Source organism: Homo sapiens, chromosome 7 (genome assembly GCF_000001405.40).
Source record: "Homo sapiens chromosome 7, GRCh38.p14 Primary Assembly".
NCBI classification, from domain to species: Eukaryota; Metazoa; Chordata; class Mammalia; order Primates; family Hominidae; genus Homo; species Homo sapiens.
The window spans coordinates 10,919,949-11,367,779 of NC_000007.14; the positions used below are offsets into that span (position 1 = coordinate 10,919,949).

General features: G+C 36.7%; 2 protein-coding genes, 2 long non-coding RNA genes and 2 pseudogenes across 7 annotated transcripts, besides 16 other annotated features; 2 read left to right on the top strand and 4 right to left on the bottom strand.

Moving 5' to 3' along the window:
* Nucleotides 11,995-20,205, bottom strand: COXFA4 (cytochrome c oxidase associated subunit FA4). The gene is made up of 4 exons (NM_002489.4): nucleotides 20,068-20,205; nucleotides 18,860-18,948; nucleotides 18,142-18,199; nucleotides 11,995-13,744 (listed from the first exon to the last, which is right to left on the bottom strand). The coding sequence occupies exons 1-4, from the start codon at nucleotides 20,107-20,109 to the stop codon at nucleotides 13,688-13,690; spliced, it is 246 nt and encodes an 81-aa protein (NP_002480.1). The 5' UTR covers nucleotides 20,110-20,205; the 3' UTR covers nucleotides 11,995-13,687.
* Nucleotides 20,188-20,457: an enhancer, noted in NCBI's record as "active region_25659". NCBI's record gives its function as "activates an Ori minimal core promoter by ATAC-STARR-seq in GM12878 lymphoblastoid cells {active_cell/tissue: GM12878}" and the evidence as "EXISTENCE:reporter gene assay evidence [ECO:0000049][PMID:35858748]".
* Nucleotides 20,188-21,262: a biological region, named in NCBI's record as "NANOG-H3K27ac-H3K4me1 hESC enhancer GRCh37_chr7:10979917-10980837".
* Nucleotides 20,308-48,486, top strand: LOC107986767 (uncharacterized). The gene is made up of 3 exons (XR_001745091.3): nucleotides 20,308-20,783; nucleotides 38,939-39,006; nucleotides 48,406-48,486. It is a non-coding gene; the product is annotated as an uncharacterized LOC107986767 (long non-coding RNA).
* Nucleotides 20,342-21,262: an enhancer, noted in NCBI's record as "NANOG-H3K27ac-H3K4me1 hESC enhancer chr7:10979917-10980837 (GRCh37/hg19 assembly coordinates)". NCBI's record gives its function as "activates a minimal SCP1, AML or CMV promoter by ChIP-STARR-seq in naive H9 embryonic stem cells {active_cell/tissue: H9 hESC(naive)}" and the evidence as "EXISTENCE:reporter gene assay evidence [ECO:0000049][PMID:30033119]".
* Nucleotides 20,488-20,737: a silencer, noted in NCBI's record as "silent region_17972". NCBI's record gives its function as "represses an Ori minimal core promoter by ATAC-STARR-seq in GM12878 lymphoblastoid cells {active_cell/tissue: GM12878}" and the evidence as "EXISTENCE:reporter gene assay evidence [ECO:0000049][PMID:35858748]".
* Nucleotides 53,119-53,168: a silencer, noted in NCBI's record as "silent region_17973". NCBI's record gives its function as "represses an Ori minimal core promoter by ATAC-STARR-seq in GM12878 lymphoblastoid cells {active_cell/tissue: GM12878}" and the evidence as "EXISTENCE:reporter gene assay evidence [ECO:0000049][PMID:35858748]".
* Nucleotides 53,679-53,738: a silencer, noted in NCBI's record as "silent region_17974". NCBI's record gives its function as "represses an Ori minimal core promoter by ATAC-STARR-seq in GM12878 lymphoblastoid cells {active_cell/tissue: GM12878}" and the evidence as "EXISTENCE:reporter gene assay evidence [ECO:0000049][PMID:35858748]".
* Nucleotides 53,679-53,988: a biological region, named in NCBI's record as "Sharpr-MPRA regulatory region 7861".
* Nucleotides 53,694-53,988: an enhancer, noted in NCBI's record as "tiled region #7861; HepG2 Activating DNase unmatched - State 1:Tss, and K562 Activating DNase unmatched - State 1:Tss". NCBI's record gives its function as "activates a minimal TATA promoter and a strong SV40 promoter by Sharpr-MPRA in HepG2 and K562 cells {active_cell/tissue: HepG2 | K562}" and the evidence as "EXISTENCE:reporter gene assay evidence [ECO:0000049][PMID:27701403]".
* On the top strand, nucleotides 53,924-249,670 carry PHF14 (PHD finger protein 14). 4 transcript variants are annotated; one of them, NM_001007157.2, is made up of 18 exons: nucleotides 53,924-54,376; nucleotides 54,887-54,997; nucleotides 62,424-63,211; nucleotides 70,755-70,899; nucleotides 93,799-93,958; nucleotides 102,920-103,031; nucleotides 108,733-108,870; nucleotides 115,692-115,838; nucleotides 116,470-116,740; nucleotides 117,037-117,143; nucleotides 118,812-118,907; nucleotides 120,724-120,827; nucleotides 122,735-122,866; nucleotides 131,664-131,832; nucleotides 141,843-141,893; nucleotides 142,016-142,137; nucleotides 191,402-191,519; nucleotides 249,468-249,670. In NM_001007157.2, coding segments are annotated over exons 1-18 (2,847 nt in total). In that variant the 5' UTR covers nucleotides 53,924-54,375; the 3' UTR covers nucleotides 249,543-249,670. The 4 variants fall into 4 exon arrangements, 2 of the variants coding, with proteins under 2 accessions (NP_001007158.1, NP_055475.2); NR_033436.2 differs by lacking the exon at nucleotides 62,424-63,211; NM_014660.4 differs by lacking the exons at nucleotides 191,402-191,519; nucleotides 249,468-249,670 and adding an exon at nucleotides 182,538-190,373.
* Nucleotides 54,719-54,768: a silencer, noted in NCBI's record as "silent region_17975". NCBI's record gives its function as "represses an Ori minimal core promoter by ATAC-STARR-seq in GM12878 lymphoblastoid cells {active_cell/tissue: GM12878}" and the evidence as "EXISTENCE:reporter gene assay evidence [ECO:0000049][PMID:35858748]".
* Nucleotides 62,763-62,939: a silencer, noted in NCBI's record as "fragment chr7:11022338-11022514 (GRCh37/hg19 assembly coordinates)". NCBI's record gives its function as "represses an EF-1alpha promoter that drives an FKBP-Casp9 reporter gene in an ReSE screen in HepG2 liver carcinoma cells {active_cell/tissue: HepG2}" and the evidence as "EXISTENCE:reporter gene assay evidence [ECO:0000049][PMID:32094911]".
* On the bottom strand, nucleotides 86,404-86,930 carry RPL23AP52 (ribosomal protein L23a pseudogene 52; annotated as a pseudogene).
* Nucleotides 203,111-203,311: a silencer, noted in NCBI's record as "peak6386 fragment used in MPRA reporter construct". NCBI's record gives its function as "represses an SCP1 promoter by STARR-seq MPRAs in K562 erythroleukemia cells {active_cell/tissue: K562}" and the evidence as "EXISTENCE:reporter gene assay evidence [ECO:0000049][PMID:32103011]".
* Nucleotides 265,165-265,708: an enhancer, noted in NCBI's record as "OCT4-NANOG-H3K27ac hESC enhancer chr7:11224740-11225283 (GRCh37/hg19 assembly coordinates)". NCBI's record gives its function as "activates a minimal SCP1, AML or CMV promoter by ChIP-STARR-seq in primed H9 embryonic stem cells {active_cell/tissue: H9 hESC(primed)}" and the evidence as "EXISTENCE:reporter gene assay evidence [ECO:0000049][PMID:30033119]".
* Nucleotides 272,758-273,505: an enhancer, noted in NCBI's record as "OCT4-NANOG-H3K27ac-H3K4me1 hESC enhancer chr7:11232333-11233080 (GRCh37/hg19 assembly coordinates)". NCBI's record gives its function as "activates a minimal SCP1, AML or CMV promoter by ChIP-STARR-seq in naive H9 embryonic stem cells {active_cell/tissue: H9 hESC(naive)}" and the evidence as "EXISTENCE:reporter gene assay evidence [ECO:0000049][PMID:30033119]".
* Nucleotides 273,506-274,252: an enhancer, noted in NCBI's record as "OCT4-NANOG-H3K27ac-H3K4me1 hESC enhancer chr7:11233081-11233827 (GRCh37/hg19 assembly coordinates)". NCBI's record gives its function as "activates a minimal SCP1, AML or CMV promoter by ChIP-STARR-seq in naive H9 embryonic stem cells {active_cell/tissue: H9 hESC(naive)}" and the evidence as "EXISTENCE:reporter gene assay evidence [ECO:0000049][PMID:30033119]".
* Nucleotides 292,228-292,277: an enhancer, noted in NCBI's record as "active region_25660". NCBI's record gives its function as "activates an Ori minimal core promoter by ATAC-STARR-seq in GM12878 lymphoblastoid cells {active_cell/tissue: GM12878}" and the evidence as "EXISTENCE:reporter gene assay evidence [ECO:0000049][PMID:35858748]".
* Nucleotides 292,368-292,417: an enhancer, noted in NCBI's record as "active region_25661". NCBI's record gives its function as "activates an Ori minimal core promoter by ATAC-STARR-seq in GM12878 lymphoblastoid cells {active_cell/tissue: GM12878}" and the evidence as "EXISTENCE:reporter gene assay evidence [ECO:0000049][PMID:35858748]".
* NPM1P11 (nucleophosmin 1 pseudogene 11) lies at nucleotides 337,427-338,615 on the bottom strand (annotated as a pseudogene).
* LOC124901590 (uncharacterized) lies at nucleotides 414,825-421,494 on the bottom strand. Its single transcript, XR_007060212.1, has 3 exons — nucleotides 421,400-421,494; nucleotides 420,318-420,451; nucleotides 414,825-420,233 (listed from the first exon to the last, which is right to left on the bottom strand). It is a non-coding gene; the product is annotated as an uncharacterized LOC124901590 (long non-coding RNA).
* Nucleotides 421,495-447,831: the final 26,337 nt, after the last annotated feature.

The following is a 447,831-nucleotide window of genomic DNA, read 5'->3' on the forward strand; positions in this document are numbered from 1 at the left end:
ACTTCTAAACATTCATTCAAAATTCAGTTACCAACTACAAATTAAATTATACTATCACTGAGAAAATGTCTATATATCAAAGCCTCTGCAATTGCTTTATGTTCAATATACTCAATCACTGAATACTTGTAGGCCTATTACATACCAGGTACTGTCAGGCCCTGGTGATACAGTGATAAGCAAAATAGAAACAGACCTTGTCTACATGTATATATAGAAAACCTAAGTGCTGCACTCAAGATGTGTGTAATAGAGAAATAGGAATTTTTTTTTTTTTAAGACAGGGTCTCACTCTGTCATCCAGGCTGGAGTGCAGTGGCACAATCCTGGATCACTGCAACCTCGACTTCCCGGGCTCAGGTGATCTTTCCACCTCAGCCTACAGAGTAGCTAAGACTACAGGCAAGCACCACCACGCCTGGTTAATTTTTGTATTTTTTGTAGAGATGGGGTTTCACTTTGTTGGCCAGGCTGGTCTCAAACTCCTGCACTCCAAGAAATCCACCCCCCTCAGCCTCCCAAAGTGTTGGGATTACAGGCATGAGCCACCACGCCTGGCCAGGGAAATAGGATTTACACGTAACGTTTTTGGAGACATCATAAACAGTAAATCCATGGCCATGTGTTGTGGGAGGTGCAAGGGAAAAAGGAGTTTGTAGATTGTCTGGAAGTCACACTCCAGATGTTAAAATAGAAACAGAACTACAAATAGATAAAGCACTCCCCCCATAAAAGCAAAGAATAAATTCATAAAATATTACCCACTTTATATATTCCCCTCTCCCTGCCACCCCTTCTATGTTTTCACAACACTTGTGAAATTTCTGAGTTGAGAGTAGCAATCATTTTCCTCTCTCCTCTGGCCAGATGTCCCAAGATTTGTGTCTTTCTGCCTAAGTACTACTTCTAATCCGAATGGTCTGATGTATCAGTTGATTATGCCTAACATGGCAGCATGCTTATTCAGATGTACCTTTTTTTGATAGAAATTTTTTTATTTATGAAATACGTATGCAAGAATTGTATCATATCTTTTAAAATGGCAATTTTAGCTGAGATTGAATATCTAGCAAATATATTAGAATAATATCTTATTAACATATTTTAGAATGCTTAAGGAAATTTCAAGATTACAGATTTGCAACAGGATGTAAGAAAAATTTGGAATTCTTGGAGGTTGAAATTATAGGAAACAATCTGTTTTCTCACAGAAAGACAGTATTTGTGAGTTAAACTAAGAATAAATTGGACAATTGGTGTGGCAAAACATGGCCAGTCTTATGTTATAATATCAGAAAACACACACATACACCCACATACTCATAATATAGACCAGTGAAATTAAGGAAAAGATGAAGGAAAAATCATTCACTGATTACTCACTTTTATGTGCTTTTTGTCATTTATTAATTCTATCAGAAAACAATTATTGAGTGACCATGCAAGGCAAAATAGAAAATGAGTGTGTCCCCCAGGACAATGGAAAAACAAGGAACAAAGTGCCACAGAATCCAGGACAAGCACCTTTGAGGAAAAAAAAAAGAGAGCTCTATAGTACCAAATGCAGTGGAGACATTACATAAGACAGGATCCAAAAAATTAGTAATGACCATTCGATTTAGCAATAAGGAGATCAATAACGACCTCAGGGAGGGCAGTATCAGCAGGGTGATGGAGACATAAGCCACATGAGTAGTGAGGAAGAAGAGAAAATAAAGGCAACTCTTTCAAGTTTTGCATATATTAATTTACTCAATATTGCCACCACAAATCCGTGAGACAGATATCATTGTACAGATGTAGAGTGAGTCTCAAAACTGTGTAAAATGGTTATATCAGATACCTCTAGCATGCCACTTCAAATTCTCTCAGCTTCATCTCTTATTCCAGCCACTGCTACAGCAACCAGTTCTAGGCAGGCTTCAACCAGCTTCATGCAAGTGCAACCTGACAGCATCTTGTGCATCTCACCTTGGGCAGGTGCTAAGCACCCCTCACTTCTCTGACTCTGTGATGCACTTGGCACTCATACATGTACAACTCCCAAGTCCAGGGGAATTAATGCCTGTGACACCATCCTTGACCAATGGAAGACAGGAGCCAAAAGATAAAGATTCCCATCCCCTTCATTCTTTAGGCAGAGAGTTCTGTGATGCATTTCATAAGGTTTCTCAGAAGTCTTACAACACGAAACCCCAGTCACCCATTGTGATGGACAACACAACAAACCATCTTTGTGCTGGCTTGTCTTTCTTCCTTGTTTCACCACTCCTCTTCACCACTCCTGATCCCAAATGAACTACCATGCCTGCAAGACTTTGTCTTAGGCTCTGTGTTCTAGAGAGCTCTGAGTAAGACACTGCCAGGGACAAACACCTAATGAGTGACTGTACAGGGACTCAAACCAAAGTATATGATTCCAAACCCCATGTCCTTTTTTCTACATGATTTTTACTTTTTGATTAAGAAAATTACTCTAGTTCCTGGCCAAAACTTTTTAATCTTATGGGAGCTAAATAACGTGTACACACAGAAGCAGAGTGTGGAATAATAGACAGTGGAGACTCACGGGGGTGGTAGGTGGAGAAGGGGTAGATGATGGGAGGTTGATCGGTGGGTACAATGTGCACTGCTCCAGTGATGGATGCACTGAGGGCCCTGACTTCACCATAATGCAATGTATCAATGCAGCAAAATTGCACTTGTACTCCACAAATATATAGAATTTTTTAAAAAATTAAAACAGAAAAAAGGTCAAAACAGCTTAAACAGAAAAGAAGAAATAAATGTGAAGTTGAGTAGAAAAAGGACAAAGTGGAACCTGAGAAGACAAACCAGAACGCACAAGGATGAAGGTGAACCTGTGTGGGACTCTCAATACCTTCAAGCTTCAAAATGTGATGGGATGTGTAGGTGATCTGCAGGAGAAGCTGGTGCACTCTGTTACGGGAAGCTTGAGAAGCTTAAGAAAGAGGGCTGAAAGGAGATGAAGGAGCTACGGGGCTGCTGCTGCCCCAGGCCACAAGGTAAACTAGGAGATAAGGAACAACGTGGATTATCTGTGGCTTTCTTCAAAGCCAAACTCATCTGTCTCAGGAAAAATTTTCCTGGTGCCCTCCACAGACCTTCCAAGTTTAAACAGATCATGGTTGCTGTCACATTTCTTTTTTTTTTTCAAATCTCATGTGAAATACCTCTTGTGGCCCACAGTATTCCTGAATATGCAGAATAGGGAATCCTCAGAAAGCCAGTACCTGCTTAACTAAATTGACACAATACAAACCCACCATACTAACTCTTTTGTTGTGTTGCCCTTCTCCATAGTAGCACCTGCAAACCTGTGTCCACGATATACCCATATACACACACCATAATCTAACAAGACCCCAAACACATGCCTCTATGCTTTTGTATAGACTACTTCTTCGGTCTGGAATTTCTTACCCTTAACCAGGGCCAACTTGATCGGCATGAGATTTGCGTGTAGGCTCTTGTGTTTGCAAGACCCCAAACTTGGTTTAATGTTGTGCTGTCACTGTCTTGTAATTCTTAATATTACAAGGTACTCCAAGTTGCCATTTTGCACTGGGGCCCATAAATTCAACATCTGATGTTGTCCCAGTCTAGCCCTCATCTTTCTGGCAGATTTGCTTCTTCAAAGCCAAATTTACCTGTCATTTGCTCAGGGAAAATTTTCCTGCCCAACAACTCTATCACTCTACACACACAGAAACACACACACACATACACACACACACACACCAGTTAAACAAAAAATCCTTCCTCTGAACTGTGGCTTTTAACTACTGCTTTGAACTTATCACTATGAAAGATCATTGTTTATTTTCCCAACTTAACTGTAAGTTCTTAAAGTGGCTCTCATCTTTGTATTCCTGTGCCCAGCACAAAACTCAGCACATTATGTCAGTTGAGTTAAAAAAAAAAAAAAAGTAAAAACTTTAAAAATAAAAATTTATTAAAAAACAGCAGCTTTCTTATTTGTGCAAAAATCTTAAACCATCTTTTGAGGGGATAGGTGTGGTGGCTCATACCTACAATTCCAGCACTTTGGGAGGCCACACCTGGAGGATCGTTTCAGGCCAAGAGTTCAAGACAAAACCTAGTCAACATAGTAAGACCTCTGTATCTACAAAAATAAATAAATAAATAATTTAAAAAATTGCTGTAGTCCCAGCTACTTGGGAGGCTGAGTTAGGAGGATCACTTGAGTTGAGGCTGCAGTGAGCTATGATTATGCCACTGCACTCCAGCCTGGGCAACAGAGTGAGACATGGACTCCAAAATAAAAATAAAAATAAAAATAAAAATAAACTCATTTTTTCATATTTGTGAAAAGTCTTAAAGCTGTGATATTATGGCATGTACACACATTGGTTTTTGTCCATTGTTCCTGGCTAATAATTCCCATAGCCCTTGTTACAGTCCTTTGTTATGACGTTGGGGCACTTTAAGCCTCAGAAGCAGGCCTCAGAAAACAGAAACTCTCTCTCTCTTAACTTCCCTGGCCCTTCTTTCACCAGCTCAAGGCAGGACTCTAATCTGATCGCAGGTCATAAGACCCTCATTTCAGAAGGGGTTATGCCCCATCCCCTGAAGGAAGGAAAGCTGCACAGAGAAGCCAGTAAGAATGTGAACAGACAGGACTTGCTGGGTTTCCCCACTCAGCCCATTAATATTAGATCATATCTTTTTTGTCCAATCACATTTCTACATGGTTGTCAATCATGCCTATCAAATGAAGTCTCCATAAAAGGTCTCAGAGGACTGGTTTCAGGGAGCTTCTGGATAACTGAATACCTGGAGGTTCCTGGAGGATGTCTGCACTTAGCCAAGCCTTAAAGTATTTACAGAACCAGGAAGGAACCATCTATACCAATTCTAAGTTAAGTTGGACTAAACAAGGTCTTATTAATAGCAAACGATAATTGAAATCCCAAACTTACAAGGTTTTCAACAAAAGTAAAGTTTGCTAAAAGTTAACAGTGTAACATGTATTATCCTAACCTCTAATCTTGTGGCCTTAGACACTCTAGACCGCAGACATGAAGGAAGTTTGTTTTGGAAAAGAATGGTTATCATCTTTGAAAAAAAAAAAGTGGGGGTAGGGAGAATTTATGTAAAAAGAATGTTATATGGTAAATTCTTGTCCTGAAGTAAAGTAACTGGTTGTTTAAAGAAAGGGATGTTCGCAACAAGTCAGAAAGTTGAGGCCTGTCAAAGAATTGTCTGTGAAAGTCATGAAAAAAAAAGTGTGTTATAAAAGGGAATTTATGCAAGAAATGTTGTATAATTTAAAAGTAATCAGGCCTCCAGAATGTAAAACTATTGAAGAAACAGTTTATGTGCAAAGTGTATAAGGAAAGTAAAATATACTTTTGGTAAAAGGATTATAAGGAGGCATAAGAATGTATGGATTTTTACCTACATTAAAGGGTTAAAAAAATTTTTTTTGTTTTGAAGGTTTAAGCAAGTTTTGAAATGTTAATTATAAAGGAAATTCTCTGTGTAAACATATTGCTTTAAGTTAGGGTATCATCCAGTTTTTCTGTGAACTGGACATTAAAATAAAAGCATAACGGGTTTTTCTTAAAGCACTAACCTGCTTTTTAACAAAAATTATAAAAAGTTAAAAAGAGTCTATAAAAATCTTACCTTATGGTCAGACGTTAAAATTGGATAAATATGTCTATAAGGTTTTATTAAAATTGAGTTTAATATTAATAACACACTAATATGGCCGGGCGCAGTGACTCACCCCTGTAATCCCAGCACTTTGGGAGGCTGAGGTGGGTGGATCATGAGGTCAGGAGATCGAGACCATCCCAGCTAACACGGTGAAACCCCGTCTCTACTAAAAATACAAAAAATTAGCCAGGCGTAGTGGCGGGCGCCTGTAGTCCCAGCTACTCGGGAGGCTGAGGCAGGAGAATGGCGTGAACCTGGGAGGCGGAGCTTGCAGTGAGCCAAGATAGCGCCACTGCACTCCAGCCTGGGCGACAGAGCAAGACTCCGTCTCAAAAAATAAAAAATAAAATAAAATAAACCACACTAATATAAAGGTGACATTTAGCTTATCTGGTATAAAAATCATACAGGAAGCATTGTGAAATATAAAATGGTGTTTGGCTTTCTTTGGTCTAAAAACTAATAAAAATAGGTGCTAAAGGAAATTTCTCAGTAAGAAGGCACCAAGAACTATAAAGTCCACTGCTGATGTCCCCACATTTAAAACAAAATATCAATTTCTTAGAAATTATATACTTGGTTTATCTTCCACTTTCCTTTCCCTCAAAACTAAAAGTCTTTTAGCACATGTACCACCCCTAGAATTTCTGGTAAACGAGCACCAGCCTGAGGATCACGTTCTCATCAAAGGATGGAAAGAAGGAAAACTCGAGCCAGCCTGGGAAGGACCCTACCTTGTGCTGCTAACCACCAAGACTACTGTTTGTACAGTGGAAAGGGGATGGACTCATCACACCTGAGTCAAGAAAGCGCCACCCCCTCCAGAGTCGTGGGCCATGGTCCCTGGGGAAAACCCTACCAAACTAAAGCTAAGAAAAATTTAACTCTCTTTCATCTATTCTATTACTCTTTCTTCTTCCCTCGCTCTATTGCTGACCATCTAGTTATAACATAACCAAGTCAATTTCTCCTCAAACTATTACATTTGATGCTTGCCTTGTTATACCCTGTGGGGACTTGCCAAGTCAAAGACAGCTCTCTACTTCAGAAAAGTACCGCTGTCCCTCCTGACTCTCCTCAGACTGGGCCTTAGTAAATTGGGACCATTTAATCTGGGGAGATTTCGATAAAGACTCCAGTGTCAACCAGGAGTCTTGCCCCCCCGATGTAGAGCTTTTATGCTGTAGTTGGTCCAGCAATCAGTGGGCAAGGATGGACTGCCCCAACCAGTTTTTGTAATTTCCTAAAACCATACATTCATTTCCCTAGAGGATCGTAGAAGTTAAAGACTTAAAACAAACTTTGGCAATTAAGACAGGATACCAAGATTCAAATGCCTGGTTGGAATGGATCAAATATTCCATCCACACGTTAAACAAAAGCAATTGTTATGCTTGTGTGCACAGCAGGCCAGAGGCCCAGACTGTCCCCTTTCCACCAGGGTGGTCCTCCAGTCGATCACATGTGGATTTCCAGGATTCTACGGCCTGGAGTAACAAGTTGTGCCAAGCTCTCTCTCTGCTATATCCCAAAGTCCAGCACCCTGTGGGTCAGCCCCTGAGGGTCATCCAGCTTCTGTCTCCCAACACTCAGTTCACTTTGTGTCTCTCACAACAAGGAGGAAACTTAGCGTTCCTTGGAGACCTGAAGGGATGCAGTGAGCTTAAGAATTTTCAAGAGCTTATCAATCAGTCAGCCCTTGTTCATCCCTGAGTGGATGTCTGGTGGTATTGTGGTGGACCTTTACTGGACACTCTGCCAAATAACTGGAGTGGCACTTGTGCTTTAGTCCAGCTGGCCATCCCTTTCACCCTGGCATTTCATCAACCAGAGGAAAGAAAAATAAGACATCATAAGGCAAGAGAAGCCCCTTAAGGGTCTCTCGACTCTCACGTCTATTTAGACACAATTAGAGTCCCACGGGGAATACCAGGTCAATTTAAAGCCCAAAATCAAATAGCTGCAGGATTTGAGTCAATATTTTGGTGGATGACAATTAATAAAAATGTAAATGGATAAACTGCATCTACTACAACCAACAGTGATTTATTAACTACACTAGAGATGCTGTTAAAGGAATAGCTGAGCAATTAGGGGCTACAAGCCAGATGGCTTGGGAAAATAGGACAGCCTTAGACATGATATTAGCAGAAAGAGGAGATGTTTGCATCATGATTAAAACTCAATGTTGTACCTTCATCCCAAACACCGCCACCCCTGATGGAAGTATAACAAAGACATTGGAAGGTCTGACTGCTCTGTCCAATGAGTTAACCAACAACTCAGGGGTAAATGACCCCTTTACAGGCTAGAAAAGTGGTTCAATAAATGAAAAAGAATAATAGCCTCAATTCTTACTCCCCTCATAGCTGTAATGGGTGTACTTATTCTTGTCAGGTGCTGTGTCACACCATGCATCTGTGGGTTGGTGCAGAGGCTCATAAAAATGGCAGCTACTAAAACCTCCCTCAGCTATCCTCCGCCTTATCCAGAGCTTCTTCTTTTGGAAAATCAAGCAAAACAACTAAGCCAAGACATGTTAAAAAAAAGTTTGAAAAGAAAGAGCTGTAAGAAAATGCAAGAGGAAGGGTTGTTAGATATGAGTTCTAAATTCTTTTCAAAGAATCAATATGTCAGTATGTTCAATTCTTTGCCTTCTAGTTTTAAACTTAACTTCCTCATAAAGCAACTTTTTTGATTACCTGCTCCACCCTGGTTCATTCTAATTACCTGTTCCACCCTCATTCTGATTACCTGCTACCTGCCCCACCCTAACTCATTCTCCACCCTGCATAACCATTTTTCCTGCCAAACCACTCACCCCATCACTCTCTTTAAGTTAGCCAATCGGAATTAGTTTAGCCTGTGTGGTCTAACCCTAGCCAGTAGGGGAACGACACAGCAGCAGGGTCCATGTGCCTCAGGGATAAGAACCGCTCCCACTCCCTTGTCCAAGTGTGCGCTCACCATTGCTCCATCTGTAAGGGCACACTCTTCTGTAGAAGTACCTTGCCTTGCTGAGAATTAAAAAGAAATTTTTTTTAAAAAAAGGAAATTAAAAAAAAAGAAAATGCATTTAATACATCTAACCTACCAAACATCATAGTTGAGCCTAAAAACATTTTCAGAACAATTACATTAGCCTACAGTTGGGCAAAATCATCTAACACATCTATATTATAAAATATAGAAGCATATTTTATAATAAAGTGTTGAATATCTCATGTAATTTATTCAATAAATGATCATGTCATAATATGCATATCACTTTTGCACCATTGTAATGTCAAAAAATCATAAGAAGAGCTAACATAAGTTGGGACTGTCTGCATATAACAGGGAAGATTAAATGACTCTTTAGCAAAGTTTTAAAAAGAAGCTTGCAATGTATCTTCACTTAGGATGGAGGTCTGAAAATCTTGTAGAATTAATTCCTTTCTTTTTCTGCTTAGGAACAAACAGAAAAAGGTTATTATAGAGTATACAAGCTGCTGCATTTTACGATTTAAAAACAACAGCAGGGGAAGAGACCTGAGATACATTTTTCCAGATGCTGTTTGTCATTCACATAGCATAAAATAATTCTTTGAACATCAGGCATGGTTTAACTCAGTATCATTTCCAACCTAGGAGAGATGACCTGCATATCAAGATTTTAATTCATTGAGTCACAATGCAAATCAGAGAGGGTAGAACATTATGGCACGCTATGTGGACAGGCATTGCTTTAGCAAACCTAGGGAGAAATAAAATCATCCCACTTCTTAAGACTTACAGCTCTGGTGTAAAAGCCAGTCACCTTGTTCATGTGTTGAAATCAATGATATTTGCAATAAAAAGATTATTTAATCAGATTGTTAACAGCTGAATAAGCTTTTACCAAATAGTCCTTTTCTTTCCAAGTTTTATATAATATGGCTTTTAGAATTTTCCCCGCCAGGCATGGTGGCTCACGCCTGTAATCCCAGTACTTCAGGAGGTCAAGGCAGGAAGATCACGACGTGAAGAGACTGAGACCATCCTGGCCAATATGGTGAAAACTCGTCTCTACCAAAAATACAAAAAATTACCCCAGTGTGGTGGCATGCACCTGTAGTCCCAGCTACTCGGGAGGCTGAGGCAGGAGAATTGCTTGAACCCGGGAGACAGAGGTTGCAGTGAGCCGAGATGGTGCCACTGCACTCCAGCCTGGCAACAGAGCAAGACTCCATCTCAAAAAAAAAAAAAAAAAAAAAAAAAAATTCCAGTTAAAGTTTCTAAAGGAAAAGGATAAATGAATTCCAATGTTTATAATAACTAAGTAACATGTATTCTGCCATGACATATACTAATCCCCTTACCTAAAAAAGCTCATTTAGCCAGATGTGGTGGCTCACACCTGTAATCCCAACACTTTGGGAGGCCAAGGCAGGAGGATTGCTTGAGGCTGAGAGTTCCAGATCAACTTGGGCAACATAGTGAGATGCTGCCTCTACAAAAAAATTAACAACTAGCTGGGTGTGGTGGCACACATCTGTAGTCCCAGCTACCTGGGAGGCTGAAGTGGGAGGATGACTTGAGCCTGGGAGGTGGAGGCTGCAGTGAGCCATGAATGTGCCACTGCACTGCAGCCTGGGTGAGAGAGACCCTTTCTAAATAAATAAATGGAACAGAAAATAGCTCAGGAAACAAAGGGGCATGAGCAAGAGACTGACTAGAAAAGCCAGTGATGTAGGTTAACAAAAACAGTATGGTGTTCTAGGGACCCAGGAAGAGTGTTTCAAGGAGCTGTATCAACTGTTAGGTCAAAGTGATACTGATGATCAACTTGAATTCACAAACAGAGGTCACTGATAAAACCTTAACAGAAGCGTTTTTAGTGGAGTGGTGAGGATAAAATCTGACCAGAGTTGGGTAATAAACTTGAAAGAAGTAAAATTTAGTATAATTATTTTTAGCTTTTTTGGGGGGGAACTGCTCTAGTTTGAATGTATGTCCCCCGCAAACCTCATGAAATTTAATCCCCACTGGGCACAGAGGCATGTCTGTAATCCCAGCTACTAGGAAGGCTCAACGGGGAGGATTACTTGAGGCCAGGAGGCTGCAGTGCACTGTTTGTGCCTTTGAATAGCCACTGCACTACAGCCTGGGCAACATAGCAGGACTCAGTGTCTAAAAGCGGATTAAAAAAAAAGGAAAAAGAAATTTGATCCCTAATGTTGGAGGTGGTGCTTAATGGGAGGTGTTTGGGTAATAAAACAGATTCCTCATGAATGGTTTCATGTAGTCCTCTCAGTAATGAGTGAGTTCTCACTCTATTTGCTCCCAAAAGAGCTGGTCATTAAAAAGAACCTACCACTTCCCCCTTCTCTCTTGCTTCTTGTCTATGTGATCTCTGCACACACCAGCTACCCTTCGCCTTCTATCATGAGTGGAAGCAGCCTGAGGCTTTCACCAGATGTCCAATCTTCCAGCCAACAGAATCACGAGCAAAATAACCCTTTTTTTAATGTATAAATTACGCAGTTTCAGGTATTCATTTATAGCAACAGAGTAAGACAAGTACCTACTGGGAAGCATATATAAATTATGAAAACTGCAAATTTTTAAATACATGTAAATACTACCCAAGGATATCTGTATTTAAATGCAGCTTTGCCTGCAGACTTCATTAACATGAGAAACAAAGGCAGCAGTCTGTTTTCTGAATGAAGCATAGTAGGGCCAGGAGTAGTGACTCTCGCCTGTAATCCCAACACTTGGAGAGGCCAAGGCAGGCGGATCGCCTGTGGTCGGCAGTTTGAGACCAGCCTGGCCAACATGGCGAAACTGTCTACCAAAAATACAAAAATTAGCCAGGCATTGTGGTGGGCACCTGTAATCCCAGCTATTCAGGAGGCTGAGGCAGAATAGCTTGAACTCAGGAGGCAGAGGTTGCAGTGAGCAGTGAGCCAAGATCACGCCACGGCACTCCAGCCTGGGTGACAGAACAAGACTCAGTCTCAAAAAAAAAAAAAAAAAAAAAAAAAAAAGCACAAGCACAATTCTAAACATTCAAAGAAAAAAAGTGTGTTATCTTTCGTGGCAGCATTGGTATCTGATGCATTTGTAAATGACAATTTCTTTAGATTGCCATTGAAGTTTCTTAAATAGCAGTAATAGTTTCTTCATTAAGACATATCCTATTTCATGCCAAACTTCATATGTATTCTTACATTGCAAAGTCCAAGGATAGACACAAAGTAGAAAGATACTACTCAAAGAATTTTTAAGGATGCATAAAATGATCCTCAATTCTAGAAAACGTTATTACTAATTTCTTAATGTAGCATTTATTTGGAGTTGCTTAATGTTTTTCAATTACATGACACACTGTTTGTTTACACAATTTTAAACTTTGAGGTAATTTGTGCCAAAGGATCTAGAGTAATTCTCAACAGAGGTAGGAATGAAGCAATTTTGCCCACCAATGGACATTTGGTAATGTCTCCATTCTTCTCATAGCCTGTGGGAATTGGAGGGAAAGAGTGCTTTTTGTCTGTAGTGGCAGAGCCCAAGTTAGCTACTAAACAAGCTAAAGCGCATGGGATGGTCTGCTAAACCAAACTGTCTTTCAGAAATAGTCAACAGTGGCAAGGTTGAGAAACCCTGTTCTTAGAGGTTCAAATTATACCTGACACATAGGAGGTAAAAGCATGGAGTCTGGTAACTGAAAACACTCTACACACTCTAAATTCAAAACTACATGGGTGTAAATATCCACCATTTGACTAACAGAATGAATTCAAGTAATTCAACTCGTTTAACAATTTCAAAATTTTTGAGATAATCCACGTAATTCAAATACTTAGTTCAGTTCCTGACATTTAAAATGTGCTTCTACTACCCTGTAAACATTTAATTGTATACTTACGTATGAAAATCCAAAATTAATGTCACTGAATTCCTCAAGTTTCTATGATGTGATGACTTACACACACCTATGTGAAAACTTGCTATATTCCCCATCTTAAAATTATGAATATACTTCCTGGCCTTTGAAAACCTGCACCATGGCTAAGCGCAATGGCTCACGCCTGTAATCCCAGCACCCTGGGAGGCTGAGGAGAATGGATCGCTTGAGCTCAAGAGTTTGAGACCAGCCTGGGCAACATGGCAAAACCCTGTCTCTAAAAAAAATTACAAAAATTAACTGGGCATGGTGGCACATACCTGTAGTCCCGGCTACTTAGGGGCTGAGGCAGGAGGATCACTTAAGCCCGGGAGGTAGAGGCTGCAGTGATCCATGTTTGTACCACTGCACTCCAGCCTGGGTGACAGAGACTATCTCAAAAAAAAAAAAAAGAAAAAAGAAAAGAAAACCTGCACCCTGCACCAAGACTCAGCAGCCAAAATTCTCAAGATCTCTTGACTACTAGCACCATGGTTAGCACTGATAAACTCAGATTTCAACTTCAATCCTAGGACCAAAGCAACTTATAACCTTGAAAATCACAACAAAGAGATGCCAAGTAAAAACCATTGTTAAAAACTGCACACACTTCAACAGCCAGTAAGAGAAACTCAAAGGTTTCCATTTTGCCAGTGTCAGATGCTGGAGTATCCTTCCCAATTTACTTTTGTATAATTTCCAGTTCCAGTTGTTATGTATGCTCTAGTGAAGTTACCAACAGTCTATACACAAAATGGAAGTGTTTTACTAAAGCAGCTTAAAGTCGTATTTTCAAACTACAGAAATTCAAGAAATTCTTTAAATTCTAATAGTTAATTTCCTATACTCTAAAGTTCAGAGCATACTTTCAGCATAAAAAAGTGACACATATCAAGTTTCAGTTATTTATTGATTTAATCATTGTAATCTCCAATAGAGATTACAATAGAGATCTCCAACATGATTTCATGCATTTAGAGGAGAAATATTTCCTGGTTAAGTGGAAAATTGTGCGGATGTGGCTTCTGGAAGACCTTCATTCTAAAGCAGCGTTATAGTGAAACATTTCATTTAGAAATCTGGACGTTCCTTCTTCAGCTTGCTGTAATCCACATTCACTGAGTAGAACTTGGAACAGAAAAAAAGATATTTTAAGTAATCTCAAATACACAGAGACGGTACAAAGGTTTTAGAATTCTTTGTATTTGGTTTTCTACAGTAACAATTACAGATATGAATTTTTAAAAGAATATTTAACAACATAAAATCATTCACAGAAAAATACTGTACCTAAAATTCCAGCCTTCAATGATAGTTTTGGCAAGGTAAAAATATTCAATTTATTTCAGAAGAGCAGTATTATAGTACAGTCTACTACTTGGAACCTATAAGGAAAATTCTTTTATTTCAAAGTGAATAATTAAGAATTCCTTCTGATACATACTTCCAATTCGGTAAGTTTTTGCCTTAACTCTACTAAGTACGTGGAAGAATCGCCAACAGAATAGAGGATTAACAAGAATTACCTTCCCTACTTGCTGAATGAACTGCTGTAATTTAGAGGGAGAGATCCTGCAACAAAAAGAGGCTAGTAATATAAGGTACTGCTTTGTTTTGTGGTTTACATAACTTCTAAGATATTTTCTCTCTCTCACTAATTTCCTAATCCAGACTATATTCAATATCAAACTGACACTTCAACTCTGGTAATGGCTTTTAAATAATACGGTATTTTTGCTGTTTACATTTCCAACATTTCTTTATAATCAATTAATATTAATTTTTAGAAATAAATCTTACTGTGATTGCTTTAAAAAAAAAAAAAAAAAACTCCCTCTCTCAGTAACTTAAAAAAAAATGACATATTTGAAACTGGTCCAGAGTTTCTACTAAGGACATATTAATGCTTGTACACAAGCCCAAATAAGGCTAAAATCTTGGGTTTACTCATTCTTGTGCCAAAGAATGCTAAAGAGGTTGTGCTATAATTACTTGAAGACTATGTTATTTATCTCCAAAAGAACCACAATTTCAGAATGATAAACATTTTCTTCAGGGTTTTTAAGCATGAAGTTCACAAATCTATATTCATTCTTTCTTCAAACCCCTTTTATTTCTTCAAATATACCCGAACTTATTTATTTCTGAAAAACTCTTAAGTATTTTACTGACAAAAAAAATCCTCAGGTTGTAAAGCTTATTACCAAGTTATCGTTGAGATACAGACAGATACAGACTTTTATGGACAGAAAATTATAAATAATCCATAAAGCAGTATTCTTTGTTCTGACAGTGTTCTTTTAAGAAACAATTAACCTAGACAATAAGGTTAAAAAAAGAAAAAGAAACTACTTGTGCTATCCTCTAACATATTAACAAAATATCAGAAATAATTTACAGAAGGGTCTGCAGGTATATATTAAGGACAGGAAAATAAACACTTGTTGGGCTCCTGCCCAGGCACCGGGCTAGATGCTTTATGTATATCTTAGTTAATCATCACAATAACCCTTCTGATTCTTAATTTATAAAAGAGGTAATTGAGATCAAGTTCTACGATTTGCAGGATCAAGGCCCTACACCCACGCAGAGTCAAAAGCACATTCATGGCATTGTTGCCAATTTTCTTAAAACTAAGCAGGCTCCTGATTTACTTGCTTCATATCCAAAATTCTCTCTAGAATTTTAAAACCTGCTTTCAACTTCCCTACCTCTATTCTTTTTCTCAGTTTAATGCTGGCTACTTTTAGAGTCTCTGAAACAATAGTTGGGAAGGCACAACATATTCTGATCTTAGCTTTGGGGAGCTTCAACTGTTATTCAGTTGAGAAGTATTGCTGGGCCTTTAATGCTCAAATCTTATTTTGGTCCTGTCTCTTGCTGTTTTATTCATAGCTTTTGCTAGATTATAGCATGGCAACAAATAATCCTCTGCTACGGACTGAATGTTTATGTCCTCCCAAAATTCATGTTGTAACCTCAAACGCCAATGGTGATGGTATTTGGAGGCTGGGCCTTTGAGAGGTAATTAGGTCATGAGGGTGGAACACTCTAACTAGTGCCTTTACAGGAGGGCTCACTCCTCTCCTTCCATATTGTGAGGACACAACTGGATTGGGCCCTCATGAGGAACAGAATTGGTTGGCACCTTGATCTGGACTTCCCAGCCTCCGGACTGAGGAATAAATTTGTTGTTTAAGCCACCTGGTCTACAGTATCTTGTTACGGCAGCCCAAATTAACACATTCAAATCTTAGCGGCTTACAACGACAAAAGTTCACTTTTCACTCACATTATATGCCATCTGTATGCTGATTGCTCCATATTTGTTTCATTCCAATTCTAAGGTGAATAAGTAGCCCTTACTTGTCAATTTTGGTCTCATGAGAGAAGCAAAAGAACGGAGGGACCACATAATGGTCCAAGAGTGGCAGGTATCATTTCCTCCAACTCATAATTTCCCACAGCAAGTCACAAATCAAATCTGATGTCAGTGGGCCAGAAAAACATATTCTCTTAGGTGAGAGATTGTGAATGATGGAGATAATAATCTAGTCTACCTGAATGGGTTTAGAAAAAGTATTAAGTAGGTTTCATTTACTCCAGCTTCTCAAGTTTCTGGATTTGGTTCCTTTTCATTTCTGTCATTTCATAACATGACACTCTTCATCTTTCCAGACTCTGCTATCAGTGTCATAGCTATTAACAGCTATGTTGTTACAGCAACATTTCATTTTCGGTTCCCAAGGCCTCATATTGGCATGTGTTGTGATATTTCAGAACATTAGTAGACTGGCTGCATTATCGGAATCATCTGTTACACTTTTTGAACTACACATACCCATAGATTCCAATACGCTCTTTGGTGGAAGAATCAAAGCCTGCTAGTTTTTTTGTTTGTTTGTTTACTTTTTAAAAGTTTCTTGTATGTGGAATTATTTTCTCTGGAATGGACTTAGTTTAAACAAATTCATAAACAATGTCATAAGACATAAAAACAAATCAGGATGCCCGTTTATCTTTTTAGAGGCAAAATATAACACAGATGAGATCGATGTTTCAGCTTAGCCATTGCATTTTTATTTTCTTCTTGTAAGGAGATTTACTGAAGGATTTAGAAGCCAAATTATAATCAGGTTAAGGGGAAAACGTGAAATCCACAAAGGGTGATGTTAAAAGTTGCTATCAGGCTGCGGGCACAGTGGCTCACGTCTGTAATACCAGCACTGGGGGGTTGAGACAGACGGATCAACTTGAAGCCAGGGGTTCAAGACCAGCCTGGCCAACACGGCAAAACCCCATCTCTACTAAAAACACAAAAAATCAGCTGGGTGTGGTTGTGCGTGCCATAGTTCCAGCTACTCAGGAGAGTGAGGCAAGAGAATCACTTGAGCCTGGGAAGTGGAGGCTGTAGTGAGCCAAGATAATGGCACTGCACTCCAGCCTGGGCGACAGAGTGAGACTCTGTCTCCAACAACAACAACAAAAAAACGTTGCTATGAGTAATAATCCATCATAGATGTACACCTGTCAAGCAGTGCTGGACACACACTGATCGGGGACCCTGTTCTTCAGAGTGATAAATCAAACAGCCAGTTACTCTCTTTTGATGAAATGGCTTGATATTATGGAAAGTGCATTGAGTGAGTTATAAACTTTAAACACGTCAACTGTATGGTATGTGAATGGTATGGTATCTTAATGAAGCCGCCCTTGGTTTTTTGGGTTTTTTTTTTTAGACAGAGTCTGGTTCTGTTGCCCAGGTTGGAGTGCAGTGGCGTGATCCTGGCTCACTGCAACCTCCACCTCCCAGGTTCAAGCGATTCTCCTGCCTCAGCCTCCCGAGCAGCTGTGATTACAGGTACCTACTACCATGCCCAGCTAATTTTTGTATTTTTAGTAGAGATGGGGTTTCACCATATTGGCCAGGCTGATTTCCAGCTCCTGATCTCAAGTGATCTGCCCGCCTCAGCCTCCCAAAGTGCTGGGATTACAGGCATAAGCCACCGTGCCTGGCCTGCCCTTGGTTTTGATGCTGTGCAGGGTCTTTGTATGCAAAATTTTTTACACATAAGGAAGGTTATGTTTGGGGAATCAATAAATGGTCTCAGTCCATGAAATCATTCTCTAGAAGAGTAGTTCCACAGACTACTCTAAATTCTCATGCCCCACAAAAGACCAGCTGAATCAGAATCTCTGGGGATAAGGCTGAAGAATCTGTGTTTCAACAAGCTCTATGTATAATGAAGTTTGAGAACACTGTGTTAGACTACCTAAGAACTAAGAAAATGGTAAATGATAGCTATACTATTTTTCCTTCTTTTCTTATACTAGCAATTAAATACCTAGCAAAAAATATTTATTAGAGCAATATACCATTTTCATTTCACAGAACTACCTAACAGCTCTTTAAAGTTCAATATAATGGAATTTTACTCGTATATCCAGTTTCAAGAAAACCCACCCCATGACAAAACTTATTACAACACAATTTCTAACAACTTTAAAACAATTTTGTAGTTTACCTTGTATTGATCATTGGGACCCAGTTTGTTCCAGGGCTCTGGGTTATTTCTGTCCCAACTAAAAGAAATAAAACATTACGACTGTTATAATAATAAAGCACTATTTAGTGTTTTGTACTAAGAATACATTTTTGAACAGATCAATCTTATTTTCTATTAGATGAGGTATGGTGTTATTTCATTATGAAGTTGAAACAGGTAGAGGATCTATAATAAGCAATCTCATGTAATCAATTAGAAAAAAGGTAGAACACAGAATCCCTATCACAAGATACTTTTTATCTGGCTTTCACAAAACCTTTCCATTTAATTAATAAAGTGATATACAGAAAAGTGCATAGAATAATGATGAATCAATCTTTTGATTGTCTATTGTTTTTCAACTGCAAATGTGCAAGTGAAGGCAAAAAACATTTACATGTGCCGAGAACCATGATTATTTTATAAAAACAATTATTTTTATGTCAATCCTCAAAACATTACAAGATTTGGTATTAGCAGTTCTACTTTACCAAAGAGAAAACGAGACTCAGAGAAATTAGATAATTTCATGAACCAAAAAAAGTAAATGAAAACAGCAGATTTGAGATCTGAACTTATTGTATGACTGTAAATGTAACATTCTTTCTACTACCCTAATGTTATCGCCCTACAGAGACTGTGGCTCCTAAACTGCCTTGATCAGCTATCAAAGTTTTAAACATTTTTAAGTACTTACCAAACATCTGGATTGAACAATGCCAGACGCAAGAGATACAGTGTTGCTCCAGTAGCTCCAGTTCCAATAAATACAAAGAGGGGGATCAACTAAACCAAACACAAAATAGAATAACCATCTTCAAATACTTAAAACACTGGCCAACGAGAGATTACAGTAGTTTCTGCACATTGATTTCCAAGTCTCAAACTGTTATTGGACTGTTTTGTCTTAAAATTTAAATAAAGTAGATCTTACATTGAGGTAAGATTTCTTATAACTGTGTTCTAAAGAAAGAAATGGAATTTGGAAAGGATGTTAAGATGACTCTGGTTTAAGTGTCTTACTTTTTAATGTGGAGCAAATTATAGGTACATTTTTAAATTTCCAAGAAAATGTATCGAGTCTTCTTCACCTCTCTAATATTTACATGTCATTCCCATTAAATTTTCTGGCTTCCTTTATCCTGGGGCTTGAAAAACAAATTCTTTGCAAATTATTTAAGGGTGCCTCTATAAAGATGTATGAAAAATAGAATCTGAATAAGTAAACGTATCTATTACAAATACTGGCTTTAAGCATTATCTCTGAAAACGTAATGCTACCAATGCTTGCTGCGTATTTAGGGAACCGGATTTAAGACAGATTAAAGATTGCATAGACTTTTAGCTCTACAGCACATTGATGTGCTGAGGAAAAATGAGATGCCAAAGAACTTAACTGCAATTTCCACACTTCGAAATTTTCCCAAAAGCAACGACGTCCAGACAAAGTGAGGATTCCAAGATCACGGACCCCTCTTATTTACCAAAAGGCCTGGTGGTGCAATGCGGCGAATACAAGAACCTCCAGAGATGGTATAACACATAGGGAACCTGACCTATGCTAGTCTCTGACCCACACAGCGCACATCTATCCCTCCTGGACCGCACAACCTGCAAAAGAGAGCGGCCACCAGACTGTTCCAATATTCACTAACTAGAAAAAACTAGGTTTTTTTTCCGAGCAGTGTCCGTCTCCTTCCTCCTGTCAGACAAAACCCCACAATGCATGGCGTAGAGGGTCACAGAGGCCTGGGACAACTAAGATGACAAACACTAGGCGAGGCAGGGTCTGGTCTGACGGACGGTAAGTGGCTGTAAATGAGGACGTTCCCAGGGAACAGAAAGAGGCGCACCCCGACGCAAGAAGGACAAGGGAAAACATTAGGAGAGCGGTCACGAACTTACGCTCGGATGCTTCTTGGCCTGACCGATGATCTGGCGGAGCATGTTTGCGGCAGAGGTCTCCGACTGGAAAGGAGAGAACCGACCTAGCCACCAGGCCCTAAGCTAAAAATTATCTGCAATGAGACACTACGGACTTCCAAAGTCACCCAGGACCTCCTACCTGAAGGACCCTTGGCTGGGAGGGCAGCTTGCGGCAGGAGGGCCCGGATGCGACTGTCTTTAATAGTGCCTGCTTAGATCTAACCCCTCATATGTTCGTCCTGACCTGGTCGGACCATCATCATTCCACTTCATAGTGAAATGCCTTCATTGCCGTGCCATGCATATTTCTGAGGGGAATTTTTTTGGTCGAAACGAGGACTCTTCGATTGACCAGACAGGCACTTTCCAAGGGTGCCACGTACTGAGGAATGCGGTCGGAGCGTGGGCGCACGGGCCGCGCGCTCCGTGAGTAGGGGGCCTCTCCCGCGGCGCCTGAGAGCCGGGTCCGCGCGCAGAGGCCCTGGGGGCGCGCGTGCCGGGTGCGCGCTGGCCAGCTGTGACTGCCGCTGAGGGAGCTGCGCGGCGCCTCTGGGAGCCGAGCGCCGGGCGCCTGGAGGGCAGGTCGGGCCTCTTGCCGCTAAGGTCAGCGGCTGCGGTTTGAGAAGACTGCAGCTGCTTCCTGTGTTACGCTGTCGCAGACAAGCAGAAGTTAAAAACTAGTAAATGACTTAAAGGTGATAATAGTCCTGGCAGTGTATTTCTGAACCCTCAGATCCTGGCCCTCGGTTGAAAGTTCGTCGCCACAAAGACCTTTCCAACACGCCACTATCCCCCGTCCCTGGTCCCAAATTGCATCTTTAAAATGTGTTTTCAATGGTCGTGTAGCTACAGATAATCTTTCCCACTACCCCAGTCGAATTTTCATTTGTCTTTTGTTTTGTTTTCTTCGTTGTTTTTTTTACCCGAAGGACTTCCATAGGACAGGCTTTGCGGGGGAGGGTGGGGGGATTGGGATAAAATGTACACTCTGAACCCTCTCCAATCTCATACGTAGCTTAAAGCATTAATCAAATGATCAAGCAAGTATTAATAATTGGGACTAGAAATCATAGGAGAAGGCTCCACCGGAAGTTACACTAGCTCTGAAGGAGGAGCGGACATTAACCAGGTGAAAACGGAGGATGCAGGTGTACAGGGCGGAGGTAATAACACGTGAAGGTCTGAAGCTATTGAAAACCCGAGGGAGCTGTATGAGGTCTAGTGTGGCTGGAAAGTAAAAGGGAGAGCAAGGTGGGGATCAGATCTGCTGGGCCAATAACCGCTTAAACATCATGGGTTTTATGTTGAGAGCTTGGGAAGGTTGTGTTTTTAAATGATTGCTTTGTGAATAATTGATTAGAAGGGATAAGCGTGAGAGGGGAAAGACCTATCAAGGGGCCATTGCAATAGTCCATAATCTGTGTGACAGATAATGGTAGCTTGAACTAGTGTAGAGAATGTAATGATGAGAAAAAAAGATTCCAGAGATGTTTAGAAGGTGGCACCAACAGGACTTGGTGGTTGGCTCTCCAGGAGTGAGGAGAGAGAAGTTAAGAATAATTTCAGAGGTTCAGTTTTGAGCAGCTCTGTGGTTGTTGATGCCAGTTATTGAAATAAGCCGTAGAGAATGATGTATAAGTGCCTATGTAAAATTCAAGTGGATCTCTATGGGGCAGAAGAGAACTACACTATAAGTATAAATTTAGGACTCAGTTTACTGATAAGAAATGAACCCATGTGACTGAATGAGATTACTTAGGGAGAGAAAGTTGACTGAGAATTTAGACAGAGGACACAGAGCCGAGGAATTCCAACATGCAATGCTTAGAAGAGGAGGTATGGCCAGTAGGTAGGAAAAAAAAAATAGATGGTAACTGTTAAGGTGATATGTCATGAAGCTTATCAAGACTGGTGTCTTTTTTCATTCATTCAGCAAATCTTTCTTAAGTACCTACTCTCCACTAGGCACTGTTCTAGCCACTAGAGTTATAGCAGTGAACAAGAAAATTACTCTGCGTTGCTAATGGAGCTTACATACTAATTGAGGAAGACAAACAATAAACAAATGAGATAATTTTTAGACAGTGACAAGCCAATAAAATAGAATAATGAGACAGACAATGACATGGAAGAGGTGGAGGAGAGGAGGTTACTTTAAGTAGACAGGACAGGGAAGGTCCGTCTGAGGATTTCTGAGTTGAAACCTAAATGAAAGGAAGGAAGTAACCTGGTAAAGATGTGGGAAGAACACTAAATTAGTAAGAGAAATGGCTTTGAGATTTAAAAAAAGAAGAAGAAGAAGAAGAGTGCTTAAAAAAGTATCAGTGTGGTTGATCCATAACTAAGGAGAAAAAGAGGAAAATGAGAGCAAACAGTGGAGTCTGTAAAGTCTATGTCCAATTCTCTGACATGGACCTTATAGGCTATGGTAAGGAGCATGGCTGTGTTAAAAGATCAGCACAAAAACATGGAAAATACTTAGAAGTGAACAAAGAAACCTTAGTGAGTGTAGATAGGCTTTCAGCAAATAAATTAGAAGAAGGGAGACCTCTTCTTCCAATATTTTATTTTGAATAATAACAGTTGATAATAAGTAGGTATGTAGAAATGCCATTATTAAAAAGAAACTAAAATCCAGTGACTTAACTTTTTTTCTTTTTGAGACGGAGTCTCACTCTGTCGCCCAGGCTGGAATGCAGTGGCGCGAGACTTAACTTTTTTTTGTCATTGACCTAGCTTCTAGAGACAACAATAATATAGATAGCTAAGTGATGCCTTTATTTATTTATTTTTGTTTGTTTATTTTTTTGAGATGGAGTCTCGCTCTGTGGCCCAACCTGGAGTGTGGTGGCACGATCTCGGCTCACTGCAACCTCTGCCTCCCAGGTTCAAGCGATTCTCCTGCCTCAGCCTCCCCAATAGCTGGGACTACAGGCACATGCCACCACACCCGGTTAATTTTTTGTATTTTTAGTAGAGATGGGGTTTCACCGTGTTAGTCAGGATGGTCTCGATCTCTGGACCTCGTGATCTGCCCACCTCGGCCTCCCAAAGTGCTGGGATTACAGGTGTGAGCCACCGCACCTGGCCTAAGTGATGCCTTTAGAGATGTTAACAAAGCAAGGTTACAAATATAAATTTCATTAAATATTAACCAAAATGTCAAATTGTGAAAGTTTAAATTTTGCACATTGAAGTTAGTGGAAAGAGTATGTCACCTATATTTTAAGTAGGGACAGGTAGAGGTGACAGTCTGGAAAAAGAAGCCATGGTAGAAGAAACAACGCAAAATTCCTGAGCTGCAGAAGTGGAATTGGTATGTGTTGTAGATTAAATTGTATGCAGATAGCTTCAGCCTCTACCTAGAAGGAGATATCACTTGCCTCATGAGGGTCAAGCTTAATAAGAAGACTTGCCTTATTAGCAAATGCGAAGTGAGAAGTAGCACATGCCATGCACAAGCAAAAACTTTAAGAGCCAACATGTGCCATGTTGTCAGTTTTCCCTCTGCCACAAGACTAGCAATATTCTAGATACAGCCTGCTTATCAGCTTAGGTGTCAGGGTAAGAACTACCTGGAACAGAGCCACTACTGACCTGCAGTGTACATGTATTAAGAATGAGAAATAGGCTGGGCCTGGTGGCTCATGCCCGTAATCCCAGCACTTTGGGAGGCTGAGGCAGGTGGATCACCTGAAGTCAGGAGTGCAAGACCAGCCTGGCCAACATGGTAAAACTCTGTCTCAACTAAAAATACAGAAAAATTAGCTGGGCATGGTGGCGGGTGTCTGTAATCCTAGCTACTTCGGGAGGCTGAGGCAGGAGGATCGCTTGAACCGGGAGGCGGAGGTTGCAGTGAGCCGAGATCATGCCGTTGCACTCCAGCCTGGGCAACAAGAGTGAAACTCTGTCTTGAAAAAAAAAATAGAGAAATAAACCTCTATTGTTGCAAGTGACTGGATTTGGGAGTAGTTTCTTAATGTGGCATAACCTAGCCTACCCTGACAAGTAAATAATTTGACACTGAAAGTGTGGTGACATGTTACCATAATAAAAATCCTAAAATATGTGGCATAGGATTTAGGTCCTGGCAGTAGGTGACAAAGTAACTGTTACCAGGGACTAGAAGGATGGCTATCTATATGTAATGCAGTATTGGAACATTTGGTGAAACACTTATTTCAATTAATTGGAAGGCAGTTAATGTTCCCAGTGAGCTGGTAGCTTTCAGTGAAACAGCAGGCAAAGAGTATATTAGCATGTATCAGTTACTATTGGCTACAGTTGACAAGGTAGTACAATAAAGATATGGACTCAAAATAATTGGTCAGTTTGCAAACTGTAATGACAGGGAGTAAAACATTCAGAAATTTAGAGACATGCAGAGTTGGAAGATCTGATTGATTCTCATATCTAGCTGTCTAAAATAAAGATGGGAAGGCATTTGGGCTACAAAGATGAATTGATAGGAAGATAATGGCCCAATCAAGAATGTGGCCATCATACCTTTGTTAAAACATTTCAGTAAATTAAGATGCCTTCAGTAAATCCTTTCAGCTGAACAATTTTAAAGTCTGGACAAACAGGTAAGGATGTAGCTCTCCAACCAAAGCGTGATAGGATTAAGGTGACTGACATTAAGTCTAAAGAAAGACAGAGGTATGTCTCAAAAAGAATTGTGGCTGTGGCATTGGCGCATGGAGTTGACTGAAATCAAATAGAAGTAGAGTAAGTACTGTGAAAAGAATGATCAGCATTGGATTAAAGAAACTTCATGGTTTGAAATATGAAAAGACACTTGAGCTCCTCCATCTTTTGCAGGTAGGAAGCCGGTAGAGAGACATACTCATATTCCGAGGAGGGTCTGTTCTCTAATGGCTTTCTTAAACAGCTCTAAGACAAGACTTGCCAGAGTGTGAGGCAAGAGCCACAGAGAAAATTCGACTGGAACTAATCCCGAAAAAAAATCCCAAAATGGCAAAATCAGGGCCTAAACAAGGACTGTTCCCCACTTTAAGTTAGCAGCAACTTCAAGACAGTGAAATTTCAGGACCATTCTTTACTTTCTGAGTAGTATCATTCATTGTAGTTATCCAGTTCCCATTTCACCATTGTATTTTGGGTGTTGTGGGCAAATAACTTGTCTTTGTTCTTCATAGATCTCCAGATCAAGAGGAGATATATCAAGAACAAACATAAAGACTATAGCATTATTCATAGATTGTCGACTTTGAGCAGGAAATAATGACAGTATAGGGCTTTTAAGTTATCTCCAACTTGGTGAGTGTATTTTGAGGGAGGAAAAAGACCTGAATGATTGTAATCAGAAGGACAGACTGTGGTAGATTTTCTTTTGCTTGCAAATATTTAATATTTTTACTGGTAAAAGATTATATTTTCTCTCTCTTTTGACACCAGGCTTAACCAAAGTGATTTGATTTGAGTAACGAAGAAAACAAAAGTAAAAATATTGATAATACAGAGGCCGGGTGCTGTGACTCCTGCCTGTAATCCCAGCACTTAGGGAGGCCAAAGTGGGTGGATCACCTGAGGTCAAGGGTTCAAGACCAGCCTGGCCAACATAGTGAAATCCAATCTCTACTAAAAATACAAAAATTAGCCAAGCATGGTGGTGCATGCCTATAGTCCCAGCTACTTGGGAGGCTGAGGCAGAAGAATCACTTGAACCTGGGAGGGGGAGGTTGCAGTGAGCCGAGATCATACCACTGCACTCCAGCCTAGGCAACAGACCAAGACTTTGCCTCAAACAACAACAACAACAACAAAAATTGATAATACAGAAAGAATTAAGACTGTGGGGCCTGTGAAGAGTTTAATGAAGACTGTGACGTTGTACTGGGCTGTGCAGAATGATCAGGCCAAAAAAGAAGGGGAATTGAATTTCATAGGATGAAACAGTCTGAACAAGGCAGAGAAATGAAGTTCATAATATAAGTGCATAGTGTGTGGAAGAAATTGAGATGAGTTCAGTGTGATGGGGGTGTGGATTGCATAGGAAGTAGTTGTAAGAAATGAAACTGAAGCCAGGCACAATGGCTCACACCTGTAATCCCAGCACTTTGGGAGGCTGAGGCAGGTGGATCACTTGAGGTCAGGAGTTTGAGACCAGCCTGGCCAACATAGTGAATCCCTGTCTCTACTAAAAATACAAAAATTAGCCAGGTGTGGTGGCATGCGACTGTAGTCCCAGCTACTCAGGAGGCTGAGGGAGGAGAGTCGCTTGAACTCGGGAGGCAGAGGTTGCGGTGAGCCAAGATCGTGCCAATGCACCCTAGCTCTGAGCAACAGAGCAAGACTCGGTCTCAAAAAAAATAGATTTGGGGCTTTATCCATTAGGCAGCAAAGACTTATAAAACATTTTGCATCTAAGCACAGAATAAAACAACTGCAGGACATAAATTGGAGATATCTTTGCCCCATCTCCTCTGAGACTTGGACTTGTGCTCTCTGGATTTCTTCTTCTTGTGTTTGATTTAATTTTGTGAATAATTTTAAAATACAAAAAATATATAAATATTAGTTGTCCAAATTAAATGTAAGACATGGCAAATAGCTCTAAAAATCCTATGCAGTATATCAGTAGCACCCAAGGTAAAGTATTTGTCTTGCATACTTTTCCTGATGTTTCAGGCCTAGAAAATTCTACAAGGTATGGTGATTATGTGTTACTATCAGTGTGTGACAGTGAAGAATTAGTTTCTGTAGAGAGAAGTCATTTGATAAGTGAGTCATGGAGTATAATTATATTAATGCAAATTGAAGACAGTATCTTATATTTTTTATTCTGTTTGCATTTAAGCACTTAATTATTTTTCTAGTAGATAAATTGACAACTGGTTGTTTTACTGATAACACAAATACAAATTATACCTTCACTTGTTAATAAAGATTCTACAGCTATCCTTAATCTAAAAACAAATATGTTCTTCCACTAGTATTGTGGTTATTTGGCATAAACTGTATTTAATTATAAAATTTCTATTAGAAAAATGAAAACATTTTTTGGTCCGTGGAAGTTTACTTCTACCATCATAAATCTCAAAGCTTCACACATTGTCATGAATTTAAATTAAATACCTGAAGCACTTGATGTACAAAATTCAATGAATACTAAAAAGCGTAGAGACTCTAGCAATTTTAAGTAGTGGTACTTCTTTTCACTGAAACCTTCTGGTTAAATAGTATTTTAGGAAAACTCTGTCTATGAATTTTGGAATATTATACCAAAGACCTAGGTCTTCAGTTTATAGGCTTTTTAGATTACCTATGTTCTATTCCTCTTCTATGATGCCACTTATTATTTCTCTGCAATTTTTATCTTTTTAAAAAAAATCCATCCATTCATTCAGTCATTTGTTCACTTATCTTATTCACTTATTAAACATATATTGAGTGCCTACTATATACTGTTCATTATGTTGAGTGCTCAGGATAAGGAGATTAACTCACTGGTGTCTTCCTTCAACACTTTTAGTCTAGTGGGGAGGTACATAAATATTACAAAGGTTTAGGATAAGCCGTGCAATAGGCACTTGTATATGACTTAGGTTATGGGTATATAGTGGTGCTACTTACCAAGATCAGGAATATGAAGTCATTTTTGGAAATGTTGAGTCTAGGATAGCTGTGGAATATCCTCAATTAGAGATACTCTGAAGGCAGGCAGAAACATCACTCAAGCTCGTGAGAGAAGTTTAGGCTGGGGTTACAATTTAAACATAAATAGCATGTAAGTGAGAGTTAATACAATGGAAATTCATGAGCATGTTTGTAAAGAATGTGTAAAATGGAAAGTGTAAGAAGAGAAGAGGCTGAATGCTCAAACCCTAGAGAGAACATGAACAAATGAGGACCAGGCTAGGAAGAGTAAGTAAAGAAAAGTTAGAACAAGTCAGAAATGTAAGCACTTATATTAGTCAGGGCTCAACCAGAGAAGCAGAGCTCCTAGGATGTATACATATATAATTAGAGATTTATTATAAAGAATTGACATTATGCAATTGTGGGAGATATGTTTCCTTTACAGCCTGCAGTCATTAGGGGACACAGTCAAAAAGGGAAGCAGCACATAAAACAGAGGAGCAAAAACACATCAGAACCTGTGGGGATAGTGGGATCCATGAGGACACAAAGACCCCATTGGTCTCTTGTTACTTTCAAACTCCCAACCTCAGTGATGTGGGTGTCCTTCAGGAGAAGCTACAGCTCCTTGTTACAGAACTAAATACAAACCAGGTCCAGAAGTATAGAAATTAAAAGAAGAATTTGGCAAGAACAGGAGTCCTAAGAGGTGTCAAAGGATTTCATGCATTCCAGACATACTCTTTTGAAACCCCATTAAGTTGTATACCCCAAATTCTCCTTAATAATCAGGATCAGTCACCCAAGTTAATGGAATAACCTCTTATTTGCCTATTGATTGAGTGACTTGAGGACCCCAAAGTGACCAGTCTCAACTTCTAGTGTAATGGAATCATTGCCATATCTCCTAATAAAAGGATTTATTCCTTAAAACTAAGATTTCTAGACCAGCAAAGCCCAAAGTTGCTAGGTTGGGAATTTCACCAGTGAATCACTAGAAGTAATAGTAAGAAGTGCACTGCCATATATACTCCTTGATTCTCCTGCTATTTTCATTGAAAATAGCAGCATATATTGCTCATGAATTTAGAGTATACACCATATACTAGAAGATATTATTGCAGCTCTCCAAGGTGTTGCTCTCAACTGGCCCTGTAACTGAGCCTAATAATTCTGTTAGGTCAATTGTTCCAGAGTGATGGAGCATGTAATAAGACCAGTGAATGACTATGAGTCCATCACCATATTACATTTGCTAGAAATTGAGTTTGTTAGAAGCAATACTATGTAGAATATTATTATAGTAAAGCATTTTATAAGTCCATGGATGCACTGCAGGCAAGGAAGGCAAATTCATGCCCACAGTGTCTATGCCAATGACAACAAAACATTTTCCCTTCCATGATTATTCATATCCTCCTCTACTGCAACAGCTCTTTGATTAGCATCCATTTGGAATACAAATATCTTCACATGCTGTGCCAACTCAGAAACATCTATCCATATATCTCTTTCTCAGATCTTGTTACCAATTTTCCAATTATATTCCTTCCAAATCCCTGGTCATCCAATGGAAATATTAGCCACACCCACTAGTAAACGTAGAGCCATACCTCTGGCCATCCTTCCTTCCAAACAAACTGAATATCAAGGAGAACTGCTAAAAGTTCCACCTTCTGGGATGATTATCTTTTACTACTGTCTTTCAGGGCCAATCCAGAGTGGGACTATAGTGCTACAACTGTCTACTTTGGGGTATTGATAACATTTCATATAAAACCATCTGTAAACCAACTTCACATATTGGTTCTTCAATTAAATGGGAATGGAGAACACTCCATGGAATCATACATGCATGTTGAGAGGGGAGGAGGCACTATTGCAGGAATCTGGACCGTAGGCATTTGTGACACTTACTCCTGCAACTTACTTATGCCTTCAGGACCTGCTCAAATCCTAGTTTCTGCTATTTCCAATTGGTGATGTAATGTGGCTGTTCACGTACAATCTTATGGCTTTGTTTGTCAGAAAAGACCCAGTTCATGATGAACTTGCTTCAAGCACCAACAGATATGCTGTGTTATGTATCTCAGCTGAAAAGCAATTTGCATGGCAGCCTAGACTTGTTGCAGATCTTTGTTTTGTTCTGGGTCCCACCCAAAACTAGCAGCTTTTCAGGTTGCTCAGTAAATGCATAAGAGTAGCACACTCAATGAAGTAAATGTTGCCTCCCAAATCCAAAGAGGCCTAAATGGTATTATGCCCCTTCAAGGTTGAGAGAAGCCAGATGCAGTAACTTGTCCTTCACTTTAAAAAGGACGTATTGGGCCAGGCACAGTGGCTCATGCCTGCAATCCCAGCACTTTGGGAGAACAAGGCAGGCGAATCACTTGAGGTCAGGAGTTAAAGACCAGCCTGGCCAACATGGTGAAACCCTGTCTCTACTAAAAACACAAAAATTAGTCAGGCGTGGTGGCACATACCTATGATCCCAGTTACTCAGGAGGCTGAAACAGGAAAATCACTTGAACCTGGGAGGTGGAGGTTGCAGTGAGCCAAGATCATGCCACTGCACCAGCCTGGGTGACAGAGTGAGACTCTGTCTCAAAAATAAATAAATAAAAATAAAAAGGACATACTGACATGTCCCAGTGAAACAGGTCAGCGTCACTGGTCTCGTCTAAGGTGTTATCTGAGCTGGTCATTACATGACCAAGAGAATTAAGGAGCATGGACACAAATGGTGAGGCTGGAGCAAAAGTTTAATAAGCAAAAGAAGAAAGCTCTCCATAGCAGAGAGGGGAGCCCAAGTGGGTTGCTGTTTTTACAGTCAAATTCAAAAGCTTTTAAAAGAAACTCCTCTCTGTAGCTGTCTGAGTAACTTCTCTTATCTGAAAAGCTATCTGCACAACTCCTCCTCATCTATATAGTTGTGCATATGACTCTAGGCAAGCACAAAGTGCTGCTTCACTTGTTTGTATAACTGCTGGTTTGTTTTAGGTAAGTGCCCCCGATCCCTGTGCAAGTTCCCATTGGAGCCCATGGTGTATATGCCTGAGAAGGGGAGGAAGCTTTTCCTGGGAACCTGCTAATCACACAAAGAACAAAAGGCCTCTGTGTTGGAACTCGTCTGCCTTGCCTGCTTATCTGTGCAGGTGCATTCTGAGTTTTCCTCAGGCTGCTCTATTTTTGCCTGTAGCTGTGATTTTTCAGGCAGGCTGCTTCTCCAAGGAACAGCCTTAACTGATGTTTCCTTTTCTTCTCCCTCATCAGACCAATGGGACCTAGACATTTCCCTGAGATGGTAGAAACCTGATTATTTGTCAGATTTGCTTCCCACCACCTGTCCTACATGTATCTTACCAACACGTCTAGAGTAGTTGTTAACTTCCTTCTTACTAGGTCCAATTAACATCATAAAGGCATACCCAAGAGTGGGCAATTTACAAAACAAAGAGGTTTAATGGACTTACAGTTCCAGATGGCTGGGGAGGCCTCACAATCATGGTGGAAGGCAAGGAGGAGCAAGTCATGTCTTACATGGATGGCAGCAGGCAAAGAGAGAGAACTTGTGCAGGGAAACTCCCTCGTATAAAACCATCAGATCTCGTAAGACTTATTTACTATCATGAGAACACCATGGGAAAGACCTGCCCCCATGGTTCAATTACCTTCCACCGGGTCCCTTCCACAACATGTGGAAATTCAAGATGAGATTTGGGTGGAGACACAGCCAAACCATATCAATGACATCATCCATGTAACTGGCCAGCATGATTTTCTGTGAAATAAAGACACAGTGAAGGCTCTGCAAAAGAGCCTGACTGGCATAGTCCTGAGACTAGACAGTCAAGGTGTGTTACTAACTAACAGAAAGCAAACTACTTTTGATGGTCCTTAATGACAGCTATAGATAAAAGCCTTTGCCAGTGCAATTATTGAACACCAGAAGCCATGGTATGTGTTGATTTTCTCCAGCAACGAAACCACATCTAGAATTGCAGCTGCAGGGCTGGGTGCAGTGGCTCATGCCTGTAATCCCACATTTTGGGAAGCCAAGGCGGGTAGATCACCTGAAGTCAGGAGTTTGAGACCAGCCTGACCAAGACGGTGAAACCCCGTCTCTATTAAAAATACAAAAATTAGCTGGGCTTGGTGGCAGGTGCCTGTAATCCTAGTTACTTGGGAAGCTGAGGCAGGAGAATTGCTTGAAACTGGGAGGTGGAGGTTGCAGTGAGCTGAGATTGCACCATTGCACTCCAGTCTGGATGACAGAGCGAGATGTTGTCTCAAAATTAAAAAAAAAAGAATTGCAGCTGCAATGAAAATTGTCACCTGATTAAGTTTACAGTAATTCACTGTCATTCTCCAAGATCCGTGTTTCTTTTTCACAGCCCCAGTAAGAAAGTTAAATGTGGTCGACCTAAGAATTGCTACCCTGTGTCTTTTAAATTCATGATGGCAGCATTAATCCTTTCAGTCTTCCAGTCCTAAAACTTTCTGCTTATACATCAAGATTTTAGTAGGTTTACCATCTATTTTGGTTCTAGAAACTCCACAATCAACTAGCCAATGCTGTACATTTTGCAGCTACTATTCTTATTACTGCTTTGGCTCTGTGGCCTAATACAATAACCATGCCTACCTTGTATTTAATAATTTATATGTCACCACATGGTGCCTACCACCATCTGATCTCATCAACAGGAGTGATTCCTCCACTGAATTCAGAGAGCCTAGTCCAGGGCTTCTCTCACAAATCATATTTCTTAAAACTTTGAGTGCCCTCTGGACCCTCACAGGGGAAATATTCAGTGAATGGGCAAGCAAGTGTTACATGTCTTACATGGTAAATCCACTTTATCATTCTAATGTTCCTGAGTCTTTTGGTTGCTTTGTTTGTTCTTGAAGATTGAAGGGGTACAAGTGCAGTTTTGTTATGTAATAGCAAAGTTTGGGCTTCTAGTGTACCCATCACCCAAATAGTGAACATTGTACTCAATAGGTAATTTTTTAACCTTCATGCCCCCCTCAACTTTACCTTCCCATCCTTCTGAGTCTCCAGAGTCTATTATTTCACTCTCCATGTCCATGTATACACTTATTTAGCTCCCACTTATAAGTGAAAGCATGTGATATTTGACTTTCTGTTTCTGAGTTATTTACTTAAGATAGTGGCCTCTAGTTCCATCCATGTTGCTGCAAAATATTAATACCTGTGCTCATTTTTTTTAGGGCTGAGTGGAATTACATGGAGATATATATATATATAATCTCACATTTTCTTTATCCAAGTATCTTTTGATGGACACTTAGGTTGTTTCCATATCTTTGCTGTTATAAATAGTGCTGCAATAAACATGTAAGTGCAGGTATCTTTTTTTTTCCTTTTGAGACAGAGTTTCACTCTCGTCTCCCAGGCTGGAGTGCAATAGCACAATCTCAGCTCACTGCAAGCTCCACCTCTTGGGTTCCAGTGATTCTCCTACCTCAGCCTCCTGAGGAGCTGGGATTACAGGCACCTGCCACCATGCCTGGCTAATTTTTGTATTTTTAGTACAGAAGGGGTTTCACTATATTGGCCAGGTTGGTCTCACACTCCTGACCTCAGGTGATTGCCTGCCTTGGCCTCTCATGAGCCACCATGACCGGCTGCAGGTATCATTTTCATGTAATGATTTCTTTTCCTTTGGGTAAATACCCCATAGTGGGACTACTAGATTGAATTGTAATTCTATGTTTAGTTCTTTGAGAAATCTCCATACTGTTTTCCATAGAGGTTATACTGATTTATATTCCCACTAACAGTGTATAAGTGTTCCCTTTTCTCCTCTTTGCCAATGTATGTTATTTTTTTACTTTCTAATAATAGCCATTCTGACTGGTGTAAGATGATATCTCATTGTGGTTTTAATTTGCATTTCTTTGATGATCAGTGGTGTTGAGTATTTTTTCCTATGCTTGTTAGCCATTTGTATGTCTTCTTTTGAAAAATGTCTGTTCGTGTTTATTGCCCACTTTTTTTTTTTTTTTGAGACAGAATCTCGCTCTGTCACCCAGGCTGGAATGCAGTAGTGTGATCTCTGCTCACTGCAAGCTCCACCTCCCGGGTTCATGCCATTCTTCTGCCTCCTGAGTAGCCTCCCGAGTAGCTGGGACTACAGGCGCCCGCCACCATGCCTGGCTAATTTTTTTGTATTTTTAGTAGAGACGGGGTTTCACCGTGTTAGCCAGGATGGTCTCGATCTCCTGACCTTGTGATCCGCCTGCCTCGGCCTCCCAAGGTGCTGGGATTACAGGCATGAGCCACTGCACCTGGCCTATTGCCCACTTTTTAATGGGGCTGTTTGTTTCTTTTGTTGTTGAGTTGTTGAGTTCCTTGTAGATTCTAGGTAATATTCCTGAGTCATTTGATACCATCCTTTCTGTGGCACCAGGAAAGTTTTGGCAATTTAACTCCCTTAAGTGTAGGCTACCTTTTAGCCCAGGTTTTAGTTAATCAACAAATAAACTGTTAGAGTCACTCCCAACCCCTCAGACAAACACACTAAATCTGGAATCTCTGCTAGTGAAGCCATGTTAATAAACTGAGTTTAATGCAAGTTTATATTCCCTCCACCCTGATACCACACTCTTTTTTTTTTTTTGAGACAGGGTCTCGCTCTGTCACCCAGGCTGGAGTGCAGTGGCATGATCTCGGCTCACTGCAAGCTCCACCTCCCGGGTACCTCAGCCTCCTGAGTAGCTGGGATTACAGGTGCCCGCCACCTCGCCTGGCTAATTTTTTGTATTTTTAGTAGAGATGGGGTTTCACCATGTTAGCCAGGATGGTCTCGATCTCCTGACCTCGTGATCCGCCCACCTCGGCCTCCCAAAGTGCTGGGATTACAGGCTTGAGCCACTGCGCCCAGCTGATATCACACTCTTAAGATCCATCCCCATACAGTTTCACCAGTATCTGTGAAAATTGACAAAATCAGCCAATTCTTTTGGTGTGTATTGTTCGTCCTAAGTTTGTGTCTCACACATTGGAGTCTACTTTCACCTGAGTCTGATTACAGATTTGGAAGCAATGAGAGGTGGTAAAGGTAGATTGTCAGAAGGAATAGTAGTCCCTTGTAAGGCAACTATCTCAGGGGAAGCTAATACAGTTCTTCAGGCAGGGGTAGACTGACAACTTGCCCAGAATTTCAGGCTCAAAATTATCGCCTTCATCAGAATCTACTCATATGTCCCCATCCCAATTTTCAGGGATGTCTTAATTTTATTAGGTTGGTGCAAAAGTAATGGCAGTTTTTGCCATTAAAAGCAAACTCTAGGCCAGGCGTGGTGGCTTGTGCCTGTAATCCCAGCACTTTGGGAGGCCAAGGCAGGTGGATCACCTGAGGTCAGGAGTTTGAGACCAACCTGGTCAACAGGGTGAAACCCCGTCTCTACTAAAAATACAAAAAAAATTTGCCGGGCATGGTGGTGGGTGCCTGTAATCCCAGCTACTCGGGAGGCCAAGTCAGGAGAATCGCTTGAACCTAGGAGGCAGAGGTTGCAGTGAGCTGAGATCATGCCATTGCACTCCAGCCTGGGTGACAAGAGTGAAACTCCATCTTAAAAAAAAAAAAGTAAACTCTACAAGGCTGGAAATTTAATTTGCAATGTTTCAGCCATCCATAGAGTTTAGATTTTGGTTTGGTTAGATTTTGAGTTTGGTTTTCTATAATACAATTTCTATGGCTATAAGATATAAAGATTTCTTTTAGAAAAGTCTAAGAAGATTTCAGGTCATTTATAGGGCCTTTGAGCCCATTCTTTCTTACTTCTGAGTGCTGGAGAACACTTATAAGCAACTCCATTATAGCCTTTTATCCACTAAAATGTTCTGTGACAGCAAATAGTCATTCAATTAAGGCTAAGGAAGACAACTTACAATAAGGTAAAGGTAATAAAAAATAAAGCTACAGATAAATCTTAATAAAAACTGAGTGTCTGGGCATGGTGGCACATGCCTGTAGCCCAGTTACTGAGGAGGCTGAGGTGGAAGGGTTGCCTAAGCCCAGGAATTCAAATCCAGCCTGGGCAACATAGCAAGACCCCGTCTTAAAAAAACAAACAAATAAATAAGTAAATGAGTTTAATTAACTCATCTATTAAAAAAAACTAAGGATGGTATAATAAAAGGCACAGAAGAAATTTTTAAAAGTTATGATGCATCTAATGACATTTTTATAAAATAACACTTTTATAAGAAAATACACGTAAACATAGTTGGCCCATGGTGAGGTTAAATAAATTAAATCAATAATGGAAGAAATTGAGAACACTCAAATAATGTTTAAGAGTATTTGTCAAAATGGTTTCATAAGCAAAGTGCTGTATCTTCAAGGTATAGATAATTCCTATGCTATTAAATCTATCTCAAAACATTGAAAAAGTAACTTTCCAAATTCACATTACAAAGGTCATAACAAAACTTGACAAGAATAGACAAACTATGCTTTCTTTAATCTCAACCAGATTAGTTGCAGCAGTTTTATCAAATAAATATCAGATCTCTCAAAATGTGAGGCCCTATGAAATATTGTGAGTTAAAATTACTTGATTTTCCGTCTGGGAAGTGGGGAGCGCCTCGGCCCAGCTGCTGGCTGCCGTGCAACCCTCTAGGTGTGAAGTGGCAGCTCTGTGTGGGATCTTTCTGCCCTCCCTAAGTTTGCATTTTCGACAGTAAAGTTTACTTTTAAATTAAAAGATTTAATTTGAGGAAGATTTTAAAAAATTACTTGATTTTAAAACTGTGCACGGACTTTCACTTTCAGAATTGACAGGCTAGGTTATTCAAATGGTTCAGACCATGGTTTTTTGTTCAAAGACATTGGGAAAGTGTAATGAGTTGAATAGTGTCCTTCCAAAATTCATGAACACCTAGAACCTCAGAATGTGAACTTATTTGGAAATAGGGTCTTTGCATACGTAATTAATCCGGTGAGTTCATACTGGATTGGGGTGGGCCCTGAATCAAATGACTTGGTATCCTTATAAGAAGAGGGAGGGACACACAGACACAGACACACACAGAGAAAGCCAAGTGAAGACAGAGGCCGAGACTGGAGTTATGCTACCACAAGCCCAGGAACACCAGAAGCCAGTAGGAACTGGAAGATAGAAAGAAGAATTCCCCTCTAGAGCCTTTGGAGGGAGTGTGGTCCTGTTCACGCCTTTGTTTCAGATTTCTGACTTCCAAAACTGTGAGAAAATAAATTCCTGTTGTTTTAAGCCACCCAGTTTGTAATGATTTTTACAGCAGTCCTAGAAAACAAATGTAGATTTCGGTATCAGAAGTGATTTGCTGCTGTTAACAGATACCTAAACATGAGTTGGTAGAAATATAAATGTTAACGTGCATCTGGGAAGGTCTCAGAAATAAATGAACATGTTGTTGGACACAAATTTGAAAATAGGCTTAGATTCAAGATAATGACTACCCTTAGGTAAGCAAGAGGGGCTCAAGAGAGGCTTCTTTGGTGTTGATGTGGATGGTGTTTATAAGGGTGTTTACTTCATGATGATTATTTGATCTATACATTTACTTATTTGTTTTTCATTTTTTTCTGTTATATTTTCCAATAAATTTTTAAAAACTGTTGTATAGATTTAGAACAATGTTAAGGAGTTTGCTTATGATTTGTCACTTAGAGATCTGATTGATTTAAAAGAGCAGAAGGTATCACTGTGCATTTTTGTTTGTTTGAAAGCTTCTCCACCTTTTCAGTTGATGACATGAAACCTCCTGTTCCTAACTAACCTTATTTGTCTGTCTAATATATAATATTGTATGCTTTACGACGTTGCTCTACTGATGCTGTCTTTGCCCATCTGTTTTGCTTTCTTGGGACTTGCCCCTTGTGAAAAACGTCTCCAAAGCCTGCCATTCATATGCACTGAAACATGAGTAAATACCTCAGCTTGTCTAGGAGATCTGTCTAATAAACTGCTATTGTAGCAAAAATTGAAGTACTCACTTGCCACTTTTGTCTTTTCTCCATGCAGAACAAATACTGATGGCATCTCACAGTATTGTGTTTATTTAAAAACAAGTTGTATTACAACATGGATGAGCCATGGAAACATTATGCTAAGTGAAAGAAACCAGACGCATAAGACCACTTATTTTTTATTTCATTTAAATGAAATATCTACAATACGAAAATTCCTCAAGACAGAACATAGATTAGTGATTATCAAGGTCTACGTGTAGGGGAAATGAGGAGTAACTGCGAATGGATATGGGGTTTCTTTTGAGGTTGATGTAAGTGTTCTGGAATTAGATAGTGGTGATGGTTGTACATTTTTTATATACTAAAAATCACTGAATTGTAAACCATGAAAGGGTAAATTTTATGGTATGTGAATTATATCTCAATAAAGCTGTTATAAAAACTCAGCCCTGAGCCAATCACTTTAAAAAAAAAAAGCTCATCTTGTTGCTATGTCTAGAGAGATGACTGACTGGCTAGGGCACAAAGGTAGAATGAAAATTTCGCTTTCATGGTACTCTTTTGTGCATTTAAACATTTTATACCATGTATACATATTATCTATAAAAATTAATTAACTTAAAACAATTTTTAATATTATCCATTTGCTAAATATGTGGAAAGTTTTTACTCATGTAATACCAAAGTCAATCCATGCTACCTAAATATTGAAGAAAATTCTGTAGTCAGTATTTTAACATAATTTGAAAACAGATTATCAATGAACTCTTTATTAGAAAATATTGAAATGATTTTAGAAGTTGCCAGCCATCCAGAGTTGTAGTTGAGAATTCTGATTCCTATTCCTTTGTAAATATCCTGACTTTTCTTTCTGGGAGTACTTATGATTTTCCTGAAGTTCAGAAATTTCAGCACAATGTTTTCTTGCTTTATCAATACTCTTTTCTCTTGGATATCTCTGAAAATATGAACTACAGCAAGATAAAATGAGCCATTCTCCATAACAAAGGATTTATGATCTCTTTAAGTGATCATAAATGTTAGCTGTTTGGCCAACTGCTTACTTCTGTAGTTTTATTTTATTTTCTAGAGACAGGGTCTCATTTTGTCACCCAGGCTGGAGTACAGTGGTACCATTGCATCTCACTGTGTCCTCAAACACCTGGGCTCAAGTGACCTTCTCACCTCAGTCTCCCTAGTAGCTGGGACTTCAGGTGAGCATCACCATGCCCTGCTAACTGATTTTTTTTCTTTTTTTGTAGAGATGGGGTCTCACTATGTTGCCCAGGGTTACTGCCATACTTGTGGATTGCCAGGTTAACTCTGCAAGGTAAGAAGGAATTCCTTTGGACGATGTAGGAGTCTTTTTAAAACGCGTATCAGTCAAAGTACAGTATAGTAGAAACCAAAACCACTCTTTTTTTGAGCAGAAAAAATTTAGTAGATGGAGTTAGATATAAACTCAATGTCTAACCTGGAGAAGAAGTTAGGGAGCTGCTTCCTGAATTTTGGCTCTGAGGCTACACAACTGTATTTGCAATCCAAATGTCAGAAAGCTGATGCTGTTAATGTTTTTGTGGCTGCCCAAACCATAACCACCTAACAGCCACAACACTCATATCTAGACACTGGAACAAGTCAGCTAGTCATTCCATATTGGAACTCATGCCTATTGGAGTTTGTTTGTCCACATCTACACCTGCAGAAAGTTTGCTATTACCTCCCTCCTATTTTCTAAATATCACAGGATCCCTTGTGTGTTGCCTCACCAGCTGGAAACCTCTATGGGCAGCGGCGATGCAACTCTGCTTGAGTTTTGTTCATGCCTGCTGGGCTCATTCTGCCCATTCAGCCTGTCAGGCTGCACTCAGCTCATGCTACTGGCTCAGATCCCATGCCCACTGAGGATGAGCCAAGCAGAGTGGTGAGAGGTATGTGAGTGAGTGAGTGTGGGGTCTGGCCACTGCGCATAGCCAGGCGCACCAACTGCTGCATGTGGGGTGGGCAGTTCCAGGTGCCAGCATAGGCACCGGCTCTCTGTGAGGCTGTAGCTGGACCAGGCGTACTGCAAGTGGTTTATGCTGTGGGTACCGGCATCTGGATGAGGGGAACACGATGGTGCCCCAAAACTTGGAGATGCCAGCAATGGCAGAGCCCCAAGAGTTGGGGAGGGGATATTACAGATCTCTTGTTCCTGCCATCCATGGCACAGCGAGCCAGCCAGGAAAGTGGTGTTTCAGCCATTCAGTGAGTCCTGAGTTCTTGTCCCACATCCAGGAAGAATGAGGTTATGTGGACAACTGGAGGGTGAGCAAGGCAGAGAAGAGCTTTATTTATTTTTTTTAATTTTTATTTTTTAATATACATAGAAAGTTTATCTGGGCCAAGCTTGCAGATTGCAATGCAGGAGCACAGATTCAAGTTGCCCTGAATATACTCCAACAAGCAGTAGTTACAAGTGGATTTTAAAAAAATTATTATTATACTTAAAGTTCTAGGGTACATGTACACAACGTGCAGGTTTGTTACATAGGTATACATGTGCCATGTTGGTTTGCTGCACCCATCAACTCGTCATTTACATTAGGTATTTCTCCCAACACTATCCCTTCTCCAGCACCCCACCCCCCTACAGGCCTCAGTGTGAGATGTTCCCCATCCTGTGTCCATGTGTTCTCCTTGTTCAACTCCCACTTATGACTGAGAACAGGTGGTGTTTGGTTTTCTGTCCTTGTGATAGTTTGCTGAGAATGATGGTTCCAACTTCATCCATGTCCCTGCAAAGGACATGAACTCATCCTTTTTTATGACTGCATAGTATTCCACGGTGTATATGTGCCACATTTTCTTTATCCAGTCTATTATTGATGGACATTTGGGTTGGCTCCAAGTCTTTGCTATTGTGAATAGTGCTGCAATAAACACACATGTGCATGTGTCTTTATAGAATGATTTATAATCCTTTGGGTATATACCCAGTAATGGGATTGCTGTGTCAAATGGTATTTCTAGTTCTAGATCCTTGAAGAATCGCCACACTGTCTTCCACAATGGTTGAACTAGTTTACAGTCTCACCAACAGTATAAAAGCGTTCCTATTTCTCCACATCCTCTCCAGCATCTGTTGTTTCCTGACTTTTTTAATGATTGCCATTGTAACTGGCATGAGGTTGTATCTCCTTGTGGTTTTGATTTTCATTTCTCTGATGACCAGTGATGATGAGCATTTTTTCATGTGTCTGTTGGCTGCATAAATGTCTTCTTTTGAGAAGTGTCTGTTCATATCCTTTGCCCACTTTTTGATGGGTTTTTTTTTTCTTGTAAATTTAAGTTCTTTGTAGATTCTGGATATTTGCCCATTGTCAGATGGAAAGATTGAAAAATTTTCTCCCATTTTGTAGATTGCCTGTTCACTCTGATGATAGTTTCTTTTTCTGTGCAGAAGTTCTTTAGTTTAATTATATCCCATTTGTCAATTTTGGCTTTTGTTGCCATTGCTTTTGGTGTTTTAGTCATGAAGTCTTTGCCCATGCCTGGGTCCTGAATGGTATTGCCCATGTTTTCTTCTAAGGTTTTTATGGTTTTAGGTGTTACATTTAAGTCTTTAATCCATCTTGAGTTAATTTTTGTGTAAGTGTAAGGACAGGGTCCAGTATCAGCTTTCTACATATGGCTAGCCAGTTTTCCCAGCAACATTTATTAAATAGGGAATCCTTTTCCCATTGCTTGTTTTTGTCAGGTTTGTCAAAGATCAGATGGTTGTAGATGTATGGTGTTATTTCTGAGGCTTCTGTTCTGTTCCATTTGTCTATTTATCTGTTTTGGTACCAGTACCAAGCTGTTTTGGTTACTGTAGGCTTGTGGTATAGTCTGAAGTCAGGTATGCCTCCATGTTTGTTCTTTTTGCTTAGGATTGTCTTGGCTATGCGGGCTGTTTTTGGTGCCATATGAAATTTAAAGTAGCTTTTTCCAATTCTGTGAAAAAAATCAGTGGTAGCTTTATGGGGATAGCATTGAATCTATAAATTACTTTGGGCAGTATGGCCATTTTCACAATATTGATTCTTCCTATCCATGAGCATGGAATGTTCTTCCATTTGTTTGTGTCCTCTTTTATTTTGTTGAGCAGTGGTTTGTAGTTCTCCATGAAGAGGTCCTTCACATCCCTTGTAAGTTGCATTCCTAGGTATTTTATTCTCTTTGTAGTAATTGTGAACGGGAGTTCACTTGTGATTTGGATCTCTGTTTTTCTGTTCTTGGTGTATAGGAATGCTTGTCATTTTTGCACCTTGATTTTGTATCCTGAGACTTTGCTGAAGTTGCTTGTCAGCAAACTTCAGCCCAAAAGGAGATTTTGGGCTGAGATGATGGGGTTTTCTAAATATACAATCATGTCATCTGCAAACAGGGGCAATTTGACTTCCTCTTTTCCTAATTGAATACCTTTTATTGCTTTCTCTTGCCTGATTGCCCTGGCCAGAACTTTCAATACTATGTTGAATAGGAGAGGTGAGAGAGGGCATCCTTGTGTTGTGCAGCTTTTCAAAGGGAATGCTTCCAGTTTTTGCCTATTCAGTATGATATTGGGTGTGAGTTTGTCATAAATGGCTTTTATTATTTTGAGATATGTTCCATCAATACCTAGTTTACTGAGAATTTTTAGCATGAAAGGCTGTTGAATTTTGTCAGCCTTTTCTGCATCTATTGAGATAATCATGTGGTTTTTGCCATTGGTTCTGTTTATGTGATGGATTATGTTTATTGATTTGTGTATGTTGAACCAGCCTTGCATCCCAGGGATGAAGCCAACTTGATCATGGTGGATAAGCTTTTCAATGTGCTGCTGGATTCAGTTTGCCAGTATATTATTGAGGATTTTTGCATCAATGTTCATTGGGGATATTGGCCTGCAATTCTTTTTGTTGTATCTCTGCCAGGCTTTGGTATCAGGATGATGCTGGCCTCATAAAATGAGTTAGGGAGGATTCCCTCTTTTTCTATTGATTGGAATAGTTTCAGAAGGAATGGTACCAGCTCCTCTTTGTACCTCTGGTAGAATTTGGCTGTGAATCTGTCTGGTCCTGGACTTTTTTTTGGTTGGTAGCTTATTAATTATTGTGTCAATTTCAGAACCTGTTATTGGTCTATTCAGAGATTCAACTTCTTCCTGGTTTAGTCTTGGGAGGGGTATGTTTCCAGGAATGTATCCATTTCTTCTAGATTTTCTAGTTTATTTGCACAGAGGTGTTTATAGTATTCTCTGATGGTAGTTTATATTTCTGTGGGATCAGCGGTGATATCCCCTTTATAATTTTTTATTGCATCTATTTGATTCTTCCCTCTTTTCTTCTTTATTAATCTTGCTAGCAGTCTATCTATTTTGTTGATCTTTTAAAAAAACAGCTCCTGGATTCATTGATTTTTTTCTTGAAGAGTTTTTTGTGTCTCTATCTTCTTCAGTTCTGCTCTGATCTTAGTTATTTCTTGTCTTCTGCTAGCTTTTGAGTTTGTTTGCTCTTGCTTCTCTAGTTCTTTTAATTGTGATGTTAGGGTGTCGATATTAGATCTTTTCTGCTTTCTCTTGTGGGCATTTAGGGTTACAAATTTCCCTCTACACACTGCTTTAAATGTGTCCCAGAGATTCTGGTACATTGTGTCTTTGTTCTTATTGGTTTCAAAGAACATCTTTATTTCTGCCTTCATTTTGTTATTTACCCAGTAGTCATTCAGGGGCAAGTTGTTCAGTCTCCATGTAGTTGTTTTGAGTGAGTTTCTTAATCCTGAGTTCTAATTTGATTGCAGTGTGGTCTGAGAGACAGTTTGTTGTGATTTCTATTCTTTTACATTTGCTGAGGAGTGTTTTACTTGCAATTATGTGGTCAATTTAGAATAAGTGCAATGTGGTGCTGAGAAGAATGTATATTCTGTTGATTTGGGGTGGGGAGTTCTGTAGATGTGTTTTAGGTTTGCTTGGTGCAGAGCTGAGTCCAAGTCCTGGTTATCCTTGTTAATTTTCTGTCTCCTTGATCTGTTTAATATTGACAGTGCGGTGTTAAAGTCTTGCATTATTATTGTGTAGGACTCTAAGTCTCTTTGTAGGTCTCTAAGGACTTGCTTTATGAATCTGGGTGCTCCTGTATTGTGTGCATATATATTTAGGACAGTTAGCTCTTCTTGTTGAATTGATCCCTTTACCGTTATGTAATGGCCTTCTTTGTCTCTTTTGATCTTTGTTGGTTTAAAGTCTGTCTTATGAGAGACAAGGATTGCAACCCCTGCTTTTTTTTTTCTTTCCATTTGCTTGGTAGATCTTCCTCCATCCCTTTATTTTGAGCCTATGTGTGTCTTTGCAAATGAGATGGGTCTCCTGAATACAGCACACTGATAGGTCTTGACTCTTTATCCAATTTTCCAGTCTGTGTTTTTTAATTGGGGCATTTAGCCCATTTACATGTTGGCTAATATTGTTATGTGTGAATGTGATCCTGTCATTATGATGCTAGCTGGTTATTTCACCTGTTAGTTGATGCAGTTTCTTCATACTGTCGATGGTGTTTACCATTTGGCATGTTTTTGCAGTGGCTTGTATCAGTTATTCCTTTCCATGTTTAGTGCTTCCTTCAGGAGCTCTGGTAATGCAGGCCTGGTGGTGACAAAATCTCTCAGCATTTGCTTCTCTGTAAATAATTTTATTTCTCCTTCACTTATGAAGCTTAGTTTGGCTGGATATGAAATTCTGGGTTGAAAATTCTTTTCTTTAAGAATGTTGACTATTGGCCCCCACTATCTTCTGGCTTGTAGTGTTTCTGTTGAGAGATCCACTCTTGGTCTGATGGGCTTCCCTTTGTGGGTAACCAGACCTTTCTCTCTGGCTGCCCTTAACATTTTTTTCCTTTATTTCAACCTTGGTGAATCTGACAATTATGTGTCTTGGGGTTGCTCTTCTCAAGGAGTATCTTTGTGGTGTTCTCTGTATTTCCTGAATTTGAATGTTGGCCTGTCTTGCCAGGTTGGGGAAGATCTCCTGAATAAAATTCTGAAGAGTGTTTTCTAACTTGGTTCCATTCTCCCCATCACTCTCAAATACACCAATCAAACATAGATTTGGTCTTTTCACATAGTTCTTGGAGGCTTTGTTCATTTCTTTTCACTCTTTTTTCTCTAATCTTGTCTTCTCTATTTTAACCATTTGATCTACAATCGCTGATATCCTTCCTTCTGCTTGATCGAATTGGTTATTGAAGCTTGTGTATGCTTCACGCAGTTCTTGTGCTGTGGTTTTCAGCTCCATTAGGTCATTTAAGCTCTTCTCTACACTGGTTATTCTAGTTAGCCATTCATCTAACCTTTTTTCTAGGTTTCTACCTTCTTTGCGATGGGTTAGAACATGCTCCTTTAGCTCGGAGAAGTTTGTTATTACCGACCTTCTGAAGCCTTTTTCTGTCAACTCTCAAACTCATTCTCCATCCAGTTTTATACCCTTGCTGGAGAGGAGCTGTGTTCCTTTGGAGGAGAAGAGGTGTTCTGGCTTTTGGAATTTTCAGCCTTTTTGCTGTGGTTTCTCCTCATCTTAGTGGTTTTATCTTCCTTTGTCTTTGATGTTGGTGACCTACGGATGTGGTTTTGGTGTGGATGTCCTTTTTGTTGATGTTGATGCTATTCCTTTCTGTTCTTATTTTACCTTCTAACAGACAGGCCCCTCAGCTGCAGGTCTGCTGGAGTTTGCTGGAGGTCCTCTCCAGACCTTGTTTGCCTGGGTATCACCAGCGGAGGCTGCAGAACAGCAAATATTGCTGACTGATCTTTCCTCTAGAAGCTTTGTCCCAGAGGGGCACCCACCTGTATGAGGTGTCTATCGGCCCCTACTGGGAGATGTCTCCCAGTCAGGCTACTGGGGGGTCAGGGACCCACTTGAGGAGGCCGTCTGTCTGTTAATGGATCTCTAACACCATGCTGGGGGAACCACTGCTCTCTTCAGAGCTGTCAGGCAGGATGTTTAAGTCTGTAGAAGTTGTCTGCTGCTGCCTTTTGTTCAGATATGCCCTGCCCTAAGAGGTGGAATCTAGAGAGGTAGTAGGCATTGTTGAGCTGTGGTGGGCTCTGCCTAGTTCGAGCCTCCCTGCCTCTTTGTTTACACTGTGAGCATAGAACTGCCTACTCAAGTCTCAGCAATGGTGGACTCCCTTCCCCCCACCATGCTCCAGCGTCCCAGGTTGATCTCAGACTGCTGCACTAGCAACGAGCAAGGCTCTGTGTGTGTTGGCCTTGCCGAGCCAGGCACGGGAGGGAATCCCCTGGTCTGCCTGCTGTGAAGACTGTGGGAAAAGTGCAGTATTTGGGCAGGAGTGTACAGTTCCTCCAGGTACAGTCATTCACAGCTTCCCTTGTTTAGAAAAGGGAAATCCTCTGACCCCTTGAGCTTTCTGGGTGAGGTGACACCCCACCCTGCTTTGGCTTGTCCTCCATGGGCTGCACCCACTGTCCAACCAGTTCCAGTGGGATGAACCAGGTACCTCAGTTGGAAATGCAGAAATCACCCATCTTCTGCATCGATCTTGCAGGGAGCTGTAGACCGGAGCTGTTTCTATTGGGCCATCTTGGAAGTGCCCCCCAAGGAGCTTTATTGAGAGACAGAACAGCTCTCAGTGAAGAGGAGACCCAAAATACCTAGCTCCCATCCTCAGGCAGGTAGTCCTGAAATGTGTCTGAGTCTGGCTGAGTCTGAGGTTTTTATGGGCTCAGAATGTAGAAAGTGCATGCTGATTGGTCTATGGGTGGGCCCAGAAAAAGCACCATCTGATTGGCCAAAAGGCATCAAAGAACTTCTCACTCCTGGTCATGGACTCTACCCAGAACAGGTAGCCTGGCCCACAGGCTTCAGGCCATCCCTGGCTTGAAGGTTGGTCCTCACTGGGGACCTACCCTTTCCCGCGTAGGAACCTGTCTGCCTCCCACCACCATCAAAACCTTGAAAGCCCATCTAATTGGTGGAATCTAAATCATATCTATAATCCTAGTTTTAAGTGAGTCTGAGAAACGTAGTTTTTATTCTAACATGATCTGTAATACAGAGGAAGAGGTGAGAATGAAAGTCACCTGCTAGTGGACAATATCTAGCCCAATTTTATGCTTTGTCTACTCAGCAACCAGATACACCCTTCTATCCGTAAACCTCCCCACAATCACAATAGCAATAAAACCACTACCACCAAACATAAGGTAACTCTTCCTAATATAGATGAAAACACTGTCTCCTTCAGGGTCAGAATTTGTCCTTGCCCCTTCGAACATACTGGGATCTGATTCCATTTATAGGGATGCAGTGAGAGAGATGGGCATGAGGAGAATCAGCATCCCTTTGCAAAGTAATGAACTCAGTTGAGTCCATTCATTACAGTGTCTTCAACAAGGCAGGTAGCTTCACCAAGAAAGAAGGGTCTAATTCTACTAAGAAAATGATGCTCTGAGATTTTGAGGCTTGGTTTTCAATTCTCAAGGTACCATTCTATCCCAATAAATATCCTAAATTCTTACAAAGTTGCCTAAAACCTGCAACTTGTGTATTCAGATTTATCAATTGTTAATGATATCAGTCCTATGATGACATGGGATGAAATTAATTTAGAGTAGTAGTTTTCATTGGAGGGCTGAGTGATGGTGGTGCCACTGTTGTTGGTAGTGATTTGGCTCCCCAGTGGATATTTGGCAATGTATGTCCATTTTGAGTTGTCACAATTTGGGTTAGGGAGAGCTGTTAGTGGCATCTAGTGGATAGAGTCCAGAGGTACTGAGATATCCTACAATGCATAGGACAGCCTTCCTCAGCCTTTTGCCACAGGGCCAAAGAATTATCTGGCCCATCAATAAGGACAAAGATAAGAAATCACAGAAGCTCTCTGTGTGTTGGAACAAGTTTTGAGTCAAGCAGTTAACGTCAGCTGGATGTAGTCACTCACACCTGTACCCCCAGCACTTTGAGAGGCTGAGGCAGGAGGATCAGTTGAGCTCAGGAGTTCAAGCCCAGCCTTGGCAACGTAGCGAGGTCCCATGTCACATTTAGAAATTTTTTTAAAAAGTTAAAACCCTGGGCTTGTCATCATTGTTCTCTAATTTTTCAAAGGCTGTCAGAACTGCCACCTCAGCCCACCCCAGTCCATTTATTGCTTATTTGCATTTTAGTGTTCTATCATAACAAACAATTGCTAACAGATCTTGTGTTCAACAGGCACCTTATTTCAGTTGATGACATATGATAATTTAAGTAAATGTATTACCACTGCATGTCTTGGACTACCAATATCTTATTTTCCACTGGTAATCAAGATATCATTGCCTTTAAATCCAAACTGGGTCAAATAATAAATATCAAATTCCCAGTGTTGAAGTTTTATTTCTTTATTTTTTGAACATCTTTATATACCAACTATTGTATCAGACAAAATTAGTATAGCAAATAGAAAACACTACATATATTTCATGTAGAAAAATATTTTGGTATGTATAAAATCATTTAAAAGACTGAAGGAGTGAAAGTCAGAGATTCAAGGAAATTTTCAGTTTCAAGATCATATAACTGTAGCTATGATCTGGAGGTCAGAAAACTAGTGCAGCTGTTGCTGCTAACCCTCTCCACAACTGCTCCTCCATCTTGCCCTTATACCTTTGAATTAAGCTAGTGAATATGGATTCTATTCTTATAGATGATTGAGCTTCTTTTCTGCTGTTACAGCTACACGAACATGGCCTCTGCCTCCCTTACATTTTCTACATATCAAGATGCCCATGGGATACCTAATACATCTGAGTTAAGTAATTGTTTAAAGTTTTTAAAAATTTGGTTTCTCCAATGTTGTTAGTTTTATTTAAATATTTAATGATTCTTGGTTGTCTATATATATTTGTGTTCATAGTATATAATACGTAGTGTTGATGGCCAGAATTGATGTACTTTGTCCAAATAAGAAGCCCTATTCACCTGGCAGAGAATAAATGCAAGTTTTCATTATAGGTATACTGGTTCTGATGGTTGTGTGTTTGTTTGTAGGGTTGAGGAAGTTGGTGGTATAGGGAGGTTACATGTGAGTAGGCTCTTCTTTATGATTTATGAGTAGTTTCTATGCTGGATCTTCCTATTTCAGCTATTAAGACAACTGAAAGTCAGTGAGGTTACTATCAGTCTCCTTCCTATAAACCTGTTTTCCATTCTGGTAATCTCTGAAGTTAGACTTCCCCCTTAGTAGAGCTGTATTTGAAGTTTTATTCAGGAGAGAAATGCTATTTTCAGCTCCTCTGACAACAGAATTACTATGTGGCTCTTTTCCTTCTAATGAATTATCCAGTCTATTGTCCAAGTCTCAGCCCTTCTCACAACCCTCATTGTCTCTTACCTAAGCGTTATGCAGAGAATGTATTGGAAAAACTCACTTTAGTGATTCTTCTCTTTGATGATTCATCACCTGGATGAATTTATTAGCTCCTTAGTCTGTTGGATTTTGTTGGCAATGTGGACCTACTTCCAGAACTGTCAAAATTCCTCCATAGCCCTCAAAAGTCTGCTGGTGACATTACTCTCAGGTTTATAGCAATGCTATGATTTTATGGATTTATTTCTATTTGTATATTTCTTCTGTGATTTCTGTGTATTTTGGGGAGGGTAGTGAGGTAATTCACAAGTTCAATTAGTTTAATTAGTTGTGAACCAGCACTATTATCCTTAGATTTACAGCAAACTAATTTTACTTTCTTGGTTTCTTAAAAAATTAATCAGGATCTGCAGTTTCTCTCTCAACAAAATAAGACAATTCATTTTTTTCTTCATTTATCTTATTTTACTTTCCCTAGGCACTTCATCTCTTTACCCCCTACATCTTGGATTTGGTTACCGTAATTTAGAATTATGACCCCTCTAGTTTGCATATCCTTGCTTAATAAAACTGTATTAAATCCCACAATCTCAGTGTTGACAATTATTCACAATTAATTCTAACTTATTTTCTTTTTCTCTTACATCATTTTTTCATTGCATGTCCTCTAATTTCTTGGATTTAAAAGACTTTTTTCTTAGAGTAATTTTGGAAATAGGGTACACTGTTATCTGCTTCTCAAAACTTTAAGTAACCAGACAGGTTATTAATATTATTTCCAGATTCTGGGTGATGAATCAGAGGCTCAATGTTGCCTTTTTTTAGGGTAACACAAATTCAGTGGCCAAGCCTAGACCAAAATTCGGATCTCCAGACTCTTAAGTTTGCTGTCTTTTGTATACATATTTGTTTCTTTTTCTTACAGTAGGTGTCCACAACAAGCTATTTATTTTACTATCTTTTGTTGGAGTAGTTTGAAAGACCATTTCTGAATATAGAACTCTGCTTTTCATAATTATTACTGATGCTTGTGCAGTCATATTTAGTTTGCTTAATTAGACAGAATTGTGGACATTAAGAATATTATTTGGCAAAATCCTACATTGAGGCAGTTTGTGCTCGCTGTTTTTTGGAAATGATAATTATTATATAATTCTTCTTCTTTGTGTAGTCATGCATAAATATCTTGAATTTGAATACCTGGCAACTAGAATAAAAGAGAAACATGATGGATTACATAACATAAATATTCTACCAAGAAGATGGCAGAGCATTAGGAGACTCAAAATTTTCTGAGTTAAGGCTGGGTGCAGTGGCTCACACTTGTAATCCCAGTACTTTGAGAGGCTGAGGTGGGCGATCAGTTGAGGTCAGGAGTTGAAGGCCAGCCTGGCCAACATGGTGAAACCCTGTCTCTACTAAAATTATAAAACTTAGCCAGGGATGGTAGCAGGCATCTGTAATCCCAGTTACCAGGGAGGCTGAGGCAGGAGAATCACTTGAACCTGGGAGGCGGAGGTTGCAGTGAGCTGAGATTGCTGCCACTACACACTCCAGCCGGGGCAACAAAGCAATACTCCATCCCCCTACAGCTCCCCCAAAAAATTCTGAGTTAAGAATGCCAAGAGTAATTTATCACATACGCCTTAAAGATGTTCAGCAGAATATTATTGGAGATGCTATTATAGCCAGTTTACAACCAATAAAGACAAATTCTTTATATGACATCAAAATGTAATTTCCTTTATAAATATGGGTGCAAAAATCAACAAAATACTAGCAAACTGAATCTAGCATCTATAAAAAGATTTATACAACATGACTAAGTAGAATTTATACTAGAAGTGCAAGGTTGATTAAACAAATAAAAATCAAGCAATATAGTAATATACTATATTGAAAAAATAAAGTACAAAAATCACATGATCATCTCAATAGACAGAGAAAGAGTATTTAATAAAATTCGAAGCTCTTTCATGATAAAAACAGTTGGCAAACTAGGAACAGGAAAGTTCCTCCACCTGAAAAAGGGCATCTTTGAAAAACTATAGATAACATAAGACTAAGTGGAAGACTGAAAGTTTTCTTCCTAAAGTCAGAAACAAGACAAAGAAGTCTTTCCCTCACCACATTTATTCAACAATGTTCTGCAGGTTCTAGGCAGAGCAATTAGGCAAGAAAAAGCAATAACAAGCATTCACAAAAGGGAGGGAAAAGTTCAAGCCCCTTCATTTAATATCATTTCCTGGAAGTTGCACGTACTGTTTCTGCTGACATGCAATTGGCCAGAACTTAACTGCATAACTCCAAGCAACATCAAGAAAGTTGGTATATTATGTCTTTATTCTTTGAAAACTTATGCCCAGTTAAAATTTGGAGCTTCCATTTTTGAAGAAAAAGGAGATAATGGGTATTGGGAAACAACCAGCAGTTCTTTCCATGTTTATTGAATGCAGGTCAAAAAAAGGAATTAGGTAATTTTTTTCTTTTCTTTTTACCCTACTTTTCTTCTTCCTTTTTCCCTCCCTCTCTTCCTTCCCTCCTTTTCTCCTTCTTTCCTTCTCTTACTTTCTTTCAATACATGAATTGCAAAAGATTAATAACCTAAATGCAATATTGTCTTCTGGATTGGATCTTGGAACAGAAAAAAGGACATTAGTAGGAAAATTAGTGAAATATAAATAAAGTGTTTAGTCAACAAAACTGTACTCATGTTAGTTTCTTAGTTTTGATAAATGTATTATGGTTATATAAGATACTGATATTAGTGGTAGCTAGGTGAAGGATGTACAAAAACTCAGTATTATTATTGCACTTTTTGGTAAATCTGAAATTACTTCAAAATTAAAAGTTAAAAAAAAATGATTGCTGATATCCAATGGCCACAGGTTTGGAAAACTAGAAAGAATTCTTATCCACTCTTGGTGGTATATATATTAGTACAGACTTTTTTTTTTTTTTTTTTGAGACGGAGTTTCACTCTTGTCACCCAGGCTGGAATGCAGTGGCGTGATCTCTGCTCACTGCAACCTCTGCCTCCCAGGTTCAAGTGATTCTCCTGCCTCAGCCTCCCAAGTAGCTGGAATTACAGGTATGTGCCACCACGCCCAGCTAATTTTTGTATTTTTAGTAGACACGGGGTTTCATCATGTTGGGCAGGCTGGTCTCGAACTCCCAACCTCAAGTGATCCACCCGCCTCAGCCTCCCAAAGTGTTGGGATTACAGGCGTGAGCCACCGCACCCGGCAGTACAGTTTTTCTAGAGCAACTAGGTGTTATTTATTAAAGTAAATGAATTAATACATTTTGATTCTGAAAATCTCCTTCTAGAAATTAGTTTTACATAAACACGAATGCCAGATTTTGAATTTCTCTTTTAGATGATTCAGCATAATTGCTCCAAATAAATCTAAAAGGCTATTGTCAAACAGTGGAATATTTGGATTTATAATTTCATAGATAAGACTATCAGTCCATGATATGGTTGGTGTTTAAAGTAGAATGGAAGTGAAATTCCCAGAGTGGAGTTTTTAAAATAACCAAGTTCCTAGGATTTTAACTGGAAGAATAAATATCTGAAAGGCAATGAGGAGTATTAAGCATGGGATGCCACTTCTGCACCTTGAGAAAATGAAGTATGGAAGGATGAGTGGTTTTCATTTGAGAGGGCTGCAGGGTAACTGTTTCTATTTCAGATGAGGAGGTAAAAAGAATGGGCATTGAAAAGGAAAAATGTTTACTAAGTAGGTTATACATTTTGGAATAGAAGTTTCTATAGCACAATAGAAAAGTTTGAGAGGTCACATGGCAATGATAGTTTGGGTGAGAGTGAGGCAGGAGAATAGGGTGTGGAGGCAGGGAACCTAAGGATGTGTCACTCCGACTTCCTAAGAACTAAATTGAAAGGAAACCCCTAACTTTCCATGCCTAAGTAACAAAAGGACCAGAGGCTACTCCCTTTGCAAACCCCCACTTTTTCTGCAGGGCAGATGGGAAATTGGCTGTGGGCAGCAAATCAGACTGATTGCAGGAGAGTCTTCCTTTGCATAGAAGTATCACTTTGTAACTTCACCATCTGCAAGAAATCAAACTGATTGCAGGGGAAATCTTCCTTTGCATAGAGGTATACCACTTTGTAACTTCACCCTAGCCTCTGATTGATTGCTTTTTGCACCAATGTTTGCACAGGAGCATGACCTTTGTAACTTCACTTCAGCCTCTGGTTGGCTGCTTTCTGCAACCAATCAGACTGATTGCGCGTTACTTCATTTACATGAGGTGAGCATTAGGTGGCCAATAGGAAGCTTCTAGAGGGTATTTGGACTCAAGATTCTGTATCCGGGCCCTTGAGCCGCTGCTCAGGTCGCTTCCGTACAGAGCGTGCTTTAATTTTCAATAAGTCCCTGCTTTTGTTGTTTTGTTGCTTCATTCTTTCTTTGCTTTGCTGGGCGTTTTGTCCAATTCTTTGTTAAAAACGCCAAGAACCTGGACAACTTGCAGTCACGATCCTCTACCGGTGACAATATCATTTAAATATTGGTAGTGGCTTAAGGTAGCAAACATCCCTTTGTGGAACGTTTACTCAGTAAATCCTTAAAAAACAGATCAGAAACAAAAACTGGCCTCCCAGGGATTTGGACTCAGGAGGTGAATTAGGCGCGGAGAGGGCGGAGCCTTTGGGGTTTATGGGCGGAATTGCACAGGGTTTGGCGGGGATCTCTGCTCCGCCTTGGCACTACTCGGCTCCGCTCGCCTCCGCGCGGCTCCCTGGGCTTTCACTCGGCTCTGTTCGGCTCCTGCTCGGGAAGGGTGCGCGGGGGCGAGTCCTGCGCATGCGCCCTCAATTCCTGCTGCTCTCAGGGCTGCGCTCAGCCTCGTGTTTTCACTTCCTTTTCAGAGCTGTATCCGGGTCGCTGCTTTCCCTATTGTCTGAGGCAGCCGCCCTCGCGCTGTGCAATTTCTGGTCTTTCGTTGCTTCTGGTCCAGGCTAATAAAGTTTTTCTTTCTTTAATTTTTTTTCTTCTAGTTTTAACGGGAGAAATTAACTCCCCGGGGCCGCCGGGTTGACTGCGCTGCCTGGGCCGGAGGTCTTCTCCGGCCAGGGAGCGCTGTGGGAAGGGGCTCGAGCGGCCAGGGCCAGGCGAGGCCGGGGGGGCGGGGGGTTAGGGGACCGCGGGGCTACTCTTGGGAGCGCCCCTGTCCGGCTGGCTGCGCGCCGGTTTTAAATAGCATCTTTCGGACTTGTCTTCGCGGCCCCAGTCCCCGACCTCGGCGCTGCCTGGGCTCCTGCAGCCTCTCCCTAAGTCTTCTCCAAACGACCACCTCACGGATTCCTTAGTAAGTGTATCCGAGGCCTCTGCGGCGAGAGGTCCATTTCAGCCATTCTAGAAGTCAGGGCCGGTGGGAGCAGGGCAGGGGTGGGAGAGTCCTGCGGGAAAGCAGGATTGGTGGACCCTCGCCCTCCATGGTCCGCGGGAATGAAGCCCGCTTGTTTTATTCCCTGATTTTTGCCGTTTTTATTGACTGTTACGATGTCTAAGTGGGGGATTACGAGGAAGGTGCAGAAACATCTCGAAAAGATGAGCAAGAGGGTCAGCTTCGATTTTAGCTGGTCTGAGTTGGCGTTGGCAGCATCAGGGCTGGAGCTGCCTTTGAAACTGCCCGTGGAGCTGTCCAGCCCTCCCCACCCTGCTTCTGCACCCCAACCTTCTCCTGACCCCTTTTGCTGAGAACTCAGTTAGACAAAAATTCCTTGTGCGAGGTCATCTTTATGTTCTCTTAGCACCACAACTCTCCCCTGTGTTTGGTGTGATTATGAATGACAATGTAATTTTTTTCTCTTCACAGTGGATCGCAGCTCCAAGAGGAGGCAGGTGAAGCCTTTGGCAGCTTCTCTGCTGGAAGCTCTTGATTATGATAGTTCAGATGACAGTGATTTTAAAGTTGGAGATGCCTCAGGTAAATATTTCCTTCTCTCTTCCCCTTTCCCAGCTTTCTGGAGTTAGGCTTATTTTTAGACTTTTTAAATCGGTTTTGATTAAAATGCCAATTTTAAGTGAAAGCACGTAAACTTCATTTATTTTGTCCATTTGATTTCCCATTTTGCCTTTAGATCCTGTCACTAGACCTATAATTGCTTCTGTTTTCCTCAGAGATAATTAGCAGTCAGGGGAAGGACTTTTTCCAAAGATGCAAAAGGATTTCTCTGTTTTACACCTTAAAATATATTTATGCTTATATTATAGAGGAAAAAACTGAAAGATATCCCGAAGTAGAAAAGTATCCTGAGAGGTGTGTGGACCATTAATAGTCCCTGAGCAGGGTTCTTCTTTTTTCAGATCACTTGACAATCTCTTAGGGGAGTTTTGCTTTTTTTGTGTATTAGCTCTTTTACTAGAATAAAATTGACCAGAGTAAGAGTTGCACTTCAAATTATAGTAGGTGCTGGACCTTGTGGATTGGGCCTTTCAGATGTCTCTGAAGTATAAGTCATGCATGCTTGCTCACTATATTTAGTAATTTTAAAAACTTTTTTTAAAGGTCGTATATTCACATTGTACTAAACTGGAAAACAGAAAAGTATGATTTTCCTTTGTATTTTCTGTTCAGTGTACCTTATGTATATATACAGTTTCAATTGAAGGAATCTGAGAAACAAAAATTATGTTTAATTTAAATGTTTTATGGGAAAAATACTGATAAACATGAACAATGAAAATTATGTGTAATTCCACCTCTTTTGAAAATTTTAATAAAGTGAGATGAAAATTTAAATAAAATGAGAAGTAAAAGCCTTTCCAGTTTCATCTCTTCAACAGTTTTTAAATATACTTCCAGAGAGTTTGCCGTGGTTAGTCACATCTCTCCTTCTTCTGGTTTTCCCTTGTCTTTTTCCTGCTAGGGATAGTAGGAAGGGATGAACGAAATTATATTACTGTTGCTACTTTTAGTAGCATCAACAGCAGAATTTGCATTGTGATTTACTGATAACTTTTTGTTTGCATAATCTCACTTAATTTTCACAGTAACTTAGTGAAGGAGATACCATTTTACAGGTAACAGGGGTATTGAGTTTAAAGAACTGGCATGAGGTCACTCAGGCAGTAACGGATCCAATGGATTTGACTTCAGAATTTAGTCTGTTTATCTGCTTGGATCCCAAGAGTTGATGGACGGAATCTTAAACAGAAACTGACTATTTGGTTACTAATTGAATTCATCCGCAGCAATCAAAAATTGATAAGTTTATCTTGATTAACTGTTTTTTTATCCTTTGCTTCTCAGCTCTTTATCTCCCATTTAGTTGGTTTGCTGATATTTGGTATTTCCAAAGAAGGGAAGGGGAAGGGAAAGGAGGTAAAATTTAAATCTTAGTTCTCTTGGTAAAGACCTTGGCAGATAAGAATATTCCTGGCTAGGATGTAGTTTTGGTTTGTTATGGTTGTGGTTGTAAACTTTGACAAACATAGTTGGGTCGTGGAAGTTACGAATTCTTTGAATATGGGAACAATTCTAAAACTTACATTAAGTATTACATTATTATGTGACAATAAATCTTGACTTTATGGACAATTTGTTTCCAAGGTTTGTTCATTGAGATGGAATATTCACAGGTATCACTTCTTTTTCAAGTGGTAAAACAATCTGATACAAACATAAAGTACTTTCTCAAAATATTTTATGATATCGAGCTAAGTAGAGATTTCTGACCTTGTTAAATCCTAATTATAGTTGAAGAGAACTGTTATTTGTGAAAAATGATAGGATGAGTTTTGTTAGGTTGATATATCTATATATCCCTTAAACACACTAAAAATATTTACTTTCTGTTCCCTCTTGTAATATAATATCTAGTATGCTGCACTCATAATTTACCTTCCTGGCCCCCTGGGGAGCTTAAATTTGTGATCTGTGGTCTCAGGTCACAAATTTGTATGTATAGTTCTTGGTATTTATTGTAAAAGGGAATTTAGAAGAAAATGATTGTATTTAAAATGATTAGTAGTCAACAGAAATTGAATCATATTTTTGACTCTTGTTTTAGGTGCATTGATGCTCTGCATAGCTGAGATATTCGCTTACTCTAGATTACCATTGTTTTCCATTTGAATCTTTTCTGTGCCTGAGATAGTATATATTTAGTTGGAGTCTTGTAGAGAATAAGACATTAGTCCTATCACTGGTTTCCAAACATGTTGAAGTTGTGGATTCCCAGCCCTACTTACGAATAGGAGATTAAATTGGAAGTAGAGAAATGGTAGCTAAACATCTGTCTGATCATATCTTCTTTCAAAACAACTTCTAGAAATGACTCATTGAATGAACTACGGACTTCCTTAGAACTTAATATTAAAGTGGTTAGATTCGTTGGCCTTAATTTTGGCTAACTGGATTCCGTGGATCAATTTCTTCTTACCTTCATCTTGAAATCTGAAATTCTGACTATAAAACTTTTTATATTTCTGTTTGGTTTTAAGAATAAATATAGAAAACATTTGCAGATAAACATAATTTAACTCTATCATAAAATAGAAACAAATCAACATTGGTAAAGAATGACCCACCCATAAGATTGGCAAGTGATTACGAGCCTGTACCTTTAGAAAATTATGAAACTGAAGATAGTTTATATTTTATTTTTAATGCAAAAGCAAAAGTAAGCTTCTCATTTTTGATTGAAAGCAGTCAATAAAGTTTGAAATGAGTAAGTCCTAAAATAGGATATATATGCATTATTAGAATTATGGTGATAACCACCAGAAGAACCATATGTAGAAATGTTAGGTTGAACTATATGGAATTACCAGTTTTGTAGGTCCAAAACACACAGTCAAATATTAGCAATTTCATGGTTTTACCTAGTTAAAGTGTTGATATTTGAGACTTGGGCATAGGGTTGGGTGTATGATAGGAGACTTATTTACATTTGGTTATCTGCTACATTAATTGAATGTTTTAAAGAATGTTTACATCTTTTTAAAGATGCAGACATGTATTACTTCTATTAACCAGACAGATTAGCCATGCTCTCTACCCCTATCCCCCACCAGGCAAAGTAAAATGGGGTTAACTTTAGATCTTGATCAAAAGTTAGTTTAGTTAGGCCATATTGCCAGGAAATAATTTAATGAGAAGTGTCAGCCTGAGACTTTGGTGGTATTTTGTGCTTAATCTGACTTTGAATAAGTGGACCAAGATGTGTTCATTGATTGTCCGTAGTTTAGCCCTTTGCTAGATGTTATGGTGAATTTACAAAACAGTAGTAATAATATTAGAATAAGTAAGTAAAATAACATGTAAGTAAAATAAAAATTAGAATAATTAAATAAAATAGTTGATACAAAGGATGGTTGATCACTTGTGTAGTTCAAGTCTTTAATAGGAAATGAGATTAGATTGATGTAGAACAATTTCATTGAGGAGAGGAGGTAAGAGTGGAACTATGAACAGAAGGATTTAGATAAACAGCAATCTTGGTGAGGCAAAAATTAAAAGTGTTGAGACTTGGAATTGTTTTTTTATATTTGGGGATCAGTGTTGAGTAAAAGTAGAAGAGATAAGCCTGGAAAAATAGAATAAGGTCAAATTGTGGCTGTATATACGAGTTAATGGTTTCTCAACCTTGGCGCTATTGGCATTTTGTGTTGGATAATTTTTTGTTGTGGAGGCTTGTCCTGTACCCAGTAGGATGTTTAGCAACAACAACCTTTTCCTCTACTAGATGCCAGTAGCATCTTTCCTACCTGCCCCAGCCTCACCTCCACCTCCACTTCCACTGTTGTGGCAACTATTGTTTCCAGACATTGCCAGTTGTCCTCTGGGGGAAAAAAATGTTCCCGTTTGAGTACCACTGGCTCATACAAACCAAGATGACATAGCTGGAACTAGAATCGGAAGTGGAGGATGAGTTGTGTTGACTGATTGGCTGTCTTCAAGACATATACGGTTTTGGTCAAACATAGCCCTGGGATAGCTGTAAATAACTAGTAGAATAGTGATTGATCTGTTATCTATTGTGTATATTTATAGTACTAACACTGTTGTACCAGATCAATGAACAGAATTAGATTGATGAAATTGATGAACAAATTTATATTGCATATATTGTATATTAGCATAAAACTAAATTAAATCATATTGATTTTGTTATGGGGAGAACATTGGATATAATGGTATTGATGGTTGATATTAATTAAATTAATTTTTATTTTATTATTTGATATTGTAAAGGGATTCTTGAAGGTTGGTGTTTTAAATTCTAATTTTAAAATTTATTTTATTTTTTTGTCTGGCCATTACCACTCAGAGGAGTTTTTAAAAATTCTGTAATGGTAAAAAATTTCTTAACTGTCTGTTAGTTGAAATAGCTGTTGCTTGGAGAGATTCTGATATATTGTATGTTTGAGAAAGGTTATCTTTTATTTAACCAAATGGGAAGTAGGATTTCAATTTTAAAGATATATTTTTTTCAAACGTAAGAAAGGTTTATTGTAGACTTGAAATTAACTCTTTCTGCCTAAGATAATTTCTCCAGTATATTTCTTTTTTTCCTTTCCTTTCTCTCTCTTTTTTTTTTTTTTTTGGAACATAGCACAGAGTCATTCTTTGATGACTAGGAAATTTTGTCTTTGCAGCCTATGGAAAAAATAGCCAAGGGCCTTGATTTTTCTCATTGTCATTATTACCCAGCTATGGTTGTAAATAAATATGGTTTATCTCCATTCCTCCAGTGCATATGTACAAAAAAGAAATAGTGACTAATTAGATGAAGAAGTTATTTTTCAGATATCAGAGAAAGATAAGATTTGATGTATTGCTGATCCCTATAGAAAGATAAAATTTGATATATTGCTGATCCCTGTAGTTGGAGTCTGACTAATGTACTATATTTGGAGAATGAGGGGTTGGGTAAGCTATTAGGAGTTGGTTTTGTGGAAAAATGTCCATTCTTCTAATAATAGTTAACAAACATAAAACATTAAAAATTTTTTAAAAAATTGCTTTCTATTCAGGCATGGTTATAAATCAAAAACAGAATCAAGGAGTCTCAATTTACCTCTCATTTGAAAAAATAATTAATTAATTGGCATTGGCAACTACCAAAACAAAATCACAAAAATCTCTGACATTTTGTAAAATTTACCAAGTAATAGCAAAGTTGGATTGGTCTCAATTTTGATCAGCTACCCACACTTCTGCCCCAGTTAATCTTACTTTTGCGTCTATCGTGAAGTTTTGATTGATAAAAAGCCTTCTAGAAGGTTGATCCAGAAGAAAAGTACCTTTTCTTTCATCTTCATCTCCTAGCTCTCTTAATTATGGCATTGCTTCCCTTCTAGAGCCTAAGGTGTTTCAGTTTTCTTTAGTCAGTGTGCATAAAAAATCTTTCTGTGTCTTAGAAGTGTTGAGTCAACTCTGGTTATTATTTATTAAATCATAATTTTAAAATGTCAAGAGATTACTATTATTGTTATTTTTACCAGATGTGATTTTTCTTGGTAGGTTGGGTTTAATTGCTGTGAGTGGTTTACAAAATCATAATTTTCTTAATGCTTTAGAGACTGAAAAGAAGTCACTTGTTTGTGAGTAATATTGGGTCCACACTCTTGAAATCCAAGAAGCTTAAAAATCCAAGTGTTTTGTAAGGTTCACACAAACTTACTTGATGGCAAAGCCTAACGGAACTGGTAGGAGTTTATTTGTAGTATTTATTTCTCATACTCTGTAAATAGGATTTATACTTTTCTCCGCAGAAATAATGTTTGATTATAGGATAATACCATGGACTTCACTGGGGGTATTAGTGTAATATATGGTGCATGTTCCATGTTACCCTTGAAAATCTGAGAAATTATGAATTCTGAAACACATCTGGTTCTTAAAGTTTCAGATAGGGAATTGCTGACCCGTATGATATTGCTCTTGTATCCTATGCAAGGTTGTTTAGGATAAGAGTGTTTTTTTCAGAACAGTCCCAAGTAAGCTATGGATACCTACATGACAGTTGTGAGATTGATAATGATTTCATAGGGTCAGTCAGTATCTGTTAAATGTTAGTGTTTATTTTTTATGCAATTTTGCTTGCAGGATGTTTTTGTTAGCAGTCATTTGTATGTGACTTGTGGGGTTCACTAGATACCAGATACTAATTACAGACAGCTTCCTTCAATTTTAGTGCTTAGTTAATTACAGAGGTTAAGCCTAGTTGAGTTAATAGAAATTAAAATGATGTGGAAACACTTTACTTTTTCCACCATTTTATCATTACCTTTTTCTTGGCTATAGGTGCAAAAAAATTCATCATCCTGTGGATTTTACTGGCTAAGACTTAACTGGTTTCTTCCCCATCTCCTACTGCTCCCTGTCCTCTTTCCCTCCTCCCATTTATTTCTCGCTTCAAAGATTTTAGATTGTTATTTACTTAATTGGGTACAAAAAGAATGATTACTGAGTACTTACTGAGTAATGATTACTGAGTTACTAAGTAGTGTTGGGTTGAGAGGGACTGGGCTGCCCTAGGCAGGAGTGGAAGAAACCTGCTAGAAAGCTTACAGTCCTGTGAGCTCTTTAATGTCTTCAGCCTAACTTTTTAGTAACCTCTGTGACTGCTCATTTTCAGGATGGACTGCTTTATTCATCAATTTCTTCCATTCTAGAGCATATAGTAGTTACTGCGTAGAAGTTTTGAAAGTGTAGTGACTCTTCTTTTATTGATACGAACAGTATCCTAATAAACAGGAAGATTGATAATTTCTCTTGCAACTTCCTTTTTCTGTGCCATTGCTGTTGTCTCTTTTCACCTGTGTTCTTGGTATTCCTAAAATTTGTTTGGTATATTAGAGTTGTAGTATAAGTTGACTATCATAAATATCTATGCTTATTTTACTGGGTAAAGAGTAAAATAAATGAAGCAGTTTTATGGGTTAGATTTATCTTGTTTTGGTTTTGACTCAATACTTACAAGTCCATATAGTTTATAAAAGATGTTTAAGGGAGGAAGAATTTTGTCTGTATTATCAGTAAAATTAAAATCAAGTGCCCAATCTTAAAAGAAGCACATTTACTTTAAAAAATAATTGCCTTTTCAGTACCAAATATTGCCATATGACACAAATTAGTGCTTCTCTTTTTAAAGCATATTTTAATTTAGGGTTATCTATATTCATCTTCATTAGCACTATACTGAACTAAAACCATTGTATCAACTTCATTGATTTATTATTTGATCAGGTTGGGAATGTCTACCATTCTTTGACTTAAATTTGTTTATATTGTTTTGCAAGTTATTCACAAATTTTGGTGGTTTCATTTGTGTCAGCGTTGTGTGTGTGTGTGTGTATGTATATACATATGTGTGGTTTTTTTTTTCTCATATTTTCAACAGATTCTGAAGGGAGTGGTAATGGAAGTGAAGATGCTTCAAAGGACAGTGGAGAAGGTTCCTGTAGTGATTCTGAAGAAAATATTTTAGAAGAAGAACTGAATGAAGATATTAAAGTAAAAGAAGAACAACTTAAAAATTCTGCAGAGGAAGAAGTACTATCATCAGAAAAACAATTAATTAAAATGGAAAAGAAGGAAGAAGAAGAAAATGGAGAAAGACCTAGAAAGAAAAAGGAGAAAGAGAAGGAAAAAGAAAAGGAAAAGGAGAAAGAGAAGGAAAGAGAGAAGGAAAAAGAAAAAGCAACAGTATCTGAGAATGTGGCTGCTTCTGCTGCTGCCACCACACCAGCCACAAGTCCTCCTGCTGTTAACACATCCCCTTCTGTTCCCACTACGACAACCGCTACAGAGGAACAAGTCAGCGAGCCAAAAAAATGGAACCTTCGACGAAACCGACCACTTCTGGATTTTGTGTCCATGGAAGAGCTGAATGACATGGATGACTATGACAGTGAGGATGACAATGATTGGCGACCTACTGTAGTAAAGAGAAAAGGGAGATCTGCGTCTCAGAAAGAGGGAAGTGATGGAGACAATGAGGATGATGAAGATGAGGGAAGCGGGAGTGATGAAGACGAGAATGATGAAGGCAATGATGAAGATCATAGTAGCCCTGCCAGTGAAGGGGGTTGCAAGAAGAAGAAGAGTAAAGTTCTTAGCAGAAACAGTGCTGATGATGAGGAACTGACCAATGATAGCCTGACCCTATCTCAAAGCAAGAGTAATGAGGTAGATCAACCCAATTTTTATATCTGTCTGTCTGGGGAAAAGGGAATTCTTCTCTAAATCACTCTACACATTGTATTAAGTGGCTTCCTTGAAATCCTATTTATAGACGGCTGTGGGATGAATGAGCACCCTAACTGTAACATTTTTTCATTTGGCCAACAGACTTTTATTAAATATCTACTATTTGTCACCGTTCTCAAGGAGCTCACAATCTCTGTCCTCAAGGAGAAATATTTAGAGAAATATTTTTATATCCATAGACTTGGGAAATGACAAAGTTTTCCATTCTCCTTTTTATCCCTTTACTCCTTTGTTCACAGGACTGCTGAATGGTGCTGAGTGCATTATGAAAACAAAGGTCACCTTTCTTTCAACTTAGTTGTGTCCATATCCATATTAAAATATAGGCCTTTAGAATACCTTAGAGCAGGGCAACAGTCTAATGATTTTCTGAAACCTTTAGAGATTCGTTTTAAATATTAATTCCTTTACCAGTTGTAGCACTCATCATCTTTTTAGTCACCAAATCTTTGCTTTATGTGTATGGGACATACACATAAGTATGAACTATTTTTACATATATTTAGTAAATAAATTCTCTCTACAAAGAAATGGAATAAAAACCCAAACATTTCCATCATAAAACAGACATTTTTGTCACAAAACTGCAGTAATGGCTCAGTGCTTCTACTTGAAGTTCTACTACTGAAAGTTAGGTTTATTCATTGATCTCAGAGATGCATCATTCAAGACTCTTCAGTCAAACACATTTGTGTCTCTTTGTCTGTGTGTTTTTGTATATGTTTTTCTTCAAAAGAAAGATTGAGTTGTTGTCTTACATGTAGATGTATCTGTTACATCACATGTAGAACTGTAATAATTCTGTGATTTCTGTTAATGTGTTTATATTCACCAAAATTTATTTCTTTACCAAACACTTATTTTTTTCCATATCACTGAAGTAAGTTAAACGGGTAGAAAGATTTTTCCTCTTATGCTTTATTTGTTCTTTCACATTTTTCTGCCTACAAGTTTTACATAGCAGTGATTATCTATTTTAATTGCTTTGCTTAAAAATTTGGTGATTTCGTTACCAAAATAATCTATAGCAGGCTGTGAGGTTATCAGTGGAGATGAGACAGCAGTTTATATTTGGATTATAAACATTGGTTAACTTCTGAAACCAATATTTTATATGAAAAAATATTGCCTGCCTTCAATGTCATTCTAATTCTTACCTTTAAAGGAAAGTTGTCATTTGGGAAATAGTGTAATATTTTTAATGATATAGCACAGGCAGTTCCATATTATCAATGCTATCTTAAACAGGCATGGAAAAATCTAATTGTTTGTATTTAATTGAGGCATGCATGCAGTTTACGTTATAGCAGTTAATACTCTATATATAATGAATAAGTTTACTTTTGACCACATCACTTTCTTCATTTTTATTAGGTTGATATTCTTAGAAGTAGTCTAGCTAATGATAGAGGCAGTGTCGATTAGATTTATGCTAAAATGTGGGGGACACCTGCATGTGTTTAGGAATTTGCCACGTAAAGTGTGTGTAGTATCTGTTTATTAAACCTGTACTTCATAAATACTGCCTAAGAGGTTGTAGACTAACATTTATGATGCATTTAAAGTCCATGTGTTGGTTGTTTAGTTTTTTTTCCCCACTAGAAGACACTTTAGTAAATAAAGGGACCTTTTATGTTTAGGTTAATAGTCCCAAACACAAACACATTCCAGGAATGAGATTCCAAAGTGCTTCTTCGAAAAGTGCCCATGTAGAAGAGATTATAAAAAGGTACTTTTTCTCCAGAATAATTCTCCTTAAAAGCTTGAGTCATTTTCCCCTCAATTCTATTATTCAAGCTCTACAGTAGTTTTTTGATGATTTTAGTTTATTTAAATTATGTCCCTCAAATTAGATAATTACATTTTAATTAAAAAACTAATCAATTGTGATTATTAGTTATATTTCTAGTTTTCTTATTTGTATGATCTTAATTTTGTGAAAAGATGATTAAAGCTAGTCCTTGTTGCCTGTGGCCAATGTTTGGGTCTTAATCTTCCTGGTTATTTTAGCTAGTGATAATTTCTGTGTCCAATACATAGTTAAGTATATATTTGATTATATTTGAAGTTTGATTTTCCCTGCTTTTACTTTGTTTTCAGAAACTACTTTGTAGTAGAGTTAGGTGAAAATGTAGCTTTAGAAATACATAATAGAAATATATAATTATACCATATTTAGTTTATAAGCAGGCAGACATTTTTCTTAGCTGCTAAGTTCATTTGTAGCAAAATAATGACCTGAAACTTTCATAATTTTGAAGTTTCTTAAGGGAACTTGATATTTATTTTAGCAGGGCCCTTTTATAATTACTGCTCTTAATGGCCTTAACATATGCTTAATGGCCTTAACAACATGCTGCAGACCCTGAAATACTCTCTAGCAGTGATTCTCAAACTGTTTTTTTTTTTTTTTTTTTTTTTTTTTTTTTGGAGACAGGGTCTCACTCTGTTGCCTAGGCTGGAGTACAGTGGCATGATCTCGGCTCACTGCAACCTCCGCCTCATGGGTTCAAGCAATTCTTCTGCCTCAGTCTCCCAAGTAGCTGGGACTACAGGTGCATGCCACCATGCCCAGCACATTTTTGTATTTTTAGTAGAGGTGGGGTTTCACCATGTTGGCCAGGCTGTTCTCCAACTCCTGACCTCAAGTGATCCACCTGCCTTGGCCTCCCAAAGTGCTGGGATTACAGGCATGAGCCACCACACCTGGTCTCATTTTAAAATTTTTTAAATGTTTATTTTTTTTGAGACAGATTCTCGCTTTGTTTCCTGGACTGGGGTGCAGTGGTGTGATCATGGCTAACTGCAGCTTTGATCTCCCAGGCTCAGGCAATTCTCCCACCTCAGCCTTTGGAGTAGCTGAGACTACAGGTGTACGACAACGACTGGCTAATGCTTTTATTTTTGATTTTTTTTTTTTTTTTGTAGAGATGGTATATCACTATGTTGCCCAGGTTGGTGTCAAATTCTTGACCACAAGCAGTCCTCCTGCTTCTGCCTTCCAAAGTGTTGGGATTACAGGTGTGAGCCACCACACATAGCCCCTTTACAGTTTTAAAAATTATTGAGGACAACCATTAATATTTGTGTAGATTATATCTGTTGATATTTACCACTTCAAATTAAAACTGAGGAAGCACACAAGTTATCAGATCCCATTTCATGTAGTGTCTGGAAAACTTCATGGTACTCCCATGAGAGAAAGAGTGAAAAAGAGAAATAATGTCTTAGTATCATTATGAAAACTGCCTTTACCTTTTATACCTACTGAAAGAGAGTTCACTGGACCACACCTTGAGAACTGCTGCTCTAGAACTGGGCATTAGATAAACTGCATTTTCCGCAAACGGACACCTGTTTTTGTCAATAACCTTATGGCATTTTTTAAATTTAGTGCAGCCTGAAGAATCCCCTTGAAATGTGGTTGTATGTCTTTTTCAGCCGTTAATCTTGCAGCTTTGAGATTCCTTAAGATTATCTTGCCCTTTAGTTTTCTGAGGTAAGTTTTTTGGGGACGGCAGTGTACTATTTTCAGAAATGGTTCCCATTTTCAAGATTTTGAAACTAAAGTTTTGCATGAGAATTAATCCATGACCGTAAATTATATCAATAGAATTGGCATTTTTGTTTTGTAAAAGAAAGAAGAGCTCTGTTCTCACAGAAAATATTTAAAATTAGAGACAGTTTGGATTTTGGATTACTGCTTTATAAATGTAACTTTATGTTCTTTGCTGAGTAGAATTTTTTTTCCATAAAAGTCTCCGTTAAGTACATTAGATGTCATGTTGAGAAATGGCAATTGTCACCTGATTTTTGTGAATTAAAATGTAAATGTTTTGCCAAAATTTATAAATATCCACTTCTATTTGGGACTTCTAACTTATTAATCAGTTGTCTTTTTACACATTGCAAAATGAAACAAATTGCTCTGAGTCCTAAAAAAAGGTTAGTTCTGTAACATTTATAAATATCGAGATTCATGAGAATTTAACCTTTTCTAAAAATGTAGAGGAAGTATGATTGGTCAAGCTTTTTGTTATAATAATTTTTTCTTATCTTCAGGGCAGTAGGATTCTTTTAATTCTAATTTTACAGGAAATGTGCTGGAATTTCCTTGTATTAAACACATGTGATTTAGATAAAATTTAGCCTATTGTATATATCATTTACAGTCATATGTGGAATATATATATATAAATGAACAGTAAGTATATTTTAGAGCCTGTGGAGAACATTGATCAGTATTATCATTTTGGGGGTAAGTTTTAAATCCTGATGGAAAGAATGCAATAATTTACTATAAGTAGTGATTGATTTATTCATATACTGTCATTTATTCTTCCTATAATTACATTGGATTCCATTAAATTATTCCATCATAATAAAGTTATTTTCTAGGTGGTACTTTTTTGCCATTCAAAACCTATTTTCCTGATGTCTATTTTTATGTAAAACCATATTTTAGAAATTTTATGTTAAAAGCTTCAGCTTAACTACTTTCTCTGAAACCTTGAAAGATGATATACGTCTTCAGAAATATACTAACAACAGTTGATAATAAATCAGGTTTTGTATTGATCTAATCATAAGTGTGCTTAAACTTGTGTTTGATCTGTTAAAACAGATCTAGCTGGGCGTGGTGGTACATACCTGTAATCCCAGCTACTCGGGAGGCTGAGGCAGGAGAATCGCTTGAACCCGGGAGGTGGAGGTTGCGGTGAGCCGAGATCCCACCATTGCACTCCAGCCTGGGCAACAAGAGCGAAACTCCTTCTCAAAAAAAAAAAAAAAAGAAAAAGAAAAAAAAGAAAACTGAGATCCTAATTTTTTTTAAGGAGGATGTGTTACTTAGATTTTCCAGTTGAAACATTGTCTGCTAGCCATTTAGTTAGGGAAATATTTTATCTCTAGTTTTCCCTATTTCCCTCTTTGCGTTACATTTCTATTAAGAGCCTCAAGTCATGAGGATCAGAGGGCCAGAAACATTAGTTAATGTTGTTTTCTCTGCCTCTAAATGATAATAGATGTGGAGAGAAATTGGCGTAGAGATATGATTTAGGCATTTATGGTTTTTCTGAGCAAAATGGAAAAATAGGAAAATAGAGGAATTAGAACTGCATTTTGATACAACTTTTTCTGACCTTTAGAAATTTACTTGTTTCCCATATGGGTAAACCTTTTTTCCAGGGCTGAATAATTTTAATTCCACCAGAGAAATTACCACACAGTCCATAAAGACATGTAGCATCCTAATTTTCAAACTGTGATTGTTTGCTAAATTAGTTTCTAGTCTGTTTTTTTTTTTTTTTTTTTTAACCTAGATGTGGTATTCCAAGGAAAGTCTTTTTTGGACTTACCGTGGGGATGATATTTAAAGTAGTAGTGCTCATTGGAGCTTGCAACTTTTCTTTTGGGGGTACAAGGAAGATCCTCAGTGTAATAAATTATCAGTTCATGTTCCTCTTTTTGAACCACCTTAACAAGAGATACAGCGGAAAGGAAAAGGCATTGACCATTTATTGAGTGTCTAGTTTGTGCCAGGAACATTCTTGCCATATATTGTTAATTCTTATAACCTCCTGAAGTAGATATTATTTTTATCGCCATTTTGCAGATAAAGAAATTACAGCTTCGAGGTTCAGTAGGGAATAAGCGAGAGGTGAGAAAGAAACTTAGGAATGTTTGATTTCAAGTCAACTTTGAAGCATGGCTAGTAGTATGAAAATCTGGGCAGATTTTTGTTTGCTTACTCTGGTACTGTAAAACCAGATGAGTTTTCTTTAGGATGTTTTCAGTTTTATTTGCCAGCCATTTGTCAGCCCCAGACCTATTTTATTTGGTTTTATAACACAGAGAAGCAAAATACAGAACTTAGAAATACTAGAATTCTAAAGAGAAATGATACTATATTCTTGTTGATGTTTGCATTCTTTTCTGATTGTTTTACAAATCTGCCGCAATTTTAGATGTTATACACAAAGTATATTGGAAGAATTATTAATTGTGACCTTCAAGTGTATTCAAGTGTCAGTTACAAATTGCTGTTGAAATGATGGCTCCAAATGTTACTTTTGGATATTGGTTGAGTTTAAAAGAATATAAAAATATAAAAAATAATAAAACATATTTATGAAAAATATATATTGTGTATTGTATGAAACTAATTTATTAAATTTATTTCTGAATATTGTTAGGTTCATAAATAAAAATGTATGGACCCAAGTGCCATCTTTTATTATATGTAATGTTAAGCACAATCTATTAAATATGCAAGAATCATTTTCTTAACTTACTTAAAGTTTAAATCTATAATGCAGAAGGTTTAAATGCAAACAAGCAGACCCTCTTCTGAAATTTTATCTTTTAAATATTAGTTTATTAATACGTCTTCCTATACTTTTTCTTTTTGAGACAGGGTCTTGTGCTGTCCCCCAGGCTGAAGTGCAGTGGCGAGATAATAGCTTGCTGCAGCATTGAATTCCTGGGCTCAAGTGATCTTCCCGCCTTAGCCACCTGAGTACCTGGGACTAAGGGCATGCATCACCACGCCCAGCTAATTTTAAAATATTTTGTAGAGACAGGATCTCACTGTGTTGCCCAGGCTGGTCTCAAACTCCTGGCCTCAAGTGATCCTCCTGCTTCAACCTCCCACTGTATTTGGGATTACCGGTGTGAGCCACTGTGCCCATCCTCTCTTTTTATAGTATCACTAGCTAGATGTATTTATTACCAGTTTACACTGGATATTTCTTGATAGAGACCTACTTAATAGAGTTCTCTGACCCTTCTAGCAGCTAGTCAATCTGGATCCTTTTTTAGATTATTTTCTGTATCTCTGTGTATTCATATACCTACGCAGGCTCTCATGGATCTGTCTTACAGTAGTTTGATAATGCTGGAATTTCTGAATTTCCCGGTACTTAAGGAGTATAGAGTCCTTAAGTGTGCCATCACATACATACTTGCTTATATGTTATTTTGAATTGATTTTTTCCTATTTTGTATATGTGCGTCTTGTCTTCTCTAGGTAGGATTATAAGCTCCTAAAGTGTAAGAATCATGTCTTGTGCTTTTAAAACACATGTATAGGATCAATGATTACTTTGATTACTTGTGGATTCATTTTTCGTTTTTCCTAGTTTAAGGGGCAAAGCAGAATAGCAAAGCAGATCAACAGTAGTTAGTTGCATGCGTGCTTTTTCATATCCTAGAGGAGAGAGAATACGAAGCTTGCAGAGAAGTGAAAAATTAAATAAGAGGGTGCTTACAGGGTTCTTTGATAAAGAGGTCAAGTATATATTTCTCAAATATAATGTACTTTGAAGTTAATAAAAGAATGGAAAATGGGGCATACATTTGGAAATGCATATAATAATGTTTAAGTAATAAAGAATTTTAGTGATTAAGTTTTTTTTTTACTTTAAATGTGATTTTCTGATATATGTTAATATTTTAATATTAGGACTCGCTGATTCTTGAGAAGAGTCAAAACTGGAGCTCTCAAAAAATGGACCATATTCTGATTTGCTGTGTTTGTCTGGGAGATAATAGTGAGGACGCTGATGAAATAATTCAGTGTGACAATTGTGGCATTACAGTCCATGAAGGTAATGTTGCTTTCTTTTCTCTCTTTTTAGAAATGGCTGACTGTGGCTCTTTTACATTTGTACTAAGGTGGTTCTACAATATTTCATGGTGTTTCGGTTGAAATAATGCTAAATCATCAAAGTATGGATGCTATTTTTCAGGTTATCTTTTCTTTTATTTTGAGATGGAGTCTCACTGTGTCGCCCAGGCTGGAGTGCAGTGGCACAATCTCGGTTCACTGCAACCTCCACCTCCCAGGTTCAAGCGATTCTGCTGCCTCAGCCTCCTGGGTAGCTGGGACTACAGGCGCCCACCACCACACCTAATTTTTGTGTTCTTTTTTATTTTATTTTTATTTATTTATTATTTTTGAGATGATGTCTCGCACTGTTGCCCAGGCTGGAGTGCAGTGGTGCTATCTTAGCTCACTTCATCCTCCGCCTCCTGGGTTCAAACTATTCTGCCTCAGCCTCTTAAGTAGCTGGGATTACAGGCACGAGCCACCATGCCTGGCTAATTTTTGTATTTTTAGTAGAGATGGAGTTTCACCATATTGGTCAGGCTGGTCTTGAACTCCTGACCTCGTGATCCACCCGCCTTGGCCACCCAAGGTGTTGGATTACAGGCGTGAACTACCGCGCCCGGCCAATTTTTGTGTTCTTAGTAGAGATGGGGTTTCACCATATTGGCCAGGCTGGTCTCAAACTCCTGACTTTAAGTGATCCGCCTGCCTCAGCCTCCCAAAGTGCTGGGATTACAGGCGTAAGCCACCGCACCTGGTCCCCCAGTCATCTTAATTAAAAAAAAAATTTTAAATAATGAAAATAGAAATGCTATATGAAAATCAGTGTTTCTTTAAAGGTCGGTGTTCTGGTATTGTATTTTATGGTACTGTTTCTTGTTTGTTTTTTTTTAATTTTTTAATTTTTTAATTTTTTTTTTTTTTTTTTGGTAGAGACAGGGTTTTGCTATGTTGCCCAGGCTGATCTTGAACTCCTGGCCTCAAGCAATCTGCCTGCCTCGGCCTCTCAAAGTGCTGAGATTACAGGCATGAACCAGTGTGCCAGGCCTTATTTCCAGTTTTTTTTTTTTAATTTTAAATTTTTAAAAATTATTTCTAGTTTTTAAATAAAATTCAGAAGTAGGAAAAAGTTGACTATTTTAGTCTGATAGAAAACATTCTTAAAAAATTTATATTCTATCAATTTTTTGTAGCTTCTTCTTTCATAGTTGTATTTTTATTTTTGAGACAGAGTCTTGCTCTTGTCCAGGCTGGAGTGCAGCGACACAATCTCAGGTCACTGCAACCTCTGCCTCCCAGGTTCAAGCGATTCTCCTGCCTCAGCCTCCCGAGTAGCTGGGATTACAGGTGCCTGCCACCATGCCTGGCTAATTTTTGTATTTTTAGTAGAGATGGGGTTTCACCATGTTGGCCAGGCTGGTCTCGATTTCCTGGCCTCAAGTGATCCACCCGACTCAGCTTCCCAAAGTGCTGGGATTACAGGCATGAGCCACCGTGCCTGGCTGACAGTATGTATTTGTTAAGAGCAAAGGGCCGGGTGCAGTGGCTCACGCCTGTAATCCCAGCACTTTGGGAGGCCGAGGCGGGCGGATCACCTGAGGTCAGGAGTTTGAGACCAGCCTGGCCAACATGGCGAAACCCCATCTCTACTAAAAATACAAAAATTAGCCGGGCGTGGTGGCTTATACCTGTAATCCCAGTTACTCGAGAGGCTGAGGCAGGAGAATCACTGGAACCCAGGAGGTGGAGGTTGCAGTGAGCCGAGATGGTGCCACTGTACTCCAGCCTGGGCGACAGAGGAAGACTGTCTCAAAATTTAAACAAACAAACAAAAAAAGGCATTCTCTTACATAACCACATAATTATCAAAGTCAGGAAGTTAGCATTGATGAAATGCTGTTTTATCTAATTTATATAGATTGTATTCAGATGTTGCCAATTGTCCCAACAATGTCATTTCTAACAAAATCAAAGCCAGGATCATGTATTGCATTTAATCGTCATGTCTGTTTAGTCACCTTTAATGTAGAACAGTCCTTGAGTTTCTGTCTCATAGACATTTTTAAATATATAGTCCAGTTTTTTTTATTTTGGTTTGTTTTTACAGAATGTTCCTAATATGATTAGATTTGGGTTATATGCTTTTGGCCGGAATACCACGGAAGTTATATAGTGTTCTTAGTGCATCGTATTAGGAAGCATATGATATTTATTTGTGCAGTTACTGGTGATATTACTATTACTTTTTTTCTCATTTTTATTGCATAAGCCTACCAATTTAGAATACTGGTGATATTTTGATCACTTGGTTGAGAGGGTGTCTTTCTGGTTTATCTGTGGTAAAGTTATTTTTTCTTACCAATTAATTATTATTATTATTATTATTTTTTAATCAGGGCTGTGACTACCACAAAACAGTATTTCTATGGCCTTTCTCTTACCTGCTTTTCTGGTATTACAGCCCTTGTCCCAAGTAATTCTGGGAGTCTGCTGGACTTGTGGGACTTTGCATGATCTGTGATTCTCTAGCTAATGCTCTGATCTTCATGTGGAGCTGCCCTTTTTTTGCTGCTAACACTCACTGTGGGAATATCTCCAGTTACTGTTATTCATTTATATTTTTAGTAATGTTTGTTGAGTACCTTCTATGTGCTTGGTATTCTGTAAATTTTAGGCATATGAAATAGAATGTACACATTGTTGACCTGGTGGAACTTAATGTCTGGACAGACAGGCAGTAAACAAACCAATAAATATCTCTTAGTTGGTGGCCCAGATTCTGAAGAAAAATGAAGTAGGACAAGGAGTATAGGAATGCTGTGTGTGAGGGTGGTTGGGTGAGTTGCAGAAGTTTGTATTTGTAAAAATTGATAAGGGGCTGGGTACGGTGGCTCATGCCTGTAAATCCCAGCACTTTGGGAGGCCAAGGCAAGCGGATCACCTGAGGTCAGGAGTTTGATATCAGCCTGGCCAAAATGGTGAAACGACGTCTCTGCTAAAAGTACAAAAATTAATCCGGCATGGTGGCACGTGCCTGTAATCCCAGCTACTCTGGAGGCTAAGGCAGGAGATTTGCTGGAACCTAGGAGGTGGAGGCTGCAGTGAGCCAAGATTGCGCCAGTGCACTTTGGCCTGGGTGACAGAGGGTGACTCTGTCTCAAAAAAAAAAAAAAAAAAGTTGTTAAGGGAAATCCACTCTGATAAGAGGATATTTGAGCAGTGACCTGAAGGAAGTAAAGGAGCAAGTCACTTAAATATATTGGGAACGAGCACTGCAAGTGGAGGGAGTAGTGAATGTAAAGATCTCAGCCAAGCACAATGGCCCACGCCTGTAATCCCAGCACTTTGGGAGGCCGAGGCAGTGAATCACTTGAGGTCAGAAGTTCAAGGCCAGCCTGTCCAACATGGTGAAACCCCATCTCTACTAAAAATACAAAAAATTAGCTGGGCATGGTGGCATGTGCCTGTAGTCCTAGTTACTCAGGAGTCTGAGGCAGGAGAATGGCTTGAACCCAGGAGGCAGAGGTTGCAGTGAGCTGAGGTCGAGCCACTGCACTCCAGTCTGGGCAACAGAGTGAGACTCCGTCTCAAAAAAAAAGATCTTGAAGTGGTAGCATGCTTAAGAGTGTTTGTATAATGGCACAGAAGTTTGTATGGCTAGAACTGGGTGAGCAAGCTGGTTAGTGGTGGGAGTAGAGATGGGAGTAATCCAGCTGGGGTCTTGCAGATTCCGGTACTGATTTTAGATTTTATTATTGTGTCCGGAATTGGTGGGTTCTTGGTTTCACTAACTTCAAGAATGAAGCTGTGGATCCTCGCGGTGAGTGTTAACAGTTTTTAAAGGCGGCGTGTCCGGAGTTTGCTCCTTCTGATGTTCGGATGTGTTCGGAGTTTCTTCTTTCTGGTGGGTTCGTGGTCTCGCTGGCTCAGGAGTGAAGCTGCAGACCTTCGCGGTGAGTGTTACAGCTCATAAAGGCAGCGCGTACCCGAAGAGTGAGCAGCAGCAAGATTTATTGCAAAGAGCGAAAGAACAAAGCTTCCACAGTGTGGAAGGGGACCCGAGCGGGTTGCCATTGCTGGCTGGGGCAGCTTGCTCTTATCCCCTTCTCTGGCCCCACCCACATCCTGCTGATAGGTCCATTTTACAGAGAGCTGATTGGTCTGTTTTGACAGGGTGCTGATTGGTGTGTTTACAATCCCTGAGATAGACACAAAAGTTCTCCAAGTCCGCACAGAGCACTGATTGGTGCATTTACAAACCTTGAGCTAGACACAGGGTGCAGATTGGTGTGTTACAAACCTTGAGCTAGACACAGAGTGCTGATTGGTGTATTTACAATCCCTTAGCTAGACATAAAGGTTCTCCAAGTCCCCACCAGATTAGCTAGATACAGAGTGCTGATTGGTATATTTACAATCCCTTAGCTAGACATAAAGGTTCTCCAAGTCCCCACCAGATTAGCTAGATACAGAGTGCTGATTGGTGCATTTACAAGCCTTGCGCTAGACACAGAGTGCTGATTGGTGTATTTACAAACCTTGAGCTAGACACAGAGTGCTGATTGGTGTATTTACAATCCCTTAGCTAGACATAAAGGTTCTCCAAGTCCCCACTAGACTCGGGAGCCTAGCTGGCTTCACCCAGTGGATCCCGCACCAGGGCCACATGTGGAGCTGCCCGCCAGTCCCATGCCGTGTGCCCGCATTCCTCAGCCCTTGGGTGGTCGATGGGACCGCGCCACAGAGCGGGGGCAGCACTCATAAGGGAGGCTCAGGCCACGCAGGAGCCCATGGCGGGGTGGGTAAGGCTCAGGCATGGTGGGCTGCAGGTTCCGAGCCCTGCCCCGCAGGGAGGCAGCTGAGGCCCGGCGAGAATTTGAGAGCAGCGCCGGCGGGCCAGCACTGCTGGGGGACCCGGTGCACCCTCCACAGCTGCTGGCCCAGGTGCTAAGCCCCTCACTGCCCGGGGCTGGCAGTGCCCGCCAAGCCCATGCCCACCCGGAACTCGCGCTGGCCCGCAAGCGCCTTGCACAGCCCCGGTTCCCACCCGTGCCTCTCCCTCCACACCTCCCCGCAAGCTGAGGGAGCTGGCTCCACCCTCGGCCAGCCCAGAGAGGGGCTCCCACAGTGCAGCTGCAGGCTGAAGGCTCCTCAAGTGCGGCCAGAGTGGGCGCCAAGGCCGAGGAGGTGCCAAGAGTGAGCGAGGGCTGTGAGGGCTGCCAGCACGCTGTCACCTATCATTATGATGGATGTGGGAAGCCATAACATGGCTTTTCAGCAGAGGATTAATATGGTTTGATTCATGTTTTGGAAGGATCACTCAGACTGCTGGGTTGGGAGTAGACTGAAGTGAATCTAAGGTGGGAAACTAGGAAAATATTTAGGAGACCATTGCAATTATCTAAGAGAGGAATTGGTTTTGAGGTAGATAGTAAAAGTTTGGTTTTAAACTCTGTTTATGTAAGATGTTAGGACTAGAAATTTAAATTTGGGACTTATCAGCCTGAAGATGTTATGCAAAGATGTAAGACTAAATGCTTGTAACAAAGTCATCCTAGTACTTTAGAGGAGATGGGGAACACATGGCCAGTGAGATATGAGGACCATGGGTGATGACCCAGAGAAAACTGTTTCAAAAAGAGAGTCAGTAAATGTGTCAAATAATGTTTTTAAGAGTGGGAAATCACCCTAATTCAATGCTGGACTTCAAGTACACCACCAGGCAAGCTATCCCAGAGGTTATTGAAAAAAAAAACTAATTGATAAAATGTTTATATCACATGATTCATTAAATAAATATAAAATACACAGAAGCAAGGGGAAAGATAGAGGATAAGTTAACTCATTTAGGCTGGGGTTTAAGTAGGATAGAAGGACCACACTACCTAAATAAATCCTGGGGTACATAGTGTTGATATGTTTTGGCTTATCAACCTTCTTTGCTAATGCTGCGGTTGTGAGAACCAGAGCCCACAAGATAGGTGCCCAGGGCCAAAGATAGGCACACTCTCAGGAACATACAGGAGCAAGTATGCCTGGTCATGGCGTTAGCTCTCCAGTTAATCTACTCAACAGCCGTAGGTTTTATTTTTATTTGTTAGTGGACAGAGTAGGTATCACCAATGGGTGGCCAAATTAAGGCCTCAGGAATATTGAGTTCTAAGTGTCGCATATATGTTTAATGTATTCTGACTCTTTGGTGCCTTTTGCATATTTGCCTCAAGAATATTAGATACATCTTGGTCCTTCTATCCCTTTCTGTCTGTATTTAATGCATACGTGCTTTACTTACTTTTTATCTATACATACACATATAAGTTTTATTGATCTCATTTTGTTTCTCTATAGTAGAGTTTAATATCCTCAAGCAGAGCAAAAAGACATTATTACTGAGAATATATCACTGAATTTAGTAACATGAGGGTCATTGGCCATCTTGACCTGAGAGAGTTCAAAGTGAGAATAAAAGAAGGGAAAGTGCAAAAAGTGACCAAATGCAATTCCTGTGATGAGTTTTTATATAGAGAAGCCAGGAGATGGGACAAGGGATGTGAAATTGAGGGAGGGTTTTTTTCTTTCTTATTTTAGATGCTGTATTGATTATCTGCTGCAGTGGAACAAATTATCCCAAAACATAGCAGCTTAAAACAACAAACATTTATTATTTCACATGATTTCTAAGGGGTAAGAAGCTGGGAGCAGTTGGTTGGGTTGTTCTGGCTTAGAGTCTCTCATGAAGTTGCAGGTCAAAGCCATAGCCTGGGCTGTAGTCATTTTAAGATTTGGCTGGACCTGGAGGATTTGCTTCTAAGCTAAGTCAAATAGTTGTTGGTAGGCTTCAGTTCTTTGATGGCTGTTGGCCAGAGACCTCAGTTTCCTACTGCATGGACCTCCCTCATAAGCTGCATGAATGTCTTCATGAAGGGCAGCTGGCTTCAGAGTAAGTGATCAAAGAGAGAAAGAGACGGAAGCAGTTGTATCAGAGTGCTAGTATATTTTATAATCTAATATTGGTAGTGCATACAACCATTTCTGCCATATTCCGCTGTTCACACAAGCCAACCCTAGTCAGATGTAGGTGGGGGCATTCTAAGAGTGTAAATACCAGGAGGCACTGATTATTAAGGGCTATCTTAGAGGCTGCCTACCACATGTGCAGAGATTATATAGCATGTTGTGTGCTCATGGAAGTGACCCAGTGGAAAGGGAGAATTGGTGATATAAGGAAAATAGTGAGGAAAGAAGGGGGAACAATTGCTGGAACAAAGGTTTTGAGTGCAAGATTAGAGGGGATGAGATCCAGTACCAAGTAGAGAGATTGAGTAGATAAGAGTAACCATAGTAATTAGGGAAAAAAGGATATATGGGTCCAGATGTAGCTAGGTTGTTAGATGTGGTAGTTGGAGCATGTGTAAGTTATTTTTAAAATGTTTCTTGTTTTCTCAGTGAAATAGGAAGCAAAGCCATTAGCAGAGAGTGGGACAGTGGGGAGTTAGAGATTTGGGGAGGCAGAGTTGTATAAATTTATTTGGGAGAATAAACTGAATAAGGAAACATATACCTAAAATATATATGTATACACACACAGACACATATATGTATATATACACACACATACACAGCAATAAGACCACTTGATATTAGTGGTAATGAATATAAAGAGCTCATTAATATAAATATATTCATATGAATATGATATTAGTGGTAATGAATACTGTTACTGAGAAAAGTAAACATGGTTGAATATATGTGTATTTTTCTTCTCCAGGTGTGGTTCAGATTCCTGGGAGTAGGTAAAGAATATGTTAACTCAGGAGTAGCAGCTACTTTGGCAGTGTTTGTTACATTGATCACTGATGATCACAAACATGTTACTGCTGCTTATATCCATGAATGTCATTGCTGATGTGTGATACAGTCATGATGAGTTCTGTCAGTTTTGGTGATTCTCTTATGATGCTGAGGGCACTATCTCTATTTTTCTCTGCTTCATTATAATGCTGAGTACCATCTCTACTTCTTAAGTCATTCTTAGGTCTACTTCTTAGATTGTGGTCATTGACTATGGATGTATTTTTTTAGGCCAGCACAGTAGTTTTGAGTAATTGAATTGGTTGCTAACATTTAGACATTGGGAAATCGTACACATTTAGGATTTCAAGCTTCTTTTGCAAAGTTCTGGCGGCACTAGGGTTTTTTGCTGTTGTTGTTGTTGTTAAGTGATGGAGTGCCCCAGGCTTGCCTCAAACTCCTGGGCTCAAACAATCTTCTTGTTTCAGCTTCCTGAGTAGCTGTGACTAAAGGCATTAAAGGCATATGCCTGCCCTTGCAGTAGTTTTCACTTTCTTCTAGCACAATCTGCTGGAGCTGAATAAGGCTGCCCCCTGATAGTAAGGCCTGTGGTCTCCAGTTCACTCCAGTCCTCTCTCAAACCACTTACTCATTTTTGTTAGTTGCCTAGTCCCTGGAGATATTTGAATATATAGTTCCTTATCTGCTTTGAGGGTACTGTCTCTTGTTGCTGATATTTGGGCTGCTGATGCCTTGTGGTCTCAATGTCTCACATCTATAATAGTAAAGCAACTCTTTTACTATAGCTTTTACTTTAGGACACAAGCTTGAGTCCACTGGGGACTAGTTCCATGTACATTTCAAAATGACCCTCGCTCTCTATTTTGTTGTTTTTGAGTCATGTTTTGCTCCTTGGACTCTTAACTTAGGATGAGTTCTTTCCCAGTAGATTCATTGTTCAGATAAACATAGATTTCTGTAAGGGCACAACATTAGTTCCACTGACATGCTTACAGCTATTGAAAGTTCATAATACGACCCCTGCTTCAGATGAATAGCCTCGGTACTGGAAAATCTACCTTCTTTCCAAAGTAGCTTTGATTTTCAGAAACATTTAAAAAGTCTGAATCAAGGCAGACAAATGAGATGATCAAGCTGAGTGGTAATGCCAATTAAGTCAACAGGATGTTGTGTCTATATAAAGTCATGTAACAACTCTTCTTGTGTAATTGATTTAACTGACTTTGATGGCAGTCCAAGTTATAAATATTTTTGAGACTTTGCTAATGATAACTCATTTAATTCCTAAAACTAATTCATTAGAATTGGAGACCTATTTTTGTTACAGAGAAGGAAGAAAGTAGAGAAGGAGAGGGAAATTGATGCATAAATAGGGAAGCTGAATAGTCTTTGACCACTTTAGGTGAATCTTTATTTTGTATAATTAATTTATTGGTAGTAATTTGAATTCTGTGAACTTTATATATGTTCCAAGTAAAGATGCAAAAGATGCAAAAAGGTCAAAAATACGTTTTGACTTAAAAAATTACGCTACTACTTTCATCCTCTAGTTTAAATAATTTCCCATTTCCCTTTTTAATTTTGGAGTTTCTGTTGTATGATTGATTTTGTATGTTGTATTATTAGACTTTCTGTTGTATGATGTGGAGTATCTTTTCATATGCTTATTTGCCTTTTTTTTTTTTTTTTTTTTTTTGAGATGGAGTCTTGCTCTGTTGTTCTGGCTGGAGTGCAGTGGTGGGATCTTGGCTCACTGCAACCTCTGTCTCCCAGGTTCCTGCGATTCTCGTGCCTCAGCTTCCTGTGTAGCTGGGATTACAGGCACACACCACTACACCTGACTAATTTTTTATTTTTAGTAGAGATGGGGTTTTGCCATGTTGGCCAGGCTGGTCTCAAACTCCAGACCTCAAGTGATCCACCTGCCTTGGTCTCCCAAAGTGCTGGGATTACAGGCGTGAGCCACCACACCCACCCTTATTTACCTTTTGTATATCTTCTTGGATGAGGTGTCTATTCAGATCTTTTGCCCATTTTTAAAAATTGGTTTGTTTTCTTATTGTTAAGTTTTAAGAGTTCCTTGTATATTTTGGATATCAGTTCTTTATCAGATAGGTCTTTTGCAAATACTTTCTCCCAGTCTGTAGTTTGTCTTTTTATTCTCTTGAAGGTATCTCTCACAGAGCAGAAGTTTTACATTTTAATGGAGTCCAACTTATAAATTATTTCTCTTGTTTATTACGCTTTTGGTCTTGTATCTAAAAAGTCGTTACTATGCCTGAGGTTATCTAGATTTTCTCCCGTGTTATTTTCTAGTTCTATAATTTTTTAATTATAAATTTTCTTAATTAAAAATTTAAAAATTTTTATAAATTTGCATTTCACATTTGGGTCTGAATTTATTTTTGTTACGAGTATACGGTCTGTCTCGGAATTCATTATTTTGCATGTGTGTGTTCAATTTTTCTATCACCATTTGTTAAAAAAGCTGTCTGTGCTCCCTTATATTGCCTTTGCTCCTTTGTCAAAGATCAGTTGACTATATTTCTTTGGGTCTTTTTCTGGGCTCAGTTTGTTCATCAACTGACCTATATATCTATTCTTTGATTAATACCACACTGTCTTGATTACTGCAGCTTCATAGTAAGTCTTGAAGTTGAGTAGTGTTACTCCTTTGACTTGTTTTTTTTCCTTCAATATTATGTTAGCTCTTCTGGGTTTTTTGCCTCTCCATGTAAACTTTAGAGTCAGTTTGCAGTATCTACAAAATTACATCCTGGAATTTTGATTGGGATTTTATTGAATCTATAGATCAAGTTGGGAAGAAATGACATCTTGACAATATTGAGCTTTTTTATTCATGAACATAATAAACATTTATTTATTTAGTTCTTTGATTTCTTTCATCAGAGTTTTGCAGTTTTCTTCATAGAGATCTTGGCAATATTATTTTATTTTTTGGGGGGTGCTAATGTAAATGGAATTTTGTTTTTAATTTCAATTCTACTTGTTCATTGCTTTCATAAGAAAGCAATTGGCTTTTGTATATTAAGTTTGTATGCTGCAGTCTTGCTATAATTGCTTTTTAGTTCCAGGAAATTTTTGGCTACTCTTCCAGATTTTCTACTTAGACAGTCATGTCATCTGAAAGCAAAGATAATTTTATTTCTTTCTTTCCAGTGTGTATATTTTTGTTTCCCTTTCTTGTCTTATTACCTGATGTTGAAAGCAGTACTGACAGAGAACATCCTTGCCTCATACCTCATCTTTGTGGGCAAGCTTCTAGTTTCTCATCGTTAAGTATGATGTTAGCTATAGGTTTTTTTTGTAGTTTCTTTATGCTCTAGTTGAGGAAATTACTCCTTATTTCTGTTTGTGTTTTTTTTTTACTTGTTTGTTTTGAGACAGAGTCTCACTCTGCTGCCCAGGCTGGAGTGCAGTGGCGCAATTTCGGCTCACTGCAACCTCTACCTCCTGAGTTCAAGTGATTCTCCTGCCTCAGCCTCCCCTAATGTGTATAATTTTAAAAGGTGCCTCAAGATTCCTCATGCAGGAGATGGGAAGGATCATCCTTTGAGAGACATTGGTTTAGAAGAAAGTAAAAATGGGGGGATAAAAGGAACTCTGCAATGTGGACGATGTCATGCTGGAGCTTAGACAGCCACAGGTGTAGGTCAAGGGGGGAGCCAGAGCAATGTAGAATGAAGTATGGTTCCTGGTATAAGGCAAATATCAGGTTGACAGTGAGGTTTCTAAAAATTAAGACTTTTTATTTTATTTATTTATTTATTTTTGAGACGGAGTTTTGCTCTTGTTGTCCAGGCTGGAGTGCAATGGAGCAATCTCGACTCACTGCAACCTCCACCTCCTGGGTTCAAGCAATTCTCCTGTCTCAGCCTCCCAGAGTAGCTGGGACTACAGGCATATGCGCCACCACGCCCAGCTAATTTTTTGTATTTTTATTAGAGACGGGATTTCTCCATGTTGGTCAGGCTGGTCTTGAACTCCCCCGCCTCTGGTGATCCACTCGCCTCTGCCTCCCAAAGTGCTGGGATTACAGACGTGAGCCACCGCGCCCGGCCAAAAATTAAGACTTCTTAATCCTCTTAATAATGGTTAGGGCAAACACAGGAAAGAAGAGGCAAAAATGAAATGCTGATGACAAAAATTAACGGTGTGAGCACCAATAGAAGGTTGAGGGTCAATGCAGATGGAAGCTTGGGTAGTATCTGCTAAAGAGATGTGCCACCTCTTGCTCCAGCTCTTCTACTGTCTTCAGGGTGATTTTTCTTTCTTTTTTTTTTGAGACGGAGTCTCGCTCTGTCACCAGGCTGGAGTGCAGTGGCATGATCTCCGCTCACTGTCGCCTCCCAGCTTCAAGGAATTCTCCTGCCTCAGCCTCCCAAGTAGCTGGGATTACAGGCGTGTGCCACCACACCCAGCTAATTTCTGTATTTTTAGTAGAGATGGGGTTTCACCATGTTGGCCAGGATGGTCTTGATCTCCTGACCTCGTGGTCCGCCCGCCTTGGCCTCCCAAAGTGCTGGTGCATATCTGTTCATATTATTTTCTGCTTAAAATCAGTCCCTTAAAATAAAGTTCACGCTAATAGCAGGACTCTCTGAGATCCCATACCCTGACCATTTGAATGACTTGTCTTTTTCTCCAGTGTTTGGGGGCTTTCATATATGCTTTTCCTTTTACCCAGATTCCTCTTGTTCCACAAATATAACCTAAATACATAGGTGTTAAGCCAGTGTTTACCGTTTGTCTTCCTGTTATTTGGAGATTTGAAAAATCTTACTTTTAATTTTATTTTTAAATATTTTATTGTGTATATTTCAGGTATACAATATGTTGTTATGGGATACATATAGATAGTAAAAAGGTTACTGTAGTGAAGGAAATGAACATATCCATCATCTCACATAATTACCCAATTTTTAAAAAGTTTACCAAGTCCATCCTTCTGCAGAAATTACCTATTTTTTTGTTTTTGTGACAAGAACAGCTAAAATTTACATTTAACATGAATCCCATACACAGTACAAGTTTATTACCTTGAATTAATTCATTAAAATATTCTTAATTATAAGTGACATATGAGTAGATATGTAAAAATAGTTATGCTGTCTGTCTCAACTCTACTTCTCTTTGCATAGGGAATCACTGTTAACAATTTGGTATGTATCTACCCCATCTGTTGTACCTTGTGTACCAGGGGTTTTTTAACTTTATTTTATTATGTAGATATATGTCCTCTGTGGAAAACATCAGTAGAAATAAGCTAAGAAAACATCTCCCAGTTGGGCTTGGTGGCTCACGCTTGTAATCCCAGCACTCTGGGAGGTTGAGGTGGGTGGATCGCTTGAGCTCAGGAGTTTGAGACCAGCCTGGGCAATGTGGTGAAACCCTGTCTCTACAAAATACAGAAAAATCAGCCAGGTGTGGTGGCTTGCGCCTGTAGTCCCAACTACTTGAGGGGCTGAGGCAGAGGATCGCTTGAGCCAGGGAGTTCAAGGCTGCAGTGAACCAAGATTGCACCACTGCATTCCAGTATGGGCTACAGAGGAAGACTTTGTCTCAAAAAAAAAAAAAAAAAAAAAAAGAAAAGAAAAAGAAAACATCTCTCATAATCATACCACCTAGAGGTAAATATGCTTAAAACTTTAGTGTTTGTTCTTCCAGGCTTTTTTTTTTTTTTTGGTTGCTTGCTCATACATATACACAAATATATATTTTTAATTTAATAGCCAATAATATGCACACTCTTCTTATAATCTGTATACCTCTATTGTCACTATGGTTTCTCCACACCCCACAGGATCCATTCAGGTACCATGAGTTGCACTTGTGTTATATCTCTTTAGTCTCCATTAATCTAGAACAATTTTTCTGCCATTTTGTGGTGTTCATGATGTTGACATATTGAAGAATCTTAGTTTTTATAATGTCATATTGAATATCTCTCAGTCTGGATATATCTGATTGTTTTCTTGTGATTAGATTCAGTTTAAATTTTTTTTTTTTTTTGTAAGAGTATTGTGCTGGTGTTTAGTTCCCATTATATCACATCAAAAGACGTATAATGTGGCTGGGTGCGGTGGCTCATGCCTGTAATCCCAGCACTTTGGGAGGCCGAGGTGGGTGGATTACTTGAAGTCAGGAGTTCGAGACCAGCTTGGTCAACATGGTGAAATCCCGTCTCTACTAAAAATACAAAAATTAGCCTGTAATCCCAGCTGGTTGGGAGGCTGAGGCACAAGAATAGCTTGAACCTGGGAGGCGGAGGTTACAGTAAGCCAAGATTCTGTCACTGCACTCCAGCCTGGGCAATAGAGCGAGATTCCGTCTCAAAAAAAAAATGTATAATGTCAATTTATTGCATTATTGGTGATAGTTTAGGTGATGTCAACCACAGACCTCTTAATTTTAAAGGTTTTTTTTTTCTATTTGTAATTAATGATAAATCTGTGGGGTAATAACTTTGAGACTCTGTTAATATGCCATTCTCTAGCAACTTTCCACTTAATAGTTTTAGCATCCTTGTCAAAGTCACTGATTACAATTACACTGATTACATATGTAGGCTGCAAGATGGAAATTTGCTAATTCCAATTCTAATTCCTCCTACATTTATTAGGAAGCATTTACTGTGTAAAGAAATTCTCTTCCCCTTTTTTTCCTTTTCAGTATTACTGTGAGCTCATATGTTATAATCTATTAACTGATTGCTGTTTCTGTTACTTATTACATTGTCCAAGTTTGACCAGTGAGAGTCCTTTAAGAAGGCCCTTGTGTATACACAAACACTTCTCTCTCTTTCTCTCACTGTTTCTCTGTTTTGTCCACCACTTTTCTGTCTCTACCTCTAAATAAACTGGATAAATCCCTAAGATATTTTTCTACAACTTGCTTTGTTTCACTCATCTGTTAATTCTGTAATTCTTCTCATGTCAGTGTATGTGGGATATTTCATTCTTTTTAATGATACATAGAATGGCTCAACCATAATGTACTTATTTTTTTGTTTCAAGTTTTTCACTTATATATAGTGCTGACAAACATGTGCCATGTATATATATGTAATAATTTCTGTGGGATAGATACCTAGAAGTAAAAATTCTTTTTTTTTTTTTTTTTTTTTTTTGAGACGGAGTCTCGTTCTTTCACCAGGCTACAGTGCAAAGGTGAGATCTCGGCTCACTGCAACCTCTGCCTCCTGGGTTCAAGCGATTCTCCCGCCTCAGCCTCCTGAGTAGCTGGGACTACAGGCATGCGCCACCTCACCCGGCTATATTTTTGTATTTTGAGTAGAGACGGGGTTTCACCATGTTGGCCAGGTTGGTCTCGATCTCCAGACCTCATGATCTGCCCACCTCGGCCTCCCAAAGTGCTGGGATTACAGGGAAGTAAAATTTCTTAGTCAAAAGATAAGTGTATTTAAACTTCTAAAAACCATTTCCAGATTGACTACCAAAAGGACTGTACTAATTACCAACAATGCACAAACTACTTGATAACATTGCATATTTGTAAATTTTCTTTTATTCTTTTGGATATAATCTCTTTATTACAATGTGCATTCACCTTATTAAGAATGAAGTTTGGCATCTTGTGGCCATTTGCCACATTTTGTTTTCTGTTACTTGCCTGTCATTTTCTTAGTCATTTCTTTTCTTTTTTTTTCTGGTGAAAACATACACATATATTTAGAATTAGCCAGCTGGACTCAGTTTAGATGATCCCAATTTTGTTGGCAAGATTCAAAGCATTGTAATCAGGAGCCAGTCGAACATATGCCTTCTTTTCTCCATCAGGCCGAATTAGGGTGTTGACACCTTGGCCACATCAATGTCACAGAGCTCCTTCACAGCCTGTTTGATCTGGTGCTTGTTGGCTTTAACTTCCTCAGTGAACACAAGCATGTTGTTGTCTTCTATCTTCTTCATGGCAGACTCAGTGGTCAGCAGAAACTTGATGATGGTATAGTAGTCAAGCTTGTTTCTCCTGGGGGAGCTCTTCCGAGGATATCTGGGCTGCCTCCAGAGTCTCAGTGTCTTGGGCTGCTGGAAGGTGGGTGACATGCGGATCTTCTTTTTTGGTGGCTGTGGACACCTTTCAACACTGCCTTCTTGGCCTTGAAAGCCTTCGGTTTGGCTTCAGCTTTAGGAGGGACAGGAGCTTCCTTCACTTTCGGCACTGTCTTGTGAAAAGCATAGTCATTTCTTGTCCTGGCGCGGTGGCTCACACCTTTAATCCCAGCATGTTGGGAGGCTGAGGCATGTGGATCACCTGAAGTCAGGAGTTTGATACCAGCCTGGTTAATGTGGTGAAACTCCCTTCTCTACTAAAAATACAAAAAATTTGCCAGGTGTGGTAGTGGGCACCTGTAATCCCAGCTACTTGGGAGGCTGAGGCAGGAGAATCGCTTGAACCCAGGAGGGCTTGAACCCAGGAGGCGGAGATTGCAGTGAGCCGAGATCGCGCCATTGCACTCCAGCCCGGGTAACAAGAGCGAAACTCCGTCTCACAAAAAAAAAAGAAAGAAAAGAAAAGCTTAGTTATTAGGTTCTCTTTTTTTCTCATTGACTTATTGGAATTCTTTTTTTAATGGTCTTTGTCTGTTATATGTGTTGCAAATATTTTCCATCCTTGCAAATGTTTTTTATGTTTTCCATCCTGTTCTGTATCCTTTAACTTTGTGATTTTTTATTGTTTACAATTTTCTGTACAGTTAACACCTGTAGATTTTTTTTCCCCCTTAACTCTTTTGGGACTAGTTTTTAAGTTTCAAAATGAATTTTTATCTAAAACTCAATCCAAAGAAAGGGACATTTTTAAAAGTGTAATAAGTAGCTAGTATTGCTAGAGTCTTTTGTTTTTAAATATGGTTGCTTACAGTGACAGACTTCCATATTGTAATTCAGCCATGCAATTTTTAAAAAACATGGTTAAATATGAACTTCATGAATACTTTATTTAGAGAAAACTATTTGCCTATCATAATACATGAATATTAAATAAAATGTGGAAAATATAGAACAGAGAGAAGAAAAAAACATTTCTAATTGTCCTCATATCCAGACAGCCATAGTATTTTGTTGCATTTCTTTTATCTCCTTTTTTTTGAGAAATATGCTTATTCTCAAGTAATTGCATAAGGATCTTTAAGTTGAGATTTTGCTAAAAGATAGTATGCCAAATTTCGCTTATTGAATTTATAATTGTTTACTGTAATTACTTTTCAGAGTGCTCACTTCATCTAAATCTCTTTTCTTTTTGAAATTTGAGGGCTGCAGTGTGTCACTTAGTATAAATATCTTTGTGGGAAGATCTTCTAATATTAGGGTACCTCTGACCGTGATGTCACTTATCCTGATATCCTGATTGTAGTGTGTCTGAATTCAGGAGAATGTCAGGTATATGTTAGTACTTGACAGAAGTTAGGTAGTGTACTTACCAGCAGTTGCCCTCAGGTTTAGTTGCTATTCATTAAATGAGATAAGGCTTACTAAGAGATGTTTCCCCCTATTTATTTTTCAGTTTACTGTTAGCCTAGCCCAAGGCCATTTTTGTTTTTTAGTGTATGCAAAAAGATATCCTTAGGAGTGTTCACTGGATAGTAGAATATGTTCAAGTTACAACCATTTGGTACTTTACTTCTTTTGTGCTTTAGGACAGGGGTCCCCAACCAGGTGGTACTGGTCCTTGGCCTGTTAGGAACTGGGCCTCACAGCAGGGGGTGAGCGGCTGGTGAGGGAGCATTACTGCCTGAACTCCACCTCCTGTCGGATCAGTGGCAGCATTGGATTCTCCTGGAAGCGCGAACACTATTGTGAACTGCACATATGAGGGATCTAGGTTTCATACTTCTTATGAGAATGTGATGCCTGATGATCTGAGGTGGAACAGTTTCATCCAAAATAATCCCCCTGTCCCATCCATGGAAAAATTGTTTTCCACGAAACCAGCCCCTGGTGCCAAAAAGGTTGGGGACCAATGCTTTGGGATATATTTCTGACAAGTATTATGCATGTTGTAGGTACTGTCTTTCTCGTAAACAATATTACTCATTTTAAAATCTTTTTTGGCCGGGCGCGGTGGCTCACGCCTGTAATCCCAGCACTTTGGGAGGCTGAGGTGGGTGGATCACGAGGTCAGGAGATCGAGACCATCCTGACTAACATGGTGAAACCCCGTCTCTACTAAAAATACAAAAAAATTAGCCGGGCATGGTGGTGGGCGCCTGTAGTCCCAGCTACTCGGGAGGCTGAGGCAGGAGAATGGCTTGAACCTGGGAGGTGGAGCTTGCAGTGAGCTGAGATCATGCCACTGTACTCCAGCCTGGGCGACAGAGTGAGACTCTGTCTCAAAAAAAAAAAAAAAAAGTCTTTTTTATTGATGAGTTTCATAGTCAAAAGTCTAATGATATATTAAGTACAGAAAAAGTGTTTTAAGTTTTTAAATGGCAACTTTTATATACCTGTTTTATATATACCGAAATATAATTAGGATAGATATTATTAAACACATACTGCAGATGAAATAACTAAGCTTCAGAGATTTGGTTTGTTCAAAGTTACACAGCTAGAAGATGGAAGACTGAAAGTCCACTGGCCCCTGTGTGAAAAGCTGAATGGGGAACATTTCCACTGATTTGAATTATCCATACCTTTGTACAACTCAAAACAATTGTAAACACATATTTTTATTTTCTTAAATATGAGTTGTGTACATTGCATATATTAGTCAAAGATTGATGCTAATTAAATGGCCATAGAAACATGTCTTCTGTGTTACCCATTGGAAACACACTGAGCACATATGAGTTTTATGTGTTTATACATTGTTTATTTTGTTTACCCATATGAAAAAGAAAATATGTTTCCCATACTCATGTTTTATATGGAAGAGAGAAAGATTTTAGAACGTATTTAGTCACTAATTAAAATGAATTGGAGCAGATATACAGTGCTAGAACTTTGGTCTAGAGCTCAGTAAACCCAACAGGTATGACAGAGAAATATGGGATAAGTGGCAGGTAAAAGTGGCAAGTAAAGAACTCTATAAAGGTAATGACACAGTATGGATCATTTTTCAGGGACAGTGAAGCTGAAGAAAAAATACATACAGACTTGCTGGTTGTTCTTTGAGCTTGCACAACACCATTCTTCCAGATTACAAAGGAAGAATTTCCTGGGAATGGATTTCAGAATCATTCCTAAGATTAACTGTAGGAGGTTTAAAACTCTGTGCAAATGTGCACGTTTGCTATGTGTGTGGAATATTCTTTAAAAATATAATTGAAAATTTTCTTTATTCTGAAAAAGTGAACTGCTGTGATTTACCTTGATTTGGCTGAATGAAGTTAATAAATTGGATAGCTCCTTAAGGGCTTTATTCTCTTGGTAATTGCCTACTTGTGTGGATGCACATTTTATCTAGTTTGAATTTGTTTCAAAGGAACATTATTTTGTAAATAAAATATATATTTTTTCCCATGTGGTATTGCATAGCACATGGAGAAAATAGATTGATGATACCGTTTCATTTTATGATTTTTCTTTGAATATAATGTTTTGTTCTTTTATTGGAAATAAAACTGACCCCAAGAATAAAATTATATTTCCTTTTAATTTTATGATAGTGCATTTAAAGTAATGTATATCTACCCAAGGTGATGAAGATGATGATTGCCAACCACAATTTAATGACATTAAAGAAATTAATGAGTTTTGATTCCTTTGCTTATCTTGTGTGTTATAGTCTAACTCCTTTTAAATCTGTTCTTTGACATTTTATATGACTTTCAGATTGTGTGCGTATATATGATACATATAATTATGTATTAAAGTATGTTAATTAAAAATGTTAATTAAATGAAATTAATTATATAGTTTAATTTGTAACTATTAATATTAACTATATTTAGCATAACTATTAACATAGTATATATGAAATCCATATATACATATATATATACACACACACATGCATAATCTGAAAAAATATATATACTTTTTTGAGACGAGATTTTGCTCTGTTGCCCAGGCTGGTTCACTGGCACCCTCCACATCCCAGGCTCAAGTGATTCTCCCACCTCAGCCTTTCTAGCACCTGAGACTACCGTGTGTGCCACCATGCTTGGCTAAACTCTTTTTTGTATTTTTTGTAGAGACAGGGCCTTACTATGTTGCCCAGGCTGATCTGAAACTCCTGGGCTCAAGCGATCATCCTGCCTCAGCCTCCCAAAGCATTGGGATTGCAGGCATGAACTACACGCCTTGGCTGACTTTCAGATTTTATTAAAATTCACTGTTATAAAACCTTTGAATAGCATAAGGATAACAATTAAACAGTTGCTTGAAGCAGCTTGTGTAAGTCATAGCTGCAAACCAACTTTTTAGTTTTTTGCTTACTATTAGGCTATTTTAGTTATGATCTATATTTGGTAAGTAGTGTTTTAATGAAATACTTACATGTAACCACTGACATATAATGACGTCTAGTTAATTAATGTTGGTAATTTAAAATTATTTACTAATTGTATATGGCTCTTTTCCTTTCTCGTGGGTGATTTGTTTAACTCAGTATTCATTCATTTATATACTGTAGTTATTTATTTTAGTTTGAATTTCTTTGATGGTTGTGAGAGGTCACGCTCCAATTTAGGCTCCTGGTTGTCTGGTTAGTGTTTACCAGTTCAAATAATCACATGATCTTACATTGGATATATATAAACTTACCCATATGGTGAAGTCTTTTAGGAGACGATCATGTTAAATGTTTCTCACTGTGGCTTATTTAATGTCATCAGTTTATTGCGTGTTACTTTGGATGCCCCTTAGAACTTGGCACCAAGACCTACCCTCTTAGAATAAACCTGGTCAAAAGGATGTTGGGATGGTTGCTATTTTATCTTTAGAAATGACCTATTTTGAGATGTAATAAATGTGTCTCAGGAGACTGGAGAAATGCCCAAACCTAAAGGTGATACTTCAGGACAAGAATTAAGTTGCAATGTGTTCATTATTATATATGCTTTAGATTGTTTCTTTGAAGGATGTTTTACATTAGGGCAGTGCCTTCCTTTTTAGAGGAAGGGAAATTTGATAATAAGTTAGTGTATGTCCACTACCATTTGGGAAAAAGAAATCTATTTAGGAGTCATGACTATCATCAGTAGAGAAGTGTACTTCATTGTTGGTTATCAGTAAGTAGTTCAGCATGGTTTTTTATAGTCTGAATGAAATACTCTCTCAGAACTTTTCAATTTCCATTTATCAGATTCCATGTTTATTATACTTTGGTGGTAGTAATAACAAACTTTTAGGCATCTTGATGCTGAGAAAGTTATTTATGATTATGGATGTGACATTGCTTACCAGCAGATTTTGTTGGTTTCTAAGATACCGGCAGCCTCATCAATGCTGACTGAGTTCACAGACAAAATTGAGTTGTAGGAATTTTAATGATCAAAACCTGATTTACCAAGATATTGTCAATGAAGTCCTGCCTGAACTTCTTATTGCAGCTTTGATAAATAATCTACTCTTTTAAACTCAAAATCAGGGAAAATACTTTAAAAATTTTAGGCAGATCTGGAAGCCTAAATAGAAACTTTAAATATACAGTCACCCCTCAGTATACCTAGGGAATTGGTTCCAGGACCCCTGCAGATACCAAAATTAGCACATATTCAAGTCCCACAGTCGGACCTGGGGAACTTGGGTTATGAAAAGTTGATGCTTTGTTTATGTGAGTTTTGTATCCCACAAGTGTATTTTCACTCTGTGTTGTGTTGAAAGAAATCTGCATATAAGTGCACCTGACCAGTTCAAACCTGTGTTGTTCCATTGTCAACTGTAACTTGTAATTCCAGAGATGTATCTAAGGCAACTTTGCTTTTGATAATTGGAGGGCAATTGAATTGAAGTATGACATGTCCTACTCTAAAGTGTAAAGAGCATTGCCAAGTTATCTTGTCTGTTGGGTGTGTTCATGAGAATCTTTAAGGATTTTTATTACATTAGCTGCCTAAATAATATGATGAACTCCTCTCAGAATGTTGAGTTTTGTGAGTGATAAGAGGAAAAAAGAGAATGACATATTGTTTTCATCCATTTCAGTTATAGACAAATTTTCACAGAAAGAATAATTTAAAATTTTTGAACAGATTAAATACATCATAGAGTTAGAGATTGGCTCAGTTGTGCATGGAACTCAGTCTGTCTAATGTTACTACTCTGAACTTTTCAAACTGTTCTATAGCTTTAGGTGCATAACTTTGCTTTTACAATTGTATTATACCTGTTTGTATTATAATCTGCCACCTCCAAAATTAGATCAAAGACTTTTTGGTTTGTATCTTTGTTTTGCATGAGTTTGATCTTTTATATATATATTTTAGTACCTGCTACAAAGGGACCTCAGTAAGTGTTTGCCAACCAATAATTAATCTAAATTCTTTAATGACAACTTGTATTTTTTATATTTTATATTTTTATTTTTTATGAGATGGAATTTTGCTCTTGGCACCCAGGCTGGAGTGCAGTGGCGCAATCTTGGCTCACTGCAACCTTTGCCTCCAGGGTTCAAGTGATTCTCCTGCCTCGGCTTCTCGAGTAGCTGGGATTCTGGGCGCCTGCCACCACGCCTGGATAATTTTTGTGTTTTTAGGAGAGATGAGGTTTCACCGTGTTGGCCAGGCTGGTCTCGAACTCCTCACCTCAGGTGATCTGCCCACCTCGGCCTCCCAAAGTGCTGGGAATACAGGCATGAGCCACTGCACCCAGCCTAATTTTTATATTTTTTAAATTAAAAATTTATTGTTTTCCCACCTTTAATGCTTTTACAGTAGGACTAAAACTATTTTTAAAATGTCATTTATTTCATTGTGTATACTACATTAGGTGAAAAAGTATATAAAATGAGTTTATTTCTGTATTTTAATACGTTTCTTATAAACCATTGGTGTTTCATATCTTTTTCCTCATCTCTTTGCTATTCTTTTTCTTTTGTGATTTTATGTGACTTTAACAAAATAAACCCTATTTAATCATAGTGTTTTTGTTTTTTTTAGGTTGTTATGGAGTTGATGGAGAGAGTGACTCTATTATGAGTTCAGCTTCTGAAAACTCCACTGAACCTTGGTTTTGTGATGCCTGTAAATGTGGTGTTTCTCCTAGCTGTGAACTGTGTCCTAATCAGGATGGAATTTTCAAGGAGACAGATGCTGGAAGGTTAATGTCCTAATTATGTTGGTTCATATGTTTGCTTTATAATGTGTCTGCCTTTGACTTCCCTGTTCTTCTGTTTATGATTACACACTTTCATTTGATTGCTTCTTTGTATCTTCTTGGCATAGAATAAATGACCAGTGGGATACAGATGGAGAAGGGTGAGAGGAAAGACCATTTATTGAGTACCTGCATTTGCCTTTACATCCATAATCTTAATTAATCTTAATAATTGACCCTATGATGAGGCAGGTGGTAACGTTTCTCATTTTATAGGTGTATAGTACCCAGGGCTCAGATTATTTAAATAACTTATTCGTTCAAGACCACAAACTGGTGAATGGTCAATTTTGAACCTAGATCTGTATAACTTTATATCAGGAGATAGAACTTAATACAGTGATTTAAAAAGAAGTTTAGTATAAAGAATTTTTAAGCTGTGATAAAAGAGTCACTATAAGGTATAAAAAAACTCTAAAGGATGCTCTGGGCCTGAGGGAGATTATCCAAGGAATGACAAAATTGGAATGATGACCTCCTACCCTAGGTTGGGGTTCAGGCTTTGTTGGAGAAATTATAGTTAAACCCTACTGGATGGAGAGAAGGCCCTCTGTGTTGAGAGGGCCATGGAAAAATGATCTTCATGTTGGGCCAGGGCTGTGAGGTCACTGAGGGACTGTGTATATAGCTGGGGCAGAGCACAGGAGGAAGTACTCCACCCATACCTGCTGAAAAGCCCCTCCGTTCTACGAGACCTCCTGCCATTGAGTTTATAGCTCCCTCTACCATTGAGCTTAGTGTTATGCTCACTCTGAGAAGAAATGCTGAAGAAATTCTGTCCATTATTGCAGAGTAGGTATTGAAGCATGCGTGAGAGGCAATTAATAAGTGGCACAAAGACCTGTGTTCTTTTTACTACATTCACACTCATGTTTGTTAACACATTTGAGCACTTGTCATCATAACGGTGTTGCCATCTTCCATGTTTTTTTTTTTTTTACAGGAGACTACCATCTAGGGTTGGTGACTAAAATTAAGAGTAATTTTCAACCTTTTGTATTTCGTGGAGATCACGCTCTGCCTCTTCCTCTCCAATATAAGAGGGGGGGTGGGTACTTAAATTTTTATTTTGTCACATAAGGATGTTTTAGTATTTTATTAAACATGCTTTATATTAAAAACAAGATTAACAGCAAAGCAACCTATATAAATTATCACCATCATTTCCCATATTTTAACATAAAAACTAGGGTATATTATGTCCTAAAATAAAGGATAGGCTTTTAAATTTAATAAATTTTACTTTAGTAAAGTAAAACAAATTTTCTCTTATTTTTATCATTTTTGCCTCAATTGGTGGACTGATCCTTGAGAAATGTTGCCATACAAGATTGCTGGGATAGCGTAGAATCTACCATTGAATCTTGGAGAATCCCATGTGTTGATGTTCAGGACAAATGACTAAAGAATCTTACCTCTTCTTCCTTATTGTCTATCCAAAAATAAAATATATAACAAATGATTTGATGTATTGACATGAATCTGTGGTCTGTATCATAGGCATAGGCATTACTCTAAGTTGGGCCTGAGAGTGGCCTAGTATTAGGGAGTTTAGTAAGCATTAAGTGTGCACCTTCAAGTTGGACTGTCTATGTTTGGATTCTAGTCTTTTTTTTTTAATAGCTATAATTTTAGGCAAGTGATGTAACCTTTTTATGCCTCAGTTTCCTTAGCAGTGTTGAGAAGACTAAATGAGATGATCCATGAGAAACAACTAGCAGTTTCTGTAACATAATAAGTGGTCAGTAAATGTCTCCTTACTCTTACTACTGCCGTTACTGCTGCTACTAGTGCTTTCTTATTACCATTATTGCTCCACTTATTTTAGGTAATCATGGAGTATTAGCTCATGCATAGATTTTTTTTTTTTTTTTTTGGTAACTCTTCCAGTCCTGAGAATTGAAATTTTTGGTGATAAATTGTGGTGAATAAGTAAGGCAGTTTTGGAAAGACAGAACTTCCTTTTAGGGAAGAGAATTTATTTTACTGTTTTTCTTGTTGATAATTTAAAAGTTCTGTTAGGACACTGTCAAGTAGTGGTTACTTCATGCTATCATAATAGACAAAACAACTGGCAAAGTTGTTTCTGAATGAAGAAAACTGAGGCCTCTTTACCATTTAGGTTTACTGAGGGATTTTTTTTTGGATACTGTGGACGTTACATAAGTAGACACCTCCTGTGATGGTGCAATCTGGCAAAAATTCTTTTATATACTATTTGAACACTTGTGCTAATGTCTACACTTACCTGTAGGCTGTACTGGAAATTATAGGCCTTCACAATATTTCCAAGGACGTAATACTAGTTTGATTAAAGGTATAAAAAGCCAAGAAAATTCGAGAAGCCTTTTAGTATATGAGCTTCAAATGGAAAACAGGGAAAAAGAAAGAATATTGTATATAAAGAATAAAAAAGGTTTTGAAGTTCACCATCACATGAGATTAATTAGACTTTTTTCCTTCTATTCTTGATGGGAGCCACAAGTTCTACATAGAAAATGATGTGATTTAATGTAAGAAAACCAGTACATTCTTGTCATTAAATTTTTATTTTATATCTTATGGAGAGTAAGACTTATAAACCTGACTGTGGGAAATTTTTTGGCATGCTCTCCTTTTTTATTTTTTATTTATAGTTTTACTATTTGTGGGTACATAGTAGATATGTATATTCATGGGGTACATGAGATGTTTTGATACAGGCATGCAATGTGAAATAAGCACATCATGGAGAATGGGGTATCCATTTCTCAAACACTTGTCTTTTGAGTTACAAACAATCCAGTTACCCTCTTTAAGTTATTTTTAAGTGTACAATTTAGTTTTTCTTGACTGTAGTCACCCTGTTGTGCTATTAAACAGTAGGTCTTAGTCTTTCCACTTTTTCGACTCATTAACCATCTCCCACCTCCCCCCACCATTTCACCCTTTCCCTGCACTATCCTTCCCAACGTCTAGTAACCATCCTTCTCCTGTCTGTGTCCATGAGTTCAGTTGTTTGGTTTTTAGATCCCACAAATAAGTGAGAACATGTGATGTTTGTCTTGCTGTGCCTGGCTTATTTCACCTAACATAATGATCTCTAGTTCCACCCAAGTTGTTGCAAATGACTGGCTCTCATTCTTTTTTATGGCTTAGTACTCCATTGTGTATTGTGTACCACAATTTCTTTATCGGATTCGTCTGTTGGTGGAAACTTAGGTTGCTTCCAAATCTTAGCTATTGTAAACAGTGCTGCGACAAATATAGGAGTGCAGATATCTCTTTAATGTACTGATTTCCTTTCTTTCGGATGTATACCCAACAGTGCAGTTGCTGGATTATATGGCAGCTCAATTTTTAGGAACCTCCAAAGTTTTCTTCATCATGGTTGTACTAATATACATTTCATGCAACAGTGTACAAGGGTTCCCTTTTCTCCACATTCTTGCCAACATTTGTTATTGCCTGTCTTTTGGATATAAGCTATTTTAACTGGGGTGAGATGATATTTCATGATAGTTTTGATTTGCATTTCTCTGATGATCAAGGATTTTGAGTCCCTTTTCATATGCCTGTTTTAGCATATGAGCTTCTTTTTATATGTCTTTTTTTGAGAAATGTCTATTCAAATCTTTTGTCTGTTTTTAATCAGATTATTAGATTTTTTCCTGTGGAGTTATTTGAACTCCTTGTATATTCTGGTTATTTATCCCTTGTTAGTTGGGTAATTTGCAAATATTTTCTCCCATTCTGTGGGTTGTCTCTTCAGTTTGATGATGTATTCTTTGCCCAGCTTGTTGTGATCCTGCTTTTTAAAAAAACCTGATATGATATCTTTCGTCTGTTTTTGCTTCGGTTGCTTGTGCTTGTGGAGTTTCGCTCAAGAAATTTTACCCAGAGCAATGTCCTGGATTCCCCAATGTTTTCTTGTAGTATTTTCATAGTTTGAGGTCTTAGATTTAAGTCTTTAATCCATTTTGATTTGATTTTTGTATATGGCAAGAGATGGCGTCTAGTTTCCTTCTTCTGCATATGGATATGCAGTTTTTCCAGCACCATTTGTTGAAGAAACTGTCTTTTCCCATATATATGTTCCTGGCACCTTTGTTAGGCACTAAGTTCACTTAGGTGCGTGGATTTGTTTCTGAGTTCTGTATTTTGTTCCTTTGTTCTGTGTATTTGTTTTATGACAGTACCATGCTGTTTTGGCTACTGTAGGTTTGTGGTATAATTTGAAGTCAGGTAGTATGATTCTTTTTTGCTTAGGATAGCTTTGGCTCTTCTGGGTCTTTTGTGGTTCCGTATACATTTTAGGATTATTTTTTCTATTTCTGTGAAGAATGTCATTGGTATTTTGATAGGGATTGCATTGAATCTGTAGATTGCTTTGGGTAGTATGGGCATTTTAACAATATTGATTCTTCCAGTTTGTGAACATGGAATATTTTTCCATTTTTTGGTGTCGTCTTCAATTTCTTTCATCAGTGTTTTATAGTTGTTATTATAGAAATCTTTTACTTCTTTAAGTTAATTCCTAGGTATTTAATCTTATGTGTGGCTATTGTAAATGCCATTACTTTTAAAATTTCTTTTTCAGATTATTCACTGTTGTCACGTAGACATGCTCCTGATTTTTGTATGTTGCTTTTGTCTTTTGCAACTTTACTGAATTTATCGGTTCTAATAGTTTTCTTATGAGGTCTTTAGGTTTTTCCAAATACAACATTATATTACCTGCTAACAAGAATAATTTGACTTCTTTCTTTCCAATTTGGATGCCCTTTTTATCTTTCTGTTGTCTGATTGCCGGAAGCTAGGGCTTCCAGTACTATGTTGAATAACAGTGGTGACAGTGGGCCTGCTTGTCGTGTTCCAGATCTTAGAGGAAAAGCTTACAGTTTTTCCCATTCAGTACGATACTAGCTGTGGGTCTGTCATATATCGCTTTTATTATGTTGAGGTATGTCTTTCTATCCCGTTTTTGGGGAGTTTTTATGATGAAGGGATGTTGAATTTTATTAAATGCTTTTTCAGCATCAGTTGAAATGATCATATGGTTTTTATCCTTCATCCTGTTGATGTGATATATCATGTTGATTGACTTGCTTATGTTGAACCATGCTTGCAACCCAGGGATAAATCCTACTTGGTCATAATGATCTTTCTAACGTATTGTTAAATTCGGTTTGCTGGTATTTTGTTGAGGATCTTTGCGTCAGTGTTCATCAGAGATACTGGCCTGTAGTTTTCTTTTTTTGATGTGCCTTTGGCTGGTTTTGGTATCAGAGTAACACTGGCCTCATAGAATGAGTTTGGAAATATTCCCTCTTCCTCTGTTTTTTGGAATAGTTTGAGTAAGATTGGTATTAGTTCTTCTTTAAGTGTTTGGTAAAATTCAGCAGCGAAGCCATCAGGTCAAGCAGTCCCAGGCTTTTCTTTACCGGGAGACTTTATTATGGCTTCAATCTCGTTACTTGTTATTGGTCTGTACAGGCTTTGGATTTCTTCATGGTTCAATCTTGGTAGGTTGTATGTGTCTAGGAGTTCATCCATTTCTTTTAGATTTTCTAATTTATTGGCATATAGTTGCTCATAGTAGCTGCTAATGATCCTTTGAATTTCTGCAATATCAGTTATAATGTCTCCTTTTTTATTTCTAATTTTATTTACTTGTATCTTCTCTCTTTTTTCCTCAGCCTGGCTAAAGGTTTGTCAGTGTTGTTTACCTTTTCAAAATACTAACATTTTGTTTCATTGATCTTTTGTATATGTTTTTTATTTCAATTTTATTTATTTCTGCTCTGATCTTTATTAATCTACTAATTTTGGGTTTGGTTTGCTCTTGCTTTCCTAGTTCTTTAAGATATGTCATTGGATTGTTTATTTGAAGTTTTTTCTCTTTTGATGTAGGTACCTATAGCTATAAACCTCCCTCTTAGTAGGGCTTTTGCTGTATCCCATAGATTTTGGTATGTTGTGTTTCCATTACTATTCGTCATACTCTTCTTCTTTATGTCCTTTGTTGGGTGTCCTCCCAGCTGTTCTGAAATGAAATATGGCTTTGAACTAAATTCCTTAATTTTTAAAAATAAGCTTTATGTTGCAATAGAAGGCAGCATTGAAATCTTTATGTCTCAGTTCTTTCTTTTTTTTTTTCCAATCAGACGGGGCCTGGCTCTGTTCCCCAGGCTAAAGTGCAGTGGCACGATATTGGCTCACTGTAACCTCTGCCTCCTGGGCTCAGGTGATCCTCCCACTGAAGCTTCCTGAGTAGTGCAGGTTATAGGTGTGCGCCACCACACCAGGCTAATGTTTGTATTTTTCTGTAGAGACGAGGTTTCAACCTGTTGCCCAGGCTGGTCTTGAGCTCCTGGGCTCAAGCAGTCCTCCCACCTCAGCCTTCCAAACTGTTAGGATTACTGTACCTGGCCAATTTTTTCTTTTTTTCTGGAGAGAACGTCTGGCTTTGTCACCCTGACTGGAGTGCAGTGGCATGATCTTGGCTCATTGTAAACCCCCGCCTCCTAGGCTCAAGCAGTCCTCCTACCTCAGCCTCCCAAGTAGCTGGGACTACAGGGGCATGCCACGACACCTGGCTAAATTTTGTATTTTTTGTAGCGATGGGGTTTCACCATGTTGCGCAGGCTGGTCTCAAACTCCTGAGCTTAAGTGATCCTCCTACCTCTGCCTCCCAAAGTGCTGGGATTACAGGCATGAGCCACTGTGCCTGACCACTTCTTTCTTTTTTTTTCTTTAAAATTCTAGATTTAGTAAGTCTTAGTTCTGTCCCTTGCTAGACTTGTTATATTTGAAAATCAGTTAATTTTTCTGAAACCAATTCTTCATATGTAAATGAACAACCTCCTACTCAACAGAAGCTTTTAGGCTTTTTTTTCCTTGTAGTTAACATTTCTTGAGTGAAGACAGTGAGCCACACTCTGCTGTAAGCACTTCACATACATCTTTATAACTTCCAAACTACCTTTATGGTGCTCTGTGCCTAGTAGACACTTATAATTGATTACTGAATGAAGGAATGAAAATAACGTACTTGACGTGAATTTGTTTTACATGCTGTAAAGGCATTACTGATACAGAGCACTTCAAACTCCAATTTTATTGATTAATATAGTTTTCATTCTTAAATGAGTCTTTTGAGAAGTATCACTCTACTTAGTCTGCTTTATTAAAATATATGAATTTACAATAATCTGTTAATAGTTTGTGCTAGGATGACAATTCTGACTGTTTTTTGGTGGTTTTATGTGATGCTTATTTCCTGTTCCTTTCCCCAGTCAGCATCTGTCATAATAGCTCCAAGCAAAATTAATGGTAAAGTAACAAGGAAGATTTTTTTTTAAATTGTAGATTTGTCTTAATTACAAAGTTATAAATAATGTGCATCTAAACAGATGAGCAAGAAACTATTTACAGCTGGTATTAAAAGGGACCATAGTTGTCTCGGCCATGATTTTCATTGACTTTGATAGGTATTTTAATGAGGACTCAAGTTGGTATCCTCACATGAGTGGTTGGGAGAATGATATACTTGTATGCCAGTCACATTGAAATGGCAGTTTAAATCTGTAGTACTTGTGTACTACATTTTAAGAAGGTCAGTATGAAGCAAGCAGCCAGCTGTTAGGTTTATCAGAGATAAACTCCTACAGAGTATAGCGACATTTAATACATCAGTGGAGCATGAAAAAACTGAACAAATTAAATTGAGAAAGCAGCTGCTTGTTGAAGATGTGTATCTTTATATTGAACTCCATAGGATGTATTTGGGAGGTTGGATTAAAACATTCTATCAAGAAAATCTCAAAACCTTGGCTTTTTTCCCCAATAAAAAAGATAATTTTTTAAAAAGATTTAGAACTATTTTTCCCAGTGCCTCTAGAGAATAATTTTTGGTCTTAGTCCTCTAAAACTCATAATGCACCACAAAAACCAGAACCATGTAGCATGCATAGCCTCTGAAGTTGTGATAAAGCAGAATTTGTTGTTAATATATTCACAGGGTTAATAGAGATTTGCTGCTGTGACCCTCTTTCTTACAAAAGTGCTAAGATCTACTGTTTAAATTTCAAAGTCAGTGATGCCACATTTTGTTTTGTTGTAAGCAAGCAGAAAGAGTGCCTAATATATTAAAAAAGGTTCAGAGCAGTTTTTAAAAAATGAAATTAGAAACAACTGCAATTTTTTTCAGTGTACTGAAACTCTGAGCATTCTTTGTTTTAGTCTTATAGCATCATTCAAACTTTAATAAATATTTATATTTGGGGCATATAAATTTTAGTATATAGATTGTATGGTAAACAGATAAGATGAATAAAAATGTGAATTGCTTATTCTGTACCTTTTCCCAGCAGTTTTAATCTGGAAAGGAAGTTAAAACTGTATACAAAAATTGTAAAATATGTCCTTAAAGATTATTACCCCAGCAGCTTTTGGAAAAGAGTAATAAGAGAAATTTTACCTAATTACTGCAGAGTAAATTCACAGTTATTAAATTAGTATCCTTAATTCTCAAAGGGTTTGAAATAATGAACGTGACTACCTTTCCTTGCATATGAAAATGATGTTTTGTTTCATTTGAATAGTAGTTTTATGCAAATATTTAAGAATAGATAAGTGCAAAGTGCAGTGAGTGAATTTTAAGTGAAAGGCAATTATAGTTGTTAGCTCTCAGTTTTGGCTAAGCTGCTGGAAAAGTAATTTCAGTCCCCTTTTTTGTAACTAAGTGTTATTCTGTAGGTGTTTCATATTTTTTAATGATGTGCCTGAGATTGCGAGATTTTAACATTTGATTACAGAATTCTCTTGGTAGTATTTTGAGATGGCAAGCGTTTTATATGTTTGTTTTGTGTGTGGGAATTTTATTAAAAGATTTGATAGCAAAATCATATCTTCTCTTCTTAGATGGGTTCATATTGTTTGTGCCCTGTATGTTCCTGGAGTAGCCTTTGGAGATATTGACAAATTACGACCAGTAACACTAACGGAAATGAACTATTCCAAATATGGTGCCAAGGTGAGACACAAAGCATTTTTGATTGCTTGAAAGAGAAAGGTTTTACTTGTTAGTTTACCTGGCTTTTTATTTGTATTATGTTGACTGCAGAAATGCTTACTAGGAATCATTCTATTTAGCACTAAATCATTTATTATTGATAGTAGTTTTCCTAGAAAGCCAATAATGCATAAATTCTTCTATACATTCTTAATTTAGAGTAACGTATGAGGTAAAATGATAATTGGTACTACTACCATTTCCCTGGCAGTGTTCACAATGCCTAATACATAGACCAAAACCTTATTTACAATTAGATGGATCAAATATAAGCCTAATTTCTGACTTTACTTTTGAAGTGGAATTTGTCAAAATTATGAAAAAGAATATTAGAAGTGATCTTTGATGCTGTTACTGTAATTGTTTTGGGGCGTGCCGTTAACATGCCCTTAATAGATGGTGAACTTAATTGATATATGTTATGTGTGTTCTGACTGCTTCACCAACCTGGTGTTCCCCTATCTTTCTCCCTGACTTGGTTGGGGCCTCTCTGTTCGCTGAGACACAGTGAAATTGAAATTTGGCCAATTAGGGCTGGGTGCTCACGCCTGTTATCCCAGCACTTCGGGAGGCCAAGGTGGGCAGATCACCTGAGATTAGGAGTTCGAGACCAGCCTGGCCAACATGGCGAAACCTCGTCTCTACTAAAAATACAACAAATTAGCTGGGCGTGGTGGCGCGTGCCTGTAATCCCAGCCACTCAGGAGGCTGAGGCAGGAGAATCGCTTGAACCCAGGAGGTGGAGGTTGCAGTGAGCTGAGATTGCGCCACGGCACTCCAGCCTGGGCGACAGAGTGAGACTCCATCTCAAAAAAAAAGAAAAAGAAATTTGGCCAATTAATAATTCTACAGTGGCCTCTAAGTGTTCAAGTGAAAGGAAGAGTCATACATCTGTCACTTTAAATTAAAAGCTAGAAATGATTAAGCTTAGTGAGGAAGGCATGTCGAAAGCCTAGGTAGGCCAAAAGCTGGGCCTCTTCTGCCGAATAGCCAGTATGTCAGTGCAAAGGAAAAGCTCTTGAAGGAAATTGAAAGTGCTACTCCAGCAAACACATGAATGATAAGAAAGTGAAGCTGCCTTATTGCTGATAATGGAGAAAATTTTAATAGTAGGGATAGATCATAGCAGCCACAACATTCCCTTAAGCCAAAACCTCATCCAGAGCATGACCCTAACTGTTCAATATTGTGAAGGCTGAGAGAGGTGAGGAAGCTGCAGAAGAAAGGTTGAAAGGTAGCAGAGGTTGGTTCATGAGGTTTAAGGAAAGAAGCCATCTCCGTAATATAAAAGATGAAGAAGATGCAGCAGGTACTGATGGAGAAGCATCAGCAAGTTATTCAGAAGATTTAGCTAAGACAAATGATGAAGATTTGTACATTCAACAAAGATTTTCAATGTAGATGAAACAGTCTTCTATTGGAAGAAGATGCCATCTAGGACTTACCATAGCTAGAGAGGAGAAGTCACTATCTGGCTTCTAAGGGCAGGCTGTCTCTCTTGTTTAGAGGTGAATGCGGCTGGTGACTTTAAGTTGAAGCCAGTGCTCCTATACTATTGTGAAAATCCTAGAGCCCTTAAGAATTATGTTAAATCTACTCTGCCTGTGCTCTGTAAATGGAACAACAAAGCCTGTGCACAGCACATCTGTGTACCGCATGGTTTACTGGATATTTTAAGCCCCTTGTTGAGACTTACTGCTCAGAAAAAAGATTCCTTTCAAAAGATTACTGCTTATCGACAGTGCACCTGGTGGTCACCCAAGAGCTCTGATGAAGTACAAGGAGATTAATGTGTTTTCCTGCCTGCTGTCACAACAGCCATTCTGAAGCCCATGGATCAAGGAGTCATTTTGACTTTAAAGTCTGATTATTTAAGAAATACATTTCATAAGGCTATAGCTGCCATACATAGTGATTCCTCTGATGGATCTGGGCAAAGTAAATTGAAAACCTTCTAGAAAGGGGTCACTTTTTTAGATGTCATTAAGAATATTTATGATTCATGGGAGGAGGTCAAAATATCCATATTAACAGGAGTTTGGAAGAAGTTGATTGCAGCCTTCATGGATAACTTTGAAGGGGTTGAAGAATTCAGTGGAGGAAGTCACTGCAGATGTGGCAGAAATAACAAGATAACTAGAATTAGAAGTGTAGCCAAAGGTGACTGAACTGCTGCGATCTCATGATAAAAATTTGAACAGATGAGAAGTTACTTCTCATGGATGAGTGAAGAAAGTGGTTTCTCGAGTTGGAATCTACTCCTGGTGAAGATGCTATGAACATTGTTAAAATTACAACAAAAGACTTAGGATATTACATAAACTTGATTGATTAAGCAGGAAGAGGGTTTGAGAGGATTGACTCCAATTTTGAAGGAAGTTCTACCATGGGTAAAATGCTGTCAAATAGCATCACGTGCCACAGAGAAATCTTTCATAAAAGGAAGGATGAATCTATGCAGCAAACTTCATTGTTTTATTTTAAGAACTTGCCAGCCGGGCACGGTGGCTCACACCTGTAATCCCAGCACTTTGGGAGGCCGAGGTGGGTGGATCACGAGATCAGGAGATCAAGACCATCCCGGGTAACACGGTGAAACCCCGTCTCTCCTAAAAAAATACAAAAAATTAGCCGGGCATGGTAGCAGGTGCCTGTAGTCTCAGCTACTTGGGAGGCTGAGGCAGGAGAATGGCGTGAACCCGGGAGGCAGAGCTTGCAGTGAGCCGAGATCGTGCCATTGCCCTCCAGCCTAGGTGACAGAGCGAGACTCCGTCTCAAAAAAAAAGAAAAAGAAAAAGAAAGAAATTGCCAGGCTGGGTGCGGTGGCTCACGCCTGTAATCCCGACACTTTGGGAGGCCGAGTTGGGTGGGTCACCTGAGGTCAGGAGTTCGAGACCAGCCTGGCCAAAGTGGCAAAACCCTGTATCTACTAAAAATACAAAAATTAGCTGGGCGTGGTGGCACGTGCCTGTAACCCCAGCTACTCAGGAAGCTGAGGCAGGAGAATCACTTGAACCCAGTAGGTGTAGGTTACAGTGAGCCGAGATTGCACCACTGCACTCCAGCCTGGGTGACAGTGTGAGACTCCATCAAAAAAAAAAAAAAAAAAGAGAGAGAAATTGCCACAGCCACTCCAACTTTCAGCAACCACCACCACCCCCATCCGTCAGTGGCCATCCACATCAAAGCAACATCTTTCACCAGCAAAAAGATTATGACTTGCTGAAGGCTCAAGTGATCATTAACATTTTTTAGCAATAAAGTATTCTTAAATTAATGTACTTAACATTTTAAAAATACATAATGTTATTATGCATTTAATAGACTACAGATAGTATAAACCTAACTTGAAAATACATGGAGAAACTAAAAAATTCTCGTGATTTGTTTTATTGTGATACTTTATTGAAGTGGTCTGGAGCTGAACTTGGGTTATCTCTGATGTATGCTTGTAAATTTAACAGAGGTTATTTGAGCATTAACAGATGTATTTATTGGGCAGCACTTAGAACTAGAAAAGGCTCAGAGATGCCCACTTCAATAGTGTGAGCAGTGGGCTTCTATTGGCTGAATGTGGAACCAAAGTAAGGAAATTACTTAATTGACTACAGCTGTGTTGTTTTTCTGTATGGGTATGATTTAGTAGAAAGTGTCCAGTTACGTTATCTGATGTCTAGTTGGCTGTTGTGGTTAGTTGAAGCTTGTTTTTTTTTTTTTTTTAAATTTAATTTATTACAAGGAATTTTTCTAAATTAAATTTCACCTTGTGTAAAGTTCCATGTACAGAAACAGGTCCAGGCTAATTTCCTCTTGCTTATTTTGCTTTAAGAAAACATCACTGGGAAACTGAGTTGAAAATTAGGTACTCTCTGGCTTCTCTGCAAAATCAGATACAATGTTGTAAATCATGACTGGGACAGCCTTCTAGACCTCATTGTCTACTCATTTTCCAATCTGAATTATGTTCTCCTGTGTTCTCAGTTGCTTAGTTCACTAGCATTTTAAATGATTCAGGCGATTGAGGAAGATTCTGTTTTCTTTGATAGATTGTTTTATAGTCTAAAAAGGCTGTCAGGAATATTTTCCTTATATTCACTCTGAAATCCCTTGCTCAATTTCAACATATTACATGAAATTATCCAGATAATCTAAACAATATGTCTCTGTTCACAGTGTGGACATCCTTTAAATAATTTAATTTCTCTTTATCTCTCTTGCTCAATCTCATGTTTAGATTGCTATTTGCCAGTATATTATACCATTTATGTTCTACTGTTATTAGAGAAATTATATTAACTAGGCAGTAGGATGTCAGGATTTGACTATTGAAGTTTTTAAGTTTTCCTTGTATTTGTTTCCTTCTTATGTAGTTCACTTTGAATACTTATATTAAACAATTCTTTAATTGTCCATTGTCAGTCTTTCATAATTTAACATCTTTTTCTTTTATGAAGATTTCTGTTACCAGAGTAGTTTAAACTTTTAGACTAGCTAATTCCCCCTTTTTCTTTTAAGAGATAGTTAAAGGAATAAAAAAATAAATAAATCTGAGAGGATTTGCGGTAATTTCAACAGTTCATACCTTGGTTTTATAAATTTTCTCTTTTTATACAGAAAGAATGTACATAATTGACTGTGTTGTATATTACTACCAATTTCACCTGATTATTAACCTAAAATTACTTTTAGTTGTCTTAAAGATATTTAAAACATGCATGATTTCTAGGTTGTAATGCCTAGATTTTTTGTTGGATTTTCTCTGGTCTCTTGTTTCCTTTTCCAAGCAATTTTATATTGTTTAAGAATTAGTATAGCTTGATGGTGGGCTTTAAAGTAAGATTGTCCTGGTTTGAAGCCTTACATTTACTTTCTTTGTTATTTTTGGCAAGCAGATTTCTTAACTTGTCTTTACTTTAATTTCCTCATGTGTAAAATGGGAATAGTTATAGTATCTCTTCTTCATAGTAGTTGTGTTTAATGATTACATATATTTATACATATAGTCCTTGACTTATGATGGGTTTACATCCTGATAAATCCATTGTAAGTTTAAAATATTTTAAGTTGAGATTAATTTAATACACCTAACTTACTGAGCACAGCTTAGTGTTGCCTACCTTTAATATGCTTGGAACATTTACATTAGCCTACACTTGAACACAATCATCTGACACAAAACTTTATTTTATAATAAAATGTTAACTATCTCATGTAATTTATTGAATACCCTACTGAAAGTGGAAAACAGAATGGTCGTATGGGTACTGAAAGTGTGGATTCTGCTGAGCGTGTATTGTTTTTGCAACATTGTAAAGTTAAAAAATTAGAAGTGGAACTGTTGTAAACTGGGGACTGTCTGTATATGTAAAGTGCTTAGAATAGTGACTGGCACATAGTAAGTCCTCAAATAATTTTAATTATGGTTGTATTATTATTTATTATCATTAAATTAGTTGAATTTTGATTTATTTGAACCATATAGGTAATTACGTTTTTTCATATAAACTCTTGGCTCGCCTATGATTATTGTTTGTATTGGTACATAATTGGTTCATTATTTGTATTTAGCATTTTAAATATTTAGTGGACACTTTGTATGAGAATGCAGTCTTTAGTCTGGAAATAAGTTTGCTTTGAGAATTTTTCTGTTACTTTGTTGTAGGAGTGTAGCTTTTGTGAAGACCCTCGCTTTGCTAGAACTGGGGTTTGCATTAGCTGTGATGCAGGGATGTGCAGAGCCTATTTCCATGTGACCTGTGCTCAAAAGGAAGGTCTGCTTTCAGAGGCAGCGGCGGAAGAGGTAGGTTTATTTAAACCCATAGTTGGTGAACATGTTCACAAGATATCTTTTGACTCTATGTCCTATAATAAGTGTAAATAATAAAAGAAATTTTAACATTTATTCTTAAAGTTCTTGCCAAGATCACTGTTCTAAAACTTTAAGAGTAAATGCCTATGAGTTTTGTCAGTTTTAAAGCTAGTCAGACGTTCAGAAAACATAATTTTTATAGTGAGATCTGACAGATAAAATGAAAGATAATCCAAGTTGTCTTAAAGCATTAAAATGTCGGCATTTCAGCCCCATGAATTATAGTTAAAAAAAAATAGCATATTTTATACGAGAAGCTGAAACTGTATTTGGGTAACCTTGCTCTATTTTTCTTTAAATAAAATCATTACTGTGTCTTTAGTATCTCTGTTACTATCTCTTTACTGTTACTTTTAATTCCATAATATTCCTTTCAGATTTATTGGCTTTACGTTAAAAAATCAGTTGTTTTCAGTGTTTGGGGACTGGTTAAGATTCGTTCAAGTATTCTGAGTTTAAAACTATTTTCATTACACTATAAAAATGTTACTTACTTTTCTGAACTCTGTTCTTTCATGAGTATTAGTGGAGACTTCCAGAGATTACATACAGTATAACAGAACCCACCGAATATAGAAACAATTTTGAGAATCCAGCTACCTTTTTTTATGTCAGTTATCTAGACATTAGTATGTAAAATGTAAAACAGTGCCACTCTCCTCACTCAATTTTTGTGTGTATGTGAATTGTATTTAGTAAAAGTGTATACTTCGGTAATGGACCCATTATTTAAAATAAATTAATGAATATTGCAAAAAATTTTCAGTTTTAATTTTTAATAGGGTAACTGTCTAAAATATAACTCACATAAACCCTTTGGAGTCCTCAGTAATTTTTAAGAATGTTAACAAATTGTGAGCAGGTTCAGTTCATTCCTTAAGCTTACATAGTAATGAATGTTTATTTAGTAATTTTTATTGCACATTCATGATGGCTTTATGGTAATAGTCTAAGCCTCTCCTTGTTATGTTTTTTCTTTTATTGGGTAAATTTTGTTTATTGTGCTGAGATTTTATCTTAGTACATTTATTTCATTTCCAGAAAGTGAGCAAAGATACTCTGATGAAGAAAAATTGTAGAAAAAAATTTGAAGGATATATTTTATGAATAAACAGATCTTATAGGAATTGTATTTTTGATACATGTAGCTGTTTTTGATACATATAGCTGTTCCAATCTCTTCATTTATATAGCTGTTCCAGTCTCTTGATTTTAAGGAATTGTACTTTGATGAAGGCTACTAGATGAACAGTGAGCATCTTCTCAGCTACTAGGTAGACATAGAGTTATAATTATACGGTAAAGGTAGTCTGGATTCCTCATAGCTACAACTCAGGATGGTGGGCAAAAGTACGAGAGGGCAATACAGGTAAGAGTTAGAGGACCAGATAAATACTACGTAAATACTTGGATCAGGGAATCTATAGGATAAGGTTAGTTGTCTACTTCTGGAAAACTTTGAGCTTTGCGGTTAGTAGGGTGCTTTTGGAGCCAGTGGAGAGCTTTCTTTTTTACTATGGTAGTTTGGATTCCTTTGCACAGCATCATATGTCATCATTTTTGGCAAGATGGCAGCTAATTAACAAAAATGTGTGAAGCAGCCATGTTTGGGACAGTGGGGTGTAATGGAGTTATGGGATTTGGAGAGTGCATCTCCGTCTAAAGGCATGCAAATTAAATGAAACTAAACATAATATTAAGCTACATAGTTTACATTCTGTGGTCTGTGTATCTTACCTATAAGCTAATTTGAGGAAATTTACAGGGAAACAGATACATTAGGATGTGAGAATTAGCCCTGAGGCATCTTCCTTGCCTTGCTGTGTCCCTTGATTAATTAGGTGGGAGCCCTGGATGCTGGAATAATAAAATGCAACTTTTCTCCCTATTCACTACCTTACTCAGTGTGCTGTTGTTTTGGGGGGAAATGATTTAAAGCATATTTACATATATATGTTACTGGTTTCTTGTTATAAACAGAGAATTAGAAAATTCTAAATGTTTTCTGAACGATATTTCAAAACCCAGAATATTGCATGAATCAATATTAATGAAGTTTGCATTTGACAGTAATCATTCTGTCTTGTCTATTTCTAGATGGTTGTACTTATGTACATAAGGATTTATGTAATGTAATAGCATTTAAAATTAAGAAACACATTTTAAACTAAAATAGATCTATGTTTGTGAGCATATCTTGCCTTCTATTTCCATTTTATACTCTTTAGACATTCTAGGGAACTTTTCAAAAGACTATATCAAGTTGGATTTACTACTTTTTCATGGTGGTTTTATATAGGCTGTTAAAAAAAAAAGGTTGAAAAATAGAATAAACATATCAGTTTCATCTAATGACATTGTGTACCTTTCTGTATTTTTTATGACTTTGTATAGCCTTCTGACATAGTCCTTTATCTCATTGGTGAGAATCCATGTGACATTTCTATTCTTTTTCATCTACTTTGTGAATATTCCAGATTTATTAAGAATAGTCAAAGCATGTTATGACACAACATGCTTTATTAGAAGGATATTTAAAACCATGTTATGACACAACATCTTATTTTTAAAACTGGACTATAGGGCTGGGTGCAGTGGCTCATGCCTGTAATCTCAACACTTTGGGAGGCCAAGGCCAGAGGATTGCTTGAGGCCAGGAGTTTGAGGCCAGTTTGGGCAACATAGCAGGACCCCATCTCTACCAAAAAAAAAAAAAAAAAATTAGCTGGGTGTGATGTTGCCTGTAGTCTGAGCTACTAGAGAGGCCGAGGTGAGAGGATCACATATACCCGGGAGTTTGAGGCTGCATTGAACTATGTTCTCACCACTGCACTCAGCCTGGAGAATAGAGTGAGACCCTACCTCTAAAAATTTTAAATAAATAAGTAAAAAAATACCGAGCTATTGTGCAGGCTCAGTTATGCTGACTACAACTTATGTTACTATGTTTTACATTATATAGTCTAAAGTTACTTATAGTCCAAGTAAGCCATATGGTAGTTTCTTCTGTAATTAAAGTATAATTTGGTGCTATTGAACATTGCTGTACTCTGTTCTGTAGAAAATTATATTTGAAACAATATAAAACCGGGTGTGGTGGCACACGCCTGTAATCCCAGTACTTTGGGAGGCCAAGCCAAGGAGGATCTCTTGAGGCTGGCCTCAAGAGGATTTTGAGATGAGCCTGGGCAACATAGCAAGACCCAATCTCTACACAAAATGTAAAAATTAGCCAGGTGTGGTGGTGTGTGCCTATAGTCCTAACTGCTCAGGAGGCTGAGGTGGGAGGATTGCTGAGCCCAGAAGTTCAAGATTTCATTCTATTAGAGCATATATGGCTGAGGTGGGGTGGACAAGAATATTGATAATGCATAATTAAGAAGATAAGTTTGATATGCCATTAGGTTATTATTGTATTTAAATGTTTCTGGTTTCAGTAAACACATCAATTTTACTATTAAGATACCAGTAAAGCGTAGGTACGTTCTTCAAATACACTGTTTTTACAAGTGCCAGGTAAGGTTCTCAATGTACAAGACCGAAGTTGTGTCTTCTTTCAGTTTATATAACTTTGATCTGCTATGTCAGTTTTACCCAGGGAGCTTTGTTTAAAAAAAAAAAAAAGATTTTAAGATTCTAGACCAAATCATGGCATCTAGAGGACCACAAGCTAAACTTAATCCATAGATGGATTTTGTTTGTTAGGAGTAGAGTTAAAAAAGAAAACCTTGAATTTAAATGACTTTAGATGGGGCATTCCAGTTTGCCACAGGCTCTAAGTTCTCACAGGCCCCAGCATTTACTAACTGCTTCTCATCATTCATTTTTGTCTTATATTTTTCTGGCATCTTTTAGGTCTCCTTCACCCATTTATGTTGACTATTACTGCTTCTCAAGGCATTTGTATTTAAGGCCCTTGCCTCAGCTCTGCTAAGTCAGAATTTGCAGAGTTGGGCTCTAGTTACCTCTATTTAGAAATCTCCTTAAATGAATCTGATGACAGTCAGGTAATGGTTAAGGAAGATGGATCTTACATACTGGACATAGGTCTTGGTTCAGCAACTTAACCTCTCTGGCTTTCAGTTTTCTATCCATAAAATTGATATTAAAATGGTAGAACCCACCTCATGTGGTAGTGGTGAAGGTTAAAGAGATAGTATATACAAAAGCGCATGTGCTTATTTCATGGTAGATATTCAGAAACATGTTTTTCCCTTTCTGTCTTCCACTGGGAGTAGGATCTTGAAAGCTCCATTTCTCCAAGCAGGTTGAAGGGATATTCCATGTCAACCAATGCATTAATTAGGACATTATTTTGACTGGTTTAACAAAACCAAGTAACGAGTTGCTTAAACGAAGAAGTTGAATTCACTCTAATATACAATTCCAGGCGGATTGGATACTGAGGGGAGTTTGGTTCCAGGGATCAGTTCCCTTCTTTCTTCTTGCTTCACCTTCCTTTAGTCTATTGCACTCTCCTACACAGTCAAAGATGGTTTATCACCATCTTGACTGGATTCTTCCTCATTGGAAGTAGCAAAGAGGAGGTTAAGAGTAGGCAGCTTCCTTTCAAGGGCATGGTCTGGGCATTTCATACAACTTATTGGCCAGAACTTAATCACATGGCCACATCTAGCTGTGGGGAGGCTGGATCAGATAGTTTCTAGCAGGGTAGCCATATGCCCAGTAAAAACTCATAGGGGTCTAGTACTAATGGGAAGAATGGATATTGTAAGACAATTAGTAGTTTCTGCCATAGTAAGTATTGGTGTTTTTCTTAAGTCAGAGTCTTGGTCCAAATGCTTAACTCACCTATGCAAGCATGAATCCTATCTCTAATGACTCAATTTCAACCTCATTTACTTTGAAACATTAGAATAATTATCTAGATCTGGGTATTTGGGCTGAGGTTCGGTATAATCTTTATTTCCATTTAACATCTCTGTCACCAAGATTTAGAGCATGTCATGAGAAAGCAGCTGTTTGTATGTGTTAATGTAGTCTCCTAATTAATTTTTGTATTTAATTTTTAAAGCTATATGAAGTAATTGTAAGTAAACCCTGTTTTACTAATGTGGTAACTGAGGCCCAGAGATGTTAAGCAATTTTTTGAAGTCCCATAGCCTGTAAATGATAGAGCCAAGATTTGTATCCGGGTTTTTATGTCTTCAAATTCTGTGATACACATTGCTGTACTGTGACATCTATAGATATCACACTACAGAATTGCCTCATATGCTTTTTTTTTAATATTAAGGACACATTAGATTTTTTTTTCTTTCTGTTCTTATATGTCTCTCCTCGGTAGTGTTGTCATTTCTCTTTGGGTTGTAAAACTCTACTTAGAGACACTTTTGACATAACTTAGAGAAAAACTAATAGCTTATGTTTACTGTTCCTTTTTGGGACAGACATAAAGAATGAACAGCCTGTTGTTTTGTTAGCAATTACATTGTAAATTACTTTTTTGTACTACATCTTTACAAGTTGTTTTTGATAGAATAAATATTCTTTTTTGTACACTACTTTTTATGAATGAAAATGTACTGTTAGGCTATGAGAGAGCTGTAATTCCACTTGAGTTTTTAGGGAAAGAGTTAAGGGCATAACTTAAATTTTTTTATTGACAGGGCTTAGAATTTCTTAATTCTATTTTTTTTTTTTTTTTTTTTTTTTTTTGAGACAGACTGTCGCTCTGTCACCCAGGCTGGAGTGCAGTGGCGCGATCTCGGTTAATTACAACATCTCCCTCCTGTATTCAAGCAATTCTCCTACCTCAGCCTCCTGAGTAGCTGGGATTACAGGCACATGCCACTGTGCCTGGCTAATTTTTGTACTTTTAGTAGAGACAGGCTTTTGCCGTGTTGGCCAGGCTAGTCTCGAACTCCCAACCTCAAGTGATCTGCTTGCCTCGGTCTCCCAAAGTGCTGGGATTACAGGCATGTGCCACCACGCCTGGCCCTTAATTCTATTTTTATCCTCAGTAGAATCTGTCCATTGTTAGCCAGTTAGAAATGCCACACTTATCTTGTTGGCTAGTTGAATGTTGTTGTTTTGCAATATTAGTTTATGCATAACTTTAATATTTAATGATTATTTCTACTTAAGATTATTAAAATCCTATTTGTTTTAAACAGTGACTTTTTAAAAAAATACAGCCGGCCCTCCGTGTCTGTGGATTACACATTCTTAGATTCAACCAACTGCAGATCGAAAATGTTTGAAAAAAAAAAAGCGTAATAAAAAAGAATACAAATATAAAACCAATACAGTGTAACAACTATTTGCACATTTACATTTGTGTATTAGGTATTATAAGTAATGTAGAGACTGCTTAAAATATGTGGGAGAATGCATGTAAACTAGATGCAAATACCACACCATTTAACATAAGACGCTTGAGCATCCACAGATTTTGGTATCCTTGGGGGGTCCTGGAACCAGTCCCCCATGGATATTGAAGGGCTACTATACAAGTACACCCAAATAATACATTATATTTGATTTCAATATCTTTAAACCTGCAGGCCCTTTAAAGAAAAACGTTGTTGGTAATTTGAAGTTGACATACAAGATCAAGTTTCTAAAGAAGTAATTTTTGTCATTATGTACAAAAATTATTTTTGTAATTTATTAGATGTAACTAGCACTAGTAGATTCTTTGAAAAGGAAGTAATATTCTTTTGTGTTAGGTCTTTTATGACTCTTGGGAGTACAAATGTTCACTATTTTTCTGTGCTTTCTTTGTATAGGATATAGCAGATCCATTCTTTGCTTATTGTAAGCAACATGCAGATAGGTTAGACAGAAAGTGGAAGAGAAAAAACTACTTGGCTCTACAGTCCTATTGTAAAATGTCTTTGCAAGAGAGAGAGAAGCAACTATCACCAGAAGCACAGGTATGGGATTCATGTCAAAACCCGTATGTTTTTGTTTTAAGGTTATGTAAGGATTTTACGTCTCGTGTGGCTTCCAGTGACATGTGACGTATAATAGGAAGTTTGGTTAGTTACCTAGGAAATGGATTGTGATTAAGGTAAATAGTGAGTATAATTTTTGGCTGAATACAGTACTCCTCATTTAGTCAAACAGAGCAGTCCTTTATAAAGTAAATTTTCACATTGAAAAATGTGACTGTGAGGAAATTACTCTATCAGTGCAATATATTTATTACATCTTGTTTCAGTTTGTTCAAAGGATTTAGTCAGTTTGCCTATATTTAAAATATAATTTTATATACATTAAACCTATGGAGACAATAGCAGTTATTAAGAAGAGAAACTTCAGCTTAATTAGTTTCTCAAAACTCTGATTATAAGTTAGGACAGTTGTTACTAGGGGCAGATATAGTTTATTGTAACTCAAAAATTATACAGTATACCTTAAGGATCATTCATACCTATAATTTGCTTTGGTGTGAGAAGTTCTGATTATCTTTCTGTGAACATGGGAATAAAAATCAATGTAAAAATCTTAAGGAACATGTTTCATTTTATTATCTTTTAAAATTTGAATACATTTCTTTTATAGGCAAGGATCAATGCCCGGCTTCAGCAGTATCGTGCCAAAGCAGAACTAGCTCGATCTACCAGACCCCAGGCCTGGGTTCCAAGGGAAAAATTGCCCAGACCACTCACCAGCAGTGCTTCAGCTATTCGTAAACTTATGCGGAAAGCAGAACTCATGGGGATCAGTACAGATATCTTTCCAGTGGACAATTCAGATACTAGTTCTAGTGTGGATGGAAGGAGAAAACATAAGCAACCAGCTCTCACTGCAGATTTTGTGAATTATTATTTTGGTCAGTATAGACACTGGTACATGCACATTTTCACTGAGAACAATTTGTTAATGAAAATGTTTGATATACTGTTAATTTTTAGAAATTTATTAGCCATGCTGCATATATCATAGAGGGATGTTTATTTTCCTAATATGTTGTGGGTTTTTACAAAATGCTAGGTTCATTTATTTGTAAATATACTTAAAAGTTTTAAACTATGTAGGTTTATCAATGTGATCATCTTTATAGCTAGTTTCTTCCTATGTCAGTTTTTACTTCCTACTAAAGTAAAATTCGATATTTCATTTAAATAGAGAGAAATATGCGCATGATTCAAATTCAGGAAAATATGGCTGAACAAAAGAATATAAAAGATAAATTAGAGAATGAACAAGAAAAGCTTCATGTAGAATATAATAAGGTAAGTTAGCTACAAAATATGCAACATAATGTGATAGATCTTACTGATGATTTCTTTTGTGAATGTATGGCATTTCTTTTATGTTTTGTTTTTAATTTCTTCTGGAGCTCTTTGGCTCTTCCCTATAACTCCTACTCCTCATTAGCTTCATTATCATCACTGTCTCTTACTGAGCACTTTGTGTGCCAGGCATAATTTTGATCTCTTTACATGTATTATTTAATTCCCAGCTTAACTTTATAGTGTAGGTTATAATCATTGCTTCCATTTTCAGGGAGAAAACTGAATCCTGAAGAAGTTAAATAATTTGCCCAGGTTCACACAAGTAGTCAAGTCACAGACTTGACAAATGAAGTCAGTTGGTGTGAGGCCAACTCATGTGACTCTGTTCTCTATTTCTAATCAATAAACATTGCTATAGAGCTTCACTTTCTAAGTTTGTAGAAAATTTAGAAACTTTTCTTTAAATTATTATTTATCTTGAATTATATTATAATGTTTGGAATAAAAATTTCCAAATTTGAATTTTCATGTACCTCTTCATCGTAATGAGAAAAGATTCAAAAAGAAGTATCTTATAAAAGCAAAATGTGGTTAAAATGTTATACCAAGTATAACTTGACATATAAAACGGGTATTGACTTATTGTTAGAAAACATTTTAAGTCATAAAAAAATAGTAGGAAGTACGTTTCCAATAATCAGCTACACTGTGTAGTAAAAAGAGTACTTGGAATTAGATTCAGAGGACCTGGGGATTCTTGCTAGTTCTGTGATCTTGGCCAACTCACAAAAACTCTATGATCCTTAGTTTTTTTCATTGGGAAAATAGTGGAAATACATCTTGAGAGAGTCACAAGGATTAGTTAGCAGAACATGATGTTATATAACAAACTGTAAAAGAAGGTATAAACGTAGTTACCATTATTAGTAAAAATGCCAGCAGAAAACAAAATGCTTACAGCAACAAATACTGCTGAATAATTGGATAGCCTTGTCTCTCAGTGGTATTGTGGCTTGAATATATTAAAAATATATGGAGGCCGAGCGCAGTGGCTCATGCCTGTAATCCCAGCACTTTGGGAGGCCAAGGCAGGTGGATCACGAGGTCAAGAGATCGAGACCATCCTAGGAGTTTGAGACCAGCCTGGCCAACATGGCAAAACCCCGTCTCTACTAAAAATACAAAAGTTAGCTGGGCGTGGTGGAGGGTGCCTGTAATCCCAGCTACTCGAGAGGCTGAGGCAGGAGAATTGCTTGAACCCAGGAGGTGGTGGTTGCAGTGACACAAGATCGTGCTACTGCACTCTAGCCTGGGCGACAGAGTGAGACTCCATCTCAAAAAAAAAAAAAAAAAAATAGATCGAGACCATCCTGGCCAACATGGTGAAACCCTGTCTCTACTAAAAATACAAAAATTAGCTGGATGTGGTGGTGCACACCTGTAGTCCCACCTACTCGGGAAACTGCAGCAGGAGAATCGCTTGAACCCCAGAGGCGGAGGTTGTAGTGAGCCGAAATCGTGTCACCGCACTCCAGCCTGGTGACAGAGTGAGACTCTGTCTCAAAAAAAAAAAAAATTATATATATATATGTGGAATAGAAATGTAGATATTTCTTAAATTGTCAGATATTTTAATGAAGTTTACTAATTTGGCTTACTTTGTAGCTATGTGAATCTTTAGAAGAACTACAAAACCTGAATGGAAAACTTCGAAGTGAAGGACAAGGAATATGGGCTTTACTAGGCAGAATCACAGGGCAGGTTAGTTTCTTTCCAATTGCTGTCTCCTTCAGTTCTTGCTCCCTATATGATTTTCAAAGAACAGATTTTTGATACAACTGTCATTTGACTAACCGAAGAATTCTGTTTGATCAGGGCCTAATCCTTTGGGATAATGATTTCTGCTTGAAATACACCTAGAGCATTGGAAGCTGCCTACTGAGAACCTCTAGTTTAATTTGGTTGTTTCAACAGCTATCTTGTGTGCAAAATTTTTTCATTTGCTCTAACTGATTGACCTGTCATTTGTGATGAAGCTTAAGACTTGAAGCATGAGTTTTTCCTACTACATTCTTCTTTCCTTTAATTTAGCAGTTTTAGATTCCCTGCCACATTTTTTTCTTTCCTGTCCTTATGCTGTATTTTTTTTTCTATTCTTTGGATGTATAATTTAAAATTAAAAAAGGCAAACTAGAGATATTCATTTTTATGTTAATTTGGTTTTCAGCTGTATAAGAGATGGTTTTTTAAACTTTAATGTTAAAATGTATTTTTCCCCTTTAACAGTAGCTGTGATCGTAGTTATTAAAAAAAACTTTATTCATGAACACCTTTAGTCTGTTAAAGTTTTTGGTGTTGAATAATTATTGTTAGATGGATTTCTTTGAATGCCTTTTTTAGTACTGTGTATATAATTGATAAATTACAGTTTTCGCAAATATTTTTTATTTTTTAAGGATGATGGAGACCCACTGTTTGTGGTCCTTTCACTAAAAAGTAGTTTTATTTGTGAAGGAGCTTTTCGAACAGATATTTTTCATTATACTTGTTTTAGAGGTTTATGGAGAGTCAAATTCATCACACAGCTTATTTAAATATTTTAAGAAGTGATACATACTGATTTGTACTGTGCTATACCAGCTTTGAAGATGCTTTATGTGAAAAGAATGTGTGTGGCTTGTATCCTAAAGAATGTTTTAAAAGGTGAGAATTAGTAGTCGCCTCTGGGAGGATCAGCCTTTGTTCCTGTTAATAGGTTGGTTGATGGATTTTTGGAAGATTATGTTTTATACTTAATATTTAGAGGAGTTAATGTTGAGTATAAGGCTTTAGTTTATTTGCCAAGCTAGCATTATCTTTTGGCTTGATTTGCAAGTTTTTCTCATAAGAATCTCCTGTTTAAAATACTATCTACCATAAAAGACATTTTCATTTATTAAAAGACTTTTAACAGAGGTTTGCAAATTTCCTTTTGCAAATGTAAAATACACAGCAGAAGTAGAATTCATTTATACTGCTTGCATGACACTTTTTTTTTCAGTTGGTTGAACAGATGTGGGCCCACCAGGCCACTGAGAAATGACTTTGATAGATGGTTGCTGTCTGAGAAGCCAGCATACTACAGATTAGTAGAAACCCAAAGAGAATCTCACTTGCTTTGTTGGAGAGTTTGGTCCAATAAGATAATTTTTCTAATTAACCTATGGAACACCAATATAGCTGGGGTGCTGAAGAAAATAAATGGCCTCAATATTCTTTTTGTCAAGTGTACTGTGTTTTGTTTTTTTTAAACCTCCTACGTATGTGTCTTTGTCTTTGAAAGCTGAAATAGAAGTTTAATTTTTATGTTTTAGTGTACCACTGAAAATTGATGAAAGTCTGTAATTATAGATTTCTAATGGAAATAACTATTAGAAAAAAGCTCATTTTAATCCTTTTTGCCAATGTAAAATCTGATAAAGCAGATTTCCCCCTAACAATCCTACTATATTTACTTGGCTTGAGTGGCAATTAGAGGAAAATGTTGCTTTTATTTCTTTCTTAAAACAATATATACTACATTTGTTCAAATCAATAGAAGTTGAATATACCGGCAATTTTGCGAGCACCCAAGGAGAGAAAACCAAGTAAAAAAGAAGGAGGCACACAAAAGACATCTACTCTTCCTGCAGTACTTTATAGGCAAGTAATGAAATTAATAATGATAGAATAATGTTGTGTATTTTTTTAAACTGATACTTATTAGAAAGAAGATCCTGCAAATATTTGAGAATGAATTATGTCCATACCAGAATTTAAGTGCATTTGAAGTTCATTTTCTCAAAAGATGCATTCCAGTTTGAATGATAGAGGAGATTTTTGTTGCTGTTTTAACCTAAACTCTATGGAAATGAGCAGTACCCTTTGGGGAACTGGAAAATTACTTTAGATAACATTATAGTTATTGTCTTAAATAATTTAAACAATATAAAAGATGAGCATTTATATTTTATTTTACTTGAATGAATTGTAGAGTTTGTTTTTTAGATAGTGATGGGTATCATATATGTATATATATAGAATGAATCTATTGCCTTTGTAGGCAGTGGATAATGAAGATAAGTTTTAGTTTTGAGTTTCTACACTTTTTTTCTCTTGATGCTCAGTTGCAATCACTTTGTTCGCATAAGTATTTTTGTTTTTTACTTTCTTTGCTCAATATTTTCGGTGTTCACCATTATAGTAATTTTATTATAGTCAAGACTTCTTTCCATAAATAAATAGGTTACGATCTCACTTTTTCCCAAATAATTATATTAAGTGGGAGAAGTTTAGAAGATGCTGGTGTTTTTGTGTGTGTGTGTGTGTGTATGTATGTGTGTGTATATTTATCTATGTATATGCATACATATATGTTATGCATGTGTAAATACATAAATATTCTTCTCAAAATTTCTTTCTCAGAAATAGTAGCAATAACAACAATATCAATCTCCATAACTACCTTCTGTTTTTTTGTTGGAGGCTCCCTCTACAAGTAATAGCAAATAACTTCCTTGAAGTGTGGGAAAAGCCTACATTGTCTTAGTGTACAATGTGAACATTAGCACATTCTCAGGCCAGCTTTTTCAAACACGGTTGGTTCATTTGGAACCATCAGGCAATATCACTATGCTTCTGACTTTTATGACTACAATTCATTTTTGTTTCAGAATATATTTTAAGTGATTTTTCTTTTTTACTGAGACCAGGTACTGGTTATTTATTTATTTATTTTGGCTTTTTAAGTGTGTGTGTGTGTGTGTGACTTTTTTCTAGGAGTATTTAAAAAAAAAACCTAACCATCATTGCTTTCTGTACTTTCCAAATATAAATATACTTTAGATTTTCAGGTGATGGTGCTTGTGTACGCAGGTGTAGTTAAATTGCCTTTTTGCATAAGAGAAGTTAGATTTCTGAGAAACCAAAAGATCCTAAAATAATAGTAGCAATCACAAAATTCCACAATCTTTGCAATAAATATCAATTGATGTGTGCGTTTTTAATTTTTTTACTTTTGAATTTAATTAGTATATTTTTAAAACGCAAAATTCAGTATTGAAAAGAGACTCATGTATACTTGCAGTATATCTACATGTTGAAGACTGTTTGAAAGGTTTACAACTAATGGTAGGAAATAAACTACCTTCTGTTTGTGAAGTAATTTTTTTATAGTTTTAGAAAATTGGAAAATTACTTTGTTCTATAATTTATGTGTCTAGAGAAAAAATGAACTAATGTGAAATGGGTTTTAAGTAATAACTAAAATTAAAATGAATATGATGTTGAGGATAAATACCTTATATATGTAATTCTTTAGAAGGTTTGACTCTAGTAGTATTTAAATTTTTACCAGATCCAAGCTATTTTTAACATTCTCAAAAGTATTTAGAACTAACAGTTACTGACATTGTAAAAAGATGTGTTAATGAAAGAAATTGTCTATCTCAACAGAAGAAATAGTAAGTTAAATCAAGATGAAATTTTGTAAGTTGAAAAATATGCTATAAGTAAACTGTTTCACTATGATAATTATTATTGAAATCTTTACTTGCTGCCTTTATTAAAAGTTGTGGGATTTGTAAGAAGAACCATGATCAGCATCTTCTTTTATTGTGTGATACCTGTAAACTACATTACCATCTTGGATGTCTGGATCCTCCTCTTACAAGGATGCCAAGAAAGACCAAAAACAGTTATTGGTGAGTAAAATAGAGGAGATTTAGATGTTTGAATTGATTTACTCTTAGTTTCAGCAGTATAAGATGAAATACTATATTTGTTCATAATAAAGTATTTGGCACATTTTAAAATTGACTGTCATCAATATTTATTATAGCATTATGTGACTAAATCTATAACAGCTTTTTTGAGAAATGAGTTTTTCATTAATTGTGGCTATTATCTTAGCAATAGATTCTTCTTTAAGGCATGAATTCTGTCCATTGCTTATAATTCTCTTGTTTTATTGTTCAGAATTTCTCAAATGCTTTATTGTTATTTTGAAATTGAATTTATCTAAAATTTGCCATCATATTATGCTTTTACTTGCAATTTAATATTTTATTTTTGGATTAGAGTCAAAGGCTTTACTTCTGGTATTTGGTATTTGTGCTAGTCATTTAAATTCAACCATTCTTTGACATCTAGAAACATTTGATAAACATTTCTGATTTTTTTTTTTATTAACTTAGGCATATCGAATCACTACATTTGATAAAGGTTATAGTATCTATAATGAGTTTTATCCTTTTCTTAATTTTACTCCAAGAAAGGGACAGATGTTCAGATTTTAATAGAATGATTTCTCATAGGAAGGAGAATATAGGAAAAGGAAAACTTTGGAATGAACATGAATATTCTTTTTATACAAGTTACCTTTCCAGTTTTAGAAAAGAGTGAACCCCAAATTTTTAAATGGTAATCTCTACAAGAGGTTGTGTGTGTTCCTCAAATACATTAGGCATATTTTTTGACCTCATTGTTTTATCACTTAAGGCTACCTCTGTTCATTTGATTAGGAAGCTGAAATTTTTTCACTATTTTCACATGATTGCTTTTTTATAGTGTTCTTTGTATCAGTTTGTTTTGAGATATTCATACTGGCCTGTTCTTTTGAAATGCAGTGGAATGTATTTATTATGGTTTTTATGTGCTTCAGAAACTGCTATAGCATATTCAAATCCCAACAATGTTAATAAGCATCCTGGGTGAGTTTTTAAATTGAAAGCTAGTTTGATAGTCTCCAGAGCCAGGATGTTTTGCCATGAACTTATATAGAGTTATGCAGTTCTCTCCTTAAATGAAGTTATGGACCCTCCTGATACTGCTCAGCCTGCAGAGCTCTGGTTTCCAGCATGTGAGAGTTTCTGCAGCTAAAAAAAAACACACACAAAAAAAGGGAAATCATGTTCTTTGTAGCAACAAGGAGGCAGCTGGAGGCCATTATACTCAGTGAATTAACCCAGGAAAAGAAAACCAAATACTGCATGTTCTCACTTACAGGTGGAAGCTAAACACTGGATAGTCATGGACATAAAGATGGGGCCTACTAGAATGGGGAGGGAGGGGAGCAAGGTTTGAAAAACTGTTGGGTAGTATACTCACTACCTGGGTGATAGGGATCATTCATATTCCAAACCTCAGTATCATGCAGTATACCCATGTAACAAACCTGTGCATATACCCCCTGATCTAAAATAAAAGTTGAAATTAAAAAAAAAAGAAAAGAAGTAATGTACATAGCCTGAGGTGTTTTAGTGAGAGCACTTCTAAAAGGGCGTAAACAACTTAGAGCCTTTTCATTGTTGTTAGTGGTTTTTAAGTAAAAGTAGAAGTTAATGTTGTAGCACAGTGAAGCCTTTAATTTCTCCTTGTTTCTAGTGATAACATTTCCTTTGGCCTCTAAGATCAACTTAGCTTTGGTTAGCAGTTAACTGGGTGTATTAATTTTGGAGTGTGCAAGATTCAGAGAATTGTTTTTTCTTTAGTGTACCTCAAATGTGGGAGGCAGTTTTTACTTTTTGCTTTTTAACATTTTCAGTTTATTTTTGAAGTTATACTAAAGATAATAAATACTCAAAACTTAACACTTTCTAAATATTTTGTCACATTTTACTATTATCTATGCTCTAGAGGTTATTTAAGTCTATTGCATCTGGATGGTAGAAAAAAAATGATAAACGCAGGTTGAGTATCCCTTATCCAAAGTGCTGGGGACCAGAAGTGATTTGGATTTTGTTTTTGTATTTGTTTTGGAATATTTGCATTGTACCTACTGGTCGAGTATCCCAAATCTGAAAATCTGAAATCTGCAATGCTCCAATGAACATTTTCTTTGACTGTAATGTCAGTGCTCAAAAAACATTTGGATTTTGGAGCACTTCAGATTTTGGATTTTTGGATTTGGGATGCTCAACCTATGATAGTTGCTACTACACACCCTTTTCCCCATCCTACATTCTGTGATGCCATGTTGATAATTTGAAATTGAAATTGCCATAGTTAGGAGTATTTGTACTGTAGAAATTACTAAATACTACATAACAGGGCTTTCCCCCAGAGGGTCAAGTGTTAGACATTTACTAGCATATCACTGACTGATGTCTGCTTTAGACTCTACCTTGTTCTTACTAGTCCTTTCATTAGGGAAAGGGTCCTTTAATTTCTCCTTGTTTCTAGTGATCAAATTTCCTTTGATCACTAGGGTCCTGTTACTGGACTCTTATTTCATGACTGTGCCTTAGTCTGCAGCTTGAACTTCCACAGGTCCCTCTGGTATAATATTTCTGAATGGCCGGTTTATTTTTGCTGTCTTTATGTTTTGCAAGCCTGTGGTAGCACCCTTACTACTAAATACCCTGTAAGCAAACTGTACCTAGAATTAATTACTATACAATCTGTTGCCTTCTCAGATATCATATTCTACTCTAATAACTATTTTAAGCACTTGCTATCCAGCCTTTTCTTCCAGTACCAGCACTGTTTTCAAGGAGACACTAGTTCTAGATTTGGATGCTTTCTTCAGTCCATCCCAGAGTTCTGTGGACTGTGCTGGGCAGGTTAAGACATGTGACATCAAAGAAAAGATGGATACAGATACAGAAGTAATTATTGGTGGAAGGTAGGGAAGTTGAGTGAATTCACCTTGGACAGGCTCAGATATTTCAGTGATATAGGAGTCTGTTGAGAGGGAAGAGACCTGGGATGATGATGGGCTCTTGAGAAGACAGCAGATGGTTGGTAACAACTTACTGTGGAAAAATCAAACTGACTTGCTGAGGCTGTGTAGCAAGAATGTTTAGTGCATAAGTAAATGTGATTATTTGATTTTTCTTGAATTATGCTCTGCTGCCCAGGAGAAGGAGAGGGGAAAACCTAGGGGCTTCTTAGGTTGGGCCAGGGATGTGAAAAGCTAGTAAAGAATATTATTAATAGGTGGGTGAAGAATTCCACAGAGAATAGAGAGGCTAGTGATGGTGTGATCTAGGTTCTATTTTGTTTGTACCTCTTTCTAGTATTTAAAATGCATTTTGTCTCATTTTTAGTTTATGTTATTTTGATTTTTGTTGTTGTTTTTAAAAATGTACAATCTCCACACTGCCTTAAATTCTAAGACACATTTGGTAGGATACAAATGGTAAGGGCTTGATTTATTAGAGTAGTTCAAATAGTTAATCATCTCTTAATTTTAGAAGACTAATGTTATATTTCTGCCTCCACTCATCTGATTGGAACTTGTGTTGCCTTTTCCAATTGTTTGAAGAATATTCTGAAACACATTATTTAACAGAGAATTGAGTAATATATCCTTTTATTCCTTGGATATGTCTTTATTTTATGATGAAAAGAAAACTCAAACCCTTCTAGGAATAGTTTACAGAGGGTTTTTTCCTTTGTTTTTCTTGATAATTTGTTCATTTACATTTTTTTATTGCCTCTTCTTCCCATTAACCGCTAGTAGGAATTCCAGCATTAGAATGGGACATTTACTGTATATGAAATAACAGGTATATATCTGCTATTAAAGTTTTTACAGGTATTATAACTACAAAAAGAATAAAATTTACAAGTTGAGTTAAATGTTGTTTTCTGCCCTTCAAAGAGATACCCATAATGCAGAAGTAGGAGGGACTGAGGTATTACTTGTCTGAGAAGAATGATATTTGAGCCACCTCTTAAAGTTTTATGTAGGCACCTGTCAAGACTTTCCTCTAAATACAGGAGAAAACATGGCTAACGGCTTAGACATAAGAAAAAAAAAAACTCTGGTGTGGGATCCTGAGTTCTTGATGACTGAAAAAGATAAATTGTGGAGGAGAAAAAAGTAAATCATGAATTATTTGGAATATGGAATGTTACTGGATTTATTTATTGCATTATTGCATTTAAAGATTCATAAAATCCTTTTTTTTTTTAACTTACACGAATAAAATTCTCTAAATTAGTCCACTTTCTTTTTTTTTTCTTTTTTTGAGATGGAGTCTCGCTCTGTCACCCAGGCTGGGGTGCAGTGGCACAATCGCAACTCACCGCAACTTCTGCCTCCTGGGTGCAAGCAATTCTCCTGCCTCAGCCTCCCGAGTACCTGGGACTACAGGCGCGTGCCACCACGCCCAGCTAATTTTTTGTATTTTTAGTAGAGATGGGGTTTCACCGTGTTAGCCAGAATGGTCTCGATCTCCTGACCTCATGATCCGCCTGCCTTGGCCTCCCAAAGTGCTGGATTACAGGCGTGAGCTACTGTGCCTGGCTTAAATTAGTACACTTTCTTGTCTAAGCACTATTAAACATTTTTCTTTAGTAACTAAGATTCTGAAATTCCATTGGGTCATCATTCTGATTATAGGTTGTAGTTGTATGGTGCTAGAAACATATAGAAGGTATAGAAAATTGAGAAAAGGCCAGACGCAGTGGCTCATGTCTGTAATCCCAGCACTTTGGGAGGCTGAGGCGGGCGGATCACTTGAGGTCAGGAGTTCAAGACCAACATGATGAAACCCTGTCTCTACTAAAAATACAAAAATTAGCTAGGAATGGTGATGGGGATTCGTAATCCCTGCTACTCAGGAGGCTGAGGTAGAGAATTGCTTAAACCTGGGAGGCTGAGGCTACAATGAGCTGAGATTGCGCCAGTGCTCTCCAATCTGGGTGACAGAGTGAGACTCTGTCTCACAAAAAGACAGAAGAAGAGGAGGGAGGGCAGGAGGGAGGGAAAGAAGGAAGGAAAGAAGGGAGGGAGGGAGGGCGGGAAAAAGAGAGGAAGGAAGGGAGGAAAGAAGGGAGGGAGGAAGGAAGGAAAGGAAGGGAAGGGAGAGGGAGGGGGAGGGAGAGGGAGGGAGGGGGAGGGAGGAAGGGAAAAGAGAAAAACCTCTTGGTATTTCAACATGAAAGTTATTCTGTTGCATAAATTCCTGACATGGATTTTTATTATACTTTAAATTTTTAATTGGCTTGGATCAATTAAAAGGTTAAGATTATCTTCAGTATTGTCCATGGGAATTATAAATTTTAGGACTCTATTCTCATACAGTGTGCTAAGTAAAAATATATAGAATTAAGGTGAGTTTAGCTAAATTAATAGATAATAGCAGTTTAGTGGATTATTGAAAGAAGCCAGGTATGTATTTGACTTTAGGAAAGATAATCATGATTTTCCTTAAAATATTATTTGATTTCAGCTGGGCGTGGTGGCTCACGCCTGAAATCTCAGCACTTTGGGGAGGGCGGGGCAGGTGGATCACGAGGTCAGGAGTTCAAGACCAGCCTGGCCAACATGGTGAAACCCCATCTGTACTAAAAATACAAAAATTAGCCAGGCATGGTGGCAGGCACCTGTAATCCCAGCTACTCGGGAGGCTGAGGCAGAGAATTGCTTGAACCCGGGAGATGGAGGTTACAGTGAGCCTTAGATCATGCCACTGCACTCCAGCCTTGGCAATAGTGCAAGACTCTGTCTGAAAACAAAGAAAAAATAATTATTTGATTTCATTGAATTAGACAGGCCATGGCTTTATTCTAGGTTATTATTTCTTACCATCTTGTGTACCAATTAATGTAGCAGAAACATTTTTTACATATCTTAAAGGATATTTATAAGATGAAGACTATAGTGTTTAATAGATTGTTGAAGAATGGCTAAGAAGTATTATGTCCATAATACTCTTGTAGTCTACTCAGTGTGGACTCTATCTACTGCAACAATCATGTGGCGGTTGTCTTGAAATAGGAATGGATATATTCTGCATTGGCAGTTACATTTGTTTTGATTTTTTGAGTTGTTCCGTGTTTTGTGGTGTTCAGGGTGTAACATTTCTATTTTCTGGGAATTAGCCAAATTTCTTTGTCACCTAACTATTATTTATAGTGGGGATGGAAGTGAACATAAGAATAAAGAATGTCCTGACAAGGGTAATTGCTACCAAAAGAGAAGCGAAGAGGAAATATTTCAGTTTTTAAAACAAAACAAAACAATGATTTATCTGAAAAGGTACCTGCTTCTATACCTAGGGGATTTAGATAACATTATGTTTGCCTGTTATTTAAGTAGACAAACAACATATTTTAAAAGTAAATTAGAGCCTGGCGCGGTGGCTCACACCTGTAATCCCAGCACTTTGGAAGGCTGAGGCGGGAGGATCACCTGAGGTCAGGAGTTTGAGACCAGCTTGGCCAACATATAGTGAAACCCTGTCTCTACTAAAAAATCCAAAATTAACTGTGCGTGGTGGCACACACCTGTAGTCCCAGCTACTTAGGAAGCTGAGGCAGGAGAATCGCTTGAATGGGGAAGGTGGAGGTTGCAGTGAGCCGAGATCGTGCCACTGGACTCCAGCCTGGGCGACTTAGCAAGACTGTCTCTCAAAAAAAAAAAAAAAAAAAGTGTAAATTAGAACTGTTTGAGAAACTGACTACATTTCACTCAACTGATAGAAATGATCAGTTAGCATTAAGATTACAATTTAATGCTGAAAAGTGAAGCAGTGTGCCTTTTTGTAATATAATATGATAATTTCTCTAGTCATCTGTTTTGAAGGCTGTTGCATTTATTATTAGTTAACTAACAATATCTAACATTTCTGGGGTTTTCACAGTTCTGCTAATAAAGTCAGAATATACTTATCATTTCAATTCTGAGATTCTGTAAGGTGTGTATTTTCTTTTGCCAGTCCTTGATGTTTTCATATGGGACAAATGCAGGAGCAATTTAATATATTCGTTTAGTTGTGTCTTTGTTAATGATGGTAATCTGACAACCTAGGGGATAACCTGCCAGCTATATTTACATGAAGTGTAGCAATAGATACATAAAAGTTTTCTGAGTAATACATGATTATGTACATTTTTGTTTTGCTTTCACTGATCAGTATTTCTAGTGCTCAAAGTTTTGCTAACCTATTCTTAAATAATTGGAAATTTTAAGATATTTAAATTAATACGTTAAGGATTAATTTGTATTTTAGTAATAATATGTTTGCATTAACAAAACAAATGGTACTTGGTATTTAACTCTTGTTGGAGTTCAAAATTTAAAGCTGTCACTTTGACAATTAAATATTAGTTTAATAAGTTCACAGTATTAGTGAAAGATGTGAATTTTGATGGAACGAAATCAAATCATAAATCTTTGAAAATACTTGCTATGAGAATTATAAGCTACATTCAAAGATACTGATATAAACATATAAACTAAATATCAAATACAATTTTACAGATTATAATCATTTTTATTAAGAGAATACTATCAAACTTTTGGAGAATTTGCTTTTGATCATTCTTTTACATTTGAAGAAAATATGAGTAAAAATTTACTTTTAACAACTGGTTTTAACTTTTTGAAATGGTCCTTTATGATTGACAATATAAAGATTTCCAGCAGTTGTTGTTTAGATTTCTGCTGTCTAAATGTTAGCCACTAGCCACATATGGCTATTTAAATTTAAATCAATTAATATTAAAATGAGAAATTTTCTCAGTGGTATTTGCCACATTTCAAGTGCTCAGTAACCATCTATGGCTAGTGGCCACTGTTCTGGACAGCACAGATATGTAGATAATCCTAATATTATAAAAAGTTCTGTTGGATACCACTTGTCTAAAGTTTTAGTTTCAATTAATTTTTAATATTACCCATATTAAAATTCTTTATAAATGCTACTTTAACAAATTCCTTTGATAAATAAATGTATATTTCTTCTTTTAGAAGTAGTAGGGGCCACCAAATAATATGACCTTTTTTTTCCCCCAACACTTCTTGGAGTCTGTTTGTATAGTTTCTTTAAGTAGTATATTCAGCACAAGTTGTCACTGACTACAATTAAAAGATATGATAACTGTGACAAGGAGTAGTGTTAGGGTCCTTGAAGGACTTTGATTTTCAGGTATCACAGTATATGTCATTTAAAGAAAAGTCATGCTTTCCAAAGGTAAATTATTATTATTATTTAAGACAGGGTCTTGCTCATGTTACCCAGGCTGGAGTGCAGTGTTGAGATCATAGCTCACTGCAGCCTCCACCTCCTGGGCTCAAGTGACTCTTTCACTTCAGCTTCCTGAGTAGCTGGGATTATAGGCGTGTGCCACCAAGCCTAGTTAATTTTCTTTTTTTTTTTGTGAAGACAGTCTCTCACTATGTTGTGAGCAGTCATCCTGCCTCAGTCTCCTGAAGTGCTGGGATTATGGGAGTGAGCCACTGCAGCTGGCAAAACCACCTTTTTAATCAGTGTTGAATCTCATGTTGGTTCACTTAAACATATAGCATTGTTAAATGTGTTCTTATACTTACAGGATACATTAAATTGCCTTAAATATTATATTCATAGTAGTCACTCTTAGAGGAGTATTTCTGAATGTTTTTTCATTATGTACCCTATAATCACATTACCTGTGTATATTTTTATATATTATTCTTATATACCTGGATTTTGTATTTATAAAAACTATAGCTAAAGCCAGAAGATAATAATAAATGCATGACTTAAATTTTTCCCCTTTATGTAGGCAGTGCTCGGAATGTGACCAGGCAGGGAGCAGTGACATGGAAGCAGATATGGCCATGGAAACCCTACCAGATGGAACCAAACGATCAAGGAGGCAGATTAAGGAACCAGTGAAATTTGTTCCACAGGATGTGCCACCAGAACCCAAGAAGATTCCGATAAGAAACACGGTAGTTTATTTTTTATTTATCATAAGCATCATACAATTCTGAGGCCAAAATTTAAGAGAGTGAGAAAGACACAGGGCAAACATATACTCAGAAGTCAAAGAAAAAGACATCTATTGGTTATTCTTAACAATTTTTTTTCTATATTATGAAATATACCACATGCTTACCTGAGTGTTTGTAGTTTATATTTTGTTGGAGGCATAATATAAGGAACACACCAGAGCATCCATCACCCACCTTGAAAGACAGACCATTCCCAAAGCTTTAGAAGTTTCCCGTAAACCCCTCGACAAGCTCATCTTTATCTGTCTAGCCCAGAGGCCACCTCTTTACTCAGCTTTACTTTTCTCATTCACTTCTTTTTCTTTATAGAAGAGATTTACACTCTAAATTTCTGTACTTATAAATAATACATGGTTTATTTTTGTAGGTTTTGAATTTCATATGAATGGAATCAAATGTTTTTCTCTGGTAATTTGATATTTTGACCAAAATTATGTTGATTTGATTCAGACATGCTGATCCATGTAGTTGTAGTTTATTTATTGTCACTAATGTATAGTTTTCTATGGAAAGAATAGATTATTACCTAGTTTTTCTTTTGCTTTGTTGATGGGCAGTTAGGTTTTTTTCATGTTTTTCTATTCTATACAGCTTTGTTTAAAATATTCCTATAAATATCTCCTGCAGCATGGTAACAAGGAGTTTGTGTATGTATTAAGGTGTAGATTTGCTAAGTTACAGACTATCTGCATCTTCAGTTTTGCTAGATAACTGCAATTGTTTTCCAAACCAGTTCACACTCATACCAGCAATGGATAATGTTTCTGTTGCTTCACAAAGTTTTGTCCAGTGTTTTAATGCTTTCCAGTGTGGTACAGGGAAAATAGTATCTTGACATTTTATGTTGCATTTCTCTCAGTACTAATGATTTTGTTCATCTATTTACATATTTTTGGTAAATTGTATTTCCTTTTCTGGGAAATGTGTATGCAAGCCTTTCACCAGTTTTTCTGTTGGGGTGTTTACCTTTTTCTCATTGCAAATTCTTTGAGGCCAGGTTTTAAAGAGTTTCTTCTGGGGAAATCATTTATGTTCATGTTTACCAGGTACCTTGAAGGGGCCTCTACCAACTTGAGAATATTTTAAATAAAAGTTTGGTGTGTATGTTTTCTATTACATCAGGAGTGTAAATTTCAAACCTTTAAGTGCTGGCTTACAGTTATGAATTCTTAGGGCATACTTTCCTTGCTTGAGCTGAGGCAGGCACTTTTCAAAAATCTTCCTTTCCACAAGGGAGATACAAAGATATTTTTAGGGTTAGTTGTCATCATTTGTTCTGTTACCTGTTTCATTTTAAAGAGTCTTTAATTTTTTCCTTAAAGTAACAGTTTTCTCAAAAAACATTTTCTTAATCTGTATTAACCTCCTATATTATAATCACTTAAAAGATCTTATTCAGGAGATTCAGCTTGATTTTTTAAATCAGTTTTGTGTTATGGGGTCATATAAAATTTATGAGGCAAATCTTTATCTCTTAGATAATTGAAACAGTTTATTTTGGGTGCTCTAAGTAGATCAACTTGAAATAGTTTTTATTTGTAGTTTCAACTGTTTATAACTCTTTTTTTAGGCTTCAAAAATATATTTTGTTTATAAGGGAACTAGAGAGACTTTTCCTTTGTTAAATAAGCCGGCTAGTTTCTATTTCTAAAATATTTTCTATAATTGTTTGAAAATGGTAACTAGTTATTCTTAAGATCTTAGAGAAGAGTTATTACTTCGTATGTCTGTCTACAAAGATTATCCTCTTATGAAACATTATTTTTCCAGTTTCTTTATTGTTTCAAGAAAGCCTTTTGACTAGTATTATCATCCTTAACTTTGGAGTTATCATATAGAGGGAAATTATGTATATTACAGTGAAATTTTTGTGCCCACAGTTCAGTATTACTTGAGATAAAAGAGAACTCTTTAACATTAAAGGATCCTTCTATTTTTTTCTCACCTTTACTGGTCTGCTTTTTTTATCCTAGAATTATAAGGAAGCTTTAAAATTTGCTAATATAATCCCATTCCTTTCATCTTGTTCTTTGTCTCTAGTTTTCTTGTTTAAAAGTTTTAGACTTCTTACAGATTTTGGTCAGTGAAACACCAGGGAAAGAGTCCATGACCAGTAATTTCAGGAAATGCAGTGTGATTATTTTCTTACTTGTAGAAATTCCAATGCATGTTGAAGCTCCAAAAAAAAAAAATCCTAATATTTAGAAACAGGATTACTTTTATCTATTCTTTTTCTTAACTTGTTTTTATCAAAAAAGCATTTTTTAAGACACTTTTTTTTTGGTAGCATAGAGTACTGTGTGGTGCTAAGTTTGGAAATGATGCTCCGGAGACCATGGATTACTTGCATTAGGACCATCTTGGGTATTTGTTGAAATGTAGACTTTGGACCCACCCTAGAGCTAGTATAGACTTTGGACCCATTCTGGAATTAATCAATTAGAATTTAGGGGTTTGACTAAGCAGATTTCTTAGGTGCTACGCTTATACTAAATAAAAGTTGAAAATAACTACTAATGGTGATTACCTTTCCTTTTTCCCTCTCATCTTTTCTGCCTGCCTTCCAACAATCCATTCAGAAAACCAGACAATTGGTGCGAGGTATCATACTAAACTGTTCAAGGAATGTAGGAATGAGAGATACAGAAGGGAGTGATCAGTCATTTTGGTCTTGATCTTACCATTTATGCTGAGTTCCTGTTGTTACCTTAAGTTTTTACTTATTTCTATTTGAGTTGTATTTATCTTTTTTAATCAATAGGTGGTATGGTGAAAAATGAGGTGTTCTAATTGTGTTTCTTAGAACAGTGTTAATTATGAGAGACCAGGCATACAACAGCTTACTAACTTGTATAAATACCTTTTGCAATATATAACTAATTTTTCTCTCCCATTGTTACATTTTTAAACTATTGCTCCCAATATCCTCCTACTTACACTTTTATTTCAGCACAGGTATTACAATTGGGAACATTCTGTCTTGTAATACATTATTATAGTATTTTTATTTTTGTCAGTTTTTCATTTTTCCTGCCATAAATTGATCAAAGTATAATTTGTTTTCATGTTAGTCTTATTATTCTGTCATGATTTTGAAGAAAATTTTACCTTCATGACATACGTAGGGCAATCATGACATACCCCAAGCTCATGGACCTGAACTCCTGGCAGACAGCAACTGCCCTGTTTACCACAGAAGAATGGGTCCCATTCTTCTTATGTTTCATCAGTGAAACTATAGAATTATTGTAAAGGCAGCCTGAGATAGTTCTGTTTAAGTACTTTGTTATTTAGACATTTTCTCTGCATTATTTTCTATGTGGAAACTTTTACTTACTTTTAGGCAAGGAAATTAATTTTGAAGAAAACATAAATTAGCTTACCCATATCCCTTTTGAAGTTACTTTAAAATTGGTGTTTATACTTGTGGACATATTTTCTAATACTCTAATGTAACTTGAAAGCTTTCAGATTTTCTTTTTGCTTTCTTTGCACTCTAAGTCATGTAGTGACTTTTCATCTTTTGTAGAAGTGCCAAAGGACTTGTTGGGACCTCTCTTTCCATTGTTTTTACACACACGCATGCATCATCTACTCTCTTTGAAGTTCTGAGATCTTTCTTCCTGACTTACAAATTCTGGTTGTGTTTTATATATTTTCTTTTTTGCAAAATAAATGCAATAAATAGGCAAAATACTTTTTAGCAGCTTTGACTGAAAACCATATTGTTTTTCAGGATGCATTATTTCTTTTAGATCATTATTTTAGAAGGAGATTTAAACACATCTAATCGTTTTTCCATCGCACTTAACAATGTGAGCCACTAGCCAGTTCTAAGTGGCAGTCTTTATTTGAGAGATAATCAAATATCCTAGAGCCTACTTTTATTACATTTATGTTTTAACTAATTTTACGCATATACAAAGTACCTATTTAATAATGTTTAAGCTTAAGTCTTGAGAATCTGAAAATATGAAATATGTTTCATATAAATATTTTTTAGATGTTAGTTTAGGAAAAATGTTGAAGCATTTGGATTCAGTTCTACTGAAGTGACTAAAGGTTACTGTACATTATGTTCATATTTATTTTACTTATTCTTATACTAACTGTTTGAATTACTACAGTTCTGGGAAAGAAGAGTTATTTGTGGGGGCTTTACATACCAGAGTTTTCTATTATCAGACTCAAGGTGACCTCTGAGGTACGAGTCAGATTATAAAACCTCTATCTGTCATAGATTCTTAGAAGAAACCCTGGCAAACAGTTTTTGTAGTGAACTAGAACTCACTTTGGCTACTTGGAAGAGATCTACTCTGTGGGTGTCCTTAGCTCAAGTAATCTTATTCAGAACCCTGAGACTCCTGTTTTGCTTTTTGCCTCTTGGAAATCCATCACTTTTATTTATTCCCAGGAGTATGAAATAAAGATAAGAATAGGTGGAGCTTTCAAGACTTTCCTTATTTTGTATATACCATTATCTCTGAGAAGGTTTTTATAGCAGCACTTACTTGTCATGTAGAATACATATTTTATTATATATCATTAGACCCATAGTTATTTCAGTTTATAGTAGTTAAGACAAATTGGTTATGATTTTCTTTTTATTCTCCCATATATTTTCATAACCCTGTTAACATAAGCTAAATTAGATAAAAAGAAACTCTACAGTCAATTGACCAAAGGGAAAGCACTCACTTTTGGTGACTGCCATTCCATTGGTTGTTTATTGGTAGCCAACAGAAACAGATGACACCTTGTTCATAATTTGTTTTTTGTATATAGCAATTTTCTTTGAATATTTCATGAACTTTAACTTGTTTTCAATGCAGTTTCATAATTGAAAGACAAATATTTTTAGGAATTATGTATATGTATAATTTTATATTTTTTAGAAATTATATTTTTATTATATATTGCTACATATAATATATGCTATACATATAATTTTATATTCTTAGGAATTAAATATATATTATATTTTTATATATTAGAATAAATTTTATATTGAAGCATTTTTGAATAGCTGCCAGAAAGCTACTGGCATTTATTCCCCAGCATAAATCTAATGCTATTTAGCTTAACAGAGGTTTTCAAAGTTTGACTTAATTGTCCTAATTAACATTGATTTTGGAATTTTGCCCATGAATAAGCATGTTCTATTTTTACATATAAGTTGCAGAGGGAAGCATTTCTTATGATTCACCATATGTGACTTACTTTAATTATTAATTTGTATAAATATTGATATGTCAACAAAAACACAAGTGTTAAATTTAGTGACCTGGTCACAAGTGAATATGTGAAGCCTAGTTTACTGATATCAAAGATGTTAAGGTACTGACTCTTTTAGTTTTAAATTTAGTTCATTTGCCAAATGAATCATGCATTTGACTTGATTGCAAATTAAAATAACCTCAGCTCTAAAGAATTAATTAAAATACATTACATGTTTTTTAGTCCAAATGATAGAAAAGTTAGAGAAATGTTTAATTATTTGTTTTAGATGAATAAACTATTTATTTACTTATTTTTATTTTTATTTTTTTGAGACAGAGTCTTGCTCTGTCGCCCAGGCTGGAGTGCAGTGGTGTGACCTTGGCTCACTGCAACCTCCGCCTCCCAGGATCGAGCGATTCTCATGCCTCAGCCTCCTGGGTAGCTGGGATTACAGGTGTGCACCACCACGTCCGGCTGAGTTTTGTATTTTAGTAGAGATGAGATTTCGCCATGTTGGCCAGGCTGGTTTCAAACTCGTTACCTCAGGTGATCTACCCGCCTCGGCCTCCCAAAGTACTAAGATCACAGGCCTGAGCCACTGTTCCCGGCCTGAATAAACTATTTAAAAGTTGCCTGCTAGATAAGATAATTTTACACCTTTTCAGTTTAAATACATTGTCTCTAATACCATGCCAATCTCTTCTATGGATTTTTTAATCACCTCTTTTCAAGTAAGTTGATCACGGACAGATTACGAGCAAGGTGATTTAAGCAGCTCAGGTTGTAATTGTTCCCTAGCTAAATCAAGTTCTTAAAAAAAAGAAAAACAAAAAATTGGAATGTGTCAAGATTTGGAATGAGTTTTAAACTTTCATTTACTTTTAATAGGTTAGCTAATTACTGTCAAAATTAATCAGTTTGGAATTGCACCCTTGCTTGATTAATCATGTGGAATTTCCAGGTAACGTATCTGTGTTACATTCTAAAGCACATTCTTGAAAAGTAAAATTCTTCCTTCTTCCACATATTATTTTCATCCTACAGTTTTATTGTTGCTAAAGTAGTTTCAGCCTCAAAATATATCAGAAAAGGACCACCCAGTTATATATACTTCTATTCATCTGAGATGGGACAAGCTCTTTGGTAACTGAAATTTGTCAGATAGGCCCAACTTATTTTCGTTTTTCTTGCTTTTTTGTACCATTTCTCCCTCTTTTAAATTCTACTTATGTTTTGGGATTCATTCAAGTACACTACTTTCAAGATAACTTGTCTGTTGTGATCTTAAGCAGTTATGAATTTTCGTAGTTATAGTTGCTGCCACTTCATTAAAACTAGAAAAAAAAAATCCCATAGCTTTCAACATTTTCTTGGTTGGAGGACTTGGTATTTTGTATAGTTATATTTGGACCAAATTCTCTTTTATTTTTTTCTTTGGAAATATTAGTAATGTGATAAATGCTAAATAAGAGTGCTGTAATTACTTTGGTAATGAATCAAGTTAGTATGTAGTATGGAGCTACCAAATTATGTAGACTATAGTGCCAGTTTTAATTTACTCTTTATTGGGTATAATTCTCTAACTTCATTTGAAATGTAAGAAATCTTCATTGGGCATCACAATGTTACAGTTTAGTTTAAGTATTTACGTGCAATAAGAGATTTGCATTCTGAATGATTTAGCTCATTTCTATTTGGGATTAAAGTATTAATCTTGGATTAGCCATGCAAGAAAAGTCACTGAAGTGACAGTTGAGATAACTGAGTTTCAGGTTTACCTCAGAAACTTACCAGCTGTGTGACATCAGCAAGTCATTTCTCTGGATTGCTTTTTCAGAGCTCTAAGATAATATTATTTTATATTTTTATAATAAGTTTATTTTTGTAGATGGAAATTGTTTATGTGTCTTGTGTTATTTTAAATTATTACATGAATATATCAGCGATTACCATTTGGTAATAAATGTACTTAAAGTGACTATTTTAGATAATTACAAATACACCTAATATATGAGAAGAAATTTATAAATATAGAGAGAAATGGAGCTATACCATTGTGTGATTGAATCACTAATTGGCATTATACCATATGATGCTAATTGCAATCTGGTATGAAGAGAGTTTCAATTGATGGAGTCATACCAGATATTTGAAGATTTAAGTTATTATCAAAATGGTAAATAAACATCCTTAAAAGAATTGAAAACATGAACTTGCAGCATTAAAATACATACTTGAAAAATTCAAAACTACATGATACATTTGCTAGTTCATTACCTAAAAGATGAGTTGGATGAAGAAAAATGTGAAAATGTATGGAAGTCTTTTGCACATTCTGTTTAGAAGTTTGTAGAGCTCAAATGAGTAATTTGAATATTTTCCACTTGATATTGGTTACTAATTTGGAGCATCTTATTGAAATGCCCTGTAGGCCAGGTGCAGTGGTTCACACCTGTAATCTGAGTACTTTGGGAGGCCAAGGCAGGTGGATCGCTTTAGGTCAGGAGTTCGAGACCAGCCTGGCCAACATGGCAACCCGTTCTCTAGTAAAAATGAAAAGATTAGCCAGGTGTGGTGGTGCACACCTGTAAACCCAGCTACTTGCAAGGCTGAGGTGTGAGAATCGCTTGAACCTGGGAGGCGGAAACTACAGTGAGCTGAGATTGCTGCCACTGCACTCCAGTCTGAGCAACAGAGGGAGAGTCTGTCTAAAAAAAGAAAAAAGCCCTGTAAATATACATTATGCAAATTAGATAATAGAGTACCAAATTAGGGAAAAATAATTTAAACTTTTTGTCAAATTTTTATTTTATTTTATTTTTTTGAGACAAAGTCTCGTCCTGTTGCTCAGGCTTGGAATGCAGTGACTTGATCATGTCTCACTGCAGCCTAGATCTCCTGGGCTCAAGTTATCTTCCCACCACAGCCTCCTGAGTAGCTGGGACTACCAGCACTCACAACCATGCCTAGCTGATTTTTTCATTTTTATTGTTAGTAGAGATAAGGTCTCTCTGTGTTGCCCAGGCTGGTCTTGAACTTTTAAGCTCAAGCAGTCTTCCCCGCTTAGCCTCTCAAAGTGTTGAGATTATGGCCGTGAGCCATGGTGCCTGGCCTGTCAGTCAGATCTTTTAGTTTGTATTATATAGTATCATCATTCATTAGTTCTGATTTAACCACTTATAAATTTATTTTATTAAAACAAGTTAATTGAGTCTTTATGTCATAAGCTTTGTGTTAAGTTTAATTGGGTGTAGAAAGATGAATATGATATGGTCCTTACCAAATTGGGAATGAATTTTGTAAGGGGACAGAAAATAAAGCATTAAAGGGCAAGAGTGGCACAGAAGGAAAAGAGATGAATGTAGAAATTACTAGCCATAAGTTTTCAGTTAGAACTTGAATAAGTGTTGTTAAGGACCTTTCTACACTGGTGTCCTTAAACTTATGTGTATTTGACCTACTTAGGATTCTTGTTAAAAGATAGCTTCTAATTCAGTGTGTCGGAGTCAGCCTGAGATTCTGCATTTCTAATAGACACTCAGGTGATGCCAGTGCTTATGGGTCATGATTGACACCTTGAGAAGCAAGTCTCAGTATTGTTCTTTGGAAGTCAGAATTGTAGATGCAGGATCTGCATTTAAAGGCCTTTCCTGGATATAGTCTTCAGTTTTCTGCCTAATTACTTCCATAATATAATTAAAACAGACTGATTGGCAATATAAATGTAAACAGATTCATAGTTTATAAATTTACTTTTTTTGAATGACTAATTTAGTTGACTCTTGGTTATCTAGGAACAGATTAAATGGTAAGTAGTTAGCCATGGTATTAAATAACAGTGTACTTGATATGAAGAATTGAAATTAATGTAAGAAAATATTAATATATTTATACTATAATGTAATTCTGTTTAGAATTATTTGGTACCTACTCTAGCTTGGGAATGTTCCTTGATCTCAGCTGTCAAAGTAATTTTTGGAAGCAGTGCCTGCATTCTCTTCCAGTCTCTAGGGAACAGTGGTCTGCATATGGGGCTGTGCTGTGATTGGTGGATATTTCTAACATATTGGCTGCAAATACTAATGTAGTTACAGTTCTTTTAAACGTTTGTATGCGTTCTTTCAAATGGTAAATGTATTCTGAAATATAGGATGTGAATTTTAGCTAAATTAGTTTAAAATGTCATTTTATGTGGCATTTTAATTAGTTTTATGTTAACTAGGATTTTGGATATGTGAGAACTTTTCCTTCTACTTTTTTTTGGCTGCTTAAGAATTATTTCTTTACATAAACATGTATGCACATGCATATATGTAGGCAAACAATGTGTGTAGTATGATCCCAGGTTTAGCATTTCAGCTATATAAGTGATGTGATAAGTTATGAAAATTTAAATGCTCTGAGTAAATCATAATTATGGACAATTATGAAGTGTGGAGAAAATCCTTTAAAATAATTTTGGAGAATTCATTTTTTTTCTATCAGATACATGTTTATTTAAAAGTAAAGTACTATAAAGTATATTTAATTTGTTACTTTTTATTTCCTATGGCATAAATGGTAACAAAGTGCAGTAGTCCAATATAGTATTAATTAGAAATAACTAATTTTGCAAGTGCCTAACCTAAGCAATAACATTTAACAGAGGAAATTTATATTTATTATTAATTAAACATTAGATATACTGTGGATTTTTGTTTTTTGTTTTTTTTTTTGTTTTTTTCCAGAGAACCAGAGGACGAAAACGAAGCTTCGTTCCTGAGGAAGAAAAACATGAGGTTGGAATAAGTTAAGCACTTTTACACAGTCTTAACTTTGAGAAATTTTCTTGCTTAAAATTGTTTCCCTCATATCCTTATTTTGTTTGTTATGTTTTATTTTATTATCCCTTGTATGGCAGGAAAGAGTTCCTAGAGAGAGAAGACAAAGACAGTCTGTGTTGCAAAAGAAGCCCAAGGCTGAAGATTTAAGAACTGAATGTGCAACTTGCAAGGGAACTGGAGACAATGAAAATCTTGTCAGGTAAGTTGGATGCTAAAACCTTGTCTTTAGGGGATGAAAGTTCTATATTTATTTTCTCATCACAGAAAAAATGAAAAAACAATTGCAGGATAAGACCTTTCTTAAAATATTATATAGTGGAAACAGTACTTTAGAAACAGATTTCATCCACTTCTTAACCTCTCACACATGGTTATACTCTGGATTTAAATGTAAATAAGAGTGATAATCTGCCTGTTTAACACAGGGAATTATTTTTCTCTTGACAAGAGAAATTGACAGTGCTCTCTATTTAGAGGCCATGAAAGTAATTTGATCTAAACACTGTGTACTAAGATTATTATGTTTTATGTCAGAAAACAATAAAGTTACTAAGCTCTGTTAGCATATTCTAAATGTTTGAAATTTAGAAGCAATGGTGAGAAGACAGACTTTTTATTGACAAGAACTTAATTAGCACTTTCTTATTGCTTATCAAAACAAATGTGTTAAATGCTTCTCCCTTACGAAATAAAGAAAGGTGAAAAGATGGCCTAGGTTGATTTTATTTTTTGTTTTGTCTTTGTTTCTTTGTTTCGTTTTGGTACTTTATTTTTTTTTAATCAGACATAATGCTAATCAGAAATCTTAGCTGATGCTGCACATTGGCTTTTCCCAACGGTCCAGAGGCTGCTAATTTTAGCGGAAATGAAGACATTGATCAAAGCTCTGGTGAGATGGGGGAGTGAGTGTGTGAACAAAAAGAGAGCTAATTTAAAAGAGGCATCAGACTTTCAAAGGACAGTGTCACAAAAGTTCTTACAGTTCTTACAGGGACTTTGTAAGGGAATCCATTCTTATTTCTTTAAAAAATTGTCTTCTGGTAAAGCCCTGTTAAATTAACTGAGGACACAGAAATTAAACATTTCAAAAAGAATAAACATATTGATAAAACAAATATATTAGTGTTGTTGTATGTTTTTAAATACTTACTTCCAAATGATTTAATCTATTTTGGTCATTAAAATATGTCTTAATTTCTCAAAGAAAGGCATGAAGTCTTAAATTTTATGAGTTTTTTATGCTATCAATGAGAAAGATAAAGTAAAAATTACAGTAGAAAAAGACAAAGTCCTTCAACAAAGTTAAGAAAGTTTATAATAATTGGCTAATTTTTTTGAGGTAGTTCATGTAGAGTGTGTTGGGAGCTATCCTGAAGGTTAAGTTTATTAAAATTTAGGGTAAAGTAGTAAGTAGTTCCAAGTTCAGGAGATACACCTGAATAATTCTGACCACAGTATAAATTTTGCAATATGTCGAAAATGAAATCCCAAGCATAAGCGTAACATAATGGAGTAAATGAAACAATAAAAATAAAGAAAAAAAATAACAATCTTATATAATGAACAAAAATTTAATTCAGGAAAATTCCCTTGGGGTTGAGGGTGGAGTTGAGGACTATGATTTTGAAACAGTAGTTAAAAACTTATAGAGCTGGTGATCCTTTTATTAATTATTTGAACCTGTATGAGTATCTACTGTGTCTTACTAATTTTTTTTTTTTAATATGAGATTGATTGAGGCCTTTTTGCTGTAGGACTTAGAGGTTTTTATTAGGTTTTTTGTTTTGCTTTTGTCATATATTGGAAATTAGGAACCTGAGAAATACAATTTTTATTTTAAAAATCAGTTTATGATAGATTTCCAACCCATCATATTTTAGTCGTTTAATAAAAAAAGTGCCATCTTCTAATTTTGATAAGATTTTTGAATAGTATTACTCTATGTTATTTATTTCTTTAGTTTCTGTTATGAAATTTTTATTTCTAATTGCATTATTACAATATGCCAATGTCTGGAATTTTGTGAAAGTCTTCTGGAAGGTAAAGATATTTTTATTACTCTAAAATAATGGATATGCAAAGTCCCCTTCCTTCGTTTTGCCTTATTAAGAAGATAATATCGTAAATTGTCTGCAAAGTTTTAAAGAGGTAATGTAGAGGAAATTAAATGTTTTATTGGTACTATATTTTAATATTTCTTAGGACAAGATAAGCTGGATATAAAGCAATGCCATAAAATATTTTTGGTTATAATGTGATCTTTAAAAAAAATACATTGTTTATGCACTATTCTTCTTGGGTTAAAGAATTTTTATATAAAATTTCATATGTTTAATAAAAGTAATCTCATAAGCTAATATCTGCCATTTTCCCTGGCATCTCATATTTTGGAATTGGCACTGTTATTGTTTGAAAATCACCCCCCAAAAGTCTACACTTTTTTATTACATTGCATCTTAAATACTATCTTTACATGCTATTTTTTTAACTTTCAAATAAGATATTTTAAATAAGGATTTATTTTCTCTACAGATATATTTCAGCGCTTACTCAGACATACGTGTATGTCTGTTAGGTTCTCTTTTAAAATTAAACTTCATGGGTCACAATTAGTCTTTTATTTAATATACTGTGTTTACTTTCTCAAGTTCTTTTAAACTGATGTTTATATCACACTAGAATCTGCTCTTCAGCAGTTTTGATTTTTTAAACCACACTTCTCTATGTAATTCAGGCTATATAGAAAATTCCTTCTTAATTGTCCTTTTTTAGTTATTTGTATGTGTTTACTTGTGAATTTATATGTATAATTTTTTATATCATTGAACAATTGCATGCAATTTGTCAGTACATTGTAATTAGTAAGTTTCAACTGTTATTTTCTGCTTTGCCTGTTTTTCTTGGGACTTGGGCAAGTAATTTAGCATTTCTGTGTCTTGGTTTTCCCCCCGTTGTACATGATCACAATCATACTTGCTTCATTAGGTACCTTATGGATAATTGCTGAGTGATAGTAAGGTTCTTTCCATATAAAATGTTAGAACAGTAGTATTATTTAGTAACACAAAGAATACATGTATGTGTGCATTGAAATAAAGGTCACAATTGGTAAATATGTTTCCAGTTATAATAAATACTTGTTATGTCAGAAAATGTACATGTCCTGTTGTATATAATTTTGTCTAGAATCTAGGAGACAAAAGGAAATTTGTCATTACATGTTTTCTAAAATGATTAGATTGAAGGTTTACAGCATCTCAGGCAATTTTATTTTTTTAAGTGCTGGTTTTTTGCCATCTACTTTTAAAATTTAATTAGAAATTATCTGAGAAGTTCTCAACTAAATATATATTTCTTTATGCTATTTAATGCAATCTAAATGCTAAAGGTCAAGTTGAAACTATTTCATGGAATTGGGAAGTCTTAAAGGCTTTGTCTGTGATAGGTCATTCTTTGTTGGAAGTAGTTATGGAACTACTTAGTGATACCTTATTTATTTTTGTTTCGACAGTTCATGGCACATTTAATGATCAGAAAATGCTTGGTAAATGAACTCTACATAAGTAATGACTGAGTATTCTTTTGCTGAATTAATAAAAACTGTCACTATTATAATTTAATTCTAGAGCAAATTGAGTCACAAAATATAATGTTTGATGAAGGTATTTAAAGGGCTTGATAAAGGACAATTGATTTTTTGTCACTAAAATGTAGTGGATAGTTTTTCCTCTGCTGTATTTTAAGTAAGGAAATAGATTTGAGAATAAATGATTAATCTATGAAAAGTAGAGATGAAGTGATTCCTCTCCTTGAGCCTATATGAAAAGGAAGTGGGCCTGTCTTTCAGTCTTTATCGAACTATCAAATTAGGAATAACACCAAACTTCTAAACCTCAAATTTTATCTTAACTTTATAGACTCAATGTGGCACATTTATTACTTAATCAGAGATAGGAGAGAGAGAAGAAAGGTTTCCTAAAGCTAAGAACCCTGGAATCCATGAGCCCTCTTAAATAGCATCTTTAATTTTATTTTGTATTGTGGCCATTTTTCAGAAGCATTGAGGGTAGGAAATGATCTATTAAGCTATTTCACTTTTATAGCTAATTCTACACTATCAAATGCTTGCCAGATTCTCCCCTTTATTTGAGTATATGGCAAATTACATAGGTATTGAACCATTTTGATTACAAGGGTAGGGTGTCAATTTGGTCTGTAAACATTGTTGTTCGCACTTTTATTTATTTTACATTTAAAAATCTGGCTTGTCAGTGCATCCTCCCCAACTAAATTTGTTTGTGTCATAAATTATTAGGAAAACCAGCAAGAATTCATATGTATTACATTTTAATTTCAAATATTAGTCTCTCGTTATTCTGATTATAATTTTTTTGTTGTTTGTTTTCGTTGTCACTCAGGCTAGAGTGCAGTGGCACTTTCTTGACGCAGTACAGCCTCTGCCTCCCGGGCTCAAGCAATCCTCTCACCTCAGCCTCCCGAGTAGCTGAGACTTGATTTTTTATTTTTAATTAACTTTTCTGTTCTAACTAGTATGGAGGCAATGTTTTGTTTTATGGTTATTGTTATTTCCTATCTAATAATTCTTTGCTTAGGTCCAGGTGACAAAAACTTTCTTCTTTGTTTTCTTCTAGAAGCTTTGTAGTTTTGGCTTTTATATTTTATATGAGCTATCTGAAATTAATTTTTGTATATGGTTTCAGGTAGAGTTAAGGAAGGTTTGTTTATTATCTGCCCCATGTGGATTCCCAGTATCATTTGTTGAAAATACTTGCCTTTCCACATTAAATTACTTTGGTGCCACTTTTAAATGCCAGTTGGCTTTTTCAATGTGGGCTTATTTCTAGACTTTCTATTATATTCCATTGAGTTATGTATTTATTCCTGTGCCAAGACCAACTCTTGATTACTCAGGCTGTGGAGTAAGCTGTTTCGTTTTTCTGGATCCTTTGCATTTTCATGTAAATATTAGAAACAGCTTGTCCATTTTCATTTTAAAAAGGAAAGCCTGGACATAACACCAAAAGCATAGGTAATAACAGCAACAAAAAATTAGCTAAGTTGGACTAAATTCAAAGTTAAAAACTTTTGTGTGTGAAAGGACACCATCACCAGATGGTAAAAAGGTTAACCCATAGGATAGGGGGGAATATTTGCAAGTCATGTATCTGTTAAGGGATTGAGAATATATAAAGAACTTGGACAACTCAGCAATAAGAAACAACCCCATTAAAAATGGGCATAGGACTTGAAAATATTTCTCCAAAGAAGATATACAGTAGCCAACAAGCATATGAAAAGATGCTCAACATCACGAATCATTCAGGAAGAGTAAATCGAAACCACAGTGAGATACCACCTCACACCCATTGGGCTAGTTATCATTAAAATAAATAAATAAACAGAAAATAACAGGTGTTGGCAAGGATGTGGAGAAACTGGAGTTCTTGTACAATTGCCCTTGGGAATATAAAATTGTGCAGCTACTAGGGAAAACAGTATTTTAATTCCTCAAAAAATTAAAGACAGAATTACCATTTGATCTGTTAATACTGCTTCTAGCTGTACACCCAAAGCAGAAACTCAAACAGATAATTGAACACCTGTTTTCATAGCAACATTATTCACAATAGCCAAAAGGTGGAAGCAACCCAAGTTCCACTGATGGATTAAAGGATAAACAAAATGTAGTGTATATATGTATATTCTCTTAGTCCATTTTATGTTGCTAAGAAGAAATACCTGAGGGTGGATAATTGATAAAGAAGGAAATGTTTATTTGGCTCACAATTCTCATTGTTGGGAAGCTCAAGATTGGGCATCTGCATCTGGTGAGGACCTCAAGGTGCTTTCACTCATGGTGAAAGGTAAAGGAGAACTGGTATGATCAGGGATCACATGATAAGAGAGGAATCAAGAGAGGGGGAGATGCCAGGCTCTTTTTACTATCCAACTATCAAAGGAACTAATAGAGTTAGAACACACCCCTGAGGAGGTCAATAATCTCTTCATGAAGGATTCATCTTCATGACGTAAACACCTCCCATTAGGACCCCCCTAAAGTGGGATCACATTTCAACATTAGGTTTGTAGGTGACAGGTATCCAAACCATAGCATACATACAGTAGAATATTATCCAGCCTTAAAAAGGAATGAAATTCTGGGCCGGGTGCGGTGGCTCACGCCTGTAATCCCAGCACTTCGGAAGGCCAAGGCAGGTGAATCACGAGGTCAGGAGATCGAGACCATCCTGGCTAACACAGTGAAACCCCGTCTCTACTAAAAAATACAAAAAATTAGTCTGGCATGGTGGTGGGCACCAGTAGTCCCAGCTACTTGGGAGGCTGAGGCAGGAGAATGGCATGAACCCGGAGGCAGGGCTTGCAGTGAGCCAAGATCGCACCACTGCACTCCAGCCTGGGTGACAGAGCGAGACTCCGTCTCAAAAAAAAAAAAAAAAAAAAAAAATCTGATACTGCAACATAGATGAACCTTGAGAACGTTATGCTAAGTAAAATAAACCAGTTACAGAAGGGTACAAATAATGTATGATTCCACTTACATGAGATTCCTAGAGTAGTCAGATTTATAGAGACAAAAGTAAAAATGGTGGTTTCCAGGGGGAAGGAGGAATGGGCAGTTAGTGTTTAAGGGGTACAGAGTTTCAGCTGGGAAAGATGAAAAAGTTCTGGAGATGGATGGTGGGGATGGTTGCACAACAGTGTGAATGTGAATGCCACAGAGCTGTACACTTAAAAATGGTTAAGATGGTCAATGCTATGTATATTTTACCACAATTGATTTTTAAAAATAACCTGAAGAACAAAAGTCTACAGGGATTATAATAGGCTTTGTGTTGAATACATGGGATTTAGTGGCAGGGAAAGGGGCTGGGGCAGGGGGACATTAACATTTTAACCATGTTGCATCTTTCAATTTATGATCATGGTATATCTCTCCATTTATTCAGATACTCAGATAGTCTTTATTTTTTCTCACTGATGTAGTTTCGACTTTAGGAATCTTGCATGTCTTTTATTACATGCATTTTTAAGAATGTAATGTTTTTGATGCTATTGTATAGGTTATCTTTAAAGTTCTCTGTTTTCTGTTAGAGTTTAGAGCTGCCAGGTGGTCAGTTAGGAAAACAAGCAAAGTTCAAAGTAACAAAACTTTATTTTCTTATTCTGGTAGCATCAGGAAGAAGCCAGTCAGGAAAGGTTGCTGGCTCCTGAGTATTACATTGTTTCCCACTGAACAGCAGTGGGCAAGAGTCAGGAAGATAAGTGCAGATACACCCCCAACCCCAACCAGCACCCCACACCACACATACCCTTGTACTTAGAGGAGAAATTTAGTCTTACTGCTAAAGGATTCCCAAACAAAGGTTCCTGCTGTTTTATGGACCCAGGGGCTTCTGGAAGGGAGATGGGGAAGGGGTAGGAGGTAGAAAAGTACTGAGTCCGCATGGAGAAGTGCCTTCAAGTCTCCTTAATAAGGAGGACGATAAGGCACAGGTATTTGAACAGTGTTTGCTGGGCTCTTCCATCCCCTCTGTCCCAGGGAGGCTTCAAAATCAACCTTGCAAATCTGGGATAAACCCTTCTGGTCTGATGTATTGCCTCTTTTATGTATTTTTTTTAATTTTATTTGCTAATATTTTGATAAGGGTTATACATTCTCTGTGAACGTATTCCCTCCCTCCCTCCCTCCCTCCCTTCTTTCCTTCCCCTCCCCTCCTCTCCTCTCCCCTCCCTTTCCGTCCCCTCCCTTTCCCTTCCTTCCTTCCTTCCTTCTTTCTTGTCTTTCCTTTTTTTTTGGTTGGTTGGTTGTTGCCCAGGCTTGGTCTCAAACTCCTGGGCTTAAGTGATCCTCCTGAGTAGCTGGAATTACCACCGTGGCTTGGTATTACCACCACACCACCATGCCCAGCTGTTCTATTATTTATTTATTTATTTTTTTCTGGTAGAAGTATCACATTTTATTAGATAATACTGGCCTTCTGAATGGAGTTGGAAAAAGTGTTCCCTTATTCTTTGTTTTTAAAGCATTTGTTTAAGATACTGTTTGTTCATTAAATTTTGATAGAATTCTCCGGTGATACCATCTGAACCTAGAGTTTTCATTGTGGAAATGTTTTTGATAATAAATTCAGTTTTTAGAATAAATACTTCCTTTCATCTTGTGTCATTTTTGGTAAGCTGTGTTTCTCTTTTTGTTTGAGACAAGGTCTCATGATCACAGCTCACTGCAGCCTGAACTCTTAGGCTCAGGTGATCTTCCCACCTCAGCCTCCTTAGTAGCTGTGACTACAAGTGCGCGCCACCATGCCCAGCTGATTTTTTAATCGTTTGTAGAAATGGGGTCTGACTGTTTTGCCCAGGCTGGTGTAGAACTTGTGAACTCAAACAATCCTCTATCCTCAGCCTCCCAAAGTGGTGGGATTACAGGCATGAGCCGCTGTACCCAGCTAAGCTGTGTTTTTCAAGGAATGTATTGATTTCATCTCATTTGCCAGTTGCTTCTTTCTTATATGTCAGCACCATGGTATTTTCTTTAGTCATGCTGGCCTTTTCAGTGTTCACTGTAACTATTTGCATAGGACTTTCCTGCTTTCTGTAATGTATTTGGGCATATTTTCTTCTTCCTTCTAAGCCTACATCAGTATTTACTTCTTTCATATATTCTTCCTAACTTATGTGGCCCCATATTGATCGTCTTACATTGATTGTCCTTGGAACCCTCATAAAATCCCATGTCATGCTGTGATCCATTTTGCTTGTAAGTTGTGTCATTATTGTCTGTCAATTAATTTACTTTGTCCACGAGGTGAGTATAGCATCTGGACCTTCCATTTATTTCTAATGACCGTGATAGTCTAATGCAATATGGCTCAGGCTGTTAATTCAGAATAAATGCTTGTTAATTTACTGATACACTGCCATATCTGTATATTTTTGCAACTCTATACAATTAAAATAGTTTATAATTTGTTTTTGGGCAGGGACATTTCTTTACATAGTTCCTGATTTGTTTTATTTTTGAAAATATAAAAACTTTTAAAATTACTGAGTACAAACTTAAAAATCGTGTATGCTTCTTGAAGCTAAAATAATAGGTGACAAATAGTGGTTTTTGATTAACTGATAATCTTTATTTTTGTGATAGTTGTTTACTGCACTGAGAGTTAGGAGATCTCAACTAGTTTAAGCTTGTCACTTGCCAGCTTTGTAATTTTAAGCAAGTCACTTAATCTCTTTCAATCTCACTTTTCTTATTTTAGGAGAATACCTTAGGCTGTAACCTCTCTGAAGCCTAGTACACTAGCTCTGATATTCAAAGACTATATATTCCATGTTCCCAAGTCCATGTTACCTGTTTATTTACATTTGATCACAAGCTCCTGTGTAACATACTCAGTAGCATCTTCTTCCAAGCTATTCTGTGATTATGTAGACTATGATTATTTTTCTTGCTTAAATATCTTAGAATGGAAGCCAGTTTTCCAGTTGCATTTTCTCTCATTTACCTAGAGGAGTAGAAAATAAGTCAGTTTAAAACACCCACTTCCTTTGATAAATAGCAGATATTTCCTTTTTAAAAAACAACTCTAGTGGTATCTAATTTTCGTCCCATTAAATTTTACCCATTATAAGTATAGAGCTTAATGATTTTTAGTACATTTGTCATTGTTCAACGATCATTACAGTCCAGTTTTTAGAGTATTTCCATCACCTCAAAAATTACTATGCCTGTTTATAGTCATTCATAGCCCCCATTTCCAGCGTCAGGCAACCACTGCAAATGTTCTTTTGTCACTGGTTTCTCATAGCCCTGAGACATGTTTCTGATTATGTATAAATTAGATTTTGTTTCCACAACTAATTTAATGCAATAAGAGAACTTCTAATTAAAGAAGTGTTAAAGTGACTCTCATATGAAAAAATTACACCATTTTATTCATTCTTCAACTCAGTACTTTTAATTTTGGATATTAAAAAAGTAAGCCTGCTAAATTTATATTAAGAGCCTAGATTCTATTACATTTCAAAGTGTCTATTATTTTGAGAGGCAGTACTGTAAAATGAATGATTAAGTATGAGGATTTATAACCATTCTGCTGAGTTGTATTAGTCCATTCTTGCATAGCTGTAAAGAAATACCCAAGACTGGTAATTTACTAAGAAAAGATATTTAATTGACTTACGGCTCTGCAGGCTGTAAGGGAAGCATAGCGGTTTCTGCTTCTGGGGAGGCCTCAGGAAACTTCTAATCATGGCAGAAAGCAAAGGGGGTAAAGGCATCTTATGTGGCAGGGGCCAGGGGCAAAGAGAGAGATGTGAGAGATGCTGTATACTTTTAAACAGCCAGATCTTCTAAGAACTCACCATCATGAGAACAGCACCAAGAGGATGGTATAAACCATTCATGAGAAATCTACCCCCGTGATCCAGTCACCTCCCATCAGGTCCCATTTCCAACATTGGGGACTATAATTCAACATGAGATTTGAGTGGGACACGTATCCAAACTATATCAAGGTTTTAAACCTTCTTTTGTTATTTGTGAACTCTGCTTTTATCTTGCCTGTGTTTTACCTTCATTATCTATAAAATAGCAATAAACAATAGTACCTACTCCATAGATTGTCTGGATGATTAAGTAATACCGTACAAGTAAAGGGCTTGGCACAGTGGACAAAAAATGGTAAAGGCTATATATATGCAAATAACAGCAACTCTGATATAACATATATAGTGCTTATTGTGTTTGTCAGTCTGTTTACATTGCTATAAATACCTGAGGCTAGCTAATTTATAAAGAAAGTAAGTTTATTTGGCTCATAGTTCTGCAGGCTGTTCAAGCAGCATGGCACTGACATCTGCTTCTGGTGAGGTCTCAGGAAACTTACAATCATGGTGGAAGGCAAAGGGTGAGCCAGTATATCACATAGAGTGAACAACAGAGAAAAGAGGAGGTGTCAGGCTCCTTTAAACAACCATCTTTCATGTGAACTAACAGCAAGAATTTGCTTATTCCCATGGGTTTAGTGCCAAGCATTCATGAGGGATCTGCCCCTGTGGTCCAAACACCTCCCACCAGGCCCACCTCCAATATTGGAGATCACATTTCAGCATGTTATTTGAATGGGAGAAACATCCAAACTATATACTTTCACTCCTTGCCCCCCCTCCCCAGTTTTATCTTCTCCACATTGCAAAATACAATTGTCCTTTATTAACAGTCCTCCAAAGTCTTTACTCACTCCATCGTTGATTCAAAAGTCCAAAATCCAGTGTCTTACTGGGGACTCAAGGCAAGTTCCTTCCATCTATGAGCCTGTAAAATCAAAAACAAGTTATTTACTTCCAAGATACAATGGTGGTACAGACATTGGGTAAACATTCCCATGTCAAAAATGAGAAATTAACCAAAAGAAACAGGCAGTAGGCCCCCACATATTTCTAAAACCCAGCCAGGCATACATTAAACCTTAAAAGCTTCAAAACAATGTCCTTCGATGCCATATCCTGCATCCTGGGCACACTAGTACAATGGGTGGGCTCCAAATGCTTTGGGCAGCTCTGCTGCTGTGGCTTTCCAGGATTCAGCCCCCTTGGCTGCTCTCATGGGTTGGAGTTAAATGCCTGTGGCTTTTCCAGGCTCAGGGTGCAAGCTGCTGGTGGCTCTACCATTCTAAGGTCTGGAAGGCAACAGCGCCCTTCCCACAGCTCCACCAGGTAGTTCCCTGGTAGGGATTCTGTGTGAGGGTTCCAACTCCACATTTCCCTTCCGCACTGCACTAGTAGAGGCTTTCTGTGAAGGCTCTGTCTCTGTGACAGGCTTTTCTGCCTGGACACCTGGGTTCCTCTGAAACCTAGGTGGAGGCTGCCAAGATTTTTTCACTCTCGCATTCTGTGCACCTGGAGGCTTAACAGCATGTGGAAAACACCAAGGCCAGATTGGTGGCCCGAGCTAGCTGTACCTGGTGATGTGAGCTGTACCTGGGGCTCTGTGCATCAGCTGGAGCTGGAGCAGCCAGGATTCTGGGAGCAGTGTCCTGAGGCTGAGCAAGGAAGCAGAGCCCCAGGCATGGCCTCTGAAAATGTTATTTTCTCTTAGACCTCTGGGCCTGTGATGGGCTGCACTGCCTGGAAGATCTCCAAAATGCGTTCAATGCCTTTCCCCCATGTCTTGGCTATTATCATTTGTCTCTTTTTTAGTCATGCTAATCACTTTAGCAAATGGTTGCTCCACAACCACCTTGAATTCCTCTCCTGAAAATGCCTTTCCTTTTTTTTCTTTTTTTCTTTTTTTTTTTTGAGACAGAGTCTTGCTCTGTTGCCCAGGCTGGAGTGCAGTGGCACGATCTCAGCTCACTGCAAGTTCTGCCTCCCGGGTTCATACCATTCTCCTGCCTCAGCCTCCTGAGTAGCTGGGACTACAGGCGCCTGCCACCACGCCCAGCTAATTTTTTGTATTTTTAGTAGAGGCAGGGTTTCGCCGTGTTAGCCAGGATGGTCTCGATCTCCTGACCTCGTGATCCGCCTGCTTCAGCCTCCCAAAGTGCTGGGATTACAGGCATGAGCCACCGTGCCTGGCCCCGTTAGTTCCAACTTTAAGTCATTTCCTTGCTCCTGTATCGATTCATAGGCTGTTATAAGCAGCCAGGCCACATCTTAACTGCTTCACTGCTTAGAAATTTCTTCTACCAGAAACCTGTGTTATCACTCTTAAGTTCAAACTTCCATAGATCCCAAGAACATGCACAAAATATAGCCAAGTTCTTTGCTAGGGCATAATATGGGTGACCTTTACTCCAGTTCCCAATAAGTTCTTCATTTCCATCTGAGGCCTCATCAGTCTGGCCTTTGGTGTCAATTGCTATCAGCATTCGGCCACAACCACTTAACAATACTCTAAGAAGTTCCAAATTGTCCCTTGTCTTCCTGTCTTCTTCTCAGCCCTCTAAACTCTTCCAACCTCTGCCCATTACCCAGTTCCCAAGCTGCTTCCATATTTTCAGATATCTTTTTTTTTTTTTTTTTTTAGATGGAGTCTTGCTCTGTCACCCATGCTGGAGTGCAGTGGCATGATTTTCGTTTACTGCAACCCCCATCTCCCAGGTTCAAGCAATTTTCCTGCCTCAGCCTCCTGAGTAGCTGGGACTACAGACACATGCCATCACACCTGGCTAATTTTTTGTATTTTTAGAAGAGACAGAGTTTCACCGTGTTGCCCAGGCTGGTCTCAAACTCCTGAGCTCAGGCAATCCTTCTGCCTCATCCTCCCAAAGTGCTGGGATTACAGGTGTGGGCCACTGCACCTGGCCTTTCAGACATCTTTATAGCAACACTACACTTCTTGGTACCAATTTTCTCTGTTAGTTGATGTTGCCATAAAGAAGTACCAAAGGCTTGCTAATTTATAAAGAAAAGAGGTTTATTTGGCCCACGGATCTGCCGGCTGTACAAGCAGCATGGCACTAGCATCTGCTTCTGGCAAGGCCTCAGTAAACTTACAATCATGGCAGAAGGCAAAGGGGGAGCTGGCATATCACATAGAGCAAGCAAGAGAAAGAGGAGGAAGCATCAGATTCTTAACTAGCTTTTGTGTGAATTAACAAGAACTCACTCATTCCCATGGGAAGGAAAGAGGTTTTTTTTTTTTTTTTTTTTTTTTTTATTATTATGCCATTCATGAGGGTTCTGTTCCCATGACCCAAACACCTCCCACCAGGCGCACCTCCAACACTGGAAGTCACATTTCAACCTGAGATTTGGAGGAGACATATATCCAAACTATATCAATATGTATCAGGTATCTTATATACATGTATTAAGTCATTTAGATACCCTATGAAATAAGTATTAATATCTCCTTTGAATTGATGAGGAAACTGAAGAATAGAGCTTAAGTAACTGCTTAAAAGTTGCATAGCTAGGCTGGGCGCGGTGACTCATGCCTGTAATCCCAGCACTTTGGGAGGCTGAGGCGGGTGGATCACGAGGTCAGGAGATCGAGAGCATCCTGGCTAATACGATGAAACCCCGTCTCTACCAAAAAAAATAAAAAAGTAAAAATTAGCCGGGCATGGTGGCGGGCGCCTGTAGTTCCAGCTACTCGGGAGGCTGAGGCAGGAGAATGGTGTGAACCCGGGAGGTGGAGCTTGCAGTGAGCCAAGATCGTGCCGCTGCACTCCAGCCTGGGCAACAGCGAGAAAGTTGCGTAACTAGAAAGTGTTGGAACTGAGATTCAGAGTTAGGCAGTCTGGCTACAGAGTCCATGGTTTTAACCTCTATAGTCTCAGCATAATTTACATTTGAACAGTGTGGTTGGTAAAACTTTCTTTGATAAATGTAATTTGTTAAAGGCTAAATGGTGGCATCCCTTCCGTGATCATACCTGCTGTTTTATTTTCTTTATTTTATGGTTTTCAATGATATATTTGTTGTTCTTTGAGGCTTCAGTGCTATAACCTCTATTCTTATAAGTATGCTGTTTAGTTGTATTTAATATTATTTTTTTAAAATGTACTGTCTGCTTTTTAACTTTAGATGTCATTGGATTTTTTATATTTTATTTTGAATGAAGACCATCGCACAGATTGGGAACTGAATCTTCTTTAGAGATGCTTATCTTGGATATTTTTTTCTTTTTCTTTTTTTTTTTTTTTTTTGAGGCAGAGTCTCACTGTGTAGCCCAGGCTGGAGTGCAGTGGCGTGATCTCAGCTCACTGCAACCTCTACCTCCGGGGTTCAAGCAATTCTCCTGCCTCAGCCTCCTGAGTAGCTGAGATTACAGGTGCACACCACCACACCCGACTAATTTTTGTATTTTTGGTAGAGATGGGGTTTTGCAATGTTGTCCAGGCTCATCTCTAACTCCTGTTCTCAAGCAATCCGCCTGCCTTGGCCTCCCAAAGTGCTGGGATTACAGGCATGAGTCACTGTGCCTAGCTTTCAAATATGGTTTTTTTTTTTTTTGGCAAAATTACACCTTTTTCAGATAATTCTAAGATATGTTAGTATCTCAATGGTATATTAATATAATACTAATATATATGTTGTACTTATGTTGTATGTGCACATATTAAAATGCCATGTGTCATGTTTAATTCATATATACTACATTTAATACTATCTATATTTATGAAAGTTGCTTCTTAGGAAATTCATAGTATGTTACCATCTACACTTTTACTCTTTTGGTCGTTAGTAATGTTCATTATGGTCATCTATTTACTAAATGCTTTTGTAGTCCCTTTGTCTTGTCTTAAAGATCAACACATATTATTGCTCTAATTATAAATTGAAGAAACCTCTGAATATATAGGCATAATTATGTAAAAATGTTAGAAACGTAAGCATTTGAATTAACCAGTAGTGCAAAGAAAAAAAAAAAGCCAGATTCAGCCGGGCGCAGTGGGGCTCATGCCTGAATCTCAGCACTTTGGGAGGCTGAGGTGGGCAGATCACAAGGTCAAGAGATGAAGACCATCCTGGCCAACGTGGTAAAACCCCGTCTCTACTACAAATACAAAAATTAGCCGGGTGTGGTGGCACGCGCCTGTAGTCCCAGCTACTCAGGAGGCTGAGGCAGGAGAATCACTTGAACCCAGGAGGCAAAGGTTGTAGTGAGCCCAGATCGCGCCACTGCACTCCGGCCTGGCAACAGAGCGAGACTCTGTCTTAAAAAAAAAAAAAAAAAAAAAAGACAGATTCAAGCACACTGTATTTGCATTTTGTGAGTATGATTTGGAGAACAGATATACCTCGTACATAGTCTCTTGTTTGCCTGTGAGCTTAGAGGTTGTTTTTATTATCATTATTACTATTACTATATTTTGAGAGGCAGGTTCAGTTAAATGAGTGGAGCAATACAAGGTAATAGACAAAGAATTGCAGTCACTTGAAATTTAGTAAGCTTAGCAAGTAAGAACATTATCTATCTCAGAATCTTCATAAAATAAATGTCAGTTTGTTCCTCAGTTGAGAAGTTTTGCACCATTAAGTTGCTTCTCTCTTCAGCGTGCATGAAACTGAGGCTTAAATTTCAAGAAGATATAACCTCAGAATTACATAACCTTAGACTGATCTTTTTCAAGTATTAAAATGCCTGAGTATATGTGGCATGTGGGTATTTTAGTTCACACTGTGGTATTTGAATAGAAATGCTTTCACATTTTTGTTTTCTGACGAAAGAGAAGAGAAGCTATCTAACCTCATTTTTTCCCCTTATTTATCCTTATTCACTTATTCTCTAGGTGGCATGTGTGTCATTAGCTTAACCCTTATTTTTCCCTTAATATTGTTGACATACATGGAGAGGTTTGTTAACTAGGAAAACCAGGATGATTATCCTGCCTCTTTTCTGGGCAGTGATAGTGCATTTAATATTTATCTTAGTGAATAACAGAATATGAACCTCACTTGAAAATTCGGTCAATAACTAACTAGGAAAAATGGTGGGGAGAGGGCATAGAGCTAAAATTAAGAGGTTGAAATTTTGGTTAAGTCTCTGCCAGGGAGAGGCTGTATAACCATGAGAAATGCAAATAACCTCTCTGCGAGCCAGTTTTCTCATTCATAGAATGAGCAATGCATTAGATTGATTTAAAAATCCCTTTTAATTTTCAAATTTCATGATTTTGTAATGCTTCAGAAGTTAAGAAGAGAAAGAAATTCAGAAATGCAAAGTATTATTCAGGTGTAAGGAATGTGAGTCATTTATAGAATAAGCCTCTCACCCAACAGTGCTATTTTTATTTGTATTATTGACCCATCGTATTTTTAAAGTTTTGTTCTTATTTATATATTTTTTAGACTATAGCTTTGAAAAACATGGGAATTAATTATAACGCAGTCACTTTTCATTTATTACTAATTGAGATAAGTTTGTAAGAAACATTTTGTAGTAGAAAATGTTTTAATCTGAAAAATTTGTCTTTTCCTTTCTGTAAAACAAAGTAAATTGAGCTTTTAAATGGACTAAAATATGTAGATTAATATGAATTATATTATCTACATAAGTATTTTTAGCATTTCTCATATTTATTATCTATGTAGCTACTAATGTATGATATATGGTTGCTTTTTATTTTAATTCTTAAGTGCCTAAATTCCTTCTGTGAAAGTTTCAAGGAGCAATTACATTTATCCTAAACTAAGATGAATTAAGGTTATCAGTTTTTGAATGAGCTCTAACTATTACAATGAACTTAAAAGGATTTAATCTAAACATACCTATATATATAGTATGTGCCCTTTCAAAAGGAGCTTCTTCTAATTCTGCTCTATGTCTCTAGACTGACCTCATGTATTATTAATAAAATATCCAGAATTAGGTTGTCTTTGTGAGATGGCTCGGTAGCTGGCTTTTGCCATGGCATATAAGCTGAGCGGTTATTCTAAATCACATCATTACTTTCAGCCAGATAACTGCTAAAATCACCACATTGTGGTTTCCTGAAAATGCCATAATCTTTCAAATGCCACATTAAACCTAGAGGAAAAAGCCATTCGTAGTACCTGCACAGTTATGTAGAAGAATGAACCATGAACCAAGTGAAAAGATGTTCTGGAATAATAGTAACATTTCCCTTGATGTATGTATTTCCTATTACTTTTTTTGACATAAAATTTTGCAAAATGATTTAATGTTGGCATTTTGTTTTGCTGACTTTCTTTTTCTTCATTAAAAAGAAACCAAAGTTAGGATAGAAGTGTAGGGGAAGAGTGACCAAGCACTAAATTCTATAATATGACTCTCTGTTTTCAAAATAAATTAATTAAATATGTTAGGAACATGGCTTTTCTCCTTTTACATTGTATGCTAACTGTGATATACAAAATCATTTAGCTGTATTATCAAAAATGATTTTGTTTGTTCTTTACAGTTAATTTTTTTTTCTTCATTGTCGTCATCCTGTTTTTTCTTCTTAGTAACCTTTGATCATAAATGACATGTCAATAATCAGGAAAGCTTTATGACATAGAAATTACCAATTGCATGTAACTCAAAAAGTGCCATACTTTTGATTGTCACTTTTGTTGCATATTGCTAGAGCTGATTATACAAGGAAACAAAATATGAATAGACTCAGTGGTCTAAAAGATGGATTCTTGTCAACTTTAAGAGGATACATTTTTACTACGAATGAATGTCATAAAGTTATTCCACGTAAAATGAGTTCAAAGTTTATTTGCACCTGTGAGAACATACCAAGTGTAGTTGGATAGAGGAAGTAACTTGCCAAAATAGACTTTGTAAGAATTTTGTAGCATTAGATTTTCAGTTTTAGCTTTGATGTGGAGTACCTAGGTGTAGGCCCTGTCACATCGTTATTTAAAAAACAATAAAATTTAAAAAAAACTTGATAACTTATATTACACGTGCATACTTGTTAACATCTCACTTTAAAAAATGTATTGGGTAGTGATTGACTAAACACTACTTGGTGTTTTTTTCCCCCCTCAGAATTATAGAATTTTTCATAAAAGTTGCAATTTCAATTAAGGGAATGGAAATTGGGTTGAAGTTTCTCAGTCAGTATGGCATCAGTAGTTCCTTTTCACTCAACTAAATAACTTTTTCAGTAGATTTTATTGCTCTTTATGGAACTCTGCAGGTATAGATTAGATTCAGTTTTTAAATAAACATTAACTCTGCTGGTTTTTCTCCCTGATGTCTCAAAATAGAAGGGTTTACATTTAGTCAGCAATTCTTTGTCTTCATTTTATCTTATTTAATTTTTTGCAAACAACTCTTTTCTAGATCAAAAGTACTATTCAGGACATTCTGCAGTGCGGATATATATCCTAATGGTTTCAACCAAAAATGACTGAAGGACTTTGTTAGTGATGTGATTAAAGCATGCCCTAATGAGCAAATGCATTAGAGGGCCATCAAGCACAAAGTCTTGAATTTTGAATATAGCAGAAACAGCTAGTTAATATTACTAATCCATGTGTTAATTGCGCTACAACAGTAATGAAGATAATGTCTAAGACACTGTTGTCATTCCTAGAGTGTTGCTGGTGATTTGGCCTAAGGTGATAGACTAAAATCAAAGACTTCACCATTATACAATTCATTTATGTAACCAAAAGCCATTTATACCACAAAAGCTATTGAAATTAAATATATATGTATATATGTGTGTGTGTATTTATATGTATATATATGTGAGTGTGTGTATATAAATATATGTATGAAACTATAAAAGAAGTACTTGCAAGAAATGTGTCATTCTAGTTTGGAAAACGAGATAAGCACAGAGAAAGTTAAAATCCCTTTTACCCTGGTAGTAGAAAATCAAAGTAGTAAAACTTTTCTGGGGAATAATTTAGCAATGTGAATCAAAGGCATTAAGCATGACAATACTATTTGTAAAGTAACAGCACTTGGAGGACTCTTTCCAGAGGAATATTCTGAAATTAGCTCAATTTTTATATAAGAATATTCTTTATGGTGCTCATTATAATAGTGAAAAATATTTGGAACCAACACAAATGCCTGGTATTACAAGAGTGGTTAAATAAATTAATAATATACCGTAAATTTTCATCCTCTTATTTGACCCCTTATTCAGCCATTTTTTAAAAAGAGTATTTCCTGTGTGGGAAAACATTTAAGTTTAAGTTAGAATCGTCCCATATTTGTTTAAGATTTATCGTGGTGACCCACAACTGTAATCCCAGCACTTTGGGAGGCCGAGGTGGGCGGATCATGAAGTCAGGAGATCGAGACCATCCCGGCTAACAGGATGAAACCCTGTCTCTAGTAAAAATACAAAAAATTAGCGGGGTGTGGTGGCACGTGCCTGTAGTCCCAGCTACTTGGGAGGCTGAGGCAGGAGAATCACTTGAGCCCCGGAGGCAGAGGTTGCAGTGAGCTGAGATCGCGCCACCACACTCCAGCCTGGGCGACAGAATGAGACTCCGTCTCAAAAAAAAAAAAAGAGATTTATGATCTTAATTTTTTATAAATATTTTTATTTCATTTTAAAGCTTTTCTCTATCTTCATAGGTTTTTGATAGTGAAAGTATCTTACTTTTATACCAGAAAACTGGTTTTTAAAAGCTAATAGTGTACGTAGAATTCTAACAGAAGACTCTGGATATTAGATATCTCTTGACTGCCTTAGAAAATCAATTTGAGTGCAGTGGCTCACGCTTGTAATCCCAGCACTTTGGGAGGCCGAGGTGGGAGGATTGCTTGAGCTCAAGAGTTAAAGAGTAGCCTAGGCAATGTATCGAGACCTTGTCTCTAATAAAATTTTTAAAAAATCAGCTGGGCATAGTGACACGTGCCTATAGTCCCAGCTACTTAGGAGGCTGAGGTGGGAGGATTGATTGAGCTTGGGACATATTGAGGCTGCAGTGAGCCATGATCACGTCACTGTACTCCAGCCTGGGCAACAGAGCAAGACCCTGTCTCAAAAAACAAAGCAAACAAAAACATCAATTTAATAAAACCATTATGGAAAGGCATGAAACAAAGTCAATTCTCTTTTTGTTTGTCTATCCTAAATTAGCATAACAAATTTATAAATTTTCTTCCCTCACATTTTCAATGTCTATTTTGCATTATTTGCAGATAAGCTTAATTTTCCCTTGTTATTCAATCATTTATGCTTTCTGATTTATAAATTCAGCATTCAGTGCCTTTCTGATTTAATGACAATGAATTGTTGACTTGTACTTCCCAGTCTTCCTTATATCACAATTACTAGAAGATAAAGAGTTGGGGATAACTAAACATACTCAGTTTATCCTGACCAAATAGATATTTCTCCATTTCCTTCTTTATCACACATAGTACTTCCACTCAGCTATGTCAGGAGCCTCTCTTTAGTCTCAGCCTTCACACTCAGTAGAATTTTGGTTTCATTTTTTTCTTCTGTGTGGGATATGACAAGATTTCTCTTCAAATAGCCTATTAATCCTTTATTCTTTAATCCACAGTACCCCTCCCCTTCCCTTTTCTTCTCTTTTTCTTTCTTTCTGCCTTTACTACATGCCCAGGCATGCCACAGCACCAATGGCTTATCAGTACCAGCTCACATTCCTTTCCTTATTTGGGAAGAAAACTAGCTCTCTAGCTTATCACAGATGACTTCTACCCCCTCTCCCCTCTCTCCCTTATGTGCACACCTTATCTAAGAAAAAGTTCAAATGTTCAGAGAATCGGGTCTAGCTTAGATTGTGCAGTCCAACCCCAGCCAATGGGGAAAGGGCACAGGGGCAGGATTTGCGTCAGGGATAAAAACTTTAACTCTCCTTTTGGTGACTGGCCAAAGAGAAGCACCCCTCTGTGCAGAAGTAAATTTGCTTTGCTGAGAAATCCTTTGTCTGAGTGTTTGTTTTCCTTAAGACTCCAAGCTTTATTTCTGACATTCTGGAATTATAGTTTGGAGTCTTATTCCTCACTTATATTGTGCTTTACCTTCTAGGTGTGTGCACACCGTCTCTCTTTCTCCCCGCACTCCCACCCCGTATCATCGTGACTGGAAAGCCACAGGAAGTTGCCACATAGAAATATTCTGCTTTCCCTATTTTTTTTTTTTTTTTTTTTTGATACAGAGCCCTTGCTCTGTCGCCCAGGCTGCAGTGCAGTCTCGGCTCACTGGAAACTCCGCCTCCCAGGTTCAAGCAGTTCTCCTGCCTCAGCCTCCCGAGTAGCTGGGATTACAGGTGCCCGCCACTACGCCCGGCTAACTTCTTTGTATTTTTAGTAGAGACAGGGTTTCACCATCTTGGCCAGGCTGGTCTCAAACTCCTGACCTCGTGACCCACCCCCTTGGCCTCCCAAAGTGCTAGGAGTACAGGTGTGAGTCACCACACCTGGCCTGCTTTCCCTAATTTTACCTAATGAGAATTCTTATTTGGGATAGAATCACTTAGTAAGATAATTGTAAAAATGAGCGGTTGCCAGTAAAACCAGTGGGGCTGTACAAAAATTGGCTAGATTTAAGCTAGGAGAAAATAAATAATGGAGGAAAGCATTCCAGAGGAGAAGATGGGATGCCCGTCTGGGGCAATAGGTAGATTCAAGCAAAGTTTATGGAGAACTTTATCTGAAACAGCACAATTTGTGGTTGTTTTTATTGGAGTATAACATTACATAAGGATATGAGAAGATACGTTAAAGACACTATTTTTACAAGCATTACTATCTGTTTAAAATGTAGTAAAAATAATTACAGAACTTAAACTTCAAAGTATTTACAACCATTACTATTTGTTTAAAATAGAGTAAAAATAATTACAGAACTTAAACTTCAAAATATGTACACACACACAATCTGAAAAAATGTTAGAAAAGCAAATGTTTCAGCATACACAGATAGCCATTTATTTTGAAGATAATAGCAATTAGAACATAAGTATTACTTTATTGGATTTATTTTTAAAGGACCAAGTGTTATTTTCTTCTTACATCCTCTAAACCTGTCCCTTTGAGGGCACAGAATTAGTATATCATCATCCATACTTCTTTCCTCTAAGTACAAACAAAATATTCAGGGCCTACTGGTGGCCTCCTCTTTTCATTCCCATTCTAGCTATTATAGGGTTTACTCTTGTGTTTTTTTTTTTTTTTAACTTCACAATGCATAATGGACTTTTTCTCAGTAAATATAGAACTAAGCCAGTTTTTAAGTAGCTACAAAATATAATTTGGATGTATCATAATTTACTGTAATATTTCCCTATTGAAAATTTATTTTTTCCTGTTTAATTTCTATCCCAAAGTAAGTGTGCTAGGCCAAAATTATATGCATATTTTACATGTTAATGGATAATATTATCTTGTTACCCACTGGACATGAATGTGTAATGATGTCATAGCAGAGATTTTTGTCAATTTGATGGATGAAAATTGGCATTTTGATTGTATTTTGTAACAATCAGTTTCAATGTTTATTCACTCATATATTGATGAACCATTTGGATTTTCATATCTGTGAATTGCCTTTCCATATCCTTTGCCGCTTTATCTTTGGAGATTTTTTTTTCTTTTTTAAAAATGAGTTTATTACATATCTTTGTATAAGTTGCAAATATTTTCTTTAAGGTTGTTGGGTTTTTTGTTTGTTTTTGCTTTATTGCTAATGGTATGTTTTGCTGAATTGAAATTTACATTTTTTTGTGTTGTGATATTTATGTCTGAAAAACTAAAACCTAATTTGGTATGTTATGAAATAGACAACAGATATATATTATTTAGGCAGGAAATGCAAATTATCTGTCTTTGCCCTTTAGATGATCTATGTACAGTTTTGCTTGACATGTTTTAAAGATTTACTGAGATACTGTGTCATCTATAAATAATTTTTTAATTACACATTGCGACATTAGCTTAATATAAAAATACTGTTTTGCTTTACCAGAATGTCATATTCTTCTGTTGATTTAAAACAATTTATTAGTTTTCAGAGGCTCTATTTTGTTAATTTTTGAATATCAGGACTGCTGATTTTAAAACATGTTGAAGCTATCATTGATGTAACCTTTTGTGTAATGTATTGGATCTTAATGGTGTTGGATACATGTTTGGTGATTAATTCTAAAGGCAAAAATTATTGTTTCTATTGTAGATGTCAGTGGTGAACAATGAATTGCTAAATTTAATCGTTTTTTAATTTTCTAAATACTCATCCTATTTGGCCTCGTTTCAACATTTAACATTGGTGACCAACCTTCCTCCTTAAAACACTATCTTTTCTTGGTTTTGTTTTTTTCCTTTTTTTTGAGACAGTGTCTCACTGTGTTACCCAGGCTGGAGTGCGGGAACTGCAGGTGTGTGCCTGGCTAATTTTTGTGTTTTTTTAAGAGACAGGGTCTCACTATATTGTCCAGGCTAGTCTTCAACTCCTAGGTTCAGTCCTTCCACCTTGGCCTCCCAAAGTCCTGGGATTTGCTACTGATAAGTACAGTTTTTTTTAACCCTAGTTTTTATCAGTAGCAAAACATAATAGTTTAAAAAAAAAACTGTGGTTAAATGCTTGAATTCTGGAGCCTAGTTATTTGGGTTCAGATTTTCACCCAGCATTTATTAGTTGTAACTTGTCTAGTTACATAATCTTTGTGCTTTAGTTTCCTCATCTGTAAACCGAGGATAATAATCTTTTTTACCTCTAGAATTGCTGTGAGGATTAAATGAATAAAAATATGTAGTGCTTATTCTCCTTCATCAACTCTCTCCTGGACCGTTGCAATAACCATCACCTTCTCTAGTTTGAGTACCTCTAGTCTGTATCCAGTTGTCTTACTAAAACATGAATTTGTTACTATTGTACTCAAATTTGTCCAGAGGCTTCCCATTTCTTGCAAGGTAAATCTAGACTGTATAGCATGGCTTATAAGGCCCTCCAAACCCAGCCTCAGTCTGTCTTTTTGTTTTCATTTCCAGCTGTTCACAGCTCCAGGTGACCTAAATTTAGATCATCGCAGGTCATTTTTTCTTTCTAAAACTAACCTGTTGCTTTTATGCCATCTTGCTTTTATTATACTTTATGTTATACCTTCTCTCTGAAATAACCTCGTCTTTTTCTCTGGGATGAGGGCTTCTCAATCACTTATACTTAGTCCATATGTCTTGGTCAGTGTATGATTCTTAGTGTATAAGCACCATTTTTTAATAATTAAATTAATTTTAATATTCCAGGTCCGAAGCCAATGCTTATCACATAGTATGCCCCCAGTACATAACCAAATTGAAAAAACAATCTGTGGATTTTAATTAGTGGTACTTATTTAATATTTTAAAAGTTATAATTGTCAGATATTAATGGGATCTTGGCTTAGTTATGTTATTTTTATATACAAAACATTGAAATTTTGGTTAGATTGGAATGGTAGTTTTTGTCATCATTTGAATATAATTTGTATAGTAATTTAATTCATTGTTTTCATGGCTTTTATTGTTCTATGTGTATGATACCTATTAAATTCTTACTTGAGTTTTATTACTCTTAGTCCTCTTGGGTTTCTATGGATAGTACCTATTTCACTGAAATCTCTGCGTTATCTTTAATCTAAAAATATGTATGTACTATTAGTTTTTGCTAATTTTTACGTGGGGTAATATCAAGTCAGTTAAATTAGATCTCACTACATCTTAATCCAGTTTTGGGTAGCATAAAATAAATAAGGGTATACTTTGTTTGTAAAGTCCCTGGGTTCCCTTTTCATTCTATTCTGAAAGAAATTTGTTAACAAATTGAGAACTCCTAATTTAGCTTCCTGGAGTGATTTTATGGTAATAGAAAGCACTGCCCTTCTTTCTTTTTTTTTGTTAAGATGGAGTCTCGCTCTGTCATCCAGGCTGGAGTGCAATGGCACGATCTTGGCTCACTGCAACCTCTGCCTCCTGGGTTCAAGCGATTTTTCTGCCCCAGCCTCCCGAGTAGCTGGGACTACAGGCGCACACCACCATGCCCAGCTAATTTTTATATTTTTAGTAGAGACGGGGTATCACCATGTTGGCCATACTGGTCTCGAACTCCTGACCTTGTGATCCACCTGCCTCGGCCTCCCAAAGTGCTGGGGTTACAGGCATGAGCCACTGCGCCTGGCCAGCACTGTTCTTCTTTCTTGACCTGGTTTTTTTGTTGTTGTTTTAGATATAGGTACTATGATATTGGGCCATAATCTTTGGCTTTGCTCCAATGATTGACTTCTAAGGAATCTTTACTCACGCAATTATTCCTTTTACTGACTATTGCTAATTATATTGTGGATTATAACCACAACTATATTTGACTCCCAGTGGTCTTCTCACTTAATAATCTCTGTGTGTTTTCATTTGGCCCATGCTTCATCTGTGTGTGTGGTGTGTGTGTGATACATATGGACACATGTATGAGACTCTGTCACTCTTTTCTGGCATTGGATAAACATTTTGAAATATGCAATAAGAAATAAATAATTTAGGAACATTAGGATTATTTTAAGAAGTCGAATGGGGGCAAAAAGATTTTTAAAGTGTATAACTTGAAACTAACATAACAATTAAAAGTTACCCAGGGCAATTATTTATAAAACATAATTTTATAAGTTCTAATTTATAGAATAGTCCACTTTGTTTAATTCAGTATAAAATATAACTTTGCAGAGTTATCATTATTACAGTCATCCCTCCATATCCGTGGGGCATTGATTCCAGGACCGCTCTCGGATATCAAAATCTGAAGATGCTCAAGTCCCTTATGTAAAATGCCATCATGTTTGCATATAACCTATGCATATGTTCCTGTATGCTTTCAGTTATCTCTAGATACTTATTATAATACCTAATACAATGTAAATGCTATGTAAATAGTTGTTATACCATATTTTTTTTATTGTTGTATTGCTATTTTTTATTGGGTTTATTTTTCCCAAATATTTTCCATCCATGGTTGGTTGAATCCATTGATGCAGAACCTGCAGATATGGAGGGCAGACTGTATTAACTTCAGAAGGTAATGTGTGTTGTTCACATACACACAAACACACACACACACGCACACACACACACAGTCCTATTTCCCAACATGAGAAATTGTCAAATTTTTATGCATTAATAACTAATGAAAATAACAGAGTATTTTTGTTTTCATCCATTTTTAAATGTCTTTTATAAATGTATTTCATTTGTAATCCTGCTTTTTCATTTTAATGAAGAATTTCATTTTCTTACTGTTTTGGTTTTGTTAGTCATGAAATTTTTTTTAATCATAATAACCCTCCTGGGAATTTATCATAAGGAAATAGTCAAAGAAAGAAATGCTAATATAAAAAGACATTTATAGCTATAGTTATAGTAGGAAAATTATTCCCACCGTAAATATATAACTCCCCAAATTAAAACAACTGAAAACACTGTATAGGAGGGGAGTGATAAACTATAACAAATCAGTATTAAAAAATTATGTATCTCCTATAGATTTATAGATTATAAGATATTTACATAGGAATGAGGAAACCTGTTTTATGTCATAAGTATATGCTACTAAATTGTTACATATAAGTGGCTAAAGATTAGAAGGGAACAAAAAATGAGCATGGTATTATTTTAGAATGGTAGGAGTCTGAGTAAAGTAAAATCTTCAACACCATTTTAAGGACATTAATCTCATGAATGTAACATTTAAGTAGAGCCTCATTTTGAGCACAGACAGACACAAAGATTAATTAGATATAAAAAAAAAAAACCGTAGCCCTGATCAGTTAACCGCAGCAAATAAAAACCTAAGACAAACCTTTTATCAGGAGCAACCATTGAGTAGGGCAACTCATATTCAAATGAAATAAACATCAAATCTCTTCCTCAAAACAACATTAAAGTTATCAGCTGTTTGCGTATGTAATTTCAGTTAGTTATGCAGTATACTAAATAAGGTGTAAGGATATGTTCATTGAGGCACAAACAATTCATTGACTTTTATATATGTATATCTTTTAAAGCTTGGATCGTATTTGAACACACCGTGGTTTCTCTAAAAGGTGAAATTCAGCTGGGCATGGTGGCTCATACCTGTAATCCCAGCACCTAGGGAGGCAGAGGTGGGAGGATGGCTTGAGCCCAGGAGTTCAAGACCTGCCTGGGCAATAAAGTGAGACTCCATTCTCCACAAAAAGGAAAAAAAGGACAAAAAAGGTGTAATAAGTAAAATTCAGAACTCTGGAAATATTTTTTAATGAGATACTTAACATATGTCTATATTCTTCAAATACTCAGGCAAGTTTGAGCAAAGTATTATGAGTAGAAGAGGAGAAAGTTAGAATGGTTGATTATTGCCTCATGAATATACTATTAAAAGTGTGACTTTATGATGTGACTTTAGTGTAGAATTGTTCATGCATTCTTTTTTTTTTTTTTTTTTTTTTTTTTGAGACGGAGTTTCACTCTTGTTGCCCAGGCTGGAGTGCATTGGCGTGATCTTGGCTCACCACAAACTCCACCTCCTGGCTTCAAGCGATTCTCCTGCCTCAGCCTCCCGAGTAAACTGGGATTACAGGCATGTGCCGTCACGACCGGCTAATTTTGTATTTTTAGTAAAGACGGGGTTTCTCCATGTTGGTCAGGCTGGTCTCGAACTCCTGACCTCAGGTGATTCGCCCGCCTTAGCCTCCCAAAGTGCTGGGATTACAGGCGTGAGCCACCTCACTTGGCCTGTTCATGCCTTCTTTATGTGTGTACGTGTGTCATTTTTTTATACTTAAGATTATGCATGAAGCCTCAAGTGTGATTTAATTCATAAATAGGCAACCAGTTGAGCTCTGTGAGAAGTGATTGGTCAAAGTACATGAAAGTAATTCTTTAAGTATATTCTCTATGAATCGTAGCAAGAGGAGGAGAAGTTCTGCTTTGAATGAAACTGGTAGGCACTCCCTGTAATTGCCCAGTGAATCAGGTTGACAAAGATAGCTACACAAGGAAGACAGGCCTACAAAGGACTAAATCAATGGGATTCAGTCACAAGCAAGTGAAATTATATCAGTCAATAACTTTCCTTATAAGTGACTGAAATCTTCCAGACCCATATTTTCCTTTTCAGGTTACTCATTTATGTCAATTATTAAAGAACTGCAAAATTGCCTGATTATATCAAGGACCTTGTTGTGACATGGTCTGTAAATGTAGATCTTTTTTTAAAAGAAAGTTGAGTTTCATGTAGAGCATTGAGCACGTTGACTGAAGATTTGACTTTTTCCAAAGCTTGTAACTGTAAAGAAATTGTGGAATCTTGTTTTTCCCTTTAAAAATAAGATTCCTGTGTTTGTTTCTTCTCACCAGATTTACTTTTGAATTTATTTCATATTAAAGATACTGAAAGGCATTCACTTATTTATACATTAGATTTTTATGTAGAGGGTTTATAAGAGACAGAAGAATTCATAGGATAATGGGATCATTCCTAAAAGGATAAAGAAGTCTTCATATAAACCAAGGTGACAGGTGAATTGAATCTTGAAGTATGAGTAGGTTTTAGGAGATTGGGTCAGGAGGTAGCAGTCATTCAAGGGAATAAACAGACACAAATAAAGACAAAGTGGGACCATATGAGTCATGTGTGATGTAGGTTTAAGAGAATAGGTAGATTGGGGCCTTGAGTGCAAGCTAATGATGTTAAGGGGTCCAATGGAGATTTATTGAAGACAAGGGATGATACAAAGGAGAGGATTGTAAAAGGTTGATATTGTGGTGACATACCTGATGAACACATGGGCAGCTGGAGGAAGACCAGTTTGAGGGCTGTGAACCTAGACTGATGGAAGTAGAAATGCAAAGGATTAGAAAGATCTCGGAAACATAACATCATACTAGGGTTGTAGCAGATAATTAATGAAAAATGGAAAGGCAAGGAAGAAAGGGAAGCGTTTAAAGCAAACTGGATGACTTTAAGCTGAATAATGGGAGAGAATGGTGAGAGTAGAAACAGAAAAAAGATGAGTTGGCTATATTTATTTTTTGGAGAAAAATATAATAGGTGAATAGAGGGTTTTTTTTAAAGGTCTACTGAATTAGACATTTTCAGAAAGCATTTAAAATTATGGGATTATAAATATAAAGAGGAGCTGCTTGCCGTTGCTCACGCCTGTAACCCCAGCACTTTGGGCGGCCAAGGTAGGCAGATCAGTTGAGCCCAGGAGTTCAAGACCAGCCTGGGCAAAATGGTGAAACCCGTCTCTACTAAAAATACAAGAATTAGCCGAGTGTGGTGGTGGTGCATGCCTGTAGTTCCAGCTACTCCGGAGGCTGAGGTGGAAGAATCACCTGAACCCGGGAGGCAGAGGTTGCAGTGAGCTGAGATCATGCCACTGCACTCCAGCCTGGGTGACGGAGCGAGACCCTTTCTCAAAAATAAAATAAAAGTGAATATAAAGAGGATTAGAACTCTGGAAATAAATTTGATAACTGTTAAACACTTATTCTTTACCCCTTAAGTATTCAATTCTAATTTTCCGACCTTTGCTTTAAGTAAATGACTGCGTCTTTCAGTGGATATTGAAGGTACAGCAGGAAATCATGCTCTGTAAGAATGGAACACCTGAAAGAATTAGGTAGGTGTCCTTGGTTTAGTTGAGTCACAGGCTAACTCCAGAGAAATTTAATTACCATGTAGCAGAGCCTCAAGATGAGATTTTAATACTCTGCCATTTTTAAGCTTTGTTTTGCTGACTGAAATACCTCTGTGTATAAATAATACTTATCTCTGCTTAGTTGTATGTCAGCTGATTGACTTTAAAGTTGTGGAATATTTGTAATTTGTCTTTTACCCCCTTTATCTGTTTTGTATTTGCTTCTATTCCTTTTTCTTTGTGGTTACCTTCATCCCAGCTAAATTTGCTCTACTTTAAGACAGTGGTCCTTAAACATTAGGGTGCATTTGAAGCACCTGAAAGGCTTGTTAAAAGGGTTTCTGTTTTAAAATTCTGAAGTGGTGACCAAGAATTTGTATTTCTAACAGGTTCCCAAGTGATACAGATATTACTGGTCTGGAGACTAAACTATGGCAATCACTGCCTTATGCATAAAGCCCTTATGCTAAAGTCCTAAGATAGTGGTTCTCAATTGGCTAGAGATACAAAAATATCACCTATAGAAGGAATTACAGAAAAATAAGCAAAAACAGGCCTGGATCTCACTCTTGAAGATTCCAATCAGTAGGTGAACAATTTAGCAATAGTACCTCAGAGTTTAAGTTTAAGAAGTTTAAGAGTTTAAGGGCATATGCCTTTTTTGCATATGCCCACATATCACTCATCTAAACCCAGTGAATTGCCTTTTTGAAGTCTCTTTTTTTTTTGTTCTAATGTGAGGATGTCATGAGACCAAGAGCTCCATTCTTTACTCGCTGAACCTGATCATTGACTCTTAGGGCTTTTAGGGAGGAGATACAGTTGTCTTGGCCAAAATGGTATTATAAAATGTTGAAGCCAGGTGCTGATAAACTCAGAATTATTAAAAGCTCTTTTTGTAAAGTAACACACCAGTTAAAGGGTGTTTTTTTCCCCCTAATAGTGACCCTTGAATCAGATTGGCATGGCAACGTTCTAGATTGCTCTGAAATAGCACTTTGTCTGTTGTCTCCCTGAGACAGTGATCTGTTTTCACTATAGTCAGAAAGTGTGATACAGTCCTGCCAAGCAAAACTAGCTTTCAGGCTTTAGATTCTAAACTTCTAATTTCCCTTAGGACTTTCTCTTTAACTCATGGGTTATTTAGAAGTGTATTTTATTTCCAAATATTCGGAGGATTTTCCATATATATTTCTGCTAATGATTTCTGGTTTAATTGCATCTTTAATATCTCCGTCATCCCAGAGTTTGTTCTGCTGATTGCTTTGTTTCTTGACAGTGGATTTTCTTTTTCATTTTATGTGCCTCATAACTTTTGATTGAATGTTGGACATCATGAGTTGAACAGTAGAATACTTACGCCTGAAAAGGGCACACCTGTTCTTTTTCAAGGCTGTTAGTATGGGGGAGTTGAGTCAGTTTAATCTGGAGTTGAGCTGGGCTTATATTTTCTTGTTGCTCTGCTTACCTCAGTGTACCACAAGGCTTCAGATTTCTTTGGATTTCTTTACTATTTCCTGTGTTTCTGGTTGAGGTTGTAATGCCAGAGTGCTTTTCGTCATTTGTACTCCCCTGTTAAATTTCACCTTTCTCTGTATGCCTGTGCTACTGAAGAAGCCCCATTGCACTGTCTTTCCTCTTACTTAGCAGTAGACTGTCACATATTACTCAGTGCTTGCTGGTCTGGTGGTATTAGCCAAAGGAGTTCTTAATTTTCCTCATTCAAACTCAGCCTTCAGCCTCCAAAGAATCACAAGCTTGGTTCTTGAGTGTAGGCCTTTTTCATTGTTCTCTGCCCTTTTTCCTATGGCAGCTTTATTCTGGCTTGTGTCTTTGGCACATCTTGTGAGGGAGTTTCCTTCTGACTCTCAGGGGTAGGAGACCTTTAAAAGTACAAGGGTAGTATACTGGGCCCAGAAATGTTTCCTGTCACTCCTGTAGGAGTAGAGGATTTTTTTTTCCTCTTATGTTTTTTTCTCTTCACAGTGAGATTACTCTGTTCCCTGTGTGGCAGCAGGGTTTACAGCCTTTCTTTTAATGACATTATGGCTTTCATTCCTTAAAGGAGAAGGGTCTGGGTGAGACTTTGGGTCTTTCCCACTGTGGTGGCCGCTCCCCTTCTCCAGGTCTACACTGCCAACCAGTGAATGGTCTTTCTAATGGCCCAAATTGTCTGAATCTTTTTCTTGAGTACCTGGTGGAGGTGTCTGTTAGTTTTCTCTGGCTGTTAGAACAAATTACTACAAATTTGGTAGCTTAAAACAATATAAAATTTTTTCATAATTTTGGAAGACATAAGTCCAAAACCAGTTTCATTTGGTCAAGGTGTTCAGCAAGGCTGGTTTCTTCTAGAGTGTTTGGGGGTAGAACCCATTTTCTTGCCTTTTCTAGCACTAGAGTTGTTCTGCACTCCTTGGTTCATGACCCCCAACTTCTTGCAGCTATAGTCACATCTATTTATCTCTCTGATTCTGACTCCTCCTACTTCTCTCTTACAAGAGCTCTTTCCTGTGATTATATCAGGCCCCTCTTCTCAAAATTCTTAATCATATTTGCAAAATCCCTTTTACCATACAAGATAACATATTCACAGATTCAGGGCATTAGAACATGGACTCTTTTGTATTGTTATTCAGCCTACCACAGGGTTCCTGGAAAAAAGTTTGTGAATGAAGGTAACCGTCCCTGGGGCTGTGGCTCCCAAGGCTTCTGTACTCTGATATTAGCCAACATTTCACCTTTAGCAAACCTTTAAAATTTATAACTGAATTCTTACTCATGTAGTGTTGAGCAGCTCTTCCTCTCATGCTCTGCCACAGGTGATCCAGAGCTTGGATCCCATCCTTCTTTTATGGGGTCTATCTTTCTTGTATTTCAGGCCACTTGGTTGCCCTCTGACATCAGCTCTCTCATGGCTTGAAAAGTTATAATTTTGTAGTTTATCTTTTTTTTTCTTGCTAGGATAGAAGGAGTGTTATTTCCAGTTGTTGTTGTTGTTATTGTTTTTCCATTCTAGCCAGAGGCAGTTCAAAGAAACTTCAGAAACTTTACTGAGCCTGAGGGAACACAAGTCAACTGCCAGTAATCACTACCTTCAGCTTTATAGTAATAGCAGTAGTAATAAACTAGAACAAATTGTAGTGATAGTAAGAGTGGTTGAGTTGAACTCATAGTGAAGGTAAGTAAGCACTTACCACAACCATATGCCAAGCATTATTTTAATTATTTTATACACTTATTTAATCCTTAAACTCTATAAGGTGGTTACTGTTTTTATTTACATTTATAAGTGAGAAAACTGAGGCAAGTGGAGATTAAGTCATTTTCTCAAGGTGTCAGGCTGATACTGACAGAGCTGGGATTTTAGTCCAGGAACTACTTCTCCAGAATCTGTACTTTTAAGCATGAGGCTGTGCTGCTTCTCAAAAAATAATTTGCTCTGAGGATATGATGGGTCTTTATTCTGTAATTAACTCAATTTCCTCTGTGAACTTTTTGCTGAACTATTTCCCAATTTTTTTGAGAGTCAAGGGCATTTCGTTTAATCCTGTATCCCTAGAAGTAAATGGAAATAAGATCAGGTTTTCTCAACCTGGGTTTCCTGGGAGAATCAATTCTTAATACTCTCAGGCATCCATTAAATGTAGAGAATAAATGTTTTTTCAGTGGATTTTAAATTGTATTCATTATCTACTAAATTGGGAGAAGTGAAAAAAAGTCAAATAATTTTCTATTTTCTGTGTTTCAAATGAGAAGCTCCTATAATCACCTACAAAATGATAATCCCTGCATGATGTAAGTATCAAGCATCATCACGGACATCTCAGCTAGAGTATGAGATAAAACCTCAACTGGATTCTGTAGATTTTTTTTTTTACCCTACTCTCATCACCATTGAAATTGGAGACTGATCTTTTTCTAGTTGTTCTCTAGTCAGGGGATATATCTCTACCTGTATATAGAAGGTCAGCTTTGGGGCTATACTCTGAATTCATAACTAGTAATTCTATTTCAAGGTGCTGTGAGGTTTAGTCCACTGAGAATCCCAAGAGATTTGTGTCTTTGTCAGAATGCTAACTTTTAAAGGTTTATTTTAAATAAGGAATAAAGAGGTCTTCCTTAATCACATGGTTTTCCCAGTCATGCAAAGTTCATTTTGGTTCTTTTATTCTTTTTCGGTGTCTGAGTATATGCATGCATGGATATTTGCATGTAAACTTCAAGTGGGATTAAAACCATTTAGGGCCATCCATGTATTTTGTAAAGAAGATCATCCTGCATAATTACTCTTTATCAGTAACTATCATCAAAAAAATTTTCACAGTAGGATATTCTTATCCTAAAGTTTTTGAATGCTCATACAGACCTGACAATTTCACTTATAGGAGAAAGGGAATTTTGTAAAGAAGATCATCCTCCACAATTATTCCTCATCAGTAACTAGCATCAAATATATTTTTACTTTAGGATGTTCTTATCGTAAAGTTTTTGAATGCTAATACAGACCTGACAGTTCCACTTACAGGAGAAAGGGAACTGGATGCCATTTTCCAGTTCATTTACGGGTATTTCATATCGTATGTTGCTTTAACCTGGGACAGAACCCAGCAGCCTTTTAACACTATTAAAAGCTCTATTTGGTTGTTGCCAATTATAAAGCAGATGTGAAAAGAAAAAGAAAAAGATAAAGCAGATTTGAAAAGTAGACCTTTAAGAACTGTTTGGATATATCGAGTTTTTATAGCCATTCAAAAAGAACTCAAGATAATCTTCCCACAGGACAGTCATGGTGATTAATAAGGAACTACATAGGAAGTAAAGTTGTTTCTTGAGTTTACCAATTTCTGTTGGTGTTTTTCTGGAATTTTGACTTATCACTATATACTGGAAAAAAAAACTCATCTTCAAATGATTTCAGCCAATTCAGTACATTTAATCTTAGTACCTGTTTACTTCATTGATAGTATTTTGCCCCAACAATAGTAGACTAGAACTTTTTTTTTTTTTTTTTTTTTTTGAGACGGAGTTTTGCTCTTGTTGCCCCGGCTGGAGTGCAATGGCACGATCTCGGCTCACTGCAACCTCTGCCTCCCAGGTTCAGGTGATTCTCGTGCCTCAGCCTCCCAAGTAGCTGGGATTACAGGCATGCACCACCATGCCCGGCTAATTTTATATTTGTAGTAGAGATGGGGTTTCACCATGTTGGTCCGGCTGGTCTCGAACTCCCGATCTCAGGTGATCCGCCTGCCTCAGCCTCCCGAAGTGCTGGGATTACAGGCGCGAGCCACCGTGCCCAGCCAGGACTAGAACTTTTTAACGTATTTTATTCATATTGCCACAATGGAGAATTATTATGACACCTAAAATAGATAATATTTTATCAATAAAAGCTAATGTTGATAGATTTAAGGTGACTAATCTATCATAGGTATTGATATCAGAGTCTCCTCAGTTTTCTAAATTATGACTAGGGATCACCATTAGGCGTAGTAGTAGGCCTTTATCATTTGAAATCACAATTTAATTTCTTGGTGAATTAGGATTCAAGGGTAGGAGGAATTTGAGATATTGAGCTCTTCAAAAATTTACCTGACTTTTGAACTTCATCAGCAGTATCCCCACCATGTTGTTATGCAGCTATTGTTTGAATACTTTCCCTTACCACAGTTAATGCTAGAGGCAGAGTTCAGGCTAGTTCAGTCCTCATCTGAAAGTTTGCCTTCCCTTCACATTCTCAAAGTTCATTGTTGATACCCATTTATCTAACTCAGCATCTTGTTTAATATCATTGTATTACATAAGAATCAATAAAGTGCACACTCTTCCAAATCTTGTTTGTCCCTTCCTCTATTCTATCTTCTCCTTCATCTTTTCTCTAGCTCTGAGCTGTCAAACAGCCCATGGTGGGAAAATGAAGACTTTAACATTTAAATTTAAAGGAAGGGGTGTGTGTATGTGTGTGTGTAGATAGGAGGGAGTGTATTTGAAGCTATATATTACCTGATTTTTCTGTAAATCTATCATATTCCTTTAAAAAAGTCTTTTTTAAAAAGTTAAAGGACTGTGAGTAGAAAAATTAATATTTTTCTTTTAAAATCTTTTGTTAATTATAAAAATTTATATACAAAAATATAAAAAGTAATTTTAAATCACCTATAATCTTACACTATCTCAATGTATTTACTTCTATTCAGACATTTTGATGATTCTGTTCAAAACATTTAAAAAACTTTAGCCATGTATATAATTTGAAAGCTGAAAATATCAGAATATTTTGGGAACAGTTTTCTATTAAAACATTTCTTGATCCATTCTTTTCCTTTCCCATTCCTATGGCTTCCTTGAGACCTTTCGCAGTGTCTAGCCTCTGTTTTCTGCCATGTTATTCTGTTCACCTTAGCTTCTTTGCTGTTTTCTCTTGCCGCCTTTCTCTGTTCCTCACTTCTGATTATCTCTCCCTTGGATCCCTCTCTGTCTGCCTTGCCTCTCCTCATTTTTATTGCTAGTGTATAATTGGGTTCTACAGCTCTACTATGTCTCACTTCCCCCAACCTTCTGGCTCGTTTCCTCACCTGATAAAATGGCCAGAACTTGAACTCCAGTTCTTGTGGAAAGTGCACCATTGTCCTCACTAATATCCAGAGCAGGGCATATGTTGTCTTCCTTCTTTAATCCCCACTGCACCCGGCTGTTCTTTACTTCTTTCTCTAAATACCATTATTCCAAGGCTGTCTTGGACATTTACTGAACAATTTAGGGTAACAGAGGCCTTACACACAGAACAGTGTAAGATTTAAAATTAAATGCTTTGTATTCTTGTTCATAAAAGTTACTTGGCCATCCTTGCCACTAAGAATGTTTCCTTTTTGCCTTAGACCAGGTTTTATAAAAAGCAGTGATCAGTGACTTAAGATAAATGTCTTTAGACTTAAAATGATGCTTCATTGTATGTCACGAAGAGATTAGATTCTAAGGAAGGAATTAGAAAATTAAGTAAATTTTGTGCTATAATTTTTAAAAGTTCATTTCAAAAATGCTTTTCTATTAGTAAAAATCAGGGAAGAGAGGTTTAATTTAAAAAATATTCATATTTGGATAATGAGTGTAGCCCAGCTGCCACTGAATTTTTCTTATTAAGGTGGTATTCTGATGAAATTTAAATTAAAAAATGTTTACTTGGTATATTTTTTCTATAATTAAGTTGATTTGCTGATCTTGTTAGACACATGGAATGGCTAACCTGTCTAACACATTTAGTATTTATTGTATCACATTCTTTGACTTAAAATCTGTATTATAACATCAGACCTTTAAGTGTCTTTGTATTATTCATAAATATTTTTTGTTTATGTTATAAATGTTTGGATTTTAAAATTTTTAACACATTTTTAATAGATGCAGTATAGTCAGGTAATTTGTATTTAAAGAAAACAGAAGCCTGAACATGGTATATATTACATAGTGAAGTGTGGTATTTCTGGGGTACACAATTTTAGAGTAATAAACATAATTTCAAGCACCTACAGCAGTGAAATAGTTCTCATTTTACACTTTTATATTTCTGTAAGATTTGTTTTTGCAGTTTTAATTTATCCTCCATTGCAGGGTGTTAATATTGTTAAATTATACAAGGGAAGGATTATATGTTATATACTTAATCATTTGGAAAGACTGAGACTCTTACCACAGTTCTGCTGTTGACTAGATGAATGACCTTGAATCAAGTTACCTCTAAGATCATTGTCTTATCTTTAAAATGAAGACATTAACTTCATTTTTTCTTAAGTTATGTAACTTTTATAACTGAGAGATTTCAAAACAAATATACAGTTTCAAAAAAGATCCTAAAGTCTGTAATCTCACCATTCATCTGACACTTGATTTATCTGCCTAGCATCACTACTAAGCAGCAGGGAATGAGCTTTGTCAAGGATAGAGCTGTGAGCCCCTTCCTCCCTCTTGGCAGGAACTATTGACAATTGACTATTGACAATTTCTCTAAATGAGCTGATGATATGTCTTTACTAAAAATTTAAACACTTGGAGTCATACAAAACAAGTATGATCCAACTTCTAGTTGAAAAGCCAACTATATTGTTTTTGATTTTTCTTTCATTTTTAAATTAAGCATTCTGTTTCATCTGTTACTCCTGTATCAAGGTTTTCATTTGTATTGATTTTATATTTCTTTGGACATATGAAATAGACATTTGAAATAGACATAATAATGAAACGAGGTGAACTGAATTTGAAAATAGGACTGGACACAAATTTTGAAATTTGATTGATTTCCCCAGCAAAATGTTATTTTTAAGTCATTTTGGCCTGGGAATTATAGTAATGATAATGTTAGATGCTTACTGTATCCCAGACTATGTTTTCTGGTCTTTGACTCTACTATCACATTCAGTTCTTACAACAGTCCTATGAGGTATATATATCTCCATTTTAGAAGAGAGGTAACTGGGGTACATAGACACTAAGCAGTGTGAAATAGAAATTATTCCAGTTATATATTTAAATGATATTATGTAAATTAAGTTATGTATTAGAATATAATTTCTTCCCTTCCAGAAAAATACTACCATAGTGTATGATAAAATCTACTGACCTTCACATTAGTTGCCAAGATTTATTGAGGGCTTATATGCCAGTCAGTGTGCTAGTGCCTTCCACATTTGATCTCATTTAATCCTCATAACAACTGCTTGAGATAGATACTGATTTCATTACTATTTTATGGGTGAGGAAAATGAGAAGAATTACTTGCCCAAGATTGTACAACTGGAAAATGGTGGAATTATAATTTGAGTCTAGGCAGTCTTAACCATACAGTTCATGCACTAATTAGGCATACTGCCTCACCGCACTACACTGCTTTAGCATATTTGACTTTGTTGGGACAAAAAAAGTAGATACTTCCTCTTAACAGGCAATTCTAACTATATAAGATACAGAATATATTGATAGTTACTGGTATGTGCATCAGTGAAGCCCTTTGAAAACAATTTTTTCTACATTAATTTGTTTACTAGTTGCATATGAAATAAATACAAAGCCCAAACTTGATCTTTGATTTAAAATACTGCACAGTTTTTTGTCCTGGGAAGATAGGAGCCAAGAGAAGTCACATTGCTTATTCTAGCTTATTTTAGTGAAATTTAGGATGTAGGGATATTAGCAATAGCTTTTTAGTTTTTATCAAACTTATCAACTTGAATTTAATTGGGGGTTAAAGCAGATTTCCATATCTAATGTGTCTATATTCGGATGCATTTCAAAGTGAAATACAAATACATATTTTCAGTTGTCTTCTCATCTCTATTATTTGTGCATGTAATTAAGAGTTAATTGTATTTCTATTATAAATGATTTGGTTGCTTCCTCTTGCATTATACTTTTCCAGTAGTAAACTACAGACAAAGTAGTTCTCAGAGTATCAGATTCAGAATGTGCTCAAAAGCTCTTCACTTAGAGACTGAAGCACTGAAAAAAGTTAGCACGTGTGATCTTACTATTTAACAAGCAAATTGACCTCTATTATTTCTTATATGTTGATAAATACAACATGTCTTTGAAAATTATGTTTCACATTGTATTCTTTTGTGGGGGTGTTTACAGTTTTGTTTTTACTTTCTTTGGAGGTTATTCAGTTTGGCATGATAGCTCTCCTCAGTAACGCTTTATTTGTCTGTGTGCCACTTTTCACTTTCTTTTTCTCAATGGAACCTAGAAGCATTAAACACATCTCTTAATTGTTAATATAAAAAAGTGAACTTTTTCTGCGATGTGTGACTACTTGGCATTTTTACCTCATCTTCACAGATCTAAATGTTTGAAGGAAATGATAACTTTTTATGTTTACCCCAGTCAAAAAATTTTACTTCTAATCACTAAAATTTCTCCACTGAAAATAAAGACAAAAAGGTAACAAATAATTGTAACCAAACATATTTCTAATATAGTCTTTTTAAAAGAAAGTCAGCTTAGGCACAGGATAAGAATCATTTGAAAATTTCTTCCCCGAGTCTCTGTATTTGAGTATAACCAGCACTGTAACACACTGATCAGATGTGCTTGTTTTCAGCACAGTTTTATGTTTTCTCAAGCGATGTTAAATTGCCATATTTGATGAAAAAATAGCAAATTGAAATTTTTCAAAATATTTATTGATTAAATATTTCCTTTTATAAATACAAGCCCTTCATCATTTTAATATTATTTTCTTTTTTGCTTTAGAAAGATAGGTTTATTTTGACAACCAAAAGTAATAATAATAATACAAGAGGAGGCAACTCAATGTTTCAAATGATAAAATAGTTCAATTTTAACCAATAGGAACCTACACAAGATCATGGCATTTAGGTTTAGAGTATCTATCTCTTTGGACCAGATCATATGTTATTTGAATCTACTGTGGTTTGTTAGTATGTTTCATAAGACATAGTGCAGAGCTGCTATGATCTTTAAATGTTAATGTTCTTTTCTTATCACTTTACTGTGTAGATACCCTTCATGAGACCCAACTCTGCCACAGCTCATCCTCGGAGGCAATCCCGGAAACCTCTTTTATAAGTGTGATTTTAAAAATGTGGATTAAACTCTCGATAGAGTACATAAAGTAAAGGAGAACAGCTATATTGTCCTTTCTATAAGCTTGTCACTGCAAAAAGTTGCCTTTTGCTTGTCAGGTTTGGATAGAATATAATTGATTGGTTTGTTACTTGGACTAACAAGGCAGTAGATTTGCCTGTGTGGAATTTTTTTTCCTATTTTTCTTCTTTTTGCTTTTTTTGCACTTATCAGAAATATTTGATGTGTGCATTGTTGAAAAATACTGGATACATGTCTTGTCAGAATTGTCGTATTAAGTAATGTCTTTCCCTCTTGCTTCTTTGGCAAATGTTGATACACAGTGTTTGGACTTACTGAAGAGTTACTGAAGCCTGTGGGACTTAATAAATACAATATGCTACTCCCTGTTGTGATTGAACAATACAAATAACAAACAAGAAAGACAATGCATTCCATTAGTCTGCTATTCTGTTTCCTTCAACTTCATACATAGATTCATATATGAAGTACTGCATTGTAAAACAACTATAGACTCATATTAAATGTTATTTCTATTTATAATATTCAGCAAAAGTGAAAGACTTGTGAAGCATATGACATTCTATTTTTGACTTATTAGTCCTAGTGTGAAAGCATTAATATTATTAGCATGAAATTTTTACTTCAGATTTTAAGCTCATGAATAAAGATATATCTGTGTTGATCTCTAGATATTTTTAGTAATACCCAAATATATTCAGTCCTTATTGTTTTAATATAAGCTTTCTGTGTTCAGTATAATTTTATTTTTCTCAACCTTAAATATGAACTTAGGAAATAAGGAGGGAAGTACAAAGATTATTGACTATACAACCTACCAGCTGAAAGAAAGATCTTCATCAACATCTGTATCTTTCCAGAGGTATACAGAATTAAAATTTGATCTTCAAGCTTTAATGATCCAGTTTTAAGTCAACGGCAGAAGTATGTTGAATATTTCATCACTCAATCTTGAACTGATTTAGAAGAGACTCTTTGCTGAAATTGAATTGCACTTATACATGTAAATTGTCAACATGTAATTTGGAATTTTCTGATTAATAAATGTGGTTTTGGACATCTTTTCGGGTATAGTGACAATGGAAAATAGTTTAAACTTTAGGAATAGAGTAGGTAATGTTATAGATAATCAAAAGCAATTGTAATTGTAAAGCTGCTGTAATCTAGTGATCTCTAGTTACAGTGAGGAACGCTATGATTGGATGAGATGTTTGATAAAAGTAAAATGTGTATGAAATTACATATAAACAGATTATTAGCTTATTGAAAGATCTCATAACATTGGAGGAAAAATATTCATAATCTTTAGCAAAACTAGTAGACTTTTGTTTAAAAGAATAAGATAGGACTAGTTGTCACTATATTAGCTTAAGGAAATGTTGGTAATTATTACTGTTGCTGAACTCTGGCTGCTTTTAAGCAAAATGACAGATTGCCATTTTCTAAGTGGAATATACTAATCCATTAGACCATGGCCCTCTTTTAATATTTAGTGAGAAATTACTCGCAGTTGCTTTATTTTAGGTTTTTTGAGAAACTCTTAGGCCTTGTTTTGGTATCACTGTTAATCAAAATCCTTTTCACTTTGATTCCAATTATAATACTATATTATCATCATTTTCCATCTTGCATTTTCAGTGGTGGTGGATATTCTATTCCACATTTGGTGCTAGTCCTAAGAATCTTTGTCACATGTTATACATATAGACTGCAAAATTCATAAGATATAGGTCCTGCAAAAAGTATAGTTGAAGTAAGAAAACTTGAAGTAACTAGAATAGAATACTTTCTCCTAATAATCTCTTAAATGCTCTCATATCCACAGTATAAAATTATTCCGTGTCCATAATCGGTCCAACTACTATAAGGAGAAAATTGATGTGTGCTTAAGAAAATATGTACTAAATGATTCATATTTCACAGACCTACATAAGAAAAAAATGGCACATCAGGTAAATGATAGTTGTTTATCACACAGTAGGGAAAGGAAGAAACATGAAAATATCAGGAAGGAGATGAAATGTCTCTGAAATACAGGAAGAATGACATAATAGCAAGTAGTGGTTCTCAAACGTTGTGCATTGGAATCACAGGAAGGATTTGTAAAAACACAGGTGACTACCCTATTCCTCTCCTGGATCTGCCCTCTGCCCACTTTACTCCCTCCCCCTTCACCCTGGAGTTTCTGATTTAGTAGAAAATTTGCATTTCTAACAAGTTCCCAGCTGATGCTGATGCTACTGGCCTGGAACACCACATTAAGAACCATTCATAGGTAGTATTTTTTTTAAAACATCGTTGTGTTGTGCTTAACATTGATTGATAAAGGAATGTGCTTTTAACATCTCCTTAAAAGGTCCCTTAGATTTCCTCTAGATAAAAGAATTAGTAATTTCATCTGCAACACATACAATTTTTTTTAATTTTATAAAATTTAGTTAAATGTTTGTTTTACACTGACTATGGAAACAGCACTATTTTAGATACAGAAAGAAATCAATAAACATAGCCTGTGTTCACAATTCACTCATCCTTTTGTTATAAAAAGACTTGAAATTAGGGTTATGTTTTAACATGAAAACAAAATTTAGCCTTAGCTTTTATCCATCTTAACTTTAGAAATTATATTTATGCATTGTTTATAGATCATTGTCATTCGTTGTTGCTTAAGTGTTCATCTGATTTTATATTTATGATGTTAAAAATAGACTGCTGACCAATAAATAATAAAATATTTACACTCCATTCTATTTCCCTGTATTCACATCCTATTAATGAAAACCACTGGTTTTAAACAAAGTTACTTATTTCATAAAACTCACCACTATTTTACTTGATTCTCAATATGAGAATATTTCATGACTATTTCACCAAAATTTATTCAAGGAATTCAGAAGGACTCTCCAGCAGAGCAGAATATTTACATCATTAAATTTTTAAAAAAATTTAAAAATGGCAATTGAAACTTGTTTAAGAGACTCAACTTGGAGTTTCCTGACATACGAAGGCAGAATCATTTTTTCTACCTGTCTGAATCAGCACTTTGTAAGTTTACATAAAATTAAGGATTGTGATTTCTAAGATAGGCATGCTTTGCAAATATTTCTCTATAAAAGTGGAAGCCTCTTTCCCATAGTGCTCACTTTAAGGCTTTCTGTAGGCCTGCCGATAAGATTCACTGCTGTTCAGGTACATAAGATGTAATGTAATTGGATGCACATGCTGGGCTTTGTAAATAAAATGAGATTGACACCCAGCAATTATCTCATTTATCTGATTTACATTGTAAAATCAGGATCTACACTATTGATTAGAGCATAATTAGTTAATTATGAACAGGGAAATACAAAGTTACATGGAGCTTGAGCTCAGCAGGTTGTACTGCTGAAAAATTTCCAAGGGCATGAGCAGATGGAAATCAGTTTATTAAAGAACAAAGCAGACATGTTTCAGGTATGGAAATGTCTAATTCTTCTCTCATGCTGTGAAGAGTTGCTTGACCTTATTGTGTATTTTTATATGAATTGTTTTGTCTCATCTTTCATTTTCTTGTTTCACATTTAATCTTGTAATCTGGCTGCCACAGATATAGCTAACTGAATTGATCCCACTCTTTAAGTGACTATTAAATACAGATTTGGATTTGGATATTTTTCTAATTTTTTAAAATTAATTTTTATGTGTAAAGAATATTTTTGTCTTTCTTACTACCCATTCATTCATTATTGGCTGATACAGAAGTCTGTAGTGGTATTAATGAAATAGGTTCAAGCCCTCCACGTTAGTCTTATATTTGTGAAATGATTAAAAACCATTTTCTAATTATTTTGTATAGAAACTGCTCATGTAGGTAATTTGCACTAAAATTGTTGTAAATTACAAGGAATAAAATATTGTACTTATTGATACTAAATGTTATTCCGTATTGGTAGAATGCAGAATTTTGTGCAAGCTTGTATTATTTGTAAAGTGATTTAACTCATTGACCACAATTTGTATTTTCTCCATCTGTTAAGATGTTTAATCAAAATAATTGGCCACTATTCAATGAAAGAACTCATCGCTACCTGTTAATAGATTTGCGTAGATGTTTGAGCTGCTAGTGAGATTTTTATTTAAGTAATGACAGTATTCAAGACTAATTTTTTTGAACATTCTTGTGATGGAATTTTTACACAGAAATGAAAAAGTTGGAAAATCCAACCCATCAGTTCTCTGGATATTTAGTTTTTTTTAAGTGGACAGACATAATAGTCTATATTTTCAGAGTCCAGTTTTTGTTTTGCTTTATATAAACTTATAGGGGCTACAAGTAAAATGTTCCATTGGCATAAAAGATAATGTGATTATCACAATCAACTTGATCATAAAAATGTACATCCTTGTTCAAGTCTATGTTATGGATTTTGCTTCTTTCTAAAGTTTAGCTTACAAATGGCTATAAATTATTTGCATAGGAGGTGCACTTAATTGTTTCAGTTAGGTTTTAAAAAGTAGTTGTAGTTTACTCCTCTAATGAAATTAGAGATGTTAAACCCTTTGGAATACTGACTTTTGGCCTCTTAGGCATTCGATGAAATAAATCAGCTGCTTCTTTTTACTTGTTTGCATATTCTCAATAGTCAGGTAAACACCTGACTAATTGCTTGTTATATGGATCATAGCACATATGAAGGTAAATCATTTTTTTCCCTCTTCTTTGTTTAGGGTGCTATTCTTAATCATATACTAAGTAAGTATTTTACATACATATAGACTGTGTTTATTTGGTCACTACATTTTGTTAATGGGTAAAAGACCATATATTAAGCTACTTTGTTATTTACATCTATATCTGTTATTAATCTGATAGCTAGGAAGTTGTATTTAGTAAGAATCTAATTAGGTTTGCTTTTATCTTATAATTGGGATTCCTTTATGCTCTATAGTGTTAATGTGTACAGTGTTTATTAGAGGCTTAAATGATACTTCTTTAAGCATCCAGTTTTTATTTTATTAAAAAATCTTAGTGTTTCTTTACAGGTTAGTTTTGTATTCTTTTTTAATATTTTAAGACATTGCCTTCCTATTTAATAATGTGCTATTCGTATAATAATCTGTTTTTATTACATAGACATTTGTGTTATTTAATAAAGTATATTGTGTTATATCCCTATACTTTTGTGGGTCAATGACTGCTTCTGAAAAAGTTTTTTAAAACATTTTATTCACTATTTATTTTGATAAATTTTGTCCTATATTATGTGCTGCATGTGTTTCCAAGTTTATGTAAGAAATAAAGGTAGAAACCATAAATAGGTCAATAACTACTTTAACTCCATTGCAGCTTTTAGGTAGCAGATGATTATAGTCCCTTACGAGTTTTTTTAAATGGTCTAAATTTGCAACATAGCTCAGGGTTTGTTGGGTGACAGGATTTGATGAAGATTACAAAGTGGTATTTGTGTGTAAAATTAATAAGCCACTATTTTGGCCATCCACATTGTTCTTTGATTTCTTGGGTTCTTAATGGTATCTCTTATATTTGTCCACAGTTTATTAATTCTTGCAAGTTCTGCTAGAGTTCACTTGTGTCCAGTAAGATGTTTCTGTGATTAGCACATAGAGCTATGGATTTTTTCAATTCAATATTCTAAGATAGAAACAACAGATTTTTTTCACATTGAAATAATTTTGGGACATCTTTACAAAGATCTTATATTTGTATATTTGTTTATCACCAAAACTATTGACTTCAAGATTGGATTCTTTTCTTTTTTTCCCCTTCTGTTTTTTGGATTTTGGCAGTTCCTAAGGGTACTACTACTTTTTGCTACTTAGTCTTGAAGCTGAAGCTTTTATTTACTTTTGAGTGAGCTAGAACCTCAGAGAACTTGCCTATCACCCCTAATTCTGACAAGCAAATTCTTTTTCCTTTGGAATGCATCACAAATACATGAGAGTTCCACATGTCGACTAAGTAATTCTGAAAGGTATCACTAATGAAGGAATCAATCAGCAAGGATTAGGTCATTTTTAAATGGCATGTATTTGTTATCTTCTGATAAGCTAGCATATAAAATCTTTCTCTTCCTCTTTTCATTAGTTCTTGAGCTGAAAGATAATTTAATTGTACGAGTAGTTGAAATCAGCAACAGATTGGAACTGTGTTAGTGTAGCAAACTTGTTCTTGGTTTATTAGCTGGAATTTCATAGCTATATCAACAAGAATTATTTATGTACATTAAGGTGATAAATAATGAATTATGATACACATGCATCATGATAGTTGCCTCAAGTTATACACTAGAAATCATAATTTGAAAATTATTATGACACAGAGTTATAAAGTAAATATGCAGTAATTAGGTAGTAAATTGATGTGAACTAGGAAAATGTTAATACTTCATCAAGAACTTTGATTATTAGCAATCTGAACTCTGGCGCACTACCCAAAAACCTAAAGTTAAGGAGAAAAGACTATAGTTAACAAACAAAATTGAGCCCATTTACTTAACTCAGTAGCAATTATCATTTTCATGTATTTTTACTGTCAGTTTACATAGCCTCAGTAAGTTTTAGTGGTCTGGTTTCTGAATCCATAACAGATTGTTGTTGGGGAATTTATGCTTAAGCAAACACACCGAAAATATCAGGAAGCAGTGGCTGATAGTTTTCAGGCAAGTGAGGACCCTGAAAATCTACAAAAATTGAATACAAGAATTCAAATAGAACAGCTGACTCCTGGTCCTCATTCCAAGGACAAAAGGCTGACACACTGCTAGACCTGTAGCAGCATATGTTATTCTTACTGATGACCTGAGATGACAAATATAAATTATATTTAATATGTTTATTTGATGAAACGAGCAATGTGATTTTTAAATTTCGCATCAAAGATGATTAAAACTCCAGTTTTTATGTATGAAGGAGTATGCTCTCAGTTATTTAGAAATCTCAGCCTTCTCATAAACTCAGAAATACTTATACTTTGAAGGTTTCTATATCCATAGGTTTAATCGAAATTTTGGCTAATGAAAGGTAAATATGTTGTACTGAGAAAGAGCATAAAATTATGTGGGCTTGCCAGTCTCTTTATGTCACATTTGAACTTAGCTTATATTATTTATTATTCTTTCTTAATGCCAGAACAACAGGTATTTGAACATTTTAACTGCTTTTAAATATATTTTTAGATGTGTGATATTGTCATAGTAAATAAAGTACTGTTGGTCCTATTGGTCCTATTTGATTTTATCTATTCCTGTAGCTAGAACTGTCATAGTAAGCATTTTTTAAAGTCTTGAATCTACAAGGTTTTTGGAAAAGTACATAAGCTTATTTTATTCATAAGGAGAAAGTTGTAGAGGAAGAAATGCATAAACTTAGGACATTCATTTGTGTTTTAAACTTCTTTATATCTGAGTAACTTAATTAAGTTGCTTAACTTTTCTGGAACTCTTGATTCCCCAAATGAGTTTTTGGAAGATTGGACTTTTGTATCATAATATGAAATTTCTACTAAAAATGTAGATTTACAGTCCCTTTTATTATGATGGTTTCTTAAAGTCAATTGTTTTTCTTTGTGTGTTGTTTATGTAAGAAGAGCTTCTTCCCCCTTTTTTCCTAAAAGGTTATTGAATAGTAGTTTTTAACTTTAATCAAGTAATATATGTTCTATAAATTTTCCCCTTGGTTTCTTAATTGCAGATTTCTTGACATTTGAAGTTTTAAATCAGTGAAAGATAAACAATAAAGAAAATCTGACAGATTGGTTGAGAAAGTATTATTGTTTAATTTTTTTTAAACTATGAAATGAGGAATGTAATCCCTTCTATAAGATGTATACTCTTTGTTATTTGTTGTTAAATTTTGGTCTTGTTATTCCAACTGATGCAAAATTCTTTTTACAAAGCACTGAAATAATACAGATTTTTCTTCATTGTCAGCAGGATGAGATTGTCTGAAACGAAGAATAGGTATGATAGTTTTCTTAGATTTTGCACATCATAGGTGGCAAAGACACTATCAAAACATAAGTTTTTAAATGTACTAGGAAGTACTTTGTAAAACCAAACGGTCTGAAGAAAGTGACAGGTAATTTGTGAGAATAAAACTAAATTATTGGGGTAGTGTCTTACCTCTTTGTATATTTAAATGTTCTGTTTTTTAACATGTAAAGGTTATTTTTATTTGTTGTAGATTGTGTTAGCATGCTATAAATGTTAGAAAGTTCACTTACAATCTACTTTAACTTGAAGAAAGAGAGAAATCGGGTCCAAATTGTATAGCATTGATTGCAACCTAGTGTAGCCTAGTAGAATTTCTGAGTTTTAAAATTTTTTAAATAATCAAAATGTATTTTATTGAATTCATATCCTGGAATTATATATGTATCTTATTAAATACTTTAAAATGATTTAATGGGCAAATGATTAATTCTTTAAGTTCACAATTGAAATTGTTGTGGTTGTTTTGAACACATGATTATACATATACGTTCATTCATATGCTCTTAATATTTCTACTGTCAGTGTTCTAAATATTTGTTTTGTTTGTTGATTTTATTGCTGTTGTATTTTGTTTTTGCTAAAACATTTATTTCAGGTTTAGTTTGCCTTTATCATCATCATTAATTTAATGATCTTGTGAGCCAAGGATAAAATTAACAGTGTTGAAGTTGAAATATACAATAGTTTGTCTTTTTGTCTTTTCATGAAGTAGATGGTTTTTATATTATTTAGATACACCTACCTATAAATCTGTTTACCCTGCAGGTGTGATGAATGCAGACTCTGCTACCATTTTGGCTGTTTGGATCCTCCTTTGAAAAAGTCTCCTAAACAGACAGGCTACGGATGGATATGTCAGGAATGTGATTCTTCATCTTCCAAGGTAAGGGGAGAAGTCTATAAGAAAAGGTATTGGTGTCCTTCCGTTTGATAGCTTTCCCATGTCACACAATTAGCTTCTTTAAAGATAATTGGAATATGAAGAACCAACATTTTAACCAGTACACCTTAAGAATATATTGCTATGGTTATTTTCTTGCTCTTAAATTAAGGAAAAAACAACTCTACTAAATTATGTGAATTTTCTCTCTGGAATATTTAGTTGTTTTACGTATTCTCTATTATTGTAACATATTAAATAGTGCTCCGAAAGCCCAAACAGATCACTCTCTGCTAACTTAACACACTTGAGAATGGCAGGAAAATTCCACCCTGAGTCATAATAAATTATGTTAGCTAACAGAATAACCAATTAAATAGAATTTTATAGATGTTTTATTTTAAAATATAATATATTGTAATATCTTATAGAATCTGTTCCTTTAAAAAAAAAACAAAATAGTTTTCATATCCTAAATCTTATTTCTGATATTTATTTTAGCTGAGTAGAATGAAATTTCTATAATCTAATGTTTAATAGATTATACCCCCAAATCAGTTTGAAAATTACATCTTTTTAATATTAACATTCTAAACTTACATTGTAGTAATACATAGTTTATTTTGTGGTTTGTTAAAGTGAGTAAGTAAATAGCCAGACTCCTAATGTTTTGACTGATTTGGCAGAAATACTGAATACATTTGAATGAAGACATTCTGGTCAACTGTAGATTAATCCGATTTTTCTTTCTCAAAAAAGATGACGAAAATTAACTGTCTGTTGTATTATGGACATCCAGCCATCTTTCTTCAATGCTACTTAAATGATTTTTTTGGTCCTAGAGTGAATTAAAATTGATCATGTAATCAAAAACATTCTTTTATCATTAACTAAAATGATTTGCTTCAGCTTACCACAGAGGCCTTCTGCAAAAGTTTATTTATTAAAAACTGCAAAAAGACATTTGGTTATAGAAAGAAACTAAACTTTTTTTAAATATCAGAATTTATTTAAAATTATACACATTTTTTGCCGGGTGGCTCACACCTGTAATCCCAGCACTTTGGGAGGTCGAGGGAGGTGGATCATGAGGTCAGGAGTTCGAGACCAGCCTGGCCAACATGGCGAAACCCCATCTCTACTAAAGATACAAAAAATTAGCCAGACATGGTGGCGAGTGCCTCTAATCCCAGCTACTTGGGAGGCTGAGGCAGGAGAATCACTTGAACCCGGGAGGCAGAGGTTGCAGTGAACCGAGATCACGCCATTGCATGCCAACCTGGGCGACAGGGCGAGACTCCATCTCAAAAAAAAAAAAATTATAAATATTTGTATGAGGATTATTAAGATATAATATTTGCATATATTTTATTTAATAATCAAGCATTTTAACCTAAAATTGTAAACTATATAGTAGCAAGAATTATTTTCCAGGCATTTTATTAAGGCCTAGATTTAAGAGAGAACATATTTAATTTTAAAGATTTTATTGCACAGTTCAAAAATGTATTCCCAAAATTTTATTTAAATGTAAAAATAATGAAACACTATGGAGTTTAAATAGTTGTCTTACGAGTCTCTTTAATAAGTTTTTTTAAGTGCATTTTTTGTTTGGGATTTTCTCCTACCCCCAGCAAACAAGTTAGGAAAACAATTTTTGAAATAGGATTTCCCACCTTTTTTAAATATACCTTTTTGCATATATTCTTTTGAGAAGGCTCAATAATACTATAAATATGTAGTATTATGTTAAATGTTAAGTTATACAGTAATGTTGTTAATGAACATTGAAAAGGCAAGGGGGCATATTTTAGATTTGTTTGAAACATTGCATACATTTTGTACATGCCATAGGTGCCAGTAGCCATTGGATAAGGTTTTAGTTTTGTTTTCTTCTCTACCACAGAATGGGTCTTTGGACTCTGAGTGGAAATGCGTTAGGAAGGCACATTGTTAGAAAACTTGCTTTATATTTGCTGTACTCTGTTTGACCTGTGGTTGAATACCAATATAAACAACTAACATTTTCAAAATTTTATAAAATATGGTTTCTAATATTGGAATGTCACAGCAGTTTACTGTAAGGAATGAAACAACAGTGAAATGTATTTGTATTTTCGTTATACTTATATGACTTAATATACTACCATTTTCCAATGAAAAATGAAATTTAATATAATATTTAAGCTGAAACTTCCGGAGACTTAATTGATTCCCTTGAATATTTGTGCTGCATCAGTGGTTTTTCTTACTTTGGAAGACTTCCATTCATGACCAGTGGGTAGTAAATTTCTGTTGGCATTTTCTTCTGAAAGATGTTTGCTAGTATTACAGCCTAAGAAGAAAGCATTGATAGATAATGTCATGCTTTATAATTCAGTGAATGCTGCAGAAGCTTTTACATTCGGAAGCTGTATATTATTAACATCCAAGTCAAGAAAATTAGTGACATCTTAGGGCTTAAAAGAAACCCAGAATGAAAGTTCATATGCTTTGCTTTATCCTTTATTCTCCTACATTTGCTTAGGTGGAATATTATTTGCTAGGTAGCACTGGGTATATTTGCCATGTTCATATATTTTAATGAAATGAAAAGCTAAAGGAGAAATACTTATTGCCATAAGAAAGGAAGTAATCAATTGCAAATAAATTTAGATGGTAAAATGTCTCCAACTTCTTTCTCTGCGGTAGTCATGTTGTTAAGTCCAACAAGTCTTCACTTTTATTTGAAATTTTGACTCCCTATTTGTTTTGCCTAGAAGTTTAGATAATACATAGCATGTATAGTTGAATATTTGCTGGAAAAATGAATTGCACTTTAACATTTTGTCTAAATTCTGTGGACCAGGGGAAACTCTAAAATATTGCTATTTATACTGTCAGCAGCTATTTATATATTACTTTGTCTTTCAAGTAACAAGTTTTTGATATGGGGTTGTATGAGGGCAAAAATTTCTATCTTTACCCCTGTCTATTACTTTTATAGAAATTCCGTAAGTCTAATAAGATTCATCATATCTGAATTCATAATTTTTTGTTTTAGCACATGAAAGCGGAAATACACCTAAATATTTAGTTTTAATAATATTGATTTAATAACAATTCACCTAAAAGTAGAAGAATGACCATTTATTATACCCATACCCATGAAGTATAGCATGATAAGACTTTCTCTGTCTCATCAACTCTTCATAAACCTAAGTAGTCATTTTGAGTTTCATAAAAAATAGTCAGTTACATGGACACAAACATATCCACACGTATTTACATACATGGAGGCACAAATATACACACATACAAATACACAGAGACACATACACTCATACACAAAACATACCTTCTCGCATAGGCTATGCTTCAAAGCCATTGATTAAGACAGCAGCCACCCAGACAGTGCACTATGCTTATATTCAGTGGAGCTAGTTCATTGCTACCTGTCACCCTGCATTAGGGCTTTTTTTTCTTGCCCTTTACTGTGTTGTGAAAATCCTATTGTTAATAAATGCCACATGCCTGGAAAAGAAATGTGTTTTCTTCTTTCTTAACCTCAACTTTTCTCTTATTTTTCCCTTATTTCTTCTTCCATCCGTTCACCCAAGTCACATATCTGGAATCATCCTCAAGCCTTCCCCATCCTTATCTCACATAGCAAATCACTTCCTGAGTCCTATAAAAGTTTTCTTCTTTAAATATTTCTCCAGTCTGCTCTTTGCTCCTTTTTTCCACTACTACTGTCTTGATTTAGTGCCTCACTTCTTCTCATTCTGTTATGGTTCTTCCTGTTTGAGAAGCTATCTGAATAGATGGGCCAGACTTATCCCCTTTTTAACCATTCTGCTTACTAGAGCCCTCTAAATGAAGTGTTTGCCCCACAGTAGATATACAAAATGACTCATTAAATTAATTCTATATAACATCTTTTTAAATTTTCATGTTTGAGTCTATTTTCATGATTTAAATAAGCTAGTACTATAGAACAGGTACATAAAACGTCACACATACATATTTATGTTGAGGTGCATACTTAAGATGTTTTTTCTATTGATTTGCATCATCAAAAATAGCTTTCTGAAAATGTAGTTATCATACCTCTGCTTGAAATCTGTCAGTGTTTTTTCATTCTTCTTCATATCCAAAATAAAATCAGCCAGATCAGGAAGTTAACATTGCTATATTATTACTGTCTGATCCTCAGATTTCATTTAGGTTTGGCTATTAATCCCAGTAAGGTCATTTATGGCAAAAGGATTCGGTATAGAATCACAGGTTACATTTAGTTTTCATATTTCTTTTGTCTTGAATCTGGACAGTTCCTTAGTCTTTCCTTAACTTTCATTAGCTTGTGACTTTTGAAAATTACAGAGCAGTTATTTTGTAGAATGTATTTCACTGTGCATTTTTCAAATATTTTCTTGTGGTTTAGATTCATTATGCATCTTTGATAAGAATACCACAGATGTGATGCTGTGTGCATTCTACACAAAATTTTGATTTGAATTATAGATAATGATGTTATATCTTAGGAGTTGTCTGCTAGTTTTCTAATTAATTAGTGATTTCTGGGGAAGAACCTTGAGACTATGTAAAAATATCCTATTCCTCATCAAACCTTCATTTTCTGTTTTATTCAGTGGGGTTATATTGAATGTTATTATTTATTGTTATTTTCAAATTACTACAAATTCAGCTAATGAAAGCCACTTCAAGCTGCCTTCTATATCCTTTTGACATGATTCCGCCAATCTTCAGGTACTTTCTTGCCGAAGGTCTTCCAGGCTCAGCTTATCTACTGTCTCTATCTCCATTCCTGGAATCAGCTGTTTCTCCAAGGAGCCCAGGTTCCTTTTAGTGGAAAACGATATTTAGAAACCAAGATCTGGTGTGGTCATTGTTACTGGGATATTGCTTTTCCCGGTTCTTCTCAGTAGAAAAAGCCAAGGACTGGATGTAGGTATACGTATTCATACACAGCCACACTTACATCTATATTTTTGCTTTCATAGACATTGAAAACTAATTTTCTTCCTTTTCATCTTTGTAAATAACTCCTTTGTAAATAACTCTCTGACAGAAAACTGGCTCCCATTTTCCTTAATGTATACTCTTGTATCATTACTCTCCTGATATGAAACCAATCTCTTATCACCCTCTACTCCTGCCCACATGGATACCTACTTTGCTTGTCATTTGATAACTTTTAAACTGAATTGTTCAGGAAGAGGAGAGAAGGGATGAGGACTGACATTTGTATTTTTTACAAGTTCCACAGGTGATTTTATGAGATTTTATGAGCAGTTAGGAATAAGAACTACTGTTATACCTAGTTGTTAAAAACTTCAGTTTTTACAAAGTTTTGAAGCTAAAAATTAACTTTTTGGAATTTTAAATTTTAAAACAATGTGTATAACCCAAGTCAAATGTCAACAAATTGACATTTTAATATTATATTGTATATTGCCATATAAGATATAAAGTAGACTTAGTATTGTAATTTAAAAAGTAGGACATAGCTCATGCTTCAGTCTTTTCCAGGATATTCTTGATAAAGATCTCAACAACTTGTATCTGCTGAAACACTTAAAATGATGATAACTTGTCTTAATATGGTTACATGAACATGTATAAATATTTCTTTTAAAAGTGCTTCCTCCAGGTCATATGTATTCACAGACGCCACTGAGGATTTAAATATCCATCATGTACTTTATCGTGACTATGTCAGTTACTATTGTAGCTTTTCATCTTTGTTTAAAGCTATGTTTTGTGAGAAGCCATGGAGTATACATGACAGGTCATTATCTGACTACTACAAGGTGAGCTGTCTTAGCTTGGAGACTTCTATTTGGTTCAGTCTTATTTGATCTTTCTAGTATGCTACATTTTTTGAGTAGTAATAATTTTTGAATTCATATGCATAGGAATTTCATCCAAGTCCTTATAGGAGATTTTCTAGAACTACAAATGCGTGACAGACTAGCTAAGGCGAGTGATATTTCTCAATAATCATTTGTATTAAAAATCTTTAAGTAGAGGACATACGATATTTTTAATTTTGGTTTTATTTTTTATCTTTTCTGCATTGAAATAAATTCTATAACTATGCCCAAACGATATATATAAATATGTATTTATATGTATAAATACAAATATGTATTTGTATGTATAAATATGTATAAATATATATTTTCAAGTAAAACAGTCATTGAGAATTTTGTGTCTTTAAGAACGGAACAATCTCTTCAGGAGTATCTTGCCACAATACATTAAACAAGCACATTTAATTGAACTTGGTAATATTGGAAATTGAATGTCTGAATTTTATGCATTGAGAAGATTTATGAAAAATATAAAATTAAAATGAATTATCCTTTAAAGTTCTTTAAAATTTGAAGCATATAACTGACGCATAAAAAAGAGACTTTTAAATATTTTAACTATTCATTTGACCTCTGGGATTTTATCTGACATTAGATTGAATTTTAAGTTTCTGGATTTTATATGGCCGACAGAGACATCATTTTTAGGTAAGATGTATACCACTCAGCTGTCTAAATTCAGTACTCTTCTAGCGTTTGTGGGACAAGCTTACAAAAGCTTACAAAAATGTGCTTCATGGAGCTTTACTGAGTTTTGGTTTGCCTTTTTACTAATACAGATATGTAAAAAGTCTGGAAAAAAAGTTGTTTCTATTGTGTCCTATATTAGAATTAAATAGAACAAATCTGCGGTGTTTTGTAGACTTACTAAAAGTCTGAGAATTAAAACTGTGGTATGTGGTTATCCTCAAAGATGGTTTTAGTTTTGTATTAAACTTTAGATTTCCTCTTTCCTGGTGGGTGGGATAAAGCCCACAGATTTCCAGTTGATCCTCTACTGTAGAACAAGGTCCTCAACTAAGTTCAGGCAGTTGCTAATTGCTTCTAGCATGTTCCTTGGCAAGTGAAATTGTTTGTATAAATGTCTTTTAATCCCTTAGTTTCTAATTGAGTGCTGTACTTTGGGACTATTAATAATTATTTGCTTAACAATCCCACTAATTATAGTTGGTACTTTGCTTTAAAAAAAAAATTAGAGTGTTTTATTGTTCATACTGAACATTTATGTCCTGAATTGAACTTATTAGTCATCATTATTGCCTGGTCAAGTAGGTGGTTTTATTAATACTTTATTGTCCTAGACGTGTTTTCTGAAACCTATTTCTAGACAATGTTTTTATCAAGTAATCATTTTCAGTAAAACATAGATTGTTTATTAGTCATTCTTAATAGTATTAATAGAATTGGAATCAGTATTGATCTGTTTGGTTCTTTAACCTAAGGTAGTTTTCATGGGAATCAGATAATATATATTAAACGTATATACTTCAGTAAATTATTCCTTAAGCATCATTTTGAAAATATGATTTATTAAGATAAGTTTGTCAGTGTTTATGATACACATATTTTGATATATTTAAATATCAAATTCACAGAGAAAGGAAAATGGTTAGAACATCTAAAAATAGACCATCTTTCACTATATTGATAATTTACAAAATTGAAAAACTAAGCCACTTTCTAAATTACGCTTACTACAAACTTGAAAAACTAAGCCATTTTCTAAGTGGCATGTGGCCTGGTGCATTTACATAGCATGCTGTGGAATACCATATGTGATGAGAAACTAAATCATAACTGAGATAATTAATCAAAGTACAGTAGGTTGCCATACATATAAATGTCTTTTAAAAGTCGCAAACCTCATACTGTCCTGTAGTTTAAAATTTTTTTGTGTGTTTTTATTTTTTGTTATTTTGTTATTTCAGCTACTAAAATGCTGAGAGTTAAGATAAAGGACATTTTATTACGGCTTTACAAAAGTTAATAAAAGTATTTTTACCTTATTAACCCAGCATTTGAAATATTAAAATAAGGTTATATAATCAACCAATATATCATAGATCGTACTGTTATAAAATTCAGAAGTGGTGTGGAATATATTAATTATGTAAATTTTTATTCCAGTTTTTATTTGTCGTGTGAGTGTGAGAGACATGTTCATTGTGAAAAGATACTCCTAGTGGAATTAAACTATTCTCACAATTGTGAAAATATCGCCTAAATAATAGAAAAGGCTTAAATCCTGGCTTCAAAAAAACAAAGTGAGATTGCATGCATTGTAGATGTAGATATAGTGAGAGTAATTTGGTTCCTCTAATTTATTAAACATTTTAATTAGTTCATAATTTTATAAAATATTTGTTAAAAAATATTGTTTCCAACCTACATATTGTGGTTTAAGAAGTGCTCTTTTGCTTATGACTAAGAGACTTCTTCAAGAAAACTTTCAAATCTAAGCCAAGAAAATTCGAAAAATGAACTCTGGTAGTTAATGGAATTGAGTTCTTTGAAATCAAATATAGTTGAGCATTCCAATTTTGATTTTCTGATGGAATCTTTCCTAGGTGTGATAAGTTGTAAATTAGAGGTTAGAAACATAAAGTGCATTATGCCATGTTAATTGCCTTTTAATATATTCATTTTTGACATTTCTGAAATTAGATTGTGTATCTATAAGCAGTTTTTATCTTTAAGTGATAATAGTTATTTTTTCCCAAAAAATTGCCATTAAATTGGCGGAGTTCTTATAATTGGATGCGTCGTATAGTAGGAAGATAGAGTAATTTAAATTATATAGAAAGTTAAGTATGCAATTTGGTGTAGATGAAAGTGTTTTTCTGAGCTTTGAAAAGAAACAAACTGGGCTCAGGTCTTAACTATTTATAGTTACTTGTGAACTTCAGCAAGTTGTTTCACCTAACTTTTAGGTTGCTCATTTGTAGAAGGTTGAATGGCAATACTGGGAAGTATAGAGGTGCTCAGTAAGTGACAAGCATTTTAGGCACAGAGAGAAAAGTTCAAAATTAGTGATAATACTCTGATTTTCAAATGTTAAGAAATGTTTTTTAAAAGTAACCTGAAGAGTAATTTTCTGTTTCATTTTCTGCCTTCACACACATCAAATGAAAATCTTTCCTGTCTCAGAGTTTCACACTAAACAGGGGAAGGTCAAGTCTAACTTTTTCATGCAGAAAAATGTCCATTTGTTATAATTTCTTGGTAGCAATGAAAGCTATCTTTATAATTAATGTATTTTTAAACCATGGCATTCATGGCTCCCTAAATTTTTTTAAAGTATATGCTATCCTATCAGATTTTCTAAATGTACTGTAGTTAGTACTTTTAATATTGATGGTAATTCATATTTCACTTTAAATATAGGATTATGGTCCTATGTGAATCATGCACTAATATATTTATTTTATAAGTAGAGAGAATGATATTTAGAAACTAAAGGTTTGTTTTGTTTAAGCCATATTTAAGCCACTGACTCTGCCTGGTATGAATAATAGGAAAAGATCTAACTCATACGGAAACTTGTTTTTTACTGACGACATATTTTAGTAACAAGTGAAGAAATATCCAAGAAATTTTTCTTAGACTATAAAGGCATATTTTTTTCTTTGTCAAGGTCATTAAAACTGTAAACTTGAAACTGAAATGAAAATACAAAGTAAATCCAGTAAAATGTAAACGTAACAAACCACTGAAGACAGTTGTAAGACAATTTATAAGTCCACTTTGTCAAGGTGTATGCAGTTTCTGATAACAAAAGTTTCATCATCCCTAAAGAATGACTTTTTAACAGGTAAATATCAGCAACACACCCTTTTTATTATATACATGTGGGATCTTTTAAGGATGGATATGTTGGAAAATCTGGGCTAGCACTTTCACATTCCTTGTTGAGTCTGGAAGTTAAGGTTTTTAACTTTTAGAGCATATTGTATAAACACATTTAGAATTTCAAAGCATGATTATGTGCCATCAATATGCCTTACAGCATTTATGCAAAAGAAAACCTTACACTTAAGTAAGGAAATGTTTACTAATTCTCCGATGCTACTAATTCTTTTCTTTTAGAAAGGTAGACTCTCAGTACAGTAGCCTCCCCCCACTGCCTACTTAATTGCAGGGGTTATGTTCCAAGACCCCTAGAAGATGCCTTAAACCAGTTATTTTTTCCTAGACATGTCTTTTCAGTGAAAGGAAATATCTTATGGCTTCCCTTTGGCATATCAAAATTGTTAACATCACTACTCTTGCACTTCGGGGTTGTTACTAAGTAAAATAAGGGTTACTTGGACACAAGCCCTGCAGTACTGTGATGGTCGATCTAGTCACTGAGACAGCTAAGTGACTAACGAGCAGGTAGCACATACAGTATGGACATATTCTGGGCAAAGGAATGATTCATGTCCCAAGTGGGAACAAGTGGGACAACATGAGATTTCATCATGCTCTTCAGAATGGTATGCAATTTAAAACTTCCAAACTGTTTATTTCTGGAATTTTTTTTTTTCTATAAGTTCTGGGGTACGTGTCCAGAACGTACAGGTTTGTTCCGTAGGTATACATGTGCCATGGTGGTTTGCTGCACCTGTCAACCCGTCAGACGTTTTAAGCCCTGCATGCATTAGGTATTTGTCCTAATGCACTTCCTCCCCTTGCCCTACCCCCCGACAGGCCTCTGGTGTGTGTTGCTTCTCTCCCTGTGTCCATGTGTTCTCATTATTCCACTCTCACTTATGAGTGAGAACATGGGGTGTTTGGTTTTCTGTTTCTGTGTTAGTTTGCTGAGAATGATGGCTTCCAGCTTCATCCATGTCCCTGCAAAGGACATGAACTCATTCTTTTTTATGGCTGCATAGTGTTCCATGGTATTCTGGAACTTTTTATTTACTATTTCCAGATCACAGTTTACCATGGGTAACTGAAACCTGGGAAAGCAAAACCACAGTTAAGGGGAGATTACTGTTTGTACTTTTTATATATATATATATATATATACACACACACACACACACACACACACACACACATACATACACACACATATATATATACACGTATATATATATACACGTATATATATATACGTATATATATATATTGTGTGTGTGTGTGTGTCAAAGGGTAGTGATTCATACATATAAATTCTTCAGAACCCTATCTTTATGCCCTACAATTATTTCCCTTTCTACCCCCTGCTGTCCTGATTCCCAGTAGAGGGAACCATTAATGATATACTTCCTTAATCATAGCATATGTTTCTTTATTTGTTTCCCTTCATGTTACTTTAAAAATTGAATTATCTTTTTCTGGGAATATCAGATATGCTGTTGTTAACACGTTTCTCCTTGGCAAAATGCCATTAACAAATAAGGCAAATTATAAGAGTATGGTCCACATTGTCCTTCCACTGCCCTATAGTTCCAGCTTAGTCCAGTCCTGCTGTATATTAAATTAGTAGTAGCTTCAGTAGTGTTTTCTTGGTCACCAATAAAACATGCTCCCTTTGTCTTTTCCAAGTTCTGAAATTGCCCAGCTGCATGTCCAGGAACTTCTCTGAGCTGTAAATTCAGTTTGTCAAAATCAAGAATCTTCCTCTATTATTCTGTGTCATGTTTCATCCACCTTGTTGGTAATTTCCTCCTTTTAAAAATACTTCTTTCTCGCCTTCAGTGAACTTCTTCTCTCCTGCGTTTGCCTTTTCTTAGCGGACCATTTCTTTGGTTTTTTTGATAGGCTTCTCTAGGTTGGTTTCACAGTCTTTTTTTCTCGCTGCAGTTGATAGCATCTATACCCAAAGCTCAATACCACACCCATTTTGCAACAGGAAATCTTGGGATTTAGGATTTAAGTGATCCATCTGCTTTCTCTGAGTTAATGTCCCTCAAGAGAGACTTTTTTGCCTTTTAAAATATCCTTTTGTCTAGTGATTAAGACAATATAGCAATAAATTTACATATATGGTTTAATTGGCCGTTTCCTCTTATAGTCTCCTTTTACTAAGTAGTTTAACTGACATTTACTTAAGTAGGCGAATGTATATTAATTTGATCTTCAAATTAAATATTCTGAAGATATGATTAAATATGCTATAATTAAAATGTTGGACTCTTGAATTTTGATAAACTTTAAAGCTAGAAAGTTGGCTGGGCGCAGTGGCTCACACCTGTATTCCCAGTGCTTTGGGAGGCCGAGACAGGCAGATCACAAGGTCAGGAGTTCGAGACCAGCCTAGTCAATATGGTGAAACCATATCTCTACTAAAAATACAAAAATTAGCTGGGTGCAGTGGTGTGAACCTTTAGTCCCACCTACTCGGGAGGCTGAGACAGGAGAATCACTTGAACCCAGGAGGCAGAGGCTGCAGTGAACCGAGATCACACCACTACACTCCAGCCTGGGTGAATCGCTTGAACCCAGGAAGCGGAGGCTGGAATGAGCAGAGATCGTGCCACTACACTCCAGCCTGGGTGAATCGCTTGAACCCAGGAGGCGGAAGTTGCAGTGAGCCGAGATCGTGCCACTACACTCCACCCTGGGTGACAGAGCGAGACTCCATCTCAAAAAAAAAAAAACTAGAAAGTAATAATTCAAAATAGGAATTTTGTTTAATATAGTAAAATTGATATCCTTTATTTAAAATATTGCTTTTAAAAAATACATGCCTCTCACTGTTTTTCTCCTTACTTTTTCCTTTTCTTTTTTCTAACTCCACTTTTCTGAAGAAAGTTGGTATCAGGAAAAAAAAATACACTTTGGGGTTTTAAAAATATTGTAAAAGTAGTAAATGGTCATTGTTGAATATTGGAAAAAAATTTTAAACATAAAGAAGTATTTTAAATTATCTGCAATTTAGCACCTAAAGATACTACATTTCTGCTCATGTTTTGGTGGTATGTCCTACTACAACCTACTTTAAAAAAAATTACAGTTAGATCATACTTTCTGTTATATAATGGTATTTTGAAAAATATAATTGCATGTATGGCAGTTTACCATGTTGTTAAATACTCTTACATAATCTATTTTTAAGTGCTGTACAATTTCTTATACAAATATACTTTTAATGTAATGACTAGATCAAACAATATAAACATTTTTAAAATAAGAAAGTATCATACTAATAATAATAATAGAAGTTAACATTTTGTTGAGCACCACTATGTGCCTGGCATTTTCTAAGCATTTAAAATGTATAATTCTATGTAATCCTCACCACAACCTTTAAGGTGGTTATTGTTTTTTTTTATCTCCTTTCTGCAGATGAAAGAAAGAAATGAGATTCAGAGAAGTTAAGGATTACACAGCTAATAAGTGATATAACAGTAATTCAAACCCAGATCTCCCTGACTCTAGAGCCTGTGTTTTAGAAACTAGATTTTATATATTAAAATAGGTATTTTCTATTTCTTATTGTAAGAGATTCTCAAATTAGATTTTGTCCTAAAGCCATTTTAGATTTTCATCATGTAAAACTCAGATAATTTTTCTATTATAAATAAACATGACTTCTAATCGGAAAGGGAAAAATATTATTAAGTGGGATCTGCTTTTGTCTTTCTAATGGATAGGGGAATAAAACACAAAGATATTTTAAAACAAATAAGTTGATTAAAGATGGTGCTATGGTATGGTGTGGGAAGATGAATGTGGAAGATGAGGTAACTCAACTCCTCAGGGCCCTTTCTTCATGAAATTCAATTAAATAAGATCTGTGTTAGGGGAGGTACCATTTGACAATATGGATGATTTATGTAGACACAGCAGAAACTAATCTATTGAACTTGGAGGGAGGTAAAGGAAAGGGATCTAAAGGTGATTTTTTTTTATTAGACACTAAGCACTGTATTTTACCTCAGTCAAATCTTAGTTTTTAATGTTTGTCATGAGTTGTGAAGTTTGAAAACCAGTACTGTGAAAAGTAACTACAGCCAGCCACACTCAATCCCTTTGCAAAGATAGTTTAAGAATATTCTCATTTGTGTAGTGTCAGCTATTATACTTTGTGTACACTGGCAGTTTTTGTATGTTTTTATCCTAGTATCAGCATTCTTTTGCAGTACAAGTTTCTCTTCTTCAAAAGAATACTTGCTTCTAAGTGTATTGAGTATAAATACAATTCAGTTTACACTCGTTTGTGTTAATTCTTTTGCTGACAATTCTTTTGTTAATTCTTTTGATTATTAAACAAGGAGTACAAAATTATTACCTCACCTATAAAAGGTTTAGAAATGGTTCCTGCCTCATTGACAGATAAAGGTCTGTATGTAACTGTTTTTATTCTACTATATTTCCACCTGTGACCTAGCTCTGCCACCTCTTTTTGTGATTTCAGACTTTTACAAGTTGTTTTATGTTTAATATATTGTTCTCTTTTTTTCCTCTGGACTATATTCATATGATAAATCTAATCTCTGGTCACCTAAGATACAACCTATTTTAATATTTTCTCTGAAGGTTTCTTAAAGGTTTATATTATAGTGTTATACCTTCATTGAAATTAAGTCGGTTTTTTGTTAAGGGTACCTTCAATAATGGCTGCAAAAGATTATGTGCTTCACTGGTTTGAAAACTCTTTAAAGTATGCTTATAGAGGTTAACATTTTAAGAATCGCTTTGAAAAGTTCAAGCTGTATCAAAGCACTTGTCAGCAATGTGTTCACTTTCGTGTTCTTGAGGGCTGGACCATTCTCTCAATTTTTAAAGACCAATAGTATTCTTTATATTCTGTTTCTAAAATCAGAGTTCAAAATTTAGATGATTAGTTATTTGTAAATCATTTTTCCAAAGCACAGATGTATTGGTAGCTTAATGCAGGTAATAAGTATAAGGTATTTCAGCATTATTTCTTTATTTTAATGCAGCAGTTTCAACAACCAACAGCAAATCATCTTAATGACTCAATTTAAAATTTATCCTAGTATCCAGTCATTTGCTTAATTATTAATTTTTACCACTTAAAACAATTTTCAGAGTGTGAATGAAGTACATATTTTTAGGATACATTATTTACTCTTTTATAAGCAGGCTAAGTGCTGTAAAGGATAGATATTTCTTTACCTTTCCTTGTGACAATGTTGAAGCTTTAACCTGTTTACAGCATAAAGACTCTGTTAAGTACAATCTTAATCTTTATTTTTTAGTATTCTCAAATCTACTACATATGAATCTAATTTTTGCAGTGAAATAAACTTTCTCTCTTCGTTATTTAGCTGTTTCAAAATCCCTAACTTTTGTCTTCCTGTCTACTCCTTCCTTTCTCCTTCACATTTCCAAGCAGTATTTGGAAACATGACAATATATTTTTCAAGTATGTTTATGTTCTTTTATCAATGAAAAGCTTCCCTAAGATAGCAATGTCCCTAATAGGGTAAAATACAGTTAGCTGTATTTTTTTAACCTCCTCATAGCAATAGGATGAAAAAAAAAAAAAAGCTACAGTCTGAATTTGACATCATTAAACAAAAACTCTTCAAATTAAACAGTATAAAAAGAGACAAAAAAGTGGTTTTATTTGTTCTTCATATTAAATGCCTTAAGGATTCTCAAGTGAGCTATTTTTAACAGACCACTCTTACGTTTTTATTGTGATTTAAGTAAATTTTGCTCTTAATTCCAAGACAAGGTACAAACAGAAATGAGCTCGATTCCTTCCATCCCAGTGCCTTTAAACATGCTCATTTGGAGCTTCCTTTTTCCCCCAGTTACTCTCAGACAAATCTTACAGCTTTTCCAGTTACCTTTAGGTATTAATAGTCTTTTTTTTAAATATCAAAGTCCAGTCCAGTTTAATGTCAAATCTTCTATTCTCAGCAGCTCAGACCTCCTTTAAACTGGGAAACCTGTAGTTTGGAAGTGGGGCATTCTAGATTTTGATTCTTGCCCCTCCTTTTTTTTTTTTGACTCATTGCTAGAGCTTTTCTATGTAGAGGTGCCTTGATATGAGAGATGCCTTCTGTGGGTTACTTGTGACTTCCTTTTCAGAACTTAGTTCCGTTTATCTCTTTTTTGATTGGCATTATCCCCATCCCACCAACGCTGTCCTCTTTGGCTAGATTCCTTTCTAGAGTCTTGCTCTTTAACGGGCCCACATTTTGTCCTAGGGGAAACACACAACCCCTTGCCTTAACAAGCTCAGAAAGAACAGCCATTCCCACTGCAGCCATGCATCTTTGCTTTGCTACTACAGACAGACAGGCATGTATCATCATCTAGTCCTTGTCCTCCAAACTCCCAGGGGACAAACTCTGAGTAATTTTTAGAAAATTCCTCTTCTGAGAGGGACTTCCTTTAAAGTACCTCTTCTAAAGAAATCCTTACTCTCCAGTTTCACCTTTCCTCATTCTTCAGACTTCTCCTTTAATGAGTTACCATACCAAATTTTGTGTAAGACTTTGAAGAAAATATTTTCTGAAGTATTTTATCAGTGCATATCTTTAAAAATGAATAGCTTAGACCATTTACGAGAGATTGAGAAAATTTCACTCACCCATGAGTCCTAAATCAAATATCCTATCACCATGACTTAAATCATGATTTTTTTTTTCATAATTATCACTTCTTTCACTTCTTCAAACACTTTATACCAGTTCCTGAACTCCTCTCAAGACCTCCAGGCCACCATTTACTCTCCTCCACCTTTTTAAAGTTGTAACTTGACATTTTAATGTGCACTTTTTAAAACCATTAGAGTCCTCCATTGTAACTGCCCAACTTCTCAAGATTCACTGTATTGGTTTATCTCAACTGTTTCTTTTTTGGCCAGAAATAACATAAAATATATGTACTTGAGTTCACTACAAATTCATGCCTTCTAATTTAAACCAGACCTCATTGCTATCTTTTGTGATCTCCTTATCAGATTTCTTATAGCAGTTATTTCAAATCTTTGACACATGCATCAAGGCTTCAGTTTTATTCCCAGCAGACTTACTTTTTCAAGATGATCTTGTCTCTTATTTTCACTGAGGAAAGGGGGGTGATATTTTTATCTTTCTCCTCTCAGCCTTAAAAAAAGTCTTTGTTATTTTCCCTACTTCATTCTATTTCCTGTCTCAGAAAATAAAAGTGCCACTACCTCCTCTGTTCTTTATTCCAAACATCTCCTTTCTCTTCAGTACTTGTTTCTGTTCTCATTAAGCCATTCTACACACTTTTTCCCAGTCACTCTTTGGGAAAGATCACTTTTCAAATTTCCAGGTCAGAAAATCCAAGAAAAAAGTAAGGCGCTTTCCATTGTCTATACTATAGTATAGACATCAGGGTTTTATCCCTGACATTCAAGGCCATATATAATCTAGACTCATGCTGCTAGTATTTTAGATGTAAATCAGTCTCTCTCTCTCCCCCCGCCCCCACTGCTTTCCTCCCGTTCTCCTTCCGTCTCTCCCATTCTCCCTCCTCTCTCCCTCTCTTTTTCTCTTCCCCTCCTTCTTTCTCACTACTCTTTTGCAAAAAGCCTCATATATCATCAGGTTTTTTTTCTTCTTAATTAAATGTCCAGTTTAAATTATAGTTTTCTAGTTGCCCTACAATCCTTAGGCCTAGATTCAATTTCTTTTGCACTTTTTTTGCTAGGCTGTTCATTTGACATTTGGTAGACTTTTTTTGTCATGCTATTGATCTTTTTATATCTGGGTTATTTTTACCAGCTAGATTACAAACTCTCTTACAACAGAGGATATTTCTGTCATACTTTCTTAAAGCAAGGAACCTGGATGTTGCATATTTTTTCTAAGATAGATTTAAGATTGTTCCTGGTAGTTCTCCACTGCTAGCCTATTTTCTCTTAGTTGTTACTGAAATTATTTTTAAAACTTTTATTTTGCCAAATGGCAGTAGAGGTGGTGCAGGTTCTAGTTTTTGCCTTAGAGGCCCAAGGCTGTTTATTGAAACAACAAATGATGTTTGGAACATAAATTTCTGGCAGCCATGACCCAAATATGCAAAAAAGACCAAGAAGATATCTGTTCAGCAAGTTTAAAATCATATTCTTTCTTAGATTATTTTCTTATGTAGTTCACTCAGCATTTCTGTTAACATTTAATAGTACCTGTTCACAGATTTCTTTGGAATAGACACAGTTTTAAATTAAAAGGAAAGTAAGTTGTCTCCTTCAGAATAAAGAACACTGGCATTGTCTAAGGGTATAAAACTAATCCAAATGAAAATGCCTATTTTGTGTGTATGTTTCTTTTTTTTTTTTTTTTTGCCTTTACATAAAATTTAAGAGACAGTAAACCCTTTATTTACCAAAATATTTTCTTTCTGTTGATGGACCTACCAATATATTAGCAATAGGAGTCTCATTTTTATTGGATAAAAATCTGTATAGTATTCAGAAGGTGTGCCACATACTTCACTAGGTGCTTCAGATGTAGTAAGATGAGACATAAATCTTGCCCTTAAAAAACTTAGATGCTAGTAGGATAGATAAAGCATGTATGCATTTAATTATGATATCAAATTTAAAGTGTTAAATGCCATTAAGAAGTATAGGTAAGGTACAGTGGGAATTTTGAGAGTAGGATGATTGCTTTCAGCACCAAGCAAAAAGAGATTGGCAAAAAATACAACATTTCAATAGAATTATAAAGGCTAGTAGGATTTGACAGAAGTATTAATTAGGATATGCTAAGTTATGCAGCAAAAAAAAGAATCCCAAATTTTTAGTTGATTAATATAAGTTGATTTCTCATTCATGTAACGTATCAGTACAGGTTGACAGAGCAGCTCTGCTCATTATAGTCACTTGGGGACCCGAGCTGATGGAGGTTTTGTTTCAACATATGTGGTCCACAGCATAGTAGCAGGAAATACCACAAATGTCACACTGGCTTTTAAAATCATATCTGGAATTTGATACATATCACTCCAGGCCACATTCCTCAGATGACGCAGTCAAACCTAACTTTAAGAAGCCAGTAAGTGTAATGCTACCACCATATGCTACCATACTTCCAAGACCTTTCTGGGATTCATTCCAGGATTCAAGGAAATCCTTGGAGAGAGAGAGAACGTATATACAATTTATATGGGGGAAACTGCATAATAGTGTGAAATGTAATGGTAGTAGTAATAGCTGCTAATATGTTCTCTTGATTTTTTTCTTTGCTTTTTTAAAAATAGCCTTTTGGTAGTATTTTTGATTTTTTTGTTTCTTTTTGAGCAGTTTTAGGTTTATAGAAAAATGGAGTTAAAACTACAGATTTCCCATATGCCCCCTCATCCCTTCCTCCTTCCCCTAGTTTCCTCTGTTACCATCTTGCATTCATGTGGTACATTTGTTAAAAATTGATGAGCCAGTATTGATACATTATTATTAACTAAAGTTTGTTGTTTACATTATAACTTATTTTTTGTGTGGTACATTCTGTGGGTTTTGACAGTTGTAATAATGACACATGTCCACCATTACAGTGTCATACAGAATAGTTCACTGCCCTAAAGATCTCCTGTGCTCTGCCTATTCACCACTCCCTCTCTACCATCAAACCACTGGCAACCACAGATCCTTTTGCTGTCTCCATAGTTTTGCCTTTTCTGAATGTCATATAGTATGTAGCCTGTTCAATTTGGCTTCTTTCCGTAAGCAATACGCATTTAGGGGTTTGTCATGTCTTTTCATGACTTGAGAGCTTTTTTTTTTAATCACTGAGTAATGTTCTATTGTATGGATATGCTCCTATTAAAGGTAAGAGAGAGTACGTGTAAAATTTGTTTGTTTTGTACACAACAGTCTTGTTTGTTTCCAAGTTTTGGCAGTTATGAATAACGCTACTATAAACATTCAGGTACAAGTTTTTAAGTGGGCACCAGTCAACTTAGTCAGGAAATACCAAGGAGTTCCATTATGGGATCATATGGTAAGAGTGTGTTTGGCTGCCAAACTGTCTTCCAAAATGGCAGTACCATTTTGCATTTCATCCCACAACAAATGAGAGTTGTTGTTCCATATCTTTGCCAGCATTGATGCTGTCAGTGTTTTAGATTTTAGCCATTCTAGCATGTGGGAAGTAGTTTTCATTTGCAGTTTCATAAGGACATGTAGTGTTGAGCATCTTTTCATATGCTTATTTGCCATATATATATCTTTTATGAGATACCTATTCAGATCTTTGGCCTGTTTTTTAAATTGGGTTGTAAAATTATTGTTTAATTTTAAAGAGTTATTTGTATATTTTGAATGCCAGTCCTTTATCAGATATGTGGTTTGCAAATATTTTCTCCAATTTGCAAAATATTATCACTGTTTTTTGCAGAGTAGAAGTTTTTAATGTTAATGAAGTCCAGCTTAATTTTTTTCTCTTATGGATTATATTTTTGGTATTGTATCATCAAATTTGTGGTCACCTAGATTTTCTACTATGTTGTCTTCTGGGAGTTTTATAGTTTTGCATTTTACATTTATGTCTGTGATTCATTGTGAGTTAATTTTTGTGAAAGGTGTTAGACCTGTGCCTACGTTCTCTCTCTGTCTCTCTCTCTCATTCTTTCTTTTTGACATTTGGAGGTCCATATGGTCCAGCACTATTTGTTAATATTCAAAAGCCAATTGCTTTCTTATGTTACAACAATGGACTACTGGAATTTTTTCTTGTTGGGTTTTTTTAAAAATTTTTTATTGTGTATATTTAAGGTATACAACATGGTGTTCTGGGATACAGATATATGGTAAAAAGTTACTATAGTTCAAGTTAGCATATCCATCATGTCACATAATTACCATTTTTTTGGGAGGGAAGGTTTTGGCAAGAATAGCTAAAATCTACTCATTTTGCATGAATTCCAAATACAGTACAATTGCATACCTGTAGCCCTCATATTGTATATTTTATCTCTAGACCTTTTTCATCTTATATATCTGCTGCTTTACATCCTCTGACCTCTACTTGCCCATTTTCTTCCCACTGATAACCAGGGTTTTGTTCTGTCTGTATAATTGAGATTTTTTTTTTTTTTTTAGATTCCACATAAAAGTGAGACCATTTAATATTTTTCTTTTTGTGCCTGGCTTGTTTCACTTAGTCTTGTGTCCTCCAGGTCCATCCATGTTGTGGCAGATGGCGAGATCTCATTCTTTTTTAGGGATAAATAACATCTCATTTATATACCACAATTTCTTTACCCATTTGTCTGTTAATGGGCGGTTAGGTTGTTTTTGTATCTTGGCTATTGTGAATAATGCTGCAGTGAACATGAGAGTGCAAGTATCTTTATGAGGTGGTGATTTCATTTCCTTTGAGTATATTCCTAGAAGAGGGAATCTGGGTCATATGGTCTTTCTATTTTTAATTTATTTAGAAACCTTTATAGTGTTTTTTTATAATGGTATAATGGTAATACCAACTTACATTCCTACTAACAGTGTACATGAGTTCCCCTTTTCTCCACCCCCTCACCAACATTTGTTATCTTTTGACTTTTTGATAATTAGCCATCCTAATGAGTATGAGATGGTATCTCATAGTGGTTTGGATTTGCATCTCCCTAATGATTAGTGATGTTGAGCACCTTTTCATATACCTATTGATGATGTTTACCTGTTCTTTGGAGAAATGTCTATTCAAGTCTGAAATTTAAAACATAATACCATTTGATTTGGCACCAGAAAACCCATGAAATTCTTAGGTATGAATCTAACAAAATATACACAAAACCTGTATGAGAGAAACTACAAAATTCTAATAAAAGAAATAAAGAACTAAATAAATAGAAAGCTATTCCATGTTCATTGACAGGAGAAATAAATATTTTCAAGATGTCAGTTCTTTTCAACTTAAACTATAGATTCAGTGCAATCCCAATCGAACTCTCAGCAAGTTATTTTGTGGATTTTGACAAACTGATTCTCAAGTTTATATGGAAAGGTAGAAAACCCAGAATAGCCAACATAATATTAAAGGAGAACAAAGTCAGAGGACTGACACTACCCAACTTTAAAACTTACTATAAAGCTACAGTAATCAAGACAGTGTTGTATTTGTAAAAGACAAATAGGTCAATGAAACAGAATAGAGAGCCCAGAGATAGACCCACATAAGTATAGTTAACTGATACTTGACAATGCAGCAAAGGCAATTCAGTAAAGAAAATATAGTCTTTTCAGTTAATATATTTTTAATGCAAAATGGTTGGGCATTAGATTGAGACCATATCATAAAGGGTGGTAAATATTATGTCATGAGTTTATAGCCACTGAAAATCTATTTGGAGCCCATTAGAGGAAGTTAGGGATCAGAAGAGGACAGGAAAAGCTAATCTCCAGAGTGCTTCCCCTAGCAAGACACTCTTTTTTCAAAATAGAACATGCAATATGGAGTTTAGGGCAGTGTCCTTACTGCACTTTTCATCTGCTCACAGTTCTGCTAATTATACATTTGGATTATCCTCAACCACAAACACATCTTTATATTATATTGCACATATTACATCATAAAACGATTCCTCCTGGATGCTTATCTACTAAACACAACAATTGCAGTATGCAGTGATAGAAAAGGAAGTTTTAGTTTATAGAAGAGTTTGTAGGAAATAATTTTGGAGTTTGAACTTTTATTAAGGTAAGGACTAACCTGGACCAGGTGACCCAAGTGAGGAATTTAAGGATATTAATCACTTAAGTAGAAAGCTACTAAGTAGTAAGAGGAGTTGACAAATTAGCCTTCCCACTTAAATCGTTTATCAAAGACTATCCAGTGCCTGGGAAATTTTTCTTGTCTTGTCAGGAGTCAGAATTTGAAATAGGCCTTGTGGTGGGGCTGTAACCCATTAAAAGATTTTTTTGGGCAGCGTTCTAAGTTTAAAATGATGAACTTTACAGTAGGCTTGTAGAATCTAACTTGCTTAGAAACTGAGTACTGCCTGTATTTTCAATTCAAAAAAGACCTTAAAATCTAAAGTTTGTGAGTGAACATTTTGCCGCTTTTAAAAGATATATCTTTAAATATATTAGAATTATAGAATTTAATAGCTAATATGGACCTGAAATATCATTTAGAGAGATTTGCAAACTTTTTAAACAAAAGATTCATTTTATATTGTTTGCTATATAATTTAAAGATTTCATGGAGTAAAGCATGCTGATAATTTTTGCTCTTTTATTTTTAGATTTAAAAAGTTAATCAGTATCCACTAAATTGATTTTACAGCCACTTGTATGGTTAAATAATTTGAAAAATATTGATCTCATCCAAGCGCTTTATTTTACAGATGAGGAAAGTGAGACTTGGAGCGGTAACCTCAGAGTAGCCACAGGATCACACAACTTTTTGACAGCTAGTTAATGACAGAGCTATGACCAGGTCAGTTCTGGTCAGTGTTCTTTCTGCCATCATTTATTGGTTCAGTCTATCATTAAGCACTTCAGAAATTATCGTAATCTTGTCATTAAATCTGTTCAGTACTTAAAAACAAGTTTAGTGCTGAAAAGTAATACATAAAATAATTTTGCAAAAAAACATGAGTAAACTCAAACTATAGAAGGATACACAATGAATAATTCAGTAGAGCAACATATAGACCACCAAGTAAATTTTTATCAAAAGACTGAATGCATTCTTATGTGTGTGTAATATGAATACTTGCACATAAACATGCTGATATCTTTGTCCTCTGGCAATGAAACCCACCTTTTTCTTCACTTGACAGACCCTTCTAAGGTCTCTAACTTCCTCTCAGCAATATCCCTCATTGCATCTGTTACAAAATGTTTCCTGAGAAGTTAGTTTCTTAGATGTACTCAATGTCCCTGTACTTTTAGTCAAATAGTCTCCTTCAAGAATGCAGACTTGGAGTCAAATTATTTAGGTAACTGTGTAAACTTGGGCAAGTGGCATAATGGCTCTGTGCCTCAGTTTCCTCATGTTAAAATGGAGACAATAAAAATACCTACTTATCAGGGCTTTTGAGGGGGGGTTCTTTTGTCACTTTCTTAGAATCTAGTGATGATGACAGTGAACCTGACCAATACCTAATTCATTCTTCTGTTCAGCTGCACATGTCCACAGGGAAAAGAAATGGTTTTCATTAAGATAAAGGTGAAAAATATATTTGTAAATAGATTAATACTTCTGAAGCAGTGGAAATAGCACATCTATTGTGTTTTTCATTTCTTTATTTGAAGACCATTTAAAATTATTTTGATACTATGCTGGCTGAACTATAATTTTTGGAAATGCTCTTTATTTTAAATTTAATTTTAATCAGTGTTAATTTTTGTGTATTTTTTTACAGTAAAGAAATGTTCTTTTTTTCCCATTGAAACTCCATCTTTGTTAAGAAGCAACAATTTCCTGCACTGGCAATGTTAAATGTAACTATAGCTTTCAATTCATTGCCGTGGTTATATTTCCACAGCCTGCTGTAAGAGATAAACCTATTGCAAATGAAGACAGCCTTCATTTTCCTTCTACCTCAGGCCACACAGAATTGATTGGGGTAATAAAATGACAGCACCTTGTAATATACGGAAGGCTTTTTAATTTGAAAACCAGTTCTAACCTGATTCAAAGCTTGTTTAAAGCTAATTTATAGCTTACATAATTTTCAGCTGGCTGACCAAGGTAAAGGATGATGTATGAAAACTGATAAAGAATTAATATTCAGACATTCCTCGTTAAAGTTAACTGGTATTAAAAAAAGAAAGAGAAGAAAATGTAGAAAAAAATTGGTAAGCTTTTGGTATACATAAGTAACATTGTTGAAAATAGTTTACACTTCTGTCATCTTTCAAACCTAGCTTCTTGTCCTTTCTTCTATTTGCATTTCTTACATGGTAAAATCCTTCATTTCTCATCACATATTAAGGTCAATGTAAGGCTGTAAGGTCAATGTGGTCACTGTTGTGACTTCCGCAGTGCCAAATCTATTGTATGCCGTGGTGGGATGCTGTTAAATAGTTCTGGTCTGTCAGAATTTTAATTATAATTTTTTTTCAAGATGCAAACTGAAGGAATTTAGAACTTTTCATTTTTATTTGAGCTGAAAAATCAGTATTAGGCCTTTTGCCTTTGGCTGTTTTTATCTCTTTATTTTAGCATATTTAATCATTTAACCCACAAATAATATAATTACCAGAGTAAAGTATCTGTACTATGAATGAATCCAGATTTTCAGAAATTTCATTTCACCATTCACAAGTAAAAACTGAATTACATTTTCCTTTTTTATGTTTAAGTCTTTTGCATAGTTATTACTTTTTATCTTAAAAAAGTGGAGGTTGAGCATGTCTTTTGCCATGTTCTATTCTAACATCCTAGAAAGTATCAAAATTTTAAGAAATGCATTTGTAATTCTTAATCATGTGTAGTTCACTTTGTACACAACAAATGTTTTGAATATGTAGGGTAAAGAAAAAGGTGAATAAACAGATGTATATAAACATAAGATTAGATATATGAGACCAAGAAATTCTGTAGTTTCAAAAAGACTTGTCTAGATATTTAGTTAGACATTAAGACCAAACATTTGTGGTCTAATTATGATGTCTGTGGTCAACATGGTCATAATTATTTTAATTACTTAAAAAAAATTATGAACTAGCACATGCTTATTATAGAAAACTTGGAGAACAATTAATATGTAAAGATAAAAAATATTCAAGAAATAACCACTACTAACATTTCGTTAGGACCTTAATATATAAGACATATGCTACGCATTTTCAGTGGGGACAAACATTGGTTCTTATGGGGGCAAAAATGCAAAATTAAAGTGGTTTGTGACTCCACGGCTTAAACCCTTCCCAAGAAAATTTTATTCTTAAGATTTAATCTCTCAGGTTTTCTTGGGTATCACACAAGCATTACTGACATTGAGTTCATGGAAAATACAGAAAATATATACAAAATTAATGCCACAGAACATGACAAATGGCTGTGAGGGGAGGACTTTTGATCAATTGCTTGATCTTAAACTTACTTTAGAAGAGGTGGCCAGTGCCTGCCAATTGGCTGCCATGTGGATACTTCTTATGCTTGATCTTAAGTGCTTTTGTGTGTGACAGCTCTACACAATTCCCTAGTTAAGAGTTACTTCTCACCAACCAAAGGTTTAAAAAGTTAAAGTTCACCAAGAATGATTTTTAAGACATTTATTTAATTTTTTTCATTTACTTTAGCTGGAACTGCAGTTTTAATAGTTTTGAATGGTTTTTTTAAAACTTGATTTAACTTTATTATTAATATAGTTCTAAAGTTAAACATTAATCACTTTTACATTTTAACTTAAAAATTCTTTTTTTTTTTTTTTTTTTTTTGAGACGGAGTTTTGCTCTTGTTGCCCAGGCTAGAGTGCAATGGCACAATCTCGGCTCCCTGTACCCAGGTTCAAGCGATTCTCCTACCTCAGCCTCCCGATTAGGTGGGATTACAGGCACCTGCCACCACGCCTGGCTAATTTTTGTATTTTCAGTAGAGACGGGGTTTTGCCATGTTGTCCAGGCTGGTCTCGAACTCCTGACCTCAGGTGATCTGCCCACCTCGGCCTCCCTAAAGTGTTGGGATTACAGGCATGAGCCACTGCGCCCGGCCCTGTTGAGTCATTCTTAATCTTGTATTAAATAAAAAGGTAACCTTTATACCTAGCTCTTTCCTTGTATAAAGTACAGCTATGCATATAAACATAAACAGACCAGCAGTATATCTGTGGCATTAAAATTTCATGAGGAAACAGGGAAAAATACTTCTTTTTTTTTTTTTGAGACGGAGTCTTTGCTCTGTCACCCAGCAGGCTGGAGTGCAGTGGCACGATCTTGGCTCACTGCAGGCTCTGCCTCCTGGATTCACGCCATTCTCCTGCCTCAGCCTCCCGAGTAGCTGGGATTACATGTGCTCGCCACCACACCTGGCTAATTTTTTGTATTTTTTAGTAGAGGCAGGGTTTCACCGCGTTAGCCAGGATGGTCTCGATCTCCTGACCTCGTGATCCACCCGCCTCGGCCCCCCAAAGTGCTGGGATTACAGGCGTGAGCCACTGCGCCTGGCCGGAAAAATATTTCTAAAGAGACTCCTTACAAGGTGATAATGAAAAAAAAACACAGTTGAGAAACACTGGCATAATCAACTTTTACCCACTTTATCCCTTATTATTACATAGTAAACATTAAAAATTATTTTTAAGCAAAGCCAGTTTTGTGCCCTGCGCACAATTACCATACTACTAAATTAGGAAGTAAACAGTAGATTAACTTGTGTTAACAGCATCAATTGTGATAATTAAGCTAAACAAGGAAATATTTGGCAGAATAAAATAAAACAATAACATATAAATCATATACTTAACAAATATTTTAATTTCTGATATTTATCTCACTTGCATATCATTCGTGCAAGTTCTTTAAAGAGAAAAGAGATCGTGAGAGATAAGTGCTCAAAGTCTTAACATGAGGAGTGGGAATAATGTATTTTTAATTGTATTTTCCTTGTTTTTACAATTTGAAGACTTCTGTTATTTTATACTCAATTTCAGTGTCATTTGCTTCACTGTCGTTTGCTTCATTGTGTTACTTGGAACTCAAGTAACCTATCTGAATACCAGCAGATGGTTGTTACATTTTTTTCCTATGTTGGTAGCTTGGGGAAGATGATATTTCTAAAACAAATATTTTCTTTTTTCCCCTGAATGAGTTTTAAAATATCTAATACAAGCTAAGGCTGTGGAGATATTATAAAAATCTAAGGGAGCAAGGAAGTCTGCAAATGGTATTATTGTTGTTTTCATATTCACAATATTTATATACATATGAAAAATTTTGTTCTAGTTTCACTGAAATTGGCAGTAGAAAGCAATTTTGAGTAATTTAACACAAAATTTGCCACTATCATAGAAGTGAATTATTTATAATTTGTTTTAAAATTTACAGATTTATTAAAAAACATATTGAGAGAAAATGTTTAAATAATTTTGTTTGTTGTTTCTAAAAATTAGGCATTCATCTATCTTTCACCATCCAGAATCACTGTATTTATTTTGATTGTATTCTCACCTGTTTCTTCTGCTATTTGGAGAGTGTTTGATACATGACTTAGTGTCATTTGCATTATATAAGAAGATTAATTTTACAAGTTCTGTTCTCAATTTGAATAACTTTACATATTGACCTATGCAGGAACATAATCAAGTTAGCCTAATGGAGTTAACTAATTGTCACACTTTGATGAATTTTATATTGTGAGAAATTAAAGACAAACAGAAATCATCAGCCTTTGCTTTGAAATCAAATTTAAAGGATTTTACCAAGTTGTACTATATTTAAATGAAGAATGTATCTATTTCACACTAACCCTAAAGTACTGGAGGTTTAAAAGGGAAGTCAAGTGTGTATTGTGTGTCAGTCATTTACCTTGGTTTCTGAAATATGTGAAAAATAAATTACAAAAACTAGAAAATATAAGACAGATAACTTTTGGTACTCTCTAAGGTACAAAAAGTAAAAAGGTAAATGTTTATAGAATTGATGAAAATTGAGTAAAATTTTCCATAGGGTATGACTTAGTGTACTATTCCTAATAATATTCTAATGCATCATTGTGACCAGCAAGTCCATATAATAATGATATTGACTTTGAGATTCTTGTTAGACTAGTGGGAATGACCCAGCCTAACAGGCTGGTTTGTTGGAGCAGTAACTTCCAGAGGTCTTTGACTAGAACTCACAGTAAGAAATACATGTTACCCTGTAACACCTTACACGTTCCTACACACTATTCTGTACACATCCCTACATACACCTCTATACACATTTCTATACATGACTACACATCCTTCTATATATAAACCTTCTCATACCCCTGCACACACCTGTACATACATCTCTACCAACAACTCTACACATACCCATACACACAGCCCTACATAGCCCGTTATACGACCCTACCGTATATACACATGCATACACCCCCACACGGAAATAAAACTTTTTTTATCCTTACTATGTGCGATATACCCTATTTTATTCTACCTATTCAATTTCAGCTTTAAAACAAATGTTCACAGCTCAGTAAATCTACATTTTGTTTAAACTAGTGTGCACTGGCCATTATAGTACATTAGGGCTGATATGTAGGTCTATATGTTGTTTGCTAGGTATCTAGATATATGAATGCAGTTATAGAAGCAAATATGTACAGTATAGGAGAAAGTAATATTTTGCCTATACTGCTAATTTTGTGTAGGGTTTTTTCAGGCTTTTGTGATGAGATCTTTCATTGTTCAGCAATAATGAGCTATGGATTTATAAATTTCTTGTTTTTCTTATACAAAGAAATAATATAATCCATAACTGCAAGAATATACTATACAGAAATATTTAAAGAGACTACCATTTCAAGCAAGGAAGTTGAAATAATAGGATTTTAAACATGGTCAAATAATAGGATTGAAATTTCTATACTATTTATGATAAAATAAAGAGCTTTATGTCAGTAGAATGGCAGTAGAATGCAAATGCTGGCATTATCTGAAATTGTTCCCAAGTACTTACTGACACTGAGAAATGTTTAATTCCTGGGAAGCGTCTTTGATATATGGTCAGTTTCTTCATGTAAATGTCCAAAAACCAATACTGTTTCCTGTTTGTTACATTTATTATGTTTTAGGTAACTTCCTTTTTCATGTCTGTTTCCATAAAATTGAAATTAAGTAAAATATGTTCTGAGGAACATAAGACAGACCTGGATTTGAATATCTACTTCTCCACTTAGCTGTGCCACTCTGGGAAAATTCCTTAACCCTCCTGAGTTTACATTTCCTCATCAGGGAATGAATTGGTTCTCCAAGGTTGTTTTAGGAAAATATCAATCCAGTTACACCTTAAGTTTTACTTGTATTTCTCATTCATTTAGCATAGTTGAGATTGTATAATTTAAATTTAGAGCAACTGGCCAAATTCTTTTAGATCTTGTTTCTGTCAGGGTTATCTCTGTAATTAAGAAATCCGGAGTTCAGAAGGATTGTTAATGAATTGTCTGAAGATATGTAATAAGTAGGAGCAGGCCCAGATGAGGACTTTGACTTTCTGTCTCCAAGTCTAATGGTCTTTCCCCTGTATAGTATAGAATCTGGTGCTCATTTTCTGATTAAATCTCTTACAGTGCCTACACAATTCCCAAAAAGTATATATATCTCACAGTATGATTATGCTAGTTGGGTTTATTGTTTGTTATATGCAGAAAAAGTAAAAATGTTTTCTCATTGTTTTGATATAAATTATTTTAAAATGTTCCTGGCATTGTGTTATATAATAGCCTAAGTTGCATCAGGAGTATAATTTGGTAGCTGTTTCCCACAGGGAAGTTTTATCTTATTTACAGATTTCATTCCTTGAAATTATTAATAGTTTCGTGTTGCATCAGTGACAGTATGTAAATCTCTACGTGATTATTGGTATTTTTGGGTTTCACTTTTTAAAGCTAGTCTGAACGTGTGTCTAACAGCTGTAAGTTTTTCATACTTACATAACTTTATTATTGATATAGATTTTTTTATTCCTACTTGATACTGCCTTTTTCTTACTGTCTTATCTGTCACAATTGAAAATACTGCTTCTGTGAGAGAAAAATACTAGCATATCTTCCTCAAATTATCAAAATATGAGAAGTATTTACCTAGAAAATTTCAAATGGCCATATTTTGAATATCTAGAAATCAGAAAAATAAGCAAATAGCTTCAATGCTTATTTTTAGATTGGGGTTTTTTAAATTTCTTAGGGGTTTTTGTTGTTGTTAGTTTTGCTGCTGCATATGCTTCTCAGTAAAAGCAAATAGTTTTATTGAGCTTTCTCCAAAATGTAGACAACAATGTTAAATGTATTATCAATGAAAAATTATGAACCACAAACACATATTATCCCAACATATAAAATTACAGATTTTTTATTTTCTCAGTAAACTCAGGTATCTTCACATTTAAAGCTGGTAGAAATACATGATGCCCTTTTCTGTTCTTATAGTGATACACATAGCAATTATTCACTGCGCCATAATGGATCATTTTTATCTGCATCATGTGCCTGTTCTGTTTATATAGAATAAATATTTATGTTTTATCATTTTCCTGGACTAGGAAATACAAATAGAATAAGTCTGAAGTATCAGCTATAATTCATCGCTTGAAAAGAAATGCCTTATTCTGATATCATGTAGAAAACTATCTAAATCATTTCAGCCGCAAGCTTATAACCAAGATAACATCAGCATTTTCCTTCTTGAAAATGTGTCTTCCATATATTAAAGTAAAAAAGCAGTATTTTATTAAAAATGCTTGTGACAACTTTAACCTATCATCATCATAAACTTTAGTATAAAGAAGATCCTGTTAGGTTTCATAGGGGAAAAAATGATGATAAGATTTTGCTTTAGTCACTTGTTCACTATCCAAGATTTTCACAAAACTCCTAAGATGCAATAAAATACAAATGAAATAGTTCCTGTGTTACTAGATTACAGTTTTCTACTGTAAGTTTTCAGAAACAAATTGTTATTCTAAGTATACATTGATAAAACTCCGTTAATGACTTAATGGTTAATTGGCTAATATACAACCTCTCAGTTTAAAAAATCTAGAATTTTCTTCCCACACAGAAATTGTAGCCCTATAATTTACAACTGCTTATATCTTGTTGTACAGTGAAATGTTTGCATAGAATAGGAAAAAGTTATCTATTTGATCCACATCACTTAGAAATTAGGAATATAAAGCATTTTAGTTTTGTCAGAAATATTTGCCTTACTTTGGGTATCTATATTTCTTGAATTTGGCTTGATAATTGGCTTTTTCAACAATGGAAAAACAAAATTGTATTGAACTATGGTTTATAGTACTAAAATGTGTACCTAAATAATTTTTTGAAGATAATATGCTATAATAATTTGTAAATAAAATATATAAACTTCATTTAGCATAAATGTTTTCTATCAATAACCATGAAACATTATTTTTATTTTTTGTAGTGACTAGGTCTCATTGTGTTGTCCAGGCTGATCTCAAGCCCCTGGGGTCAAGTGATTCTTCCGCCTCTGCCTCCGAAAATGCTAGGATTATAGGCATGAGCCACCATGCCCAGCCAATTTTTTTTATATTGTTCCTTATCTATGATTTATTTAATAAGGAATTAAGTGACAGATCACTTCAAGAAATAATACATTTTTGACTGTATTATTTTGTTTTCATTTTGGAAATAATACATGTTTATTACAGATTATTTGGAAAATGCAGAAAAATAAAAGATAAAGAAAATAAAAGTCATGACCTACCTTCGAGAGATTACCGCTGCTTGCATATTGGTGTATGTTTTTCTAGCTTTTCTTTTTACCATTATTTAACAAATATCTACTAAGCATCTTGTAAGTGTAACACCCACTAATAGTACAGGGGAATACTCTGGTATTCTTGCAGGTCATAACCTTTATCCTCTTGATGTTTATGGCCTATAAAATGTATCTAGACAAGTGACATGAAAACTGGAAGAAAAACCCAAGGTGCTCTTAAAACAGGTACCAAAACCAAAAATTGACAAATGGAACTATATCAAACTAAAAAGCTTCTGTACAGCAAAGGAAACAATCAACAGAGTAAAGAGACAACCTATAAAATGGGAAAAAAAAGTAATTGCAGAGTATTCACCCAGTAAGTGCTCTGTAGAACATACCTGGAACTCTAACAACTCAACAGCAAAAAAACCCCAAATAGTCCGATTTTAAAAAGGATCTGAGTAGAAATTTCTCAAAAGTCATACAAGCAGTCAATAAGTATATGAAAAAATGCTCAAAATCGCTAATCATCAGGGAATTGCAAATCAAACCATGATGAGATTTCTCATCCCAGTTAGAATGGCCATAATCAAAAAGACAAAAAATAGCAAATGGTAGCAAGCATGCAAAGGAAAGGGAAATCTTGTATACTGTTGGTGGTAATGTAAATTCATGCAGCCATTATGGAAAACAGTATGGATGTTTCTCAAAAAAACTAAAAGTAGAACTAACTTATAACCCAGCAATCACACTACTGGGTATTTATCTAAAGGAAAATAAATTAGTATATTGAAGAGATACCTGCACCCCCATGTTTATTGCAGCACTATAATATGTAATTATAAATTATGTACCTATACCCCATGTTTATTGCAGAGATACCTACACCCCCATGCTTATTGCAGCATTATAATTAATAAACTATGTACCTGCACCCCATGTTTATTGTAGCACTATAATTTATAATATATAAAATATAAATTAATGTAATATATTTATATAATAATATATAATTATATTTACTAATGTTCCTAACGTTTTTATATCACTGTAGGTTGACTATGGTTAACAGTAATTTAGTGTATATTCTTAAAAAGTTAGAAGAGAGGATTTTGAATGTTCGTAACACAAATGATAAATGTTTGTGGTGATGTGGGGGGAAGAAAAGGAAGGAAAATCTGAGATGTACTACAACATATATGAACCTTAAGAACATTTTGCCAAGTAAAATAGCCAGTCACAAAAAGACAGATACTGTGATTACACTTGTAAGAAGTAGTAAGAGTAGTAAAAAATCATAGAGACAGGGAGTAGAATTATGGTTGCTAGGAGGTAAGGAAAGGAGAGAATGAGGTATTTTGTGTGGTATAAACGGGAACAGAGTTTTAGTTTTATAAGATAGGGTTATGGAGATGAATGATGGTGATGGTTTCACAACAATATAAATATTTAATACCTCTGAACTGTATACTTAAAATGGTTAAGATGGTAATTTTTATGTCTATTTTATACCACAATTATAAAAATGATTAAAAAAAAACCCTCGGGAGGGGTTCAGGTGGCAGAGGAACTCACCTGGTTTGAAAGGTCCCAGCAAAATATTCCTGATATTTTTAAAATGTGGTAGAAGTTTTTCCTTCATTTCAGTACTATTATAGGTGTATGTCCTCACTTGCTCTCTTTTTCTCTCTTTTTTAAAATTCCATTGGCCATTTCAGTGAGGCTCTAGGAGGAAAAACAGTTCTTCCTAGAATGTGCATATATCCTTCATATCTGAAAAACTCACATTTTTAAAAAAGTCACTGTGCTATAATTATTGTTGCTAAAACTTATATAGACTGAAAATGAGCAAATCTCCAAATTCATTAGGCAGTTACTTCACTATAAGCAGAATAGAATTGAGCATTTTCTTAATTCTTATAATATAAAGGTGCTGATTCACTTTTTATAATTATGAAAGCATTTTTCCAGTTTTAACACTACCATTGCCCTAAAGCAGCAATTCAATAGCAACTTTATTTAAAAATTATATTAATATACTTCATCGAACTATTTAAAGAACTACTTTTCTGATCAAATAACTATGCTTTGTTTGTACCACAAGGAAATATACTAATGAGCATAAAAAGTAACATGCATTATAGATACATGGAATATTATTATCTTATTTTATTAAAACAGTAAATTAACATCATAGATGCCTAAACCTTTTAATTTTTTGCTCTTTTACTTCTATCGTATACGTTATACATTACCATATGTTATACTTGTTGGATTAGCATCAGCAAGTAAACTGAGGAAAATGTAAAAGCATAATTTATATTCTCATTAATTTTTTTAAAGCAATGGCAGATAACTCTTGAATATGTTGAGCCTAAATTTATCACAAACTATTAATTAAATTACATTATTATATTTAAATGTCTTGTTGGAAAATCTGTGGTCAAGACATTCTATTTTTTGACAGTTTCTAGTGCTGTAAACAGTGAAAATGTCAGAATTCCTCCAATAGAATATTTCACATATATTTATATACATTACAAATATATTCACATTACTTACAAATTAAAAAATTATATTTTGAAATACAATTTTTATATGATTTAAGACTTTACTTTTGAAAATATGCCACAGGAATATCAGATGGGATATATCTGCCACAGGAATATCAGATGGGAAATATCTTTGTTCCTTCAAGAGGAATTTCTTTTTCAATATTTTCATTGACAAATGTTTTAACAGCTTCTATTCTTCAGAGACTCTAACCTTATCCTCATCCCTTCTCCAGCTGTTGCCCCATTTCTGGACTATGGCAAAATTTCTAAATAGTTATCTAGACTCAGGACCTCCATTTCTTCACCTCCATGTCTCTCTTTTTCACCAGAGTTGGAAATATTTTAAGAAATAAGTGAAAGACTACAAAATATTATATACCCCTGACTACAATCATGTAGAGATAATTCTTAGGACACTAAATTGAAATTGAGAGATTTGAATTTGAGTATCTATCTATGGTTGGGGATATAGGGCAACATATATGTACATTTTTACAAAAGCATTTAGAGAACTCTACTATGTTTGAGATTTTCCTTTCATACATACATTCAGCTCCGCATGGTCATTTCCAGCAGAACTAGGACATGTAAATATAAAATAAGATGATGAAACATGTTCTGTTTACAATAAATGCAATTGACTCACTTTTGTGCAAATCAACGATGCAGCTTTTTTGGTTTTTATTTACTTATGTATTTATTTAGAGACAGAGTCTCACTCTGATACCCAGGCTGGAGTCCAGTGGTGCGATCACAGCTCACTGCAGCCTCAACTTCCTGGGCTCAAGCAACTCTCCCTTCTCAGCCTTCTGAGTAGCTGGGAATACAGGTGTGTGCCACGACACCTGGCTAATTTTGTATTTTTTAGTAGAGACTGGATTTTGCAATGTTGCCCAGGCTGGTCTCGAACTCCTTGAGCTCAAGAGATCTGCCCACCTCGGCTTCCCAAAGTGCTGGGATTACGGGCATAAGCCGCCACACCCAGCCTATTTTTTATTCAAAGTGAAAGCTGAGAAACTAGGATACAGAGCCATATGTGTTGTTTGGTTGTACAGGATATATTTTTATGCTGCAAGAAAGGTTTCATTAAATATAGGACATATAAAATATAACACTTAAGAAGTCCAGAGATAGCAGCTCAAGGCCGTCAGGAGTGATTTTTACTGTGATTCTTTTGGTCTTTCCATTATGATTCGAAGATGGCTGCTACAACTCCAGTTATTATCCATGTTCCTGAAATTAAGAGTAAGGGTGAAGTGCAAAATAGCATCTCTCAGTCCCTCTTTAAGCTATTTTGAACAGTCTTTGGTCCCCATTACTCCACTACAATGACTCTTGTTAATGTCACTTACAATCTCTTTCTTATCAGACCCAATAGTTATGCCGCTGTCTGAATCTTACTTGACCTCTCAATGTTATTTAACAATGTCAACCATTCTGTCTTTCTTGAAACATTTTCTTTTCTTGGTTTCATGACTTCTAATTTTCTTTGTTTGTAACTGGCAGACCCTTCTCAGTCTTCTTAACTGAATTCTCCATTTGTGCTCAAGTTGTATTAGTAACGCTTGGTCATTGTGTCCCTTCTCTATTTGTATGTCCCTGAGTGATTGCATGCAGTTGTACCTGTATTTGGGGGACTTTTAAATGTGTAATACCATCCACAAACTCTTCTTCCAAGATCTAAATTCATATATTCAAATGTTTGCCTGACATTCCCACTAGATAACTAAAGATTGGCTCAAACTTAATGTTACCAAAATAGAATTATTGGTTTCTTGATTCTTCTCTATTCCCATCACAATTTACTTCTCCCACAGTCTTTCCTACCTCAGTCTCATCATTTTTGACAACCAGCAGCAGTGTAATCATTCCTAATTACTTTCTTTTGTTTAATTCCAAAGCATATCATACTTCTTTCCGTTCTGACTACATTACAGTACTCCAAGTTACCATCATTCCTGATCTGTTTGCAGTAGACTGCTTCCTTATCTCTGTATTTGTGTTCTTTCCTAATTTCTACCCATCTTTCTCTATACCTCAACCAGAATAAGCTTAAAACCCAAAAGCAAATCATATTATTTAAATTCTTAAACCCTCCAGTGGCTTCTCACTGCAAATCAAATAACCGTTATGGGCTATGTAGTCAACTTAACTTTTCATCTTATGCTCGATTTCCTGTCCCTTCTGCTGCTAATACATGCTGTGCTCTTTTCTACTTTAGGACCGTTGCCCTTGTTCCCTGTGCCTGTACATTCTCTTCTCACAGATCAGTACATGACTGTTTCCTTCAAGTCATTCAGGTCTCTGCTCAAATGTCAGCTCTTTTGTAGCAGGGCTTCCTTGACTACCTTGCCTAAGAGAACATGTGCTCCCATACTTTCTGTCCCTTTACCCTGTTTCTTTCACTGTATCAAAATATGAAATTATTTATCTGTTAACAGTTTGTTGCCTGTCTCTGTTGAAATTGAAGGCCATGAGGACGATACGCTGTTGTTCACCACTATTACCCCATCTCCTAGAACAGAACCTGACACATAATAGACACACATTTGTAGGTTAATAGACAAACATTTATATAAGTTTAATTCTTAAAATATAACAACTTTTAGAAAAGGAAGCAAAAATGTTTATTTCAATTCTAGTTAGAAGAAAAAGCGCTTTCACCAACTGTGCATCTGAGCTCAACTTTGAACCACAATTTTTGGAAATATATTTTAAACTTTATAATAACTGTAGCTAACATTGTTTTGAACATCTACTTTTATTGTGTTATAAACATTTTACTAGCATAATTTGCATACATAATCATTTTTGTTTATTTAAACCCAAAGTCATTCCTTGAAATAGGGTTTTTTTTTTGTTTTGTTTTGTTTTCATTTTACAGGTAAGAAAACTGAGAATGAGGGGTCATATGCCTTTCACAGAGTCAAACCAATAGTTAAGTGCCAAAGCAGGATTCAAAATAAGATTTGTCTGACACCAAAGCCTGTGCATTTTCTGCTGTGCTCATGTAGATGTTTTAGGTAAGGCCATCACAGTTGTTTTAAAAGATGTATTCATAGGATGCACACACACAAATTTTTTTAACATGCTTGATTTGCCATCATTTAATCTAAAGTCATATTGACTCATTATGGTCAGTACTGACTCGTCATGGCAAACAATTCCTGACTACAACTTAGGAGACATAAATTCAGATTCTAACTCTACCAATTGGCTATGGGACCCTGGGGAAGTTCATTATGTATTCTGGGAATGGCTTTTCTATCTACAGACTAAAAAAAAATGGATGAAATGATTTTTAAATAAGATACCTTCTAGCTCTCAAATCTTATGGCCCTTTAAAGAAAAATAATCTAGAAATCTGTTGACAATCTATTGCAACTTGCCTTGGCATCTGATTTATCTTTTGAATGCAAATTACTTATTTAATATATCAGTTTTCTCTTCCTAGAACTACACTTGGTGGGCAATATTCCTTTTAATCAGTCTTGAAATTTAGGGAGATAAATAAAAGAATGCTGATACAGAATTTAAAAGTTGTCTTGAATAATCTGTAGTTTTATTTTTTGTTATCTACTGATGATTTTCCTCATGAATGAATAGAGATTCTCACTGAATTATCTTGTTTATAATAGTGTTTCAGTTGATTTTTTTTTATATTTCTAAGTATATAGCAGGTAAGGATAGTTTCACCTCTTTTACAATTTTTATACTTCATATCTTTCTCTTTTCTGCTTGTGTTGGCTAACATCTCTAAAACAAGATTAAATAATAGTGATATATTTACTTTTACTTTAACTTGAATGTTTCTAGTGTGTGAGGCTAGCTTTTGAGATGAAAAGCATATATGTTAATATTAAGTATAACATGGATAAATATATACATGTAATGTTGAAAATACATTGCAAGTCACGGAAGATTTACATAGCATCATACATTCATATGAAATATTGAGGTATAACAATATGCCAGGGAGTGATTAATATTCAATTCACTGTATTGGTCACATCTGGTAAGAAGGAAGGGAGGAGAATGGGATGGGGAAAGAACATCCAAGAGAGCTACAATACGCATTAGAATGCTTATGGTTATTGTTACTGGTTATAGTTATGGTTATTGTTGTGCAGGAAACATTTTATAACAAAATAATTTGATATGCTAAAGAAACATGAAGGTTTCTGTGTTTGCTGGTTATAAAGACGAACAGAGGCATAAACTAAACACAGGTTTGCCTTTCAAGTGTATAATTTTCTTGAGAATGGAAATCACCTCTATTCTCCTCCCTGTCCTGAACATATGGCACATTATAAGAATTCACGACATAACTACTGAATGAATAAAAGAAGAAAGAAGGAAAGGAAAGAGAGAGGAAGTGGGAATTTTTATTTCTTTCTTCTCATTCTTTCATTTGCATCATTAAATTTTTAAGTAAAGCTTACTTTAAATAATGCATAGAGATTTATTTGTATATTAGAATCCTCTATTTTTTCCAGAAAGCAGAATGTTACCAAGTTTTCTATACAGCTTTCTAGAAATCAGCATACTATTAGGTATTTATTGTGCTGTTTGTGGTGTGTGTGAAATATGTAACAAATTAATTATGGGGTATATCATTTCTGTGACAATGATTCAGGCTACTTAGATTCTAAGAGTTCAGACTGGTATCAAAGTCTCAAATGTCTACTGTGGTTCACTTGTATTCCTGCTTTAATCAGTCTTTTGAAATTCAGTATGTTAATAAGGTTTCAAACAATCCTGAAAGTTTGAAATGTACAAACATTCAAGTACAGTTTATTTTCTACTTTAAAAGAAAAGTAAAAGAACTACACTGTCTTAATGGGTTTTCTGTTTACAATAAAAGATATATCAATGATTTTAAAAATAAGAAAAGCAAAATAGAATCTTAGACAAAAAAACCTGTCATAATGCAATGGTGAAATATAAATTTAAATTTTCTGAGTAATTGTTGAACATGTATATTATGAGAAATAGCACTTTGTAAACATTTAAAATATTTTTATTGAACAATGTGGTTGCCACATAATGTCACTATGAAGTCACTGACTTCTGTGTATTTTCTCATTTTTATATATTTAAATTTATAACTTCAGGCCAGGCACAGTGTTTCTCACCTGTAATCCGAACACTTTGGGAAGCTGAAGTGGGAGGGTCGCTTGAGGCCAGGAGTTTGAGACCAGCCTAGGCAACATAGTGAGACCACCCTCTCTATAAAAAATAAAAACAAATTAGCTGGTTGTGGTGGTGCACACCTATAGTTCCAACTACTTGGGGAGCTGAGGCCAGAGGATCATTTGAGCCCAGGAGGTTGAGACTGAAGTGAGCCATGATCACACCACTGCCCTCCAGCCTGGGCGACAGCAAGACCCTATCTCAAAATAAATAAATTTATAACTTCATTTTTGTTGTTGTTGTTCTTAACTGTAGCATTGTGTCAGAGTTTTGTAGTCAATTTAATAGTATTCTGAGATTTTCCTTTAAGACTCTTGAGTTTGAGCTATCAATGTTCCCAAGACCCCCAGGAGTCATGCATGGCCCTAGCTCTGTAGAGGCTTGTGATTCTTCTTCTTACAAATAAAGGCCATTTTTTTCTTGCTTGGAAAATAACTTATTTTGTAAGTAGCTGTTAAAGTATTGAGAAAGCCACTATATGAGTGTATTTTAAGACATAAGAACAGTCATTCCAAGGTAATGACAGAATTTTATGTTCCTCAGAAGCTGATCCTTGTACATTTTTCCAATATACATTTTTCCTCTTCTATTTCTGTATCCTCATAAGATTTAAGAAGTATACCACAATAAATCCTAAATATTTTCAGAATAGTAGAAAAACTAGAAGGAGAGTTAATATGTTTACCAAAATTTTCATAAATAATCTTCAGGTAGCAGAACTGTCAAGCTGTTTTGGATTTGAAAATTGCTTTTGATCAGTACTGCAAGATAGACTTAGGACCTTTTAAGATAACTGAATAATAATCTGGTCAGTATCCATTGAGCAAAAATTGGATTGTTTTGGAAAAGTATGTGAAGCTTTTAAAATTTATTGATCATGAGCAATTCTAACTGTACATACGGTATATTGAAAAGGGAATACTTTTTATAGTCAGAGCTGAGTTTGGAATCCTAGCTCCTCTAATATTTTTGGATATGTGACCAAGGGCAGTTCCTGAGTGTCACCAATCTTCAATTTCCTCATTGGAACATAGGAACAATAATATTTATCTTGCCTGGCTTTTGTGAGGATTATAAATAACGAACGTAAATACAAGCCTTTAATAATATACAATAATATATTTGTAATATATTCTGTATATAGGAAGTACTCAAAAAGTCAAAATTATTATTTACTTGATTCCCATGCTTCTATATAGTAAGGAATTCATTCATATATCCAATAACTATTCATAAGAACTATTCATTGAAAGGCTACAATATGATAGGAATAAGACTAACTTATAAGGATATCGTAATAAGAAAAACAGAAAATCTGCTGTCGTGGAGCATGCACTCTAGTAAGGCAGACAGACAATCTGTAAATAACCAAGTGGATGTTCATTTTATTGTAATAAATGTTATGGAAAACAATCTGAGTGATGGAGGAAGGGCAGATTTTGTGCATAAAGTCAAAGAACTCACTCACTGATACCTGCATGACAAGAAAAATGAGCCATACAAAATAAAAGTCAGAGGAAACACCTACTGCATTTTGTTCAGGAATCAGAGGGAAGAGCAGCATGTTTGGAGCCAGGTGAGGAAACTGAACTTGTGAGCAGATCGGAGAACTCAGTGAGGCCGGAAAGGTCAGAAGGGCCTGATGATGTACTTTCTAGGTCATGGCAGTAGTTTGGATTTTACCCTAAATACAAAGCTACTAGAGAGTTCCAAGCATGGGTGGATTGTGATGTGATGTGTGTCTTACAAAGATTACTGTCTCCTGTATAAAGAATAGGTATACAATTATAAAACCAAAGCAAGGAGGCTGATTAGGAAGCTATTGGATTAATCCACAGGCAAGAAACATGATAGCTTGAATTAAGATGGTAGCAGTGGAGATAGAAAGCACTAGACAGATTTTAGATACCCTTGGGTGATAAAGATAACAGGAGTTGGCTATAGAGTATAAGAGAAAGGAAGGAATTAAGGAATGACCCCTAGAGTTTGTGTTTGAACAACTGAGTCTTATAGACCAAGTGAGGTATAAGTCTTTTTTAGTGGGGGTAGGGGAAGTTTAGGGTTGGGAATCAAGAATTTGGCTTTGTACATGGTATGTTTGAGGTCCTTATTAAAAAGTTTATTGGAGACAAGTAGCAGTTGGAATATGAGTTTAAAGCATGGTATAGATGTGAGGGCTGAAGATATAAATGGGAAAGTCATCATAAAGTAGTTGGCATTTGTGGCCATTTAGAGTCATCTCCAGATGACTATTATCAAAGGATAGCAGAGTTCTAAGGACAGCATTAAACAGAGGGAAAAACTCATAGAACTAGAAGAAATTTAAGAGGCCAATATTGTCATTGGTAAGGATTCTTTAACAGAAAACCCACCTACTTTTAATATTTCATACCCTGTATATTCAAAATTGAGAAAATTGGGTGGTTATAGGATTAATTAAAGAAGACTTTGTTTTCTCACATTGTCAGTGTGTTGACTTTCAACCTTAGACTTACTCCCATGGCCACAAGATGGCTACAGAGTCTCGAAGTATTGTGTCCTCACATTATAATACATAGAGGCAAGCCTATGAAAGTGGTCCCTGTCTGTGTGTGCGTGTGTGTGTGTGTGTGTGTGTGTTTTAAGAATAAGGAATACTTTCCCAGAAGCTCCCCTGTAGGCTTCCATACATGTCTTATCCAGAATCAGTTCATGTCGCCGGTAGGGTCTACCATGATAATGATAGACAAACACATTTGAAAGAAACTAATGGATTTAACCAGGTTATTTATATGGAATTTACATTGCAGTGAAACTTCATTGCTATGACTTGGACTATTATTTACTAAATAATTACTATTGTATTTATATTAAGGAATACTGATATTTACCATTTATGTATACAGAGTTCCTCAATTTAAAATCACATCCACTTGAGTATGTGTGTGTGTGTCTGTACATTTGCATGTATAAAAGAAAAACAAAATGTAAACATCATTTCAAGGTGAATTAAATTACTTTTAATTTCTCTTCCCATTCCAATAGTCAGTATTTCTAAAAATCAAAGATACAAAGATAAAAATGCTTTGTATTTGTAAGAATATGGCCTGCTTTCGTTTAAGCAACTATATGCCTAAAAAGGTCTTAAGTCAATTTAATAAACTATATTTGTCTAATTTCTGTACCAAATCATTATTTAGTCTTCTAAATAATAGTCCTACCTAGACCTATATTGGTCCTACCTAGATTCCCAATATTGTTTTCATATCAGTTGGACTATTATGCTAACATTATTGCTTTATTCAGAGAGAAAGAGCATTAATTTACATTCTCTACAATGACAACATCATGCAGACTATAGAGTAACTCTGGGAAGAACTTCAGTTAAAAATGCTAATCAGATGCCCGTGGGGTGACTTGGAGGAATTATTTAATTAATAGCCTTTTCCTAATTACTACTTAGGAACAAATGTCTTTAAATGTAATCATTCACCCACTTTATTTATTTATTCTTGCTGTCTATGAATAATACAATTATATTGTAATACCAACAGTTGAAATTGCAAGATCAAGAAATTAGAGTGACATAGGTAGAATTGGCTTCTATTTAATAACATAATGATGGTTATTTAGCTAGAAAAAAAAAGCACTGTTTTTGAAGAGGATCCTTACTATCTATCTGTAGGTACCTATCTTCACTACAGCAGTATGTCATTAATGATTAAAAACTGTCGTAAAGTTAAGCCTAGAAAGAGGAAAGAATAGACTTGATTGTGCTTTCTGTGGGCCAGGATTTGTGCTAGGCTCCTCATATTTTATTTTATTTAATAATTTTAGTCGTCAAAAATAGTTACTGCCATTTTATAGATGAGAAAACTAGGTTCTAAAAGTTTAAGTGATTTCTTCAAAGTATTTTTGGGTAGTGTAGGTATCAAAGTTAGGATTTGAATCTGGGTTTGCCAGTCACTGACAACAAAGCCCAAATTTCCTCCACTACACAATTGCATAGAAGAAACAGAACAAATATGAAGTATGTCAGAAGTAACCAACCATGAGCACTGTGTAATGCTAGAACCAGAAAAGCAGAATTCCCAACCTTTCTGTGTTATTTTCCACTACTTTGCTCTTTCTCACTGGGCTTTGGCTGACTTACCCTTCCCACTGTTCCCTTTACTTAGAATATTCTTCCCTCCATTGTTTGCTTGACCAACTCTTTCTTATCCTTCATGTCTCATTGCATTAGTCATTTTTTGGAGAGTAGGGGACTTTGCTGAAATTTTTAGATCCTTCTACTAAAAGTCACATAGCACTATGTTTTTCTTCCATTGAATGTGTCATAATTGCAATGATACAGTTACTTGAGTGATCAATTGTTTTAGTCAGATTGTAAACTCCATAAGGCAGGGACAGTGTCTGTCTTATATACAATGTTTTTTTTTTGTTTTTTTTTAGCAACTAGCACAGTGCCTGACACATAGCTAGCTAGTTGATGTTCAATCAGGAAGGAATGAATAGATGGCTTATATAGCTTGCTGGAGATCTGTTTTCAAGTAAGATATTTTAAAATTTTATTTTATAAAATAATTTTGTCCTTATGTTTTATAGCCTATATTATGAAATATTGGGAAAAACTTTATACTTATGTAGTAGCTAATAGGTAATAGAAACCATTGGCTAAATGAATGCATTTTCAGACAAGCTTTATAAGTGATTTGATACTTGCCAAGTGGCCTGTTTTGTGAATCATTTAAGTACATACCAGTGGTGGTTTTCATTATGGTAACAGTTCAAAACAGTTTTAAACATTTAATCATTCTTTAATAAAAGCAAAGTAGTAGCTAAGACATAACCAGTAAATCCAAGATGTGGAAATAATGAAAATAGGGACGTTATTTTTGACACTGATAATAAAGTGCCACTACTGAGGAATTTTTTTGTGTGAAATTTTCTAAAATAGTATTTTAAATTTTTCTTGAAGCAAATTCAATTTCTTTTTAACCCATGAAAAATTAATGTGCCATGGGAGAAGTGTTACTTAGATATCTAATGAGCTATTACGTTCCAATAAAACTGAAGATTAATGGGTTCACTCTGGGGAAAATAACATTCCATTTGAAATAAGGATATTTGAGCAACTTAATCTTTTCACTTGGTAGTAAAGTTTTAGAAATTCACTTTCTGGCCGGGCGTGGTGGCTCATGCCTGTAATCTCAGCACTGTGGGAGGCCGAGGCGGCGGATCACCTAAGGTCGGGAGTTCGAGACCAGCCTGACCAACATGGTGAAACCCTATCTCTACTAAAAAATACAAAAATTAGCCGGGTGTAGTGGCAGGCGCCTGTAATCCCAGCTACTCGGGAAGCTGAGGCAGGAGAATCGCTGAATCCAGGAGGCAGAGGTTGCAGTGAGCAGAAGTCGTGCCATTGCATTCCAGCCTGGTCATAGAGCGAGACTGTCTCAGAAAAAAAACAGAAAAAAGAAAAGAAATTAACTTTCTACACTTAAGTTTATTTCCAAAGCATATAGTCCTTGATGTTGAGTTTATGTTAAAAGAGCAGTATAAGTTACATTGAGCAGTATTTGTTTTAAAGATTCACAATACTCACCTTTGGGCATGAGGAAGGGTATATTATTTTGATATCATAACTGAACTCTGTAGCATAGTAATCATAAAAATAGTGTCCTTATATGTTGTCATGGTTCAGTTATCTTTATCACCTCCATGTATACCTGATGCACTTTATTATATACTTTCTCCATTGCATTGTGATTATTTGCATGCCTCTCTACCACACTGGGGCATGAGATCCTCTAGGCAATAAAACATCTCATTCATATTTTCTGCAACACCTTGCTTAGTATCTGGCACACAATCATTGTTCAATAAATTTTTGAGGGAGGAAGAAAGGAAGGATTCTAGGAATAGACGTGACTTCAAGAGTTAATATCTTAAAAAGACAAAATGTCTAATATGAGTCAAAGGACTAAATGTATTCCATACTCTTCTAAAATGAGAACATTATTTGATCAATACAATAAAGTCTGTCAATGGGTTACCAAAAAAAAAAAATAGGTGTTGATTGCCAAATATTTTTACTTTGTTTTGACATTTTATTCTTAATTCAGTGTGTCCTAGATCAAATGATGCTTCTATGGAGAAATTTCTTAAGTACCTCTTTTTCCCTATATAGTAGACATTGTTTTGAAACCCTTGATTAAATGTACTGAGATAAAATGTCAGTATTAATAAGGACATCCACCTCCCAAAGAAACTACAGTTGAAGAAATAAAAATGGATCATATTACATTTTTACCATATTACAGTTGAATAATTTTCTAATGGTTCTTAAACTGCAAGCGTTTAAAAACATGACAATGAATTTCATGTGTTAGACATCCCTCAGTGTTACTGAATGACTGTATGATTCTACTAGCTGGCAGTAAATACTCATTTATAGTGTGGAGTCTGTAATGAGCTGAAATCATAGAAATACTGAAACCCCATTTTCCATAACTCTGATTGCCTCTGCACATTATTTTGGCAGGTAACTTTATAGTACTAGAAATCAAATGTACTTCTAAATCATCTAACAAAAATTAGATGTTTGTCTGGTTTTATTTTTTGTTGAGATAACTTTAGATTTAAAAGAGTTGTAAAAATAGGATGGAGTGTTCTGATATACCCTTTACCCAGCTTCTCTTTAGGTTAACATCTTATATAAGCATAGAACAATTCTCAAACCTAAGAAATTAATCTTAATACAATACTGTTAAATAAACTGTAGAATTTATTTGTATTTTACCAGTTTTGCCACTAGTGTTCTTTCTCTGGACCAAGATTCAATCCAGGATCTCCTGTTTCATTTTGTCATTATGTCTCCTCAATCTCTTCCAGTCTGTGGCAATTCTTTACTTTTTCCTTGCCTTTCATGATCTTTTTGTTCTTTTGAAGAGTACTCTTCAGTTATTTTGTAGAATGTCCCACAAGTTGGGTTTGCTTAATATTTTCTCATGATTAGATTGAGTTTGTGCCTTAATGGGAAGGCTACCATAGATCATAGGTGATGTCGCTTCTCTGTGCATCAGAGCAGGGGAACATGATGTCAGTATACATACTATACATTACTAGTGATGTTAGCCTTGGTCCATCAGTCAAGGTAGTATTTGTCAGCTTTCTCCACTATGAAGCTACTTTTTTTATTTTGCTTTAACAAAGTAGTTTTAAATCATTTGAGTTTGGAAGACAGCTTGGGGAGTTGTTTTATTTTTAAGTCACTAAGCAGTTTTAAAATCTGGTGAAGAAACTGATTTCATATTTTTGTCAATCTAGTATTTTCATACAAACAATGGGGATTTAAATAAGATATCTTAGGACTCTTTCACCTTTAATATTCTATGACTTGATGTCTCTAAGGAGAAATATAAGAGAATAAGATGTTCCATGTATGTCATAGTTGCTTACAGATTAGCCTGAAGTCCATCTATGAATTTGACTGGCTTTTGAAATGAATACCTTGACATCATTCTGCTTAACAAGGGTATTGTACACTGAAGACATATTAAACAGTTTCTAAATTACCTAACTGAAAATCTATTATCTAGATATTTTGTTATTTAGATACTGAGTTGTTTCTTAGTCTCAAAATTGTCAGTTTAAACTATTTACAGTTTATCTGGCCTCAGAAGTAATAATATTAAAAGATTTTAAGTATTGAAATATTTAAATCAGGCTATTTTATATCTTAATGCAAATTATAGTTTTCACTCTGAATCTTATAAACTTGAGTCAGTGAAATCAAGTTCTTATGTAGGTAATATTATTTTCCTTAAGAAAATTTGTTACCTTTCATTTTTTGAATATCTGTTATTTATTCTAAAGTGATGTTAAGATTGTTATAATGCCATTTATATAAATTCTATTTGTTTTTGGTTTTTGACATGGTGTGATCTATAACTATTTTTTTTAAGTTCTGGGGTGCAGAATGTGCAGGTTTGTTACATAGGTAAACGTGTGCTATGGTTTGCCTAGAACATCAAGACTCAGCAAAGGAAATATAAAATTATATTTTTAGTATTTTCTCCTACTTTTTATTGTGATGTCAATTAAATGGCCAAAGATGATGATTGTTATTTTTCTGTTTTTTTCTGAGAGAAAAATATATATTTAATACATATGAAATGATTTTCTTAATTTTCAAAGAAAATATTCAAGCCAATCATAGTAAAGATGATTACCACAATAGAAAAGTGGGCAAAAATTAGGAAAACTACATTCTTGACTTTATCAATGTGGGTATCTTGGTTATAAGATTACACTACAGCTTTGCAAGATGTTACCATTGAGGGAAACAGAGTAAAAGGTACAAGGGATCTCTGTATTATTTCTTTCAACTGCATGTGAACTACAAAGATCTTAAAATTAAAAGTTCGACTTAATTTTTGAAAGTACAGAAAATTGAGGAAAGGCAATTTATAGAAAGAAAAAATTCTAACAATAGATGAAAAGATATTCCTTTTTATTCAAAATGCAAATAAAAAGGGAATGAGAAGCAATTTTCCGCTTCTATCAACTTAATAAAAAGGTTTTCAACTTTTATTTTAGATTCAAGAGGTACATGGGCAGGTTTGTTACATAGGTATATTGTGTGATGCTGAGTTTTGGGGTGTGATTCATCCCATCACCCAGGTAATGAGCCTAGTACCCAGTAGTTAGTTTTTCAACCCTTATTCCCTCCTTCCCTCCCCATTCTAGTAGTCTCCAGTGTCTATTATTGCCATCTTCATGTCCCTGTGTACCCAATGTGCTCCCACTTATGAGTAAGAACATGTGGCATTTGATTTTCTGTTCCTGAGTTAATACACTTAGGCCTCCAGCTGCATCCATGTTGCTGCAAAGGACATGATTTCATTCTTCTTAAGGGTTGCATAGTATTTCATGGTATATATGTACATTTTCTTTATCCAGTCCACCATTAATGGGCACCTAGGTTGATTACATGTCTTCGCTATTATGAACAGTGCTGCAGTGAACATACAAATGTGTGTGTCTTTTTGGTAGAATGATTTATTTTCTTCTGGCTATATACCCAGTAATGGGATTGATGGATCTAATAGTAGTTCTGTTCTTAGATAAATCTCCAAACTACTTTTCACAGTGGCTGAAAAAATTTACATTCCCACCAATAGTGTATAAGCATTCCTTTTTCTCTGCAGCCTTCCCAGCATCGTTGTTTTTTGACTTTTTAATAATAGCCATTCTGACTGGTATTGAATGGTATCAATGAGATACTATCACAAAAGAGATAATATCTTTTTGATTTGCATTTCGCTGACAATTAGCGATGTTGAGCATTTTTTCATATGTTTGTTGGCTGTTTGTATGTCTTCTGAGAAGTGTCTGTTCATGTCTTTTGCCCACTTTTTAATTGAGTCATTTGTTTTTTGCTTTTTGAATTAAGTTTCTTGTAGATTCTGGATGTTAGATCTTTGTCAGATGCATAGTTTGTGAATACCTTCTCCCATTCTGTAGGTTGTCTGTTTACTCTGTTTATAGTTTCTTTTGCTGTACAGATGCTCTTGAGTTTAATTAGGTTCCATTTGTCAATTTTTGGTTTTGTCGCAATTGCTTTTGAGGACATAGTCATAAATTCTTTCCACAGGCAGATGTCCAGAATGGTGTTTCCTAGGTTTTGCTCTAAGATTCTTATAGTTTGAGGTCTTACATTTAAATCTGTAACACAACTTGAGTTAATTTTTGCATATGGTGAAATGTAGGGCTCCAGTTTCATTCTTCTGCATATGGCTAGCCAGTTGCCAGCACCATTTATTGAATGGAGATATTATGACTTTTTTTTAATGGCAGTATAGAAGTTTGGTAAAACTTAATTTTAGGGCCTGAGCAAAAAAAATATTTTTCTCTCAATACAAGTTTTAAGTTTGATACAATGAGTCGAGTGTTGTATTAAAATTTTCATTGTCCAGTGAGAAGGATAAACAAAATGCTGTCATATTCTATTAAAGAAGGCATTGTTTCCACAATGGCCAATCCTAAACAATTCATGATTATTGCTTATATTAATGAATAAGTAATATACTTGTTTTTTTATGTGTGTATGACAAACTTAGTTATCGCTGAGTAATTTTTAGTCATTTACGTCTCTGAAAATTTTAATGGGCCAATCACTGATTTTTATTCAATCTGAAAAATCTGACTATGGAACTGTAATTTGACTAGTGATCTTGCCTATCTTGAACATTTTTAGATATTATTTTTAGATTTTAGATAACATTTTTAAATATTATTTTTGCCTAAATATTTCAAAAGCAGGTAAAAACTCTAAATAAAAATATTATATTTTATTTAAATAAAAATATTATATTTTATTTAAATAAAAATATTATATTTTATTTAAATAAAAATATTTAGATTTTAGATAACATTTTTAGATATTATTTTTGCCTAAATATTTCAAAAGCGGGTAATAACTTTTAAATAAAAATATTATAAATGAAGGAAAGTTACCAATGTAGGAGCCTCTTAATATAGATTTCTAGCATACACTTCATGCGTATTTCCCAGATATTAGTAGTTTACTACCTGAAGGAAAATTTTCTATTGTCAAGACCATAAGTTCGTCAGGGTTATCAAACATACTCACCATAAAAGAATTCACCTGTCAGAAAAGGCTGTTTACAGTATTCTTAGCCCCTTCAGATCAGCAGGATATCTTAAAAATATGTCTTTTTTTTTTTTTTTTTTTTTTTTTTTTTTTTTTGAGACAGAGCCTTGCTCTGTCTCCCAGGCTGGAGTGCAGTGGTGCAATCCTGGCTCACTGCAACCTCCACCTCCCAGGTTCAAGCGATTCTTGTGCCTCAGCCTCCCAAGTAGCTGGGACTACAGGCACACGCCACCATACCCAGCTAATTTTTTGTATTTTTAGTGGAGACGGGGTTTCTCCTTGCTGGCCAGGCTGGTCTCAAACTCCTGGCCTCAGATGATCCACCCACCTCGGCCTTCCACAGTGCCGGGATTACAGGTGTGAGCCATGGCGCCTAGCCAGATGTCTTAAACACCTACAAATATTCATTATAAAAGTTGTAGCTTTTCATGTTTATGGAAATATATAAATTTATAGAATTGGGATTGTGCCCATTAAGAGTCTACCCTAACTCATACTTATCATCCATCATTCATTTCCTTTCCTTTCTTTATCCTAGTTTGCCACTGTCACTTTTCACTCACTGATCTTTGTTGCCTTTAGTGTAAATATGCCCTCTTCAGATGGCTGTGGCAATCCTTAGGGCCTTTTTTTCCCCAGATCAGAGGGAGTCCCTCTTGATCCCAGGTCATACATGGGAAATCCAAAGTCTTTTTTTTTTTTTTTTTTGATATGGAGTTTCGGTCTTGTCGCCCAGGCTGGAGTGCATTGGCGCAACCTCCGCTTCCTGGGTTCAAGTGATTCTCCTGCCTCAGCCTCCCGAGTGGCCGGGATTACAGGCACACACCACCACTGCCCTATTTCTTTGCTACGAAAAGCTGCCACAAAGAAGTAAAAAGTTACAGGAGGAGCTAAAAACTTACTCTACTCAATCTGCTCCAGAATCATGAATTGGAGAGAGAAGTGATTGCTCAAGAAAAGAAATAGTTATTTATGTATTCCCATACATGAAATTAGAAATTTGTTACTGCCCTTTTTCTATCTTGCTATTTAAAAAATATTTACTATTAATAAATAATGAATGAAATGTTGCAGTATTAAATAAAGGGAGATCTCTTTGATTATCTTTTGTTTGCATCACTAAATAGAGAAAAAAGGTAAGGTTTTTAAAAAGAGCTCTATTCTACTTAATGATATATGTGTTTGAGCTGAGTTTACTAAGAACATCCCAAGTGACTTTAATTTCATAATATAGCCTTAGAATTTCTAATTAAATATGCAACTTGTATCATACAAAAAAATTCTTATGCTTTTTACAGTAAATTTAATTAAGCATTTCTTGTAAGTTCATTTCAGTATCTGTCATGGCTCACTAAAGTTGGAATTCAGTTGTAAAATGGTATATTAATTGCCTTTTGTATTAAATGAAATAAGAATCTCAAATATGCAAAGTCAGGAAATCTAATTGTGGTCTTCAATTGCTCATTCAATGCATTGGAAAACTGAATGCAGAAGTATAGAAAAATAAAAGGCCAAAGGTTGTTAAATGTAGCATATCACACACATTTCGCACTTTACTTAATGATCCAAGTGTTTATTACTATGAGGTAAATGCACCATTTAAAGAATTATGGTGGAATTGTAAAACGTTAAAAACTCTAATTAATTTCAGTCTGAAGCATGCAGTGTGCTCATTTTGCCTAAAACATTTTCATTATCGTCAGTATTTTCCAGTTATTAAGATAAATTATTTCTTCATTGTGCAGCACTAGCATATTTTCTGTATTAAAAACACAGTTTTAAATGCTGTTGAGAGTTACATATCTAGCATATGTTTTTAAATGAATAAAACAATATAGTTTTTTGACCACAGATGGAAGCCAAGTAGTGTATCTGTTTTTCTTTCTACACTTGTTCCGTAGCTACCAGCAGTTAGAACAGGTTGAGTGTCTACATGTTTTTTCCCTAAAAGCTATATATGTATTCTTACACTTTTAAAAGAAACATTATTAAAGTATAGAGATAATTCTGACTATTAATTTGGATCCAGTTATAATAACTGTTCCTTCTCTGGTTAGTAAAAGGAATATTTAAAATCTAAAGAAAATATCATAAGAATATAGAAACATTTTAAGTTAGTGCCTGTCTGCACCGTCTCCCTTCATTTTACTGTTGTACCACCATGGATGTTTGCCTGCTGTGAAGAACATATTTGGTAAAATAAAAACAAGTGACATCTTCTCTTTGTATTCATAGAGTCTTGTAACTCTTACTTATTTCTGGAAATAGTTTGTTCATATGGCCAAATTATAAAGGGACTTAGTAAAAGAAAGCTATGTTTTCTGATTACGAAGGAAATCTATGCTCACAGTGGGAAAACAAGAAAATGTGGCAAAGCACAGGTAAGAAAATAAAAATCAATAATATCAACATTATGAATATTTTAGGTACTTAGGAATTTGGGGTAGAATGATGGAAAGCAAACTGTTAATTATAGCTGTATATTTCAGTGTAGAGGCTACAGGTGCCTTGCATTTGTTTTCTTATAAAATCTGTTCCCATACATTTTACTTACTTTATTTGAATTTAGGAAACTTTCATTAGGTAGCCATTTTTATTTTCTGTTTCTTTAATCATTTTACTTTGAAATAATTTTAAATTTACAGAAAATTTGCAAAAATAGTGTAGAAATTTCCCATTTGCCTTTATCCAGCTTCCTGTAGTGTTGCCATTTTATGTAACCATAGTACAATTATTGAAACCAAGACATTAACTTTGAGAGGCTGCTACTACTCTAAGAACCATTTTTAAATTTTACCAGTTTTCTCACTAATGTCCTTTTTATGTAGTCCAGGATTCCTCACTGCATTCAGTCATCATGTCCCCATAGTCTCCTGTGGTCTGTGATAGTTCCAAGTCTTGTCATTCATAACCTTGACATTCTTTTTTTTTTGAGACGGAGTCTCGCTCAATTGCCCAGGCTGCAGTGCAGTGGCGCGATCTCCGCTCACTGCAGCCTCCACCTCCTGGGTTCAAGCGATTCTCCTGCCTCAGCCTCCCGAGTAGCTGGGACTATAGGCGCCCGCCACCACACCCAGCGAATAATTGTATTTTTAGTAGAGACGGGGTTTCACCATGTTGGCCAGGATAGTCTCGGTCTCTTGACCTTGTGATCCGCCTGCCTCGGCCTCCCAAAGTGCTGGGATTACAGGCGTGAGCCACTGTAGCCGGCCGACCTTGACATTTTGAAGACTACTGTTTAATTATATTGTAGAGGGTTTATCTGATGTTTTCTCAGATTAGAATTAGGTTATACCCTGTTGGGAAGGATACCACAAACCAGAGGTGATGTGCCGTTTTTAATACATCGTATCAGGGTGTTAATATATATTATTGGTGATATTAACCTTGACCATTTGGTTAAGGTGTTGTTTGCCATGTTTCTCCATTATAAAGGTACTTACATCAACATCTATAAAGATATAAAGAATAGGGAGAGTTGCCTCTTTGTGTAATCCTTTTATATAAAGGATTACAAGAGTTTAAGAAATCTTTTAAACTTGGCAGTCTACAAGGTAAACAAAGTTATCTGTACTCATAGAGTGTAATTTGTATCCAGGTATTACCTGAGTGATATAAATTCCAGATGCTAAAATAGTTGGCCATTGTTAGGAGTTGGTTACGTCCTAAGAGGAAGGAAAAGAATGGATAGGTTTTATTAATTGGCATCAATTATTTGAACTATCATGAGAACTAAATCACATTTATAAATAAAGAAAAACCGAGGGTCTCCTCTATCACAAATTGATAGTGCAAGCTGACTAACATTTAAGCAAAATCTTGCAAGTTTTATTTAGTGATAAGATAAACATGGCAGTGTGTTTACTTAATTTCTCTGTTAGAATAACTCAGTCTCATATTGCCACCTGGAGTATCAGCCCATTATTAAATGGTCCATCTGTGCCTAGAAATTACCATTCTCACTACAATTCTGTCCGTGTAAAAAGAGCAAGGCTAAGGAACCAAATTTTGTCATTTGATATTACAGGTGTTACTGTTAATTGAGTGCACATTCTTGAAATTTCACATATAACTAGCAGATCTGCAAAGTTGTTATAGTCAGTGTATTTTTTTAGAGTATGAATTAACAAGTTTAAACATTAAGAGGTAAGCCTGTCTACTTTCCAGTAGCCTCAAAGGATACATTTTCTTTACGATTGTTTCAGAACACTTCATGAAACAAATGTCAAACTTGTCAGGGCTGTCACTAAGAAAATGATCCATGTAGCCAGGGTCTTCTTTCATTGGGAAACAAACAGATGTCTTATCTCAGCAGAGAGAAAAAAAAAAACCCTCCTGTATATCAGAAGAAATTTTTGCTTACCTATAATATCCAGTAGTAAAGAAATGCTTTGGTAAAAAGCTTCCTTTGCAATTTTATTTATTATGCAGTCATTTATCAATTATATTTTATTTGCTGTCTGAGTTACTTTAATGATTTTTATTAATCTGGAACTGCGTATAAATTCTTACAAAAATTGACCTGCAATGTGAAAAACATAAATTAGCATTTCCAAAAAGACTTCCCTAGAGCTTTATTAGATCAAATTTTAATGTTATTTATGATAAAATCTATTACTGTTATTTTGATAATGTTATAGCAATTTTAATATTATACTCTAGCAATTAGAGTGGAATGCCTTTTTCACCCCTTCATAATGCTTTTCTGCACCTAGGTTACAGCTATCCTTCTAAAAGGAAGAAAGAGATTGGCTCTTATTTGTTATATAAGTGACTTAACAGCATAAAAGGCAAGATGTTTTAAGACAAATCCTCAGCACAAAGAAAGGTGTGAAACAGTTATGTACCTGTCCTGAACAGCAGGCAGTGTTAGAAGGCATGCATTTATAAACTGTACTTTATTTCTAAGAAAAATTCAACAACAAAAAGACAAACATTATATTAAGAATGTTACTTAACTGGCATATCTATATATATCTTATCCATATATTTAAAACATATTCAAATTAATGGAAGTTGCAAATTTTTATTTCATTTAACCATGTTCCAATAGCTTATATCCATAGTTAAATATGAAAATAAAGTATATAAGTACCTCCTAGTCCTTGGGGTTATTAAGTCTTTACATTTGTGTTTTGACTTAGAGCAGCAAGGTTGCTAGAGAAAACTAGATAGCCAAGCATGTTAAACCGGGAAGTCATACGGTGGAGAAACTTAGTAGACTGTCCGTGTGATAAAGGCTCCATCTTTCTTTTATAAATTAAAGGGTATGAGCTTGATAATGGCTGTTTTGGCTCATGTTGCTTCAAACATTTTTGCTTATTTTTATTTTCACTGTTGTTATATAGTAAGTTAAGATTGCTAGAAGTGTGAGTACTAGCAATCTTAATTTACGATAGTTAAGAACAATATTGTGCTTTTCCAAATTATGTATTAATTCAGGCATACCTTTTATTCGTTCATTATTCCACTGTTTCACATAGTTCAGAAAATATTGATTGGACTACAACTATATACTAAGTATGTCCTGTTAGATGGTAGGAATGTATAAGATACAGAAGATAAAACCTTCCTTTGAGGAACAGATGGACAAATTCAGTGCTACATATCAAAAATTTCTTGCCATCCGTACCTGCTGATTTAACACTTTCTAACAGTGTCTCTCCTGAAGAAGACAGGGGAAAGTGTAGAGTAAGATTTACTTTTTATTATAATGTAGTTAAAATGTAATCTCTAGGCTGGGCGCAGTGGCTCACGCCTGTAATCCCGGCACTTTGGGAGGCTGAGGCGGGGCAGATCACGAGGTCAGGAGATCGAGACCATCCTGGCTAACACGGTGAAACCCCGTCTCTACTAAAAATACAAAAAATTAGCCGGGCGTGGTGGTGGGTGCCTGTCCCAGCTACTCGGGAGGCTGAGGCAGGAGAATGGCGTGAACCTGGGAGGCGGAGCTTGCAGTGAGCAGAGATCGCGCCACTGCACTCCAGCCTGGGCGAAAGAGTCCGTCTCAAAAAAAAAAAAAAAGAAATGTCATCTGTAGGAACTTTTTTCTAAAAGTGGAAAACACATGTTCATTAATAAATTTTCAAGAATCAAACTTAATGTATCTATTCACTGGAGATAAAATAAGGAAAAAATGAAATGACAAACAGTGGCTATCATACTTGGAAAAATATATCAAAGTTACATTGCCAAAATGATATTCAAAACCCCATTCCTGGTGTTCTACATATCTATAATGATTCAGATTGGTTGATAATATTGATAATTTCTCTACTTTCCCAGTGTTAACAAAGTCTAAATCACAGATTCCGTTGAGTTTAGAGAAACAAAGTATATAAAAAAGCTTTTTTCACCCGCCTTAATCATTACTGGCAAGTATGTAGTTTGTCATAGAAAACAAATATGCATACCTTGGTTTGCTTTTACTTTATAAAGTCAATTCACAAAGTAGAGTTCAACAATTATTTAATTCAATGATTTAATTTGGTTTCATCAGATACAGAGATAGAGTGGTATGTTTGATGATATTGATGATTATTACTGTTGTCTAGAAATACTTAAATTGATGTTTATGCTTTAATTAACTCAGAAGAGTACCTTTATGTCAGTTAATAAAAATAAATAATCTTAAATGATAAATCAGAAATATTAGGAAAGCAAGACTGTTTTGTACTTGGGTGTGTTGAAAGAACATGTATGATGAGATGGGTTACAAATTGTAAGATGAAATATTTTTCCAGACTCTCATTGCTTATACTTTGAAGGTTACCATTTAATACTGAACACAAGATGCACTTCATTTCTATGAAAGCAGACATTATGATGTCATTTCATCTATTCACCATGTTCCACAGGAACCTGCTATGAATTATGAGGCCACCACTTAGAATTGAAACTGTAGAAGATTGTAAGCATTCTAAGCCGACATGCACATGCTTCCTATTTTAGACCTCACTGATCTTCAGATAACATATGGTGGTACAAGTAATTGGAAAATTGGCACACCTGTCAAGAAAGTATACTAGATGGGGCAAAAAAATGCCATGCTGGAGCACATGAAGTGTCTTAGCAATTAAATTTATTGTTTTTTGTCAAGCAGTGAAGTAAAAATATCTAGCTCATCCCCTGCAAAGAACACTTTTCAGTGGCAGGTGTTTCCAAAGTAATTTTTAGGGCATTGTTAAAATTGGTTGCTTTTAAAAACATACAGAAAATTTTAATGTGTTCTATAAAACAGCACCTATTGCAAATATTTAAATGTTACATAATTTTACCATTTGTGTTTAGGATTATTAGAATCACAGTAGTTCATAGTTCTACAGATGCAGTTAAAATCTGTCAAGTATAGCTGATAAATGCTCTAAAGTTTATATTTTAATGTTTTCTAAAATTTATTTCACAGGAAGATGAAAATGAAGCTGAAAGAAAAAATATATCTCAGGAGCTCAACATGGAACAGAAAAATCCAAAGAAATAAAAGATTTTCTGTAGTGTTTTTGAAAAGTTTGCAGCTTATGTAATAGCAGATAAAATTTCTAATTGTAAAATGTTAAATTGTAAAATCTAATTTGCAAAATGTTCTCAATAAAGTCATTCAAAATGAAATAGGAGCTTGTATTTGGAATTCGTATATTTTAGAGTAATTTCGACTTTTTTATTCAAAAGCTGGACCTTTAAAAGTTTTTAAAAGGAGAAAAATTCTTAACTCAAATTTGAGAACAGAGACAGAATGTTATTTTTTTTGTAACCTAACTGTTAACACATTTAAATGACCTAAAAAAAAAACCTCTGAAAGTCTTTTTTCTTCTTACTAGACTCTGTGTTCTTCTTTAAGGGCCTTAACATAATTTTGATTATCAATATAAAGAAAAACCAACATAGTTCAAAAATGAACAGGGAATGCTTGCACATGAAAATGGTTAAAACCAGTCAATGCCACAAGGAGAAATACTGTTTCCTGATTTCATCTATTTATATATTACACGATACTCTAGGACTGCAGGGAAAGACTAAAAAGAAATGATAATTTGACGGTCTCTGGCAGAAGTAATGCCATGATTTATAATTTATAAAACATTTACTAAGGACCTGCTGTGTGCAAGGTCCCACACACTATTCCTGGACATTTCAAGAATAGTTCTTTTATGTATTTCTTTGGCTTAGAAATTTTTCAAAATTCACCTGTCCCCTGTCTTTATCAGAGTTCTCAGTAACCAGCCTCTTTACTCTCCCCGGTTCTAATTTCCAAGCTGCCATTTGCCAATGACAGGAAGAGCAATGAATCTGCTTGCTATTTGCAGAGCCAAGTGTTTTTGGCAGATGTCTTTGTTTGATTATTTAAGGCAGAGTTTCTTAAAATGAGAGGCAGAGCTTTGGGAGGCTTGCAAGAGAATGTGAGAGTGGAATCAGTGTATTTGCCTTGAAGCCATATTATATGCATTCAACAAGCCCAATAAATGTGTGACAGCAGGATACGCTGGCAGCTATGATACATTGGGCTGAGATGGAGGAAACTGCAAGTAGTTAAGACAGAAAAATCAAAAGGATAGTCTCAAATAATCTCAGTACGCATGTCAGGAAAACAACTAGAGCCCACAGATGGGATCCCTGGACTAATGAATTCCCTGGATGAATTTTGGAGCAAAGACTTTAAGCCAAAGAAAAGGTTGAGATGGCAGTTCAGAGTCTGCAGGGAGCCTTTGCAATAGGCAAATATAAAAATTAATTTGACACTTTTCCCACATCAATTTATTTCAAAATACCCACATTCACATAGATTTGGGTCATATCAGTAGTTTTACTTTTAAAAAGAAGAAATAATACATGATTCACATAAAAGCTAACATGTTACAGGTACTATGCTAAATGTTTAACGTGTCATGCCACTTAATTATCAACTTACAGGTTAGGTACTGTTGCTTTTACCATTTTACCAAAGATCAATCCAAGGCTTAGACAGGGGAAATAGATTAACAAAGGTTATGTAACTTGTAATTGGCAGAGTAAGAGTTCAGACTCAAGAGTGTTACCACAGAATATGACACTTAATCATTGTGTAATACTAATACCATATGTCATTTGTTCCACTGTCTTTCCTAAAAATGTACAGTCTTATTAGCACTTCATTCATCACCTGCTTCCTCTTTAGTTATTTCTCTTCTCCAATCTCTTAGTTGCGCTTTAGTTTATTTTGAAGACTTTGATTTAAGTAAAATAAGTGAAAGCATTGTAACCACTATTCTGTGTGCTCCGTAACATGCTAATCCTGCTTTATGTTTTTTTTTTTAACACCAAGTTATCATGGAACAAGGATGGAAGCACCTATTTCTTCTCTAAGATTTTTCAAGAAATTTTTGGCCATATTTTTCAGCAGATTGTTCAGTTATTAGTATGCTGTTATCTCATCATTTCACACTTGCATTTATGAAATGAAACTGTTAGTGTGAGTCACAGTGACACTTAGCCACCTTGCAGGCATTTTAAATATTAAATTTAAATGGTATCTTTGATCATTTAAAACCCAGTTTTCCTTTTCAGAAAGTTTTTCGAAAATATATACCCCTTGGTTTAGGATGGTCAGTAATAAAGTAAAATCAATTTACATTTCCTTTAGGAAAAATTTCTGTATGAATCACTCAGATTTTTAGGGCTCATACCATTATGTTGTGTATATACACATATAAGTCTTAGAATGCTACAAGATTATGTGACTGTGATTAAGCCAGTCGCTTTATTTGAGTCAAATGTTTCATATTTTATATAGAATGTTTTACATATTAATCGGCTCAGGCTGCCATAACAAAATATCTGAGTGGGTGGCTTAAACAACAGAAAATTTTTTTCTCACAGTTCTGGAAGGTGGAAGTTCCAGATCAAAATCCAGCAGGGTTCAGTTTCTGTTGAGGACTGTCTTCTGGCTTGCAGATGGCCTGCATCCTACACGGCCTTTCCTTTGTGCACGCACAGAGAGAGGGAGGAAGTGAGTGAGCCTCTGGCATCTTCCTGTAGGGACATTAATCCTATCAGATCAGGATTATGATCTCTTAACCTTAATTCCATCCTTACTGCAAATACAGCTACCCTGGGAGTTAGGGCTTCAACACAGGAATTTCGATGGGGTGGGGGAGGAGGGACACATTCAGTTCATAATACATTTAAATAAAGTCCAAGTACCTCTGTTATAATAATTCTGAGCTATGTTAAGGAGCACTGGAGCAAAATCCCAATGAAATGTCTATGGCAATATAGATTAGATGTATTTAGGGAGAGTCCTTATAAACGTTGATAACTGGGATATCTATCTATAAGTCGATTTCTAAAGAAGACAAACCACTAAAAAAAAAAGGAGCTGTTTTGTTTACCTCTTTATCCCTATTACCTAGCTCATTTTTTGGCCTATACTAGGTGTAACACTGTGACTGTAAGTCAGCCTGTAACTTGCACTGTAGAATACCCTAAGAACAAGAATTTTATGATACCTGTATAATTTTTACTTACTGAACCGAACTATCTTCTCTTCATGCTAGTTATTTGAGTTGTATTTCTTCATACCTTCCAAGAATTTAAAAATAAAAGAACTTTAAATGAGTATTTGTTTCTATCATATTTAGGAAAAGCATGGTTTTTTAAATTGTATCCAGTATCATACTCTTTCCTCCAGTCTAGGGAACAAATAGCAGAAGCGGGAAGGGATATTATGCTACTCTTGAATGGAAATTGCTGGGCACTAAGATGCTCAAGTTTTTTAAATCATTCAACAAAGCTTTAGTAGGACCTACTATAAGATATACTGTTCTGCTTATCACTGGGGATTCAATGACAGACAAGCTTACTGTGCTGTTACGGTCTTGAAATTCTTAGCTTTTGAAAAAGAGACCCCATGGTTTTATTTTTCACTGACCTCACAGATTACGTAGTAGATACCACTAATGTTTATACTCTTTAAGTCAATTTTATTGGAGTATATTTTACATAAAATTCACTCATGTTGTATGTGCAATTCAGTAAGTTTCAACAAATACATATATTCATGTAACCACCTCTCCAAGATATAAAGCATTTCCATCACCCGAAAAGCTTCTGTCCTTCAGTTTTGCAATCATTTACACACCCCCACTATAGCCACCGATCTACTTTCTTTATTTGTTTTCCCTTTTCTAAGACTTTATACAAATGGAATTATATCACACACATCTTTTGTGTGTGGCTTTCTTCACTCAGCATAAAGTTTTGACATTCATCCAAGTTATTGCATGACTTCATTTCTTCTTATTGCTGAGTACTTTTCATTGTGTGAATATACTACAATTATACTGTGTGAATACTACTACAATGGAATATATACAGATGGCCAAAAAACACATGAAAATATACTCAACATCATTAGTTATCAGGAAAATGCAAATTAAAACCACAATGAGTTACCACTGTATACCCGCTGAAATGTCTATAGCTCTGTTATCAGCTATATAAACAGCAGCTATTAAAAATGTGTAGCTATTGAATACTTGAAATATGACTAGTCCCAATTGAGATGTGTTGTAAACATATAAATCAGATTTTGGAGCTAGAGTGCAAAAAAAAATCCATAATTTTTACTCTGATTACATGTTGAAATGATAATATTTTGAATAGATTTGATTAAAATTTTAAAATAAATTTCAACTATTCTTTTTAAATTGTGGCTACTAGAAAATTTGAATTTATATATTATAGTTTCCATTGTTTTCCCACTGGACGGGCCTCCTGGGCTATAATTTGAAGGCCGATAATGAAATGTTGGTAAGGTTATGAAGCAACTGGAACTCGTCATACATTGTTGGTAGAAGTGTAAAATGATACATTATTTTGGCAAAGAGTTTGGAAATTTCTTATGAAGTTAAACATACCCTTAATATACGACCCAGTAATTCCACTAATAGATATTACAAAAAGAAATGAAAGCATGTGCCCTCACAAAGATTTGTACATGAATTTTTTTTAAGATCTTGCTATGTTGCCCAGGCTGGATTTCAACTCCTGATCCTCCTACCTTGGCCTCCCAAAATGCTGAGAGTACAGGCGTGAGCCACTGTACTCAGCCTTGTACATGAATAACTTTTTATTATTTTTTTTTTTTTGAGACGGAGTCTCGCTCTGTCGCCCAGGCCGGACTGCGGACTGCAGTGGCGCAATCTCGGCTCACTGCAAGCTCCGCTTCCTGGGTTCACACCATTCTCCTGCCTCAGCCTCCCGAGTAGCTGGGACTACAGGCGCCCGCCACCGCGCCCGGCTAATTTTTTATATTTTTTTAGTAGAGACGGGGTTTCACCTTGTTAGCCAGGATGGTCTCGATCTCCTGACCTCATGTTCCACCCGCCTCGGCCTCCCAAAGTGCTGGGATTACAGGCGTGAGCCACATGAATATTTTTAACAGCTTTATTTATAGTAGCCCAAAACTGGAGCTAATTTCTTTTTCTTTTCAAGTAAAAGTCCCACTTCATACTGGTTATTCTTTTCAGAAACCATTTGTCACACTAAGCTGTGTGGTGTAGTTCACAAAATTAGGGTTTGACCCTTGATATTTTAGGGGGGATATTTGATGTGTAATATTTATAGCACCAGTGTAAATGTTAGAATCACTGTCTATAAAACATGTTAATGAAAGACCTAAAAAAACTAAACAATATACAAAATTTTTTACAAATCCAACATTCAAAAACTAGTCAGTTCATATCTAGAGGCAAAAAATAAAAATAGTGTATATCTTATTTGAAAACATTTAATGTAGTTAAAGTCTTTAAATGATTTCACATTGTTTTAATGGTCTTTGAATGACCCTTGCAGTTAGAAATACATTTAAACTCAATTTTAAAATTATAAAATTATAGCTATATCTTCTGATAAATTGCATCTACTTTCCTGGGGATTAGAAAGCTTGAATGAGGGGAAAAGCAGAGGTGTGTGCCCAGTTGCTCCAATTTTAAGTCTATGAACAATTTTGAGTCTATGAACTGCTTTAGGTTTCATTTTTATACATACCATACCAAATAGGACATACTCTTCTCAGGATATAGTCATTTTTCATTTGTGACTTTCTAATCATCCAGATAGAATGAGGTGAGTCTGAGTAGTTTTGTTCCTCTAATATTTTTTGAAAGGGGATAATGATATTCTTATTGCTCACTTTATATATGTATATTCTTTCTGTAAAATGTTCTTAAGATTTTATACAAATGAAATTATGTTATACATACCTTTTGTGTCTGGCTTTCTTCACTCAGCATAAAGTTTTGAGATTCATCCAAGTTATTGCATGACTGTAATTATTCCTTACACTAATGATTTTCCTCTAAGCTTAAACAGTTGGAGGCATTTGATATGTCTGTACTCTCCTACATTCATTATAAATTTGTCTAGTTTTTCCCAGATGCAATAAACTATTCCTCTTTAAATTGAATGTATACCAAACAAAAAAGGGGAATCTTTCCTACAACTGCTTCTTTCACATGGCTACATCAGATTTATTTTGAAGCCCGTTGAGAAAGAAGAAGTAAGTTCATTTCATTGCTTCGGCATTTCCCCAGTGCCTGGAGTCCTTGAGGCCTGCACATATTTCTACTGGTTGTGTGCTAACACTGCTTGGGACTGAAACAACGTACTTCTGACATTAGGCTCAACAAGATTCACTTTGAATAGTGAAAGTTGATTAGAAAACTACTCCATTTCTCATTACCTCAAGAAAACAATTTTTACATAGCCATGAATGAGCAAATTTCACCCCCATCCAAGACTATCCTGAGCATTTATAGCAGGTAATAAATGTCTTCCCATGGTGAATTCAATGTGAAGTCCAAGGCTTTGTTATCTAGAGAGGAAGTTAAGTGCTAACAGCAACAGCATGAAAACGCATGCAGCTATGGTATAATTCTGATTTGTTTTAGAAAAACTATTAATTTCCTTGTTACAAAGCCAAGTAAGAATAACCCTTTAAAACTCTTGAACCATGAAAGCCATTTTCCTTAAGGGTTTTAAATTTGGGAACAGACTCCTGAAATTTATAGCTTTGATGAGATATTCTTTGCCTGCAGTCAAGATGAGAGCTAGATCATTGGTTTCCCAGCATGACACCTATGTGTTCTTGTGTGCACTAGATATCATTAAGCTCATAATAACACAGCCAGCATCACATTTAACGTTTGAAAGGTTCACTTTTGTCTCGTAGTTTACATCTTTCATTTGCACCTATTGCATGCTAAATATCCCACTCTAGAAAATGAGATACACTCTACCTATATTGATACCGTCGATGGAGTAAAAAAAAATTACTATTTTCATATCCATGACTTTCAAGCTGCAAAGAGTCAATAGATAATGACTTCTAGAAACAACAGATAATTGAATCAGATATTACATGTGTAAGTCTGAATATGAAAACCTTCCCTGACATTTAAGGAGCAGAAAATGTGAATCTCCATGATGCATGTCAGTTCCAACTGTTATCATTTTTAATATTATGTTTAATTCTAAAGGTGATGCAAGATTATTATTTCTTTTAAAGATAGATGAGCTCTTTCAGGATATTCTGATTTTAAGGCAATGAGAAAGACAGCTTATTAGGTAGTACCTAATGATCAGAAACAGATAATAAACACTGCAGGAATCCATCATTGTATGTTACATGATGAAATAACATGAAAAAACTCTGAAGAAAAGAAAACTACTGTTTTCAAAATTCATTATTTTCTGACATTAGGCAATGAAATTGTGATTAAGGAACCTATTTCTGCAAGCTGTTTCCTTAAATTTGTGCAAATGTTTGAAGGTATTTTATCTGTAAGTTTACAATTCCTTTACCATTTATTATTATCAACAATTTCAAACATATACAAGACTTGAGAGAAGAGTACAGTGAATCCCCATGTACTCAGGACCCAGATGAACAACTATTAAGATTTTTGCCATGCTTGCCTTATCTGTCCCTTCTTTCCCTTTCTACCAAATTGTCTTAAAGCAGATCCCAGATGGCCATGCTTTTTAACATGCATGTTTTTCTCCTCTCAACAATTCTTTTTTAATTAAATATGTTTAATATATACATATTTTTCCATGGCAGATGCATATTTTGTTTTTGAATAATGTAAGATGGTCAGTAGATTAATACATAATGGAAGATTGGATGACAGTACAGTCTGCCTAATGCACTTCAGACTATGTTTTTAGTGAGATTCAAAAGAAGATTTTTGTTTTGATCTTTTTAATGGTGATGATGTAAGCAGCAGAAATTATACAGACTCTTAGTTCACATTTGCATTTTTTGCACCTTAGGCAGAAAAACAGAACTAATCAGAGCTACAAATCATAAAGGAGAACACATTTCAACCTCCAGAGCACTGTGGAACTGAGATATCTTACTGATGATACTAACAAGAGACAAAACTAGCACATTCAGCAATGCCTTCAAAAATGTTACCTTGTTAGTAAAAATCAAATTAACAAATAGAACATCTGTTCGGGGTTATGATTATTTCTCCTAGGGAATGCTTTTTTTGAGACTATATATTTTTGGCAAGTATTGATTTGGGATTTATGTATTTGATTATATCTAACTCTAGAAGTCAGGAATAGTCAGTCTTACAGAAAATGTTTTAGTAGATTTCCTTCATTGTCCCTAGACACATCACATTTGGGAGTTTCTTATTCCCTCATCCTAGTTCTAGTCTACCTTTCCTGGGGAACAATTTCTGCTCAAGACCTTTCCTTCACAACTGCACCTTTCCTAGACCCCTCTAAAATCAACCTCTTTTTCCTTCTCCCCTCAAAACCCAGAATCTCTTTCCCACGGATTCCACATCCTCCTTTCAGTTATAACACAAGAAAATAGTTGAAAAATATGGTGAGTAAATTCTTCATGAGTATATTAGTCAGGCTAGACTAGGATATGCTATGAAAACAATCCCTGACATCTCGGTGGCTTAAACAAACAAAAGTTCACTTCTCACTCACACCACTGCCTGATGTGAATCAGGTGGCTCTTCTTGGAGAAGAACTGCCTCATGGATTCATGTGTTCATATTGCAACTTCACCATTTGAGTGTTCTTCGTGGAGAGCAGTAGGGTGGGGGCTGGAGTGAGATTGAGAGAATGAAGAATCAACTCATACTTCATTCCTTCAGACTCTGCTGCATCACTTCCATCCACATATCTAGTGGCAAGAACTGAGTGCCATGGTTCCAACCTAAGGATAAGGGAAGCTGAGAAAGGTAAGGTGGTCTTGGATGTGTGCCCGATAAGAGGCAACACTGCTAACTAAACACAGAGCATTGAATATATCTCAATTCCTTTTCTTGTCATTTGAAAACTGTCTTAACATATTTCCCCCTCTACCCAGAAGCACTGTAACATATGGCATGACTCTTAAGAGCATTGGGTTTTTATTTTATTTTATTTTTATTTTTATTTTTTGAGACGGAGTCTCACTCTGTTGCCCAGGCTGGAGTGCAATGGCGCGATCTCGGCTCACTGCAAGCCCTGCCTCCCGGGTTCAAGCGATTCTCCCACCTCAGCCTCTGGAGTAGCTGGGATTACAAGCACCCGCCATCACACCCAACTAATTTTTGTATTTTCAGTTCAGACGGGGTTTCACCATGTTGGCCAGGCTGGTCTTGAACTCCTGACCTCAGGTGATCCACCTGCCTTGGCCTCCCAAAGTGCCGGGATTACAGGTGTGAGTCGCTGCGCCCAGCCTAGGGCATAGGTTTTGAATTAGACCAGCCTGATTTCCAATCCCAGCTTCAACACTTCTTGTGTTACCCTGTGCAAGTAACTTAACCTGTCTAAGCCTTAGTTTTCTAGGCTGTGAAATAGAGATAATATCCAGGTTTCATGCTTTTCTACTTATATTGTGGTAAAAAACACATAACATTTACCATCTTTACCATTTTTAAGTGTTCAGTACTGTCATGTTAAGTAGATGCATATTATTATACAACAGATCTCTATAACTTCTCATCCTGCAAAACTGAAACTCTGTGGCCACTGAACAAAAGTCTTCTTTCTTCTCGCCCCTCAGTCCCTGGCTACCACCGTTCTCCTTTCTGCTTCTAAAAAGTTTGACTACTTTAAATACCTCATATAAATGAAATCGCACAATGTTTGCCTTTTGTGACTGGCTTATTTCACTTAGTGTAATGTCTTCAAGGTTGATATGTTATGGCATATGATAATATTCTCTTTTTAAGGCTGAAAAATATTCCATTTTCACACAAACACACTATTTTCTTTTATTCGTTCGTCAATGGACATTTAGTTTGCTTCTACATTTTGGCTATTGCAAATTGTGAATAATGCTGCAATGAATATGAGTGGATTCAATTATTTCATCTACAGACCCAGAAGTGACATTGCTGGATTATATAGTAATTTTATTTTTAATTTTCTGATGAACCTCCATGCTGTTTTTCATAGCAGCTGCACCATTTACATTCCCATCAACAGTGCATAAGGGTTTCAATTTTTCCACATCCTTGTCAACACTTATTATTCTCTGTTTTTGGGGGTAGAGGCCATCCTAACAGGTGTAAGATGATGTCTCATCATGGTTTCGATTTGCGTTTCCCAATGATTAGGGATGCTGAGCACATTTTCATATGTTTTTGGCCATTTCTTCTTTTGAGGAATATCTATGCAAGTCCTTGGCCCATCTTTTAATTAGATTGCTTTTTATTGTTGTTGAGTTGTAGGAGTTCTTTATATACTCAAGATATTAGTCTGTTGTCAGATATGTGGTTTGAAAACATATATACTGTCATGTTATATAATATTTATTATATATTATATGTGTTATATATGTATATTATATATGTCATATTATGTATTATATAATATATTATATAAACATAAATATATAAGCATATACACATATATTACATAATATATAGTATGTATAATACATTATATATGACATATATATAATGTATATATACATAATATATAATATATAATGTATTATACATAATATATAATATATAATGTATTATACATAATATATAATATATAATGATATATATTTATATATCATTATATATTGTATATTATATTATATATTATATTATACATATTATAATATATAATATATTATATATTATTATATTATATATATTATAATATATTATATATTATATTATATATATTATAATATATTATATATTATATTATATATATTATAATATATTATATATTATATTATATATATTATATTATATTATATATAATATAATATATTATATATTATATTATATAATATATTATATTATATTATATTATATATTATATTATATAATATATTATATTATATATTATAATATAATATGTTATATATTATATTATATTATATATATTATAATATATTATATTATATTATATTATATATTATATTATATATATTATATTATATTATATATAATATAATATATTATATATTATATTATATAATATATTATATTATATTATATTATATATTATAATATAATATATTATATTATATATTATATTATATATAATATGACATATATTATATAATATATAACATATTATATATAATATAATATATATGACATATTATATAATATATAACATGTTATATATTATATAATATATGACATATTATATAATATATAACGTATTATATATTATATAATATATATAACATATTATATATTATCTTCCATTCTGTAGGTTGCCTTTCACTCTGTTGATTGTTTCCTTTGATGTGCAGAAGTTCCTAAGTTTGATGTAGTCCCGTTTATCTCTTTTTGCTTTTGTTGCCTGTGCTTTTGGTGTCATATCCAGAAAATCATAGCCAAATTCAATGGCATAAAGTTTTTCTCCTATGTTACTTCTGGGAGTTTTATAGTTTCAGGTTTTGTGTTTGAATCTTTGGTTCATTTTTACTTGATTTTATATATGTTGTAAGGTAACATTTTTGCATGTAGATATTCAGATTCATAGCACCATTTGTTTAAAGCATGCTTTTCTTCTTTACCCTGTTTTTCTGTCTTGGTTCATGAAACAGGAACTTCTTTAAATTCTTTTAAACTCTCACCCTCTCGGGCAGTAATTGAGGAAAGGACTTCCACCTTTCTCTTTGCCTATTCCTAGCTTCATTCCATTGTAGGAGAGACTTTTTGGATTACTGTTTATGTTTCACATCCCTTGCTTCACTCCTCGGCCATGTGATAGCCTCATATCAGAAACCAGGTGAGTGAGTCAGTACAATTTAGTGGCAAAATTGTATATAGCCTATTTTCAAGTACAATCCAGCTTTACCAAAAATAGGCTGATGTCATATTTTAAATTTCCACTTGGCTTCTTTGTATGCTTCTCAACTGGTTCAGAATCCAGGGAGAATAAGCAGTGACGTAGTAACCAGGCTTGCTCAGAACCTCAAACATAATTTTTAATAAAGATTAGAAGAGATGATATATATAAAGCACTTAGCACGACCTGTTCCATCATGCATATTCAATAAGAGTACTGACTATTTGGGGTCTGTCAACTGCCCTTCTTCTTTCACTGACACATTCTCCAGAGACTGGATCACTACTTTAGTTTTATTACTGCTCCCCAAATTATACCATCCATTGTGACCATTCTTCTGCTTTAATATTTATGATTGTTTCTTAACTCATTCGTCAAACAGTCTCTATTATAAGACACACACTGTGTGGAGCACTGTCTCCGCCCACAAACAGCTCACGGTCTGGTAGGAGCGACATACAGACACAGAAAGTTGTCATGAGTAAGCGCTGGACAGAGCTTGATAAAGGGTGCCCTAGAACGCAGAGGTGAGGAAGCTACATAAACCTGGGGGTGGGAAAACTTTCCGTAAAAACGATACTTGAGTCTACCTTTGAAGGCAAGGGATTTCATCAGATGTAAATAGTGGGAATACTGTTTCAAAGGGACAAAATAGCAACGTGCGATGTTAAAGGGTTTTCAAAGGTTAAAGATGCTTCTGTGTGTCTGGATCCAAGAAAATGCCAGGCAGAAAGTGCTAGGCGCAGAATCTGGGAATATAGGATGAGACTTTCCTGTGAAAGGCTTTGAGGGTTTGCTTGAAGCACTTGGATTTAGTTCTGCAGAATTGGATACATATTAAAATCACATGGGGCTAAGGAAATAGCTACGATGGCTACATAACTTTGTAAACGTAACTAATGCCACAGAACTGTACACATAAAATGATTAAAATGGCAAGTTTTATGTTGTATATATTTTACTACAATTTTAAAAATTAATAATGGAATATGCCAAAAAACATTGAATTGTATACTTTAAATGGGTGAATTATGTGGTATGTGAATCACATCTCAATAATTCTGTTTGAAAAAAAACATTTATAACCTAGGCAATGTAGCGACACCTCATCTCTACAAAAAGTAATTTTTAAAAAATTAGCTGGGCGTGGTGGTGCATGCCTGTTGTTCCACCTACTTGAGAGGCTGAGACAAGACGATCCCTTGAGCTCAGGAGTTCGAGGCTCCCGTGAGTTGTGATTGCACCACTGCACTCCAGCCTAGGTGACAGAAAAGGATTCTGTCTCGGAAAAATAATTAAAAAAGAAAAGATTTAAGCTTTAAAATCATAAAATCACATGAGGAGCTACAAAAACAAACGAACGAATGAACAAACAGAAAAACCTGACCCTTGACCAATTGGAGGTGGGCCGAGCATCTGGCACCTTGAAAAGTACTCCAGGTGATTCTAATGTGCAGTCTTGGTGCAGAATCACTGCTATAGACAATGGAGAACCAGTGACAAATTTTAATTTGGAGAACAAGGTGATCAGGCTTGCATTTTAGGCAATCTGGTCTGTCAATTGTGTGAATCATAGATCCCTGGTCTTTCTGCTCAGATCTTTCAGGAGCCACAGGAATGCTCACAGAGATGTTATGCATAGCAGCCAGAACATGGAAACAACTCGAATGCTCAACTGGCAACTAGACAAATAGACTCTGGTATATTCATATAATGGAAAGCAACTCATCAATAAAAAGCTCCCACTACCTTGGCCATATTAACCCTATGTATTTCTGGTGCCTCAAACTATTTGCCAAGGCAGAATCTGCATTGTTTTTTTTGGCTGCCCTGCCAAGCCTATCTCTATTATTATTATTTGAGATAGGAACTTGCTTTGTTGCCTAGGCTGGAGTGCAGTGGTGTGGTCATAGCTCACTACAGCCTTAAACTCCTGTGCTCAAGCAATCCTCCCACCTCAGCCTCCTGAGTAGCTGGGACTACAGGCACACATCACCGAACCTGGCTGATGTTGTATTCTTTTGTAGAGATGAGGTCTCACTATGTTGTCAGGGCTGGTCTCAAACTCCTGGCCTCAAGTGATCCTCCCCGCTTGGCATCCCAAAATGCAAGGGTTAGAGGCATGAGCCACAGCTTCTGGCCCCAAGCTTTTCTATTCACCTCAGCAATATCACTCTCCAATTGTCACCCAAGCCAGAATCCTCATTCCTTTTTCCTTAATTTATAAAAGTTATGATTTACATATAATAAAATTTGCACTTCTAATTGCAGTTCTGTGTGTTTTCACAAAATGCACAGTTGTGTAACCATTACCACAATTAAGAGAGAGAAGAATCCCATCACACTCAAAAATTCCCCTGTGTCCCTGTGTAGTCAACTGTCAATGCCTCCTCTGTGCCCCAACCACAGACAACCACTAGTCCATTTTCTGTCTCATACTATTGCCTTTTTCAAAATAGGGTATAAATGAAATCATACAATATGTAGCCTTTTGAGTGGGCTTCTTTCACTTCAACTAAATCATTCATGTTGTTACATCAGACGCTCATTCCTTTTTATTGCTGAGTGATGTTCCTTTGTATGGAGGTACCACAGTCTGTTTACCCATTCACCAGCTGAGAGACATTTGAATGGTTTCCGGTTTTTAGTGATTATGAATAAAATTGCTGTAAATATTTGTGTAAGGATCTTTGTAATGGCATAGTTTTTATTTCTCTTGAAAGAAGTATACATTCAAATTCATAAGATTCTGTAACAGCTTACATTCCCACCAGCAATGAAAATTGTTACAGTTGCTTCATATCTCTACATCTCACTAGCACTTGGGATTGCCAGTTTTTTGTTTTTGATTTGCTTTCCTTTGTCTTGTTTTTGTCCATTCAAATGAGTCTGTGGTGGTATTTCATTGTGGTTTTAATTTGTATTTCCCTAATGACTAATGATGTTGAATAGTTTTTATGTGCCTATTTGCCATCTATATATATTCTCTGCCGAAATGTTTGTTCCAATATTCTGTCCCTTTTTCTATTGGGTCGTTTGCTTTCAAAGTCATTTTTTAATGTCCCTGAGTGCTTTTCTCTATGACTGAGGCAGTCAGTTGCTCTTTCATGGTAATAATCTAATTTTCTTTTTCCCTCATGTTTTCTAGAACTAGTAGCATCCTTTTGTTATATTCATTTGCCTTTCTTTCTTTCTTTGAGACTATTCTCTCATAAAGTCAATGTCTTCAAACACCCCTCTTCACCTAATGAAGCTTTGAACTCTGGCCTTTAACTTCTTCCTCTAGATAATTCAAACTTCCTCATTAATACACATGGCTCCAACCCTACATTTAACTGAGGTTATCTTGCAATGTCTTCTCTTCTCTATTCTCCCAAATATACTTTCCTCCCTCTTTCTCTCCCTTTGAAGGGCTTTAGTAGGGAGTAATGGTGTGTTACTCAACTCCAGCTACTTCTCTCTTCCAGTAAGGCTGAGACTTTTTTTCTGTTAACGTGCCTAAAGGTAACCTCATTTCACCACCAAAGGAATTCATGTTTACCACCTTAACCACCTAGGCCAGTCTATGCGACAGGGCCAGACTCACAACCTGGACTATGCTTCCTTGCCTGTAGTTCTTCACTTGTAGTTCTTTTCAATAGCAGAGTCCCCTAGGGCTTTACTCTTTATTAATTTATTTTAAAATACCTATGACTTTCAGGAGCATGTCTATTATGAGAGAGAAATCCCAAACCACTTTATAAACACATAATCCACAAATGCTCATTGAGGCTTTAGTTTTGCTACACTACTTGTGTCAGAATGGAGAGCAAAATGATACCGAAAGCTCTACGTGAGTCAGAGAAACTCTTAAGGTTGCCCCTGTCAAAAAGAAAAAGAGGAAGACATTTGTCAAAGGTGGCAAGATAGATTTTATTTAAGCTAGTACAGCAGTGGAGAGAGACTCCACTATGCTAAGACAGAAAGCAGGAGGCCTTTTTAACTCTGGAATGTGCTAAAGAAAACATACTGAAGGCCGTTATGAGGCAAGGTCTGTCAATGTGATTAAGCCATCCAGTCTGCCAACTGCTGCTATTTAAATTAGGTTCCTACCCTCCTACAGAGACTGGGAGCTAGGGACCCTATCTGTCTTGATGGTTACATTTCAAAGGGATGACTCCTAGGTCCTTGAGAAAGACATTTCTGGTTGTAGAAGATTTACATCTCAAAGGAGCTGAGAAAGAATTTACAATTGCAAGTTTTCTAAAGTAAATGCTCTAAGAGAAGGGAGGTCAGGGGCTAGGTTCTAGCTGGAAGAAACAGTAAATTCTTCTGGCAGTGTTGAGGTTTCTCAGAGAAACATTATAGGGGGCCTGATATCATCATCCTACGGACATAGCCTTCAGTGGACAGACGCCATGCTAGAATTTGTTCAAGTCTCCTACTCTGGGTGATAGCAAAGTCATCTGTGTCAAGAGTTTTACAGTCCTCACCCCCACGTTCCCTACCTCCTGATATTTATACCTTTGTTTAATCTTCTCTCTCTGAGTGCAGGTGAGACTTATGACTTGCTTCTATCTAAGTGATTATGATAAATATGACAGGATGAACATGAATCACATATGTAATTATGTTACATAAAATGGTAATGCCTGGCTAGGCATGGCGGCTCATGCCTATAATTCCAGCACTTTGGGAGGCTGAGGCAGGCAGATCACTTGAGGTCGGGAGTTCGAGACCAGCCTGGCCAACATGGTGAAACCCATCTCCACTAAAATTAACAAAAAATTAGCCGGGAGTAGTGGTGCATGCCTATAGTCCCAGCTACTTGGGAGGCTGAGGCATGAGAATTATTTGAACCCAGGAGCCAGAGGTTGCAGTGAGCCGAGATCGCGCCACTGCACTCCAGCCTGGGTGACAGAGTAAGACGCTGTCTCAAAACAAAACAAAACAAAACAAAACAGATAGTAATGCCTGTCTTGTGAAGACACTTGTTATGGTCTGAATATTTGTGTCCTCCCAAAATTCATAGGTTGAAATCCTAACCCCCAAGGTGATGGTAGGTGGGGACTCTGGGGGATGATTAGGTCATGAGAATGGAGCCCTCGTGAACAGGATTAGTGTCCTTATAAAACAGTCCCAGAAAGCTGCATGATTCCTTCTACCTTGTGAGGACACAGCAAGAAGGCACCATCCATGAACCAGAAAGCAGGCTCTCACCAGACACTGAGTCTGCAGGCACCTTGATCCTCATCTTCCCAGCTTCCAGAACTGTGAGAAAAAATTTACCATTGTTTATAAGCCACCAATTTATGGTATTTTGTTATAACAGCTTGAACAAACTAAGCCAAGACTCTCTGCTCATTTGCTGACTTTAATGAAAGGACACCCAAGTGGCAAGAACTGAAGGAGGCTTGTAGGAATTGGGGATGGCCTCCAGCCAGCAACCTGCAAGATCATGAGGCTGTCAGTCCTACAACTATAAGGAAGTAAATCCTGCTGACAACCTGAGTGAGTTTGGAATGCATCCTTTGCCAGTGGAACAGTTGGATGAGATGCATCCTTGGACAACACTTTGATTACAGTCTTGTAGATGACCAAGCTAAGTTGTGCTCAGACTCCTGACCCACAGAAACCATGAGATAATAAATGTGTGTTGTGTTTAGCTAAGTTTGTGGTAATTTTTTACACAGCAACAGATAGCTAAAACAGTTGATGTTTCCAAAAGCAGTTTCAGTTGAACATATTCCCACATCACCATGTACCATAAGAGAAAAAAAAAAGTTTTCACATCTTTCCACATCAGTTTGGGAAATGTTGCATTCTGTATCCTCTACCCCCTTAGAAGGGCACAGTGTATTCTGAGAAGTACCATGAAGAAACCTTGTTACATTGGAGTTGTTCCAATATTTTTCCATTATGAAGCCCTATTCAGTTTTTTTTTTTTTAACTTCTAGTAACATCCTATAAAACTGCTTTTCAAATTATCTCACCAAAAGTGGTGGTTGGAAAAAGCAAGTCTTCAAGCTGGGGAATGCATTTCCCTGAGGTACATTAAGACCTGCAAAACACACTTGCCCATTGTAGTTTTAAGGTAATCAATTTCCAGATTCTCAACTTCCTTATATTTTCTTTTCCAAACTGACCTGCCAAGAATACTCCAGAGGAGTCTTCAAATCAGTTTTCCATTCCTACTTTACAAAAAATCATCCCTCCCATCCAACCCCAAAAAATCTATAAATGACAATCAAAAGGACAATTTGAAACATTGGTTCCATATTGAGAAAGTGAATGACTTGAAGCCTGGGTATTGAATTTTTTCACAAACCAGATTCTCTCTCTCTCTCTCTCTTTTTTTTTAATCCATTTTTATTTTAGATCCAGTGGGTACATGTGCAGGTTTGTAACAAGGGTAACAAACTGTAATGCTGAGGTTTGGGCTTGTACTTATCCTGTCACCCGGATAGTGAACATATTAACTTTTAGTGTCCCCAGTATCTACTGTTCCCATCTTTATGTCCATGTGTACCCAAGATTTAGCTCCGCCTTATAAGAAAGACAATGCAATATTTGGTTTTCTGTTCCTGCGTTAATTCACTTTGGATAGTGGCCTCCAGCTGCATCCATATTGCTGCAAAGAACATTTTTTCATTCTTTTTAATGGCTTCATAGTATTCCATGGCATATATGTATTACATTTTCTTTATCCAATCCACCATTGATGGGCACCTACTTGATTCTATGTGAATAGTGTTGCAATGAACATGTGAGTGCATGTGTCTTTTTGGAAGGACATTTATTATAATTTCCCTTTAGTATATATCCAGTAATGAGATTGCTGTGTCAAATGGTAGTTTTCTTTTAAGTTCTTTGATAAATCTCCAACTGCTTTCCACAGTGGCTGAATGAATCCCATCAACAGTGTATAAGCATTTATTTCATTTTTTGCAGCCTTGCCAAAATCTGTTATTTTTTGACTTTGTAATAATATCCATTTTGACTGGTGTGAGAGGGTAGCTTATGGTGGTTTTGATTTTCATTTTTCTGACAATTAGTGATGTTGAGTATTTCTTCATGTTTTTGGGCTGCTTGTATGTCTTCTTTTGAGAAGTGTCTGTTCATGTCCTTTGCCCACTTTTTAATGGGTTTCTTTTTCTTATTTGTTTAAATTCCTTATAAATTCTGTATATTAGTTCTTTTTTGGATGCATAGACAAACCAGATTTCCTATTCTTTTCTTTCACTTTGCAGAAGAGCTTATAGCATGGGAGGAGTTGATGTGGATCATTGGAAAATACAGCCTGCCACAAATGGACATAAACGAAAGTCTCCTCATCGATAGTTAAGGTAAAATGAACTGTGTCCAAGGATATGTCTAGGCACATCACTCATGACAGAGTAAAACCGAAAGCTCTGAGCTTCTCTTGCTAAAGGCTGCCTGAGTGTGGCCATCAGTCATGAGGAAAGAAAGAAGCTGAGTAAGTGCTGGGGTTCATGTATACCCTGAGTTAACTCTTACTGCAAAGCAGGGAGGGAGCAGGTAATGAGGGAACCTAGCTCCATGCCAAACCTCTTGATATTGAATCCTCACAGCCACTCTAAAGGTTAGGTGGATTATTATACATGTTGTATAAGTGTCGGAAATTACATTTTGATAATTTGCAACACCAGAACTTGAACCCAGATTTGGGGCTTCATATCCAGTGTGCTTTTAATACCGTCACGTGAGCTTTCCCCACTTCAGCAGGAAGGCAGCAAACCAGCCCATTTCCTTTTCCTTTGTAAGGCAACTCCTTAGATTCCTTTTAGGGAGGTTTTCCTTCTCCAAGGGATCTGGAGGGCACTGGGCTCCCAGCGTGATTGAGATGCAACTTAAGCCCCTGAGCTGTAAACCTGTTCAATTACATACTTAACTTGAAAGCATAACGGCAGGCCATTTTTTTTTTTTAACCCCATGAGAAGTTTATAGAAAGACTGATGGGATTCTGGTGATCAGAAAGTACTTTTGTCTTTCTTTCTCTTTCTCCCTCTCTCCTTCCTTCCTTCCTTCTTTCTTTCTTTTTCTTTCTTGACAGAGTCTCACTTTCTCACCCAGGCTGGAGTGCAGTGGTGGATCTCGGCTCACTGAAACCTCTGCCTCCCGGGTTCAAGCGATTCTCCTGCCTCAGCCTCCCGAGTAGCTGGGACTACAGGTGCATGCCACCACATCCAGCTAATTTTTTGTATTTTTTTTTTTTTTTGAGACGGAGTCTTGCTCTGTTGCCCAGGCTGGAGTGCAGCAGCACAATCTCCGCTCACCGCAAGCTCCGCCTCCTGGGGGTTCAAGCAATTCTCCTGCCTCAGCCTCCTGAGTAGCTGGGACTACAGGCACCCGCTGCCACGCCTGGCTAATTTTTTTTTTTTTTTTTTTGTATTTTTTAGTAGAGACGGGGTATCACAGTGTTGTCCAGGCTGGTTTTGAACTCCTGAGTTCAGGCAATCCTCCCGCCTCGGCCTCCCAAAGTGCTAGAATTACAAGCGTGAGCCACCACACCCGGCCTGATTTTTTGTATTTTTAGCAGAGATGGGGTTTCACCATATTGGCCAGGCTGGTCTCGAACCCTGACGTCGTGATTTGCCCGCTCGGCCTCCCAAAGTGCTGGGATTACAGGCATGAGCCATCGCGCCTGGCCAGGAAATACTTTTCTTTTCTTTTTTTTTTTTTTTGAGACGGAGTCTCGCTCTGTCGCCCAGGCTGGAGTGCAGTGGCGTGATCTCAGCTCACTGCAAGCTCCGCCTCCCGGGTTCACGCCATTCTCCTGCCTCAGCCTCCCGCGTAGCTGGGACTACAGGCACCCGCCACCTCGCCCGGCTAATTTTTTGTATTTTTAGTAGAGACGGGGTTTCACCGTGTTAGCCAGGATGGTCTCGATCTCCTGACCTCGTGATCTGCCCGCCTCGGCCTCCCAAAGTGCTGGGATTACAGGCGTGAGCCACCGCGCCCGGCCCAGGAAGTACTTTTCTAATAAATGAAGGTATGGCTGAGAAATATTTACAGAAACTGAAAAATACAACATTATTTAAATGATGTAAGTCACTGTAAGAACTGAAACACACCAGCTTAATTTACCATGACTTTGTTTATCCATTCCTAAAGTATATTCAGTAGTTACATAGCACATGAACAAGTTAAATAAGATACCCAAGTACAGGTGCTTCATTGTCTCCGAATGAAATATACCAGGAAAAAACAATGACAAAAGACATTGTGATTTTCTCTGGAATTTCTCATGTAAGATGAAATACAGAGGCATATATGATCTACTTGTATAAATTTATTTCTCTATAGCTGGCCTATTCCCCAAAGAAGTATACATGGCTTATAAAATGCACAAAATACAATAGAAGAAAATAAACATAAGTAAGTAAAATCAGGAACAGGTAAAATATAAATTTGAATCCAAGGTTAAGACTGGAGAAAAGTAGAATGCAGACAGGTATGTCCTACTGAGTTATTAAAGTCAAGTTGCAAATTTGGCTCTGGGCTTCCTGGAGGCTAAACAGCTAGAAATTAATGGATAGACTAACAGATTTTGATATGCTATCAGTGGGAAAAATGTATTTTCCATTAGCCGTCTAATTCTTTAATACTTCACACTAAATATCCTATGCAGATAAAGTTTAAATATGGAAATTTTGTGCAAAATAAAGGGTTTGCTAATTAGAAGGAAATGTATAAAGAAGCATGTTTACAAAAGTGTTTCTCATTATGAAAACCGATGGTTTCAAAAAACATGTTATGATAAGGAAGAGAGTTTCAAAGTGTTCCCAGGTTAATCTGGGGAAAAGTAACCAAAAGCCTGCTGCTTTGAAGGTTTAATCCAAGATGCTTATCCAACCTCTTTGTTGAACAAATCTTGCAAATAAGGCCTTCTCAGAAGATTCACAGCATATTCTGTGGGAGCTTGAAATGTCATCAGAACAGGCTTTCTGATGATATTATGCAGGCATAACATCCTAACAGTTGGGGTGAGGGTGGAAGAGGAAGATAGCAAGATTGTTTCATTGCCTGGTTCTTCTGCTGTGCTGCATAACAGCTTTTCTGGCAATGACGATAGGCATAACTTAAAGGGAAAACAAAACAAATAAACAAAAGAAAGAAAACAAGAAAGCTTGACGAGAGCCCTCCGCACAAATCCTTAACAGAAATTCTTGACAATTATGGGTGTTAACAAAGCATTTCAAAAGACGATAGAATTATGACTCTCATGCAGATAAAAAACAAATGCATGTTAAAGATTTTATTTAACTCCTTGTTAAGGAAAGAACCAGAGAAATGTTACCATCAGTTCAAAGGAGAATCCAAAGAGCAGATACATTTATAGATCAGTAATACCGAAATGAATTTTAAAATGGACCTATAAGTGGCTTTTCCATGGAGGAGGAGGGCTGTTCCTCCACCAGACAATTCAGCTATATGTCCACAGACATTATGATTTGCTTTGTCATCAATTATACAATAGCTCAAAGATAATGAAAGGCTAGAATTAGGTAACCCTGGAAAGGTATCTCTAAATGAGGCACCGTTTTCCATTGGAAATACCTAGTAATCTTATTTGTTTGCTCTGAATTTCCTTATTCTGGTAAGTAAATCTGACCTCCATCCTGGACACCCCACTGGTACTAGAGAGACAGCCAGGTGGGAGGGGGTCCCTGGAGAAACTCCAACTAGCCTGCCCACTGGGGTGGAGCCTCGGGAAGTTCCCTGTTTGCAGCAGGGAGGAGCCTGGCCCCTCCTCTTTCTGTGTGGAATTTGGGATTCAAACTGCTGGGCGGGAAGAATTCTAGCAGAGGGACTCTGGCCTTATGAAAGTTCCTGTTTACCCCTTTTTTTTCCCTTTTCACCCAATAAAATCCTGCTTTACTTGCCCTTTAAACCATCTGCAAGCCTAAATTTTCATGCCCGTGGGATAGACAAGAACCCCGACTTTGGCTGAACTAAGGAAAAGTTCTGCAACATTTTTTTGAACATTTAAAAGCAAGTTTTTATTTGTTTATTTACTTATTTTTAGAGACAGGATCTCACTATGTTGCCAAGGCTGGCCTCAAACTCCTGGGCTCAAGGATCCTCCTCATCCTCTCGAGTACTGAGACTGTAGATGCCCACCACTGTGTTGGGCCTTTTTAAATTGAAAAGTTTAAGGGAAGCACAAAGTTTATTAGTTTCAGAGAAAGTCAAATGATGTACATGGGGGATAGTCATGAGTTATCCCATGAACATACAAAAATAAATGCCATTTTACCTCCTTTTTAAACTTAAACAGCTATAGGGACTTGCATTCTTGGTTTCTTTCAAACGTACAATTAAGTTATTACTGACTGTAGTCACCCTGTTGTGCTATCAAATAGCAAGTCTTATTCATTCTTTCTATGACGGAACGCTTTACTGTCTGCTATCCCACAATGATATTCACCCTTTCGTTACTCATCTTTTCCAAACCAGGCTTTCTCAATTTCACCATCCTCACCTCCCCACAGCACATCTGAGGCCCATCTGGAGAATGGTTACCAGAGGCTGGGAAGGGTAGTGGGAGATTGAGGGGAGGTGGGGATAGTTGAACTCTCGTGAGTTCAATTGTTTTCATTTTTAGAGCCCACAAATAACTAAGAACATGCAATGTTTGTCTTTCTGTTCCTGGCTTATTTCGCTTAACATAATGATCTTCAGCTTCATCCATGAAGTCCTGCAACATTTTCGGTGCCCAATGTGGGGCTCAAAAAGCGGTGAGTGAAATGGGGGATCAAAACTGTCGCTTCTCAGCCTTTTCATCCTGGGACTTCTGAGGGTGGGGAAACCATGCCCCCATCCCCCGTCGCTCCCAGGTCTTTTCATGGCCTTTGCCTTCCTTTTTAAAGGCCTTTTTCCTTCCTTTTTCAGGACCCACTGGTGAGCAGCAGCTCCCCACTCCCAGCCGGGGCTGGGACACATAGCGCAAGGGTCCCGCACAGCAGGCTGGCTGGTTTCCAGCCACGCGCGGCTGCGCAGTCTTCCCCTTCCCTCGCCAAGGGGTTTCACTCTATCAGACAGTAATTAAGCTTAACCTTTTCTCCCTGGTGGAGGAACCACTTGCATGAGAATAAGAGGTTGTTCCCCAGGTATGTTTACACCTTTTCTTTCCCCCTCTTCTCCGCCCCATCAGCAGCAAAACCTTTAAAGTTTTCTTCTCCCCTTTACTAGGTTAGGCTCCCCAACTATCACCGTTTATATTTTCTGTAAAGCTTTAATTGTGAGAAAGGATCTGTGGGGCTAGTCTTGGGCTGTGGCCAATCTGGTGTGCTCGGCGTCTTTTTGTTTGCACTGCAAGCCTCCAGCATGTTTTACATCCTGGGGGCATGGCCAGTAACCACTTGGCAAAGCTTTGTTTAGCAACCGTGCCTTAGGGAGTGAGCCCTCTCTGGTTCAGTATCAGCATGTTTTCCTAGCCCTGTCTCCTAAAGGGCCCCGCACAGCGACTGGGTTTTCTCTTGTCTGTGTGTGTGTTGTGTGTAATGTCTGTAAAAAGAGCTCTAATTAATTTGGCTTAAAGAAAGACAAGTGCTTGGATCATGTATTTTTTTTAAGGGAAGTTAAAATCTGTGGTACCTTTCAGTTCACATGACTTTAATCTTTGAGAAATAAAAACAGCCCTAAAGACTACTGGTAAAATGCAGGTCAGATAAAAGGTTTGCTAAGTGTTTTGAGGTTACCAACTGCTGCTCTTTGGGTTTTGGGAGCTATTTGACTTGCTGGCTTCACAACTGGTAAGGACTGGGGACATGTGGAACTAAACACGCTCTTAAGAGGGCAAACCTTGGCTGCAGTTAGCACACAATTAAAGCAACTTACCAAGCTTTACCTTAAAGTTAAAAATTGCAAGGTGTTACCATTAGAACATGTAATTGAGACTACTGAAAATAGATTTACAATCAACGTGTGTAAAAACAGCAAAATTTTTACTGTGTTTGTGTGTGTGTGTGTGTGTGTGTTTTGGTAAAAGGTTATAAGAAGGCATGGAAATGTAAACTTTGGCCTAGGGTTAAAGGATTGTTTTGAGTTAGATAGGAAAAGCTGAAGGTTCAAAGAAGTGGTGGAAGAATTGTGGAAATTAATCTTGCAGAAGAGGTTCCCTGTGTGAACATATTGACTAAATTCAAAAAAGGATATTATTACATTGTTTTTCTGTAAGTTGAGCATTGAAACAAAAGGACGACAAGGTTTTCCTAAGGCGCTAGTCTGCTCTTTGGCAAAATTTGTAAAGGGTTATAAAAGGTTTTTGCTTCTTTAAAATTTCTGAGTAATCATTTTGGCACAATAAATAACTCATGGTATTCTGGAATTCTATTTCATAATATCAAGTGTTTTGAACCTTGAACATTTAACAGCCTTCCCCAAATCACACTTTAGTTTCAAAATTGTCTTCCTTGGCACCTGGCTTTTTGAATGCTTCAGAGGGCCTCTGAAGTGTCCAGGAAAGAGAGGTAAACAGGATTATTTGACATGTTTAGGTACATGGGAATGCCAAAATGATGCTCAGTCTTCTTTAAGTTATATCTCGGTGAATAATTCTAATATATGTTCCCAAATTGTATGGGATTTCTAAATTTCTAATGTCTGAGTATATGCTGTCAATCGTAATTAAGGTAGTTATGTTAAGTTATTGAAACCACGGAGATAACCAAACTTCTTTGTCAATTGTGTTTCTAACTGTAACTAAACTGGACATTTTGCATTCACAGACAATTGTCTTGTTTTAATCCTTTTCAAAGATGGTCTATAATGAGCTATAGAACTTTAAAATGTGCTCTCAAATGCAGGCTTCTGATAACTTTAGAGATTGTAACATTGGAATAAAGGAAAATGTACAGGACTCATGAAGAGCTGAAATGTTTATGAATATCAAGCAAAACAAGAGTTAACTAAATGGACTGAACTCAGGAAGCTGAAGCAATCTTTTTAACCTTTGCTTGGAATATTGCAGATCCTTGTTTTGTTTTTCACAGTTAAGGAAAGTTATTTTGGGCTATTTATGGCTTTTAATTATTAGGCAAGGTATACTCCTATGATCAAAATTTGGAGCATGTTTGTTTCTCTCTGGCTGGTTCCTCTAAGAATTTGGAAACTATCTGTGAGCATTCTTAACTTACGGCAATATAGGTGTTTGCATCAGTGCAGTAAGAATCCATTTTGCTTTTGCAACAGGACGTGATTGGAGAAAATGGTTATTTTACCAAGGCTTTGATTGGAAGGGTATGTTTCCTTTTAAGGAGTCAATCTTAACTTGCAGAGCCAATAAAAGCCCCGTGGGGAAACTGGCCTCATACCCTTGTCTTTGCAGTCCCTGTACAGGGTTCCTGGCTTGTGGTCAGTAAAGAATGTCACTTTCTAACAGGTCTAGGAGCTCCCAGTTTATCTTGGGACTTTAAGAGGAAAGGATTACCCAACTCACAGGTGCCTGAGAATACAAACTCATGGTTGGGCTTGGCTTTAAAAGGTCTTATCGGAGATTCCTTGTGGAACAAACTTCCATCAAAGCCAATCCAAAAGGCCTATGTAGAAACAATTATTCTTGCTGCACTTTATGCAAATAATCAGGCCAAGAATAAGACTATAAAGCCTGTTTTGCAAACCATTAAGTCCTATGATGATTTTTTTTTTTAACACAAATGAGGACTGGAGAGAGATCATGTTTTAAAACTTATACATTTGTCATTAAATTCTAAACTCATTAGTTTTTAAGTTTTTGCCTACATTTTAGAGTAACCCTACTTGTTCCTGGGAACCAACCAGCAATCTTCAGCTGCAGCTCAGAAAGAACAAGAGGGGTGGGTAATGTAGAAATCTGGATCAATATTCTAGTTCCGAGCAATTATCCTGCAAATCCTGCCAGGTGAGGGAATAAATAGGGTGCCCATCACCTGGCAGTTTTCTTTTTGGGAAAGTAAAACCAAGGGAGCTAATTGAAGCCAAGCATCATGCACCCTAATCCTGGCAAGCATAACTATAGCTGCCAGTTATATGGGTATGTCACGAGACATCCTTTCTCTTTCTTTTTGGAGGTGGACTCTGTTCCACAGTTTCACTTTAGCATTCAGCTTATAATAAGGAGTCCATGCAACCCCCTGAGACACACTTTTGTCCCTGACTCAATTCCAAGCTTCAGGTCAGAGCCCTAGAAAAGAAAACTGGATCTGAGGGATCCAGAGGCAGATGATAACGGAAGTTAAAAGGCACAGAGCAGGTGAGCATGGCCGATTCCTGCTGATTAAGCCAAGCCCAAGCTTCCTGTTTCATGGATAAAGGCCACGTTAATATCCCTGGCATAAATGGGGTTAGGGAACTCCCAGGCTACTGAAAGTAGGTTGGAAAGAGCCATAGGTGAGAGCAGATAATTCCTATTCTCTAGGACCTCCCTGCTTCATGGGTGCAAGTTGCTTTGACACCCATGGCGGCACCTGCCAAGGTCACCGGGACTCAGGGATGCAAGGATGGAAGAGGGAATGAGGATGCTCTTCCTTCTCTCCCTCACATACCCCGAGTATCTGCGAGGAAGAGAAGGGAACCAGGGATGCCTGCTCCCCTCTTTCTAGATGGGTAGCCATTCATCTTCAGTCTGCACTCCTTTCGAATGCATCTTGAACCCTTGGGACTCTTTTAAAAAAGAGTCGTCTTTTTTCTTTCTTCTCCTCGGTTCTCTCTTCACTAATAGGTAATTGTGACTCCATACTATGGGACACCCCCCTCAGCTGCATCCTCCAAACTAGAAAGAGTTAATTTCCCAAACCTTAAACTACTTGGCTTGGGATTGGATTCAGAGGAAGGGAGCTCAGAAGCCCAACATGCCTGCAAAAGGGTAAAGTATTTTTGCCAGTCAGGCTTGTCGCCTCCCCTTCCCTGTGCAAACTGGTAAAAGGCCTTGGAATTTTTTGAGCTGTCCTTACCCCTCCCCTTATTTTGTTTTGACACATGTTTTCTAATAACCTGGTTTGTCTGTTCTTGTCTTCAGGCCATCAGACTCCAAACAGTTATGCAACTGGAGCCTCCTGAGGATGACCCCTTCTGCCTGGGACCCTTAGATCAGCCTCTAGAGAAGCTTTGACTGCTGTTTCCCCAAAACAGCACCCCCTGCCATCAGGAAGCAGTTAAGATTGGCCTTCATCCTTATCCTTAATCTACTTCTTTAGAGAGGGGAATGAGACAGCCAGGTGGGAGGGGGTCCCTGGAGAAACCCCAACCAGCTGCCCACTGAGGTGGAGCCTTGGGGAGTTCATGCTGTTTGCAGCAGGGAGGAGCCTGGCCCCTCCTTTTCCTATGTGGAGCTTGGGATTCAAACTGCCAGGTGGGAAGTGCTCTAGCAGAGGGACTGTGACCTAGTAAGAGTCCCTGTTTTGCTCTTTTTTCCCTTTTCACCCCATAAAACTCTGCTTTATTCACCCTTTAAACCATCTGCCAGCCTAAATTTTTGTGGCTGTGGGATAGACAAGAACCCCGTCTTTAGCGGAACTAAGGAAAATCCTGGAACACTAGCAGTGCCAACCTTTGGGGCATTTTGAAGACTATTGTATTCTTTTTCTGTTTGTTTTTGAAATGGAGTCTTGCTCCGTCTCCCAGGCTGGAGTGCAGTGCACTGCTACCTCTGCCTCCCAGGTTCAAGCAATTCTCCTGCCTCAGCCTCCCAGGTAGGTGGGATTACAGGCATGCGCTACCATGCCCAGCTAATTTTTGTATTTTTAGTAGAGATGGGGTTTCGCCATGTTGGCCAGGCTGGTCTTGAACTCCTGACCTCAGGTGATCTACTCGCCTTGGCCTCCCAAAGTCCTAGGATTACAGGCGTGAGCTGCCAATTGTGTTCTTTATCATACTTCCTGGGATTCATAAATGAAGCACTAGCCTTCAATCTTGAAGGAAACAAAATAGGGGGTCCTGGTCAGAGTCCTGATGTCCGTGGAACCTCATGATCTGCCCTAATAACACATCTTTTGATGTGTTTCTGGCTTTAACCTAAGATTTAGGCGTTTGATGAAGGGATGGGATTCGAGAATGTGCAGATCTCATCAACGTCAATAAGTCTGTCTTGTTTTAAGCCCTGTTGTATAAGTGTCAGTTTGCCCCACAAGAACAGTTACTGAATGCCACAGTTTCAAAACAATGCTCTAGTCATAAGTTTAAGAACTCAGCAAACAAAATTAATCAGACCTTTTTTCTTTCCCTCCCTCCCTCCCTTCCTTCGTTCCTTCCTTCCTTCCTTCCTTCCTTCCTTCGTTCCTTCCTTCCTTCCTTCCTTCCTTCGTTCCTTCCCTCCTTCCTTCCTTCCTTCCTTCCTTCCTTCCTTCCTTCCTTCCTTCCTTCCTTCCCTCCTTCTTTCCTTCCCTCCTTCCCTCCTTCCCTCCTTCCCCTCTTCCCCTTTCCCTGTCTTCTGATGTCAGAGACTGGCTACCTGTCTTCCTGGCTTCCTTTGTAGTGAGGGGTAGCCATGTGGCTGAATTCTGGCCAAAGCCTTTCAGGCCCATTTCTCCTCCCTCCTCCCTGCCAGCTGGATGCAGAGGACTCCAAGATTCATGGGAGGATGGAGACCTATTTTGATAGAGCTTGGGTCCCTGAATGATTATGGGCTTTTGGCCTGAGTGAGAAGTGAACATATATTATATTAAGCCTTTGATTTTTGTGATTTATTTTCAATAGCATCTAGCATTAACTTAATGAATAAACATCCTCAATTTCTGTTGAATTTAAAATTTGAAAAATAGGCAATATAGTCACATTGTTCAAAAATCAAAACAATATAAAAGCCACACATTGACACTCTCACTTCCACTCTATTCTGTCCACCGTGCTCCATGCTCTCGTTTCCCAGCCCTATGGTGAACTACTTTAACAGTTTCTTGGATCTCTTTCCAATGTTTGTTTATGTATATAATACAAAAAGTACATGTCAATGATGTATATGAATATGTTCTTTTCTTCCCTTCATAGCTCAAAGGTAGCATACTATTCAGACTGTTTTGTATTTTGCTTCTTTTGCATGACAAAATCTCCTGATGACCTTTCCATTGTGGTGTATAAAAGACTTCTCACTCTTTCATAGTTGCATAGTATTTCATTGGGTAAAGCATAGATTATTTACTAGTCATCTATTGATGGACATTTGTCAACCCATCTCCTTGAAAGTAGTTATGTAATTGGAATAAATCAGTTTCAGTTTAGGATTTAAGCCCAGGCCTAGTTGACTGCAGATCCTAGGCACTACCCCACCTTCTTTAGGAAGAGACAGGCACTTGGAAGAGTCTTTTCCTTATTCACAAAAGGCAACAATATAAGGCATGAAGTGGGAGTCAGCTAACCAAAATAAAGTGAGGGTGAGGTTGAGTGGACTTGCCCTTATCACACCAGATGGCAGGAGAAAGACACGACCACCTCTTTCAGCTGTCTCCACATAGTATCTGTGTCAACAGAGCACTACAATTGTATTTGTACTCCAAGGCCCTGTTTATCCTGTCTCTAGTGAAACACCACTTTTGAGACCATCACTAATTTACATGTCAGAACCAACTCTTTCAGCCTCTATCCCTCACTGGCGAAGAAACAAACAGTCTACTGATTTTATTGCCAATTTAAGAATTTACACTGCGCACAGTGGCTCACACCTGTAATCCCAGCACTTTGGGAGACCGAGGAGGGTGGATCATGAGGTCAGGAGTTCAATACCAGCCTGGCCAACATGGTGAAACTCGGTCTCTACTAAAAATACAAAAAATTAGCTGGGTGTGGTGGCACACACCTGTAGTCCCAGCTTTTCAGGAGGCTGAGGCAGGAGAATCGCGTGAATCCAGGAGATGGAGCTTGCAGTGAGCCGAGATCATGCCACTGCACTCCAGCCTGGGTGACAAAACAAGACTCTGTCTCAAAAAAAAAAAAAAAAAGAATGTATAGCTCAGGGCCTCCACTCTGTCTTCTCTCTCTGCCTCTTCCACATTTTCTCTAGGATGTCTAAAACTAGACTCTGCATCCTCATCTTCCTATATCTTCCAGAATCAAAGTCAAGGAGCCACTGTTGAGTGTCCTAAACCCTAAAGGCCAGAAACAAATCTTACAGGTTCTTTCTTCACAATGTTCCTCACATGGCGGAGGAGGAGGCATGATTTGAACATAGCTTTGTGTGATTCCAAGTGCTGAGTGCTAAATGCTCTTCTATGCGGTATAAATTAGTTATTGCAGATGGTTTAGCACATAGACACTGTTCCCACACCAGTGTTCCCACCATTCTCACAAATAACAAAACACACTGAGAACACATTAAGGCATCCATCCTGGAAAAGATTAGGAATTGTGTAGTCCGGTGGAATCCTAGATCTTTCGACAATAAAAGATCCCTAGAGATGAACTTGTCTCACAGGCTGCTTTCACAAATGAAGAGACAGTATCAAAGAGGCTGGGCCTTGGTCAAGAGTGACACAGATGAGCAATGGGATTTTAGCCTTCTGATGTCCCTTGCATTTTTGATTATGTTTCAAGCCTCACTTTCAAAAGTTTGTATTATTAGCCATGCTTTTAACTGCTCTTAATTTAAAACTTTATTAATAGGCTGTTGTTGACCTGCATAAGTAGTCCTTAGTTTAATTTAGGCTAAAAGAAATCATTCATCACTGTAAAACCATTGACCTTTGCAGCTGTGAGTACTGCAGGTTCCTGTGTTGTTTTGAAAGCAGTGCTGAGCTTCGTGAGTAGGGGTAAGGGAAGGCCGGCTCCCTAGGCTGAGATGTGGAGAATGACTGTGTATTAGGCCATTCTCAAATTGCTGCAAAGAAATGCCTAAGACTGGGTAATTTATAAGAAAAGAGGTTTAATTGGCTCACAGTTCTACAGGCTGTACAAGAAGCATAGTGCCAGAATCTACTTCTGGGAAGGCCTCAGGAAGCTTTAACTCATGGAGGAAGGTGAAGCAGGAGCAGGCACTTCACATGGCAAAAGCAGGAGTGAGAGAGTGTGGGCAGGAGGTGCTACACACTTTTAAATGACCAGATCTCATGTGAACTCAGATTGAGAGATCACTTATCACTGAGGGGATGGCCCAAGACATTCATGAGGGATCTGCCCCCAGGATCCAAACACCTCCCCCCAGGCCCATCTCCAGCTTTGGGAGATTACATTTCAACATGAGATTTGGGTGGGGACAAATATCTAAACTCTATCAGACTGCATATGCTTTGAGCATGCCAGTCCTCTTCCTACTGTTTCCCCTGAGCATCTAGAATATTGCTGATCCCAAAGCTTCTTTGTCAATGTTGCAGGGCACATGAGTGCATCCCCAAGAAAACAACATAGATAAAGACAACCATTTTTCGTTATCCTTTGATGCTCAGCCAGATTTTTCCACCCCGGTGTAAATTTAATACCCTACTCACAGGGTTGACCTATACAGACTTAATCCATGACCTGTCAGAAAGCTTGTTCAACTTGTATTGTCACAAATTATGACTTAAAGAAATGCAGTGCCAGAGTAAAAATTGTTGGGCTGCTCCATCCTTAGGAGAAGAGGGGAGTGGGGAAGGCAGATCCATGTGTAGTCCCCTACTTTGTAGGTTCAGACTCAGTTTCACCCATTATCCTTGGGACCATTGGGCATTAAGCATAATTGGTTCAAGATAAACAAAGGTGGTGATGCTGATTTTCTCTGTTGAAGGATGTACCCCCATCCTCCCAAACAGGGAGGATGAAACAGGATTCTTACCCATCTCTGACCACCTGAGCCCACACTAGAATAATCATTGTATTTCATCCCCTTGGCATTTCTCACAAATGAGCATATAATCCAAATCTGAACAATAGGAAGTATTCTTTAAGATTTCCTTTGTTGGAATGAGCAAAATCACTTTTTTTCCATCTTCCTTGTGAGCTATAAACTATGACCTCAGAGCTGCCAGCATCTTTCCACACATAGAAAAGCCCCAAACAATGACAAGAACAGAATGTGGAGTGCTAGGTTCCCTAGCCTGCAGGCCTCAAAGCAGCCCTGGTTCCTGATATTCCTCCTTTGCAAGCCAAACTGATCATTTTCCAGACAACCTCTTTGCTTAGCGTAGGTTGGGTTCATGTAAAATAAAGAGTGCTGGCTATGCACTGTATTCCCAAGAGTTTGTTTTATAAACTAGGCTGTCAATTTTAAAAATTTATGCTAAGAAATAACTGCCAAGAAGATTGGGGTTTTACTGTAGGCTGGGTAGCTCATTCTCTTCCCTAGAGGACAGCCTATGTGGGAAACCAAATAATGATGAAAAGATTGCTTCGCAAGTGCAATGTCGGGATAAAAGGAGTCGGACAATCTCAAGGGGGCACTTTTGACAATCTGTGGCGCTTTGGGGACATAATGCCTGCTAAGGAGGGCAGAACAATTCTGCCAACTAAACAAGGCCCTGCTCCCTTGCGTAGTTCTTAGAGGCACACTGACAGTTCTTCTTTCCAACTTTCCTCTTTAATATTTCTTATCAATCACCAAATGATGTATACCTCTGGGACTTTGCCCATTGCCATCACCATCCTCCCCCAACCCAAAGCCTCTCACTGCCACCCACCCCTTTTCTCTTCTCTGATTGTAGAAATTCATCTTCTTGAATCTGACAGCCCACACCAACTCTTCTGCGAGGCATTCCTGTTTCTGCCCAAATCAGACTTTAATCCCACCCTCTCCTGTGCTTCCCTTTCGGAGCAAATTGTGCCCATTTTGCAGTGTTGCAAGCTGTGGCTGTGTTATGTCTTCTAGAATATGAGTTCTTTGAGGACAGGGATAATGAGTTCAATCTTACCCATTCTTTGTGACCCCCAGTTTCTAATGTAATTCATTGCAAATAGTAGATGCACAAAATACATGTTGGGTGTTGCATATGGTAACATTAATTAGTGAAGTTTATTATTTGTTTCATTCATTACAGAGAATTGGGTTGCCCAGGACTTTTTGAGTAACAAGGGACAGAAAATCAAACTAACTTGAAAGAGTTTGGGGTGAAGACCTCAGAAGCAGGCTTGAGCAACCCAATGACAGGAAGGGCAGGGACATGGCTGAGGCTGGAGGACAGCTGGTCCCAGGATTGTGGACATGCTGAGACTTTCTGTCTTTTGTCTCTGTATTGCTCTCCAGTACCAAGGCAGACTGTCTTCCTCCTCACACGGGGGAATGTGGATGCTGACAGGCTTAGAGCTTCACATCTCATAATGTTTGCTACCCACAGGAACTGAAAAATTCCCCAGCTTGAGATGAGAAATTCCTGTAGGATTAGAGGGGATATGAGGTAGATTGTGGCATTGGCCCCAAATCTTTATTTCTCCCTGAATCTTTATTCTTTGATTTTCACTGTGTAAGTTCTCCCCAGAAGATAGGCTACATTTCCCACCTCTTGACTTCATGTTTGGATGAAGTGGAGATAGCAGAGTGTCCGGCCTCAAAGGCCTCTTCTGCTTCTGCCTTGCTTTTGTTCTTTGGCTATTTCATGAGAAGGACATGCCCAGGCCAGCTCTCAGGTCCCAGGATGGGATAAGAGGCATGTGGAGCAGAGCCACCCAGCTTGGTCCAGGCTGCAGATGCTGACCCCCAGCTCACCCTAATTGCATGAGCGAGCTCAGCCAAGATCATCAGAGCTGCACAGCTGAGCCCAGCTGCCACTCATGTGACACCCAGACCAGGGAAAATAAATGATTGTTGTTTTTAGCCGCTGAGTTGTAAACCTAGAATTTTTGAGGCAATAGTTAATTGATACAAACTAAGTCTCAGGTTTGTGACTTCCTAGCTACCTGACCTTGGGGGAGGTACCTACCCATCTGTATTTCTCTCTCTACCTCTGTAAAATGGGGACGGTAACAGCATAGAATTGTTGTGAGAATAAAAGTTGTTAAATATACAATGTCTGGCACATAAAAACACGAGTATATTTTAGTTATGATGGTGATGATGATGATTACTCTTTCACATGCCCACTCACAAACAGTTGTTGCTAGGGAGGTGGGCGGGGTCCTAGGAAGTGACCTTGCTCGGGGAGGTGTTCATCCCTGGACGAATCCAGTGAGGACAGAGGAGTGGAGGGTCTGTAAAGACATTGCGGCTGGTTGGATGTGGTGGAAGAAATATTCCCCAGAAGACATGAGTGCTGATGCTAAATTAAGATGAGAGGAAGTTTGGGCAGACAAAACAAAAAAAGGTGCACTTCGAACATTTTAGTTATTTCTAAAATCATAGTTTCATTGGAAACTCTGGATCGCAACAAATGACTTCAGACACATAACATAGAGCAAGGAGCATGAGTGCATCCCATCTCCTCTGTTTACTAGGCATTTAATCTTAGGGAAGCTTGAATGAAAATAATAATTCCCATCTCCCAATGTGGTGTTAGGAATTAAATGAGATAATGTATGTAAAACAAGTGGGCTAGTCCATGACGTATAGCAGGCACTCAGTAAGTGGTAGCTGTTGTTGTGGCTGGTATCCTTGACCCCTCTGTGATGGGCTATTTCTCATTAGCTTCCACTGAAGGAGGGGAGCCTTCATGACCTTGCCTCTTGCATTTCTGGAGTTCCCTCCACTGACTGCAGCCTAAAGCACATGCTGTTAAAGTCATGTTTGTGAAGTCTGAACGTGAGCAAGGTGCATCAATTCTAGCGCAATTAATGTTGAACATGTCCATGCCTCTAGTTTTTCAAAGGTGGCAGCCTCAGAAGAAACCCTGTGATATCTGACCTGGAAATCCTTTTTGGTGCAGAATCTGAATTGCAAAGCTGTTATTAAAACCTGCAAATGATCAGCAGTGGTAAATGGGAGACGTTAACTGCCTGTAACTCTCTTTGTCTCTCCTTGGCTGACACTCCTGACTGATGCTGGGAAAATGGCGAGCAGCTCGCTATGCTGGGCTGTAATTAGTGTATGCCTGGAAGTGCAGACCTTTTCATAAATAGAACTTTGTGGGGAATTGCTCATTATTCCCGTGATTTTAGGAAATAAAGAAAGACCCCAATTAGTTTTCAATCTCAAGAAAGAAAAAGAAGCAACAAGCAGTTTTCCTCTGGCAACAAAGAGAGAGAGAGAGAACCTGGTCATACCCAGGGTTATGTCTACAGGAATCACAATCTGATGGAGTGGATTTTTCCCCTCTCATCCCCATGCATGGCAGCAAATAGACACAATCTCTATCTTGCCCAGAGAAAGATGAAGATGTGTCTTAATAGGCTGGCATTTCTGAGCACTAAAAGCAATCACCCTTTGTCATAACATGTGCTGCCATCAGGAAACTGGGGAGAACAGTTGATAGTGTTTGAATGAAAAGCTTTACCTTGAAGAGGAGATGATCAAAGAAAGTGTTTGATGTCACTATGTGGAGTTAAACTGCCATTCATAATTGTAAATATATTGTTTGGATAAATTAAAAAGTTTTCATCATGGTAAGTGTATGTTTGAACATGGGGTGTGTTGTAGTACTGGCAGAGAGGTGGGAGGGTTGTAAGTGGAGCTCAGTGGGCTAGAATGTTCTAATACATTGCTGAATTTCAGAAAAGTGGAATTGTGCACGATGGGTTGTTCTGGTGCTTGGCCACTAGTTCATCAGAGGCGACAGAAAGACATCAGCAGGCTCAGGCATCTCAGCATATCCACAGAAATGTCACTGCACTTGCTGTCCTTCAGAATAATTGGTTAATTCTCAGCCTGGGAAGGGGCTTCAGTGAACTATGGAGATGCTGTGATCACACAGCACCAGTGGTCCCGGCACACAGGGGTTTATTCCAGTGGCTTTGCAGGGAGTACATGATCAATGGCTGTTTTTGAAAGATCTTGATTTGGGGTAAATTTACTTTCCCATCATGAATGCCATGCTATCAGAAAGACAAATTAATTTAACATGAGTGACTTAGTGCTCCCTTATGAATTACTTTCCAATTGTTTTTAATAGCATCTCTTTATCTCTAGCACAAGAAAACACAGTTGACCTTTAACAGCCTCTTTTATAAATGAACCCAATTGCAGTTCAGCTTTCCCACTTTCAGATCTTTATCTCCTGGCACCTTGAATCCAAACTCATCTGGATGCAGGTCCAGCTGTCTCTCTAATGGTATCTATCCATTAATTAAACACTCTGTGCTTAACAGCTTGCACACCAGCAGCGTAAAGGATGAGAAGGCAGTTCTCCTTTAATCTACAAATATTTATTTTCTTTTGGGAGGATTGGTTGGGAGAAGATTAAGTGTACAGGAGGATGACCAGCTTATGGAGAATATGTATGTTTTGGTGGAAGTTTCCTGCCGAGTCACATCAGGTGCAGTTCGTAAACAGGAAGGCTGGCTCCTATTCCCTGCAATCATAAATTATGAAATACCAGTTAAAACAAGCATCTGGACTGAGGAATGTGTCTTTGTCCTCTCAGTATTTTAATGAATGCATGTGAATGAGTTTACAGGGAAGAGTGAATATAACTCAAATGGAATTGGACTCTGATATTTATGGGCTCCTGTCTGCACAGGAGCCGGGTCATGGCTTGTATATTCTTATCTTGCCACAGAGCATTATGGGGGAATCCTTAGTCCATTTACCTTTTTCTGTGTTTCTCAGATTCATTCATCACTGAATTGTATAAAAACTTCCCTGGAATAGCAAAATAACAAGTTGAAAGTTAGGCACAGCGTTAGCTTTTTAAAAATATAATTTTTAAATACAGAAGGAGTATACGAGTGTGGTAGAATATTAGAAAACACAGAAAAGTAAAACTAGCAGAATAAATAGACTATATTGCAAATGCCTAAAGACTGAACAGTAGATACATCTTCCCAGATAACTTTTTATGTCTTTGGGATATATATATGTATATAATGTTGGGGGTAATCTGCTTCTTTAGTTAATAATGTCTATTTTTCAATTCAGTATTATTTTATCTCATCAAACACCAGAGTATATTCACATTTTTATAATTGTCTCAAAAATGTTCCTTATTGCATTTAATTGTTATACCTCTAAGATCTCTTTCAGTCTGCTGTGGTACATTGTTTCATGCACTAACGTGTCAGAAAGAATGGACCAGTCATCCAGGAGGGTGACTAAATTAAACTAAGCTCCATGGCTTAGTTTAGTTTCCCTGGTTAGCAGAGCCTGAGATAAGGACTTGGCACCAAGTAGTTTTGGGAATGTGATCCCATGAAGCAGAAGTTAAGGAGCAGGAAAACAAACAGGAAGAAGGAAATGTTGATGGAGAGATAGATGTGTTATTAAAGTTGCCATTGTAAGCAATGGGGTTCAATTCCGCCAGGATCTCTGAGAAAGATCCAGAATGCCCCTGGAATTGCCCACCTGGAAGACAGGAGTCTGAGGTATTTCACTATCTCCTTTGGGAAGGAAGACATTAACTCCTCTCTGCTTTGAGCTGTGCTTGTACAGGCCTGGAGCTTATCGGATATCAGAGAACATCTTGAGCAAGAACATGGAAACACTCACCCAGCATCTCTCCCTCTAGCTGCAATCAGAGGTAGGCCAAGGGCATGTGATGTGGGCACTGGAGCCCGTGTTATAGATTTGTCTGGGAAGACTAGATATTGTCTTCATTGCTGAATTCACAGGGAAGATTCCTGTTAGGAACACAGCATGCTCAACTGTGTTCAAATTTGTGAATTTTAGAATACACAAAACTGCTATTAAAAACAACTCTGTCTAGAAGGCAACTCCAGAAGGTTGTTACTATTTAGTAAAGACTTACTGCATAAGCCTATCTTTCACATGATTTACAGAATGCAGCTATGCATGTAACTTCTTTTTGGCGTCATGGAATTGCATTAGACATCAAATGAGTGATATAGAAGCAACTTAGGGGGAGGACTGTTGAGTCGGTAGGGTTGGAGCCCCCTCAGCCTCTGTTTGCAAGAGTTGATGGGCCTGAGTGGAAGTAAACTTCAGGAAAGCCAGAAACAGGGGCGGAGACGTCCAAGCCAGGTTTGCTGCTTCTGGGGGGACTTATGTCGAGTTCTGTAAAGAGGGACTAGAGGCTGAGACTGGTGGAGCTGTTTCTGGGAGGGAATGTGGGGCGAGGGGCATGGACAAAGTCGCCCTTGTGCCCGGGTGCTGCATGGAGAGGAGCATGCTTCTGCTTCCTCAAGGGCCACAGGGCCACACTAGCTCCTTAAAAGTTAGGAAAAATCAGGAAATTGATCCTGGAAACAGACCTTCAAGTTCTCATAGACGACATGGCTAGGAGGGCATCATCTTCAAGTGCCTTTGCAGGTAGCAGTTACAAAGGAGCAGACCGAAGAGAACATGGCGGGTGCTGCAGTGTAACTCTGGAGTGATCTGACAACTGGCTACGGGAGCACATTAGGGTGACCCCCTGCAGACTCCCCAAAATAATTGAATCAGACTTTACAGGGTGTTGCATAAGTAGATGGAATCAATGCCATTGAAATTAGTGTTCACGTAGATACTGTGAATCTCGCTTCTTTCCACGTAAGAGTAAGGCCTAGGAGATACGGGTTACAAATAAATCATGATAGAACCAGAAGCGCACCTCATTGGGCCTGGTGGCTCAGGGCCCTTAACCTGTATCGTAAAGCCTCTGTGGCATGTGTTTATAACACTATCACAATAGTGTCTAGCTTGTGATCATATCCTCCTAAAATGTGGAGTATTATTACGGATTACACTGTGGAGGTTAGAAACCCCTCAAATGTGACACATAATTATGGAAAGAGCCAGTCCTATTGCTCTCACCCACCCTTTGTTGGCTGGCTTATCTCTGTGTGGGTATTGATCACTGCTGGGAGAAAGGTTGTATATTCAACCCCTCTGCCAAAGCAAGGAGATTTATCTGAGTACAAGTAATGGAAGGTGACAAGAAGAGGGAAAATATGGCCAGGAATCAGCTACATTTGATGAGACAGTGATGTCTGGAGGAGTCGGTGACAAAAAAAGAGGAAAATCAGAGCACTGTCACTCTGCAGAGCACGGCCAGCAGCACCTGCAGGTGATGTATGATGATACAGGCCCCCGTGTGCTACCTTCCTAAACTGGGCTATGTCAGCCTCTCATGAACAAGCAGATTTATTGTATTGTCACTGCTGCATCAACGAGCAAGGAAGTTGTAAGGATTGTGGGTAATAGAGTTTTATTTTTTTCTGGTTAAAGCCAACAGCCTACCTCCTTTGTCTCAGCAAGCAGGGGACTCACAGACAGAACAAATTGGAGTTTATACATACACTGATTATATTCCTATCCTTCCATGTTTTGTTATCATATGTTTTTGATTTTTGTTGTTACAAAAATAATGAAAATAACACAAATTATAGTAATATATAATATGTGAAGAATAAGCTTTATCTTCTGTGTTTCCTGCTGTTCCTATATTTTTACAAATTATCTATGATTACTTATATTTTTAGTTATTGTGAGCTAATAATAAAATACACCTGGGGAGAGAGTTTGTCAAGGTGCAGAGGGGAGTGTTTGTATACTCTTGGTGGCAAAGTCATTTGGTGCATTGTTTTAGGAGACAGTTTGGAAATATGTAGTTGAATTTAAAATGTGAACTCCCTTTGATCATGCAATTTCACTACTAGGAAAACTCTTCTACTGATATGCTTGTATAAACATGCAAAGGTAGATAGAAGGATGATCACAAAAGTGCCCTTTAGAAATGAGAAATTGAAAACAAACTAAACATTGGTCAGTAAAAGAATTGATTAAATAAATTATAGTGCAACTTCACGATGAAATATTACTCAGTATTAAAACAAGTAGTGTGCATTGAAAAAAGCAAGCCCTAGAACAGTTTGTGGTGTATAATTCCATTTTAAAATATATATACATGTGTGGATCCCAGTAATGAGCACCTGCAGTCCCAGCTACTCGGGAGGCTGAGACGAGAGGATCCCTTGAGCCCAGGCATTCGAATCCAGCCTTGTCAACATAGTAAGGCCCTGTCTCTAAAGAAGAACAAAACATTACACACACACACACACACACACACACACACACACACACACACACGTATGTATGTGTATATTATTATATATACCTGTGACATTTCTGGAAAGGAATAAAAAGTTGGAACTATCACTCTGGAAAATGTAACTGAGGGGTGGTTGTAGAGGCGAAAATTAGATACTATTGTACAAGGTGAAAACATAGTACCAGCATCTTTTACTTATGTAAATTTTAAACACTCAAAAATAAAAAGCGAAAGGGACTATAATTATCTTTCAGGATTTGTTTTGAACACAGACTGCCTCAAGATAGGTAGGTGACCCAAATGACTAACTGAGGAACATCCTTTCATGTGATCTTATCCCCACTGAGTAGGTGTTTCCTTTCTTCTTTTTACATTCAGTATAATTTTCAGCAACTGCAAAATATGTCAAGAAGGGGGAGAAGTAAATTGAGTAAAAATGGTTGTATGGAATTAGAAGAAAACACCTATAAATGGTAGGGAAAAAAGCCTTGTTGACAGTCATCAACCAAGAGGAGTGTACCATCTACTTTGAAATTTTTTCATTTTATTTTAAATTAAAAAAAATTTTTTGAATGGCTGGAGTTCTAGCAGCCAACTCGCTACTCTTGACTGCCTTTTCTGACTATTTTTGTCTGAAGCTACTGACAATGCTATTTTGACTGAACTCATGGTCATTTCAACCACATTTAATTCTCAAGAAGTAGAAGTTCTTGTTAATATTCTTTCCCATGTATAGCTGTTGCTGATGTTCTCGCAGGTGAGGGGGAGCCAAATTGTTTAGAAAGAACAGTATCTCCAGTTCTTGGAAGGATTTTGAGCTGAGAGACCACCAGAGATGTCACCACTGTTTGATGTTACTTGCAAAAAAAAAAAAAAAACAAATTCTTTTCAAGAAGCCTATACATAACTGGTTAAAGTGAACTTTTTGATTGAATGAACACTTTATTAAATTGACTACTTCGCTGGTATTGTGAAGTATTTTCTATGTGTTAGGTCCTGCTAGACACTGGGGGTATAAAGATAAAAGTACGTATTCTTATGAACTTTACAATATAGTTGGAGAAGTAAAGACATGATCCACAAATTACAATATAACATGTTAATTGCAAGGAAGTGAGTGGGTACAAGCTGTAGTCAGCAGGAAACACACACGCTGATATTTATAACTGAAAAACACACGGTCACTTTAGCTTATTAATTAGGCTGGAAAGAATCTACTATGTAGAAACCATCCTAAGCATTTTCTAAGAGGAGCTATACGTTGTTGTAAAATCAAAACCTAATGGTGGGGATGGTGATCCTGGAGGGGAAAAAAAAACATAGAATGTCATGACTGTCCATTTATGACACTCATCCTGTTTTCATTCTTGGAAGGTCCTCTTTTTCTCCAGATAATGTTGCTATTAAAAACTCAGTGTCCTTTTGTGTAGTTTTACAACTTAGGTAATTGAGAAATATTTTCCTTCTGAATTTTGCACAAGAAACAGACAATTAGATTTGCACTGCTTGCAAAAACTTAGGAAATTTTGAGGCAAAAGTAGTAGTTATTAATGAATAAACAAGAGAGCTTTTGACATCATTAAAGACCACTAGATTCCTCCTTCCTGTTTTAAAGCCTTCCACACTTCTCAGTTCCATTTACTTTTAATTATATGATTATGAATAAATCACATAAAAATAATAGATCTGGGTACATTAATTATGTATTGAAAGACAAGTAGATCCAACAGATTAAACAGAATAGAATAAGTGTGTGTATTTAGTGATTTTTGTTTGGCTGTCTGCTCTAACAAGCACCACCCAAATTTACTGTTGTGTGCAGAAAAAAGAGAGAAAAAGGAATGTGACAGGTAATTCTAGGACTGTGTTGAACTGAAAAAAAATTACATAATTAAATAGCTCCAAGGTGTACTGTATAACAGTTCTTATTAGTTCTCTAGTTTGATATTTGGGGCCCTTCGGAATGAATGTGTTCTAGCTTTCTAGAAGGCTTTGGAGTTAGCCTTGCGCCATCTGCTGGATCATGTTAGTATTTGCATCTGCACTAGAATGGGGTGTTGGAAAGACATTCAGATTCACATTTTAATGTCTTTTGCTACTAGCCATGGCAGAGGATCCCCCACCATTTTTTTTCCAGCTTATAGCATTTTCCTCTGAATGTGCTTTATCTTCTCTCTGTCTTTGCTGCCAGGAAGATGCACCTAATTAAGCAAATTCCATTTGTTTTTCAGATACGGTGTGTCTAAAATATGGCCTCTGCAAACAAATGAGATGTAGAGGACAGTGGGCGGGTGCACAGATCTGAGCCTCCTCCCATGTGCTTGCTTGGATGCTTATGTCTGTAGGCAGGGGACAAAAAACATAGTCAGATAAGCTGAACTACTAATGTCTTATTTTATTCTTTCTGTTTTTATAAAACATCTTGTAAATAAAGGTGTCCTCATTAGGTTTTATTCGGTAAATGAACTTTGTCTGATATAAGAAACAGGGAAATGTTCTGGTAAAGAAAAAAGGAATTGCTAAAACAATGAACATTTAAATTATTAGGTTTACAGAAAGATCAACACTTGAAATTATGACTGATAATTTCTTATTATTCTCTGATAACTAGACTGCTTTTGAAAACAAATCATTGGCTAAACATTTCATGAAATTCTCTCAAGGACTGGGATGAATTCCAAGATGGCTTCATTGTTATATGTAAACAAAGGCAAATAAGCAAAGCTGCAGAAAAATGCCCAGAGGACATTTTCTCACTGGATAAACACATGAGGTCTTACTGGTCATGGGTTAACTACTTCACATATTTTAGATCTTTAAATTGCTGGAGCACTCACATGGGAAACAAGTATAGCCACTGTTTTTATGATGAAGATTTTGCCATAATTTCTTTGTTTATCCTTTTGTCATTTTGTGTGCATTGTGGTACTCGTGGATGAGTGTTATTGGTATTTCTAACTGCACTGTAAGTCTAAAAAACTGCAGTATTCCCCATTTGACTCACCAGTCCCCATTTAACAAGTTAGGAAAAGAAATGAATTTGAGACACTGAGTTCCTGTCTTACAAATTGTGGGATCTCATGGAAAATACCAAGTCAGACAGCAAGTTAGCATTTTACACTTTTAGGATAATAGGTCAGCAGGAATGCAGCACAGGAGAAGGTGCAAAGGTCCAGAGACTAGGGACATAAGGATCTGACAGCTTGCTGCAGTCTTGTTATGCAAGATCAGCTGTTCAAGAGCAAATCTGTTAAATCTCACATTTACTTCTTGTCTGACACTGGGGTTGGCCACTCAGCAGATGCAGATGACAAGAGGAAGGCAACTGTAACAAAACAGAGCCTTGCATGTCAGGGAAACTTCTGTCATGGCCCGTTTTCATTTAACCTCAGCACTGAGTCCCATTAGAGGAGCCCTCTAAACACCTCTCTGAGCTGCTTTGATCTGAAAAGACTGAGTTTCATGAAACTTGGGGAAGAAATAGAAAGTATGTATATGAATAACTATGGGTGAAAAGTCTTGGATGAGGCCACTTTCAGAAGACATTTGTTATTTCAAGAGTGTTTGATTTAAATAGGAGAGTAATAGAATAGAATAATAGCGATATAAGTATATAGGAAGTAAACTCCATCATTACTAAGTAAACAGCTGCCATCAGCAACTTTTCTATATAGTCACAGCACCTTTGAGGGCTCTCTTTGCAGCAACAAATGATAGGAATGGAAATTGGTCCCTTCCTTCACCATATATGTACAGGTGATCCTTATTATTTGCGGATTCTGTGAATGTTGCGTATTTGCGACTGTTGGGGAACATGGAAATCTACAGTTTAAACGAAGTTCCTAGATGATTCCTACATTATAACATTTGCAAACATAATTGTAGGCTCCAAAAACAGAAGCTTAGTCATTGACAAGCTGTGGTCACATGGGAAGCTCAGTACAGCCTTCTTTGTCTTCCCCTACCCCTCACTCCAATGGTAGATACTTATAATGTCTGGAACTTGGTGGGTTTATGGACCTTTGAGGCAAAAAGCAGACAAAACACTGGTGAGTTCTCTTCTTAGGAGTTGTTATGGATATCCTAGATCTTGTCTTTGGGAAGGCCTAGAAAGTCAGAGATCTGAAGCAGACAGAGTAAAGTCACTGACAGCTCCAGTCCCCTCTACCCGATTTGAGATCATGGTCTTTATGCCTCCACAGCTCTGCTTCATGAAGACAGATGGGGAACAACCCCAGTGCATTCAGTTCAACCATCACCCTGTGCCTGGCCCTTCCAGATGTACCCTCAATCCTTTACCTCTAGCCTTCTCTTCCACCACTCTCCTCTCACTTACTTTGCTCCAGCTGGACAGGCCTGCTAATTGGTCCATGAACACAGCGCACTCATTCCTGCCACAGGGCCTTTGCACTTAAACTTCCCTGGGACTTCACATGCCTGGTGAGACTCTCACTTGGTTTAGCTCTGTGCTCATATGTTACCACTCAAGAGGCCTTTCCTGAATGCTCTGTCACTCTTCCTGTTACACTGTTTTATCCTTTTTTTTCCTATCTCTCACTAATATTACATGGTTATTTTAAAATGTCTTTCTTCCCCACCACCCTTCTCTTCAGAATGTAAACTTCATGAGGAAACTGTCTTGTTCAACTCTTTATTCTTTACCTGCTCCAAAAAATGCTTGGCATATGGTAAATCCTTAATAAAATAACAGACTGACCGAATAAATATTTGTCCATAAAGTGTTCTTTGGAAATCCCTTGGCCCATTATCATTCCTGTTCACCTAGTTAAAGGAATCCGGAATTTGATTAAACAAATCAGTTTATGTTGCACTAACACGTGTTCACGTTTAGAACACATTATATTTAAAATTAATAGAAAGATACTAACAGAAAATAAAGACAGTGCAGGGCACATCTGTGAATGCCTCCAGGGAAAACATCCTGTTACAGAGGGTCTTGTAGAATGTAGAGTAACTCCATATATACATTTGGGGGTTCTGTAAATGGTCACAGGGCACCAGGAAGCAGGAACAACATGAATAAAAGCAGTATGTTTTAGGAAACTGGGAGTAACTTCAGGTGATGAGAGATAAGGACACCTGGGGAGAAGTGGCAAGAGATGAAGGTCCAAAGATAGAGGAAAGTTAAGAATAGTTTTGCCTAGTGTGCAAAGTACTCTACTCAATTTAATTTTGAAGAAATGAAAAAAAATCAAAAGTTTTTAAATGCAATCATGACTGTGTTTTAGAGTGATAGTGGCGGCAGTGGGTGGTAATGGATCAGAACAATTATGTTAGAATTAGCGAGGAGAGTTAGGAAGCATCGCGGAAATACACACAGAGTACGGGGCTGGTAGCAATGAAGGAGGAGAGGGAGAAATCATGCTGAAGCGGAATCAGTAGGATTTGGAGATAGTTTGGATGTGAAAAAGAATGGTCGTAAGCATCCCATTCAATAGTTGTTCTTTCCTTTGGGTATGAGATGAGTGGAGTGCCCTACCAAACAAGGAAATGCTTCAGAATCACCAAAGAAGGAGGAAACCACAGTTTTTAGTCTTGAAGAGTAAATAGTGGAACTAAAGAAAACCAATTGTTAACATATCAGGGCCAAAGATATAGAACATATGATTATTCAGGTACCTGATAGTTTCTCTGGAACAGATCCATGATAACATGTGTATTGAGCAGAGATTTATAGGAAAATGTCAGATGATAATTAATTTGAATGCAATAAGAAAGATTTGAAACCAATAACAGCTAACAGGAAAAGCTGATTTAAAATATGCATTTAAAATGAGCTGGGCATGGTGGCGCACACCACTTGCACTCCGGCCTAATGACAGAGTGAGACTCCGTCTCAAAAAAAAAAATGCATTTATGTTATAACAAAAGTACCTTAGAGAAAGAAATATGCACTTATACCAATTAACAATATACTCCCATTCCACTTTCATTAAGTTAATTATTGTTAGGAGTACCTCTGCTGATCTAGCCAGAGTTTTATAGCTTCTTCCTTACGCACTCAGGTGTAGCAATAGAACTGAGCATTCAATTCTAGGCACTTAAAAAATAAAAAAGGAATAGAGACTTATTTGGTAAATAGTGGCAGCCACTGCCTGCCTTCACTCCCTGTCCCATGGCCAGACACTCTGCATTCAAGGCAGTTTCCACTGGAATGAATGAGGCTGGCAAAGGATGCAGGCTTAAAAGTACCTCCTTGACTGAGACTCAACAGCAGTAGGTGCCAAGGATCCTGTTCATGAGGGAAAGGGCGGGGCATAGAGGAGCAGAGCTGGGTTTCTGGACACATGTATATAGTATGTTAATTGCAATAAATTCAGTCTTCAATCTTCTAAAATGCTCACCTTCTCAGCTTCTGAATATCAGACATGTGGGTTTATCTCTCAACAGTTTATTCAGTCTTAAGAGCTACTCAGAGAAAAGAAGATTCAACTGATTTATCTTGTTGAGGAGGACAAAGAGTTAGGTACCTTGTGCTCACCATTTTTTTATGGCTAGGTTGTGCTCATTGTTCCAAACTATCTGAGCTTCACCATACATTTTTAAACAAAAATAAACTCAATATCCAGAACAAAATATGTTTAATATGACCTTCCCGTGCCTTTTGTATCTTTCATGGTGAGGTAATTGCATCAATTCTTTTAGAAAATTCTTCTCCATAATTAGGCGGATTCCAACTTTCCTTTTCTCACTTTCCCAGTGGAGATCACCAACAATAAAATCTCGAGAACCTCCCTGTACAATTATTAACTATTACTTGCATCTTTGAGAGGCCAAATACAATATTTGGAGTGGTGAACTGGAGCTTTCAACTTCAGTTTTTACACCAAAGTTTTCTCAGAAAACTTGTTTGCTCATATCACCTGACCTTTACAAAGTACATGCATACTCAATTAACTCTTAGGTTCAGTGATTTCCAAGCCAGTCTCATTCATCTTTGGCTTCATAAAAAATATGCTCAAGTTGCCAGATAGCAATCAAATAAATCTTCGGGAATTGCTCTTCTTTATTTGATTGTTTCCATAATTAGGTTTTAAGCTTCTTCTCTGAAACATTAGTTTATAAATATTGAAAAACCTTCGACCTGTGTGCATATGAGCATATCTGTAGTTCCCCATTTTCATAATGATTTAGTGCATACGTTAGAGTCAGTAGAATTACGATTGCTAACAGAATTCCAAATGTATGAACATAAATTTGGCTTCAAATTATGTAGGAAGTTTGTTTTGAAGGGCTTGGGCAGCATTAGATTGCCTGTAGAACTATAACTTAGAAAAATAAAGGATTGAGTTAGGTCAATAGTATGATAGCTTATGTTTGTCTAATTGGAGTCTGATCATATCGGTAAATCAAAATCATTTTATAAATGATTCATTTGCTAGAAGTCTTGAACTATACAGAATTTAGAACAATGAATACCATGTGCAAGAGGCAAAGTGGGATAAGGCCCATTTGCTACCTTGTGAATCTTACTATCCAGAGGGGCAATAGACTTAGACATAGCAGACTCTAGTAAGGATTGGGGGATTATTATTATTCCCAAAGGAGGGATAAACAAAGGGCTATGAAAAGGTAGTAACAATTCTGAGCAGGGTCATTAGGAAAGTCTTTACGGAGAAAGTGGCATTGGAACAAGGCTTTGAAAGACAAGGAAGTAAGAACTAAGGATGATGGCGCAGCACAGCTATCATATTCAAGTCAGAGATAATGAAGGGCTATAAGAGGCCACAAGGAATTGAGAAATCATCAAAAGTGTACTCAGGAAATATTCGTAGTTGTATGGGGTTGGTGTATGTGGTATTTATGACTGGACATTTTATCTTATTTGAGAGGAAATTAGAAGCCACTTCTGGGTGCCAAGAATGGCAAAGACAGGATAAAAAGCATGACTTTATGTAATTCTAGTTAGCTTTATATTTTACAGTTTCGTGTGTCAAGACAGGAAGTTCTGCTTGATGACACTGAATAATTTTCTGGCCCCCAGTGATTCTGTAAGAAAGTATTGTTTCACATAATTATGTGGCATTCATTATGAATCATTACGAACATTCATTTCCTTCATATTTTTTTAATTGAGTGGCTGTTAATTGCTCTCTTCACACCAAGGTCCCAGGTATAACCATTAAGGATTGTTCTCAGTCATCAATAATGCTCACTGTGTTGCAGTGAATTAGTCCACGAACATTTTCTGAAGCTCTTTATTAGGTTACTCTTATTGCATTGGGAAGACCAAAGCCAAGAATAGATGTTTTGCCTAAAATGCAATCATTAATTTTCTCTTATTGCTAGATTTCTGACTCTTACTTTGTAAATTCCCTACATGTTACCTTCGATCTAACCATGTCTGAGAAGACATTCGAAAGATCAGTATCTACAATTTGGAGGGATCCATATGCTCTCAGTGTTATTCTTTGTAAGAATGATAGACAAGATGGTCATCCCTTACTATCAGAAATCAGGGTCTGTTTAATAAATATGTTGAAATTATACATGGCAGTGGGAGTAGAAACAGAAAATAAAACTGTTCCTCACCAAAGCCGTGTGGCCATTGTGATATAGTGTCAGAGAAAAGAACAAATTTAGGGTATCGCTAAAAAAGACACTCAGGTCAAGACTAAGGGTGAGGCTAAAGACTAAGTCAAAACTGGTTGAAAGGCCTTTCAGCCAAGGCTTTTGAAACAATTAAGGTGCCTACTAGATCCTTGTATGTGCACAAAAGGATTTCTAAAAATATTAAAATCTTGATTTTATAGAACCTGGAAACCTCCATAGTATCTGTGATTGAGTATCTAGAGAGAGACATCTCAAAAGTAAGTATGAGTATGGCTTTTGGGGCCTACCATGTTTGGAACTTACAATGCTTTGGAAAAAGCTGTATTAGAGGAAGCATTGCCAGGCTGTTCTAAAAGCCTGAAATCATTTGAGATATGAAAAAATCTCAGGGCTCCCAGCTTTCCTCAGGCAGGGATCAAGCTGGGAAAACTGCTCAATATCCAAAAATGGTGTATTCTCCAATGCTATCTCCTGAGGTGGCCAAGGAGAATGATAGAAAAGGAAGATAATTCCAGAAGGCAGAGCTGTGGAAACTAACCAAATCACTTCCAGGAGCAGAAGCAGGGCCGCATCAAGAAACATTTCCTACCCTCAGAGGAGGGTGATCTGGCAACATTTGAGCAGCAGGATTTCACCTTATCTACAAGGCAGCCACTGTCGTGTGACTCCCATACTTCCCCTTTTTCTAATGGGAGTATTTATTACTTTTATCCTATTCCTGTTCCACTTTTGTATGTTCAGTTTGTGTTGGGCAGATAACTTGTCCTTTAATTAAGAGGTCTCTGGATTAAGACGAATTGCATTCGGACCTGATGTAAAATCACAAGATCCTAAAACATGAGGCTATGATTAGATGAGACTTTGGTGGGTCTTTAACTGGGGATGAATGAGTTTTGCATATGAGGAGGATATGAATAAATAGAAACAAGATTATAGTTTGTAGTAGTTCGCATGATCGTTTAGCAGATCCTCCTTTCCCCCTCCCACTTCTTTGTCCCATTGATGCCGAACTTGGTCATGTGATTTGCTTGAGCCAATAGGGTGGTAGTGGACATAAAAAGAAAATGCCTGAAAGGTACTTGTGTGGTGGTGCTTGTGTCATTGCTCTGAGAACACACACCAGAGACCCTGCTGGTCCCAGGATAAAAAGATATGTGGGTCACCCCGTCTCTACTAAAAATACAAAAAAAAAAAAAAAAAAATAGCTGGGCATGGTGGTGGATGCCTGTAGTCCCAACTACTCGGGAGGCTGAGGCAGGAGAATGGCGTGAACCTGGGAGGCGGAGCTTGCAGTGAGCCAAGATCGCGCCACTGCACTCCAGCCTGGGCGACAGAGCGAGACTCCGTCTCAAAAAAAAAAAAAAAAAAAAAACAACAACAAAAAAAAAGGCTGTCAGAGCCTCCTCAGCTTCCCTACAAACCTGCAACTTGATGTTTTCACCCTAGGCAGCTCTAGACCTATAAGTATGAGAATAAAAGCTTATTGCTGTCATGCCAGTGAATTTTGGGGTTGTTTGTTATATACCTCAATAGCTGTCTGATAGAATGCTATATCCTAAGCACTATGCTATGCACTTAATTATTCCATCATTATACTCTGGATCCTAGTGTCTTAGTCCATTTAGGCTGCTATAACAAAATACCAGAAATGGGTGGCTTATAAACTACAAATACTTATTTCTCACAGTTCTGGAAGCTAGGAAGTCTCACAGCAAGGCACCAGCAAGTTCAATGTCTGTTTCCTCACAGATGGCCATCTCCTCACTGTTTCCTCACTTGGCAGAAAGGGCAAGGAATCTCTCTGGGGTTTCTTTCATAAGGACAGTAATCCCATCCGTGAGGGCTCTGTCCCCATGATCTAATCACCCACCAAAGGCCCTAGTTCCAAATACCCTCATAATTGGGGATATGGTTTCAACATGTGAATTTGGGGCACACAAACATTAATACCACAGCATCTAGTTACTTGCATTTTAATCTTCAAATATGGAATTTTGGCCAGGTGCAGTGGCTCAATTACAAGTGCTGCAATCCCAGCACTTTTGGAGGCCAAGGCAGGAGGATTGCTTGAGCCCAGGGGTTTGAAACCAGCCTGGGCAACATGGTGAAACCCCGTCTGTACAAAAAATATGAAAATTAGCTAGGCATGGTGGTGTGTGCCTGTAGTCCCAGTTACTGGGGAGGCTGAGGTGGGAGGATTGATTGAGCATGGCAGGTTGAGGCTGCAGTGAGCTGAGATCACACCACTGTACTCCAGCCTGGGTGACAGAATGGAAAAAAAACTGTGGAATTTTCAGGTTTGTATTCTCTTAAATACATTTGAGACTGATGAGAGCAGGTTGGGAAGACTGTAGGAGCCTGGAGAGAACCTCTAGATTCCTGAAATACTGTCATAAATAAGTCTAGCTCTAATGGGCAGGAAGGAAAGATAAGAAAGAGGGAAGGTAAATAAAACAAAAGAAAGAACAAAATGTGGATATCAGCTCACACTAAGTGACAGACACTTCACATGTGTTCTGGTGTAGCGTGTAGTCCACCCACACAGAAAACATCCCGCTCAAGGACTTCAAGAGGTGGCACATACCATTTCATCTACTCTGGAAAGTTGAATTGTGGCTGAAATAGACAAGAGTCTCTCTCATGAAACCCCCTTTAAGAGGAGAAAATGGCTTGCAGCCATTCTTGAATAGTCTTTTAATTTATTACAAAGCAAATTATGCCTTATATTGAATGGGTTTTAAATTTCTGCATTTTTCTTCATTAAGGAAATGTAAAAATCTTTAACCAAGGAAAAAATTTCACCAAACTTTGTTTGGGACAGAATCTTTTTGTGCAAATATAATCCATGACTTCCTTCTGGGAAGATATTTGCAGAGCTAAAAAATGCTAAGCATTTTTCAAGTAAACTTCATGGAAATTAATGGGACTAAAATTTGTTCTTGGAAAATCTGTTATCCATTCTTTCAGGACTCTAGTTTTTTTTGCATTTTTTACTTCTTTTTGTATTTGGTTTAACAAGGGTTATTCAACCTTTCTCTGTTTCTAAAAATGTCATTACCAAGACTAAAATTTTCAGTTGGCCTCTAAATGATGAAATAGTGAAATAGTAACCAAACATTTTCTTGTATGTGTCAACAGCAAGATTATAACCAAAAATATACATATAACTAAATTTCTAGTATCAGAAGAAGATTTTAACATTCGTCTGGACCAATTCCTCCTCCCGTTGTGCTGTGGAAGGCTCCTCCCCTCTTTAGCAGTTCACACTCTTTTTGCAGGCTGGCAACTTGGGGTGTGGTATGCTCAGTTCAGCCTTAATGGACTCAGTGTTACACGATGATATTTGCAAAATGCCTGGCATGAAGAGTTACTCAATTGATGTTTTTCCTTCCTTATTTTCTCTTCCTTTTATTTCTTCCTTTTTCACTCCCACCGTTCAGAGCAAACGTGTCAAATGGTTTCAGGTCAAGAAACTTTCCCTCCAAACATCAGGCATGTCCTAATTCTCTGCTCGTGACTTTCCATGATTTCTACTTTAATAATTGCCTTTAGAAATTATTTCTTAACAGAAATTTACTCTTTCAATATATACATTAATCACAGAATGACTTACTTTCTCTCTGTCCATGTGGCTGACACTGCAGGTTGTTCTTTCTTGAAATGGAGCATGCTTTTTCCCATTCTATGTGTGGAGTGTGCGTCTGTGTGGGGATGAGACAGGTGTGGGTGTTTTGTTCTAATGCCTTCAACTCAAAGAACTTCATGGCTGAGGTCAAAGCTGAGAATAGAGCCCTTTCCACTGGGCAGAGACGTGGGTGCCAGGACACTTCCTGTCCCACGTCTTTAAAGCTTATCCCTGACAGCAGAAGCCCAGGGTTGTCCTTTCTGTTTCATGCCTCCTATGGTCTGTGCAGGCTAAAAATCACACTAATAACTGCAGGAATTCAGAAGCATGGGGACTAAGATCTCTATTTTGTTGAAAGAAAAGCTGGTTCTCAAAGAGATTAGGTCAGTTTTCCCAAGGTCATCTGGCCAGTGAGTGGTGGAGGAAGACTCCCACATTGTCTGGCTGTGGAGAGCATGTGCTCGTCACTATTCATCTCTGTACCTCCATGCCTAACGTGCTACCTAGGACCTTGCTCTGCAAAGTACGGTCTACAGACCAGCAGCATTGGCATTTCTTGGAAACTTGTTAGCAATGTGGAGCTCAGGCCTCACCCCATGATATTGAATCAGAATCTTCATTTTTAATAAGATGGTCAGGTGATTTGTATGCACGTTAAAGTTTGAGAAGCACAGATATAGGACACACACTGTAGTTAATAGATAAAGGCATGGAGAATATAAAAGAAAATTAAAAATATATGTAATACATCAAGAAGTTCCAATATCAGTCAATCAGGAGATCTAGAAAAGACTAGAGAGAACAGAGGTATGGCAGCATGCAAAGAATAAGAGAACAATTTCTTGGCATTAAATGTCAGATTGAAAGGGCTCATTGAGTACTAAGCAGGGTAAAGGGAACAATAACAGCAACTCATACCTAGATAAATGGCAGACACATTTCAGAATACTTGGAATAAGGAAAAAACCTGTTAAGACTTCTAGAGAGAAGGAATAGATTAACTTTGCAATGAGAAACAGATATACAAGTGCAAGAAGAAAATGGAATAATGTGAAAATGCTGAAGGAAAATGTACCTGAACCTCTTATTTCATACCCAGTGAATCTATTATTCAAAGACAAGGGCAATGTAAACACATTTTCAAACATAAAAGTTGATTCAGTCAGGATTCTTAGTGACAGAGCATAGATAACCTTGTATCTATCAAGGTTAAGCAGAAAGGGATTTATAAAAGGACTTTAGAAAGCTCACAGAACCTCTTGGAGGGCCAGAGAATGAGGTTAACAGGCTGTACAGCAGGAACAACACAGTCAGAGGCAGGGGCACTTACCCAAATCACTGCACAGGGCCATGAAGGCCCTACAATTGTATCCGCTTGCTGCTTATCACCTACGATGCTAAGAACTACATACACTGAATTCTGCCACAGCCCCCAGAGGAATTTGGTACCCCTTTCATTGTGCTTGCCCAAACATCACCTCTTTGCACTTGGCCTTCCCTTGTGATTGCACATTGCTGTCCTGAGCCTCATGTGGGAGCATCTGCTTGGTAGAGCTAAGGTCCCATGTAAATATCCAGCTTCTGGGAGGTTGGGAACACAATTTCCAGGGTGACAAACTCTATAGAACAGGAAGGCAAGCTAGAGGAGGGATGGAATCAGAGTTCAGTGAGCCAGACTACAGTATCTAGAGCAATCCAACAGAAGATAGACAATTAAAAAGAATCATGGAAAATTGGATGCACAAAATAAGAGAGGAATAAATCTAAACATATTAGTAATTGCAGTACATGATAATATATTAAGTTTATTAAACAACAGATTTGCAGACTTAAAAACTTAGTCTCAGAAGTTTCCAGAAAAGTAGATATTTATGTATGAGGCAACTGTTTATAAAAAGAAAGCATGTATAGTAATTGAGATGATAGATACAATAAATTCAAGATGAAAATCACTAAAAGTGCAAAAAAGGACAGCTCATATTGATAACAGAAATAATATATCAAAAGTATCTGAGCCTTTATATTCAATATTGTTAACTAATTACTTAACTAGCTAGTTCTTAAACTGGGAAGACTTTATAGAAAATTATAGCACTGAGGGCTCAAATGAAAAAATGGAACTTATGTCTAGCATTGCAGAAGTTTTTTTTCTGTTTAGGGGAATATGTAATTATTGGGCAGACATGCAGAGCATTAAGGCAGGAAGAAAAAGGCATAAAGCAAACAGAACAAGATCATATGTAGAAACTGACTGTGGACTCTTACAAAAAAGTTCAAACTGCAGCTGACCTGACCCAAGCAAACTGAATTTCCCAGAAGAGAGCCACATAACTTGAGCAGAAAAAGAAGCAGCAGGATTATTCAGTGAGGAGAACAAGAAGTTTATACAAAAACTTTGTTGTATGGGATTTATGCCATACTATCTCTATTTATGCTTCAAGCTACTGTATAGAAAATATATTTAGTTTATATTCCAGAATGTAACTTCATTTTTCTCAATCAGTAAATAAAGCTATCCTTAAAATTGAACAGTGTTTTTTTAACCCATCCAAATATTAATTACCAATTACATGATTGAATAAGTTTTTTTTTTTCTACAAAAAAGGCTGTAGTGTAGTCAGACTTAATTTTCTTTTTATTTGAAACTTCTTGCTTCACAAATGTCACTAAACACCCTAGGGTCAAGCTGGAATTTACAATCATTTTAGCAGTTTAATATTTTGGTAGGAAAAAATAATATTTCTCCAAAAATTGTCATGTTATACTTGGGAAGTTCAGAGACTGTTTCTGTGCCCCCAGTTCTCAGAGCATCCTTGTCACCTGGTGGAATGCTCTCCTGCTTGCTGTTGATAAACTGCAGGGCGTCAGTTGAGCCTCTTCCCTTTAGGTTACTGTTTGAAGGTCCGCCTTGTAGGGAGTCACTGTGATCAAGGGACACAATTTAGCATCTGATAAAAATCAGAGCATGGTAGAAGTTCAAATTTCCGTTCCCTTCATTTGAAGGCATCTGTGTTTTACAAGTCCCTTGTCAAATGTGGCAGGTAGCAGTTGAAAGGATGTCTTCCCTTCCCGCTGCCAGTTTTATTAAGGTAGAGTTGACAAATAAATATTGCATATATTTACAGCATACAATGTGATATTTTGATATATGTTTACATTGAGAAACAATTGAATCAAGCTAAAGAACATATCCATCACCTCACATACTTATTTTTTTAAGATCTAGTCTCCTAGCAAATTTCAAGTATACAGTCCATTGCCATTAATGATAGTCACCACGCTAAACAATAGGTCTCCAGAATTTTTCATCAAGAGGATGGGTTTTAAAATAACGTATACTAGCATTTTAATCTAGACTCTGCTACTTTGTGGCTATATAAATTTAAGCAAGTCATTTACTCTCTCTGAGCCTCAGCTCCTAGTCTGTAAAGTAGACATAATAACAACATTCAGTTGTCAGGATCAGATAATGAGATAATGAGTGTAGAGTACCTGACGCAGTAGCTATTAAAATGAAATAGCTATAGAAGTCCTTGAAAATAATTTCTTAAACAGTTAGCTGGGAGACCTCCTAAATATCTTTATAGTTGTTTATCTATTGATGGTGAGTGGAGCCTCAGGGACCCAATGAGAGAAAAAATAAAATTGAGGATTAGAGAAGTAAATTGGAGCCATTCACCTACAAGGACCTTACCACTGATTTCAGGTCTCATTTTGAGTATTTTGACAATATGAATTTAAGCATTAAAGCTGAGCCTTTAGGGGTAGCAGTTCCCCTTCCAAGAACTTTTTCAAATGAGTTAATTATTTGCTATGAACCAGGTACCCTCTATACGCTTGGGACATATCAATATATAAGTTAAGCCAGCTAAATTGCAAAGATGTATTACAGTCATCCTTGTAGTATAATTTATGTTATGAGTCCAGCCTGAAGTACAAATAAAACACAGCTCTTATTTTTCAAATACAGTCTGATTTGATCACTTCTATGATTAAATTAGCAGCAAATGCAGTACATCTTTGGTGGGGATGAGGCTGGTGGGAGAGTCCCTCTTTCTTCTAAAATGTTTATGAAAGCTATAGGTTTAGTCAGTCCAAAAGGGGCTTTTATAACTTCCGAAAACTTTGTAGAGAAAGAACCAGAAAACATGTTCTGTTTACAGACATTTTTAAGCTGCTATTGTCACTGTTTGTTTCCTGTGGTTATTCCAAAATCTTCTCCTGAAAGGCATAGTATCAGTCTGCACAGTTGTGATGATGATGATGACATCGGTGGTGTCAGTTCAAATCTCTGTGTATGCCTGATGGATCTTCAAACAGGGCATCAGTTCACACAGCATTATTCACGGTGAATAGCACTCCATGTCAAAGCATTAGTAACAATTTATCTCTAGGCCCTGGGATTATGGATAGTTTCATTTTTTTCTCTTTGCTTATCTGAATTTTCTAATTTTTCTATAACAGCATGGATTACTTTGTATTAATATTTTAAGTCAAGAAAAGCCTATTTTAAAGTGAACTTTATCAGTTACATTTAATGTGAAATTCCTCTTCTAGAGCTGATCAAGGAGAGAAGATAAGGCATGGATATTCAGTTTAAAATGGTGAGATTAAACTTTTCCTTTATGTGCTAGTCTTTTATTCAATAAGTAATTTGGAGCACAGCTTTTGTCATGGGGAAAATAGCTGATGGGGAGACATGGATAGAAAAGGGACATGACCCTATCCTCATAGATTTACAGACTGGTCACTGGATGCTGGTGACACATGGGGATGTTTTCATTTGCTAAAGTAAAGTGGAATGATGACTTTATACTCTGCATGTGGTGGCTCTGCCATTAGACAGTAAGTTTCAAATGGCACTAAGTCAGGCATAGAGGAATCCCTCAATATTCATGGGTGTTAGGGAGAGGGAGAGAGTCTTGGTGGATAGATGCAAGATGAGGGTCAGACCTTCCTGGGCTCTGATTCTCTGCTCCTTCTGTCAGTTCATTGCCAAGTGACCTTGGATTAGTTACTTAATTCTCTCTTCATGGCTCTGTTTTCTCATCCCCAGGTAGAGAACCATAATAATACCTACCTTGAAGTGATGATATAAACTACATGACACAGAGTACTTGCTTCACACAGTGTTGGAACACACAGAGCTGCCACCTGGAAATCCCTGCTCATCTAAGGGTTGCATCTAGACTCTGGTAGATTTGGGGAGGGTGGCATTTGAGTTATGTCCTTTCCTGAGCTGTCCCATGCCACAGCTTGCTGCTCTGTTGTCTCCTGACAATTGGTCTCCTTGCTGCTATTTCCAGAAAGCTTCACACAGAAAGCTTCACACACTCCTCTCACTCCTCAGACCATCTTTCACATAATACTGCTGTGTCTAACAGATATGTACACGATGAGAGTAACATACCGGGAACCCAGCAATACAGCAGAATTTCAATACGTGACAACACTTTTCTTAAAAATTCCCAGGTCTCACTGGTAGCAGGGATTTGTCTCTGTTACCTTTTTCTATGGTCTTTTTTGCCTCCATGTTCCTAGGCTTCTTTTCAGCCATTACCCTTTTCCTGTTTCCCCAGCTGCCTTGGAGCAAATTTGGTTTCTTTATTATACAAAACAATTTGGTCTTAATTGAGATTAAACTCCTGGTCTATCTTCACACGTCTAAAAACCCTAATGACTTTTACTCAACAAAATAGTCAATCCTTAAGTCAATTCTTCATTTCTCCCAGAATGTGAAAGTGGAGGCAGAAATTCTTTTCTTTTTTTAATCTAATTTCTCTCGTCCGTTAAACTAGCTATTGCTGTTGTTAGTTCTGACACACTGAAACTGGATTCTCAGAGCAGGGAACTTGAAAACAAGTCAGTAGACTGGCTGCATTCCTCCTAAGCCATTTCTCTACCTATGCTTACACTTTGAGGTGAAACTATAAACTGCTTAATTTAATTCAGCTTAAACGTTTGTTTCCCCATTATTATTTCTCCATTGATTTTTGTCCAATGGCTTGCAGTGCTTCCACAAAAGAACTTCATAAATTTGGTTTGATTGATAACTTCTATAGGCCTCATAGGCACCAGGGCTGGAAGATAAATAAACCTCAACACAGAATGGAAGCTGTGTTTCAAAGGACAGTGGTGGTGGGGAAGAGGAGGGAGAGATTACTTTGAATGGTATTGCCAAGTTTATTTCAACAGCTTGAAAACAGCCGATAAACACTGTAAAAAAAAAAAGAAATTGAAGTCCTTCGTTTAGTGAGAACTGCTTGTCCAGATAGGGTTGGGTGGCTGCCAGCTGGTGAATCAAATGTCAATTGGGTTTACACCATAGGAGACAATCTGTTCTAGCAGTGTTTGGACTGGAAAAAGGGAATGAATTGGTAAAGAGCTGTTCTACAGGATGCCAGTCTTTTAAGGAGCTGAGGAAAGCCCACAGAACACCAAATTATTACAGGGTCAGGACTGTGTCATTTATCTATTTGCAGGCACAAGAGTAATTATTTTCTCAGCATTAGGCATAAGCTTTTCAGAAGAATACTGCCAGGATGAAAAAATGCATGAAACAGATATATGTGTTGAAAACTCAGTGACAAGATTTGTGTAAAATTCATTGCTTCTGGGTTTCTGGTATGAACCTAGGGGAATATTGGAAAATAACCAGTAGATTCCTTAGCTTACTTATTTCAGATTACCTTTTAAGCCTTAAAGATTCTGATTTCTTTGTGAATGAGACTTCCCAATTGTAATAACTTCAAAAAAATAAACATAACTTTATATTTTGTAAATATCCAAATAAATGCTCTTATTTGAAAAAAGTTTTCACAAGAAAAAATCTTAAAGTAGAAAAATTACTCATAACCCATCACCCAATAAAATTACTTTCGGTTTTACTTTATAATGTATATCTTTCCAAGTGTGTGTGTGTGTCTGTATAGAGAGGGAGGTGTTTGTGTGTGCATTTTTCTGTACTTACAAAATGAGATCCCATCATACATGTTGCTTTGAAACATGTCTGTTTTTCTCTCACTGTATCATGTCATCTTTTGATGTTAATAAATACACATGCAAGTACTTTTATTTAATGGCTGAATAGAATTCCTTGTGCAAATATACAGTAATGCAATTAATTTCCTATTGGCAAATATTTGGGTTATTTCTAATTTTTGCCCATTATAAACAAGGTAAAGACATTTTGTTGTGGAAATATTTATACCTTTGGGTGATGATTTTATAAGGATAAATCCCATAAACATAAGATAAATACACATTAAAATTTTTTTAAAAAAATTGTAGTCAAATACTTATAACATAAAATTTAACACTTAATACTTTTTAACTGTATAGTTCAGTGGCCCTAAATAAATTTTTGTGCTACCATCACCACCATCCATCCATAGGATTCTTCATCTTGCAATACTGAACCTGTCTCCATTAAACACTAGCTGCCCCTTCCCCGCTCTCCAACCCCCGACAACCATCATTCTACTTTCTGCCTCTATGACTTCGTTGACTATTCTAGGTACCTCATATAAGTGGAATCATACCATTTGTGTCGTTTTGTGACTGGCTTATTTCTCCTAGCATAATGTCCTCAAGGTTCATCCATGTTGCAGCATATGTTAGAATTTCTTGTCTTCTAAAAGCTGAAATAATATTCTGTTTGATGTATATGCTATATTTTGTTTATCTATCAGTGGACACTTGGGTTGCTTCCACCTTTAGGCTATTGCCAGTTCTGCCACTATAAATGTAGATGGACAACATTGCTTCCAGTCTCTTCTCATAATCCTTTTGGATATATCCAGAAATAAAATCACTGGATCATATGATGATTCTATTTTTGATGTTTTGAAGAACCACCACACTGTTTTCCACAGTGGCTCTACATTCTCAACAACATTGTACACGTTTTCTAATTTCTCTACATCCTCACCAATACTTGCTATTTTCTGCTTCTTTTTTTAATGGTAGCCATCCTAATGAATGTGTGGCGGTATCACATTGTGGTTTTGATTAGCATTTTCTTAATGGTTAATGATATTGAGCATCTAATATGCAGATTTTTAAAGTTTATGATCCACATTGCCAAATTGTTCTCTAGAAATATTCTACCAATGTAATCTCAGTAAATAGTGCTCATTTACCTTCTCTGACATCCAGTGGTAATGTTTATCATGTAACTTTTAAACAACAGTGCTCATAGACATAGAAAATGTTGCTGTAAGCTCTTTGATTTAAGTTAGAAGGTGCTATATTTCTTCAAGGTTACTCATGGCGTTAGCAGGCTAGGCAGTAAAAATACATTTAGTGACTTGAAAGCTATATTTTTAAACATATAATTGATCTTTAGGAAGATTACATAAGGTTAAATAACTGTTTTGATTCTTTTATATCTCTATTCTCTCCCACTCCTTAGCAGGACTCCTATGCTAAGTCCTGCCACCTCTAATTGCAGCCTTCCATTTCCCTAAGGATTCCTTGATGATACTGAAGTTTACTTACCTAATCTATGGTTCATTTTACTATCCTTCTGTCATCATAATCAATAAACAGCAGTTATCCTTTTATGAAAAAGAAAAGAAAGGAGAATAGGAAAGTGCATTCTTCTTAATTGAGTAAGCTCACATTTCTTGAACCGTGGCCCAAGAATTAATCGACACAGCACCCTTTCGTCATATTTAACATTTCCCTTTCTCTAGCCATTAACTCTGAGGGTGTCAAATCTGCTTACAAAAGTGTTTCCCTACTAATATACCCTTCAGTTACTGGGGAGATGCAGCTGAGCCTCTTGCTTGTGTATTGCCTCCTCAATGTCAGATTTTAGTGACTCTTTTGCTGTTTCTGTGGCTTGTTGATAAACACAATTGATAGAAGAGGAAAACATCCAGATATAGACCTTATCTGAGAAAATGTCTTGGTTTGTGTGGAAAATGCTTAGAAATTTCCTTCTCACTGAACCCTATGTCCCACCCTGACTTTTTGTGCTTTTCTAATCAAAACAAGGAAGACTCATTTCGTTTCTTCCTTTTTCAGGAATATAAAATAAATTAAAAGTACACATGTTCTACTGGGACAAACAGGAGGCCATAAAATTGCTTAGCCTGCAGTCAAACATAAAAACATAAAAAATACAACAGCAAACAAACAAAAGCTAGCCTTAGAAAGGGCATTTAGACAATAATCCCTGGCCACTTTCCCACAGGAAAGAAAAGGAAAACTTTCAGAAAGAAACTTGGAGCGTATTTTTTTTTTTTTTTGCAAAGAGTATATAGTACCTGTTGATACTATATCTAATTATGTGCTAAATACAATATAATTTCAGTTATTAATATTAACATATTAATATATATTATTAGTAGTACAATATATATTCAGCATCAATGAACATATATTGATATTGCAACCGGGGCAAATAAAACACATTTCTTGTCAGTAAAGAACTGATTTAGTAACGGAAACAGGCATATAAAGAGATCAGTTTAATATAATGTCAGAAGTGCAGACAGAAAGCTGTACTGGCTGTTATTAGGAGGGGCTTTGCTGAGAAGTTTATCAAAGGATGGAAGGTGTCAGGCAGAGGCCCAGTAGGAGCAAAAAGCACAGGGGACTACAGCATTGTGTGTGGAGGGGCAACCACAAACGACAGTTGGATGTAGTTTGTTGGTTACATGAAAGCAGACAAGGAGTAAGTTAGCAGAAGCTAGATCACCTTCAGTGTGTGTAGGCACTTCTGAACCACATGATGGAGTTTGGCTTTTGTAATGTAGGGATGGATGCTCCCTAAAGCCATTTAATCTGTGCAGTGCTACAATCATTTCTGGTATCACACGTATCACTTGGTGGGATTTGAGGGAATGGATTTGCAGGGGTGGGGTGGGATGGGAGCTGGAGATAGATATCCTGCCAGGAGTCCATGGGAATGGTCCAGGGGAGAGAATGTGAGGGCATGAGCAGAGACCATGGAAGAAAAGATGGAGAGAAGATACAGCTGAGAAATTTTTAGGAAAAATTGCATTTGAAAGAGAAGGTGGAGGAGGGGAGTCTCCTGGCTTTTGTTTTTGCAACTAATTCCTATATCCTTCTGGAGGACACTGAAAAATGTAGGTGTTTTCTCATGCAACTCTGGGGAAAAGGAAGCTTAGTGGTAGGGGTGCTTCTAAGTTCAATCTGCTTCTGAAATCCTAGGCAGTCATCTCTAGACTATTCCCATGCCAGGGTGACTCACACCTACAAGATGTCTATCTCCAGGGATCCAGACAAGAAGTACGGCGCAGATCTTCATTGCTCTTGTATTTAATTTTGTTGTATCATTCTCCCTCTCCCCTACTGAGGAGGCTGGGGTACCTGGCTTCATAGCAAGCCACACTACCATAGAGTTCCCAGGAGTCATGGGCAACACTTACGATTGGCAACTTTCAGAGGCACTCTAGCCTGGGCGACAGAGCAAGACTCGTCTCAAAAAAAAAAAAAAAAAAAAAAAAGAAAGCAATATGATCACACTTGTAGATTCTCTGAACCTTCCTTCTCTAGGGTTTCTTCCACAGATTGATGACAAGAGACAGGCCTGGGAGGCACCATGGGTCTATTAAAAACTTGATTCTACCTAAGATTTGATAGATTAAATTTGTGGGAAAGTTGATAGGCAAGTACCAAACAGATACTCTTGAGTTCGTGGGCTCAGTTTTTCTTAAAATGTATATAGAATAAACCCTTTCCTTTCCTGTATGATCTCATTGTCCTTTCCAGAAATTATGCCTTAACTACAAGTCCCTTGCTGACCAAAACATTGCTTGCTTTCTGAATCATATTTATCTAGTAATATTTATTCAACATGATAATGCTCAGGACATGCTACCCCACAATGTGGTACCTTGGCATTTGAGAAAAGAGTAGAAGCAGCAAAGTCTCTCTGACTCCCCATCCTCTCTCCCCTGGTGTAGACCATAGAAGACTTCTCTGACCTTCCTCTAAAGTAGGTCATTCCAGAGATACTCTCCCTATACATTCTTATCTCTGAAGACACTGGGACACAGAAACGAATCTGAACACACAGGCCTCACTAAGTTCCTCCAAGTTTATTACAATTAGATCTTATGCTGTTTGTCTAATTATACTTCTGCACTACTGTCCACTTCATCAGACTAGCATAAAAATATACAGGTTGTCCTGATTCTTTGGGTCTGTATTTTTGAAAGCTCTTGTGTCAAGTTTATTATTGTCGACGAAAAGAGTCAAACTCTGTAAAATATTTGACTGTTCAGTCAAATATTCATTCTGAGCCAAATACGAGTGACCCTGGCCCATGACACAGCCCCAGGGGATCCTGACAACATGTGCCTGAGGTGGTCAGGCTACAATTCGTTTTTATGTATTATTGGGAGACATAAGACATCAATCGAAACATGTAAGATGTACATTGGTTTGGTCAAAAGCTAAAAGCCCCACACGAAGTGGGGGCTTCGAGGTCATAGGTGGATTCAAAGATTTTTCTGATTGGTAATTGGTTGAAAGAGTTTATCTAAAGACCTGGAATCAATAGAAGGCAGTGTCTGGGTGAAGATAAGGAGTTGTGGAGACCAAGATCCTTATTATGCAGATGAAGCCTCCAGTTAGCAGGCTTTAGAGAGAATAGATTGTAAGGGTTTCTTATCAGACTTTAAAAGGCACCAGACTCTTAGTCAATTCTCTCCTGGATCAGGAAAAGACCTGGAAAGGGAAGGAATTCTCTAAAGAATGTAGATTTTTCCCACAAGAGACAGCTTTGCAGGGCCATTTCAAAACATGTAAAAGAAATATATTTTGGGTTAAAATACTTTGATTTCTTTTAGGGCCTGCTATCCATCATGTTGGTATCCTATTGCTACAAAGAGTCTGTTTTGTTAGTCTGAAGGTTTCTGTTTTAATGTTAATGCTAGTCAGCTGTGCTGAATTCTGGAGGGAGGAAGGTATAATGAGGCATGTCTGACCACCCTTCTCCATCATGGCCTGAACTAGGGTTTCAGGTTTACTGTGGAATTCCCTTGCCAGAAAGGAGGGGTTCATTCAGTTGGCTGGGGGGCTTAGAATTCTATTTTTGGTTTATATTCATAAATATCTCAGTCATGAATCCAGCAGTGAGAAAATGAGTTTTTTTCCTTCTGAATTCATCTGCTTTTACCACAGAGCAGAAGTTCCGACAACATATTACTCATTCTGTTAGCAGTGGTAAATCTGTACAGGTCTGCAGCAACCTGAACTCTTGGGCATAAGGCAGAAGGAGAGACTGAGGCAAGTTTTAGAGCAGGAGTAAACATTTATTCAAAAGCTTTAGAGCAGGAACGAAAGAAAGTAAAGTACACTTGGAAGAGGGCCAAGCAGGCGACTTGAGAGATCAAGTGCATAGTTTGACCTTTGACTTGGAGGTTTCATATGTTGGCATGCTTTCAGGGTCTTGCATCTCTTCTCCCCTGATTCTTCCCTTAGGGTGGGCTGTTTGCATGAGCAGTGGCCTGCTAGCACTGGGGAGGGAACATGCACAGTGTGTTTACTGGAGTTGTATGCATGCTCACTTGAGGCATTCTTCCCCTACCAGCCAAATAGTTCCTAGAAGGTCATACACCAGTTAAACTACACCATTTTGTCTCTTAATGTGCATACTTGAGTTCACTTGCCCAACTCGTGAGACCTTATCCAGAAGTGCTGATCACCAGTTTCAGGTTTTTTCTGTCTGTTGGGAGGCTGACTTTCCTTGGCGCTGGCTGAGACCGATTACTATTTGAGAGAGATAGTTACTAACTGCCTGACCCATCACCTGATGGTTGCCTGACATTCCTGGTGTGTGCGTAAATGAGGTAAATGCGGGCATTGGAGGAGGGGGACTGGGGGGCTGGTGGGGAGGGTAATCTCCTGCCTTGCTCATGTCTGGCTAGCTACCATTTCTTCCTTGTATAAAAAATTTTCCTCCTGATAGTACCACCCATCCCCTCCTCAACATATGCTACATGTGTCTTTTTACAATGTTATCTCACTATACATGGAGCTAACATGTGAATCTTTCTATATCCTTCTCTCCTGACTAGTAGTATTCATGAACACCAACATGCACATACCATTACCACTGTAAACTCAACTGAAATCCTGACAGTCTATTGCATGGATTGCGAGTTGATAAGATTTGGCTGTGCTCTCCGACCCAAAATCTTCTATTGAATTGTAATCCCCATAATCTCCATAGTCCCCACCTGTCAAGTGAGAGACCAGGTGGAAGTAATTGAATCAAGGGGCAGTTTCCCGCATGCTGTTCTCGTGATAGCGAGTGAGCTCTCACTAGGGCTGATGGTTTTACCAGTGTTAGGCGGTTACTCCAGCATTCACTTCTCCTTCCCGCTGCCTTGTGAAGAAAGTGCCTTGCTTCCTCTTCACCTTCTGCCGTAAGTTTCTTGAGGCCTCCCCAGCCATGTTGAACCATTAGTCAATTAAACCTCTTTCCTTTATAAATTACCCTGTCTCAAGAAGTTCTTTATAGCAGTATGAAAACAGACTAATACATAGTTACTCTTCCTTATAGTCAATATCATTGACAGTTTTTACTAAGTTAAAGTTTCCCTGTGAGGTGTCTCTTTGAGAAATTAAGGAGAAAAAAAATGGAAAAAAAAATCGGGGCAGTGAACTGTGGGAGAACAGTAGAAAGGGTCAGAGAGTTTAAACTTGTTTGATACAACAGACCTAACAAACAAAACATCAAATTCAAAAATGGCATGAATGTGTATTAGAGGGTGTTGAGGAGAAGAAAGAGGCCAAGAAAACAAATCTATAGGAAAAAATATGTTTCTGAGGGACTCAGGTGAGTTAGGACAATAAGCAAAGCTTAGTTGCAACATTGGCAGGTGGGTAGATATAAAAGGGCAGTCTATAGATTAAAAAAAAAAGATGAATACTTCAGGTACTTTATGCTATTGTGTACAGTTTCTTATAGTACTAATCTATTTTAATGGTCAAATTTTATAAAATATTAACAAAATTAAGATGTTTGAACTAAAAAAATTCTCTATGCAACAGATTTATAGAGTGTCAAGCCATAATTATTTGCAAGGAGATATATTTAGCTGTATTATTGGAAACAATAGCATTATTGGATTATTGGTTGCTATATGAGAATGTTCATAATGAGTTGAAGCTGCTGGCAGCATTTAATGAGGTTTCCTATTTTTCTTTCGTTTGTTCAGCTTTTAGTAATACCAATAAGGCTCATTGCTTATTTCAGGGGGCTGGCAACAAACGGTTGTTAGAAAAGAAGAATGCTGCAAGGCTGCTCCAGTCCTAAAGTGCTGCTACAAATTGTCATAAGCATTTTAGGATCATTTGTTTATTCACTCTGATTCTTGTATCATGGTGTGTGCTTGGTCATAAATGATAACATTGAATTTCTCTTTGTTTGCTGACAACTTGCCAGCTAAGCACTGTGGAGTGTTCCAGGGAAAACATGTAGTTTCTTTGAAGTATTTGCTTCACAATTTTTCAAAGCTTAATCTTGTTGCTGGCTGCCTCTTTTACCTCTCAGCTTTGTATATATAGAGTCTCGGATTAGAGAATTAAAAAAAAAAAAACAACGATTACTATCTGGGCACCAAATGAGTTCCATATATCCATCTATCCTGCTAAGACAATAAACTAAGTTTATAACACATTTTCATTATCCTTTAAGATTTCTGAGCCATTTGTGTGTGAGCATGTGTAGGTTCTCAGTTACTGACTACATTAAGTATAAGGTAAAGAAAATGGTGTTTATTTTTGACATCCAAGAGTTTAATGTTTCATGGAAACTATGAGCTAAGCCTAATGAATTTAAAGCAACATTCTGAGTAAAATGTCTAATTATTGCAAATAAACTCTGAGAACCCTGTGATTGTTTGCTGTGGTTAACACCATAAAGCAAATTACCCTATCTTTTGTTGTACACAGTTTGCATCACAAATTATAAGGTAATTGCATGCTATAGTCTCTCTCTAGAACAATTAATATTACCACTAATAGTAGTAGTTTACATGGCTGTAATTGTCTCCATCTTTTATACAGTTTTTCTTATTAAGTATTTTGATCGTGACTTCACCGATTTTAGTCTTCTGTTGAAGATGAGAGGAAAATGAAGTTGTCTCCTTTGGCATTCCTTAGAGCCTTTGGGGATTTGATTTCTCAGCTATGTTAAAGATAGTTCATTTGTTTTAAATTCCATGATTTGCATGTAAAAGTTTTCCCTCGGCCCCTTTTGAAATTTGCATTAGATTTTCAAGGAGAAAATTGAGGTAAATGCTGTCAGTAGAATGACAGTTTTAAGTACTTTTCTCCCATGTTGTAAATCTGTCTTTTTTGAGATGGACTCCTGCTCTGTTGCCCTGGCTGGAGTGCAGTGGCACAGTCTCGGCTCACTGCAACGTCCGCCTCCTGGGATTCAAGCGATTTTCCTGCCTCAGCCTCCAGAGTAGCTGGGACTACAGGTGCGCGCTGCCACGCCTATCTAATGTAAATCTGTCCTGAACCCAACTCAGCCTGTCTGTCTTGCCACACTGCATCTGCCAATGCACTAGCAGATATTTCTTCCAGAGCCATGACTGCAGCCTCCTACCTGGTGTTGCTCCCTAAGTTTCACTTTCAGTTATCTGTTCAAATGTCACCTCTTCAGAGAGGAATTCCCTAGTCTCCCAATGGAAAACAGCACCCCATGACTTTTCCCCATTACCTTGCCTTATTTTTCTTCAAAACATGTATCTGTCAATATTTGAAAATATGTTTATTGACTCTCTCCCCCTTAGAATATAAATTACATTGTTTCATGGGTTTTGTTTTTTGCTGTATCTATAGCATCTAGAAAATTCCCTGGCATATAATAGTTGATTAATAGACATTTGTAGTTAAAAAAAAATACTGGTAGGTACCAATGGCTTAACACATTTTTATTTTTAAGTGAAAATTTATATTGTGTATAGTTCTAATAACACACAAAACAAGAAAACTTTTGTTAGATAGTTGATTTATCTGTGTTATCAAATGACAGAGGCCCACATAGTGAAAGGCATATTTACAGGTAATAATTTTCATTTTAGTAAACATTTTTATTAGTCCAGATAAGAGTGTTTTATGTGTAGGTTTATGCCTGTAGTTCTATATTAATTTTCTTGGTACTGAAATATTGATTGAGCTTGCTAATTCATATAGTGCTCTGCTAAGTATATGGCACAGTCATCTTATGTTGTTTACCAATTTCATTGTCATGAATAAGGGGAGATGTCTTTTCTTTCCTTTTTTTTTTTTTTTTTTTTTTTTTTGAGACAGGGTCTTGCTCTGTTGCTCAGGTTGGAGCTCACTGCAGCTTTGAACTGCTGAGATCACAGGACCCTCCTGCTTCAGCCTCCCAAAGAGCTGTGATTACAGGCACACATCACCATGCCCAGCGAATTTCTGTTTTTTATTCCTAGAATTTAATTTTTTTTTACTGTTTAAGATATTTATTAAAATAATGCTTTAAGGCTATCACAATTTTGCTGAGTCCCTACATATTGTTTCAGTTCACTTCTCTACTAAATTATATGGCCTTTTACCATAACAATAATTTCTTTATCTTTTACATCAATTTTCCCATCCATAGGTCTCTTTATGTTTTATGATTACATCTATGAGATTTCTCACAAAGATCATTAGGCATTATGACTTAGTTTTTTTTAGCATCCTTTACTGATAATTCAGACATATTTTGGTGAAAAACTTATGTTTTAAGAAAAATTACTCCTTTTGTTATTCATATAAGTTTACTCTTTATTTTCTAGTTACAATTTATTGCAGTTTTTAACTTCTAGCTGCCCTTAGAATTCCTGACAACTTTTTTTTTTAAAAGGATGTCTATCCAAATAAGATATTTTTGAAAACTGAATCTATCTAACTCAGTGTAAAAGATTACTTAGAACAATATAAATGTAAGTACTTTCCATTAGGAATTTCACCCAAAACATTTTTCCAATGAATAAAAGCTAGTGAAGAGATACTGTAAGGAAGAAACTGGTAATGCAATACATTCTTCCCATGCATGATGTCATTACTTACTTAGTCATAAATGTATTTCTCATTCTTTAAATACTTTATTTGCAGTGTTATCTTGCCAAATGCAAGTTGGTTTTTTTTTTGTTTTTTTTTTTTTTGAGATGCAGCTTCATTCATTCTTGTTGCTCAGGCTGGAGTGCAATGGCGTGATCCTGGCTCACGGCAACTTCCGGCTCCGGGGTTCAGGCAATTCTTCTGCCTCAGCCTCCCAAGTAGCTGGGATTATAGGTGTCCGCCACCACACCCACCTAATTTTTGTATTTTTAGTAGAGATGGGGTTTCTCCATGTTGGCCAGGCTGGTCTCGAACTCCTGACCTCAGGTGATCTACCCACTTTGGTCTTCTAAAGTGCTGAGATTATAGGTGTGAGCCACCACGCCCAGCTCCAAATTAAAGTTTTAGTGAGATATGATGTGATTGTTTCTGTACTTAGCGCTGTTATTTGCCCTGTCATTCCTGTCCTTCATTTCATTGTGAGTCAAATCATGATTCCCACTTATATCCAAAGTAATGCAAATTGAGTTACTGGAAAAAATGCCACTACATGAATATCTTCTAATATTGCAACCGTGGCTGACAGAGAGCTTTCTTGGGCATTTACCCATAATTCTAAATTCAAAGTTAGCATCATAAGAGTTAGGTACTCTGAATTAAATACTTTTGTGTTAATCACGTTTTAGCTAGATATTTAACAATAAAATCAAATCCTAAATCATTTGTGTTTATTCAATAAAGCAAAGGCAGCACTAATGTGAATTCATGGATGCTTATTTTACAGTTCAATTTTCTTCCTAATTTGTCAACTCCTGGCCTGCTTTGTCCCCAGTTATTCTGCTTTGTCCTGCAAAAATCAATGAGAATGTTTTCTGCTTACAATTCAATTGACTTTTGGGATGACAGCAATGCTTTTCTGAGAAAAGTGATCTGATGACAGTTTTACTAGCCTGGTTTTATTTGTGAAACAGAAAAATAGCAAGTTTCCATCCTCCTTTAATTTTTCATTGGATAGGTGAGAATGCTAAATGATAGCTGTATGGATTAGGTTCAGCTTTTCACATTGGGAAAAATGACTGATGGACCCTCAGATGAGAGTGTTGCTACCATGTCAACATCACAATAGTTTCCCTCCTCCAAAAAGCACCAAAACAAGCATGAGCCACAAGAAACTGGGAACAAAAGGAATCTTTGTTATTTTATTCAACAGGTAAATTAACTTCAAATTTTAAAATATTTAACAACTGAAATAAAAAAGGAAAGTATCAGAATCTAAAAGTTAGACTTGAAAATGGAGTTTATAAACAACTGTAGCTATAATCTAAGGTACTGTTTATATCCTCACAATCATAATTTTTCTCAATATATCCCATTATCAATGATGACTAGTAATAATAAATAGTAATAATTCTTAAATATCTACCCCATACCAGGTATACTTCAGAATACTTTTAACATGCTTACATGAAACTTATAACATGCAATAGATATTATCCCTTTTTACTAATGAATGTGCTGGGTCTTGCAGAAGTTAAGAAACTGCTTCTGATCACACAGCCAGTAAAGTGTGGAGCTGATGACTCAACTATAGTCAATCCGAGTTATCTTAACAATTATATATATCAATATAATATTTATCTTGTACTAAAGAGCTGTCCGAAACTTAAAATCTATAAAATCAGGTTGGAATTTTCTTTTATTTGATAATATATTTATTTTTACCTCCATTAAGTTTTTTTGTATCTGTTTCAATGATAATACTTGAAGATTCAAGGGAATGAAATAAAGGAGATGTACAAGTTGAATGTGCAAGTGAAAAATCCTGTTTTTTGTAGAGATCTTGGCAAACATTAAAAAACAAAAAACCTGATATTCTTCATGAGACCAGGCGCGGTGGCTCACGCCTGTAATCCCAGCACTTTGGGAGGCTGAGGTGGGCGGATCACGAGTCAGGAGTTTGAGACAAGCCTGGCCAATATGGTGAAACCTCATCTCTACTAAAAATACAAAAATTAGCTGGGCATGGTGGCATGTGCCTGTAGTCCCAGCTACTTGGGAGGCTGAGGCAGGAGAATCACTTGAACCCGGGAGGTGGAGGTTGCAGTGAGCGGAGATCGCACCACTTCACTCCAGCCTGGGTGACAGAGCAAGACTCCATCTCAAAACCAAAAACAAAACAAAAAAAAACCCCGATATTCTTCATGAAAAACAAAGGCAAGATATATTATTGAGTCCATCGAGTGAAAGTCCATTCCTGTACCTGGGATGTGTGCTAGTGCTGGAGATGGGTGCTTCAGTGGAGCATACAAGGATCCTTTGTCCACTGCTAGAGCCAATCTATGAAGTGGTTAAAAGAGTACTAATCATTCTGTGTCCATCTCCAAAATCTCAGTTGTCTTTCTTAGAGATGCCCAATTGCCTTCTAGAACATATATGCCAGTTGTCTCTTTCTAGTAGGGTAGAGGAACAATGCCAAAAACAATCACCAAAATAAATCTAAATATGTTACATTAACCATACTTTTACTATTTGTTTTAAAGTTGTGATCAAATGACTGTGGTTCTAGGACAGTAAACTAAAAAGACAGATCCACAGATTTTGCTCTAATCACATGAAAGCTGACAACAGAAGCACTCCAACACATATTTAGGGGTATACGTGAGTATTGTTCGGCCCATGGTAATTAGGCATAAATGTAATAAGACGGTTCGCAGAAATAAGTCTTGTGCTTCTTTCATGTAACCAAATCAAGGTTTCTCAGTCTGTGAGGCCAACTTTTCAGTATATATATTTAAAGCTTTCAGTGTTGATGCATATCATTATACTAGTTATTGTTATGCATATAGTTTCTTTGCTTATCGTTATACTAGTTAACAATCTCTGACCACCTAGGACACTTGTTCACTTCAGAACGCTAGAGGTCAGCTTCCAAGAGTGAGAATATCTTTCCCCTAACTTTGAAGTTCTTTGTGGTTTACTATTGAATATTTCAACTCTACCACTTGTATTTTTCCCTAGTTCGGAGTTCCAAAATCTCACATTCTGAAGTGATATATCCACAGGTTCTGCATTAGCATCAGTGTCACCTGAGGTATTGTGTATTGACATGTAGGCTTGGGTCCCACTCCTGAACTACGTAATTAAAATCTCTATGTATGGGGGAAATGTTAAACCAGCCCTCAGGTGTTTCTGATGCAGACCAGAGTTTCTGAATCAACTGTGTTGTGTTGGAGGTCTTCAATGCACAGACAAATTATAACATGATCCTGAGATTTGGAATATATTATAAGATATTGTAGGAAGGGGGATACCCAAACCAAAGAGGAAGACAGTGAAAAACCTCAGAATTTAATGTTCTGTAAATCACACATTCCTAAATTTATAATAAATATGAGGGCTGTTGGGTATCAAGTTAATGGGTATTAAATGTGGTAGTGGACACAAAGCACATAACATGTGGTATTACCAATAGGAAGTGCTCATTAATTGTTGCCTTGTGTATTCATTTATTCAACTAATTTTAAGTGCCTACAATGGTCAAGCCCTATGTTAAGCACTAGAAATACCAAGATGAGCAAAAACAGCCATGGCTTTCCCTCAAGGGGAATACAGAGCCATGGTAAAGACAGACATTAGTCATATCAATATAAAATTAATATAAAATAACATCCAAGATAAACACTGGAAGGAAAGGGGAGAGAAGTGGTGTTATGGGAACATACATACAAGGGAAATTTGACCTAAGCAAAGAAAAGGAACAGAAAATGTTTTCCAGGGAAATCTGGAGGAAGAGTAGAAGGGTTGGAGAATTGAAATATTTTAGGCAAAGAGAACACCATGTGCTTTAGAACCCTGTGGTTACTATGAGTGCCTACTGTGTTCAGTGACTTTTACCTCGTAAGTCTGTAGATAAGTATCAATCATCCTTTCATAGAGGAAAAAACTGAAGCTTAGAGAAATTAAGTAATGTGGGCAAAGTCTCACAAGATTCAGGAAGCGATAGGTTTACAATTAGAAATTCTGTTTGTTATATTTGAAGCTTATGATCTTTCTTTTTTATTTGGACATTAATATGTTTCAGAGGGCAAATGATAGAACTCAGGATTTGCTTATAGAAAGGTGTTAGAAATCAGGCATTAAGACTGTAAAGTTTGGAGTAAGGCGCAGAAGGGAAAGAAAAAAGAACTATAAGGATATTTTATTGCATCGCAATTTTGCTGTAGGTTGAAGACCACTGGGTGTAAATCCCATTATGGTAGGAATGCTAAAATGGAAGCCTTTGGAATTTCCTTTCTCTTCCATAGAGTAAGTCAAAGTCAGCTCTGTATCCTTGCAGAAATTGTGGATATTAATACTGCCATGAAAGGCTTGAAAGATGAAGATTAATGATTCTTATCACATCCCTAGTTAGATTAACGCAGAAGACAGATGTATTTTGGAGAATGATGGTGGATTATTATAAGCTTAATCAGGTGGCGAATTCAATTATATTTGATTTTCTTGATAAGGTCTCCTTACTAGAGAAAATCATTACAGCCCTTTGAATCTGTTATGTAGCAATTAAACAGGTGAATATTTCCATCCTTTATTCTGTAAATAAAAAATAGCGAAGGTGGTTTGTTCTTACCTGGAAGGGAAAATAGTACACCCTTACTGTTCTGCCTCAGGATCCAATCAGTTGTCCAACTCTGTGTCATTTTGTCTGAAGGAAATTTGTCCATGTCACTGTTTCACAGAAAGCCATGTTGGTTCACCACATGTATCGCATCCTGATAATGTGAAGTGAAAAAGTAGAGCCTGGAAGCCTTTGTAAGATGACTGTGCCAGAGGAGGAAGATAAATATCTCGATGCTATGGAGGCCTGTCAGCTCTTTGAAGTATCTGGGCAATATCAAGATTTCTACTTCAGATGAAAAAACAAATAGTTATTCATTGACCCTGTTGCCGCCAAGAAAGAGGTACAATCCTTTGGAATGTTTTTTTTTTTTTTTTTGGTATATGTCTGTTTTAGAGTTGACATATTTCATATCCGTGTGTGTTCCATGACCCAAAAGGTTTCCAGAATGAGAGGGGAGATCTTTAGCTGGCCGGGCAAGCAGCAGTGCCACTCTGCTTTAATGACCTAGCGCATCTAGTGATGATGAAAGTATCTGTGGCAGATTGGGAGGCTGACAAAACCTAAATCAAGCTACAAGAGGAGAATCTGCAACAGAAGGCCCTGAATGTTAGAAAAATAATTCTCTCTTTGGCAAGTAACTGTACCATTTTGAAAAGCAGCTTTTACTTGTAACTGGCTCAGTAGAGACCATAGGACTGTGGGATGAAGTAAGCTGAGTCACCCCTCAAAAACTGTGCTATCTTATCTGTCTAGCAATTTAAATGAGGAAAGTAATGAGGTGATATTTTAGATATTGTTTAGGGAATCTGACAACAATACAGGGTAAATGCATTGCAGACAATTTGGAATAGATGGCAGAAACATGCTTGTTCTGTTCAAGAAGCAGCAAGGAAGCAAATTTGACAGCAATCAGGGGAACAAGTGGAAGAGGCAGATGCCCAGTCATATAGGGTCTTATAGACTGTGGTAAAGACTGGATTTCATTCTCAGCAAAATGGGAAGTAAGTTTTGTTGGAAGAGTAACATGATAGAACTTATGTCTTAAAAGGGTCATTTGGAATGCTGTGGGGGAACAGACCATAGGAAAAGAAATGATGGATGAGACTATGGTGGTTGTGGGGAAGGTGGTAAGAAGTGGTTGAATTCTGGATATGCTTTGCAGGTAGAGCTGACAAAATTTGCTAATGGATTGGATATGGATATGAGAAAAAGAATGGTGTCAAGGATAGCTCCAAAGATTTTGGTCTGAGCAATGGGAAGGATAAAGTGGGTGTTTACCGAGATGAGGAGTACTTTATGAGAAGCAGACTGTGGGATAAGAAGAAATAATTAGTTTTGAGAGTCCTATTAGATAAATAAATGGAGATATTGAGTAGGTAGTTATATGGGAGTGGAATCTAGGGAGGAGGTCTGGAGTGGTAACATAAAGGTGAGGATCCCTAGCATATAGAGGACATTTAAAGGCAAGAGATTGGATGATATCATCTTTAAAGGGAGTGTAGGTAGGGAAGAAATATCTAAGGACAGAGCCCTAGGGAACTTCAGTGATTAGAAGCTGGAAGAGGAGAAAGATCTAACAAAGGTGACAGGAGGAGTGAAGTAGGGAGAAATCGGAGAAAGGAGGGGTCCCAGAGGCTAAAATAAGAAAAGTTTCAAGGAAGGAGTTGAAGAGGGTTGACCAGGATGTGGATTGATTCGTGACCATTGGATTTGGCCAAATGGAGGTTTTTAATTACCTTAAAAAGGGCTCTTTAAGACCAGTGGTGAGTATGAATGCCAGACTGGATCAGAGTAAATTGGAGGCAAGGAAGTGAAAATAACTAATACTGAAAGCTCTTTTGAAAAGACTAAACAGGCTAACGAAGAAAGTGATGATGATGTGAGGATTGGGGACTAGGCATGAGCCCAACAACGTGTACGTTTTCTTACTGTAACTAGGAACCTGACTACCAAAATCGTTTAGTGTCCTCCTGTGATTAGAGGGTCCAACACTAAGTCCCTGATTTGATACTGACCAAGGAGGGACCTGGCATTTACCTTATAACAGTCTGATTTTATTGGAAGCCTTCCATCTTGGAGAAGGCACCAGTTTGCCCTCATTGGGATAGATATATACTCCGGGTTCAGGTGGGTTTTTCTCCTGCATCAAGCTCTTGCCAGCACCACACCCACCACACCACCTCCTCCCCACGAACTCTTCTAAGGAATTACCGAATATCGTTTAAAGCATCACATTCTACACAACATTGTTTCTTCCTAAGGAACTCAGGTTAGAGTGAAAGAACTAAGGAGCTGGGATGCTGCCATGAGATTTGCTGGTATTATTACATACTCTATCACCCAAAAGCAACTGGAGTACTCAAAACAGTAGGATGCCATGTAGGATCAAATCCTTTCTTACACTATACAACATACATTCTGAATCAACTACCGACATATGGTGCTGCTTCTTACATAACTGAAATTCATGGATCTATATCAAAGACATAGCTCCTTTCACATTTTAACTGACTCACAAAATTTTTACTTTTATACTGGTTTCTGAGTTTAGCTTGAAGTGGGGCAATGCTTCTAGAGATACCAATTGATTTATTTAATTAGAAGTAGATGCTGTCACCTGCCCATTTCATGCTACTCGGGTAACGAGGAGAGGGATTACAATATTTGGCTAGGGTGATTGATTCTGACCAGGAAGAGGAAAGAAGGTTGCTCCTACTCAGTGTGGAAATCCTAGGGGGTACTCCTAGTATGAGCAATGTCAGTGGTAAAATTAACATGATGACTAGAACAACCTGATATAGGCGGAATTATAAGCTTCCTCTGGAATAAACATTTAGATTATGACACTGGGTAAATCCCAAAGTGGAAATAATTTTTTTCTCTCAGGCATATTTTCATTAAAAATCCCAATTCTAAAGATTTTAAAGCATTGTATATTGCCTAAATTTGTTGAAAACAACATATTTTTTACTGCTTAAGAAGGGAGAATATTAATTATTTTTTAAATTATAATTTAGGGAGCAATGATACTTTTTAAAAAGAAAATTGTTTTTCTAATGGAGAATGAAACAGGGTTTTCTGAAGTTGTACTTGTAATATGTCAAAAAGCAAGGGGGAAATTATAAAGAAATCTATGATTTATTTTTCTATGTTGGAGTTAGAGAAATATCTGATTTGTTGAGTAGAAGCAGATGGGCCAGAATTTTAATCCTGATTCAGATTTTTTTTAGATATTGGGACATAGCCTGAATGAGATCTCAAAACTGAAGCATGAACTTTTTTTGTGCTTTAATTTTCCATAATTAAAACAAGGATAAAGCTTTATCTTCCTTATTTATCATGCCCACAATTACATGCATTAGCTTAAATAGTTTATTTAATCCAAATTTTACAATTGAAAGAAAGTTTTAATATTATGACAAGGAATATCTAACACAAAATCAATCAGCTACAGGTTTCCTTTGAGACAGTGATGAACACATAAGTCAACAAAATTAAACGTTATCTTTTCAAATTTCACATTAAAAGTCTTTTTATAGGCTTTTCTGCAATACTTTCAGTGGTAGAAATGTTGCATCTTTTGTTATGACTGGAAGGATTAGAATAGAGATGACTGGATAAGTATACCCAACCATAGCATGATTGTATCATTGGTTTTCCCTTCTAATTTCACTGCCTCTTAAGAGAGCTTCACTATACCAGTTAGATAGACAATTTAGAAATTGATTTAGAATACAAAGTATGCTTTGGAATATTTTATTTTATTTTTACTAAAATATTTAGAGATATTAGATGGTGAGGTAGAAGGGAGGTGAGGATGAAGTGGTAGAATAAAGGGAAGTAGCGTCTGTGGAGTCCTTCCTGTTAATGAGTTGTACTAGTTCTGTATTACAAATGTTCTCATTTAATCTCAGGAGTACTCTGCAAGAGAAATATTACTACTCAGTTTATAGGTAAGGAAATGGGGACTAACAAAGGTTAAATAAGTTGCACAACTTACGAAGTAAGTGGTAACTATAGAAGTTGAATTTAGTTCTCTGTCTCAAATAATCAAAGGGAAAGAAAGATGCTGAAAGACAGCATGAGTTTTAGGCACACTGTGGAATCTTACAGAGCCAATTGTCCAGTTAGTAATTCTTCGTGCATTAATTAGGTGAAAGGTGAACCCCCAACCCACGGAAAGATCCAGCCAAGTAAGGAACTGCAAAATATTGAATGACTAATTCTCCAAACAAGGTAAAGTTTACTGATCTCTGTGTGTGTGTGTGTGTGTGTGTGTGTGTGTGTGTGTGTATGTGTGTGTGTGTGTACACAGTGTGTGCTTAGGACTGAGTTAAAATGCCATGCTTATTTGACACGTGGGTCCTCAACTATAAGGGCTTTGGGAACATTTAAGTCATCAGCCACGGATTTGAAAGAAAGACTTTACTTGTCAAATATGATTCTACAAAGATACATTTTCTATACAAGTATAGATGTTCAAAAGCATAGGCTATTTCATCATGGTGGTGCACAAAGATGGGAAAATATAATGAACATACCTTAGAGGTTTCTATTTATACAATTGTGTGCATTGAAAAGTAGCTGAGCAGTCTGAACAAAGAAACTGACGTAATTATCCTGGATCCATTTTTTTTCTAGTCTATTTGATCAAAGAACCCATTTAACATCAAGGATATACAGGCATTTCAGGAAAAGCAAATCAATGGAGTACAGTTCAAGGAATACTCTCCTAGGCCTGTGGCTTATTTCAAATCTTTAAGAACATCCTATTAGTATGTAAAGCAAAGTTCATATAGGAAACTAGGTACTTAATGTAACAGCCAGAGGGGCAATCATGAGACGGTCTCTTTTCCAATATGGACTACAGTCTTTAGTATAGTAGTCTGTTTTGCAGTCTCTTTTTTTCTCCATTATTATCTCCTTATGTCTCACTTCTGCTTATTTTGTTGCAGTCAGTGATCAATACATCAAAGGAAAAAAGAATTTTCAGTATAGATTTCTACATAAAATGATGAGTTTTTTGAATCTTACGCTTGGTATCAGATTTCTCTGACCTGTTATCTATTATCTCCAAGTCTGGATTCTGGACAGTGAGGAAGACATGAGGGGCGGTGGGGAATTTGTGTATAATAGGCAACTGAATTTCTTCTTGTGCACTCAGGGCCTTCTGCTCAGGATGCTGTAGGGTGCTCATGCAGGCTACAGGACATAGTACCAAATGGTTAAACAGCATGGGGGAGATCAGAAGAATATTTGTGCAATTGATACCAACAAGCTATTTCTTGGGCAACATACATGGCCAGAATTTTGAGAGTACGTTGACAGAAATTAGCAATTGATAATGACTATGTTTGAATTTTGCAGACCAGGAACTCAAAGGTTTTTAAAATATGCATTAACATTAAAAAAGTAATAAAAGCACTTTCTAGTTTAGATGTTATGAGTCAGATTGATAAGTCAGAAGAAATGGAAAACTTGAATTTTATTCATTTGCTCCACAAATATTTATTAAGCATTAATTATGTTGCTGTCATGTTGCTGGATGTTAGTGTGATCTCTGCCCCACAGGAACTTACCAAGAATAACAGACAAAACAGAAAAGACCAGATAGGCCAGGAACATTTTCTTCAAGGCACACATTACTGAAAGAACTGGAAATTAAAACTAGACAGGAATTGTGTAATTGTAGATTATTGTGTATATTTATTCATACTGAAATTTAACCAACAAAGTCTTCACATGTATTGCAATGGTTTAGATTGACAGAGGTTCAGTGTACAGACGTTGTAGCCAGAATGTCTATTTCCAGTCTCTTGTTTACTACTTAACAGCTGTGTGCCCTTGGGCAATTTATTCAACCTCTTGGTTCCTCAGTTACCTTGTCAGTCAAATGGAGATAGTATTCGTACCTACCTTAAAAGGCTGTCCTGAGGATTAAATGAGCTAGTACCTGTTAAACGTCAGAATGATACCTTGTACATAGAAAACGTGTGATACGTTTTGCTACCATTGCAATTTTAATGTATTGTATTTGCTATTGGACAGTCCAGTTACTTTAATCCTTTGTTGTCATTTTAAGAGCTTTATTTAAAGAACTTCCTAGGTTCCATTATATGCTCAATTTTTTGAGTGATTTTTGAGGTTTGAAGGGCTTTTTGAAACGCTGTGTGTCTTTTTTAGGCAGAAGCCTTTGCAAACCAGTGTACTAGTTGTCATTGTCACATCCTTTCTCCTGACTTGGGAATCGTGGAATCAAGGGTTGACATGGTGCTCTGTCAGCCCCAGCTGGCCACCAATGGCCATATAACATGAGGCAGAAAAAAGCCTTTGCTGTTTGATTGAAGTGTCTGAGATTTCAGGGCTGTATTTGTAGCATTAACTCACATAACCTGACTAATATATGTGGTATAGCCCAGCGCAGAAGCAATGTATATAACATGATGATGATAATATATGGTGCATTGTAAATGCCTAAAATTGTATTATTTTATGGTTATTATCATGATTCTGTTATTTGATCTGAAGAATTTCTCATGAAGATAAAATGGCTCAAATTTTCTTGTACATTTATTGAGTAAAATATTATGTATGGTCTCTTTCTCTCTCTCTCCCCGCAGAATTGATCAGTCAGTGTCTATCAGGCCCTGTGCCTGTGTTGTAAAATGTTTGTGAACCACAATATCTCTGCTCTTGATCTGCTGAAAATTGTTATAATTAGTTCAGTTAAAAAGCCATTGATTGAGCACATGTTATGTCCAGGGACTAAGTTAGGTGACAATTAGAAAAACCTTCTGGTATTAACGAAATCCTTCTTAGGAAGCTTGTGATGAGGTACATTTTTTTGGACTCAGAAGAATAATGTGCAAAATGCTTGATGTTTACTCCATACCATGGAATTATTAATCATGGGGTGTGACTACACCCTGGAAGTCTGGGATAGAGGACTGGAGAGGAGGCACAGAGACCTGGAGAATCCACTTGCGGTAAGTTGTGGAGTATCGGCAGCAAAAGAGGAGCTTGGGGTTGAGAGTTTGCCTGAGGTTGGGAATGAAGCGAGCAAGATAAAACTTTGCTGATTTTCAGTTGCAGCCCTTGTTGAAGGGAAGAGGAAAAAAAATCCCTGTAGAATACATATTTCATAAACCGTTATTTTAACCACCTTTTATATTTCAGTTACAAGTTTTAAGATGAAGGGCATAAGGATATAGGAAAAATATCATGATACATTGCTTTTCTTTTCTGCCATTTCTGGTCCCATTTGGAAGTCACGATAGTCCTTTTCTAAAAGCTGATAAGTCCTTTAAAAATGTTTAAATTGCAGTTGATTGCACTGACCTAGGAATCTTCTAATATCTAATTCTTGCATGAAAATGTAACTAGCAAGATGACTCCTGCTGGCTTATAATATGCTTATTACAAAAAAGCCCACTTGTCAGACACAGATATTTGAACATTATGAAAATGAATTCATAAGCCAAATCTGTCTGTCAGATGTCTTTAATTTAAATGTTCTGATGGGTGATGAGACTCAGCATGATGACATCCAAAATTGTCGTGTGAAATTAAAAATGTCAGGGAAGAAGAAGGCTAGAAAAAAATTTGACATTTAGTTCAAATTAGTTCACTTGACGTTTGGAATTTAAAGTTTCTGGTCAAGAACAGTTTTGATTTGTCAAATTTGGACTTTACCACTTATGAATCAAGTGCCATCATTCCATTGGTGTTTTCTCTTAAATGACTGAGGTTATGTATTTTACCCCAGATCACCTGTGGAATGCTGGCGAGGTTAATTCAGTAACTATAGAAATACTCTTTCCAGAGCTTCTGGGGTGAACAGTGCTACAGATTTCACTTTCTAAATAAATACAGGTAGGTAGAGGTCATTCTAAGTGGGATATTAAACAATTTTTTTTTTCCGGTGAATGTTGAACTTCTTGTGTGGCACAATGCTCTAGTGTGCGACCTTCTACTTGACAGCTGTGCCTTACCCTAGCTCCTGCATAGACTCATTATGCAGGCTTCTTGCTCATGCCCGAGTGGTCCACAGCTGTTTGGAAGCCCATAGCCGGATGACTGTTAACTGTGGCCCACCTGCCTCAGTTCAAGGCTTAGAGAAGCTCTGTGTTGCTGCTTTTCTAATTCCTGAAGTTCAACTGTGCTGTCACCATGACAGTTACATCCTTCTTAAGACCAAGTAGGCACACTAGAGAAGTAAGTAATTTGTTGGAGGTGGTGAGGATGATAATGATGCAGGCTGCTTTCAGATTAGGCAGTATCAGTGTGCAGCACAGATTCAGAAATCAGATCTAGAGATGGGTTCTCAGTGATTGTTTCATTTTGGATCTTTCTCTAGCCCTCTGAGTTTAGCCTTATTCTTAACTTTCAGACATTACCCAATTTCTCAAGAAGCCTTTCCTTGATCATAGGGTTTCATAAACATGAGAGATAACCTCTTTCCTTTCTGTTTTGTTTCTCAAAATATGTTGAAGTATTATTCAATGAGATTTTTATAGAACTGTCACTCTGCAAAACTAGGCACTGAATGAATTGTAGGATTAATGAAGCATAATCTAGTTGGGGCTATTAGATTTACATGTTTGAAACATTGAAGTAGCATGGCAGTGTCAAGAACTGTGAAGGGTTTTATATTTTACCTTATTTGTAAACTTACAAGTAGGCTTGTCACAGTTTCTCATACCCTGGCAGAAGACACAAGACAGCTCAGATTTTCTTACTTACAGAACAGCACGCTAAATGAGTGTTAGCATATTTAAGTCACTTCCCCTTTCCTCTGAGTTCCCCAGAAGTGATGCAGGAGGCCAGATAAATGCCAGCTCACTTTCTGGATTTTGCTACAGAAGAGAACACCATGTGTAGGGAACCTGAATTTTTTGTAATAGGCCGTAAGCATGCCTGCCCTTTGGCCTGGAAAGAGACACTATATCTTCCAGGGCTGTTTGCTGTGTAAACATCCTTGAAAAGACAGCCTTGAACAAAGGGCAGTCAATAGTTCTACTCAAAAGACATGGAGAAATGCAAAAGACCCATGGAGATTTGTCTTCTAATCGGCAGCATCTTGCAAGGTAAGTTGCATAGGCAGTACTAGCTAGAGAAATTCAGTTAAAGGAACTATAAACTTGATCTTCAATTCCAAACACCCTAATTTAGTTATTTAAGAAAGGTTTTTATAGAGAAAATTAAAATTAAGAAGTCTTTGGAAGATGGGAAATATCTGAAGGGATAAAGGAGAGGATAATGGGCATTCCTTTTGTGGAAGGTAGTATGAGTTGGGATGTACTCATAGCTGCGATGTTATGAGGATGCATTGGTTCAGCCTCTCACTTGTTGACCATCTTCATCCACCCTGATTGTTCAGTATCCTTGCTGTACTGATTGTTTAGGATTTTGAATAGTAATTATGGCATTTGTATGGTTTGGAAGCAGTATGATTTTACTGTTGCAGTTGGTTACTCTTCAATCAAGGTTGCCAGATAAAGTCCTCTGTTTTTATTTGCTAAGCCTGGCAACCCTATCTTTGGTACAGTAGGGCTAAATCTCTACAGCGAAGGAGCTCAAATCTGAACTGGCATCTATTCTTGTAGGTAAGGGAAGCCATTAAAGGCAGTTGACCAAAGGGTTATGTAAAAAGAATTGTGTTTTAGCAGAACAAAAATGATAATGGTGTGCTAGGATAGATGATGAATGAGATCTTCCTGATCATCAGGATAATTCCCATATCTCTGGCTTTGAGAAGCAGTGGAGAAAATTTAGAAGATAAGCTTACATTTAGAAGACAAGCAACTTGGTCGGTGCGGTGGCTCACGCCTGTAATCCCGGCACTTTGGGAGGCTGAGGTGGGTGGATCACAAGGTCAGGAGTTTGAAACCAGCCTGGCCACCATAGTGAAACCTCGTCTCTACTACAAAAAAAAAAAAACAAAAAAAAACGAAAATTAGCTGGGCATGGGGCGGGCACCTGTAGTCCCAGCTACTCAGGAAGCTGAGGCAGGAGAATTGCTTGAATCTGGGAGGCAGAGGTTGCAGTGAGCCAAGATCATGCCACTGCACTCCAGCCTGGGCGACACTAGACTAGTGACTCGGTCTCAAAAAAAAAAAAAAAGAAAAAGCAACTTAAGATTGGGCTTCATGAAGACAGAGACTAGATTCTGTGGATATAGGATAAATAACACATGGGCAGCTGTGACTCAGAGCATGGGTATGACATGAGTGACCTGTAATTGTTCTATGTGGAATGGGTGCACTAGTCATCCAATTAAGCCATGGAGAAGGACAGAGATGCTTGGCTCTCACTCACTAGTCTCTGAGTCAAAAGGGGCAGAGGAAGGGAAACTTTATTAGGCCAATAAGGAATAAATGATGTGAATGCATAGTTTAATGTATGTTACTATGTGAACAAAAAATTGGGGTAGAGAAGAGTTTTCACACATTAGGATGCAGATTAGGATGAGATTTCATTTATAGAAGAGTAGTGGGTTTTGGCACCATGGGATTGATAAGGACAAGTATGATGGATAAAGCAGTGTGTTGGCAGCATGGCAGGGGGATACATTAACAGAGGGGGTATTAGGGTTGGGAGAGGAGTGTTGAGAAATTAGGATGGGATGTCTGACCTGGTGGGAGTAATTTACAGAGTAGTAGGTCAGGAATACTGAGGGATGAGGAATCAGAAGGCAAGTGGGCAGGTCCTCCTTGGTAATCTAAAAGGAAAGTTGATGGAGCTTCATTGAAACAAAATTGTCTTCCCTGGGTTTCAACGAGGACCCTTCAGATGGAATTTAGGCTCTTTGTTGACACCATTTGGAGAAAGTAGATGATTCTTTGTGGTAAGTAGAAGGTAAATACTAAGTCAATGTTTTTCTGATTTGGTTTTTCACTTGACAGAGAGAGCAGGTGCTATAAATTATACTAATGACTAACATTGGGGAATTCTAGTGGACCCTCTAAAGGTTATGGGCATAAGAAGAGGAAGGGAAACATTTGAAAAGGATGTTGTCATGGAAGCTTTAGTTGAAGTGCTGAGAAAATTGATAACATATTTCAAAGTGAGATACAAAATCACGATACAAAAGTTTGAAAGGAGTTATCTGTTCTAAATTTAATGCAAGACTGAATTTTGACCATTGCACAGGACTAAATAATTACTGAGACTGTCATGAGACTTGAATGAATTATGGGTATTTTTATTACCCTAGAAGTACCAGAAACATCAAGGATATCAAGAAAGATCTAGCCTATTAGAGTGGATTTTAAGATATAGAAATAAATTTTACTTATGATTGTATTATGCAAGTCATGATTGTTAAACATAATGTTTACACAAAATAAAAACGGCAGGCTGAGAAGTAGAATCTATGGAAGAGAGTTGGAAGGGTTTTGGAATTTGGCAGATAAAACATGAGATAGGAATAACATTTGTAGAGACGAGTTCATCTAAAAGCAGATTAAAAGGAAAGCAGCAATTTCCTAGCACTGCAATATTCTCTGCGATGGACTGAATGTTTATGTACCCTCCCCCTCCAAATTTATAGGCTGAAATCTTAACTCCTAATGTGAAGGTATTAGGAGGCAGAAACTTTGGGGGTAATTAGGTAATAAAGAGACTCTAGAGAGCTCTCTCACCCTCTTTCTGCCATACAATTAAAGACAGCAGTCTGCACCTTGGAAGGTGACCCTCACCAGTACCCAATCATGCTGGCACCCTAATCCTGGACCGGTACCCTCCAGAAATATAAGAAATAAATTTGTATTGTTCATAAGCCACCCAGCATATGGTACTTTGGCATAGCAGCCTGAACTGACTGAGACATTCTCCAAAGGTATCAATAGGTGAAGCTTAATTTTTATAAAGAAAAATAATTTATAAAATTGGCTATTTTGTATGACCTTGGCATTCAGGGTTTAAAATATGTTAGAGTGAACCCAAAAGTACGTGTTAAACAAAATGAAAAATATAAAAATATTAGTGGCCATCATTTATTCCAGGCATATAAGGTATAAACTTAAGGTAAAATTGTTCCTTTTTCTCTATGCATAATACATACTGAGGACTTCTACCAAATATAGGGCGTGGAGAACTCTTTGAAAAGAATTCATTGAATAGAATGGAAAATGTATTCTGACTATTTTCTTCTTAAAAATGTTCTGTATGTCTAGCTTTTCTAAAATGTAAATGTATTACTTTTAAAATCAACATGAAAACATTCTAGGTGTCTTCTCTAGCATGAGGCATGAGGAAGTTTATGGGGAGCTAGGAGCATGGATTGACACGATAGCTGGTCACTTTTGAGGCTGTGACTAATCCCAAAGAGGCAAAGGACTCTGTGCATGGTCAGTGCTTTCTTTGTCTGAAGGATACCTTGTTTGGCTTCTAGAGAAAGGAATGCAGGAAAAATTATCTGGTATGGATCCCCTTTCTCCTGTGCATCTTGACGGGTGGTGGCAAATAAGACTGTGCTTTAGCTACAGGGAAAGAAGGAGAAGACCAGCAGAAGGAACGGCAAGCTGGGGAAATCAGAAAACTAGGCTAAGTCACAGTGGTTTGCCCAAACAGGTGGCAAGCAAGCCACCCACCAAGTAATGTGGCCTCCACTGCGGGGGAATCTTCAGAGTAGAACACCAGCATCATGCCCAGAACACAGAGGCTTTTTCAGTTGGAGTCCAAATGCAGAGCATCTGTCACTGAGTCGCTTATAATTAATTCTGCCTTTAAATTAGCAGCTGTCTTAGGACACTTTGCTGGTGGGTGGGTTGGGGACGAAGATACATTTACAGTGTAATGGATTTGAGCTTGTCAGTTTTAGGGTGGCCACAGCATCCAAGGTTGCTCCCTTCTGAGGGCTGTTCGTGTTGATAGCAGTGGTAATGATCCACTTTTGACATCTTTAATATTTCATTGGCAGAGATGAGAGAGATAGCTATTTTATTTCAGAATTTGCCCCATCGAATTCTCCTAATTCCTCTTTCCTTTTCTCCTGCAGCTTGTATTAATGTAATTTGATGGAAATCTGATTTGATTTACAAAAGTTGTTGTCCAATAATTCCACCAATTTTTGAAGTAATAGATGCTTATTTTCTTTTCCATATGCACCATTTGATCCACCGTAAAGCAGAGATAGCAGAGCACTATTTAATGCAGGGGTTTGCAGCTGCAGAGTGGAAGAATCTGGTGGTCATGGTAAGAAAGGGCAACTTTTTAGCTTTTATTTATTTATGTTGTTAAAATTCTGAGTTTATTTCACATGTATATTTTTGTCTCCCCATCATTTCTGTGTCTGACCACCGCTACTACTATGTCCTATCATAACATTCCATATATGCTTAAAACCATGCAAAGGCTGGAGTTTCATCTTTAAAAACCGACATTTTGGACAACACATTTTTGGCAATGGAAGCTAGACAACATTTATCAACACAGTAGGGAAAGTTCTCACTCTGCATTATGAAAAGGACAGCCAGATATCAACAGTTACAGAAATGAAATAAGATAAAATTTTTAACAAACTGTTTAAACTATCTTCCTTAAAGAGACTTCATCTACTGCCAGAGACCTTGAACAGCTTCCTGGTCGGTCATCCAGAAGCAGTCCTTCACGTGATTGATAAATTTGGCTTCCACTTTGGGAAGAGAAGTCTCTTTTTCTACAGTTGCTTGCATTTTTGCTCTAATGTCTTCTTCCACAGAACAAGGTCCTTTTGGTGTTTTAGTTTTTTTTTTCCCTTTTTTTTTTTTTTGAGTGATTCTTGACCTTCTGATGTTGGTGCTGATGGTGTTGAGTCTTCTTCCTTCTGGTTAGATGTTTGTGCATTTTTGGCTGAAGTATCTCATATAGACTTCTTCACTGGAGGTATTTTTTCAGTTTCATCATAATTAAAATCATCATCTTCATCTTCATCATCTCTATTATTATCATCTTCATCAGCAGCATGTTTTCCTTTTTTTCTGTGGAACCTCACTACCATTTCTAGGGGCGGATTGCTTTCCAGGTATACTTAAGAGCTTCATATTCTCCTCCTCTTCATCTTCTCACTCTGCCTCTTCCTCCACAGCTACTAAGTGCTGTCCACTAATATGCCCTGGCCCTGAACCACGCTTCAACCATAAGACCACGGGTGGTGGTATTTCAAAGCCCCTAAGGGAAACCACTGGCTGTATAGACATTTTCAAAGTGCCAGTGTTATTTCAATCGGACCACCTTTGTAATTCATTGCCTCTGCTTCAGCAATGTGCGATTCATCCTATGTATCAGCCCCTAAAGTGACTATTCTTAAAGATAACTGTAGTTTTTTCATCATTATTCACATTAAAGTGAGAAACTTTGTCAGTGTTTAGCTCATAACCAAAAAGATAGTTCTGGGGCTTTAGGGGGTTCATGTCAAATCTTCCACTGGGGTGGTGGCAAGGACTTAGGTGGGAGAAAAGGTGGACAGAGGTAATGACTACTGCTCCAGAGAACAGTCATGCAGGATGGAAACACACCAGCACGAGGGGGCCACTTTTGCAAACCTTCATAGTGAGGAGGTGATGCTAGTGGCCTCCATTGCCCTTTGTTTCTGACTGTCCCTCCTTTCCCAATACAAATTATTTCTAATATTATATGTTTAGATATAATTTGCTGGATTAATATTTGGTGGCTTGAGTTTCATCATTGGGTATTTCTCATTTTATTTATTCTTTAGAACATGATTTGAAACTTGAGCACAGTAATACCTCATTTATTCAGTGACAGTAAATAGTTGTTTTGTGAATTTTCTGAATGATAATAGTTATAGGGGCTAGCATATATTGAGCCCTTATGTGCTGGCACTTTGCTACATACAATTGTAGTCAGCATCCTTTAAGACGGCCCCCACGACCTCCACCTTGTGTAATTCATGCTTTGTGTAGTTCTACCCCTTGGAGTGTTGGCTGGATTTAGTAACTCTGAGATGATAAACGTTTGCTTTTTTCAACCACTAACTTGTGGGGCAATTTGTTACACAGCAATCAACAATGAATACAACTTCAGATACATCATTTAATCCTTACAACAATCCAATGAAGAAGGTATTACTGTATTCTCATGGGGTTCCATGGCATTGCCTCAACTCTCAGGTCCTCTGCTTCTCTCTCTGCCCCCTCCCAAGGCTACACACTTTTGTGGCCCTTCCTATTTCTGGCTGTCCTTTGGAATACTTAGCCGCCTTCTTTCTGTATCTATCCTGCCACCATCTTGTAAATTAGCCCCTTCTTGCTGTTGACTCTCCCTAGCACTCAGAAATTTAGCAGAAATCATTTTCTCCCTCTTGTTGAGTTGTAAAATAACCAACTCATCTTTATGATGATGCCAGCTTAAGACGTTCCCTGGAGGTATCTCTATGCTTCAAGATATATTTTCCCCACAACAAAGGCATTAGACTGTTGCTTTTAGAATAGTTTACTGCTTTCATGTGTTTTTTAAAAATTCTCCTTCTTCTTGAACCATTTGTCTTACAATCTGGGATGGATTGCATGATTTGTATGCAAAATGGAAATCGATAGACTCTAAGTAAGGGCTGAGGGCCACTTTCTGTGTCTGTGCATTGTGGCCATTTTTTCCTAGCACAGGTTCCCAGCTTTGTTTTGGGTAATTAGGGCTGATAAAATTTCATTTCTACCTAAATTAGGTATTATTATATTTTTTTATTTCATTTCTTATTTGCAAAACTGGACATATCCTTATTTTATTCCTGGTTAACTTCAGTAACCTTATAACTTATGCATTCCACCAACATTCCATTCCTCTCCAGTCTGGCCCCTCCTTGGCTGGCTGACAAGTATTTCTGAAACCCCACTTACATTGGGGTGTGACCTGATGATCGCCTCCTCGCCTCCAGCATATCTGCATTAAACAATCTGGGGACTCTTTTTGGGATTAAATATTGATTGTTTCAAAAAATGAAAATTGAATGTTTAGAGTGAGAAATTGGCTAATTAAAGCTGGACTTTGTTTATTAAAAATTATCAAATAAGTTTATGATGATTAAACCAGTAATCCTGATATATATTAAATTAAATTCAAGTATGAATATGGGTGGGAAAAAAAGCATGATTTCTGATTGAATGGTAACCTCTAATATAATGAAAGTCATTTAATTGCAACTTAGATACTTCTGATTAATATATTGCTTGAGATATATTAGTAGTGATGGAAGTAACACTGGTAGCGGTGATAGTAGGTAGCATGTTAGGAAGGGTGTTGGAATACCTACAGTGTGACATGGATGCTGACAAGCACCTCATATACGTTGTCTCTTTTAATCCTTCAAAACCCCTATACTGTAGGTACTAATATCATCCCACAACTTATAGCCTTATCTTCATTTCCCAAATTAGCTTGCTCCCTTTCCACCCCCCAAATCTTAACTATCAGTCCTGTTTTTATCAGTCAATAAAATTTCATGTTTCTTGTTCTTCTCTTATAGGCATGTGCAATACAGCAGTTTAGGGAAATGAAATATTTTCTGTCATGAAATATTATATTTCTCCAAATCAAAATTTATTATAGCTCTTTGGAGCTTCCACCTGGGGGAATTTTCTGTCATACAAGTCAAATAGGTTCTATTTGTTCTGCCCAGTTTAGTTTTTCTCTCTACTTTGCTGGATAAAGTAAAAAGATGTGACAAAAGGAGACATAATATCCACAAATCCATCTCCTTACAAGTTAAAATCGGTAGCTTTTATAATTTCTTTGGCAAGGAAATCCTTTTAGAAGGGGGTAGTAATTATAAATAATACTAATAGCTGCTAGCTGTAGTAATAGTAGTCCATTTGTCTTAGAACTCTTTTATGCACTTGTATTTTTCCAAGTGAATCAAGCTAGAATAAAGTTTGTAGCGTCTCTATTATACTTGTGGTCTAGAGATGTGTTAGAAAAAAAGTAAGTAATTTTCTTGTCTATTATAATGTACTATAAGGAGTTATCAAGCATTAATCCAGCTATGATGCTCTTAAAATTCCCAAATCTCTATGTTCAAACTTGTTTAATTTAGAGGAATGACTTTGGTGGGCAGGGTGGCTCATGCCAGCTACTTGGGAGGTTGAGGTGGGAAGATCACTTGAGGCCAGGATTTCGAGACCAGCCTGGGGAATATAGTGATATTTCATCTCTAAAAAAAATAAAAATAAAAAAAACAATGAACTTAGTAGACAATTTTAGATAGCAAACAGCAAAACAGAAAAAAGAAAAGAAAAATATACTTCAATCTGTTATAAGTGATTACTTTTGAGTATGTGGTCAAATAAAAGCCAATCCTCCCAAATGCATTCTTAAAAATCAAGTCCTTATGTATTTCTTATTGGAGGATTATGTGTTTAAAATAATATGGAGAGAACTCAACAATTGTAGTGTGACAGGTCTCCCACCAGGTTACTTAATGAAGACTGGGCAGTGAGCCAAGGCCATGGTGCCCAGTCAAAGAGTGGATGTCCCTGAGAACCCAAACATCCTGGGGCATAGCTGGGAACATGCCAGGGAAAACAGCCTCATTACACATACACAGTAGGCAAAGAGCCACAAAATTAGCTTAAAGGTAGCTTAGAGAAAAGGTGGATCTCTAGAGCTGTCCTGCTGCCATCAGCAGCCCTATATGTAAGTCCTGATAAACTCATCTGGTCAAGCTGGAATTGTCTGAGTCATTCTTTGGTTGCTTGGCTCTTTCCCAGCTTGTGGGGGTAGGGGGATTTTATAGTCCCAGGTTTTTCTTTTTCTTTTTTCTTTTTCTTTTTCTTTTTTTTTTTTGAGATGTAGTGTCGTTCTTGTTGCCCAGGCTAGAGTACAGTGGTGTGATCTTGGCTCACTGCTACCTCTGCCTCCCCGGTTTAAGCGATTCTCCTGCCTCAGCCTCCTGAGTAGCTGGGATTACAGGTGCCTGCCACCAAGCCGGACAAATTTTTGTGTTTGTATTAGAGACGGGGTTTCGCCATGCTGGCCAGGCTGGTCTCAAACTCCTGATCTCAGGTGATCCACCCGCCTCAATCTCTGAAAGTGCTGGGATTACAGGTGTGAGCCACTGCACCTGGCCCAGGTTTTTCTCATAACAATAATTTTGGTTAAATGTATAAATTATTTTAAAGGAATCAACAAATTCCGCACCAGTCAATGTGCTGTTGGTTCACTCAGTTTCTATGTTTGGGTACACCATATATAAATAACACGGAATAAGAATGGAGTTTTGGAGAACTGCTGATTACATTTTTAAAAAGTCAAGATCAAGGTGAATCATACCTATCAAAAAAATTATGTCTAATCAAAGGATGCATTCCAATCAATGAGAACAAAATAAAACAACTAGTTCAGGTGTTTTATTATAAAAATAAAAATGCATATCTGCTAAGGATAAATGCCTTTAGTAGTAGTCTCTTTGCTTTGGCATATTTTCATTTGCCCAATTACTTGGAATATTTGTGATCACCTCTGAATAATCACTTCGTAGTAAGTTATTTAAGCTAAAATCAGGCAGTGATTCAAGGTAATAAATAGTTCCAATAAATAATAAGCAACTTTCCAATGATTTTGACTGTTCATACTGCTCTAATGCCTTAATACATGTGGTAAAGTTAGCAAATCAGAAAACTCAAACTCCACAACCCTTTACACAGTCTTGATGTCTTGTTAATACTATTATCAACTTAGCAATGGAATTTAGCATTTGATTCTTTCAAATTGGTTTTCTCTTGCAATATCCATATTAATTGTATTTTTGTTCATACTGAAGTCCTTCTAAATTTCCAGGCCTGGTACCTTCATTCCAATTCAGATTCAACCCTCATCCTTAATCCTCAACTAGAGCCACCATTTTGCTAGTGCTTGCTTTATTGTGTATTTTATATCCTCTTTTCCTCCCTTTGATTTCATTAGCTCAGAATCTTATCAAACCAGTATATTCTCATCATTTTGCATAAAATTATTGAATATTACCTCATAGCAGATAGGATAATATCCAGGGTCTTCAGCTTGGCATTCGAGATATTTCACAACATAAACTAAGGCACAGATGTTTGATCTGATTTTCCTTTCATTTATTTTACATTGTACTCCAACCAACTTTAGCTGTCTTGCAAAATGCTATTCTCTTCCTTGCCTCTAATTTTCACTTCTGAGGTTCACTTCTCAATGCCTATCCCTGTCAAAGGCCTCTTAACCTCCTCAGATCATTTCAGTTCATGGTAATCTTTCCTGCACTTCAAGTCAGAGTGTCTCTTATTCTCAACCTCACTGTCTGCGCACTTCTTTAGGATATATGTTTCTTATGTCTCTCCTTTGAGCATATTTTAGAGCCCTTTAGATAGCATCTAGTTTATTTTTTAAAGTACTCAAATGAAGCTACTTAGAAGAATTGAATACACTCAATTTTATTATGACAAAAGATGTGCTGTGACACCACTTCTACCTTTCTCAGACCCTAGTTCTCTCAACTTCCTGGGATATATGGGTTATGGCAGTCAGGTTGTGAAGATTTTTGTTAAAAGAACATTTCAACAAAGACCTTGATTCTACAGGTCTCTCTCACTATTGCTTCTATAGTCACCACAGAAGGAATAACAAGGCTAATACTGTTTGGATAAATGTGTATATGGAACAGATTAATCTGAATTTGGCAAAAGTTCAGAGGCTATGAAGAACAAGATTTGGGGAGAAAATCTGTTTTGAAAGCTAAATTAACCTATTTTGTTTATTTTGCAACTATAAATAGTAGTATTAATTTTTTTCCTGGACTTTTATGGTTTTATTTGCTCTGGATATTTTATTTACTAAAAAGGAATCTTTCCAGATGGTCTCATAAATTATCAATATGTTCCAGAAATTTCAACATATCAGAAATTAAAAATATATCTCCTAAGTATAAATTAGTTCAACCATTGTGAAAGACAGTGTGGCAATTCCTTAAAGACCAAGAGGCAGAAATACCATTTGACCCAGCAATCCCATCACTGGGTATATAGTCAAAAGATTATAAATCCTTCTTTTATAAAGATACATACATGCATATGTTCACTGCAGCATTATTTACAATAGCAAAGACATGGAATCAACCCAAATACCCATCAATGATGGACTGGATAAAGAAAATGTTCCACAGTATGTGTGTATACATACACACACACACACACACACATACACACACACACACACACACACACACACACACACACACACACACACACACAGTGGAATACTATGCAGCCATAAAAAGGAACGAGATCATGTCCTTTCCCTGGGCATGGATGAAGCTGGAAGCTGTTATTCTCAGCAAACTAACACAGGAACAGAAAACTAAATACTGTATATTCTCATTGATAAGTGGAAGCTGAACAATGAGAACACATGGACACATAGGGATAGCTACGCATATTGTGGCCTGTTGGTGAGGGTTGGGGGAGGGAGAGCATGGGAAGAATACCTAATTGCTGCTGGGTTGAATACCTAGGTGATGGGATAATCTGTGCAGCAAACCACCATAGCACACATTTAACTATGTAACATACTGCACTTCCTGCACATATACCACTGAACTTAAAATAAAAAGTAGAAGAAAAAAATATATATCTCTTACACTACCACTTACATATGGAAAATTATTTGACCACCGGCATATATTCTTGAAATAAAAAATAAAGCCATTGTCTATACTGGTTCAAAGGGTCCCAAATGGACCAGCTAATCGGTTGATTAAAATACAGAGTTAAAAATATCTATGTTTTAAAATAGGTCTAAGTTCACTTGGAGCTGAGGAGCTAGACCTCAAATGAAGATGTAATAGAGAGTTGCTTTCAGTTCAGAAATTGTATTGGCTAAGAATATCTCATTCCAATAAGTTTAAGTTCCCATTAGTTATGGAATTGGGACAGTCCAAAACAGTAAACCATAAAATAGTTTATGGAAAAGGCCATAATTTTCTGAAAGAAAAATAGGGGAATGTGATACACAGATTAAAACAAAGAGTTTTTGTTGCTCCATGGGCTGTCAATTTATTTTGGAAGCTTTCCTCTGAATGGCTAATGGGTTGACGGCCAGAGCGAAAGAGGTGTCACCACTCAGGGTAATGGGAAACGAGTTCTTGGAAGATAAACTAATCTGTGTTCCTGGCCTGGTCTTGCCATGTAATAGATATATTACCTTGGGAAAGCTACCTAACTTCTTAGTGTATCTCCTCATTTACATCTCCTCATTTTAATATTTCCTTCAGTGAGATAATGAGGATTAGGTGAATTACATAGCATGGTGCCTGGCACCTATGCACTTAATAGCCATTAGCTCCTTTCCCTTCCATTGGTAATAAAAAATGATCTAGTTATAAAATTATATTGTGGAAAATAAGAATTTTTTTTTAAGAACTAGGTATTTGGATTATTAACAGAATAATAATGTAATATAATATATAAATTTATGACCACGTTCCCTCATGTTTTTCCAATAGAAGTATAATATAAGCCATATGTGTAATTTTTAATTTTCTAGTAGCTGCATTAAAGTAAAAAGAAAAGGGAAATTAATTTTAATTTTTGTTTAACCCACTATTTCCAAAATGTCATTTCAACATGTAATTAATATAAAACATGATTAAGGAGATATTCCACATTCTTTTTTTTTTCCATACTAAATCTTTGAAATTCAGCGTGCATTTCACACTTATAGCACATCTCAATTCAGAATAGCCACATTTCGAATGCTCAATAGCCACTTAGGATTAGTAGCTGTTCTGTTGGACTATGGAGAGCTAGATACATTTTGTGGAAGTAAAAAAAAGGAGGGCAGAACTCTGAAAGACTGAGGACTTACCTAAAAAGCCTTGTTTTTCTTTTTTAGGTTTTATTTTAGAATCAGGGTATATATGCAGTTTTGTTTTAAGGATGTATTATGTGATGCCGAGGTCGGGGGTATGGATGGACCTGTCACTCAAGTAGCGAGCATAGTACCCAATAGGTAGTTTTTCAGCCCTCTCTCCCACCTCTATTAGTCCATAGAGTCTATTGTTTCCATCTTTACATCCATGTTTACCTACTGTTTACCTCTCACTTATAAGTGAGAACTTGCAGTATTTGGTTTTCTGTTCCTGTGTTGTTTGCTTAGGATAATGGCCTCCAGCTGTGTCCATGTTGCAGCTAAGGACTTGATTTTGTTCTTTTTCATGGCTGTGTAGTATTCTGTGGTGTCTATGAACTACGTTTTCTTTAAACCATTGATGGACACCTGGGTTGATTCCATGTCATTGCTATTTTGAATAGTGCTGTGGTGAACATACGAGTGCCTGTATCTTTTTGATAGAATGATTTATTCTCCTTTAAGTATACACCCTGTAATGGAATTCCTGGGTAAATCTCCAAACTGCTCTCCACAGTGGTTGGTCTAATTTACATCCTCACCAGCAGTGTGTAAGTGTCCCTTTTTCTCTGTAGCCTTGCTGACATCTGTTATTTTTTGACATTTTAACAAAAACTGTTCTGACCAGTGTGAGATGGTATCTCACTGTGATTTTGATTTGTATTTCTGTGTATCTTCTTTTGAGAAGTCTCTGTTCATATCCTTTGCCCACATTTTAGCAGAGTTATTTGCTTTTTGCTTGCTGATTTGTTTAAATTGCTTATAGATTCTGGATATTAGACCTCTGTCAGATGGATAGTTTGCAAATATTTTCCCCTTTTCTGTAGGTTGTTTATTTATTCTTCAGATAGTTTCTTTTGCTGTGCAGATGCTCTTTAACTTAACCTCTGTTTTTGTTGCAATTGCTTTTGAGGACTTAGTCATAAATTATTCGTTAAGGCGGATATTCAGAAGTCTATTATCTTAGTTTTCTTCTAGAATTTTTATAGTTTGAAGACTTACATTTAAATCTTTAGTCCATCTTGAGTTAATTTTTGTAGATAGCGATAGGAGTGATAGATAGGGATCCAATTTCATTCTGCTGCATATGGTTAGCCAGTTATCCCAGCATCATTTATTGAATAGGGAGCCTTTTCCCCATTGCTTGTTTTTGTTGAGTTTGTTGAAGATCAGATGGCTGTAGATTTGTGGGCTTTATTAGTGTTGTGTTAAACTGATAGGAGGGTATTCATACTGGCAGAAGCTGAGATAGTGTTATTGAACAAGGTACTCATCAAGATTCTTACCTTCAAGCAATAGAACGTTTGGTTAATTTAAGCAGAAATGAGATTTTAAAAGGCTATTTCATGGTTCACAATCTCTGGGACTGCTGGAAAACTGGACTTGGAGGCTATATAGGCAGAGAAAAAGTACAAATCATTCTGCAGAACTTGTCCATTAAGGCAGTGCTACTGAGAATGTGTATTGCCCTTGGAGGTGCCCCAGAGCTCAACTCTGGACAATAGAGACAATGCTAGAACTCCTTCAGTTGTTGCCACCTTTGAAAAATGGATGCAACCACTGCCCTTATGGCCAATGTTGACAGAGTGGATTCTGCACACCCCCTGCTTCTTTGCATCCCAGCTTCCAAGCCCAGGCTAGTGTGGGTGCATCTTATTAGAAGAATCTAGGTCATGTGATGCAGCTGCAAAAAAAAAAAATTTGGAAAAAAATTTTACTTCCCAGAGGGGGAAGTAATGAGAGGCTCTGCCTCTCATCAAGATTCATGGAGTAGGGAATTCCCCACATGTGGAATTCCCATGTGTGGGGTAGGGTGGTTGTGACAGTCCAAAAAGAAGACAATGTTCAATTAACAAGGCTGGGTTTTCTAACTATCCAGTGGGATGGGATGGGCCTCCTGATGATTTAAAAATCTAAAAAGAATTTAAATTAATTAAAAACTTTAATTTATATATGTAATGTTTCCTTCCCAACATAAGTATAATAATCATGAAATAGTGACTTTGTTTCATGCCAGATATATAACAAGGGAATTTTATAAAAGCTCTGAAAGTATGTTTAGTTGACCTTCATTTTTTCTGGAAAGATGAAGTTCTAAAATAGCATTTAGAAACCAAAGGATATTCCAAGAGCAAATACACAAGTGTGAATGTTCCCATTTTGATATTTAAAATAATTTAAGTACCAGGACAATTACAATGTATAGGAATTTGAGTAGGCTAATAAATAACACCCTTATTCTCTGCTTGAGTATAGAACTATTCGAGAAATAGTTACATAAGTCAAGCAGATGAGGATGAAAATATCATTTCTTTTATTGATGGTTTGAAGAATATGGCTTAAATAAGAGGAACAAATGAGGTTGCTAATGTTTCCCTGCTATCTAGTATCACTGCCTCCCACTTACTGGTTTGGATGGCTAGGGAAGACTAAGTCCTCATTGTTTAAGAGACCTATAAGGAAACTCCGCCTGGTTTGGAAATCTGATCTAATAATTTCCCCCACCAAATAGTGGGTGAGTAGGGGGTGGTGAGCAGTGATGAAGTGGTGATGCAAAAGTTATATGGTTTGGCTCTGTATCCCTACCCAAATCTCATCTCTAACTATAATCCCCACGTGTTGTGGGAGGGAGGTGTTTGGATCATGAGGGTGGTTTACCCCATGCTGTTCTTGTGATTGTGAGTGAGTTCTCATGAGATCTGATGATTTTATAAAGCAGTTTTCCTGCTCTTGTTAACTCGCTCGCTCTCTCCTGCTGGCATGTAATATGTGCCTGCTTCCCCTTCCACCATGATTGTGCATTTCCTGAGGCATCCCCAGCCATGTGAAACTGTGAGTCAATTAAACCTCTTTCCTTTATAAATTTCCCAGTCTCAGGTATTTCTTTATAGCAGTGTGAGAATGGACTAATACAAAATGCCTTGCTCTACTTGGAACCTCTCCACAGGGAATCATGCAGAGTTCCTCATCACATACCCAACTTTTTGTGTCTATAAATTGTTTGGCTTAACAATTGGTCTACAGCTCTGCAGGCCTGTAGGTATAGGTCCCACTTATCATGATAGTACTCTTACCCTCATGGCACCATTCTCTTAATTCCAACAAGGCACTACCGTGGAGCATTCAGGGTCTGCTGGTGAACTGTGTAGGCTTTGATACAAAAGGCTCTAGAAATGAGTGAGAATGGTATGTTATCTAAATTAATTCCAAGATTTTGCTTAGAGGTCACTTTATTTCTCCTCTCACATTATATTGAGACACATTGTCTACTAGAGCTCACCAGAGGATATGCAGTGAGATTAGATGACAACAGAAAGCTATTCCAATAACAAAATGCCACCAATATAGAGGTGCCCCACATTTGAATATCTGTACTATTAACAAATTGTCAGGGACTGACTAAAGTTCAAAAATTAAAATCACAAAGAAATTAAATTCCAGAAATCTTAAGTTAAACACCAAGACATTTAAAGTCCCAAATCAAATTATCTTATCCCTGTGAGTTATAAAACTAAATAATTAAATTTTGTGCTTTTTTTTTCTCAACCAGTTTGTATACAATAGAATTATTTTAAAAAACATTACCTTACGGCCCACTTGGTGGATATCTGTTTATACATCTGTTCCAGGTCCAGAAACACTGGCCCAACACAAAGTCATGAACTTCTTTCAGGAGAGAATGTATGGTCAGTGATATGATGAACAGTAAGTGAGATCAAACAACTCAACTCCTTATGAATAAGTCTTGTAAATGGCACATTGTTACATTTTTCTGAGGAATTGGGAATCTCTTCCCAGTTGAAGTGAGAAGTCAATCTCTCATCTAAAACAATGGCAGTGCCACCTTTCTAGGGTAGAGTCTGCAGCCTCATGCTCCAGAGTTTGCCTCACATATCCAAGGGTGCTTGAACCACTCGCAGTACCCCTGGTGCAGCAAACATCAGCTGCTGGACTGAAATTCCAGCCTGCGCTTTCTTAAGCAATGGTTATGTTACAGGCAATATCACACACAAAAATGGTACAAACCCAGTAAAATTTCCCAGGCTCCATGTATCTGGAGGGTGTTTGGTAAATTGCTCTCCTCAAATTCTAGGTCTTCTTTTATATATCCTAATATCTACCATTGAATTTAAGGGATTATTCAAATCAACTCTTCCTCAATGCAGTGATCTTGACCCTTTGAATCAAATTCTTACATGGCATTGTTTAAGAGCATCCCATTGCACCTCTGTGCAGGTTCACACACCTAAAGGAAACCAAAAATATTTACCCTAAAATATACCTCTTTGACATCTTTTGAGACAGCTATTCAAAGGGCCTGCAGACCAGACTAGTGCTGCCAAGCTGCCTTCTGTGGAGGAGATTTGCATCTATAGAGGAAAATCCAAGTTAGGGAAATAAAAAGGCTTTATTTGAGGCCCCTTGCTTGTCCAGATGTAGGAAAGATTAACTCAACCGCAGGCTACCATCTATTCCTTCTGAGAGCTACCAATGAGATTTTATCTATATAATAAGACTGCCCTTGCTAGCCATGCCTTTCCTCTTCTCTCCCTCCCATAAACTGTCTTGCCACACTCCAAGCCCCCATTCTTTCTGTAATCTCAAGATGGCATAAAATAGTCAACCATCTGTCCCTTCCTTTGAGTTTTCACATTTTGCATGACTCCTGTGCACACATGTGGATATTAACAAATTTGTATGCCTTTTCTCCTATGAATCTGCCTTTTGTCAGTTGATTTTCAGCAAACCTTCAGAGGGTGAAGGGGAAGGTTTCCATTTCCCTTGGCCTCTACATGCCCCAAGCCACTTGTAAATCTCATGGAGTGCTTTGATGTAAGACACATACTGGATCATTTGAGTGGCTCCCATACTTTGTATAATTGTACATTCTTTTGTAGTCCAATACATTTTCATGGCTGCAGTTCAATATATGATCAAACTGTTTTTGAAAAACACAGTTCATAATATTTAGATATTCCCTTTTTCCTTTTAGTAGTGGTAGAGATCAAATTCTGCAATACTTGAAATATTAATTTGATGATAACCAAACTAATGAACATTACAGAACTCATTACCTGCTGAGTTGTGGTTCTTGTTCTGAAGACAGAAAGAAATGTCAGTTACCATTTTCCCCCATATATTTGATAAAAAAAACAGCTGATGAGCTCACAGTACACATACTATCAAAAAGTGTACCTATCTCCAGAGGAGACCAAGTTTAAGGCCCTGAAGATTTGAATCTCTTTTCTGAACAGGTGTCAACCAATCTGGGGGCACATTTACAAATGGCATCCTGCTGTCAGCTCATGACGCCTGGTTATTTTCTCTCATCTTCATGGGAAAGGTTTCATCCATGGGGATAATTGTAGCTTTTTAACACATTTCACTATAATTAGTGAATCTGCATGTCAGTATTTTCTAGCATATTCCCTGATTGAATTGGAGACCGTTTTAGTTCTCCCCATGACCCGTCAAAGATAAAGAATTTGTTTACTGTAAATTGCACACCACTCACTCCTATATGCCATCTGCCACACTTAACTGCACACTGCTACAATTTTCTAATAGCTCTTTGAACTTAAGAAAAATAGTCAGAGGTGTTAATCATATATGCTAGGGGAATATTTACCTCTCTATACCAACCTTTTTCTTCTTGATGGGATTTTCATTTTAGTGTATTAAGATGATATTGTACTTCTATCAAATAATGTACAGCAAAGCAGGGTTTAGAGATTTCCCCTAGTGGCTGTCATCTAACATATTTGTGAGAGGTGCACTTGCAAGAAATGGTAGAAAGTTTTATTATACTTCAGAGGAATTCAGATTTTTAGCATGGCTCTTTATGGTCAGGTCACAGGTTATTTCTGTGCAGTTTACCTCTAGAGCCATCTCACCTCCTTGTTTACTGTTTTCTCCTCTTTCCTTCCTCTTTTATAAAAACTTTGGGTAAAGAGAAAGTCTGTATGCCATATTCTTGACTTATTCCTCACACCGTTTATTATTCCAAATGGTAGTTCTTAGCTGCCATTTTGGAAAGGGTAATAAAGTTACTTTAATGCACTATTAACCAGTAGACCTTGAATGTTAATTGAATGTTCATATAGAACAAGGCCTTCCTTCACAGAAAAGAATTGCTGAAATTTACCTACCAGTGGTGACTCTGGATAAGTGGTAGATGGCCTCATTGGTTAGAAGTGCTCAGTGGCCCTAATACTGTAATAGCTGCCTTCAAATGAGGTATCTGTTCTTGTGGAGTCAGAACGATTCATTTTTTCTTTAATAAAACAATAAAACCACTACCCTTCAACAAAGTACTGCACTCCATTGCTCCTTGAGAGTTTTGTTTTTTTTTCATTAGGATAATCTTAGAGGACACTGCATGATGGAGGAAAGGCAGCTGGCTAGACTTGAAGGACAGGTTGAATCTCTTTTTCATCATTGAATATTTATGTTCTCACATATATACCCAAACATTTGAGGATATCAATGTTACAACTTTCGGTTGTTATCTCTGAGTCATTGCACTGCCAGAGCCCTCATTTAACTAACTGTGATGAAAGAGCATCATAGATCGTCTGCCCTGCAGAGGACAAGCTGTAAACTTTTCTTCTGAAATTTATCTTTTGTACTTTGATATTTTTGTTACCAAATGTCCCCTGTGTTTTATAAGCTTGTGGATATAATGGAATTGCATTTGTATTTATGACCAAATTTCAATGACTTTAAAACCTCACCCAGTTTTCTTGCAAGGTTCCTTTTCCCAATTTTTTTCTGAGACTCACTGGGACCTGCTTACAAATAACTGTGAGTCAGTTATTTTAGAAGAAACAGAAATTCATACCTTTGGTGTGGATCCTACTGAAGCTGATACCCAGATAACTTTATCTGTCAGGTACATCCAGTCAGGTGCTTACCAGTTCATTGAAGCCCAATCTCTGTAAGTCACTGTGAGCAGCCTCAAGTGCCCCAGGAGATTCATAGAGATAAGGCTTACTTAAAATTTGTTTCTCCCTGTCCTTTTGCTTCCCTTGCTGATTTCATCACTATCACCACTATCTTTTGCACTAGTTTTGTCCACCCATGAGGTTTCATCTCAGTGACGAGGAGAACATGTCTTTCCTCAGTGTAACACTCAGGAGGGAGAGACCTAGGATAAAACTACTTGGGCCCTAATTTTTAATAGTTACAATAGTTTAACTCTCTGGATACTGTTGTAGTCAGTTCAGGATGCTATAACAAAGTACCATAGACTGATGGCTTATAAACAACAGAAATTTATTTCTTACACTCCTGGAGGCTGGAATTTCAAGTTCAGGGTTCCAGCGTGGTTGAGTTCTGTTGAGGGTCCTCTTCAGGTCTGCAAGCTGCAGACTTCCAACTTCTTGATCCATCCTCATGTGGTGGAAAGAGGACTAGAGAGCTCTCTGGGGTCCCTTTTATCACTAATCCTATTCATGAGGGCTCTACCCTCGTAACCAAATTACCTCCCAAAGGCCCCACCTCCTAATACCATCACCTTGGTGGCTAGGACTTCAACATATGAATTTTAGGGGAACACAAACATTTAGTCTATTGCAAATGCAAGTACATAGAGCCATTTCTCCAGACATACAGTGCAAGAGTGATTTAATAAGGATAAGTTTCAAGTCTGACCAAATATGAGATCCAGAAGCAACATGTCTGTCTGCAACACAGGTCAAAACTCTTTCTTTATTATGGCAAACTTTGGGCTGGAAGCCCTCATTGTCCTTTTTGGTAAAAAGACATATATATATATATATATATATATATATATATCTTTTTTTTTTTTTTTTTTTTTTTTTTTTTTTTTTTTTGAGATGGAATCTTGTTCTGTCACCCATGCTGGAGTGCAATGGTGTGATCTTGGTTTACTGCAACTTCTGCCTCCCGGGGTTCAAGTGATTCTGCTGCCTCAGCCTCCTGAGTATCTGAGATTACACGTGCCTGCCATCACACCTGGCTAATTTTTGCATTTTTAGTAGAGAAGGGGTTTCATCATTTTGGCCAGGCTGGTCTCGAACTCCTGCCCTCAAGTGATCCACCCACCTCAGCCTTCCAAAGTGCTGGGATTACAGGCATGAGCCACTGCACCCAGCTGGACATAGTTTTATATTTTGAACTTTAATGTTGTTGGTGGTTTGGTAAGTGGAGAAGAAGAGTCATAGTTCATGTTCTTTATCTTCCACGAGACTCCTGTTTCCCTATGTAAGCATGTGGCATTAAACATATATATGTTGAAAGAGGGTTTTTTCCCCACTTCCTCTTGAGCCACGCCAAGCCATTGGGGGAAGGAATGGCATCTCATTTCTATCACTGATTACATATAAGCTCAGATTTTTACTCAAGCAAAACCCTGTGTAAATTTTTATGTTATCTGTGATAAAATATTGGAGATACTGAGAATTAATGCATTCATTTTGCTGATGTATGTCAAATTAAATTTCTGATATGAAAATAGAATGACAATATGAAAGTTGGGGTTGAGATCGTACTTGTCATGTGAAGAATATATATGGACAATAGTTTTTTTCAAACTTGAAACAATAGCATTAATTCACCTTAATGAAAAGGTGCGTGAATTTGAGTAATAAAAAGATCTGAAAATTATGCTGTGGTGTTCCCTGGCTCCTTTTCCTCTTCTTTAACTACCTGTGTTCTCATATTTTTATTCAGCTAACATCTATTTTAATTAGGTTGGGTATTGAATATACCCGGATGAATTAGATACAATCCTTCCTCTTGAGAAGGTCATGGTCAGAAGAAACCAGATATGTTAAACACACACAGACACCCATGCCCCATACAAACACAACATACTGCACCTTATCAAAACCTCTAAAGTGTCTGAGATTTCACCCTATTTGAAGGCTTAAAAAGTGAGCCTGCTATAGTTTCATGGATGCTGGCAGAAGACATGAGATTCCTGGGTCAGAGAAAAGAACTTTATTACTTATGGCACAGCAGACAACATAAGCTTCAATATTGCCATAGGTTTCTTTTCAGACCCCACCAAGTTCCATGGGGGCGATATAAAGAGGACCAGGTGGATATGCACACCATAGGTTTGTATTCCTGTTGAGAGGCCCCAAGCTTAAGAAGTTTCTGGTATTATAAAGGAGGCTGTTATCAATTTTGCTTAAGGTTCACCTTGGAGGGAAACATTATCTTTATTAAGATAGGTTAGGAAAAAACTTGCTTTCTCCTTTCTCAGATAGATACAGTATCTCTCTCTTCTAAGGTAGTTTTCCATACAAACATCCTTAAAAAAATTGTTGAAGACAAAGGCTGCCAATGTCGTCATTCAAATAATAAAAAATATGAGAGACTCATGGAGAATTGTTTCCCAGCATTTATATAATGAAATTAATAGCATTAAACTATGATACATTCTGTAGATGAAATATAGGTATGCCACAGAGGAGGACACAACCACATCTGCTTTGGGGAGTCTAGGAATAAAGGAAGATACATTTTAACTTGCTGTGGAGGAAAGCGAAATCCAGACAAGGGAAGCTTCAAATCAGGAGAACACTCCCTGCTGCTCTAGGACTGCCCTCTAGTTGGTGGAAAGCCTTCATATCTTGGGCATTCAACTCCGGCGACTTTTTGCAGAATGGGAGGGTGATCTGTGATCCAAGCTTCCTTGGGCACTGTTGCCTTGGACCCAAATTCCAGGTACAGCACCAGGGGATCTATTTCTCTTGGTAATCCTAAACATTTATACTACTACAAGTTTTCCTCATTTTAAAGCTTCCTTGATGCCTTTATTTGATGGGTTTAAGGGAACACTTTCTCTTGGGGTTGAGGAACAGAAGAATAGCTGTTGGTTTTGACAATTTACCCCTCACTCCCTGTAGATTGCATGTTCATGACATGGAAGCCTGGCCTGAATAAATGGAATCATGGAAACAGAACTTTAGAACTAAAAAGTTCCTAGAGTCAACTAATTGTTACTGTCTTTTTAAAATTTTCCTATTTGCCTTCTTTCTCAAACATTTGGATTGCTTACTGTGTGTGTTTCAAGCAGGGCATGCAAAAATGTAGAACAGCCTGTTTGCTTCAGTTGTTCACAGAATGGTGGAGATGAAGAGAAATATTCAGTCAATTACAACTTACAAGGATAAGTTCTAAGACAGAATAAACTACAAGGTGCTGTGGTTAGCAAACCTGATTCAGATAAGGTTATCGTTAGTGAATTTTCAGAGGAGATAATTCTTAAATTGGGTCTTGAATGGTGAACATGGGGTATTTAGGAAAAGAATCGGTAGGAAGGAGGTGGTGTAAGTCAGACCATTCAAGAGCTTTATATGCATGCTAAAGAGTCTGGATTTTATTCCAGTTGGTAACAGAGAACTTCTGCAGGAAGTTTATCAAGGAATGATACGACTAGATTTGCATTTTGGAATGATTACCTTGGCAGCAACTTGGAGAACAGGTTGAAAGGAGAAAAGCTGGAGACATAGAGGTCAATGAAGACATTGTTACTGTGACCTTAGCAGGAGATTGATGAGGCTCTGCTTTGTATCATTAGCATACGGACAAAAGAAGTGCCTGGAGAACATCAGGGAAATCAGTAGTATTGGTGAAAGATGGGGAAAAGTGGGAGCGAGCATGGATGCAAAAGAGACTGTCAGATTTGTGGATGGGCAACTGGGTAGATGTGCTGTCATAAAATCAGATGTGGAGAAAGAAAATTTGGTAACAGAGTTGAGATTAATTCAAGTCTTGACATGCTGTAACTTAATTATCTCTGGATCACCTATGCAGACATGATATCTGGATTTGGACATATAGAGATGGGAACTCTATTTTATTCAGCCTTTTCATTGCTGGATCAGCATTTATTCCAATTTTCCATTTCCTTCTGTGGCTTCTTTTGAAGTCATCATGCTCTAGTGATGGACAGAATACTTCAAAGCATTTTAGGCTCTCTAGTTCACGGAGCACATCTTTCTCATCTGAGTGCTCATACACCTAATGTTAGTTCTATCATGTAAATCTTTGCTTTATATTGAATGTGGCTTGAAATTATTGTAAGGTTCACATCTTTATTTGAAAATCATTTAATTCAATGGTTCTATATCATGAAAATGTTTTTCATACATCTGCTTTTCTTTCTCCTCTCTGTTGGAAGTGGTTTGATTGTTTGGCAAATGTGCATAGCATTCTTAGAACTCTATTCAGTTTACTCAAACTATTATACCTGGAAATTGTAGATTCATATGATGACAAAAAAATAGTTTCGATCTTTGTTACTACTTGCTGTTTGCAGAATTTGGTTCCACATTATTTTTATTCAGCATGAATTATTTAAGAATAAGACATATCAATGAAAACATTTTACACACTTACAAAAAGGAATGATTTTTGCTTTTCATTTCATATTCACCCTTTGCTCCATGCTGTACAATTCAGCTTTTTAACAATTGTACCTTAATGTTACCGGTAACTTAGGGTCTACTTCATCCCTTGTATTATGCTGATTAGTGAGTACAGATTTATTTATTTACTACTTTCATCTTTTTGCAAACAGAGTGACTCTATATAGACATAGAAAAAGGATTTATTTCCATCAGAGAAATGAAACTTGATGCCTCAGTTTTGATTTTGAATCAAATAAAACGTAAGTCACAATTCATAGAAAGTCAGGCTAACAGGGATTATTAAATCAAATTACTTCCATTTACAGAAGAAAGGTTTAGGAAATTTAAGCCTCCTCCTTAAGACCCCAGGATTAACTGTTTTACCTTATTTTATCATCGAATTTGGGTAAAGTATCTCCTTTCTATCTGTTTCTGTGCCTTTTTGCAAATCGCACTAAATATAGATCAAGTGGCCAATACATATGATGCCCAATTCTCACAAAGCACCAATCATTAATTCCTTTTATATTTGCCTTGGGCATAAATCTAGCCACCATCTTCCCTCCTATTTCTCCCAAGTCTTAAAAAGCTTGAAAAGCTCCACTTATTTTCTGAAGGTTGGGAAATACTTGTTCTACACAGTTAAACAAGTCATCTCTAAGACAGAATTTTCTCATCTGGAAACATGAAACATCTCTCCATTTATTTAGTTCTTTATGTTTTAAATTTTTCTTCATCTAGGTCCTACACTTCTTGTTGTGTTTTCCCTAGGTTATTTATAATTATTATTATAAATGGAATAATTTGGGAGTCACATTTCAAATTGGTTTTGCTAATATATGAGAAAACAATTGAGTTTTGTATTTTGATCTACCCCTCTTAAAACCTTATTTTATTACTTATTAAAATTGATACTCTTGAATTTCTGAGGTAGAAAGTAGTGTTGTTTTGACTAGGTGTATTAGTTCTTTTTCATGCTGCTAATACAGACATACCCATGACTGGGTAATTATAAAGAAAAAGAGGCTTAATGGACTCACAGTTCCACATGGCTGGCAAGGCCTCACAATCATGGCTGAAGGCAAAGGAGGAGCAAAGGCACGACTTACATGATGGCAGGCAAGAGAGCATGTGCAGGGGAACTGCCCTTTATAAAACCATCGGATCTTGTGAGACTTACTCACTATCACCAGAACAACATGGGAAAAACCTGCCCACCTGATTCAATTATCTCCTACCCGGTCCCTCCCATGACATGTGGGGATTATTACAATTCAAGGTGAGATTTGGGTGAGGAATAGCACCAAACCATATCACGAGGAAAGTTTGAGTTTTTCTTTACGTTTTAAATTTCTAGTCCAATGTTGTAGGGCAGCAATGGTGGTGGGCATATTTGCCTTTTCCCTGATGTTAGTAGAAAAGTTTCTGATGTTTCATATATAGTATGTATCATATCTTCTCTGGGATTCTGACTGATACTTATTATCATGTAAAGGAAGATTTTTTTTCTGAGATTACCAGAGAGGAATTTTATTAAAAATTGAAGCAAGTGTTGGATTTCATTATATCATTTTGAGACAGTTATTGAGTCATAGAATAATTATTCTGATTTTCTTTTTAAACCAATAATTATTTATATAATTTAAAATTTTCTCATGTGTTTAAATTTTTGTGGCTATTTTATTGTTTTGTGTTTATTTTTGCTGCTCTGTACTACAGCATTTAGCCCGTATGATTTCTACTTTTTGATTTTGTTAACATAACTATGTGGTCAATGTTTGTCAGTGTGAGCTTTTTGTTTGAAAGGAATAGGTATCCTCTGTTAGGTAGAGGGTTCTTTATATATATGTTGATTAGATTAAGACAGTTAAATGCATTATTCAAAACTATTATATCCTTATTTAGTGTCTGCTTAACCTCTTGATTAGTTAGAGGTAGTTTCCCACTGTGTTTGTAGATTTTATATTTTTCTCCATGTTTCTATTAAGTTTTAATTTTATATTTTGAAGCCAATTACCAGGTTTACAAAATGCTTCTTAGTAAAAGCATACGTTTTGTCGGTGTGAAACACTTCTCTTCATTTACATAATCAGTTTTATTTTAAATTATTCTTTGTTTGGTGTTAATATTGCTGTATTTATTTTTATGGGAGAATTGACATTTTGAAATGGTAAGACCTCTTATCTAACAATGAACTATGCCTTTCCCTTTTTTCAAATTTTGCCTTATGTTATTTAAAATAATTGCATAATTTTAAAATTTATATATGGGCCCATATATTACTTACTGATTTTTATTAAATGTTTGTTAAATATTACTTGATACAAACTTTTGTCATTTAGAAACTACTGTTTCTAAAACTAAAAATTTCTCCACATTTTTATTCTAGTTTGCTAGACTCAGGAAAGATTGATTTTTGTTTACATATCTAGAATCTAACCAAATTATCAGATTATCTTGATTCTTGAATTATTTATATTTTTTAACTAAAGTGTCTCTGGATTTCTAGGTATAAAATCATATAATCAAATGCAAGAGATAGCTTTATGTATTCTGTGTTTATGAGTATTAATTTTCATGTCTTATTGATTTTTTTAGAACCTTACAGAAAACGATGAATAATTATAATTTTAAGACAGTTTTATCCAGTTCCTAATTTTAGTTGATTTTATTATTTTATCATTTAGATTTTAGTAAATAGTTTTAATTATATTTCAACTTTTCTTTCTATTCCTTTTATTATGAGTGGTTGTTTACTTTTTTAATGTAATGCTGAAATAAATTTTATTAACAGACTTACTGATTTTGAAATGTCCCTTGCATTTCTGGAATAACTTAACTTGGTCTTAATGTATTGTTTTTGTGACATGTGGCTAGATTCTTTTTGCTAATATTTTATTTAAAATGTTTATTTCTGTATCATGAGTTTATATTAAAATGTTTATTTCTATATCTAAAAAAGTCATAAGTATCTTTTTAATATCTTTTTTACTTATTAATTCTTTTACTATATTTAACAACTTTTGGTTGTTAAAGTATCCTGAGTTCATAAAATAAATTTAGAAGTTTTTTTTTTTTTATTATACTTTAAGTTCTGGGATACATGTGCGGAACGTGCAGGTTTGTTATATAGGTATACACGTGCCATGGTTTGCTGCACCCATCAACCCGTCATCTACATTAGGTGTTTCTCCTAATGCTATCCCTCCCCTAGCCCCCCACCCCACAAAGGCCCTGGTGTGTGATGTTCCCCTCCATGTGTCCATGTGTTCTCATTGTTAAACTCCCACCTATGAGTGAGAACATGCGGTGTTTGGTTTTCTGTTCTTGTGTTAGTTTGCTGCGAATGATGGTTTCCAGCTTCATCCATGTCCCTACAAAGGACATGAACTTGTACTTTTTTATGGCTGCATAGTATTCCATGGTGTTTATGTGCCACATTTTCTTTATCCAGTCTATCATTGATGAGCATTTGGGTTGGTTCCAAGTCTTTGCTATTGTGAAGAGTAAACATACATGTGCATGTATCTTTATAGTAGAATGATTTATAATCCTTTGGGTATATACCCAGTAATGGGATTGCTGGGTCAAATGGTATTTCTGGTTCTAGATCCTTGAGGAATCGCCACACTGTCTTCCACAATGGTTGAACTAATTTACACTCCCACCGACAGTGTAAAAGCATTTCTATTTCTCCACATCCTCTCCAGCATCTGTTGTTGCCTGACTTTTTAATGATCACCATTCTAACTGGTGTGAGATGGTATATCTCTGTGGTTTTGATTTGCATTTCTTTAATGACCAGTGATGCATTTTTTTTCATATGTTTGTTGGCTGCATAAATGTCTTCTTTTGAGAAGTGTCTGTTCATATCCTTTGCCCACTTTTTGATGGGGTTTTTTTTCTTGTAAATTTGTTTAAGTTCTTTGTAGATTCTGGATATTTTAAAAAATCTTTTTCTATGGTCTAGATCTAGAACAATTGTTTTTAAGTTTAGTAAAACTAAGAATCAACATATAGCAAAGTTGAAAGATGTTTACTGAGAACTTCATATAACTAAAATTGAATCCTACCATTCACTTTTTACCATAATTGCTTTGTCGTATATCAGTCTATACCTCTCTTCACCCACCAATCTTTATGTTGTCACTTGATGCATTTAAAAATAAATTTCAATTTCTTGTCACTTTCCCTAAATATTTTTTTATGCCTTTCACTAACTATAGTTCAATTTTGTTTATGGTTTTATCCTTTTGGAATTTCTGATGAAATTTATGATGAAATGCATAACTTCTAAGTATACATTCCTTCACTTTTGGATGTATACACTGATATAACTCACACCCCTATGAAGATTAAAATAGATGATCATAACTCAGGAAGTTTCCCTCACTTTATCCCTGTTTCCAGCCTATGCAATTAGCCACTATTCTGATTTTGTCCCCCCACAGATTAATTTGTCAGTTCTAGAACTTGATATAAATGGAATCATCAGCATATACTGTTTATGTAAAGTTTTTTTCAGTGAACACAATTTGTTTTCAGATGCGTCTATTTTGTTGTATCAGTTTTTATTCATGAGTGGTATACCATTGCGTGAATATACCACAGCTTGCTTATCCATTCTCCTATTAATGAACACCTAGACTGTTTCCAGTCTTCAGCTATTATGAGTAAAATGGCTATGAATTTACTTGTACTAGTCTTTGGATATATGTTTTCATTCCTCTTAGGTCAATATCTGGGAGTGGAATTGCTGAATCATGGGTATGGTTTATGCTTAGTTAGATAAGAAACTGTCATGCTTTTGCCCAGTGTGGTTGTATGGTTTTACATTCAACAACAACAAAAAATAGAATGTTGGTTTTTCCCATTTCTCCACGGCTAACCTTTCTTCATTGGTTTATTTTAAAATGTGTTTTATCTAAAAAGCAGAGAGATGAAAATCTTTTAATGAGAGAACTCAGTCAATGTATAGTTGGTGAAATCACTTATATACCAGATTTTATTCTTTTTGGATTTATGCCTTATATAATTTTTAAATTCTCAATGATTTTCTCTTTTCCTTATTTTTACTGACATTTGCAAATGGCTTTTTATTTCCTTCTCATTTTAAATTGGAAATTCGATTTTACATTTTAAATTCATTAATAGTTAATTTTCCCCTCCCAGAACTCACTCAAATATATTTTGATTTATTTGAAAACAAATCAAATTTAATAAATTTTTTTTCCACCATGGTGCTCTATTTCTCCCTGGCTCCATCCCCACAATTAAAATCTTCAAAATGCTTTTATTCTCTCATTTTTAACTCCCATTGCCTCCTCTGTCAACTTCCAAATTTTGAGGATTTAATTTAGTAAACAACTATTTTTTGCTCCTGATAATTATTAGGATTTACCTTGAAATGTATAACTCATGTTTCATAAAACACTTTTCTATTCAGTCTTTATACTTTTAGATCTCTCTCTCTCTGTCTCTTTCTCTCACACACACTCGAAATTTCATTGTTTCTTATGCTTTAATTTTCTTTCCCTTTTTAAAAAAAATATTTATTTCTCATTTTGGTCCATGTGTTGTTTGGTAAGAGTTTTTTTCTTGAGTGTTTCTTCAGATGTAGAAGATATAATCTCTGCATTTTTGCATGTTTTCAAATCTTCCTTTTTTTCTGGCAGGTGAATGATATTCTGGTACAGTGTTAAATTTTTGGATAGGAGTCCTTTTCTCTCAGAGTTTATAGATGTTTTTCTACTCTCTTCTAGCTTTCTGGTGTGAATGAGAAGTTTATTGCAGTCTTGAGATTGTAAGATATCTCTTTATCCTTTGAAATTAGAAATTTTTGAAATTTACCTAGTTCACATATTTTTTATTAATCTCACTGGTAATTGTTGCAGTTTATCAATCTGTAGGATTTTACCATCATTGGGAAATTTCTTCTATTTGTTTAATTAATGCCTCTCTTCCATCTGTTCCCATGTCCACAGTGCCCAAGGTTTTACTGTACTTCATTCACAGTGGAACTTGCAGATTGGCTATAAAGAGGCCAAGAGGCCAGAGCTTTATTTATTTATTTATTTATTTATTTATTTATTTTTATTTTATACTTTAAGTTCTGGGGTACATGTGCCGAACGTGCAGGTTTGTTACATAGGTATACACGTACCATGGTGGTTTGCTGCACCCATCAACCCGTCATCTATATTAGGTATTTCTCCCAATGCTATCCTTCCCCTAGCCTCCCACCCCACAAAGGCCCTGGTGTGTGATGTTCCCCTCCATGTGTCCATGTGTTCTCATTGTTCAACTCCCATTTATGAGTGAGAACATGCAGTGTTTGGTTTTCTGTTCTTGTGTTAGTTTGCTGCGAATGATGGTTTCCAGCTTCATCCATGTCCCTGCAAAGGGCATGAACTCGTACTTTTTTATGGCTGCATAGTATTCCATGATGTATATGTGCCACATTTTCTTTATCCAGTCTATCATTGATGAGCATTTGGGTTGGTTCCAAGTCTTTGCTATTGTGAAGAGTGCCGCAATAAACATACATGTGCATGTGTCTTTATAGTAGAATGATTTATAATCCTTTGGGTATATACCCAGTAATGGGATTGCTGGGTCAAATGGTATTTCTGGTTCTAGATCCTTGAGGATTCACCACACTGTCTTCCACAATGGTTGAACTAATTTACACCCCCACCAACAATGTAGAAGTGTTCCTATTTCTCCACATCCTCTCCAGCATCTGTTGTTTCCTGACTTTTTAATGATCACCATCACCATTCTAACTGGTGTGAGATGGTATCTCATTGTGGTTTGATTTGATTTGCATTTCTCTAAAGACCAGTAATGATGATCTTTTTTTCATGTTTTTTTGGCTTCATAAATGTCTTCTTTTGAGAAGTGTCTGTTCCTATTCTTCACCCACTTTTTGATGGGGTTGTTGTTTTTTTTCTTGTAAATTTAAGTTCTTTGTAGATTCTGGATATTAGTCCTTTGTCAGATGGATAGATTGCAAACATCTTCTCCCATTCTGTAGGTTGCCTGTTCATTCTGATCATAGTTTCTTTTGCTGTGCAGAAGTTCTTTAGTTTAATTAGATCCCATTTGTCAATTTTGGCTTTTGTTGCCATTGCTTTTGGTGTTTTAGTCATGAAGTCTTTGCCCATGCCTATGTCCTGAATGGTATTGCCTAGGTTTTCTTCAAGAGTTCTTATGGTTTTAGGTCTGACGTTTAAGCCTTTAAACCATCTTGAGTTCATTTTTGTATAAGGTGTAAGGAAGGGGTCCAGTTTTAGGTTTCTGCATATGGCTAGCCAGTTTTCCCAACACCATTTATTAAATAGGGAATTCTTTCCTCATTCCTTGTTTTTGTCAGGTTTGTCAAGGATCAGATGGTTGTAGATGTGTAGTGTTTTTTCTGAGGTCTCTGTTCTGTTCCATTGGTCTATATATCTGTTTTGGTACCAGTACCATGCTGTTTTGGTTGCTGTAGCCTTGTAGTGTAGTTTGAAGTCAGGGAGCGTGATGCCTCCAGCTTTGTTCTTTTGGCTTAGGATTGTCTTGGCTATGCAGGCTCTTTTTTGGTTCCATATGAAGTTTAAAGTAGTTTTTCTAATTCTGTGAAGAAAGTCAATGGTAGCTTGATGGGGATAGCACTGAGTCTATAAATTACTTTGGGCAGTATGGACATTTTTATGATATTGATTCTTCCTATCCATGAGCATGGAATGTTTTTCCATTTGTTCATGTCCTCTCTGATTTCCTTGAGCAGTGGTTTGTAGTTCTCCTTGAAGAGGTCCTTCATATCCCTTGTAAGTTGTATTCCTAGGTATTTTATTCTGTTTCTAGCAATTGTGAATGGGAGTTGACTCATGATTTGGCTGTCTGTCTATTATTGGTGAATAGAGGAGGAACAAGTCACAGTGGAGTTACCATGTTTCCCACATAGCCTGTCTTCCTTCCACCTATATTAATTATATTTCTTTTAAAGTTTTATTTTTAATGTGGTACTATTTATGTTCCCAATATTTTTTTTTTTTCTGTTGAATTGAGCATCTCTTTTTCTTGGTGTTGGTTCTCTCACATGTCTGGTGATGTAGGGTTTTAGGCTCCTTTTTGTATTTGAGATTCCTTGTTCACTTAATTTTGCTGTAGCCTGTCTTCCAGTGTAGGAAGAGGAGCTATGTGTATCAGGTGCGCTTGTCAGAAAGTTGACTTCTAAATTTTGGGCTTCTCTATCCTGCCTTGGGGTAAGTGACTGTGTGGGGCAATGGCTTGTTTTCTTGGTCATGGAGTACTTCTTTGCTGCAGTAGTGGGATAGAGCTGACAGTACTTACTCCCTAGAGCTGATTATTAAAAATTCAGGAATTTTTCAAGCACATCTGTTTGTTGTTTAAAATTGAAATATTAGAAATATTACACCATGGAATTAATCAAACACCACAAATCAAGGCTTTTTTTCTTTCCCTCCCTCTTTCTCTATTCCCTTCCCTTCTCTTCCCTTCCTTTCCCTTCCCTTCCCTTCTTTTCCCTTCCCTTCCCTTCCCTTCCCTTCCCTTCCCTTCCCTTCCCTTCCCTTCCCTTCCCTTCCCTTCCCTCCCCTCCCCTCCCCTCACCCCCCTCCCCTCTCCCCCTTCCCTCTCCCTCCCTCCCTTTCCTCTTTCCTTCCCTCTCTCCTTCCCTTCCTCCTTTCCTTCCCTCTCTCCTTCCCTTCCTCCTTTCCTTTTTCTGGAGAGTCACTTTACCAGCACACCACTGAAAAAGCTGCTGGAATGTGTTCTGTGGCACACATGAGGTTGGGGGGGAGGGATCACTTGGCCCAGCTGCTGGCACTAAACTCCTCTGATTAGTCTTCTTCACAATGTCCCAAAGCCACTTCCCATTGCTACTTTATTGATTTTGAGAATTATTTTAAGTGGAAGTGCTTGCATCCTGGGATCACAGTTATTTAAAAAATTTGGATCTCACTCTTCCTTTGCATAAGCTTTTCAGATATGTCCCCTTACTGCTGATACCTGTCCTGCCTAAGCACAGAATCACTTTCTTCTACTGTCAGCCCATACTTGAACTGTTCATTGCTGTCCTGCATCAATTTCTCATTATTGACTAGGCTGTATTGATGAGTATATATACTACTCTAGGGTCTTCCTTTTGATAAATAAGAAGTACAGAACTACTCCTGTCTTGATCCATCATCTCTGGCTACCATCCAATTTCTGCTCCTTGTCTCTATTTTCATACCTCCTACTTATGCTTAATCTCACTCTGTCACTTCAGTGAAACTGGTCTTGTCAGTCACCAATGATCTTCATTTTTCTGAATCCCATGGAGTGCTAAATGTTGGATTGCTTTAGAGCTTGTTCCTAATGTATCTTATTCTATCTATTTCATTCTTCTAGACCTATTTTTAAAATACAACATATATACTAATGATTCTCAAATGTATTTATGTAAATCTGACCTCTTCTCTGAGTATCTCATATAGACAAATATTTAATTGATGCCTTCATTTAGAAGTCTAATAAGCTTTTCAAACTCTGCACATTCATAATGGAACTCTAGATTTCCTTCCCGAACCTATTCCTTTCTTAGGCTGTCTCGGATTAATCATCTTCCTAGTGGCTCAAATAAAAAATTAAGGAGTTGTTATTATTTCCCTTTTTCTTTTGTTATGCATTTGCAAATCACAAGGAACCAGTCTCCATTCCTGTAAAACATATTTCAAATCCATATACCTCTATTCTTTTCACTGCCACCATGTTCTTCACACCCTCTACTATTTCTTACCTGGAGTGCTGCAATAGTATCCTAATAGGTCCCTCTGTAATTCCTTCTTTACAAACCTATTAAATCATACCACTTTCATGCCCAGAGCCTTCAGTGGCTTCCCAGTGCACTTAGAATAAGGTCCCATCTCTTGAGTATGGCCTAGCAGTTGGTACCTACTGTTTTCTTCTCAAACTTCATTGAGTATTGCCCTCTTCCTTCTCTCTAATCATGTCTTTTTCTGACTCAGGACCTTGGGACTTACTTTTTTTCTTCCTGAAATTTTCTCATATTACTGTCCCTTTTATATCCCTTGGTTCTCAGTTCAAAAGTCATTGAGCATCCTGTCACCCCTTATAAATACTTGTGCTTTAATAAGGAGTGCTTTAAATGCTTTAAGTAACTTACCGCTATCTGAAATAATCTGCCTTGATCATGTATTTACTTAAAAAAATCGTCTTCGGAATTGAATACAATTTCTTCGAGGTCAAGAACTTTGTCTTTTTCACTGCTTTATCTCTAGCTCTAGAATGATAGATAGTATTGGCCTTTAAGGTGAAGTAAAAATAGTCCAAGGGGGACATAAACATTGACAGTTTTAAGAGATATTCACTTCCAGTTCACCTTCCATTATGTACTCTTTTCTAAAATTGATCTGCTTGAGAATCCATCATTCAGATTATTTCCCAATTCCCCTTTAACAATAGTTTCTATACCTTTTTCTTTTTTAAAGCAAACCCTATTTCCTGATTATCTTAATATCATGTGTTTCTCTAAGGTATCAAAACTTCTGGTGGACCAAAAAATGGATCAACTGGAAATATTAGTAATGAAATTGAGAAAGTGAAACACTCTGTTGTCTGGGTAACAAGTAGTCTTGTGATTCAGTTGGTTTCCAATTAAAAGCTTTCATTGTAAGAAAGACTGATTGCAATTTAAAAATTATGAATCCATATACATTTTTTTTTTTTGCCATATAACTCAGACGCCATTCAAAGAATTGAGTGGCTTTGTTATAACAAATTCTTTTTATTCACCTCTACTCTTTGACTTTGGGATTATTCGTTAATTTTACCATTATTTTAGAGACAAGACTGAATCAATTTTAAAAATCCCTAAAATTGAAAACAAATGGAAACCAGTGGATTTAAAAGTAGATCTTGTTAGTGAGAAGTGTGTATCTAGCTAATTTACTTAGCTAATGACTTTGGGCAATGCCATTTGCTGGATGCATGTGGCAGCCCAGACATCTAGTTAGATGGGAAGTGGGTCTCAATTTCCGGAGTCTGAGGGTAGCATGTGTCAAAAACACAGGACAAGTAGGAGAGGGAAAGGAAGTTAGTTTAGAAAGCAGAATTGGAGAAGTAAAACAGTTCGTATAAAAGTGAATTTTCACAAACTCAGATATACAAAAATGCTTTACTTAATTGTATCTTAGTATCTGTCTTGAACCCACCATGCCTAAAAACAGGAAACTTTACCTGCCATTCTCAAGTAAACTGAATAAAGCTCAGAGATTTTACATCACTTCTGATAGTAAGGATGTATTTTGAGGTTCAGCCTCTCTTCTCTTGAGTTATAGTTATATTTCAGGGTGCTTAGATTTATTTTACATCTTGGGGTTGGAGTTTGGAGAGGAATATCTGGTTTCCACTGTCCTCTGTCCATTCGGACCTGTTTGTTTTATGGAAGCTGGCATCTGTCCCACCACCATCTACTGCTGCTGTTTGCAGTCCCAGCATGGTCCCTGTCACTACCTACACCACCTTTGCTGACAGTACACCTTTGTCGAAACCATGGGACCCCTTTATGTTTTTCTGTCTTCTCTGAGTCATTGTTGTGTTCATCTTGGGTAACCAGGAAATAGTAGATGCTCTCATACCCTCTGTGGTCACGGCTAATTGGGAAGCTGCCTCAGTTATTTTCTTCTGCCATCATTTCTGTTTCTGGTTGCAGCACTATGTTGGGGCAGGAAAGAATTCAGAATACCTTGTGTTCTGTGTTCAGGTCACTCAAATTTTAAATAGAATTTCTATGTATGCTGGGCTTCCAATGCATTGAGATGAGTTCGTGTGTATGCTGATTCTTCCTGATCATTAGAAAATAAAGTTACATTGGTTAAGGGATTGAATAGCAGATGGAGAAGAGAGCGATGAAATAAACTGCCAGTGGGAACCTCAGCACAGGGAACTTACACACACACATGCACATGCGATTGAAAGCCCTGACTTTAAAATAATTCTATCTGTGGCTTTCAAGATCCAAGAATGTGATTCTTTATTCTTGTCTGTATCATTCCGGAGTGAGAGGGGGTCTCTAGAATTCTGCACCCTGATTGACGGAAAAAGATAAAGAGTCCAAGGAAATTAGTAGAGAGTGTCCATTAATTATCAACAAGAGGGCAGATGACTGGCCAGTCTCTGAGAGGCAAGAGTAGTTTCCAAATGAAATTGCTAGTTTTAGTTACAAGAAATGTAGACCAGGTAGAAAAGGTCAGGTACAAAGAAGAGTGACCTAAGTTTTCAAAAGAAGGCTGACAGGTCTGGGATGCATTTCAGAAGAATAAGGTATAGAATGGAAGCTGTACAGGGCAGAGAGTCCTAGAACAGCACCATTGGGTTTTGAGTGTTGACACCATGGTAGGCATGAATTGTCCTCAGCCCTGCTTTGATCCCTCTTCTCCTCAGGGCAGGTGGGAAGAGGTTTGAAGAAATGGGATGCTTCTCAGAGTAGATCCCATAGGTGCCTATGGCTGGGAATTGCAGTCTAGGCAGCGAACTAGGGTCTAACAAAGTTCTTGTTTTCAATTTCCTTGTTTCAAGAGAATTTGAATTCCCTGAACACATGGAGCAAAATGGGTTCCTAAATGAACTCTCTGCTACAGTTCACTCCTCTTATCTGAGTTGTTATTTTTTATACTAACTCAGAGCCCTGGGATACTCACTGAGAGTTCAACTACACTAAGGACTTACCACATACATCCTAAAGATTACATGATACGATTCGGGACTGGTAACCAATAGGTAATACACTTCTTTTTACCCTGTTGTTAAGGATATATATGGTTATATGTATAGGATTGTATAGCTGCATATTGGGTGTGTACATTAGCAGGAAAATCCAGATCTATCGTCTTTCCCTACTTTTTGACCTTCTCTTTTACCATCTGACTCCCCAAATATTTTTAAAGACTTATCTTCTGCTTTCATCTCTGTGGCTTGCAAGAGACAAGAAGAATTAAGAGTTGGCCCAGCATTTTGGAAAAGCTGTACCCAGCCCCTGGCCCTCTTAATGGTGGGTTATAAGTTTTCATCTATTGTATCCATATCTCTTGTCTATATCCTTAAATAGTGCCTGGCTTATTTTTCTACACTGAAATTAAGCATTCTGTTGTTCACAGTTACATTCTATAAGTTTTTTCATGTGATGTGAGTTGTCTGCTCTTGGATGACTGAAATTTTAAAAAACCAAGAAGGAAAAAATATAGGTGCGTATGTTATATCAAATGGTTTTTTTTTTAGTAGTAACTGAAAATAAATATTGGATAATTTTAGTAATTGACAGTCTAAGTAGATGTTTATATCCCCAAAGTAGGGCCATGATTGCTGAATATTTCGTAAATATCTATACACATGCTTAAACCTTTAAGATAAATCATAATCTCTGTGTTGCAGAAGTGGGGACACAGCAGATATACTACTTTTATTCTATCTTACTACGAAGTATTTCCTTCTTCTCTCAGCCCCTATGTTTATGTGACATGACATCCTCTGACTACTTTCCCTACCACCCACAATCAATCCGTTATATTTAATTTTTCTAGGCACTTTAAGCACTATTCATTTTCCCTAATTTCTTCCACTCACCGGGAATTATTCATTGTTCTCCTTCACTCCCTTGCTCAGACATGTGTCCCATGTCACCCCAGGGGAGGCTGTCATGTCACAAGATGTTGTTACTGATGATCTTGGAATTATTTCCCTGCCCCCAGCCTGGGACTAATGTAATTATTATTTCAATGTGCTTTTTCTTAAGCCATAGCAATGCAATTTATCTTCAACATTATCATTTTTAAACATCTGTTAATTATTAACAATTTACTGCTCCTCTTGCACAAAATGCTATTCAGTAACATTTATTAATTAGTTATGTACACATACCAAAGATTTTACAGGCTTGTAAAATAGCAGGCCATTTCAAGGATTTCTCTCTTGGTAGAGACATTTGTAGGGAAAAGAGTTATATAATCACTAAATTACATTCATATCAAGAACACTTTTCCTGAGTGAAATTAGTCTAGGTTTGCTTAAGTGTCTCTTTTTTATTTAACTAAGAAAATATCATGCCATATCTGTCTTATATTGCTATTATCTCTCCCTTCCGAGGACCACATCTTCTGTTACAAGAGGGAGACTGTGCTTCAAGGGAGTAGAAGAGATGGTTTCAGTATATTTAAAAACTGCTCAGTTTTAGTATTCTGAATTTGAGGACTTGTCTTGGAGAAGAGCAACAATGAAATGGTTTTGGATAAAATCACAGAAGCTCGAGAACAAGAAATAGCCAAAGTATCAGCTATGTTATTAACCAGAATGATAGTATCTTATAACTACTATAGGAATGTTACTTTTATAGAAGTGAGAAATTTCCTAATTTTTTGTTTGCTTGCTATAATTGTTTACAATTATAAAATAGACAGAAGAAGCTCTAAAGTCAATAAATCTTTTTAACAGTACGCATATGCAGCAGTTAGGCAAAACCCGGTGCCATCTGGGTAGACCATGAAGAAAACAAAAATATTTTTGTACAGCCTCATATTGAAGACAGTCTGTATACTTAATGGCCATTTTTCTTTGTGAACTACCAGTGCTCATTTTTCTATTGTACAGAGCTTCTTTTCAAATTTAATCTTAATACCTTTAAGTATTTTATTTCAAATATACACACTTATACTACACAATAATAATCTGACATTACTTAGGCTTACACATTAGTACTGAGATGTAATTATTCTTATCAAGCATGTTTTAAGGCAACATTTTACTCTATTAATTTCATCCTTTTAAAATGAATATTAAGAAAAACAAATGTGTTTATAAGTAAACAAGAATATGTAAAAAAAATAATTGTATTGAAACTATTGGTAGTATCCTTGCTTTCCAAGTGTTACATCCTCTGTTGCAAGGACAGGTTTCTATTTAATTACTTAAACATTTCCAAACCTCAGGTCTTAAGGTTAATTAAGTCTGAAGTCTTAAAGTTAATTAAGAGTCTTAAAATACAATTTAAGTTGACACTAAAAAACAATAAATCTACTTGGTATTAAATACTTATCCCCAAAATTTTACTCACATAAAGATAATTATGTTGGTTTAGTAATTTGTAGCACTGCTTGAAGTTTACAATAATGTTTAAAGATGTTCATTATTTTAACTCAGTATAGTTCTATATTTATATCTCTGCAATCTTAAAATTTCAGTATAATTAATAATCACTTATCTATAAGACAAATGTAAGTTGTCTCCAATTAGTTAGGCTCCTTGTCAGAACATAAATTAAAGTCATACATGAACTAAAATGTTTTCATTTTCTCCTACACTGTGAAAATGTTTAATTTGTTCAAGTATTTACTATAATTAAGAGTGTTAAATATTGTAGCTTTATATAAAATATTTATAAATTATTTCCTTATCAATGATTAAAATATTTATATACTAGGGTTACAAATTTTCTTTTAATAAAATGGTAAAATCTCAGTAAAGAAAGGTTTTTAAAGGATGGCTTGTCATCAGTTTTTTTTAATCTTTTTTTATGATGTTAATCACCAAGACTCTTCCATTAACCGAAATTCAATTCTTTCCTCTTTGGAGACTTTCCTTTTTTCTGTGAGGAAAACATAATTATTTTTAGAGCCAACTGTGGAAAACTTCCCTGTAATACAATTGATGTAGAAATTATTGTTTCTGTGTAAGCATTTATTTTTTCAGTGATCTATTTCTTTGCAAATATTAAGGTGAATGTAAAGGGTCTGAAATGTATTGGGGATTTTGAAATGAATTTGGATCAATTCAGGCATCTCTGAGATCTCTGTATTTGTATGGGTTATCTTAACTGCTACATTTATCAATCCATTTATTTTTGTAGATTTCTTATTGTCTTTAAGAGGTTATGTTGGCAATGTTCTGATGTAGCCTGAATCCCCTCCAAAATGGCTCCAATTAAACTTCAGCTTTTCACTAAGCTTCCGATTTCAGAATTCAGTCCATTAAAAAGTAGCAGCTAATATGCACCTATCATTTTATTAGGATCTCTGAAACCACTATGTTATATAAATAACTGATACAGCCAGACTAGGTAATTTGCTACTGATTCTCCAGAGTTTTGTGTACAATTTTATATTTTGGTTCATGGTAAGATAACTTAGAGTCAGTAACAGTAACAGTAATTTACAAAACAGTAACTTGTAACAGTAATTTACAAAATTAATCTTTTTATTTTAAAATTATTTCAGACTTACAGAAAAGCTGTAAAAATTACATGAAGGTATAATTTTCATATACCTTTAACACAGATGCTGCAAATGTTAACATTTCAATCACATTTGCATTATTATTCTTTCTATATATAAACTTATACCTAAGTATTATTATTTTTTGAAGCATTTGAGAACAAGTTGAGGACTTGTTGCCTGATTGCCCATAAATACTTCAGTGTATATTTCCGATAAATGAGGGCATTCATTTATATAACCAAAGAACGAATATCAAAATCAAGAAATTAACACCAATACAACATTATTAACTAATCTACAGACCTTATTCAAATTTCACTAGTTGTCCTGCTGTCCTTCAGAATGCACAAGAAAATAGCACTTTTGTTTTTTTCTAGTACAGAATCCAATCCAGGAACACACAAGTTGTGTTTAGTTGTCATGTCTTTTTAGTCTCCTTTAATCTGAAAAAGTTCCTCAGTCATTCTTTTTCTTTTGTGCCCTTGATATTTTTGACGTGATATTCAGTCATGTGGTAGAATCTTCCTCAATTTAGGATTGTCTGAAGTTTCATCTTGGTTAGATTTGGGCTATGCAATTTGTCAAGAATGCCAAGGAAGTGATGTTGTGTTCTCCCAGTGCATCCTGTCAGGAGCCACATGGTATTTAGTTTTCCTTTTGCTGGTAAAGTCTATTTTGATCACTTGGTTAAACGAGTTTAACCAGGTTTACTTGTAAACATGTTGGCCAGGTTTCTTCCCTGAAAACTTTCAGTTTCCTTTCTGTAGTTAAAAAAGTCTTTGAGGGGGATTTACTCTGAGATGACATAAATATCTTTTTTTTTTCCATCAAGCTTACAGTCACTAGTTTTAGCACATATTGATGATTTTTGCCTGAAGGAATTACTAATAGAGCGCAGCCAAATGATGATTTTTCTAATTCCAGTGTTTCTTCTATTTTTATTACTTGGCATTCTATTGTAAGGAAGAGCAATCTTCCCCTCACCCGCATTTGTTTATTTATTCATAGCAGTATGAACTCATGTATTCTTATTTAATGGTTCATAATCCATTACTATCATTATTTATTTTGATGCTCAAATTGTCCCTTCTTTGGCCAGTGAGAACTCTTATGCTCTTTTGCTATGTCTGCATTCATCTTTCGGCACTTCCTTATAATACAGTTGAATTAAAGTATTTTAAATAGACTACACAAGAGACTTGTGCCATCTTTTGAGGAATACCTTATCCCCATCTTATAGAGCAGGCACGATGAGAAATTTTGCCGCTGTTTGAATTAAGGACTTCTCTAAGATGATTTGTTTTGGTCATATTAAAAAAGACTTTCAGTGGCCATTTGTGATGGATTAAATACGGCCATAGAGTCTTTGCAGGCCCTTGCATCAAGCTTTGTGACTTGCTTTGATTGGCAGAATGTGCAACCTCTACTTTCACCTTCTTGGAATTTGGCCCTGAGATTGTCATGTAAAGAAGCCAGGCTAGCCTTTGAAGGATGAAATTCTACCTGGCGGAATACCAATGTACACAGTGACAACAAGTTCCAACTGTTCGACATGAGAGTAAAGCCATTCTGGATCTTCGAACACAGCTGCCCTCCAACTGAATGGGCTGCATGAGTGAGCTCAGGCAAAATCAGCAGAAGAACCATTTGGCAAACACACTGCACTGTGAAAAAGAATAATTAATCTTTTAAAAAAATCCTTTAAATTTTGGGATCATTTGTTACCCAGCAATAGTTAACTAATGTACCATTGTAAATTCAAATTATTTCTAGTTTAATAGTACCGTTTTCTTAAGTTATTGAGAGCTTTTCTCGATAATGCATAAATAGGTAGAATATTCTCTCGAGTCTCCTTATCTGGTCAATCTATTTGTTTTGAGTTAGATAGCCTTACGGTCACAAAAAGGATAAACCCTGAAGCGTTACTCTTGATTTTTGGAGATGTTCTGGGCTAAGTGATTTCAATGTGGGCCGTACACCTCTGGAGTTCTATCTAAAAGGGCAAAACTATTTTTAAAATAATATGAAACTATTTGCCTTTTTCACTGAGTTGGCATGAGGCAAAAGCAATGGAGGATAAAATTGCTCCACCAAACTGTTCCAGTGCTTGTGTTGCTGGATTTTATTCATAGTAAAACAAAAAATGTGTTTGACTTAAGAATATTCTTAATGAGGCAGTACAAATGATTACTATTATTAAATATCGACCTTGAATATTCTTTTTAATACTATATGTGACAAAGTGGGAAATATATGTATAGCACTTCTGCTGCATATGAAAATATGATGGCTGTCTTAGCAAAATGCACATTAGAAATAGTTTGAAAGGTAAGCTCAACTAGTGGTGTTTTTTATGGAACAGTATTTTTACTTGAAATAACAAGATTATTTACAGTTGGGCAATTGGCCAACACTCTTTGAAAATAATGAAACATATCTTTCACTTCAAGAAAAACATCTGCTGGTATTTGTTGCCAGTAACATATTTGAACTTTCAAGTAAAAGATTAGAATTTTGGAAAACTTGTATCTGCCAATAGGAGGTTCATAGGTTCATAACACTCATTTGATGAGAGATCAGTGATGATATTGGGTAAAGTTTTTTTTTTGTTATTATTTTATAAATGAAATTTGTCAGCATTTGGAATGTCTTCATAACTCAATAAATCAGTATTTTCCAAGTGATAAATGCATGATGTTACAAAATCAGGTGTCTAAAAAATCTATTAAAGCAAATTAGAGCAATGGATTTTAATGTACATACGGTATTAGATTCCACATGCCAACTAACCTCTTAAAAACTACCACTTGTTGAATTTTGGTGTGAAAAAAGAATATTCACAGTGATCTGAAATAATATTTTTAAATTTCTCTGTGTTTCAACTATATATCTTTGTGAGGCCAGATTTTCTTCATTTCTTAAACTAAAAAACATGTTCAACAGATTGAATGCAGAGGCAGGTATGAGAGTATAGCTATCTACCATTAAGGCAGACACTGAAGAGTTTTGTAAAAAAGTAAAACAATGCTATTCTTTTTACTAAATATAATTTTATTCAGAAAATTTTAGTTCTTTTCTGATGAACTATTTATGTTAATATGACTTTATTAGTTTTAAAATGATACAATTTTTCTTAGTTTTAATTTGCAATATGTTAAATATCAATGGAGATACTCCCATAAAAATGCCATTTGGGGTCCTCAATTATTTTTAAGACTCATAAAGGAATCCTAAGACCAAAAGCTTGAAAACTGCTGCTCTCAGTAAATAGGCAACTGTGTATATCCAAGGTTCTAATAGACTCTCACTATGTATAAACACAAAGGCCTACAACTAGATTTTTAAACATTTTTTTTTCTAAATTTTGTTTTTTTGTATTTTTTATAGAGGTGGGGTCTCTCTATGTTGCCTAGGCTGGTCTTGAACTCCTGGCCTCAAGCAATCCTCCCTCATTTGCCTCCCAAAGTGCTGCATTTACAGGTGTGAGCCACTGTGCCTGGCCAGCAACTTCTTAAATTTATACACAAACATACAGAAAATCCTGAATGAAATATTATATTCTAGGCAATGTGACAAATGTGTCCCAAAATAAATGCTTCGGGCAGAAGACAATATATAGTCATGATTCCTCAAACATTCCTAGAATTCCTTAACATCAAGCATTGACCAGATCCATATGTTACCATTTCTAGTTCCCCTTCTTGGGAGAATCTGACACTGCCTACATATCAAATCACCGTTGCAGGCGCTTTCTTTGAAGGAGGTCACTGAGGACCCAAACTGCAGACCGGAACTTCCTCTCTGAGCTTTTACCTCGGATGGAGAGATGTCTCAAAAGCAATCATCTTTTAAAATGGCTGATGCACAGTCATCTTTTAAAATGGCCAAATAATAGCCCCTGAAAGATGCCTACTCCCTAATGCCTGGAATCTGTGAATATGTAATGTTACATGGCAAAAGGAACTTTGCAGATGTAATTAAGATTATAGCCCTTAAAATGAAGATTATTCTGGCTTTCCTGGATGATAAAATCATATGAACTCTTAAAGGCAGAAAGTTTTCTCTGACTGGAGATGGAAGAGATGTGGCTGAAAGGGAACCCAGAGAGATTAAAGCCTGGGAAGGACTTGATACACTGTTGCTGTTTTCAAGATACAGAGAGCAATAGAATGGAAGAGGTTCAAGCAGAATTAAAGAGCTGAGAGAAGCCTCCAGCTGACAGCTAGCCTAGAAAGCCAGTTCCATAACCACAAAGAACTGAATCTGGCCAAGAAACTAAATGAGCTGAGAAGGAGATTCATCCCTAAAGCCTCCCTCCAGGAAAGAATGTGGCCTGGCTGGCACTTTGATTTTGGCCTTGTGAGCTGAGGAACCAGCTGAGCCACACTGTGATACAGGAGGTAAGAAGAAATTACTTAGGCAGATGGAAGGGTATGGGAGTCCTCAGTAAGGGTTTTCTTTTCAATGAAAAGCAGCCCCAAATCATTTTCTAACAAAGAGCAGCCTGTAAAGTCGAGCTGCAGACATAAACAAGCAAGCTGGGAGCTTGCGCAGGTGAATGCCCGCAGGAACTAAGGACTAGACACGTTCAAGATGGTGGCTCCATCTCCCCTTCTCTTTGTGGGTCACTTGTACAGTAAGAAGCAGATAAGATGGCACCGATCAACTGGAAAGCTCATTTGCATAAGATCAGGGTGGGGCGACCAGCCTTCCCACGCACTATGTAAATGTTATACCTAATTGTACCAATCTGTGAGCCCTATGTAAATCAGACACCGCCTCCTCAAACCTGACTCTAAAATTCGTAGCATCTGCCACCTGCCAGTCTTTTCCACTCAGAGGCCTCTTTCTCTATAGAGACAGTTGTTTCTCTTTCTCTTCTCTTCCGCCTATTAAACCTCAGTTCCTAAACTCCTCATGTGTGTCCGTGTCCTAAATTTAACTGGTGTACGATGACGAGCCCCAGGGTATATACCCCAGACAACGTAGCCGCTTCAGTTGTACCTGGACTTCTGATCTAAAGAATCCTGAAATAATAAGTTTGTGTTGTTTTAAGAGGTGAATTTATGATCATTTGTGACAGTAGCAATAGAAAACGAATACATTGGCCATTGGCATTTGACATAAGAACCCTCTGAGAATGAAACCCATTTTTCACATGTCAGTGAAGACTTCCAGTAGAAGCTCAGGTCCTGGAAGACTGGGGCAACACAAAGGGTCTTAGCGTGTTACTGTGCTGTTCTTTGATCCCTTCCACTCTGGTAGATCCTTGTGAAAAAAACTAATCCTGATGAGTTCTCCAAAACTGCAGGGTAAACTTTCCTGACAATAATTATGAGTTCATGTCAACATTTTAATGTAATTTTGTTACAATTGAAAAGCCTCTCGCAGGCAATTCAGAGATTTCTCTCAGTAAGTGGTATTTATAGAAAAAAAACCAGGTGATTCAATAATCATGGATGGACAACAGGGAAAGAGAAATGAACATCTGGTTAAAGGTCAACTGACAGTCATCTGGCTTACAAGTTTCCCAAAGAACCCTAAAACCAAATAAAATCTATCAGAATATTGGGTGTTTTATCAGGCATGCTATTCCTTCCCAGATATAAATTGTAAATTACATTACACTAAAAGTTCTGTGCAAGCCAATCAAGTATGGGACTTTTTATTTTCAATGTTTCCCCCTTTAATGAGTTAACTCCTACTTTATATCTCACATGATGTACTGCCTCCCTACACACATCTTACATGACCTTTACAATAATTCCTTGCCCTCTATTATGTACCTACAATGTACTTAAATCCCCCTTATCTCTCAATAATTCTTATTACACTTGTAGTGTTACATTTGTTTCATTGGTTACTTAAATAATGTGTCTCTAACTTACTAGACTTTAAGCTCCCTATGGACAAGGACCATGACTATTTTTGTTGATTATTAGCTTCTCAGAGTTTAGTAGTCCTGGCAATACAGTAAGTGTTTGGTAAATATTTTTAAATGAATAGATAAGTACTGTATCATTTAAATGAGGTAAAATAGATGAATATTCTTAATAGAAAAATTGTAGAGCTTCCTTCTTACACAATGGCTTACAGCCATATAGGAGGACTGGTGAGATGTATAGTGTCAATGTTTGAGAACCATTGCTCTAGTCATAGTATTAAAATGAAATTTTGGCCTGATTTAGAGAAACTTTGTTCTGGTTAGAAACTGGCTCATTTTACAGTTGAGGAAAATTTGGACTTCAGCAAGTTTACTAAAATCAGAAAATCAAAGGTGAGAGAATATTCTTAGGTTTCTCGTCTATTATTTTAATGAATAGAAAAGCATCCCTAGGAAAAGACAGAACTTTTTACAGAAAGTAGCAACTGCACGATGGAAATAGCAATGGGAGTATGTCTGTAAACTGAAAATCTAGTTTCTGTGACCACAAATAAGGTAACATACATAGCTGTTCTACAAAACTCATATATGCAGGGAGATTTTCTGAAGTTCTTTGTTTCAGTGGGTTTCTATTCAGGATATAAAATATTCATCAAGCCCACCATGGCTTCTTTCTTTCTTCTCCACCCTTCATTCTCCTGGACACCTACTTAGTGTCTTTTAGTGAATAGCTGTAAAATATCATGGTGCTTAGAAAAATCCGTAAATGTTTTTCTTTGCTTCTTTAGCCAGAAGCCAAAAATATCATGTGCTTCTGTTTTCAGAGTGTAACAAAAAGAGCTGAAAATACGGTTGGCATTGCTGAGACAGGATGGCAGTATTTTTTAGAAACACGTTTTTATAGTACCAGATGGTCTAGTATATTCTCAAACAAATATGTCACCTATAATTTGATGAATACCTTCCAAGGTAAAATAATTTTTTTTTCAGTAGATAACAGATGGCATCAGTCAAAAGCATATCAAGACACTTTAAGAAAAAGTTGATAGCTCAGGCGCTTTAACCAACAAGATTTTCTCCAATGTACCGTGCATGTTTTAGGGTCTAAAATTTGTCATCTGCAAATACTTCAGCCTCATTTTCATACTTCACTCCATAGAGAATTGAATGCAACATGTTTTGTATGCTGCCTATAAAAATAATAAGAATTCCAAAGTTGTTTTCTGGCTCTTTTTTTTTCAAGTATCTTTCATATTATGCTTGAAGAAAAGTACATTTCTAAATATCTTAAAACAATAAGCCATTTATGTTAAAATGTAAAAATATTTGGATGGACTTAAACCAAATTTTACCTATGTTGGTGTAAGGTTATGTCAATAGTGAACTTTTGTTAGTGCTTTTCTTAAAGCTGTAAACAGATGAACATAATAGAAAGAAAAAAGAATTCTAAAGCTGCAGTGTGAGTTATTAAGGAATATTTTAAATATGAGTCATTATTTTTGCTCTTGTTTTTGGAAAATGATATTGTAACAGGGCCATGGTTTAGAAGCCCCAACATACTGTTATATTGATAGTAAGATCTAATGATATACACAAGCATGGGTGGTGAGAAGGGATAACGAAAATAAAAAGGTTTTCTTCCTGCATGTATTCATATTCATTTATAAACTGAGGTGGAACCCCATAATTTGCCATTTAACTTGGGATATGTTTGTAAAAGGGGCACTGCTTATAGCTATGGAATAATTGTAGATATAGACTGAGAGTGTCCTGGGAAAATTGGAATAAACCTTCACCCCAGGTATACACAACTAGTGTCATGATAAATGCATATAATGCTTTCTCAGTGGCATGTTTTGGAGAGTGGCCACATCTTGGTCACTTTGGACGTGAGTGGGTAGGTAATGCCAATGATTTTGTGTTTTCTAGAGTATCACTATGATTTTCAGACTTTAGTTCCAACATTATAGGCCAAAGACTTGTTTTAAAGATTATTTACAATTCTCCTTCTTAACACAGACCTCAAATAATAAAATATATGTTTGTTTAAATGTAATGGGATTAAAATTCTGCCTGCAAGTATGATGTAATAGATCATGGGAAGGCAACGAGTCCACGACCCCCCTGTAACAAATTAAAAAAACAAGATAAATTGAAAAATTATTTTAAAAGATATTGGAGAACTTCGTAAATAAGAAAAGATGAAATAAAATTCCAGAGACCAAAGAGCCTTTCTTGGATGAGTTCATGTTTGCCAGCTATATTCTTCTCAGGCAGCATTTGCCTGCATAGTCTGGAAAAAGATGGGCCTTAGTCTAAAGACAGAATCCTACTGAAAACATGTTGGAGCTTTTGATAATTGTACAGGCTAGTATGATTGACTGATCCAGAGGAAACTCAAAAGTATAGTTCATTTTTCCTACGGGACTTAAGGATGGGGACCGGTCCAAACTTTAAAAGGTAAGGTGAAGTTACTTTGTTTCCTTCTGCCTAGAGATAAGGTCCTGCTACAGGGATGAGGATTGACATGCCCAATTTCCCCACTAAAGTATTTGATACATCAATATATTTGTATTTAAAGCAGGAAACTCAAAATCTTAAAGAACTAAAAGAGCTAAACTCAAAATCTATAAAGATCAGAAATGAATCACCCATAGCTTTTAAGAAACAAAGAGAAATCTTTCAGGGTCTAAAGCAAAAGTCCAAGGTTCCCATGCCCAAGAAACATTTGAACAAATGGTGAGCTACCTTTTACTAAAACTGCTATCTAGAGCTGACTCAGCTAAACCTATGATTGGATTTAAGTAACCAACTTTTCACTTTAACTGCCTAGGGGGGAAAAGAATAACCTTCATTTGGGGAAAATAACACCACAAGCAGGTGTTAAAATTATTTTTTGCACAATGTCTAACATGTAATACAAATTATGGGAATATGAAATATAGGATAATATGAATAATAGCAAAAACAGCCAATAAAAGCAGACCTCCAAATAATCTAGGTATTGGACATAACGAAGACTTTAAATATTTAAAATATATTAAAACATTTTTTAAAAAATGTTAAAAATTTTCACTAGTGTTTTTTTAAATTTAAAAATTAAACATTTAAATTAAAATATTTAAAAATACTAGTGAAAAGACTCAGTATTTTGACATAAGAATAGAATCCGTTAAAGAGAATAAAATAGACATTTATAAGTAAACATAAAATCTGACCTTCAGAACACTTTGGGAGGCTTATCAGCAAACTGGATGAAATGGAAGACAATATTAGTGAACTCGAAGATGGGCCAACAAAAGCTATTAAAATTGAAGTGAAGAGAGAAAAAAATGGAAAGAACAAATCAGAACAAATCAGAACACAAGAAACACAAGACAAAAGAAAACCTGTCACATACATATGCTTGGTGTATCAGAAGCGGGGTATAGAGAAAATTGGGCAGAAGCAACATTTGTAGACATAGTATTTGGGGATTTTCCAAAATTGAAGGGAGATATTCACCCATAGGCACAAGAAACTCAGTGAACTCCAATCAAAATATGTGTAAAGAAAACTAGGCACATGATATTAAAACAGCTCAAAACCACAGTAAAAGAAAAAAAATCTTAAAAATCAATCAGAAGTAGAAAACACACATTATCTTTAAAGGAGCAGCGAGCAATAAGGCTGATGGCTAAATCTGCAGGAGGAACTACGGAATCCTGAAGACAATAGAATCATATCTTTAAAGGGCTGAAAGGAAAACAATTACCAATACAGAATTTTATACACAGCAAAAATATCTTTCAAAAATGAAGAAGCTAGATGCAGTGCATTATCTCAGATTGGATCCTGGGAGAGAAAAAAAATCTGTAGAAAATACAGTAAAATATGAGCAAACTCTAGTTCAGTCAATCAATAGCGGTGTTCGTGTTTTGGTTTTGAAGTTTACCATGGGTATATAAAGTGTTAACATTAGGGGACTCTGGGTGAAGCTATACAGAAACTCTCAGTACTGTCTTTGTAAGTTTGATATAAATATAAAATTTTTCAAAAAAAGGTTTGTTTAAAAAAGGTGAAGTAAAGAAGTTATATTTGTTACCAGTAGAAGCAGATTATAGAGTATGCTGAAGGAAATTCTTCATATGCAAGAAAAATGATCCAGACAAAAGCTTAGAATTACAGAAAGAAATAAAAGGCAATGGAAAGTGTAAATATATGAGTAAATATGAAAGGATATTGGTGTTTTAAACAACAATAGAAATATCTTTGGGGTTTATACACAGGTAGATGTAAAATATGTGACTAAAATGGCACAAATGTCAAGAGATCTGTAAATGGAATTAAATCGTTGTAAGATTTTTGTGCTGTTTGAAAGTGATAAAATAATTTTAGGAGGATTGTATGATGGCATAAATGCATATGATAATCTTCAGGGTAATCACTAAAATTAATACAAAAATGAAAAACAAGTTAAAATAAGAAATAAAAGGGAGTAAATTTTAAAAATTGATTAATTCTAAAGAACGCAGGGAAGGATGAAAATAGGAACAGGCCAAATATGGTGGCTCACGCCTGTAATCCCAGCACTTTGGGAGGCCGAGGTGGGTGGATCATCTGAGGCCAGGAGTTCAAGACCAGTCTGATCAACATGGTGAAACCCCGTCTCTACTAAAAATACAAAAATTAGTCAGGCATGGTGGTGGCCTCCAGTAATCCCAGCTACTCTGGAGGCTGAGGCAGGAGAATTACCTGAACCCAGAAGACAGAGGTTGCAGCGAGCCAAGATTGTGCCACTGCACTCCAGCCTGGGAGACACAGTAAGACTGTTTCCAAAAAAAAAAAAAAAAAAAAGACCAGATGGTGCAAAGAGAAACAATTATTGAGAAGTTCTTAAATGCAACTACATTAGCTATTACATAAAAATGGATAAAACATGATTTAAAAGACAAATGGATTTTAGAAAATAAAATATATGCTCTTGAAAGAGACAAACTTTATAGATACAGATTGCAAATAAAAAGATTAAAGAAGATATACTATACAAATACTAACACAAAGAAATTCAGGGAGGGCAGGGTGGCCCAGGCCTGTAATCTCAGCACTTTGGGAGGCTGAGGCAGGTGGATCGCTTGAGTCCAGGAGTTTGAGATCAGTCCTGGCAATGTAGTAAAACCCCATCTGTTAAAAAAAAATACAAAAATTATACGGGTGTTGTGACACACATCTGTGGGCCCAGCTACTCAGGAGGCTGAGGTGGGAAGATCATCTGAGCCTTAGGAGGTCAAGGCTGCAGTGAGCTGTGGTTGCGGCACTGCACTCCAGCCAGGGCAACAGAATGAAACGCTGTCTAAAAAAAGAAGGAGAGAAATGTGGCTATAAAAATATAACGCAAAGAAGAATTTACTGCAAGAAATATTGCTAGATATAAAAAAGATATTTTACAATAAAAAAGAGGAGTCCATTTAATAAGAAACCAAGGCAATCCTAACTTTGCACTTAATAACATCATTTAAAAAATATATATAAATTGACAAGATTAAAATGAGAAATAGACAAATCCACAATCACAGTTAAAGATTTTAACATCATCTAAATAGTTGATGAAACAAGCAGACAAAAATTAGGAAAGATACAAGGGATGTGAGCAACATAGAATATCGTTAACTTCTGGTTGGGAGCATTGTCCTGAAGGGAAATGAGAGAGATTTCTTGGATGCTGGAAATATTCTAGATCTTGATCTGGGTGGTGATTGCATTTAACACCTGTGTGCATAAATATGTTACACCTCAGTAAAAAAGCATATAAAATCTGTTATTGGCCAAATACTTAGGTAAAAATGTTTAATACAGTATATTTCTTTTATATTTTACCAAATCCTTGAGACTGAGTAATAAATTATCCTATATTCAAGGTTGTTAGCATGTTTAAATGATATTTGATGGAGAGGAAATGTCACAAAACTCTTCATAGTTACAAAGACATTGTGACACTCGGTAGAGGTAAAGGTTCCAGTATTTTAAAAACATGAGAAATATGGGTTAAACTGTGTTATAAGATATGCATCAGGAAATACATTGTCTTTTTAATAAAAATTATGAAAACAGGATATTATTGTAAATATTGCTAGATCTAGGAAGACCAATAAGTAGTCACTAAACTTTGAGGATTTTCAAAAAGTACATTCTGAAATTACTATTTATTTATTTTCTGGAGCTGTGTTAGACAATGCTACCAGGATAGGATATTCTAGTATACATTATGTTCTTTAAGACCCCTCAATTTCATTCAATTCTCTTACCAACTTTCTAACTTATTAATGATCCATATTTTTCATGTGAAGCAGACTCACATTTCTGCTAGTTAATAGCAACCACATGCTTTTTTCTGGTTGTTGCTAGTGATAATAGCTATTATTTAGACAAGAATTTGGAAAACCACTATAGAGAAATGTTTGCAATATGGACTTTGTTCTAAGAGCTCTATATAGTGATTTTAAGCATTAGACACTTCAAAATCTGCAGATAATTTTTGTTTAATGTATTTTGCAACAATTATTACATATTCAGCAAGCAACTAAGATACACATTAGTGCTGTCATAGTTGAGGCATTTGCAGGGTTAGAGCTGGACTGAGAGGGTAGATAGGCTTTGTATGAAGAGAATGAGAAAGTTACCTAGTACTACAGGGTGTGTTGCTGACAGACAACTCAGCTGTCAGCTGATTTTGGGATTGTTTCATCTCAAGAGAATTGTCAAGCCCAAAGTCATGTCCCCTTCTGGGGTAACCTATATCCAATGACTTGATGAATTTATATAAAGGCTTGGCCTCCTTGTCCGAGATTTGGACTTCGAGAGGTTATCCCAGCTCTAGAACACACTGTGGGATGAATGACATCTTCATTGAGACTGCTTTACATCTAAATTTCTCTTTCTGTCTAGTCCTTCTTTCTTTCCTTTTCCCCAAGAATGTTGCTTCCAAGAGCAAAGCTAATGTCAGTCTCAGAAATTTTTCTGCCTGAATATAGAACTAGAAGAAGGCTGTTTATTGCTTGGGACAGAGAAGAAAACTGGAGAATTGTATCTCTACCTGGAGGTGAGAGTAGCTGCTACTGGAGGCCATTGGGGCCGTTAAAAGTCATTGGAGGCCATTCACAGCAGGGCAAGGGACACCAAAGCTTAAAAAGAAGGACAGAAAAAAGAGGAACAAGGGAGCTGCTTTGCACATGTACATCTGTAATTCTTAGAAGACAGTGGTAGATGCTTTGAGTTCCTGTGGGAGCCTGGGGTGTACTGTAACCTTACGTTCACTGAATAGTGAGGCCTGGGATTCAAGTTCATGGAATTCTTCACAGGGACATAGGTTTAGAAGATAAGAGGAAGTGAAGAATAATAAACATTATGTCAAAAGTTTCATGAAACATTTGGAAAAGATCCACAGTGTTAATTTTTTCATTCCTTAAATAGTTGCTTATTGGCAGTGGACTGAGAAGGGAGATATACAGACAACATCACACACCAGCATCACAAGGGAGGCAAGAGTGAGAAGAAAGAGTGGTCTGGATCTCTGGATGAGGTCCCCTCTCCAACAATGATGGTGGGAGGAGGGATGGGCTAGGAGTGTTGAGGTGCATGAAGGGAATACATTTTATGAATAATCTTAAAAAAGAATTATAGTAACTAGAGGTAGGAGATGACTTGAGAAATTAAAAGGAGAAGGTTGGGAGCCTCATAATAAAAATGAACCATGCCCCACAGATTAATTGTGGCTTTTTAAACAAAAATTTTATGATTCAAACATGATATGGAGCATCTTGGGGCTGACCACAAACTTTAATAAGAGTCCAGTTAGTGTTTCTTATAGAGAGGAAGTATAAGCCATAGTCTTTGTCTTTGAGAGTAGACGCAATTTTCTTTTACTGAAAGAGTTATAGAAAAACACAACCCAAGGCAATGCACTTATTGAAAGATAAACAGAATGGTGATGTGTCCTTGTAAGTTCCCAGACACTTAAATTGGAGATTAAATGGTGGTATATCATTGCTCATAAATTTGTATGCTTATTTCTGTCTAGAATTCAGAAGAGCTGTAAGATTGGCATTAGTAGTTTGAGCCCTTGCTCAAAATATCTGAAAATCCAATATCTGTTTGGTTGTAATCTTATTTTTCTGCAAGTATGCCATGGGAAATTATTCTTTCTCAAGAAAAATACAGAGATGCAGAGTTGATATCTTCTCATTTTGAAGAGACATGTTGAGGCCATGTGATTCCTGAAGGCCATTGCTTAGGAAGTTTTCCCTGGTCTTTACCAACTTCCTTGGTGCTGCGTCACACTTTGAGATTTGCAAATCAATGGCTTTGGTCTAGTGTCCTATAGAGCTTGGTGTTCCTGTTCTCCATCTTCTCCTCTAAGATGCTGATTCCTACTCTTGAAATCTGTTTCCTTTTTATTGTTTTGTCTTTAAAGGGTTATCCCTCTAGTAGCAGTAGAATTAAACATTTTCTATACATTTAGTTTTATAAGAATCTACCGAGCTGTCTTCAATTCTCTAGAGAAACAAGGTTCTATATGTCCCACTGTGTTGTGAACATTGGGCACTGTATCAAAACTCTGGTCTACTTTCCATAGGTCCGGATGCCTCTCTAGGGTTTAAAGGCTATGCTCTACTATTATTTTCTAGAAGTCTTCCAGGTTTAGTATCTTGTTGGCTTGACAGCCACCACCCAATAGTTTTCTGTTGATACTCATTGATTGGAGGAGTACATGTGTATTGGGATCTAGAAATAAGCCTAAGCAACTCATCTCTTTCTAGGTGGAGTGTGCAACCTGAAATACAGGATAAAAAGGAAACCTACCTTACTGATTGTAATAAAAATAACTTGGAAACTTAAAACAGCTCAGGGCTGGACGCGGTGGCTTACGCATGTAATCCCAGCACTTTGCAAGGCCGAAACAGGCAGATCACCTGTGGTCAGGAGTTCGAGACCAGCCTGGCAAACATGGTGAAACCCCATCTCTACTAAAAATACACAAAATTAGCCAGGCGTGGTAGCACATGCCTGTAGTCGCGGCTACTTGGGAGGCTGAGGCAGGAGAATTGCTTGAACCCGGGAAGGGAAGGTTGCAGTAAGCCTAGATGGTGCCATTGCACTCCAACCTGGGCAACAGAGCAAGACTCTATCTCAAAAACAAACAAACAAAAAAACCCAGCTCAGGATAACGTTGTAAGCCTATTTGCTTTTTCCCGTTACTTCATATAATATCTTAATTTTTTTGTAGTTTCTTGTCCACGATTCCTAGTGTAGGATCATTCTCCTGGTAGTCAATAATTTCCACATTGCCTTGAGGAGAGTTAAAATTGTTATAATTACAATGCAAAAAGAATCAGTAGCTGTTCAGTTTTTGACTTTCAAAATAGACTCTTGAAATTCACATCAAAATCAATATTTTAAAAAGCCAAAGATTTTGCTTTTTCAGAACAAATTTGATTGGCGGGGAGGGGGAGAAAAAATCCCGGAAAGAAGCAGGCACATAATAGAGTAGAAAGAGAACAGAAAGATCCAACTATTTTCTTTCTGTCCCCTCCCTCTAGGACATTAGATGAGCCACAGTTGGTATATTAGTTAGGAATTACATTTGCGTGTAATGGAAACCAGCAATACGTGCCTTAACCAAGCACAGGTTAATTTTAAAAGCCTAGGAAAAGTCATTCTAGACTGGCATAGCAGTTCCATGATGTCAATATTCTGGACTTGGTCTTTCTGCTCAGTTATCCAGTTACCTCTCTTTGGTTCTCATTGGCATGGTGATCGCATGATCGCAAGATGGGTGCTCCAGCCCCATGTCTGTGTTCTGACTAGACAGAAAAGAGGAGGCAAGCAATAAGGAGGATGGGGGAAAGTAAAACCCATTGAGAAGTATGCTAAGTTTTTATAAGTCAAAGTTGGCTCTGCCACACCTAGTTACAAAGGAGTCTGGGAAACGTTTTATTTTGTTTATTTTATTTTAGCGTAGCTTTCCCAAGGAAAGAAAGAGCAACATCAGCTTGGGGGTGGAGGGACAGAGGGTTAGAGGGATTGCTTTTCAGCCTTTTGGCTAAGATCAAGTGTGAAGGTTAGATGGAAAATAAGAGGAGGTTGGTGAGACTTGAGACATGTGGTACCCTCTCCCTGAGGGTATGGAGAGTAGCTCACTGAATATCATTGTGCTAGTGCCATGAGCTTCATGTAGTCTTTGCAAGGAATCCTCATGAATTGCTCTTTTTAGGCCAAGGGAGGGCCTTCCACTGACACCTGCCTGAAGCTTTTATGGAATGTATTTGAATTGTCCCCTCTTTTTTTATTTCTTCTACTTTTACTTTAGGTTCTAGGGGTACATGTGCAGGTTTTTTTACATAGGTAAATTGCATGTCACTGAGGCTTGGTGTATGAATGATCCCATCACCCAGATAGTGAGCATACTACCCAACAGGTAGCCTTCCATCCCACGCCTCCCACCCCCTCAAGCAGTCCCCAGTGTCTATTGTTCCCATCTTTGTGTAAATGTGTATTCAGTGTTCAGCTGCCACTTATAAGTGAGAAAATGAAGTATTTGGTTTTCTGTTCCTGTGTTAGTTTGCCTAGAATAATGGCCTCTAGCTCCATCCCTGTTGCTGCAAAGGACATGATTTCATTCTTTTTTATAGAGTATAGAATTCCGTGGTGTATATGTACCATATTTTCTTTATCCAATCCACTATGGTTAGGCATCTTGGTTGATCACATACATTTGCTATTATGAATAGTGCTGCTATGAACATATGCATGCATGTGTCTTTTTGGTAGAATGCTTTATTTTCCTTTGGGTATGTACCCAGTAGTAGGATCGCAGGGTCGAATGGTAATTCTGTTTTAAGTTCTTTGAGAAATCTCCACAATGTTTTTCATAGTGGCTGAACTAATTCGCTTTCCCGTCAGCAGTGTGTAAGTGTTCCTTTTTCTCCACAGCATCACCGGCATCTTTTTTGTTTGTTTGTTTGTTTGTTTTTTGAGATGGAGTCTCGCTCTGTCACTGAGGCTGGAGTGCAGTGGCACGATCTTTGCTCACTGCAAGCTCTGCCTCCCGGGTTCACGCCATACTCCTGCCTCAGCCTCCCGTGTAGCTGGGACTACAGGCGCCCACCACCACACCCGGCTAATTTTTTGTATTTTTATTGGAGACGGGGTTTCACCGTGTTAGCCAGGATGGTCTCGATCTCCTGACCTCATGATCCGCCTGCCTCAGCCTCCCAAAGTGTTGGAATTACAGGCGTTAGCCACTGCACCCGGCCCATCTGTTGTTTTTTGACTTTTTAATAATAGCCGTTCTGACTGGTGTGAGGTGGTATCTCATTGTGGTTTTGATTTTGAATTGTCCCCTTTGGAATTGGCCTTTCAAGGGTCAAAAACTCATAGTCAGTGGGTTTTATAGCACGTAAAGATGCAGGAAGAGTAGAAAGGAGAACTCTTACCCTTGAGGAAGTGTTACGGGGTAAAAATTTCTCCCATTCACCTCTCTGCTAATAACCTATGCACAAATGTTAAAGACTATCTCTTCTGTGATGAAATGTGTTTTCTTAAATTCTTTATATCTTCAATTTCAGTTTTAAGAAATTTCAAAGATGAAACAATTTGGGGAAGAAATGGGGAAGAAAAACACACATTTTTAAATAAAGCTGTGCTTGAGGTAAATACGGCAGTACATTCAAGAGACTTCCACCAACTTCTGTCACTGTAAAAGCACTTAGAAATATTTTTGGACAACTTTCAGGAATGACCTTCATTATTGCTTTTAACCTTTGTGTCTGTGTGTGTGTTTCCCATTACCCTTATTTGATTTGTATTGTTACCAAAGTTATTGCACTTTTGTTGTGGGGGCATGCAATAATTGATGTTTATGTGCTCACCATTTCTTTGACTGTTGGGCAAGCAAGACGTTGCCTGTCCCAGACTTCCCTAGGGAGAGCACGTTGTAAATGAGTAATGCCCCCTACAAAAAGAAGGGACGAAAAGAAGTGCACATTTGTATAAATAAAACCCCTTTTTATTTTGCATGCATAGTTTCAGAAGAGAGAGACTAGATATTCTTTCTCCCCCTAAAATGCATTAGATGGATACTTCCAGAGGTGTGAGCTTTTATTATGCTATTCATTTGATTCATGATTCATAAAGCACCTTTGTAATGAAAGCTGGCCAGTGTCTAAGCCAACACACTGACTTTAAAGATAGGCTTCGGCCATAATTCTCTGTGCTCTGGCTAGAGCAGCAGGGAACACCAACAGAATTTAAACTCATAGTCTTTCAAAGTAAAATTTGATAAAGAGAAGCTTACCTAAAATATTGTTGGTGAAAATAAAAGGAAGGCAGTAACTTGGAAAAAAAAAGGAAACAGAATTGTTCCTTTTGGAGCTATATTTTCAAAGAAAAACTGTTAGTCTTTTTATTCATGCCATTAAAGTTTTTCCTCCACCTTCAGAAAAAAATAGCATTATTACTACAGAAGAAAGGAGTAGTCAGATGTTTTATTTTTAGGTGAAACCAAATAGCGTGACTCTGATTAGTTGCTGCAAGTTTCAAATTCTGATAACCTCATTCGAACCAGGGACTCATGTGGGCTTTTGGTGGATGGGGAATCTGGCTGTTTATATTCTTCTTGACACAATCCGCGAGTGCTGGATTCCAACAATCACAGACAATTCTGCTCTCCATGTATTGTGATAAGTAGAGCAGTTTATACAATTCCAATACATTCTATAAATGGTTTTTCTTATATAATGGGCTTTACTCTTTTTGGTGACATAATCAGATAGGTAAATAATAGCAGTTAGAGCAGAATGAAATGGTGTAGCCAAGGGCAGAACTTACTATTACTCTTAGCATTCTATCCCACTAGAGTTAAAAAGCTTTAAAACAAGTGGTTTTTTTGTTTTTGTTTTTCTTTTTGCACTTATTTAAAATTCTTCTAGTAACAAAAAAAGTCATGTTAAGGTGCATAAGGTTATGTTTTGCATATATTCAAGAGCCTTAAATATATACTAAGAGGCAAATGAGGGAGGGAACATTTTGTGTTCAGTATAAGCAAAATTCTTAGTGTTCTGTATCTGGAGTCTTGGTTAGTAGCTGACATTTCTGATGAAGGACAGGAAATTGGAATCTAATAGATCTACTCTACTTTGCTACAACCTGTTAGCAAATGTTGCCTCAGCCTATCTGTCTGTCATCTGCTTTTTCTCTCCTTAACTTGGGCATTAGGTATATGTAAATCATAGTCTCAGGCCCTTCTTAATAATGTGGCAATGGCTCTTTTCTTTATTCGTGTTTTTCTTCAAAAATAATAACCACTTTTCTTTTTCTTTTCTTTTCTTTTTTTTTTGAGACAGTCTCACTTTGTCATCCAGGCTGGAGTGTAGTGGCACGATATCAGCTCACTGCAACCTCCACCTCCCAGGTTCAAGTGATTCTCCCACCTCAACCTCCTGAGTAGCTGGCATTACAGGTGTGCACCACCACACCAAGCTGATTTTTATATTTTTAGTAGAGACAGAGTTTCACTGTGTTGTCCAGGCTGGTCTTGAACTCCTGACCTCAAGTGATCCACTCACCTTGGCCTCCCAAAGCCCTGTGATTACAGTCGTGAGCTATGGCGCCTGGCTCGCTTTTCAGTATGTAACACTTCTGTCCTTTAATTGTCACAACAATAGCTTATGGTGATCATTGTATGTGGTACAGTTGTCCCCCCTTATCCACAGGGGATGTATTCTGAATCTCCCAGTGGAGTGGATACCTGAAACTGCCGATAATGCCAAACCCTTTTGTCTTCACAATTTCACAGATAGAAGGCTGGTTCTTACCATAAATCTTAGCCACCTCAGCATGCGATTTTTGTCTTTCCTTATTAAGTCGAGAACTTTCACCTTTTACCTTAAAGGAAACACTTTATGGCTTCTCTTTGAAAGATCTAAGTAGCCAGCATCACTACTCCTGTGCTTTGGGACCATTATGAAGTAAAGCACTGCAATACTGAGACAGTCGATCTGATCATCAATAGGGCTACTAAGTAACTCACAGCTGGGTAGCATACACAGTGAGGAGACGCTGCACACAGCAATGATTCCCATCCCCAGTGGGATGGGGTGGGATCCAGCATGCTACTCAGAATGGCAGGCAAAGTACAACTTAGACATTACCTCTGAAATTTTCCATTTAGTATTTTCGGGCCAGGAATATTGTCCACAAAAGTTAACCATAAGTAACTGAAACCGCAAAAAGGGAAACCATAGTTAAGGAGAGCCCACTGTATTATTGCCATTTTTCAGAGGTTTAGGAACTGTTAAGATTTGAAGCCTAGAATGTCCAACACTAGAGTGCCCTAAAATCTGTAAGCTCTTTTTGCTGTTGTTAATATTGCATGGCTCTCTGTGCCAGCCAGATTGAATGACCTCCAGAAATTAAGTGAGCCAGTGCCCAAGATGCCAGACCAATTGGCTTGGTTTCCAGACTTGGTTGAGCCCAGCTGCTCACCCTCTACCCTGGGGGTGGCGGACAATAACTAAAAGAGAAACATCTGATTCCTGTCTGGAGCTCTCTCCCTCTTTCCTATAGCACTGGCTGTTTAGGAATAGGGATTCTATCTTCTGGTGTAGTTTTATGTCTGGCACAGTGTTCTGGTAACTATGGAATGCAATATTTGTAGAAAAAGAGGAAGAACAATTTACCTATCTGTAGTGCTCAGATCATTCATCCAAGAGTAAGTAATGCCTAATTGCATGAAGACTGCCACAAGGAAGAACTAAATCACATACACACATGATGCCAAAGAGTAAAGATAGTAGCAATACATAATATTTAATTAAATGCACCATTCAGTGTTTTTGCCCTGCCCTAAAGTTTATGTGTTGATAAAAATGACTTTCTGATATTGGGAGTTCATTTCAGAAAATACTCTTATATTTTGAGAATATTTTCCATTTGGTTAATGAGGTGGTAATACATGTAAAAGAAATTAAGAAAACCTCATTAAGGGATCCAAAAGAGTAATATTTTACAAAGAGTAATACCATCAAATAGTATCATCTCAGCGTTGAACATCTCAGATGTTTCAGTGTCCTCTCCTATGTGTGAATTCCCTCTACAACATCCTGAATGCACTATCTCCAGCCTCTACCCTGATCCAAACATGGACAAAAACAATTTTTTTTACAACCACAAATTAAAGTCTTGGACAGCTGTAATTCTTACACCCTTTCCTAATACTGAATTGAAATATGCTTTCTCTAGTTTTCACCATGCTGGTAGTCCTCTTTTTTCTTTTCTCTACTTTTTTCGCTCTCGCTCTCTCTCTGTCTCTCTCTCTCTTGTAAAACTGCTCTAAATTTGCTGGGTTGGAATCTAAAGTTGAATTGAAAAATTGATATGTAGTGTAAGACATAGCATTTAAACATACTCTATGAGTGGTCGTTTAAATTGGACCTTTAAAAAAATGCGAAAGGGGTAAAGAATAAAAACACTTAATTTTCTCTCATTTGTTTTATTTTTAAGCATCTCCATTGCACTATTTCACTCATCTAAGTGAAATCAAGATCTTGGTTTTGGACTAAACTGGAATTCAAATGTGTATGAGCATCTTTGTTATTTAGTTGCGTGGGTTCATGAGGAGTTTATTTTGATTTTTTAAAAATTGAGGGGCTCTGGATTTTTTCTGTGCACCTGAAACAAGAGTTGAGATGAAGAGGGCAGCGTGTGTCTGCCCACCACACTGTCTCTGCTTGAGGCTATAGACTTGCAGCCAGAAAGCAGAGGAACACTTCACAAAGAACTCCGTGAGATATGAGAAAAGTGAGTCCTCTGGCTTTACTGCAGGTTATAAGCTGTAACCTGAGTCAGGGAGAGAGACATTCTCCCAGGAGTCTCTGTGAGTCTCTGAGGGTTTGTTGTCCTGGGAAGATTTTGGCAGTGACGCTTTTGATGTGAAAAATTTGCACTGAAGGGAGGGAAACAGGCAAAGAAGACTTCATTTAAGACTCTTGCAATAGGGAAGATAAATAGAATACAATTCTGCTGAAACAAGAGGTGGGAAGACTTTTAAATGCCAGGCTGGGCTAGTAGAAAAGTTCTTAAAAAGTTATTAGGGGAGAGGCTGGTCATGTGATTAGGCCATCTGTTTTGGCTAATTGCCACTTATGGAAGTTAGGTTTCTACCCTCCCACAGAGACTGGGAGAAAAGAGTGCTATCTTTCTTGATGATTGCATTTCAAAGAGATGGCTCTCAGGTCCTTGAGACAGACATCACTGGACTGTGAAGCAAGAGACTAGAAGATTGACATCTCAAAGTGAAAGAGTAAAAATTTGCATCTGTAAGCTTTGTAAAGTAAATGTTCTAAAAAAGGGGAGGTCAGGGGCTTATACATTCAGGAAGAAGCCTGTCAAAAGTTTAGTCAAGCTGAAGGGAACCTTAAGAAGGTCTTGATCAAACAAGGGTATTCTCCTGTGGCTGTAGCAGTGGCACTGAGAGGCACAGTCTTCGAGTGTTTTGGAAGCAGTGGGTGTCACTGAAAAGCTAAGACACTGTGAGAAAATAACTCACGAGATACTTCCGGATCTCCTGGAAGCTCTTGGAGAGGTTTGCAAAAGTCTGAAAGTGTGTGCAATATAGGTAGGGGCAAGACCAGTGAAATTTGGGTCATCACCACTAATGTGATCCCATAGCCAGCCAGTGACTGGCAAGACCGAAGAAATACAGAGTATGGAGGTGAAATATTTCAACCTGACTTGGAACATGTTATACCCTTCAGTCCACGGGTGCACGTACTGTGACATTTTGCTGCTTTGTCCTTCATAAAAACAAGTGCTGTGGTAGCATGAAAATAACACTAGACAGACAGCTAAAAGACCTGAGTTTGTTTTTCTTTCTACCGGTTACTAGCTAAACTGACTTGGATGAGGCACCATCCCTCCTGGACTTCCTTATGGGGAATTGGGATAATACATCTACTTCACAGGGTTGTTATCAGGATTAAATCAATATACATGCCATCCTTTGCAAAGCACTATGAATGACAGATTAGAGGCTTTTCTTTTGATTTTTACCCATTACTTAACCAGTAGCCTTAATGTGACCTCAATTGTGTCTCTTTAGGACGGTGGTAACTTTTCATATTCAGATTATTCCTTCTGTGTACCTTTTGGGAAACTTTATTCCAATTCCCATTCATTTAAATGGTATATAATGTTTTAAATTGAACTTTTATCTCTATTTCATCTGTCTTTATTTTTTTTTTGTCTTGGACTTGGACTTCCTTTCTACAACTCTATCTCTTGGAGAACTTTTGTGATAAAATGGAGGTCAGTAGGAACCTTGACCCCACGCTTCTGTCTGAATACACATGTAACTGCTGCATTTGCTCACCACCACCAAAATGCTTCAGTGTTTGGTCAGTGGTTTTTAAGTTCGAAATGTATGCATCTGTTCAAATCTGTGTAAATTGTACTCTCTAGCCGTAAGTTGCTTGATATCAGTATCTATCTATATATAATCAAACAATTATGTTTGTAGAATATCTAAAGAAGATGCCAGAAAAATTTTGTACCCTTTGATAGAAAGTGTGGGTGTTGATTAAAAAAAAAGAAGAAATAAATCCACATTTAATGGGATAGTTAAACATCTGTTTACCAGAAAAAAATTAATTTCCAACTATAAAGGAATTGCTTATTTTTCCATTAAATCCTCAGAACAAACAAATAACAATTTTGAGAGGGCAATCTAAAGATGCAGTCGTGGTTACTTTGGTATTTGACCCTTTTTCTGTAGTAATTTAGTCTGAACAAGACCAAAGTGTGTGCTACTCTTTGGCTTTATAGCCCTCTAACCATAGGCGCTGATGGCATTCACGATTATGGATTAAATAGGGCCAACCCTTGTCAGTAATTTGTTAAAAAATTCCCACAGAGATACCTATGGTGCTGCTGAACAATGATGTTGGTAGTGTGCTATTTTGCTTTAGGAAAAGCTACTGCATTCCAACATGGGGTTCAATGGCTGGTCCTGGAAACCTCGTCTCTGTTTGATATAAGTTAAACCTTGAGTACACTCTGCCTGGTACTGAAATTAACATCTGGGTCCTGACCAAATTCTAACTTGTGAAATTGCAGATTACTTTACGACTGGATAAGAAATGTACTCCATCATATCTTAGCTTTGTTATTTAATTTTGCCTGGGGTTGTTAAATCACTGTAGCATTTTGCCACTGTGTGCAACCAGTGGGCTTTTAGAAATTTTAGCATGAAAGGCTCTCAAGAAAACATGAAACTCTTTTAACATAAGGTTATCTCCAGGAGGCTACTTTTTGGTTTAGTTATGTGATTGTATTTGAACAAATAGATTTTCTTTAGTTCTACTTAGTGTTCTTTTTTAAACTGATGGACTTTCACAATAGGTTTTCAGGTCTTGGCTTTTCAGTTTCATTTTTGGGGGTGTGGAAGTTTCAGAGTGAGATACAAACTGATTTGTGAGATGAAAAATATTAAAGATATGATCATTTGACAGTAATTTGGTGATCTGATTTTTTTCTGGAAATAACAAAGCTAATATTCTTAAGTGAGCGAAAAAATTTTTGAGGACAGCTACTGGATAGTTGAATATTTTATCCATTAATGAAATTGTTCACATTTTGAAGAGATTATTAACTGTGGTGCAATTGGATTCTTTGTGAAGTGGCAGCAAAAGGCTTCTTGGTTTACACCAGGGTCAGCAAACTACACCTTGCAGGCCACATCAGGTCTACCACTTGTTTTGTAAATAAAGTTTTACCGGGGCATAGTCATGCCCATTTGTTTATGTGTTTTCTGTGTCTGCTTTTGTAAGAGACTATATGGACTTTAAAGCCTAAAATATTTAGTATCTGTCCCTTTCTAGAACAAGTTTGCTTACCTCTGCTTTACATCATTAACTTGATCCTGTGGAGTCAGAGCTGGCTGTGCACATCCTCTAAACCAAGGGAGAAACAAATTACATATTTGAGAAACAATGCTAAGATTTTCCCATCCCTTGGACTCTGGCTAGACATTTGTGGCAACCACAAGCTTCACTTTCTCTTTTCTCCCTTTCTCAAGGTGCTTTTATCTGTGACTGCGGCACCAGCAGTTTGGGTTTGGTAGACTATAATATTGGATTGGTGGTGTGTATTTTTACATAAAGCCTTGGAGTTATTTTATTTTATTTTTTTGCAGAGATGGCTTCACATTTTAGACTACATGTTTATAACTGCCCTTGTGCTATAGTTGCTCTTATGCTGTAAAGCATGACAGCATACTTTTATCTTTTAACATTGGCCAAAACTGGTCACACAACCATTACTAAACCATTACTGTAGATTAATAAGAATCTGTATCTAGATTTAAAAATTTACATTTTTGAGATGGGATCTCTCTGTGTTCCCTGGGCTGGTGTTGAACTCCTGGGCTCCTGCAATCCTCTTGCCTAAGCCTCCAAAGTAATTGGGATTACAGGTCTTCACCACCATGCCTAGTTTACACCTGAATTTTGGAATGGAGTTATTTACTCTTGCATTGCTTGGGAGAAGGATGGACACCTGGATTGGTTACTTTCTTTTTACTACTCTAGAGCTACCCATTCTCTGCCTATTTTATCATGGGTCTCCCCAAAAAGAAGAGCCAGAGAAAAGGGATGGATGCAGATAGATAGCTTATTTGAGGGAGTGATCTCAGGGAACAGGAGTCAGAGGATTCAACGGTGATGTTGGTAGTGTGTTATTTTGCTTCGGGCAAAGCTACGGCATTCTGTCTTGGGGTTCAATGGCCGGTATTGGAAGCCTCTTCTCTATTTGATACAAATTAAAACTTGAGTACTAGGACTAGTGAAATGGAGAAAATGTAAAGATAATCCAAGAGTCGAGTTATTAAGACTGAATGTTAGTTATTACTATGGGCAACTGGGGTTCAATTTTGTTGAAAACCCTCTGAAGAATGGTATAGATCCTTCCTCAGACTTGTTTACTCAAGACATGGAAAAGGGTATATTTATCTACTTGCTTCCAACTCCAGTTGGTCAAGTCTTGCCCTTGGGGCTGCTAACTTCCTTGGATGTACAGTCAGAGTATGATGCAGAATGAGTAAGCAGGCTAGTCTTGTGTAGGTATCTCATGCTGTGGAGACAAAGAATTCCTGAAGCACAAGAAACATTTGTGCAGCTAAGTTAAGGTTCTATTGCTTCAGCTGGTTGCTAAAGCAATAGTCAGAACAAAATGCTGAGCAAAGAGGATGTGAGACAGGGCATTGAAAATGTATGTCTCCCTGTCCTTCTCAACCTGCTTCGTACCTCAGGGAGCTGACCTCTGTAGCATAGATCACCTGAACTCCCTTTCCATCTGGCTTCTCATTGAGTCTTGGTACCAGAAGAAATGGTAGGAAATCTGAAAGCAGGAGAATAGAATGGTTGAGAGTATTTGTTTCCCCTATCTTCTGTCCTTCCTGCATTGCCACAGTTTGTTACTCTTGGCTGCCACTCCTATTGGGTGAACCTGCTTCCATGACTCCACCCCTCTTTGGGTTTGGTAATATCATTCTCTCTCTACCAAAGGCCACAGCTCCTGCTAGGAGGCCTTTTCCTGTAGTTATAACTCTGCCATAGATTGAATAACTGCTTATCTCTCTTTTCTTTCAGACCTGGAGTAGGTTTTAGTTTTCTGTTGTTGCTGATCTTTGGACCCAGCTCAAATCTTTTGCTGAGCTTTTACCTATTAAATCTTTTCATTGTGGCTTAATTTACTGCCCAAATAAAATTGGGGTTTTGTTAGCAGCGAATAAGGGAGAACTTTTATGGGCTGACATATAAAGGTGTCTGCTCTTCCTGTTATGGGGCCAGGACCAAGTGAAAGTTTGCCACCAGTGGAATGGCTTCAACACACTTAGAAAAATGGCATAGAGATGAAGTTCCTCTTTTGAATAACTTTCAACTTTAGTGGCCTACTACTCCCATATTTTGGCTTGTTAAACTGGTAATGCTATATTTTAAATTTCTATTGCATTTTTTTCTTAGACATTAAAACCTTTTCAGTTACAGGATTTAAGCAATATAAAAGGCATCAGCATAAAAGTGAAAATCTCCCTTGATTCAGTTACTCATAGATAAATATTGTTAACATTTTGAATTTCTTCAGACTTTATCGGTTGTCTATAAAGGCGATCAGCATCTCAGTTTTGTTTGGAAGGAAGACACCAACTGTAAAAATGTGGATGGGATGAGAGGAAACAAGGATAATTAAGTCATTCCATTGTAAGGTCAGCACAACGTCTGGATATATCTCCTGTTATTCAAAGATGATACTCAGACAAGATTAAAAAGAAAAGTAAATGGAAGAAACATAGAAAACAAAAAACAAATGTCTACAACCCACCCACTCACCCTTAAACATAACTAAAGAATAAAAGAACACCATGCTTTTCAAAAATTCCCAATGGTTAAGTACTTGTAACAACTTAAGTGTCTATGATGAGGTAGTAGAAAAATGTATTATTGTGAATTCATTTAGCAGAATTCTATGTTGTTAGTAGAATGTATAGAATATTATATGCTGCTATAAAATTATCTTCGAGATATTTTTAAAAAATCAAGGCTGCTATGATATGATTTATATTAAAAACAGCACAGATGAATATACATTTACATGCTTAAGTATAAATAAAATGTTTCTGAAAGGAAATAGGTAACTATTAACAATGTTTTATTACCAAAAATGGTTGCATATTTGGCGGTAAAAGGGAGATTTGCTTTTCATTACATTTGTTTTTGTCATATTTAATTGTTTTTCCATCCACATATTATTCAGTCGGAAAAGATTTACTAGAGGGAAGGTAATTACATCTTAATTATGCACTCAACTTCAAAACAACATCAGAATCCCTGAAGTAGGGGAAGAAAGGTGACATTAAAAAAGTCAAAAGTGGTTTTCTACATAGTTGTAAGTACAAAGTGAATTGGCAAGAAAAATTTACATTGTAAAGGATTTAAAAATGTAATTAGGAAATTAAAGTCTGCGTTGGAAGCAGTTATTGATAAGAATCATCTCTTTAGAGATGTAACCAATAACTTCGAAGATATTTTCAACAATTCTCCCAGAATTCATAACATAATAACAAATAGAAGAAATTAACAAAAAGAAGAGGATAGAAACAAAAGGCAAAGAACAGAAGTTCAGCCTACAGAAGATTGGTAAAGAGGAGAGAACAAATTGAACAGAGCAAGCATCATGAACTAATAGTAGAAAACTTTCCTGAGATGAATAATATCCTAAGGCAGCACATGAGACAAACTGGTCAACAGGAAAACAACACCTTAAACGTATCCTAGTGAAATGTTTGAATTTCAATAGTAAACAAAGAATCCTCTGAGCATCTAGAAAGACAAGGTAGAGAGATCAGGCTGGTCTCAATCTTTTTCTCCATAATGTTGAACATTAGATGCTAATGGTGGAGCAACATTTATAGAATTTTGAAGTAAGTAAAAATAATTTGAGATTAACCAGAAATTCTCTGTTTAATCATATGTTATCATTCTTATGTAAAGGAATCAGAGAAGCTTTGCATTTACTATCTATTGATAGATTTATATGAGCTATAAAATTTATATACTCCACATATTACTCTTTATAAAAAATTACAGTTTAACTTTTTTTTATTTTTGTTTTTAAAGAAACTCAGGAATTCTGCTCTTGGGAAGATGGATTAGATGTATTATTCTTTACTCTTCCCACTAACTACAACTAAAACCTCAGACTTACATATAAAACAAGCATAAGGAGACTCTGAACGGTGAAGAGAAGAAGGTGGACTTACTGGAGATCTTAAGACCCAAGAAATAATGGAGAAGTAAGTTCCTTGGATTTTCTTTTTTGCCTAATATACCCCAGACTTGGAGCTGAAGAAGCTGGCAGCCCAGAAAAACCAAAAGGCACACATTTTCAGAAGTCTCAATAAAAGCCTCCTTCCTCTAGCCAAAGGACCAAGAAATGGGCAGCCCAGAAAGACAAAACAACAACAACAATAAAACCCTAAAAACCCTCTTAGATGAAAAAAACAGCACCGTAGCCAAACACCACAGAAATTTTGTGATCCCAACCCTCATCCACAATAACAAGGGTTAAATGTGAATCTAGACTTCTATCCTCACCAGAATGTGACAAGGTGCATCATCTCCGCTCTCAGGGTCATCTTAGGGAAAGGTAAGTAGGGAGCCAAGACTTTCATAACTACCAGGCACTTATGAGGACCCACCCACTCTATGGTATCAGTGGATACCACATGGGGATCTTGAACTCTCAGTCTCACCTGGCAGTAATCCGGCACCTCTGTCTCTCCTGGATGGAGGCCTAGAGGAGTGTTGGGACTTTCCTGACTTCCCTTTTGTGGAAAGACCACTCACTCTCCCCATATGTTAGTAGAGGCCACAAGAAATGATTTCACACACAAATTTGACACCTTAGATGAATGGGCCAAATACTCAAAAAAACACAAATTACTACAACTCACCCAATATAAAACATATAATTCAAAGAGCTCTGTAACTATTAAAAAAATTGATCTTATTACTTAAAAACTCCCAAGATAGTAATATCCAAGCCCAGATGGTTTTCCTTGGGAATTCTAGCAAACATGTAAAAAAGAATTAACATCAACTGTACATCAAGTAATCCAGAAATTAGAAGAGAAGAAAATGCTTCTCAATTCATTTTATGCTATCATTCATTTATGCTAAAGTTTGAGGGCCACTGCTGTAGAATTTTGCTGGGCTATGTGTGATTTCAGGATCAGCAGCCTCAGAACACGAGAGCTGTTAGGATTGCAGTAGCTCAGACCCCACCCAGACCCAGGTGCAGCGTCACCTGGAACTTTTTATGAATGCAAATTATTTCTAACTGATTTTATGTAAATCACGAACACTGAGATTGAACAAGCCCTCCAGGTGATGCGAATGCAGCTTAAATTTCAACCATGGCTACTAACCGAAAAAAGCTAACTATAGACCAATATCCCTCATAAACATAGATGTAAAAATCCTCAATGAAACACTATCAAATATAATTCAGCTAAAAAGAATTAGACACCATGAACAAATGGGATTTATTCAGAGAAGGCAAGTCTAGCTCAATATTTGAAAATCAATTAATGCAACCTACCATTTTAGCATGGTAGAGAAAAAAGTCTTACGCTTATAGCAAGCAATGCAGAAAAAAGCACTGGACATTCACCCATTCATCACAAAGACTTTCAGAACAAATAGAAATAAAGGGGAATGTTCTCGATCTGTTAAAGATCATCTACAAAAACTCCACAGTTAATATTTTACTTAATAGTGAAAGATTAAATATTTTCCCCTAGGATTGGCAACAAGATAAGGGTATCTGCTCTTATTATTCAACATAGTACTAGAAGTTCTAGTCAGTAGAGTAAGACAAGAAAGGGAACTAAAAGGCATATTGGTTGGAAAGGAAGAAAAAAACCTGTTCCTACCTTAAGATGGTATAATTGTTCATGTATAAATTCCAAGGAATCTACACAAAAATTCCTGGAATGGATAAGTAAGTTCAGCAAAGTTGCAAGATTCAAGATAGGCCTACAAAAATCTATTTTATTTCTATACATCAGCAATAAACATGTAGAAAAGCCATAATTAAAAATAAAATACCATTTAAATTTACTCCAAAAAAGAGAAAGAAATACTGAGGTGTAAATATATCAAAACATAAATAGGACTTGGAGACAGAAACTACAAATACTGATGAAAGAAATCAAAGAAGATCTAAATAACTGGTGAGACATACCATGTTCATAGATTGGAAGAATCAACATAGTAAAGATGTCAATTCTCCAAAAATTGACACACAGGCTGAATGCAACTCCTATAGTTCCAGAAATATTTTTTGTGTGTATATATATAAAGATTATTCTAATATTTAAATGGAAAGTCAAAGAAACTAGAGTAGCTAAAACTATTTGAAAAAGAATAAATTGGGAGGAACCAGTCTACCGAATTTCTACAGTAATTGAGACTGTGTTATTGGTGGAGGGATAGACACATAGATCAGCGGACAGGATAGAAAACCCAGAAGCAGGTCCTCAAAATTATGCCTGATAGATTTTTTTTCAAAGATGCAAAAGCAATTTGATGGATGAAAGCTAGCATTTTCAACAAACTATATTGGAGCAAATGGGCATCCATAGACAAACACTGATGCAAGTCTCATACTTCGTATAAAAATTAATTCAAATTGGACCATGGACTTAAATGTAAAACTATAAAATTTTGGAAAAAAAATAGGAGAAAATCTTTGAGATCTAGGGTTAAACTTGACACCAAAAGTATGATCCAGAAAAGGAAAATTGATAAATTGAGCTTTATAAAATTAAAAAAAAAAACCCTTTTCTCTGCGAAAAACCCTTTTAAGTGGATGACAAGGTAAGGTACTGACTAGGAGAAAATATTTGCTAACTACATGTCTGATGAAGGATTAGTGTCTAGAATATGCAAAAGCTCTCAAAACTCGACAGTAAAACAAAAACAAGAAAATGGGCAAATGTCAAGAAGAGATACTTTACTGAATGAGAAAAGCGGATGTGAAAAGATTTCCAACGTCATAAGCATTAGGAAAATCAAATTAAAATATCAGTATACACCTATCAGAATGGCTAAAATAAGAAACAATGGCCAACACCAAAGTAACTGTGAATTTGTATCTCATTACAGCTTGAATAATATGCCATTAATTTTCTTAATATTTTCCTTGCTATTGTTTTTCTTAATAACTGACTTGAATATCTCTTTTACTTAATAGTTTATGAGAAGCTGGCTTGTGTTGGTATTTAATATAAAATGGTTAGAGATATTTTGCTTCTTCAAAAACAATGAATTAGCTCAAGAAATGATTAAAAGTATAATCAAATAACATGAAGTTAAGCAGATAATTAAATTTATATATGAGAACATAAACCTTTTGTGCTGTTTTCAGAGCTGTGAGCCCAGGGCTGTGTCATTAGGCTAGGACAGGCAATCAGTAAACTTTTGTTAAATGGGTATGTGAAAGATCAAATAAGGGGATGAATAAAAACTGAACTTGTGGAATAAGAAGAATATTAATAGAGCTGAAAATTGTAAGACTTCCTAAGGATGCTCAGGGCTAAATTTTTTTTTGTTTGTTTTTTTAGGCGGAGTTTCGTTCTTTGTCGCCCAGGCTGGAGTGCAATGGGGCGATCTTGGCTCACTGCAACCTCTGCCTCCCGGGTTCAAGTGATTTTCCTGTCTCAGCCTCCTGAGTAGCTGGGATTACAGGCGCCCGCCACCCCACCTGGCTAACTTTTTTGTATTTTTAGTAGAGACGGGGTTTCTCCATGTTGGCCAGGCTAGTCTTGAACTCCTGACCTCAGGTGATGCGCCCACCTCGGCCTCCCAAAGCGCTGGGATTACAGGTGTGAGCCACTGCGCCTGGCCAGGGCTACATTCTTAAAGAGAATTGTACTCTTTGTCACCCAGAGCTGTGAAAATGGACAGACCAGTGCAAGTACATGTTTCCAGGGAAACCTATGAGCTGAACCAAGTATGGTCTTAGAATGTACTGGTAGAGACAGATGGATCTGCCTAATTGTTCATTTCTGGGACATTGGGCACTTTCTGGGAGCAAAATTCATCATAGGAAGGAAGCTTGCCTCTGTGACAAGTTAGTAGCATTGCAAAAAAAAAAAAAAAACCAAAAACAACAACAACAAAAAACAACTTACTGTTTATCCTTGAAATCCTTTTAACATGTGCCATAGCCTTCCATTTCAACCCCAAAATAAAACCTTTGCAGTAAAAAGTGATGTAGGTTTATTTCGAGGTGTGTTACAGGTAGCAAAACCTTTCCTGAATGCACAATTTTATATAGGAAAGGATTGCTGTGCTGTTGGTCACTGAGAAACTGAGGAGAGGGAGGGTTTCACTCCTACAGGGAAGAATGTGGGATTGTTAAAGAGTCATTTTGGTGACTTCATACATTTTCCCAATATTAATTTCCTAGAAAAGAAAGAGTAACAAATAGCATCTCAAGCTAGGGACACAGTGTTGGATAGATTGACTGTAGAGAAAGTCACTTTTTGTGAGTCCTGTTTCAGGTGGCTCTGACTGGCTTCCTTCACTTCTATGTGTGCTACAATCTGAATGTTTGTGCCTCTCCAAAATTCATGTGTTGTAACCTAATCAGCAATGAGATGGTATTAGGAGGTGGAGTTTTGGAAGGTGATTAGATCATTAGAATGGGACTAGTGTCTTTATGATAGAGGCTCCAGGGACCTGTCTTGTCCCTTTGACAATGTGAGGACACAGTGAGAAGGCACCATCCATGAACCAAAAGTGAGCGCTCACTAGACACCAAATCTACTGACGCCTTGATCTTGGACTTCCCAGCTTCCAGAACTGTGAGAAATGAATTTCTGTTGTTTATAAACCACCCAGTTTCTATTATTTGGTTATAGCAGCCCAAACAGACTAAGACAATGTGCAACATCCCCAAGTCTTCTAATGCTGAAATGAAATGAAATGATATTTCTTTCTCCATTGTCAGTCTCCAGTCCTCAAAATATTCCCATCTTTTTATGACCTGTGAAGAGATTAGCAGAATTGAAATATAAGCCTTCAAATTTATATATTGAATACAGATAATTAATATTTCCTGTCATGGCTTAGGCTAAAGTCCCACACACTCTGGCCTTCTGCTTAAAACAATCCAACATGCTCCTTTTTAATCAGATAGCAATTCCCAAGATCCTGTTAAGAATCTCAGCCAAACCTCCTAACCATTCAGGTGCCTCACACGAAAGACTGGTTTGTGTTTTTGCTTTTGTTTGGAAGGTCACCTTTATCAGGGCTGTAATTAATTCTTGCCAGGTTAATAGTGTTCCCTGTCAATCACACAGGTCTTGGGGGGAGAAAATTGATAATGTAATAACCATGGCAAAGTGAGACATCGTCACCTTCCAGACCAGGTATCTGGCTTTTTTTTTTTTTTTCCTTTTTGGCGGACACAAATTGGTCTGTACTTATGATTGCCACTAACTATAGAGAAAATTCAAAAATGAAACCCAGTTTCTTTGACTTTCTTTGGGGTAGCTGTATCTTCTGCCCCTGGTTTCAAGTACAAAGGCAGATTCTGAGTCAGCCCATTCCCTCACCTGGAAGCAGACTTTTCATGCAATAAGATACAACAGCTTAGCTTGCATGAGGTTTTGGGAAAAGGCCAAATATTCAAAAAACCATCTGCTTGCACTGCTCATAAATCACAGAAATGATTGCCCTTGATCTGCAGCCATTCTCCATTATAGAGGATATTGGTTTCCAAAAGATGTCACAGCGTATTGAAATGAGATGGTCTCTTCCAAGCAGAAAATTCCTCTTCACCATTACATTATTATAGTTGAGTAGAATTATGTCATGTTAGTCCTCAAAGGCAGATAGGATCTCAGAGAAGATGCAAGTGGAGGGGTGGTTGTAAATTTTGCAACTAGCGTAAAGGACAAGCCACTAAAACTTTTTTATGCTTTGCTCCAGTCAAATACTGTGAGAGTTTGACATGATTGGGAGCAAGGAGTTCTGTTTCTGAAGATGTCTTTTAACCATATGTCCATCTTATAACCCGTAACACTTTTTCTCACCAAGAGCAGAGACAATGGCAGTTAATAGAATGAATATAAAGAATGAATGTACAGCAAATAGCCCATGAAAGTTAGACACTTGTGGAACTATCTGCAGTATACTTGGCATTGTACAAAGTACAGGGCATGACAGGACGTCTGGCCAATGGCTTTGATGATCTAAGTGAGACACAACCTTCTGAGGAGCTAGCCTGAAAAATACAGACTCTGCTCACTTGGCCTCTGTTGTAAGAGCCAGTGAAGTGTCAGGTCTGAAATCCACAAAGCACTGGGAAATTCCCAGAACATTCTTTGACACCCAGGGTTCATTCCAGCTGGGCTGATCTGACAGCATGTTGCCGGCTGATCTACAGGGAGTTGGTTGCAGTTACAGGCTCATATGCGGTGTCTTTGTTAAGAAAATGATTACAGTGAGGGCTCTTTCATTCTGAGTTCACTTTACCATCTGTTTGAAATCACAAAAGGGCAAACTTGGTGAGGGGTGGACAGGAATTGTCTGTACCGTGTTAGCAAATGTTCTACAAATCTAAAACTCTTCTAAAACAAAATACTTATTAAAAACACATTTACTGACAACCTGCTATCTGGCCAGGTTCTGCCGTAGGTGTGTGGGTAAAATTTGCACTTATGAAGTTATGTTTTAGCTAACATGTAGCCTAGAAATGTGCATCGAATGATGAAAGTCTTGTACCACTGTTACTAGGTGGATGGATGGTGGGATGATGGCAGGGAGGGTAGGGTATAAAGGAGAATACGGTGATTAAGTAAAAGATTTTGGTGTTTTACAGACCTGGGTTTGTATTCCAGTTCTACTTTCAAAATATATTATTTTGGGCACGTTATCTAACTTCATTAAGACTAATTTTCTTTGTTGATAATAATACTACTATCTCATAGAATCTTGTTAGAACTAAAAATATATATATATTTCGTATATATGCATACAAACATGTTTGTATACATGTATACATGTGTGTATATTTGTATATATGTGTGTATATGTGAATATATGTTTGTATATGTGTATATCCGTATCTACAAATTTTGAATACTTGTTCAGGACAAAGCCTGAAAGAGTGCTCAATAAAAGATAGCTATTATTACTTCTACTCCATAAAGTAACAATTCCAAAACACTTTGGTAGAATAAAGAAGTTAGTGCTGATACAGTATTGAACAACTAAAATGAAGGGTGATCCCATAAGACTGGGCAGGCCATTTCCCTTAGCCTCAGCTGGCTGTGCGTTTCACCAGATCCTGGGAGGGACAGATGGAAAGTACACATTGAACCAATACCAAGCATTGTGTGTATGTGTGTGCCTGCGTGCGTGTGTGTGTGTGTGTGTGTGTGTGTGTGTGTGCATACTTTGGTTTGCAAGAAAAAGAAATAGGCTCAGCTACCTCAGGGATGATGATTTATTTCAAGGAACATAAGAAGTATAGAAATACAAGGAACACTTTGCAGCTGCATTAGGCTTCAAAGCCTAGAGTGAAGTTCTCAGCTGCTTAGGTTACAGCAGCAGCTCCAGTGACTGCTGCATATAAGAAGACTCAAACATCTTTTTACGCCTCGGAAAGAGATGCCCATTACTCACCACCATCCCTACTCTAGTGAACACAATGGTCTCAGCTAAAGTTAGACTTGCCCTGCTTCTCTTAACTTTTGAAATATCTTGTTTTCTGCCTTCTATTGCATCTCTCCAAAGGCTGTATCTCTAGCGTGTATGGCAAGGTCTTGCCTCCCTGGTATAGCTGGTTGATCCAGGGGTGGATATGTAACCTTAGAGGGAGCAGTATTATTCTTTTTCACAGGAATTATAAAATCAGGACAGATAGCTAGGGAGGAGCAACTGGGCTTTGCTAATGGCCACGCTCTAGAGCAGGGTTTCTCAACCTTGGCACTATTGACATTTTTGGGTGGATAATTCCTTGTTGTGGAAGGCTGTCCGGTGCCTTATAGAATGTTTAGCTGTATCCCTGGCCTCTACGTGCTAGGTGCCAGTAGCACTCTCCATCTGCCCTCCTCTCTCATTTGCCCCAGTGTGACAATAAAAAATGTATCCAGATCTTTCCAAGTGTCCCCTCAGGGGAAAAATCTTTTCTGGTTTAGATTCAGTGCTCTAGAGCAGTGCTATAAAAAGTCTGGTTTACGGACTGGCAGCATCAGCATCATCTGAGAGCTGCTTGAATCAGAATCTGGTGATGGAGTTCAGGAATCTGTGTTTTCACAAAGTTTGCAATGACTACTATGCATGCATGCTAAAGTTTGAGGGCCACTGCTGTAGAATTTTGCTGGGCTATGTGTGATTTCAGGATCAGCAGCCTCAGAACACGAGAGCTGTTAGGATTGCAGTAGCTCAGACCCCACCCAGACCCAGGTGCAGCGTCACCTGGAACTTTTTATGAATGCAAATTATTTCTAACTGATTTTATGTAAATCACGAACACTGAGATTGAACAAGCCCTCCAGGTGATGCGAATGCAGCTTAAATTTCAACCATGGCTACTAACCGAAATCACTTCTGAGATATTAAAGGCTATTGAGGCCTGGGTCCCATTCCAAAACATTTTTATTTTAGATTATCTAGGGTAAGAACGGTGCATTAGCAACAAAACTTTCATAATGCCCATGTGATTCCAATGTGCAGCCAAACTCCAGAAACTGCCAGAGTGTTAGTCTCGAATCTCTGCTGCAAATGTCCCTGGAGGTTTTGTGGTTTCTTCACATTTCAAATCTTCACTGTTCAACTCTTATTTTAATTTGCAAGCCACTCCTATAATCTTACAATAATGTTTTAAATTAGGCTAACTAGAGTTCATTTCTGTTGCTCACAACCCTAATAACCTAAATAAGTACAGTCATATGGGGAAGAGATTGCAGACAGTAGACTCTCAGGAAACGTGGGAAGCTAGGTATTTGAAATTGGTTTTTGGGGTGCGTGTTTGTGTGTGTGCCGGTGAGGGGCATCCCTCTATATTATAGGATGGAAAACTATCAGCTTGTTGGTCCCTAAATTGACCATTAGGAACTCTGCTCAAAAAGTCTCTTCCTCATGTAGCCCTGAGCAAAAGGCTATAGCTATGAGTCATTAACAAACAACACTTAAAGCATCTGGAGTCTGGTGCATAGTTTGAGCAAACCCGAGTCTGTATTATATGGGTTTTATTGTTCTATTGACGATGTCAAGATGATGGACCTGGAAAAACAGGAAATGGGAGTTACCCTAGACATTTTGTTTCGAGGGGTAGCACATAACTTCTAAAATAATTGAGGTTTGATACTGTGAAGTTTCCAAGATTTTAATGGTTTAGATTATGTTGAGATATTACTTCCAAATTAAAAGATAAGTTTCTATATCTGGTGTCCCTTATGAAAAAGGAGGCATAACACATGGCAAAGTGGTCCTATTCAGATTGCAAAGACAGTTTATAACACACTGTGAAGAAGCATGTTACGCAATGTCTCTGACCTGTTTACTTTGACATATGTGTCTACTTCCATTAGGTTTTGCTGTAACAACCTCAAGAATCTCAGTAGCTTACAAAAACAAGCATTTATTTCTCCTTCACTTGCATTGTACATTGCCACTGGAGCTCTAATTCAGGCTGCAGGTAGGGTTCAAGTCTGCTTCAGATGTCTTCTCTTTCTAGAGTCCAAGTTGAAGGAGCGCCACCTACTTGAGATATGAGTTTCTCTCCATGGAAGGCAGGGATGCAAGAGGGCAGCTAGAAACACACATCACCTCTCAAAGTCTCTTTCAGGAATAGGAATACTGATATATATCCTCCAACACTTCATTGATAAAACCAAGCCATATGGTGGTGAAGCCCAAAGTCTATGGGACAGGGAAATAGGCTCTATCCACAGTGAACCATGCCGAGAGAGAGGAGGGAAAGAATTATGAACCTATCACCTCTGGGTATCCGAAAATCTACCAGAGCAAGAGAAGCATCTTTAGCTCTTCTGTAAGAAAATTTACATTACTCTTTACTCAGCCATTATGACCAGCAGTTCGAAAGATGCTGTACGGAGAATAGGAAGTACTGTGTAGTTTGTGACAAGCTCTCATAGGACAATTGAGTGTAAGTCTGAGTTTGAGAGCAGAGCCATCCTCTTTTTCCATGTAACTCTCCTTCACCTCAGAATGAGTCTCAGCTTTCTAACTGACTCTGTTAAAGACAGAACATCTGGTCTTGGACGGCTACAGGCTTTGAGCTACTCAAAAGCAACTTATGCTATATGTTATTTTTAAAGCTGCATATAACTAGTAATATTCTCTCATCAAACTAGATCATGAATATACAAATTATTTGCATAATCAGGTCACATTCACTTCCATGGTTTACATTGCAATAAATTCCTCAATTAATACCTAGGATGGCCTCATGGGTAGTTTCCCATGGCCACTTAACTAAAGATAAATTACTCATGCCTGGTTCTCTGTAAAATGCTGACATGAACTGGAAATGGTCTGTGGTGTTGCGGTTCCAGTTATGAGTGGCCCTGAAAGACAGTAGAGAAGGTTAAGTCTCTTTGTGACCAGAACACAAAGCATAACAATTTACTGTTTATTTTGCTAAAAGGAAATGTGGCCTGAAATCATGATCTATACTAATTTCTAGGCAACAGTTATTGTCTAGTTCTAGTTGGGGAAGATCAAAATTGGAATATTGGTGACAAGAAGGTTAAGAGATGTGTTGGTGTGGATGGATCTCTCAGAACGCATTTAGAGGATGAAAAGGGTTGTATCTTATGTACGCTTTTCAGAAGACTTTCACTATAGAAGAGGCCCTTAGTAAATCAGGTAGACAAAATGACCCATAGTTGTCAGTCATTTCCCTTTATTAGACAGTAAGGTATTTAATCAGTGGGCTCATGAACAAGGCAGACATGGTACAAAGATAGATGTTAGGCTTGTTGTAGGCTCAACTGCATGAATGTCTCCTCACTGGGCCTGACTTGCCTACTATCATTGCTAAGTGCATGATTTTTCAAGCAAAAGAACCCAATTCTGAACACCAATCTAACGTCAAACCTCAAGGGTGCTTTTTAGGTACCAGGTAATTCAATTAACTAAATTGGGTAATTCTCATCAGTGAAAAAATCGGAATTTTTTTCCCATATTAGAATAGTTATGCATAGTCTGGATTTGGATTTTCTTTATCTTCTATTTATTCCTCTGTATCACCATGTGTGAGTTTACTGAAGGTTGTATACACTGTCGGAATAAACTTATTACCTCCAAATTCACTTCACAGCAAAAGTGGCAAGGCAATGGGATCATACCCAAGGGAGTAATGCAAACAATCATATACCCCATCATTCAGAAAATGCTGGCCTGATAGGATGATTCAGTGACCTAATAAAAATCCAGCTGTGACAGGAGCTGGCAGTTATCACCTTGCAATTTTAGAGAGTTATTTTATAAAATGTACTGTGTAGTCTGTACCTGTTATTGACAGATTGGTAGAGAAAAAATCCACAATGTCTCTGGAGCAGCCCTACTTTCTTTTCTTTCTGAGAGTAGTTATTCAAACTTTTCTTCATTTTATAAAATTCTTTGGTATATGTCCAAGAATCTCCCCCTTTTCTGTTGGAGTCTGTCAGTTGGTTGAGTTGCTGCAACCAAAAGAATCTGAATTTATGTTCTTGGTCTGCTTTTTAATGTGGTTGTTTGTTTTTTCTTATAAATTTGCTTAAGTTCCTTATAGATATTGAATATTAGACTTCTGTCAGATACATAGTTTGCAAAAATTTTCTCCCATTCTGTAGGTTGTCTCTATACTCCGTCGATAGTTTCTTTTGCGTGTACAAGCTCTTTAATTAGATTGCATTGGTCAATTTTTCCTTTTATTGCAATTGCTTTTGGCATCTTCCTTATGAAATATTTGCCCGTACCTATGACCTGAGTGCTATTGCATATGTTGTCTTCCAGGTTTTTTATAGTTTTAGGTTTTACATTTAAGTATTTAATCCATTTTCAGTTAATTTTTGTATATGGTATAAGGAAGGGGTCCAGTTTCAATATTCTGCTTATGGCTAGTTAGTGATCTCAGCACTATTTATTAAATAGGGTATCCTTTCCCCATTGCTTGTTTTTGTCAGGTTTGTTGAAGATCCGATACTTGTAGTTGTATAGTCATATTTCTGGGTTCTGTATTCTGTTCCATCGGTCTATGTGCCTGTTCTTGTACTAGGTCCATGCTGTTTTGGTTACTGTAGCCCTGTAGTATAGCTTGAAGTCAGGTAGCACGACGTCTCCAGCTTTGTTCTTTTTGCTTAGGATTGCTTTCACAATTTGGGCTCTTTTTTGGTTCTACATGAATTTTAAAATAGGTTTTTTTTTTCTTCTAATTCTGTGAAGAATGTCAATGGCAGGTTAATGGGAATAGCATCGAATGTATAAATTGCTTTGGGCAGTATGGCCATTTTAAAGATATTGATTCTTCCTATCCATGAGCAAGGAAAGTTTTTCCATTTATTTGTGTCAATTCTGATTTTTTTTTGAGCAGTGTTTTGTAGTTCCTCTTGTAGAGATCTTTTCATTTACCATGTTATCTATATTCCTAGGTATTTTTTTTTTTTTTTGGCAGTTGTGAAAGGGAGACATGCATGAGGCCAACAAGCATATGAAAAAAAGCTCAACATCATTGATCATTAGAGAAATGCAAATCCAAACGACAATGAAATACCATCTCACGCCAGTGAGAATGGCCATTATAAAAAAGTCAAAAAATAACATGCTGGTGAGGTTATGGAGAAAAAGGAACAGTTACACACTGTTGGTAGAAGTGTAAATTATTTCAACCATTGTGGAAAACAGTGTGATGATTCCTCAAGACAGAAATAACATTCAACCAAACAATCCTATTACTAGGTATATATATACCTAAAGGATTACAAATCATTCTGTTATAAAGATATATGCACGCATATGTTCATTGCAGCACTATTCACAATAGCAAAGACATGGAATCAATCCAAATGCCCATCAATGATAGACTGGATAAAGAAAATGTGGTACATATACACCATGGACTACTATGCAGCCATAAAAAAGAATGAGATCATGTCCTTTGCAGGGACATGAATGGAACTGGAGGCCATTATCCTTAGCAAACTAACGCAAAAACAGAAAACCAAATATCACATGTTCTCACTTACAGGTGGGAACTAAACGATGAGAACACATAGACACATAGAGTGGAACAACACACACTGGGGCCTACCAGAGAGTGGAAAGTGGGAGGAGGGAAAGGATCAGGAAAAATAAATAATGGATACCAGATTTAATACCTTGGTGATGAAATAATCTGTATAGCAACCCCCCATGACACACATTCATGTGTGTAACCTGCGCATCCTGCACATGTCCCCCTGAACTTAAAATAAAAGTTAAATAATCTTAAAATCTAAAGTTTCCTTTAAAAGTCTTCTTTAAAAAAAGATTATAAGAGAAGCCCTAATGATCACTTCATTAAGGCAAATAAAATGGTTGACGATTTTTCAAGAATTTGACAGACATTTTAGTTGTCTGCCTAATATTCATTATCCTGTGCTTTGTTTCTAAAACAAATTCTGATGTTTTTAAGAAAGCAAGTACTCAACCTTTTTTTTTTTTTAGATTACTTTGGCCAGCCTCTTTTGCAACTGGGGGTGTGTAAAGAGGGACATAGTTCTAGCAATGTAATGTGTGTAGATGTTGCTCTGAGGAAAGCTCTTGAAAGGGATTAATAAACCTTTTGCCTTTTGCATTCATCTCTTTTTCCTGCTTGGAATGCAGAGGGAGTTGAAGCTGGAGCAGCTATCTTGTGCTATGGATCAGTAATGTAAAGCAAATCCATTTGCGAGGATGACAGCAGAAGAATAGGAGTTGAGACTTATGTCATTGTGAAATCCTTGGACTAACCCTGGATTGCCTACATTTGGACTGATTTTAATCAAAGAAGAGTTTACCCACTTTCATTAAACAATTACAGCTTGAGTTCTATTACACTCAGCTGAATGCAATACTGAACGGACACATAGCTTGTCTTCTTTTTATTACGGTTTCAAGACAGAACAAACATCTTTGCATTTCCATATGATGACAGAACTATGCAAACGATTTGAAGATTTTTAAAACACAATTTATGGCCATACTTACAAGGATTCAAATATCTAGTAACTTTTGTTAGAATTGCTATGATTTTAGCCAACAAAAGGAACACAGACGAGGAATTTAGGGCAAAATAAATTCTGATGTACCAATTGTAGGCACATTTGTTTATCTTTAAATTATTTCCCCAAACATAAACATTACCTTATTATTTTAAAGTGCTATTTGTTCTATACCAACAAATTCTGTCATCACCAGGGAATGTGTTTTTCCCTCCAGTGGTGCTGATAGATTTGTGTTTTACTTTCAGCTCTGCAGAGCTGTCTCCAGATTTCCTTGAGGAATATTCACATATGCTTTTACAAGCAGTTGTTAGTCCACTGCGAAAATTTTTTCCAGAGCTGACTCAAGGGTCTTGCCTTTAGTTTCCCTTGTTCTCCTTCTTATTAAATAATCTCAGAGATTTTGTACATGCCCATCTGGGGGTTTTCCATTCTAGTTGTATTGGATTTTGTGTCAATATATCTACCATGTCAAAACCAGAAATGTAAACTTCAAGAGCCCCCAGGTGCTAACACTGCAAAATCTAGGCCAAAATCTAGACAGAGGTTTAGCATCGTGAAATCTTAAAGCGGCAGGGACCGTTGGGATTATGTTACTTAAACCCTCATGTCAAGGTGCATAGACAAAGGCTAAGAAGGTAGAGGGCCTATTCTACACTATAATCTGAGTCAGGGAGCTGGGAACAGAACCTTAATTTCCAGTTTAGTGTCCTTTCTAGCCTTTATATTTATCTTTCTTTCCTCTATTTAGGTCTTCCCCCCGATACTTGGTTTTTCTTTGAACTTCCTTCCAAGTGACCATTTATAGTCTTTTGTATTGAGGTCTCAGAGTCTTACTAAGAATTCCCTTCCTGGCATTGCTACCCCTTCTTGTATTTTATTTTATTTTATTTATTTTATTATTATTATTTTTGAAATGGAATCTCACTCTGTCGCCCAGGCTGGAGTGCAGTGGAACAATCTCGGCTCACAGCAATCTCTGCCTCCTGGGTTCAAACAATTCTCCTGTCTCAGCCTCCCAAGTAGCTGGGATTACAGGAACCCACCACCACACCCAGCTAATTTTTATATTTTTAGTAGAGATGGGGTTTCACCATGTTGGCCAGGCTGGTCTTGAACTCCTGACCTCAGGCGATCCGCCCACCTTGGCCTCCCAAAGTGCTGGGATTACAGGTGTGAGCCACCACTCCCGGCCCCATTCTTGTATTTTAAAGAATTACTAAATTAGGTTCCTATGTCTGCTCTAATAAAATACCACAAACTTGATAGCCTAAAACACACATTTATTCTTTTACAGTAATGTAGAACAGGAGTCAGAAATGGCTTTCACATGAAAAAATCAACAACAACAAAGCCTCACAAAAAACAAACAAAAAAGAAATGGCTTTCGCTAAGCTGAAATCAAGGTATCAGTAGGTCTGTGCACACTCCAGGAATATATGTTTCCTTGCATGTTTTAGACTCCAGTATTGCTTGGCTTGTTGTTTCTTCCTCCACCTTCAAAGAACGTCCTTCCAATTTCTGCTTTCATCTCTGCTAAAACTGAATCTCACTCTGCCTGTCTCTTATAAGGACACTTGTGATTACCTTTAGGGCACAGTGGATAATCCAGGATAATCTTCCCACCTCAAGAGCCTTAACCTAATCACACCTGCAAAGTTACTTTTGCCAAATAAGGTAACAACATTTTTGGTGATTATTATTCAGCTGATCACAAGTACTCATTCCGTTTCTTGACCTTTTTTGGCCACCATGTTCCAGGGTGCACTAACATCTGAGTACATCTTCTGAACACAATTTATATCCCCAAATTAAGATATTTGTATAGGCCAAAGCATTTGTCTGCATTTTAAAACTTGTTCTGAGGATGATTCTGTCTTTGTCAAGATGACAGACCTATACTGTATAAAATTTAGACCGCTTAGTTATCGTATTTTTCTGCCATAAGGAATAGAGAAAACAATGCCAGTTGAGAGAGAAGCAGGGGCGGGGGGAGAGGGGTGGGGAGGAGAGAGGGAGAGAGAGAGAATGAATATGATTGAAGAACATATACAGCAGAGACGGGGGTGCGAGACCTACCATGATCCTAATGCCATTCTTGAGGCCCATCTACCGTCTGAGTTTCTGCCCTTACCTTGGTCTGCTGGTCAAGTCTTCCTTAGTTTCTGCAAGACACTTTCACATCTTAACAAAAATTTTATTTTCTTCTGTTAAGCCTGATTTTGTTGCTCTCAATTAAGAGCCTTAGCAAATGTAAGAATATAAATATTGAGAGAGAACATGGCTGTTATCAGGTTAGGAAGGCCAAGACTTGTAGATAAGAATCAAACTTTGCATCCCTTGACATTGGATATTGGGCAGTCTCCGGGCTGACAACTGGGAGGTGAGACACAGCTTCCAAGACACTTTGTTAATGTGTCTTGTAAATGGTTTAGAAAAGTCTAGGTGTTATCTAGTAAGAGCAGGTGATTTTGACAACCAAAAAGTTGGGAGGGGAATATTTGTGGCATTAACAGAATGGTTTTTTCTATTTCTTGAAGCACTGTTACTTAATCTCTTAATATTAATATCTTAGTTCAAGGTATTTTAGCAAAAGGACAGGTATTTCATTAGGAACAGTCTGTTAAAGTAAAGAAAGAGGACAACATGGAGAAGCTCCTAACCTCCTTGAAAGTCCCTAATTACAAACAACATCCTTGAAGTTGTTTTGGAGATTTTATTTAGAACTCAGGTAAGCAGACTTCCAAAGGCCATATGGAAGAACTTTCTTGATTCTCACTTTTCAGTTGCAAACCTGTCTGAAAATGTTTCCAATTTAAAATAACGTTAATAATCCCTTAACTGGCAACAGATAGCCAGCCAGAGGAAGAATGGGGAAGAAAAGGTGCCTCGGGAGAGGGGGCTGACAAGGGTAATTGTGGCGGAGGGGGCAGTGACAGGATTCCCATTCCTATGGTTTTGTCTAGGGTTGGCTGCCCCACTCATAACCATTTCATATGTCTAATGCCCAAGGGTGGAAACCTATATTCTTTCAAACTTGATGAACAGCAATCAAGTTTTGTTTTTAATGCATATAGTCTACCACTTCAGTGGGATTTGAGAGACTTTCAAATTGAAGAGGAAAATTTAGCTGGCATACCTAGTATCAAGTCTGGCAGCATGTATGACACCCTTCTTAACCCAAGAACTACCTGATTTATCAATGTCTAACTTTCCAGACTTCTCGGGAGTCAATCAGTAATCCCCACCTAATGCAGAATGAATTATAGCATCTAGGACACTGGAAAAAGAAAAGAAATTCTTATGAAATAAAAGGGATGAAGAAGATTGCCAAAGGGGTTGGGGGCCGTGCCCGTGCATTGGGGATGCTGGTGGGGCAGGGTGAGGGGAGAGACGATGACAAGGAGTTCAAGGCAGCGAGAAGAAGGGGAAATCCTTTGAACAAAATGGCATGACAGCCCACTACATTTTCCCCAGGAGGAGGCTAATCCTCCTTGCAGCATAGAGCAATTTAAGAGTTCTGCTTTTTTCCTTGTTTCCTGTGAGGGATGGAGACTCCTCATTGCTGGGGTTTCATTATAAATGTGACCTCAACTGACATGGCATCTCTTAATAAGGGGCAAGTCCTTCATGTATTTTTGATAGTGCACCAGTGACAAAATCCCTCTCAGTTTAGCAGAAAAATACCGCAAGAGTAAATTGTCAATGACAATATCAGTATACTCACTGGGCTTCAGGGATTAAGTGAATAGCAGCCATGGCCAGACCCTGACATGGCTTCAGGCACTTAAAAAAAAAAAAAAAAAAGCGGTCAAATTAAAGCCACATATATGAGGGGAGGGAAGCCTTCCTACCCCAGCAGGGAGATACCTTGATTAAAGCTCAGTCTGACCTTCCTGCTTCATCTCCACAGAAATTGAGACACATTTCCTAAATGGCAGGACTTTACAGAATCATAATGAGCAAGGACCAGGATGCTTTGCGTTAAATTTCCATCTTCATTCCTGGAGCAGGCAAAGGAGAAAATAAGAGAAGGTCTCTATTATTTGTTATCAAAAGAACAATGCAGCCCTCCCCTGTTTCTTTTGTGCAGAGACAGAATTATCTATGAAACAAGTAATTCATTCCTGGCCCCTTTAGGTAGCTTTTTTTGCACAGCTGATTTCTTAGGTTATTATTACTTAGTGGATGCCAGTAGTTTGATGGGAAATCTCCTTTTTTGAGGGTAATAGGTATTAGTAAATAATTCACCCTGGAAAACAACCCAAGCTTCAGGGAATTTAAAACAAAAACAAAACCCAACAAAACAAATCTGTTTTATAGATAATAAGGGTAAAAAACAGAGGATTTTACTTTTAGGTTCTTTGATGTTTCATTAAATCAAAATTACTTAAATTACAAAATGCTTAAGTAGTCTATGCAGACAGTAAGATTTGAGATTAAAATAACTTTTACCAATTTGGAAAATATATTTACTGCAAAATTCAATTTTTCTTTTTGTGTGTTAAAATTAAAGACAATAAAAACTGAATTCTTATATTATTAATACCCTCCTAACTTTATTTCCATATGAACTATAGAACCTGGCACCTTTTTGGTACTCAGTCAAGATGAAAACATTGTAATTTAATTGCCTTGGAAACAAGGTTCTAAATTGTATAAATATATATATTTTTAAGTTGAAAACAGTACCTCTATCCATCGTATGTTTACATAAGCAGTACATGTTGCTGTAAGTTTTTGGTGAATATATACTCACCCAAGAGAGGAAGATAAATTTTCTGAGGGTAAACAATGCTTAATAAAGAGAAAAATTCTATCAGCTTGTGTAGAATGAGATTACATAATCTCGAACAGCTCTCCACTGTCCCCATTGTCATTTAACACATTCTTTATGCTGGGTCAGGTCTGTGTTCTTGCAAATGATAAGCATGTGTGCAGTAGAATCTCACCTGTGCCTGCATAGAGGAGGAATGTATTCTGTTCACATCAGTGTTCCCAGATGAAGCCAAACATGTTTGTGTTTAGCAGCCATTGGTATGAAAGGAAAAAAAAATCTGGAGTGGAGAACGGAAGCAAAACACACCAACGTACTTTTCAAAACTGAGGACGTGCTGCTCTCTTGTGGAAATCTGTATTGCCAACTTGTAAAGCCTGGGCTGAGTTGCTTATGATTTTCCTAGACAAGACCTGGTTTAAAGTGGTCCACTTTGTCAGAATCTCAGAACCATATCTGAAATTTGAGTGCCATCCATACACAGGATTTCATTCATCATCTTGATGCAGAATCAAATCTACACCTAAAGGCTAGACTTGACCATTGTTCTTTTAAAAATGTTCGTTACATCTTTGTATGCAATAGAGTGTCTGTTCTTTTTCTTCAACCACCTCCTCTTCTACCTGGCATTGGTGTCTTTGAGTTATTGTGAATAGAGTTTAAGGCTTTCTTGATACAATAAACTAGGGAAATCTGGACTTTTTTTTTTTAAAAAAACATAGTTAATTCATGTACAAAAGTTGAAATAAATGGTAGGCAAGTAAAAGTTTAAAAAAATTGTAGCCAACAGCTGAGGAGATGCAAAGGCAATGAAATTATCTTCTGTCTTCCCTCCATTTCCACCTCTGCTTTCAACTGTCCTTTTTTTACTTTAGCCTTTCCCTTGGCTCACAGAAGAGTTGGGATCATATTTATATACTTTGTCCTAACCTGAGATTTGCTGGGTATATTTGCCAATTTGTTTTTGTTGGGTAATTTGTATTCTTTATATATATTCTGGGTTCTAATCCTTTGTCTTGGAGGCACAATGGAAATAACTTCACTCAATCTCTTATATTTTAATTTTGTTATGCCTTTTGCAACAAAGTTATAAATTTTAATATTGCCAAAATTATTAATATTTTCCTTTATGCCTTTTAAGAAGACCTACCAAGTCCCCAGGAAAAATATATCCATTGTCTTATATTTTCCATATCAAACTTCTTAATTCAATATTTTCATTCATTCCATTCATATTATCCCAATGTATGCTTGTATGAGCATCTCTGTTCAAGTACGTATTTATTTTATAGATTTACAGTGGATTTATTGTACACTGAATTTCAAAACATAATACATACAGATTCTTGAACAGGAAATTTTCAGGTACACATTTAGTGCAATATAGATGGACAATTTGGATGATAAAGAAAGTATTTACTTTCTGTTGAAACGAATAACAATATTTGATTAGGTAAAAATATATAGTCACTAAGTTTTTGTAATAGCGTACGTGATGATGCTTGTATTCTATTCCACATTATTCCTAATGATGTGCTATTCAATGGCTTCTTTTTTCTTTTCTTTCTTTTTTTTTTTTTTTTTAGCATTTTGGCATTTGAGGATTATCTAAATTTTTATCATCCTGATTGACTATTTTTTAAAATTAGAAATTCATATCCTAAACTTCAGTCTGACATTCATAATGAGGCAGTCACCTGACACCATTCTCCTACATCTGTGGAGTTGCCCTGGTTTACTAATAAGAATTACAGACAAATATTGTGCTAGATGAATTCTTGAAAGGGGAGACTAAAGAATTAACAGTGTTTTCTAAGAATAAAATAAACAGCCTTCTTGACCCAGTAAATGAATGCCATTAGGTGATTTCTACTCAGTCTTTGTACTAGCAATTCAGTCTCAAATAGTGATGACTTTAGTGGAAGGATAAGGACCAATTATGAGAGACTCAGCGATAGTTCTTTGTCCTTGGGTTCTCAGGTGGTTTAGTGCTGCTGAGTTCATCTGTGGCATTCCTGAAATAACTGAAGCCTGAATTCCATTTCATAACCAGTACTGGAAAAAGTAAGGGTCCAAAGAGGAAAAGCATAGAAAGCCACATTAAGCAGTTACCTGCAATGCTACAGCCTGATGAGAGGCATGAGGTACTGTTACATGTCCTCTCTATTCTGGGCAAAAAGTGTTTTTCAGTTTCAAGTCTTTGTAAGGCTACACTTCCAGCTTTTACTTCAGTCAGAAAGAATCAGTGATGTGATCTCAAACTGCTGGGATTCTGAAATGGCCTAATTTTAATTCAAAGTAGTTTTCTTTAGCATAAAAAGATGAATCATTCAGTTAGCATAAAGTGGTATCTTGGGAGGTATAGGAACATGATCCATCTTCCATCTTGCATTGCTAACTGGTGTCTGTTTATCTTCCCTTCCCCTTCCATTTCAGAGGGCAGCAAAGCAGTTCTGTGCATTTTTAGATCCCCACTTTTGCTTGCCATGCATGTGAGCCATAAGCCAGAGTTGATCATCACAAGGCCACACTGAATCTGGTCCACTCACTGGTGGGGACTGGCTCCATGAGGGCTTGATTAATGAAAGCAAAGCAAGAAAGGGAGTGAGCTATACATCTGAAAATGCATGCTTAATAAAGATAGGAGAGTCTAGTCATTTTTTGTTTCCCCTTATCAGTCTCAGCTGTGATTCCTAAATCTTTCCCCGTTGCTTGTTTATATTTCCTTATTGTAGCGTTTTAAACCTCATTTTACCTTCCCATGGCCTTGCTTTTTCCTAGTCTTTTGGTTAATGTTCAGAAATTACACAATTTCGTTACATGTAGCATCCCAAGACTGCCATCTAGTGGAATAAATTGGTCAAGACAACTTTTTATGGTGATCGTTCCCAAAATTTAAATTGGGCACGGTGTCGCTTGAAACAGAAATTCCTCCTTTCATCACAGTTCAAAGCAATGTCTGGGCTCCAACTTATCAAATTCGTGTAGAGAAACTGAAAACTGCGTTTAATTGTCTAAAATGACTGCTGGATATATAACTATGTTTGCTGTTTTATTAAGTTCTGCAGAGCTTCTGAAGAGTTGTAATATTTGCTGTGAAAAGTGAGATGGTGAAACTAATGGAATAAATGGTTTTAGAAGAAAGGGTGAAATTAAGTGCAGGTGTCTTTCCTGGGAAGGATTAAAAATCACAGAGCCATTTTGTCCTAGAAAAAACTTTTTTCAAAAATACGTCGTCAACCTTCTCATTAACTGTATCACGTGGAGTATTTTCACTGTGACAGATGCTCTTGCAAAGACTAAAGGAACACGTAGCTATTCCTATGGTATAATATAGTATCAGATGGTTTTATTTATGTAATTCACTCATTTTTTTGCATAGATGAATGTATGTAATTATACAAGGGCATATTATTTGGCTTTCTTTGATCATCAATTAGTGATTTTTTTTGGAAGAAATTCGTCCTGATTGAATTCTGTGATTTTAAAATATAATTCTTGATTATAAAAGTAGCACAAGTTCATTACAGATAACTTGGAAAAATTCAGAAATAATTAAAGAATAAACAAGACACCTATAATTTGTTCTCCAGAAAAACCCTTTTTTATTAGTTTTATATATTTTCCTTCTTCAGACTTTAACCTCTTCATAGATGTAATATATTTACAATTTTTCTTTGACAAAATTTTAATCAGTTTGGTTCTTTTTAAAACTGATATTTCAAGATAAACATTTTTTCCACGTGATTCAAGAACTAAATTTTTAATGACTATAAAATAGTTTTCATAGTTTTATATGAGATTTATTTAACCAATTCTAATTACTAAAAGTAGAGGCTATTTCCAAATGTTTTTCTCTTATAAATAATGCCACCTTGAAGTGATGTGTATTTTGTTGAGAGTTTGATTATTTTCTAATGTCAGGTTCTCTTGAAATTTAAGGCTGTGGAGACACAATTCACCTCTCCGAAAAAGTGGAGCAGAGAAATACATTACTCTCCTTTGGGATTCATCAGCATTAAGAACAATGGACAGAAACAGAATTCACAACATTATGTGATGAATGTTTTTCTTCACATTTTATGAAATCTCCTGCTAGCCTTACTCTGCATTTACCTGTTAGACAAGCTCAGCTTTATGTTGTTGGATCACGAATTCCCTAAGAAGTGTGTGTAGAACAGGCTCCTTAATTTCTAGATGTACGTGATATATCTGTGGCTTCTCAAACATCAACTAACAAAGGCCCCTTGGCAGTTTTATTATGAAGAGCCCAAATGGATCCTCTTGTTTTTTATTTAAGTCAATTGCCCATTTTTCTGTCAGAGCTGCTAGGCAAAACAGGCTTGGCAAGTTTATCCTCAAAACCATTTAGAGTAATTTGTGAGGGAGATTGGAGACACTTCAGTTGCCCATCAGCTGCTTTGGAGTCAATCACCATGGTGGAGGTAAATTAATCTCATGGCTTTCTCTCTGGAGAAACCTTTGTGCAAACAGTCTTGTCAAAGAGAAATGTGATGGCTCTCAGTAATATTAAATAGAAGTTGAAGCAGGTTTTCTTTAAGCTAGACAAAGCTACTGTTGATTCTTACAGTTGATTGCCAGCCTTGCCTTGAGAAGATCTGGAAATACTGAATCATCTAGCTCTTAAAGGCCTGGAATTTGGAATATGTCCACGCAAAATATTTGAGGTGTGGTATTGCCAATTATAATGTTGCGGTTTGCTAAAGAAGTTCTTGATGTTTTATGTGCAAAAACATAATTTTTGGAAACTCAGGCAACTAAGAGAAGCTTAAAATTGTTTAAGCCAATTGACTCTATCATATGAATAAGCATATTTTACAATGCAGTGGTTTTATCCCAGGAAACAGGATGGAGCTCAAATTATACAGTTCAGGCCATCCCAGCCTGAAATATATATTCTTTTTGGTGGTTTTCCATTGTTCTTTGAAAACTTGACAGAACTTTTTGAAAGTGGAAGAAATAAAGCTGGAGTAGGCCAATTTTGCTCACAAATTCACTGAGCTATACTCACTAGATAAGTCATCATTAAGTCTGTACATGGCACAGACATCTTTGTTTCTTAAAGAACACTTTTTACTTTTAAAATGATCCTTCTTTTTCCCCTTGGAAGGCTTTATGTGAAGACAAGAAATTTTGGATTCACTGTACCCTGCTCTGTATTCGAGGTAAATAGCTCAGACTGGAAGTGTTTCTCCTTGTGATCTTAATGACAAGTAGGACATGAGCAGTTTAAATGCCTCACCCTGCAGGATGATGATAATAGCCTGAGTTTGTATGTATCTCATTTGATCCTTGCCCCAGCTGGTAAGAAAGGCAAGGCAGAAAGTAATCGGCCCAGTTTTATATAGGAGGATAGATAAGGTGACTTGTTTAGTCATATGACTAATGAGTGACACAAGGAGAACTCTCACTTAGACTTTAGTGTTTTGCTTCTCCTAAACTGCAGTTTGTCTTTTCTTCTCTTTCTTTTCTCATTTCCCTCCTCTCTTCTCTTCTTCACCTCCCCTCCCCTCCTATTCCTCTCCGTTCCTTTCCCGCACTACCCATTCCCTTTCCTTCTAGGAAAAGAACAGTTGCAAAGGTTCACTGGAGAGACTATAGAATCTCTGGACTAAGTGTTTCTATAAAGGCATGATTAGGAATGATTACATTTTCAAAAAGTGATCATAATCATATTTACAACTATTCTTCTATGTCTATACATGAAAAGACTTAGAGGTTAACCAGTTTCTAATCTGAGGTTATTTTTAAAAATAATTCAAGATATAAAATAAAAAAATTGTGTAAGCCTTTAAAATAAACAATTACTGCAGAGTTTTCCAATTTGGAATTTGTATGTATATTGGCAACATCTGTGTAGCTACTTAGTAAGAGCATAAATATAAATGGATGTGATAGGCTGAGTATGTCCCTCCCCAAAAAAGATCCCTAGAATCACCAAAGATACTATCTTACATGGTAAAAGGGACTTTGCAAGTGTGATTAAGTGAAGGATCTTAAGATGGGGAAGTTGTTCTGAATTTTCAGAGTTGGCCCAAAGCAATCACAAAGGAGGAAGGAAGATCAGAGATAATAGTAGGAAATGTGACAAGGGAAGCAAGAAGCTAAAGTGATGAAATGAAGGGGCCAAGGAGGGAATGCAGGAAGCCTCTAGAAGGTGAAAAAGGCAAAGAAAAAAATTCTCCCCATGAACTTCCAGAAGGAGTCCAGCCCTGATGTTCCCTTAATTTTAGACTTTTGTTCTCCAGTGTTTGTGTTGTTTTAAGCCACTAAATTTGTGGCTTAAATAATTTTAAAAATAAATCATTAAAATTTATTATTAAAATAAGATAATTTGTTATAGTAGTGTTAGACAACTAAAACAGTGAGAATTTATCTTAGTTTTTTTTTCAAAATCCAGAGCACCTTAGTCAAGCATATGAGTATCTAGTTTATTAAAGACAACACTCTCCTTCACTACATTGTTTTATGTAGATTTATGACATCTTAATTACTTGCTGAGGTTCAGTTTTTGTTTATTTGAAATAATCTTTTTTTATTATACTTTAAGTTTTAGGGTACATGTGCAGAACGTGCAGGTTTGTTACATAGGTATACTTGTGTCATGGTGGTTTGCTGCACCCATCAACCGGTTATCTACATTAGGTATTTCTACTAATCCTATCCCTCCTCAGCACCCCCACCCCTGACAGGCCCCAGTGTGTGATGTTTCCCTCCCTGTGTCCATGTGTTCTCATTGTTCAACTCCCACTTATGAGTGAGAACATGTGGCATTTGGTTTTCTGTTCTTGTGTTAGTTTGCTGAGAATGATGATTTCCAGCTTCATCCATGTCCCTGCAAAGGACATGAGCTCATCCTTTTTTATGGCTGCATAAAATATAGTATTCCATGGTGTATATGTGCCACATTTTCTTTATCCAGTCTATCACTGATGGGCATTTGGGTTGGTTCCAAGTCTTTGCTATTGTGAACAGTGCCACAATAAACATACATGTGCATGTGCCTTTATAGTAGAATGATTTATAATCCTTTGCATATATATCCAGTAATGGGATTCCTGGGTCAGATTTCTGGTTCTAGATCCTCGAGGAATCGCCACCCTGTCTTCCACAATGGTTGAACTAATTTATAGTCCCACCAACAATGTAAAAGCATTCCTATTTCTTCACATCCTCTCCAGCATCTGTTGTTTCCTGACTTTAATGATTGCCATTCTAACTGGTGTGAGATGGTATCTCACTGTGGTTTTGATTTGCATTTCTCTAATGGCCAGTGATGACGAGCTTTTTTTCATATGTTTGTTGGCTGCATAAATGTCTTCTTGTGAGAAGTGTCTGTTCACATCCTTAGCCCACTTTTGGATGTTTTTTTTTTTTTTTTGTAAATTTGTTTAAGTTCTTTATAGATTCTGGATATTAGCTCTTCGTCAGATGCATAGATTGCAAAAATTTTTTCCCATTTTATAGGTTGCCTATTCACTCTGATGATAGTTTCTTTTGCTGTGTAGAAGCTCTTCATTTTAATTAGATCCCATTTGTCAATTTTAGCTTTTGTGGCCATTGCTTTTGCTGTTTTAGTCATGAAGTCTTTGCCCATGCCTATGTCCTGAATGGTATTGCCTAAGTTTTCTTCCAGGGTTTTTATGGTTTTAGGTCCTATGTTTAAGTCTTTAGTCCATCTTGAGTTAATTTTTGTATAAGGTGTAAGGAAGGGGTCCAGTTTCAGCTTTCTGCATATGGCTAGCCAGTTTTCCCAACACCATTTATTAAATAGGGAATCCTTTCCCTATTGCTGTTTTTGTCAGGTTTGTCAAAGATCAGATGGTTGTAGACATGTGGTGTTATTTTTGTGGCCTTAGTTCTGTTCCATTGGTCTATATATCTCTTTTGGTACCAGTGCCGTGCTGTTTTGGTTACTGTAGCCCTGTAGTATAGTTTGAAGTCAGGTAGCATGATGCCTCCAGCTTTGTTCTTTTTGCTTAGGATTGTCTTGGCTACGTGGGCTCTTTTTTGGTTCCACACGAAATTTAAAGTAGTTTTTTCTAATTCTGTGAAGAAAGTCAATGGTAGCTTGATGGGTATAGCATTGTATCCATAAATTACTTTGGGCCGTATGGCCATTTTCACAACATTGATTCTTTCTATCCATGAGCATGGAATTTTTTTCTATTTGATTGTGTCCTCTCTTTTTCCTTGAGCAGTGGTTTGTAGTTCTCCTTGAAGAAGTCCTTCACATCCCCTGTAAGTTGTATTCCTAGGTATTTCATTCTCTTTGTAGCAATTGTGAATGGGAGTTCACTCATGATTTGGCTCTCTGTTTGTCTATTATTGGTGTATAGCAATGCTTATGATTTTTGCACATTGATTTTGTATCCTGAGACGTTGCTGAAGTTGCTTATCAGCTTAAGGAGATTTTGGGCTGAGACGATGGGGTTTTCTAAATATACAATTCATGTCATCTGCAAAAAGAGACAATTTGACTTCCTCTCTTCCTATTTGAATACCCTTCATTTCTTACTCTTGCCTGATTGCCATGGCCAGAACTTCCAATATTATGTTGAATAGGAGTGGTGAGAGAGGGCATCCTTGTGCCGGTTTTCAAAGGGAATGCTTCCAGTTATTGCCCATTTCGTATGATATTGGCTGTGGGTTTGTCATAAATAGCTCTTAATATTTTGAGATACGTTACATCAATACCTAGTTTATTGAGAGTTTTTAGCATGAAAGGGTGTTGAATTTTGTCAAAGGCCTTTTCTGCATCTATTGAGATAATCGTGTGGTTTTTGTCACTGGTTCTCTTTATGTGATGGATTATGTTTATTGATTTACATATGTTGAACCAGCCTTGCATCCCAGGGATGAAGCCAACTCGATCGTGGTGGAGAAGCTTTTTGATGTGCTGCTGGATTCAGTTTGCCAGTGTATTATTGAGGATTTTTGCATTGATGTTCATCAGGGATATTGGCCTGAAATTTTCTTTTTTTTGTTGTGTCTTGGTATCAGGATGATGCTGGCCTCATAAAATGAGTTAGGAAGGATTCCCTCTTTTTCTATTGTTTGGAATAGTTTCAGAAGGAATGGTACCAGCTCCTCTTTGTACCTGTGGTAGAACTGGGCTGTGAATCCATGTGGTCCTGGACTTTTTTTGGTTGGTAGGCTATTAATTACTGCCTCAATTTTAGAACTTGCTATTTGTCTATTCAGGGATTTTACTTCTTCCTGGTTTAGACTTGGGAGGGTGTGTGTGTCTAGGAATTTATCAATTTCTTCTAGATTTTCTATTTTATTTGCATAGAGGTGTTTATAGTATTCTCAGATGGTAGTTTGTATTTCTGTGGGATCAGTGGTTACAACTCCTTTATCACTTTTTATTGCATCTATTTGATTTTTCTCTCTTTTCTTGTTTATTTAGTCTGGCTAGCAGTCTATCGATCTTTCAAAAAAACAGCTCCTGATTTCATTGATTTTTTGAAGGGTTTTTCATGTCTCTATCTCCTTCAGTTCTGCTCTGATCTTAGTTATTTCTTGTCTTCTGCTAGCTTTTGAATTTGTTTGCTCTTGCTTCTCTAGTTCTTTTGTGATATTAGGGTGCCGATTTTAGATCTTTCCTGCTTTCTCTTGTGGGCATTTATTGCTATAAATTTCCCTCTAAACACCGCTTTAGCTGTGTCCCAGAGATTCTGGTACATTGTGTCTTTGTTCTCATTTGCTTCAAATAACTTATTTATTTCTGCCTTAATTTTGTTATTTACCTTAATTTCGTTATTTATCCAGTAGTCATTCAGGAGCAAGTTGTTCAATTTCCATGTAGTTGTGTGGTTTTGAGTGAGTTTCTTAATCCTGAGTTCTAATTTGATTGCAGTGTGGTCTGAGAGACTGTTCATTATGATTTCCATCCTTTTGCATTTGCTGAGGAGTGTTTTACTTCCAATTATGTGGTCAATTTTAGAGTAAGTGAGATGAGGTACTGAGAAGAAGGTATATTCTGTTGATTTGGGGTGGAGAGTTCTGCAGATGTCTATTAGGTCCTTTTGGTCCAGAGCTGAGTCCAAGTCCTTAACATTCTTGTTAATTTTCTGTCTAAAATTTTCTGTCTGAATCTGGGTGCTCCTGTATCGGGTGCATGTGTATTTAGGATAGTTGGCTCTTCTTGTTGCACTGATTCCTTTACCATTATGTAATGCCTTTCTTTATCTCTTTTGATCTTTGTTGGTTTAAAGTCGGCTTTATCAGAGACTAGGCTTGCAACCCCTGCTTTTCTTTTTTATTTTTGTTTTTGCTTTCCATTTGCTTGGTAAATCTTCCTCTATCCATTTATTTTGAGCCTATGTGTGTCTTTGCATGTGAGATGGGTCTCCTGAATACAGCACACTGATGGGTCTTGACTCTTTATCCAATTTGCCTGTCATTTAGTCCGTTTACATTTAAGGTTAATATTGTTATGTGTGAATTTGATACTGTCCTTATGATCCTAGCTGGTTATTTTGCCCGTTAGTTGATGCAGTTTCTTCGTAGTGTCGATGTTCTTTACAATTTGGAATGTTTTTGCAGTGGCTGGCACCAGTTTTTCCTTTCCATGTTTAGTGCTTCCTTCGGGAGTTCTTGTAAAGCAGGCCTGGTGGTGACAAAATCTCTCAGCATTTGCTTGTCTGTAAAGGATTTTATTTCTCCTTTGCTTGTGAAGCTTAGTTTGGCTGAATATGAAATTCTTGGTTGAAAATTCTTTTCTTTAGGAATGTTGAATATTGGCCCCCACTCTCTTCTGGCTTGTAGGGTTTCTTCCAAGACATCCACTGTTAGTCTGATGGGATTCTCTTTGTGGGTAACCCGACTTTTCTCTCTGGCTGCCCTTAAGAGTTTTTCCTTCATTTCAACCTTGGTGAATCTGATGATTATGTGTCTTGGGGTTGCTCTTCTCGAGGAGTATCTTTGTGGTGTTCTTTGTATTTCCTGAATCAGAATGTTGGCCTGTCTTGCTAGGTTAGAGATATTTTCCTGGATAACATCCTGAAGTGTGTTTTCCAACTTGTTTCCATTCGCCCCATCACTTTCAGGTACACTAGTAAAACGTAGGTTTGGTCTTTTCACATAGTTCCATATTTCTTGGAGGCTGTGTTCATTCCTTTTTCTCTAGTCTTGTCTTCGAGCTTTATCTCATTAAGTTGATCTTCAGTCTCTGATATCCTTTATTCTGCTTGATTGATTTGGCTATTGATACTTGTGTATGCTTCACGAAATTAATCTTTACAAAGGAAAATTTCATTTTTTTCCAGAAAAGTGTCCTCCACCACAACAAACATTACTCAGAAATGAGTTTATTGTTTTTTGAATGAAAATGTTAAATTTTGTTATGAAAATAATATTTACCTTCTATATACATTCTAGTAAATAAAAAGGCATAAATAAGAAAGTGAAAGTTGTCTGTAATCCTCTCATAACTGGGAAATGCTGTGATGTCAAACACAATGTGATTATCTTGTTGGGGTATGTACTTCCCCAGCTGCTCAGAGAATGAAGCCTGTGGAAGTAGGCTTTGCACTAGAAGGTGAGCTTGGGGATTCAGGGAAGTAACACTAACAAATATCAAGGGTCTGGGTGGAATTGCTCTAAACTGTCCTGGTGAGCAATGAACCAGGAAAGGGGAGTCTGACAAGGAACCCTGAAGATACAGCTGAGCTTATGCCTGCTATGTGTAGCCATAAATAATGCTGCTTGTAAATATGCTCTTTCCTTCCTTTGTCTCAGATCCTTCTGTAAAGTCTTGGTGAAACCAATGGACTGGTTTCTGTTGTGCTCTGGATAATTAATTGAAAATCTGCCTCTGGGCTGAAGTCACAGAGGTGAGGGTACTCTCCATCCCCTGGAAGCCTGGGTGTTACTTGCAGCTGAAGGAGGAGACACTTAGTGTTAAGTGACTCCTCCTAACACTGGGAAATGCTCCTGCTGCTGCCGAAGCACCAAGATGCTCTGCCAATCAGCCATTCAGCACCAGCTCTGAAGCCACTCTTCTACATAGTCACTTATCTTCCAGGGTGCAGTCTCCAGAGTCCTCGGAGATGACCTGTAGGGACCTCCCAGCACTGGAAAGGCTTCGTGCTTGTTGTTATGTAGATAGTACAGAGGTAAATGCAATGAGAGAGCAGCTGGGATGCTATGTGGACCCCTACACCCCAATTAGAGAGTCAAATCGTATTCTTTTTGAGTTTCCTGTTGTGAGATTACATGACTGTCTTCAGTCCTTTCCAGGAAACAGAGGCAGAAGGAAGCCTGCATGGATATGAGTCCCATGGCATTTACCTTATCTTGTATCTCAGCAGTGGAGAAATGCATTGGCAGTAGGCAGTTCAGAGGTACTTGCCGGCCCCAGGTTTCTGTTGTCTAACCCAAACTCACAATGGTGACCAGCTGAGGAGGCAGCAGCAAGGTGGCATGGTGGAGAAGCTGGCGCTAAAGCATGTGAGGCACTTGTGTCTAAACCATCTGTGATAGTGTCCTGGAGATTTAGAAGTAGCTAGTGTTCATGGCAAGGAGGGATTAATTTCCGACAGGCGATGGAAGCTCAACTGTGTTCACTTCGGCATCAAATGTAAAGTGATGCCATTTGGAAGTTGGGGGTCTGCCTTTTATACTGGCAAGTTGTCATCCACAAGGGCAGCAGTGGAAAATCCCTATGTCATGTATAGCTGTAAGTTTTGAGGGAGCAAGGAAAAACCTGCGGGGCTGCCTTGTATGGCTATTTAGGTTTTGCTCTGCACAGTTTCTGTGATATACATAATATTCTCTGGAGTTTTACAGTGCAGCTGCCCTGCCACCTCACTTCTCTGTATAAATTTCAGTGTTGTATAATAATTAATTTGCTTAGGCTGACATTATATATCACACACTTCAGTACTGAAACCCTCAGGGGTTTGCCATTGTCTTAAAAGAAATTTGATGTCAATCTGTTTAAAGATGAGACATCTATGAAATGTGTGTGTTTATACATGTGTGACTCTCTCTCTCTCTCTCTCTCTCTTTCTCTGTGTGTGTGTGTGTGTGTGTGTGTGTGTGTGTGTGTGTGTGTGTGTGTGACATAACCAGCTTTTTTTTAAGGGGCTTTCCTGGGAATCAAACCAAGATATAATAGTAAATGCATGTATAATCAGTTGGGTTCCCTCCTATTGTTTTTGATAAGGGCCAGGCACAGAAATTAACAATTAGGAGGTGCTAGATATGGCTCTTTTGGAGATGGTTGGGGTGAGATAAGTGGTTATATGGCCCTAGTTTTTCTTTTCAAAATTTAAGGCATTTCATTATGTGTTTTGGGAAATACACATTGAATTTCCATGGCTGTTAAAATTTCTGGATGTAGATAACATCTTGCATTACATATTGTGTACTCAACCATTGACTTAGAAAGGAATGGTAGTAAAATTAATCCAAAACATAAAATAATCCCAAACAGGCTTTATTTAATGATGGAATGGAAAGTAGCAGCTTGGTGTAGTGGCTCTCAGATAGAAAGGTAACTCATTCAGAAGCTGGGCTGTGAAGACCTCTTGCAGGTGTTAGACATGACCAGGTTAGCTTCATCTCTTTCACTGAATGCCTCATGTAATTTCACTCCAAGTTGAGAATGGGTAATGCTGACTCTGAAGTGGATAGAGAGCATTGTGCAGGTGAGAGAGGCCAGGTTACCAAGGCCTGCTCATGGCTTCAAGAATGCCATTTTTTTTCTTGGCTTATGTGATTTCTCAGGTTCTACCCCAACCAGTGCAAATAACTAGGTAAGGAAAAAAGAAAGTAGACATAGCTCCCGGTTGCTTCTCTTGTTCTTCAACAAAATCCACCTAAAATTTGGTCAATGCAGTCTATGTGGAACTGAGAATCCTCTAGGTCACAGGAGCTTAGAGCAGGAACACCCTGCTTTTTTATTATTAGGCTGAGTGAACATGTGAGAATGTTGGCATTTATGGGCCCACCTACTACCATGTGAAGGATTCCCAGCTGAGCACGAGTCCCGTGTTCTCATTCCAGCAACTATGCCTACCGAAAACGTAAATCTACTATTCAACTTTCTGGGGGATCAAGATTCATCAGAGTCTCAACTGCCTTTGTTTTTGACTCTCCAGTTAACACCAGTGAGCACTATTCCCATATAGCCTGCAAAGCAAATAGAAGCTGAGTTTAGTGTTGCTTGCTATTGCCACAAACTCTTTGTTCCGGACTCTTGTTGTTCCCCTAAATATATTTTTTACTTCATCCAGAGACATGGCTGATCAATCAGAGACTATATTCCTCAGCCTGCCTTGTGGCTGGGTATAGTCACATGAATGAATTCTCACTGATAACATGTGGGCAGTACCAAGAGGTACCAAGAAGCTGGATCCGTGATGATGTAAGTGAGCCAGGGAGCCCGTCAGTCCTGCAGTGGTCTTGGTTTCCCTGCTAGGCACAGTAATATATGGCTTCACTGCTTAAGCAATTTGAGTTAGGATTACTTGCAGCTGAAAGCACACAAATGAAAACCGAGGTCAACTAGTTTGTCTGTGAACATTTTGTCAGGATTTCCCCCAGAGCAACTGTGACAGATTTATGCTACCTTTTCAGAACTTACAAGTTTAAGTCTATTGCCAAGTGTGTTTTAAATTTATCCTGTCGCATTCCTGCTGCTATTTAAGCACGAGTTTTATTGTCCTGTCAGAGGAGAAAAACTCTGGGTGATTTAGAGTTATTTGGCAAATCTCAGCCACTTCTATTTCAATGTTAATTAATCTCTAGAACTTTAAGACTTTCTTGACAGATCCCATTTTATAACCCTTTAAACTGGACCCAAAGCAGCTGATTATATTCTAGTGTAATTGATCTCTTTTCCTCTTCCTTAAACTATTTTTACTTGGAGCTTCTATGTTTCAAAAACTTGGGGGTAAATTATGGTCCTAACATGACTTCCAACGTCCACAATTATCTGAAGTTAGGAAAAGTCCACTTTAGCTTTCATGAGCAAATCTCCCAAGACCCTGTGAGCTTCCACCTGCTGCCTGGTGACAAAGTTAGTGTCACATGTTTTAGGCATTTGTAAATTCTAGGTATCAAATTTTGTTTTGGTTCTCTATTGCTGAATAGCAAACTGTATACACCTCTGTGGCTTAAAACAACAATAGTTTATTTGGCTCACAAACCTGTGATATAGGCATAGTTTGGTGGGGTCAGCTCATCTCTGTTTGAAGTGAAGACAGGTAAGGTGTCTCAACTTTTAAGACAACTCACTCATCTTGTCCGTTCCGTTAGTATTGGCTATTGGCTGGTAGCTCAGCCACTGTCTGTGATTGGAGGCTTGGTGCTTTTCCATATGGCGCCTCCATGGAGCTACTTGAGACCTTACAGCATGGTGGCTGGATTCCAAGAATAAATGCTCTCAGAGGGTTAAAGTGGAAGCTATCAGTCTCCTAAACACAGAATCCTTTCTACCATATGCCATTGATCAAGCAGTCACATATTCTGCCCACCTTAAAAGGGTAGGATATAGCAGGAGTAGAAAGACTTTGCAAAAGAAAAGATATTAATTTTATCCAGATTTTAAAACCAAGAAAATGGAAACACAAAGATTAATTTCCCCAAGTTTACACAGCTTGTAAGTGGCAGAACTCAACATTTAATCCAGGGAGTGAGGTCACAGACTCCTTGTTCTTAACAAGTACACTTTTATGAGAAAATTTCACAAAGAGAAGCCTTTTACAATTGACTACTATGGTTTAATTTTAAGTCTGCCAATCAAAGCCTCAAGGGAACTGGATCTTAATATGTAAATATAGGAAACACTCCCACTGGTCAGTGAAGACTGGCTTTTATTTCAGTGTGTTGATGTAACAAATTCTAACAGATTTATAAATTTTAAACTTCAACAAATTTTAAATCCTCATTATTTTTATTTTGCTTACAGCTCATCTCACTTCTGAGAAAAATTAACTTTTTATACTATCTGATTTCAAATATAATCTGATCTAATAATTTTAATTGTTCCTTAAGCATTGTTCACTTTTTCTGGGATAAAAAAATTCAGTATTTAAGATCATCTATTTTCTTCCTAGTTGTTTCTGTACCATGATGACATCTGAGTATATGGGCATGCTAAATCTATTCTCTTGGAGGTCTCCCCAAGACTATACATGAGCCTTTTTGACATTTTGAGCACCCAGGGAGAGTGGTGCATCAGATAGCTTATGCTTTTCACTGTGGTCTTCCCCTACCCGTCCCCGCTATCCATTCCTTTTGGTCTGGCATGCCATAAGCCTTTTAAGGTTGTTTTACAGCTACACAGAACCTAGCAGACGCTCTGAAATAACTCCATGAAATTGAAGTGATCTAATTAATGTGTGAAATGTCATAATCTTCTCTTCTATAGAATCTGTTTGGGTGTCTGGAATGGGGTGAGGGGTTGAAGTCTTACTTCCTTATTCTGCTTGCTTTGGGATTGCTGGCATGTGCTGGGGCATCCTTCGGAGCAGTCCTGACTAAAGGTGAGGAGTGGTTGGAGTTCTTGGGAAACAACCCAAGGAAGAAGACTACTTTTATTTTCTCAGGTTGTAGAAACAGGTAACCTGATCGGTACATGAAAGACGTCGTGGTATTTTCTTCACTTTGGGAAAATATCAATCAAATATCAATTTTAGTTTATTTAACTTAATAAATTAATGCTTTTTATAAAGTTTATTACTTTTCCCACTATCTTCTTGAACCAAAAACACATTTTAAGTTTATAACTCTTTTGATATTCCCAATTGATTTTACAAAAAATGAATATTTCATCAATTTTCTTTATTTTTAACATTGTCAACATTTAATCAGAGAACGATTCTTTTATTCTGTCTCAAGTGATCATTCTTCTGACAAAGTTCTCAATGGATCTTGGGTCCCATTAAGAGAGGGATCGTGAGGTCCTAAGTCCATTGTATCATTCTTACGCCTTTGCATCTGCATAACTTAGCTCCCACCTTGGGGACGCAGGTGAAAGGGTGAGAGGAGGGTTAAGGGATAAAAGACTACAAACTGGGTTCAGTGTATACTGCTCGGGTGATGGGTTCACCAAAATCTCACAAATTGCCAATAAAGAACTTATGTAACCAAAGTCCACCTGTTACTCAAAAACCTACAGGAATAAAAATTCTTTTAAAAAAGGGATCATGATTTTTCATTGCTGGTATCTCCAGAGTCTAGCACATGGCCTGGCATATACTATATACACAATAAATATCTGTTAATGACTCCATGAGTAAAGGAATGTACCCTCTGTGGTTGTAAAGCCAGATTTTTGAATTAACATTTCTGCTAGGAATCAATTTATTTGACTATAACATTTCTTTTTTTAGAAAAGTTTTTTTAAGTATGAGGAAATGTGTGCTTTCAAATTAATCAGTAAGGGAAACAAAAAATAAGCAAATGACAATGTCATTGAAATACTTGTTTACATCAGAATAAGCAAAACTATGTTGCAACATTGCAATGTTAGAGGCAAAAATTTCTGCCATTTGCAGACTAGAAACCACAAGCTGATAAGGGACAAATAAACACTAAAATAAAACTGTAAAAATAAACCTTAAAATTATTCAGGGTTTTCAAATGCCCATCAACAATAGACTGGATAAAGAAATTGTGGCACATATACACCTTGGAATACTATGCAGCCATAAAAAAGGATGAGTTCATGTCCTTTGCAGGGACATGGATGAAGCTGGCAACTATCATTCTCAGCAAACTAACACAAGAACAGAAAAGCAAATACTGTGTGTTCTCACTCATAAGTGCGAGCTGAACAATGAGAGCACATGGATACAGGAAGGGGAACATCACACACTGGGACCTGTCAGGGGGTGGTGGGCTTGGGGAGGGATAGCAGTAGGAGAAATACCTAATGTAGATGATGGGTGCAGCAAACCATCATGGCATGTGTATACCTATGTAACAAACCTGCATGTTCTGCACGTGTACCCCAGAACTTAAAGTATAATTTAGAAATTTATTCAGGGTTTTTTCCTCCAGATGATTATTAGTTGTATCTATACTACTACTTATTAAATAATTACACTTTTCCTTACTTATTTCAATTAACACCTTTATTATAAACTAAATGTACCTGGATTTTTGAACTCTATTCTGTTCTGTTGCACAAATTATACATATTTAGCTCAATGCATTATCCTAATGTGAACCTCATATTTAAGCACCAGTAATGAAACAGAAAATTACCAATACCCTAGAAGCCTCTTTTTTTTTTCTTTTTTGTAGAAATGAGGTCTCACTATGTTGTCCAGGCTGGTCTCAAACTTCTGGCCTCAAGTGATCCTCCCGCCTCGGCCTCCCAAAGTGCTGGGATTACAGGCATGAGCCACTGTGCCTGGCCTAGAAGGCTTTTCTTAATAAATATTTACTGAATGAATGACAGTCTCTGAGAGGTATTCAGGATCTGTTTTATACTTTCAAATAGTATGGATGTATTGGATGGAGACAGAAAGATGCTCATTAAATCCACAAAGGGCACAAAGATGGAGACAATACACTGGATTATAGACAAGTCTCCAAAATTTCTTAAAAGTCAGAGACTGGAAAATAAAACTAAAGTCATGTAATAGATAAATGCAAATGATGGTATATCAGTGAAAAATAATGAACTCTGTAATATGGTAGTAATAGAATGTAATATTGAAAAGAATTTATAACTTTCCTTCATGAGAATAGGAAAATTTAGGAGTCTTAGTTGTTTGAAAGAAGATTTTGTACCACAAAGTGTGAATATAATCTTAGTGTGCTTTTATTGGTATTTCGTGTCTAGGACAAGGATGGTTTGACTTCATCTAGTGTGTCATTTTTAGTTCTGGGCATTTTATCCGAAGAAGAGTGATACAATGGAGAATGTCTGCAGTGGGATGACTGGAATTATAAGAAGTCTGTGAACCTCAAATCTTTGTGTATTAAAAGCAAGCTTAGATAGAAATCAAAGTTATCTGAAGAACTATGATGGAATCAGGGATATTTTGCTTGAAAAGGAGGTGTGGGATATCATAGGAACTTTAATTTAAACACTTAAAGATGAATAAAGATTGAGTATCCCTTATCTGAAATGTCTGGGACTAGAAATGTTTTGGATTCTGGATTTTTTTAAATTTTGGAATATTGATATTATATAATTACTAGTTGAGCATACCGAATTTGAAATGTCCCAATATGCATTTGCTTTAAGCATCACATAGACACTCAAAAAATCTTGGATTTTTGAACATTCCAAATTTCAGGTTTTCAGATTTGGGATGCTCAACCTGTAATAAGGAAAAAGATATGAATATTCTCTGTAGTTCTAGAAGAGAAACTGAGACTCATTTAACACTTTTAGGCTGCAGGCTTCAGCTCAATAAACTTATAATTGGCACAGTCCAGTGGTTAAGAGGACAGGCCCTGGAGGCTGACAGGCATGTCTGCTTTGTCATCCAAGTCTCAATATTATCATTTTACAATATTGTATTGTGTTACCTCATTGAAGCATTGTGAAAATGAGACAATGATGCATGCTAAGCTCTTAGTTCAGTTAATGGAGTAAACTTAAATAATTGTATCTTTAATGACAACTGTCTCTTTTTACCTTCTATATTAAATCACATATATTTTTATTGCTCTCTCATGTTTTTCATTTATTTAGGGAGACGTTCTGTCTGTCCCACTAGCCAACACTCTCAAAAGGACTATTTATAAAATGTCTTCACTTCCTGACCTACAACTTGCCCTTCCACAAACTTCTGTACCCACCACTCCACTCAGCCAGCTCTGGCAAAAGTCAACAATGACCCAAGTGCCAAATATAACAAATTCTAGTCTTCATCTTATTTTGCCTTCTCTACAATATTTTGACAAGTTCTTTTCTTATCCTTGGCCTTTATATCACTCTCTCCTTGTTCTCTTTCATTTCTACATTAATGTTATCCTTTGCAGATTCATCTCTGTATTTTCATCCATTAAATATTGGTGTTTCTCAGGCTTGTCTGTCTACACAGCACTCTGACTAATCTTATTTAGCTGAGAGCTGACGACTTACAAATTCTGAATCTATAATTTTGAACTTCTCTATTAATTTTATGTTTTTTATTATTTTTTTGAGGCAGGGTCCCACGCTTTCACCCAGGCTGGAGTGCAGTTGTGCAGACTCGGCTCACTGCAACCTCCGCCTCCTGGGTTCAAGCGATTCTCGTGCCTCAGCCTCCTGAGTAGCTGGGATTACAGGTGGTCACCACCGTGCCTGGCTCATTTTTTTGTATTTTTAGTAGAGTCAGGGTTTCACCATGTTGGTCAGGCTCGTCTTGAACTCCTGACCTCAAATGATCTGCCTGCCTTGGCCTCCTATTGTGTTGGGATTACAGGTGTGAGCCACCGCGCCCGGCCTTCTATTGAGTTTAGACTCCAGTGTATAGTATCCTCCTTGCGTAGGTCCACTTGGATGTCCTACAGTCACCTGAAACTTAAAAATTGCTCCCAAATGCAATCTTTATTCTACACTCTCAGTCTTAGTAAATGGATAATTAAGCTGGTACCTGGGAATTACCTTTTTATCATTCTCTTCATCCAAAAGGTTATCAAGTGCTACCAATTCAAACTCATTAACATATCTTGCTGAAATCCTACTCTAATATCTATTACTCCTTCCTTTTTCTTCGCTCTCATTTTATTTTTTCTGGACCAATGCAGTAGTCTTCTAATTAGTTTCCAACCTTGCCCTGATGGCTGCCAGAGTGATTTTTCTATGTAATTTTCAGCTTAAAATGCCTTAAGTTCAAACTCTATGGTATAATATTAAAACTCTCTAAAAATGTTTAAAGGAAGATTACACCAATCATAACAGCATTTATAAAACATGTTAAATGTATTCATATTATTTTGTTTGTATTTATCATTTTATAAGGAAGGCAGAAGTGGTGGTGTTCTCTTCCCTTATATAGAAGAGAAAACCAAAGTGTAGGGAGGCTCAGTGACTTGCTCTCAGACATCAAGCTGGTAAGTGATGAGCACGAGCTGGAACCCAGGCCTTCTCTTTCCAAGTTCCCATTTACATTGCATTATGGCATGGGGCCATGCTGAAGTATATTTTTACCATGTGCAATGTTTTGTATCCTGCTTCTTTTCAGTGAACATTATAAACTTTTTCCATGTCAAAATTCTTCACTAACATAAAACTGAAAATCAGCATAGAATTTAGAATTTTCAGTGTTCAATATGAATGTAACATATTTCCTCTAACATCCCCTAAGATTGAACACACACACACATTTCACAGTTCTCTTTTTAATTCAAAGTGAACTATCCAAATAACAGGCAGAAATAGTCACAAAGGATAAAGTACAAGAAATGATAATAATTCATCTGAGACTATACACTAAACTTTACATATTTATAATTTGATACTAATTCTATTAGGAAAGAATATAGAATAAAATTCTTTGTGACGAAGAAGAATAGTTTTTCTAATAAAAAATGTGGAGCATATATAATGGATGAGGGATAACCAAAACTTGCTATATACACGTAGTAAGAAAATCCCAACAATCAATACTCATTTAATCACAGAACAATGAAAAAGTTATATAAAATCCACCTTACCTATATGTTAGAAATTGATTTCAGTTCACCCATGGATCCAACACCTTTTTAGATAAATGAAAAAAAAATTTTATTAACTGACTTAAGAACAAAAAACTACCTATTAAATGTATGTACTGTTGCTTAAAGAATATGGAATTCTTACCTGTTTCCTTGCAAAAGAAGTAGAAATCTATAGACTAGAGACCCTCTCTAAGAATGAGTCACTGATAAGCACAATATTTTTATAACTTACATAACATTTCATCCATGTGCATTTTTTGAGCATTATGCAATATTTAATTTGCATCAGCTTTCCAAATCACTTACATTTACGAGGTTTCTTTCCAATGGATGTTTCCGTATGACTTTAAAAATAATCATTAAAATTAAAACTTTCCTATGTTTTGCAAACTACTCGGTTTTCAACCAAGGGTACATTCTTGTATTTGAGACCCACCTTCAGTGGGCATTGTCATGTCTTTTAGTGTATTTGAGAGAAATGGATGCATTACCACATTTTGTACATTTATAGATTTTATTCTCAGAAATAAATTCTTTGATGTATTCAACTAGAACTAAAAACACTGAGGCTATTACCCCATTTTTTTACACTCATAGGGTTTTCCCTCCAGTATGAATTCTTTCATATTTTCAGAAAGAACTGGGAAGATTGCATACTTTCCCATATACCTTAAATTCATAGATTTCTCTTAAGTATGAATTTTTTCATGTGTACGATTGAACATATATTTTCAACCAATATCTGTGATGTTGCAATGAAGTGCATAAAAGTTTATCAATATTGAATAATTAGGATTGCTAAAGTGGAATTACATGGTCAAAGGGCATTAACATTTTAAGATCGATATATATTGCTAAATTTCTTGTAAGTCAATATCTTTTCCTTATTAACAAACCTGAATACTATAATTAAAAATATTTCTCGAAGTCTTTATTGCCTTTGATTTCTAAGAGGATAGATACCATTTTTTTCTTTTAACATTTACAGCATTTTCCCAAACATACTAAGAACATTTTGATATATTTAGAAGAGATGCAGAGATGTTTCATTATGGTAATAGAAAGTTGGGGTGGTTCTGACTCTGGAATCTCAGTTTTCTCAGTCTAATCTTTCTTTTTTTCCATGAAGTTTCTAACTGAAGCATCAACGTATTGCATAATATCTAAGGAGATGATGGAGAATGTTTCCCTGTTGAGCAACCCACTATTATTCTTAGGCAGAATTTTCTCATCCACATAGGATTTGTTGTATAACTCTATAATGAGCAAATCATGATCTCCTTTCAGGGACTTTGCACACAGGCTAACTGCCTGGGACCCCTGTTTCTCTCAATTGTTACATCCTTTACATTTCCCCCTCTTAATGCGCCCAGATCAGGGGGCTGGCTTCCATGTTCTAGTACTTCTTATCATTTTTACCCTACTTAATTTTTCTCAATGGCATTTTCCCACCAACCAGTATATTGTAGTTCCTTGTTTCTTTATTGTCTCTTTCCCCTCATTAGAATGTATGCTCCATAAACACAAGTTTTGTCATGTTTCTTTTCAACTATGCCTTCAAAGCCTAGGATGGTGTCTGGCACGTAATAGATTCTCAGTAATTATTATGAAATGAATGAATGGGTAGAGATGCACACCACATGCCACTGCCTGTATTCAGTGAATACTTACACTACATCTTCTCATTTGTTTGAGAGAAGATGGTTTTCTCAGACTCTCAGCTTTAATTGTCTGCAATTCCTTCTATACTATAGGATAAATATAGTTTGCCAGCAGTTATCACATTAGTGAAGCAATTGAGGAATGTTAGAACTGAATCTTTTCTTGTGGTAAATAATATTCTCATTACACCTGTCCTTGGATTGACCATTGATATTAAGTTTCCCATATTTTTCAACTTCCTCCAACTATCCCTGGATGAAAGACAAAAGCTTCTCATGTGTTTGTTGTTCTTGTTCTTCATAGCCAGGTTCTAACAGGATGTTTTGGGAGATATATAGCAGTAATCCAATTAGGCAAGCATTTGTTCCATTTTTTCCCCCAGAGGTCTTTGATGTACATTTTCCATCTACCTACTTGTTAGCCTCAAAAATTGAGGCTGGATATCTAATCAGAAAGACAATCAGTTCTCTGAACTTCCAAGTTGATGTTTTATGGTTTTCTAAGTCCACATGAGCTGCAAAAGTTTTGCTCATTATTTGGTAAGCACTGACCACTACAGACAGAAAAGGGCCTTTTTTTTTTTTTTAAGCTGTTCTCGCTAATGTTGCAGAAACATTTTTTTCAGTTCATTAAATTTAACTTCAGGCAATTGCTAAAATGTAAGATAATTCCTTTTCGTTATTCCTTTGGCACATCTGAAGTACAGTTTCACATTAGCAACAATGAGCCAGAGGGTTAAAAAATTAAAATTATTTTGGAAGATAGGGACTTAGGCAGAAAAAAAGGTCCATTCCAAAATGACAAATATTTAGCATCATTTTTACTTTTATTTATACAGAAGGACCCTCACTTATGATTGCTTTTTAAATTGGCTTTATAAATGCATGATTAGGAGTAAACATTTTTGAGTTTTATACTACATCAAAGATCTTGAGTCTCAACTTCCAATCAATATTTTGTATCAGGCTGGGTGCGGTTGCTCATGCCTGTAATCCCAGAACTTTGGGGGACCAAGGTGGGTGGATAGCTTGAGCCCAGGAGTTCAACACCAGTCTTGGCAACATAGCAAGACCCTGTCTCTTCCAATAACAACAACAAAAAATTAACCAGGTTTGGTGGCGTGTGTTTACAGTTCCAGTTACTTGGGAGGCTGAGGTAGGAGGATTGCTTGAACCTAGGAGGTCAAGGCTGTAGTGAGCTTATTTTGCCATTGCACTGGGCACATGTGAGACCCTGTCTCAAAAAAAAAAAAAAATAGTTTGAGGCATTAAAAATAAACAGCTTGAGGGCCATTTCAAAAAGATAACTAAGAAATATTTTGTGAATATGTATATGTGCTGAGATTTCTTAATAATTTTACCAGTCCCCAATTCTGACAAATTAAAGACAGAAATAAGATCTTATAGACAAGATCTTGTGTTATTTAAACTTTTCATCCACAAAACACAGTGAGCAGTGTTTCTGTCTACTTATGTTGTTTCCATACTTTAGTGAATACCAACATGATACAACACATAACCTTGTATTATATTATTGTGCATGTTTTATATTATATATCTGTCACTTCTCTATTCACACATGAACACATGTATATATAATACACAAATCATTATCTGTCAATCATCTATTTCTAGACATTGGGGTCAGTTTTTAGAAGTGGAATTACTAGGTTAAAGGATATGTTTATTTATAATTAAAAATACTATTTACATGGCCCTTTATTGACTTGATAATTAATACTACCTCTACTAGAAATAGAAAAGAACGATACTTTTGTTTTTCTTATATACTTGATCGGATAGTGGATTGTCAAATTTCATTTTCCCCATCTATTGCGTCATTGTTTTAAATAACATTTCTTTAATGATAAATGCTCATGAGAATCTTTTTGGTAAGTTCAAAAGCTACTTATTATATTTTCTTCTTTGTTCTTTGGGCCCTCTTCCCATATCCTGACAAAACTTTCAATACAGGTATTTCGTCTTTTCTTGGTTTCCTTTTCTTAAACTTTGTAAAATATGCAGGATCTGACCATTGTCAGTGGTAGGTATTGCTCTTAATACTTCCATACGAATGGACTGTCTCTACACTTGGCATTATCATCTAAGTAAGATAATGTACCAATTTATTGCTACATCCTACATCTGCTTTCATTATAAACCCATAATTACATTTAAATCTTTCTGGCTAGGAGTTGTTGATTTCTGAAAGCCAATATGATGCCTATTCTGAAGAGAATTGTATCAAAGGCCTCTTTAGTTTTTATCACTGAACAAATGTTGCCGTAATGTTTTTGTAACATGCATTTATATCATGATCACTACCAGACATAGCCTCAGTCTATCATTGTAGGAGACATTTTAATTTGATTTTCCTATGGATTATTCCGTATAAAGATTAGAATTCATAAGCATACCAACATTAATTTTTAAGGGTCATTTATATAAGTCTCTGATTATAATCCTTTCCACTATACCTCCTTCTACAGCCAGGATACTTTTCTACTCGACTTATTTTATAAAGCATTTTTTTCCCCATAGATACCAAGGTAGTGCCATCAGAAGAAAAGACCTATACCCTTTGGCAAACAAATTGTACAAAGTGATAAACATTAAGAATAACCCCCTGCCAGCAGACAAATATTGTAAACACGTGAACCTTTTATAAAGATAAATTGTGAAAGGGTACAGTTATACTTCAGCTGTCAGCATAGCCGCTGGAGGGTGACTAGGGATGTGGTGTGACAGGATTCTCGCTAAACTCACTGTGTTTATAAAAGACTGGGACACAGGTCCACGCTATCCACTAAGATGCTGGCTTTCCCTCTGTAGTACTTTCTGGCTGATTCTGATTTTGAAATTCTTTTTACTTCTCAAGGAAATCAAGACATTGTTTTTGAAAAGGAATGGATTTTAAATGGTCTATTAAAGTATTTACATGGTTGCTGAATGTCCTCCTCTATTGTTTCAAAGCAAATTATGGGAATTTGGAAGCACTTTGAATTGTTACTCTATTCTGTTTTTTCCATTTTATTTCTGCTCTGAAGCAAAGAGTATATAATTTGATTATTACTGATATCACAAAATCAATTTTATTTAAGACTGAAAAGTATAATCAGACTGCTTTTATATCCTGGATCAAAGGCTTTTTAGGAATTTGAAATTGTCCTTTGCTTAATTTTCCAGTATTCCAAGCTCTCTTGCCTACTTCCCCTGGAACAATTTCCTATTAATTTAAGTTGATTCACTTAAATTACAATTGAGTGAAAGCTACGATAGAATTATGTATTTTGCAGACCTTGTT

Coding starts and splice junctions, on each gene's coding strand:
- COXFA4 (NM_002489.4), bottom strand. CDS start 20,109: ATGCTCCGCCAGATCATCGGTCAGGCCAAGAAGCATCCGAGC. Junction 18,949..20,067: donor AGGCCAAGAAGCATCCGAGC/GTAAGTTCGTGA, acceptor TGTTTGGTTTAG/TTGATCCCCCTCTTTGTATT. Junction 18,200..18,859: donor TTGTTCAATCCAGATGTTTG/GTAAGTACTTAA, acceptor TATTTCTTTTAG/TTGGGACAGAAATAACCCAG.
- PHF14 (NM_001007157.2), top strand. Junction 118,908..120,723: donor TAGGCAGAATCACAGGGCAG/GTTAGTTTCTTT, acceptor TCAAATCAATAG/AAGTTGAATATACCGGCAAT. Junction 122,867..131,663: donor AAGACCAAAAACAGTTATTG/GTGAGTAAAATA, acceptor CCCTTTATGTAG/GCAGTGCTCGGAATGTGACC.